General features: G+C 45.6%; 1 protein-coding gene across 3 annotated transcripts; it reads right to left on the reverse strand.

The window, feature by feature from the left end:
• Positions 1–118,600: 118,600 nt before the first annotated feature.
• On the reverse strand, positions 118,601–476,166 carry CFAP206 (cilia and flagella associated protein 206). 3 transcript variants are annotated; one of them, XM_069235563.1, is made up of 13 exons: positions 476,070–476,166; positions 349,420–349,527; positions 346,540–346,623; positions 331,912–332,002; positions 318,036–318,224; positions 313,472–313,630; positions 291,525–291,733; positions 242,911–243,030; positions 235,074–235,272; positions 214,772–214,912; positions 206,690–206,883; positions 131,454–131,594; positions 118,601–118,936 (listed from the first exon to the last, which is right to left on the reverse strand). In XM_069235563.1, the coding sequence occupies exons 2-13, from the start codon at positions 349,525–349,527 to the stop codon at positions 118,709–118,711; spliced, it is 1,863 nt and encodes a 620-aa protein (XP_069091664.1). In that variant the 5' UTR covers positions 476,070–476,166; the 3' UTR covers positions 118,601–118,708. The 3 variants fall into 3 exon arrangements, with proteins under 3 accessions (XP_069091664.1, XP_069091663.1, XP_069091661.1); XM_069235562.1 differs by lacking the exon at positions 476,070–476,166 and adding an exon at positions 380,911–381,035; XM_069235560.1 differs by lacking the exon at positions 476,070–476,166 and adding an exon at positions 380,197–380,256.
• Positions 476,167–509,221: the final 33,055 nt, after the last annotated feature.

The raw sequence follows: 509,221 nt of genomic DNA on the forward strand, positions 1-509,221 counted from the left end.
TGAAGAAACAAGGAAGTTGAGAGTTGAGTCTGGATGCAATGAGATCCACCTGAAAGGGGCCCCATTTCCTTTCTATTTGGCGAAAGACAGAGTGGTGTAATTTCCAATCGCTGGAATCTGAGATATGTCGGGAATGCCAGTCTGCATTGGAGTTCAAAGAGCCTGGGAGATACTCGGCAAGAAGGGAAAATTTGTGGGACAGACAAAACTCCCAGAGGCTCTTGGCCAGAAGAGCAAGGGGTCTGGACCTGGTGCCTCCCAGATGGTTTATGTAACGAACTGCGGATATGTTGTCCATGCGTAGCAGAATGGAGCAACTTGCTCTGTTTTTCGTATAGCTTCTGATCGCAAAGGAGCCTGCAAGAAGCTCTAAACAATTTATGTGCAATCTGGACTCCTCTGCGGACCATATACCGCCAGTCGATATCGAGCCACAACGGGCGCCCCAACCCGTGAGACTTGCATCTGATTCTAACACAAGATCGGGCACAGAGGGGAAGATGGATCTGCCGTTCCAAGCCTCTAAATGGGATATCCACCATTGGATTTCGAGTTGAGATTCTTGGTCTAAAGACATGAGGTCGGAGAAGGCCAAACCTCGACGAAGATGTAGGATCTTGAGGCGCTGGAGGGCACGGTAATGAAGTGGTCCTGGGAAGATGGCCTGGATGGAAGAAGAAAGAAGGCCGACGACTCTTGCTAGAGTTCTGAGAGAGATAGAGGGGGTCATTCTGACCCTGGCGGCCGGTGACCGCCAGGGTCACCGACCACGGGAGCACCGCCAACAGGCTGGTGGTGCTCCCTCGAGCATTCTGACCGCGGCGGTTCAGCCGCGGTCAGAAGCGGAAAGTCGGCGGTCTCCCGCCGACTTTCCGCTGCTCGGGGGAATCCTCCATGGCGGCGGAGCGCGCTCCGCCGCCATGGGGATTCTGACACCCCCTACCGCCATCCTGTTCCTGGCGGGTCTCCAGCCGTCGAGCGCACAGGAAACCGGAATGCCTCGTCTGTCAGACGCGCGTATCAGAATGCGCTGACAGAACGAGGCGAACAGGCTAGGAGAACGCGCGCCGGTTAGCGCGCGCGCCGGAAAGAAACGGTAACTCTAAGGAGCGAGGGGCGGGGGGAATAAGATAAATGCTACGAAGCAGCCGAGAAGGCGACGTTATGCCTATACGGAAAACTAACATTTAAATAAAACAATATTCTTACTGGAATAATAAAATAGACAGATAAATAGACAGAAGACCAAAAGAGTGTACTTATCTTGACTGCGAGCAGCAAGAAAAGAGGGCTGTTTGCAGTCAAGTGTACACTCTATGGTTATGGCCTCAGCTGATTGGTCTATCATTAGTTCTTGTTTTACTCCCATTGGTTAGTCTGTTACTAACCCTCTTGGGAGTTGTAGTTTCTTGACTGCTGCTATTTGAAATAAAGTAAGAAAAGAACGCATAATAGAGCCTCCGGTCTTGTCATAAAATTATAGATTCTATTAAGAACATGGAGGCATGGATTATGCTTCTCAAACTTTACTATTCCAAAAAGCAGCAGCCAATAAAAAAACAGTAAACACACTACATATCCAAACCCCGCATCTAATGAACTCGCCAATAGACAGGCAGTAAAACACAACAAAATAGGGAGGCACCATCTTGACTGCATCCTTCCTTGCAAAAAACACAGTCCATATATAAGAGCCATGTCCATGAAAATATGAACGAAGGCACATCAAAAGTCTCTCAACGGAGAGTAACCCATCTCCGAACTTCACATCATCCAAGGAAGGAACTTCAGAAATGTGATACACAGGAGAACGCACTGCACAAGCACTTCAGATTTGTTTGGATTCTGATCCTGAAAAGAAAAAGTAAATTACAGCCCATCTCAAACAGAGATATGAATATACATGAGGACCAATAAAAACAGACTGAGCTTAACAGTTAAATATGAGTAGGCAAGATGGCTGGACCTAGTACCTGTAGACAAAAGTACTGGATGTAAAAACCTTCTCCTTGGTGCAATGTATAGATTACACAAGAGAACAAAGTGAAGAGTGCTTTGGTGGGATTTACCGTCACAAGTACATGGCGGGAGTTTTCTAAACCAAGTGCCTTGGGTGGGAAATGCTACTAAATAATGTATAGACTTCAATCAAAATCTAGTAAGTAAAAACCTATGCCACTCGAATGTAATGACAATAAGATACAGCTGGGGGGGGTGACGGTTGTAACAACAAGCTCTCCGGATCCCCTGGTATGTTACTAATGAAATTCGATTCAAGAATAGAATGCCAGTAAAGCTCCTTAATCCTCTCTTTGGCCTTCGCTGGTATAGAATCAGGGGCCTGAAAATATTCACCTGCCCGAGGCTAAAGAGTGAGGAATTAACAAATTTAAGCCAGGGAATTTCCATTTACCGAGTCAGTGACAGACAATCTAAAATCACTGATCTACACAATTGGGCTTTGGGATTTAGCCAGATCCTTAGCAATAAAGGTTGCAGTCTTAAATAATCAGCTATGTTTAGGAAGGCAGTCTCTTTCTAGCTTTGTTACCCCCACATTTGGCCTGTTTGTGAGTATATGTCAGGGTGTTTTTACTGTCTCACTGGGATCCTGCTAGCCAGGGCCCAGTGCTCATAGTGAAAACCCTATGTTGTCAGTGTGTTTGTTATGTGTCACTGGGGTCCTGCTAGCCAGGACCCCAGTGCTCATAAGTTTGTGGCCTGTATGTGTTCCCTGTGTGGTGCCTAACTGTATCACTGAGGCTCTGCTAACCAGAACCTCAGTGTTTATGCTCTCTCTGCTTTCTAAATTTGTCACTGCAGGCTAATGACCAAATTTACCAATTCTCATTGGCACACTGGTACACCCATATCATTCCCTTGTATATGGTACTTAGGTACCCAGGGTATTGGGGTTCCAGGAGATTCCTATGGGCTGCAGCATTTCTTTTGCCACCCATAGGGAGCTCAGGCAATTCTTACACAGGCCTGCCATTGCAGCCTGAGTGAAATAACATCCACGTTATTTCACAGCCATTTTTCACTGCACATAAGTAACTTATAAGTCACCTATATGTCTAACCCTCACTTGGTGAAGGTTGGGTGCCAAGTTACTTAGTGTGTGGGCACCCTGGCACTAGCCAAGGTGTCCCCACATCGTTCAGGGCAAATTCCCCGGACTTTGTGAGTGCGGGGACACCATTACACGCGTGCACTACACATAGGTCACTACATATGTATAGCGTCACAATGGTAACTCAGAACATGGCCATGTAACATGTCTAAGATCATGGAATTGTCACCCCAATACCATTCTGATATTGGGGTGACAATTCCATGATCCCCCGTGTCTCTAGCACAGAACCCGGGTACTGCCAAACTGCCTTTCCGGGGTTTCCAATGCATCTGCTGCTGCTGCCAACCCCTTAGACAGGATTCTGCCCTCCTGGGGTCTGGGCAGCCCCGGCCCAGGAAGGCAGAACAAAGGATTTCCTCTGAGAGAGGGTGTTACACCCTCTCCCTTTGGAAATAGGTGTGAAGAGCTGGGGAGGACTAGCCTCCTCCATCCTCTGGAAATGCTTTGATGGGCACAGATGGTGCCCATCTCTTCATAAGCCAGTCTACACCGGTTCAGGGATCCCCCAGCCCTGATCTGGCGCAAAACCGGACAAAGGAAAGGGGAGTGACCACTCCCCTGACCAGTACCTCCCAGGGGAGGTGCCCAGAGCTCCTCCAGTGTGTCCCAGACCTCTGCCATCTTGGAAACAGAGGTGTTAGGGGCACACTGGACTTCTCTGAGTGGCCAGTGCCAGCAGGTGAAGTCAGAGACCCCCTCTGACAGGCTCTTACCTTTCTTGGTAGCCAATCCTCCTTTCTTGGTAGCCAAACCTCCTTTTCTGGCTATTTAGGGTCTCTCCTCTGGGGTATTCTTCAGATAACGAATGAAAGAGCTCACCAGAGTTCCACTGCACTTCCCTCTTCGACTTCTGCCAAGAATCGACCGCTGACTGCTCCAGGACGCCTGCAAAACCACAACAAAGTAGCAAGATGACTACCAGCAACATTGTAGCGCCTCATCCTGCCGGCTTTCTCGACTGTTTCTTGGTGGTGCATGCTCTGGGGGCTGTCAGCCTTCACCCTGCACTGAAAGCCAAGAAGAAATCTCCAGTGGGTCGACGGAATCTTCCCCCTGCTAACTCAGGCACCAAAAGACTGCATCACAGGTCCTCTGGGTCCCCTCTCATCCTGACGAGCGTGGTCCCTGGAACACAGGAACTCTTTCCAAGTGACTCCCACAGTCCAGTGATCCTTCAGTCCAAGTTTGGTGGAGGTAAGTCCTTGCCTCCCCATGCTAGACTGCAAACCTGTGTATTGCATGATTTGCAGCTGCTCCGGCTTCTGTGCACTTCTCCAAGGATTCCTTTGTGCACAGCCTAGCCTGGATCTCCAGCACTCTGTCTTGCAGTGCTCAACCCTCTGAGTTGGACTCCGACGTCGTGAGACCCTCCTTTGTGACTCTGAGCCAGCTCCGATTCACAAATCTTCTAAGGGCCTGCTCTGGTACTTCTGTGGGTGCTGCCTGCTTCTTTGGGGGCTCTCTGAGTTGCTGAGCACCCCCTCTGTCTCTTCTTCCAAGGGGCGACATCCTGGTCCTTCCTGGTCCCCAGCAGCACCCAAAAACCTCTACCGCAACCCTTGCAGCTAGCAAGGCTTGTTTGCAGTATTTCTGCGTGGAAACACTTCTGCAACTTCCAGCATGCCGTGGGACATCTTTCTTCCAAAGGAGAAGTTCCTAGCACTCTTCGTTGTTGCAGAATCCTAAGCTTCTTCCATCCAGAGGCAGCCTTCTTGCACCTTCATCTGGGGTTTCCCCCCTGGACACTATCGCGACTCTTGGACTTGGTCCCCTTGCCTTGTAGGTCCTCAGGTCCAGGAATCCATCTTCAGTGCTTTGCTGGTGTTTGTGGTTCTTGCAGAATCCCCCTATCACGACTATTGTGTTCTATTGGGGTAGTAGGAGTACTTTACTCCTACTTTTCCGGGTCTTGGGGTGGGGTATTTTGGACACCCTGACTGTTTTCTTACAGTCCCAGCGACCCTGTACAAGCTCCCATAGGTCTGGGGTCCATTTGTGATTCGCATTCCACTTTTGGAGTATATGGTTTGTGTTGCCCCTAGACCTATGTTCATCTATTGCATCCTATTGTAATTCTACACTGTTTGCATTACTTTTCTTACTATTACTTACCTGTTTTGGGTTCGTGTACATATAACTTGTGTATATTACTTACCTTCTTACTGAGGGTACTCACTGAGATACTTATGGCATATTGTCATAAAAATAAAGTACCTTTATTTTTAGTAACTCTGAGTATTGTGTTTTCTTATGATATTGTGCTATATGATATAAGTGGTATAGTAAGAACTTTGCATGTCTCCTAGTTCAGCCTAAGCTTTGCCATAGCTACCTTCTATCAGCCTAAGTTGCTAGAAACACCTCTATTCTACTAATAAGGGATAACCGGACCTGGCACAGGGTGTAAGTACCACAAGGTACCCACTATAAGCCAGGCCAGCCTCCTACACTATGCCCCTCAGACCTACTTCATCATGACAAAAAGTGACCGGAGTGGATTGCGGACAGCTAACAGTCTCCTCAAAAACTTATTCTCCACTACCTGGAGGCCCACACCCCAGCTCCGAACTGTGCAATAGAAAAACATTTACTTTTAAAAACATTCCGCATTTCCCTCACTGTTTATGACCCAACTTCTTTGAAAACCTAAAAACTACATCTATGGCTCTTTGAAATTGCATGACACGTACACTAACTAAAAAAATCCAGTTAAAATCAACATCTATTGGAACTTCAAGGTAGGTAAAATTAGAAACTTTAAATATTTCCGAGCCTTCAAGAACACATTTCTTAGTTTTTGATGACTTTAGGCCACTCTTCATCACAAAAGACTTTGTTCTATTTATTTTTAAACCAAGGCTCCCATAAAAAGATAAAAGCGTCCAACAAGGATTGAAGGCCATTTGCTGTCCTTGAAATGAGGACAGCATTATCCGCATAAAGTAAGACTGGGATTGGCTGGGAATTAATAAATGGCAAATCCTTCCCCGTTTTACATAAAAAATCTTCCAGGCCATTTATGTAGAGAAGAAAAAGAAAATGAGCCAGCACACATCTCTGTCTAACCCCCTTTAAGGAGGAAAATTCCTCCGTTAAATCACCCTCCTGGCTAAAACGAACCCTAGCAGAGGTACAAGCGTGGGGTCTGCTAAGTAAAGAAATTATGTCTCTGTCCACCCCCATGTCTGACATAACAGTCCGCAGTTTGGATCTGTCAACTGTGGCAAAGGCACAGGACAGCTCCATAAAGGCTAGATGGACATAGCCTTTTTTAGCCATGGTGTATTTTTGCACTATCAGAGTCAAGTTGAGAGTCTGTTCAATTGTGCCCAACCCTGGGCGGAATCCAAACTGTACCTTTGATAAACAATTGGTCTCCATGGCCCAGGTCTCCTATTTGTTTAATACCACTCTGCCTAAAATTTTAACAGAACTGTCTAGGAGGAAAATTGGACGATAACATTGTGGATGATTCCTATTCCCCTTCTTAAAAATAGGCACAATAATCGCCTCTCTCCAGGTGTCTATCAAGGGGCTCACCACAGCAGACCTCAGAACCGTGGTAAGTAGTGGTCCCCAAAATTCTGGTAAAGTTTTATATACATCAGCTGGAATTCTGTCAGGTCCGGGGGCTTTATCAGAAGGACAGTCTTGGATAGCCTGTAATACATCAGATACTGCTATTGAGTTGCAGAAGGCTATATCTAAGGATACATCTATCCCATATAGATGGGGCCGTTCACTACTTCCTGGGAAATATTATCCTCTGTTTTGAAACTTTTAGAGAAGTAATCGACCCACACTTGAGCTGGGATGACAGTAACTATTACGGCATGATCTTTATCGGCCAATGGGGTGGATTTGACCACTTGACAGAAAGCCTTCATATCTTTATTATTACTAGCTTTAATTAGCTTGGTGCATGCCTTCTTCGTCAATTCTTTCTTCCTGGCAGCAAGAGTGTCTTTGCATATCCTTCTAACCTCTCTAACAGCGGTCTGATTACGTGGGTCAGAACTAATAGTCTTCTTTAAGTTTTTGAAGGCAGACGTGCATGCATGGTTGAACCAGCGAGGGCTCCTAACTTTATTAATACTCACTTGCTTTAACGTTTCTGCCATGTAGCTTGTTAAATCAGAAAATGCCTCAATAATTTTGTGTGCTGGGGTATCTTCCCCCAATGCAAGCATGACCCCCTCCATCTTATTCGTCATCAGATCTTTGTTAAAACTATGTTAGTCCATTTTTCCTCACTTAGGGGGTCATTCTGACCCCGGCCGGGTATTCTGGCTTTCCCGCTGGGCTGGCGGGCGACCGCCAGAAGGCCGCCCGCCAGCCCAGCGGGAAACCCCTTCCCACGAGGAAGCCGGCTCCGAATGGAGCCGGCGGAGTTGGAAGGGTGCGACGGGTGCAGTTGCACCCGTCGCGATTTTCAGTGTCTGCAAGGCAGACACTGAAAATCTTAGTGGGGCCCTGATACGGGGGCCCCTGCAGTGCCCATGCCAGTGGCATGGGCACTGCAGGGGCCCCCAGGGGCCCCACGACACCCCTTACCGCCATCCTGTTCCTGGCGGTCACGACCGCCAGGAACAGGATGGCGGTAATGGGGTCGGAATCTCCATGGCGGCGCAGCAAGCTGCGCCGCCATGGAGGATTCCCCAGGGCAGCGGAAAACCGGCGGTCCACCGCCGGTTTTCCGTTTCTGACCGCGGCTGTACCGCCGCGGTCAGAATGCCCATGGGAGCATCGCCAGCCTGTTGGCGGTGCTCCCGCGGTCGTGGGCCCTGGCGGTTTTTACCACCAGGGTCAGAATGACCCCCTTAATGTTCAGACCTTTCTGCCCATTGAGCCTCAATACTGGCTGCTGTGCCTCAGCACCAGAGTCCTTATCCAAGCCCATCCTGGTGTCTAAAATTAAAAGATTATGGTCACTCACGCATGTTAGCATCACCCTGAACTTCCCTACAAAGGGGATTAAGGCGGTCATTCCAAACGCCATGCGGTTACCGCAGAATGACCGCGGCCATTCTGGCTTTCCCGCTGGGCCGGCGGGCGACCGCCAAAAGGCCGCCCGCCGGCCCAGCGGGAAAGACCCAGCAACGATGAAGCCGGCTCCGAATGGAGCCGGCGGAGTTGCTGGGGTGCGACGGGTGCAGTGGCACCCGTCGCGATTTTCAGTGTCAGCTTTGCAGACACTGAAAATCATTATGGGGCCCTGTGAGGGGGCCCCTCGACACCCGTTCCCGCCATCCTGTTCCTGGCGGTTTTTACCGCCAGGACCAGGATGGCGGGAAGGGGGTCGGAATCCCCATGGCGGTGCTGCAAGCAGCGCCGCCATGGAGGATTCCTTGGGCCAGGGGCGCCGGTTGCCCTTTTCTGACCGTGGCTTTACCGCCGCGGTCAGAATTGCCCATGAAGCACCGCCAGCCTGTTGGCGGTGCTTCCGTGGCCCTCTGCCCTGGCGGTTTCAAACCGCCAGGGTCAGAATGAGGGCCTAAGTCTTTTGAATAAACTATGAAATCAATTATAGATTGTGCGCATCCCCCCCAAAATGTAGGGACCCCCGTTAACTTCCAGAGATGGAAAAATCATGGAATTGGCAACCAGCACTCGAGTGAGTGCATTTCCATAGGCGGAGTGTTTAAAATGCTGGCTAGGATAACTATACTCGTCAGTGATCCCACAACAATCTAGAAAATTATGTTCACACAGGTGGGCATTAAAATCTCCGGCCCAAATAATCATAAGATCCTTCTTGCCTTCATTGTGTATTGTATGCACCCCGGTCTCATGGCTGTCAATCACACAAGTGTCTGATGAATCAAAAACATTATTATAATAACTAATCAACAAATCATCATATGAGTCAGTTAATTTAAGAAGGAGAACCAAATAATATGGTGTTATATCAGTGACACGTACATCTACCCCCCTCAAAAGTACAGACATAAATATGACCAACCACTCCCCCACTTGGCCCTACCTGAAGGAGACTTAACTGCTGGAGCACAATAGGTGGTAAAACCATTAACATGTGGGGAGTCCAGAAGCCAAGTCTCTTGGCAGCAGATGTATGAGCATTGTCCCACAAGCCTTAGCCAGGATTAGCCAATTGGTCTTAAATCCTGCCACATTCCATGAAATAATCCCGGGAGTTGCAATATCAGAAATGTCTGCTGTTTCAGAGGGCTGCAAATTAAATAAAATGAACATATCAGCCTCCAAATCTCCACAGGGGGAATTTCCACTGGCTAGTGGTCAGTCCAATTGCTCCAAGGAATTCAAAGGCTCAAAGCTATTGGTTGGGGCAATGGGCAGCCAAAAGGAATGGGCTGAGGGGGGCTGCAGGGTTTCTGCTTATCTAACCTATTAGGGCAAAATTGCTGGACCTGAGAACGAGTGCCATTAAAGTATGTCAACCGTTGTACTCTGATGCATCTCAGATCAAGTGTTGATGTAAAAGGTGATGAAACAGAGCACTAACTAGGTGTGGGTTCCTGAAATTATTAACAATACAATCCCCTGGTGAAGCTTTACTAGTTGGGCCAATCCATGATATTCTTCTAACAGTTAGAATTTCTCTGGACAAATCTGATTTCCAACCCGAGTGCTTTGTTACCCAATGTATAACCTTATTTAACAATGAGGTGTGGGACTCAGGATGCAAAGGTATGTTTTCCAGGGTTATAATATATGGGGCACATGCCGGAGGAATCCATGGATGTGAGTCTTGGGTGTTTCAAGGCACAGAGGGAATAACCTGTTTGGGACCCTTTCGAACTAAAGACTCCTTGACCCACTGTTGGTAGTTTGGGTTTTTGCTGTCCTTTAAATGCAGGAGATAAGGTTCTAGAAATAGGTCCATGTGCATACTTTGTTCTCCCTCTCTGGTCTGGGGGATGAATAGACTCGATAATTTCGGGTGGGGGCTTATCCTCCAATAGGAATAGCCGGGCTGATGTTTCTCCTGCAGCTAATAAGTGTAGGAAAGTACCATCTTGCCTGGCATGTTACCCCCATATTTCACTGTATATATGTTGTTTTAGCGTATGTGTCACTGGGACCCTGCCAGCCAGGACCTCAGTGCTCATAAGTGTGCCCTGTATGTGTTCCCTGTGTGATGACTAACTGTCTCACTGAGGCTCTGCTAACCAGAACCTCAGTGGTTATGCTGTCTCTGCTTTCTAAATTGTCACTAACAGGCTAGTGACCAATTTCACCAATTCACATTGGCATACTGGAACACCCTTATAATTCCCTAGTATATGGTACTGAGGTACCCAGGGTATTGGGGTTCCAGGAGATCCCTATGGGCTGCAGCATTTCTTTTGCCACCCATAGGGAGCTCTGACAATTCTTACACAGGCCTGCCTCTGCAGCCTGAGTGAAATAACGTCCACGTTACTTCACAGCCATTTACCACTGCACTTAAGTAACTTATAAGTCACCTATATGTCTAACCTTCACCTGGTGAAGGTTGGGTGCTAAGTTACTTAGGGGCTGATTCTAATTCTGGCGGGCGGCGGAGGCCGCCCGCCAGAATTCCGCCCCCATAATACCGCTCCGCGGTCAGAAGACCGCGGAGGGTATTATGAGTTTTTCCCTGGGCTGGCGGGCGGTCTCCAAAAGACCGCCCGCCAGCCCAGGGAAAAACTCCCTTCCCACGAGGATGCCGGCTCGTAATCGAGCCGGCAGAGTGGGAAGGTGCGACGGGTGCAGTAGCACCCGTCGCGTATTTCAGTGTCTGCAAGGCAGACACTGAAATACCTTGCGGGGCCCTCTTACGGGGGCCCCTGCCGTGCCCATGCCATTGGCATGGGCACGGCAGGGGCCCCCAGGGGCCCCGTGACCCCCCCTACCGCCATCCTGTTCATGGCGGCTTTCCCGCCATGAACAGGATGGCGGTAGGGGGGGTCAGAATCCTCATGGCTGCGGAGCGTGCTCCGCAGCCATGGAGGATTCAAACGAGCAGCGGAAAGTCGGCGGGAGACCGCTGACTTTCCGCTTCTGACCGCGGCTGAACCGCCGCGGTCAGAATGCTCGTGGGAGCACCGCCAGCCTGTTGGCGGTGCTCCCGTGGTCGGTGGCCCTGGCGGCCACCGGCCGCCAGGGTCAGAATGACCCCCTTAGTGTGTGGGCACCCTGGCACTAGCCAAGGTGCCCCCACATTATTCAGGGCAAATTCCCCAGACTTTGTGAGTGCGGGACACCATTTCACTCATGCACTGTACATAGGTCACTACCTATGTACAGCATCACAATGGTAACTCCGAACATGGCCATGTAACATGTCTAAGATCATGGAATTGTCACCCCAATGCCATTTTGGCATTGGGGAGACAATTCCATGATCCCCCGAGTCTCTAGCACAGACCCGGGTACTGCGAAACTACCTTTCCCGGGGTTTCACTGCAGCTGCTGCTGCTGCCAACCCCTCAGACAGGTTTCTGCCCTCCTGGGGGCCAGCCAGGCCTGGCCCAGGAAGGCAGAACAAAGGACTTCCTCAGAGAGAGGGTGTTACACCCTCTCCCTTTGTAAATAGGTGTCAGGGCTGGGGAGGAGTAGCCTCCCCCAGCCTCTGGAAATGCTCTGATGGGCACAGATGGTGCCCATCTCTGCATAAGCCAGTCTACACCGGTTCAGGGATCCCCCAGCCCTACTCTGGCGCGAAACTGGACAAAGGAAAGGGGAGTGACCACTCCCCTGACCTGCACATCCCAGGGGAGGTTCCCAGAGCTCCTCCAGTGTGCTCCAGACCTCTGCCATCTTGGAAACAGAGGTGCTGCTGGCACACTGGACTGCTCTGAGTGGCCAGTGCCAGCAGGTGACATCAGAGACTCCTTCTGATAGTCTCTTACCTGTGTTGCTAGCCTATCCTCCTTCCTAAGTAGCCAAACCTCCTTTTCTGGCTATTTAGGGTCTCTGCTTTGGGGAATTCTTTAGATAACGAATGCAAGAGCTCACCAGAGTTCCTCTGCATCTCTCTCTTCACCTTCTGCCAAAGGATCAACCGCTGACTGCTCAGGACGCTTGCAAAACTGCAACAAAGTAGCAAAGACGACTACTGTAACCTTGTATCGCTCATCCTGCCGCCTTCTCGACTGTTTCCTGGTGGTGCATGCTCTGGGGGTAACCTGCCTCCTCTCTGCACTAGGAGCTCTGAAAAAATCTCCTGTGGGTCGACGGAATCTTCCCCCTGCAACCGCAGGCAACAAAAGACTGCATCACCGGTCCTCTGGGTCCCCTCTCAGCATGACGAGCGTGGTCCCTGGAACTCAGCAGCTCTGTCCAAGTGACTCCCACAGTCCAGTGACTCTTCAGTCCAAGTTTGGTGGAGGTAAGTCCTTGCCTCCCCACACTAGACTGCATTGCTGGGTCCTGCAAGATTTGCAGCTGCTCCGGCTCCTGTGCACTCTTCCAGGATTTCCTTCATGCACAGCCAAGCCTGGGTCCCCGACACTCTAACCTGCAGTGCACAACTTCCTGAGTTGTCCTCTGGCGTCGTGGGACTCCCTTATGTGTCTTCGGGTGAGCTCCGGTTCACTCCTCTTTGTAGTGCCTGTTCTGGCACTTCTGCGGGTGCTGCCTGCTTCTGTGAGAGCTCCCTGACTTGCTGGGCGCCCCCTCTGTCTTCTCATCCAAGTGGCGACATCCTGGTCCCTCCTGGGCCACAGCAGCATCCAAAAACCCTAACTGCAACCCTTGCAGCTAGCAAGGCTTGTTTGTGGTCTTTCTGCATGGGAACACCTCTGCAAGCTTCTACACGACGTGGGACATCCATCCTCCAAAGGGGAAGTTTCTAGCCCTCTTCGTTCTTGCAGAATTCACAGCTTCTACCATCCAGTGGCAGCTCCTTTGCACCCTCAGCTGGCATTTCCTGAGCATCTGCCCAATCTCGACTTTGTCGCGACTCTTGGACTTGGTCCCCTTGTTCCACAGGTACTCTCGTCTGGAAATCCACTTTGGTTGCATTGCTGGTGTTGGTCTTCCTTGCAGAATTCCCCTATCACAACTTCTGTGCTCTCTGCGGAATATAGGTGCACTTTACACCTACTTTTCAGGGTCTTGGGGTGGGCTATTTTTCTAACTCTCACTGTTTTCTTACAGTCCCAGCGACCCTCTACAAGCTCACATAGGTTTGGGGTCGATTCGTGGTTCGCATTCCACTTTTGGAGTATATGGTTTGTGTTGCCCCTATACCTATGTGCCCCTATTGCAATCTACTGTAACTTTACATTGCTTGCATTACTTCCTTTTGCTATTACTGCATATTTTTGGTATTGTGTACATATATTTTGTGTATATTTGGCATCCTCATACTGAGGGTACTCACTGAGATACTTTTGGCATATTGTCATAAAAATAAAGTACCTTTATTTTTAGTATATCTGTGTATTGTGTTTTCTTATGATATTGTGCATATGACACCAGTGGTATAGTGGGAGCTTTGCATGTCTCCTAGTTCAGTCTAATCTGCTCTGCTATAGCTACCTTCTATCAGCCTAAGCTGCTAGAAACACCTCTTCTACACTAATAAGGGATAACTGGACCTGGTACAGAGTGTAAGTACCCCTTGGTACCCACGACAAGCCAGGCCAGCCTCCTACATTGGTCGTGCAGCGGTGGGATAAGTACTTGCAACTACTTACCACTTTGTCATTTTGTACTTTTCATAAGAGAATAATATACAAAACAAGTTCAGTGTATGTACACCTAACCAAAAAGTTTTGCTTTTCTTCTCTTACTCTATTTGCTAAGTGCTGAAAAGTACATCTAAACTTTCTAAAAGTTTCTAAAAAGTTGAAAAAGTTTTTTTTTTCTGTTTTCTTAAAAAGTCCTGAAACTTTTTCTTTCTTTTATCTGTCCCTAAACCTTTTTCTATCATGTCTGATGTAGGTCCTTCTCTTGATCTGGTCAGCTCAGCTTATGACCACCTTAACTGGAAGGGTTTTAGGAGTCTCTGCATTGATAGAGGTTTAGGGGTAGGGAAGAATCCCTCTAGAGAATTGTTATCTAACATGCTTATTGAGAATGATAAGGCCTTAGCTGGCACATCCATTGAGAAGTTAGGAGATGGTTCACACTCTGACTCTGGGGCACGCCCAGTAAGAGTGTTAGATGTTGATCTTCCCAACCTGCCCCTTAGCAGACCACCTAGCATAGCTGGTACTAATGTGAGCTCTCATCACAGTAGGGATGTTATTCCTGCAGGCCAGGTTGTTAGAGTGCCAACTGTTAGGGACAATACTCCCTCTGTTCATTCACATCATTCTTCTGTGTCAAAGCATGCCCAACCCACCCACCCTGATGACAGATTGTTAGAAAGGGAGCTCAATAGATTGAGAGTGGAAGAGTCCAGGCTGAAGCTTAAACAGTAACAGCTGGCTCTAGACAGGGAATCTTTAGACTTAGAAAAAGAAAGAAAGAGGTTGGGGTTAGGACCCCATGGTGGCAGCAGCAGTATTCCAGATAGTAATCCTGTGAAAGAGCATGATTCTAGGAATCTGCATAAGATAGTTCCCCCTTACAAGGAGGGGGGAGGACATTAACACGTGGTTTGCTGCACTTGAGAGGGCCTGTGCTGTACAGGGGGTCCCTCAAAGGCAGTGGGCTGCTATCCTATGGCTATCTTTCAGTGGAAAGGGTAGGGATAGGCTCCTTACTGTTAAGGAAAGTGATGCCAATAATTTTACAGTTTTGAAGAATGCACTCTTGGATGGATTTGGCTTAACCACTGAACAATACAGGATTAAGTTCAGAGAAACCAGAAAAGAGTCCTCACAAGACTGGGTAGACTTTGTTGACTATTCAGTGAAGGCCTTGGAGGGGTGGTTACATGGCAGTAAGGTTTCTGACTATGAAAGCCTGTATAATCTGATCCTGAGAGAGCATATTCCGAATAACTGTGTGTCTGATTTGTTACACCAATATCTAGTGGACTCAGATCGGACCTCTCCCCAAGAATTGGGAAAGAAGGCAGACAAATGGGTCAGAACAAGAGTGAACAGAAAAGTTCGTACAGGGGGTGACAAGGATGGCAAGAAGAAGGATGGTAAGTCTTCAGACAAGGGTGGGTACAAATCTAAAAATGAGTCTTCATCAGGCCCGCAAAAACACTCTGGTGGGGTGGTGGGTCCAAATCCTCTTCTAATCAAGTAAAGAAACCATGGTGCTATTTATGTAACGTAAGAGGCCATTGGACAACTGATGCCAGTTGTCCAAAGAAAAGCACCAAGCCTCCCACTACCACAACCCCTACTGCTACACCTAGTGCCCCTAGTAATAGCAGTGGTGGTGGGAGCAAACCTACTAATAGCCAATCCAAGGGAGTAGCTGGGCTCACTTTTGGTAATTTAGTTGGGGTTGGTCTTGTTAGGGAGACCACAGAGGCTGTGCTAGTCTCTGAAGGTGCCATTGATTTGGCCACCTTGGTTGCTTGTCCCCTTAATATGGATAAGTACAAGAAACTTCCCCTAATAAATGGTGTTGAGGTTCAGGCCTACAGGGACACAGGCACCAGTGTTACCATGGTAATAGAGAAACTGGTACACCCTGAACAACACCTACTTGGTCACCAGTACCAAGTGACAGACGCTCATAACAACACTCTTAGCCACCCCATGGCTGTTGTGAATCTCAACTGGGGGGGGGGGTTACTGGTCCAAAGAAAGTTGTGGTTGCCTCAGATGTACCTGTAGACTGTCTACTATGGAACGATTTAGAGACATCAGCTTGGGCAGAAGTGGAGTTGGAGGCTCATGCAGCAATGCTGGGCATTCCTGGGCATATTTTTGCTTTGACAAGGTCTCAGGCCAAAAAGCAAAAAGGACAGGGTGACTTGGATCCTGGAACAATGGGCCAAGTGCTCCCTAAAGCTAGGGATAGTAAGGGTAAATCCCTACCCACTATCCCTCCCTCTACAGATGATTCAACTTCTGAGGAAGAAGAATTTCCCCCCTGTGCAGAACCTTCACCAGAGGAGCTGGAAGCAGACACTGCTGAGCTTTTGGGTGGAGGGGGGCCTGCCAGGGAGGAGCTGAGTGTGGCACAGCAAACCTGTCCCACATTAGAGGGTCTAAGACAGCAAGCTGTCAAACAGCAAAATGGGGATGTCAGTGACTCACATAGAGTTTACTGGGAGGACAACCTCTTGTATACAGAGGCAAGGGAGCCAAAACCTGGAGCAGCCAGGAGATTGGTCATTCCCCTGCAATACAGAGAGTTCCTCCTAACTCTGGCACACGACATTCCCTTGGATGGACATTTAGGGCAAATTAAAACATGGGAAAGGCTTGCCCCCCTGTTTCATTGGCCTAGAATGTCAGTGGACACAAAAGATTTTTGTAAGTCCTGTGTCACCTGTCAAGCCAGTGGCAAGACTGGTGGCACCCCAAAGGCTCCCCTTATTCCACTGCCTGTGGTTGGGGTTCCCTTTGAAAGGGTAGGGGTTGACATAGTTGGCCCTCTTGACCCCCCTACTGCTTCAGGCAATAGGTTTATCTTGGTGGTAGTGGACCATGCCACAAGATATCCTGAAGCAATTCCTCTAAGGACCACTACAGCACCTGCAGTGGCAAAAGCCCTCCTGGGAATCTTTTCCAGGGTGGGTTTCCCAAAAGAGGTGGTATCAGACAGGGGTAGCAACTTTATGTCTGCATACTTGAAGGCCATGTGGAAGGAATGTGGTGTAACATACAAATTCACCACACATTATCATCCACAAACAAATGGATTGGTAGAGAGGTTTAATAAAACTCTCAAAGGAATGATAATGGGACTCCCTGAAAAACACAGGAGGAGATGGGATGTCCTGTTACCTTGTCTCCTTTTTGCTTACAGGGAGGCTCCCCAGAAAGGAGTGGGCTTCAGCCCCTTTGAACTCCTATTTGGACACCCTGTAAGAGGTCCTCTAACACTTGTAAAGGAGGGTTGGGAACAACCTTTAAAAGCTCCTAAGCAAGACATAGTGGACTATGTACTCGCCTAAGATCCAGAGTGGCTTAGTACATGAAAAAGGCCAGTAAAAACCTTCAGGCCAGCCAAGAGCTCCAAAAGCAATGGCATGACCAGAAGGCTGTTCTGATTCAGTACCAACCAGGACAGAAGGTGTGGGTCTTAGAGCCTGTGGCCCCAAGAGCACTCCAAGACAAATGGAGTGGACCCCACATCATTGTTGAAAAGAAGGGAGAAGTCACCTACTTGGTTGACTTGGGCACTGTCAGGAGTCCCCTTAGGGTGCTCCATGTCAATTGCCTAAAACCCTACTATGACAGGGCTGATCTCACCCTGCTCATGGCAACAGATGAAGGACAGGAAGAAGAGAGTGACCCTCTCCCTGTTCTCTTCTCTTCCATAGAACAAGATGCTCTAGTGGAAGGTGTAGTTTTGGCAGACTGTCTTACTGCTGAGCAGAAAGACCACTGCATAAATCTCCTGGGTCAGTTTTCTGATCTCTTTTCTACTGTGCCAGGCACCACTTCTTGGTGTGAGCACACTATAGATACTGGAGACAGCATGCCTGTCAAAAGTAAGATCTATAGGCAGCCTGACCATGTCAGGGACTGCATAAAACATGAGGTTCAGAAAATGCTTGAACTGGGAGTGGTTGAACATTCTGAAAGATAATGGGCCTCTCCTGTGGTGCTTGTACCAAAGCCTCACTCTAAAGTTGGGAAAAATGAAATTAGGTTTTGTGTAGATTACAGAGGTCTCAACCAGGTAACTAAAACTGATGCTCACCCTATACCCAGGGCAGATGAGCTCATAGATACACTGGCATCTGCCAATTATCTAAGCACCTTTGATTTGACTGCAGGGTATTGGCAGATCAAGTTATCAGAGGATGCAAAAGCAAAAACTGCATTTCAACCATTGGAGGCCATTACCAATTCACAGTAATGCCTTTTGGATTGAAAAATGCACCTGCCACTTTTGGTTGGTGAACACAGTCCTGCAAGGGCTGGAGGCTTTTAGTGCAGCATATCTAGATGATATAGCTGTCTTTAGCTCCAGCTGAGATGATCACCTGGTCCACCTATGGAAAGTTTTGGAGGCCCTGCAAAAGGCAGGCCTCACTATCAAGGCTTCAAAGTGCCAGATAGGGCAGGGGAAAGTGGTTTATCTGGGACACCTGGTAGGCGGAGAACAGATTGCACCACTTCAGGGGAAAATCCAAACTATCATAGATTGGGTTCCCCCTACAACTCTGACCCAGGTGAGAGCCTTCTTAGGCTTCACTGGGTATTACAGGAGGTTCATTAAGAACTATGGCTCCATTGCAGCCCCTCTTAATGACCTCACCTCCAAGAAAATGCCTAAAAAGGTATTGTGGACAGCTAGCTGTCTGAAAGCTTTTGAGGAGCTGAAACAGGCCATGTGCACTGCACCTGTCCTAAAAAGCTCATGTTACTCCAAGAAATTCATTGTTCAAACTGATGCATCTGAATTAGGGGTAGGGGCAGTCTTATCACAACTCAATTCTGAGGGCCAGGATCAACCTGTTGCTTTTATCAGCAGAAGGTTGACCCCTAGAGAAAAGTGTTGGTCTGCCATAGAGAGGGAGGCCTTTGCTGTGGTCTGGGCACTGAAGAAGTTGAGGCCATACCTGTTTGGCACTCACTTCATTGTTCAGACAGACCACAAACCTCTACTTTGGCTAAAACAAATGAAAGGTGAAAACCCTAAATTGTTGGGGTGGTCCATATCTCTACAGGGAATGGGCTATACAGTGGAACATAGACCTGGGAGTACCCACTCCAATGCAGATGGACTCTCCAGATATTTCCACTTAGACAATGAAGACTCATCAGGTCATGGCTAGTCTTATTGTTCTTCGTTTGGGGGGGGGGGGTTGTGTAGGAAAGTACCATCTTGCCTGGCATGTTACCCCCATATTTCACTGTATATATGTTGTTTTAGTGTATGTGTCACTGGGACCCTGCCAGCCAGGGCCCCAGTGCTCATATGTGTGCCCTGTATGTGTTCCCTGTGTGATGACTAACTGTCTCACTGAGGCTCTGCTAACCAGAACCTCAGTGGTTATGCTCTCTCTGCTTTCTAAATTGTCACTAACAGGCTAGTGACCAATTTCACCAATTCACATTGGCATACTGGAACACCCTTATAATTCCCTAGTATATGGTACTGAGGTACCCAGGGTATTGGGGTTCCAGGAGATCCCTATGGGCTGCAGCATTTCTTTTGCCACCCATAGGGAGCTCTGACAATTCTTACACAGGCCTGCCTCTGCAGCCTGAGTGAAATAACGTCCACGTTATTTCACAGCCATTTACCACTGCACTTAAGTAACTTATAAGTCACCTACATGTCTAACCTTCACCTGGTTAAGGTTGGGTGCTAAGTTACTTAGTGTGTGGGCACCCTGGCACTAGCCAAGGTGCCCCCACATCGTTCAGGGCAAATTCCCCAGGCTTTGTGAGTGCGGGGACACCATTTCACGTGTGCACTGTACATAGGTCACCACTCCCCTGACCTGCACCTCCCAGGGGAGGTGCCCAGAGCTCCTCCAGTGTGCTCCAGACCTCTGCCATCTTGGAAACAGAGGTGCTGCTGGCACACTGGACTGCTCTGAGTGGCCAGTGCCAGCAGGTGACGTCAGAGACTCCTTCTGATAGGCTCTTACCTGTGTTGCTAGCCTATCCTCCTTCCTAAGTAGCCGAACCTCCTTTTCTGGCTATTTAGGGTCTCTGCTTTGGAGAATTCTTTAGATAACGAATGCAAGAGCTCATCAGAGTTCCTCTGCATCTCTCTCTTCACCTTCTGCCAAAGGATCGACCGCTGACTGCTCAGGACGCCTGCAAAACTGCAACAAAGTAGCAAAGACGACTACTGCAACCTTGTATCGCTCATCCTGCCGCCTTCTCAACTGTTTCCTGGTGGTGCATGCTCTGGGGGTAGCCTGCCTCCTCACTGCACTAGGAGCTCTGAAGAAATCTCCAGTGGGTCGACGGAATCTTCCCCCTGCAACCGCAGGCAACAAAAGACTGCATCACAGGTCCTCTGGGTCCCCTCTCAGCACGACGAGCGTGGTCCCTGGAACTCAGCAACTCTGTCCAAGTGACTCCCACAGTCCAGTGACTCTTCAGTCCAAGTTTGGTGGAGGTAAGTCCTTGCCTCCCCATGCTAGACTGCATTGCTGGGTCCTGCGTGATTTGCAGCTGCTCCGGCTCCTGTGCACTCTTCCAGGATTTCCTTCGTGCACAGCCAAGCCTGGGTCCCCGACACTCTAACCTGCAGTGCACAACTTCCTGAGTTGTCCTCTGGCGTCGTGGGACTCCCTTTTTGTGTCTTCGGGTGAGCTCCGGTTCACTCCTCTTTGTAGTGCCTGTTCCGGCACTTCTGCGGGTGCTGCCTGCTTCTGTGAGGGCTTCCTGATGTGCTGGGCGCCCCCTCTGTCTCCTCATCCAAGTGGTGACATCCTGGTCCCTCCTGGGCCACAGCAGCATTTAAAAACCCTAACCGCAACCCTTGCAGCTAGCAAGGCTTGTTTGCGGTCTTTCTGCGTGGGAACACCTCTGCAAGCTTCTACACAACGTGGGACATCCATCCTGCAAAGGGGAAGTTTCTAGCCCTCTTCGTTCTTGCAGAATCCACAGCTTCTACCATCCAGTGGCAGCTCCTTTGCACCCTCAGCTGGCATTTCCTGGGCATCTGTCCAATCTCGACTTTGTCGCGACTCTTGGACTTGGTCCCCTTGTTCCACAGGTACTCTTGTCCGTAAATCCACTTTGGTTGCATTGCTGGTGTTGGTCTTCCTTGCAGAATTCCCCTATCACGACTTCTGTGCTCTCTGGGGAATATAGGTGCACTTTACACCTACTTTTCAGGGTCTTGGGGTGGGCTATTCTTCTAACCCTCACTGTTTTCTTACAGTCCCAGCGACCCTCTACAAGCTCACATAGGTTTGGGGTCCATTCGTGGTTCGCATTCCACTTTTGGAGTATATGGTTTGTGTTGCCCCTAGACCTATGTGCTCCTATTGCAATCTACTGTAACTTTACATTGCTTGCATTACTTCCTTTTGCTATTACTGCATATTTCTGGTATTGTGTACATATATCTTGTGTATGTTTGGCATCCTCATACTGAGGGTACTCACTGAGATACTTTTGGCATATTGTCATAAAAATAAAGTACCTTTATTTTTAGTATATCTGTGTATTGTGTTTTCTTATGATATTGTGCATATGACACCAGTGGTATAGTGGGAGCTTTGCATGTCTCCTAGTTCAGCCTAAGCTGCTCTGCTATAGCTACCGTCTATCAGCCTAAGCTGCTAGAAACACCTCTTCTACACTAATAAGGTATAACTGGACCTGGTACAGAGTGTAAGTACCCCTTGGTACCCACGACAAGCCAGGCCAGCCTCCTACAATAAGGCATTAACCTTCCCTTCTAAGGACTCCACTTTTTTATGACCAAGGAGCACAGTTGCCTTATGTCCTTAAAATAGTTATCAATCAGGCCAAGTTGGTCACCAGATATAACAAGGGCTTCTCAATAGTAGTACTTATGGGGGGGTGCTCCTTAGATGCCTTTGTTTGAGTCTTTCAATTACACATCTTTATATCTATTAAATCCTCACCAGGAAAAGTTGTAATATTTGGGCATGGCGGTACTAAGCTGGGAAGGGAGCTTGCAATATTAGAAGGGCCTAATTGCCTACTCTTTTTTGGAGGAGGGCTATCAGTAATTACAGGGGAGATGGGCTCAATCGATAACTCCTATCCCAGAACAACACATGGATTCCTAAGTTTGACAATAGGATTCATTACAGGAGAGACCACCTCTTTATCCTCGCTTTGGCCAGACTTCTTCAAGATTGGGCCCATACTAGCTTCTACCCTCTCCATCTCAGATTCAATTGCACCCATCACAGAAATTAGATAACTAGGTATTAATTTCGGACCAGAGTCAGAAAGCAGTGGGTGCGGCCTCCTGCCGCTGGTGAACCTGGGTACTGTGGTTTCTGAGGCCCCCGGCCCTGCCAGTGACGATCTTAGATTACAATTTCTTGTTTTCAAGCACCCATGTGTCACAGAGGAGCCACATTTCGCCTGATTTCACTGGTATGCACCTAACAGCGCTGATGGCGGAGCCTCGTCTCCGTCACATAACCTCCCATACCATACATCTTACCTGTCCCATCAGGTGGAATAATCATCGCCTCTGTGTCCTTAATAGAATCTAAAATTATTGTTGCAAATGCTAGAAAATGTTTTATTCTATGTGAGGACCGCAAGCTCAGATTATGTTGGTTCAAAGCTGACCAGCAACCACAGAAGAAACATGTACAATAGGTTTATAATAACAAATCTTAAACACAGAGTCAGATGACCAATCTGCAACACGAAGAATATCTTCTAGCCTAGATCCTAAAGCAAAAGCCTTTGTTGCCATAGTGCCTCTAACAGAGTGAGCTCCATAATGTGAAACGTCAATGCCTGCTTCGGCCATAACCTAGCAAACCTAATGGGCCAGAGTCGCTGCGGAAACTGGGCGAAAAAGGCTTCTGAAAAGCAAACAACAAAGGGCCTAAAGGATCCTCCCTATGTGCCAAAGTACGTTCTTTATAATATTTAAGACAATGTATTACACACAATTTAGCATTGTGGGGAAAAGCAGGATAATCAATAGACTTAGACATAATTTTAATATGCTTTGAAATAAGAAATGAAACACCTTCTGGAGAAAACAACCTACCTGCAAGAGCCAATGCTCTTACATCCGAGACCCGTCGGCATTAAATCAAGCATAACAGCATAGTCAGTTTAGCTGAAAGCTGTTTCAAAGGAAAATCAACATTGGCAGGCCAAGCTTCCAACAAGGACAAAACTTTATTCACATCTCATAACCTGTAATACCTATGTTTAGGAGGTTGAGCCACTCAAATGTCCTTTAACAATTTACAAAGCATAGGATGGATACCTACCAGTTTACCATCTATGAGATTATGACCTGCAAATAAAGCTGACCTGAAAAATATTTACCGACCTGTAACAAAGTCCAGATTCGGCACATTCCGATAGGAAGTTTAGGATATCTTTCAATTTGGATCCCACAAGATCCACCTTCTGTTGAAGGCACCAACCCACCCATCTCCTCCATGCCGAAGATTAACATTTGCGGGTGGACAGAGCCCAAGCTTGGTGTATAAATCCGACAGCAGCCAACAAAAGGCCTGAAATCTGGCCTTGTCTTCCGATATCTTCCAAGCCATGAGGGTCAACTGGTTTTGAAGGTCTATTCAGTGCTGAGATCCTGCTGCATCCAAGAGCAGCTGAGGGAAGACTGTAAGAAGAATGGCAAGGACAACCAACATCTCCAGAAGGGAGGGAAATCAAGAATTAGATTTCCACATGGGAGTAATGAGAACCAGCATTACTGCGTGCCGTCTGACCTGGGCTGCCACTTTAGGGATCATCGCAAATGGAGGGAACGCATAATTCACTGGACCTGTCCATGACTACAGAAAAGCATTGGTTGCCATTGCCATCGGATCCGGTCTCCAACTGTAAAACTCTTTCAGTTGAACATTCAAACGGGAAGCAAAAAGATCCACTCGACGTGCTCCCAAGATCAGGACACTCTTCTGAAACACCTTCAGATGGAGTTCCAGTCGCTGTTATGCACCAGAAATCTAGAATTCCGGTTCCCCACTAAATTGTCTTTGCCTGGGAGAAACTCTGCCAAAACCGTTTTCTTCTGAGAAAGGCAAAAATGCCAAAGTTCCTGAGCGATGTTTGCTAGAAGATGTGATCTGGTCCCCCCTTCCCCCAGCGGTTGATGTAGCAATCTGCTGAGACATTACCATGCGTAACAGGATGCAACAATTGCTCTTGACGGGGGAAATAGATATGATGGAGAAAGAACCTGCAAGGAGCTCCAGTTGATGTGGAGACATAGCTCTTTGGAGAACTAGTGACCGCCGGTAGAAACAACTCTGCATCTTGCTCCCCAACCTCACCAACTGGTGTCAGACTCGATGACCAGGTTGGGGAAGCTCCAAACATGGCTCTGCCGTTCCACACCTCCATGTGAAGAAGCCACCACTGAAGTTCTTTTTGGGCTTCTATCGATAACGGAATCAGATGATCGTACCTGAAACCCTGCTGCAGATAGTTAATCGTTTAGGTGTTGCAGAGCCCTGTAATGCAACGGACCCGGGAACACAGCCTGGATCTAAGATGCCAGCAATCCCACAATCCAAGCTAGAGACCTTAACAATACCATCTGTTTGGATAAAGTAGTTTTCAACTCCCGTTTGATGGATTTCACCTTCAGAACAGGAAGGGATAACTGGGCCATCACTGAATCTTCCTGAAACCCCAAGAACGCCACATGTTGAGATAGAACCATCATAGATCTTTTGACATTTACCACAAACTCCAAATCCTGTAACAAGGACGTTGTCCAAGACAGATGAGTCAAGTGTTGATGCTTGTCCTGCGCTAAGAGGAGCATGTCGTCAAGACACACAATCATGCAAACCCCCATCTCTTTTAATTGGACAACCACAGGTTTCAAGAGCTTGGTGAACACCCGAGGGGTTGATGATAGACCAAAAGGGAGAGACTGGTACTCGAACCATTGCCCCTTTCAATGGAATTGGAGATACCTCCTGTGAGAGGGACAAATGGAAACTGACAGGTAGGCATCCTTTAGATCAATGCGAAACATCTAATCTTGTTTTTGAAGCAGATCTTTCAACAGATGGACACCTTCCTTCTTGAAATTATGATAAATTGCACAAGGATTGAAAAGTCGTAGATTGAGGACTAGCCTCTGACCTCCACCCTTCTTTTGAACTAAAAATACATTGCTGCAGAAACCTTGAGGGTGATGGGAAGTAGGGGTGATGGCTTGTTTTTCTAAAAGTTCTAGAATTTCAGAGTCTATAAAAGACTTGTCTTGTTGGGAAAAAAAGAGAGGAGGAGGAGGAGAGAGCTGGACCGAGGATGAGACTGTTCTATGCAATAACCTTGAACTTTATTGAGTACACAATGATCTGAAGAGACTTTGGCCCAATTATGTGAAACATGTTTCAATCTGCCCACCCAGAGGAAGAGATGAATGAGAAATAGGATTCCTTACCTGCAGACTGCATATCGGAGCTGTGAAGTCTCTGGTGACCCCTCTGTTAAAGCGACCCCTGTATCCTCTGGATCTGGTAGGGTAGAAACCTGCCTGGATTGGATCTTGACCATGACCCCTGTGTCTGGAGTTGAAACCTCTTGGAGGACCTTTGGAATTGAAGCAGCCAAACTCCCGTCCTCTGCCATGGCTGGCCTGGCCAAAAAGGGGGTTGAACAAACGTTTGAAAGAGGCCTAAGATTTGTCAAGGGACGTAAAGGTGTTGACAAATTTTGCAATGTCCTTTACAAACTGGTCTCCAAATAATTGACCTTCAGCAAGAGGTCCAGGTTCTGCTGTCGCCAGTTCCACTAATTGCAGGTCATTGCGCAACAGCCCCGACTTGCAGCATTCAGAGGCTAGAGCGCAGTTAGCATTTCCCAACAGGCAGATCGCTCTTTGTGTCCAGCCTGCCAATACTTCTGGATGAATGGGTGAGCCTGTTTCCTGTGCATGAAGAACCAGCTCAAGAATCTTGGGCAAAGGACCAGAGACATTGAGAAGTTTGTCTTAACAAGCTCAAAGGGCCCGGTCGATGCCCTTTTTGGGGCCTTTATTGAACTTTTTGAAAAAAGTCAGCATACAGGTATCAATATCAGGGGCAAGAGCAGTTTTATGACGTAGGTCAGGACTCAGACATTTTGACTTAAGTTGGGATCTAACTTCCTTGTCAAAGGATTTGTGAAGATTGGAGTGTACATAATCAGTGACTGCAGGAGCAGGTGAAAAATCTAAAGATCTGGGAGAACAATTTCGGAGGTGTTGAAGGTAAAAGGGCTGGGATAGGGAGGGAGGGGGGAGCATCGGGAGAGCTTACTCTTTTTCTAACATTTGCGATGATGAGATTCATAGGAAGAGGAGGAATCAGAGACTGAATCAGAAGCCTGGGAGGGAGCTGGAGGGGGAAGGGAACAGAAGACGTTCGTGAACTGTAAGCATGGTCTGTCAAAGCCCCCTGGGTCACTTTAGTGATGACAACAGAGTGTGGCCATTCTGAAGTATCTGAGAAGTAGGAGGGGAAAGGGGATGGAGGGACAATCCCAGAGGTGTGGGGGGGTTGGGGTCCATCCAGCAAGCTCATCTAGGCGTTGGGAAATAGGTAGAAGGGCTGAGCTGAGAACCTTATCAAGGGATTACTGGACAGATTTATCGGTGACCTCAACCATGCCTTCATCATAGTAATAATCGTCGTCCTCCTGAGGGCCATAGGTTTCTAGGCCTCGATCAAATGTCTCAGAATCAGACATGCTCATAGAGAGGATAAACCTTCACTCCAATTCCCCAGTGGTAAGCAGGGATCTTTAAGCACAACAAAAAAGGAGGGGCAGAAAGACCCTGTGAAAATCAACAATTATTGCATCCCTGCCCAGCCTAGGCACAGGACGTCAGTGGGAGCAAAGCTGGTAGCAGGAAGAAAAAAGTCTCCAAAAATTATTGGGTGAAGGACTTAAATCAGTGGCAACCACTGAAGAGCCTTAATGTTCAAGGAGCCCTCGATGACACCCACCTGCCGATGCTCAATTGTTTCAGCCTGGGGAGATGCAGTGCCAGCACATAAAAAGAGGCAGTGGAGCATGAAAAGCTCTGATGTGATCCCTGAGGTACGCGCGTAGCCATTGAGCTACCCCTCCTAAGAGGGCTTCAGCACAAGAGCGGCTGCGCTAAGCACAGTAAACTAGAACAGGGGAAAGGTGCAACACACAATGAAAGATTAGAACGGGGCGCAGACCAAGGAGCGGTCACAAGAGCTGATCGGCGTGTAAAAGAGGGCAGTATATGAACGGAACAAGAAGCGCACTGAGCAAGATATCGCTAGTGCGATCAGCACATTATCAAAAATACATTGTAAGGCATATTGTGGGGGATTGGTGTGTGATCTGGGCTACAGAGAACACGGACACGGATTTATAACCCTTAACAGGGATTTTCTTGATTTATTTTAAGTTCTAGAAAAGGTGGAACAAATAATAGAATGGTAGCTTTTCTTTTCCTTCTTTTGTTTCTCTTCCGCAAGTCTGTGGAGCCTCCAAGGTCTTTAATGGTTTCCTTTTGTTTTCTCCCAGGTGGCGAGCTCCGGGTGTCCTCCCCTTGGTATCTCGATTTCCCTCGGAAGAACAAAAGAGGATACAGCAGGTAAGTGGGACGGTTTTTCTTGATCTCCTGATTTGGGGTTTAGTGCGGGGAGGGGAGGAGGTGTGAGGGGACTAGGAAGTGAACAGTCAAGCAAACAACTAATACGAGTTATGGTGTTTTTTATTTTTAGTGGGGTGGTTTTGGGGTTTGTGAGGGATGGTGGTTCTGGGCTCTCTAGAGGTTAAAGGTCGAGTGGTGGGGTGCCCTGGGACTTTCCCCAGTCCCTAACCTCCTGTATCTTAACACCCTCTCTCCCCCTCTCTCCTTCCCCTTCTCTCTCCTTATTGTGGTTGCCCTTAAAAAGGGCACGTACCTTGTGCAGCCACAACCCTCCTGGGCCGTGGCAGGCTATCTCATCTCCTCTCCGTCTTTCTGCTCCGTCCGTCTTCTTCGGGTCGGGTCTGTCCTCGTCTCCGGGTCTCCTCGTGCTGGGGATCCTTGGCGTTTCCCTTGCTCCGTCTTCCGCTCCTCGCCCTCGATCGCGGAATCTTTACTTTTTAAATCTCCGGCAACCCGGAAGTCCGGGACCGATTGCCGTCTCCGCCCCCACGCGTCTCCATGACGACGTGGGCAGAAGCCGGGGAAGGCGTCTGGCGAACGCCACTGTTGTTTCTCAGTAGGCGAGGCGAGCGACGCCCGCCTACACACCCCTTCCCATGAACAGGACTGGTAGAGGACCGTGGAGTCTGGACAGCGGGAGAGAAAGTCAGCGGGACATCGACGTGCCCCAGGAATGTGACAGACCTGAAAGGTAAAGGGTTGCAATTCAAGGAACCAGCGTAATACTCGGGAATTGGTATCCTTATGGGAAGACAACCATGTTAAGGGTGCATGATCAGTGTAATGCATGAAAGGACGCCCCAGGAGATAGTATTGTAAACACTCTATCGCCCACTTTATGGCAAGGCATTCCTTCTCGATGGTAGGATAGTTTAGTTCCCTAGGTAACAACTTCCTACTGATATACACAATTGGGTGATCGTGTCCCTGCTCGTCCGGCTGTGCTAATACGGCCCCCAATCCGACGTTTGAAGCGTCGGCAAAGAGATGAAACGGTCTGGAAAAATCGGGACATCGTAACACGGGTTCAGTAGATAGGGCTTCCTTGAGCCAGTGAAATCCCCGGAGCTGAGCGGGGGAAAAAGGAGGGAGGGCGTTTGAGTATTGCTTCTTTAATAGGTCAGTAAGGGGGGCCGTAATGGTCGAGTACTGTGGTATGAACCGTCGGTAGTACCCTACCAGCCCCAGAAATGAACAGAGTTCCTTCTTAGTCTTGGGAAGTGGTATTTGTCTAATGGTGGCTACTTTATCTTTTTGTGGACTCAATACTCCCTTACCGATGACATAACCAAGATAGGAAATCTGGGTCTGTCCTAGGACACATTTTTTTGGGTTGGCGGTAAGGCCTGCGGCTGCTAACGCTGAGAACACTTTTCCTAGGTGTAGGATCTTCGTGTTGACTCATTCTAAAAGATATGGGGGCAGTGTCTATATTGGCCACCAATCTCTCCTCTTCTTTTCGGTCTTGTTTGGTTGCAAACTTATGTTTCTCTGCTCTCCTTTCTTTCCGGGTTAACTTTTTCCTTGTGGGGGGACTACATATGGAGTCATCCCAGAAAGGGGCTGTACCCCACCACTCATCTGCCAGATTATGCTTCCGTGTTTGATCCAGAATCTCATAAAATCTCTGGTAGTCAGTCCCAATAACGCACTCCTCTATTAAGTTATCCATGAGCCCCACGGAGAGGGGGTCAAGGTGAGTGTTCCATTCAACTTCTACCCTTGCAAGGGGATACTGAGCACGGTCTCCATGAATACAACATATTGTTACCCACTGATCATCAGTCGTTTTTATAGGGTGTATTATACTACGACAGATTACCGACTGACTGCATCCGGAGTCAATCAAGGCCATGACCGGAGATCCATTTATCCGAAGGGGGTGTTTAAAGGACACATCACTTTTCCCAAGGCATAAGACTCTTCCTCGAGTAACACCTATTTCCATCGGCTCTACCCCCTCATGCTTTTTTGGACATCCGCGGGCGATATGACCCCACTCCCCACAACTGAAGCACTGAGGTTGTTGCATGGGACTTCTCTCCGTACTCCGTGAGGGTCCTGGTTCTTCGGTTGTTCATCTGGGAGGGAAATAAGGAGGAGTTATAGGCATCTTCCCCAAAGGCCGGCCTGGCTGATGTTTCACATCCACCGACCTATGGTAGGCGCATGCCAGGTCGACGGCTGTCTTGGTGTCTATTTTTGGGTGTTGCCTTATCCAGTTTCGGGTGCTGGACGGCAGGGAATCCAGATACTGTTCTAGGATTATGACTTTGATAACGTCCTCATGATCAGTCCCTATGGGTCCCAGCCATTTTAGTCCCAGGTCCTTCACTCGGTAATAATAGGTCCGTGGGTCTTCATTGGCCCCCCATTTTACTTTTCGGAATTTTGCCCTGTAATACTCAGTGTCATGTCCTACACGCTCTAAAACACTTTTCTTTATCTCAGAATATGGGGTGATGCCACCCGGATTGGCAGCCTGATAAGCAGATTGAAGAGTGCCCGTCAGGAGGGGCGCAATGTACTGACCCCACCTATCTTCAGGCCATTGAGCGGAGGAGGCTACTCTTTCAAAGTACGTGAAAAAAGAATCAGGATCTTCCCCCTCCTGATACTTTTGTAATACTGAACTTGGCACATTTGGATGCACCTTGCTGGCAGCGATTGTGTCGGTCAATTTTTTTAAAGCAGTCTCATGGACCAGTTGATTACTGGCCATGATATTCGCCTGACTTTTTAGAGCGGATTGCAGGGCCTCTCTGTCCTCCTTGGCCTCCCTTTGTTGCGCTTCCCACACTAACTGGAGGTGGCGCTGACCTTCCGCAAGTTGTTTGATCATGTCCTCGAGACTGGGTTTGGCCTCCATTGTAGAACTATCTCTGTATGCCCGTTGGGACCTGATCCCACTTCTGACACCACTGTGGGGGATTGGTGTGTGATCTGGGCTACAGAGAACACGGACACGGATTTATAACCCTTAACAGGGATTTTCTTGATTTATTTTAAGTTCTAGAAAAGGTGTAACAAATAATACAATGGTAGCTTTTCTTTTCCTTCTTTTGTTTCTCTTCCGCAAGTCTGTGGAACCTCCAAGGTCTTTAATGGTTTCCTTTTGTTTTCTCCCAGGTGGCGAGCTCCGGGTGTCCTCCCCTTGGTATCTCGATTTCCCTCGGAAGAACAAAAGAGGATACAGCAGGTAAGTGGGACGGTTTTTCTTGATCTCCTGATTTGGGGTTTAGTGCGGGGAGGGGAGGAGGTGTGAGGGGACTAGGAAGTGAACAGTCAAGCAAACAACTAATACGAGTTATGGTGTTTTTTATTTTTAGTGGGGTGGTTTTGGGGTTTGTGAGGGATGGTGGTTCTGGGCTCTCTAGAGGTTAAAGGTCGAGTGGTGGGGTGCCCTGGGACTTTCCCCAGTCCCTAACCTCCTGTATCTTAACACCTCTCTCCCCCTCTCTCCTTCCCCTTCTCTCTCCTTATTGTGGTTGCCCTTAAAAAGGGCACGTACCTTGTGCAGCCACGACCCTCCTGGGCCGTGGCAGGCTATCTCGTCTCCTCTCCGTCTTTCTGCTCCGTCCGTCTTCTTCGGGTCGGGGTCTGTCCTCGTCTCCGAGTCTCCTCGCGCTGGGCTGGGGATCCTTGGCGTTTCCCTTGCTCCGTCTTCCGCTCCTCACCCTCGATCGCGGCGTCTTTACTTTTTAAATCTCCGGCAACCCAGAAGTCCGGGGCCGATTGCCGTCTCCGCCCCCACGCGTCTCCATGACGACGTGGGCGGAAGCCGGGGAAGGCGTCTGGCGAACGCCACTGTTGTTTCTCAGTAGGCGAGGCGAGCGACGCCCGCCTACACATATAAAAGCACATTTTTTGGTAATTGGAATAGAGACGCACTTATCTTGACTGCAGGGCAGCAAAGAAGGAGGCAGTCAAGATAGTGCCTCTCTATTTTGTAGGGCTTACTACCTGGCTATTGACGGTTCATTAGAGTCGGGGTTCAAAGCTTCCTGGGATATGTAGTATGTTTACTGTTTTGTTTATTGGCTTCTGTTTTTTGGAGTAGTAAACTTTGGGAAGCATAAGCTGAGCCTCCGGTTCTGACATAGAATTAGATACCAACTTTCGGGGTATGGTGCTCGGTATGGAGCTTCTAACTGGTCAAGAACAAGCACTGGCAAAACCAATACATCTTACCTTAGTAAATGGCATAATATTTCATATGTATTTCTTGTCATAGTTTGTGTAAACTCGTATAATTTAGCATTAAGGTAATGGGTATTTTTTTAATTTCATGGAATGGTTGAAGGACTGAATGTGTCTGAGGGAATGTATGTGTGCAGTACAAAATGTTATAGAAATTGTTTAACTGTATGTGTGTTGTGTGTGCACTGTAGAGGTAAAGGGTTGCATATTCGTAACATGGTTCCAGACCACAGAAAGCAAACTTTATATAAAAAACAATTATTGGTAGGCATTTTTATTTAGAAGTTAGAAATCTTAAAATGTTTAAATGTATCTGAAAATAAATGTGTTAAATTGTTGTACTTTTAGTTTTGAACAGTATTGATTGAAATGCACATTTCTATTTGCGCATAATGTTTTAAAATGTCTGTTAAAGTCTTTCGGGGACAACTAGCACGAATGGAAAAGCAGTAACAAGCAGCGAGGGAGGCAGGTACGAAGGGCTGACTGTGGAGTAAAAAGGAAGGAGGGGTTGGTTTGGCTTGGGAGGGGAAACAGAGAGATGAATAATCAATACACAATGTGGGGATGGCAATGTGTTTACAGAGAGAATAACCTTTCAATAATGTTTATGTACGTACATGTGCCGAGGAAATGGATGGAGCCGGTAAAAGTTTCTGCCTGATTTCAAATAAAGCGTCAATTTGAAATAATATCCGGATTACATGAAGCGTGGTAGGCTTTGTAAAACGTGGCAAACGATACCTAGAGGTGGTAAATGTCGAGTATCTGCTAAATGGTAATAGACGCTATTATTATTGTCTGAGGCTTTAGACTTGTGGCAGAGAGTGGAAATGCGTGTATCTCTGTGTAGGGAACAAAGTGGTGCCACATGGAAACCATCTGCAAGACGTCTATCTGTAAAAGAAATCCGGAAACGTGTTCACCCTCTCAAGGGGTCATTTGGATATATTTCGCGTAACACTGATGTACGAAATATTTAAAAAATAATGACTAAATCGAGCATTTAAAAAATACTGTAAGCTTTTAAAATGCACTCTTTATCTGAAAAGCCCCCAATAAGTGTGAGCTCGTTGTACCTTTTAGTTGTTAGTGAAATAATATTAGTGCTATTGTTGTGATTTTTCAGAGATTGGAAATAGTAGTACTTTGTTTCCTGTGGTTTTTATTTTAAAGAAAACGGCGCTATAACTGTAGATTCAAGCTTGAATATAAAGTGCTGTTTGTGCTAGAATAATAAAGTAGTGGAGGAAACTTGGCACACACAATGAAATAGTTGTGTTGAAAAGGACAAAGGCCTGAATATACCACATAAAATAGTTCAATAGAAAAAGTGGATCCTTAATGGACAGAAACTATAAAAGAATGCAGGTAGTATACGAAGTCTTACACTTAGTAATAGAATGATGGAAGTAAAAGCAGACGGTTTCTGCTGGCCGCACACATTTAAATTATACTAAACTAAAACAAAGTAAAGTGTTGAACGGGTGGGAGCAAATGGTTAAAAATACATCATGGAAAAAGCTGAGTGATAATTAGGAGGAAGGATTTTTATGACAGAATGTGAAGCACACAATGTATACGGTAAAGAGTAACATGGGTGGTGGGCGGTTTGTGCAACAATAAACAACGGAGAGTGCGAGAGAGACACAAAAAAAAACATGAGGGAAGGAGGAAAGAGCAAGCATGACGACGGGCAGCAGGGGGAGGGCGGAAAGGAGCAAGCAACACCCCATGACAATTGGAGATGGACAGGGCAAGCAGCCACGAAGGCGCAGGGAGGGGGGCAAGCAACAGTGAGAGGAGGGTAATTGGGGGATGGGACAAGCAAGAATGTGGCGCTGCGAAGAGCTCATGCACTCTGATGGCGTGCAACAAAGAAAATAAACAAGAAAATAAAAGCATTATGGAGGGAACAGCAGGCAGGGAGAGTGAAGAAATAGTACCTCAATCACATCAGAGATTAATTTAAATTAATCTGTGCTTGATAAATGCTCCACAGAACAGATCGAAAGTGACATTTGTCCAATTATGGAGGCTGCAAAAAGAGTGAGACTGGAGGTAACAACTAGTAAGCAATGGGTGGGCTCCAAGCCCTTTTTGTCAAAATAGTGTATTGCCAGCGAGAACACATGTAATCGCAGGTGCAACCATACATTGTGATAGTGACACTTAAAACAAGCATTGGCCAATCCAAGAGGTCTGGTGTTGGGCTCCAGCCTCATGACTTTAGCAATTCTCCTGTTGGTCTGTTATGATTTTTACAAAACATTATTATTGGGGAAGCTGTCAGGCTCTCATCAATCTAAAAACATTGAGTAAAGGAAAAACATGTTTTGGTTCAAAAAGGCAGACGTTCCCATAGTAGTCCATGGCACTAAAGGGAACTACCTTGTACGTGGATGTGCTCTCTGGAAAAAGGAATCTTGTTGTAACTCACAGTGAAGTAAGACAACAACTGAAGCCAGCTGTGGGTAAAAGAAAAATGTGAATGACACAACAGACTTATGCAGGCAGGATGAAAGAAAGCTACTCTGAGTAACTATGTTATACACATAATTTGAGTAAAATCAAAAGGTCAAACTAACACCGACCTAAAAAAGGCCATCAGTATGGTGCTAGCTGCCAGCCTCTTGCCTTTGTTAATGTTTTTTTTTGTAAATATTTATTACAAATAGATAGAGAAGATTGAAAAGATAGATAGAGAGGCTTGCAAAACAAATAGAGGTCAGAGAAGACTGTCTAGATTAAACAGACAGATAATCTTGCAGATGGAGATAGATAGACTTGTAAAGATAGATAGATACATTGATATAATGACATACTTGCAGGGATAGATAGATATAGGTTGATAGACTTGCAAAGATAGTTGTAGAGGGACAGACATTTAGCAAGACAGTAGGTAGATAGACAGGTAGATGGATACACAGACAGACAGGTAGACACAGAGAGCTAGACAGACAGATAGGGTTGCAAAGATAGATAAACAGCACAGCATACATTCTAATATTAATATAATAGTTAAATATATAAGCATGGCAAACAAGCACTGAAAGCAAACCAGAAAAACATATTAGCAGGATATAACCGACTAAACTGGGTTACAAGTGTAGCTGTAGTTCTCAGTTAAAATACACCCAGGAGTGCAGTTATAAATGCATTTCTTTGAATGCATTCTAAAAAGAGAATTACTACATAAAGAAATGATTCAATTGGACACTCTGAAACAGCATCAGTCAAATAAAAAAGGTAGCTGCAAAAGGAATTTACAACATCATATTAGCAGGAGGCAGGAACTGATCAAGCTGGAATGTGTCCTGTGCTGTGAAGAGCTAGTAGGCAGTGTCCAACTATCACATCAAGCTCCAAACACAAAGGCAACACTAAAGTAATAATTAGGTACAAACAAAAACACTGGCACTGCAGGAAACTACCTTTTGTGTGGATGTTCTCCTTGCGAAAGAGCAAAATGCCTTCACTCAAAGTGAAGTTAGCCAGTGCTTAAAGGGAGCTTACCACTAGCCACTTGGTAAATGCTGAAGTGGGCATAAGCAAAATGTGAATAACACTCAGCAGACCAATGGATGAAGACAGCAGTCTGAAAGCCACTTTAATTAAATGTATTATATCATAATTTTTGGAAATCAAAATGTCTTTGCTAACCCCAGACCTGAAAATGAGGCAGAGCTATTGTTAGAAGCAATACAAGAAAACAGAGTAACAAAATTCAGGATACCAGTAGGGTGACCACCATGCAAGGAAGCAAATCCTGGACAGTGACTGTAAAAAATCAGCAAAAGGATCACATTTCAGAACAAAACCTCTGGACAAATGGTCAATTTGACAGATACATGTGAGAAAGTTACACAAATATAAGATAGACGTTTGGCACAAGTACAAGACAAAATAGGTTTATGTTCTTAGTGTTGTGCAATACATGGCAATATTGACCAAATATTTACTTATAGTTGAACTTATTAAAGCATTAAAAAACTAGAAAGCATATACACAAAAAGCAAAATTTGTCAGCCAGCATCAAGGGCAGTTCATAGTTCTACATCTGCACGATGAATGATAATGTGAGAAACAGTGCTCTGTTGCTGAACGTGGACTTAAAATTAGCAGTAGCACTACTAATTCTAGTTTTCATTTTAAAGGTGTGCTCTTTAATCAGAACTGGAAAACTTAAGGAGTTCTTTGATCACATTAGAGGAATATTGGAATATTCCTCTTGTAAATTATTACAAGGATTTTTATAGTTATACTTGTTAAAGGAAATTCCTTTAATACAAGTGACAATTATACTTCTTTGGCTTGCCTGTGGAGAAAAAACACCACCACACTTCACATAGCACCCAGACAAAATTGTGTCAATCAAGTGATGTACATGAGGGATATAAATACTGCCTACCGAGTTTCACTATGAACTCCTCTGAAACTGGAGCATGACTGGGAGCTTCTCCCTGTAGTTATACACTGTTGTATAAATCAGAGAGCCCATTAAGCAACTTACTGTCATTTTGATATTTATGGCCTCCTGCTCCTTATGCCGCCCAGGTTTCTACTACATTGCATAGCTGTCGGGCACAAGGCATCTAGGACAGAGTCCCCAGGTCAGGCTCATCTAGAGTTGGTAGATTGTATGTGTGGGGCACTCTTCTTCCTGGTTGATTCTTCCATCGCCCACTCTGTAGTAATTTTACTTGTTTCATTGTTTTACAGGATATCCCTGTTTACACCACCACCGTTATGGGTGATCATCTCAGCACAGTGGCCATGTACCACCCTGCAGTGCCTGGTTGTTTACTCCATCTAAAGATGGATGGACATGCCCAGACGTGCTCGGGGGCATAACCTTTGGCCTGATTGATCCTGCTGTCACTCACTCAATACATATAAAGTTCCTGTTAACATATCCTGGGTCACCTACGTCCAGCTCCCAGTATCCTGAGCTGGTGTAAAAGCTAAATATGTGTAAAAAGTCCTGTCAGTCCCACTGCAACCCTTCATCATGTCTTACTTAGGGGGATATTTATACTTTTTCACCCAAAACTGCGCTAATACAGTTTTGCTTGAAAAGGTATACCGCCCACCACCCCAATGTCCATGCCCAGGGGACAAATGTCCCCTGGGCATGGCCATTGGGCTGAGTGCCATGTAGGGGGACCCAAGTTAGGCCCCCCCATGGCACTTAAAAAAAAAAAAAACAATACTTACCTGTACTTACCTGGAATGGGGTCCCCCATCTTCTGGCGTCCCTCTGGTGTGGGTGGGGGTGTCCCTGGGGCTAGGGAAGGGCACCTGTGGGCCCATTCCATCGTCTCTGACCATAGAAATAGGCTCACAGGTCCCCTAACGCCTGCCCTGATACAGGTATTACATAATGGCGCTAAGCAGGCTTAGCACCATTATTTAAGGCCACCTTCCCCCCATGCTTGATTTTAGCATGGGGGGATAAATATGGCGCTAAGGCCATTTACTCATTTTTTGCCCGGGAATGCCTACCTTGCATCTCATTGACACGAGGTAGTTTCCTGCTAGCAAAAAATGACTTTAAGTCCAAAACTTTGGCGCTAGACAGGTCTAGCACCAAAGTATAAATTTGGAGTTAGGTTTGAGCGTAATTTGCATTAAAAAAATGACGCAAATTCGGCACAAAGCAAGTATAAATCTGTGCCTTAGCACTCTCTGTGGCACCGTACTCAGACCCCCCCCATCAGCGTAAATTAAAGCCCCTCCTTACTCACTTCATCAAGGGAAGGATGCCACTGGGTCATGCCAGTCACCGCACTGTGCAGGTACTGGCACCAGCTTCAGTCCTTCTTTTATTGCCCCACCTCTACTTCCATGTGAGGGAATACATAGTCCCCTGTAGACTATCTGGAGCCAAGACAGGAAGGACAGGGACTTTGCACACTTCAAAGGCCTCTCTATGAAGTCTCCCCCACTTCAGAGGCACCACTGTATATGAGAATTGGACTTCTGACCCTACCAAATCAGTACACTTCTGGAACTGAGAACATTCTGCCAGGAAGACAGACTGCTGTGCTGCTGAAAGGGCTGTCACTCTGCTGGACTCTGCTTGACTTTTGCTGGACTCCTTCTCTGCTGTGCCTGCCCTGCTGCATGCTGCCCTCCCTGCCTGGGAGTGAGAAGGAATGGACCTGCATCTGTAGAACCCAAGAACCAAAGAGACTCCAATAGCCTGCTGGCTTGCCTCCTGTTCTGAAGTCTTAGGGACATCAAATACTTCCAACAGCCTTGCTAAAGCTTCTGGACTCTGTCCTTTGTGAATCCTGCCCTGCCAAGAGGTGCCTATCCAGTCCTGCGCCCGGGCTTTCTACCTGTTTCCTACCAGAATCCACGCATTGCTGTTGTTGCACTGCTTGGAACCAACACATTTCCTTTGATGCCGCAACATCGATGCCACAGGAGACATCACATCGCTAGCTGCATGGCTCAACGGCGACACATCACCTGCATCTAAGGAGCTCGACATCAATACATTTCTAATTCCACGGCTCGGAACTGACGCATCGCCTACACCGCCAGGATCAACAACGATGCATCAACACCATTGCCCTTTGAATCGCTCCTCAACGTCGACGCAACCCCGAACCAAGGTACTGATTTCAGCGGGAAAAGGTTGATCTCTGTATCCAACCCGTGGTCCATCGCAGTTGGCCTGCCTTTTCAGATTCACGCGGTCTAGCGTGACCAGATAGTCCTGGTTGGTGTTTTATACTTTTCATCACTACATTTGCAGATATTCTTCAAAAAGTCATATCTCGACTTCAACTTGTTAGAGTTTTGTCATTTTGTTTTTGTTTTATTCATTGGATTATGATCTATTTTGCTAACCTGGTGTGGAATATTTTTGTGCAGTGTTTTTACTGTTTTACTGTTTTAAGTGTTGCACAAATACTTCACACATTGTCTCCCAAGTTAATCCTGCCTGCTCTGTGCCAAGCTTGCAGAGGGTGAGCAGAGGTTAATTTATGATGTGCATCGGACTTACCTGTACTAGGATTGTGGTTTCTGCTTGGACAGGGTGCATACCACTGGCAACATGAAACCCATTTTCTAACAAGAGGCAATTATGTTCAGAATGTGTTTCCACTGGACCCTTTTGGGATAGATGGAATCCAGGGGCACTCAGCTTCTTTTTATAAACAATGTTACAAACCATTAGTACCCTTCACCCTCTGACATGTTAAAGTAGATGACGAGGTGGCATCATGTCTGAAAAAGCAGTGAAAAGAGGTTGAGGAGACCAGAGCTTAGTTCAAGCTGGACTTCCCATGCTGCTGCATGCATCACTTACTACCTCTTTATTTGAGTTTATAAATGAGATAGAAACTTTTCAATTGCAATAGTGTTTTTTTTAATTGTTTCACGTTAACATATTCAATTATATCAGAACAATGAGTGTTTTTTATTAAAAATAGTGAATCACATCACTTCTGCCCTGAAGATTTTATTAACGACTTGAGGCCAGTCAATTGTCTTGCACCTCATATATATGCCTTTGCAGTTAGGGATGGAGCAACAAATGGGTTTCAAAACTGTACCATATTTTTATGAGCAATACTAATGTCTTGATGCACAATTCAAGAAAACAGTGTAGAAAGATCTGGGCAGTGACTTCCAGGATACAATATGTTTTACTGCTGTGCACAAACCAAGTCCCTGTCGCTGAACTCCAGACACCGGCTGATGCATTTTGAGTTCCCGAACCACTTATATTTCACCCCAGTCATATTAAATAGAATTAATCCAAAGGAAAGCACTAGATGCCGAAGATGCATGCATCCTCATGCCCAATTCATGCATCTAAACTGGCAGTGTATGGGTGTCTTTGGCTTCTGGGGACAGGCGTTTTATGTGATTCGGGTGATTTTTCATGGTTTTTGTAAATATCTCTCCTGTAATGGCCTTTTGGGGGTACGTTGGACAGAACCAAAAGGGGCACCAAAAGCTTGTATTGCTATTATTACTATTAGCTAAACATCAAATAACCACCATAAGGATGAGAGGACTGCTATTTAAGAGTGAATTGTAGCTCAAAGTTTCTGCCCTTTGTAATGCATCTGCAGATACATTTGAAACCATGTTGCTTTATAGGTCAAGCCCAAGCAACTTTTTGGGGCCCGTTGAAACAATACTTTGGAAAAATAGCCACCATAAGTGAAAAGAGTTCATAGCTCAAGTCCAAAATTTGGAAGGTGCCATGGTTGAGTTTGCCACTAGTACATTAACACATTCGCAGTTATGTACTTCTTATTGTTATCACTTGACTCACAAAAAGTCCAACGTTGACAATGGTGACTTGATAAAAATGGAACTGTATTTTGACATTGCCATGTGATTTCCTATTTTTTATTTTTGAAATACTACGTAAAATGTTAAATTATTGTAAATGGAGCAACATTATGGACTACTAAACTGTTTTTGTGCTCTCAAATGTGATGACCCCGGAGAAGGAACCACAGTAAAGAAATGTAATTGCCCATGTTAGAGGTGGTTGAGCCTCTGAAGGCTGAAACCAAGCTCAAGCCAAATGCCTCAGCTTGAAGTTCTCTAGTACTTTTGAGCTCTAAACAAGCAAAGCTTTCATGTTGCCATGCGACCCCGCACTAACCTCATGCTCCAAGATTCATTAACCTTCAGTGCAAACAGGAGAGAGTAAGAGACTCCTATTTATTGGCTGAACTGCACAATGTGAAACCAAAATACCTGGGATCAATCCTGACTTCCTCAGTAGACCTAATTATATGATCCTAGGCAAATATCTCTTTTGTGTTTGATTTAATAGCCTCCAATATTGCTACATGAATAATTAGAATCTAGGCCACATGTAGGATGCACATCACAACAGACCTGTCTCTTAGTTCACTAAAATCATTCTTGTTGGATCGAGGGGCAGGAATGTTTCTAAGTTCATGTTTGAAAATGAACACTTAATAAATGTTGTGCAATAAAATTATATATTTTGTTTGAGATGAAACAACTCTGAATGTTAGAGACTTTATCATATTTTACATGATATCTGTTGCACTAATTACATGGCAGAGATTGTATGGCTCGGCTCATGCACAGGCTCTTAGAGCTAAGCCAGACCTTAGTTCTGCTATTTCTGATAATTTGTTGGCTCGCCCAACTCTAACCGAGAATAACGCAGTTTGGTGAAGCTGGGAAACCGGGATTTAATATGGTATGAGTGAAAATTAGATGCATGTGCCCAGAAACAGAGTTTGAGTCTGCTGGTACAAGAAAACCTTGACTAATACTTAAGTGACATTACCCAGGACTAGCTCAGTTTATCTACTATAAATGTTAGCCACCAACCTGCCCTTAGTTATGGAAACAATAGAAAAGACACTGAGAAATAATACTCACTAGTATGTTCGTGCACACGCTTTTTGGTTGCAGATTTAATTAAACATGGGCAGCTAGAAAAAAAACGAGCTAAAATACATGAATCTACTTAGCATGCATGAATTTTCATTGCGCGGTACAATGTTCCTTTAACATCTGCAGCCAAATCTGGTAAAGAAAGATGTCAAAGCTTCCCGGCTTCATTGCGCTTGGCTCCCAAATATGCAGGATCAGTGGCCATTGTACTCAGCAGAGGCAAGGCCATGAAAGGCAGAGGACTGCAGAGGATGTTGTGTTTCATGAGAGTGGAGTGGAAGAGATGGGAACTCGGAAAGAGCTAACACTACAACTCACAGTGAGGGCAGACTCAGCACAAAGCAGGAGAGAAATAAACCAAACCCATTCTTAGTGGGTGCAGTTGTTTTTCATTTAGTCATTTATATAAGACTCCTTCCTGGAAAGGTAGCTCCCCACACATGAAAGAGGGACTCAGAGAAAGTGGAGAAGAGGCAGAAAGGGACAAATTGGAAGATGCTACAGGTTGTCGTGGGTCAGGTTGCACACTGTGGGTACAGTACTCCACACCCTGCACCCATCAATGGAGGAAGCAGTGGTAATACTGACAACTGGCCGGCGGTGAGAAAAATGGAATTATGACCACTGCGGAAACCGCCAACACATACAGCCACTTTAACACTCTGACCGCCATGGCAGTAGCAACAAACACCGTGGCGGTAACCGCCAACAGCCAGGTGGAAGACAATGTACCGCCCACTGTATTATGACACACTAATCCGCCACCTTTTCTAGGGCGGTACCAACGCCATCAAAAGCACGGTGGAAAAAGTACACATAAGGGAAACAACTCACCTCCCGACACTCAAGGAAGAACCACAACGCCATGGAGCCCGAACTGAACATATTTCCAATGCTGGTCTACCTCCTCCTACACCAGGAACACGAACGCGGGCGAAGACGACCACGGTGAGCACCGCACCTAGCACACAAGGGAGGAGGGGAGGAAAAAGAGAGTGACACACACACACATGCAACACCGCCACCCCCAACCCCGTATACACAAACAGATGCAACAACATCACATATACACCCCGTAACCCTCAGGAATAACGCAAGGACAAAAGGAATTCATTAAAGGGAGTGTAATATTACAAATTTCGATAAATACGCCCTTAAACCACTAAACAGTATGTAAAATATATACAAATGGAGGGACAATGCCCAGTCCAAAACGTCCGTGGCCCACAGGGCCATAACACATTGGCCAAGGCCACACTTGACTCCTGCCTCAATACAGAGAGAACACTGCAGGGGTATCAGGTCAAAAACACACAGGCACCTCAGGGGGATCGGGAATGGGGGGGGCACCTCAGCCAGAAGATGGTACAACGCCACTGCTCCTGGAGGAGGCTACATGCCCTCTGCAATGTCCTGGGGAGTGCAAGACCACAGTCTCTCAAGTGGGTGGTTTGCCCTCTGCGATGTCCTGGGGAGTGCAAGGCCACAGTCTCTCAAGTGGGTGGTTTGCCCACTGCCTGGTCCTGGGGAGTGCAAGGCCACAGTCTCTCAAGTGGGTGATTTGCCCACTGCTTGGTCCTGGGGAGTGCAAGGCCACAGTCTCTCTAGTGGGTGGCTTCTCCACTGGTTCTGGAGGGGGCCTTGTGGCCAGTGTGCTTCATCCTGGCAAGGAGGGGGTCAGTGGATGCCTTCTTCCACTGGTTCTGGAGGGGGCTTTGTGCCCTGTGATGCTGATCCTGGATGGTGCAAGGTCACAGTCTCTCACCTGGGTGTCACACTTACAGGTGTTGCAGGGGCCAGGATGCATTACAGCCCATGTAGGCACAACTACACACTGCTCGCTGGTGGTGACGGCTGCTCAGTGGATGGCAGTTGCGGGGCAGGCAGCGGTGTTGTCAGTGGTGGGGGGAGGGTCCAGCCCTTCCCCTGCAGCCTTGGACGGCTGCCCACTGGGGCTGCTGCTGCTGGCAGTGGTGCTGCTGGCGGTGCAGGTGGCGGTGCTGGCAACAGTGCAGGTGGCGGTGCTGTCAGTGGTGGGGGGAGGCTCCAGCCCTTCCCCTGCAGCCTCGGACGAGTGCCCCCTGGGCTGCTGCTGCTGGCAGTGGTGCTGGTGGTGGTGCAAGCAGTTGTGGGGAGAGGCTCCACCAGCCCTTCCCCTGCAGCCTCGGACGGCTGCCCACTGGGGCTGCTGAGGCTGGCAGTGGTGCTTCTGGCGGTGCTGGCAGCAGTGCAGGTGGCGTTGTTGTCAGCGGTGGGGGGAGGCTCCAGCCCTTCCCCTGCAGCCTCGGACGGCTGCCCACTGGGGCTGGTGCTGCTGGCGGTACAGGTGGCAGTGCTGGCAACAGTTCAGGTAGCCGTGCTGTCAGTGGTGGGGGGAGGCTCCAGCCCTTCCCCTGAAGCCTCTGACGGCTGCCCACTGGGGCTGCTGGCAGTGGTGCTGCTGGCGGTGCAGGTGGCGGTGCTGGCAACAGTGCAGGTGGCGGTGCTGTCAGTGGTGGGGGGAGGCTCCAGCCCTTCCCCTGCAGCCTCGGACAGCTGCCCACTGGGCTGCTGATGCCGGCAGTGGTGCTGGTGGCAGTGCAGGCAGTGGTGGGGGGAGGCTCCAGCCCTTCCCCTGCAGCCTCAGATGGCTGAAGCGCCATGGCTGGTGTTGTTTGCCCAGATGCTGTTCCAGCCCCAGGCACCAGATCCATCCTGCCTGCGGCGTCAGTTCCTTTAACATTGGCCTTAGCAGCTGTTTTCCCCTTCCTGCCCTTGGCAGATGGTGGTGCCTTCTTGCTTCTGCCAGCTGGTGTTCCCTTTCCTGCTCTTGCTGGCTGGTGTTCCCTCCTTCCCCTTGCTGGCTGGTGGTGCCTCCTTCCCCTTGCTGGCTGGTGGTGCCTCCTTCTCCTTGCTGGCTGGTGTCCCCTTCTTGCCCTTGGCAGGTGGTGCAGGCACACTGGCTGTGCTGACGGGTGCCTCCTTGGAGCCTCTCACACCTGCAGTAGCTGCAGAAACTACAGTGGCCGTGGACTGGGTGGCTGAGGTTCTGGGCTGGGTTCTGGCCACCCTGGCCCAAAGTTAAGGACGGGGGAGGAGGGACAGGGAATAGGTCAAGGGTGGAGAGGGAAAGTGTTTTAGGGACACTGGGGCTGGAAGAGGGTGAAGGTTTGGGAGTAGAGGAAGAGGGAGTGGTTGTATGAGGTGTCTGTCTGCTGTGTTTGGGTGCAGGTGCATGGGCTGGATGCTGTTGTGAGGTGGATGGCTGTTGGGTGTCTGAGTGCTTGCATTTGTGTACTTTGGGAGGAGGAGGCACAGACACAGTGGGAGAGGACACCGGGGACGTGTGCATGGATGTGGGGGTGGTGACTTCCAGAGAAGGGGCGTGTTGTGATAGGTGTGCTGGTGATGGAGGTAGTGGATGAGGATGTAGTGCATGCAGGTGTGAGTGGAGACGCTACTAGGAGGGAGGTGGACGAGGAGGAGGAGGGTGACACAGTGGAGGCGGTGGATGCTGGCGTGTCTGCATCTGGATTGTGCTTGTGTGAGTGCCTGTGGGATGAAGTGTGGTGCTTGTGTTTGCCTGAGCCACTTCTGTGTGTTGATTTGGGTGCATGCAGGTCTGACGGTGTGCTTGGGAAGGCTGGGGTTGAGGGGATTGGGACTGGGTAGAGAAAGTTGGAAGGGGGAGGCTAGAGACAGGGACAATGGCTGCCATCAGTGAGTTGACCAGAGCCTGGAATGCTCTCAGTTGGGCTGCAACACCAGAGTGAATGCCCTCCAGGTATGCATTTGTTTGTTGCAAATGCCCTGATAGACCCTAGATGGCATTCAGTATGGTTGACTCCCCAACAGAGAGGGATCTCAGGAGGTCAATAGCCTCCTCAATGATGGCAGCAGGGCTGACTGGGGCAGGGCCTGAGGTGCCTGGGGCGAAGGAAATGCCCACCCTCCTGGGTGAGCGGGTGCGGGAAAATCACTGAGGGGCTGCAGGAGGATGGTGCTGGTACGGGGGTGGCAGCTGTACCTGTAATTGGAGTGGGCACAGAGGTGTCCGTCACTACCAGGGAGCTTCCATCGGAGGAGGTGTCGCTGTCAGAACTGTCCCCTCCTGTCTCCGTTGTGTTGCCCCCCTAGCCCTCCGTCCCACTGGTGCCATCACCGTCGGTGGATTCGACCTCCAGGCCCATGTGGGGTGCAGCTCCCTCCGTCACCGGTGCCTCTGCTCCTCCGCCAGATGATGCTAATGCACACAAGGACAGGGTGACAAAACAAAAAGGAGGGGAGAGACAGAGGATATACTTGGTCAATGCCAGCAGGAACACTACCGTTGGCATACACAACTCACAGGGAACAGTCCTATGCACTAGGCCATGCACTACCAGTTACAATGCTAGTCACCAGGCCATGGGGTACAATGCCTAAAGCCATTAGCTACACAACTGAAACCCCCAGGACCCTGCCCAGTAGTAGATGCCCACTAGCATTATTGGGGTTGGAGTGCATCTGAGCTTGCCTATCATGGAACCTACCCTGCCATGTTCACCCTGGTCTAGGGGCACCCACAGACCCACATCCCCCACCTTAACACACGCAAATTCATGATTCTGCATCTGTACTCACCCCCTTGTGGCTGGTGTGATGCCTTCAAGCGCCCATCCACCTCCGGATAGGCCACCGCCAGGATGCAGAACATCAGGGGGTCAGGGTACGACGGGCACCCCTTGCTCATTGGGAGGCCAGCCTCAGCTGAGCTTCCACCGTTTTCCTTGCTCAGCGGTGCAGGTCCTCCCACCGTTTGCGGAAGTGGGTGCTCCGCCTGTCAAAGAAACCCAGGGTCCGCACCTCCTTGGCGATGGCACGCCAAATACCCTTTTTCTGATGGGCGCTGACCTGCAGAAAAAGATACATAAGAAAAGGTATTATTTATACTGTCAGGACTGTTATTCTCATGGCCCACCCTAACCCTCCCATCCCCTTATGCACAGACATTCCCCACCAAACATGCAGCCCTCTGCCCAGGACCCCTCAGCACCCCCCCTACACGAGGCTTACACACACAGCACTCCATACATTCATGCCCCACGCATCGTGCTCACAGTGTGCTCACCTGTTTGTCTGGAGAACCATAAAGTAAAGGGTACTGGGGTAGGACCCCATCCACTAGTCTCTCCAACTCCTCAGAAGTGAAGGCAGGGGCCCTTCCCCCAGACACCCGAGCCATGGTCGCTTCCAGACACAGGTCACAGCAGCACTTGCAGTGTAGGTCCTCTCCTGTTGAAGGTCAGGTAGCAAGTGAGTAAACAGATAGAAAATGGCGGTAACGTCCACGGTGGTGCACGCCGTCACTGCCAGCGTACATCACCATTGGCTCCTGGAACCCTTAGGCCCCAATGATAACCAATGATGTGTTGCACGGCGGTCATCGACCGCATTCCGCAACGGCGCACAATGTCAGCGAAATTACCTCATTTCCACTTGCCCTCCCTCACAGGTCAGGCGGCCGCCATTTCAGGGGGGCACAGGCCATGGCACCTAACTGTTTCACAGCAGACATAGACGCATCAACGGACCTACACGTTCACATGAAGTTTCTGTAAAAAAATGCAAGGCATATTAATCTTAGTATATGTTTTAATATGACCATCTGCTCACCGGTTTTCACCCTAGAGTTCAACTGCTGAGGATGACTAGGAGATGGAGACATACTCCTGTGTACAGACCCCTGGTGGACCTGGCAGCAATGGAGGACAGGCACATTATCCTAACCTACAGACTTGATAGGGCCACAATCCAAGAGCTGTGTGCCCAATTGGAGCCAGACCTGATTTCAGCTATCCGTCACCCCACAGGTATCCCCCCTCTAGTGCAGGTCCTGTCAGTGCTCCATTTCTTGGCAAGTGGTTCCTTCCAAGCTACAGTGGCCATGGCATCAGGGATGTCACAGCCTATGTTCTCAAACGTGCTGACCAGAGTGTTGTCTGCCCTGATGACCACATGCGCAGCTACATCGTATTCCCCCAGGTGGAGGATTTGGCCACAGTGAAGGCTGACTTCTATGCAATGGGACATAGCCCCAACATCATTGGTGTTATTGACGGTACACATATTGCCTTTGTCCCACCCCGGAGAAATGAACAGGTGTTCAGAAATCGAAAGAGCTTTCACTCTCTGAATGTGCAGATAGTGTGCCTGGCATACCAGTACATCTCCCGTGTCAATGAAAAGTATCCTGCCTCTGTGCATGATGCCTTTATCTTGAGGAATAGCAGCATTCCATATGTGATGGCTCAACTCCAGAGGCACAGGGTGTGGCTAATAGGTGAGCCCATGGTCCTCACCCAGTGTCTGTTGGTATATGGGTGTGGGGTTGGCCCTAGGGGTGAGTGTCTGGCTAACAGGTATCCCTCGATATTTACAGGTGACTCTGGTTACCCCAACCTCTCATGGCTACTGACCCCAGTGAGGAATGCCAGGACAAGGGCAGACGAATGTCACAATGAAGCACATGGGCGAACAAGGAGGATCGTTGAGCACACCTTAGTCCTCCTGAAGGCCAGATTCCGGTGCCTCCATCTGACAGGTGATACCTGTGCTACTCACCCAAGAAGGTGTGCCAAATCATCGTTGCATGTTGCATGTTGCACAACCTGGCCTTGAGACGCCAGGTGCCTTTTCTGCAGGAGGATGAGGCTGGAGATGGTCGTGTGGCAGCGGTGGAGCCTGTGGACAGTGACGAAGAGGAGGCAGAGGATGTGGACAACAGAACTACTATAATTCAACAGTACTTCCAGTGCTACACAGGTAAGCCACTGTAACTTCACCTTCCATTGCAGTTTTGTGTTGGACATTGTACATGTTAGCCTGATTTTCTAAAATATATGGCCACTTACTGTACCCTTTGGCATCTCTATTTTCAGGTATCTGTGCCCCACTCTGGCTCCTGGTGTGTTTACTGCTTCCCACTACAGGTCATAACTATGTATATATAACTGTACATTTGAATTGCAATGTTTACAGCTTGTTAAACTAATACATTTTTCAATCAATTGACAGACTCCATACTTGTATTAGTTCCAAAGGTGTTTATTTCTGTGATAATAAATGTAGGGAGTATTGCAATGGGCTGGGTTGATGATGGAGGAATGGCCAGGATAGAATCCAGTCTATAGGTATCACAGATGGATTGTCCAAGGGAGCATAGGGAGTGGGGTAATGGCAGTTCAAAGTGGACAGGGTGACATAGTGGGACACAAGGGTGACATTCAGGCGGGTCTTATTTCCTAACGGGGGTCTTGGCAATGTTCTCTGACTTCAGCCTGGATCCCAGGGACCTTTTGCTGGGTGGTTCTCCTTCTGCAGGGGGAGGGGTGCTGGTGGCCTGTTGTTTCTGTGGCAGGGACTTCTGTCCACTAGCGTCAGCGGAGGCGGAGGACTGTTCATCAGTGTGGCTAGTGTCAGGGGCCTGTTGGTGTACCACTGCCTCCCTCATGGTGTTGGCCATGTCTGCCAGCACCCCTGCAATGGTGACCAGGGTGGTGTGGATGTCCTTCAGGTCCTCCCTGATCCCCAGGTACTGTCCCTCCTGCAGACGCTGGGTCTCCTGCAACTTGGCCAGTAACTGGCCCGTGGCCTACCCTGGGAATGGTGGTATGCTCCCAGGATGTTTGTGAGTGCCTCATGGAGAGTTCCCCGGGCCTGTCCTCCCCCTGTCGCACAGCAGTCCCCCCAGCTTCCCTGTTGTCCTGTGTCACTGTCCCCTGAACCTTGTGCCCACTGCCACTGACCCCAGGTCCCTGATCGTCCTGTGTTTGTGGAGTTGTCTGGGGTCCCTGTAGTGGTGGACACACTGCTGATTGATGTGTCCTGGGGACAGAGAGATGGGCCCGCTGGGTTCGTGATGTGGTGGGTTTTCCTGAGGGGGGAGGCTCTGTGTTGGTATGTGACTGTGCCTGGGTCACCAACTGTCCAGAGGTCCCTGATGGGCCAGGTTGGTCATCCAGATCCAGGCGTGCAGAGCTGCTGTCATCACTGTGGGGCCTCTTCTTGGGGTGACTGGATGTTGCTGGCACCTCCTCTCCGGTGACGTTGTGTGGGGGTCCTGTGGGTATGTGAAAGCAGTGTTATTGTTACTGTGTGTGACATCTTGTGCATGGGTATGTTTCCCCCTATGGTTGTTATTACCAAGGCAGTTTAGGCTTGTATGAGTTGTGATTTGGTTGGCTAAGTGATTGTCACTAGTATGAATCCTGTGGTGATGGGTGTCCATGCAGGGCTGTGTGTAGTGTCCACGCATTGGTGGTGCATGCAGTGCTGGTTACTGGGATGGGTGGGTTGTGATGGTGGGGTATATGTGAGGTGGTGGGGTGATGGGGTGAGGGTATGTGATCGCATGCAGGCAGGGGGGGTGAAAGTAGTAAAGATTTGACTTACCAGAGTCCAGTCCTCCCGCTACTCCTGCCAGGCCCTCAAGATGCATGATTGCCAAGACATGCTCCTCCAATGTTGTTAGTTGTGGGGGAGGAGGTGGGGATCCACCGCCAGTTCTCTGCACAGCTATCTGGTGTCTTGCAACCACGGAACGCACCTTCCCCCAAGCTCGTTCCACCTCTTCCTGATGTCATCCCTTGTTCTGGGGTGCTGTCCCACGGCGTTGACCCTGTCCACGACTCGCCGCCATAGCTCCATCTTCCTAGCAATGTCTGCTGCACCTGTGCTCCAAATAGCTGTGGCTCTACCCGGATGATGTCCTCCACCATGATCCTTAGCTCCTCCTCTAAGAACCTGGGGTGTCTTTGTGGTGCCACGGGGTGTAGTATGAGTGGTGTGTGTGAGGGTGTTTGGGGTGATGTGTTGGGTTGTGTGCTGTGAGGTGCGTTGATGGTGTATGGATGATGGTGTTCTGTCGCTCTGGTTTTGTGGGTGCTCTTTGCGTGTCTCTCTCTCTCTGTTGTAAATTGTTTGTAGTGGTAAAGGGTTGTGGGTAATGTGGCTGTGTGTTTTATAGTGGTTTGTGGGTGTGGTGTGTGTATGTGTGTCAGGTGTGTGTAGTTTGAATTGTCCAATGTGGTGTTGTTTTGTTAGTGTGTGTGTATTTTTAGTGTGGCGGTATGTACCACCAATGGTTTACCGCGGTTGAATGTCCGCCGCAGTGATTCGTGGGTCATAATGCTGTGGGCTTATTTCTGTTGGCGTAACGGTGTGGGTTTTGGTACCGCCAGTTTATCACTGACCTTTGGGCTGGTGGACTTGTGTGTGTGTCTGTATAGTGGTGGATTTCTATGTGTGGGTCATAATACGCGTAGCGATATACCGCCGAGGTCACAGTATGTTGGCAGCAGTCAGCATGGCGGTAAGTGGCACTTACCGCTAATGTCATAATGAGGGCCTTAATTCTAATTGATGAACAGAAGTATTTGAATGCAGTTTGGCCTATGGTTGAAGTGTTTCAGTCTTTGAATATGGCTGAAACTGCAGAAACTGCATCATAAACAAGCATGTGGCTGAACTTACACGTGAGAGAAGTATAGGAGAGAAGTGTGAGGATAGACACAGCCATAAAAGCCAATACCTGCCATCGATGGGGTGGTCTATGTATGTACAATTCAAACCACTTAGAATAAAGGGGCAAAGAACATTCACAGAGATGACAGGAGCAAACTGAGGTTTTCAAGCAGTTACAATGTTTGAGAGTGTATCCAATCAACCCCAAAACAGCCTCTGTGGAGAGAAAAACGCCATTTGATCTTCACAATACAACAGGGCTTACAACACCAACAATACCTAGCATCAGAAAAGCAGACAGACTTTGGAGGGTTGGGGCATGTTTTAGAACTGTAGCTAACACCTGATGAGAGAATTTATATTTTTTCTTTCAGTGTCTGTTTAAATAGTGCCTAATGTTATAGAGGGGTTCAGACCATTACAAAAATTAAACAAAGCAATGTTTCTGTTAAATGTGTGCTTTGAGCCTCTCAAAGGTTAGGAAAGTGCTATACAAATGGCACTAATATATAATATCACTGCCTCTCTCTATGATATTCTGATGGAATATTGCATTCTTTGTCTTCTGTTGAAGGTTACAATGTGGTGACGTACACCTGCTCTGTATTTGTAGATGTGATAGAATGTGACAATTGGGCCTTTCATCGCCATTGATCTAGCCCCGGCACTTTGTGCATCCCACCACTGCATAGCACTGGCAGGATGCAAACTCTGCACTGGTGATTACCAGTACTGTGCATTCGCAACCCACCAATACAGTGCAATTCTGAATTAAACCCTATGGAATGGAGAATTACTGTGTGGACCTGCATTTACAAGGTGGTATTTCACATGGTATTACTTTGGCCATGGTGTTTGACTCACACATTAACCACCTGCACTGAGCAGGTGATAAAAGTGTTAAAGGAGCTATGGTAAGAGAGTAGGGGCTGTTTAACATGGAGTGGGGAGAAGGAGAGTGAAGGAAGGATTAGAGAATGGTGGCTGACAGGATGGAGCATGTAATGCAATGGCCTCCTCCTGTTTTGTGTGATGTTTGACCAGGGATCACTGAAGGGTTCAGGGCTACCAGGCAGACTTTCCCCATAGTGATTTTACTTGTTGGATTTTCTATCCAATAACATCAACTTTGTTGTTCCTGCACCCAGCAAATCCAGTGCAGGGCACTTGACCTCCTATAATTGTGTGGCATGGAATTGGTCCTCACAGTTCCCAACTGGGGCCCATGTCTTTTACAGCTAACGTAGAAGTGGGCTGATTAACCAGAAAGAATGCAACACCATTAGGCAAGAGTAGCAATGAAAAATCAAATGATCAGTGCCCTCAGCCCCCTGTAAGTCCCTAGTAAATGGTACCCCTGGTACTTAGGGCATGGGTACTGAAGAGGGCCCCTCAGAGCTGCAGCACAACTTGTGCCACTCTGAGGGACCCAGTACCAACCTTAGGCAGACTGCCATTGCAGGCTACTTGACAAGGTGCTTTCAAAACTGAAACACAAAATGGCACACCGCTTGTGTGCCATATCCCCTAATCACTGCATGCATTATATGTAAGTCACCCCTTTAGCATGCCTTACAGCCCTAAGCCAGGGTGCATTATATACATATGAGGGAATATCTGCATGAGTAGATATACCCCTGCTATGTCTTTATCGATTCTCAGACATAGTAAGTGTATAGGGAAGCCATTTTAATTGCATGTGCTGGGCACTGGTCACTACGAGTTCCCCAGCTACACAATGGCGTCTCTGAATCCTGGGATGTTGGGTATCAAATATCACAGAATAATAAACCCTTACTGAGCCTAGTGATAGATTTATTAAAAAGTGCACACAGAGGAAACTACTAACTACTAGTGTGCCGAATGACTGGTCCTGACCAGTTCAGCCACCACAGACACATTTCTGGCCCCCTTATGGTGAGAGCCAGCACTCTCCAGGGCCTGAGACAAAGGCCTGCACTGGGCAGAGGTGGTACCAACTCTCCAAGGCAGAATGGACATTCCAGGGCGAGGAGCTTCAAAGGCCTTGTCACCTTTGTAATGTGACCAGGGCTGTCCAGATGGTGGAGATGACAACCCCTCTGTCCTGACTCCACTTTTGGTGGCAGCACAGGCAGGAAAATTAGTTAAATTAGGAGGAGTGCTCACTTCATGCCAATCCCACCCCTAAGGTGGAAGAGCTGACGTGGACACTATTTTTTTAAATCATCCATCTTGTTTGGAAGAAATTAGGTCACTAGGGTTAGGGTTATGCCCACTTCCCAGCGGAAGTGGTCATAAAAAGGGTGTAGTCACCCTAAAGGTTAGTAGCCCATTGGCTACCAGCTGGTACTTCTTGTAACACCCTAAATTCAGTATTTAGGTGGCACCCCTGAGCTCTAAAACTCGGATTTCTGATGACCTAAGAAGAGCCGGACACCACAGAGTCTCATCAGCAGAGATGACTGCAGACACCAACTGACTTGGTCCCAGCCCTACCAGTCTGTCTGCAGCCCTCAATGATCCTGCACCAGAAGACGACCTGTCCTGCAGCGTAGCAACCTCCAAAACTTTGGGAAGACTGCCTGCCTTCGACAAAGATCAAGGTCACAGAGAACAGCAGACCTGTTCAAGAAGAAACCAACTTTAAAAGAAAAAGAACTCTGCCTTGAGGAACCACGAAACTGCCTATGAATCCACCTTTACACCCGATGCCCACGGCCCGAGCCCAAGTGGCCCACTGGTTCTGTGCTGGATCCCCAGCAATTCTGAGTCCAATTCCACAGTGCCTCAAAGCCTGCAGCCTTAAGCCGAAGACTCCCCCTGACTGCAACCTGCCCGGTAAGCTGTTCCTAACACCAAAGGACACCCCTGCACCTGAAGCCCATGGGTTTTGGGGTGCTGGACCGTCAGTGTTCCTACATCCCCTAGCATCAGAACTTACCTGGACAGCTGTGGGTTTTCTTTGTTCAGCCTCCTGGCCCGAACCTTCAGCCTTTTTCCAAAACTGATCCCCCCATTGATTAGCATTGGGCGCCCGATGCTGTGTTGGCACTCTGCACCCGGCTGCCCCTACACCACTGAGGGTGTAAGTTTGATGCTGCCTTATGACCCCCTTGTGCTTACCTCAACCCCAGGAGATAGACCCCTGACAGTCCTGTGCTTACCTCAACCCCAGGAGATTGACCCCTGACACCACTTTATTAACCTGTGAGCATCGCATCTTTGGTTACCCCCAGTCTCCATTGGTTAACATTCGGTGCCCTATGTTGTATTGGCACTCTGCACCCATCTGCCCCTGTGCCGCTGAGGGTGTAAGTTAGGTGCTGCCTTGTGCCACCCCTCTATGATTATCTCAACCCCAGGAAATTGATCCCTGACACCACTTTACTCACCTGTGAGCAGCGCATCTTCATTCACCCCAGTCTACATTGGTTAACATTGGGCACCCGACCCCGGATTTGACCTCTGCACCCACCTGGCCTCCCATGTGCAGCTATGGGTGCACTCTTGGTACTGATTAGAACCTTGTCTGGTGTTCACTTAAAACCCCAAAGACTGGATTTGCAAGTCATGTACTTACCTGCAAACCTGAATTTTGTTTCCCTCCCATTGGTTAACATTGCTGAACTGAAAAAATGCACTGTTTTGAAATTGTAAAGTATTCATGATTGTAAATCTACTTCCCTGATTACGAAGTTATTGTGTTTGAAACCAAAAAAGAAATGTTATTTTTCTAAATTGGTCTCAAATTTATTCTTTGAGTGTGTCTCTCATTTATTGCCTCTGTGAGTACAACAAAAGCTTAGAGTTACCCTCTGATAAGCCTACCTGCTCACCCACTCTACCACAAATAGAGCATTAGTCCTATCTACTTTTGCCTCTGCAATACCAATTGGGGATCCACTGGACTCTCTGCACAGTGTACTTCATTTGAGTGCAGTATATATATAGAGCCAGCTTCCTACACCCGTGCCTAAAATAAAATGAATGTGACCTTGTATAATGTCACTGGTGCTCATGTAAACCACTCCAATACCTTTGGCTATACAAAACTGAAAAAAAAAATCTAAAGGCTACTTGGGAGCTAGTAAACAAAATGAATGTGACATTGTGTAATGTATCGACTGCTCATGGAAAGCGTTAAAGGGATGATTTATACCTTGGGGGTATAAATACTCAGTCGCAACAGAGTATCCATGCAGCTAAGATAATGGTCTGCTCACCAGATTTGGATGTGGGTGAACATTAAGTTTAATTATGGCAGAGACTATTCCATTTCCACTGTGATTAAGCCCTTCCAAAGACCCTGTGGAGTAAGCGCCACTAGAGGCAGACCTAATTCCACTCATCTAATGTAGATAGGCGGAATTAGAGGTCAGTTTTCCCCACCAGTCACCGCCAGGAAAAGGTGGCGGTAAAGAGCAGTGAAAAATGCTGAAAGGCCACCTCACAATTCAAAAAGAAAATCCTGCTTCAGGATTTTCTTTTTGAAAATAAAAAAGAAAACTGTTTAATACCGGGCTCTGTCATGTTGAAGATGCCCTGCACCGAACTGGAAAAAAGCATAGACAGGAACCACCTTGACAGTGGTTCCTGTCCATGCTTTAGAAATGACTGGTAGCCTTCAGGTAATTTCTAAATTTGGCGGGTGGAGTAGTCTCGGCATAGCAGACGTTAAGTCCTCCATGAGGTCAACAGAGATTACTCTGTCCACCAATTCATAAAACAGGTCCTATTTCTCTTTGCACATTTTGTAGCCACATAAATGATATGTTATACAATTTTAAAATAAGGACTTGTTTATTCACAGTGCTTTTGGTCGAAGGCTGGGACCTCGTGGCACTACATGCCACTATTCCCCAGTGCACCAACCAGGTTTCAGTTTTGTGACAGTCTGGTTACATACATAAACATATGCAGTGATCGCATTAAGAAGTAAACATTAATAACATAAGAATGCATTGCCACCGAGTTCTTTAACTTGCATTTATTTTTTCTGTTAGGTGTGTACGATATACTTTGTACATATTTACCTGGGGATGAAACGGCAACAAAATTATTGTAGAATATTTTGTTCTCTTTTAGCCATGTCTCTGACTCATCCCTATTACACTCAGGATCACAGTTCCCATACTTTTTTGTTCACGTAAGCCTCTAGATGACCTGCAAACTACCTTGTATGAGGTGGTCTTTTAGGCCCCATCTCCAGCATAGTCTAGCACACATCAGTTAAAGAAGCGTGTGTTTGTTGCCTAGATGATGCAGAAGCTTGGGTTAAGATACACAATGGGTGGAGGGAGGTGTAATAAAACTCTTTTAGCCAGTGGGCTTTGCTTGCCTGGTGCAGAGAAATGTGTCTGTGTGACGTTGTCAACATGGGCAAATCTTGTAGCAGAAAATGCCTGTGTTTTAGCTTTCTACCACATATAACTCCCATTTCAGTGAAAGTTAATGAGGAAATGAAATGTCCCCATTTGTTTCTAAATCACACTTTTTTGTCCCTGTTGCAAATGGCTTACACTCATTTAGTCTGCCAGGAGTTTTTACTTTTGATGACCCAGTGTTTGGGCCTTTATTGTGGGAGAGTCTCCCTACCTGACCATCACTCAAGGTAATTTTGCTGTAATTGCACTGAGCGTGTTTACCGCCAGTCTCTGTCTTTTCAGATAAGGCCATTGGGGTACAGCCTAGGTAAGGGGCATTGGGTTAGTTACATGATAACGTGTGTGCCACATGACCGGGCTGTGCCTGTGAGACTACTGGCACAGCACAGGAAGCCTGGCACAGAAGGGTCTCTGCAAGGATAGGTGCTTACTTGGGGTATGGTATATTTTATTGTGGGCAGTTTTTAGTGGAATATGTTTAGTGCTTTCACAGTATTATACATACAGGATGAAATCTGCCTTAAAGTGCTGTTTCACTCCACTTAAGCCTACATAGTCCAGAAAGGTGTCAAGCTGGGATGAAACATCCAATAACACATATACACCATATGGGACATCAAGAAGTGTGATATTCCTCTGGATCAGTTCATAATCAGATTCCAGGTGTTTGTTCCACTTGCTGGACTAAGACAATAACTCTGCTCCCCAACAGAGGAAAGAAAGACATTCCCACTCAACAGAAGCAACTATCAGTGATTGGTTCAATTACGGGGAAGGAAGGGGTGGTTAGGAAAAGCTGTATCTGATAATTCGCTGTCCCACTGTGCCTGGGCTGGGACACTCCTGGCCTAAAGAACAAAGGAGGAAGCCCAGACATTTGGAGCCAACACAGAAGGATCTCCCCTTTGAAGTGTTGTGGGAGGGGATATGGCAGTGAGGTCAGGTAAAAGTGGAGGTGAAGGCCTCAGAGGTGCCCTTCACAGACAAAACTTGACAATGCCATATTGGGTTGCTGTGCAGGAGGGTTTGGACAGAGGTGCAGGAGTGGTGTGGCATCCTAAGAGTGACCAGGTGTTCCCAGTATCTAGAAATTTCCACCCCTCTTATAAACCAGTGCACAAGGAAGGAAGGAGAAACAAGACGCTGGACCTGAAGAACAAGCTACTTAGCTTCGGTAAAAGTTTATCTGGTAAAGACTTTATCTAGTCACAGATTCCTTACCTTAGAATTATCCCCCAGTGTCAGACCGGATCTGGAAACTTTGTTGTGAACAGTACCCATGCGTGCCGGTAGGTGGCGCCATTTGGCTCCACATGGCATCATCAGTGTCATCCGTGCCAGAAGTAACGCTAGTGGTGCTTATATAGGCGCCACACAGGTGCGGTGATGTCAGTTTCTTTTTGCAACTTTCCACTCCAGGAACGCGGAGCCATGAAGAACGCTGACCACTGGTGTAGAAAACTAACTAACTGAACTGGAAGGGATTAAGCCCTGTCCCTAGAAATCTGTTTACAGAGCTGGGGGGATGGGTGGGTCAGTAAGAATCTGCGGCTAGATATAGTCTGTATCAGATAAGGCATTACCAAACGTAAGTAACTTGTTCACCTGATAGAGACTTCTAGCTGCTGATTCCTTACCTCAGAATAGGAACGCAAGCAATACCATGCCGGAGGTGGGTCTGCTAACCAATTTCAGACGAGGAAGTCCTGTAGGACAGAATGGGTAACATGCCCATCCAGATGGACCTGACAGTCGAGCCAGTAGTGTTTGGTGAACGCGTGCAATGAGGGCCACATTGCTGCCTAATGTAGTGGTCGTAGCTTTAACTCTGGTAGAATGAGCTTGTAAGCCCTCAGGGGGGTGCTTCTTGGCCAATGCATAGCTGATTGTAATACAGAAGACAATCCATCTGTCGATGGTCTGCTTCTGCACGATGGGTCCAAATCTTCGCTCTAACATACCCCACAAACAGTTGCTCATCCACCTGGAACTCTTGTGGAGTCAAGGTAGAACAACAATATTGTTTTTGGGTCCAGACGGTGGAGTTGCTCCTCCTCCATGGAGGGATGTGGCGGAGCGTAAAAATTAGGCAGGGTGATGGATAGGTTTACATGTAATGGAGTGACCATTTTCGGATGGAAGGAAGCTCTTGTGGGAAGCACTAGGTTGTCAGGGTAGATGGTAAGATAAAGAGGCTTGGATGATAAAGCCTGAAGCTTACTGACCCTCCGGGCAGATGTTATTGCATGAGGAAGGCCGTCATGATAGTCAGAAGTCTAAGAGAACAATTATAAATTGGCTCAAAAGGAGCACACATTAAAACAGTCAAGAAAAGATTAAGGTCCCGCTGAGGCATGATAAATGGAGAGAAAGGAAAGAGATATTGAAGACCTTTCAAGAACCTATGTACAACAGGGAACTTGAAGAGGGATGGCTGATTAGGCAACTGCAAAAAAGCAGAAATAGCAGACATATATCCCTTAAGAGTGCCCAGAGCAGAGCTCTGCTGGGCAAGAGAGAGAATTAAAAGAAGGACTTGAGACAGAGGGGCAGAAAAGGGATCAAATTGTTTTTCTGCACACCATGCCACAAATCTTTGCCAATGGCAGCCTTATATTGTCTTGTTGGAGGGACACCTGACAGCCAAAATGACATCACAGACTTCAGGAAGAAGGTTGAAAACTGTCAAATGTCACCACTCAACCTCCAAGCAAGAAGGCGAAGACTGGCCAACCCTCCCCTGTTTCTGTGATAGAAGATCTTCCCGAATGGGCAGCCTGATCGGAGGATCGATGGCCATGCTCTAGAGCTCCGGATACCAGACTCTCCTTGCCCAGTCCAGAGCCACAAGGATGATGTGGGCCCATCTGTTCTTGATCTTCTTCAGAACTCTGGGCAGGAGTGATGTTGGCAGAAAGGCATACAGGCGGCCTGAGACAAAAAGCATCTACAAGCGAGAGCCACCTTTGAAACTCCAGTGCGCAAATCTGCTGACATTGCGTGTTCTCGGTAAGGCGAACAGATCTAACCAAGTCTCTCCCTACTGCTGAAAGAAACCATGTGCCACACCTCAGGGTGGCGACGCCATTCGTGATCTGCTAGGCATCTTCGGCTGACTTAGTCTGCTCTGGTGTTCAGCAAGCACTCCAGCGTTGAATCCACCCAATCTGTGAAGAGATGGGAGCCATCAAAGGGCATGTCCATTAGTGAGGATTGGACATGCTTCAAAAAGAAATCTGTCCTCAACCAGGTGTGGCACCTCTAGGCCACCGTTGATGAAACTGCTCTGCCCAGTGCATCGGTGGTATCCATTCCACAACGGATAGTGAAATTACTGCATCTCTGCCTTCGGCAACGGCCTGGGATTGTAGGACCTGGGCCTAATCGGAGACTGTTGGCAGCACCTTAACAACTGTGTGCCACATAGCGTGGGACTAGCAGCTCAATAGGCAAGTGGTGTTCGCAGGCCCCAATGCCAGGCTGGTGGAAGAAAAAATCTTCTTCCCTAAAGCTTCCAACCTCTTGGATTCCCTATCCGGGTATGCGGTAGGGAATGCACCAGGATTGACATGGGATGTAGAGGCTTGGACCACCATTAATGTGTTGCATAATCTGTGAAGAGATGGAGGCCATCAAAGGGCATGTCCATTAGTAAGGATTGGACATCCCCCGAAAAGCCAGTCATCCTCAACCAGGCATGGCTGGTTGATCACCTCATTGATGAAACCGCTCTGCCCAGTAAGTCGTGGTATCCAGATCACAACAGATAGTGAAATTGCTACATCTCTCCCTTCTTCAACAGCCTGGGAGTATACAGCCTGGGCCTACTCCGAGACTGTTGGCAGCACGTGCACAACCATGTGCCACAGAGCATGGGAGTAGCAGCCCAATAAACATTTGGGCCCTCAAAGTCCCGCCGGCAGAATACCGCAAAAGACCGCCGCGGTTATTCTGGGTTTCCCGCTGGGCTGGCGGGCGACCGCCAGAAGGCCGCCCGCCAGCCCAGCGGGAAACACCCTTCCATGAGGATGCCGAGTGGAAGGGGTGCGACGGGTGCAGTAGCACCCGTTGCGATTTTCAGTGTCTGCATGGCAGACACTGAAAATCTTGGTGAGGCCCAGGGGCCCCCCGACACCCCATACCGCCATCCTCTTCCTGGCGGCCAAAACCGCCAGGAACAGGATGGCGGTATGGGGCTCGGAATCCCCATGGCGGCGCAGCAAGCTGCGCCGCCATGGAGGATTCCCCAGGGCAGCGGAGAACCAGCGGTACACCGCCGGTTTTCCGTTTCTGACCGCGGCTGTACCGCCTCGGTCAGAATGCCCAAGGGAGCACCGCCAGCCTGTTGGCGGTGCTCCCGCGGTCGTTGGCCCTGGCGGTTTTTACCGCCAGGGTCAGAATGACCCCCTTGGTGTTCACAGACCGCAATGCCAGGCTAGTGAAAGAAATCATCTTCCCTAAAGCATCCAGCCTCTTGGATTCTCTATCTGGGGATGTGATAGGGAATGTGCCTGTATCGACATGGGATGTAGAGGCTTGGACCACCAAGTTCTCTGGTTTAGGGTGTTGCGTGAGGAAGTTTGGGTCCTCTGGAGCAGGGCTGTGGCAGTGGGCAATTATCCTATTCACAGGAGCCCATGTATTGGGTTTGCACCAGGCCCCAGAAGGATGTCTGTAAGGGCTTCATTGAATGGGAGTACCGGTTATGAAAGGAAGACTGACAGTTGCAACACTTCTTTCAGGACATTAGCTTTGACTAGTACCAAGGCCAGACTGAGGTCCAAGACCTCTACCGCCCTCTGCACCACCCTAGGGAAGGATGACCCCTCCTCCATAGCCACAGTAGGGGGAGAAAGCATACCAATATCTGGAGAAGTATCCAGTCCACTTGCCTCACCCCTGTCCTCACATCAGTCCATGTTAGGGTGGTCATAATGCTGTTATTCTTCAGGGTCCAGTGACCCCTCCCCATCCTCCACGAGTCCTAGCCCATAGGACTAGGGTAAGGCTCTGGCCTGGAAGGCATGTATCCAGAAGGCTTTGTAGGTGGCATCGATCAATGCCCTTCCAGCTCTGTGTTGAAGTTGTGAAGGAGGATTGGGACAGCACCACCTGTAGGCGCGGGTGGCAGTGTTGACATCAGGATGGGTACTGGGGAAAGTTGACCTGACACGACTGGTATGCGTCTGGACCTGAGATTGGATCCTAGGACTCAACTGGCATCGAGGCCAGAGCCTTCTTCACGAAACTAGAAGGGGCTCTTTCCAAACCCTCAGGGCCCAAAGGAGCGTCAGAAGAAACGGACCACCCAAATGTGAGGTGCATGGCCTCATAGAACTCTTTTGATTTGTGTGGGGGTCGCACCAGCTCCCGTAATGCAACCAGGCCTCGATGTATGACACTCCCTTGTCTCTTCAGCTGATGGATGAGGTGAAGTCAAAAACCTCTTTCACTTCTTCTTTTTGTAGTGATGGGACTTACCAGAGTGGTCTGATGCGATGAAAATCGTGGATTCTGCTCCCGGGACCTTTCTCTCAACTATATTCTGTATCTGTGCTGCATCGCACGTCAAGCCACCAGGAGCCTGAGGGACCACTCCCTCCTGGCCTCCGCGTTCATGGCGAGGTAATCGTCACAGGCTTTTGGTGCCTGGTCACACTCGAGGCCTCTGAGGCACACAAAGTGTAGGTCCATCACTGACATTGACTAATGATAGATGCCGCACAGCTTGAAGCTGGCCTTTTTAGAGGTTATTCCTGCCACACTAGGAGGAAATAACCTCAAAAACATCGACAAAATATTGAAAAAAGTAAGTAGAAAATGACTGGGGTAGCTGGATCTATGCTGACTGGTGTGAAAAGAAAAGAACTGATGTCAGTGTGGTTGGGTGGCACCTATATAGGCACCACAAACATCACTTCCGGTGTGGACGATGCTGACTACGCCACATGGAGCTGAACAACACCACCGATCAGGGCACATGGGTACTGCTCATGAAAAGTTTTCCGGATCCAGTCTGGGGATGATCCTAATGTAAGGAATCTGCAGCTAGAAGTCTCTATCAGACAGGGGGCCACATTGGAATAATGCACAACTTGAAAGAGAAGCCACCTGATTTCCTGCAAAAATGAATTAAGGACATATTTACAAGCCCCATGTCCTGCTGGAGCGTCACTTTTTATGAGGCTGTAGCTTTGTAGAGTGCAGACCCATATCTACAGGGCCATGCAAAGCCACTTTGCGTAGCTTTTCATGGCTTCATAGATATGGTGTAAGGCATTGCGTTGCCTTACCCTCTGTCAGGGGGGGGCGTTTCATGGGTACTGCAGTGGATTTTCCCACACAACACCCATGAGTTTTGACGCATTTCCAGATCTACAAGGCTCTGTAAACCTGGGAATAAGTCAAAACCGTATGCCTCACCAAGGAAGGTGTAACAAGGAGAAATGTTTTCATTTCTCCTCATTTATTCCTCTTTCCATGTGTGCTGCATTCTGCAGCACACATAGAACAATGAAAATGCCTCCATGGATTGTTTTTGTGCAGGAAGTTGCTCCTTCCTGCATAAAGAAAATCTTGCCAACAACGCAGACACCCTTGCACCATGGTGCAAGGGTGCTTGCATTAGAGCTAGGCACCAAATTGTGCTCTGGTGCTGGCTAAAGGGACTGGATGAACTGTATCTCATAAAAACGGTGCATTACTGCTCTTTTAAATTGGTGTAGGGGCAATGCCCTATGACAATTTTTGGTAAATATGGCCCAATATCTCCAGCTGACATCAGAACAAGATGGGTCTTTCCAGTTCCAGTGGCGCTGGCCCCGTTATGTCCCCTGAAGGCCAGTTGGGGAAAGGCCTGGACCCCACTGCTCCTTGAGTGCTTTTCACGACATCCAGGAGCAACGTAGAGGAGAAGGGGCGCAACCCCCTGGGCAATGGTTGTTCCCCTGTAGGGGTCACATATTTTGGCTGTTTCTGTACCCTATTGGGCAGATCAGCTATTTTTTTAGGCCGATCTGCCCCCAAGGGGGGCAGAAACCAGTAGACACCAGGGAATTATAAATGTTGGTGATTGTGGCGAGCGACCCCTTGGGCAAGGGTCCCTCCCTTTGGGAGGCAATTATTTTGCCTATTTCTGCCCCCCCCCCCACTTGGGGCAGATCGGCCTCTTTTTTAGGAACCTCTGCCCCTGGGGGTAGAAACCACTAGGCACCATGGATTTTCAATTTTGGCAATTTTGGGGAGCAACCCCTGGGCAAAGGTTGCTCCCTTTAGGGGGCCATTATTTAGACCATGTCTGCTCCCTTGCGGGCAAGTCAGCCTCTTTTTTTTTTTTTGAAGGCCCATCTGGGTGGGGCAGAAAGAACTAGACACCATGTATTTTAATGTTTGCCAATTTTGGGGAGTGGCCCCTTGGGCAAGGGTCGCTCCCTTTAGAGGGAACATATTTAGGCCATTTCTACCCCCCTTGGGGGCAGATAAGCCTCTTTCTTTTTTAGGCAAATCCGCCCCTCAGGGGGGCAGAAACCACTAGACACCACGGATGTTTTATTCACTATGTTGCTGCTGTTATTGTGGGGAGCAGCCCCTGGGCAAGGGTCACTCCCCTTTAGGGGGTGAATGTTTTGGCCATTTATTTTGGCCCATCTGCCCCCCCTTGGTGTGATCATAATGTTTTTTCTCCTCTTTATTTTAATGCAAAGATTTTGATTCCTGTGCAGTGACTCCTGCTTGCGGTTTTGGCAGTGGTAGATTTGCAGTTTGCATAGTTACTTGTGTTTGGTAAGAAAAACGTTTTTGTACTATTTACTTCAATGAGTATCATTGCCATGCATGGATGAGCTTTTTGTAAATGGTGTAATAATAGCATCATATTTAGCTTATGTTTTATTGTGTGTGAAATTCTCCTTGGATTTGTGCACTATGTGTAGTGTGTTGTCTTATGTGTCAGTTTTTTAGTTTTTCATTTTTAGTGGGATATCGTTGATGCTTGCTGTATCTGTGCATATTAGGTGCTGATGTGTCTAACTGTCTCTGGCAAGTGATTTGTATAATTTTTGAGTATGTAGGTCTTTGTGATAAGGCCAAACTTTGTTTAATACTTATTTTACGCAGTGTTGGTTGTTGTTTACGTATTTGTCAAGTTACTTTTATTAAGAAGGATCATGGCTTGCTGCAGGATGACTGCTTAGCAGGTTGTTGGTATGCTTTTTGAATCTTCCTCTGACCATGATTATAAGACTTTATCTAAGGCAGAGGAGGAAGTGCAAGATTATGGCAATTCATTTTCTGTCTGAGAGGAATCATCTGATGAAGAAGCCACTCTCAATGCAGATGAAGTGCCTGTTTTAGAGGAGACACTGATATATGCTGATAGTGCAGCAGGCCGGGGCTGAATGGCTTCCTTTTGGAAGATCTGAACCCTGGGTTGCCTCAAACATGGTGCAGCAAGCAATGCCTGCCTTTACTGTTGTTGCAGGGTGTAGAGTGAATACTGAAAACCTTTTGCCTCTTTGAGTTGTTTATGGACGATGTATTTTTGGGTGGGATTTTTTTAGCAGACTAATTTGTATTCTGAACAGAGGACCACAGTGCCAGACTTGGGCCCCACTCTAGATTTACCCAGTGGACTACAAATCTGGAAAAGTTGAAAAAGTTCTTGGATTTAACCGTTTGATGGGCTTGATAAGGAAGCCGTTGCTGTCTTCATAGTGGTTTACCAGTCCCTTGATGGCAACAGCCATATTTCATGTAATCATGAGTCGTGATCAGTATTTGCTTCTGCGTCGATGCTGCATTTTGTTGATAATGCTTTAGCATTGCCACAAGATCACCCTGATTGTGACTGTCTTTTTAAGATTCAGACTGTCATTGATTACTTTGTAGATCAATTTTCAGAGATCTGTGTTCTAGGGCAAGAAATTGCTATGCACAAGTCTTTGGTCCGGTTCAAGGGCAGTTTGATTTTTAGGCAGTATATTCCTAACAAGAGGGAACATTATGGAACTAAGATGTAGATGCTGTCTGAGAGTAGTACAGGATATGTCTATAATGTCCGGGTCTACACTGGTAGGGATTCCACTATTGTCACCCCCTGGTTGTCTGTCCACCTTTGGAGTTAGTGAGAAAATTGTGTGGGAAATGGGTAGCCGACTATTTAACAAAGGTCACCAATTGTACTTAGATAGCTTCTACACTTATGTGGAATTTTTCAGGGACACTGTTGCTCTAACAGTAAAGGTTATCCAAAGGAGCTTGTGTGTCAAAAACTTGAGAGGGGACAGCGCAGTGCCTTGGATACTGATGAACTGCTAGCTGTGAAATTTGCAGACAGGAGGGATATCTACATGCTGACTACCATCCATGATGAAAGTACTTCGCCTGTGACTGTTTGGGGCCAGGTTGCTGAAGAGCGCAAACCTCTGTGCATTTTAGACTACAATAAGCACATTGGTGGTGAATGTAGATAGAGTAGATCCGATGTTGGAACCTTACATTGCTATTCGTAAGGCTTAAGTTTGGTATAAGAAGTTGGCTATCCATCTCTTCCATTTAGCAACCTTTAATGCTTTTGTTGTGTTCAAGGATTGTTCTCCAAAGTCAAAGATGACTTTGCTCAGTTTCAGGAATCTGTGGTAAGCAGCCTTGTTGTAGTGGAAAAGGCAAGTGTTCCTAGAGTTGGAATGGTGGAGGATGTGGCTATATTGAAAGATCGCCACTTTCCAGATCACATTCCTCCCACGCCCCAAAAAAAACGAATCTCTATAAGTGATGTAGAGTCTGTGTGCGAAGAGGCATCCAGAAGGAGAGTTGTATGCACAGCCCTTATTGCCCTTCTAAACCTGGGCTGTGTGTGCCTGCTTGTTTTTGAATGTGTCACACGAAAAATACTTTTTGGGAGCACCTGTGAGCATTGCCTGGTCTGTATCATTTTATATTTTTTGTTCAATTTCATGGTTGGCATTAGTGTGATGTATTTAGTTATAGTTGTTCTGTTTGTAATTTTGCATTTACTTGCAGTTGATTTGTGTTTTCTTTTTTGTTAAAAAAAATGTGATGGGCGTGTTTGTGTACTGGCACTTGGCTGGTGGTGCGTGTGGACTGGCTCTTTCCTGGCAGTGTGCATGGGCTGGTGCTTGGCTGGTGCTTGGCTGGTGGTGTAAGTGAAATGGTGCTTGGCTGGCCGTGTGAGTGAGCTGGTGCTTGGCTGGTGGTGTGTGTGAGCTGAGGCTTGGCTGGCGGTGCATGAGCAGTAACATCCTGCTGGTCATTACACACACTGCTAGCCAAACGCCAGTCCACACACTCCATCAGCTAGTGTGATTGCTGTGTGAGGCATTGAGGCATTTGAAAGTGATGGGCCCTTGAATGGTGCTGTCTGTCAATGTGAGTGTTGTAATGTGCTCAGCCCGCCGCTGGCGGCGTGTATGGTCTTGTGTGTGTCATGTATGAAAGATGTGTGAATGGACTGTAAAGCGGTTGGTGCCTTGATGCAGCTTTACAGCTCATGAGCTGTGAGTCAATGATTAACTTTTTTGACCTTTCAATTATTAACAGTGCATATCATTTTTGTGAAATCTCTTGTTAATAAAATGTGATCTATTGAACCATCATTCACCCTCAAGCCAAATCCAACCAGTATGTATGTGTAGTTGATGAATGTAGAGTGTGCAGTTATAATTGTCTTTTCTGTCTTTCTCTGCCAGGGTGTACATGGTCTCTACATTGTCTCTTGTTGTGAATGTTGTAATGTGGTGGGCCCATGGCTGGTGGTGTGAATGATCTTATGTGTGTCACATATGAAAGGAGTGTGAATGGCTTGTAAAGTGGTTGGTGTCTTGATGTGACTTTACAGCTCTTAAGCTGAGAGTCATTGGTTCAGTTTTTCGATCTATCAATTATTAACAGAACATTCGCAATATGCAAATGCCATAATCCCCTGCAAACCTCAAATTTGCTAAAAAAAAACAAAAAATAAACATTTCCTCACATTTCTGCATGGGATCAATGCACCGGAACAAATTTCCTTCCACCCAGTGTTCCCCTTGGTCTCCTGATAAAAATGATACCTCACTTGTGTGAGTGCCCAAAGCAGAGTCAGCCTAAAAACATATTTTAAAAAACTGGGTGGAAGGAAGTTTGTGGCTCCACTCAGATTCCAGAACTCTGCATCACCAAAATTTGAAGAAAATGTGAAGACACAAGTTTGAGGTTTGCAAAGGATTCTGGGTGACAGAACCTGGTGAGAGCCCCAGAAGGCACCTCATCCTGGATTACCCTTGGTGTCTAGTTTTAAAAAATATACAGGTTTGCTAGGTTTCCCTATGTGCCAGCTGTGCTAGAGCCCAAAATCCACAGCTACGCACTTTGCAAAAATGAGTCCGTTTTCAGCGGACAAATGTGATGTGTTCATGTTGCGTTTTGGGGCGTTTCCTGTCACGGGCGCTAGGCCTACCCACTCAAGTGAGGTACCATTTTTATCAGGAGACTTGGGGGAATGCTGCGTGGAAGGAAGTTTGTAGCTCCTCTCAGATTGCAGAACTTTGCATCATCTAAATGTGAGGAAAATTTGTTTTTTAGACACATTTTTAAATTTGCATGGGATGCTGGGTGACAGAACATGGTGAGAGCCCCACAAGTCACCCTATTCTGGATAAACCCTTGGTGTCTAGTTTTTAAAACTATACAGGTTTGCTAGGTTTCCCAAAGTGCTGGCTGAGCTAGAGCCCAAATCCACAGCTAGGCACTTTGCAAAAAACGCATCAGATTTCATTGAAAAAATGTGATGTGTCCACATTGCATTTTGGGGCATTTCCTATTGCGGGCACTACGCCTACCCATACAAGTGAGGTAGCATTTTTATCTGGAGATTTGTGGGAATGCTGGGTGGTAGGAAGTTTGTGGGTCCCCTCAGATTCCAGAACTTTGCATCACGGAAATGAGAAGAAGATGTGTTTTTTAGACAAATGATGAGGTTTGCAAAGGATTCTGGGGGACAGAATCTGGTGAGAGCCCCACAAGTCACCCCATCATGGTTTTCCCTAGGTGTGTAGTTTTAAAACATGTACAGGTTTGCTAGGTTTTTCCTATGTGCCGGCTGTGTTGGAGCCCAAAATCCACAGCTAGGCACTTTGCAAAAAATGTGTACATTTTCAGTGGAAAAATGTGATGTGTCCATGTTGTGTTTTGGGGCCTTCCTGTCATGGGCACTAGACCTACCCACTTAAGTGAGGTTCCATTTTTATCGGGAGACTTGGGGGAATGCTGGGTGGAAGGATGTTTGTGGCTCCCCTCAGATTGCAGAACTTTGCATCACCAAAATATGAGGAAAATTTGTTTTTAGGCAAATTTTGAGGTTCGCAAATGATTCTGGGTGGCAGAACCTGGTGAGAGCCCCACAAGTCACCCCATCCTGGATTCCCCTTGGTGTCTAGTTTTTAAAAATGTACAGGTTTGCTAGGTTTCCCAAAGTGCCGGCTGAGCTGGAGCCCAAAATCCACAGCTAGGCACTTTGCAAAAAACGTGTGAGATTTCAGTGGACAAATGTAATTTGTCCACGTTTCATTTTGGGGCATTTCCTGTTGTGGCACTAGGCCTACCCACACAAGTGAGGTAGCATTTTTGTCGAGAGACTTTGGGGAACACAGAATAGCAGAACTAGTGTTATTACCAATTGTTTTTCTCTGCATTTGTGCTTTCCAAATGTAAGACAGTGTATAATGAAAAAGTCTTTTTGAGAAATGGCCTGTAATTCACATGCTAATATGGGTACCCCAAAATTCAGAGATGTGCAAATAACCACTGCTTCTAAACTCTTTCATCTTGTGCCCATTTCGGAAATACCAATTTCCCACTCTTTATATTTTACCAAATGAACTTGCTGTATACCTGGTACACAATAAAACCCATTGCAAGGTGCAGTTCATTTATTGGCTCTGGGTTTTTGGTGAAACTACAAGCCCTATGTATCCCCGCAACCAGAAGGGTCCAGCTGACGTAACACTAAATTGCTTTTAAAAATTTGCAATAGCTGGAAAAAGTTTCAGATGAAAACATAGACAGAAATGGCAGTTTTTTTCAACTCAATGTCATTATTTATTTTGTTCAACTGTTATTTTCTATAGGGAAACCTTGATGGATCTACACAAATGACCCCTTGCTAAATTCAGAATTTTGTCTACATTTTAGAAACATATAGCGTTCCGGGATCCACCACTGGTTTCACACCCATTTCTGTCACTCGCTAGAAGGAGTTTGACAGCACAAAAATAGGAAAAATGGGGTATGTCTCAGTAAAATGCCAAAACTGTGTTGAAAATTTTGTTTTTCTGATTCTAGTCTGCCTGTTACTGAAAGCTGGTAAGATGGTTATTTTAGTACCGCAAACCCATTGATGATGCTGTTTGCAGGGTAAAAACCAGATGTTTTATTCTGCAGCACTTTTTCCAATTTTTCCCAAAGACCCACATTTTTGCTTATTTTGGTTAATTTCTCAGTACCCACCAAGGGAATCTGCAATCCCTGGGTACCTTTGGAATCCCCAAGAAGTTGGGAAAAAAAGAACGCAGATTTGGCGTGGATAGCTTATGCGGGTAAAAAGTTAGTGGGGCCTATGTGAAAAGTACCCCAAGTAGCCAAAAAAAGGCTAAGCACAGGAGGGGGAAAAGGCTTAGGAGTGAAGGAGTTAAATGCCATAATCACTAACAGAACGGAGTCTGAATGCAACCCCGCCCCACCACTTGGCTGTCACCCAGAGGCATGCTCCTGATAGCAGTGTCACTGCTATATATAAATTTCTTGTTCATAAACTGATAATGTACAGATCTGAATGTCTGTAGTAATCTCACTATACATACCTTTTGATAAAAAACTTGTTGCTACAATTTTAGTATGCATGGATAGAAAATAATAACACTTTGGCCCTCATTACAACATCAGCGGTAAAAACTGCCTACTGCCGTGGCGACAGCCGCCAAAAGACCATCGCCGCAGCTACCAACCGTTCGCCATAATGTGACCACAGCTGGATTTTCACCACAAGAATGGTGGATATCCGTCTGTGGCCATACTGGCGGATGGCGGTAAGGTGGTGCTGCTACCACCAGCACCGCCATGCCAGTAGACCGCTGCCAGCTGTATCATGACACATGATACGGCCTGGTGGTGTTCTGCTGGTGGGCGCTGCTGGCGGTAGCAGTGCCCCTCCTGTCTCCTACCGGAGTATCCCCTGGATCCAGGTAAGTCGGGTCTCCGACAGGGGAGGAGTGTTTTGTGTGTGTGTGTGGGGGGGATATGAATGTATGTGTGTGCATGAATGCGGGTGTGTTTTGAGTGTTGAAAGCATGTGTGTATGTACGGACGTGTGAGTGCGTGTATGTTGTGAAATGTGAATGCATGTCTGCGTGTATGTTTGGAAGTGTGTGCAGATGTATGTTTGATTGGATGTATGCATGCAAGTATGTGTGAATGTGTGTGTGTATGCGTTTTTGTGTGTGTGAAGGGGCGTTGATGTAGGGGGAGGGGTGGGGGGTGTTTGGAGAGGTGGGGGGTTATCTGGAGAGGTAGGGGGGACCCCTATCAGGGACAGGGAAGGAATTCCATGTCACTGATATGGCCTACCGCCATGGTTTTCATGGCGTTCCGAACACCATGAAAACAATGGCGGTAGGCATGGTCATAATCACGCAGGTGGCACAATCGCGGTGGCCGGGTCGGAGTGGTACATTGGCAGGTTGGCTTCAGCCAACCTGCCAATGTCATAATGTGGCGGTAAGTACTACCAGCATGTTGGTAGTACTTTGGGCACATTATCACTGACCGCTGGGGTTGTAATGACCCCCTTTGTGTTAAAATGCTTTTGCTGGTATTTAGTTATATACCCATAGGTTCTTGATGTTTCGTAAGACTCTTAGGTCCTCATTACAAACAACTAGGTAATTGGAGTGATATTTATATCCCCTGATAAATTTATTGGTTGTGATAAATAGTTTTGGGGGCCTAACATGCAAATTTTGGAGTTAACCACACCAAAATCCACATGTTCAGGTAAATATTGGGCATTTTTACCCTGGTAAATATCGACAGGTTTGACCTACCAATATTTGTCCGAAAACTTAAAATTGCGATATGTGCAGTAACAGTCGTTACTGAAGATATTGCAGTTACCCAGGCTTCTCGTAATGAGGACTTAAGAGTACATCAAAATATCCTCCAGACATCCAAAATAACAAATTGATTCAGTATATATCAGAGAATACAGAGTCCACAAACCACTAAAATTATTGCACATTCCCCCATGCATCACCCAATAGTCATAATGCTTCAAAGCCGTCTTCTCCTCATCACATTACTTAATGCGCAAAAGATGACCAACATTTTGTAGATCCCGCTTGGTAATCCTTAAGCTCCATGACCATATTCAAAAGTGTCTTTGAGAAGGGGCAAGGATATGTATTCTTGACTGTGATCTCATTCAGTGCAGTGGACAGTGCAAGGCGTTTAGTATTGATCTTTCTTTGATACAAAAAAGGCGTCCCACCAGTTATAAAGATGGAAGAAGCAAATCATTATGCAGATTTTCATGTAAATAACCCTCCACGTCTTTCTTCTCCTTTTCAGATAGGGAGCAGTCCCTACAGGGTGGAAGTATACTGGCTTCAGGTTTAGAGAAGACAGGAGAAGAAGTACGGTACTGCAATGACACAGAAGACAAACTGCTCAATATAAACTAAATATACCCATCTCCTTTTTCGTCTTACAGTGGCCATTAACTTCCTGAAGCATAACAATGTTCATGACAGAACTGTGTAGACAAAGATATAGTACAAGTTGACCAAATTACAGAAGCACTATGGGGGTCATTAAGACCCTGGCGGCCGGCGGTATGTTGGCGGTAACACCGCCAACAGGCTGGCGGTGTTCCGCCAGCAATTTTGACAGTGGCGGAATTGCCACGGCCATACCGCCGGCCCCTCCACTTTCCCGCCAGGATTCCGCCTGGCGGTCATAATCCCCAGGGCAGCGGTGCAAGCACCGCTACCCTGGGGATTATGAGTCCCCGACCGCCGGCCTGTCCATGGCGGTACACACCGCCATGGAAAGGCTGGCGGTAAGGGGACTTGGGGTGCCCCTGGGGGCCCCTGCACTGCCCATGCACTTGGCATGGGCAGTGCAGGGGCCCCCAGGCATAGCCCCGTCGCACATTTCACTGCCCGAATTTCGGGCAGTGAAATGCGCGACGGGTGCTACTGCACCCGCTGCACATCAGCATTGCCGCTGGCTCTATTACGAGCCGGCAGCGATGTTGATGTGACATTTCTGCTGGGCCAGCGGACGGTAACACTGTTACCGTCCGCTGGCCCAGCAGAAATGTCATAATAGGGAGACAGAAATACCGCCGGCAATGGCGGTATTCTGTCTCCCGCGGCCTCGGCGGTCTTTTGAAAAGACCGCCGAGGTTGTAATGACCCCCATAGTCTCTGAAACCAAAGAATTCCTATGATTACAGGATAAATAGGAGAGAAAATTGGATCAAAAGGTAGAACCTCTGTATGATTACCAAAAGGCACCAGCAGTGGAGAAGAAATGTAATAAATTGGACCAGAAGCTGAGGAAGATCCTTAACTTTTGTAGTATTTTTTGTATTTTCCTTTGGGCCTGTTCTGATCAAAACACATCCTACAAGCCCCACTAACTAACAAGGCTGAGGTATTAAACACTTTCCTTACTTTAGTACGTATTGCAGTCATAAAAAGTAACAGATGATTAGTAGTACTGTTTATAAAAGACCCAATAAAAAGTATCCAGCACGGGTGTTTATCTTTCTTTTAGGCAAGAGCTTTAAATCCACAGGCTTATTCGAAGGTACTCTGGGGCATACAGATAACATATGTCCTGCATCACCACAATACAAGCACAATCCATTCCTACATCGCTACTCATTTTTATTCTTGGACAACTGCACCCTCAGAGCCCAGATGACAAAGCTTCTGGGAAAGTCAAGCAAACCACTTGAAATTTCCTTATTTCTATGTCTTTTTATAATCAATGTTCAATCAAAAGTGTTAGATCAATAAGTTTGGGAAAAGAAGTAGAGTGCTGAGATCACACTACTTTTTCCTTTGTCTCTTCTCTTAATCCATGACAAAAAAAAAGTCATGTGAGTTCCCTCAACCCATGTAGTTTTAGAAGCCTGTTGATGAAGTCAAATAAGTAAAAACATCCATTGTTCCCCGCTAAATATCATTTAAAACATTTTGTGCAAAGTACTCCAAGTCAGGCATTTAAACATCTTATTTATAGGATTGCAAACAAACAGGCACTAGCCCAACCATGTAAAGAATTCTGTATATAAAAAGGCGACAGATGTGTTATTTAGGGGGTCACAGCTAGGAGGAAAAACACAATGGAGAAAATCTCCTTTGGCAATCTGAGTAGATCTTGATGATAATGTAAATTGCGTTGGTGTTAGTCAGCAATGCATCAAACTCCTTCTGATACCCTGAAATAGAAAAGGGTCAAACAGGATAATAGGTCCAGAGTGAAATGATCCACAAGGAAGTTGATCCAATACTACTTAGAGGAAAAATAATAACAAAAGCTACACAAGGCCACAGAAAAGGGGAAATTTTTAAGGAATGATCCAAATCTGCCAGGACAAATCAGGAAAAAAGTGTATATTAAGGGGGCGTTGAGCATTACAAAAAAATCAGGGAATGAAATATTGCAACAGAGCCACCCTTTTCAAGAGCTGCATTTTATATGCCAAAAACAGGAACTGACATCAGAGGAAGAGACCCAACAACATTTTGGATTGGGATTCCCCAATGTAGAGACAACCATTCTAAACGGGATACTTTATACGGTTAAGCTGTGCCTCTCAGCAGGAATTCATGGTGTCTGTAAACTGTCTGTGACCTGATGAAGAAGACAAATTATGACATTCTGTTCACCATGTGGAAATGTGGAAGCCTGCCAACTGCACTGTGCATTAGCCACTACCAGCTCTCTGGGCTCCTGCAGGTCTCCAATTAACTTGGAAAAACAAAAGGCCATGCTCTGAACATGTCACGGTAAACAGGAGCACACTCTGAGCAGAAACATGCCCAAGACTTCACTTCTGAAAACTCTACAAAAATGAATAAGTTCTAACTTTTAGTTTAACTCTGGGCAGAAATGGGACAAAAGGATTGGCAGGTCTGAAGAACTAACTTGGTCTGACCAAATGGGCCTGAAGCTCACTGACCCTACAGGCTGAAGACCTTGCCACTAAGCAGACGTTTTTAGAGCGAGAAGTTGTACTAGGCAATTCTGCATTGGCTTGAGATTCAGCTTCCGGAAAAGGGACAATAAATGGAGTAGAAGGAAACAAATACAACCCACCTTTCCAGAAGTGTGCCACCAGTGTCAACTTAAAAAAAGGAATGCCAGGGAGACACTTGAAAGCGTATAGTGCAGCCAAACAATCTCTCAATGTAGGCACTGATGTCAAGAATATCAGAAAACAAGGGCTCACCTGATTCCCAAGTGGACATGAATGATGGCATCACCAGATTCCCACAGGGTGTTTAGTGCAGAATCAGTATATGAACACCTCACAAGCACCTTTTAGGTGCCTGGTATCGTCTCTTGTAGTTTCAGATTTCAGATACCATACCAGCTTGTATTCATCCTCCACGGATTCTCCATTCCCTCTTACCTTCCTTCCTATACAGAACTCCACTGCATTTCTTGGTCCTGTGTCTGCAGTTCTCATACTACTTTAGTGTCTCCACTGCCTACCCTCACTTGCTCATCAGTATCCTGCTTGTTATGCCCCAGCTGGTTTTGAGAATACATCTGCGCTGCCACCATCTACCCTCATATTCTTCTTTGCTTTCTGGGGTTCTGTTCTGGATTCATGGTAGGATCAGGGCTCATTTCAGTCTGCTTGACTCTCAAGAAGGGTAAGGCGCAATTCCTGATTTATGTGTCTTATGTTTTGTACCTATCTTAGAGAATGAGAAGTGGCTGGATAATGCCTGGTGGAATGAAAGAGACACTCTTCCCCAGGCTTCACTTTGTCGACGTCCAATCCAGGATGGCAGCAAGATGAAGGTGAAGTCTGGCACCAAGAAAGAAAACTTGAACTGATTTTCAGTAGAAGAATAGCCTCAACGGAAAACAGGAAAAGAACAAACTTAAAAATGCTTCAAGAAAACAGTAAGATATTAAAAGCAAGAACGAAATTGAGATGACAACAGACAAGGAAAGAAGCAGAAAGAGAAACAATGCAATGAAATGCAAGGTGTCAATGAATGTGATGAAGATAGGAAAAACTTAGGGGCATATTTATACTCTTTTTGCACCGAATTTGCGTTTTTTTTAACGTAAATTTGGCGCAAATTTAGATCCATATTTATACTTTGGCGCTAGACCCGTCTACTGCAAAATTAATGGAGTGGGAGTTATTTTTTTACCGTGAAAACCTACCTTGCGTTAATGACATGCAAGGTAGGCGTTACTGGGCAAAAATTACTCAAAGGCATTTGCGCCTTATTTATACTCCCCTGCACAAATGACGCACAGGAGGGGGAGGGCCTTAAAAAATTACTCTAAACCGGTTTAGTGCCATTTTTTAACACCTGGGTCAGGGCAGGCGTTAAGGGATCTGTGGGCTCATTTCCATGGTCTCTGACCATGAAAGCAGTCCACAGGTGCCCTTCCCTTCCCCCCAGGACACCCCCTGCCACCCTCGCCCATCCCTGGAGGACACCCATGGATGAGGGGACCCATCTACGGTAAGCAGAGGTAAGTATATTTTTTTAAATGTAGAAGTGGCATGGGGGGCATTCTACAGCTCACACAGAAGTGCTAAAGCACCATTAGTGATTGTTAATGTGCAGGAAGGGACACCTCCACGCACATAAGCAATCACACCCCTCAACACATACATCCTTGTACGATGGTGCAAGGATGCCTGTGTTGGTGCTGGCAGCTGAATTTTGCACCAGTGCGGGGGACAACACAGGAGTGCACCGTATTCACTTACATACGGCGCATCCTTGTATTACCAAAGTGACGCAGCACGGCGCTGCCAATTTTTGCACAGCACCACACTGCACCACTTTTACATAAATATGGCCCTAAGATGACAATGAGCCTCAAATATCAAGTCAGTGACATGACATGTCAACTGCCACAACACAGATAGACTGATTTTACACCATCTCATTGCAGAGGATGATAGCTCTCCTGCAGATCTGCCTGTCCTGGAGTACCCTGGTGACCAGCTGGCAACCATCCAAGAATTCCTTGTAAACCTACAGACACCACCTCCAGTCACAAAGGAGGAGTACTGATGTAGCAGACATCCCACAGGCCCCACTTAGCACCCCAATAGTATGACCTGCCAGCACCGACACAGCAGAGGCCTAAGAGGACCCAGGGACTAGCTTTGAGAGGACAGTGGTAGGAGTCCAGCGGGAGCTAGCCAATGAGGTGCGGTTGGGGATGCAAACTATGGCAGCCAGCCTCGTGTGGATGAGGACATGCATGGTTACGGCTACAAAACAGACTGCAGCTAACCGATGCACACACTCCCCAAAGTGTGGAGTCCAGGAGTGTCTGAGGGATATAGCTGCTGCCATGACGGAGAGGCCACAACAACAGCCCTCCCAAACTGGCATCAGCATGCTTGAGGACAAGATGGACTCCATGCACCGGGAAATGGTCTCCCTCAGGGAAGACATGACTGCCTACCACAGGGATGTTGGTGCTATACTTAAAAATCAGCAGCTCCTCCTTGCTGCAGTGATGCCATTTGTAGTGCAACAGATGGCAGCTGCCGGGAATTGGGAGTCCACATCTCCAACCACTGAAGTGTGTGCGGTCCCCTATACTTCCCCACTACCACCATCAAGGGTAGAGGAGGCACCACACACATCGGAGGATGAAGATGTGGAACAGATCACCTTCACCCATAGGAGTTCCTGGTAGCACCAACCCATGCCACATGGGCAGTGTTTTCCTTTGTTCTGTGCTTGACATCATGCCAGTGTTAGCACTGTTGCAGATATGCACTCTTCACCGACACAATGTTGACCTTTCTGCTATGGACTGCAATTATCTCTAACTTTTCAATTGGCAATTTATATTCCTCTGCACTGAAAGACACTTTACCCAAGCATGTCCCATGACATGTTCCTCAACCCTGGACTTGTGTTGTGTCACAATTGGATGGATTCCATGAATGGGTTCACAGACCTGGACATTGTAAATATGCACTATAACACTTGTTATTATACCACCACCTACACAACCAGAATGTTTTTGTGTGTTGTGACACATCTACTATGCTTAGGAATTGTGATGTGTGTGACATGTCTTAAGTCACAGATTGTCAGTACATGCTGCACTCATGTATCATAGTGGAAGGAGGGCTGCATTGAGTGGGAGGAAATAGGTGTTTGGTAAGGCAAACACACCTACACAGACAGGAGATTAAACTAAACTCTGCCAGGTCCATGAGGAGCCATCAATGGCAACAAGAACATAGGCCCTCATTCTGACCTTGGCGGTCTTTTCGCAAGACCGCTGAGTTACCGCCGCGGTGAAGACCGCCGACCGCGGCGGTGTGCCGCTGTGCGCATTCTGACCGCTGGGAGCGTTCCGCCGGAAAACCGCCAGCAGCCACACTGGCGGTCGGCGGGAAAGTGGAGACTGGTCAACCTCCACCGCCACGCCAGCAGAACACCGCCCACAGAATTACGACCCACATTTCCGTGTGGCGGTCTTCTGTTGGCGGTCTTCTGTTGGCGGTCACGTCCCTATGGCTCCCGTCGCCTCCCGGAGGACCAACGCACAAGGTAAGTTGATCGTCCGTGAGGGGAGGGGGTGGGGGGGTGTTGTGTGATGTGGGCGTGCATGGGGGTGTGCGTGTGAGTGTGTAGAGGGGGTGTGTGAGTGCGTGTATGCGGGCGGGGGGTGCTGCTGTGTCTATGGGTAATGTGTGCTGTTCGGCAGGTGCGCATGTCGGCATGTATGTGTGCGGGTATGTGTCCCCGTTGTGTATGTGTGTGTAGGGGGTGTGTATATGTGCATGTTGGGGGTGTGTGCATGTCGGGGTACATGTATGTGCATGTCGGGGTGGGGGTGGGGAGGGGGTTCGTACCACCTCTGGGGGGTGGCAGGGGGGTGGAGGGTGTGGGGGGAGGACTCGGGTGGGTAGTGGGGGGTGGGGGAGACCCCTATCAGTGCCAGGGAAGGAATTCCCTGGCCCCGATAGTGCTTACCGCCATGGTTCGCACGGCGGTTCCCGCCCGCAAGAAACCGCGGCGGTAGGCAGGGTCATAATACCCTTGGCGGTCTTGGGACGACCGCCGGGCCGGAGTGCGCAAACTCCAGCCCCGCGGTCATGACCGCCGTGGCGGTCGGAGTGGAGAAGTAGCGGTCGGTCGCGGCGGGGACCGCCGCGGTCAGAATGCCATTTTTAATACCGCCGGTCTGTTCGCGGTCCGACCGCCGTCTCTCCGCCGACCGCCAGGGTCAGAATGAGGGCCATAGTGTCCTGGCAATGCCATCCCTGGGGTGGTGCAAAGTCTCAGCTCAGCATGGGTGTATGTAAAACATGTAAGACTGTGACAGGTGAAAATTGCCATGTGTGGTGGTGTGGCATGAGCACAGCAACACCCATTGCAAGGCCTCACCATGCAAATGGATGCAGAGGGAGCCTAGAACATGAAAAGATGGTGTCAATCCACAAAAAGGATAGACAACACACTTAGAAGATATGACGCTGCCAATTGTGCCAACTGGGCTTCCCTTCATGTGACGTGCAGGTGGGGCATAGGGCTATAGACTGCAGCTATGATTTACAGGAACAATCCTTTGGAACTAAGGGGTGCATCGGAGGCCACTAGCGCCACAGGAGCAGCACAGTGACGCTCCTGTGGTGCTAAGCACTGCGCAGTATTGACAAGGTGGCATTAAGCTACTTTTTGTGACTTAATGTCACCTTGTAAATACGGCCCCTTCCCAACCATCACTGTGTGTGGAAGGTGCGTGCAATGGGTGTTGCTGTGGGTGTGCCACAGCAACACCCATTGCATTTTGATGCTGCCTCAGATAAATGGAATTTTGTCAACCTGCGGCAGTGCCAATATCTTACGCCACCCCCAGGGGTGGCGTTAGCAGGGTGCAATGAGGAGGAATACATTTGTACCTCCTTGTTTTTGCTTTTCCAATGTGTGCTGCATTCTGCAGCATGCATAGGAAGAGCAAAATGCCAGAAATTATTGTTTATGTGCGTGAAGGTGTCCCTTCCCGCACATAAACACCACCTACACAACCAGCATGTTTTTGTGTGTTGTGACACATCTACTATGCTTAGGAATTGTGATGTGTGTAACATGTCTTAAGTCACAGATTGTCAGTACAAGAGTGCATGAATATGGGGGCACATATCTATGCACATGGTACCTACATGATGAACATCGATGCTGGTCTCATCCCCTACAAGCAATTCACTGAGTATGTAAAACATGTTGAACACATGTATGCTACACCCACTACATACGGCAGGAATGGCTGTGAAACAGTTCTCGGGGAATATCGTCAGCTTGGAGTACCAGTAGTACACATTGGTGTGAAACAGAGGGACTCAACCTCATCTGTAATTGCCACTGGTCAGTTTAGCAGGATATGAATGAAATCTAGGCTGTTGTCAGATGTCCCACAGTGCCCAACATTCCGACACAAAACCCATACAATGACAGCTGAATTACCACATCTACCTGTCCTATACATGGTCAACATAGTCACCTTGAGTGGTGGGTACAATGGATGGCAGATGCACAGACAAGTAGATGTGTTGTATCTGCCATTGTGACAGCTCAGTTGTAAGAAGGTGATGAACATGTCAAGAGAGGTATCCGGAGGAAAGACAGAATCACTAGGACAACACACAATTTTCACTGTACACCCATGGGAAGACCCTGAGACCCAATCATATGACACATGAAGTAAGGGAGTATCTAAAATTTTGTAATTAGATTTTAACAAAACTAAAAAGAATTAAGAATACATTTCCTAACCTAGCCTATCTTAACTATACATAACCAACAACAGACCCTAACTACTCTATGCTACACTTACCTAACACATTTAACAACACACTCTAAACACTGGCCCTGATCCCCTTATATCACAAGACACATGCAGGACAACATATTCTAAACACACATACACTACCTATTACTAAACAAATATTTGTTCATATATATATATATATATATATATATATATATATATATATATATATATATATATATATATATATATATATATAACATGAAAATGCTCCAACATCACCCAAAATAGTAAAATGTCATTTTTAGAAAACCCACCCCCAAACCTACTTATCCTAACTAAACCACTAACCTACAACTAACCCCATAATACCCACAAAAACATTAAAACAAATGAGGAGGGAGGAGACTGAACTGTGGATGAAAGACATTATGCTATTCACAGGTTGGACCTCTTGAGTTTCCTCTTTATGAATTTTAGGGGCATATTTATACTCTGTTTGCACTGAATTAGTGTCATTGTTTTTTACTCTAATTTGGTGCAAAACTAACTCCATATTTATACTTTTGGTGCTAGACCCCTCTAGCACCAAATTTATGGAGTTAAAGTCATTTTTTTAAAGTGGAGACCTACCTTGCCTTAATGAGATGCAAGGTAGGCGTTCCCGTGCAAAAAATGACTCTATGTCCTTAACGCCATATTTAGGGGCATTTTTATACTCTGCGGCATATTTATGCTCTGTTTGCACCGAATTAGCGTCATTTGTTTTAACTCTAATTCAGTGCAAATCTAACTCCACATTTATACTTTGGTGCTAGACCTATCTAGCACCAAGGCCCTGATTTATACTTTTTTTGCACCGCATTAACGTCATTTTTTGACGCAAGAGTGGCACAAACTTACAAAATATTGGCCCTTATTTATACTTTTTGCTGCAAAACTGCACTAACTCAGTTTTGCACCAAAAATTTTAGCACCGGCTTGCACCATTTCTGTGCACCAGCCGGGCACCATATTTATGGAATGGTGCAAGCCGGTGCAAAAGGTAGGCTAGAGTTTTAAAAAATGACTTTAGTCGGGTGGGGCTGGCAGTATAGAAGAAGAGGGTTTAGCACCAAAAAATGGCTTTAGGCAGGTTAGAGTAAAAAAAAAATGACTAACAAGATTAGCGTCATTTTATGGTGCTAAACCTACCATGCCACATGACTCCTGCCTTAGAAAAGGCAGGAGTCATGCCCACCACCCCAATGGCCAGCACAGAGGACAGGGGTTCCCTGGGCATGGCCATTGCACCCTGTGCCATGTATGGGGGCCCATTTCAGGCCCCCCTATTGCACTTTCAAAAATAAAATGCACTTACCTGTACTTACCTGGGATGGGGCCCCTATCCTCGCAGTCCCTCTAGTGTAGGTGGGGGTGACCCTGGGGCCTAGGGAGGGCACCTCTGGGCTTATTCCATGGTGTTCCACCATGTAAATAGGCCCACAGGTCCCCTAACGCCTGCCCTGACCCAGGTCTTAAAAAATGGGGCAAAGCATGCTTTGCCCCATTTTTAGACCCCTCCGTTGCACCATTTTTGCATGGGAGTACAAATATGGCGTTAAGGCCATAGAGTCATTTTTTGCACGGGAACGCCTACCTTGCATCTCATTAAGGCAAGGTAGGTTTCCACTTCCAAAAAATGACTTTAACTCCATACATTTGGCGCTAGACGGGTCTAGCACCAAAGTATAAATATGGAGTTAGTTTTGCACTCAATTAGAGTTTAAAAAAAAATGACGCTAATTCAGTGCAAACAGAGTATAAATCTGCCCCTTAGCGTCAAAAAATGATGCTAATCTGGTCAGAATCATTTATTTTGACTCAAACCTGCCTAACGTGATTTTGTTTTCAAGCTAGCCTACCCTTTGCACCGGCTTACACCATTCCATAAATATGATGCCCAGCTGGTGCTAAAAAATGGTGCAAGCCGGTGCAAGACTTTTTGGTGCAAAACTGCGTTAGTGCAGTTTTGCACCAAAAAGTATAAATAAGGCCCTTAGTCTTTTTGTGTTTCTCTCCACCTCCTTCTTAATAGAGTCCAACTTTTTGAGGACCTGTGTGGCATCCCTCTGTAGGTCCCTGATGGCACTCATGTCCATGGCAACAGGTGTGATTGGCTGTGGCACGAATGTTGAGGGTGCAGCAGCTGGGGCAATTGTGATGGTGGCAGCTGTGGCCCCCTGCATAGCTGTGGTGCTTGGTCCTCCCTGTGTGGGCAGTTTGGGTTCCCCTTGGGTGAATGCCCACCACTCACCTGTGCCATCCTCCTGAACCCAGATTCCACTGCCAGTATGTAACGACAGCGGACTGCCCTCTTCTGAAAGGCAAGCAGTTCCTTGTTGTTCATGTTGGCAGCTGTTAAAATGAGACAGGCAACCATCAGTGTCAGCATTGTGTGGAGTATGTGCAGATTATTAGCTTACACTCTACATCGAATTGCACATGCACTCCAATTCACATTCCAGATAATACAATGGCCCTGATGGATGAAACGAAAACGCCGCCTTAGCATCATTTCCTTGACACCATAGCCACCCACAGCAAGATTAGGAAACAAACAAATTTAGATGTGCATTGATTTTGTTCCATGTGTAACAATGCAAACGCAGTGTCAACTTCACATAGATCAGGGCCACTATTCCTCATGATCTGTGTCAAAGTTCAACCATACATCACCAGTAACTTGAATCTGATATTGGGAGTATGGGATGCAGTTGATAACCATAAGGGTCTGTGCTGATAGGTAAACATCCAAGCCTGATCAAAATGACTGTCACCTACACTGTGAGCATCACATCTACCTACAAATGTGTTGTTCCCACCCCCTGAGCCCCAGGGGGTTGGCAATGCAATTCTTCATCTCAACTGTCCAGGTCATCCACCAAGACATGCCCACTCATACATGGAGTCAGGGAGTGGACCATATGTTAGGAGGGCTGACAACTAGGAAACTGGTATCCATAGGTCTATCACATCTACATTCATGTGTCCAGGTGTAGACACCATCAATACCTGATCAGCCAGTACCATTCCTCACACACCCATATCCATGCCAGCACAGGTTTGGACTTCACCTGCATGCACGCCTATTAAATTCCATATAAGTGTAACGTAAGTGGAGTACAATATATGTGGCAGCATGCTGGGGGACAATTGCCCACCCAGTCCTACATGTACATTACAATACAGGGATGCACCAATTTGTCTTCAAAATAGTGCATCAATGTGTTGTGAGAATGAAGGTGTGTCCCAGTGCCAATATTTTCACAACGGTGCACATCTAAGTCACATATGGGCCTACATCTGGCTTGTCATCACCTTGTTTACACAATGCTGCCCATTGAGAGTCACAAGCCTCGCAAGATATGACTCTCTGCATGTGCATGGGTAACCCTTAAATGTGACACAGTGTCACCATCCAGCCTACTTTGATATCTGATCATTTGACAGCTCATCACTTCTAGCATTGGGTGCAACACACATGACTCACTCACACAAAAGCCTTAATCACTACACAGGAGAGACATATTCAAACTTACCAGATACATCTGGATCCTCAAATCTTGCCACTTTGCCTATGGGTGGGGGCAAGTCCACCTGAAAGATATGGATGGAAAACTATGGTTAGTATCATACCACTGCCACTGCTAGTGGACAACATATTACAGTGTGTACTATTTAAGAGGAGTGAGCTAATTATCCAGGTTGCAACAGACACACCACTGCAAACTCACGATGAGACTGACACTCTGGTGAGTGAGAGCCACACATCTGCACTCTTAGACTGGGCCTGAGACTCATGTAGTGCTACACCCTGCAACAACAATATGCGGGCAATCTGTAGAAGATGGAACTCCATGGAATGAGGGGCAGTTGGGTGACAGATACATGACACTACCCTGGTGCTCTGCAAGACAACTGACTCAGGTATTCTGGCCCGTCCTGCAAGGCACACAGAGGCACTTTGTGAAGGACAAGTGGCTCATTTTTTAGTCTGCAATTTTCATGCATTGAGTAATCCATGATTGATGTGTCACAGTTGTCTGATGGTATCAAATGCCCCATTGCCATTGCCCCCTAAGGCGGGTATGCCCCCTTTGCAAACATAATGGCAGGGATGATGTATGTGAAATTATGACAATGTAACACCATACATGGTATGCTGGCGGTGTCTTGGCCTATCATACATGACACAATGCTGGGACACAGATGGTGCCATGGCCCCTGAAAAGATGGTTGTGCATGACTTACCTAACATCTTACTTTCATTGGTAAAATGTTAGGTTATGTGTACCCCATGTCTATACCGGTGCAGTGACACTTCATTCTGGTTGCATTCAACCTGTCCACAAGCATTGCATGCAGCACGCCAACACATATGCAACTGTCATTCAAGTGGGGTGAACAGTAAATAGTTTGCCAATGGGAGACTCACCAACAGGGCCACTGATCACCACACCAAGATGGTCTAGCAGATCCTGCTCCCTGGCCACCAGATCTGCCCATTGATGCTTCAGCTGGTGGCCGTTGAGGCTTCTGCAGTACACCCTCTTCAGGTGGTGGAGCACCTAGACCCACCGCAGCCGCCTCGTCTCCATCCGGTAGCCCGTACCACATGGACCCCCATCTCCAACATTAATGGGAGGTAGTGGGCTACCAGCCACACAAAGCCTCCCAGCTCCTCCTCCCCCATCAGACATATCACTGGGGTACAGGTTGACAAAAAATAAAGATTGTAAAAAAAAAAAAATTAAGTAAAGGAAACTTAACACCCAAAAATAACAATCCCAATTAACCCAACTTAACAACTAGCCCGGACAGACACCCCACAGTACAGGTACAAGGAAAAATACAAATAACACACAAATTCACTAACACTGGGAAAAAGTACAGTCAAATACTGCATAACACACAACAGGAGGGACACCACAAGATACAAAACAAAGCAATAACAGACCACCAACTCCAAGACACAACCACACTGTCAAAAGAGGCACAGACTGTAAAGAGAAAGTGAAAGTACACCCACTGTACCATGCCTGTAAACAGGATTTCCTATTACATCACTTCCTGTCCCCGTGCGTCACATTTTCTGTAATACGTTTATTTATTTGATGCATCTGATATTTGAGTAAGTATTTCTGACGCATGACCTATATGTGCATTTTTTTATTGACGCATTACCTTTATGTGTCGATTTAACTCAGCATTGAGATGAGTGCGGAGGTGGAAATCCCACTAATGGCCCATGGGTCATATATTTTGTGTTTGTGGATTTTTTAGACGCATTTGCGTCATTTATTTTTACTCTGTTCCTGATTGCGTGATTTTGTCCATTGTCAATGGATGCACGCTGTATCAACATACACATTGAATGGGTTGGGCTGCAGTGTGGCATTTTGTGTATGGCCACATGTGGTAGTTCATACAACAATGTGATTTGGTTGTGATTGGTCTGTTACACCAATGTGTGTGTTACAGAATCAACAGCATGCAAATATATTCACGTCATATATATGTATGTATGTATGTGTGACAATAGTGTATCCATATATATATGACAGTCAGTAGTATGCAAGAGTAATGGTATGTGATTGTGAATTGTATTCACTTATGTGCTGTGTGTAGTTGCCTTACAGAGCATCACATTTCAGACGACATACACAGCTCGGGCATTGTTGATGATGGCTGATGAATGCTATCTAGCAAATGTTACCCGACAACTGTTTCCATCTGTTGATCTTGAGTATATGGTGACTTGTGTGTGGACTACATATATGTCTGACATGTGTACATATTTGGTACATACTGTGATTGACACACTCTGCCTACATTCCAACCATATCATGTATTGAACACAATAGTCAATTCAAAGTCATTACATTTAGCATTGTAATAATACTTTTTGTGTGGTGGACCTGCAGCCCTAGCTGCATATGTTCTCATCCATTCTGATGTGCATTCCACAGACGTGTCCGTCCAAAGTGTGAGGTCATGTGTACCCTGTGACAGGATTGGGCCCCATGGCAGTGGCAGGACTGATTTTCATAGATGTACTGCGCAGGCTCCATTTCTCCCATTGCTTGTCATACCTGGGCTAATCATGATGACCGTTGTCACCAATGATGTCTCCCCCTTGTCACACATGCTCCATGCAGCCATTGCAACTCTCACACTGAGTTGTGTCAGTGGTCTGTTCAAACATTACAGTCTCACCATGATTTGACATCCACTGCCTCATGTGTGGGCCCCTTGGCTACCTCCTATTTGGACATGTTGTAGTTGTGTGTGATGAGCTATTGTTGTACAAGTTGTCAACGTGGATGTAAATAATATGTTGTGGTCAATAGATTGTGTCCTTCCTTTGCCACATTCAAGTGATGAGGATATTTGTGAAGTGAGTGATGGTAGCAGTTCAATCTTACGCATCACATGATGTTGCTACTGTACTCATCAGATTAGTGTTTTTTACATGCTCCCTGAGGTTAGACTCACAATCCTGTGGTATATGTTGTGTAGAATGAAGAGACCAAAGCTGGATTTTGTGAATAAGTGAGGTGTTTATTGACAAAATGTACAAGGTGAGTTACGTGATTATTAAGTGAAGACGTTTTTAACAATGTGCAGTCTGCAGCGTATCCCAGCAGCGTGTTTGTGCTGTTCCCCCTCATTTTCTTCTCCACCATCCTCCTCCTCCTCCTCAGGCAGGTCATCAACCTGCTCATATAAGGTAACATTCATCCAACACATATGTTGTGCAGGATGGCACATGTCAAGATTATCTTGCAGACGATGTGTGGGGCAGATAGGATGTCCTGGCACCTGAATCTGTACTTTAGGATGAAAAATGTCCTCTCCATAGTAGTCCTTGTCCTCCGATGTTCCTCATTATATGCACGCTCTGCTGCTGTGCTTGGGTTGGGAAATGGGGTCATTATCCATGTCTGTATGCCATAACACTGATCTGCTGCAAAAGATTAAAGGAGTAAGTTGTTGTTAGGGCTTGCAACAGGTATGTCATGTAGCATGGCAGTTGATATTTAGAGCTGGTTGTGGCTCATATGTATTTGTGGTATGGTGTGAGTTTCTATCCTTGTGCAATGTTTCCACAGCAGTAGGTTGTTGGACATGACAATCTTGTTTTTGGCTCAAGGACCTGGGACATATGATTTAGATTCCACACTGATGGTCATTATGTATGTACCATGTGTTGTGTAGTGCACCTGTGTCTCAGTATGCTATCACTAGAGGGGCCATGACACATCCTCACAACACAATGAGGTCAGATGTGGTGGCAACATGGTAGCATTACAGAGCCTGGACATCCCATCCCTTTTGGCATGTGTCATTGCAGATGATGTGTGACACTTAGGGCCTTTGAAATTGGTAAATGAGAATGCACAGGATGTCTCCAAAATTGGCTGCACTGTCCTGCAACATTTTGACTATGCAAGAATGTCACGTGTGACATGTTACTTGGCAACGCTTTGTTGTTCCCTGCGCCAGTTGCTCATGTGCAGCCGTGCACCGACACTACCTATCCTGCACCAGGGTACCTAGCTAGCTGCCTTGTGGAGGTGGATGTATCTGTGCAGGAAGGTACACCACCCTATACATATGCTGTTTTGATGGCCAATTGGCTCTTTCTGTGTGTGCAGCAGTATGCAGCATGCATTGGTGCCACATTTATCTGAGTTCATAGCACAGTCTACTTCCTTATTGCAACCTGCATACAGCACCCCTGGGGTGGTGTTTGTTGTTGGCACTTCCTCAGGTTTTAGGTGACAGCTAGATGTGAGTCAGCATCATCATGCTATGTATCATGTGAAAGACCTGTAGCGACAAATATTGCACACCCCTCCCACACTACATACAGCATGGGAGGGTGGCCAATTTTCAATGTGGCTTCAAGGCATTATGAAATGGTCATATGCCAAGTTGTACATACAGTGAAGGCAATGTCAATGGAACTGTAGGCTATTAAATAGGTCCTTAGGTGTTCCAGAGTGGCAGCTAATGTTTGTGGCAGCCATGAGGTGTCCAAGGGTGTGTATCCCATTGTCACTGGATGATCAACATAACTACCAGTGTGTCTCCTATCTTCCAAAACATTAATGTGCATTTATACTGTCGACACATGCACAGTGCAGGCTATGGACGGAGCTCAGCTACTTAGCAAATATGTCCCTTGGCACAGTGCATGTGAGGTTAGTGATGTCCTGTTTTCTCCTACTGGGTCCCAATATGACATCCATGATCTTCACTGTTGACAGTGACTCTGCCCCATATTGGGCCATTTATTGTATCTGGTACAAGCAGGATGGTGTTGTGAGTCGGTGAGTATTATATGTGAGGTTGCACTACAGTAGGTGTGGTACCACTTCTCACACATCTGGCACATGGTATGTGATAGGCATTGATCTTGTATTCCTATGTGTGTGAGCCAATCCGTCAGGCAATTGTCTCTGCACACTACAGGTAAGTCAGGTATGTGTTGATGAGATGCCGTTGATATAGGCACAAGTTGTGTGGTGTTTGATATTTGTTCTGGCAGTGATTTGCACGGCATGACTTGAGGCATCTGTGTCTATTTGGAAGTTACATGACATGGCATGGTGTATGCCATTGACATGTCTGTGCTATTCTTTGTTTGGTGTACTGTGTGTGAGATGTACGCAGTAGGCAGCCTGTGGGCACTTGTAGTGGTCTGTGTGGTTCTGATGTTAGCAAAGGGTACGTGTCTGCACCTGTCCTTCACGTTGTGTGCCTCTCCAGTTGTGGGTGTGTTACATACATGTGGGTGTATGTATTAGTGTTGTGCACTAATTGTGCTGTACTGCAGCATGGTGCATATGTGTTATCACCTGCACATGTGTGTTACCCTGGCCATGTGTTACTGTAGTGGTGTATGTCTTGTGTGTCCCACAGGGTTGGTGTTTTGTGTGTATATTGCTAGCTTTTTTGACTTACCCACCAGTAGGCCATTTCCAAATTGTCCATCCTGGAATTGTTCATTGATCCTGCTGTGCCGGAATATGTAGGTGTCATGGATACTTCCAGGATACTTGGCCAAAATGTTTATGAATAGTCTCGCTGGTCCACTATGCCCTGCACATTAATGGAATGCATGTGCTTGTGATTCTGGTATAAGTGCTCTGTTGCTGCAGGTGGTACGAGCTGGACATGGGTGCAGTCAGTTGCACCGAGCACATGCGGGAAGCCATGGATTTGATAGAACACCCCTGTTTGTCTCCTGCTGCTTTTGCTGGGTGTTGGGGAAGCTGATGTGGCAGGGTGTTCGGGAGATGATAGTGTCTAACAGCTTTGGCAGGAATGCAGAGAACGACAGCTGTGAGACACCAGCAACCAGTGCACCCGTTGTTTGGAAGGAACCACTTGCCAGCATGTGCAGGACAGCAAACAGCTTTGTCAAAGGTAGTATGTTGTGTCGGGTCTGCAGGCTGGCTGTAATGTGTGGCTCAATGTAGTGTGGCAGTTGTAGTATGGCTTGCCGGTTCAGTCTGTAGGTCCTATTAATGTTCAGGTCCCTGAGGCCAAGAGGGTTTTCCTGGTTCTAAAGACCCTATCCTGCCTTCTGCGTTGCCTTTGTGGGCTATGTTGTTGTGGTGGTGAGTTCAGGAGTTGTTGCTGTCCTCTGCCCCGTCTAGCAAGCTGGATCATTATCACCTCCACCTTCCCCTGTGGGTTGTAATGTTGCTTCTGTGTGTTCTCCAATGAGTAGTGATGTGTTTGCCTCATTTTAACACCTGCCATGACCCAGGCGTTAAATTTTGATGCAAATCGTGTTAACGTAATTTATTGGGTCCGCATCCCACCCGTATGTCTTTTTTGCCCGGGTGGATCAATATAAATACGGCGCTAGGGTGTTTGAGTCATTTTTTGGACGGGAACGCCTACCTTGCTTCTCATTGCCGCATGGACGTTTCGCGCATCAGAAAAATGAAATTAACACCAATATTTTGATGCTAGACGTGTCTCGTGTCAAGATATAAATATGGTGTTGACTTTGCACTGAATTAGTGTAAAACAAATTATGCTAATTCAGCTCAATCAGAGTATAAATATGCCCTCTAGTACCTGTTTTGCCCTAGTTAGGGCTTTTCAGCCAATCCTATCTCCCTACAAGAATTATGTCTTGAGATTTTACCTGAGATGTTTCTCTGACAATCACCAAAAAGTCATAAACTTCACTCCTCTAAAGATTAATTCAGTTGCCTGTCAAAAGGTAATCTCCCAACGTAATAAATATTCGGCATAGCCATATTGTTAGCCTATTCAATAGATAAGGAGAAGTGGAGAGTATGTGGATCAGTGATTCCTTTTGTACCCACAAAGTCTGCAACCTAAATATTCACTACATTTCCATGAGAGGGTATATGTTCTAATTAGTCCTGGCTCCAAGGTATACCTCTGTAACAAAATTGTTGTACAGAGATTTTCCTTTTTGATCTGTGTTTTTGTATCATTAGAGAAGTAATTTAGCTTGGGTAGACATTGCTAAACCAGCACGATTTGTTCTGGATGAAATATTTAAAAAATGGCAGATTTGTTGCAGTGATGATGTACTTCTTCAGTAACCAGGAGACCCATATACTTCCTTTTGGTTTCAGAACATTTGTTTTTGGGGGTCATGTAGTCTTATAGAGACAGAAAAAAACTCCTCAGAGCAACCCTTCAGCCATTTTCCCAAATTACAGCTCTATAATGATGTGTTTTAGCCATTATATTAGTAATTAATTTTAATATTGTTTTTGTTTCAGGTTTTCCGTTGATTCAAATTCATAAACATGAGCGGAGCAGGTGGTAGCAGAGGCTTTTTACCTCCTGGCAGAGTGCTGCTAACTACAAAATCTCAGGACTCCTTCAACAAAGAAAAATGTGTCATATGTCAAACTAATCCAAAAGAAAAGCTAACATCAACTGTGGCTGGACAGAAAAGAGTTTGAGATTCTGCAGAAATACGGCAAGACAAAATTCACAAAAGATTGAAACTGATGGGTGAAAAGGACAAATATTTTATCATTGTAACAACAAGTGCTACAAGTAGCATACAATGGAAAAAAAGCCTGAAACAGATTTGTCAAAAAATAGCAGAAACCAGTGAATCACAAAAAGAATCTGAGGCCCATATTTATACTATATTTATAGTATGACACTAGCCGGCGGTAGGGCCCGGCTAGCGTCATGGAAAAGGATGCTAGCTGGGTGGGGGAGACGTAGGGGGAACACGGGGTTTAACGTCAGAGGATGACACTAGAACGGGCAGAGGCAACAAAATATGCCTCTGCCCATACTAGCATCATTTTTTTATGTGAAAACCCCATAGACATGACTCCTGTCTCAGTTAAGACAGGAGTCATGCCCCCCCAGCCAAATGGCCATGCCCAGGGGACTTATGTAGCTGGGAGTGAGAGCCCGTAATACTGGCAATAAAGTACATCTACTTTGATCACTAGTGGCTGTCAGTCTCATTACTCAAATAAAACATTAACAAGAAACATGTATAGGCATGTTGGAATGATGTGTGCTGTTAAGATTACCCTCAACATGATGTACACAGTCTAACTACACCCCTAGAGTGTGTTGGCAAAGTTTCATCATATTCCACGGTGAGGCAGTCAACATAAAAATGATGCACATTTGAGAAAGTCCCTAAAGGACATCACTTGGTTGTTCATAATTGTGTAGTACTATCTATCACCTTTAGGGGGGTGCCTTTTTATATGACCATACACATGGCAGATGATTGGCCACAACACTGCAGCCATACATTATTAATCAAATGCTACCATTTGACTATAGCCCCGAAAGGACTTCATTCCTGTAAAAACACATGTAATTACAGCCTTTCACTCCTGGAGGGCTTTCTCCATTATAACAATCCATTGTTAATCACATTCAGGCCACAAGGACTGGAAGCCATGATCTTCACCACTAGAGGGTACAGTTCTACCACCTTGTACAAAAGTTCCAGCTAGGACTGAACTTGAAAACACATTGGGACCCTTGAGGGGTGATCCTTTTCAAGTCCCCTGAAACTGAGGGTGGGGACATTTGGACCTTCTCGGGGAAGGCTGCACTCCTCCTGCAGATCCCCCACACTTTGGAATCCATTTGGGTGTGTCCCAGTGCAGCTTGATAAATTCTGGTCATCAACATCGAACAAGATGCACTTGGAGATGTTAACTCGGCAAAACATTGCTGATGCTTCAGTGAACACTGAATTTCTAATTATTGCAAGTGGAATGCTTATAAATGAGGAGTTGGTACCTGCAGAGAAGTAGTCAAACGGTACGGGCATATTGTTCAAGAACTTAACAGCAAATTTGAGGAAGCTGACCTCCGTGTTGTGCCATATGTTGAGTGGGCTGTTTGAAATGGTTCCAATCAAGTCATTGTACTGTCAAATGACACAGATGTTATTATTTTGCTACTTAGATTTGTTGCAATGTTCATAAGTCAAGGATTGTCAGAGTTATGGATACGTTATAGAACAGGCGAGAAAAGACACTTAATCCTGCTTCACATTCTGTATAAGAAACTTGACCCAGAGATGCCCAATGTTCTTATCAAGGCACATATTCTTACGGGTGATGAAACTATGAGCAAAATTGGAACAACGCTTGGAGCTTTAACTGCTGAACCTGTGAAGTTTCTAAAAGAATTTGCTAAAATAGAAGAAGAATGTGACTTTAAAGAAGTACAAAAATACCTTGTGCGCGTGTGGAAAACGAGTTCTGACTGTCACACATTTGATGAATTTCGGTTCAGTGAGTTCAAGAGGTCACTCCCGCTAAGGGACCTTCCACCGACTTCATATTCTGTGCATGGACACATTAAAAGAGCCTTCGACTTGATCAGACGATGCGTAAATTTATTGGATCATGCATATACAGAGAAAGAACCTTGTGAATTTGGTTGGGATGATATTGATGGGGTGCTAAAACCTACAGAATTTCTAAAGCCTACACCCACAGAACTTACACATACATGCACTTGCAAAACCTGCACCACATAAAGATGTCCTTGCCGATATGCTCTTCTCAAATATTCAACATTCAGCAAATGTACCACGATCAATTGCCGGAACAAATAAAGAAAGTGAACTATGAAAATGTGTTTAAAACAGGGATGATAAATATGATTTTTTAATATTCAGATCATAAACAATGTTTAGTTTATACAAAAAAGGATTAAAAAGCTTTATAATTTGTTTCATTTCTATATGTGTCTCTTCTATCTCTATTATAGCTGCCTTTTTAAAAAAAGGAGGAAGGGTTGCTCTCCGGAGTTATTTTCTGTCTCTATCTCTAAGACTACATGACCCCCCCCAAACCCTAAGTTTTGACACCAAAATGAAGTATATAGTCTTATGGTTCCTAAAATACAACACCATCACTGCAACACATCCGCCATTTAAAAAAAATGTCATCCAGAAAAATTTGGCCCGGATAAGCAATGTCTACCCAAGCCAAATTACTTCTCTAATGATCCAAAAATGCACATCAAAAAGGAAAATCTCTTGACAACAATTTTTTGCAGAGGTATATCAGGGGGCCGAGATGAAATGTCTATCCACCTGAATTTTGCTCAATCGCCTCCCATTACAAATTGGAATATACATATTGTTTAATTAAATAATTTAATTCCCAAATGTTACATACCTTTGAATAAAAGTGTTATTTGAAGCAATTTAAAGCTAGACTTGTTCCAACTCATTCTTAAACTTGCTATTATGTTGAAATTTTTGCAGGTTTTCTAGCAGGGTAGAGATCAATTTATCTATGACCTGGACAGCAATTGGCAATGACCTGCATTCAAAGAGGCAATATGAACCTGAAACAGATGAGTGTTTAACACAGTTAACAGTATAATTTAAGGAAATAATAGCAGGAACAGAAAGAAACAGATCTCATGTGAGGAGCATTTTGAAACCTTCCTATAAAAAAGCATGCTTGGCTTGTTAAGGACAACTATAGGGGAGGACAAGTTCAAGGATATATTCTTAACCCATGCTCGAAAACAATTAAATGTACGTCTAAAGTCAGGATTTCATCTTTTCCCATTTGAGGAATTTTGAGCTGGGTGGAAAAGTGGTCCTGCAGTTATGAATTTTCGCTTGTGTATGCATAAAATGGAGTCTTAACAAATGTTTTATGCCTTTGGTCATTGTTTGACAATGAGCAAAGAATTAGCCTGGTTAAGGGAGTCAGCTTGTAAACATGCAATGAAACAGTTTTTATGATGCCTGAGTGATGTCAATCCACAGATGATTAATTTCTTTGTCAAATGTATGAAAGTTGTATAAAACATATCCTTCAGGTCTTATATTTGTTTTAACCAGCACTGTCAAGATAAATCTATTAGCCAGGGACCGAGCCCCAAGAGTTTATAGTCGTTTCTCCATCAATCAATCAATCAATTAACATTTATAAAGCACAACTTATCACCTGGGGCGTCTCAAGGCACTAGCTGGGAGATGCAGGTCAGTCGAAGACCCAGGGCTTGAGGTCCTTCCTGAACTGAGCCAGCGAGGGGGACTGTCTGAGGAGGAGCGACATTGTGTTCCAAGTCTGCGTGGCAAGGTAGAAGAAAGATCTTCTTCCAGCTGTGTTCTTCTAGATCCTGGGGATGGTGGCGAGGGCCAATTGAGCAGAGAGGAGTTGCCTGGAGGGTGTGTAGAAAGAGAGGCGGTGGTTGAGGTAGGCAGATCTGATGTTGTGAAGGGCCTTGTACATGTGTGTCAGGAGCTTGAAAGTGATGCATTTGTTGAAGGGGAGCCAGTGTAGGTCTCTCAGGTGGGCGGAGATCTACCTGTGGCAGGATAAGACTGGCCCCGGTGTTCTGTATTCTCTGGAGTCTAGTTTGGAGTTTCTTGTTGAGCGCATAGAGTGAGGTGCCGTATGTTGATGAGTGCCTGGGTGACTGTCCTTGCATTGATGGGTATCCACTTGAAAATCTTACATAGCAGGCAAAGATTGTGGAAGCACGAGGATGAGACAGCGTTGACTTGGGTCATGGACAGTGACGAGAATGATGGCAAGCATGGCCGGGTGGAGATGGGGCAGTTCCAAGGGTCCTGGGCTACCAGGAGTCGTCCCAGGCAGTAGTGGTGGAGCCCAGGATGAGGATGTCCATCTTGTCCGAGTTGAGCTTGCGGCAGCTGTGGCTCATCCAGTCGGCAACTACCTTCATTCTGTTGTGAAAGTTATTTTTGGCTGTTGATGGTTCATCGGTGAGGGATAGAATTAGCTGTGTGTTGTCAGCGTATGAGACGATTTTGAGACCGTGGTGTCTGACGACCTCAGCGAGTGGAGTCATGTAGACGTTGAAGAGGGTGTGGCTCAGAAAGGAGCCCGGGGAACTCTGCATCTGGTTTCAGTCAGCTTTGAGGGGAAAGGTGGGAGCCTGACTCTTTGGGTTCGGCCAGTGAGGAGGGCGGATCCACTCCAGGGCTTTGCCGCAGATATGTCACTATGTGCCTCTCAAACATGGAGAATGAAAGGATTGCAACCCACTCATCTAATTGTGGCAGGCTTGTCAAATTTAAGCCCTGACCAGAGCATGTTCAGTAAGCACTGCTGACAAGGCCAAGTGGAGGACTGCAATTTAGGCCCATATTTATACTTTTTTAGCACCACATTTGCGCCACTTTTTGACGCAAAAGCGATGCAAACTTACAAAATACAATTGTATTTTGTAAGTTTGCATCGCTTTTGCGTCAAAAAGCGGCGCAAATGCAGCGCTAAAAAAGTATAAATATGGGCCTTAGTTTCTTAATTGTAATAGGACTTTTATGATGCTAGTCCCGGCAAAGTTATGTGATATAACTGCTGGTCTTGTGACTGACATTGGTTTTAGATTTTGTAAGAATAGGCCAAAACCATTGTAAACACCAAAGGTGGAAAGCCATAGTTAATTATGTTATTCATACATTGAAGGCGATGCTATGGGAACTGTACAAAGATTATTTAAATTGTTTTAGTTGTCTCTTTCCTGGTGATTGCAGTGAGTTTTAATGAGATAAGAATTGTTTTTGACTGCTGTGAACGAGATTGGAAGTGCCCTATTCACCACTACTGCTTTCATGTCTGGTCACAACCATGCCATGGACGAGACAGAAAGACAGCTGTTTAAAATAAATGCTATTGCTTCCTCACTATTCTAAACCTGGCATTTTCACAGATAGCTAAGATACTCCCACACTCAGTTATACCATAATAGAGCTTGCTTTATATAATAGGATCACCAACTGTGGCTGTGTATAAGTGGTGCGCACTTCCCACGTATGCGCTCAGTGTTGGATCCGAAAGGTGATTGGTATCAAGAGTCCGTTAGATGTTCGAGAGAGTGCCCAAGCGGTTTAAACACCTAGCCACAAGGTGTTGTGACTGTGAGCCAGAGCGGTCCACAGTTGTTTAAACAGTAAAGACAAAACCACGGCACATCCTGGTTTCCATATTAGTGTCTTTTAATTCTCCATGGTAAGTCAAAAATGGACGTTCGTAGAATCAAAACATCGACAGCCAAACAATTTATAGAATCAAACATCGACAGCCGACACGTGTAGACGCCGCTATTACAGCACCCGGAAGGACCATGTCTCCGACTTATCATAGTCAGAGAGAAGTATTTTGACTAATACCGGATCACACTCCTTCGCACTTGGAGTTGCATAATATTGGACACCATACAATAGTAAGGATACTGCTCATCGTGCTTTTGGACACCTCGGGTCTAACTCTGAATGTCTATTACCTACATATACAAGCAAATACGTTTTAGCCTTGAAAAAGTCATGTAATGATGAAACAAGTGTCGGCTGTCGATGTTTGATTCTACAAATTGTTTGGCTGTCGATGTTTTGATTCTACGAATTGTCTCAACTTGGCGACGTCTTTCTCGACAATAAACTTGCTGATACTACATTTATTTGAACGTCCATTTTTGACTTACCATGAAGAATTAAAAGACACTAATATGGAAACCAGGATGTGCCGTGGTTTTGTCTTTAGAGCTTGCTTTATATTAAAAGGGTCAAACCATTGTTGAGCTTGTCACCTACTGGCCCCAGTTCCAACATCCTCTTCATTACTTAAGTCAATAACATTGTAGCATGCGCCTCGTAGGCATGATTCATCTTTTTTCCAAGAGATGACTCCTTAATAATTGTGACCAGATCTATGTAAGCCACAGAAACTGAATAGCAAGGAACAAAAATAAATTTGCAGAAGATAAACCTATCAATAAAAGAACAGAGGGCTATTGGTAAATCCGGGTGGTGGCTGGGACATGGGGGGGTGGGTGGGTAGGAACCATTCCGCATTGTGGAATTATCAGGGGAATCAATAAAATTTGTATTACCGGCCCAATCGAAATGAAGCTGCCACCCATAGTAAGGGCCATAGTCTAGATTGCTTAGAGGTAAAAAAAAAATCATAACTATTTTTGCTACCAGGTCTTGTGGCTCAATGGGCTAATGATTCCAAACCAGGGGTCTACCCAGCCTTTCATCCTTTTGAGGTTGACATAATGGGTATCACTGACTAGGGTAACAGAAAGCATTTGTTATATAACCTTAAGGGTGAACTGGCGTTTTACAAATCAGATGTGTTAGACCTGACAGCCTTAGGGTGGTCTTCCCCCAAATTTTTTGCCTGCCTCCCTCCATTTTTCTGATCTACTTTTTGCTGGTTTTAGGACTCTGTGCAGTTTACCACTGCTGACCAGTGCTAAAGTGCGGGTGCTCTCTCCCCTTAACCTGGTACTATTGGCTCATACCAATTGGCATAAGCCCCTAGTAAAGTGTACTAGTTGTGCCCAGGGCCCGTAAATTAAATGCTAGTAGTGGGCCTGAAGCACTGATTGTCCCACCCACATAAGTTGCCCCCTAACCATGTCTTAGGCCTACCATTGCTAGGCCTGTGTGTGCAGTTTCACTGCCACTTCAACTTGGCATTTAAAACTAATTGCCGAGCCTTAAAGTCCCCTTTTCTTCCATACAAGCCACCCCTAAGGTAGGCCCTTGGTAACCCACAGGGCAGGGTGTTATGTAGGTAAAAGGCAGGACATGGGAAACTCCAAAAGTTGATTCTTACTACTGTGAAGCCTACTCCAATCATAGCCCAGCATTGGAGATCCCCTTATATGCTTTTAAGTGGTACTTTCTGATCTGAGAGGAATAGACTTGTCATATTTGGTATGGTAGTAAGGAATCCTACTTACTGGGGAAGTTGGATTTTGCATTACTATTTCAGAAATGCCACTTTTAGAAAGTAGGCATTTCTCTGCACTTACTGCCATCTGTGCCTTACAACCTGCCTCCAATCCAGCATGTGCTGCTTGACAGCTCCCCTTGTGCATTCCACCCAGACAGCCATAAACATAGGACACTCAGCTGCATCTGCATACAGATGGGTTTCTGTGGGGGGGGAGGAAGGATGGAGGGGCTCTCTCTTACACTTCAAAGGTCAGTGGTCTGCCCTCACGCAAAGGACTGATAACTCCCCACAGGGCTCCTGGCAGACGGGGCTGGGTTGAAAGGAACTTGTGAACTTCAAAGCCTCTCTATGAAGTTTCTTCCACGTCAAACACACTTTTAGGTATATAAAATGGGTCTGTGACCCCACCAAATCAGACACTTTTGGACCTGCAACAGGACTCTGTCAGAGGGACTGTCTGGCTTCTCAAAGGACTGGCCCGACTATGCTGGAAGGACTCTACCTTTTTCCACAAGTGCTCTCCAAGCGCTTTGATTGAGCTTTCATCCTGTCTTGAAGTTGTATGGCCAACAAAGGCTTCACTAAGGAAAAGAAAATCCCTGTGTGTCAATACAAGTTCACAACATCTGCAGAAATCGGTGCAGTGCTTGCCTCACGGCTGGAAAATCGCTGCATTGCCTACAGGACCAACCCAATGCCTACATAAATTGATGCATCGCCTGCCTCACGGCTGGAAAATCGCTGCATCGCCTACCAGATCGACACAGCACCTGCTCCTACTAGGGCATTCTGGATTTTCAAAGAATCGTCCCTGGGTGTCAAACTATCCTCGCATCGCTGTAAGGAACAAAGGCTGCGCTCCAGAAAATTGACGCATCGCCTTGCAGCACGGAAAGAATCAACACATCATCTTTGCCGAGCCAGAAAATCCGATGCATCTCTTTACTTTTCAAAGCATCTCCTCCTCTGTGGCCCCTGGGTGTTGTTATTTTTTACGCATCCCAGGTACTGTGGGTTAAAAGGATACAACAACTGATTCTTAAGGGTTGAGACTCATTTAAACCTTTAAAAAGAGATAGCATGACTTGTGCATATTGGATTTTTATTATTTTGGCCTTATTTTATTCAGATAAATATTATCTATTTTCCTGAACTGGTGCGGAGTACTTTTTGTGGTGTTCTCACTATGTTACTGTATGAGTTGTTGCACAAATACTTTACACATTGCCTTCTAAGTTAGTCCTGCCTGCTTTGTGCCAAGCTACCAGAGGGTAAGCACAGGATAATTTAGATTGTGTAGCAACCTACCCTGACTAGGATTGTGGACCTTATGTGGACAAGGGTGCACAACTCTGCCAACTAGAGACCCAATTTCTAACATGATTTTATGTTAAATTAGAGGCAATATTAATTAAAAACAAGCAATGGCAAAGCCCATACCGCTGCCTTATAATTGAAAGCACCTCTTTACTGACTGGTGAGTTTGAATGTAGTATTGAAAATGGACCAGTAGGTAAATGCAAGAATGAGGTTTTGGGTGAATGGATATATGAGTACAAGGATTAGTGACTGAGTACATGGATGCGGAATGACTGTACATACACACAAATATCAACAATGAAGGGCACTTTCAGTTACAAGCCACATGTAATGGCTTTGCCAATTTATGTATTCATGTATATGGTATGTGTATTGCACGAACCAAGCCTAAAGGCACTGAAGGACCATACATGTTCAAAGGCAAAGATAGTCAATGATCGATTGGTGTGGAACATTGAAATCCAAAATCAATGCTTGTTTTCAATGTTTTTGGCCTTGTGCTTAAGATCCCACAGACTGTAAAATCAGTGAGTTATCTGGGGCGGCCCCCTGCTATTGGAAGCCCATGAGCTGTCTCCTTTCACCTCTGTGTCTTATACTATCTGGGAGGATCTCAGGGCATAGCAGTAATTTTTAAAACTTGTTTTTGCTCAATCTTCCTTATGGGCCATATCAAGGCACTTTGATACCTCACTGCATGTGGTAACTTCAGCAAGTGGAAGCTATTTTGAGAGCTCTACTTGACGTGGCTGTCCAGCGTTAGAAAATGCAGGTACTCCATGGTCACCTGTAGGAAAGGCCTGAAGGCCTAAGACAAACATGTTACACTGTGGGCCTGAACTAACACCTGTCTAGCACCCAAAGTCACGGCAGCGGAAATACAGAAGTGGGCAACTCCAATTCAAAGCCCACTACTATTATGTCTGTACTGGTTTCCTCTTATCATAGAGAGCAAAGCCCTTTAGTTCACGTGCCCACTTTCGACCAAGCAGCTCTCTGTCAAAGTTCTCATCCCCGTTGACCAGGAGATTTGTCATCATCATTTTCAAACCAAATGCATTGGAAGCCAGGAGTAGCTCTGGATTACCACCATCACAGACGAGAGCGTCTGAATTCAAAATTGAATGCTAGGATAAAAAAAGCTCTATTTTGACAGATGTCCCCTCAGGCTGCTGAACTCTGTTTTCAATCCACTCATCTGGATCTCGGAAGATGGATTTGCAGTGACTTTTATCAGTCACAAGAAGGGTGCTTTTCAAAAAGTGCTGGCATAGAGGCAATCAACCAGATTCTCAAGCATTAGGGATCAAAGTCAGACATTTGCTCCTGTAGCATAACTTCTACTTTGGAGTAATTTTAATTTTCATGGAGGTACAAAGAATCATCTGGATGCTCCTGGGAAATTGTGATTGCTCTATTGTTCCTAGTGTACCTACATGAGTGCAGTGTATCATTTTTTAAATCTTTGTCTTTTTAGTTATTATAGGCAATAACAGAAGAATTACACATTTACAGCAGCGTACAAAACATAGCCAGCATCAACTGCAGAAGATACAATTCCAGTTTACTTTATCCCAGTCCTTTTCTTGACCTGTATTTTTCAAGTTTCCATTGAAGGCCCCGCTTTACGTCCCTTGTGCAATGCTACATACAGTCTCCCATTATTATTCATTCACATAATAGTGCGCCCATTTTTAGCTTATGACAATTGCCTTTTGGGAGTCCTTGAGCAATTCAACATAAGATCATGTGTGAATTTCCAGCTACAAGTAATCCCTTTGTTACATGTAGCCTTGCCATCCCGGCCCTAAGCCCAACTTAATTTGCCTTGGTGTCTGCAGCAGCGGTTTGTCCTTGTACAAATAAACAGTCTGTAACATGTCTGCCCATTCTAGACAGTCTTTCTCTGTATGCTTGCCAGTCCCAACCTCCAGCAGGTGCCATTTTTCTGCTAGGACCCACTTAGACATGCCCCTGGTCCACACCTTTATTGTGCGACCAGTGGTGGACATCCAACGTATAGTTATCCTTCTCTTGGCCAGTAACGACCTTAATAATCTAAATGTGTATTCCATTCTCTCAGCTTTAGGGCACGGGGTCACCCAAAGTAGATACCGTTAGTAGGAAATTTCCAATTTAATTTTAGACGTCTCCTTCATGCATTTTGACTATGTCTGCCCAATACTGCGCATTCACAACGCAGCTCCACATCACATGTATAAATCCAGTAAACTATTCTGTGTTTCTAGGTCAACCATCTAGGATATTTTCATAACCATGTAGGTGACAGATAGGTGTGGAATAACACATAAAAATGAGAAAGCTTAAGTCAAACATTACAGGACACCTCTTTAACTATGGCATATATTGAGTTCCAGTCTCCATCTGCTAATGCTCTGGGAGATCGGCTTCCCATTTAGTTTTCGGGGTAGTATGATTGGTACTCTGTCCTTCTTTAAGGGTAGAAACACAGTATATGCATGTAGAATGTCACCCAAGCCACAAAATTTGCATATGGATGACTGATGCAAATGTTCATCAGCACATTTCACGTTTTTATTTCTCCACACACATATTTTCCCCCCGAAGGAACGCCTTCCTCCACTGTAAAATTAAATATGGCGAGTCTCCATCCCCATTTCTATGATGAAAATGTACTTATAACTTTGGCAGGAGAGTATCTGCAAGCATTTCAAGGGTTTGAAACTACCTACAAGTAATGTGTGTGTGTTCATCTTTTATTTACTTTTGCAAACCCACCCCAAACTTAAATTTGCTATTACAAAGTTCCACCATAGTTGCAGAATTTCCACAGAAAAAATTCCCATTTGAAGGGTAAAATTCTGAAAATCTAGATCCTGTGAATCTGGCCTGAAATATGGTCTCACAAATTGATTTATTTGCAGTTCAGCTGACCACATTCCCAATGCCTAATTCTCTTCGTACTGCATATCCAGACATCTCATATCTCGTTCAAATTAGCCAGACTAACTTTCAAATGCCAGCACTTACTGTATCCCCAAGATCCTCAAATGTAATTATCTCCTTATTAACCATGCAGAGAGCCTGTGAATTCCCCTTCCTGACCACTTTCAACATCCTCCCACCATCTAAGTAAGGCAGACTATGGGCCTGATTCTAACTTTGGAGGACGGTGTTAAACCGTCCCAAAAGTGCCGGATATACCACCTACCGTATTACGAGTTCCATAGGATATAATGGACTCGTAATACGGTAGGTGGTATATCCGCCACTTTTGGGACGGTTTAACACCGTCCTCCAAAGTTAGAATCAGGCCCTATATCTTTCTATGCAGTTAACATTTGGAATTACTTTCTTAGTTTTGTATCCCATGTATCTAAAAATAGAACTTTTCAGATTAGCTAGGCTCCTTAAACCGAGTCCCTGCCACGTAGCAGAGATTTAGGGCCTGATTACGACCTTGGAGGAATGGATACTCAGTCACAAATTTGACGGATATCCACCTGCCCTTTTAGAAGTTCGATAAGATATAATGGAGCTTTTAAGACGGCAGGCGGGATATACGTCACATTTATGAGGGAGTATCTTATCCTCCAAGGTCGTAATCAGGCCCTTAATGTTGTAACTAAGAGTGAGATGCTCAATACATACTCCATTATGTTTCTAGTGTGCAGGAGTCCAGTTATTTTGTATATAGCAGTTTGGCAGAAATTAAAATGTGCCCCGATAATACCAAAGACAATAATAGGAAATGCCCTGTGGTTTGTAGTGCATGTCATGCCCGTGTGCTCTGTTGCAGATGTGCATCCTGAGGACATGACCAAAGTTGCACATAATGCAGGTTCCCTTCCAGGATGCCCTTCTTTTCTACAGACAATAACAGAACATGGCTAACTCGTAAGGCACTCTGAACATAATATATTCGATTGGATGTAAAGCTGTATATAAAATAATTCAGATGACCTGAAAAGAGCTTAAAGACATAGCCCTTGATACAGACAATTACTGAAAAACCTCACTTTTGTAATGAGGAATTCACGGTGCACTTTCAACACTTGGAAACAAGCCATTCTGCCAAACAATCTCAGTGGCAGCCCATGAAATGTCACAATTATGTCTGTAGCACAATGAAGATTAGTGCTCTAGCACAACCGTCCTGTAAGACGCCTGCTTGATCACCGAAGAGAGACAGGACAGAAAAACACACCGAGAGAAAAGCATTGTGTTGATGCCACATGCTTAAAAGCTAAGTATTCCAAAGGTCATAGCGACATTACATGAAGCCTCGCACGTAATTGTGTTTGTATTAGTGCAAACAACGTTTTGGAAACAGCTTATTGTGCGAAGAAACCCATTTTTCAATGCATGAGTTGGCGAGGGCTTCTTTGTACACCTTGAAGTCAGGCATTAATGGGTAACCGAGCCCGGGAATAGAACATCAGACACTGGATGCAATAACAAGTTGGTTTGGAGACGTGCTTCATATCAGTGGTATACTGCACCTGAGAACATATGGGAGATAAAATCAGAGAACTTTAGGGATACCCAGGTATTAAGTAAGAATTCTCACATCAAATTGTATCTTAATAGATATATTTACTGTTGAAGAAGTAAAGAACACACCAGACACATCTACTCCCATGAAAGCCTCCCAACAACTCGAAACCGTTAATTCGAATCCCCCATAAAGGAGAGTTCGAAAACACTCATGAAGGCTCGTGATGCCACGCGCTGTGGCTCGTGGCATCACGCGCCCACAAATACATTAAACACATTAAATACCCATAACACACCTTCCCTTTTTTAACAACAAACAAAAGAATAATACAAATAACATGCTTACCAATACAAATGAAAATCTTTAAATTTTGATGGTATCGAAACATTTCGAATAGGTCTAGTAAAACTAGGACTAATATGTCCTGTACAAGCATCTAAATCCAAGCGTGAATCTGAATCAACTCGAGTAGAGCTAACACATCCAGTACAAGCATCAGAATTCACACGTGATTTTGTATCACAAGCAATAGAGTCTTCATCTGGGTTTTCTTCATTTACAGAAGATCCTGGAAGAGAAGAAGCAATCTAAACATTTTGAAAATCATTACCATCATGCCTCACTTCATCATTAAAAACAGAATTAGATTCTGGAACAGAAACATATGAATAAGTTTGACTACTAATGCTATCATGCCTAATTTCATCATGAAGTTCAGAATCAGTATCCCACATATGACTATTTCCTTTTTTTTTAACCGGAAGTATTTTTTTTGCCTGTAAAGTTGTCAATTTAATTAAATTCCTTTTACTCCACCAACCTTTATCCAACAGTAACACAGAACTGTTAGATACCTTCACAATTTGTGCAGGACCCATACATTTTGAATCCCCTTTTTTTAACTTTGTGTTTTTTTTTATCAAAACCCAATCGCCTATATTATAGATTATGGCGGTCATTCTGACCCTGGCGGTCAAAGACCGCCAGGGCGGAGGACCGCGGGAGCACCGCCGACAGGCCGGCAGTGCTCCAATGGGGATTCCGACCGCGGCGGTAAAGCCGCGGTCGGACCGGCAACACTGGCAGGCTCCCGCCAGTGTACCGCCGCCCCATTGAATCCTCCAAGGCGGCGCAGCTTGCTGCGCCGCCGAGGGGATTCCGACCCCCCCTACCGCCATCCAGATCCCGGCGGTCCGACCGCCGGGATCCGGATGGCGGTAGGGGGGGTCGCGGGGCCCCTGGGGGCCCCTGCAGTGCCCATGCCACTGGCATGGGCATTGCAGGGGCCCCCGTAAGAGGGCCCCTAAATGTATTTCACTGTCTGCTGCGCAGACAGTGAAATACGCGACGGGTGCAACTGCACCCGTCGCACAGCTTCCACTCCGCCGGCTCGATTCCGAGCCGGCTTCATCGTGGAAGCCTCTTTCCCGCTGGGCTGGCGGGCGGTCGCCTTAGAATTACCGCCGCGGTCTTTCGACCGCGGAACGGTAACCTGACGGCGGGACTTTGGCGGGCGGCCTCCGCCGCCCGCCAAGGTCAGAATGAGGGCCTATGTCTCTTACCTTAAATTTTCTATCAAAATACACTTTGGTTTTACTTTGAGATTCAAGAACTCTTTCCAAAACTTCATTTATTTTACTTTTTGAATTAGTTTTATGCATTCTTAATTCCTGCATCCAATCAGGGTTCACCGGTAACTTAGGGGATCTGCCCCTGATTAATTCAAACGGTGAAACCCCAGTTGTGGTGTGAGGAGTAGTTAGATAGTTCCATAACTTTTGTCTGACAAAATTTACTACATTGAAGTTATTAGCCACTGCTGTTTGGACACCTTCCTTTAGAATTCTATTAACTATTTCCACTAAACCATTTGAGGAAGGTGAATATAAAGCCACTTGAAGGTGCTTAGGCCCATATTTATACTTTTTGACGCAAAACTGCGCCAACGCATTTTTGCGTCAAAAAAATTAGCGCCGGCTAACGCCATTCTGAAGCACCATGCGGGCACCGTATTTATTGAATGACGTTAGCCGGCGTTAGCCGCCGGCGCTGTCTGGTGTGCGTTAAAAAAAACGACGTACACCAGGCAGCGCCGGCGTAGGGGGAAAATGGCGTATGGGCGTCCAAAAATGGTGCAAGTCAGGCAAAAAAATAGCCTCAACCCGATTTGCGCCATTTTTTTAGCAAAGACAGGAGTCATGCCCCCTTGCCCAATGGCCATGCCCAGGGGACTTCTGTCCCCTGGGCATGGTCATTGGGCATAGTGGCATGTAGGGGGGCACAAATCAGGCCCCCCTATGCCACAAAAAAAAATAAAAAAAAATACCTACCTGGACTTACCTTAATGTCCCTGGGGTGGGTCCCTCCATCCTTGGGTGTCCTCCTGGGGTGAGCAAGGGTGGCAGGGGGTGTCCCTGGGGGCAGGGGAGGGCACCTCTGGGCTCATTCTGAGCCCACAGGTCCCTTAACGCCTGCCCTGACCCAGGTGCTAAAATCCGGCGCTAATGCGGGTTTTTGAGACCCGCCCACTCCCGGGCGTCATTTTTGCCCGGGAGTATAAATCCGACGCAATAGCATCGGAGTCATTTTTTAAGACGGGAACGCCTACCTTGCATATCATTAACGCAAGGAAGGTGTTCACACAAAAAAATGACACTAACTCCATGAACTTTGGCGCTAGACGCGTCTAACGCCAAAGTATAAATATGGAGTTAGTTTTGCGTCGAATTTGCGTCGAAAAAAACGACGCAAATTCGGCGCAAACGGAGTATAAATATGCCCCTAAATATCCCAAGAATTTACAAACACATTCATATTTTTAGATGTAAAATGTGTGCCGTTATCCGTGACTAAACATTTCGGTGAACCTTCAATCTCAATTTTATTTTATTTAAATATGATTGCATTGTCTGCGGTGGGAGCTGACACAAAATCCATATACACCCATTTTGTGAAGTAATCAACTAATACAATCATGTACTTATTACTCCAATTTAAACACTCAAATGGACCAGCAAAATCAAGTGCTACTTTATCCCATACAGCTTCTGGCATTGGTACCATATTGAGAGGTGTTTCTGAAGTTCTCCAATGTTTATCTGAAAGCAAACATGTGGTACAGGAATCTATGCATTCAGCTACTTGAGAATCTAAACCTGGCTACCAATAAAATTGTTTCAAATACTTAGCAGTACTATTAAAACCTAAATGACCTTTATGGGCTAATTCAATTAGAGTGTTTCTGATTCTATATGGAGGAATGCATTTATCATTCCGCATAAGTACTCCTTTCATAATATGCAACTCATGTGTTACTTGAGAATATTTTCTAACCTCTTTGCTTAAATACTTGTCTTTAGGCCATCCAACATTTATGAAACGCACCACTTCTTGTAATATTTTATCTTCGTTATGAGCTTCCAGCCAATTTTTGTACGACACACTAGCATTACTTTCTAGTAGATCTTCTACCATAGCTACTACGCTTTCAACATTTTCAACATACTCTCTTTCATCATTGTCAGTAATTGGTATTTTTGACAAACAGTCGGCACGTAAATTTTTAACTCCAGAAATGTGCTCGACCTCAAAACTAAATTCTTGTAACCTTGACAATAATCTAACAAGACGTGTAGAAGCTTTACCTGTCCCAGTACCATTGAGAAGATAAACAAGTGGTTTGTTATCTGTGTATAAGATGAATCTATCTCCCACAAGAACATTTTAAAAATTTCCACAGCACAAACACAAGCAAGAGTTTCCTTCTCAATGCACTCCGCTCCTTTTAAACATCTGGAAGCAAAGCCAACGGTAACTTCCTTCCCATCAATCCACTGAGATAATACTGCACCAAGACCTATTTGGCTAGCATCTACCGTAAGTAAACACTGATGACCTGTACTAAAAGGTGTCAATGCCGGAGCTAATATTATCATGTCTTTTATTTTGTTAAAAGCTTCCAATTCCACTGTGTTCCAATTGAATGTTGCACCCTTTTTTAACAATGCTCTAAGGGGTTGAACCGTAAAAGCACACCCCTTTACAAATCGTGAATAATATTCGCTAAGTCCTAAGAAAGATCTAAGAGCATCCTTATCTTTAGGGACCGGTGCTTCTTTAATTGCCTTAATAAGAGTATCAATTTGTTTTATACCTCCTGGAGTAATTTTATGTCCTAAATAGTCAATTTCATTAGTGGAAATTTTACACTTTTCAGATCTTAAAGTAATACCATGTGTAGGAAGTTGGGTCTGTATGCACTATTTCAAAGTAAGGAATAGTATGCACAGAGTCCAAGGGTTCCCCTTAGAGGTAGGATAGTGGCAAAAAGAGATAATACTAATGCTCTATTTTGTGGTAGTGTGGTCGAGCAGTAGGCTTATCAAAGGAGTAGTGTTAAGCATTTGTTGTACATACACAGAGGCAATAAATGAGGAACACACACTCAGAGACAACTCCAGGCCAATAGGTTTTTGTTATAGAAAATTATATTTTCTTAGTTTATTTTAAGAACCACAGGTTCAAATTCTACATGTAATATCTCATTTGAAAGGTATTGCAGGTAAGTACTTTAGGAACTTTGAATAATCACAATAGCATATATACTTTTTACATAAAACACATATAGCTATTTCAAAAGTGGACACAGTGCAATTTTCAACAGTTCCTAGGGGAGGTAAGTTATTGTTAGTTCTTGTAGGTAAGTAAACCACCTACGGGGTTCAAATTGGGGTCCAAGGTAGCCCACCGTTGGGGGTTCAGAGCAACCCCAAAGTTACCACACCAGCAGCTCAGGGCCGGTCAGGTGCAGAGTTCAAAGTGGTGCCCAAAACACATAGGCTTCAATGGAGAAGGGGGTGCCCCGGTTCCAGTCTGCCAGCAGGTAAGTACCCGCGTCTTCGGTGGGCAGACCAGGGGGGTTTTGTAGGGCACCGGGGGGGACACAAGTCAGCACAAAAAGTACACCCTCAGCAGCACGGGGCGGCCGGGTGCAGTGTGCAGTGTTCAATAGGTTTCAATAAGAGACCAAGGGGTCTCTTCAGCGATGCAGGCAGGCAAGGGGGGGGCTCCTCCGAGTAGCCAGCACCTGGGCAAGGGAGAGGGCCTCCTGGGGGTCACTCCTGCACTGGAGTTCCGATCCTTCAGGTCCTGGGGGCTGCGGGTGCAGGGTCTTTTCCAGGCATCGGGATTTTAGAGTCAGGCAGTCGCGGTCAGGGGGAGCCTCGGGATTCCCTCTGCAGGCGTCGCTGTGGGGGCTCAGGGGGGACAACTTTGGTTACTCACAGTCTCGGAGTCGCCGGGGGGTCCTCCCTGTAGCGTTGTTTCTCCACCAGTCGAGTCGGGGTCGCCGGGTGCAGTGTTGCAAGTCTCACGCTTCTGGCGGGAATTGCAGGGGTCTTTAAATCTGTTCCTCTGGAAACAAAGTTGCAGACAGGGCCGCTGTTCTCAGGAGTTTCTTGGTCTTTTGGAAGCAGGGCAGCCCTCTGAGGATTCAGAGGTCGCTGGTCCTGGGGAAAGCGTCGCTGGAGCAGTTTTCTTCCGAAGGAGGGAGACAGGCCGGTAGGGCTGGGGCCAAAGCAGTTGGTGTCTCGGTCTTCTCTGCAGGGTTTTTCAGCTCAGCAGTCCTCTTCTTCTTAAGTTGCAGGAATCTGAGTTCCTAGGTTCTGGGGAGTATTTAAATACTGAATTTAGGGGTGTGTTTAGGTCTGGGAGGGCAGTAGCCAATGGCTGCTGTCCTTGAGGGTGGGTACACCCTCTTTGTGCCTCCTCCCTGAGGGGAGGGGGCACATCCCTATTCCTATTGGGGGAATCCTCCTTCTACAAGATGGAGGATTTCTAAAAGTCAGAGTCACCTCAGCTCAGGACACCTTAGGGGCTGTCCTGACTGGCCAGTGACTCCTCCTTGTTTTTCTCATTATCTCTCCTGGACTTGCCGCCAAAAGTGGGGGCTGGGTCCAGGGGGCGGGCATCTCCACTAGCTGGAGTGCCCTGGGGCATTGTAACACAAAGCTTGAGCCTTTGAAGCTCACTGCTAGGTGTTACAGTTCCTGCAGGGGGGAGGTGTGAAGCACCTCCACCCAGAGCAGGCTTGGTTTCTGTCCTCAGAGAGCACAAAGGCTCTCACCGCATGAGGTCAGAAACTCGTCTCTCAGCAGCAGGCTGGCATAGACCAGTCAGTCCTGCACTGAACAATTGGGTAAAATACAGGGGGTATCTCTAAGATGCCCTCTGTGTGCATTTTTTAATAAATCCAACACTGGCATCAGTGTGGGTTTATTATTCTGAGAAGTTTGATACTAAACTTCCCAGTATTCAGTGTAGCCATTATGGAGCTGTGGAGTTAGTTTTTGACAGACTCCCAGGCCATATACTCTTATGGCTACCCTGCACTTACAATGTCTAAGGTTTTGCTTAGACACTGTAGGGGCATAGTGCTCATGCACCTATGCCCTCACCTGTGGTATAGTGCACCCTGCCTTAGGGCTGTGAGGCCTGCTAGAGGGGTGACTTACCTATGCCACAGGCAGTGTGAGGTTGGCATGGCACCCTGAGGGGAGTGCCATGTCGACTTAGTCATTTTCTCCCCACCAGCACACACAAGCTGGCAAGCAGTGTGTCTGTGCTGAGTGAGGGGTCGCTAGGGTGGCATAAGACATGCTGCAGCCCTTAGAGACCTTCCCTGGCATCTGGGCCATTGGTACCAGGGGTACCAGTTACAAGGGACTTACCTGGGTGCCAGGGTTGTGCCAATTGTGGAGACAATGGTACATTTTAGGTGAAAGAACACTGGTGCTGGGGCCTGGTTAGCAGTCAAGTCAGCATCAGTATCAGGCAAAAAGTGGGGGGTAACTGCAACAGGGAGCCATTTCTTTACACAAGCCCCCCCCCCAGCCCAAAGGCCAGGAGACTCAGCCAAAGCTGCGAGAGTCTTCCTAGTCTGTCAGGCGAGGAAGAGTAGAGGAAATAAGCTGGTTTGTTGCAGGGCCTACTCTGCCTTACATCCTCCTGTTCAGGTCATTCCCTCTGGGGAACTGACCCACTTCCACAGTGATAGGACCTAGTCTGAACTGCCTCTTGTCTGTGTCTTTAATGTCTCCACCCATTCTCTCTATTTTGGGGTTAGAGGTATCCACCTCTGCTAGTCTTATTTTAGCCAGGGTCATCCCTAGCTTACCCAAAGAGGTTACCCAGAGCTGGAGGAACCCCACCATGACCAACAGGGTCAGGGGGCCTAACTTGCTATTTGGCATGGGGTCAGACCACCATGCCAAGGATAGTGCAGCCATAAAGGCTAACACCCAGCAGAGGCCACTGACAGTTGTCAGTGCCCAGAACCACACCTTCAGCTCTTCACCTACAAGAGAAGGGGCTAAGTTACAGGCTTCTTTGGGTTCAGGGTGCCTGTCTGCTGTATTAGAGTGGGGGGTTACCACATCTTGTAGTAAACACCCTTCTTCCACTCATTCTTCTGTTAGCTGAGGAGCCACCCACTCAGGCTTAACAGTTGCCTGACTAGCCAGGACTTCTTGTGGGTCAGGTTGGACGTTACCAGTGCCACTTGTGGAGTTCTTCTCTACTGGGGCAGAATCTCCTTGGCTTGCTGGAACCTTGGCTAAAGGTTGTCCACCCTTCCTACACTGTTTTCTTTTCTTTTTCTTCTGGGGCTTACTTGCAGTTACTGCAGGGGTAGCACCTCCAGAATCCTTGGGAGAGGACTGGCACTGGACCAGTTCCTCTCTTGGGCTCTGACTAACCTCTGGGTAGTCATTTCCAAGGAGACAATCAAGGGGGAGGTCTGTACCGACTACCACCCTTCTCCAGCTAAAAGTCCCACCCACTTCTATGGGCACAAAAGCCACAGGCCTATCAGTGACCCTGTCTGGGCTAACTCTCACTCTGGCAGTCTCACCTGGGATGTACTGGTTTGAGAACACCAGCCTGTCATGCACAATAGTGTAACTGGCACAAGTGTCTCTCAGGGCAGTGGCTGGGATTCCATTCACCAGTAGGTGGTGGAAGTGTCTACTTCCCTCTGGAATCTCCAACTCACCTGTTGGGCCCTTTTTCCAGTTGAAGGCTATGAAGACCTCCTCATCTGAGGAGTCATCCCCAATGGCTACACTGGTTACCCCTGGGATTTTGCTAGGGGGTTTGTTTTTGGGACAAGAAGTGTCCTTGGTGTGGTGCCCTGTCTGTCTACAGTTATGGCACCATGCCTTAGTGGCATCCCAGTTCTTACCCTGGTACCCACCTTTGTTTTGGGTTGTGTCTTGGGGCCCCACCCACCTGTTCTGGTTTTTGGGGGCCTACAGAGGAATCTTTTTCTTTTTTTCTAGTGTCACCCACTTTCTCCTGGGGAGTCTTTGTAACCCATTTCTTTTGGTCACCCCCAGTGGAAGTTTTGCTTACCCTAGTCTTGACCCAATGGTCCGCCTTCTTTCCCAATTCTTGGGGAGAAATTGGTCCTAGGTCTACCAGATACTGATGCAACTTTTCATTGAAGCAGTTACTTAAAATGTGTTCTTTCATAAACAAATTATAAAGCCCAACATAGTTATGCACTTCATTTCTAGTTACCCAACCATCCAGTGTTTTCACTGAGTAGTCTACAAAATCAACCCAGGTCTGGCTCAAGGATTTTTGAGCCACCCTGAACCTAATCCTGTACTCCTCAGTGGAGAATCCAAAGCCCTCAATCAGGGTAGCCTTCATGAGGTCATAGGATTCTGCATCTTTTCCAGAGAGTGTGAGGAGTCTATCCCTACACTTTCCAGTGAACATTTCCCAAAGGAGAGCACCCCAGTGAGATCTGTTTACTTTTCTGGTTACACAAGCCCTCTCAAAAGCTGTGAACCATTTGGTGATGTCATCACCATCTTCATATTTAGTTACAATCCCTTTTGGGATTTTTAACATGTCAGGAGAATCTCTGACCCTATTTATGTTGCTGCCACCATTGATGGGACCTAGGCCCATCTCTTGTCTTTCCCTTTCTATGGCTAGGATCTGTCTTTCCAAAGCCAATCTTTTGGCTATCCTGGCTAACTGGATGTCCTCTTCACTGGAGTTATCCTCAGTGATTTCAGAGGTGCTGGTCCCTCCTGTGAGGGAAGCAGCATCTCTGACTAGTATACTTGGAGACAGGGCTTGAGGGGCCCTGTTCTCCCTAAGTAGGACTGGAGGAATGGAATTCTCCTCTAAGTCACTATCATCATCTTCTGTGTTATCCCCAGAGGGGTTGGCTTTTTCAAACTCTGCCAAAAGCTCCTGGAGCTGTTGTTTGGAGGGTCTTGAGCCAATTGTGATTTTCTTAATTTTGCAGAGTGACCTTAGCTCCCTCATTTTAAGATGGAGGTAAGGTGTGAGGTCGAGTTCCTCCACATTCATCTCTGCACTAGACATTATGTTTCTAAAAGTTGGAATACTTTTTAGGAATCTAAAACTAGTTCTAGAATCTAATTCAAACTTTCACAAAACTTTTAAACTCTAAGAGAAATGCCAACAGGGACTAACACAAGGCCCTAGCAGGACTTTTAAGAATTTAGAAAAATAGTTCAAATTGCAAAAATCAATTTCTAATGACAATTTTTGGAATGTGTCGTGTGATCAGGTATTGGCTGAGTAGTCCAGCAAATGCAAAGTCTTGTACCCCACCGCTGATCCACCAATGTAGGAAGTTGGCTCTGTATGCACTATTTCAAAGTAAGGAATAGTATGCACAGAGTCCAAGGGTTCCCCTTAGAGGTAGGATAGTGGCAAAAAGAGATAATACTAATGCTCTATTTTGTGGTAGTGTGGTCGAGCAGTAGGCTTATCAAAGGAGTAGTGTTAAGCATTTGTTGTACATACACACAGACAATAAATGAGGAACACACACTCAGAGACAACTCCAGGCCAATCGGTTTTTGTTATAGAAAATTATCTTTTCTTAGTTTATTTTAAGAACCACAGGTTCAAATTCTACATGTAATATCTCATTTGAAAGGTATTGCAGGTAAGAACTTTAGGAACTTTGAATAATCACAATAGCATATATACTTTTTACATAAAACACATATAGCTATTTCAAAAGTGGACACTGCAATTTTCAACAGTTCCTAGGGGAGGTAAGTTATTGTTAGTTCTTGTAGGTAAGTAAACCACCTATGGGGTTCAAATTGGGGTCCAAGGTAGCCCACCGTTGGGGGTTCACAGCAACCCCAAAGTTACCACACCAGCAGCTCAGGGCCGGTCAGGTGCAGAGTTCAAAGTGGTGCCCAAAACACATAGGCTTCAAAGGAGAAGAGGGTGCCCCGGTTCCAGTCTGCCAGCAGGTAAGTACCCGCGTCTTCGGAGGGCAGACCAGGGGGTTTTTGTAGGGCACCGGGGGGGACACAAGTCAGCACAAAAAGTATACCCTCAGCAGCACGGGGGCGGCCGGGTGCAGTGTGCAAACATACGTCTGGTTTTCAATAGGTTTCAATGAGAGACCAAGGGTTCTCTTCAGCGATTCAGGCAGGCAAGGGGGGGGGCTCCTCGGGGTAGCCACCACCTGGGCAAGGGAGAGTGCCTCCTGGGGGTCACTCCTGCACTGGAGTTCCGATTCTTCAGGTCCTGGGGGCTGCGGGTGCAGGGTCTTTTCCAGGCGTCGGGATTTTAGAGTCAGGCAGTCGCGGTCAGGGGGAGCCTCGGGATTCCCTCTGCAGGCGTCGCTGTGGGGGCTCAGGGGGGACAACTTTGGTTACTCACAGTCTCGGAGTCGCCGGGGGGTCCTCCCTGTAGCGTTGTTTCTCCACCAGTCGAGTCGGGGTCGCTGGGTGCAGTGTTGCAAGTCTCACGCTTCTGGCGGGAATTGCAGGGGTCTTTAAATCTGCTCCTCTGGAAACAAAGTTGCAGTCTTTGTTGAACAGGGCCACTGTTCTCTGGAGTTTCTTGGTCTTTTGGAAGCAGGGCAGCCCTCTGAGGATTCAGAGGTCGCTGGTCCTGGGGAAAGTGTCGCTGGAGCAGTTTTCTTCCGAAGGAGGGAGACAGGCCGGTAGGGCTGGGGCCAAAGCAGTTGGTGTCTCCGTCTTCTCTGCAGGGTTTTTCAGCTCAGCAGTCCTCTTCTTCTTAAGTTGCAGGAATCTGAGTTCCTAGGTTCTGGGGAGCCCTGAAATACTGAATTTAGGGGTGTGTTTAGGTCTGGGAGGGCAGTAGCCAATGGCTACTGTCCTTGAGGGTGGGTACACCCTCTTTGTGCCTCCTCCCTGAGGGGAGGGGGCACATCCCTATTCCTATTGGGGGAATGGCAGGCTGGCACAGACCAGTCAGTCCTGCACTGAACAATTGGGTAAAATACAGGGGGTATCTCTAAGATGCCCTCTGTGTACATTTTTTTATAAATCCAACACTGGCATCAGCACCTATGCCCTCACCTGTGGTATAGTGCACCCTGCCTTAGGGCTGTGAGGCCTGCTAGAGGGGTGACTTACCTATGCCACAGGCAGTGTGAGGTTGGCATGGCACCCTGAGGGGAGTGCCATGTCGACTTAGTCATTTTCTCTCCACCAGCACACACAAGCTGGCAAGCAGGGTGTCTGTGCTGAGTGAGGGGTCCCTAGGGTGGCATAAGACATGCTGCAGCCCTTAGAGACCTTCCCTGGCATCAGGGCCCTTGGTACCAGGGGTACCAGTTACAAGGGACTTACCTGGGTGCCAGGGCTGTGCCAATTGTGGAGACAATGGTACATTTTAGGTGAAAGAACACTGGTGCTGGGGCCTGGTTAGCAGGGTCCCAGCACACTTCTCAGTCAAGTCAGCATCAGTATCAGGCAAAAAGTGGGGGGTAACTGCAACAGGGAGCCATTTCTTTATACCATGTTTTCTGAACGTCGACAAAACTTTACTTAAAGTACTAATGTGCTCTTGTCTGCTGTCTGTAAACAATAACACATCATCTTGGAATGCTTGTGCCCCCTTAATATCCTTAATTACAGTCTCCATGAGTTTTTGAAACACTCTGGCAGCTGATGCCAGACCAAAAGGCATCCTCAAAAATTTATATGCACCAAAAGGTGTGATAAATGTTGTTAACTCTTGTGAAGCTGGGTCCAAGGGAATCTGATGATACACAGATTTTAAATCTAAAATACTAAAATATTTTGCCTGTCCCACAATAACTAACAATTCTTGAATTTTAGGGAGAGGATGGCAATCTATTTTAATATTTTTGTTGAGTGAACGCTAGTCTGCACATAAACGAAATTCTCCTGTTTTTTTTTTTAACAAGAACAATTAGACTAACCCACTCAGAAGAATTGGTTTCAACAATAACGCCTTCATCACATAGATTCTTCCAAAAAAATGTAAAACCTTCATGTGCACTTAAGGGAATAGGTCTCACCCAGTGCTTTAAATGGAAAAATAGAAGTGCAGGTACTCTGTAATAGAGTACCTGCTTGTTTCTGAGAAGTGCCGGTACTCTCCAATTAAAAGTATTACGTTTTTCTTGAGATATGCCGGTACTCTCCCTCTCAAAATAAAAAAGTGGCGGTACTCAGTACCGGAGAGTACCGGCCCATTTAAAGCACTGGTCTCACCTTGTGAATAACTGGTACAGCATCCTTTTTCAGTCTAATGTGATGTTCAAACTGCTTAATAAAACCAATTTTATTTGAAAGACTTCCGGAAATTCTTTAAAAATAGAATTTGCCTCACTTTCTTGTGGATTTTCAATATAGGAAATGTGTTTGGATGCTATTCTAATTGGCTTGGATGCTCCAGGTACTAATATTAACCCAAGTTTGGCCAAATCTTGCCAAACAAGAAGATTACGACATAATTTTTTGTTGTAGTTTTTTGACCTAAACAAATGACTTCATCCACAAAGTAACCAAGCATCTGGATTTCTTGTTCCCCAAAAGCTTTTGGATTGATATCTGGCGTATGCAATTTCTTATTGTGCCCCCATTTGTCAAAAAATAAAACATCAGAGATAATGGTAATGGGAGCACCAGAATCTGCCATCATAGGAACTAACACATTTCCCACAAGAACATCACATAACGGGCCTTTAACTTTGCATTCATTTATAGTTATATTTAGTAAAAAAAATCGAAAACTCATTCTCTAAGTCCTTAGTATCATTATTCACATCAACATCAACATTATTAATTCTTAATTGACTCTTTTGCCCTTTACAAACACCTTGAAAATGTCCTACTTTCTTACACTTGTTACACCGTTTACCAATGGCAGGACAGAAAGCATTGTTTCCAAGATGTGACTTCGAACCACACCGAAAACAAAACAATTGAGTTTTTCTCTGTTGAAAATTTTGTTTCTTTTTTTTATTTTTATTAAAGTCTTAACTCGAAATCCGCTTAAAAAAAAACCCATAAAATGGCTTCCAAGACGTGTCATTTAAATCTTTGTGTATTTATATGTTTACTCACGACAATTTGACTAATCCAAAATGGTCTCCGCAGTGCAATAAACGTAAGCGACGTGCATCCATGCGCGCTTACTGGAACAAGTTGCCTGACCTTGTAAAAGATGGCCGCCAAAAACGTGTCGACGTAGAGTGTAGACAACGTATAAACGTGCCTGGCCTTAACGCCGGTTGTGCCTGACCTTGCTGACGTCACTTGTCCAGGCAAACACTCCGATGTATTGTAGTTAAAGTAAGCTGGATCGGTCCGCAGGCATCTGGCTGCGCGTCCACACTCCAAGCCTTGCTTCAGGAAAGGACATCTGGCAATCCAATACTGCAGCAGGGAATCGATCCGGCAACCCAACCAGCATTAGAAAATCTGCCGGTGGTAAACGTGAACTGATGGGCTCTTATACGTTTTGTCCTTCGTCGCCAAAATATTAAGTAAGAATTCTCACACCAAATTGTATCTTAATAGATATATTTACTGTCGAAGAAGAAAAGAACCCACCAGACCAGGGCGAGGTTACACAAATCCATGACACAGGACCGGATTTAGAGCTGGTGGTGCCCTGTGCGATGATCTTTTTTGTCGTCCCTGCCCCCCAAGAATTCCTGCTAGGATTCCCTCACTACCACCTGGCAAAAGTGCCTTTCATCTCTTCCCTTTCTCAAATACATTTAATTTGTTTTAGAGTGTTGGTAAAGGCTGGCTTTACTAATCCACTCAGCTATCCACATAAACTACATATCTGTTCTTTGCAGGAGGCATATTAATTAACCCTGTACGTGCTTCAAAAGTGCCATCAGACAAAACTCTGATCTCTCTGTCTAGCAGGAACATAAATCATAAGAGTTATTGTGGCCTTTTTTTGATGCCTGAAAGCTGGAGGCACAAAGAACTCTGCAGAAGGTGCTTGTAAATCGTAATGTATTGCTACACATAGCGTCCACCCCTCCCCTGAGGTCAATGCCTGACTCCAGGTCAGCGCCCAGTGCGGTAGCTCCGGCGGCATAGCCCTACAGCCGGCCCTGACATGACATATTGAATTTGGAAAACACTTAAAATTCACGTAAAGTGGAAATACATAGAATGTTAAAAAACATGCTGAATACTTTTTGCGAAAATCTTTTTATTCTGACGTGGAACGTAAAAAATACAGATTAAAAACTATTAAATACTATAAATCATTTTTTTCTGCACGGCTTAACAGAATTTGCTCTTTAAGATTCATCTACAGGCCGAGTTAAATTAACTTTGACCATTTTCGTGTTTTTTTCTCCACCGCGGAGGCCTGCCAGGTAGACTCGTGGCTTTGGTACGTTGGTTGAGTTGTCGCGTTTAGTCTGAGTGGCCCCGTCCTTTGGTAGGTACACTTGGGTTGCATTGTCTCTTCTCATGTGGCTGGCAATAGTCTGCATGGAGTGGGTAACTTTCTGGCGTAAATTAGCCTACAGATTAAATAAAAACATTTAAATACTGTACATAAAAATGCACTGATGAAAAAAAGTAAACATGACAGCGAAACAAATATTGCCTCAGAAGGACACAGCAAGTTTTTTCTTGCCAGGATCTATGCAGTGGCGGCAGGCAATTTTAGGAGGGGGGGGTGGGCAGGCGGTAAGCACACACACTCATTCATTCACACACGCACGCACATCCATTCACAACACTCATCAACATTCAAACATACACGCACACATCAAACATTCATTTAAAAAAAGACACACACACACTTACCTTCAGCTCGGAGGTCCCAGGAGGGTTGGGACTGCTGCCTTCCCTCATTGGCTGACCCAGTGAGGGAAGGCTGCAGTCCCAACTTCGTCACAGAGTGGGATGGGGTCAGTGAGACTGCTGATCCCACCCCACTCTGTGACGAGGTGTCCCTGATTGACACTCCCCCTGGGTGCCTCAGGGCTTAAACCTGAAGCGTCCAGGTCAGAGTCAATGGGTGACGCTTCCCTCATCACCGAGGGGGAGGGCCTTGAGGCATCTTTGCTGAGCCGAGGAGGTCACACCCATAGGAGCTGTGACCTCTTCAGCCCAGCAAAGTTCAGCTCAGGCAGCCAGGAGTATGCGCAAATCGCGCATGTCTCGCTCACAGCTGCCTGAGCTAAACATGAAGATTGTCTGTCAGCCTGACCTTTGTTCAGCCTGACAGGCACTATTTATGAGGGGCAAAAGGTGGGGGGGCAGGGCCCCTCTGCCCTAAAGGATGGGCCGTGCCTGGATCTATGAGCTATTCCTTTAGCTGAGGCTAGGTGTCCAAATTCCAAGAGCAAGTTGTCCAGTTTCTTAAGGGAGCCAGGTCTCATGGTGCACCTACCACCCCCCCTCTAAATCTACAATTGTGATCAGCCATTTTTGAGACATGGGCTCCTAAAGTTTGGTGCCTTGGGTGACCTTCATTGGAGGGCAGCCTGTTCCGAGCACAGTAGAGCCCTCTGTTGCGAAACGGTACACCTACTAGACTTTTTGAGTTTTATTATACCTGGGGAGGATGTGTGCTGGACCACACTAATAAACTTCTCTACTTGCCCTTGTTTTGAAGAGAGCACTTTTTTTGGATCATCTCACTTTGGAAACCACTTGGATCGATTCCTTGTCTCCCACTGACCTGTATCTAGCGCCACTATCACTGACCACCAGAACCGAATTGCATCCTATTAAGAAGCTTTGTCTTTAACATACAGGTTAGACACCCCAAAGCCAAAATTCTCTGCACTAGGAATTCTGGTTTATTTTGGCTGGTGGTTTTGAATTTAAAACTGGGCTTTGGGTGAAACAATTCAAGTCCAATTTTAGTCCTGAATTCAAATAGGGATGATGCGTAGAAAACAGATAGAGTTCAAAGCCTTTTAGTGACACACAATGTGTTTCATGTCCTGAATATCTCTAATGGTTTGTTGACACTCACCAGACGGAAGCACAGATGGGACTGTATAGGTGGGTGTCACTTCAAAATACTTTTTAAATTTGAGATGGCATACAAATTTGAATAAATCAAAAAGAATTTTTGCAAAATTAGGCACTAGGGTTGGACAAAAATGTAGTGCCTAATTACTAGTATGGCGGTCCTAAAACCACTGTACTCGCAGTGGCAGTCTGACTGCCGCAATTGTGGCAGTCAGACCACCAGATTACGATGCTGGCGGTCGGACCACCAGGAGACCACCACCACCAACAGGATCATGGATCTGCATGGGTTAATGGTGGTGTAAGTCGTGGTCAAGCACGGCGGTGCTGATGCTGGCACAGCCGTGCTAATCACATCTTGCCTTCCTGCCAACCTTTTCATGGCGGGGTCACCGCTATGAAAAGGCTGGCGAAAAGGCAGGAATAGCGTCACAGGGGGGCACCTGTACTGCCCATGACCGTGTTGTAGGCAGTCCAGGGGCACCCCTGCCAGCACACCTGGAAAACGCACTGTCTGCCATGGCAGACAGTGCGCATTCATGGTATGCTGCCGGCACCGACAGGGTGGCAGCACTGGCCTCAACTCTCGGGGAAAGCTGATGCCAATGCTGCCACACTGTTGGTGCCAGCCAGCCTGCCGGGGAAGTCATAATACTGCGGTGGGGAGGCTGTCAGCTTGGCGGCTGCCTCCCCACTGCCATATTGGCGATCATATGGTCGGACTGCCAAAGTCCTAATTAGGCCCTTTGTCACCTTTGTAATACATTGATCTGACGCTCGGATAGTTACAAATCAGATAACATCACAACTGATACATTGTCAAAGTTAATTTGTGAATTATTAGTTAGTCAGCTCAAAATTCGAAATAGCATCCAGTTCCACTGATTGCGGGATACTGATCTTGTTACTATTCCTTCCCTTATTTTTGCCGCTGTTCCTGCCTCATCTTGTTTTTTGGTGTTTGTGCTTTGTTTGTTGTAATTTTGTCTTGTTTCTTTCCTGTACCTCTCCATTTCCACTAAAACAGATGAGGAGATGGTTACCCCAGAGGACGTGCCTGATTTATATTGTTTCAACTACCTTTGTATCCCTGTCACCGTTGGATTTAGGAAGTGTGTTGATATTGTCTAAAGGCAGAGGAAAGGACGAGACAAAATTACAACTAAGAAAACACAGACACCAAAAAGTAAGAAGAGGCAGGAACAGCGGCAAAAATAAGGGAAGGAATGGTAACAAGTTCGGTTTCCTGCCATCAGAGAAAATGAAGGCTATTTCGAATTCTGAGCTGACTATTAATATTTCACTAATTAACTTTGACAAGGTTTTGATTGTGACATTATGTGATTTGGAACTGTCCGAGCATCAGATCACTGTATTACAAAAGGGACTAACTTTTTGTCCAATATAAATGCCCAATTTTGCACAAATTCACATTGATTTGTTCAAGTTTCTCTCAAACTGAAAAGCATTTTGAAGAGAAACTCACTTAGACAGCCCAATCTGTGCTTCCGCCTGGTGAGTGCCAACAAACCATTAAAGATATATAGAAAAAGGAAACTCAGTGTGTGTCAATAAAAGGATTTCAACTCCATCTGTTTCTAAGCATCCCCACTATTTGGATACAGGACTGAAATCGGACTTAAATGTTGAGTGCGTATGCTATCTTTTGTAAAAATAAGTTTCAATGATTCCCGTCGGGGACCAATGATTTTCATGCCTTGGGTAGTAGGGCTGACATACCGACAAGCACCATATGGATTATATCTATTGTGATTTACTATACCCCCTATTATTGTTACTTAAGCTATTGGAGGTGTGATAATTATACCATTACTACCTGTCCATATATTTTTTATTCTTTGGGTGAAATAATTCCATGTAGCCTAAGCTCGAACCCACTGAGTTGCCCCACCTTCTAAAAAGCACTGCAGACAAACTAGTACAAAGAGTAGACACATTGTATCATACATGATACATTGTACTATTCTGTGAGTTATTTTGTGTCATTAAATGGGATCTGCAAACAAAGCCATAATAAAAGAACTGAGTCTCATAATCCTGTGCGTGTTGCAGAATGAATACCTCAATGACTGTCTCCAGCCGACAAGGGTTGCAAGTGGCCAGTGAGGGACAGCCAGGGGGGAGATGCCAGAAAGGGGATGGCCACAAGCATCTAGAAATGAACTAGGACCACAAAGGCCTAGAAGCTCTGGGTACTGAAACCTCTGCAAGCCAGAGCGGTTGAGAGTATCAATGGATGGAGAGATGCATGTAAGGAAATCTGCTCCGCCTGGAACCTTTACCAGTGTGAGAGGGTGTTTTGACTCATTTTTATGGGTGAGCGCAAAGGGCTACGTCCCATGCTGTAATTTCTCTTTGGGCTTCTAACCACGCCCATGTCACGTCAGTCACTTTCGGTGGTTTGTGGGCTTGCCGTTTAAAATCTGCTTGCTTTCATTTGTGAAAGGCATGCATCCGTCATGTCTTTTCCGGTGTTTAGCCCACCTACACAGAACCGGTAAACTACTGAAACCATTTGAGGCTCGATGTTTTCAGCATGGTTTCCGGACTACTTTAACTTTTTATTTTCCACACAGCGCGATTGCTCTGGGGTTTACATAGCGCAATTGTGCTCGGTTTTTCCGTTTTCAATTTCAGCGAGATTGCGCTGCATTTTACATAGCACAATTGCGCTGTGGTTTTTTTTCTTGTAAATTTGTGTGGCAAGAAAAGTCAGTTTAGGAGTTTACAACGCTAATAGCTCTAACTCAAGCAAATGTGAGACCCATTGCATTGCAGATGCTTGTTATAAGCAGTAATCCCGTGTTCTAGTCAATGCCAATCACCTTTGTTTCAAAGTTTAGACTTAGATTGTCAATGGTCCCCCACAATTACAACATTTGCTACATTTAAGCTGAAATGTTGGGCTAATCTCTTGGCACTTGTGTATTTTATGTTTTACTTTTCTGAGTGACAGTGGTCTCAGTGAGGCCAAAGTACCAATTTCTACAGAGGTATTTTTTTAATTATCCCCTTACTTATAAGGAAGTTATCTGATGGAAGAAATGGGCACTGTGATGGAAAATCGCCCTAAGGCACGGGAATAACTGCAAATCTCTATGAAGGACCAAGTAACTACATTATGTGCTATCTACCTGTTAATTTCTGTTAGTGCTATGTTAGGTCTACCTTAAAAAAGTGGATTACAAAAGTCTTTCAGAAGAAGAGTGGGCCTGACTGACATCGGCTTTTCAGAAGAGTGGGCCTGACAAAGCTCTAATGGTAGTGTGCCACAGCAGTGTGAATCCTCGAAGAGAAAGCCTTTCCATCTTGAGAGTCAGGTTTGGAGCAGTTGATGCCCATGAGTTCTAGATCTTTGCTTTTAAGGCTCACAGAAGGTGTTAAGGATGGATTCTTGCTGTGAGACTGCTGGGTGCCAGGTTGTTCGATAGCTTATCCATAAGCAACCTAGTTTAAAATGATTCACTCCAGGGGCGTGGCTATGGGCGTCAAGATGGCGGTCGCACTCTGAGAGTGCTCTGGACCCCTCCGTCATCCGCCCGAACGTACTGCCTTCCTGGGTCCTGTTCCCCTGCTTTATGGACTGCCGAGAGTGCCCTGGTGGCGGCGGCCCCCGATGAGCCGTGAGCTGGGGTGCCCGGGGGGCGCGCGGTGCTGAGAACGGACCCGGCGCGCGCGACACCTGGAACGGGCCGCCCGGCTCATGGTGCTGAGGCGTTGGCTCCCGGCCGGCACGTCCCTGCGGAGGTGAGCGGGGACTGCCGGAGCTGAGTGCTGGGGTCGCGCGCCGGTGCGGCCGGAGACCTGCGTGGCCGCCCACCGCTCGCCATACAGCTGCGACCGGACCTGGAGGACTCTGGGGTCGGCCGGCCCATGTCCGCTTGAGGCTCTCGGGCAGGCCTCCCCCCGGGGCCTGGCTGCTTCCCCTGGGGCAGAGCTGAAGTGGAGGCCACGAGGACGCCTCGAAGCCCGGGGGGCCAAGGCTTAACTCCTGTGGAAGTCGGAAAGGGGTGCGGGAGCCGTGGGATTCACCCCCCTCTCCCCATCGGGAACTTGATCGAGGTGGGCCCAGTGGCTGAAACCAAGCCTGGGCCTGTGTGAGGTGACTGAAACAGGGAGATGTGAGTGGTCTGGCCGGCCTGCTGTTGAACTTGGCGGTGACCGAGCGGGACCTACCATGTGGCGACGATCTGGGGCGACATCATCGTGCTGGATGGGCCATTGGGGGCCCCGAGCCCCTGCCACGCGGCCTGGAAGAGCGGAAGCAATTCTGTCCCGACAAGAGGAAAGGAAGATGGGGGACCAATCCTGGAGCCTGTGGTGAGCGCCATCCCCAAGACCGCGGAAGGACACCAGGGCACCAAAAGGCCATGGACGACCGGCGACTAGCAACCGCTGAGCCAGAACAGCATTGGGTTCACCTGGTAGGTGGCTATAGTCCCCAGAAAAACAGCCAAAAGAGCATTCCCCGGTCTACTGATTCGACGGGAGAGGCGTCCCCCCACTGAACAGGCCTGGAAACCCGCTGTGACTGAGGGGTAGAGACCCTGTCGGCCCCCGGACCCGTGATGTCCCACCCCACGACTGCGTCCTGCGCCCCAACACCTCTGGCTGACCGCACACCTCCGAAGTCTGGCGGGCCCGGGGTTGCCTCTGTGGGGGTTATTGGGAGGCCCTTGACGTGGCCGACCCCAGTCCACACGGACGGACATCACTTAATTTGCCCTCGCCTGCCCCAAAGGAAAGATGGGAAAAGACAGAGCCTCAAGACAGACACAGCCCTCCCAACAGAGGATTGATCAATTTACTAGACCGACGGTTCCTCGGAACGGAGGTGACACTTCGTCCAATGACCCTGCCCCAGACGAGGTCAATGCTATCCTTCAAGCAATCCAAACATCACAACGGGCAGTGGAAACCAAAATTGGACAGGTGAGGGAAGATATGGGCCTCATGAGACAAGATCTTAGAAATGTGGTGGGCCGAATCACGGAAGTGGAGAGCCGTGTTTCCCAGACGGAGGACGACTTGGCCGACTTCAGAACCAAGGTGGCCCAACTACAAACTCAAACTGGTGAACTACACCTGTTCCCGGCGCAACAATCTACGCTTCGTTGGCATTCCGGAAGGAGCAGAGGACAACAAAGCCCCTGAGTTTCTGGAAAGTTGATTAAGTCCTGGATACCAGAACACACCCTCTCACCATGGTTTGCGATTGAACGTGCGCACAGGGCCCTGGCCCGCAGCCTCTGCCGGGTGGGACTCGGAGATCCATGATCGCACGCTTTTTCAACTTTAAAGACCGAGACGCCATCCTTAGAGAAGCCAGGCGCTCCCCCGACCTCCTTTGGGATAGCCACAAAATTTAGATTTTTCCCGACTACACCCGAGATGTCCAGGCCAGGTGTCGTTCGTATGAACAGGTTAAACAAAAGCTAAGAGCAATGCAGCTCTCCTACATGCTCCTCTTTCCCGCTCGCCTAAAGGTCATCCTGCCGGCAAACATTTTTTTTTTGAATGACCTGAGGAGGCGTGGGAATGGCTCACAGAGGAAAGTACTGAGACCCGAAGAGGTCCCGCCGGCTCATCCGGGGGGGCTCTGGAGGGAGGACCCAGTCCCCGAATGGACACGCGAAGAGGTCGAAAACGCACGAGGTCCAGACGCGGGAGGCAGAGGAATATTGGCGCACTGGCGGAAGAAGACACTCAGCTTAATCTGAATTCCCTGGCGATCGAGGGGGGCAGGGACTCTTCGGGGCCCCGGGCACCGAAAGGGGAAGCGAGAGAAGATCGCCTGAGCCAGTCCCCTGCACTTGGTTAATTTGGCCTTAAACATAATGGTCTCCGGCGCACTGGGGGAGACCGACTACAATGGGTACTGACCTGATCAGGTGGAACAGGACCACATACACGTTAATATAACATAACATGTTCCAATACCGTTTTAGGGTAGGAGTTCATTAGTTGATTGCAAATGATCCGGCATGAAGGAGGGGTCCATCACTCCATTTAGTGACAGTCCATATGACTGTGACACCCCGGTTGGGTTTTTGGGCGACAGATGCTTCCAGGGTGGAAGTATGGGGTGGGGGGAGGTTGAGGGGCACAGAGTTTTCATTAGGGTTTAGTAAGGTTGTTTTGGTAAGTTTCCTTAGTTGCACCTACACCTGTCATAATGATCCTCTTCACTTAGAACATTCGTCTTCGGGTCCCCAAGCGGGCTCACAACATTTCACCACACGGACACTATGCACGTAGCTCCCTCATTGATGCAGATTCTTTCATGGAATGTGAACGGTCTCTTGGACAAAATTAAGAGATCCGCAGTGTTCAGCACCCTCCGCAGATATGCCCCTTTAGTGGTCCTGCTACAGGAGACCCACCTAACTTGGCACTAAATGCCCCAGGTTGGCACAGGGGGCTTTGACAAGGTTTTCCATGCAGCATTCGCAAGAGGCTCTAGGGGAGTAGCTATTCTATTCCACCGCTCACTACCCATAGTGGTTACCGCCACGCAATCAGATCCACAAGGTAGGTTTGTAACGGTGACCGGCAAGTTACATGGTTCACCGTTTAATCTTGTGTGTGTTTATGCACCTCCAGCTGGCTTTGACACCTTTTTACTTGCCCTCCGTCAGGTACTGACAGACCTCCCCCAGGGCATCACATTAATTGGGGGGGGACTTCAATTCCGTCCTGGATCCAAAACTCGATGTGTCTGGGCCTATATCCGCCACTCGCTCTGGAAGGGAGTCGAGCATGAATGGGTGGGCTGCAGGTCTGGGCCTATGTGAAGTATGGAGGACCTGGCACCCCAGGTTGAGACAGTATACGCACACCTCGGCTGCCCACCACTCACAGGCCAGGATCGATCTCGTATTTATGCCCACACTAGATATTTCTAGGGTCACCGGCGCGGAGATATTACCTTGCGGTGTCTCAGACCACTCACCAATACGAATCCGGTTGGATGGCGTTGACCCGACCCAGCGCCCAGCGTGGCGCATGAATGCGTGGTACCTACAAGACAATGAGTATACCCTCGAGATAAGGGACCATTTTACCCAATATTTTGAGCAGAACTTAGGGTCTGTGAAGTCCCCAGGCACGATATGGGCGGCGTGTAAGGCTACACTTAGAGGCTGCGCTAAACACTGTGTGTGCGCCTGGGAACGCGCGCGCAATTCACAGGTGGCGGATCTCGAAGCCAAGGCATTAGACCTTGAGCGAGTGGAGACCTCCTCCGCCTCAGCGTCAGTCTTGAGGCGCCTTACCATGGTTAGAGAGGAAATAAAACATTTGGTACTAGAATCCGCGAAACATGCCTGGAGAGCATCAGCAGCTCGCGTATACGGCTGGGGAGACAAGAATGGCAAACTCCTGCATTGGTTAGTCTCGCGCCCACTAGCCGACAGAATTATCCCCGAGGTTGTGGACGAGATGGGCTCACTTGCGAAGACTCCTATCGAAATACGCGAAACTGCCCGGCCCCCGCCCGAAAGGGAGTCCCCCCTTTTGGACTACATTGTCCTCCCTAAGATATCACAAGCGACCAGGGAACACTTAGATGAATCCTTAACACTGGACAAAATTACAGCAGCAATATTCAACCTGTCCTCGGGCAAAACGCCCGGCCTGGACGGCTTCCCATCGGAACTTTACAACAGATGCGGGGACATCCTAGGTCCCCACCTGCTTAATATGTATGACGAAGCTGAGAAAACCGTCTGTTTCCCTGCTGTGATCGACCAAGCCACAATAGTAGTAATCCCGAAGACCCAACCGCCGTCGCGTAACCGTTCGGCATACAGACCCATCTCCCTCCTGAACACCGAGATTAAGGTGCTATCAACCGTGCTCGCGACCAGATTGAAGGAAGCGCTCCCCTCACTAGTGCATCCAGAACAATGTGGATTCATGCCGTCACGTAGTACCAGACACTGCATTAGACGATTGAGCATCGCACTGGCACACCGCAACTTTCTGACTCGGTCCCCTCTGGCCCTTCTCTTACTCGACTTCGAAAAAGCCTTTGATACTGTGGACTGGTCCTTCCTGGAGCAAGTCCTAGGAAATAATGGAATCGGACCCAAATTCCGCGGCCTTATCAGGCTACTCTACTCCAATCCAACCGCACGTATTCAAGTGAATGGAGTAGCCTCCGAACCATTTCCCATCCATCGTGGTACTCTGCAGGGATGCCCACTGTCCCCGCTGCTGTTTGCCCTTGCAATTGAACCATTGGCAAAGCTGTTGAGGGAGGACCCTCTGTTAGAGGGCTGGTCGTGGCCTATGGGCCCAGAAGACCAGGTAGCTTTGTACGCGGACGACGTCCTCATCTACTTTTCTAACCCGGCCACGAGTGGCCCACGAATCTTACAACTTCTAGATCTTTTCTCTCAAGCCTCTGGTCTGACTTTAAATCCGAGCTAATCCCTACTGGTCCCTTTACACCCTTCCAGAGACTGTGTCGACTGGCAACAAAATATCCCGATCCGTTGAAACAGTTTTAAATATTTGGGTGTCCATATAGCCATGCTACCTGAACTAGCATGGGAACTAAATATTACCCCACTCATTAAGAACACTAAGAAAGATCTCATACGCTGGCGGAGCCTACCCCTCAATCTACTGGGCAGAATAACACTATATAAAATGATGATACTCCCCAGATTTCTATACCAATTACAGAACTTCCCACTCCCGATCCCCCGGAAATGGTTCAAAGAAGTGGAGGTGGCAGCGCGCCAATTTTTTTGGCACGGCTCCCGCCCCAAACTATCCTTCACCACATGTCAAAGAGATGTCCATGACGGGGGGCTGGGGATGTCAAATATTTACTTTTATTATTTGGCTACGCACTTGCTAGTAGTTAATGATTGGCTGGCTGGAGGATGGACAGACCCAACGTACAGACTAGAACTCCAAGTAATGGGCTATAATGGGATTTTTAACGCACTATATGGGGGCTCGATCCTGCAGAATATCCCAGATGTGACTAGAGTGATTCTTACAGGGTGGCGAGCGGCCCAGAAGATATCGGGTTGGTGGAATCGCCTCACTCAACAGACCCCTCTTTGGCAGGGGAAGTGGCTGGGGGAAGTCTCCGCATTGGAAGGTTTCAGGAAATGGGACAACATTGGGATATCCACCCTCGGGGACATCTGGGGTGGGTCACACATGCGATCCTTTGAGGAGCTCCAGGCAACTTACTCACTGAACAATACCCAATTCCACAAATACCTACAACTCAGACACGCTCTCCTAACACACATACGACCAGGGGACAATATTCCTGAGCACAGCCCACTGGAAGCGAGGGTCCTGATGGGAAGACTGGGTAAAGGGGGAATCTCCCAGATATATCGCTCCATCCTCACTAACACATCCCCCTCCCTCGAGCGACTCCGTCAAAAATGGGAGGGGTGGGTTGGCCCCATAGATGATACAAACTGGAGGGAAGTCTTAATGGTCCCTCGGACAGCGGCCATAACCTCTCGATTCCAATTGCTACAAACCCTTTTCCTGCACGCAGCATACCTCACCCCCAAAAGACTCTTCCAGGCAGGTCTCCGACCCACAGCCAGTTGTCCTCGCTGCTCACATCCAGAAGCTGACTTCTTTCACATGGTCTGGACCTGCCCAACTATAGAGCTATACTGGAGAACGATTGTAGGGGAAATCTCAGAGGTCTTACAAACAGCTGTGGAGGTGTCCCCGGTACCGATCTTGCTAGGGGCCACGGGGGAGACAGGGATGAACAGAGCAGACCGAACCTTTTTTGGAGTGGTGTGCCTGGTAGCAAAAAGAGACATTATGACGGAGTGGAAATCTGAAAGGGCACCGGCCCTCTCCAAATGGAGGCGAGGCGTAGACTGGTGTGCACAATGCGAAAAACTAGTGTACGAGGTGAGGGGATGCCCTAACAAGTACAATAGAGTGTGGGGGAAATGGGAGAACATACTGGGCAACTAACCTGTCTACGACAGTTGAACTTACTGAAAAACACCACATTCCTGAAGAAAAACTTATGGAAGGGGGGGGAAAGACTGTTCAAAGATATAACCTTATGTGTTAAGGGAACCGTGCCTTAGTTATACTATCATTCAGAAAATCTCTCTCAATCATTGCAACACTGAGGACTACTGACTCCGTTCTCTGAGTGTGTATACACAGTGTTTGCATATCCTGTGGGGACCGACAGGACGAAAGATGTATTCAGGTTAATGGTGCCATGTTATTTACGTTTGTATTTGTATTTGTGTTTTTCTTTTTCGTTCTCCCTAAAATCAATAAAAATTCTTTATAATAAAATTATTCACTCCTTCACTGGAAGCAAGCGCAATGACCTTCTGACTGAGGTCATGAGATCTTCTTGGCAATCCCACACACTGCATCCTCTAAAATCTGTGCACTAAGTACAATGGGAAGCCAGCATATTAAGTGGTGCAGTAGTCGAGTTTGGAGCTGATGGCTGCCCAAACCAATAATGCCTTCGAGTGGTAGAAAAGAGAGAAAGAATTTGTCTTGGGATATTCTAGCAAAATGTGACAGATATCCTGTCTGGTGTATTGCACGTGCCATAGGCTATAATCTACTTGCAATAGGGCAAACAAGACATCTTCCATATGTGTGACAGAGTAACCCATCTGCCAAACTTTAAATAAGTCCCTTGACTTTTGGGTGGTATATAGGAGAGAAAGAAGAGCCTTAGCTTATTTGGGTGTTGGAAATAGCCAACCACACCACCAATTTTTGCACAAGGAACCATAGTGCAATTATCATAGTACACTTTGCTTTGATTAAGAAAACAAAAGGATATTAAGTATGTTCAAAGGTGATGGGACTACAAGAAAGCCTTAAGTGACACAGCACTATCCAGGCACAAAGAGATTTGATGGACGTTTCAACACAGCAGATTGATTGTAAAAATTCTTGATGACGATGTACTAACGCAAAAGAGCAAATACTCATTTTAATTTTCTTATTGGAAACAGGTTAATTAAAACAACAGCGATTGAAACAAACCAGTTTTATGGCTTTTCTTCTCAGTTCCCACTCGTTCCACTCATACGTCTTCACAATGTTCGACTCCATGAAGTGGGTATCTGTCTGTGTCCCGCTATCACACTTAGAAATTGGCTTCAAAAACTTCTCACCAGCTTTGGTCTAGAAGAAACCATTCATTATACATATGTTACTTATACTGAAACACTTTAACAAGTTTCACCAATTTGTATGGACAGGACAATGAGAACTATAGTAAAACAAATGAAACTACTGCTGAACTGGATTGGATGTGGGATGAGTTTGTAGTCAATTAAACTACTCTGGAGTAGTATACAGTGTCACCTACACAATATTGGATATATAATTAACTAAGAGTGTGTTACCCTCCTCTACCTCTTCTTGCCATGGCCTGTCTGCCTTAAGGGCATGAAAGATAAGGAAACCAGGCACCAACAAACCTGTAAGTGATAACGTGCAGGAATGACTCTTTGCAGTGTCCTACATTGATGTGAACATGTTGTGGAATGTGGCTACTGGAGAGGTCAGTGGGCTCCTACTCACGGCATCTCCAGCGATTCGGCGGTCTCGAGTTTGACGCTGACAATGCAGACCTACCCTTCCATCTGTCAGAGGTGCCAATAAATTGTGCGTTCGTAACATCTGTTATTTAGAGACAACGGGATTGTGCTTTTAAAGCGATATATAACAAGTTGTTCTTATTGGCGTCAGAACTGACTTCTGTTAAACTGCTCAGAAGATGGGGATGTTATGCTTGGCTAAGGAAGCTGTCAAGGTGTATTACTTATCTGTAATTCTTTATACCACAGCTCAGCTTTCCAGTTAGCTGTCACCATCAAATATTTCTTAACCTGGGCAGTGGAAGACCAAAATTCAGACCAGGGAAAAGTGTCACTAAAATACTCTTGGTACTTTCGTAGGCTCTTTACTGGCATGAGGAAACGTTTATTACCACCGATAGCTTCTAACACCTGTGAGTATGTAAATTGTGCCATAGATGCAAGTTCCTTGAATGAAGTTTCCTCGTTCCTTCCTGTGCAACTTAAATCAATGCTAGAATATTTAACCTAGACTGACATTATAATTAGGGTGACCAGATTTTGAGGAGCAAAAACCGGAACAGGTCAGACATAAAAGAAGGACTAACGACTTTACTCTCACTTTTATATCTGGCCTGTCACGTTTTTTTGGCGTAGCTTTGTGAATGTGTGCCTCTACATGTGTGTGTTTACACATATATATACATATATATATATATATGTATATATATATACATACATATATATATATATATATATATACATATATATATATATATATATATATGGAAAATGTCACTTAACCAGTGTACATCTGTTCGTGGCATGAGACGCTGCAGATTCACATGCTGTGCATTATCCTGCCATCTAGTGTTGGGCTCGGAGTGTTACAAGTTGTTTTTCTTCGAAGAAGTCTTTTCGAGTCACGAGATCGAGGGACTCCTCCCTTTCAGCTCCATTGCGCATGGGCGTCAACTCCATCTTAGATTGTTTTCCCCGCAGAGGGTGAGGTAGGAGTTGTGTATCTAGTAAAAGTGCCCATGCAATGGAGTGAGTATGTATGGACATAATGTGTATAAAAAATAGTATATATTTACAAATTTACAAATGTACAAGTTTCATAAACTTATAACGGCTACAGGCTCCCGGGGAGGCAGAAGGGCGCATGTGAATCTGCAGCGTCTCATGCCACGAACAGATGTACACTGGGTAAGTGACATATTCCGTTCGATGTCATGTGTAGCTGCAGATACACATGCTGTGCATAGACTAGTAAGCAGTTATCTCCCCAAAAGCTGTGGCTTAGCCTGTAGGAGTTGAAGTTGTCTGAAATAATGTTCGTAATACAGCCTGTCCTACTGTGGCTTGTTGTGTTGTTAACACATCTACTCAGTAATGTTTTGTGAATGTATGAGGCGTAGACAATGTGGCTGCCTTACAGATTTCTGTCATAGGTATATTTCCTAGAAAGGCCATTGTGGCGCCTTTCTTCCTAGTGGAGTGCGCCTTTGGCGTAATAGGCAGATCTCTTATTGCTTTAATATAGCATTTCTGAATACATTTCACTATCCATCTGGCAATGCCTTGTTTGGATACTGGATTTCCTGCATGAGGTTTTTGGAAGGCTACAAACAATTGTTTTGTCTTGCGAAATTGTTTTGTTCTATCAATGTAATACATTAGTGCTCTTTTGATGTCTAATGTATGTAAGACTCTTTCGGCTACTGAGTCTGGTTGTGGAAAAAAGACTGGGAGTTCCACTGTTTGGTTTAGGTGGAACAGTGATATAACTTTTGGTAAGAACTTTGGATTTGTACGGAGAACCACTTTATGTTTATGTATTTGTATAAAGGGTTCTTGTATAGTGAATGCTTGTATTTAGCTTACTCTTCTAAGAGATGTGATAGCTATTAGGAAGGCTACTTTCCAGGTTAAGTATTGCATGTCACAAGAGTGCATGGGTTCAAATGGTGGACCCATGAGTCGTGTTTATACAATATTGAGGTTTCACGAGGGAACTGGTGGTGTTCTTGGGGGTATGATTATTTTTAAACCCTCCATAAATGCTTTGATGACTGGGATTCTAAAGAGTAATGTTGAATGTGTAATCTGCAGGTAGGCAGATATTGCTGTGAGATGTATTTTGATAGAAGAAAATGCTAGTTTTGATTTTTGTAAGTGTAATAAATAGCCTACAATGTTTTTTGCAGAAGCATGTAGTGGTTGAATTTGATTATTATGGCAGTAATAAACAAATCTTTTCCATTTGTGTGCGTAACAATGTCTTGTAGTAGGTGTTCTAGCTTATTTAATGACCTCCATACATTCTTGTGTAAGGTCTAAATGTCCAAATTCTAAGACATCAGGAGCCAGAGTGCTAGATTGAGCGATGCTGGATTCGGGTGTCTGATCTGTTGTTTGTGTTGAGTTAACAGATCTGGTCTGTTTGGTAGTTTGATATGAGGTACTACCAACAGGTCTAGTAGTGTTGTATACCATGGCTGACGGGCCCAGGTTGGTGCTATTAATATTAGTTTGAGTTTGTTTTGACTCAATTTGTTTATTAGATAAGGAAGGAGTGGGAGAGGGGGAAAAGCGTAAGCAAATATCCCTGACCATAACGCATTGCCCTTGGACTGAGGGTGTGGATACCTGGACGCAAAGTTTTGGCATTTTGCGTTTTCTTTTGTTGCGAATAGGTCTATTTGTGCTGTTCCCCATCTTCAAAAGTAAGTTTGTAGTATCTGGGGATGAATTTCCCATTCGTGTGTTTGTTGGTGATCTTGACTGAGATTGTCGGCTAACTGGTTTTGAATCCCTGGGATGTACTGTGCTGTTAGGCGAATGTGATTGTGAATCGCCCAATGCCAAATCTTTTGTGCTAAGAGACCCAGTTGTGATGAGTGTGTCCCTCCCTGTTTGTTTAGGTAATACATTGTTGTCATGTTGTCTGTTTTGACAAGAATGTGTTTGTGGGCTATTAGCGGTTGAAATGCTTTCAATGCTAGAACACTGCTAACAGCTCTAAATGATTTATACGCAGTTGCCTTTGTTGAACGTCCCAATGTCCCTCTATACTGTGCTGGTTGAGGTGTGCTCCCTATGATGGAGGCATCTGTTGTGATCACGTATTGAGGCACTGGGTCTTGGAATGGCCGCCCTTGGTTTAAATTTATAGGATTCCACCATTGAAGCGAGGAGTGTGTTTGGCGGTCTATCAACACTAGATCTTGAAGTTGACTCTGTGCTTGTGTCCATTGTGTTGCTAGGCATTGTTGTAAGGGACGCATGTGTAGTCTTGCGTTTGGGACAATGGCTATGCATGAAGACATCATGCCTAGGAGTTTCATTACAAACCTCACTTGATAGTGTTGGTTTGGGTGCATGTTTAGTATTACATTTTGGAATGCTTGTACCCTTTGTGGACTTTGAATGGCAATCCCTTTTTGTGTGTTGATTGCTGCTCCTAAGTATTGTTGTATTTGACACGGTTGTAGATGTGATTTTTGGTAGTTTATAGAGAACCCTAGTTTGTGAAGGGTTTCTATGACATATTTTGTGTGTAGAAGACACTGTTGCTGAGTGCTGGTTTTTATTAACCAATCGTCTAAGTAAGGGAATACGTGCATGTGCTGCCTCCTGATGTGAGCAGCTACTACTGCAAGGCATTTTGTGAATACCCTTGGGGCTGTTGTTATGCCGAACGGTAACACTTTGAATTGGTAATGCACGCCTTGGATTACAAACCTCAAGTATTTCCTGTGGGAAGGATGTATTGGTATGTGGAAATAAGCATCTTTGAGATCTAATGTTGACATGTAGTCCTGTTGTTTGAGCAAGGGAATCACGTCTTGAAGTGTCACCATGTGAAAGTGATCTGATTTGATGTAAAGATTTAGGGGGTCATTCTGACCCTGGCCGGCGGCGGAAGCCGGCGGCCTGGCTGGGCCCGCCAGAATACCGCTGCGCGGTCAAAAGACCGCCGCGGTTATTCTGGGTTTCCCGCTGGGCTGGCGGGCGACCGCCAGAAGGCCGCCCGCCAGCCCAGCGGGAAACACCTTTCCATGAGGATGCCGGCTCCGAATGGAGCCGGCGGAGTGGAAGGGGTGCGACGGGTGCAGTTGCACCCGTCGCGATTTTCAGTGTCTGCATGGCAGACACTGAAAATCTTGGTAGGGCCCTGTTACGGGGGCCCCTGCAGTGTCCATGCCATTGGCATGGACACTGCAGGGGCCCCACGTCACCCCATACCGCCATCCTGTGCCTGGCGGCCAAAACCGCCAGGAACAGGATGGCGGTATGGGGGTCGAAATCCCCATGGCAGCGAAGCAAGCTGCGCCGGCATGGAGGATTCCCCAGGGCAGCGGAAAACCGGCGGTACACCGCCGGTTTTCCGTTTCTGACCGCGGCTGTACCGCCGCGGTCAGAATGCCCAAGGGAGCACCGCCAGCCTGTTGGCGGTGCTCCCGCGGTCGTTGGCCCTGGCGGATTTTACCGCCAGGGTCAGCATGACCCCCTTAGTGTTCTGAGGTCTAATATGGGTCTCAGTGTTTTGTCCTTTTTTGGAATTAGGAAATGCAGGGAGTAAACACCTGTTCCTTTTTGATAGTTGGGTACTAGTTCTATTGCTTCTTTTTGTAACAATGCTTGGACTTCTAGTTGTAACAGATCTAAGTGTTGTTTGGACATGTTGTGTGCTCTTGGAGGCACATCTGGTGGCAAATGTAGGAATTCTATGCAATAACCATGTTAGATAATGGCTAGGACCCACGCGTCCGTAGTTATGTGTTCCCAGTTGTGGTAATAATCTGTGAGTCTCCCCCCCCACTGGTGTTGTGTGATGGGGGTTTGTGACGTTGAAGTCACGGTTTAGTTTGTGGGGTTTTTGTGCTCTGGAATTTCCCTCTTGTTTTAGGGAACTGTCCACCTCTATATTGTCCTTGAAAACCTCCTCTCTGATATTGGCCCTGATATGTGGGTCTGACTTGTGAGGTGGAAGGCTCTGTGGTTTGGGCCCGAAACCCCCCTCTAAAGTGCGGCTTCCTAAAAGTGCCTCTGCTCTGTGGGGAGTAGAGCGCGCCCACGGCTTTGGCCGTGTCCGTGTCTTTCTTCAGTTTTTCTATCGCTGTATCCACCTCCGGCCCAAACAATTGTTGTTCGTTGAAAGGCATATTCAGCACAGCCTGCTGGATTTCTGGCTTAAATCCGGAGGTCCGTAGCCACGCGTGTCTCCGAATGGTTACCGCCGTGTTTACTGTCCTGGCCGCTGTGTCTGCTGAGTCCATAGCCGACCTTATATGGTTGTTGGAGATAGTTTGTCCTTCCTCGACAACCTGTTGGGCACGTTTCTGGAACTCTTTGGGAAGGTGTAGAATGAGATGTTGCATTTCATCCCAATGTGCCTTGTCGTATCTTGCCAGTAGAGCTTGAGAATTGGCAATTCGCCATTGATTAGCTGCCTGTGCTGCCACCCTTTTGTCTGCTGCATAGAATTTCCGACTTTCTCTGTCGGGCTGTGGTGCATCTCCAGAAGTTTGTGAGTTTGCCCTTTTCCGGGCTGCTCCTACTACCACCGAATCAGGAGTTAACTGTTGTGTGATGTACACAGGGTCAGTAGGGGAGGCTTATATTTCTTCTCCACCCTAGGCGTGATGGCTCTGCCTTTGACTGGGTCCTGAAACACCTGTTTGGCGTGTTTTAACATGCCTGGCAGCATTGGCAAGCTTTGGTATTGGCTGTGCGTAGATGACAGGGTGTTGAACAAGAAGTCATCTTCTATGGGCTCTGCATGCAATGATACATTATGAAATGTAGCTGCCCTGGAAACCACCTGCATGTAAGCAGTACTGTCCTCAGGTGGTGAAGGTCTTGCCGGGTAGCTTTCAGGACTATTGTCAGAGACCGGTGCATCATACAAATCCCATGCATCCGGGTCATCTTGGCTCATCCCTGTGTGTGTTGGTGACTGCATCATTGGGGGTGTTGCTACTGGGGACAGATGTGGCGACTGTGTTGGCAATTGTTGTGGCGAAAATTGTGGTGGTGTTTTTTCTTTTGCCATTTGCGCTTTTGGCTGCATTTCCGCCTCTTGGAATGCGAGCTTCTGCTTCATCTTTATTGGAGGAAGAGTTCTGATTTTCCCCGTGTCTTTTTGTATATGAAGCCTCCTCTGGGTATGGTCTGGTTCTCCTATGCCCATTTCTTGTTCAAAACTGTGACCTTGCAATTGTGTGGAAAGGCCTTGTTCCTCTGTATAGGAGCTTTGTTTCGGCTCCGAGGCTGCATGTTTCGGCACCAAAATCTTTTCGACAGTCTTTTTTGGCTCTGAGGAAACCTTTTTGACTTTCGGGGTGCCGAACTCTCGGTGCCGAGTCCGTTCGGAGCTGGTATCTCGGTGTGGGTCTGTTCGGAGCCGGTATCTCGACCGGAGTCGGATGTCTTCGGCTGCTGGGAGGCCTTTTTCGGTGCCGATGTTTGGTCACTGTGTTTTCGGGTTAAGCCATGGCCTGTTGGCGGTGGCGTCCCCTTGGCCTTCATTATTTTCGAGTGAGTTTTTGCCGGGGCTGGTTTACTCACCGTTTGCTGCGTCTTCGGCTGCTCACTTTCTGACTCGTCCGAGTCCAAATCTAAAAGGGAGAATCTTTCCTCTTCTTCGACGTCGGTGTGCCCGGCCGGTGTCGACACCATCTGAAGTCTTCGAGCTCTTCGATCCCGCAGTGTTTACTTGGATCGAAATGCCCGACAGGCCTCGCAAGTATCCTCTTTGTGTTCGGGGACAAACACAGATTACAGACCAAGTGTTGGTCTGTATAAGGATACTTTGGGTGGCAGTTGGGGCAGAAGCGGAAGGGGGTCCGGCCCATGAGGTTTGAAGATGGACGTGGTCGGGCCGACCAGGCCCTGCCGAGGAATGGAAGCCCCGAAGGGCCGCCGGAGCTCTTCTTTCTTCGGTGTCGATGTGCTAGCACTAACCCGGTACCGAGCGCAAACAATACCGTCGAATTTTCCAATGGATAACTAACATTTTTTAAACGAAATACGGAGCGAAAAGGAACACGTCCGAACCCGATGGCGGAAAGAAAACAATCTAAGATGGAGTCGACGCTCATGCGCAATGGAGCCAAAAGGGAGGAGTCCCTCGGTCTTGTGACTCGAAAAGACTTCTTCGAAGAAAAACAACTTGTAACACTCCGAGCCCAACACTAGATGGCAGGATAATGCACAGCATGTGTATCTGCAGCTACACATGCCATGGAACATATATATATATATATATATATATATATACACACACACACACACTCACAAGACTACACATATAAAATTAACTATGGCTTGACCTCCCACCCTGCACCCCCAACCCACCCCCAACCCGCCCCCACCCACCTCTCTCTGCTCCCCACTCCCTCTATCTGCTGGGAGCAGACAGGGGACTGTGTTGCCTGACTGTAACAGATGAATTACTTTCAATATTGCATACTTTGTAGGCGTCTTTTAAAGGAGAGCATACCTTGAATTTATACTTCCCTAGATAATCTCACTTTTGTCCCAAAAACCGTGACATTTATGTAATGATCTGACCTTTGTCCCAAAAACCGGGACCTTTGTTTAAAATTAAGAGAAGCGTTGGGACACCGGGACAGTCCTCTAAAAACCGTGACTGTCCGGGGAAATCCAGGACGTCTGATCACCCTAATTATAATGCTAGCCAAATATGAGGCTTTTTTTCCCATTCCAGCGGTATTCATATATTAATGTGCAATACTCGTGGTAGGTATTACAGATTGCCCTAAATAGGTGCCTACCAGGAATCGGCGATATATGCCTGTCCATTTGATCATCCAGGGTGCCTTCAACAGCATGAAACATACAGGCAGGGTCGGCTTTAGGGCAGTGCGGTCGCACTGGGCGCTGACCTGAAAGGGGGCACTGACCTCAGGGGGGCTTTGTGCTTACCAAAAATGTATGATTTCGAAGCACCTGCTGCTGAGTTCCTTGTGCCTCCAGCTTTCAGGCAGCAATAAAAATGTAACAATATCTCTTGTGAGTAATGTTCTTGCTAGAGACAGAGATGGAGTTTTGTATAGTGGCGATTTGGACCACCATAAAGTAGCTTAGAGGGTTAATATGCCTGTTGCAAAGAACTGATCTGTATTATATGTGGATTGCTTAATGGATTGGTAAAGCCAGTCCTTACCAGCACTTTAAAATAAATTAAATGTATGTAATAGAGAGGGCAATCAAGGGATGAGGGGGCACTTTTACTGGGTGGGACCGAGGGAATCTATGGAGGAGGTCAATGGGGGTGGGTTGCCAAAAAAGAATGCCGCACTGGGTGCCGCCAGCGCTAAAGCAGGCCCTGCATGGAGCCAGCTCCTTCGGCATCATGGGGATTGAGCAGTGCAATGAACTGAGCCCAATACTATATGTGCTTCAGGAAGCTGTTGAAAAACAAACTCATTGAACTTGTCTTCGATTGAACCACACATACCACAGGGTTTTGAATGAATAATGGTCTGTTATATCCACATAGACTATCTTCTACTTTTCTGCTTGCACATGGTCACAGTGGACTCAGTTATTGAAGAGGGAAAAGATTTTTCAGGAGGACCAGTGTTGTCTCTCCCAGGTGTATAGGTGACAAGCCCTGCACAGTTCCATTAGTAATCCAGTTACCATAAATTATCAGTCCCCCCATAGCCTATAAAGTCACAGTAGGCACCCTCCGTTTGTGGGTGGCAGAGTGGAGGAAGGGGATACACTTTAGATGCTTTCCCGGTACAGAAGAGCTTCTCCAATGTTCAGTTTACTAAGGAAAAAGTAGAACGCAAACCAGAAAAGCAAACTGGGCAACTATTAGTAAACCTAGTCTCAGCACTCTGCATAGGCCATTAGATCCTAGTACTGGAGAACAGACTTTGTAAACCAAAATTAAAGTCTTTAAATATCTGTATAACTGAGTGAAAATAGAAGAGGAAGAAGCACGTGACATGCCCAATAGATTAAGGACACAACCTTTCTGGAGCTCTCACATTTGTCTATCTAGGATGCACAGCTGTGACACTGGAGATGGTCATTGATGGCAGGATAAAAGACAGAGGGAAAACCCCTGTGTTGGGTAGCCGATGGAAAATTGAGGAGAGTGACCATTTGCATGGTGGGTGATGGAATTTACTGTCTGTTCACATCCATTTATCCACCACCTGGGTTGTGAGATTTTGGGATTCAGAGGTCAACCACAAATCTCTACAGACATCTAGCACAAGGAGTTTAATAGGTTCTCCTCAAAATGGCAGTGGCAATCTCTGTGTAGATCAGGTCTGCCTCTTCTTAAGAGCCAGCAGGTAACACTTTTAGGCAAGAGAACTGCTTTCAGATCTCAGTGCACATGCTTACCCTTATACTTTTCCGACCAAGAATCGTAATGCTGTGACATTGCCCCCCAATGGAATCTCAGAAGAATCAGTAGTGAGAGAGATCTGAATAAATTCTGAGACCAGGTGGAATCATGATATAAAATGTTTGTGTTTGTTCCTTTCCTTCATCTCTTGCTGACTGTTTTTCCTAGTAAAACAAGTAATCAAATTTAATTTCTCTCATTCTCAGACAAGTATAAAGGGTTATATGGGTGAGGTAACCATGAGATTAAGAGTTTTCTCAAGCCACACTGCTGAAATATTTTGCTGAGCTTGGAATACAATCATCACACCTCGTATGCACGGCAGCGTTTGGCCGGAGAGCAGAAGAAGTGGAAGACAGGCTCGATGCTGGAGAGGGGCTGCTTTAGTTAGAGATGTGAAAATAGTGTTCCTTCACTCATGTAAAAAAGTAGATAAAGACCTTACTACAGTACCATAGACACCACCACAATCTGAACATTTAGAAAGTCCCAGGATACGTTTCATTGAGACAGAAAAGAAGGGGTTTGTATGACAATGCTGACACAATTAAAAACGTCAATGTGCTTCAGAGGAACGTTCCATATTAGCATGAAACGTTTCTGTATTTATGTATTTGTGTTTTTAATACAGCTCAAAAGTCGTATTTCAAAGCAGCATGGTATTGCTACCGAAGTACACTGTGGAGGCAGTTTCACAGGATTCAGCTAGAGAAAGATGGAAAACTTTGAAGGACTGTTTTTCCAGGCATTAGGGGACCTCTTTGCACGATAGGTTCTGAAATAGAGGTATAATATGTTTGCTTCTGCCCCCCTGGGCATGGGAATGGAGAGTGATAAAGGGTGAAGTAAAAAACACAAAAAGATACATTACATGGCAGCTTGAAATCAGCCAGCATGCAAGAAGTTACCTATTTTGTGTTAATTAAGGCTTACATATGATTAGCCTGTTTCGATTATGACCCTTGGTAAAATTAAATGTGTGATGCTCCATGTATATTATAGCTTTCCTGTAGATTTGTTTGTAATTATGAATTTTATGCGTGTGCTTATTCATGCACGTATCTTTTATGGCAATACTTGTGCCGAATAAAGGAAAGTGAACTTGCTTAGGGTTTTCTATTTTCAATTTCTATTCAGTGCAAAGCCTAGTGAGGTTATTCATGGTTTGTCTGTGTTTTCAAATTCAGTGGTTATCAGTATATACATTTTTTTGTGCAACAAAACAGCAAAGCAACAGTGTTCTTCCTTCCCTCTCTTCTTTATTGCCCCTCACTCCTCTTACTGGATCCTTGTACTTGCACTTTCCTGTAACACTGCATTATTTTCTCATTTACCTCTCTGTCTCGTGTTGCAGCAGCCCACTCTCACAACCTGTCAAGAATGAGCATGGCTAGAGATATTCATTATTTGGATCAAGCTCCTACAGCACTAAAAAAAAAACATAAATGTTTCTAAATTAACAAATACGTAAATGTTCAAGGTCAATAGTTTTGTGATATTTATTACCCGTGGCCTGATTTAGATCTTGGCAGTAACTGTCCTGCTGTCCGTGTGCGCCTTGGTGGTTAGCCCTCCTGATTTAGATGTTAGCAGTCCCATAGGCGAAAGCTAGGCCAAGTTTCTCTGACTCCAAGGATTCCTATCCGTGTCAATGGTGCCAAATTAAATAGTGGCTGATGGCAGGACTCTAGTCACCCTTACCGCAGTGCAAATTTAGATGTGCCTTACTGTCAAGCCATTGTTGGTGGTCCGACCTCCACATGCGAGTTGGCAGACTTAGGGGAAAATGGGGTGAAAACCTACATTTTTACCCTGGATCTACTTCAGTTTTTGACTGGTCATGACTGGACATGACCTTCCATCACTACTGCCACTGGACCATGGACAAAACATGTCTCCCCCGTCGCTGGAACAGAAGGTAGGGAACCCACATTGCCTGTGTACGTTGTGTAGGCACCTCATATGACTACTGCACTCACATACATGTCACTGTAATTTTTTTTAAATTGCTGTGACATGCAAATGTCAGGAACATGATTGGGTCAGATATGGATGGGGACACACTTGTACATCACACATACCACACACATACACAACTGTCATTTTGGTATCAGTATTCAATGCCAAATGAATGCTGGCACCACAATGACAGTAAGATCATACTTGTCAACTGTCTCCATGTGTGCACATTGCAAGGGGACCTGTAACTGTCATGTTGTACTTCCACTTGCATATGTGAGTCAGTATGTGCATGTGTGTGTGCGATGTGATTGGCTGGATGAGGTGGAGGGAGCTGGAGTGGGTGATGTGGTTGTGTGAGCATGTGTGCCACTTGCATATGGGTTTGATGTTGTGTTTGTTGTGCTGTGTGTTGTGTTGCTGTGTGCAACATTCATGTGTGTGATGTTGTGCGGTGGTCGTTGTCATGATGTGTGTAGTTGTGCCTTTGTGTGAGTGTGTTTGGGTAGATGTGTGTGCAGTTGTGTTGGTTGTTGTGGTTGTGTCTTCTTGTGTGGGTTCAATGTCAACAGTGTGTATATGTTATGCTATGGATGTACGTCAATGTGTGTTTGTGGCATATAAGTGCTGTGTTGGAATGTCAATGGATATGAGTGTGTATGAGGGATGCAGGTGTACAGATATTGGCTAGGTACAGTGTGTTTGTGTGCATGTGTGCATGTGTGACTTACCTGTTTTCCATAACCACTGCCTTTGTCCAATGTCCATTTGGTCCAGCAATGATCTCCCCCCATCAGCAAACCACGACAGTATGCCGCCTGTAGGACTGTAACATCTAAATATGGTCAGTAGGAACCCACCTGCCTGACAGCTAGGAAGAGCACTCCTTCGCGGAGGTATGCAGCTCAGCCGCAATACATCTAAAAACGGTGTGGAGAATACCGTTGGCTTGACGGCATTTCCAGGTCCACCACGGCCACAGATTGGCTATATCACCGCCAAAGTTTAAATCAGGCCCTAGATGTAATTTCAAAAGGCTGTTTTATACACCTGGTTTCCCGATTTAGCTGGTGCAATAGTATCCAAGTAAATACACAGTAACAAGGCTTAACTTCAACAATGCATGTAGATAAGCAGAGTTGCTACTAATACTAATAGATGCTGTATGAAAAAGTGTCTCAGGTAGCAAAGAAATTTCATAACCTACAGGAAGACTTTGACATTATGGGCCTCATTAAGACTTTGGCGGTCCCACAATGGGACTGCCAAAGCCACAGGGAGGATACCACTGCCATGGTGGTGACGTCCCCCTCTAGCGTATTACAATGTTCCAGCCTGGCTGACCGGTGGGAATAGTGCTATGATATTGGTCTCTGCTCCCTTAAGGGAGCTGAGGCCTCTACCCTGGCACTTTAGCATCTTTGTTATGCGCGCTGTCTGCAAAGCTGGCAGTGTGCATTCCGACGGTGCAGGGCCCCTCCATGGCCACTGGCACTGGCTTTCTGCTAGCCTTTCCATGACAGGGTTCCTGCCATGAAAAGACTGCCGGAAAGTGGGATTGTATTCAACCAGGCGGCGCTGAGTTCAGCACCGTCCTGGCTGAGTACAACTCATGCCACTGTCACCACATCAGGAACCATGTTCCCGATGGTGATGGCGGTCCTCTGGAGGGTTCACCCGCCAGGGTCATAATGTGGGGATAGTACCGCCACAGTTGCGGCGGTCCGACTGTTACCGAAGTCTGGTGGCCCTCAGACCGCCAGACTTGTAATCAGGCCTTAAGTCTGACATTTTATCAGTGTTCATTAAATCAATATGACAGAGGGGGTGTACTGGTAAGTGCTGGAATGCCACAAACACAGTGGGCCTTTTTACAAGGCTGGCAGTCCAAAGACCACAGCCTCGTGGAGGTGGGTGGTCTGCGGCAGCTGTGGCGGTCCAACCACCATATAACGCTGTTGCAGGGCTGACCCGCCAACCTACCGCCGTCTCTGCCCGGATCACTGATTCTGACAGGCTGACCGCCGTCTTGGTTGTAATAAGCCAGGGCGGCCCTGAACTCAGCGCTGCCTTGCTGAATACAACCTTGTTCTCCGCCAGCCTTTTCGTGAACACCATGAAAACCCTGGTGGAGAACAAGTGCAGGGGTCCACCTGCCCAGCACCCTCAAAATGCGCACTGTTTTCTGTGCAGACAGTATGCATTTCGAGGGTGGTGGTGCCCCCTGCATGTTTCTGGCTGCCAAACTCATAATCATCCCCAATATCTGTTCAATTTTGTGAACATTTTCATTCACCCCTATCATCGTTTTTTTTTTTTTACATTGTTGTGGTATAACTAAGCACTTATTTGTGTCTGGAATGCATTTATTTATTTGAAGGCAGCACAGGGACTACTCAGCTCTTTCAGGCATGTGTAGTAGTTGCAAAGGCTACATTATCTGTGTGTGTTCTTTGCAGTGGCTGCCCTACATGCACTACACTGGTGCATTTTCCATCTCAAGTGAAAAGAACAAATACTCTTGGAAATGTCTTTAAATCCATTACGGCAACAAGCAGAGAATGCCGAGCTGATGTCAGTCAAGGAGAGTCAGGCTCCAACTTGGTAAGAATATGGAGTGGAAGTAGGTCGTATGGGCCCAGGGATCTTTGGGTAAGTCACAAGGAGTTTTTAGATGAATTACCATGCACCAAAAATGCGGCACAGTGGGAGAATTTTCACAGAAAACTTATTAAAGAAGTGGTTGTAACTGTACTGCTCTGACAGCATAGAGAGCCAAAGTAATAAATGCAGTAAAATTCAGTTTTTCCTGGTTTTCCCTGAAAAACAAATTGCACGGTGGCGTTTTATCTCTTATAATTGGTTTTAACTGGAAATCTTACTTTTTATGATCCTCAGAGCTAAGCCATTAACCTGTCAGCATCTCCATCAAAACCCAACAAATCTAAAATCACAGACTGAACATTTCTTACTGGAAATGTGTGATGGTTAGGGAGACAAATGGAGGCTGTGAGGTGAGGAGGTGGCAAGTAAATTGGAGGCTATTCACAAAGGTAACTTACACTGTCAGTAATGTACACATGTAATTTACTCATACATTTGATTAGATTGACTTCTTTGAGCTATTCACAATGTAAAGTTACTCAAATGCGTCCACTTGCACTTGGAATCCTTTTCAGGCCTTCAGTCAGAGTCTGGGCTCCACATATATTCTAGTTGTACAGATATCTTCATCTCTGGCATGCTTTGTCATTTCATTCGGCCTCCTGGACTGGAATACCTTTTGAGGCCAAAATCCTAATGGGACCCAATGGGCAAAGATGGGAAATCCTGCATTTACAAATCCCAGATTTTTCACTCCCAGGCCAATATGCATCACTGAAAACAAAATGGGAATCATGGGTGGATCCCTACTAACTGGAGGGATGCCAGAATGGCCCCACGAAAATGAGTTAGTTCCTCCCATCTTCGACTTATTCATTTAAAATATCTGCATGCCATTTATCTCACAGCCTAAAAGGATCTGGCAGGCAGAGATGGTCCTCTCGCCTTCATGCTTTCAGTGCATAGAGGTAGGGGAGACCTTGTTCACATGGTATAGGGTTGTCTGATTACTGCGGAGTATTTGACACACATCAACACTACCCTCTCATGTATACTGCAGAGGTCACCCCATATTACTCTCTTGGGTATCCTGGAGGATGTGGGAGGGGTTTGCAGAAAGCATACCCTGGTAAGGATCAGCACTATTGATAGCCTATGATAACAAAGCGAGTCATTGCAAGGCACTAGAAGGCTGCAGCCCCCACAATCCTTGCAGTCCGGTCCGAGGTCATGGACTGGTTTTCTAAAGAAGAAACAATCTACATAGCAAGAGGATGCCCTCAGAAACCCCATATAACTTGGAGGAAATGGTGGGCCTATTATGGGCTAATGGGTTGAGACTGCACTGAGTGGAGGTATTGTATTATGTGAATTGTTTACTGGATATTCCTTTTCTCCGTGAATACACTGCATTTAAGGTTATGGTTACACATTTTGAGCATAAAATATAATTTAATGTTAAAAGTATATATAAATAGCACATATATATTAGTTGGTTATCAAATATTTTATTTTTGTAATTTAAAAACGTAATGTAAAATTACATGAAAAATAAAATATAATTAAAATGACTTTTAATTAGTTTTATGCATCAATTTTAATAATTATTAAGTATTATGTTTTTTAACTTTAACTGAGAATGTATTTTTTAATTTTAACTTCTGATAAAAAACAATTAAATTAATTTGATATATTTACATTAAAGATGTAATTAAAATGAAATTAATAGTACTGTAACATTGTATTCTTTAGCTCGCTATTTAAAATACATATATACAATTAATTCACATTAATATTTAACATAAAAAATGTTTTAGACATTTTTTCCAGGTTTAATTTTACATTAGCACACAATAATATGAATCAGATCCAATACAACTATATGGAATGTCCTTTAGTATATTCAAATGTGTTTTATTGTAATTCATATCAAAATCTGTTACTTCAAATAATCAATTCATTGGGTACATTCAAAATGATATTTCATATGTTTGAGATGGGTATCATTAATATTATTCCGTAAATATTGACAACCATAGATAGCAAGGATTTTTGTTTGGCTAACCCTATTTCTAATTTTAAAATGTCCCTACACTTAATAATATGGAGATCTCCCTAGGGTGAAGTATAGGGAACTTTTCCCTACACTGTACCATATGGAGAAATGACCCCGAATGTGAGCTTCCCTATGGTAACGTTTAGGGAAAAGTAAAAAAACTAAAGGTTATTATACTGACAAAAAATAATAAAAATATTTAAGTCAATAATGTAAATTAATTTTATATATTTATTTCAAATATAAAACAAAAGAAAAAATGCTACAGCATAGTTCACTTAATTTGGAAATAAAAACTATATTTATTTAAACAAATGAGTTGAAAATTATTTTCTTAAGTTTAAATTAAAAATAAATTTCCACCTAAATTAAAAAATATATGCATTATTAATTGTTAAAAGTGATGCACTGAAATAAAGTAATTTAATTATATTTTATACAAAATAATCTTTCATTAATTTTTAATACACATTTTAATTATTTTACATTAAATTATATTTATGTTTTTACCTATTTAAAAAAAAATATATTTTTTTTTCCTAAGGGTTTTATTTTTTAATAGTAACTTGTAAGTTTTGATCCACCCCCTTTTTTAGAGGACTTACATTAGCTCTGAGCTGGAGTAATTTACTACAGTTTTGGGCACCTTTTTGGCTGTAGCAAGTTTTAGACCAGTTTGTGAATAGCAATGTGCTTACTCCTTTCTGGGTGGGTACAATTCCCTTTCTAACCCTCCCTTAGGCCCTGTTACTGCTTCCTATACCCCCCTCCTTTAGAAAGTATGGATTCCTCATGTTCCAGCCACTGCCCTGTCTCTCCCACATTTACTACTAAAACATATACTTACATGTGCGGATACTCCGCAGCCAAGTGAAGAGGAATAAAGGAATAAAGATGGTATAACAGAGCAGAAATGCGGTGACTGAGAGTGTGAGAAAGTCAGTGGAAACCGACATCTGACATAGATCGGCTTCTCAAGTTGGCAGTCATGATAACCATACATTTTAATTATGCTTGAAATATGAAAAATCCCTATGAGAAATTGGGTTGCTGGTTGACTGGGTGTGAGTGAGCTCTTGTCAAGCAGCAACCACCCTTAAATTAAACTGTGCTCAACCCTCAAGTAGCTTTGCACAGAGCAGTCAGGCTTAACTTAGAGGCAATGTTTAAACTATTTGTGCAACACTTCAAACAGTAGAAAAGTGTTCACACAAAAAAGGATCCCACACTATGTTAGAAAAATAGAAAGACCAAAACAACAAATATCCAATCAGTAGAACAAGAGATATGTAATTTTAAACATTTTAATGCAAATTGTGTTAAAAAGCATTAAGCGCAAACTGTGGATATCTGATTGCGCCGGACTGTGTCAAAGTCAGAGGTTCACGTCAACCGTAATGCAGAGAAGACTGGCTACAAGGACCCAGCTAGGCCCGCTGAACAAAGTATCCTAAATCCTGGTTTGCAGAGCATTGCAAGGATCCGCATCAAAGATGCATTGCACAACCGAAGTGATATGTCAGTTCTGAGATGCAGCAAGGCTGTAATGTCAAGGGCTGCATTGTCATTAAGGATCCCATTGACGGGGCCTGCGATACGAAGTCCGGCATCAAGGGTACTGCATTGATTCTGAAGAGCTACGAGGATATGATGCAGAGCCTGCCGCCATCTAGGCTGCTGTTCCAAGGGATGCGAAAGGTTGTGCAGAGGATGTTTCACATAGTGGAGGTTCTGAAGGTTTGCGGGCTGCAGTAGTTATGTGGGTCTTTACGATGGGTCCAATCCATGCAGCAACAGAGATGTATTGGTTCTGCTCGGGGTGCCCTGCCTTCCTGGCCCTGGCTCCAGACTAATTTCAGGGGGTGGGCAGACGTTTATGTGGAGACTGGACACAGCCTACTCAAGTGTAAGTGGGACTGGGTCCAGCTCCTTCTTCCCATCCTGTCAGTGATGGCCCTTCCAGTCACACCTGAGCTCACCACTGGTGTGGCTATCTAGGAGGAATACACAAAGTCCAACTCTCACTCACAGCCAGTCATGTGACCCAGAGACAGGCTGCAGGCACCAAATTGCTGAGGCCACAAAATGACAACTTTCTAAAAGTGTAATTTTCAGAACCGTGATTTAAAATCCAACTTCACCACAAGCTAGGTTTTAAACTGTTACCCCAGAGGCACCAAACATGATCTGGTTACTTATTCCCATTTGGAAATGGCACTTATAAAATGTAACAAAGTAACTCCTATGGTGTCCCATAGGGGAGGTAGGCCTTACAGGAGTCATAAATGAATATGAGAGTTTTTCAGTCTCAGGACATGTAAAACTTAAAAGTACAAGTCCTGCTTTTTAAACACACTGCACCCTGCTCTCTGGGCTGTCCGGGACCTACTCTAGGGGTGACATATGTATTAAAAACAAAGGTTTTGGTCTGGCAAACAGTTTACTTTGCAAGGTTGACATGGCAGTTTAAAATAGCACACACACAGTCTGCAGTGGCAGGCCTGAGACATGTTTAAAGTGGTACTTGAGTGGGTGGCACAATAAGTCCTGCAGGCCCATTAGTAGCAGTTAATTTACAGGCCCTGAGTACATGTACTGCCACTGTACTAGGGACTTACAAGTAAATTAAATATGCCCATAGGGTATAAGCCAATTCAACATGTTTTTAAGGAGAGGAGAGAGCACAAGCACTTTAGCACTGGTTAACAGTGATAAAGTGGTCAGAGCCCTAACATCAGCAAAAACTAAATCAGCAAAAAAGGAGGTCTGAAGGCAAGAAGTTAGGGGAAAACCACAACAAGGATGCCAGGTCTGGTAATCCCTCTATAGAATACTAATATTTTTTTTAAGTATTATTTAAATTAAGTAGAATGTTAACTGGCTTACAGAAGTAGGTCTCCAATAATGGCAAGGGCTGGCAGAAAATGGCACTGATTGGGCGGTATGCTTGAGAGTACCCTGGGGCACTGACCCTTGCCCTCATGACTGTTGGTGTACAAGGCAAAGAGAGGAATTAGGAGGAGGAGTTGGGGGTAGCCTAGTGCCTACAGGCCCGCATGCCCATCCCACAAAGCATGCATACTCCTGCTCACAGGATTGGGCCGTGCCTTTTGAAAGGGGAATGAGGAGTGATGTATGAGAGAGAGGTCAAAAAGGTGAGCAACAGCCCCAGTGTTACAGAAGCTGTGTCTGGCAACTTCACAACAAGCGGTGGCAGAGGGGTTGGGCAGTTGCATTGGTTTTACTAAGAGGAGCGCTGATTAAGATGAGGGAGGCTTTGTTTTTCCTACAGAAAGCTGAACTTTTTTGTTGAGTACCCTATGTACCCAATATTATATTTGCTCCACAGAATTTTGCTTGTTTGTATGGTGGATAATATCTCACCCTGCAACTCCTTCCGCAAATGCATCTAATCAAGTTTTACCTATGCTCTGCTCTGTGTGTTTCTTGTATTGAGAGACTTCTTGCAAGTCCTATTATGTTCCTGTGCCAAGGCAGTCTCTTCTTCCTAACATACCAGGATCTTGCCACTGCAACAACTGTATTTTTAGTTGGGGCCGCTATCTCTGCTTCTTCTAGTAGCAAGCACATTAATTTTAGCCTGTTTCAAGTAGCAATGATCATGGTTGGCTGTCAGCATCGCTCAAGGCTCAACTCCTCCCTGTTCGATAAACAGTATAGCTGGGAGACTTTGCTCACCTTAAATGAATGAATGACTGGAATTTCTGAAGCACAAACAGCTACCCAGTAAGGACGTCCCGACACTACCTATAAATCCAAGCCATATTACTGACAGTACACTTAAATATTAGACACTCATTACAATCCTGGCGGTCGGTGTTAAAGCGGCGGTAAGACCGCCAACAGGCCGGCGGAAAAAAAAATTCAATCACGACCATGGCGGAAACCGCCCACACAGACAGCCATTTTAACACTCCGACTGACACAGGGGTAAAAACAAACACCGCGGCGGTAACCACCAACAGACAGGCGGAGGACAAAGTACTGCACACACTATTACAAGAGGCCTATCCGCCACCTTTTCCGGGGCGGTACCAACGCTATCAAAAGCACGGCGGAAACAGTACACAGAAGGGAAACCACTCACCTCTCGACACCCAACGAGGAACCAGGACGCAATGGAGCCCGAACTACAGGTGTTACCAATGCGGCTCTTCCTCCTTCTCTATCAGGAGCAGGACAGACGCTGTCAACGACCACGATGAGTACTGCACCTACAAGACAGGGGATGGGGGAGGGAAAAGAGAGTGGCACACACATGCAACACGCAATACCCCCACCCACAACAACATACACACAAATACATGCAGCAACATTAAATATATACACCCCATCACCCACTGAAAGAACGCAAGGAAAAAAGGAAATTATTTTAACAATTGTAATCATGAAAAATCTGATAGTCAAAAATCAAAATTCAGTATGTAAAAATATGTACAGCAACTACACAAGTCCGGATAGTGTACCAATCATTGTCCGTGGACCACTGGGCTCAAAATGCATGGGCGAAGCACACACAAGATACCTGACTGGAAACGGAGAGAACACTGCTGGGGCATCAGATCGAAAATATACAGGCACCTTAGGGGGAGGGGGCGGGAGGGCACCTCAGCCAGATGAACGCACGATGCCACTGCTGCATGAGGGGGCTCCATGCCCACTGATTGGTCCTGGGGAGTGCAAAGCCACAGTCTCTCAAGTCTCTCCAGTTCGTGGTTTGCCCACTGCTTTATCCTGGGGAGTGCAAAGCCACAGTCTCTCAAGTCTCTTCAGTGGGTGGTTTGCCCACTGCTTTATCCTGGGGAGTGCAAAGCCACAGTCTCCCACGTCTCTCCAATGGGTGGTTTGCCCACTGCTTTATCCTGGGGAGAGCAAAGCTACAGTCTCTCAAGTGGATGTCAATCTCCACTGGTTCTGGAGGGGGCATGGTGCCCAGAGTGCGTCATCCTGCCAACGACTGAGGTAGTGGATGTCAATCTCCACTGGTTCTGGAGGGGGCATGGTGCCCAGAGTGCTTCATCCTGCCAAGGACTGAGGTAGTGGATGTCAATCTCCACTGGTTCTGGAGGGGGCATGGTGCCCAGAGTGCTCCACGTGCAGTGTGGCCGGTACAATTCCCTCACCTGGGTGTGTGTGCCACGAGATTACCGAGGTACAGGTAGCATGATACGCCATGGAGGCAGCGACATACCCCACAGTGCTGCGGCTTCGCATTCCACCTGCAGGTGCAAACAGTGATGGAAGTCATGCCTCATGGAAGCTGGCCAGGGTCCAGGAAGTCTCCTCCAGCCTCGGATGACTTACCACTGGAGACGGTAGCCATGTCAGCGGTGGTGCCACTGTCCGAGCACGTTGCAGGGCTGGTGGTGGTGCTTGTGGCGGTGTCTGTGGCGGCGGTGCTGGCGGTGGTGCATGGGTCAGCACCTGCTGAGGGACACAGCAGGACGTCTCCTGCAGCATCGGATGGCTGCCCACTGGGGAAGAGGCTGGGGACTGTCGCTGAGGCTGTAGACGTGCCAGTGGCTGTGCAGCTGGTGGGCAGCTTGCAGTGTTCACTGCCGTACAGGTTGGTGTGGTCATGGACAGAAGGTGTGACACTGGTCTCTCAGTCAGTGCCACTGTGCCCTCTCCTGACCTTCTCTTGTGCTTTTGTCCCTTCCCCACCTTTGATGGTGCCGCAGTTGTCTTGCCACTATCCCCTTTTGTTTTTGCTGAGCCCTTGGTGGCTGGTAGGTGCGGCTTCTCCCTCCGGGATGTGGGCACCGTTTTCACCTTGGCAGGTGGCGGAATGTCCTTGCCCTTGCTATGTGGCACATTGGCAGTCCTGATGGGTGGCGCACTCAATGACCCCGCAGTTGCTGGCACCACTGTGCCTGGGTATTTGGTGGCTGAGGTGCTGGATTGGGACCTGGAAAGCCTGGCCCTAGGGGAAGGACGGGGGGAGGAGGTGTAGGGAAGAGGTCAATGTTAGCCAAGAAGAGTTTTTTAGACATACTGGGACAGGAAGATGGAGGGGGTTTGGGAGTGGAGGAAGAGGTAGTGGTTGTAGGAGGTGTACGTCTGCTGAATTTGGGTGAAGGTGCATGGGCCGGAGGCTGTTGTGAGGTGGATGGCTGTTGGGTGGGTGTGTTCCTGCATTTGTGTACTTTGGGAGGAGGGCTCACAGACACACTGGGAGAGGACACTGGGGATGTGTGAATATTAGTGGGGGTGGTGATTGCACATGAGCGGTGTGTGGTGATGGGCGGGCTGGTGATGGAGGTAGTGGCTGAGGATGTAGTGCATGCAGGTGTGAGTGGAGACGAGACAGGGAGGAGGAGGGGGACGTGGAGGAGGGGGACACAGTGGAGGCAGTGGATGTTGCTGTGTCTGCATGGGGATGGTGCTTGTGTGAGTGCCTGTGGGACGTGTGGTGCTTATGTTTGCCATGTCTACTCTTGTGTGTTGATGTGTTGGCATGCTGGTCTGATGGTGTGCTTGGGATAGGCTGAGGTACATGGGATTGGGTCTGGCTGGAGGAAATTGGAGGGGGGAGGCTGGACACAGGGACAATGGCTGCCATCAGTGCTGAGGCCAGAGCCTGAAATGCTCTCTGTTGGGCCGCCTGCCCAGAATGAATGTCCTCCAGGTATGCATTTGTTTGTTGCAAATGCCTCTCAACACCCTGGATGGCATTCAAAATGGTAGATTGCCCAACAGTGAGGGATCTCAGGAGGTCAATAGCCTCCTCACTGAGGGCAGCAGGGCTGACTGGGGCAGGGCCTGAGGGGCCTGGGGCGAAGGAGATGCCCACCCTCCTGGGTGAGTGGGCATGGGACACATGCTGAGGGGCCGCTGGGAGGGCAGTGCTGGTGATGGGGTGGCAGCGGTACCTGTTGATGCGGTGGGCACAGAGGTGCCCGCCACCGCAAGGGAGCTCCCATCAGAGGAGGAGTCACTGCCACTTGTGTATGCTCCTGTCCCCGCCGTGGAGCTGCCCTCGCCCTCCATCCCACTGGTGGCTTCGGACTCCGTTGCTTCACCCTCCAGGGCCAAGTGGGTTGGAGCTCCCTCCTGCTCCGGTGCCACTGCTCCTCCGCCTGATGATGCTATTGCACAGAACAGGGAGACCACAAAAAGGGGGTGAAAGACAGTAGAATAACATGTTGCAACACCACTACCGTTGGTGGACACAACACACCGGGAGCAGCCCTCAGCACTACGCCATGCCCTAACAGTTCCTAGAAAATTCACCTGACAGTGGGGTATGAGGCCTAAGCCCAATTGCCGCACACCTGAAAGTCACAGGAGCCTGACTAGGTGTAGATGGCTCTTACCACTAGTGGGGTTGGGGTGCCACATAGCCTGCCTCACAAGGGACCTTGCCTACCAAGTTCGCCCTGACCTAGGGGAACACACTGCCCACCTCCCCCACCCAGACACCTCGTAATGCGCGCAGAGTCAGCTGAATGAGAGTGTACTCACTCCCATGTGGCTGCTGTGATGCCCTCAAGCGCCCATCCAACTCTTGATAGGCCACCACCAGGATCCGGGACATCAGGGGGGTTATGGTGCGACGGGCACCCCTTCCACGTTGGGAGGCCATCCCCAGCTGGGGCTCCGCCATCTTCTTGCTCCAGCGACTCCCATCTTTTACGGCAGTGGGTGCTCCATCTGTGGTAGACCCCGAGGGTCTGGACGTACTTGGCGATGGCACGCCAAATACCCTTCTTCTGGTGGAATGGTACAGTGGGAAAGGAAATTACTCACCCGTCCAGTCCGCCATACTCATTGCCCACCAGTTCCCACTCATGCCCTGACGCACATACACTCACCATCCACACATGCAGGCCTCAGCCCCCCCCCCATGTATCTTCCATCCACACCACTCAAAGCAGGCATTGCCCATGCAGCATGCTCACAGTGTACTCACCTGTGTGTCTGGAGGACCATACAGTTGCGTGTACTGGGGAGGACCCCATCCACTAGTTTCTCCAACTCCTCCGAAGTGAAGGCAGGGGCCCTTTCCCCAGACACATGAGCCATTGTCGCTTCCAGACACAGGTCACAGCAGCAGGTTCTCTCCTGTTGAAGGTCAGGTATCAAGTGAGAGAACAGACAGAAAATGGCAGTCACGTCCGCGGCGGTGCGTACCGTCACTGCCAGCGCACATCATCATTGGCTCCTGGGACTCATAGGGCCCAATGTTAACCAATGCAGAATTGCGCCGTGGTCTTCGACCGCCCACCGCGACGGTGTACAACGCCAGCGCAGTTACCTCATTTTCCCTTGTCCCACCTTACAGGTCAGGCAGCCGCCATTTCAGGGGGCCACATGGGATGTATGAAAACTGCGTTACACCTATCTAGGCCAGGAATACAGACAGATACCAGCACATTGCGGGTTACTAACGTTTCTGAAAATAACACATTGTGATACCTCAGTGTTGGATGACTCTCTGCTCACTGTTCTCCTCCATAGGGCATGTCTGCTGGGAAAGATGATGAGATGGTGGCATCCTCCGGTGTACAGACCACTGGTGGACCCGTCGACATGGAAGAGAGACAACATCATAATCACATACAGACTTGATCCTGCAACAATCCATGAACTGTGTGCCCAGTTGGAGCCAGACCAGATGTCAGCTATCCGCCATCCCACAGGGATACCCCCTCTAGTGCAGGTCCTGTCTGTACTCCATTTCCTGGCCAGTGGGTCTTTTTAAACAACAGTGGCCATGGCATCAGGTATGTCCCAGCCAATGTTCTCTAACGTGTTGTCCAGAGTGTTGTCAGCCCTGATGAAATACATGCGCAGCTTCATCGTTTTGCCTCAGGTGGAGGATTTGCCCACAGTGAAAGGTGACTTCTATGCCCTGGGCCATATCCCCAACATCATTGGTGCCATTGATGGTACACATGTGGCATTTGTCCCCCCCCGCAGGAATGAACAGGTGTACAGAAACTGGAATAGCTACCATTCAATGAATGTGCAGATGGTGTGTTTGGCAGACCAGTACATCTCCCATGTGAATGCTAAGTATCCTGGCTCTGTGCATGACGCTTACATTTTGAGGAATAGCAGAATCCCTTATGTGATGGGGCAACTCCAGAGGCACCGTGTGTGGCTGAGGCCAAGGTCCCAATACAGTTGATATAGGTGTCTGGGTATGGGGTTGTCCCTAAGGGTTAGTGTGTGTCTAACAGTTGTCCCTCGACATTTGCAGATGACTCTGGTTACCCCAACCTCTCATGGCTACTGACCCCAGTGAGGAATGCCAGGACAAGGGCAGAGGAACATTACAATGAGGCACATGGGCGAACAAGGAGGATAATAGAACGCACCTTTGGCCTCCTAAAGGCCAGATTCCGGTGCCTCCATCTGACAGGTGGTTCCCTATACTACTCACCGAAGAAGGTGTGCCAGATAATCGTGGCATGCTGTATGCTGCACAACCTGGCTTTGCGACGCCAGGTGACTTTTCTGCAGGAGGAAGGGCCAGATGGTGGTCTTGTGGTAGCTGTGGAGCCTGTGGACAGTGAAGAAGAGGAGGCAGAAGAAGAGGATATCAACAACCGAAACAACATCATCTTGCAATACTTCCAGTGAGACACAGGTAAGAAGATGTCACTGTTTCCCACATCTCATACTATTGTTGGAGCTAGCATAAGTCTGTCATTTTCACTCAGTGTATGGACCCTGACTTGTCACTTTGACTTTCCATTTCACAGATCTGGGTCCCACTTTGTGCCCTCTGCTATGTTTACTCCTGACCTACAGCTGTGTTACAATGGTATGTAAACAAGTACATTGACATTGCTATATTTCATAGATATTGCAATAACACATTAGTGAAAGCACAGACTGACTACAGATTGTTTTGTGAATGAAGTGTGTTTATTCCTGTGCAAATAAGTGGAGGGGGTTGTAAAATGGGCTGGGGTGATGGTGGAGGTATGTCCATGGCAGAGTCCAGTCTATTTGTTTCACAGGTGCATTGTCCAAAGGGGCACAGGAAGTGGAGCAATGGTAGTTTAAGGATGGACAAGGTGACTTAGTGGGACAGAAGGGTGACATTCAGGGGGGTCTTATTTCCTGGCTAGAGTCTTGGCAATGTTCTCTGTCTTGTTCCTGGATCTCAGGGACCGTTTGCAGGGTGGTTCTCCATCTACAGGGGGGGGGGTGCTGGTGGCCTGTTGGTCCTATGGCGGTGCCTCCTGTCCACTAGCGCCGGCGGAGGGCTGTTCATCGTCCAGGCTAGTGTCAGGGGCCCGTTGGTGTGCCACTGTGTCCCTCATGGTGTTGACAAGGTCTGCCAGCACCCCTGCAATGGTGACCAGGGTGGTGTTGATGGACTTCAAGTCCTCCCTGATCCCTGGGTAGTTTTCCTCCTGCAGCCGCTGGGTCTCCTGAAACTTGGCCAGTACCGTGCCCATGGTCTCCTGGGAATGGTGGTAAGCTCCCATGATGTTGGAAAGTGCCCCGTGGAGAGTGGGTTCCCAGGGCCTGTCCTCCCCCTGTCGCACAGCAGTCCTCCCAGCTTCCCTGTTATCCTGTGCCTCTGTCCCCTGAACCGTGTGCCCACTGCCACTGACCCCAGGTCCCTGATTGTCCTGTGTTAGTGGGTTTGCCTGAGTTCCCTGTAGTGGTGGACACACTGCTCATTGATGTGTCCTGGGGACAGAGGGATGGGCCCACTGGGTGGGTGCTGTGGCGGTGTTTCCCGAGGGGGGAGGTTCAGTGATGGTTTGTGACTATGTCAGGGGAACCGACTGTCCCAAGGTCCCTGATGGGCGTGGCTGGTCATCTTGATCCAGGCGTGCAGAGCTGCTGTCGTCACTGTGGGCCTCTTCTATGGGGGGACTGGATATGCCTGGCACCTTCTGTCCGGTGACGTTGGGTAGGGGTCCTGTTGGGGTGTGAATGCATAATCTTAGTATCTGTGTGTGCCATCTTGTGCAATGGGTGAGTTAACCTCTACTCCTGTGCTTGCATTATTGCCATGGCCCGTGTGTGATAGGTGATTTTGGGGCATGAGTGAGTCTCTGTACTGGACATACTTTGGTGATGGGTGTCCATGCATTGGTGTTACATGCAGGGCTTGATTTTGGGATGTGTGGGTTGTGGTAGTGGGGTTTTTGTGGGGTGTTGGGGTGATGGGTGTGAGGGTGAAGGGAGTATGTGATGGCATGCAGGTGGGGTGGGGGGGATATGGTAGTTAAGATTTGACTTACCAGAGTCCAGTCCTCCTGCTACTCCTGCAAGGCCCTCAGGATGCAGTATTGCCAAGACTTGCTCCTCCCATGATGTTAGTTGTGGGGGAGGAGGTGGGGGTCCACCGCCAGTCCTTTGTACAGTAATCTGGTGTCTTGAAACCACGGAACGCACCTTCCCCTGCAGGTCGTTCCTGATGTCATCCTGTGTTCTTGGATGCTGTCCCACTGCATTAACCCTGTCGACAAATTCTGCGCCATAGCGCCATCTTCATTGCAATGGAGGTGTGCTGCACCTGTGATCCGAAAGTATAGCTGTGGCTCTACCCGGATGATTTCCTCCACCATGACCCTGAGCTCCTCCTCAGAGAACCTGGGGTGTCTTTGAGGTGCCATGATGTGGTGTGGGTGATGTGTGAGGTGGTGTCTGTTGTGATGTGTGAGGGGATGTGTCGGTGTGTGTTGTTTGAGGTGCGTGGATGTTGTGTAAGTGATGGTGTTGTGTGTCTGTGGATGCTGGTGTTTTAGATAGTCTCTCTCTCTGGCCTTCTTTAAAATTTTTGGTTGTAAGGGTTTGTGGGTAGTGTGGGTGTGTGTTTTATAGTGTTGTGAGTGTGTGGGTGTGGTGTGTGTATGTGTATCAGGTGTGTGTATTTTGAATTGTCCAATGTGGTTGGGTTTTGTAAGTGTGTGTGTATTTTGAGCATGGCGGTGTGTACCGCCAATGGATTTCCGGTGGTTGAAAGACTGCTGCGTTGATTCGTGGGTTGTGATAGTGTGGGTGTATTCCTGTGGGCGTGACGGTGTCAGTTTTGGTATCGCCAGTTTATCACTGACCTTTGGTGTGGCGGACTTGTGTGGGTGTCTGTATTGTGGCGGAAAGCGGGATTTACCGCCAGGGTTGTAATGAGGGCCTATGTATGTTTTGAATTGCTTCCTAAACAGACACACATATTAAATTAAACATAGAGCCCAGGAGCTTAACCTAGGCCTTTTGATGCCAGGCAGGTACCACCTCCTCTAACCTTCTTGAGCTTGGGGATTTGGAGGTTTGAGTTGGAGGATCTCAAGCATCTTTTAGTGACATATCGCGTAATTCTGGCTGTGATGTATTTCAGGCCTAACCCATAGAATGCCCTGTGTATTAACATCAAGAATTTGAAAATAGTGTGTTTTTACACAGGGAGCCACTATGGTGGTTTTAAGTGAGGTGTCGTGTGTGACAGGGAACTTTAAGCATCATTCATGCTGCTGCATTCTCTACCATCTTTAAGGGGTTGATGAGATAATTAAGTAGGTTGAGGTAAAAGCTGTTTGCAAAGTCAATCTGTGAGGTAATGACAGCACTCGGTATTGAATAACAGGTATCAGTGACTGGAAGAAACTGTGGTGAAAAGATTATTCAGGGTCAAATTTGACCCCTAAATTCTCTACAAAAATGTGCTGTAGGGGGAGAGAGTTCCTTTGACCACCAGTCAGTGACAGAAAAGGTGATGTTATTTACATGGAAGAGTTATTCTGTTTCTTTCTGTATTACAATTAGGATGGCTCTCATTCATTTATTTCATAATCCTAATCTTGTTGCAGCAAGTTTTGAAACTCTGCTCCGATTTGATGGAGTTCTTGTCCAGTGAGATCCCAAATTACTATCAGGTCGGCCAGTGGAGACATACAGACGTAAAATAATAGTGGATTCAGAAAGAACTCCTGCAGAAGCATTCAACTGTGTACCCACTCACCTTTTAAATATTCTTGCTCAAAGGGCTGGTTCCATCCAATGTGAAGGTCTTTGCTGAGCAGGTCCTGATGATAATCACCTAGTTCTGGGTTCTGAGATAGGGCGTACAAGAGCCATACATGTGGATCTATGGAGGGGGCATCTTATGGTCATGACAGGAGTATTGATGTGGAAGTGCATAGTATTGCCTCCCCAGATACTACCATGGTAAGGAGTAATCAATTTTAAAACTCAGCACACCTAAGGGAGGGCATAGATGATGTAATTAATTTAGGTGCCTTGATACTTAGTGTACTGCTCCATGTTGATGGAAATAACATTTTATTCTAACTTGTTGAATACTTAGGGTTCACTTAAAATCCACCAATTGAAGCAGTCGCTCATGCTTCAGAGTCTAAAGGCGCAAACTATCTGCCAAACATTGTGGGTTAATGCCCAGCTGTTGCTGACATTAAACAATATTGATGTATACAATCTCCTTGTTTCAGCATCATCCACATTAAGGTACACTTGTTGTTTCAAATTTAAATTGTGTCTTGAGGGTTGAGGAAGTGTTTCCTTTTTTTTGTGCCAGCTGCCCTTCAAAATACTCTCTGAGGGCGAATGTTTCTGGTAGCCTTCCCCTTACACAGACAAGGTCTAGTTTAAATTGTGCTCGACTCACACATTGCGTTTAAAGAAAAGCAGTTCTGAATTTTTATTTGTAACCTATGGGATACGGTCTGTCTCTAGAAGACCAAGGTTCAAAGCTGGCATCTTTCATAAAATGATCTGATCAAATGTTTCAGTAAATGAGTGGGTGCCTGGAAGGGCCACTTCCCCTAATACATAGAAAGACTTCAGAAAGTTGACCTAGGAATGCATTCCGCTTGTTGATTATCATTGGCTTTGTGGTTTGCAACTCACCCTTTCTACTTTTCCATTTTCTGGCTTTACTTGCTTAGGCTCTTCAAATTCAGTTTGTCCCTCATGCTGCCTAAACTGTGTTTTCTGTATTCTTCCACGAACTCACTTTCTGTTAACAGGCCTTTAAAACTTGTTCTTATCTCATCAAATTTGCTGTTCATTTGAAAGACCCACATCAAATGTCAGGTGCTGCCTTTCAAAACAGCTTGTTATCTTTCTTTCTCTGACTTCAAAGTGAGACGATATATCTGACAATCTTGCTGGATACTGGGGGTAGGAAAGAGTTTTTTTCTAGTACACAACAACTTTTAAAGGAACTTTGTAAGTATTTCAGCATATATAAGAATTATCAATGCACAAATGAAGCACATTTTTGTTATTTCTGAACTGTGTTGGAAACAAATACTTTAATGTGATCGAAACAAATCATTAAACCAGGTGATGCAATTTCCACACACTTTTATCTGTGCACTGTATAGTCTTATTAGGATAATTGTATGTCTGTGCAAATGTAATGGTCATTTCATTTAAAAATGTGTTGTCTGTAATGGCAGTGTTCTACCACACCATGAACACTGTACTCTACACCACTAAACTGTGCGCTCCACTACTCCACACCACTTCACTCTACCTGGCACCACTTCATTTTACACCACTGCACTCTGCACCAGTCCACTCTATGCCACTGCACTCAGTGTCTCGCTACCCTGTACCACTATACTCCATGCCAATGCACTCTTCGCCACTCTACTATAAACCACTACACTTCTCACCACTCCAGTCTAGGCCACGCCAATCTACTCTGCACAACTCCACTCTATGACACTGTACTCTATGCCACTCTGCAAGACTGCACTCTATGCAAGGCACTTTATTCTGTAACACACTATACCATTTCATTGTACACCACTTTGATCTACTCTACACCATTACACTCTATGCCACACTACTCAACTGCCCTCTACCCTGCACCACTCCACTCTATGCCGCTTCACTCTACTCTGAAGCAATCTACTCTACGCCACTACACTCTATGCCACTCGACTCACCTCTGCCCCACTACACTCTATGCCACTGCACTCTACACAACTCTACTCTTAACCACTGCATTCTACTCCAGTGCACTCTACACAACTGCACTGTGTCACTGCACTGTACACCACTACATTCTGTTCTGCATCATTGTACTCCACAAAACAGCTCTCTATGCCACTACACTTCACTGACACTACTCTGCAACACTGCACTTTCCACCACTGAACGCCACTCTACTGTGCACTACTCGACTCTACACCACTGCACTCTATGGCACTATACTCTACTCTGCACCACTCTATGCTACTGTACTCTACCCTTCACTCTACACCACTGCACTCTATGCCACTTGAATCTACGCCACTGCCCTCTGCATCACTCAGTTCTATGTCACTCCACTCTGCACCATTCGATGGCATTCTACTCTACACCAGTGCACTCTACTCTAAGCAAATCTACTCTGTGTCACTCCACTCTGCACGACTCTGCTCTGCACCACTCCAATCTGCTATGCACCACTCTAATCTATGCCACTGCATCCTACGACACTGCACTACCACTGCATTCAATGCCACCGCACTATATGCCACTATGCTCTGCAACACTCAACACCAATGCACTTTACACCAGTCCACTCCACTCTATGCCCCTCCAGTGTATTCCACTCTATGAGACTCCACACTATGCCACTCCACTCTACAACACTCTTTGCCATTCCACTCTACGACATTCCACACCACCTTCCTCTATCACACTAACCTCAAGCCATGCTGAACAGCAGCCACGCTGGTAAACAACATGACTAAAATACATTGGCAAAGGCAACAGCTCTTGCATTGGTGAGAACATCTGGCTTTACCACTGCTTGTTTTAGCTGTTTGTGGGTCCATTTTATGTTCTGCTGAGCTGGTGATTACTAATGGTTTTCCTGATATATTCTAATTACCTCAATGTATGCAGTTGCCCATTCCTTGAAAAACATGTATACATCATGTTTGCAAGTTTGAAACTGCCCTAATTTGCAAAGCCACTTGTTTAGCTATCTTATTCACTAATGAAGACCACTATCACTTTGGTGCCGTCCCATTTTCTGCCCCAGTTCAAACCTATTGGGAGGACTGTATCGCAGGATATCAAAGCATGAAGACTGCAGCTGATTTCAGAATTAATAAATAATTTCAAAAGCTTGACTGCAGAAGCACGGTGACAAAAATTTATGGTATTAACTTTTTAGAGTTTTAAACATACATGTTGAATATTCGGTCATGTGCAATTGTGCTACATTTAGACATTAACCCCTTCCATGCATGTGTCTTCCAAAGGCTAAAACATGCACTCTCCCCGGTGCATCTATCAGCCATTGACCAACACTGAGGAGGGCTTAAGTGAAGGGAGATACAAAGAATCACTTCTGCGTCTCCTCCCATCCCAGCCCATCTGTGACAGAGAAGACTCATGTTAAGAGCATCTCCGTCGTCAGTGGGGTCTGGGGGTGTGGTGAAACGGGGGGGGCTGGATGTCTCCACAGATGTCAGGGTGGCATTGTTGAAAAGGGGAGACTCTCCTCTTTCTAACGATGCCTATCTGGCACCGTTACCTGGCTGTGGATAGTGGCGCGTCTGTGATCCACAGCCAAGGAATGCCATTAGACACCAGGGATGTCATTGGGGGAGGGAGGGTTGGTCCTCATGGTGATGGGTTGCTCCCACCACCCCTGGTGGTCAATATTTAAAAAGAAAATAAAGATGTGTTTTCCCTGGGGTTCGTAATCACGCTCCCAGGGGAATAATTAAACAAACAAAAAAAATGTGAAATTTAAATTTTCAGGGGTGAGCACTACATTTTTGTATAAATATGTGGTTCTCCTGGGGGCCGCGATTTGACGCCAGGAAAACTACACATATAATAAAAACTGTGATATTGCACTATCTCTATGTATATATATATGCATACATATGTTATGTTATAAGTATATGCATAATGTTGCGCAGAGGGTCGCAATGCATGCATTGCCCCACTTTGTGAATATGTTGTGGCGATTTTGCAAGCCTAAGCCTTTAACATTAGCGTAAAAAAAAATTACACTAATCTGGTGCGAAGCCTTCTTAAATTTGGCTTTTGATTTAGAAAGGAACAAAACGAGGGAGTTCATTTTTTCACAGAAATTATGATTTGTACTGTAGGGGAAACAGCCTTTGCAACGAAGGCTAAACCCCACATGCCATTACCACGCAGACTTTACCACATTACCACACATGCCTTTACAATGAATATATAGAAGATATACACATGGGAAAAGTAATTTTTAGGGTTTGGTATGGGTTTTTGGGTAGCAAGGGTCATTTTAGGGTTACGGTAGGTATAGATTTTTGGGTGGCAAGGGAATTTTCAGGGTTTAGGATAGGTATGGGTTTTTCGGTGGTAAGGGTCATTTTAGGGTTAGGATGGGAATGGGTTTTTTGGTGACATGGGTCATTTTCGGGTTTAGGGTGCTTATGGATTTTTGGGTTTTAAGGTGTTTTTAGGGTTAAAGATGGGTACCGGGTTTTGAGCAATAAGGAATTTTTAGGGTTTGTATGGGAGGTGGTTTGATTAACGTATTGTATTGAAATTACTTTATGTTAAAACAAAATCCAAATAAATTCACTGAAAAAAACAAATATTACAGGTAGGTTATAGTTAACCCCACACTTTAAACGTACAAAACCATGGAAATTCAGATATTATAGTTAGAGTTATTTCAGGTAAATATAACTCATGCCCTCACTTAACTATAATTTGCGCCCTTATCATGCACTGCTAATTACGCCAGCTATTACAGCACTCACGACAAAATTTTAGAACACCAATAATAATGCTACTGTAACATTTGCAGTCAAATTATTGATGAGATAACTGTGCATGGCAGGGGCGCGAGTTATAGTTATCCTTAGGGCATGAGTTCTAGTTACTTGAAATAATTCTAAATATAATAAACGAATTTCAATGGTTTTGTATGTTTAATATGTGAGCCTAACTATAACGCCTCTGTAACTTTGTTTTTTTAAGTGGAAAAAAAATAAAAAATATATATATAGAGAGAGAGAGAGAGAGAGAGAAAGAGAGAGGAATATAGCTATAAATATACCTATATTCATATCTAATCTATCTATCTATCCATCTATATATATATATATATATATATATATATATATATATATATATATATAGTTACCTTAGGCCGCAAGTTATACTTACGTGAAATAACTGTAACTGATGAATTTCACTGATTTTGTGCGAGTAAATTCAGAACCTAACTATAACGTCCCTGTAACCTTTGTGTTTTTTTCAGTGAATATCTATGTTTTTTTCAAATCTATTTCCTAACTATAACATCCATCTAACCTTTGTTTTTTTCAGTGAATTTCTATGTTTTATTTTAACGTAAAGTAATTTTAATTATTATATGTTAATCCAACCACAGCCGCACACAGCCTTTGGCTGGGGGTGGTGGGCCGCAGGGCCTGTGCCAACCCCTTATAACATGGAATCACAAGCTGTGCATGGCCAAAGGCTGTGTGCAGCAGGAGTTGGCCACAGGGCCTGTCTCTCTGGGTGTGAGAACAGGTGTGAATGGGTGTCTCTAGGTGTGACAATAGGTGTGAGAGGGTCTCTGTGAGTGAGTCTGTAAGTGTCCATGTGGGTCTTTGAGTATATGTTTGAGAGTCTGAGCTTGTCTGTGAGTGCGTGCGTGAATATCTGAGTTGGTCTGTGAGTGGGTGCAGGGGTGTCTAACTGGATCTGTGAGTGAGTGTGTAAGTCTGAGTGGGTCTATGAATCGGTGTATGAGTGTCTGATGGTTCTGCGAGTGGGTGGGTGAGTGTCTGAGTGGGTCTGTGATTCTCTGAGTGGGTCTGTGATTCTCTGAGTGGGTCTGTGAGTGGATCTGTGAGTGGGTCTGTGAGTGGGTGCGTGAGTATCTAAGTGGGTCTGTGAATGTATATGTGGGTTTGTGAGTAGGTGCATGAGTCTCTGATTAGGTCTGTGAATAGGAGCATGAGTGTCTGAGTGCACCTCTGAGTGGGTGTGTGAGTGTCTGTGTGGGTGTGTAAATAGCTGTGTGAGTGACTCGGCCACAAAGGAACCTCGCGTGCCCTTTTATCCAAGAAGAGTCCACAGCTTTGCACAGGTGGTGGTCTTTCTGCCTTTTGGGTAAACGTCCAGTATGTATTCTACACTACAGCTGTGTAATGTAGCACACGGAAATGTTACCAGTGGCCTTGTGTGTTATGGCAACATGATTGTTCCTGTTGTCTGTTTCTCTAGAGTTCTGTGATAAAATGAATCTTCCTATAGAGAGGCCAACAAGACTACACAGACGTAAATCTCCAACAAACCAAAGTCCTTCCTCTTATCTGTATGAAGTAAGTGCTTCTTCATTTAGTGGCGATGTCCTCATATTCCTCGCTATCAAGGACGCACCATCAAAATAATTGGGTAATGCACTGGGGGGCCCTCTGGGGCAGGAGCTGGACCTGGGAGCTGGTGGTCCCCAGGGCCACACTGGAAATGTGAAAATAATCATCATATAATATACTGTGTCCTGTACCCTTTATCAATAACATTAAGTATGATACAAGTTAGTAATTGAGTTTTCACAGACTACTCTGTGTCAAAAACTACCGTTCTTCATATTTTATGATGCTCTCTTTAGGGAACTTCTGCAGTATTCCCCAGCCTGTTTGCCTTAATTTCAAAGGTAGATATGCTCACTCAGTTTGAGGAATTTTGTCGTAAAGCATACTTGGACAACAACACCTTGCATCCATAAACTGAAACAGAGTTGGATTTACCACAGTGAGGGCCAGATGTACCAAGGGGATTTACCCATTCTGTGTCTATGGGAAAATGTGTTGGTACATATGGCCCTGAGTGCGTTAAAGAAGAATGTAAGACATGTCTTCCTGAGCCTCATTTGGCTGTCATGGGAGCCATTGGTAAAGGTTCACTAGGCATGTGTTCAATAATATTAAGAAAGAAGGAGGCGGTTACTTGACAGGTGTTAAAATGTAGTCAAACCGATGCCACTCTGTGGTGTATAAATGAGATGGGCCCTTGAACGGCGGCAGTATTTTGATGTGAGTGAACTGATTGGCAGGATTGGGCCCTTGGCCAGCAGTATAAAAGTCTTGTGAGCAGTGTATAAATGGCATGTGAATGGACCATAAAGAGGTTGGTCCCTTTACTTGCCTTTAATGCTCACCTTCAGAAGTCTTGGTTTCAATCTTCAGATACTTTGTAAAACACTTTGATAAGTACTCATGCTATGAAAGTATCTTTTTTGGAGGTGCTAAAACCAAACAGTGTAAGTGGTGCATTATTTAAAAACAATTGTACCAGATTAATAACTGTGGCAGTAAGATGGCTCTTACTAAGAACTCCTTTCTTCCTCATTATGGGCAGCTTTAGATTTTGGGCCCTAGCTCAGCTGGCACTTAGGCAAACCTGCACATTTTGCGAAAGCTAGACAGCCAGGGGGAGTCCAGGGATGCATGACTTGCATGGCTCTCACCAAGTAATATTACCCCAAAATCCTTGCAAATGTCCAACTGTGGAAAGAAACATACATTTTCATCACATTTCTTTGACGGAAAGACATGGAAACTGAGTGGAGTCTCAGGATTCCTATCACCCTAAGTTCTCACACATCTCCACGTAAGAACGGTAACCCACTTAAGTAGATAACCCAAGAGAAAAGGACATGAAAGACAGAAAATCGATAGGTTGAGAGATAAGCAATAGGGGTAGCTGCAGTATTTGGGGGTGTGCTGTGGCGCCACCTATGCAAACCTACGAACCACAGACATTTTTTTAAACTAGACAACCAAGAGAGTCTGGGGTGGTGTGCCTTGCGTGGATCTCATGAGGTTTTCTTACCGAAAGTGTTTTACAAACCTCAAACTCTGACTGAAATCATACATTTGCCTTCTATTTCTGTGATGGAAAGTTCCAGAATCCACAGGAATCAACAAACATCCTACCGCTCTGCATTACCCTACTTGGGCAGAAAAAATGCTGCCCCACTTGTGTGGCTGGGCCTACTGTCACCTATAGGAATGGCTCAAACCACGGTCAAAAGGAACCCTCACCAGTAAACTCCCATTGAACTTGGTTTGATCAGCTTTTTGAAACAGCACTACGACTACCGACACAAGTGGTGTGCCATTTTTATTAGGAGACTTGGGGGAATGCTGGGTGGAATAATGTTTGTGGCTCCCCAAAGATTTCAGAACTTTCAATCACAGAAATGTGAGGAAAATGTGTTTTTTTAGTCAAAGTTTGAAGTTTGCAAGGGATTCTTGGTAAAAAAAAAAGTGGAGAGACCCATGCAAGTAAACCCAACTTAGATACCCCTTGGTGTCTAGTTTAAAAAAAATGTAGAGGTTGACTAGGTTTCCCTAGGTGACGGTTGAGCTAAGGTCCGAAATCTAGAGCTACACACATTGTTAAAAAAGGTCAGTTTTCAGAGAAAAAATGCGATGCGTCCATGTTGCGTTTTGGACCATTTCCCGTCGCGGTCACTAGGCCTACCCACACAAGTGAGGTGCCAATTGTATCGGGAGACTTGGGGGAATGGCAAGTGGATGGAAGACTGTAGCTCCCTGCAGATTACTGACCTTTCCATCACAGAAATGTGAGGAAAATGTGTTTTTTAAGTCAAAGGGAGAGGTTTGCAAAGGCTTATGGTGAAAAAAACAGGTGAGATGCACATAAGTCAGCCCACACTGGTTACCCTTAGGTGTCTAGTTTTAAAAAATGTACAGTTTGACTAGGTTTCCCTAGGTGATGCCTGAGCTAGAGTCCACAATCTAAAGCCACCCACATTGAAAAAAAGCATCAGTTTTTAGTGGAAAAATGTAATTACATCCATGTTGTGTTTTGGGCCATTTCCTGTTGTGGCTACCAGGCCTACCCACACAAGTGAGGTACCACTTTTATCGGGAGACTTGGAGGAATGCCAGGACAATAGAAGGCTGTGGCACCCTGCAGATTGCAGAACTTTCCATCACAGAAGTGTGAAGAAAATGTGTTATTTTAGTCAAAATTTAAAGTTTGCAAGGGATTCTGGGTGAAAACAGGTGGTGAGACCCATGCAAGTCATCCCACCCTGGATACCCCTTGATATGTAGTTTTCAAAAATGTACAAGTTCACTAGGTTTCCCAAGGTACTGGCTGAGCTAGGGTCTAAAATCTAGAGCTACCCACATCAGAAAAAGAGGATCAGTTTTTGGTCGAAAAATGTGATGTGTCCATGTTGCATTTTGGGCTGTTTCCTGTTGTGGCCACCAGGCCTACCCACACAATTTTATTGGGAGACTTGGAGGAATGGGTGGAAGGAATCTTGTGTCTCCCCGCAGATTCTAGAACTTTCTATCACAGAAATATGAGGAAAATATGTTTTTTAGTCAAAGTGTTAGATTTGCAAGCAATTCTGGTTAGAAAAAACTGGTGAGACCGACGCATGTCAGCCCATCCTGGATACCCCTAGGTGTCTAGTTTTTAAAAATGAAAAGGTTGGCTAGGTTTCCCTAGGTGACGGCTGAGTTAGGGTCCAAAACCTAGAGCTACATATATTGGAAAAAAAGGGCAGTTTTCGGTGGAAAAACGTGATGCATCCTTGTTGCGTTTTAGGCCGTTTCTTGTCATGGCCAGAAGGCCTGCCCACACAAATGAGGTTTTTATTGGAAGACTTGGGGGAATGTCAGAGGGACGGAAGTCTGTGGCTCCCTGCAGATGCCGCAACTTTCCACCATAGAAAGGTTAGGAAAATATGTTTTTAGTCAAGGTTTGAGGTTTGCAAGGTAAAAACACCTGGTAGGACCCGCGCATTCCAGTCCTCCCTGGATACGCGTAGGTGTATAGTTCACAAAAATGTACAGGTTGGCTGGGCTTCTCTATGTACTGGCTGAGCTAGAGTACAAAAATCTAGAGCTTCCCGCATTTGAAAAAAGGGTCAGTTTTCGGTGGAAAAATGCGATGCATCCATGTTGTGTTTTGGGCCATTTCCTGTTGCAGGCAACAAGCCTACCCACATAAGTGAGGTACCACTTTATCGGAAGACTTGTGGGAGCACAGAATAGTAGAACATTTGTTATTACCAGATGAATTTTGCTGCAAGTGTAAGACAGTGTATAAGAAAGATGGCATTTTGAAAAATACCCTCTAAATCATATGCTAGTACGGGTACCCACAAATAACCACTGCTCCTACACTCCATAACTTGTGCCCATTTCAGAAATAGATAAGTTTCCTTGATACCTGTAGGGAGCTGGGTTCTGGTTGCAGTACCCCTCTCTCACTTTTTGCCTGGGTTTTTAGATGCAACTTCTACTGAAGTGCACTGGGTCCTGCTAACCAGGTCCCCAGTGCCAGTGTTTGTTCCCTAAAACAAGACACCTGTCACTTGTTCCCCAAATGGCCAGGCCCTTCAGCCCCCTGTAAGTCCGTAGGAAATGGCATCCCTGGTACCTAGGGCATGGGTACTGAAGAGGGACCCTCAGAGCTTCAGCACAACTTGTGGCACTTTGAGGGACACAGCACCAACCTTATGGAGACTACCATTGCAGGCTGCGTGACAAGGTGCTCCCAAAATTGAAAACACAAAATGGCACACACTTGTGTGCCACATCCCCTAAAACACTGCTTGTAACACCTGTGGAATTTAGGAACTCTGGTTAGGGTGATGGCCACTTCCCACAGGAAGTGGTCATCGAGGTGATGTAGTGACCTAAAAGGTAAGTAGCCCATTGGCTACTACCCTCCACTCTCCTTAACACCCCCTAAATTGAGAATTTAGAGGACCCCTGATACCATATCCTCAGAACTTCGCTGGACCCAAAAGAAGGAGTGGACAAGAAGACTGCTGGACCTGAGAACCACAACTGACTTGAAGCCAACTCTGCTGACCTGCCTGCTGCACCCGACCCTTGAATAGCAATTGACCTGTCCTGCTGCTGCAGCCTCCAAGAAAAGGGGAGAGCTGCCAGAGCTTTGGCAATTGTCAGAAGGAACTCCCTTGGGGTAGAGGAGCTATTCCCCTGCATCTGCAGGCACCCAAAAAAAACCTGAGGACCAGACTGCCAAAAACCTGACGCCCAACATCACCACTGCACTTGAGCCACCTAGCCCATGTTGAAATGGGCCAACAGTGTCAGCGTGGTCCCCAGGTCCTCCAGAAGAGAAACCTGCCCTGTGCGCGCCTACTGTGGACTTCACCATGGTATCTGCAGAATGTTTCTGCAGACCCCCCTGCAACAGCGAGTGGCCAGGAGGCAAAAACCAACCCCGTAGGACACCTCTACACCCATTCGCTCTGGACCCAAAAGAGGAGAACCAAGGGTTCTCCAAGTCTCCCCACCTCGTGAGTCCTGAGTCTACTTGTGGGCTGGGTCGGACTGGAACCCCAGGCCATGCCTGCAGAGTGTTTCTGCAGGCTCCCCTGTGTCCGCGAGGAACTCTAGTACTGAACCCGATGCCAGAAGACACCCTTGCACCTGCGCCCTACAGCCTGGGGAGGAGTGGACCAGCTGTGTCCCCACATTCCTGAGGACCTCAAGGGTCATCCCCCCTTTGGGTTCCCCTGGACTGTCCTTTCAGTTTGAATGGGACACCCGACGCCATAACACACCTCTGCATCCGGGCACACCAGAGCTCCCTGAAGTGACCTGTTGATGTGGCCTTGGACCTTGCCCCAAAACTCCCTTAAGTCCAGAAGATTGGTCTCATAAGTCATTGTACTCTACCTGAATTGCTGTCTTCGTTTTCCTCCACAGAATTGCATTGCTGCTTCCTGAAAATGCACTGTCGTCTTTTGAAAACTATGAAAATTTATAATTCAGAAAGTACTAACCTGATTCCGGTGATCTTGATATCAAAGTTTACATAAAAGTATGTGTCATTTTTATAAACTGGTGTCGGATTTCTTTATGTGTGACTCGGTTGTATGATGGAACCCCGCATGCGGCAACCACGCATGCCTGAACAACGCAGTCGGAACATGCATGTCTTTACAACAATTTCTCATTGTAAAGGCATGTGTGGAAACGGCATGCGTGGTTGTCGCATGCCACTCCCCCACCCTAAAAACAGAAGTACCCCGACCCCCCCACCCTTAGAAAATACCCCAAAAGCCTCCCACCCGCCCTGAGCCATAAAACCGACCCCCACCTCCTAAAATCAAAATTACCCTGACCCCCCCACCCTGCCCCTAAAAACCTGACCACCGCCAGCCCTGAATACAAAATTACCCCAACACCACCACCCCATAAAACCTATTTATCCCAACACCCCCAAATACAAAATTACACTGAACCCCCTAACCCGCCCCTAAAACCCCGACCCCACCACCCGCCTTAAATACAAAATTACCCCAACTCCTAAAAACCTGTCCACGCCCTAAATATGAAAAATTACCCCGACCCACCACCCTTAATAACCCACCTCCCAGCCACCCTAAATATAAAATTACCCCAACCCCCACCCCTAAAAACCGACCCCCCCCACCCGCCCTAAATACAAAATGACCCCGACCCCACCCCTAAAAACCTGACCCCACCCACAAAACATATTTACCCCAACACCCACAAATACAAAATTACCCTCATAAAACCCCAACCCCCCACCCACCCTAAATACAAAATTACCCTGACCCCCGCCCCTAACAACCCAGCCCCCCAACCCAATAAATACAAAATTACCACGACCCCCACCCCATCCCTAAAAACAAAATAACTCTGGCTCACACCCCGCCCTAAAAACAATAGTACCGTCCCTCCCACCATATCCCTTAAAAAAAAAAAAAAAACTAACCACCCCAACCCCTTTGCCCCCCCCAAACCCTAAACACTACCCCCAACCCTGCCCCAGCCCCACTTACCTGACCGCATCCTCTCCTGATGGATCTTCCTTTTTCTCTGCATTAACCCTGCATGTGCGTTGTTCAGCACATGCGTTGTTAAGGCACAGAAAAAGGCCTGCGTTGTTCCAGATGCGTTGCTCAGGATCTTTCCCGTGTGACTCACTTACTGCATGGGTGTGTGTCTTACAGGTTTAGCACTACCTTGTGATATGCCTAACTGCTCGACCAAACTACTCAAAAAGACAGCATTGGGATGTCATTTGTGCCTCTGTGATACCTCTGGGGATTGCTTGGACTCTTAGCCAGCTTTGTACAATACCCATTTTTCACATTTCGCTATATGAATTTGTCTACACTTGGTACTCAATGAAACACCATTGAAAAGTGCAGTTCAGTTGTTGGCACTGGGTAACTTGGGTTCTTGGACAGCCTACAAACCATATATATCCCCACAACCAGAAGGGTATAGGGGACGTTATGGGATAATACGTTTGTAGTAAGTCCGCCATCGTCACAAATAGTTACAGATGAAAATGTCACAAATGTCCATTTCATCCTACTCATTTTCAATATTTCTTTATTTCAATAGTTATTTTCATCAGGAAAACCTTGAGGGATCTAGACATATGACCCTTTGCTGGATTTGGAATTTTGTCAACTTTCCAAAAAATCTATAGCTTTTCTGGATCACCGATGGGTGTCACACTGGTTTCCACCACAAACTGGAAGTAGGGTGGGAGCACATAAAATAGGGAAAATAGGCTACGTTGTAGAAAAATGTCAAAAATGTGGTACGAAATTAGGTTTTTGATTCAGCTCTGCATGTTCCTGAAAACTGTGAAAATTGTGATTTTAGTACAGCAATACAGAAGCCATTTTTAGAAGAAAAAAACCAGACACTTTTATCTAGAGCACTTTGTCCCGATTTTTCTAAAAAAAAACTCAACATTTTCCTATATTTTGCCTATTTTGTTGGTCCCCTCTAGGGTGATCCACAAACCCTGGGACCTTCAGAATTCCCTGGGGCTGAGCACTGGGGAGAGGGATGAGATGAGGGGACCCAGCAGCTAGGGGATTAATAGCAGCGCCAAACAAGAAATCAAGTAATTAGAGTTCAGAGGCGTCGTTACTGGACACGCAGCAGACATGAGATTGTTGCTCCTGGGCACGCACATACCATGCTTGTATTGTTCTGTCAGATTTGGATCATGATTGCAACCTATAGTGGATTGTTACCATGCCGTGTTGAGTTAAATCTTACTGTTTTCAAGGCCTCCAGAATAGATTTCTGGCTAACGATGCAACAAGGGCACACGTGCTGGAAGACTGTTGCCTTTTATATCCGAGTGGTATCAAGATCGTTGCTAGAGTAGTTATTTTTCCGAAGGCCTTTGCTTGATCACTATGGGTACGTTCTGCAGGCGCATGGAGTATTACTTCATTAGGCACGAACTGCCCGGGTGCTATGGGGAGGACCAAATCCATGTGTTGGGTGTGGGCATGGATATGTTTTTGCTAAATATTTCTGGTGCACTGGAGCTACTGAGCTGCTCAGAGGGAGCAGCATTAATGAATATCAAGAGCACCCATGGGCGTCTGGAAGGTCTAGTGAGGGAGAAGGTTAGAATTCTGATGGGGCATGGGGGGCCTAACAATAGGGACACCTGGAAGGTGGGATGTGGGTGCACCAGAGGAGGCAATGGGGTAGTCACAAAGCAGAGACAGCACTCGCAGTCCTGATCTGCTATGATGCACTCAACCAAATGAATTATCGTCTGAGTAGAGACAGTGGATTACGGTCGTATCAATGATTTACAGTACAGTTTTATGAGCAGTGATGTACCTTTCTTATCAGTGATTTAAAGTTTTATGATTGAGATATAATCAACTGTGGCCTGTTTTCTCCGACCAGTGACTGTGTATTCATGGGAAGAGGACAGCTGATTGGTGGAAGGTTGGGCCGGGTAGCACAGCTGGGCAGATTAGCATTAACTATAAAACGTATGTAACATGTTTGCTTAAACGCAACGTAATACAGACTTCAAATTGAAGAATATGCAAGCTGCAGGACTCGCGTGGCTCTTGCTGAGAATCAACATTCAATGCTATAAATGCTGAAGCCTTCTTGCACAAAAGCAAGTACACATTCTCTTTAAACAATTTATCTGGGCTGTGGGGCCTGACAGTTTACTACATCCAACAGTGAAACTTTAGTTTCCCTCTTAATGCATTAAACAATTTTTTAAGCATCTGAGGAAGAACAAATGGTAAGAAACAAAACGCTGACAAGGACTGGCAATAACAACGAAACACAAGATTGCTTAAAAGAAATGCGATACTGGCTTAAAATTGAGAAGAAAACATGAAACATTGTGGCGTGAAAAAAACTGCATATACCAGAATACTCCAGGGCTTCACTGACGACAAACACCTGAATATTAAAACTGGTGCGAAGTGAAAGACTCCAAGCACCAGAATACACTGACATCTCCCTGCGACAAACAGTTGATTATTTTTAAAAGCTTGATGTGCCTTAAGTGAGCATAACCACACTTTCTCTTCAATCGGCCTGATGGTTTGAAGACAAAACGGTCCTCCCATGATCCTGTATGAATTTTTTTCATTGCTCCCGTTTGAAGGATCATTCAAATTGGAGCAATTGCTGAAAAAGCTCAGCCATTCTGAAACCTGAATATTGAAGCTGTGGCGTATGAGTGCAAGCACACATCATCTTCCAACATTGTCTGTGGACTGATTGTGATTCAGGTTGTCAGATTTTGCCCAGGAACTTTTAGTACTAGCCTACCCAGCTTCCCTATCTACGAGAAGCCAAAGTTACATTTTTACTGATGGAGACTACCAGTTCTCAACAACCATCAAAGAGGGCCTTTTTAAAAGAGCTAGGGCCTCATTATGAATCTGGCAGTCACTAGACTGCCAGACTTACGGATGGCATATTACAATCCTGGTGGGCCCGGAGATCCCTGCGGTCTGGAGGTAGCGGCGGCCCTAATCTGCCAGAGTGCCCTGGGGATTACGACCCCCTTCTCCGCGAGCGGTTTTATCGAGGTATCACTGCCATGAAAATGCTGGAGGAGAACAGCTACAGGGCAGAGCAGGGGCACCCCTGGCAAGCACCCTTGCAGCCAGTGAACATTGCGAGGGTGCGGTGCACCCTGCGCTCTATAGCATTGTCGCTGGCTCGATTACGAGCCGGAGACAATGCTACCAGGCAGAAAATCAGGTTTCCGTCCGCTGACCTAGTGGGAAACTCTTAATGGGGCCAATGGGGAGGTAGTCAGTATGGCGGCAACCTCCCCATCAGAAGTTCGGCTGACAGTGTAAACCATCCACCTAACTCATAATCAGCCCCTTAGGGTCGTAATACATAAAGTAATCACTGAACATTCTTCTTTAAGAAAGGTCTCTGCCACAGTATTGGGCTGAGTAGTGTCTTAAATAGTTGAAGAGTTGGAGCTGTGGTACTTTATCACTTTTAACAGTGGTAAATAGTTGCTTGCCACAGGAACTTTAAAGGAAAATGCTGCTTTTGGTTGGAAATATCAGAATATTTGTTACAACACTAAAGTAAACCACATAACAAACTACAATTACATAACAGAAGGCAACACACCAAGACAGTTACAATATAACAGTCCACAAACAACAAAACAGACAAAAAGGAATGTAACACAACAGCCATAGTAGGACACAATAACACATTTCAAAACCCCAGGACAAAACCACAACAAAATAAGAGACAACAACTATGTACATACATTCTGGCCGCACATTAGCAGCTCCAGAAACACGCTTTCATAATACAGTGGTAAAAGGTGCCTGCTCCAAGCACTGCCTAAATTACAACCACAGACATGTTTTAGCGCTAGTCAAAAATGTTGTGAGATCTGGCCCTCTCTGATACTTTTTTCGACACTGAGTTACAAAATGACTGGCTTAAAATCTCCATAGTTAAAATACATTTAGACAAATGGATGTAAGAAGGATGAAGAAAAACCGGAAACAAAAAAATAGTCTTTCCGTGTTCAGAGTGTAGCCATTGGAAAGAAGGAAAGTTGAAAGCTATCTTAGACAATTTGAACTAAGCAGGGTTTTGTCCAACTTAAAAGAACATTAGTCCGATTCTTTGCCTATTGCAATCTTTTTAAGTGTGAGTCAGACTTTTCAGGTTTGGGCTAACCTGTCTAGGCTAGAGGAAACAACTTCCCCAATCCATCCATGTTGTGTTTAGTCTTGATAATCACTAGGCTAAGCTAAAGAAAAGCTACCTCATTGGGCATGCGTTTAGGTCGGTTGAAATGCTTACAATAGCAATATTTGGATCTAGTGGGAAAACCTGGTGTCAACTTTATCACTTTCTGACTGCACAGTAGATTCCTTGCTTAACAAGCATCAGCAAAATCAATTAGTCTGTCTTTTTTACCAGTAAATGTTAACTGGTGGGCTTGTGTATGGATGGGTCAGTCAGTAAATCTGCTAAAACGTCAACAAATTGTTGAATGAGTACATGGATGGATGGATGGATGGATGGATGATAAAGTCACTGAATGCATGAACAGGTAAAAGGTGAGTATGTTCATGGATGAATGGTTGAAAATATGAGTACACTGATGTTATAGATGACTGGATAAATTCATTAGTACATGAATGGTCTAATGAGTGAGTGCATGAGTGAATGCAGACAGGTTACACTGATCTTTCAGACTGTGGCTTTATACAGACTTAGTAACATTGTCCTATATTGCCAAGAACTGCCAATATTATGCCCCAGCATTTCAATAGGACCAGGTGCTATCTTACCAAAGATGCTTGTAATGTAAACAATATCCAACATTATGTGAGTACGAGCATTACACTACGGTGGGTACCCTTATGTCAAGAATGACTTCCATTAGGCCACTCCATCCATTATGCAGGTTGGGTAACGCGATTTTATACAAAGCGATACCCATGGACTGGTGCGTCGTGCTGAAATGTGGACCCGCAACGTGAAACAACCGGATACGTCTGTGAGTAGCTCTTAACGTGCACCATCCAGAAAACAGCAAATTGGGGGTTCGTTTGCAAAACCGTGATGCCCTGAGGTCAAGTCACGCAGTGTTGCAATTTACTTCCCTTTAATTATTGCATTTACCCAGTGGTTAATTATTTTTCAAAAAAACATAAAGTAAGTGCCAGGGCTACTCTCAGGAGAACACTACAGTCTGCACCACCTTTGCCCCTGCCAGCACTGCCAATAACTGAACCAAGCAGCTACTAACCACGAAATTCCTATGTTTCACAATTCAGACAATTCCAGGGCCCAAATCTATAAGAATAGCGTGAAATAGCCTCAATTCTCATTTTAATGTAAATTGAATTGTTAACTTGGTTGTTGTGGTTATCTCAAAATTAGACATGTGGTGGTCTATCATTAGTGCCAATGTTGAGAATTAAATGCCAGCGCCGAGCACTGGAAACCACCGGCTCAAGTTAAGCACTGCATTTACCTTGAGAAAGGACGCATTACTAAGATGAGAGTGAACAAGGAAAACGTCAGGGGCAGTACGGCTTCTGTTCTCAATGCCACTCAGTTTCAAACATTTTGAGAATACAGCTTTAAATGCTATATTGTTGTGGGGGAGGCAGGGGCCCATGTCTTAGCTGAGCTCTGGTCAGGGGTCTTAGCTGGGGACCGTCAGGGCACAAAAGGGCCTTAATTAGCCTAATGGAGGGTGTATGGTGAGTGCTGACCCCTGCAACGGTGTTGGAGGTGCAGCAATCAGTACTGGAGTACAATGCAGCTCCCTGCAGGGCTACTGGTCTGAGGAAGAGAGAGAAGATGGCACCCGCCATCGTGCCTCGGGCATGGTTATGAGTTAGAGGCCTCAAGCGGGCTGTGGCGGTGGCCTTGGCCAGCCAGATAGGCACGTAGGGCCCCTTTCCAGCGGTGGCAAGGCCAGGAAGTGATGATCACTTTGTGACTCCTCCCCACGTGAAACAGGACTGAATCCCTGTGGCAGTGCGGCAGTGGTGTTGGAAGGGATCTTGGCTCTTCATTCAGTATTGTGGTGGTTGAGCTCATGAACACCCAGTAGAAAAGCACAAAAAAGGACAGTCTAGCGTTGCGGGGGCCATACCACACCTATACAGATTTGATCTCGACTGGGAATCATCAGCAGCAGAACAACTGTGCCTCAACTTTGGACCAGGCTTCTTTCCTTCGCTGAGACTAGTTAGTACATGTCTGCAAGTGGGGCCAGTTCTTCCGTGACTGGTGACAAGTGCTGAAGGCTGCAAGAAAGGCAAGATGACAGCACCAACTTAAGGGACATGGGGAAGTGGAAATTCTTAGCATTGTGTCACACCGTGACTATCAATAAGCAGAAGGCGCTAAAACATCATCTGTAAAGGAAATGATGCAAAGTAAAAATAGACAAGCTTGGTAGAGCAGATACTCAAACCACGCATGAGGGTGAGGGCATTATCTTCACACAAGATGCTTTGGTGGCAAAGTTGCCCAATACCAGTGTTGGCATAAAACTTATCATTGAGGAATTCAAGACTGAATTCTCCTAATTACGTCAAGATTTAGTTGATCTCTGACGACTGGGACTGGAACCTACATAAAGCAGAGACACAATTGAATAAGGTTGAGATTTTCACTGCAGGAAAGAGCGATGATCAAGATGTCCTTATGGAACGAGTAGGAGCACTGAAAGCTCAGGACTCCCTGATCCTTGAGAAGTTAGAGGATGGCAAAAACTGCTCTAGCAGGAACAACATTATGATCAGAACTTGGAGGTGACCTCAAACAGCATGTCAAGCAGGCCTTCTGTCATATTCTTCCTGAAGTGGAAATTACAGAAATCATACGTGAGTGTATCGACTATACGCATGGATTTTACTCTGGTCATCATATACGTCACAAGCTGCAGCCTGATGTGCCGACAAGAGTGCCCTCTTCATGGCGAAGGAATGAATCATGACAGGATCAAGAGTGATTGGTACAATCTCCTTTGAAGGAGACTTAGGTCCTCATTACTGGGACCGCAGCCTCACGGTGACTGTCAAACCGCTGCAACTGTGGCAGTCCGACCACCACATTACAACCCTGTCGGGCGGGCCCACCAGGGGGCCGCTGTCCCAGCCGGTAACATGGTTCCCGACATGGTGACGGCGGCCCGAGTTGTAACCAGTCACTGCAGATTACAATCCTACTTTCTGCCAGCCTTTCCATGGCGGGGACCCCGCCATGGAAAGGCTGGCAGAAAGCCAGTGCAAGGGGCCACAAGGGGGCCCAACACAATCGGAATGTGCGTATTCCGAGGGTGCCTGGAGAGCTACGATAATGGTCTCGGCTCTCTTAAGGGAGCTGAGACCAATATCGTAGCACTGTTCCCGCCGGCCAGCCCGGCAGGAACGCGTATTACAATGTTCCCGCTAGTCAGCCCGGCAGGAACACTGTAATACAGTTGGGGAGAACGTCACCGCCATGGCGGTAGCTTCCTCCCTGATGCTTTCGCAGTCCCATGGTGGGACCGCCGAAGTCATAATCAGGGACTTAAAATCAGCAACTTTGGCAAGGCTCAAACCTTCAGCGACATTCCATCAACACTGCTTAAAAATTTGACAAATGTAAACAGGGTATCCATGCATGTTGCCCTTTACGCATGATGCTGGGAAGTCGACAGGATCTTGGGAATCCGAAGCTCGCCCACACCAACAGGAAAAAAAGACAACAAACAGATCAAAGCAATCATCAAGAACTGTGGAACAAGTAGTTATCCTCAAAGAGGGCAGGGAGGCACAACAGCAGAGATACAATAGAGATAGAGAAATGCACTCAGCAGCTTCAAAGGATTACTGATTTCCTGACGCCCACAATTGTGTCCAGCTATAAACACTGAGATACGTTTAAATGTGACCATGTCTACCTTACAGCCGCTGCCCAAACCAGGTGGCTGCTGACTGTCAAGGGGCTTTGTTTCTTGATTTTTGCTCTTGCAGATTGACATGGTGTCCCTTTTATTCACTTTTTTCTCCCCTTTTCTCTCCTCTGGAGATGCTTCACAGGTTAGAAGATAGATCAAAGATAGCCTTTCCCAATAGAAATGACCTTGGATGGCTTCGTAGCTGGGACCAGATGTGCCCCACCATCCTAGGGATGCTCTTGAAAACCATTACCGACCTGAAAGACATGTCCCAAGCTTCCATATTGTTGAATTTCTTAATGTTGTTAACATGCACCTTAATGTTTGTTTCATTGCTCTGATATGGTACAGGAGAAGATGGGAGGGTGGTATCTGGGGATGACGAGTTTGGTCGAGAACAATCAGATGTATCTCATATTCACCTGAGCATGATACGTTTCAGAGACTCATTAATAAGCACACATAGGATTTATAATAACTTGCTTATGAATAATTACGCAGATCATCCATGACTTGAGTAACCAGTTTATGACAAAAGCAATATGAAAGTGGCTACACAATAAGGAAATTCATATCAATCTTTGGCAAGAGATGTGCTTGATAGGCAAGACGTGCCATAACTTAGGTCGTATTGGTTTCCTGGCCTATATCATTTCTATGCAGCAAACAAAACTAAGGGATCAGCAATATTTTTAAGAAAAGACCCGGCTTTTCAAATAGATGCCTTCCTTTGGGATCAGTTGGGTAAAAAGGTTCGCATTGGGTGCCATTTACAGAATAGAGAGCTTACTATTTTTTTTCTTCACATGGTATCAATAAAGATAAAAATGAGTTCTATAAGCCCCTATTCCCTCACACAGAAGCTTTCACAAGAGGGGTGCTGACAACTTAGGGGGATATGTGTTAGAAATGGGGTCTCTAGTTGGCAGTCAGTTTACACCCTGCCCAATTAGGGCCCCTCACTCTAGTCAGGGTAAGTAAGGGAGTCACACACCTAAGATAACCCCTGCTCACCCCCTTGGCAGCTTGGCACGAGCAGTCAGGCTTATCTCAGTGGCAATGCGTGAAGTGTTTGTACCCACACACAGAAACACAGTGCAAACACTACAAATGGACACTACACCAGTTTATAACAATAGTCAATATTTATCTAAGTAAAACAAGACCAAAATGTTAAAAATCCAACATACATAAGCAAAGATATGAATTATAAAAGATTAAACCCCAATAAAGTGCTTAGAAATACACTAGTTCCAACTGGTGCTATCATGGCATGGTGACTGAGTCATTCCCAAAAGTCCAACGCCACTCGCGAGGGAGAGTGGTGCCAGTCACAGAGTCACACGGACCTCAGGTACAGTACCTTAGAAGTGAGGCAGAGTTAAAGATGTGGCACAGAGTCTGGGAGGTGAGGCGTCACTAGAGCCGGTGCGGCATTGGTTCTGTAATGCTATGTAGGAGGTGAGGCATTGGTTGCTTACTGCTACGCAGGGAAGGTGAAGCGTTGGTTCCTTATGGAGGCAGCGGAGGTTAGGCGGCGTCGACGATGACTGCTTACAGTCTGGCGGTGACGATGAGTTAATTGGGTCAAGACGCAATGGGGCGACCTCTCGGGGTAGCGGTCACACCACAGGCCACAGGAACCGCAGCGGAGTCAGGAGTCAGACACTGGTGGCATGGCACTCAGGACCTGCAATGATGCACGACTTCAGAGGTGCTATGGCGGCGTCGGGCCTGCGGTGTCTGTCGCGACTGTCACACTTCAGCGGGGACCATAACTTCGGGTGCAGGCAGTGGCGTGGCATTGAGCAGTGTCACCAGTTCTAGAGTCGTCCGGGGTCAATGTGCCTGTCTCTTCTTCTTTTATGCCAGCTTTCACTCCAAAGGGTCCCGAAACTGGAGTGGGCACCTCTTGGCAACTCAAGGTCCTCAGCAAGTGAACCCAGGGGCTGGCAGGTGAAGTCCTTGATGTCCCTGAGACTTCTTCACAGGGACAAGCTCAGTCCAAGCCCTTGGAGAAGCTTCACAAGCAGGATGCACAGCAAAGTCCAGTCTTTGTCCTCTCCAAAGCAGAAGCACCAATTGCAGGCAGACCCACAAAGCACACACAGCAAATGGGCATTACTCTTCCTCACAGCTCAGCTCTTCAGCTCTTCTCTTTGGCAGAGTCTCCTCTTGATCCATAAGTGTTCTAAAAGTCTGGGGTTTTGGGTCCAATACTTATACTAATTTCTGCCTTTGAAGTAGGCAAACTTCAAAGGAAAGTCTTTGTAGTGCACAAGCCCCTGTCTTTCCTGCCCTGGTCCCATACACAGCCTAGGGGGGTCGGAGACTGCACTGTGTAAGAATAGGCAGAGCCCTAATTAGGTGCAAATGTCAGCTCCTCCCTCCAATCTAGTCCAGGAAGACCCAACAGGATAATCAGGGTACACCTCAGCTCCCTTTGTGTGACTGTCTAGAGTGAATTCACAAACAACCCAACTGTCATCCTGACCTAGACTTGTATTCCACAGTCAGGCAGAGGCATAGAATGAATAAGAAAGAAACTGCCCACTTTCTAGAAGTGGCATTTTCAAACACAAGGTAAAATCCACCTTCACTAAAAGATGTATTTTTAACGACCCCAAACTGCATATCTCCATCTGCTCCCATTGGGAGATTACATTTAAAATATATTTCAAGGCAATCCCATTGTTAACCTATGGGAGAGACAGGCCTTACAATAGTGACAACCACATTGGGCAGTATTTCACTACCAGGATATGTAAAACACACCAGTAAATGTCCTACCTTTTAAATACATTGCAACCTGCCCATGGGGCTACGTGGGGCCTACCTTAGGGGTCCCTTATATGTACTAAACGGGAAGGTTTGCGCCTGGCAAGTGGGTGCACTCGGCAGGTCAACATGGCAGTTTAAAACTTCCAACAGCCACTGCAATGACAGGTCTGAGACATGTCTACAGAGCTACTCATGTGGGTGGCACAATCAGTGCTGCAGGCCCTACAGTAGCATTTGATTTACAGGCCCTGGGCACACATGGTGCATTATATTAGGGACTTACTAGTAAATCAAACATGCCATTCATGGATAACCAATCACCAGCACAATTTACACAGGGAGCACTTACACTTTTGGACTGATCAGCAGTGGTAAAGTGCCCAGAGTACCAAAACCAGCAAAACCAAAATCTAGCACACCGTCAAAAATACAAGGGGCAGAGGCAAAAAGGACAGGGATGCAAGGACTAACAGGGGGCATTTAATGCTATTGCTGACTGGACGCTGGACAGATCCATTCCAAGACAGGGCATTCCTAGCATGCCCCAGGCACTGTCAGGTGACATTAAAATTCTTGGGATCTTGGAGGTCTGGTGTCTACAGCACACAAATGAGGGACTGCATTTTCTGGCGGGTGCACAGAAACCGTTCTAGGATTTACTTTTTTCTGACAAATATACAGGCATTTGAATTAGTGGAGACATAGAAATCTAGATTTTTACTTTATCAAATCACTGTCCAGTGTTGCTCTCGGTCCCCAAGCCTCCAACAATGAGTGTGGAATCTAAATGAAACTGCATTCAGGGGAATTTCCCTCAGGACCACGATAACAGATACCATTCATGATTATTTTTGAGAAAATGACACAGGAAAACTCACCTTGGGACGGTATGTGATGCCACAAAAGTAGTTCTGAGAAGTAAACTGATCTTGCATTCATCCACATTCTTGAAACTTGCAAGGGAAAGGAAGCGGGAGCTAAAATGCCAGATTCAGGCTGAAGATTGAGGGGTGAGGAGAAATGGGGCGCCTCTTATTTGGGGAAACAGCCCAAAAATGTTGTACAAAATTCAGAGCTATTATGAGAAGGGAGGCAAGGCCGACTGTATATTAGCATTCAAACTGAAGTTTCAGCAAACATGTAATTATATACTCAAACTGCAGGCCACCGATTAGACAACCTTGTCACACACTCAAGATATATTGAGGGGGTGCCTAAGTTTCTACACAGCATTGTATAGTGGGCAGGATTTACACATGTATTCACAAAATAGCTATCTAAGATAATAAAATCCCCCAGCATTGGACTCCGGTGCCCTACAGGAATTAGAATCACCTATACTCCTTTAGACGTTTTTACGGCCATCCAGGGGATGCCACAGAATAAGGATCTGGGCCCGGACGGCTTTCCCACGTCACTTGATATAGCATTTGAAGATATTCTATCTGGGCCTCTGGGTAAACTGTTCAATCATATAGGGGAAACACGAAAAGTCACAGATACCATGCTTGAAGCTGTGATTATGGTCTTCACGAATCCAGGCAAAGAACCTTTACTGTGTGGTTCCTATCGACCCATAGTACTTCTTTACAGTGACAAAGATCCTTGTCAGAGGGTTGAATCTGGTCTGGCTGGAGTTCATATCTTATTTTCAATCAGGGGTGGACTAAGAATGGCACACCTCTGTCGAAAAAAGGTTGGCTGCGAATCTTATCAACTTAGCCACCAAAAGTAAAATTCTGATGGTCCTTCCATCACTTGTGTTTCCTGACGAACCCTGCTAGGCATGCTTATTATGTCTCATAAAGAATATAATGGGTGTAGACATAGAGCTCAATCCAGTCATGATACTGCTGGGCCACACAGGGAGGGTATGTTACATCCTATGCATTTACATGTGGGGACTTTAAACACACATTTTCTTCTAGCAGGTAAAGTGACTTTAACTGTCTGTTGCAAGTAAAATGCTTCGCCCCAACCAGGTTTATGATGGGCAAAGATCTGGCACATTTACGAAATGAAAAAACTGAAAGTTACATCAGACGATATAATACTTGGATTTGAAAGAACCTGGAAGCCCTTTAAGATTTATCTTAAAAACTAGATGGGGGCTGACCAACCTGGTGCAGAAGGGATGTCTCCACAGAATGTCCACGTGTTTGGACACTGAAATGATCTAGAGGAACTGGTAAGAAAGCAAGAGCCATGATCTCTCCCCTGACAGTGACGAGCTGGAACAACTGTGTAACTGAATGACACGAGGTACTTATTGCTTCCTTCCTCCTTGGCAAACCGGATGCCATGACCTCCCATCTCCCACACCTTTGCCCCGTCTCCATCTCCCCTTCCCACTTCTTCTCCTCCTTTGCAGTTTTCCCCTTGGATTACCAGCACTTGTTTTGATTTGTTGCCTCTTTTGTCAAAAACAAATAAATGAAGTGTGAGGAAAACCACATTGTTCAATTACTATCTAGTCACACTGCATCAGAAAATCAGTGTTGGAAATGAATTCCTTTTCCAGTCATGCCTGCAAAATGTACAACTGCAGGATAAGGCCCTGATCTTATATAATACGTGAAAGACACCTGAAACAACCAATGGCTGATGGTGGCTAATCCATAGCCCATTTTCTATGTATGTGTGTGTGCTGGCTACATTAGCTGTGAGACATATCTTAAGCTGTCTATAGCCAGACCTACAAATATGCATTTAAGGCAATATCATGAAAGAGCAAAAGTCCCTGGTGCAGATGTCACTGATTTGAAGAAGATAGCTTTGTAAGCACTTTAACATGTAAGTTGCCACTCTGACAACAAGAAAAAGGGTTTAAGAATTGAATGGTAAAGAAAATCTATTTATGTGTGGAGGAATTGTTGTACATGGAGAGGAATCCACAGATTTGATTTTCCCTTCCATTAATAGGTTCACCTCCAGAATGAGTACTTACTTCAGAAGTAAGAAACAACAGCTCTTTATCAGGTGCAAAATGTGTACTCTTCACTGTTACAAGTAAACAGAGCTCTGCTCTGCTGTCCAGCACAGTTCTATTATGTACACTGGTTAACCCAAGTTCCACAACTTTGGTATGTTTTATGAGGGGCCAAAGGTAAGTTTAAAGGGATGTAGTCCCGTAGGCAAGAAGTTGGCTTCTTCTATTTCATCAGACCAAGATTGGTGTGTGCCTTAGAATGGTGATCTCATTCAAAGTTCAAGGCCTTCTCAATGTGGCCTAAAATGTCTCTAGGTTTCCAATTCTAAACCATTAAAAGACCAAAGTAATCTATACAGGTGCTAACACCAACTGACTGTTCCTCACATTAATGCGGTCCTCAAAACGGGACAGCTTTTGCCACATTCAAAAGCATCATTCACCTGAGACCCAAAAAAAAAACCAGGAAGTCTATTCTTGCAACTTTAAGTAATCACCTACACTTTATAACTTGTGCACAAGGACATGAAGTTGCCTGGGACCCAATACGGCCCTGAAGGCCAGGGAAATGCTAGGGTGGAAGAATAACCCATACGTTTGAACCATTTAAGGAACTTCAGGCTGGGAAAACAGATGTGTAGCCATGAGCCATGTCAAATTAAACAAGAGGAAACAAAACATGCTCCTCAGCCAACAAGCAGGATGCACTGACCATTGTATGGCAAGACCGGGGGCTCATATTATGCTGTTATAATCTTGCTTTAATTCAATAGCAGCAGTCAAGAAAAATAAACAAACTACACTTCCAATGGGGCCAGGGAACGTAGGCCAATTGGGATAGATGAAAACAGAGTATTATAACCAATCAGAGATAAGGCATATATTATACCTAATTTTACTGCAAGCAGCCCTCTTTTCTTGCTGCTCGCAGCCAAGATAAGTATATTCTCTGTGCGTTCTTCAATATCATTATTGGAGTATATGTTGTTTTATTGTATTTTACATAGTCATACCATTGTACCGGTTTGCTTTCTGGACTTTGTATGGCATTCGCGCTATAGCGTGCTCACATGCACCTGGCCATTTTTCCCTTCCTGTAGTGGTCGCGCCCATCCTGCTGGTGTGGCGCAGTAGTAATTATATTGTTGCAGCCGTTTCCTTTCACCTCTGTTTTGGGTCCAGCTACTACCACAGTTTACCGCACCTTCACCCAGTGGGACTTGCCATTCCTTGAAGACCTGGAGGTGCGTCTTGGTTCTTCAGTTCCGCCTCCTTTCTCCTTGTGGAAAACACACCCCAGGGGTGTGGTTTCAGTCATAACTAGCCCTTCCCAGGCCCTCCTCAGACTGTTTTACCTATTTCAGGGAGGTGCCTTGTGGATTCGAGGTTTAACCCTTTATTTTTCTATCATTTTTTGCTGCAATTTTTTTTATCATTTACCATAATTATTCAAATATACATTATATATATTTGAAAATATCTTTTTTAACATGTTAACAACATTGAGCCTAATAACCCCCTATTTTCTAAAGAAAATAATGATAATGAAGAGGATTTTAGGAATATTTTGAATGACTTTATACAATCCTCTGATGCTAAAGCTGTTTCAGCTTCCGTGATCAAAGTTACTAAACAACTTGACAATACTGTTCTGAATTGGATTTCACAATTCAAAATGACCCTATCTGCGGGGGAAAGCAAAAAGTGCACAGCTATGGAAGCTTTTACCTCAAAGAATAAACATATAAAGAAGTCTGTGCTTGGGATTGGTGAGCATTTTCACAGGTGACTGAGGACAACGTACCTTTAAGGCTTCCTTTTAAGGAAGGGAATTCTCCATCTACCTCTGGTGGAAAGTCAAAGACTAAAACAAAAAACATACAGACCAGGCACGAAAAGAACATTATTAATAATATACAGGAAACGGATGATGATATTGGGGATGTTGATACTGATAACGACCCCGATGCTGTGGATGATTCAGATTTTTGGTCAGGACCCAAATTCAAAAAGTTGAAACCCTCTCCATCCTCCCATGACCCCTTTGGCTCCAAAATTATTCTGGATTCCGAGGGCAAGCCAATGTTCGATCCCCAACTAATTAATCACCCGAATTCTACTGAATGACTTCCTTAAGATCATGTGGGCAGAGCTAAACTCAGATCAGGATGTCCCAGACCCTCCTTACTGTTTCATATTACTTCCATCCCTTGTATAGATTCAAACATGTTGACTTTCTTCTCCAAGTTTGGGAAAGACCCTCACAAGGGCATGGACAAAGCTTGGTCCACGTGTCAAGATAAACTGCTTGACATACTTGCTCCTTTAACACATATTTTTGATATTGCCAAGACTGAGAGATTAGACAAAGCAGATATTGATGCTGAGGAACTCTCCATGTGGGTCCAGAGAGCCTTTTGCTTACTGGGACATGCCAATTCAGCTATTACGCACAAACATCGCAAAGGTGTACTATTAAAATTGGATCCCAAACTGGCTTGCATGGATCCTGGCCTATAGGCAGATGGACTTTTATTTTGTGACTCTTTTATTAAAGAGCTAAGCAAGTATGTTACAACCTTCTCCTCCCTCGACAAAGCCCAGCAGTCCCTTAAAAAAGTTATTTCCAATCAGGTTTTTTCCACGGCCGTTAGAGGCATGAACCACTTTAGCAGCCAATATTCCAGAAACCAGGGATACAAAGGTTTCTCTGCAACAACCTACCAGGACTTCCATCCTCAATTCTATCCGCAACGTTCAAGAGGTTTCTGAGGTCGCCATCAGAAAAACTCCAGATTCTCTCAATCTACAGGTCACTTACAATTCTTCCTAACCAAATGGAGAATTATCACATCTGACCCTGGGGTATTAAACACAGTCCAAGGCTATTTCATAGAATTGTACGAAACTCCTTACCATTACGCTCCTCCCCGCTCCCCCAAGTTTTCAAAGGAAACATCTCTTCTCATCTTCCAGGAAATTTCTTCCCTATTAAAAAAAGGGCAATTCAGCTTTCTTATCCCCATCCCTTAGGCTTCTTAAGCACGCTTTTCTTAGTAAAAAAAGAGAACACAATATTCAGAACAGTTATAAACTTCAAACCTTTCAACTAATGTGTCATTTACTGACATTTCAAGATGGAGACCATCCTTCATTTTCAGGACTATTTGCTTCAGTTTGTTTGGATGGTCCACTTCGTTCTCCAAGGATGCTTATCTTACCGTTTCCATTCACCACAGTCGCAAGAAATTCCACCAATTTCAATGGCAAGGAAAAACTTACTAGTTTTCCTCTCTTTCTTTCAGCCTATCTTCCGCACCTTGGTGTTTTGCCAAGCTTATGAAACCAGCTACATCCTTTCTCAGAGCCCAAGGTATAAGACTAATCGTTTACCTGGACGACATCCTTCTGATGTGCCAAAACCTTCAAACCCTTCATGCTCAAATTTGCATCACTTCTTCTCTCCTAACGGATCTCGGTTTTCTTATAAACAAAGACAAGTCTGTTCTGGTACCAGCTCAACTGATGGAATTCCTCGGTTTTCTCATAAATTTGTTAGACGCAACTTTACACCATCCTCAATCCAAAGTTCTCGCAATCAAAAGAAATTCTACACACTCTGAAACTCCCAGATATTTGCCTCAGATCTCTTACAAGGATTGTCGGTCTGCTTTCCTCATCAATTCAGGCCATTTTTCCAGGACCACTGCACTATCGAGCTCTTCAGAGACTGAAGACTTGCCACTTCCGCAAAGGTCTTGCTTATTCAGACTCCGTTCCTCTAGACCAAATGTCCAGAGTGGAAATTCAATGGTGGCTAAACCTGTTGGATGCCTGGAACGGAAGAACAATCTTTGCTTTGGCCCCAGATGCTGTATTAGAATCCAATGCATGCCTCACAAGATGGGGCACCCGGTGCTGTACGATTTCCACTGGAGGTACATGGCCTCCTCAGGAGGCCTCGCAGCAGTTCTATTGTTTAGAGATGCTTGCAGGCTCCTTTGCATTCAAAAGCTTTACAAAGAACAGAATCAAATGCTCCATTCTTATCAGAATGGACAATTTGCCAGCCGTTTGCTACATAAATCACTTAGGTGGAACCAATTAAAAGCCCCTAGCAGAGCTAGCAAAGAACTTCTGGGAGTTCTGTCTCCTTCACAGACTGTTGGCTCAAGCAGAATATTTACCAGGTTCTCTCAATTCCATTGCAGATTGGCACTCTCTTCAGCCTTCACGATTACAACAACTGGAAATGTCATCCTTCAGTCTTCAATTTTCTACTGCACAAATGGGGGTCCCTTTCAAATAGATCTCTTTGCATCCAACCTCAACTGTCAACTTCCCCAATTTTTCAGTTAGCGTCCAGACGCTCTAGCCTTAGCGACAGACGCTTTCCTTCAAGAATGGTCTCAGTCTCTCAATTATTCCTTCCCCCCCTTCACAATGATCAACAAAGTCCTTGCTCAAATCCAACGCCAAAAAGCTTCAGTGGTCATTGTAGTACCATTTTGGCAATCCCAATTATGGTTTTCTCCCCTTCTGGAATTGTCAACGGATTTTCCTCATCTCCTTCCATTGTTCTTCTCAGTCCGGAGGGATGCAGACAGGACTTGATCCTCAACAACACCCTAACCCTAACAGCCTGGAGAGTTTTGGGTGTTCCCTCTCTTATCCAGGCATTTCGGTGGAAGCTTCTGACTATATCAGTAACTCTTGGGCCCCACGTACTAGCAAGGTCTATAAATCCACCACATCTCTTTGCTCTAGCTGGTGCTTGGGAAAGTCTGTCAATCCCTTTTCAACAGATATAACCTTCATAACAAACTTTCTCTCTTCCCATGCAGGTACATGTAAGACATAACGTACAATAAACCTTTACCGTTCTGCAATTTCCATCAACCACAGATATATCAATGGGAAAGCAGTCGGAGAGCATCTGCTCATCTGTCATCTGTGAAAGGGAGTAAAAGTTTCTAATCCTCCTACCCCAAAATATAGCCAAGTGTGGGACACCAATCTGGTTCTAAAATTGTTTATTTCAGGGCAGGCAAATAAATTGCTTTCCCTGAAAATGCTTTCAGCCAAGTTAACAATGTTATTTTACTTTTATCTAATGTTAAAGCTTTGGATATTTCCTCATGTTTTTTCACTCCCACAGGCATCCTTTTTAACATTCACAGATGGACCAAAACAAATTTGTCCTCAGTGTTTTACCCTTACTTTCCCTCTCAACCAAACCTCTGTGTTGGAAATTGTCTTAAAGTGTATGAGGAAAGAACAACATATCTCAGAAGGTCCTTTCAATCTCAGCTCCTCATCTTTTTTCGAAAACCCCACTCTCCAGTCTTGCCCCCTACCTTTGCCCGGTGGGTCAAATGGGTCATGTCCCATTTCCGGTATTGACACCTCCATTTTCTGGGCCCATTCTGCCCGCAGTGCTATGGCCTCAAAAGCCTTTTGGGTAGGTTCCCGATTAGAGGACATTTTGAGATCTGCTGATTGGTCTAATGATACTAGATTCAGAACTTTTTATTATAAACCTATTGTAACTACTTCATCTGTTGTAATTGATATGCTTTAAACAAGCATAATATGAGCCTTCGGTCTTGCCAAAAAAGTAGATTTTCCTAGTAACGTATGACAGAAAGTCTTAATTTTATTAAATACAAGGAGGCAAGTATAATCCTTCCACAAACATTCTAATTATGTGTTTTTTTCTGCCTTAACAGTTTCTACTACACCAGTGTCTACATCTTTATAGGAAGAAATTGTTTCCCAAGGAACCTTCAGCATCGCCTCTTTACAAGATAACAAACCTGTCCTGCTCCAGTATTTCTAAGACGGACGATGATCTTACTTTTTTTCTTTGGATAGACTTTCTCCAAGACAGTTTTATGCTGATTCTAGCTTTGGCTATTGTATGTTCCATTTTTTCCAAAGTTTATAACATAATTTAACTTTAAACTCAAGAAAAGAGGGCTGCTTGCAGTCAAGTTAGGTAAATTATCATATGCCTTATCTCTGACTGGTTCATTATACTCTGTTTTCATCCATCCCCATTGGCCTACATTCCCTGGCCCCATGGGATTTGTAGTTTGTTTATGTTTCTTGACTGCTGCTACTGAATAAAAGCAAGATTGGAACAGCATAATACTCACCTCTGTGCCTTTAATAAAATTAAGACTTTCTGTCATAAGTTACTCAGAAAATCTACATTAACACTGGGAAACGCACCTGTAAACAAGGAAAACCTTTTCATAAAAAGGGGTGGGGAGCAGGTTTTTCTTTCTTGTGCCTCTGTAAATATCAAAGATTTAGTGGAAAATACCTTCTCTGGTTAGAATAATTAATCTTGAGTTACTTCCAATTTGGGATATGCCCCCAGGAGATACTGCCAGCATCTACCCTAAGGCAATTCTTAATCAGGATACAGGACATTTGTGACTGCAGAGAGAATGACTGTGATTTCCCCTTACTGGAGCCCCAAAGAGTGGACCTGATCTACTTTGATTTCAGATGATGGAAGCTAGAAGGCCTAATGCATCAAAGACTAACTTCAGTGTATAAAATTCAGCAGCTAAGATATGCACAGGAACCACTTTTCGGCACACGATGTGCTGGTGGGAGAAAAACAACAATGCTGGTGGTTCCTACTTTGCTGTGCCTCTCAGACTGTTCTCCTGAGATGAATCAAAGCATGCCAGGATTTTTAGTTCAAAAGTCTTTATTTAATAATCAAACAAGAGACAAAAAAAGAGAAGAAAATACATTTGATTAAGCTTCTTTGTTCTGATTTTGAGTCTTTGCAATACATACACTGGTGAGCTGTTTAAATGTAAATAAATAGTTGCTTAGAGTAGACTATGTTCAGGAGACCTGCATTATGACACAATGACAAGAAAAATGCTGTAATGAGTGCAGGGAATCCGTAGGTATGTTGCTGTCCTTAGCAGTGGGGGCCGGCAGCTTTAGGAGGGAGGGGGGTGGGTAGGAAGCACACACACACACTTATTCTTTCACACACAGACACACATGCACGCATGCACATCAATTAACAACACTCATAACATTCAAACATGCACGCACGCACCAAAAATTCATTTGAAAAGTTCACACACACTCATTCTTTCACACACCCACGCACGCACATCCATTAACAACACTCATACCATTCAAACATGCAAACACGCACCAAACATTCATTTTAAAACATTACACACACTCATTCTTTCACACATGCATGCACGCACATCCATTAACACTCATAACATTCAAACATGCCTGCACGCATCAAACATTCATTTTAAAACATCACGAACACACACACACTTACCTCCAGCCTCGAGGTCCCAGGAGGGTTGGGACTGCTGCCTTCCCTCATTGGCTGACCTCGGGTCAGCCAATGAGGAAAGGCAGCAGTCCCAGCCTCGTCACAGAGTGGGATGGGGTCAGTGAGACTGCTGACCCCACCCCACTCTGTGACGAAGTGTCACTGATTGACACTCGCCCTGGGCGCTTCAGGGCTTAAACCTGAAGAGCCAGGGCGAGTGTCAATGGGTGACGCTTTCCTTGTCACCCAGGGGAGTGCCTCGAGGCACCTTTGCTGAGCCGAGGAGGTCACGCCCATAGGAGCTTTGACCTCAGCCCAGCAAAGTTCAGCTCAGGCAGCCAGGAGTCTGCACAAATCGCGCATGTCTCACTCCTGGCTGTCTGAGCTGAAAATGAAGAGTGTCTGTCAGGCTGACCTTTGTTCATCCTGACAGACACTCTTCATGAGGGGCAAAAGGTGGGGGGGGGGCGTAGCCCCTCCGCCCTAAAGGACGAGCCGTGCCTGGTCCTTAGGCATAATGCAGTTCTTCTCATTTCTTTTCCTGTGTGTTTGTTTGGGTCACGCCAAGAACTTCCATGCAGCATCTCTTTGAGTTATTATCCGCAATGAGATAATCTTATTACATGCAAGTCTAATGTTAATTTATAAATTGTAACTGGAGCAGAGAGAATATTGATTTGGAAGGACAGACAACTGTGAGGTTGGGCCAGGAAGGAGTAAGTAAGAAGAAGAGAGAGAACAGAGAAAAGTTAAAGAGTAGTAAAATGGAAAAGAAAAACAAGGAACAAAAACCAGAGACACAATCTCCTACCATGGTATGCTGAATTTTAGAATCAGGGAGACTGCAAAAACCAGCATGTCCTGACCCAAACCACAGTCATTGGCAAAGGTTAGTATAGGCAAGGATGTTCAGGACTCCAACTCCGAAGAATGAATCCGGTGCCCACCAAAGGGATATATCCTGGCCTAAGAACCTTCGGTGAGCAGGCATTTTTGGAATATAAACATAGGTCGGTTTAAAGCATATGACATTTTTCTTATTAATAAAAGGAAACACTAATGACCTTTCACTTATTGATAAAAGGAAACACTAATCTAATGTGAGCATATTGAATTACTCCTTTCAAAACAATTGGCTCACGGCTAAGTTTGGCTCTGAACATCTATCACAAAAACATTTCACTTCGAATGGTGGATGTTTGCGAGTGGGAAGGAAGGGCTTCAGAAAACACCTATTCTTTTGGCCTACAGTCTGATGAGATGGCTAGGCAGTCAGGAAAGCTGAGCTATGATTCTTTCCTGCCATAGAAAGGGCTCAATAGATGGTTTTCATTATGTCAGTCCTTCACTGGGTCTTGCTTTGGGAATGGGTAGAGAGGGAGTGGTGGGGTCACCACGAAATATCCCATGTCTGCAAATGCATGAAGATCTCGGAAGGGGTCAAGTGAAGAGGCAACCTGGGAAATTACTTGCCGAGAATGCCACTGAAGATAGGTTCCAGAGCAATAGTTAGCTGTAACAGGGTCAAAGATTTCAGTTGCTTCCTTTTAGATTTCACAGCTTTTGGTGTGGTCTTTCCCCAAACCTTTTGCCTTCTCACCCCCTGTAGTTGAAATTTGATTTTGTTGGCTTTAGCACTCTGTGCACTTTACCACTGTTAACCAGTGCTAAAGTGCTTGTGCGCTCTACCTAAAAAAATAGAAGAATTGGCTTACACTCAACTGGCACATTTAATTCACTAATAGGTCCATGGTAAAGTGGAACTACATGTGCCCAGGGCCTGTAAATTAAATGCTAATAGTGGATCTACAGAACATATTGTGCCACCCACTTAAATTGCACTTTAAGACATGTCTCAGGCCTGCCAGTGCAGTCTGTGTGCAGTTTTAAAACGCCAATTCGACTTGGCAAAATGAACCTTTTGTCAGGCCCAAACCTCCCTTTTTAATACATATACGTCAACCCTATGGTAGGCCCTACATTGCCAATAGGACAAGTAGCACTGTATTTAAAAGTTAGAACATGTGTTTTTAAGTTTTACATGCCCTGATAGTGAAAAACTCTGAATTCCATTTTCACTACTGAGAGGCCTACTTTGTCCATGGAATAACATAGGCTGCATTACATTATTCCATTTAATAAATGCTAACTTTGGGAACTGGTCAAAACGTCATGTTTGGTCTCAAAAGAATGGTAATTTGAACTCTGCTTTAATGCCAAAGTCTGATTTTAAGTCACCATTCTGAAAATACCACTTTGAGATAGTTGGCATTTTCTTGTCCTAACAATTTGGTGGCTGCAATTTGTATCATGGGTCACATGACTGAATAGTTGGTAGTTGACCTTTGTGTATTGCTCCCATTCAGTGAGACAAAGGGGGGTTAGGTGTTGGCAGGAAGGATGGAGCAAAGCTGTTCCCTGCCCCGCTTACATTTCAAAGGGCTGCCTCTAGCACACTCACTAGGACCTTGACATCAGCCTTTGGTCACCCCAGATCACTTGAAGCCTGGGTAGGGAAAGGAAGCAAATTTCCAGATCAGATGTGAACGTTTCCCCTACTTCAAAGACTGGCACTAGGTATAAATACTGGACCCTCAAACCAACTCTTCAGTTCACTCCTGGACCTGAAGAGAAGACCAGAAGAGCTGCTTATACTTCAGAGGACTGTCCTGCTGCTTGAGGCCTGCTTTGTATCTCATAGGACTGCCCTGCTGCTAACAGAGGACTACCTGACTGCTTGAAGCCTGCCTTGTACTCTCAGAGGACTGCTGTGCTGCTTGAGGTCTGCCCTGCTCTTGAACACAGTACTACCAGAGTGATTATAAGGACTAGGTGGCAGGCCTCCTGTATGAGCTATATGGAAATACCGAGCTCCAGAGGCCTTGAACCCTGCACATGGCCTCTGCCTGGAGTGAGTCCTGACCTTCAAGTGGTGGCCAACCAGTCCTGGACCCTTTAAAGTGGTGCAAAAATTGCCCCTCCAGCCAAAACTTGAAACTTGGGTGTAATGGAGATGTTGACAACCATTTCAACATGGCTGCCATCACGGGAGGTTAGGAAATGGAGGTGTTGTCCCTCAGTGGCGATCTAGTGGGCATGATGTTGCCCAATGAACCGGCTGTGGAGGACGATAAGGAGGAAGACAATGCAGTGAGAGGTGTGTTCGGTGGACACCTGTATTAGAAGAGATGTGGAGAAAGGGACAATGCCAGGCACAGCAAGAGGAGATAGCAGAGAAAAAAAATTGGTGAGCCCACCCTGGTTCAAGTGTAAGAGTCCAATCTTCACAGGCAATCTTTACAATCAATATGCAAAGTCATATTGGTAAATCAAATGGTCTTTTATTACAGAAGCTTCAAAAACAACAGCTGAAGCGTGTTTCGCACCCTAAACGGTTTGTGTACCTGGGGCTGTCTCAATGATGCAAGAACACTGGAAATAGGTTAAAAGTGACCTTAAACTCTACAGGTATAGCCATCACCAAAAGTGCAAGATTACCTAGTTCACCAGGGAGTTTTCACCCTGTGTGAAAAATGATAATTTAGACAAGACCGTTTTTGCTGGTGGGCCTAGTAAAAGGAAAGACCTTCACCCCGTGCTGGTTGCAAGGTGATATGAGGAAGAAAATTAAGAATTGAGAATACTCAAGTGTAGTGAAACAGTGATGCGGGCAATTGGTTAATGGTTAAAGTTAGAGAGATCTGATTTCAATTTAATAGGGACTTAGGCAGGAGTTACCCAAGAGTGCAATGAGATTCAGACCGTGAGCAGGCAGCAAAAAAGGGCTCTCAGCCCCATGTGAACAGGTAGCAAAAAAGGGCCATCAGCCCCATACAAACGTCTCCATCATCATACAATACCTATTAATACAATAGGGAATATGTGTCTATTTTTGGTTAGTACAAATTATGAAGGTAGCCGGTCAGCAGTAAATCTGTACTGGCAAACATATATGAAAACGTATGCATTAGAATCCGCTAAACTGAACAAACGTATATAGGTAGTTTTTAGGAGCAACAGATATCAAGGACAAGCAGTTTCATCTGTTTAACTAGTAGTCTACACTGTAAAAATCAACTACAAGTCTAGTGGTCCCACATATCATATCCAAAAAAACAAAATACATTTTGTGCATAAAGTCATATGGATTTTTACATGAATCCTATAAGATAGAGTAGCTATAAGTGTTAACATCAATGCATCACATTTAGTTAAGAACAACATTGGTATCAACTAAGGGTCCCAGTGTACATTAATAAAAGTATAATTTACAAAGGACTGGAAAGAATGCTGTGCAACTCAAGCTTATTCTGTTGTGCAGGGAATATTGGAAAATTAAGACTGCAAATATTGCCTTCCAGAAGGTAAGTGAGAGGCCAAATTAACCTATAGTTTGTTAATAACTTTAGATTTTTTATAAAACACATGATTTATTTTAGAGAGAAATTTAATTTGTGTTAGACGGCCCCAGAGCACATTTTCAGGTTGCTGGGAAGCCAATGTTTAGTTTAAATTAACTATTGAAAAATAACGCCAGGTCGAGTCAATATTAATATACCTATAATAATATATTGAGTCAAAAATACTGTTAATGCATCAAGACAAGGCCAAATTGTCGTGGCGGTGTGGGATGTATTTACCGTAATGGGGCCAGGCCAAGGTAAATGATCGGACATCATACCAAAACAATAATGTTCAATAACACTGTTATTTCAAAAAGACAAACATGAAGGTGCAAGATGCATCGGGCCAGGTCAGGCCCCGGTGAGTGAACCGTTAGTTTGTCAAGATGCTAATATAATTTGCCAAGGTGAGATATGCATGGAAAATGAGCCCAAAGGCTGAATACAGTCGGGCCATGGAAGTGCATACTTAACGAAAAAAATAATTATCATGGCAATCGTGTCCACTTATTGAACAGAAAATCTGTTGTATTCCGGTCCCAGTTAAACCTCAAAATTGGGTGCCTAAGGTAACTATTCTGGCGTCCTAGTAACGCACTAATATAGTATGCCAAGGCTGAGTATGCATGGAAAGAGGCCAAAGACTAAATACAGATGGGCCATGGATGCGCATACTTAGCTAATAAAATATCCTGGCAATCGTGTTCACTTACCAAACAGGATATCTATTGTGTTTTGGTCCCGGGTTAAACATCAGCCAATGAAAAAACTATAAACATTAATGAGGCTTTGAACCCCGTCTCCCATAACCACCAATAGCAGACCAACATAGCCTACAAACAGGGGAGCTATCAACTGATGTCCTCTTTCTTTGCTGCTCTGCAGTCAGATAAGAGCCTCCCCATTTGTGCCTACTTTTGGACATTATTATGTGAAATGTTTTTGGTCACTGTATTTGCTTGGATGTGTTTTCATTCATCACACGCTCTGCTTTTATCTACACACGCTGCTCTCGCTTGCGACTCACGCACTTTTAAAACGTGCTGCAGGCTTTGTTCTTTGGGCGGCCTCTGCGGCTTTCGATCTTCTTTTCCACCTTGCGGCAACAAAGTTTTCTTCGCCCCTTCGTGGCTGCATTTTTCCCCCGTGCCTGTGCGCGCCGGGGAGCGGAGGCGACCGGAAAGTCAGGCACGGCTTGCCTGTCTTCCGGGACATGAGGTTTCTTTTCGCAACAGGAGACGCGCGTGCATAGCCCAATTGGGCTATTCAAGCGCGCTTACATCCCACGAGGGAGGGAAGTGACGTGTGTCAACTTCCCTTTCTCGTCGGACCACGGACACCGGGCTGATTCAACAGGGGCAGTGATTACTATTTAGTAGTTGTACACTACTGTGCCTCTTTTTTTCAAATTTTTTTTCAAATTTTAATAGCGAGTCTGCTATTGTCTGCTTCCTGTGCAGGCACTCGTCTTCTGGTGCAGCTATTTTGAAATTTTAATTTGATTTTTTGACGCCCCTGACCTGTGCTGGCTGGGGTTGGAACAAATAAGAGCTTGCTTTTCCTGCAATTGTGAGCACTTCAACTTTTGAAGTTTGACAGTGGTAATGCCATGTCTGATGAAGAGTATTATGGTCAGGGCCTGGAGATGTATGGCCCTTATGAAAACGAAGATTACTATTTTGATCCCTGTTTTGAACAGGTTATTGACTCTTCCATACAGAAGCCCTCGGATAAAGCAATTTCATCGGCCCTTGTACCTTTATCCAAAAAGATTAAGGATCTGGCTGGCCCTTCTCCGTCTCTTCCTTCTGGAGATACTTCATCTCCGTCTGTCTCTTCTACTGAACAGCTGTGGCCTCACAAGAGTAAACTGGCCAATATTCCCCTTCCTTCTACCTTTGAACATACTTACGCTGCAGATCCTTCCACTCCGATTACTTTGCCTACTGCAGTTACTGATTCTGACTCTGTTTCTTCTCAGGAATCCTCACTACCTAAGAAACGCACAAAGAAGCGTAAACTTTCCTCTTCTTTCTTTCCCTCTCCTTTTTCTTTCAAACCATCTGATATTATTCATCCTAAATCATCAGATTGGGCTCCTGCCCCCGCTGTAGTAGATTATATGCATCTGCATATTCAAAAAGGGTTTGAGAAGGAGGTCAGATCCAGATTGAGATCAGAGTGTCCGCTACCAGATTTACCACATAAAACTGCGCTCACTCCTGAGATTGATAATATGATGGTAACTTTCCTTAAGAAATATAACAAGGATCCAAAGAAAGGGATAGACAGGGCCCTCAAGGCTTGTCAAGATAAACTGTTAGATGTGTCCGGTCCCCTCGCAAAAATCCTCGAATTGGCTCTTCAGGCTCAGGAAACTGGGGCAGCCATCCATCTGGAGGTGCTGGATGGATGGACTCAACGTGCCATTTGTTTTCTTGGCAATGCGAATTCAGCTCTAGCCTCAGAGCGTAGGAAGTCTGTCTTGCTGCGCATTGACCCTCAACTGTCAGATTTGGCTTCGCCTGAAGCGGGCGCTCTAGCTGAGGGACAACTTTTTGGGGACAAGTTTGTGAAGGACATTGCAAAATTTGTCAACACTTTCACGCCCTTTTAAGGGATAAATCCCAATCTTCCCTTAAAAGAATGTATCACCCACTTTTTGGACGGGCCGGTCGATTTCAAGGATGCTCGACCAGCCGGAGCTTTCAACAAGGTCCTACAAGAGGAACTTATCCAAGATGCGGGGTTACACCCAGGACCCTTCCCAAGCAGGTTTCTATCCCTCCAAATATAGAGGAGCACGCAACCGCAACAATCGAGGCACACTTAGAGGTTACAGAGCCATCGATAACACCCCCATAGGTAATAAATCTTCCTCTTCCTTCTATCCCCTTAGGAGGCAGACTGAAATTTTTCGTGCAAAGATGGGCTTCCATTTCCTCAGACACATGGGTTCTAGATACTGTTCAGGGGTATTCCATAGAGCTGGTATCTGTCCCTCGACAGCACGCCCTGCTCCTCCTATCCTTTTTTCCCAACTAGACAAATCCTTTATAGATGGCAAAATTCAGGAATTGTTAACAAAGAGGGCTATTTCTCTCACTTCCCGTCACCCAAGGGGTTTCTGCAGCAACATTTTCTTGGTGCAACAGAAAGGAGGTGGTCAGAGGCTGGTACTCAACTTAAGAAACTTCAACCCCTTTGTGGTATACCGCCACTTCAAGATGGAGGCATCCATCTGTTGAGAGATCTTCTTCAGAAAGGAGACTGGATGGTTCGTCTAGATCTGAAGGACGCTTACTTATCAGTCCCCATAGCGCCTTCCCACCGGCGTTTTCTCCAATTTCAGTGGAGAGACAGCGGGTACGAATACCTGATGCTCCCTTTCGGACTGTCTTCAGCTCCTTGGGTGTTCACCAAACTCTTGAAACCAGTAGTGGAAAATCTTTGCGAGAGAGGCATTCGCCTGATAATCTATCTGGACAACATGATTATCATGGCTCAGGATCGATCTCTGTTATTGACTCATCTGCTATGGGTAAGTTCTTTTCTTCAGGAACTGGGGTTTGTGATCAATCACAAGAAATCCTGCATGGTTCCATCCCAACGATTAGAGTTCTTGGGATTCCAGGAAGATTCAGTACAAGCCCAGTTACTCCTTCCTTGTCAGAAAATGAAGTCGATCAGGAGAGAGTTGATGATGTCGTTATTGAAATAGATGGTTTCTTTGAGGTCCCTAGCACGGTTTGTAGGCCTGTTGGCCTATTCGATTCAGGCACTCTTTCCGTGTCCTCTCCATTACAGAACCTTGCAGAGATTGAAGATCCAATTCCTTCAACAGGGTTTCTCGTACGATCACCTGGTTCCGCTCTCTCTAGAAGCCCGAGAAGAGCTCCAGTGGTGGGACAATTTTTTGGGGAAAACCCCCGAGGTGGTGATAGAATCGGATGCCAGTCCCTGGGGCTGGGGAGCGAGATGCGGACCTTTTTCGATAGGAGGGAGGTGGTCCTCAGAGGAATTGCATCTCTACATCAATTGTCTGGAACTCTTAGCGGGCTCTTTTGCCATCAAATCTCTTTCCCCTCTCGGGAGCAATTGTTGTATTCTTCTGAAAATGGACAATGTGTCCGCAGTCAGGTACATCAACCGTCTGGGAGGAACAAGGTCTCGTCTCCTGGTGAATATTGCCAGGGAGTTTTGGCATCTTTGTCTGGATCGGAAGATCATGGTGATAGTGGAATTCCTTCCAGGTAAAGACAACCTTGTGGCAGATTGGAACTCTCGGTTCTTGAGGGATTCCAGCAATTGGAAACTGCTTCCTTCTGTATTTCAGAAAGTCATGGGGTTCTTGGGACAGTGTCAAATGGATCTGTTTGCGTCTCGCCTCAATTTCCAGATCCCAAATTTTTTCAATTGGAGACCTGATCTGTTGGCTATGGCAACGGATGCGTTTTTGCAGGATTGGTCAACTCCGATGAATTATGCGTTTCCTCCTTTTGCCATGATTCCACGAGTTGCAACGTGCTTGCACCGACAAGCAGCGTCTGCAGTTCTCATCACCCCCTTTTGGAAGAGTCAGCCATGATTTCCATCCCTCCTGGAACTCTCGATTGCTCTTCCTCTACAGCTCCCAATTTTTCCACAACTCTGGATCCGGTGGGATCACCGCATCCTCTTCTTCTATCGGGTCAGCTGTGTCTCATGGCCTGGAAGATATCAGGGGACATTCACAAGTGCAGGGCCTTTCGACTTCAGCTTCCTCGTTTATACAAGCTTGGGCTCTTTCCACCCACAAACGATACTCTCTGGCATGGAAGAAGTGGGTGGTTTGGTGCCTTTGAGGAGATGTGGATCCCGTGGGATACGAAGTCAAGAACATTATACATTTTCTGTCTAAGTGTGCAGATACTGGTCTATGTTACAGGTCAGTAAATAATTTTAGATCGGCTATTTCGGCTGGACATTCATTGGTCAATAATAAACCGGTTGGGCAACATCATTTGGTATGTAAATTGCTGAAAGGTATCAGAGTGGCCAATCCACCTAGACCACACTATTTACAGCTTTGGGATATGAATGTTGTTTTACCTTTTTTGACTAATTGGATGGATAATCATCTGTTATCTATGAAACAATCGTCCGAAGATGTTAACCATGTTACTCTGTTTAATATCTTGTCGCAGGGTGTCAGATATGAAAGCGTTAGATTTAGGAGGGAGGTTATTTTCCCCTTCTGGGGTTTCCTTTATTATTTCCAAGCGTACTAAATGCATGTCGTCTTCTGTGGATTACCCAGCTTTTCCACATAATGCAAATCTGTGTAAAATCAAATGTTTATATGACTATGTTTTCTGTCATTTTACAGCTCGGCAAGAATGACACTGTGTCAATCCTATGCTTAAAGATTTTGCTGTACAAATGGCAAAATACTTTGTCCCTATCTAGCTCGGCGTGGATAGCACTGTGCTGATCCTATGCTTAAAACCTTTGCTAGATAAGCAGACAATTGAGGTGAGCAAATATAGAATGTCGCTGGTGTTTCAGGGTGCTCCTTACTAGAGCTGCTCTCCACCTAAAATTGGGAACTTCCCAGAGTTCTCCTTTGTTTTTTGCACACATATATATATATATATATATATATATATATATATATATATATATATATATATATATACCTCGTAAAAAAAGTCCCGGAATGCAGGTGCTCCACACAGCGGTCCTGGGTGGGCTCCGAGAGGCCCTAATACAACCTCCTACACTCCCTTAGATATCAGGAGAACCAGGACACCTCCAATGTGAAAATGTAATTTATTTCAGCACAAACATCCAACGTGTTTTGGCAACAGCCTTACTCATGGATAAGCTACTCCTTTGTTTTTTATATATATATATATATATATATATATATATATATATATATATATATATATATATATATATATATATATATATAAAAACGTATTTACTCATTTATACTGGTTTAATGTATGTGTTTATGGTTTTATGTAAACCGAAATAAACTTATGCTGAAATGTAATTGCATCCTGAGGGCAATTTCCTTGACATGTCAGACAGCAAGTAGAACACATCATAATTATGGGTGGTTATCACTGGCATGGCATTGGCCATACCAGCTCGAAAAAACCCACAAATATCCTTTGGTTCAGCCTTCGATTTCTTGCTAAATAACACACAAAAGTACCTACTTGCCGTGCCTTGCTTTCTCTTGGCAGCAATAAACACAATATATGAGGTATCTGCGTGTGCACAGAAATCACACTTCATTGTCCTGTTGAAATTTGAAGAGGTATATATTGGGTTTTACAGTCACTTAGTAAGTAGGAAAAGTGACTACGGCATACCAAACATGCCAATGCTTTCAATAGTGATTGTGAAGGATACCCACAAAAACAAAATAGAGTCAAATGGGATATTTTAAGACTGCTTTTCAGGGCTATTGCCCGGGTAACAAAAGGTTTTGGAGATAATATTAAAATGGAGTTCATTAACTGATTGAATACTTCACGATTTTCCACACTGCACAAAAGCATTTACCAGCAGGTAATTTCAAGGGCCCGATTCAGAAAGATTTTTTTATGCACAGGCTCATCCTACGCTGACGCGTGAGTTGCCCCAGGACTAATTAACAAAGCATTTTTCATGAGTAGGCGTGTCTAACTTCAGGGATATGCGTGCCTTACTCCTGATTTAACAGGAGTAAGACTTGATTATAAAGGTCTTCATAAACATGCTTTGCTACTGGTAATTACTCACAGCACAGGAAATGCTTTTGAATCAGGCCTCGAAGCTCCTTAACAACTCACATCTAAGACAGGAGTACGATAAAGTTACTTATGGAATGGTTTGTGAATTGGGCCCAAAGTGCGTGGCTTAGTTCAAAGACAATTTTCTCGGGATCACTCGCAGTACCTCTGGTTACAGCATTGTTCCTTGCCTTGCATTCCCAGTTCGTGGCAATCATGTGCAAAACCCCAGTTCCCAGTCGTAACAATCATGTGCAAAAACTGGAGGCTACATGGGCAAGCCGTCAAAAAACTGATTTCTTGCGAAAGCAGTGAGAAGCCAATAGCCAGGCCTCTTTGCAAGTTAATGAATTGAGTGAAACAGCGGCATAGACAACTTGGCCCATGGCTGCCTATTTTGCAACTTAAGTAAAAAAAACACCCCATTACGTGTTCAGACTACACTCAATACTACTTTTCACGTTTTAGGGACAGTGCTCCAACATTTTATTCAATGACCAAAACAACACACACACTTTTTAAAACTTCCAGATGAAATGACCAAAGTCTAGTTTTAGGCACAAACAAATAGCTTGTATTCTTGGTGTAATATTATTGCAAAACTTTTTCATTTTATTGGTTCATCGACTCAAGTGTTTAGGAAGGTAAAAGGTGCATTTGTGCTCACTTATATAGCAGTCATAATCGAGAGATACGAAACGGATAAATGCTTCGACACCGCACACCCACGCCGCCTCCATCTTACCTGGGAATAAGGGGTAATGGATGCAAACTGCTGGTGAAGTTCGAGAAGCTGAATTAATTCAGCAGACTGCTTAGCTTTCTCTCCAATTAAAGAGATATATTTGTCAGGATTCTGTGCAAATTCAGATGCAGATTCCTTGGAACTGAAAATGTAAAATTTTTCATTGTGTTTTAAAATTCCAACGTCGGGATTACCTAAAGAAAATTGGGAGCAAACAGAGTAAAATTAGGTAATGTAATAAGACGGTAATTGCCATCACTGATAATGCACCTCCTTTATTCTCATTTAGGATGTGTGCAGTGGAAGTTGGCTGCAGGGCCCAACCCACCACAGGTCACTGCTGTCCAGCCTCTGGCGTGCGTATTGGGACTTACTGGCAGGGATTGTCCATTGGTTAGGTCCTGCGCCTAACCTGCAGCAAGAAGCCAACCCTCGCTTCGCATGACCTTTAAGCAGCCAAGAGGGAGAAACCCCCCCCACACATTGTTTTTTTCTCCATTTTTTAGCATTCACAATCCCATACAGCCACTTCGGCCCTTACTTAACATCAATGGATTCTGTGACTTAGAACACAACATGTTTGCCCACTGGGAGTGGGGTTTGGGAACACTGAGGCGAGGTTGGAAATTTCGGATCCTTTCTGTGGTTGGGAAACCCTGCCAAAGGGTCCACAAACCCATGGCAATTCTATTTTTTTTTTAAATTTTGGACCCAACCCACTTTAAGCTAGGGAGTGAGCAGATATTCCCCCAAACACCTTATGGCTCCTTCAGTTTTTTTTCAGGGCTAGGGGACTGAGTCCCTTGTCTTCTAACAGCAGGCACAACAAAACTTTCTAAGTTACAAATTGAAGCAAACAGAGGACTGTCGAGTACTGGTCATTCAAGTACTCATAGTCCCCTCACAAGTCTCCAACTAAATAAAAGTAATGAAGAATCCCATGTTGGATGCCAAATGCCTTTTTTGTATAGTTACTCCTATTTTTTCTGGAATGATGCTGTTGCTGTTTTTGACTCTGTAACACCGGGATATTGCTAACCAGTGCATGTTCTCTGACCCCTAAAACATGTTGAAATTAGCTACTCTCCTGGATGGCATATTTAACTTACCTATATGTTCCTAGTATGTGGTACAAAAATGTACCCAGCGCCTTTTAGTTTAATATCACTAATGGACTGCAGCACATATTGTGCCACCACTAAAGTGACATTCCAAAACATATCTCAAGGCCTGCTCATGCAGCCTGTGTATGCAGTGCTAAAATTGCTAATTCTACCTGGCAAAAAAACCTCTTGCCCAGCCTAAACCTTATTAATACCTATAGGTCACCCCTTAGATAGGCCCTAAATGGCCACAGGACATGATGCATGGTATTTAAAAAGTAGGACATGCACATTCTATGGTTTACATGTCCTGGCAGTGAATGACCTTGAAAATCGTTTTTCAATGGGTCAAGTCTGCCTCTCCCAGAGAAAAACACTGGATTACAATATAACACTTTATAATGCTAAAGTTCAGCTTCAGATTTACTAGAAGAATGATTCAAGAACTTGTTTTATTATTAATTTAATATCCAACTTAATGATAAGTCAGATTTTATACTAGTGTTTTGAAAATTAGATTTTTAGAAAGTTTTAATTTCCTGCTTGGGACAAATGTTTTTTTGTGCCAGTGTTGATTGTCACCCAGGAGCTGAATGGATCCTAGACTAGGTGTGAAGTGTCTCCCAGGGCTAAGAAATAAGGAGAAGGTTTGGCCTTAACCTGAAATAATGGCAATATGGGCTATGCCAAGCAATGTCATTAACTTCAAAGCATGCCTACCCTATCACAGGCAGATGCACCTTCACACCTGGGCCTGTCCTCTCTAATGTCTTGCTAGCCAGCCAGACCCCAGTCCCAGGGGGAGGCGAGCTGCCCCCAGAATTGGTCTGGTTTGGTGTGATCACAAGGGTGGGACTGCCCCTTATCATAGCCACACCCCTGGGTGAGCAAAAGGAGGTCTGCACAGGAGAAGGACATTTCCGTTATGTTCATGTTGGGTAGAGAGGGGTAGTTTGGGATAGTTTACAGTAAAACACACAGAAAGTGCTGCAAAGGTAGGTACGGTAACCCTTGTAAACATGTATCCCATTGGTTAGGGAGTGGCCAGTAGTTTCCCCAACATTTATGCCGACATGCTGGCACTGGGCATATGTGTGCCAACTCCGGTACCCTCTTCTGAACACTGCTGGACCTGTGGAAGACAGAAGAAGGGCTCTACCTGTTGCTGTGATCAGTGAGGAGAACCCTAAGTGCTAGACCTGCTCCTTCCTACTTGTACCCAGGACCACAAAGTGGTCTTCAAGGATCACTTGGCTGACCACCTGTTAAGCTACAGGGACAAAAAAGCTGCAAGAAGTCCACTTTCTTGAACAGCCAAGCTGACCAATTCCAATTGGACCTGCTCTAGATGCTGCTGGGGCTTATACTGGAGTGAGTTCAGACCCCTAAGGTGCTGTGGTTCTTAGATAAGTGTCAGAGTTTACTCCAGCTGCGTAACCATAAAAGCTAGCACTTAAAAACTTTTTAAAGGATTTTTGCATGTTGAACCGATCAAAGACAGGAACAAACCAGCTAAGTCAGTCAAACAAAGTTCGGTTGCTGCTGAGCCAAAGATTCAGGTTACTCTCCCTCAGAGGTTATCTGCAGCAAAAAACCTGTCTCAGCAGGATGTCACAGAGAAGGGATCCATCCTCCTATAGCCTTGCCTTCTTTATCTTGCAATTTTGCCCCTGAAGAGGAATCTGAACTCTAAAAAGTGACTAAGGGCCCGATTATGACTTGGGCGGTCAGACTGCCGGACCGCTATTGCAGCAATTGGGAGAAAGGTGCCAAGCCGGCACCATTCCGACTGCTGTATTATGACAGCACCACCGGGCTGGCGGTGTGTCTGCAGCGGTGCCACTGCAGTTACATGCTTCGGCTCCTAAAGTGAGCCTGAAGCACATGCCACCTCAGTGCAGCACAAAATGCACATTGGGCACACTGTGTGCCATGCACAATGTTGTGCTTGCTTGGCACACAGCATGCACCAACGATGCAGGCATGGGGGGCACAACAGGTGCCCGCAGCCACACTGCCTAAATGGGCAAAATCGCCCTGGGGCTCTGTTTGGACCCCTTCCCAGCCTTTCTGCCGAGCTTTTCATGGTGGGATTAAAACGGGTCGTGATTATCACAACGGTGCCGACATCAGCACCGCTGTGATAGATCACGCCTTCCCCGACCTCCACCGCTGGGGATCTAGGATCCTGGCGGTTGCAGTGGACTTGCGGTTGTCCGACCACCATCTTCATAATCTGGCAGTCGGACTATCAAGGAGGCAGTGGTCGGACCACCACTGTGGGTAAGGCGGTCCCAGGACCGCTGAACTCGTAATCAGGCCCTAAGTCTGAAGGTAGAAATCTTCACTGGGCGAAGGCACCAAAAGTATCCAGATAGTAAGGGAACATCCTAAGGCACAAATCTTGAATTTCTCCCACCCTGAGCCTTCCTGCCAAAACTCAACGGCTTCACTAGGACTTGGGTGGCTATCTGCCCTTGTGGAATGCATCATGGCCACATACCGCTGCCTAGCCCCACTGAGGAATATTTTACCTCCATTTCAGAGACTTAAGGCCTCATTACGAGTTTGGCGGTCTGAAAACCGCCAAAGCTTGCGGTAGCCACACTCCTGATGGTCGGGCCACCAGAGGACTGCTGCCACCGCCAGGACCATGGGTCACGACAGGGTGGCGGAGGTCAGAACCGTGGTCAGCCACGGCGGTGCCCATGACAGCACTACCATGCTGATCACGAGTCCACTTTCTGCCAGCCCGCTATGGAAAGGCTGGCGGAAAGCGAGTGCTGAGGACCACATGGTGGCCGCTGCACTTCCCATGCCCTTTGGGGAGCTGAGGCTGAGGCTGATGCAGTGGCACTGTTTCCGCCAGGCTGAACAGTGGAAATGTCGTATTACAATGTTTCTGCTGGTCAGCCCGGTGGAAACATTGTAACACAACAGGGGTGAAGCTGCTGGCATGAGGGCAGCCTCGTGCCTGCGAGTTTGGCAGTCCGACAGCTGGAACACCAAACTCGTTATGAGCCCCTAGGTCTGAAGGTAAAACTTCTGACCAGGATGAATCTGCCTTCTGTATCCGACACATGCTCCATCACGGTCAGCCTTAAACCTTACACCTGTTCCAGCCTAGCGTGACCTGTTGCCACTGGTTGGCGCTTTGCACTTTTTGGCTCTAAGTTTTGCTAAAACTTTCAAACTTCATATCTACTGTACTCCTTATTGGATTTGTGTAATTTTGTTCATTAAAATATTCTCTATTTTTATAAATTGGAGTGGGATTTCTATTGTGCTGTGGTTTTGTCTTTTTAACTGCTTTGGTATTCTTAAATGCTTTGCATATTTTATTAAGTTAAACCTGTCCACTCTGTGCCATAGCTACCACTGGTTCAGCTCAGGTTTAAATTACTGAAACCTTTACTGGACCTAACAAGGATGGTGCCATTATTACTTGTGGTGGACTACCATCCACACCAACTGATAATCCACTTTCTCACAACGAAAGATGCATCTTATAAAGTGCTGGTGCTTGTGTGCAAAAACGAAAAAGAGTGAGTGATGCAGTCACTCAGATACCAACATTTCTCCCTGGGCTTATCATGTTTTCCAGCTGATTAGATTGCCGGGTACGTGATCCCAGGTTTGGGTTTGGAAATCTGAAATGGAGAACGGGAGAAACAGCTAATTCTTTTTTGAACTTGGGTCCGCAGATGCTATGTGAACTATGGTTTGAGGACCGCACACCAAGTAATGGTATTTCTCTAACTTTTTACCCCTTTTAACTCCATTGGACCCATTGTTGTAACACTAATTACCAGAAAATTACTTAACGGGCCAACACCAAAACAAGGCAAAGACACTTCCTTGAGTGAAATTCTACTTTCACCCCAAGTTTGGTGTAACTCCATTCAGCCCTTTTATCTGTAGAGGTCAGCCAACTAGCCCGTCGGAGTTATGATGGGAAAAGTGACATTTTTGTCCCAAACACTTTTTCCCCACTCCCTTGCTGGATCTGAACAAAACTTGCCAAGCTTGCCAAACCCAAATCGGATAACCTTTTATTTAATTTTTAAATTTCGAGCAGCTTCACCAACTGGTGCCAAAGTTTCTAAGAAAACAAATAAAGTGTTTTCAATCGAAACCCTGACCTAACTATTACAACACACTGAGTATGACCAGTCTGTAGTATGTAAAGATACATTACAGGTAACTATATAATATGGTTCAGTATTGCCATCATGAGGTTCTGGTGACACAATAAACCACAAGATTGAAGACTGAGTTGTTTGTATATGTCACCAGAACCCTGCCATGGCAATACTGGACCATATTTACTGTTCCTTGTTAAGTATTTTTTATATAATAGATGCCAGCCTGCAATTTGTGTACAAAGCCTGTCTTCAGTTTCCTTATTTCAGCTGAGGTGTGATTTCACTAGTCACCACCTAAGCCTAAATGACATAGCTGCTCAACTGTAATAACACTTGTAAGCTGAGTTTTGCTATCATAATGCCTCTTGCCAGAGCCAGCAACCAAGCTGGAAGACAGGGCAAAAGTATAATTACAGCTGCAGTTCAAATAACAAAAAACAGAGAATTGACTTGTCATTCTTCTGATTTTTTTTTAACAAAATGAACAGTGATCAGCAGAAGGAGATATTTTTGGCAATAAGTTTAGTTTTTGGATGTGATAGGTCATAAAAGGAAAGAATCACTCTGCATTTTTCTGTATATTCTGAGCTACAGCATTTTTTAAAATCGGATTTACATGAAACAGAATCTAATATAAATTTTCATGTCTGTACCCATGCTATCTCTTTCATAGGAAAGAGCAAGACACTGAGGACTTTAGAGATTGTGGGAAGCTCAACAGTATGACCATGTATTATAAAGGGATAAAATACCTTATGACGTACCTTAAGAGGATATTGAAAGTCAACTCGGAGATCAATAACCTTATAAAAGAACTCAGCGTTTAGCCTCATTCCTCTATGTCGGTCTTGGGAACTTCCTCCTTACTTTCCCCTCCAGTTCAAGCAACACGGGTAAAAGCATTGGACACTGAAGAGGTTAGATCTACAATTCCCACTCCAATCTAAGCTGCACCGGGGAAGGTGTTGGAGTTTGAAGGGGGTACATTTACTATTCCCACACCAATGTAAGCTACAATAGGAAGGTGCTGGACTTAAACAGGGGTGAATTTACTATTCCTATTCCAATCTATTTTACATTGGAAAAAACAATAGATATTAAAGGGGTTCAATTTATATAGATATTGAAGGGGTTACATTTACTATTCCCACTTAAATTTAAGCTACATTAGAAAAAAAGCATTACACTTTATTGTTTGTGAATAATCTACACCTGATTTCATAAAAGCACACATCCATAAAAGCAGGAAATAAAAAACTAAATACATATAAAATAATATGTTAATTAAAAAAAACATAATTAAAATAACATAATAATAAAACATTTCAAAGTGAAAACATAAAAAATAATTTTAAGAATATGTAAGATTATTACAAAAACATAATTATCAACTAATATACTCATTTTGCAACAACAAAATATCAACATTAAGACTAACCCATCTTGTCCAAAAGTATATCAAAATAAAAAAATAAAAAATAATGAGTATGTTTAAAAAAGAAAACATAATGTAAAAAATCTCAGAAATATCCAAATAAAAAAATATTTTATTTTAATATAACATCTATATGTGTAATATTACATAATGTAAAGAGAAGCTATTTTCTATGAACAAATAATCAAATAATTTCGAAAATGTAACATTACAATTAATAACATTTACACATATATATTTTTTAATTGTATTATTTTTTTCAGAACAAATTTAAAATTACTCCCCACACTTGTACCTGTAAACCCTACATCCTGCTAATCAACAAATGTAAAACATAAACACCTACATAAACAAACTACACCAGTACATATAATACATACATTCTAAATATATTCCCAAATAAAAATGTAGGTTAAAGAAAAAATGTAAAACACCATACAAAAACTATCCACCCAATTCCTCCTCTCTTAGAAAGAAAAAAAAAAAGAAAAAAAATATAATTTATATATAACACAATGATATCAATAAACAATATAACATACAACTATTATAAATACAATATTATTAACAACAATAATAAGAACAACACTAAAAATCAATATTATTCCCTACAATATTCCTGACGAGGATACTTTTGATGTCATGGTGTATGAACCCCATGATATAATGGTGAAATGATATTTCAAAGTCGATATTTTGGACAAACTTTAGAAATACAGGTAACATTATGCTGGTGCCTTTCTGGACAGAGCACCCAAAAAGCACTTTTCACATATGCTGGCAACATTAATGTGGGAATTTTGTGGGAATTTTGGACACCTTTGGATAATACTCCTCAATGCCAGTACCTCATGTCATCTACAATTGCATGATAGAAATGGTCCATGACTAATTTCTAGCCTATGTACTCTATTTCTAGTGCATACGAAACACGAGCAGTCATATACAGAGGGGCAACACTGTTATCATGCCTGACGGAACTGTAAGTGTTGGCCAAACAGGAATATGCTATGTAGTGAGAACTGTCACAGTGCAGACTTTTATATCTTGCTTGTGTGTCCTACATCCGTATCATGGACATTTGTTCCTGCACGTTTGTGGCTCTGGCAGTGTATATGAGTCAACTCAAGATCACCAAGTAGAAATCTCTCACTTGAGAGCACTGTAGACCATGGACTGGCATAGTCTGTTGTCGAAAGACAGCTACTGTGTTTCACCTTTCATTCACCTCCCAAAGAAACTATATACACGCTATTTTCATGCATCACCCCATCCACAAACAAAACTGACTAAAGAAACCTTACAAAATGATGATGAGGAACAGAGAAACACAGAGTGTCGTCTTCTCCACTTATCATGCATTAGAAAAGTTTATACATTTTTGATTAATTCAACATACCAGGCAAAAGAAGTCCATCCTGCGCAGCTAGAGTATATCCACAAAACCCATGATACTGAATAGGAAGTCTCTCAAAGTTAGCTGTGTTTTCTGGGAAAAACCACTCTTGATCTTTGAAATCAGTAACATTAATTCGCTTTCCTGCAGAGAAAAACAAAGAATTTTGATCTACGAATGTCTTACAATTTAAAAATTGGCAATACTTTAAGTGTTATACTTAAATTGTTAGAAATGGAATAACATTGAGTTTAGATTTGTCATCAGAGGGACCAGTTTCCTGAAGCCAATGAAAGAGGGGAAACACATGTAGAAGCCTGTTGAAAATGACAAAACACACATTGATTTACAAGCAGACCGATACTTACTTGCAAAATGATGCAGTGGTGGATGTGAAGTTGAGTATTATTAGAAAATCCTCCAATTCTACGGGAAATGCTACATCAAGAGTGAACCACCAGCTAAATAAAGGCGGGAAACGTCCACCAGTGAATTTCCCTCCAGAATTTTGAGAATGTATATTTACTACCTAAATGAGACCCTTAATGTCCCTGGCGCAGAGCAGGGGTTTACTATCTATATGAAGCAGGGCATTGTGGTGTGCAACTATATTAACTGAATGAAAAGTAATATTATAAATACAGTGTTGCCATCTTTGAATTGTCTTGCAAAAAATCATATTGTGAATACAGTTTCTGTAAAAACAAATACCAGTGGTAGATTTTGCTAGGACAATAGTTTGGTGAAGGTATATCTTCAGTACCAATGCACATGCCCTTACCTCAGTCACATTGCTGACAGGCTGCTTAGTTGCGTTTCTTGTCAATTCAGCCATATTTCTTTGGGCAGTTCAAGTAATGGTGGTAAACGTTCCAGAAGATCTCCACAGGCCTTGCGTATTTAACAAAATGGGAAAGGATGAAAGCAAGAAAATAACATCCAGAGGGACCCCAGTATTTGATGAGATCTCTTACAATTGTCCTGGAACCATAAAAAGGGTCAAATCTTGTGAAACCCACTGATTAAAAAAATAAATCTACTCTACAAAACAATGACTCTACCAGTGTCCTCCACTGAGATCTCATTTTTCTGTTATTTTCTTTTTTTCTACAATCCAGATGAATGATAGACTTACAGAGAACAGTTCTGCTTCAGAATAACTAGAGTTTCCTGCTTTCGTTGTTTAGGTTTTGTGAATGTCAGTGGGCAGATTCCAGTGTTTTCAAAACTTCTGAAACGTAAATGTTATCTGTGTTCATAAATTTCAGAGACACAAAATTTTACTTGAGACTATTTGCTTTCATTGGTTATAAAAGACATTAGCGATACCATGTTTACTGGTGCAGGCCCATCTTTAACACAAGGTGATTTACATATCATTTTTTCACTTCAATTTTTGATGAAATACATCTTTGCTGTTTGTAGAGGGATTGTAATTCTGAGATGGTCCATCTCACACAATACTTTCCTCAGATAATTTCGGCCAGTTAAACCATCTCAAATTTACTGAGGGGAAAAATACCTAGTTAATATTCACACACAACACATTGCGTGCACAAAAGCACCCATTCCCCACGTATTTCCTCATTTTCACGAGTGACACTCATAATGTGAGGTATTAAATGCTAATGTTAAATACAAAACACTGTAAATCAAAAGGGTTCAATCCCTATAACTTACAGCAAGCAACAAATCTGGGCATGCAGCCTGTGTAGACCAATTTCATATCAGATTGTGTGACTGCCAAATTGACATCTGCCACTTTTAGTGGTAAACAGAAGAGTCCGGATGTATCAAACGGTTTTTCCCAAATAAAAGTCTATGCAAAAATGCTTTATTTTATGTTAATAAGATTTATAGAGCGCACAAATACCCTAAGGTTTCTATGTGCTAGAAGCATTGCAATCCTGAGACAAATTGGGTCAGCCTGGATCGATTAATAGGAAAACAGACAAGTTAAATATTCCATCTAGCATATGGTCAGTTAAGTGTGTGGAATTAGTAACTAGCTGCGTCAATCCTAAATTGTTCATAGTTTCCAGCAGTGTTACTGTATCTCTATGTAATGTTGCCTCGAGGTAAAAATTAAAATTGCCCAGTATAGTAGTGTATTTAGCACATGCAGTAGATTCAAGCAGTGCCGGTAAGCTGTTTAAGAATTTGGCTCTGGGGCCTGGAGGACGGAAGAGGAGGGTACCTTGAAAGGATTGTTTAGTGTTGAGTTTAACATTAAACATAAAGGCCTCACACCCTGGGAAAGGAATTACTTCAAACGTTGCTAAGATGCGGTCACAAAATATCAAGGCTAGGCCACCTACCCTTATGGCTACTCTATCCAGTCTGTAGACTGACTTGCCAACTGGGACTGATGACACCAAGTCTGGGTAGTAGCTGCATCTGCCCGGTTTCAGTAATAGACAAAAGGTCAAGCTTCTGATCGTCGATGAAGTCAGAGACCTCTAGTTTGTGTTTAGGGAGGGAGTGGGCGTTGATAAGAGAGCAACGCAAATTAGGTATCACCTGTAATGAGTAAGATTTATGAGAGGCGGAGTGAGTGCCCAGAGGTCTGACCGCTAGTTGGCAGAGTAAGGTGATATCTGCAGTTAAGACACTTATCTTCTGAAACTGATGAGATAGCCAAAACTAAATTAATGAGGATACATTTGGTGGTAGGATTGACTCTGTTAAGGGCAAGGATTTCCTCACCGCAGTAAGAATATTTAGCAGCTTGAGTATTTACCGAAGGAGCAGGGGTCCTGTGCAATTTGGGCGCGGATGGACTTTCCTTTGGTGCGCTAGTGGCGCAGATGCATTAGCTGGTGATTTAAATGTGCTTCCATAAAGGGGGCGTGGCAGAGCGTCCATCCTGCCGAGCGTGATCACGAAAAGCAGTGGGCAAATAAAATGAGTGCAGAAACTGGGGTCCAGCAACCCCTACAATTCTAACAGGCTCCCCTGTGCGGAGGTGTTTACTGGTAAATGAAAGGTAAGCTAACCACACCATGTGAACACAAAAGAACATAAAATGACTACAACGGGAGAGCACTCCCTTCTAATATGGTGTCCAAGCTATTGGAGCCAGGTAAATCCACAAACACGGCATCTAGTGCCTGCAAGTAAATCAAAGCACCTGACCTGGAGCTCAGGAGGAGCTGCACAGACGGGTTAGTTGGGGATTTAAATGTGTTTCCATAAAGGGGGCGTGGCAGTGCGCCAACCTGTTGAGTGTGATCACCAAAAGCAGTGGGCAAATCATGAGTGCAAACACTGGGGTCTGTTCTGATCTGCAATAAATGCACAGCAAAGAAAACAAACACGCTGTATATCATGCCGCACTGGAATCGCGGGTAACACATCTCTACTCCCGCGCTCCAACGTTTATTTTTTATTACACCCCTCCTCCGGAAGTCCTTTTCCCTTCCAGGTAGGTGTTCCGTGGTCGGTCTCAAAACAACTAGACCGTCACGGAACATTACATCCCTCCCCAAGTTGGATCAAAAGTTGTTCTGCACACAAAGGGGGTTATTCTAACTTTGGAGGAGGTGTTAATCCGTCCCAAAAGTGACGGAAAAGTGACGGATTTACCACCAGCCGTATTACGAGTCCATTATATCCTATGGAACTCGTAATACGGCTGGTGGTATATCCGTCACTTTACCGTCACTTTTGGGACGGATTAACACTCCTCCAAAGTTAGAATAACCCCCAAAGTCTTTTAGCTTCTGGCTGGGTGGCAGATTGGGTCTCAAATTGTACCTCCCCGTCTGGGATCTGGTCTCCCCTCCCTGGGTCGCTGGGGCAACACTCACTGGTTGTCTCAAACTGCTTGGTCCAGCCGCCGGTGGCAGTTCACTCTCACAATTTTGTTCAGGGTTCTCGGTGGCTGAACAGTCAGGGAATTGATCCTCCACTTCCTGATCACCGGAAATCTCCCCAAACGTTGCTTTGTTAAACCACAAGATGTTCCGTGTCACCTGATCACTCCCTTTCTCTGCTGTCACCATGGTCCCGGACACCCTTGTCACTGTCCATATCCCAGGTTCATAAGGTGTGCGGAATTTCCATCCAGGCTTCTGATCTTTGACAATCACCTGGTCGCCGATTCAAATGTCTCTTCTCCTGGCCCGCCTTCCTCTGCTCAATTTATCATTGACTTCTTTCATCTTGGCTTGTGTCTGCTTCGGGTGATAGGGGGTGGGTTTCCACCCGGGGGCAGTAGGGATGGTATCTCGCCTTGGCCCGGCAAGCATCAGCGACCAAGGAGTCTGGCTGGTTGTACAGCGAGGGGTTCCTCTGTATTCTCGTAAAAATGGATGAAGGCTGAGTTCCGGGTCAGCGATTTCTAATACGGCAATTCTAAGGGCCTTGTTAAGCATGCGCATGAACCACTCAACGCCTCCGTTGGCTTGAGGCCATAGCGGCGTGATTCTTCTGTGCCTGATACCCAAACGCCTCATCATGTCCTGAAATTCATTCCCGTGGAAGGGTAGCCCATTGTCGATCTTAATTTCCTCCGGCGGACCAAACATGGCAAAAATCCTTTCAAGAGCTGGACCCACCTGTGTGAAAGCAGTGGACGCGATGACCTCAGCGATGGGATACTTAGAATACCCATCTATGAGCGCCAGGGTGGTCCTGCTGTCCGGAAAACTTCCGAAGTCCAGACTGACCTGGGCCAAGGGTTTTGTACAGGCTTCTTCTGTCAGGATTGGGGCTGGAGCTTCTGGGCTAGCGGTTACCTGACATGCTGGGCATTGTTGCACGCATTGGTCCACTCCCTCTTCGAGTCCAGGGAACCACACCTTTTCTCGCATACCCGCCTTCATTTTGTCATTCCTTGATGGCCTCCATGGGCTAATAGGATCACACGATGTTGTAGTTGGCTGGGTATTACGAGTCGGTGCCCTCGAAGAAGAAGACCATCTGCTGTCGAGCTTAGCTCATTCCGGACTCGCCATAATTTTGTTAGACGCTCCCGCTCAGCTGGGGTCTACTGATCCGTGTTCCGGAGGAACTGGTGCCATGACCCGCCTTCCAGCGCCTGCTTCACGTGCAGCAGCACCGCATCTTCAAGGATCGCTTCTGAGATCTCCTTCGTGCTGAGGGTTTTGGGACAACTCCTCTGGGCGAGCGCATGCACATGTGCCTCAGTGTCTGCCTCGTCTTAATTGGGGACTTGAGTCTGGTCTGGAGGGTGCAGAGACAGGAAGTCCGTGGGGTTCTTGGCCCCTGGTTGGTACACCACCTCCATGCCATAGTGTTGCAGCTGGATGGCCCATCTTTTAATCCGTGGAGGTGGATGTGGTGCACTCCTCTTGAACAGGGGGACAAGTGGTTGATGGTCTGTGACCACTCGGAAAGGTCTTCCTTGGAGGTATAGGTGGAAATGCCTGCACGCCCATTTGATTGCCAGGGCTTCCCTCTCGGTCTGGGAGTAATGTTGCTCTGTTGGCGTCAAAGCTTTACTGGTGTACGTTAAGGGAGCCCACCGACCTAGTTTGCTTTCTTGGGCCAGCACTGCCCCGAGGCCTACTGGGCTTGCATCAACAGTCAGTTCGGTCTTCTACACCGGGTCAAAATATGCCATCGTAGTGTCACACAGGAGAGCCTTTTTGAGTTCTTGGAACGCTTCTTCTTCTCGGTTCCCCCATGCCCACGGTGGGTCCGCTTTCGTGAGGGCTCGGAGTGGCTCTGACAGCGTGGCCAGTCTTGGGATGAATCTGCCACAATATGTTACCATTCCCAAGAAGCTACTCACTTCAGTCACAGTTTTTGGGGCGGGGGCTTTTCTGATGGCGCTGGATTTTGGGGGATCTACTTGGATGCCTTCCTGGCTGAAGACATATCCGAAAAATTCTAGTTCTGTCTAGAAGAAAACGCACTTGTCTCGATGGAGAGTAAGACCAAGTTCCGGCAATCTTTTGAGGATGTCTCTCACCTGCCGATGGTGGTCTTCAGCCGTTGCGGAGTAAATCAGTATATCATCACTTAAGTTCATTACGCCGTGTAAGCCTGACAAGGTTTGTCGAATGGCATCTTGAAATACCTCCGCCGCTGATGATACGCAAAAACTCAGGCGCTTGTACCTTCTCAGCCCAAGGAGTGTCGAAAACGTGGTGATGTACCTGCTTTCCTCCACCAGTCGGAGTTGGTGATATCCGGCGTTTAGGTCTAATTTGGAAAACCACCTAGATCCTTTTAAATCAGCTATTATATCATCTATAGTTGGTGTAATATGCCTTTCATGCTTAATGGCCTGGTTAGGCAACCTCATGTCGATGCAGAGGCGAATTTTTCCTGGTTGCTTTGGCTTCTTCGCGATTACCATGGGCGATACCCAGGGAGTGGGGCCGGATACCTTTTCAATGACTCCCTGTTCTTCAAGGTTGGCCAGTTCTTGTTCTACGAGGGGTCTTAAATGAAATGGTATTCGCGGGTGTCGTAATGCAACCGGCTTCACAGCATTGTCAATGTGTAGCTTGATCGGGGCAGCTTTAAGGCAGCCAAGGCCTGCAAATAGTTCGGGGAATTCTTTTAGCATGTTGTCGATTTGGCACGACCGTATACTTCTTGCAAACGTCACTAGACCCAGCTCCTCTGCCGCTTGACTGCCAAGCAGCGTGTCCGCCTCTCTGTTGACCACATGGAATGTAGTGTCTATCATTCTTCTCTCCACCTACACTGCTACTGCCATGCATCCTTTTAGCGGTTGAGGTGTGCGACTTCCGTAGGTGAATATTTTGGTGCTTGATGGTGCCAAGGGTGGAGGGGGTTGGAGGCGGCGATATTGTTGCACTCCCATTACATCGACTGAGGCTCCTGTGTCTATGAGGGCTTTGACAGGGAATCCTGCTACTTCAATCATGCACGTGGGCTGAGGTTGCCTGTGCCTCTTTAAATCATTTGTAAATGATATTAGAGATACTTCTCCCTCTTCGTCTTCTCCTGGGGATGAGTCCTCTAATGCATGGCGTGACAATGGGTAATTTGCTCCCGTGTCATATGGTCATCTAGTGATAGTTGTTTGACTGCTCTGGTAGGTGGATGCCTGCCTCTTGATCCTCTTCCTCTCACTCCTCCTTTGCAGACAGCTGCGAAGTGATTCAATTTTCTGCAGTTGGAACATGTCCTCCCTTGCGCCGGCCAGTCTCTTGGGTTGTGTTCATCTCTCCCACAGTATTCACATCGTCCCCGTGATTTGGTGGGGGTATATTGCCTAGTTTTCCTCCTTGTTTGCGACAATTGGACTGTGTCGGCACGTTCTCTCGCCACCGAGAGATCATGGGACCATGCCATGATCAATATCTCATCCAGAGTTATGTTTGGTTGTCTCAGTATTAGCCCTTTTAGTGTCTTGTTTCTGCATTCCTGTATTATTTATGCCTGTACCTCTTTCTGTTGATCATCGTCGGTGCACGTACTTGCCAGTTCCCAGAGGAGAGCGTAAAACTGGTCGATGAACTCTCCTTCTCTCTGTCTTGCTTGCCGTAGTTTGAATCTTTCGAAACCTGGGTTCAGTTGTGGATCGAAATGTGCATTCAAGGCCCTCACCGCCGCCTCGTAGTCATGGGCACCTGTGTTTGGTAGGTGTCTGAAGAGTTTGTATATTTCGTCACCCACAAAGTGTAGGAGCAACGACCTCTTGACTTCTCTATCCTTCTCACGGGTGGCCACAAAATAGTTCTCCAGGCACTCAACCCACACCTTCCATCTAGGTGACGCTGTGGCGGGATCTGCAAGCTCACTGAACGGTGGTAGTGCGCCTGTCATTGTGTATTGTGGCAGTTGATGGGTGGCAGGCGCTGGTTCATCGGCCATAATGAATGTGTTATGTGTGCTCGTTGTCTCAGGCTCACCTCTCTCAGTCTGTTGTGTCGTGGTTTGTCACAAGCTGTTGACGTTTTGGTTGGTGCAGTGTCACTTTGTGATGTGCTGGAGTGTGACGTTTTCATTACTTCTCCCTCCTGGGTTTGGTGTCGGTGTAGCCCCCTGATGTGGGTCTTGACACGCTCATCTGCCTCTTCCTAGCAGGTATTCATGCGCAGCACGTGGTCCCGAATCTGTGCGTCCTGCGTCTTATCTGGACACTTGTCTGGGCAGCTAGCTCACAGTCTCACTATCCGTAGCCCAAATAGCAGCAGCAGGTGTCCTCGTGGGTGATCTGGCCTTCTCCTCGTACATACGCCACAGCGAGTGTCAACAGGTGTGTCAGAGACCACCTTCGTCACCAGTGTTCTGATCTGCAATAAATGCACAGCAAAGAAAACAAACACACACGCTGTATATCCACCCGCATTGGAGTCGCGGGTAACATATCTCTACTCCTGCGCTCTGACGTTTATTTTTTATTACACTCCTCCTCCGGAAGTCCTTTTCCCTTCCGGGTAGGTGTTCCGTGGCTGGTCTCAAAACAACTAGACCATCACGGAACATTACAGGGTCCAGCAACCCCTACAGTTCTAACAGGCTCTCCTGTACCCAGCTGTATACTGGTAAATGAAAGGTAAGATAACCAAAGCGTGTGAACACAAAAAAAACATTAAATAAATAAAACGGGAGAGCACTCCCTTCTAATAGGGTGTCCAAACTACTGGAGCCAGGCAACTCCACAAACACGGTACCTAGTGCCTACAAGTAAATAAAAGTGGGCTGACCAGGACAGCTCAGAAGGAGCTTCGTCGATGCGTTAGTTGGCGATTTAAATGTGTTTCCATAAAGGATGTTTGGCAGCGCTCCAATCCTGCCGAGCTCAATCACGAAAAGCAGTGAGCAAATAAAGTGAGTGCAGAAACTGGGGTCCAGCAACTGCTACAGTTCTCAGGCACCCTTGTGCAGAGCTGTTTACTGGAAAATAAAAGGTATGATGACCAAAGCGTGTGAACACTAAAAAACATGAAACGAATGACCGGGAGAGCACTGCCTTCGAATATGGTGCCCAAACTACTGGAGTCATGCAACTTCACAAACACGGCGCCTAGAGCCTACATGGAGATCAAAGCGGGCTGACCAGGATAGCTTTAGTATAGATGGGCCAAGTTCTCTAATTTGTACCACTCAATCTTCATGCATGAAGATAGTGTCTTATTAATGAGGTGGAGGACCCGACCTTTCTGCTGTATAAACAGTTCAACCCTGTGTGTTATAGAAATAGGGGTAGCTGCTGAGTTTCAATAGATCAGCGTACTAAATCCGCCTCAATGAATCTGGTGACATGAGGATGCTGTGGAAGGATGAGGTGCCCTCTTGCATTTGTGCACAACCTGCAAAAGAGAACGGATTGGTGGGCATACATAGAGCAGACCCCGTGACCAGTTGAACCTGAAGGCATCCCCCAGTGGACCATTATGAGGGAATTGTATGTCACAGAGCAAAGACACTTCCTGTTTAGAATTGTGTCAAAGATAGCTACATATGGACATCCCTATCTGGAGAAGATCATGTCTGTCATTCCGAGATGATGTTCTCACTCATGGTCTTTCAGTAACTGGTGGCTTACAGCATCTGCCTTCACATTAACGGTGCTCACTACATGGGCCACCACTGGGAAAAAGGCCCTACTGCAGGGCACATCACCACAGGCGTGACACATCACAACCAGAACCACACACCTTCTTGTTTGTTGATGTAGTAGACAGCGGTTAATTTACATCCTTGGATCTGAATGGTGCCCCTTGAGAGGAAATAAAGAAGGACATCAGTAGACCATCTACAACTCCAGCACAGTGATTTGAGGCCGTTGCTGTGACCTGGATCAAAAACTGTGCATCTTCATCTTCCCCAGATAAGGGCCCCAACCCAAAGAGGAGGCATCCGTAACCACGGTGCAACTACAAAGGGCTGATAGGATAACCTGCTGTCAAGTTGGAGGGGTAATGGATGTCCAGGAAGACAAGAATTAATATCTGAGCCCTAGCTGAAAGACCCCCTTGATGCTGTCATCTCAGGTGCCCTAAGTTAAATCTCGCTGGTGGCACCCACAGGATGCACAAAGCCATCAAGCTTAGCAGGAGAGGGCTTGCAGAAACGGGATCAGAGCCCAATTCAGATACATCAGAATTATATCATGAATATCTGCAATCCTCTGAAGAGGAGGAGGAAACCCCTTCCTCCAGGTCGTGTCCAATATTGTACCTATAAGGGTAAACCTAAGTATGAGAATGTGGTAGGAAACCTGAGGAATACTGGAAAAGCCCAGGTTGTACAAAATAGTCACAGTGTGTTGAATATATTCATGGCCAGCACAAGGGATTCTGCCTTCACCAACTAGTTGTCCAGATACAGAAATAAATGGACACCGGACCTCCTGAAGAAGCCACAGTACTGCCAGAACTTTGGTAACAATTTGCAGAGTTTTGACCAATTGATAGTATCACAAACTGCTAGCGCTGTAATGCCACTATGAATAGAAGATACCACCTGTGAGAAGGGAGAATCATCAGATGGAAATGGGCGTCCTGGAGATCGTCAAACTCCCGCCTTCCTCAAATGCTGAGAGTGGGCAGCACTTGTCTTAGGGACAGTAGTTAAGATGTTTAGGAGTAAAGGAAGTAAAATCCAGTACCCCTTATCTCCAAGGGCACCACCTCTATTGCCTCTTTATTTAGCAAATGATGGAGGGCACTTCCTTGCAGAAGGCGCTTGGGTCTGGGGGCACAACAAGAATGACAGGCGCGTCTTTAAAGAAAAGATGGAGAACACAGTGAATTGTGCTGATTGTCTCACAATTGGAGACGAAGTAGGAGTGTCTATCCTTACCAGAAGCTGGTATTTTGTCTTCAGCACCAATCACATGTGCTGACAACGCAATTGTTATGGTCAAAGTCCTAGGAATCACTACAAAGAGATTCCTACAAGACAATCGCTGCTGGAAGTGCTGCCTGAATTAAAATGTTATGAGCTGTTGCAGCAGGCTGCACCACATATTAGAAAGAAGACAAACCTCTTGAAGCAAAGTACCAAAGTATAGGCCTGACTTTTTGATCATCCATGTGGTCAGCCTAAAAGTATATTGTGGATGACCGTAAGTCTTACCTCACCCAGAAAGCTGTGAGTTAAAAGCTCCTTCAACAATGTTGCATGTTGTAACTGTACGTCCACTCTATAAAAATGACCATACAATAATCTTCTAAAAAGACCTGTACATACCTAGAAACTAGCCAAGTGTGAAGCATGGATTTGGATAACTAGAGATGAGGTGAAGGCTTGCTTTTATGCTCTGAATTAACTACTGCACAGTTTAAACATGTAGTGGTAAAGGAGATGTACTCTAATGAGTCTCAAGACGTGCTTCTACATCGACAAGTACCTCCATTTTCACTGGACAGGAGTATGCCCAAACTGTACTACTACACACAGTGACTGGTGGCCAGTCACCTCACTGGATTATAAAGAGATTACCAATGTAGATTTTCCACAGCCTGGTGGGCAGAAAATCTTAATTTTATTAAAGACACAGAGGCTAAAATACATTTATCCCTTTATTGCTGCCACTCTCAGCAGCCCCTTTAAAGATTAAGAACACAGAAACCAGAACCTTCCAGGGACAACAAAACCCTGCTTAACCAAACATTTTGCTTCTTTTATAATAGCTATGAACTCAACAAAATCAAAACTTTCAATATGGACATATCAAATTCTCTCAAATCCTAAATGAATTCTCACGGCTGTATCAAACTTGTGCAGTAAGAAAAAATAAATGTACAAATTAAAGGGATGGGTTAAACTGTGAGGGATAATATTAGTCTGTGTCTTTAATAAAATCAAGATTTTCTGCCCACCAGGCAGTGGAAAAATCTACATTTTATGTCAAGACCCAGAGTCCAATATTATGCAAGTTTAGCAATTAAACAACTTGCTGCACTTTAAGGCTTACAATAAAGGAGTCCAAACATAGAATCTGATGACCAATCAGCACAACGCAAAATGTCTTGCAGACTACCCTCCAGCATTTAAGCTTTAGAAGTAGCTGCCCCACATACCGAATGAGCACTGAATGACCTCACATCCACACCAGATCTATGCGATACCTCTTTAACCCATCTTGCAAGTCTAGTGGGGAAACCACTTTATGGGGATGCTTAAAGGAAATTAGTTACTGGGATACTCCAGCAAGTCTTAAAGATTCATTCCTCAACTCATATGCTGACTCACACTGACACAGCGAACCACACACAATTTCAAGTTTTCATTAAAAAAAAGAATTAAAAATTGAAGTTTAATTAGTCTTTGTTTTCTGAGTTAAATGAAAACATGTCCCTTCCGGGGTAAATGACTTAAAAGACACATTAAAAGCTGGCACATCCAACATTCTTCACAAAGACACTAAACATAACAGCATAGTAAGCTTAAGAGTTAAATCTCTTAACGTTATCTTCTCATTCACCCTCTAACTTTCCAAAATCCTCAAGATCAAAGACAAATCCCAAAGCGAGTTATATCTAGAACCTGGGGGTTTAGCAAACCTAATACTTCTCATCAACCTTCTCATCATAAGATCTAGTTCCACAGATATAACAATCACCAAACTGTGACCAGCCGCGATGGCTGATATAAGCCAAACCCTTCTCACACAATTCTGTGAGAAAATGAATCACCTGGACCACATCCTCTGAAATAGGATTGTGATTCCTTTCCAAACACCAGCATGACCATTTTCTCCATGCCAATCTATAAGCCTTCATTGTTCCTGGAGCCCATGATTCCACAATAAGTCTTGAAGCCTCTGGTGAAAGACCTAGTTGCCTCCAGATTCTCCTGTAGGTTTCCATGCCACCAGAACCATCTGCCCTGGCCTGAACAGACTGTGTATTTCCCCCTGAGGGTCCCTCAGAACCTACTGAAATAATGGAATTAATACCAGAAAATCCATACTAATTTCTAACACTATTCGATGCCATGCCTGGGATCTCCATAGAAGAGTAACCACCACAACTGTCTCTTCCCATCTGTGAATCATGAGTTACTCGGCCAATCATTGCAAACAGGGGAAATACATGGAACAAAGACCTCTCCAACCCTGAAGAAATGCATCTACTCCTGATGACTCTGGGTCTGGATAACAACGGAAAACGTTTTTCACCTGTGCAGTCCGTCTGTTTGCAAAAAGATCCATAATTGGACCCCACAACTTGTCCCACTCCAGAAATACACCCCTTTCCAACATCCAATCACTTGAGTCATTAAAATTTCTTGAAAACCAATCTATCACCGAATTCTGAATTCCAGGAATATGTTCTGCTTGTACACTCAGATTTCTCTCCAGACAATACAAAATATCCTTGCTAAATCTACTAGACCCTTCGACCGAGGACCTCCCAGCCTGTTCACATATCTCATCACTGAAACATTGTGCATCCATAACAAAACCAAGCAGCGGGGTGTTAATACTGCAAAACATTTATTTGCAAAAGAACCTGCCAATAATTCCAAGCAATTTATATGTGAACTGCTTTTTGGATCTGACCAACACTCATCTGTTCTCAAGGAGCTACATCTTGCACCCCAACCTTCCAAGCTTGCAACAGACATTCACCAAATCCAGATTTTCTCCAAACATTGCTCACCCATTCTTGGCTTCCATATTCCTAAACCACCAAGTTAACACTTCCCTCACTTCCAAAGTTAGAGAAACCTTTGGAGAACACTTCAATCCACACTCTAAGTGTCCAGCTTTCAATCTCTGCAAGGACATATAATGTAAAGGACCTGGGGAGATAGCCTGAATAGTAGAGGACAACGGACCTACAATGAGAGCTAGCATTCTCAAAGATAATTGATCCAAACCCAAAACCATCTTTATCTCCTTCCTTAGCCTCTTTAACTTTTCTTTTGGAAGTTTCAAATTCCCATTTCCTAGTGTCCACTACAAAACAGCCTCACTGTAAACTCGTCCAGATAAATAATCATACAGATACCTCTTTTTCTGAAACAAGCTGCAACTGGACAGAGAACCTTCATAAAGCACCAAGGTGCTGATGAAAGGCCAAACAGGAGACACACAAATTTCCATAACTTCCTGTTACAATAAAACCTTAGAAACCTTTGATGACCCTCCCAAATTGGAACTATTAAATAAGCATCCTTTAGATCCAAAAGGGTCATCCAATCTCCTTTCTGCAAACCATATCTTAGCAAGTGCATGCCCTACATATTGACGTGGTGATAAACCACCCAATTATTCAGATCTCTCAGATTTATCACTGGCCTCATGTACCTTGTCTTTCTATTCTACTAGAAAAATGTTGCTTATGAATCCTTTTGACTGATCATTATCCTGTACAACTGCACCTTTTGCGAGCAGTTTTCGTACTTCTGAATCTATCAATCTCATTTTCTTTGAAAATCACCTTCCTTGGCAAGTCTCTATAGGAAACTCTTGAACAGTTTCTAAAACCCAAGGACCTTTTGTTATCTGCAACCAATTCTGATAAAAATGGGCAAGTCTGCCACCCAATTTTACGGGGATAGGGTCTATACTTACCTGAAGATCCTCTAATCTGTCTTTCACCATGGGTGCCTTTCTGTTTTTGTGGATATAAACCTCTACTTTTGGTAACTCTGAAATCCCTGAAAGGATCTAAAACCACAGCTAAAGGAGCTATTGTGATACCTTGTCCTCGACCGGGGAACCGACTCTTATTCTCCTGGCCATTCCAAAACCTGGTCATTAAATACTTTTTTCATGTCCCTTTGTGATTTCAGTATGGAACAAAAGGCTCTCACAAACTTAGACAAATTCTTGATAAAAGCAAATCATGCCCGTTTCTGGGACCATGTAAACAAGCTAAGGAACAACCATAAGTCAAGGGAGAATGGTGTATCAGAGACTGCATGGGACTCATGTCACACTCTTGTACACGACGTCCGAACTAGGATCAGACTTGGCCAGCATTAGGCTGGACAAGATTCAGTGTCCATCCTCTACCCCCAGCGATAGGCCACCCTTGACGGTTGAAGAAAACCAAGTGAGCGAAGTAGATCAGCCAGCCGCAACTGACGAGGAAAAAGGCATGGAGCTGATTCCTTTCTCCATCAGTATGACAAAGAACGCAATAAAGAGGATGAGGAAGGATGGCGGGCCAGAGCCAAATGGCCTACCTGCTTCTCTGTTTAAATACTCTCTGTCGGACTGGCCAGAGAGCCTATCTCAGATCTTTAACAGCATGTATCACCTGACCACCGTCCTGGAATCCTGGAGAGGGTCTATATTCTGCCCAATCTACAAAAAGGGGGACCGCTCAGTAGCTTCAAACTATCAACTAATAGCTCTTCTGGACGTGAAGGCAAAAATGTACAAATTACTGCTGTTGGGCCAACTGGAAGTCTGGGTTCAGGAGTGTCAAATCCAGCCATTCTTCCAATCTGGCTTTAGATCTGGGGCCTCAACAGTGGACAACATTGTAGCACTTGCATACTTGCAGCACCAAGCAGCTAACGTAGATCACCAGCCGCTATTCTGCTGCTTCGTTGATTACAGTGCGGCCTTCGACAGGGTAGACCGGGAAACTCTATGGAGGAAGCTGTCATCATGGGGCATTCCCAAACAACTCTTAAGAGCCATCATTTCATTGTACTCCCACACTTGGGCCCGGGTTCGAACAGGTCCAGGATCATTATCAAGGAAAATATAAACCAACAGTGGCCTAAAGCAGGGCTGCATCTTGGCCCCACTACTGTTTAATTTGTACACCGCAGACTTGGAGAAACATCTGAAGGCCAGCTGCCTGGTTCTATCAATGTTTGGCCCCACAAAACTCCAAATCATCCAATACGCTGATGACATTGTGATAAAGGACTGCACAAAATCTGGCCTACAGGGAGCTCTAAATGCCCTGAATACTTTCAATAAGGCTAATCGGCCTCAAGTTAACCAGGAAAAAAACAAAAGTTTTTATATTCGGAAGGTAAAAGAACAAAAATAAAAATACCCTGGCGACTGTGAAGCCAGACCATTCGCACAGCCAGGAAATATAATTACCTGGGGGTGTGGTTCACAGAAAACAATGTGGCAGGGGCACAGAAAAGTGCAATCAGACATAAAGCTGCTGCCATCACATATGCAATCTCCCAACTGAGTAACCAACTTAGAAGCGCTTCTGCTGCCCCAATACTCAGGGTAATAAAGGCAAACCTACTTCCTGCCCTGCAATATGGCTGCCTGGCATTTCCTGGGTCTTTAGAACCCACCATAGAAAAAGCTAATTGCAGAGCATATTTAAAAATCCCCCAACAACCACAGTACACCGGTCGCTCCAGGCACGGATTGGAAATGGGCCTAGTGTCACAACAGATAGATTGCCAAGCTGCCATCCTGAAATATTACATCAGGCTCAAGAAGGCCAACTTTCTCACTTTAAAACACCACCTGAGAACGATTTTCAGCTTCGAAACAGGCAACTCTATTCAGCTGGCAGACACAATGGCATTTAGTGCTTGGAAAACATCAATCAACAGAGGGAGCAAAGGAACTCTCAAGGGAGCACGATATTCTGTCAGTCAAATCACCATTAACAATGCCAGTGTTAAACGACTCCTATTTGATCGGAGCCCCTCAACCATACCTACTAGAAACGATAAATGCAGGAACTCAGCATCAGATTTTGTACCTGGTAACATTAGTCCTGCCAATCAAGGACTTTAATCCTTCCTGGCCTGCACATAAGCGCAAAGAGCCCGCAGGCTCTGCTCATACCATCAAGAAAGTTGGCTACACCTTCTGTGCTGCTGTCCCAAACTAGCAGCCGAAAGAAGACAGTTAATAGTTGCAGTGGCTTTGGGTCTGGTTGCATGGAGACATCCAATCTCTGCTTTTCACACTCGGCTGCCTGGGCCTTGGCAAGATGTGCAAAATACGTGACAATTCTCAGGCGGCTGCTAGGCCAGTCAGTGGGGGCAAACAGCATTGCGCTTGTGGGGCCAAACGCACTTAAGCACCCCTTGCTGCAAACGGAGACAACACTAACCCTTTCTTAACAGATTTTTTGTTTTTCTTATTATCACATTATAATGAATTAATAATAATTCACCGTACTTTCTTGTAATGGTTTTAATTAACTAAACAATAAATTGACATTGGCATTGGCATGCCATTTACAGCCAGACCTTTCTCTTTACTAGAAAAAAGCACCAACTTCAGATCTATTTTTAATAAGATGCTTTTTCGCTGCTCATGGGACAAAGCGGTATTGACTTTGACTAAAAGGCAAATTGCCCATTGGATCCACTGACCTAACGCCTCAACATCCACTCTCTTATTATAAACATATGCCTATTACACCGGGTCAAACGTCTTTGTTAAAGGCCCCACAACATCCAGGAGTCTATCCTGACAGATCCACAAGCCTTTATCCAGACCTTTCTTAGGATTTCGGCCACCTTTGTATATGAATGCCCAAGTTTTGGGATCTAGATCTGGAGTAGCTAGAACCTTATTTGAAATGAAAATCCTTGGGTGTTCAGAGTGCAATCTCACTCGAACAGGTATCTCTCTCCATATGCAATACTGAACATATTCTACCCTATGGCTTGTAGGGATCCATTCAGGAGACAGTGGATGCTTTTTTAGTAAAGGATCACACACTATAGACCCAAAAGATCACTTAAAAAATCTTTATTCTTCACCTTTTTTATGATCCCCTACAGCGTTTCTCTTTTGCAACCCCTGTTCCTGATCAAATCAAAATCAGAACAGCTGATCTCCACCTCCCGCTGCCGGAGGATTCATCACATACCACTGTTTTATGCTTACAACTTTCAACTTTACTCTTATTACCTTTTAACAGGCCTATATCTTGCCCATCATGTGTGCCTTTAGCACCATCTTGTTCTGTGAGTTCACAGAAATCATGTTCTGCCCATGCAGATTTTCTCTTTCTTGTCAAATCTATATTTGGTTTAGCATGTTTTCTTTTAAAAGCAACTTTACCACCTTTTCTAACATTTATGTTAGCATCATTCGCTGTTCAAAAGTGTTCCTCTTCAGAAAAATGACTCCTACTTGATAACAATTCTATCTTCCTATCCATTCTCTCAGAAACCTTTCTTTTCAATAGCATTTTCTATCCTGCTCTATAAGGCTGCAGCCTGTAAAGATTCACCAGACTCAATATCGTCTGCTAATCCTTAACTGTCATTCAGTTTCCTCAAAGAATGAACTATAAACTGTCTACAAGTGGCTGCCAACCAAATATGGCATGCCACAAAGTCAAAAAGAGTTTTATGATCATCAGAATATGCATGCGGCATCCCATGTATCAACATTCTAACTAATATAACTTCAAGCCTCCTGAATCTTAAAATGGTCGAAACATAGGCCATAAACAAAAAACACCTCACATTCTAGTTTATCCTCGCTAGCCAGACAGCAGATGCATACGGAAGGCTCAACAGCTCCCACTCGGACTGTGCAATGTCACAAGCATGTTTCACCTATGCGCCTTTGAATTCCGAAAATAGGACAACCAAAACAATGTAAGTCCTCACTATATTTGTAAAAGATCCTCAGATTATATAACTCCTGCAGTGACCGCACTCCTGCCACGACTGCACCAGGGCAACTGTGGATAGCGTAAAAGCAGTCGAACCAACAGTCATTAAAATTAAGCTATGCAGACCAAAAGACTTTGCCTTCTGCTAACCAAGGGATTTTGCCTTCTATCTAACTCGATGGCCATTGTTTATAGAATAGTAAACTGTCAATCACACTTCAATCGGTAAGGCACAGTCGATCACACCACAATCGGTATGGCACAATATAAGTAGCATGCAAAGGCATTCACACAGCCGACAAACAATTACATGAAGTTCATGCACAGAACTCATACGTTTCCAACATACACCCTCCCACGACATATCTGAGAGAGCAGCAGCAATATATGAAGGAAGAGGTTTGGTTAAGCAGGGTTTTATTGTCTGTGAAATGTTCTGGTTTCTGTGTTCTTAATCTTTAATGGGGCTGCTGAAAGTGGAGGCACTAAAGGGATATATGCATAATATTGGCCTCCTGGTCTTGACATAAAATTGATAATGCTTACATTTATTCTGCTGTTCCGGGATGGTATATTGATCTCCTCAGGGCAAACCTTATAGATCCCCCAACACGGGGTAACCTTGACTTCTGCTGATGTGTGTGGTAGTGTGGTGACGATGTGTAAGTAACTAGGAGTCTTTCTGGTATATCATCCGTGCCATATTTCAGAGCACAGTGATTGCAGCACAATACAGTGTCTCCCTTTAAGTTGTCTTTAACCCAAAGGATGTGACAACTTGCATGTAGATCACTTCAGTGGGAGTCAGGAGATAACATCCAGGCCTGACCACTGTTCTGAAACAAACAGCTGTCCAAAACTGGTTGGGTCCTGGGCACCTCTGTATCCAGTTTTGCCATGTAACAACTGAAGGACATTTCTCTGACCTGTCTGTCCCATCACACATCCATACAACCATAGTTTAATTGCCCTCATTGTACTGGGAGTTGCTTTGGAATTAAGAACTCATGGTGTATGGCCTGTATCTTTCCACCTAACCCGCTGGTCTTTCATCCCGCTCCTTCAGAGTAGGGATTCCCAAGAAGATACGGCCTACACGCATTGTCCGGACTTGTGATTTTTATAGGTGTCGCACAATCTTTTTGACTCTGGGTTCTTGACATTGCTCTCAGGCTTAGATAAGTACTGGTCCACTTCACTGGAAAACATAGGTCGCATTTGCTTTGAACACGGATGGAGGTCTTCAACACCAGGTGGTAAAATCCACAAGCAAAGCTAAATGATATTTCTCTGCTCTTATGTTTTTTTATTTTGTGTGCGTACTTCCATTTGCCCTGCATTTTCAGTAAGTAAATAAGGACCCAATCTGTTTTTATATAAGTGATATGTCTGAGGGATGATTGATTTTAGAATGTGATTACGGTAACTTCTTGACTGCCCAAATAGCTTAATTTTAAGGTTGAGTACTTATAGAGTTCTCGGTTATCCAACTGGAGAACAACAGTAACTGGGATCCTGGGCCACCACTGGTTATTGACAACACCAATACCACCCAATAACCAGAAGTCAGAGAAAAGGCCTCAAAGCACCATGGCATGAAGACACAATGAACTTAGAAAGGAAATGCCATGTGTTGTCATGAAATATTACAATGGAAATAGCATACTCTTAAAGGCCACCTTTTTCATTGGAGCCTCACAAAGGGACAGAACCAGAATAAAAGCTAGAATGATACATTTTAACACACCAGGGAGTAAAGGCGTGAACCTGTTCGTAAGTATTGTAAAAATGATAAAAGAAATAAAATGATAAGTTAGTACCGCTATTTTCCGATTTCCGTTCGTCGTCGCTTTTCACAATTATTCCAGTCAAAAGTGGTTGCAGGACGGCGGCTGGGAAGAGCTGCTCATGGGTACCCAGGAATGGCTGGAGATTAGCAGTCATATTGCTAAGAACACTGAGCAGTACAATCTCATCCTGAAAGCTGTTCCACAGGTTTGAAACCGCAATAAAATGAGGCTGTGAGGAAAAAGAAGGCATCCATTTATAAGCTGTTTATTGATGAAAACGTCCGAAACAATGAGAACATTTATACCTACCTAAAATGATAATCAAAACATATTTTCAGCGGAGAAAACCACAAAACACTCCTAAAATCAATGCATCAATTCAAATTGGTTAAAAGGGTTTTTGCCAAATTCGGTACATTGCTGTAAACAGCCCCAATCCTCGATGAAACGTGTGAAGCGAATTATGCTAAATATGGGCCGTACCCAGAACGTCATTTGCGCACCTACTGCTGCCTGCATTTACAAGTGCCCATTCATGTTTTGGGTTCACTCTCGACACAATTTTCTCACACATAGTATGACGTAAGATAAGATATAAAGTACAGGTTTAATCAAATGCCAGCGAAAGAGAATAGTATGGGGTAATATTTCACTGAAACGTCCAACAGGGATGCGGAGTGGAGGTTTTCGTATGAACTCCCAGGTTTGTGGGTACTTAAAGTATTTTGCTCCCTACCGACGTCCGGTCCCTAAATATGCTTCAAAATATACCCCTATTAGGGACAGACGTACATGGTTATTTGGGGTGAAAAAGTTGAGGAAACCCCGTTAATTTTCCGACTAGTTTACGCTAATCGGACTTGCAGGATAGACAGCTGCCTATTTTTTGACTATAGCCTACATGAAACAGTACCGCATCATTCAAAATGCCGACATCTATATGACACGGTGCTTTACAAAGTAACACGTTGTACACATAAACAGGTACACCCCTCCATCTCAAAGTGCATGCAAACAGGACAACAGAGGAAGGGCTTAGGGCCAGCTTTACGACCCTCAGTGTGTGCAACTCGCAATTTTTAGTTATTTGCAAATTGCAAGTCGCAAACACTGATGTACCACAGTTTCGTGACACTGTTTGTGATTCCCAAATGGGTTGCAAGGGACATGCCTCATTAATATTCATGAGGCAGGTCGGAATTTGCGACCCATTGCGAATGGCCCTTGGACCACTGCCTGCTCTAAAAAAATGTTGGCACCCCCATTCTCAAAGGGGAAGGGGTCCCTTGGGGACCCTTTCCTGTTTGCGAATGGCTTACCACCTCCTTCACGGAGTAGGTAAAGTATGAAAGTTTTGCAAACACATTCCAGTCACAAAATATTAATACATGCCAGTGCGATTCGATATTAGGAAGGGACGCCCTAAACAGCACCCTTCCAAATACTGAATCGCAAAAGCGAAATGCGATTTGGTAACAAGTTACCAAGCCGCATTTTGATGTTTGTACATGCCAAAAAGCATTTTACTAGACACAAACGGCCCAATGGACCATTTGCTACCGGTGAAATGCTTCATACATATGACCCTCAAATTCAAAGAGATGTGTGAACAGCAGCACACACATGGTTAACTACTGAAGACCAGGATATAATGACGCAGCACAGCACATAAAAACATTGAAATACAATTTATAAATCAAGGTAAATACTGCCATAGTGCAGTACACGAGCCCTGAGGCCACAGGAGGCCAATGGAAACTTCACCATTGGTCACAACAGATGATGAAAACACACACAAGTCAATCAACAACAACACACTCAGAACAAGGGGACTATTGTAAAAGCACAGGGAAGAGCCACTATGTCGTCAGTATCCCAATCCTCCCACAAACTCCATCAATGGCTGGACACAAAAACACATCAATCAGAGGGAATGAACGGTAAAAGGAGAAGAAAGAGAGAGAGAGACGAGAGAGGAAGACAAGTGGCAATCGTCTGCTACTTCCAAATATCAAAATGTCAAAGTGGTAGGCGGGCTCAACAGATATTTGCTTCTTGGTTACAAATAAACACACAACCATTAGATGAATAAATACAGAGATAGAAGCAACCAGTAACATCCACATTTGTCAATGCTTATTGAATTGCTTTGTGGATTTTGTTGCTAAGACTCGCACGCCAAGCAAGATGAAGGCATGGAACTCCTAGATATAAAGAAGAACAAAGACTGCCAAGTGGAAGGCAATGCTAGACATTACAAACAAGCAAATAAACAAGTAAAGACTGCCTAACTCCCGCTAACATGAAGGAACTGGAATCGAGAGATAACAGGAAAGGCGAAGGAATGAGAATATACTACAGAACTAACTAGAACAACGAGCCATACAATACAACTGCAAAGTAATAATCGTACTGCTCTATTATGGCACTCTTGGCAAGAGTACAGTTGGTGCATTGGGAATAAAAGCTTTTCGTGAACTGAGAATGCTTTAGCCACCAAAATAATGGGCTACCAAATCTTCCATCTTTCATTACCCAGAATGCCCAATGACGGGGGAACTTGCCTTTGAAGAGTCTTCTCTGTTAAAAATAATTCTGATAAAACAGTAATGACCCCATGCTTAGTTGATTTACCGGATCTTCCATTATCCAAGAGGTCTAATCATCCCCTCAAAAGCACTGGCACATCTTCCTGAAAATGGTGTCAAAGGTCTGATATAAATTGGTGGCAATGGACAGAATATTAGGAGGAGTCAATCTCTCATTACTCTCCAATAGTGGTCTGGAAAAGGCATCCACCTTTCCATGTTGCTTCCCAGTCATATAAGTATTTTATGCTGACGACAAGAAAACTAAGCATCAACAAGCTTGTGCATTGGCACGTCATTGTTGTCAGACATAAAAAGTTCTTGTAATCCGTCGATACAATGATTCTATAAAGTGCTCCTTCAAGATAAGGTCTCCAATGCATGAACACATTCATTCCTACTGCAAGCAGTTCCCAATCATACATGGTGTAGTTTCTTTTGGTGCTGGGCAATGTTCTGGAATAGAATGCACCTGGACGAAGTGCTTCAGATTCTGGCTGTCACTGGAATAGAATGGGTCCAGTGGCATAAGAAGAGGCATCTGTTTCTACTATGAAGGGTAAACATATACCAGGGTGCCGAAAGGTTAGTGTAGAAGTAAATATTCCTTTCAGTGTTGGAAACACTTGATGATCTTCTTTACCCCATCAAATGGCATTTTTTACTCAGTATGCTGGGTTATGAGAGCTATCAGGATGGAAATGTATTGTATGAAGTGGCAAAAAAAGTTAGCAAATTCAATGAATCTCTGGATTTCTTTGATGTTGAATGGTCTCCCTTGCTAGGCATTCACAAATAAAATCTCATGTAGCCAGACAACTCAGCTCTCTCTTTGAAACCTATGATGTACTGGATGACACCAGATTATCTTTCACAAACTGCACAACTAATTACTACTTTTTAGACCTCAACACAGCTAAAACTCCAGTTTTCAACAGTTAATGTCCATTAAGTCCTTGATTCAAAGCAGATAGTATAAAAGAGGGACTTTGTTTCTGTAAAAACTGGAAAGATTGGAAGAATCTGTGTGTCGTCATCATAGGAAAGCAATTCAAGGGCTAAAGTGTGGATAAGTTTGTCCATTGGATGAATATAACAATTGAGCAAATAATGGGAAAGGTTAGAACCTTGGCGGAACTCCATACAGTATAGACAAAGAGTTTAAGCAGAATTAGAACATTGGAATGTTTAGATCTCCATTGGAGACAATGGAGTGCACCGGGCTTTTGCGGAGCCAACATTCCAATGTTCTCTTTGTTCACAGCAGTAGCTGTGAACAAAGCCTCACGGAGCCCGAGGGGATTTTAATCCCCTCGGGCTTCGTGAGTAATTTGTTTTATTTAATAGAACATTATGCCCTCGAGGCGAGGGCCTTTAACAAGGGAGAGGGCCTTTAATGGCCAGTAGAGCCCGCTACGGCGGGTTCTAAGGCTATAATGAAGTTTCCCAGAGGGATAATTTAGTTCAGATTAGAAAGAAAGATACAGAACCAAGAAAGAACCAGAATACTAATGCCAGCTTCAGGGAGCTCATGAAGAAGGACAGAATGGTCGACAGTGTCAAATACTAATAAAGATCTAAGGAGATTCTGGCATTGACACTGCTAGTATCACAAGCTAGGTGGGGTAGGCTAGAATGGTAGCAAGTAGAAGTTCTGGGCTTCTCCAAAGCGAAAGAAGAGTCCGGATCTTGAAGATGTACTCCACATAACCGACAAACATGTCTGAGCAATGGTCACTTGGAACATAAGGCACATTAGAACATTGGAATGTTTGCCCTCCATTGGAGACAATGGAGTGCTCCGGGCTTTTACTGGCCGGTAAAAGCCTGGAAAGCCAACATTCCAATCTTCTTTGTTCACAGCAAAAGCTGTGAACAAAGCCTCACGGAGCCTGAGGGGATTTTAATTCCCTCCGGTTCCATGAAGCCTTTGTTTTATTTATGAGAACATTCTGCCCTCTAATGGCAGAATGTTCTAATAGCCTTAGAACCTGCCGTAGCGGGCTCTACCGGCTATTAAAGGCCCACTCCATTGTTAAAGGCCCTTGCCTTCGGCTCGGGCCTTTAACACAGGAACGGGCCTTTAATAGCCGGTAGAGCCCGCAATGGTGGGTTCTAAGGCTATAAAAGAGCACTTTGGTGAAGACCACTATCAGGACTCATGCCAACGAAAGTGTGAAGTTTATGCAGTGCAGATAAAACAATAGTGTCAAATGCAGGCGTGTCAGATTCTGTCAAGTTCACAAGAGTATGTGTATTATTTACGTATTGTTTGATACTTTGTTTTGTATATTTCGCTCCATGAAAATCTCAGTCCATATCAAATTGAAGACTGTGCATTTTGTGCAAAACACTGTTCAAGTCTTGTCCAGTCTGTCCGGATATTTCGGTTCTAAGTATCTACGATAAGCAATAAATTATCAAATGAACTTAGAAAAAATGTAAATCATTCAAACTACGGAAAAAAAAATATCAATGTATTCATTCATCCAAGCCCCGCACTCTAGCCAGCACAGACATTTTGTTTCAACTTAACGATTCCCAATATGGTTCACTTTGTAACGAGGCCTTATGTGATGCTATTTTCATATTAAATAATTAAGTTAAGAGAAGAATGTAACAGTTTTGTAGCATCTAAACTATAGTTTATCGGAAGACATAGATGTGTGAAATATGATTGAGGTCAGCTAAATAAAATGGAATACATAAAAAGAAGAAACTGTACTTACAAAGACATCAAGACATTACTTTCATGTGTAAGTTACAAAATGCAAGTTCATTTACACTCTAAAGTGAGAGAATAGTGACTAGTTATTTATAATGAAACAATGATCAATGTCAGAACTAAGACATAAGACTGCAGGTATGCAGTTACATCAGTCGAGGCTGGCAACAGGGCAAAGTGATGGGGCATGGGGGCAGGATGAACAAAACAATAATTTTAAAAAACGTACCTCGTCCCCACCGCAACGCCGCTCTTCAGGTCTCTGCTGGACTGCAGGCTTCCAGGTACAAGCTCCCACCCTACCCTGCGGCCAATCCTAACAGTGCTCTCATGCTGTATGCTGCTAGCAGCATGAGAGCAGCACCAGGATTGGCCTGAGTGCCATGGCTTTGTGCTCCCAGGCAGACTGGGAGACAGGGCCTGCTGTCTCCAACCCGGCAACACAGTGCCGGGTTGAAGAGACCTCAATGTGCATGTGTGTTTGGCCACAGTGAGACACCCTGTCAAACACACATGCGCACTGAGGGGAGTGAACACCACTCCCGTACCATTTCTGTTATCCTCCATGGCCCGCTCCTTTAAAAATAAAACAATAATAATCTCCACTTCCACTGGAAATAATGGAATCGTAATATGGCAGATGGGATATCTACCACGTTTGTAATGGAGTAACCCCCTACATCAAACTCTAAATCAGACCCTAAGTCTTAACACCCCACCACTTCCAAAGTTCACCAGCCACCACTGCCTGCAGGCCTCGGTGGAGGGAACTCAGCCTTGGGTGAGAGCCTGGATGCTGTGTGTTCAGGAAGGCTGCCGGAGGATGGAGCTTGAATTGGGGACAAATCCCGTCCCCAGTGATGGAAATGCAGTGCGGAGAGCTGAGTGATGACAGCCTGGGATGTAATCGGCCTGATGGGCCCGCCGGAGGAGGATGCTGATTGAAGCACACCTAGTCAGCACAGGAGTGGGCTACGCTGCACCCCTCTCACTGGCCGGAGACGGCAACTGAGAGCCCTTACCTTGGTTATGTACTGAGTCTGGGGGCGAGGGGGCTGGAGTCCAGGGAATAGCCAATCAACATTGAGTGGTAAGAAGGAGGGCTGCCATCTCATGCTGTGGCCTACTGGGCTGGGGGGATGCCTGCCCTTCCTGAGCTCGTTGCAGCAGCAGGTTGAGGGCTGCCTACTTCGACAAAAAGCCTGGAGAACAGTTATTGACCCCTGAAGTGTCAGATGTGGTGTGGAATCTTTATACCACCCTTGCCCTGGTAACTGAAGAAGGGCCTAAACATTGGGGGGACAGGTCTCGGGAGACAAGGGGTGCTTTGTTCTTCTGGTTCTGGCCTACTAGACTGGGACTACCCACTGCTCCCTCCCACACTTTTGAGCCTGGTCTAAGCTCTATTATCAGTTGGCAGGGGGGGACGTTGCCCTGGTCTGCTGCCTCCTCTGCACCAGAGCAGGAGATGCTCCTCCTCGCAAGTCATGGGTAGGGATAAACACCCTGGGCCCATGCAGAAGACCTATGTTTATCAATATGCTGGGGCTACCAGGAGCGGTAAGATGAGAGATGTCTCAGAAGATAGTCGTGATGTGCATAGGATGAGGGAGCCAACAAGAGCACAAATCCTAGTGCCAGTCCAGGCATACGCCGGAAAAAAAAATTGATACACTATCTGTTGAGAAGAATCTGGTAGGAGCTGACCTGCGCTAGGTAAATGAGAGGTCACTTGTGACAGAAAATGAGTTTGAGTGCCTGTCGGCCAGGGTGGCAGACCTGAGAACAACGTCATGCTCTGCTGGGGACCGAGCCCTTTGCCTCAGTGACAAATTTGAAGATTCTGAGCGCAGGTCTACATGGAGTAACCTCCACTTCATTGGATTCAGGAGAATGTGGAGAGGTCTGACCCCTGAATTGTTCCTAAAATGGTCCATATGGGATGTGCTGCGGCAGGATGAACTCCCATCTGTATTCATGATTGAATGAGCTCACAGGGCCTTGGCCTCATTGCCACATCCGGGTGACCACTGCCCCCCAACTGCCATGACCACAACATTTTTAACTATAGGAATAGGGACTTGATCCTATGAACAGTATGAGCCAGAGGCGACCCCTGTCCTGGCAGCAGTGTCATACGAATATTCCCTGACCATGTGCAGAAAGTCCAACAAATGCGTAAAACGTTTGCAGCAGTGAAGCAAAAATTTAAAGCTATGAACATGAAATATATGCTGCAGTGTACTGCTAAGCTTAGTGTCATACAAGACAGCATTTCACATTTCTTTATGTCACCAGAGGAGGTATGGGAATGGCTAGAACTAGACGGCAGGACAGGTGCAGGTTAAACTGCACGCCGATCAGGACGCTACTGTGGAAGTGGCCGGTGTGGGCACTGATGAACACCTGAGTACTTTATGTTCACTGTATTTTCAATTCGTCACTTACTTGCTCACCCTAAAATCAGATCTTTTTTTTTACTAAAAGAAGCCCAAAATACCCTAGGGATCATCGTTATTTATTCCACTACAGTTTATAAAGTTTTAACACTTACGTAAACCTGAGCAGTAGGCACAGCTGTCTTCGATCGAACAATGCACTTTAGTTGCTCCATCTCTGCTCCTAGCTGTTTTTCCAAAGTATCCACTTGTTGTCCACATTTAAGCACATCTGACTGTGAACGAAGAACACTCTTAAGTCAAACAGGTAACAAACCACATTATTCTTTTTCACAAAATATTGTTTTAGACTAGAAAGGGGTAGAATATGTGCTACGTGGAGACAGAGGAGCATATCCTATAAGATAACGGAATGCAAATATTCATTGACATTTGGGGCCAGGAATCATCCTTGATAAGCAAGACAGAGGGATTGTTAATGTTCCTTCATACTGGCCTGCCAGCAGTGTTAATTCTTAAAAGCAGTCACACTGCTTTCGCATTGAAGACCATGGTTTTCTCTCAGACCATCTTCAGAAGTATGAGACCACAGATCACAACCCCACACATGAAATGCTCATGGACCATCTTCAGAAGTAGGAGACTGCTGGCGAACCCAACGCATGAATGCTCACGGATCATCTACAGGAGTATGAGACTGCTGACCAAACCCATACATAAAAAGCTGACGGACCATCTTCAGAAGTATGAGACTGATGACCAAACCCACGCATGAAATACTTAATGCAGCAGTTCTTATTTGTAAAACACAAGCACATGAACATACATGACAGCATCTAGAAAATAAGCAAGCCATTTATGCACATCTTCCAGTTTACATTGAGGCATGGTAGTACTATAGTAAAATGTATCGTTAACGGAACTGAGTGAGAACTGGGGAATATGAGCACTTGATATTTCACATTTTGTTCCTACGCTCGAAGCTTCATGCCACCTCTGCCTAGGGATGCAAGCAGAACCATGTGTCTTCTTGAATACAGATTGATGCTGCTTTTGTTTGATTGGCTGGTTTACTTATTTGAGTTAAACAGTTTTCTGAATAGAAGTGGTTCCCTCTCTTATATACTGTATGAGCCACCATCCCCACACAGACAGTGAAACACTTTTGCTAGCGATGTGTTACACAGTCTAGGTTTTCTCTGTTGTATACAACAGCAGTAATTGTTATAATGAAGCTGATATTGTTGCTCACCACTGATATCTACGAATACATTCTCCTATAGTCATAGATTATTACTAACAAATGTGTACAACTGTTTGAAGATTTTGAGTTGTATGTTACGATGAAAATAACTCCAGCTCTTTTAGCAAAGTCTTTGTCTTGTAACTACAGAGCACCTGGGCTTAGCTTGCAGGACTCACATAGTACTCAGGTGCAAATATTAATCAGGTAGGTGGAAACATATTGTATTAGCTTTGAGACAGTGGGTCCTCTGGAGGTGGGGGACTAGGTGGAACATATTATGAATTGGCATGGTTATCTCTTGTCAGCTGTTCATCGGCTGTCGGGTCCTTCAGTGATATTAGAGATGAAAAGCTGCCTGTACTTGTCCACATTGATGAAAGGCACTCTTAAGCTTAAAAGACTGGGGACGTTCTTGTGAATTATCCATTGGTTGTGGGGCTGCACCAGCATTGATGGCAGAGAGAAATTATTTCCATGTGATGGTCCGGTTCAGGCAGCGGTTTTCATGTCTAAAACAGCCAGGGGAGCCAGTGAACCACATTAAAGGTGGGTGAGAACAAAAGATTGTCATTTTAGAGGTCTGTTTACGTTTACATACATGACAAAATGTGGTAAATATTACCTAATACAAAACTGTGTTGGGAAGAAAAAAGTTACTTACTTGTAGCTACGGTTCTCAAGTGTAGGGATCTTTCATAGCTTCATATGCTTGAATCATTCCCCATCTTTGAGGTCACAACCTCCCTCAAAGGCAGTAAAGTACACTCATCATTGAAAAAGCCCCAAACATCAGCCAATAAGGTGAGAGTGCTCTGCACTTCACCCCTCCCAGAAGTTTTCTCAACTGAGATTTCTAGCACAAGAATGAAAAATGTAATAATAATTCTGAGGTGACCCTCTATTCAGGCAGGAGGGAAGCTCATATGAATCTATGAAACATACCAACGCTGGAGAAATGTCGCTAGAGGTAAGTATCTTTTTATTTTCTTCAGCACTGGATCTTTCATGAACTCACATTCTGGAATGAGCATATCAAACAGTATGACAGTATGGAAGGCAGAAGAAAGATAGATAAAAGGTTTCTGTCATCTGAAATGATGGTGAAGAACTGCTGGTCCCAGAGCTTTATCTCTGTCTGCTAAAGAATCCAAACAGTAGTGATGCATATAAATGCCACAGTTCTTCGTTTGATTTCACTTCAAATATCCCTAAAGGATGCACTCCTAAATGAGGGGCCACTAAAGGCCCTATACTGTCCCTGTAAGCAGTCGTTCTGCTTTCATGTCAGTAGGTGGTTGTTGCTGCTGTCCATCTGGAAATTCCCTGTTTTGATACCGGGTAACCTTTATATGGATTTGAGAATTTACCTAGCTGCGGGTCCAATTTTTATCTTATCTACACAGAATTTGAGACACTTTCATAGGTCAAGTAAGTGCAAAGTTCTTTCTTCTGCGGTTGATGGGTGCTGAAAGAATGTGTAGCACAGCAGTGCTGCTTCTCATGACGGTTGTTTGAGGCTATCCCTGTGGATCAGCTCAAAAGAGCTCCTCATCAGCTGGAAAAACACTGTTTTGAGCTCCCATTTTGTTGGTTGACTTCCTGATGGAAGGAAAGCCCTGACAAGACCTCTCAAGAATTCGTCAATTACTCTTCGGGACCATAATGATGGATGGTTCAGAGATCAACTGTGTCTTGATATAACAGTGATGTATGCTTTAATTGATTGTTCACTCATGTGGCAAATAGGTTGAGCTATGGCTCTACTATCGTGCTGAACACTTTCCTTAAGAGATTGCTGTTCAATTTCCATTTGTGTCAGTCTGAATTGTCCTTCTAGGGATAATAGTTTTCCACTCCAGAAAGGTGCTCTGTCCTCAGTGGGGTGTGATGCTGTATAACCCAGTACCAAATACACTGAGGATCTAATGAAAGTTCCTGGGACCTTGTTACCCCCTTTTTATGTAAAACACGGATGTCATATTGTTCATCCAGATCAACGATGACAAATGATGGACTCAAGGGGAAAAACGCCTGCAGACCGTTCCTGGTGGCTGGCAGTTCTAGCACGTTTGTGTGTAATGTTGTTTCCAGTCAGGAGAACATTCCTTTCACTAACAGTTCCTGAAGATGGGCACCCCACCGTTCTCCTGAGGCATCCGTTGTTATCACCAAGTCAGGCTGAGGGGGTAGAAAAACAACAGGCCTATTTTTTGTAATGGTCCAACACGGACAATGGTCCTTCATCCTTACTCTGCCATGTGTTTGATCATCAAATGAGTCTGATATTTGCCCACTGCTTGTCCAATTCCTCCTGTATTGGGAGCATTCTTAGGCAGCAGAATGGGAAGTAGCATATACAATATAACATCACGCCTAGGAGGTTGTAGGGATGATTTGTCCTCGCTCAGTGTAAGAACTAGGGCCTGATTTAGATTTTGGCGGAGAAGTTACTCCATCACAACGGTGACGTATATCTCATCTGCCAAAATCTAAATCTCATAGGACATAACGGGATTTAGTTTCCAGCGGATGGGATATACGTCACCGTTGTGAAGGAGTAACCCCTCTGCCAATATCTAAATCAGGCACAGAGTCTTCTTGCTATCTAGGTGCAAACTAAGACTCAGTTCTTGGCAGGCCGCATGAAAGTGCCTTTGACTAGCCAGTCAGCGATGTATGTGTAATCCTCGAAGATGGGCTGCGAATGGTGGCATACATTTTGTAAATATTCTCAGAGCTCAAGGGGAGAGCTTTGAATTAATAATAGTGAGCAGCCACCTAGGGTATGAGAAATGTTTGATGTCTTTTTGTGAATGGGAATATGGAAGTAAGCACCTAGGAGGCCACAGATGCCATAAACTTTCCATCAAGAACTACAACACCTCCTGTTACTATGCAGAATGACTGTTTTCTCAGGAGGATGCTGGCTTAGGTCTACACTGTGTTGCAATCTCCACAACTCTTCTGTATTATACGAAAAAATTCTAGAGTAAACATCTACGTTCTACTGTTCTTTCAGGGCTGGCTTGACTGCTCCTTTCTAGAGCATGATACTGAATTTGGTTTTTAGCAAATGTAGACATTTGTGCTTTGGCTTGTATAGTGGTGTTTGTATAGAACACTAAAGAAATGCTATGTTATGTCCAAACTAGATGAGATTCAACACACATTAGTTCAATGTTATTTGTGTCAACTTCTTCCAGAAAAATGTTATCCTGCCACCTACGTTGCCAGGACATTGGAAAGTGGAATTAATGGTTGCTAGTGGGAAAGGAGATGGTGTGCCATCTCTACATCTAGACTGAGGCTTGTTCTATGCTGAAGCAGGTGGCACTCTGTATGTTTACCTGCTACAGTATTTGTGGTATTATGACTGTGGCTGGTAAGACAGGTATCAAAAGCTATGTTAACTACTGCAATGTGGTTGGTCTCTACCTTTAGTTTCCCAAAAGAACTGAGGATGTTGCTGAGTGAAAAATTATAGGGCTCAGTATGTATCTGTATCAAACTTTATGTACTGCAGTGCATCATAAATGTGCTTTCCAAATAAGGATTCTGTGTCAAATGGCATGTCCAGTATTCTGTTTTGTATCTCATTTCTAAAAGAGGTTGCTCTCAGCTATCCTTACTTTGGTAATACTGCAGCACCAGCCATCTGGCAGAATCTAAGGTTAGCAACGTCCATGGCAGATATTTGCTCATGATATCCCTCCTCACCCCTCCCATTCAGAACTGCCTTAACTTCCTGCTTTTCACCTTCAGGTAATAGATCACGGTAAGATGGTACATCCAGTGATATCTGATGATCGTACCTGCCTAGTATTGCCATGGCTTTAACTGCCCTGAGCGACTTGGCTGCCACAGAAGAAGCCCTCTTTTTCCAGATGTGTCCATCACAATTAAGTGGAGCTGTACAGAGTATTCTAGGATTTCTTGATCTTCTATAAGCTGCCTGTATTACTACTGAAACCACTTTCCAGTGGCCAACAAGGCAGGCAGAGGCCTTATAATTTTTGCCTAATTATTACTGCCACTACAGCAGCAGGCGTCTGCATGAATTCTAAGTATTGTTGCAAGAGATGGTCTATAATCGATACTGTCTTGATCAACTTCCCCCCTAGCTCCCAAAAGTCTTATAAGAACCAGTCCTTCTCCCTCCCTGCCTGTTCTCAGAGATCTATTTTTTAGATGCCTTCTCATGAAGAACACAGAACCTAGCAATATCATCAGGGGAAGAGTCTATGGGAGGAAATGTAGGTGGTTCTACAAACACACAAAAATGAGTACAGGGTTCTTTTATTACAACGAGGGGCAGATCTATGGTGCACCAGTTGTGCCACCAGATTCCTTGTGGTCCTCTATTGGAGGCGGGGTATCAATGTGATAAAGATCTGCAGTGGGTCTGGAGAACAGGGGGGAGTTTCCTTTACGGACTAGGTGGTCTCACACACTATATAGTGTAATGCTTCATCATATGACCACCTAGCCCCACCCAGGTAGGACAATGCCACCTGGGCGGACTCAATCTCACTGTTAAAGGAACAGGAGGGAGTGCGTAAATTAATTCTGGGTCTGGAAATGAAGGGATCCAGCTAATCTAAGGAATAAAAACACCTAAACAGATACCTGTATAAGTATTTAATAGTAGGGTCTGTTTGGTGTGATCAAAAATAGAGATTGGGACACCTCTGTTAGAACAAGGACTCACAGGGTCACCTATCTAAGAAGTGAAAGCCGACATGTTTCTGCCCTCAGTATTGAGCCCTGGAAAATCTCGGGGCATTCATCAGGGCAAAGGATCCCTAATACTCACGCTAGGAGTATGTGAAAAACACTGTACGGTAGGTAACAATTAAAGAAGCAAAAGAGTAGGGCCTACCTTGCCAGGGAATTACCTGGAGGGGGCCTATAGGGTATAAAACAGACCGACAATGTGGGTTACATTGTGACACAGCACTGCACAGCAAACCACAGCACACGTGAGGCAAATAATCATGCAACGAACAGAATTACTGAGTGCAAAAAATATAGTCATCAAATATAACTTATGGACAATAATCACATCTAAATATGGACAGTAATGCTAAAAGGGTAAGTGGAAAATTCTTACCCTGTCCCTAGAGGCTACTGGCCTCTGGTATCCAGGAGAGGGAGTGTCCCCTTATAGTCAGACACTAAGGTTCAAAAGTAGGGGGAGAAGGAGAATAAAATAAAAAAACAAAAACATAAAAAGCCTCTGGGGTCCAAAGGCGAGAATTAGTAGTGAGAGAATCCACCTGTTAGGGTTGTAGTAAAACAAAAGCGCATTACCTAGAGAGCAAAAAGGAGGGAAAGGCAGGGGGAGGAAAGGGGGGGGAAGAAAAAAGAAAAGAAACAGGAGAGGAAACAGCAAAAAAGTGGGAAAAGAAGAAGAAAAGAATGAGGAGCAGGAAGCGCAGGAAAATCTTATCTGTGTAGTCCAGGTGTTGCCGAATCACTCACTGCATCAAAGGAGGCGCTCACTGTGCGCCTAAACCGTCCTCTCTCTGGACCGCTTGGGTAAAGTGGACTGGGAGAGATGGGTTAATATAGTAGGAACCGCCAAAGTTAAGCGATTGCAGGTGGAGGAAATCACCGCCGCAGCCTGCGGTCCGATCGTTGGTTAGACGTTGGGGAGCTTCCGTGTAGGCTCGGCTGGATCGTCGTTATTGTGCTTCCTGAGACGACAGTGTCAGGAAGTGACGTCGGCCCCGCGGGACGCCGGGAAACGTAGTTCCCCGGCGGCCGCGTGACCGCCGGGAAACAGAGCTGCCCGGCGGCCCGAGGGCTTAATAATGGAGAACGGGAGGGGGGGAAAAAAGGGCAAAACTGAGAGAGAGGGGGAAAAAAGGGGAATATGAGAAAAAGAAAGGGCGGAGGGAGGAGAGGGGAAGGGGGGACAGGAAAGAAAAGGAAAAGAAGTGAGAAAAAAGGAGAGAAGAAGAAAAGCATGGGAAATGGGCAAAGAAAAGAAAAGATGAGTGATAGAGAAAAAAAGGAAAAATCGAAAATGGAGATGTGAGCAAAAAAAGGCAAAAGAATTATATAAATAAAAATAAGGTGAGAGAAAGAGAATGAGGAAAAAAGATATCTGACACATAAAAACGACAAAGCACAAAGGAAGGAGATACAGGCGCCAGAAAGGAATCAGTAGCAGAGAGAGGGGAAAGGGAGTATAGGCCAGGAAGGGTGGACAGAGGAGTGGTGGAAGACCTGGAAGAAGGAGGAAGCAATAAAGCGAGAGGAGAAGAAGGAGAGAGCGGGGGAAAAAAAGGAGAAAGCGAGGGGGAATGGGAGAAAAGCTAGGGGAGGAGGGGCTTAGCAAGAGGAAGAGGGGAAAGAAGGGGGTGAAGAGGGGAGAGGGGAAAGGAGAGGGGGTGAATAGGGTAGAGGAAGTGAATGTGGAGGGAACAGAAGAGGCGCGGATGGCCAGAAAGGAGGGAGAAGACAAGGATGGCAGGAAGACCGGCTTGGTCTAGTAGGCAATTGGCAAGGGCCTATTTGTGAAGAGAGAACCAGGGTATCTCATCGTTCAGACCAACAGTGTCTGTGCGCAATCTCCACACCCAGTGTTGTTTAGCCCAAAACAGTTTCTGTGACATGTTGAGGGTTGTGGGGGGCAGTTGCTCTAGGACCGTCCAGGACAGGTCATCCGGGGAATTGTTCTTCAGAAGGAAGTGACTGGTCAATTTGGTGGCATCGCGTTTACACCGGATCGTGCTCCTGTGTTCGCAGATCCTAGTACTGACCATTCTGGGGGTCATTACCCACGTATTTGAGTTGGCAAGGACATTTGATCAAGTAAATCACATTCTTGCTATTGCAGTTCGTGAGAGATTTTTGCACCCACGGGGTTTTGAGGTCTAGGTTAATGGTAGTGGATTTGAGGGTTAGACGACACACGCTGCAATTGCCACAAGGGTAGTGGCCTGCTGGTGGTGGTAGGTGCCAGAGCATAGTTTGTCTGGGGTGAGACCTTTCTTTTGGTCTTGTGTGAACCACTAGGTCATGTATGTTGGATGCTCTCTTATAGGCATGTAGTGTCTGCTGGAATGGTAAACCACCTGACATGAGGATCTTCCAGTCCTCTTTAATGATCTTCTGAATCCTGTTGGATAGAGGGCTCAAGGTAGTGACACACATGATCTGTTCTAGGTCTGGTTTCACTGCTTGGGGCTGCAGCAACTGGTCCCTGTTGTTGTTGCGTGCTCTCTTTCGAGCCCTGTTGACCAGGTGTGTGGGATAATCCTTTGCTTGTAATTTGGTGGCTAGTTTGTCAGCATGTTTGCGGTAGTTGGCTATAGTCGAGCAGTTCCGTCGTAGTCGTAGAAATTGTCCTACTGGGAGGTTATCTTTCAGAGCTCGTGGATGAAAACTCTGGAATTGCAGCAAATTGTTACGGTCCTTTGGTTTGTAGTATACCTCTGTAGCCAGGCCACCACCGTGTTCATAAATGAGAAGGTCTAGGAAAGGTAGTTCGTCCTCACCTATGGTCATGGTGAAGGTCAGGAAGGGGTTAGCCCCATTGAGCCAGATAGCAAAGGAGAGGGCCTCTTCCTTAGTTCCCGTCCAGACCAGCAAGATGTCGTCTATGTACCGCTTCCAGAGTTTTATCTGGTTTCTGTGCGGGTTGTCGTCGTGGAGGACCACACGTCTCTCGAAATTGTCGACATAGAGGCATGCCAGACTAGGGCAAACGTGCTGCCCATAGATGTGCCTTGTGTTTGTAAGAAGAAACTTTCTTCGAATTTAAAATAGTTCCTCGTGAGTGCAAGATGCGCGAGGTCCAGTATGAATTCAGGGGGGGTTTTGGACTCACCCCTATTGGCTTCTAGCAGATTACTGATCACTTCCAGTGTGGCCTCCTGGGGGATGTTAGTATATAGGGATTCCACATCTAGAGTAATCAGGAGTTCTTTAGTCTTATCAAAGGATATTGATTCCAGCAGTAACAGAACATCGGTGGTATCCTTGAGGTAGGTAGGGATTCTTTTCACCAGTGGTTGTAAAAAGGGGTCCACAAACTTAGACAAGGGCTCTAATACTGAGCCGATCCCGGACACTATGGGTCTGCCTGGAGGGGGGATCCTTTCTTTATGTACCTTAGGCAGGATGTAGAAGTAAGGGATCTTTGGTTTAGCCTGTATTAGGAAGGCTGCCTTGTGTTCAGTGAGCCAGTCGTTCACCGTGCCTTTAGTCACCAGGAAGGAAATTTCTTCTTGGATATCAGGAGTGGGGTCCCAAGCAAGACGTTTATAATGTTTAACGTTACCCAATAGCCGCTCACACTCTTCTCTGTACATCTTTTGTGGTAGAATCACTGTCGCTCTGGTTTTATAATGATGCTGGGGTCAGATGTCAGACCGTTCAGGGCCTTGAGCTCCTCCTTGCTCATGTTGTAATATACTCTGTTCGGTGTCTTTGTGAGTCCATTAATCTTAAGGGACACTGACTTCTCGAATGCCAAAACCTCAGGTGGCATATGTCCCGCTGATGGACAGAAGACAGGTTTAGGACGTAGTCCTGTGTTCTGTTCAGGTGCCTCAAATTCTTTGCCTAGAAAGAAGGTCTTAAGGCGAATCTTGCAGAACAATCCCGCTAGTTCTGTTCTAGTTTTGAACAGATCAATTTGTGGTGTGGGTACAAAATTTAAGCCTTTGTTTAATGCTTGGGTTTCGAGCTCGCTCAATGTCCGATTGCTCAAGTTTATGATGTTGTTCTTATTGTCTGTATGGTCATTTATTGCATCTTGCTCGTCCCTGGGGTGGCTTCTCTTAGCGGTAGGTTCGCCGTGGTGTCCTCTCTTGGGCGCTACTGAACCTCTTTCCTTTTCCCTTTTCCCCTCCTGTGGCCTCTGTCAAAAAAGGAGGTTGTGGATCGGGAAAGGACCATTGGGCCGGGTGCTGCAAGAAGGGTGCTTGGTATTGAGTTGGGGGGCCATATTGATTGGGCCACCCCCATTGTTGGTTAAAATACGGAGAGCAAGGGGGTAGCATTGGTGGGTAGTTCCATCTACCCCGGCGTTGCCCACGCTGACCGCGGCGTTGCTGTGTATTCCCTGAGGACTCACTGTCATTGTCTGAACTAGTGTTGCTACCTGACGATGTGTCAGACATGTTATTGGTGGTTTTGGCTACGTAATCGGGTTTGGTGTAGGGGTACACCTTTTCAAGGGAGAACCAGTTCAGATCTTTTCTGGAATTTTGCTATCTCTTTTGTGGTTCTACTACAGGGATGATGAAATCATCCCTTTCCTTTGCTCGGCTTCTAGAAGAATCCACAAATTCTCCTTACGCAATGCATATGAGCATTGGTCATCGTCCGATGTGTCTACCTACAGAGGTTTTGTTGGCAGATCAGGCAAGGGTGGATTCTGGGACAGCAATATCAAAGGAGGAGTTGGAGCTGTGTCAGCTGGATGGTGAGTCTCTGGCCTAGTCCTTGGTGTGGAGGTGGGCGTGCTGTCACAGTTACCCTAACCAATGAATTCTGATCCAGGAGTGACCCACTAGTGGCCATACAAAGGATTAGTATGCCGATCTGCAGTAGATTGGGAAAGGGGAATAGGACAAGAGATAAAAAGAGACACTTGGTATCATCACCTTAGCTGCACTTCATGTCAGTCTCAACCTGCACCTTGAAGGCATGGCTATTTGCAAGAGAATGTTCGGTTAGACCATTGTCAGCAAGATTAAATTTCACAGATTTTGCTATGTCACATGATATTTCACAGACCTGAATGAAAGGAATATTCTTCAGAAACACTACACAGAATAACATGGAGTATAATATGTGTTCTAGTCTGTGAACACTTTCCTTAAGAGATTGCTGTTCAACTTCCATTTGTGTCAGTCTGAATTGTCCTTCTAGGGATAATATTTTTCCACTCCAGGAATGTGCTCTGTCCTCAGTGGGGTGTGATGCTGTATAACCCAGTGCCAAATACATTGTGGATCTAATGAAAGATCCTGGGACTTTGTTACATTACGCAGAATAAAAGTGAAACATGAGACGTGAATACTCCTAAATCCACATACTTCATTATCAGCAACATAGTTAATACAGCACTATGCATTTCAGTCCTGATCAAATGCAATCACTTGACTACTGCATATGAATCAAGTGAAGTAACACAGTCTGTACAACAGAGTTTGCCAGTCAAAGAATGGTTATAATACTGAGTTTGTAGAATTTGGCAAGATGACTCCAGTATAAATTTCATAACACAAAACCAGATGGCTCCAGTATAGAGTTCATAACACAACACCAGAAAAATTAAGCATAGAATTCATAGCACAAAAGGTTTGAGACTCCTGCATAGACTTCATGTTGCAAAACTAGATGACTCTACTATAGAGTTCACATCTACAGTTTTATCCAACTAACTCCCCTGTGTAAAAGATCCTCAGTCCTCTTGACATGAAGATTCAAAGAAATATGGCTGAATAAACATGAAGACCAATTCTCTAGCAATGAATGCCATACAATACAAGGAATTTATATCTAAAGGTTCAGGAGGCTGCTTTTGATATGACACATATTATACAAAGTATGATTTATTCTCCATGATTTTGTGTGTTAATTCAGAGATCTGCATGAAACCCTGAAAAGTGAATACTGGAAGTGACAGGGACAACATCAATATAGTAGGACCCACAAACCAAGACAAAAATGGGATTATGTCCATGAGTGGATATATTCAAGAGAAGAGAAACTAAATTAACAAAGAAAAATTGCAGAACTGTCATAATCGTCCCCGAGATCTCTTACAGTTCCTAGAGAGTAATGTTAAAAGAATGACCAGATTAATCTCATTGTGTGTCTTGTCAGAGATGCTGTCATTGGTAGCAATGAGAACGTTTATTATTCATGAATAGTAAGCTGACTTTTGGACACAATATTGCTTGGCCTTTAACCTACCTAATGTTGTCAGGTATAAATTTATCATTTATTTAATACGTTGATGATGGATGATGAAAAGTGCTTAGGCTTCTCCAACAATGACAGCACTGCAGACAATGGGGTTGTCAAAGATGCAACTATTGTCTTTGCCTTCTTTATCTGAGGAGATAAAGGAGGTGACATAGATGGAGAAGATTTTCTCTTTCTCAATTCATGCTCAGGTGAAGGAAAAGTGGTTCTGACAGATTTGTTCAGTCTTTTTATGTATATTCTCCTGTGACTCATAAGTGGTGGAGGCTTATTCCTCTGTTGGCGGTATCATTTTTGAGCTTTGAAGGATTTCAAATGCAGCTTAGACACTTTCTTTTCCAGGAAGAAGAGGGGCACTTGAAACAGATTGACCCCCAAAAGAGGGGTTTTGTACCCACCTCCCAAGTCCTCACTCAGAGTCATTAAAGGCTTTAGCTGAAAATGTCCTACAGAGTTTAGCCTTTTGGTTTGTGATAAATAAAGGAAAGGAAATAAATGCACATTCTTTGTGGATCATCAATAAAAACTAATTTTGCCACACAAGTTACATGCCTTGAAAAGGCTCATTTTGAAGATTTTCCCATTTCAGATTTATTTAATGGCTTACTGAGGAGGTAGTGGTGGATGTGCTCAAAACACAGCCTAAGGAGAGGCTAAATTCAAAGTTTTTAAGGTGAAAATAAAAATTATCTGTATGAAAAGAGAGCAAAGCTCTGGGACTTACTTTTCACACAATGTGCACTCCCACCTAATTGGCTGGAATTCTGTTATTTTCCAGTAATGGGAGTGGCACTGCTTAAATGCCTTTCTGGCTTGTTGTGGCTTGAACTGCTATTTTAAAAGTTACTGTAAAACTACCACTCTGATGATGGGGAATAATTCAATCATGTCAATCTAATAAAGATCCAAAGCTGAAGAAAAATACTTAAAAAAACCATTGTTTAAACATTTAGTATTGAACAGTTCGCTGAGCTCGATAAAGATCACCAACTAACCCCACTATCAGTTGATTGTTGTCAGCATAACCGTAAAAAGTGAAACCAAAAGAGCAACTTTGGTTTAACAATAAATAAAGTAGGGCTGATGGACTAAGCCTTGTGAGATTTCACTCTTCAGCTTTTTAGGTGTTGATTTAAAGCTGCCAAGAATAAGTGACTGTGATCTGTTTTGCTTGCAGGAAAGATATGAGGCAGTTAAAGATGCATCTTCTCAATCTCGCTTCGTTCAAATGGTGAAGAAGAGTAAAGTGGGAGACAGCGTCAACAGCAGCTGAAGGATCAAGAGGTATCAAAAAGGCTGCCATGCCCTTATCTGACCACACCTGACCGTCATCAAGGACAACCACCAGAGCAGATTCAGTAGAATGTCCTGGCCTGAAGCCAGACTGAGAACGACCATAAAATCCTTCTTCACCAGAAAACTGAAAGGTTGAACATTTATTATGTTGTCTATCACATTAGTGGCAAAAAGCAGCAGCAATACAGGCCTATAATTGGAAGGTGTAGAAGGTTCTGCTCCCTTCTTTTTGAGTATAGCAACAACCATGGTTTTTCAAAGCCTGAGGGCAGTGGATGTTTAATGAGGACCATTAAGTTCTGGCTAATAATGTCAGCGGCCAGAATAAGGCCCTCATTACAATATTGATGGTAAGTGCCGCTTACCGCCATGCTGACTGCCGCCAACATACTGTGACCGCGGCGGTATACCGCTACCCGTATTATGACCCACACATAGAGATCCGCCACTATACAGACACACACACAAGTCCGCCAGCCTAAAGGTCAGTGATAAGCTGGCGGTACCAAAACACACACCGTTACGCCAACAGAAATACGCCCACAGCATCATGACCCACGAATCACTGTGGCGGTTATTCAACCGCGATAAACCATTGGCGGTACAGACCGCCATGCTCAAAATACACACACACACACACATACAAAACTACACCACTTTGGACAATTGAAACTACACACACCTGACACAAATACACACACCACACCCACACACCCACACCAATATAAAACACACACACTATCCACAACCCTTTACGACTCAAAGATTTTGGTCAGAGGGAAAGAGACAAGCCAGGAGCACCCACTGAATCTGAGCCACAAAACACCATCACCCATATACCATCCATGCACCTCACAGCACACACCCCAACACATCAGCCCATACACCCTCACACATACCACTCACACCACACCCATGGCACCACAAAGACACCCCATGTTCTCCGAGGAGGAGCTAAGGGTCATGGTGGAGGAAATCATCCAGGTAGAGCCACAGCTATTCGAATCACAGGTGCAGCAGACATCTATCGTGAGGAAGATGGTGCTATGGCGGAGAGTCGTGGACAGGGTCCTCCCCCACAACTAACAACATGGGAGGAACAAGTCTTGGCAATCATGCATCCTGAGGGCCTGGCAGGAGTAGCAGGAGGACTGGACTCTGGTAAGTCAAATCCTTACTACTTTATCCCCCACCCTACCTGCACAAACAACAACCCCTACCCTCACCCCCATCACCCCACCACCTCACAAATACCCCACCACCACAACCCACCCATCCCAATACCAAGCCCTGCATGCAACACCAATGCATGGACCCCACTCACAGACCTGCATGGACACCCATCACCACAGCATGCACACTAGTGACAATCACTTAGCCAAACCAATCACAACTCACACAAGCCAAAGCTGCCTTGCTAATAACAACCATAGAGGGAAACATATCCATGCACAAGATGGCACACGCAGAAACAATAACACTGCATTTACATCCCCCAGGACCCCCACTCAATGTCACCGGAGAGGAGGTGCCAGCCACATCCAGCCCCCCCCGGAGGAGGCCCACAGTGATGACAGCAGCTCTGCATGCCTGGATCACGATGACCAACCTGGTCCATCAGGGTCCTCTGGACAGTCGGTTACCCAGGCACAGACCCAACCCACCACAGAGCCTCCACCTCAGGAAACACCACCACAGCACCCACCCAGCGGGCCCATCCTTTTGTCCCCAGGACACATCAATCAGCAGTGTGCCCACCACTACAGGGACCCCAGGCAACCCCACAAACACAGGACGATCAGGGACCTGGGGTCAGTGGCACAGGACAACAGGGAAGCTGGGAGGACTGCTGTGCGACAGGGGGAGGGCAGGGGGAGGACAGGCTCAGGGAACCGACTCTCTACAAGGCACTCACCAACATCCTGGGAGCATACCACCATTCCCAAGAGACCATGGGCCAGATACTGGCCAAGTTGCAGGAGACCCAGCGTCTGCAGGAGGGACAGTACCTGGGGATCAGGGAGGACCTGAGGGACATCCACACCACCCTGGTCACCATTGCAGGGGTACTGGCAGACATGGCCAACACCATGAGGGAGGCAGTGGCACACCACCGGGCCCCTGACACTAGCCACACCGAAGAACAGCCCTCTACCTCCGCCGATGCTAGTGGACAGGAGGCCCTGCCACAGGAAAAACAGGCCACTAGCACCCCACCCCCTGCAGAAGGAGAACCACCCCGCAAACGGTCCCTGCAATCCAGGCAGAAGCCAGAGAACATTGCCAAGACCCCCACCAGGAAATAAGACTCTCCTGATTGTCACCCTTGTGTCCCACTCTATCACCCTGTCCACCTTGAACTGCCATTGCTCCACTTCCTATGCCCCCTTGGAGAATGCACCTGTGATACAAATAGACTGGACTCTAACCTGGACTTTCCTCTATCAGCAACCAAGCCCATTGCAATACCCCCTCCACTTATTAGCACCTAAATAAACATCCTTGGAACAAATTCAAATATGGAGTCTGTCAATTGTTTGACATATGTATTAGTTTCACAAACTGTAAACATTGCAATTCAAATGTACTGTAATATTTACATAGGTATGACCTGTAGTGGGCAGCAGTAAACACACCAGGAGCCAGAGTGGGGCACAGAGATCTGAAAATAGAGATGCCAAAGGGTAAGGTAAGTGGCCATAGAAATAGGGAAATCAGGCTGCCACGTTCAATGTCAAACACAAAACTGCAATGGAGGGTGAAGTTACAGTGTCTTACCTGTGTGTCACTGGAAGTACTGTTGAATTAGTGTAGTTCTGTTGTCCACATCTTCTTCCTCGCGTATCAAGGCCAGGTTGTGCAACATGCAACATGCAACGATGATCTGGCACACCTTCTTAGGTGAGTAGTACAGGGATCCACCTGTCAGGTGGAGGCACCGGAACCTGGCCTTTAGGAGGCCAAAGGTTCGCTCAATGATCCTCCTTGTTCGCCCATGTGCCTCATTGTAACGTTCCTCTGCCCTTGTCCTGGTATTCGTTACTGGGGTCACTAGCCATGAGAGGTTGGGGTAACCAGAGGTCACCTGCAAATATTGAGGGATACCTGTTAGCCACACATTTACCCTAAGGGCCAAACCCACACCCATGTACCTACATCAACTGGGTGGGGACCATGGGCTCACCTATTAGCCACACCCTGTGCCTCTGGAGTTGAGACATCACAAATGGGATGCTGCTATTTCTCAAGATAAAGGCATCATGCACAGAGCCAGGATACTTTGCATTGACATGGGAGATGTACTGGCCTGCCAAACATACCATATGCACATTCAGAGAGTGAAAGCTTGTTCGTTTCTCCGGGGAGGGGGGGGGACAAATGCAATAAGTGTACCATCAATGGCACCAATGATGTTGGGGATATGTCCCAGTGCACAGAAGTCAGCCTTCACTGTGGCCAAATCCTCCACCTGGGGGAATACGATGTAGCTGTGCATGTTTTTCAGCAGGGCAGACAACACTCTGGTCAGCACGTTTGAGAACATAGGCTGGGACATCCCTGATGCCATGGCCACAGTTGCTTGGAAGGAACCACTTGCCAGGAAATGGAGCACTGACAGGACCTGCACTAGAGGGGGGATCCCAGTGGGGTGACGGATAGCAGATATCAGGTCTGGTTCCACTGGGCACACAGTTCTTGGATTGTGGCCCTATCAAGTCTGTAGGTCAGGATAATGTGCCTGTCCTCCATTGTCGCCAGGTCCACCAGGGATCTGTACACAGGGATGTCTCCATCTCCTATTCATCCTCAGTGGTTGAACTCTAGAGTGAAAAACGGTGAGCAGAAGGTCATATTCACACATATTTCAACATTAACATGCAATTTTTGCTTTACAGAAACAGTATGTGAACTCGTAAGTCAGTTGATGTGCCAATGTCTGCTATCATGCAGTTAGGTGCCATGGCCTGTGCCCACCTGAAATGGCGGTTGCCTGACCTGTGAGGAGGGACAAGTGTAAATGAGGTAATTCCGCTGGCGTTGTGCGCTGTTGCGGTCAACGACCGCTGTGCAACACCGCATTGGTTATCATTGGGGCCTATGGGTTCCAGGAGCCAATGGCGATGTATGCCGGCGGTGACGGTATGCACTGCCACGGACGTGACTTCCATTTTCTATCTGTTCACTCACTTGCTACCTGACCTTCAACAGGAGAGGACCTACACTGAAGTGCTGCTGTGACCTGTGTCTGGAAGCGACCATGGCTCGAGTGTCTGGGGAAAGGACCCCTGCCTTCACCTCGGAGGAGTTGGAGAGACTGGTGGATGGGGTCCTACCCCAGTACCCTTTACTCTATGGTCCTCCACACAAACAGGTGAGTACACTGTGAGTATGATGCGTGAGGCATGAATTTATGGGTTGCTGTGTGTGTAAGCCTCGTGTAGGCGGGGGTCTGAGGGGTGCTGGGCAGAGTGCTGCATGTATGGTGGTCAATGTATGGGCGTAAGGGGATGGGGATATGTTGGGCCATGACTATAACAGTCCGGACGGTATGACTAATACCTTTTCTGCTGTATTTTTTCTGCAGGTCAAAGCCCATCAGAAATGGGCATCTACTACTGGGCAGGGTCCTGTGGGTTTCGGGTGTGCAGCTAATGGTGTCAGGCATTGTACCCCATGGGCTGTTGACTAGCATTGTAAATGGTAGTGCATGGCCTAGTGCATAGGGCTGTTCCCTGTGAGTTGTGTACGCCAATGGTGCTGGCATTTACCAAGTATATCCTCTGTCTCTCTCTCCCCCCCCTTTTTGTTTTGTCACCCTGTCCTTGTGTGCATTAGCATCAACTGTCGAAGGAGCAGAGGCACCGGCGACGGACGGAGCTGCATCCCACATGGGCCTGGAGACTTAACACACCAACGGTGAGAGCACCAGTGGGACGGAGGGCGAGGGGAGCACCACGACAGAGACAGGAGGGGACAGTACCGACAGCGACACCCCCTCCGATGGCAGTTCCCTGGCGGACACCTCTGTGCCCACCCCAACTACAGGTACAGCTGCCACCCCCGTACTAGCACTGCCCTCCCAGTAGCCTCTCAGCATGTTTCCCGTGCCCCCTCACCCAGGAAGGTGGGCATCTCCTTCGCCCCAGGCACCTCAGTCTCTGCCCCAGTCAGCCCTGCTGCCCTCAGTGAGGAGGCTATTGACCTCATGAGATCCCTCTCTGTTGGGCAGTCAACCATACTGAATGCCATCCAGGGTGTCTCAGGGCATTTGCAACAAACAAATGCATACCTGGAGGGCATTCACTATGGCGTGGTGGCCTAAAAGAGAGCATTCCAGGCTCTGGCCAACTCACTGATGGCAGCCATTGTCCCTGTCTCCAGCCTCCCCCCTCCAACTTCGTCTGCCCAGTCCCAATCCCCTCAACTCCAGCCTATCCCAAGCACACCTTCAGACCAGCAATCACTCACATCAACACACAGAAGTGGCTCAGGCAAACACAAGCACCACGCTTTATCTCACAGGCACTCACACAAGCACCATCCACATGCAGACACACCAACATCCACTGCCTCCACTGTGTCCCCCTTCTCCTCGTCGTCCACCTCCCTCCCAGTAGCGTCTCCACTCACACCTGCATGCACTACATCCTCACTCACTACCTCCATCACCAGCACGCCTATCACTACACGCCCCTCACTGGCAGTCACCACCCCCACATCCATGCAAGCGTCCCCAGTGTCCTCTCCCACTGTGTCTGTGACCCTTCCTCCCAAAGTAGACAAACGCAAGCAATCAGATACCCAACAGCCATCCACCTCACAACACCATCCAGCCCATGCACCTGCACCCAAACACAGCAGAATGACACCTCCTACAACCACACCCTCTTCCTCCACACCCAAACTTTCACCCTCTTCCTGCCCCAGTGTCCCTAAGAAGCTTTTCCTCGCCAACACTGACCTATTCCCTACCCCTCCCATCCCCGTCCTTCACCTCAGGCCAGGGTGGCCGCAACCTAGTCCAGCACCTCAGCCACCCAGTCCACGGCCACTGTGGTTTCTGCAGCAACTGCAGGTGTGAGAGGCTCCAAGGAAGCACCAGTCAGCCCAGCCAGTGTGCCACCGCCACCTGCCAAAGCCAAGTAGGGTCTGCCACCTAGCAAGGGCAAGAAGGGGACACCAGCCAGCAAGGGGAAGGAGGCACCACCAGCCAGCAAGGGCAAAAAAAAGACACCAGCTGGCAGAAGCAAGGAGGCACCACCATCTGCCAAGGGCAGGAAGGGGCACACAACACCAGCCATGGCACTTCAGCTGTCTGAGGCTGCAGGTGAAGACCTGGAGGCTACCACCACCACTGGCACCACCGCCACCTGCACCGCGGCCAGCACCGGCATCTGCACCACGGCCAGCACCGCCACATGCACCGCCGCCAGCAGCACCAATGCCAGCAGCCCCAGTGGGCAGCTATCCGAGGCTGCAGGTGAAGGCCTGGAGGCTACCACCACCAATGCCAGCACCACAACCTGCAGCGCAACTGGCATCCACTGAGCAGCCGTCACTGCCGGCAAGCAGTGTGTAGTGATGACTACATGGGCTGCATTGCGTCCTGGCCCCTGCAACACCTGTCGGTGTGACACACAGGTGAGAGACTGTGACCTTACCCCATCCAGGATGAAGCACACTGGGCACAAGGCCCCCTCCTGCACCAGTGAAAGAAGGCATCCACTCAGCCCCTCCGTGCCAGGATGAAGCACACTGGGCACGAGGCCCCCTCCAGAACCAGTGGAAGAAGGCATCCACTCAGCACCTCCTTGCCAGGATGAAGCACACTGGGCACAAAGCCCCCTCCAGAACCAGTGGAAGAAAGCATTCACTTGAGGGACTGTGGCTTTGCACTCCCCAGGACCAAGCAGTGGGCAAACCACCCACTTGAGAGACTGTGGCTTTGCACTCCCCAGGACCAAGCAGTGGGCAACCCACCCACTAGAGAGACTGTGGCTTTGCACTCCCCAGGACCAAGCAGTGGGCAACCCACCCACTAGAGAGACTGTGGCTTTGCACTCCCCAGGACAAAGCAGTGGGCCTGGAGCCCCCTCCAGGCCAGTGGCATTGTACCATCTTCTGGCTGAGATGCCCCCCATTCCCTGTCCCCCTGAGGTGCCTGTGTGTCTTCGACCTGATGCCCCTGCAGTGTTCTCTCAGTATTGAGGCAGGAGCCAAGTGTGGCCTTGGCCTATGTGTTATGGCCCAGTGGGCCACGGACGTTTTGGAGTGGGCATTGTCCCTCCTTCGTATATATTGTACATACGGTTTATGGCTTTAAGAATGTATTTTTGTAAATTTATAATATTACACTCAATTTAATCAATTCCTTTTGTCCTTATGTAATGTTGTTGCATCTGTTTGTGTGTATGGTGTTGGGGTGGGGATGTTGTGTGTGTGTGTGTCACTCTCTTTTTCCTCCCCCCCTCCCTTATGTGCTAGATGCAGTACTCACCGTGGTCGTCTTTGCCGGCGTTCATGTTCCTGGTGTATGAGAAGGTACACCAGCATTGGAAAAAAGTGCAGGTCGAGCTCCATGGTGTCGTGGTTCTTCCTTGAGTGTCGAGAAGGTGAGTCATTTCCCTTCAGTGTTCTGTTTCCGCCATGCTTTTGATGGTGTTGGTAGCGCCCCGGAATAGCTGGCGGATAGGCGTGTTGTATTGCTGTGGGCGGTACATTGTCTTCTGCCTGGCTGTTGGTGGTTACCGCCGCAGTGTTTGTTGCTACCGCCATGGCGGTCAGTGTGTTAAAGTGGCTGTTTGTGTTGGCGGTTTCCGCCGTGGTCATGATTCCATTTTGTTTACCGCTGGCCTGTTGCCGGTGTTACCACCGCGTTATCACCGACCGCCAGGGTTGTAATGAGGGCCTAAATGTCTTCATATAGCATTGGTCAATGGGTGACCCGATTTTAGATCTCTGACCTTTGTTGACCACCATAGTGCGAGTAATAGGGTCTAAGTACTATGAGTAAGAGAAGGAGTCTGATTATAAAAAGCATACTCAGAAGATTCGTAGGCTAGAAAGAATTTTGTCTAATTTTCTCAATTTTGTCTTCAAAATAGTCTGACGACTGATAACAGAATTTCTGTGACAGCAGTGCTTCATGCCGCTGACATTTGCAAGCAGAGGCTCGTTACTATGCCAAAGATTTCCTTGGAGGGACAGAGAGCAGAGATAATTTTCTTGACGTAATATTTTGATCTCTTTTTTGAATGGCATGTATAATATAAACATATGCCCTTCCTAATTAGGCCAAAATCTCTCCTCCAGCCCCTGTCCGTTTTCTTGCCTACTTTCCTGTAGGATAGATTATTATTAAACTATGATTCGTTTGGTATAGTGTGTCCTTCTTTAAAGACTCTCGAAGAAATCTTATCCAATGCTGCAATTATTTAGTCTGTAAAACTGACAGGTACTTGGTTCATACCTCCATTTAATGGGCAGATATTTCCAACAAAGGAGGCAGGAAGGCTGGTGTTAGTAACTTTAGACCATGCATTCTTGGTATGAGGGGGTGGCAGTGGGCTTATTATTATGTACATGATTACCCTCAAATTGAAATGTAGAAATGATCAGAACATTGGATGGGAATTCCTTGTTCCGTGTTAGTTTTTTGAACGAAGGATATATATATATCACTGAGCAACAAACACTTCTGCCCTACCCCATGTGCACACCTTGACTTGTTAGTGTGGTGCATGACCAGGCACTTCTTCAGGATGAGAGATTCTGGCACAACGAGGGAGGGCAAATCTTTAGAAAGTCTGAAAAATAAAGCCCTGAAGTGATGGGAAACTCTGGAAGTCGGCAGTAGAGGCACACAGGCATACTCAACAAGAAAATGAATGAGGAAGGACAGCAATAAGAAGGTACCGGATACAGCATCCCGCCAGCACAGGCAAATGACTGCACTTTAAGGTCCGCAAATGGAGAGCTGTTGGGACACCAGTCAGACATGACTCCACTTGTGGATGCTGATCGACCGCAGAGGCACCAGAGACACCTGGCGGTAATCCAGGAGAGGTGCAGCCCAAATGTGCTGCCCTTATTTACTTTCCACCGAAAGGAAATTGTTTTATGCTGTGGAAGGAGGGGGGGGGTGGGGGGGGGCGATGTGTGGTGGTGCTTTTTCATAAAGGAAGTACACATATACTTATATATCTTATAGATCCTCTCAAGTACATGTTGCCGTGTGATAGTGCATCTGGGTCTGACAGTTTCTGTACGCCCACAGCGTGTGTAAGAGGTAGAAATGAGCTCTGTTTTGTAGTGTATGTGTAATGAAAGACATGGATGCAAAGCGCTAGGATCAAAGTGTGGCTAGTCATACTGTCTCGAAGACAGTTATTTGGGTAGGTGTTAGGAGAGGGGAAGGAGGGATTGGAACAGCCCTCTGCAAATGTAATTTTCATCCTTCCAGTGCAAAGTTGATTTTCGCACAGCAAGCTTATTTTTCTATTGTTGGAACTCATCCAACCCAAACGTGACCCGTGGAGTAGGCAGGATATCTCTCTGCAATTTAACATTTTACGAAGCTCTCAATGCAACGCTGGCAATGGGGAGGGGAAGAAAACGGTTTTCCTTAGAGCATATTTTCCGAAGAAAAATGATTTTTTTTGTATTAAAAATGACGTACAAAACAATCAATATTTTAACGTGGCTGTCACTTTGTAATCTATTGAAAAATGTCCCTAGACATTTGTAAAGGTTGCATCATAAACAAAGTTTTACTCGCCTAATGCCTAAGACTGTCTTTATGCTGCTGGGTGTGTCTTGCTATTTGCTAATGGGATACCCGTATACTTCTGCGGTGTGTGGTGCTGTGCTTTAGGGGACAGTCTGTCACCACTGCCTGCGTGCCACTGCTGAGCATGGTGTCCTGTTGTCTGCTAATGGTTAAGGAAGTACCTGGCCTGTCTGTGTTATCATGAGATGTATAGTGGGTGTTGCTGTTTGCGAACAGGTGTCTGGCACTACCCGTGTACTCCAAGGGTGTGCACTTTGTACGCATGTTTGTTAATCAGGATTATAGAGTCTCTGGAGGAGTGTGACTGTGTTTGTGTGTGCAAAAATAAACGCATCAAACTTCCATAGCAAGAAAACAACTACAAGCATTTGCAATGCAATAGGTCTCGGATTTGTGAGGGTTTGAGCTAATGTGCGCAGATTGGTGAAATAGATCTTTAGTTGTAGATGGGCCAACAGGATAGGTTCTAGAGGTGACATCAGTGACTTTGAGTCAGTGTATTAAATGGAAATACAGAAGGGTGGTACTCTGTGTTCATTCAAAGCACTGCCTTGGGTTAATAGTCTTATGACAGCTCTGGGCTCAGGACTGTACTCTGTAGAACAGATACTTGTATCTGAAGCTCCTGAGCCTTTTCGGTGCATGCATTTGTGCGTGGGCCGACGGTTTTTAAGTTAGAATTATCTCTGTTGGGGTGGCTACTCGAAATATGGTCTTGCCATCTGGACCACTCAGAGTAGAGCGGGAAGCCTGTGTTTAGATGGTAGAGTGATTTTTGCTTTGACCACTGATGCCAAGCGAGGCTCCTACAGGGCTGGTTCATTGGCATTTTTTGCACTATGAAAAGGATTCAAATGTATGTTTTTTTGGGAATCCAAGGTAGGTCCAGAACTATGTCAGAGTTTCTTGATACCCACATAAGACAAATTATGTAAACATAATTTATATGGCACTTATTTACACAATGGTTAACCTGCAAGCCTTGCATGGATCCTGCCTGTTTGTTGTGTTATACAAAAAAAAAAGGCTTCAGTCACAGCGACATATTTGGGTTACAAAAGTATAAGCAGTGACTGATCCTAGTGGTCACAGTTTGTGAAACAATAGTACTCTTGTTTAAAACATTCTCCTGCCCATGGAGTTTTTACTGCTACTGTCCAGGATTGACTTTGATATGTAGACCTTAGGGCGTGTACCCATTTAAACAAACACATGTATATTCCTATAGAGGCGGGGAGGCATGGTGAAGCACTGAGAGGAACACCAATAGAAGCAGGAGTGAGAAGAGGGCCACTTGATAGGGTCAGAAGATATTTTCTTGAGATTGATTTTACATGTACTTGGTAACCACGGCAATCAGAAATAATACATAGATTACATCAAATGATGCATGGAAACTTAGTGTAGTGGTTACATGAAGCCTGGGGTTGGAAGAGAGGAGAGCAGTTTAAACATTACTGGACTTTGACAGACGATGTGTGGATCATTATATACAGGAGTCCAGAGGGTGATGTGGAAGCGCTATGCGCCTGTGACAGCGACTGGGGGGTATTCAAGGTGGTGCCTCTTCAAACAGGAAGCAGTGCTATTTGAGCACTGTTTTAGACAGCACTTCTGGAAGTTGCATCTTCAAGGTCGCAATAGCTATGAGGGGAATGTCATCAAAGCCATGACACCAGTGAATTCTTAGAGAAGGAAGTGATGGAGTTTGCTCCACTTTTGTGTCCTATGATACGCTGCTCCTCTCACTGTTGCACCCGTGTGTTAGCTTCTTTGCGCTACAGGTTTAGGAAAATGGCTGCCTCTTCTAACTGAACTCTATTTGAAGAGGCCGAATTTACATCCAAAGGATACATGTTTTTTACTATCAAGCCTGAGGCCGTGAAGTGCTTGGGTCCGGAGTCACGACTCCTTTTCCACCATTTTGGAGACAGCACCTTTTGTCATCTTCTTGCCTAGTGTTAGAAATGGGGTCTCTAGTTGGCAGAGGTATACACCCTTGTCCAAGTAGGGAGCACAATCATAGTCAGGGTAAGTCACAAACAATCCAAATTATCCTGTGCCCACCCTCTGGTAGCTTGGCACTGAGCAGTCAGGCTTAACTTAGAAGGCAATGTGTAAAGTATGTGTGCAATAAATCATACAGTAACACAGTGAAAACACCACAAAAATACACCACACTGGATTAGAAAAATAAATAATATTTATCTGGTTAAAATAAAGACAAAACGATAAAGATTCAATAAGCACAAATTGAAATATCACTTTTGCAAGTTTAAAAAGTGTCTTATATCTTAGAAATCAACCGTTGTCTCTTAATTACACAAAGTACCTGGTTTGTGTAAAAAAAATAACACGCACGGAGACTGAAGAGGAGAAGATGCATGGAAAAATAAGGTATGCGTCAGGTTTTCCGACTCGGCAGAGACGTTGCGTAGTTTTTCACGCTGCAAGGGGTTTTCGCTGTTTTACAGCATGCAGTCTTGGTTCCTCACTGTGATGGGGGATCTTTTTGAAGCCCAGAGACGATGCGGGGAAATCCTGGGCACGTTGAAAGAAGTCACAGGTGTTGCATCGATCTGGTAGGGCGATGCGTAGTATTGTCTGTCGCACGGCAGGCACTGAGTCGATATTCTATTCGGGGAATTGGCTACGTCGTTCCGGTTAGGCTGAGCGTCGATCCGTCAGGGCAGTGTATCAAATTTTCTGTCGCAAGTGAGGCGCTGCATCAAATTTCCACTTAGGAAATCGGGCTGCGTCATTGCGGGTCGGCTGTGTGGCGATTTCTCCGTCGCAAGGCAGGATGTGCATCGTTTCCGGCAGGCTGTGCATCGATTTTTGGCCCACAAGGAGTTTCCTAAAGAGATGAAGTCTTTTTGGTCTTGAGACTTCAGAAAATAGGAGGCAAGCTCAATCCAAGCCTTTGGAGAGCACTTCTCAGCAAAGTCAGAGGTCAGCAGGGAAGCAGGGCAACAGCAGGGCAGCAGTCCTTCTCAGCAAATCAGTCCAGATGAGTCCTTTGAGCAGCCAGGCAGTTCCTCCTGACAGGGTGTAGGTTCAGGTCCAGAAGTGTCTGAGTTGATGGGGTCAGAGACCCAGTTTATATACCCAAACATGCCTTTGAAGTGGGGGAGACTTCAAAGAGTGGTTTTGAAGTGCACAAGTTCCCCATTCAGTACAGGTCTGTCTGCCAGGGTCCCAGTAGGGGGTTTGGCAGTCCACTGTGTGAGGGCAGGCCACTAGCCTTTGAAATGTAAGTGTCATATCCTCCACCCTTCCAGCCCAGGAAAATCCATTCAGTATGCAGATGAGTGCAGGTGTGACTGAAATTCCTGTGTTTGTGGTTGTCTGAGTGAAATGCACAAGGAAGCTGTCAACCAGCACAGAGCCCAGTTGTTGACTGGAGACAGGCCGTAAGGCACAGATGGATGTTAAGTGCAGAGAAATGCTCACTTTCTAAAAGTGGCATTTCTAAAATAATAATATAAAATCCAACCTCACCAATAAGCAGGATTTTCTAGTATCATTCTGGCCATACTAAATATGACCTTGTTACCCCTTTTTGATCAGCCACTTAAACAGTATACGAGGGTAGTCCTAATGCTATCCCATGAAAAGGAACAGGCCTCACAGTAGTGGGAAATGAATTTAGGGGTTTTCCACTACCAGGACATATACAACACACATGTACATGTCCTGCCTTTTACCTATATAGCACCCTGTCCTATGGGTTACCTAGGGCCTACCTTAGGGGTGGCTTTTAGGTAGAAAAAGAGGAGTTTAAGGCTTGGCAAATACGTTTAAATGCCAAGTTAAAGTGGCAGTTAAACTGCAAACAATGGCCTTGCAATGGCAGGCCTGAGACATGGTTAAGGGGCTACTTATGTGGCTGTCATAACCAGTGCTGCAGGCCCACTAGTAGCATTCAATTTACAGGCCCTGGGCACCTATAGTGCACTCTACTAGGGACTTATAAGTAAATAAAATATGCCAATCGGGAATGAACAAATGTTACAAAGTTTAAGGGAGAGAGCATATGCACTTTAGCACTGGTTTAGGGTCCTAAAACCAGCAAAAACAGTGTCAGAAAAGTGGAGGGAGGCAGATAAAAAGTTGGGGGATGACCACCCTAAGGCTGTCAGGTCTAACACATAGAACTAACCTATGCGCTTGGTTGGTGACCCTCTGGAGGTTATCAAGCGCATGGGCTATTGCTTAGGTTTGAGCTCTACTCAAGTCAGTTGATTAATGCACCCACTGCAGAGGTCTTGACAGAACGATAATTTCACAGATTACAATCCTGTAATAGCTTTATCACCTCTTCATCTTTGCAAGGTTGATACAAATGAATTATAGCAATTTTATTAAGAATGGCACCTGCTTTGCAGCGCTTTGAAATGGCAGAACCTTTATCATCAAGAGCTACATAAAAAAAAACAAGTTATTCCCAGACTGCCCCAACACGCACCAGTTAAAGAACCCTAGGGGAGAGGATGTGGCGTAACGGCCAGAGCTGCCAATTTTGGAGTTGGGAACACGACTCGAGTCTCAGCGCCGACTCAATATCCTATGATTCTGGGCAAATCACTTAATCTCGCCTTGCTACCAAAAATGAATGTGTTCTTGTGTAATGTCACCTGTGCTCATGTAAAGCACACTGTAATACATTTGAATTGAGTTTGCGCTAACTCAACTCTATTTGAAGAGACCTAATGTCCATCCAAAGGAAAAATGTTTTTTGCTATCAAGCTTATGGCCATGAAGTACTTGGTCTGGAGTCACAACTCCTTTTCCACCATTGTGGAGACAACATCTTTTAGCACCTTCTTGCCTATGTGCTTGGTTGGTGACCCTCCGGAGGTTATCAAGAGCACGTGCTATCGCCTAGTGTTAAGCTCTACTCAAGTCAGCTGGCTAATACACCCACTGCAGAGGTCTTCACAGAACGAGAATGTCACAGAATACAATCCTGACATAGCTTTTTCACCTCTTCATCTCTGCAAGGTCAATACACATGAATTATAGCGATTTTGTTAAGAATGGCACCTGCTTTGCAGCTCTATGAAATGGCAGAACCTGTATTATCAAGCGCTATATAAAAAAACAAGTTATTCCCAGTCTACCCCAACACACACCAGACAAAAAACCCTAGGGGAGAGGAGGGGGCATAAGGGCCAAAGATGCTGACTTTGGAGCAGGAGAACACGGTTCGAGTCTCTGTGCCAGCTCAACATCCTGTGATTGTTGGCAAATCACTTAACCTCCCCCTTGTTACCAAAAATGAATGTGTTTTTGTGTAATGTAACCGATGCTCACGTAAAGCATTGTAATACCTTTGTATCAAGTTTGCGCTATATAAAACTGCAATTTTTTTTTTACTTAAAACACTCCAATACCGTTGTGTCGAGTTCGCGCTACACAAAACTGCAAAAAACAAAATACATGAATTAAAAAAACACCCCGCAGACAATACAAAGAAATAGCAAGATGCCTGAAACCAAGGAAGATGAAGAGACAACAAACCCTCATGAGCACAAAGAGGCGAGGCACAAGAAAACAAGGTGGTACGGGGCAAGCGGCCATGTTGGCACAGGAGTCAACAAGCGACAGGGAGAGGAAGGTGATTGGGTGGTAGGACAAGCAAGAATACGGCATGGGGAAGTGCAATTTAAGCACTATGGACGAAGCAGCAGGGTGCGTGTACGGTCCCCCTGAGCACAGCATTGTAAGCACACTGACTCACAGGAGCAGGAAATCAAGACAAAAAGTCCCCCAAAGAACAGATAACCACGACAAAGCATAATTATACAGTAGTTAGCCCCTGCTCGAAAGAGAAAAAAGAGGGACAAAGAGGCATGACTGACCACTAGCAAGCAAAGATTTCTAAGTGACAATGAAATGAACAAGTGAAATTGCTTACGCCCATAGAAGTAACTATACTAAAAGTATAAAAGAGGCCGTACACTTACAGTTGACCTAAAAAGAACAGATGGAGCGTAACTTAAGCATTCAAGGAAGTTACAGAACAAATAAAAGCTGACTTTCTGGAATAACAAGGTATTGGAGTAGAGTTTGGCAACGCAAAGGGATGCGCAACAGTAGTAAATAAAACACAGCAGAACAGAGGCCAAACAGGACATGAAACACAGGCAGAGGCATTTTTGAAGTCCTTAGAGAAAGCTGAAGTTCTAGAATGACATAATAAGCCTGAAAGCATAAAGAATGGAGGGCTTGGGGAACAACCACCCCTCTTAACATATAATTCACTAAGTTATTCTGCATGTCTTGTGTTATGTTTTGTGTTTTTTATTATTCTATAAACAGGGGAAATATAATTGTGTGGTCTGTGTTATTGGTAGTTCCGTTCAGGTCAAGAAGACTACAATATATAGGTTGCTACACAGCAATAACCTAGTGGGGTGCTATGTGCGTGTACACTAATAAAAGGAGAGAGGCTAGCCAAAGAAGTCCTACAAAATCCATATAGCAACATGTCCAAGAGTAAGATGCAGTCAAGTGAATGAAATGAAAACAAATGTCAGAAACAGAAATTGGTGACATGATCAGCAGCAATTCAGCATTTTGTAGGCATGGATACTGCCTCCTGCTGTAGTAACACACCTCTTGAAGGGGGAAAGAAGTGGAAGAACAATCAAGGTTGGCAACCTGAGCAGAAACTGCGTAATTTTAAAAAGTTTGGATTCTGCTAACGCCTGCCAGTCCAATAGAAGACAAAAGTTTGAGCAGGGGCTTGAGCCTCAATCCCCTCTAAGGCAAGACTGATGAACACCAGTCGGGTAAGCCAGAGTCGAGTTCAGACCCTTTCTGGACTGGCACCCTGCAGATGCAAGGCAGAGAGACAAAGCACTTGGTTGGCTGATGTACTGGCAGCACAAGAATGAATCAGTACTCCTCTCGTTCCATACTACCTGCTCTTATTTTAGCTACCTTGAGCCCACTACTTCTCTTTGATCTCTGAGATGCTTGTTCTCTCTAAATTACATTAGAAGGCATACTCCTGCCCTACTAGAATTTCCTCCCAAGCAAATTAAATTTCCCTTATTAGCAGTGAGTGAAACTTAAGGGTAAAGGAGACAACGTGGAAAAGGAGACTTACCCTGCGTCCATTGTTTTAGCTGCAACAGCAGCACGGCACAGATTTTGCAGTTTTAATTTTGTTCAGTTGTATCAATTCTCCGACCTGTGAGCCTTGTGAAAAACAGCTTATCGATATTTTTCTACAAGTTAACTTTCATTCTGCTCTCCTAGTTCCTTTCCACTCCCCCAATCTCCTCACATTAACTCTGATCTAGGTTGTCGCACAAAGCCTGCGATTAAAAAAAAAAAACAGTAGTCAATAGGAGTCATTTTGTATTCTAGACACCTCCTACTTCGACCTCTCTCAAGCTACAAAAGTGTGCTGATTGAGTCTGTTGGATAATGCAGCTCATACCTCCCCTGGGGAAGGAGAGCCCTTGTCTGTCTTGTTCATCTAAGTACTCTGCACTAGGCCCTGTTGGTAGGTGTCAGGGAAAATCAAACAACCTCCTACTACACCAACACTAGTTGCAATGTTTTGGGCTTGCCCTCCTGACCTCTTCGTCCCATCCTGTTGATTGTAGATATCCTCTGCAACCTGCTTTTATCAGCGTTAAAAGAAAGGTGAAGTACATTAATTCCTTTCAATGAGGACAAATTAAACTATCCCCTACTACTCAAAGTTGGTTACAATGTATCTGGCTATATTTCCCCATTCCTGGGCATGTGGTCCCATTCTGCTGACCCTTACTATTACAAAGATATCATCTGAAACCTATTTGTATAGGCATTAGAAGGTGAAGCACATCAAGACTTGACAAGAAGGGAAAATCAAATTACCCCCTGCTACTTCAAAGTTGGTCGCAATGGCTGAAAGTGGCATTCCTTATTCTTGGGCACTAGGGGCCAGATGTAGGAAAGGAATTGCAACTCGCAAACGGCAAAAACTGCCGTTTGCGAGTTGCAAATCACATTTTCCTATGCAGAAATGCATTCTGCGAGTTGGACCGACTCGCAAAATGCATTTCAGAATCGCAAATAGGAAGGGGTGTTCCCTTCCTATTTGCGATTCCTAGTGGTATGCAACACCATTTGCGACCGCATATGCGGTCGCAAATGGTGTTGCAGTTACCATCCACTTCAAGTGGATGGTAACCCACTCGCAAATTGGAAGGGGTCCCCATGGGACCCCTTCCAGTTTGTGACTGGACCCAGAAACATTTTTTCAGGGCAGGGAGTGGTCCAAGGGACCACTCCCTGCCCTGAAAAAATACCGAAACTAAAGGTTTTGGTTTTTTTTTTAAGTGCAGCTCGTTTTCCTTTAAGGAAAACGGGCTACACTTAAAAAAAAAAAACTGCTTTATTTAAAGCAGTCACGAACACGGAGGTCTGCTGACTACAGCAGGCCTCCATGTTTGCGAGTGCCCATAGTCGGTATGGGGCCGCAATTTGCGACCCACCTCATGAATATTCATGAGGTGGGTCATTGCGACCCCATACCGACTTGCAGACGGTGTCTGAGACACCGTTCTGCATAACATTTTGCGACTTGCAAACAGCGAGTCGCAATGACTCGCTATTTGCAAGTCGCAAAATGTTATTTTGCTACATCTGGCCCTAGGTTCCATCCTACCCAGGCTTGGCATTTAGAAAATTTTAACTTTCGAGCTGCTTTTATTGGCATAAGAAGGTGAAGTACATCAAGCCCTGTCTTCTAGGAAAAAGCAAACTACCTCCTACTACTTCAAGGTTGGTTGCAATGCCTTGGGCTCGCCTTCCTGAAATACTGGGCACTTGGTCCTGTCTTACTGACCTTTACCACTAAGATGATATCACCTGCAACTGGCTTTTATTGGCATCAGAAAGTGAAATATGCAGAGCCCTCTACTACTTCGTAATGTTATGGGCTAGCTTTACAGACTCAAAGGCACTTGCTCCCATCCTGCTGACCTTTACCTTTGGAAGAGATCACCCACAACAAGCTTTTATCAGTGTTAGAAGGAAGGTATGTTCCTCCCTTCCAGATAAAACCAGTGGGAGCTTGAGACGTTTTAAAGTGATGGGGCGTAAAAGTATTACTTTTACACTTAGTGACCGAGCATGCTTCTTTCAGAGTCAGGGAATCAATTAATGAGGGATTTATAAAGTGTGGCAAATCACCTGTGAGGGTCTCAAGGTGCTGGAGTTGCTAGCTGCTTCATGGTGATCGTGTTCATTCGAACAGCCAGGTGTAGAGTTCTTTCCTGAATTGCTGGAGCTATGAGGTGGCCTGAGGAGCAGGGGAAGGTTGTTCCAATATTTGGCCGCCAGGTGTCAGAAGGATCGTCTTCCGCTGTTGCCACAGCAGATCTGGAGGGTATCCACGAGAAAAAGGGAGGCGGATCGTAGGAGTCTGGTTGGTTGGTGGAAGGTCATCCATTTGTTGATGTATGTTGGTCCTTTATTGTGCAGGGCATTGTATGTGTGGGTCAGCATCTTGAAAAAGCATCTCTTTTGAATCAGGAGTCAGTGTAGCTTTTTGAGGTGGGTGTGGTGTGGGACCGTCTGGGGGGGTCGAGTATGGGTCTTGCCACTGTTTTGTATTGTCTGTAGTCTCTTCAGGAGGCATGCAGTGAAAGGAAAGGGAGCAGGGAGATGGGCTGGTAATTCTTCAGTTCTGCTGGGTCGGCGGATGGTTTCTTTAGGCGGGGCCTCACTTCAGTGTGTTTCCAGACCTCAGGGAAAGAGGCCAAGGTGATTGAGGTGTTCAGGACTTTCTTAAGCTCGTTCCCAATCGCCTTGCTCCCGAGGTTCAAGATGTGGTGGGAATAGGGATCTGTGGGTGCTCCCGAGTGTACAGAGTTCATGATGGAGATTGTGGCTTGAGTTGTGAGAGGGTCCCAATAGGTGAGCAGGTGTTCGGGGTTTGTGATCATGTGTGTGAGCAGGCTGATGCTGTCGGTGGCAGAGGGTTGAGGTTTGAAGTTTTCGTAGATGTAGGAACTTGGCTCCGTATGTACAATTTCAAAGTAAGAAATAGCATGCACAGAGTCCAAGGGTTCCCCTTAGAGGTAAGATAGTGGCAAAAAGAGATATTTCTAATGCTCTATTTTGTGGTAGTGTGGTTGAGCAGTAGGCTTATCAGAGGGTAGTGCTAAGCATTTGTTGTACACACAGGCAATAAATGAGGAACACACACTCAAAGACAATTCCAGGCCAATAGGTTTTTGTATAGAAAAATATATTTTCTTAGTTTATTTTAAGAACCACAGGTTCAAGATTTACAAACAATACTTTAAATGAAAGGTATTTCACTCAGGTATCTTAGGAACTTTGAATCAACACAATATCATGTACGGTTTTGGCACAAATGGCAATAAGCTATTTTAAAACTAGACACTTAGGGCAATTTTCAACAGTTCCTGGAGGAAGTAAGTATTGGTTAGTTTTGCAGGTAAGTAAAACACCTACAGGTTTCAAAGCTGGGTCCAAGGTAGCCCACCTTTGGGGGTTCAGGGCAACCCCAAAGTTACCACACCAGCAGCTCAGGGCCGGTCAAGTGCAGAGGTCAAAGTGGTGCCCAAAACGCATAGGCTTCAATGGAAAAGGGGGTGACCCGGTTCCAGTCTGGCAGCAGGTAAGTACCCGCGACTTCGGAGGGCAGGCCAGGGGGGTTTTGTAGGGCACCGGGGGGGGGGGGCGGGGGGGGACACAAGTCAGCACAAAAAGTACACCCTCAGTGGCACAGGGGCGGCCGGGTGCAGAGTGCAAACAGGGGTCGGGCTTGCAATTGGTTTCAATGGGAGACCCAGGGGTCTCTTCAGCGAAGCAGGCAGGCAAGGGGGGGGGCTCCTCGGGGTAGCCACCACCTGGGCAAGGGAGAGGGCCTCCTGGGGTCGCTTCTGCACTGGAGGTCGGATCCTTCAGGTCCTGGGGGCTGCGGGTGCAGTGTCTTTACCAGGCGTCGTGTTCTTTGAAGAAGGCAGTCGTGGTCAGGGGGAGCCTCTGGATTCCCTCTGCAGGCATCGCTGTGGGGGCTCAGGGGGGCAACTATGGCTACTCACGGGCTTGCAGTCGCCGGGGAGTCCTCCCTGTAGTGTTGGTTTTCCGCAGGTCGAGCCGGGGGCGTCGAGTGCAGAGTAGAAAGTCTCACGCTTCTGGCGGGAAACGTGTTTTGTCTCTAAAAGTTGCTTCTTTGTTGCAAAGTTGCAGTTTCTTTGGAACAGGGCCGCTGTCCTCTGGAGTTCTTGGTCCTTTTAGATGCAGGGTAGTCCTCTGAGGCTTCAGAGGTCGCTGGACCCTGGGGGACGCGTCGCTGTTGCAGTTTTTCTTGAAGTGGGGAGACAGGCCGGTAGGGCTGGGGCCAAAGCAATTGGTGTCTCTGTTTTCTCTGCAGGGCTTCAGGTCAGCAGTCCTTCTTCGTCTTCAGGTTGCAGGAATCTATCTTCCTAGGTTCTGGGGGGCACTAAATACTCAATTTAGGGGTGTGTTTAGGTCTGGGAGGTTAGTAGCCAATGGCTACTAGCCCTGAGGGTGGCTACACCCTCTTTGTGCCTCCTCCCTGAGGGGAGGGAGGCACATCCCTAATACTATTGGGGGAATCCTCCATCTGTAAGATCGAGGATTTCTAAAAGTCAGAGTCACCTCAGCTCAGGACACCTTAGGGGTTGTCCTGACTGGCCAGTGACTCCTCCTTGTTTTTCTCATTATCTCCTCTGGCCTTGCCGCCAAAAGTGGGGCCGTGGCTGGAGGGGGCGGGCATCTCCACTAGCTGGGATGCCCTGTGGCGCTGTAACAAAGGGGGTGAGCCTTTGAGGCTCACCGCCAGGTGTTACTGCTCCTGCATGGGGAGGTGAGAAGCACCTCCACCCAGTACAGGCTTTGTTACTAGCCACAGAGTGACAAAGGCACTCTCCCCATGTGGCCAGCAACATGTCTGGTGTGTGGCAGGCTGGTAAAACTAGTCAGCCCACACTGGAAGTCGGGTATGTTTTCAAGAGGCATCTCTAAGATGCCCTCTGGGTGTATTTCACAATAAAATGTACACTGGCATCAGTGTGCATTTATTGTGCTGAGAAGTTTGATACCAAACTTCCCAGTTTTCAGTGTAGCCATTATGGTGCTGTGGAGTTCGTGTTTGACAGACTTCCAGACCATATACTCTTATGGCTACCCTGCACTTACAATGTCTAAGGTTTTGCTTAGACACTGTAGGGGCATAGTGCTCATGCACCTATGCCCTCACCTATGGTATAGTTAACCCTGCCTTAGGGCTGTAAGGCCTTCTAGAGGGGTGACTTATCTATGCCATAGGCAGTGTGAGGTTGGCTTGTCACCCTGAGGGGAGTGCCATGTAGACTTAGTCATTTTCTCCCCACCAGCACACACAAGCTGGCAAGCATTGTGTCTGTGCTGAGTGAGGGGTCCCTAGGGTGGCATAAGACATGCTGCAGTCCTTAGAGACCTTCCCTGGCATCAGGGCCCTTGGTACCAGGGGTACCAGTTACATGGACTTACCTGGATGCCAGGGTGTGCCAATTGTGGAGACAAAGGTACAGTTTTAGGGAAAGAACAATGGTGCAGGGGCCTGGTTAGCAGGCCTCAGCACACTTTCAATTCATAACTTGGCACCAGCAAAGGCAAAAAGTCAGGGGGTAACCATGCCAAGGAGGCATTTCCTTACAGTAGATGACTAAGATCTTGTTGTGGGAACAAACGTAAAGCATTTACCAATGTCATCAAAGGATTTTTAAAGGCAAGCCCATGAACGAGTGATAGTGATGGGAGTGAGGTGGGCATAGTTAAAAGCCCAAATAGATACCAACATGTCAGAAAAGCAGTGCTTGTGCGCTGCTATGCTCAACCTAAAAGGGCTGAAATAATGAGCCTTTTTTTGCTACGAAAAAGTGCAAATTCATCTTTCCTCTCAGTTAATGACTGCTCTGAAGCCCGCAGTCATTTCAGGAGGGCACTCGGACTGCAGAAACTCCTGAATAGTTTACTTCTCAACTTAAGGTCTGATGTTTTGAATCTAACATTGCCTCCTATCAAGACATTTACTTTATACAAATGTAATGTAAAATATTATTCTGGAAGTTTTTTTCTTATTTAAAAAAAAAGGGTTAGATTTACAAGAAAGTGGTGCAGTGGTCCCGATTTGCCAGTTTTCTTGCGTCCCCCTACCAGCACCTAACGACACAGTGGTTGCGCCATATTTATAATACAGTGTACCATGGCATTCATTGGCACAATAGCGTCAACATTTTTTATGGTATTGTGGCACTTTGCTGCATTAGTGTCACAAATGTTGATGCTAGTGCAACAAAACACAGGGAGGCCCATAGGTTAATATGGGTGTGTCATTTTAACACCTGCCTTGAGCATGCGTTAAAATTGACAGAAAAAAATAGCACAGTGCCATTTTTTCGTGCCTCCCTGTTTGGGAACGCCCCCTTGCATACATTATGCCTGGCGCAGGCATAATATGGCGCAAGGGGTTACAAGGTGGTACAATTCATGCATTCCGACACTTTGTAAATATGGCGAGGGGAAATGGCCTACTTAGTGCCGCCTTAGCATAAAGAAAATGTTGCTAGGGTGATGTTGAGAGGTGCTAGGGGCTTGTAAATCTGCCTTTAAGTACTTCTAGAGGTTCATAATGTGGACACAGCTGACTCAAAACAGAAGATCAGAAAACAGCACTGGGATAGGCAGATTAGAAGACGCACACCTATAATTACATGCACTGGGAACATGTAGGATTGTTTCCTTCTAAGTGCAGTACTGTATGTTTTACAAAAACTCCTTTACTCTGGGAGTTAGAAGGGACAGTATTCATTTGCCTTTTCTTGCTTGATAAGTCAATCCTGATGCATAATTTTGGTCTCCACTGCCACATGTAGCTCTGTAGAAATGCAACTGCAAATAAGTTGCATCAATTCCAATGGGTCTGCTATAAACAGCGATAACACTTCTGCGCTCTTATTAGCTCACATCTGGTGAGTATGTTTTATGTAGGGCACCTAGTGAGTTGAATTGCTTTTAGGTGTGTAGGTAAGTATGAGTGATCGATTGGTACTGGTGTCATTGAAGGTAGGAGGACTTCGAGTACAAAAGCCTTACTGAGAAGTACAAGCCTCCAGCACGATAAGGGGAGACCTGCCCTATCAATCCCTGGCCTCTCTGCAGAGATTGCGAACAAGGAACCGAACAAGGAGATAGATGCCTTAGTGCATAAAGGATACATCCTACTGAAAACTGTGCTAAAATCAGGACCACTGGAATTATGCAACTTTGTGTCTGTGGCTTAGACACATAATTAAAGATTTGTGAAGGTGTCACATAATCCATTATCTGCTGCATATTCTGCAGAGTTTAACAAAAAAGATTCCAGTTCAAACGGATGAAAAACTACTAAAAAGGCTTCAAAACGTGTTACTGCACTAAAGGCAGCTCACAAAGATTAACTGGTCACCTTTATATTTCTTACTGCTGTACTTGGATACCAGACAAGCAATAAAAGGGGACTCCTTTGTCCAGAAAATGTTTATAGGTGTAAAAATGAGGTAATACTATCATAAAATGTGGCACGTTAATCCGCATAATTTTCCTTTCATTGCCAAATAATTTTGTAAACCCTTCCACATAATTTGATCGTCCTCTGTCGCATAGTTTCAAGGGGTCTGGTATGTTCAACAATTCATTGCACAGAGGATGTCAACGAATCAGCAGAGAAACCCCAAATGTGTACAACTAGACCTGGTAGTTGTAATGTTGAATAACAAATTCCATTTATAGTGCACACGCCACAACTGAATAGTCATTTACTTAATGTATGTTATTGCTAGGCGATGGAAACTCTTTTTATCGACCTTAGTTGGAAGGAAGGCTATGACACCCCAACAAGGATTAGAATCTGTAACTCGGAAGTTACACAAAGATCCCTGTTGGATGTTCGTTAACTCAACGAGGCCTCTCGTGTCTTAACAATACGAGGTTTCATTCGCTTACCTTGGACACATAAAACTATAACATTTCTAAAATCTGTGCATTTCATTCCAGTGGTTTAATACTACATAAAACAAAGAGTTCACACATACCATTAGCACAGCTCGTGTGTATGTATCACATGTCATTAAAGCATTTGAGAGATAAGCAGGTCAATGACAATTCTATGTCAGGACCGGAGGCTTCGGATTATGCTTTCTCTCTCTTTACTGCAAAAACTCAGCAGCCAATGAAATTTAACAAAATAAAGAACTACATTTCCCATAAAATCCAGTAGTTCATGTCCACCAATCACAGGTGACCTGTCCATATAACTGACTCTCTCAGCATAGTCCTTCCTCTTTCTTTGCTGCTGCAGCCAAGAGATAAGTGTTTTCCCTAATCACTGTACTTTATTCGTTTATATTGCTTATTTGTGTAATTTTCTGCACAGCGTTGAGTGGGAGTGGGCTCTACATGCTCCGCAGTGCATTCCCTGCGCGGCGCGCCGTTATTTAAATCATTTTCTTTGCCCTTTTCGGCGAGCAAAGGGCTCGGCATTTGCCAGTGGGCGTGTCCGCTCATTCGCTTAGGAGTCGTTTGGACTCCTAGACCGCGGTGCGCGCTAAGAGGACAAGTCCTCTTTTTATGCTTATGTTCGCGCATGCGCCCTCCTCGTTCTTTCTTACGCGAAGAGAACGAGGTGTGTGCTGCGCATTAGGAGGCTTGAGAGAAGCTATTTTCAGCTCGTCTCTCCTCCTGAAAGCAATCGCGAGCCCTGGAACGCCCGACGGGGCGATTATAACATATAAGGCTTTGCCGAGGGGAAAAGCAGGAGCTCCCTCCACATTTGAACATTTAGCTGTGACATTAAGACAAGTATATATACATAATTCAATATCAATTTGACCAGTTTCCTGCTGGGAAATACTATCCCCCCCTGATCTCCTCCATGCCCTCTGTTCCTATGGCGTACTACGCTGGAGAGGATGATTTCTATCAGGACCAACCTGATTCTATAGATGACCATATGGAGGAAAGACTAGTGGAAGCTCTGGGCTACCATGTCCAGGATTCAGTGAATCAGGCTCTTATCAACACTCTAAAACCTTTTGCTCAGCCCTTGAGACGCTTTGGGCAGCGTGAATTGAGCGGTCGCCCCCTAATGGATGCTGGTTCGCAGCCGACCAGCTACCTGATCTGGCTATGTCCCAGGGAGCCAGCCTTAAAAAGACCATTGTCGTCAGCAGATATCCTAGCAACTATGGCCGCATCAGTGATGCAAGATCACGGCTATGATGTTTATTTGTCACTAGACACGTCGGAAATTAGCAGAGAGGCTTCTGCTAGACCAGGCGGCCTTTCTTCCTCTGCTCAGTCCTCCGGCTCGGACCAGGATCAAGAAGACCCCAAACCAATGGGGAAGCGTAAACGCAAATCCCATAATACGCAGGAACGTGGCTCTTCCTACCGCACCCTTTCCTTTGATTCTGAAAGTATAATTCACCCCAGATCCACAGAATGGCTCCCACGTGAGGAGGTTGCTCAGTACGTCCAAGATCATATTCGCAAAGGGTTTGACCGTGAGGTTAGGAACACCTTGCGTTCAGAATGTCCCCGTTCTTCACTGCAGGGCAAGGTAACAGAGACTCTGGATTTAGACCCAAATATGGCAACTTTCATGCGAAAACTTTCCAAGGACCCTAAAAAAGGTCTGGATCGCGCCTGAAAGAACTGTCAAGACAGACTTCTTGATATCTCTGGTCCCCTCACAAAGATCCTTGAGTTAGCCGTCCAGGCTAAGGAGTCTGAGTCTTCCTTGGATCCTCAGACAATTGTAGAGTGAGCTCAACGAGCAATCTGTCTACTGGGCAATGCGAACTGCGCCATTTCTACAGAACGCAGACGCTCATTTCTCATGAGAATTGATCCTAAATTGGCAGATCTAGCCCCAACGACGTGGGCCCTGCAGCTAATAGCTTACTTTTTGGTGACAAATTTGTGAAGGATTTGGGGAAGTATGTTGTCACTTTTTCTGCCTTGGATAAGGCTCAGTCCTCTATAAGGAAGATGTTTAATAGAGGCCTTTTTGCCAGGGCCGGACGCTTTAGAGGCCGAGCGCCGGGCCGTGGCTTCAATCAGGCCTCAGGCAATTACAATCAGCAAGGACAAGGATACTATTCCAGATCTGGATTCTATCCCTCCCGAGGCCACGGTTACCGTAATAGAGGCGGCGCCAACTCCGCCGAAGGGCCCTCCACAGGTGAGAATTATTCCTTTTTCAGAAGTTTTTCTGGGAGGGAGATTGAAAGATCATTTAAGATTGAAAGATCATTTAAGTGCATGGGAACGGATATCTCAAGATCCGTGGATCCTTCAGACTGTCCAAGGATACAGGATAGAGTTTTATGCCCCTCCTCATCAAACAAACTTTCCTTGTCCTCTCATTTTCCCCCCAAACAGATGGTTATTTCATAGACGACGAGATAGCTCGATTACTCCAGAAACACGCCATTTGCCGTTCCGATCCGCATCCAAAGGGGTTTGTAAGTTTGATCTTTCTAGTTCAGAAGAAAGGAGGTGGCTCCCGGTTAGTTCTCAATCTGAAGGAATTCAACTCCTGGGTGGTCTACCGTCATTTCAAGATGGAAGGCATCCATCTATTAAGAGGCCTTCTGTTAGAAGGAGATTTATTAGTACGGTTAGACCTAAAGGATGCTTACCTTTCGGTTCCCATCTTCGAGCCTCATCGACGGTTCCTCCAATTCTGTTGGCGGGAGACTTGGTTCAAATTCTCCGTCCTTCCTTTCAGTCTGTCGTCCGCTCCTTGATGTTTTACCAAACTTTTAAGACCAGTAGTCCAACTACTCAGAGAAAGGGGCGTTTGTCTCATTATATATTTAGACGTCATTTTTATCATGGCTCAATCGAAAGAGTCAGTCCTCCTTCACCTTTCATGGACGGTTCAACTCCTACAGGATCTGGGATTCCTGATCAACTTAGACAAATCAGTGTTTACCCCGTCTAAGGTTGTAGAATTCTTAGGGTTTCAAGTAGACTCCATCAAAGCGCAATTGTTTTTTCCTCTAGCAGAGGAAATCCATCAAGAAAGAATTGAGGAGAGCCCTTGCCTCTCAGACTATATCATTGAAGACCCTAGCACGTCTGGTGGGTCTATTGGCTTCTTCAATACAGGCAATTTTTCCAGGGCCTCTTCACTATCGAGCATTGCAGCGCTTGAAGATTCTTCATCTCCGCAAGGGCCTATCGTAAGCAGAACTGATTGTTCTGTCGGACAAAGCCAAGTCGGAAATCAACTGGTGGTTAGCGCACATGGATGCCTGGAACGGTAGAGCCATCTTTGCCTCGAGTCCGGAGATAATTATAGAGTTGGATGCCAGCCGGTGGGGCTGGGAAGCCCGTTGCGGCTCAGTTCAGATGGGGGGTCGTTGGTCCCAGGATGAGTTATCCCTTCACATCAATTGCCTGGAACTGCTAGCGGGAGCATTTGCTATTCGATTCCTGTCTCCGCAGAAGGGGAAATGTTGTATTCTTCTTCGGATGGACAACATTTCAGCAGTTCAATACATCAACCATCTGGGCGGGACCAGGTCCCGGGTACTAGTGGAGATTGCGAAGGAGTTTTGTCTTCTCCATCACATATGAGTGACGGCGGAATATATTCCGGGCCGAGACAGTCTCATTGCGGACTGGAATTCTCGATTCCTCAGGGATGGCAGCGATTGGAGGCTGGATCCTCTGATATTCAACAAGTTGAACTCCCTATGGGGTCCTTGCGGGGTAGATCTGTTTGCCTCAAGACTCAACACTCAACTGACATGTTTCTTCAGTTGGAGACCGGACCCTTTGGCGGCCGGGACGGATGCATTTCTTCAGTCTTGGGAGTCGGGAATACTTTATGCGTTTCCCCCGTTCATCATGATTCAGAGAGTACTCTCTCAGATGACAGAGGGCAGAATTGATTTTAGTGACGCCCATTTGGAAGGCTCAACCTTGGTTCCCATTGGCAATGTCGATGTCATGCGCCCCCCCGTGGCGATTCTGCAGGACCCTCGACTATTGTTAGATCCAATGGGATCTCCCCATCCACTGATATGGAGCGATCAGTTAGCCCTCATGGCGTGGAGAATTTCCGGAGACGCTGGCAAGTGCCGGGAGTTTCGGACAACGCAATGTTCTTCTTGTCTCAGTCTTGGGCTCCTTCCACTCACAAACGATATCAATCTGCCTGGAAGAGATGGGTGTGTTGGTGCAATCAACGAGATATTGATCCCGTGAGGTCCTCCATTGTTATGATCGTCAATTTTCTGTCAGAGCTAGCTTCGCAGGGTCTAGCCTATAGAACCATTAATAACTTTAGATCAGCGATTTCGGCGGGCCATCCCCATATAGAAGGTAAACTGACTGGGGAACACCCGTTAGTGTGTAAGTTACTTCGGGGAATTCGCATGGTGGCCCCTCCTCAACCTAAATATTCCTCCCTGTGGGATGTAGATATTGTTTTAAAGTATTTGAAATCATGGCCATGCAATGAGGATCTTTCGCCCAAGCAGCTTTGAGCGAAGTTGACCATTCTGTTAGTGTCGGATGTGCGAGCTTTGGATTTGGCAGGTAGAGTATTTACTTCTTCTGGAGTTTCATTTACTATTTCAATCATACTAAGACATTTTCTAGAAGTGTTTCATATCCAGCTTTTCCTCATCACCAAAAGTTATGTATTGTAAAATGTTTAAAAGCTTATGAGGAACGTACTAGAGAAGTACGCCAGAATTTTCAGGGCCAGTTGTTGATTTCCTTCCAAAAGCCTTTTGGTCCTGTTTCAGTAGCGACGTTAGCACGTTGGGTCTGCTGGATCCTACAAGAAGCTGGCATAGATGTTTCTCAATTTGGGGCACATTCTGTCAGGGGAGCGATGGCATCTAAGTCATTCTCAAATGGTTCTCGTTTGGAGGACATTAAGAGAGCGGCTGATTGGTCATCAGACTCTACATTTAAGGTCTTCTATCATAAGCCGATTGTTGATGTAGTGTCGAATGTTGTAAATCAGCTTTGAACTAGCATAATCCAAAGCCTCCGGTCCTGAAATAAAATAAAAAAAATTCTAGCTATCGCGTCAAGAATTTTCAATTCTATTAAGGACACTGAGGCGAGGATTATCTCTCCCATGGATAAAATATCGGTTATATATATTTGTCTGGTGAATAAAAAGTTTATATTAATACTTTGATTTTACAGTTTTGACATACCCTCCCTGATGATATAAATGATTTATTCAATTCCGTGAATATTATTATGGCTTATTCTTTTTTCCTAGGTTCGTAAATCAAGGGCGTTTGATCGTGTTTGGATCTTTCCGTTTCGGTTCAGTTTGAATCTGTGGAATGCTGATATGGCGGTGGTCTATCGTCAAAAGGTTGTTCAGTTCTAGGAGAGACGATTGGATGAAGGTTCCGGGGTGTCCAGTTCGGATTCAAGTAATCTTATGGTTCATTACAAAGAAAGAGGAAGGACTATGCTGAGAGAGTCAGTTATATGGACAGGTCACCTATGATTGGTGGAAATTAACTACTGGGTTTTATGGAAAATGTAGTTGTTTATTTTGTTAAATTTCATTGGCTGCTGAGTTTTTGCAGTAAAGAGAGAGAAAGCATAATCCTCTCCTCCGTGTCCTTAAAAGAATTGAAAATTCTTGACGCAATAGCTAGGCATTTTTTTTACTCATGATGGTCAGCGGATTGAATACGTATTTTAAATTGGGTAATAGTACAAGCAGTTCTTCAGGGCGCTTAGAAACAGCTGATACGCCATTAAAAGTGTTGCAATTATTTTATGCTGTTATGATTTAAATGGAGCAAGTTATAGTATATCCTCAATAGAATTCCCCGCCCTTGTGAATGAATACACTCCCTGACTTGTTTTCGAAGCAACAGAAACTAGAAAGGATCGCGGCTGCATAGAAAGGCAAACTGAAACCAGAGGAGGGGCCATCACACACTGTAACAGGAGGAAGTATGACGTAATGTGATGGTCAAAATGAAAATGTCCACTTATAAAACGCCTGGGGGCAGTGGGGAGACATTTCACAAAATGCACCAATAAAAATGAAGCATTTAAGACGAGGACAACAATGAATGAATAGCAAGATTGGGCGTGGTTAAAAGCCCACCGAGAGATTACAACAGGCTCTAGAGCGCTTGCGCGCACGACCCCATTGAGTGGGTATGCAAAACTCACACAAAGGGGTGCCCCATGATGTGAACCAAGCCTGTGATTCAACACCATTATGGGAATAAGGCACAGATGCAGTTTTATTACACGTGAAAACCCGACAGTTAAACCCGCCCTTTTACATCAAGGTTTACCACGAGGTGCAGTAATATCCTCCACAAAATGTGCAATGTTAATTAGAATGTAGTCTCCAGCAGGAAACCAAATCCGGGTTACATGGGGACATGTAACGAACACCTTAGGGTGAAGGTGGTAGGGCTTTGCCAGAAACGGCATATTAAACTAATGCTTTTTATGGTGGCAAAAGGAAGGATTATTTTATATTCTTCTCCATTATATATCCCACTCAAACCTCTTTCTTCACATCTGAAGTTTCTGCTTTCAAGGCTTCTGAATTCTCAAGCTGTAAACCATGTCCAACAAAGAGCCCGAACAAAGCATGATGTGGTCCACAAAGAGTGGCCAAAATATATTAAAAATAAGAGCTGTTTGAAGTCAGATGAACAGTAATAAAGTTTCAGTTAAACAATAGTCACACCGGTCTAGCTTTTGAGTCGTTCTAGCTATGAAATGAACACCATTAAATTGTCGTAATAACTTACTGCTACAAGATAGCTGCTTGGGGGAGGGGTGTGCACGTGCGCGTGCAGTCTGCAGGTAGGGAACTAGAGTGAAATACACACTTGACGGGATCTGACAGCACCATTAAATACAAGGAATTAACACACAGAATCAGCATGAGGGGAGCGTTCAATGTGTTAATATAATAACAGTGTTAATCTCAGGGGCGTAGCATGACCTGTAAAACTGGGGAGGGGGGGTGCGTGCTTCTGACTTCCCAACAATCATGCTAGGGTGTCTTGTTAAAAAATATATCTTATAAGAAGCTGGATGGGGGTGTGTGTGTGGGGGGCTTAAGAGGCAATGGAAAGAGAGGAGGGCTGATTGTTAGGGGTACTTAAAACACAATGGGCCAGATGTATCATCAAACCATTTTGCGATTCTCTAATAGCGATTTTTAAGAAATCGCTATTTTAGAGTCGCAAAATAGTATGCATCATATTTGCGATTCGGTAATAGAGATTTTTTTTAAATGCTATTACCAAATTGCAAATAGTGATTCTGAACCCATTCGGCCATATTTGCGATTTTTTTGCATTTTCCAAATTGCAAATTCCTAGCTGGAATTCGCAATTTCGGAAATGCAAACCTCAAGGTGGTGAGGGCCCAAGGCCCCCTCTGCTGCACCCCCAAAAATTATTTTAGGATATGTAAGGCGCACACATGCCAAAGGGGCATGTGTGCGTTACATGTCAATTTTAAAAATGCATTTTTGATGCATTTTTTAAATTTGCACATGGTTACCACCAAATGGTACTTGGTGGTAATTGCGATTCCTTAATGCCCAATTCGCATTAAGGAAAAGCTTGATACATGTGCTATTTCCTATTTAGAGAACTGCAATTTTTGATTCTCTAAACGGGGTCGCAATTTTAAGGAAAGGCTATTTTAGCGATTCCTTAAAATTGCATAGCGAATGCCTTTCATACATACTGAAAGGCATTTCTGCATTCGCAAACGGCCGTTCGCACCGTTTGCGAATGCAAAAAGCTTTGATACATCTGGCCATATATTTTTTCTAATCAACATTTTAGAGCCTTCATACAGAGACAAGAGAGAGTGTTTGTTAGAAATGGGGTCTTTGCTTGGCAGTCAAGTTACTCCCTGTCCAAGCAAGGACCCTCACTCTAGTCAGAGTAAAGGAGAATCACACTCAGTTAACCCCCGCTCAGACCTTGGTAGCTTGGTACGAGCAGGTAGGCTTAACTTCAGAGACAATGTGTTAAGTATTTGTACAAACACACACAGTAACCCAGTGCACCATTACAAAATGACACAACATAGGTTTAGAAAAATATTAAATATTTTATCTAAATAAACAAGACCAAATATGATAAAAATCCACAATATACAGTTAAAAATACGAATTTAGCACTTAAAAGCAAAAAAAAACTGCGATCTGAGGTGAAAACACTGCAAGTTGGTAAAACACAGTGTCGTAACGGCGTCCGTCATGGAGTCGGTCGACCCCCAGGTACAGTACCTTTAGAACAAGTAGAAAACAGACCAGTGCATGGAGTCGGGGAGAGTGGCTTTGCTGGATTCGATGCGGCGTCAGTTCCGGTGCCACGGGGCAGGAAGACTGCGGTGTCGCGCAGCGCTATCGGGTCCTCTCTACACGTCAGCGGAGGTAAGACGCCGTTGGATGTGAAGTCGATCCCTTGGTTCCAGCAGATGCAAAATCTGGCGGAGTTACGATGCTTCTGGGTGACCTCACAGGTGTGTGATGACATCACAGGGCCGCAGGCGCTGCAATGGCGTCGGATCGTCATGGACGTCAGACTTACGACACTCCAGTGTCAGCGAAGTCAGGCAGGATCAGGGATTTCAGCGACGTGAGGCCTACAGGGTCGTCGGACTTCTACGAGGTCAACGGCCTTGAGGCAGGCGGCGTCGGCTCACAAGGTTGTCGGATTCGCACTCGGCGAGGTCCATGGCCTCGGGGCAAGCGGCGTTGCGGTTCCAGGCAGCGGCACCCTTCACGAAGTTGCACGGCTTCGGTAGACTGGTTTCTCTCCAGGAATTCACTTTCAGGGGTCCAGGAACTGGAATGGCACCCTCTGACAAGCTAGAGTCCATAGCAAGTAGACTCAGTTCTGGTTGGTGAAGCCTTTGCTGTCCCTGAGGCTTCAAAACAGGAGGCAAGCTCTACTCCAAGCCCTTGGAGTCACTTCTCAAGCAGGAATGCAACAAAGTCCAGTCTCTGTCTACTTGCACAGGCAGAAGCAGCAACTGCAGGATAGCTCCAGAAAGCACAGTCACAGGCAGGGCAGCACTTTTCCTCAGCTCTTTAGCTCTTGTCCAGGCAGAGGTTCCTCTTGAATCCTTGTAGTAATCTAAAGTCTGGGATTTGGGTGCTCTTCTTATACCCCTTTCTGCCTTTGAAGTAGGCCTACTTCAACGTAAAGTCTCAAGGGTTTCTGAAATCCTTTAATGTCCAGGCCAGTCCCCAGCCACACATCAGGAGGTTGGAGACTGCATTGTGAGAGGGCAGGCACAGCCCAGCTAGGTGTGAATGCCCACTCCTCCCTTCCCTTCTAGCACAGATGGCTCATCAGAATATGCGGCTACACCCCATTCTCCTTTTTATCAATGTCTAGAGAGAGGTGCAAGCAGCACAACTATCAAACTGACCCAGACAGGGAATCCACAAAACACACACAGTCACAGAATGGTTTAGGCAAGAAAATGCCTACTCTCTAAAAGTGTCACTTTCAAACACACAATCTAAAAACCAACTTTACTAAAAGATGTATTTTTAAATTGTGAGCTCTTTAATCAGATTTAAAGGCAGCCCCCATGTTAACCTGTGAGAGAGATAGGCCTTGCAACAGTGAAAAACGAAATTGGCAGTATTTCACTGTCAGAACATGTAAAACACATAAGTACATGTCCCCCCTTTTACATACACCGAACCCTGCCCCTGGGTCTACCTAGGGCCTACCTTTGGGGTGCCATACATGTATAAAAAGGGAAGGTTTAGGCCTGGCAAGTGGGTACACATGCCAAGTCGAATTGGCAGGTTAAAACTACACACAGACATTGCAGTTGCAGGTCTGAGCCATGTTTACAGAGCTACTAATGTGGGAGGCACAACCAGTGCTGCAAGCCCACTAGTAGCATTTGATTTACAGGCCCTGGGCACCTCTAGTGCACGTTACTAGGGACTCAGTAGTAAATCAAATATGCCAATCATGGAAAGTCAATTAAAACACATTTTATATAAGAGCACATGCACTTTAGCACTGGATAGCAGTGGTAAAGTGCCCAGAGTAACAAAAACAGTAAAAACAGAGTCCAGCACTCACCAACAACCTGGGAAACGGATGCAAAAGGTAAGGGGAGACCACGCCAAGGATGCCAAGTCTAACAGTTGGCATGTAAAAATTCCAGGTGAAGTCCGACAGACACTTTACCATATCCGATTTAAAGCATTTGTACCAAACTACTACAGAATACACTTTTTAGGGGGAGGGAGGTGGGTGCATCCCCCCTAAAAGCTACACCTTGTGATATATACCATATTCTTTCCCAGATGGTAAAGATTCAACTATTTCAGTCCAATAGCATTTTACACGTTCAATAACACAATAGTCACATTCTCACACACTCACCAGAATGACGTTCAGGAAGGCCTCATGTTGCCTCAAATTGTAAAGGGCTTCTTTTAACAAAGGGACTTCGAATGCAGTGCTTTTGCCTTTGTTTGACTTAATGTTTTCTAGAACAGCCGTGTACTGATGTATCAGCTCCTGTGAAGTCTGAAGTTCTGCTTCGATATGGTTACTTGTAGCTGGCACAGCCTCTTTCAAAATGGTCGCCACTATGTACACAATATGAGGGCATAAGCATTGTCACGTTATTTGTTGCAGTATTTTGAAAATCATGCAACCAAAACGTCTTCAAATTTTGCCTTTTTGCCCTTCATTCATACATAGCATATTTGACAAATTAATACTTCTTTAAACATTGAACATAAATCACATAAAGAAATACGAAATACAGTTATTTATGTTTTAAACATAACATTTCATAAAACATTTCAAAGGCCGTCATCACAGAAACTGCAGCATATCTTTTACACAGAGACGTGGATAAATTGAACTAGGCTCAGAATATTTCAGGCTCATGAATGCCATATGCAATAGGTCATACTTGAAAGAACATCTACAGACCTCTAGAAGTATTAGTGTACCAATTGCTTTCACCCTGCCTAATGAAACTCAAAATAAATGAGGTGAGTCGACCATTATACACAGCAAAATAAAGGTCATTGCTGCTCTTTTTTTTTAAATCGTCCTTCGTCCTTCTCTTCATCTTTAGTGGGTGCACAACCTACACGGTCCTCACCCAACAAGTCTGAATTGGCCAAAATACAAACGACACCCTTTTTAACCAGGCACACCGAAGCCACTCAGGAAACCAATACAAACCGAGGGGCTTCACAACCTCGACGACAACAACTGAGGTGAAATAACTTAAACAAATGAAACGACTGAAGAACCCAGAAAGTCCCTCAGGCCTTACAAAGGGTATAACAAGTGCTATATGAATACAACTATAGGCAGTTGGAATCTGAACTGGGGCATGGGCGAAACAACCGTACTCCAGTTTGTGATCCATTTCTGAAAAAATGAACAGCTTGTTTTTAGCATTGCTCTATATATCAATGTTGTTAATAGTACTCAAGGGTGGTTCAGACACTGTAACAATACATGCGGTTTGGTGGTGGGTACAAGACGCTACAGATGGTGAAGTACCCAAAAGAGTGGCATTTCGTTATAACTTTGATCACACTTATTACCATCTTCTGACTGTGCGAATAGTGTGTAATAGTCACTGTACGTGCAAACAGTGTAAGTGTCCCTGGAGGATGCATATCACCCTCTCTAGCATACAATAATGACCCAGCGAAGGCTCCTGCCCCTGGGAAGCGCTGCAGACAGCCTGGTGATTATCTGCATGACTTTAGGTGAAGCTTTTCAGGAGGTGGAGTAACAGTGTTTGAAGTGGGCCGGGTCCTTCCAGGTCTAAGAAAAAACAGGCTTTGAATCAGGTCCCTTTTTGGCCCTCCATTAATATCCTTAACTTTACTGGAAGAAGACGGATTGATTCTCAACAACTACTGTAAATGTGGTTAACGTATGGAATCGCAGTGCGTAGTCCCTGTTCACATTTCACGTTTTATTTAATCGTGCATTCCTTTTTTTTAAAGCTGTCGTGTTTGTGTATTTGTTTTCTTGTAACACATGACCCTTGTATTGTGCATATTTTGAACTAGCCTAGCAGCCTCTAGGGGTCTGAGTGAGTTCATAATGTGAGTAGCTATTTATGAAGGTGCATGATTGAAGTCTAGGTCTATGCTCACCCAGCTCTCTCTCGCAGAAGTACCACGCATCGGGAAAACCAGAACAGGAGGACGCTCCTTTTCCTACCTCGCAACCACCGCCTGGAACGCCCTTCCACTCCACATCTGACAAACCACCTCACTCCTCAGCTTCATGAAGGAACTGAAGACATGTTTTTTTAAGAACCACCTCATCGGTGAACACTACACTTCCTCCCCCCAGCGCCTTGAGACCCTAACGGGTGAGTAGTTGCACTTTACAAGCATTGATTGATTGAAGACAGCGCAAGGGTGTCCCAGTGTCTCACAGTAGGTCATAAACGAAAAGCAAACTATATGCACATTCAATCCCGAGCCTCTCTCCAGAGCGCACGGAATGATCGTTGCATATTTGAAGAAAAATGTAAGAAAAACGAGCATTGGCAAAGCCAATACCTCTCGCTTTTGGGACCTATTGGCTTTGCTAATGCCTTTCGGGTATGGTCTACAGCACTGGCCTTTTCCCGACACTGTGCAGTATTATCTAGATTTTTTTTAAAAACTAAGATGACTGCACAGTTGTCATACCATTGGCATGTGCGTGCATGATGATGTGTGCTCCTGCATGTGTCAGAGAGTATATCAGAGAAATTATATGAGCGCCGTGTGGTTCAATTCGTTGTTTACCAATCAAAGATAGCACCACTTGGACTGCTAAATAAAAAAATAAGATTTCTTTTGGCACAAAAGCGCAAATCTAAAAAATAAAAGAAGACTGCAAAGGGTAATGGGTAAGCGGGAGAGGGTGAGGAAGGAAAAAAGCATTGCACGAGGGAGAGAGCAAGAAGGGGTTGGTGAGAAGTACACATCAAGAAAAGAGCACAGAGCGCAGAAGAAGTGGTAAGATTCAAATGAGAGTATGAGAAGCCCACAAAAGTGACAGCAACACAGAACAGGGGAGAAATACATAACAATAACAACAGTTACAACACAGACCATAATTGGTGGTGGAGGAGAAGTATGCAAGAGAGAGAAACACACATTATAGGGAGTGACCATTTGTAGAAAAGCACATGGCGAGAGAAGGAGAGACACATGCTGAAAAACACATGCATTTTCTTGGAGTGCTTAAATAAAAAGAAAAAAATGTTTCATAAAAGTGAGCAGTGGAAGGATGGAAGTCGACCAGCCAGAGAGATGGTAAAAAGGCTATGCTGCAGGGGAGGGCCAAACACAAATTGGCATGCTGAGAAAATGAAAGCCATCAGGTAAGAAGCAAGCAAATGATTGACAATAAAGTCAACCAATGGTAAGAAATGGGCTGGCTGTATGCCCCTGCAAATTATTGGTAAGCCTATAATAGGGCGTTTGCAACCAGACAGCTTACACTGTCAAGTAGGTACGACCTTCAGGCAAAAGTAAATTGTGCTGGGAGCTTTGGTGTCTGATTTTTGGCAGATGCTCTAAATCTTAATTAGAACCCAGAGCCTTGAGACAGATAGAGTGCAGGATAGACTATACTTGTAAATTCATTAGTTTTTTTTCTTCATGCAGTTGGAAAGCTTCAGTTTAGGCTGATTTTAAGAGAAAAATATGTCACTCATGATGTGTTTGCTTTTTTTTTACTATGAGGCTCCAAAGTCCATAGTAATGTAGAGTTCTGCACAGTTGTTTACTTGGGAGCTTTTATGGCTCACGAACTTAACGTCTGTTTTTTTTCTTGCCCCATGCATCAATGTACAGAGCTTAAAATGTATTCTCACTGAAAAACATATTTTCCTTGAAATATTAGAAGTATGAGCACTTTTATCTTATGTTGATGTCTCTAAAACAATGTGATTCTATTTGTTGAGCCTCTCATCTGTAGCGACGAGGTAAGGTAATTGATGGATTGGGAGACTTACCTTTTTTCTATGTCCTAGATTGGGCACACTGTGATAGTTGTGCCCCTTTATAAACGTAAGTGACCTTCAATACACCTATTGGGCTGTAGTCTCCATTTGTATTGTATTCCACTCATACTTCAATCATTTCAACAATGTCCAGTGGGCTGTGGAACATAAACCCAGTCATCTTGAAGGGATCTCTGCTGCTACCCTTCACCTAAAGAGACTAGAGCATGAAATTATGCATGCTATTGCCTTCAGATGTTTACATGCTCTTGGAAGTTCAATATCATGTCCAAAGGCACATCGTTTATTCAAGAGTTAATCAATGAAACTAACAATGGTCTGTAGAAATCAATTCCACTTACACAGTTGAATGGTAGATAATAAAAGTCAAGAAAAGTTAAAGATGTTAACTGTGCTGGATGAACTGACATTTGCTAATCCTTCCACCCCAGGCATAAAGGTATGATTTGATATATTTGGGTGCAAAGTGGTACCTTCTTCTTGTGGTGCCTCACCCATCCGCTCAATGTTTCCATACCTTACAAATGGACAAGATGGAACGTCTATTTAGTCCACTTCCACCCTCTCCCCTGCAGCCTCTATGCTTTCTTTCTTTAGTTTTACACCCTGCATCTGTGATGTTTTCTTTAGAAAAAAGTCTCGCGTACTAGATTATTAATTCTTAATAAATAAAAGTCCTGGCTTGTAGCAGAATTATTGCACATTTCAAGAATCCTGACCGAATGGGAACTGCAAAAGGCCAGATGATTCTATTTTGCAGATAATTAATATGATTTGAAAAGCAATGTGTGCATTTGCCAGTCATAGACTTCCATCAATGAGGTGTATAGATTAAAGCAATTTTTGTAGCAAATGCAATAGAAGTATGCATAGAAAAGTGACACAGATCCTATGTTCTTTACTGAATTCTACATAGTTAGCCCATTCACCACTATGCTTGAGCCTCATTTACGGACTATTCTTCAGACCCATGATTATATGATGTATACTGTAACCGGAGCATAACTACATGGTATTAACACAAATAAATACTGCAAAAGAAAGTGCAAACACACTATTCACTATTAGCACAGGTAGAGCACCTGGAGTGGGGACATTCTGTTGATGCTCCTGGCCTGGCTTTAGCTGGAGCTAAAGGCCCCCTCCTCTCCCATAAGGTTGAACCCTTTTTGGATGAAACTGATAAATGCCCTAACACCACCACTGTGGCTACACACGCTTGATGCCATGCAGAGGAGCAAAAGCCAGTATATAAAGGTTGCTTGATCAAGAGGAAGATTCTGATGGGTTGTAAAGCATGGACAACATTATGTGATGTGTTATATTTAGTGTTTTGTATATACAAGGGGCTGGGAAGGAAAAAAGTCCAAAGCAAAAAAAAAAAAAAATACATATGCATTTTACATGCAAACCCTTTCCCTTACAGCCACCTAAAGCTCAGAGTTGTGAAAAATTAATCCACCAAAACTTTGCTTCTCTGTTTGTGGGTCACTCAGTAGAATTTATATCAAACCGGGTTGAGAAAATATTTTACTGGCTGGAGCTGTCTGGCGTTTCATCTTCAAGCCTCCTCTTCCTCAATTTGCTCCCGTCATCTTTCATAGGCTTGAGAGGCGCTGACAATAAACCGAAGGCATAGCATCTAACAGGCAGCACTGATTTCCATGATGCGGACTTGTCATGCTATGAAACTTCTGAGGTCTACAGGGATTGACTAAGAATAAAGGCTAAATTTCGCTTGAGGAGACAAATCAAGCAATGAAGGAATAAAACTGTGGGACCACTGTCAGAAGAGTCAAAAAATAAGCGAACAGTATAATGGACAAAGTATTTAGTGCAGGTGGGAAAAATGGCTGCCACCCCATACAATCAAATTCTACACGTTATCATACATGCAAACAATTTAGTAGAGAAAAGGGGAAGATTTCTAGAAAAAAATGGGGAGAGTGTACTTCCCCCATTGACTTCTTTTCCGTCCTGAATCCGGTTATTGTTATGTATGGGATTTGGAAGTCTGTTGCAAGATCGGATATTTGATACGCAAATGTACTTTTTTTCCTAACCTGTAAGAGTAATGAGAAATCGCTATGGCAGGCAGAGAGAGCGTGATGCAAGTGTTGTGCACTGTCCTGCAGAAGCAGGTTATTGTCAGAGCATACTCAGAGGAAGCGTGCACATGCAGACCTAAGACGAAGTACTTCATCATTCATGCCCACCAGGTAAAAAGCGACCACAGCATTTGGAAAGCTTCAATATTTGAACACAGCAAAGTTTGAGAAGTGTCACAAATAGAAGCCACATCGCACCTAATTCACAAAGGGGATTTAAGAATAGTCTCTTTAGGAGTGTGGAGTATCCCCACATAAAAAGACCTATTATTGAATATGTGGAGACTCCGCACTCCTAAAGATACTACTCGTAAATCCCTTTGTGAATAGCAAACAATCGTAAACTTACATGAAAGTGTAAGTTTACCTTTGTGAATCAGGTCCAGACTGTCTAAGGGCAAGGAGCAACAGAAGACACTGTCACAGCAGGCAGTCAGCAAACATGGGATTGCAACATTAGACAATATCTTGTTGGAACCTCTAAGCCAGGAAGCAAGTTGGAGAAGGCAGAAGAAACAATATACTCCTGCAGGGGTGCAAGAATTATAAATGCAAGCTACAAAATTGAAAGTGTTTCAGCTGGGAGAGGCATCCAGAAGGAATTTCATCCAGAGACCGATGAAGCGAGATAATCTGAGAGACAAGATAGGAATGCAAATTCATCAGACAAATGCAACATGGGGGAGAGGGCTGGTGGAAATGTAGACTGGAGAGCAGCTTGGGGGACCTTAGAATACAGACAACAACATGGCGCGGGTGGTAGGGAGGGAGGTGAGAGAAGCACACGGGAGAGAAAACTGGAGACCACATGTACTCTCATGGAGTGCTCAGGAAAAAAGAAAATAATAGCTCCATAAAAGTGAGCAGTGAAAGGACACAAGTAAATAAGCAATGTTCCAGGAGAGGAACAAATACAAGATGACCAAGGCAAGCCATCAAACAACCAGTACTGTAAAGCCAATAGGTCTTGCCTATGCAAGAGCTATTGGCTTTGCCAAAATGTTGTAGACATGTTGTACACCAGCGTGGCTGCTGTTCAGCATGGCTGAAAGTTAGTGGGGTATAGGAGAGTGGCATGGAGTGGAATGTCGCAAAGTGGAATAGAGTGGAGTGCTATGGAGTGGCCTAGAGTAAACTGAGAGGTGTGGAGTGTCATGGAGTGGCGTGGAGTGGAGTAGAGTGTTGTGGTGGGAGTAGAGTGGAAGGGCGTAGAATGGAGTAGAGGGAAGTAGAGTGTCAGAGTGGAGTGGCATAGAGTGTCATGGAATAGTGTAGAGCAGACTGGAGTGGTGTAGAGGGTGTTGAGCGTAGTAGAGCATTGTAGAGTGGCATAGTGTGGAATAGTGTAGAAGAGTGGAATGGCACAGAGAGGAGAAGAGTGTTGTAGAGTTGAGTGGCTGATACAGAGTGCAGTTGAGTGCCATAGAACGGAGTGGAGTATAGTGGCATGGAGTGGCATAGAAGGAGTTGGGTAGAGCATCATAGAGTGGAGTAGTGTTGAAGAGCGGCGTAGACTGGAGTAAAGTGTTGTAGAGTGGGGTGGCATACAGTGGAGTAGAGTGTCAGACTGGAGTGTTATTTAATGTAGGAGAGTGTAATAGAGTGGACTATCGTACAGTGTAGTGTCGTAGAGTGCAGTGTCATAGAGTGGACTGTCATAAAGTGAAGGACAGGGGCCAAGAATGAAGTGATTTAAAATACAGTGGTGCAGCGTATTCTGGCGTAGAGTGCAGTTGTATAGAGTGCACTGGTTATGAGTAAAGGGGTGTAGAGTGCAGTGGTATAGAGTACAGTGACATAGAGTGTCAGAGTGGAATGGTGTAGAATAGAGGGGTGCAGAGTAGACTGCAGTGGCATAGAGTGCAGTGGTGTAAAGTAGATTGTTTCATAGTAGAGTGAAGGGGCGTAGAGTAGAGTAGTGCAGGTTAGAGTGGAGTGGTGCATTTAGAGTGCAGTGGCATAGAGTAGAGTGGTGTAGAGTGCAGTGTTGCAGAATAGATTAGAGAGGTGTGGAGTGACGCAGAGTGTAGTGGCGTAGAGTTGAGTGGTGCAGAGTAGAGAGGGGAAGCAGTAGCACAGAGTGGAGTGGTGCAAAAGTAGAGTGGTGCAGAGAGCAGTAATGGTGTGGATTGGTGTAGCATGCAGTGGTGTAGAGTGCAGTTCTGCAGAGAAGAGTGGTGTTGAGTTCAACGGCGGAGAGTGCAGTCTTGCAGAGTAGAATGTCATAGTGTGCACTGGGGTAGAGTGGTGCAGAGTAGAGCGGTGCAGAGGGCAGTAGCCTAGATTATAATTGTGCACAGTAGAATAGAGTGGCGTAAAGTGCAGTTTCTTCAAGCACAAGGTGTAGAGTAGCTTAGTTGCAGTGGTGTACAGTGTTGCAGAGTAGTGGCATAGAGTGGTGCAGGGTTGAGTGGTGAAGAGTAGAGTGCAGTGGCATAGAGTGCAGTGGCGCAGAATGGAGTGCAGAGTGGAGTAGAGTGCTGCATGTAGAGTAGATTGTTTCAGAGTACAGTGCCATGGCATAGAGTGCAATGTCAGAGTGCAGTGTTGTAGATTGCCGTGGCGCAGAGTAGATTAGGGTGGCTTAGACTGGATTGGTGTAGAGTGCAGTGCTATAAAGTGGAGCAATGCAGAGAAGAGTTGCATAGAATGTAGAGATGTACAGTACATTGGCACAGAGTGAAGTTGAGTAGCATGGAGTAGAGTGGTGCAGAGTAGAGTGTAGTGGCATAGAATGCGGTGGTTTTGAGTTAAGTAGTCTAGAGTGCATTAATGTACATTGCACAGGCATAGAACGGAGTGGTACAGGGTAGAGTGGAATGGTGCAGGGTAGAATGTAGTGGAGTAGAGTGCACTGGTATAGAGTTACAGTTATAGTTACCCAGGGCACGAGTTATAGTTACATTAGAATCTGAGTTATAGTTACGTAGAGTTATTTCAAGTACATTTTAACTATAACAGCTTAATTGCTATGGTTTTGTGCATGTAAAATCTAAACCCACCTTTAACATTCTTGTATACATTTAGGCCTTTTAGTGACTGTTTATTTTAGTGAATTTCTAAGTTTTTTAAAATTCTCCTTACTAACTATAACATCCTTGTAACCTTTGTTTTTTCAGTGAATTTCTAGTTTTTGTTTAATGTTAAGTAAGATGCCTATCGCAATGCATGGTTGGAGGGGATGGATGCAGGGCTGGGGCTGGCATTGTGTTGCCCCCACCCAAGCTTGCTCCTGCCCACCCCTCCTCCTTTCCACCCACCGTCCAAGTGCATGTCCCTGCTCCTTCATTACAGCCCTGTGTGGCTGTTGTTCTGCCACTGCCCTTCCCACCACCCCTGAACAGTTAGCTTGCTGTCCCACTTACCTCCTCCCTACCCTCTGTTGTCCGAGTCCAAGGACCAGACCCTTCCCTCCTGTTTTGCATGGTCCGATGTGCTGCCACTGCCCCCTCACTCCTGCCCTTCATGGTCCATTATGCTGCAAATGTCCCTCCTGTCTGTCCAGTATGGTCATCCTTTGCCTCTTTCCCCTATGTTCTCTGTTGTCCATGCGCATGATCCTGTCCCCTTCCTTATTGCTTTCCATGGTCCGTTGTGCTGCACTGGAGTCCCGTTTGCCCTGTGTGGTGTATTGTGCTGCTGCAACCCCTGACGCTTACCCTGTAAGGTCAGTTTGGTGCCCCTGCCCATTTCCATCCTTCCCGCTGTTGTTTGAGTCCATGTTCCTACTCTATTCCTCCTGCCCACAGTGATCTAATGTACTATTACTTGCCAACATTCTGATCTTGCTGAGAGAGGTTTTGAAAAACAAACCTGGGGAATAGGTTTTCCTCACTGACTTACATTGAAAAAGAGGAGGTTTTAGGCAAGAGGCAGTTAAAATGAAGCCCTTTTGAACTTAAAAACATTGTGAGTCTCATGCCTGAATCAGGAATGCTGGCATGTATGGTTGTACTGCCAGTGCCTCTTTCTTCTGCCCTCAATGGTCTGTTATATTGCCACAGCCTCTCCTGCATGGTTGGTTTGTTGTCCCTGCCACCCTTTCCCCCTGCCCTCCATGGTTCGTTGTACTGCCACTGCCCCTCCTGCCTGCTCAGATTGGTCAACTTACTGCCTCTGCACCCTCTTCCCTGCCCTCATTTATCTGAGTCCATGCCCCTGATCTCTGCCTCCCCACAGTATTCTAATGAACAACTAGATCACTAATATTCTATATTTATGACAAAAGTGTGGTACGCCTGACTTCTTGATGTAATCAAAACTGTAATACCTAAAGTATTTAATTTAGTAATTATAAAAATTAGAGGTTATGGTTAGTGGTCTAAAAACTAAAATGAGGACACATTTTCTGAGTTTTCAAATAGCGACAAAGCACTTTAAAATTATTTGCTATCTTTATGTACCAAAATGAATATGTCCTTATGTAATGTAACTAATACTCATGTATAGCACATCCAGTACCTTCGGGTCATGTCTGAGCTATATAAAACTGCATAAAACTACAAATATAAGTGTTTTGACAGTTCTATCACTGGAGTCTACTTGGGCTTCACGTGGGTGATATGTGTGCTACATTTGGGGTCTTTTTTCTCTGGTGGCCATCTTGGGAGGCTTGCTTGGTATGAAGCTACCTAATTCTATATCAAGACCGGAGGCGAGGATTATGCAGCCTTTCTTCAAATTTATTATTACAGCAAGTTCAAAGTTCAAGTAAAAAACACAGTAAACAACGTTACATAACTCAAGAGTCCAACAGTGTAACCATGGCAACCATAAACCAATAGAAGTACTGTCCAAACGTCCAAAAAAATGTGTGTCGGGTCCAGTCCGACGTCTTTCTTCACTGCTGACCCGTTAGTTAAGTCCCTCACTTCCTTAACATTTTTTTGTTACATGTTGCCAGTGGGTTTGCCATGTGATATTGAAGCTGTATGCTCATGTTAACATTGCCATTCTTTATTGCAGCTTAGCAACTTCTCTTAGAGGCAATGTGTGGTAGGCTGTGCCCCGAGCACTCACCCGAATACCTTGCAGGTCCGCTAGGTGGCGTGCTTTTGTGCCGCTCTCGGAAACAGTTAGGCGCGCTGTGACCCGTTTCTCACGCACTTAAAACAGTGTGGTACCGACACATAGCGCACGCTAGGGTGAAGCGATCAAGACCCTTAACCTTTGTTTGGGTCTCCAGGAATAGTTTTTCCTCCCTACCAACCCTCACTGATACCGCGCACTAGCGGTAAGATTCAGGCAGCAGCCTGTTATCCCGAGCACCCTCTAGTGGATTATTCCCAGTATATTAACCATTATAAAGAGCACCTGTGAGGGGTTTGCCCTAGTGTATACATTTCAATGTGTTTCAGGCACAAGTGCTCTCACCCCAGTAAAATGGATTCCTTTGAGGATCACACTTACTCCCACAATCTGGCATCAGAGGAGGAATGGCCCCCGCAGCGCCACCTTCCTGCAGGGGAGGAAAAGCTCCTCTCCCAGGCAATTGCCAAGGTGCTGGCACCCCTGCAGGACAGAGTGGACAAATTGATGTTCCAAGTCTCAAATGGCTCGGAAATCTTGGGGGACGCAGGGGCAGGCACTAGTGCCTCGGGTACCACAACCTTTTTGAGGTTGTGGAAGCGTGAAGCTGAGCACCTGGAGGGCTTCGACCGATTACGGGAGGGCTTCCATAAGAGTGTGCGTACACTAAGGAATTTACCCTGCCAGGAAGATGCTTTGCCCAGAGATCTTGGTGACAAGGTCGCCCTGGAATTCAACCCCGACCTGGGGTCTCCCCAATATGGGGGTGTGATACTGATGATGAGAGCTCATTGGATGAGGGCTGCGACAATGGCAGGCCCTGGTTCCCGACCGCCTCAGGCTATGGTGAAGGGGACCAAGAGGACACTGATATGTTCGATCCAGAAGATATCTACCACCCAAGGTCTTCAGAGTGGGCCCAGATCAAAAAGTGGCAGAGTGTGGGGTTAATAAAATCCGTCACTCCTTAGATAAGGAGGTAAGGGCTCGCTTACGTGGGGAGTGCCCTAGGCCAGCCTTGGAGGGCAAGGTGTCAGCCACTCTCTCTATTGTCCCACAGCTTTGCACATTTTTTTCCAAGTATAAGAGAGACCCTAAAAAAGGGATTGTTCCTTCCTGGTGTGCTTGCCAGGATATGCTTCTGGATGTCTTAGGCCCCTTGACTAAGATAATATAGCTTGTGGAACACTCTAAATAGTCGGGGTCCCCACTGCCCTCTGACACTGTGGCGAACTGGGCACAGTGGGTGGTCTGTCTGCTCGGAAACTCCAACTGTGTCCTTTCCAATTAGAGACAATAACCTTTCCTGATAAAGATCGACACCAAACTCGGGGAATTTCCATCTTTTGAAGCAGGCACAATAGCGGAAGGCAAACTTTTCGGGAAACCCTTTGTGAAGGAGCTTGGGAAGTTCGTGGCAACCTTCTCTGCACTCAATAAGGCGCAGTCATCCATTAAGAAAATTTTCCCTGAGAAGGTTTTCTACAGGGCCGAAAAAGGCAGGGGTCGCTCCTCTGGCTAGCCATTCCAATGTGGCCCCTCCAAAGGACAAGTCCGCCGCAACAATGGCTTGTATGATGGCAGGCAGGGCATTTTCTTCCCCAACCGAGGAGGCGGGAAAGGTAGACCCAACGGTGCTGCCACAGGAGGAGCTAATACTCCAGGAGGCTCCAATGGTCAGCACTACCCTTTATCCCCATCTAAGACTGGGAGGGAGACTGAGGCTGTTCACCCACAGATGGGCCCAGATCACTTCTGACCCTTGGTTGCTGGAGACGGTCAAGTGCTTCCACACAGAATTCTATGGGACTCCAATTCAAACCGTGAGGCCACGTTCAATGTGTTTTTCTTTAGGAGTCGGAGTTGATCGATACAGAGGTCCAGGAATTACTCTCCAAGGCAGCTATATCTCAGACGAGTCTACATGCAATGGGTTTTCTGAGCAACCTATCCTGGTGGAAAGGAAGGACAAAGGATACCGACCAGTGATAAACCTCAGGGAGTTTGATTGGCTGGTATTTCGCTACTTCAAGATGGAGGGCATTCACCTCCTTCAAGACCTCCTCCTTCATGGCGACTGGCTTACCCAGATGGACTATAAAGATGCCTACCTGACGAGGACCATTTTCTCTCCTCACCGTTGTTTCCTCCAGTTCCAATGGAGGGACCAGATCTATGAGTTCCAGTCCCTACCTTTTGGCCTCTCCTCGGCTTCATGGTGCTTCACGAAGCTCCTGAAAACTGTTGTGGAGACTCTATGACCACAAGGCATCAGGCTGATCATATATCTCGACGATATCCTGCTTACGTATCAATCGCGCACACAGCTGATGGTCCACCTAAACACAACTATTGCCTTAATGCAGGACCTCAGGTTTGTCATCAACAGACAGAAATTAGAACTGATTCCTTCTCAATCAATGAATTTCCTGGGGTACTTGATAGACACCACATCAGCCATGTTGAAACTCCCAGAACGCAAGACTCTCAAGATCAGAAAGGAACTTTTGAAAGTGCTCAGCAGAGACAGGATATCCCTCAGACAACTAGCGAGGATAGTAGGACTGTTGTCATCTTAGATCCAGGCTATCTTTCCAGGGTCAATGCCCTACAGGGCCTTGCAACGACTAAAGGCATCCCATATGAGGAGAGGTTTTACGTACTCGGAGCTGTTGACACTGTCTCCGGAGGCCAGAATAGAAATTCAATAGTGAATAGGCCACATGGAAGCATGGCCAGACATCCACATCCCTTGGTGACACAGGGACACCTGAACCTGAGGCTTGGAGGATTTTAGGGGACGATGGCAGGAAATCGGACTTTCGGAGGAAGCTGACAATCTCATCAGACAGGCATAGGCTTCGGCACGACCAAGAGATATATATCGGCATAGAAACAATGGTCCCGTTGATGTATGGAGAAGCACTTGGATCCTATGGGGGGCCTCAGTTATACACATAATTAATTTCCTTGCGGAAGTATGCAAATCAGGACTGGCTTATCACACAGTTAATTCCTTTAGATCAGTCATATCAGCGGGACACCTTCCCATCAATAATATCCCGGTGGGGGAGTATCCTTGGGTTTGTAAGTTGCTTAAAGGCATCAGAATGTCTAGGCCCCTGGAACCCAGGTATTCAGGCTTATGGGACGTTAAAAGAGTCCTTCAACTCCTTTCAGAATGGCAGGATAATCAATACTTGTCCAGGAGGGAGATATCAGTGAAGTTGGCCATGCTGCTTTGTCTTATTTCCTGCAAGAGGGTTTCGGATGCCCCGGCCGTTGACATCACAGCAAGAGTTTTCACACCAGAAAAGGTCACATTTACTATATCTAGATGGACAAAAACTAATATCAGGTCGGTATCATATCCTAGCTTTGAAAGTCCTCCTAAACTTTGTGTGGTTAGGTGCCTTAAGGTGTATGAGGAGATGATGGTGGAAATAAGACCACCAGGTGAGAAACAACTGTTAATTACCATCAAGAAGCCACACAGGGCGGTTTCTTCAACGTCTACTGCCAAGTGGGTAAGATGGATTGTGATGGAGGCAGGCATTGATGTCCGCCTTTTTGATGTGCACTCCACCAGAGGGGCGATGGCCTCTAAGGCGGTAAAAGTAGGAAGCAAACTGTAAGATATTATGAGTGCGGCCAACTGGTCAACAGAATCCACCTTTAAGAAATTCTATTTCAAGTCTATTCATGAAGCTGCCTCGCTGGTGGTGAGTAAGCTTTGAACATGCACAATCCCCATGTCCAGTCTTTACACGGAATGAGAAATTTCCTAGCTAATGTGAAGGAAAGTTTAAATTCTATTAAGGACACGGAGAGGATTATCACATCCTATGCTCTGGCAGTATACCCTCCCTGGGTTTTCTCTGATCAAATCAAGGAATATATCAGAGAGGGGAGTTATACAGGAGCACTTCACACAGGTAATATTCATATTCACAAACTACTGACTTATGCATGACGTTTCTGAGATGGTTATACGTTAGTTTGAATGCCATTTGATCTCCTTCGTAATTTCCTTGGAAACGTATCATTAAGATGTAAGGTTGTTGGATGTTGTTTAATGCTGGTTTCGAGTTGCTAATGGTAATCAAGTATGATGGAGGATGAATAATGCTTTGATTATATTCTAGGATGTGAATCTAAGATAGATTGAGGCTGCTTGAACTTAACTTCCTATAGTGAAGAAGAGGAAGGACTGGACCAGACACGCATTTGGGCAGTACTTCCATTGGTTTATGGTTACCCTGGTTAAGCTGTTGGACTCTTGAATTATGTAACGTTGTTTACTGTGTTTTTTAACTTGAACTTTGAACTTGCTGAAATAATAAAAGTGAAGAAAGGACTGTATAATCCAAGCCTCTGTGTCCTTAATAGAATTGAAACTTTCCTTCATGTTAGCTAAGGAATTTCTCATTTCCTTATTTACTGCAGTATCCTCAGTAGAAGCTGCTCTCAGTTTTCCCCTTCGATTCCATCAAGATGGCGTTCAGGTGTAGCACATTTTTGGCATAAATTTAGAATGTTAGCACTGTAATTGCTCATAAGAAGACTGTAATCTGCTGATCATCAGGGAGTTAACTGGCAGTCTGCTGTTCGTGTTGAAAGTGCATGTTTCAGTCCGCATGTCAGAAGGTTTTAATGAAATAGAAGAGGAAGGTATTTGAGAACTCAATGAAAACATTAAAAAATGTCTTTCTACAGCAGTAACCATAATTTCTATGATAAAATGAACCCCCTCATTTTTTTCACTTTCTAAATTAAATGCTTTAAGTTTTACCAGTTTGATTAAATAAAGATGGCTTCAGGTGTGATACACTTTTGTCATAAGTAAGACTGTGCGCTCTAGTTGTTCTTTAGAACACTCTGGGTGGCTGCAGTAGAACACAAAAGAACACAACTGACAGACTGCGCCTGTTGGAAGTTTTTTACTGAAAATGTCAGACACATTCTCATATAGCTGAGAAAGATAGTAGAATTTACAGAAAATATGCTCTGATTTTAGTTTCTGGAGCACCTTCCATAACCTCTATGGGAAAATAATGAGAAAACTGTTTTCTCTCAAACATGTTTCATGAAATCTCAGCAGCAGGGTAAAATCACATTAGAACACACCACAATTCCTAAAGTTAGTATGGTACCTTTAACAAATGATTTTTATTGTAACAAACATTTGGCATCACCCTTTATACGTTCTTATTGTGACCATCAAAACCTGCCATGCACGACAATGCATTTCAATGGAGTGCTATCATGTATATTGGTCCCAGGATGGCTGCCATCACTTTCAGGTTGAAGTGCCAACAGCTAATCAGATCTCATCATGAGATCTGTGCTTAAGCTCCGCCCAGATATTCAGATTTTGATTTATTTTACTATCTCAAAAACTACTGAACAGATTTACACCAAATAAGAAAAAGGGTGATCTGAGGACCAAAAGCTACCTTTCTGCCATATTTGGTGTAAGTCCATCCAGAGGTTCGGGCTGCAGGCGTGTCTAAAGAGTCTACGAGAAATAACATAGGAAATGCACTTGTTTTGACCCATCCTTTTCTCATCCCCGCTTGTCGTATCACCCTGAAACTTTCCATACACAACGAGACCCTTGGGCACACTTTTTTTTGGAAAGGTTCGTGATAATTCATCAAATGGCAATAAGATATAGCCAAGTCAAAAAACGCTATTTCTATGGAAACTAGGTCCTAAATATAGCTACCTACTGGAGACTATACACACCTATATATATATATATATATATATATATATATATATATATATATATATATATAATCCCATACTATATACAAGGAAAACATACTATTAATCTAACATATAGGTACAAAACCTAAGGGCTTCTAGGGACCAAAAAGCAAAGTACTGAACTTGTGAGACTTGCAATGAATTAACTGTAAGTTAAGCAATTAAGGAGGTGTGAAATCAAACATAAGTTAATCAAGGACATAAGAACTCAAATGTAAAACAAACCATCAGACATGGATACACTGATACAGTCATAGGAATATACAGATCTAAATGTACATTCTGCATGTTTTCTCAGGTTTTGTAGTGGGAAAAGAATACACCATATGGAATGAAAGGTCTGGATGAATATCATCATTACTGACATAGTAGAGAGCATGCCATGACCTGAAATGTAGCTACTGTAAGTTCACCATCTGAGAGAGATGAGTACATTTTCCAATTGAAGGTGACTTTTTTTTGTCGATCATGAACAGGACATGAGTCACGCTCTTTGCTAACAGGAGTTGGAAGGCAAGCTCACTTTAGAAAAGTTCTCTTAATTATGAGTTTTTCTGTGATTGCAGGAATAGGTTGTATGACCTTGTCAATGTCTTGCTGAAATGTTGATGAGTGTTGGGTATTCAAACAACATATTTTGGAGTGAAAAGCTAACATTTATTGCATATTTAGTGCAGGGGCAATGCTAAAAGCCTAGTCCTGAGTTACAAGAGGCTCTGGAGAATGTAGAGTATAAAGGTATGATCTTTTATATGCTCTAATGATCTATTTTGCTTTCCAAAATTAAGGCCCTGAAATTTAACCTGTAGAGAGATTTAGTTGGTCTTATCAGAAATAAGGTCTGAAATACTATATTTCTAGATTTTCCAGAAAAAACATAATTTTGCAGACATAGTGCTATTTGAGGCATCTCCTTTGGTGAATGTGCTGCAAGTATGAGTTCGAGGTATCTAGGGATCTATCTTGTAGCGAAATATGTTCACAAAGAGGACAGTAGATGTTTTTGTGATAATATGTTGTGGCAGTATTGGTAATGGATTCTTTGACTGTTGATTCTGAAGGATGGTTTAGGACAAAAAAGAGGAAACAGATGAGCCATTGAATTTAGGTGATATTTTATTACCCCACAAAAGTACATTCCTTGTTGTAACAATAGCTGGTGAATGTATTTCTTTCGAGAGCAATAGCACAATTCAGTGCACTCTAGAGGCTTTTTCTGCAACATAAGAGGCGATAAGCCCAACTTTCGGTTTCTTTAAGGATACCTGTTTCCATCTCATGCTATGTTTCTTTCCATTCTCTAATTGTTCTATCATGAGCCTTTTAATTTATGAAAATAATGGTTTTGGGAGTTAGAGTAAAAGCTGCACAGGCAGAGTAGTACTGGGTGCATTATATTATTATTTTTGTAGGATTATATAAGGACCAGATTTCCTACTTTTCATTTCACTTTTAAAATGTTAAATGGCAGTGGTATTTTCAGTCAAATGTACAAAGCTATACTTAATTTGGCTTATTACAAAATAAACAAATGCTGCCTAATTGATAATTGTTGCACCAGACCCCTTTTGCAGGGTCATCTCCAATCTTTTTGCCTCCTTCCTCCTAATTTTTCTGACCAGTTTCTGTTGGCTTTAGGACACTGTCACTTTACCACTGCTAAACAGTTCTAAAGTGCTTATGCTCTCTGTGTAAATTGTACTGTTGATTGGTTTATCCATAATTGGCATATTTGATTTACTGGTAAGCCTGTATATCCTGATGAGCCATCTGAGCTAGAGGGGAGGGAGGAGTGGTCAGTCACACCTGAAAGGACTGTGCCTGCCCTTACACAATGCAGTCTCCGACCCCCTGGTGTGCATCTGGGGCCTGGCCTGGACAAGGAAGGATTTCGCAAACACTTGAGACTTTGCTTTGAAGTTTGCCAACTTCAAAGGCAGAAAGGGGTATAAGAGGAAGACCCAAAACCCCAGACTTTTAGACTCTTTCTGGAATCTATTGGAACCTCTGCCCAGGAGAAGAGACGAAGGGCTGAAGGAGGAGTACTGTCTTTTTGCTGGACTGGCCTGCAGTTGCTGCTTCTGCCTGAAAAGAGTGCAAAGGGTGAACTTTGCTGTGTGTACTGCTTGAGAAAGTTTTCCAAGGGGTTGGAGTAGAGCTTGCCTCCTGTTGGAAGTCTCAGGGACACCAAAGACTTCCGTTTCCTTGACCTGCAGCACTGGGAACTGTGTGTTTTGTGCTGTTCAAGAGGAGAAACCACTGTGCCACCGCCAACGAAGCCGCTGACTGCACCGTGACCTGCCAACGGCACACGGAGCCGCACTGCCCGCTTCGCACCGAGACCCTGCTCTCACCGACGCCGTCATCAGAGAACTTCACTGAGCCGATGCTCGCACCGTGACCTGTCGGGTACGCACTCCAGCATCGTCTGCTCACACCGCAGCCTGGGCCTCCCCGACGATGCCGCTCCTGCTGACACCGGCGCCGCTGGCTGCACCGTGGCCTGTGGACACTGCTCGTGAGGTTCACAAAGCACCGTCCCGCACCACAGCGCTGGTCCACCGAAATCAGCATAATCGACTCCAGTGTCATCACCACGCATCCTGCCGCACTGTGGCCTGTGGACACTACTTGTGAGGGTCACGAAGCACCGTCCCGCACTGCTGGCTTGGGCCTAACGACAACGCCGGTTCCTGCACCGTGACCTGGTGACACCGAAAGACACACCGCCCCGCTTCACACCCCAGCCCTGGTCTCACCGACGTCGCTGGACGCCGTCACCGAGCCGCTGCCTGTACTGTGACCTGTGGGCACTGCACGTTGCATTGTCCCGCTTCGCACTGCAGCCCCGACGACATCCATGCCAGCACTCCTGACTTCCTCAGCACGGAGTTTGATCCGCAAGGCGTGTGACTTCAAGGGCCCGAAGACTCCTGCACCGATTCCGGAACCGACAGCGCAACGCCAGCGATGCTGCGAGGATCACGACGCCCTGCAATTCCAAAGGTACGGTTTGCGGGTCCTCCCGACACCGTAGCTGGCTCGCGATGGCGTGGCTGACCTGAACTGTTGGTTTTGTTGACCACAATGCCGTGGTAGTCCCAGGTGGAGCTATCGACTTCAAGGAACTGTATTTTTAAGATAAATCTTACAAAATTAATTTCTTTAGCACTGTATGTTGGACTTTTATCGTTTTGGTCTTGTTTTACACAGATAAATATTGGCTATTTTTCCAAAACTGGTGTGGTGTCCTTTTGTAGTGTTTTAACTGTATTACTGTGTGTTATGTGCAAATGCTTTACACCTTACTTCTGATATAAGCCTGACTGTGCCAAGCTACCAGGGGGGTGAGCAGGGGTTATCTTAGCGGGTATCTCCCTTACCCTGACTAGAGTGAAGGTCCCTACTTGGACAGGGTGCAAACCGACTGCCAACTCGAGACCCAATTTCTAACAAGCATGTTTTCCAATCATTTATTTTTACATTTAAAGACATATTTAAAATGTATGCTCCTGCATCTTACAGCTTTTCAGAAATATTCTAAAATGTGTAAATCCCATGGTGAATAAGTGTGTTTCACAAAATTCACAAAATCCTGATTTTGTGAATTGCATTTGCTATGCAACAAAGCAAAACCATGCTGCGAAAAAAGTTTGGTGAATCAGCCTACTGAATGTATTTATTAGCTAGGATTTTAGTATGAAATACACCATTGAGTTTTTTAAAATCAGATACAAAGTTTTTAATGAGAGTGGGGATGTTACCTTTATCTAGATTAGGAATCACCAAAAAGTCTGCTTCAGGGAACAATCCTTTCACTTGGCCATTTGTGAGAAATACTAAAAGATAGTATGGGTGAGCAAACTGTTCCTACATTGGGAGTAGATCCCATTATTGCCACAGAACATTTCTTAGACTGAAACTCCAATTCACTTCCAGGATTTGGTCAGAAATGAGTTATCTTTCAAATCTTATCAAAAAGGACCAGGTCCTACACAGAACAGCAAATTATAGCTGCAACAGCTCGTAATTATGGGATATAGCTTTCCATGTATATAGGTTGATAGTATTTTATCAGTAGAGAAGAACCCTCTTTACTGAAGGTGGTAACTCGTTTTTTAAAAACATGAAGTAAATGTGTTATTTTCATTTCTTATTTTGACAGATTTTGGGAGGATAAGCTGATTGGACGTACCAACAAAAAGATTATGAATTTCTTTCTCGAATTTATTAGTTTTGCATTTGTTTTATCTAGTTCATTTGGATAATACTGTAAGACGAATTATTATGATGGCAATTAAAATACATTTAACTTGTGGTTTTGGTTGATTGTATATTCACAAGTGCAACCTAAAAATAGTTTATTATTCATTTTACAGTTGAATTATCCACAGGCCTCTCGACAATTGTCCACAAGAGATTCACAGCCAGCATTTCTATAGATACAAGTAGTTTCCAGTATTTGATAATCTAATGCATTTTATACAGTTATAAAGACCAGATGTACTATGGCATTTTGCAGTCACAAAGGGTCAGATTTGCTAAATTGAACCATTTGCGATCTCAAAACATTCTTTTAGTATTTATCAAACTCAAGTTGTGTTTCGGTAACAGACTACCAAATAGCAATTTGGGGTTGCGACTACACACTGAATCACTATTTGCGAGGGATGTGTTCTAAGGAGCAATTTACAATGGGATGTATTAACGTTTCGTGATCGTAATCCGGTTGCAAAACATTGACATTTTACAGACTAATGAGGGTAGTTGTGACCCCTTCACCTATGTGAATGTTTAAAAAACCACCCTTTTTAAGGAGTAGGCAAGTGCCCAAGGGACCACTGCTTGATCATAAAAATGTTTGTGAAACATTTTACTTTTTATTTAAAAAAACAAAAGCATTCTGTTTTCCCTTTAGAAAAACAGGCTGTATTGGAAAAAAAATGCTTTATTGAAAAGCAATCAAAGGCATGGTGGTTTGCTGATCCAAGCAGGTCTACATCCCTGTGATTTTAGCCAATCATAGTGTGTCAGACTTTGCCCCACCTCATGCATAATAATGAGGAAGTTGGGATTGTGACCCATTGTGAATGGTGACTTTGTGAATCAACCTATTACCACATAGGCTAATTAGAACAATGAAAATCAATTTGGTAAACAGTTCTCAATTTGCAACCACTTTTACCAAACAGATTCTTAGCACCTCTGGTCCTAATAAATAAACAACATTTTTTAATGCTCTCTTCATAGGTGATACATTTAAAATTTTCCTTGGATTTGGCAACCCACTTAACTTGGGGACAACCTAGTTCACATGTTCCGATGGGTAAGGACTATCAGCTTGCTGCATTCTCATCAATCTCATTATCCCCAACAATGCCCCTATGAGTTTCAATGTATAGTACAATACCTACAGTCATCAATGCCCTCGCCGCCTTTCCCACAGTCTTTGTTGAACAGTCGAATGCCTGTGACAATCATGGTGAGCTCCCTCAGCTGCCGCTCCTTGTCCTTCTTCACCAAAGAAAGGAAAGTGCCAAGCTCTGTCTGTGGAAACACACTCTGCAGAGCAGCTGAGGGGGCAAAGACATACACAAAGGTTAGTGATGGAGAATTGTCAGGCTTTGTGGTCAGTTTATGATGCATATCTAGCAATGCTACATCAGGAAATGCACTAATTCAATTTCCACAATATCCCGTCTGAAATAGGTTTTAGATTTACCATGACGTGTAATGATGCAAAGGGCCATTTCTTTTTCCAGCTGCAAATGTCAGTTTTGGGAGTTAGCTTCTAAAAAATACAAGATACTTTGCCAAGTGGGGGCAACAAAAATGGAGCTCGCTTGGCAAAGTTCACAGCCTTCACTGCAGCTTTGCACTAGCGGTTAAAATGAAGGCTTTAGAAATGCCCCAGCATTCCATGGAGCAGTTGCGGATCTCTAATTATATTGACAATATCTATTTATTATGACAAAACCCACACCAGGGAATGGATGATGTAGTCTCAGCTGCATGGCAGACTAGAATCCAAATTACCCACTACTGCCCCTATTCCAAGTCTACAGTGTTTGAAGAGTGGTCTTACTGGAGTGGTAGTATCACACCTCGTAATACTAATGCTGGAGGTATTTGTAATTCTGGGTTGTAGTATTATTAGGGCATTCAAAGTTATCCCCTACAGGGCCATAAGGAATGGGAAATGAAATGCAGACATCACTGCTAATGCATGTATTTCCACATGTTATGCCATCATTCTGTGCCTTTTGCTGGGACAAAACTCACCAAAAGTGTAGTCAGTGAAAGTCAGTTGAGAAGGGGTATTATGCCACCAGAATAGACTGAGGGATGGAGGAGTAATCAGGGTTGTTATTGTCACTGCTGTGATGAAAAGCAAACTTGACAGCGTTTTCAGTGATTCACAAGACTACAAACATGGGTCGCTGATTTTCCCATGTATGCGGGTGATGTGCTCCTCTACAACAGGATGCCTAGGCTAAACTTTCAAGTTGCACTAGACTTGGCTCAAATTAGTGAGGTCTGCAATCTCAAAATGGATTGAGCAAAGTATGCAGTGGTTGCACTGACTTTTGGATCCATGAATGGTAGAGACCCTTTCTTTTCTCTGGAACACTCACTGTACAAAATATTTCAGTATTACATTTTACCACACTAAGGGGGTCATTACGAGTCTGGGGGTCACATGACCGCCAGACTCGCAGCGGCGGTCCAAGCTCCACATTATGACCACTTCATTTGTGCTGCTGTCAGACCACCAGCCCCTGCCAAGGATCAGGGATCCCGGCGGTCTGGCAGTTGCAAGCAGCGCTGCCCTGGGAATTACAAACTCGTTCTCTGCCAGTGATTTCATGACGATGCACCCTGCATTCTACAGCATTGATGCTGGTTCGATTATGAGCCAGAGACAATGCTGTAGGGTTCTTCCCGCTAGGCCAGTGGGCAGAAACTCAGGTTTCCGCCCCCTGACGTAGCTGGAAACTCCTAATGGGCCCAGTGGGGAGGTAGCCACTATGGCGGCAAACTCCTGGTCAGAAGTTCGGCAGACTTGTAATGATGCCCTAAGTATGATAGCATGAAGTTTGGAATATCTCAGGTGGTTTACTCGGAAAGTAGAAAGTACATAGCTCTTCCACCATTAACAGAAAGCAGAAGAGGACTTGCCAAGACGTGAATGTGCACTAGATTTCCATACTCGTTAACTAATGCGCTCTACAGACCTTGCTTAGTTTAAATCCCTTGCCATTTGAATAGGTATTGCCGCATCTTAATCACTAATCCTACATTAAAGGTACGTAAAAGAGACCCATTAATAAAATGGACAAGCTGTTTTTAGATTCAATACAATTATTTCAGCTGTGTTTTACCTTATTAAAAACATAAGACCAAGTTAAAAAGAGCCAAAATGTCACAATGCATCACATACCAACATATTACAACAAACTTAAGTACGGCCTGTACCGTTCACAACATCGGAATACACTAGTAACAAGTTGACTGGATGGACTTTTCAATACTTTATAGGGTTTATTTCGAGTTGCTCTGAACAGGGGGACATGGGAATACTGTTTATGGAATTACTGTTTCCAGGTCATCTCCCTACCCTTGTTCTAGGCAAATGTGACTATTAAGGCCCAAAACGGCGACTAAAATGCAGAGCCTATAATTACTCTTTCCAGCATGTTTTTCCTGAATTGTGGGCCTGTTCCCATTCACAAATCCCACCCGCTTCCAGTAATGTATAACAAGCATTTGCAATGCAATGGGTCTTGCGTTTGCTCAAGTTAGAGCTATATGCATTGTAAATTCCCAAATGGACTTTTCTTACCACATAAATTGAAAAGTAAAAGTAAAATAGCAAGCCAATTCACAACGGCACAGCCATGAGCGGGAGTAAAAGCGTGAAGGAGAGACACAGAAGGAAAATAATTTTGGTTGCAGTCAAAAGTATCGGCACACGTGCAATTATTTATACAACAGGGTCGATGGCCAAGGAGGTAACAAAACTGCCCCAAGAACGGACAAACGTAAAGCATTTACCAATTGTTAGAAATGGCAGAGTTGGCAGAGGTATACACCCTTGTCCAAGTAGGGACCACAATCCTAGTCAGGGTAAGTCACACACAATCCAAATTATCCAGTGCCCACCCTCTGGTAGCTTGGCACTGAGCAGTCAGGCTTAACTTAGAAGGCAATATGTAAAGTCTTTAAAAATCAACAAATGTCTCTTGTGTGCAAAGTACCTTGTATGCATCAAAATTACACACACAAAGACCGCAGAGGAGGAGGTGCGTGGAAAAAAGAAGTTGTGTGTCGGATTTCCGGGTGCGCACAGATGATGCGTCGATTCTTTCCACGCTGCAAGGGCCTTGTGTCAATTTCCGGTGCGCGGTCTTGGATCCTCACTGTGATGCGGGGTCTTTTGACACCCAGGGACGATGTGTGGAGTTCCTGGGCGTGCAGGCGGAAGTCACAGGTGCTGCGTCGATCCAGTGAGAGATGCGTCGGAGTTTCTGCCGCACGGTAGGCACTGCATCGATTTGTCATGCAGGAAGTTGGGCTGCGTCATTCCGGCTCAGCGATGCGTCAATCCAGTGGACTGTGCATCGAAGTTCCGGTCGCAATGCTCGCGCTGCGTCGAACTCCACTCAGGGAGTCGGGCTGGGTCGTTCCGGGTCGGCGATGCTGTGATTCTTTCACCCCTAGGCAGGCTGTGCGTCGATTCCAGCAGGCTGTGCATCGATTTTGCCACACAAGGAATTCCTTTGATGAGATGAAGTCTTTTTGGCCCTGAGACAACAGGAACAGGAGGCAAGTTCAATCCAAGCCCTTGAAGAGCACTTCTTAGCAGAGCCAGAGGCCAGCAAGGCAGCAGGGCAACAGCAAGGCAGCAGTCCTTCACAGCAAAGGTGAGTCCTTTGGGTAGCCAGGCAGCTCCTCTTGGCAGGTTACAGGGTCTGGTTTAGAGTGCCTGTCCAGCCCAGACGTAGATTGGAGGCAGGCTGTAAGGCACAGATGGATTTTAAGTGCAGAGAAATGCTCACTTTCTAACAGTAGCATTTCTAAAATAGTAATGTAAAATCCAACCTCACCAGTCAGCAGGATTTTGTATTACCATTCTGGCCATACTAAATATGAACTGTTTACCCCTTTCTGATCAGAATCTACCACTCAAACAGTATAGGAGGGTAGCCCTAATGTTAGCCTGTGAAAGGGGGAGGACTCACAGCACTGAAAAATAAATTTAGGAGGTTACTACCAGGACACATAAAACACATAGGTATATGTCCTGCATTTTACCTACCCAGCACCCTCCCCTATGGGTTACCTAGGGCCTACCTTAGGGGTGACTTTTATGTAGAAAAGGGGAGTTTAAGGCTTGGCAAGTACTTTTAAATGCCAAGTCGAAGTGGCAGTGAAACTGCACACACAGGCCTTGCAATGGCAGGCCTGAGACATGGTTAGAGGGGCTACTTATGTGGGTGTCACAACCAGTGCTGCAGGCTGACTAGTAGCATTCAATCTAAAGGCCCTGGGCACATTTAAAACCAGTAAAAACAGTGTCAAGAATGTGGCAGGAGGCAGGCAAAAAGTTGGGGGTGATCACCCTAAGGCTGTCAAGTCTAACACCAAGGATAATAAAGGATTTTTGAAAGGCAAGCCCATGAACCAGTGATAGTGACAGGCATGCTGTGGGTGTAGTTAAAAACCCACAGATAAATTACAACACGTCACAGCGCTTGTGTGCTCGACCTAAAAAGCACCGCTCCATACATGTCAATTGACCCAATTCAGGCAGGTATCTCCCGATTTTTGCAACCAAAAATGGCTGTATTTTGGCTGTGTCCTGCCTGAAATTGCCTCTCTTTCCTTAGAAGTCCATGGGGAGGAATACATTCTCCCAATTATTTTTTACAGCGTTCTACTTTCCTCTTCTAAAATGTTGGCATGTATGCTGCTCACCTGTCGCTTCTCGGACAACCTTGATGTCTGTTGGAGATCCGAGGCCAGAACGCAGCAGGACATAGCTGACAATCTTTCGGTAGAGGCTCTCGAGCTCTTCTGCTGAACGAGCACGGCAATCCGTGATTTCTCTGCTCACAGGGGCTAGTCTAGACTCCAGAACTCGGTGGTGCTCATCAAGAAATTCACCTGTGCACCCAAGAAAAATGCAATAATGTCACCTAAATTAAACTACATATTTACAATTGCAATTATAAATTAGGCTCTTTTACTGACCAACGTGTCAAACCTACTCAGCTACCTCTTGGCAAAGATTTCTTTAGAGGGAACTGAAAAAATAACCAAAATGTACCAACTTGTTTTTTTTTAATTGGTTAAAAAAGTGCCAAAATTGGCAACAAAAGGTTTGGTGTGCGAGAAACACCTTCTTCTATGCGAGAGAACCACATGTTTTGCAATTTTTGAAGTAGTGGTCAATTTTATTATTTTTTTATGTGAAAACCATGGGGGAACGCAGGCAGCTACACATTTAAGAATTGTAGACAAAATACTGAATTTAGCAAGTGGTCATTTGTATAGATCACTCATGATTTTCCCAAAGATTAAATTGAAATAAAACAAAAGTAAGCAGGAACAAACAGAGATAGGTGATAATATTTTCATCTGCTATGTCGAGCAACAAAAATTATACATTGTTATGTCACTAGAAAGGTCCCAAAATGAAAGGTGGGGATAGCAAGATTTTTTTCTTTCAAATGTAATCATTATGAGGATGTGGGTTGCTGCAATATTCAGGCTTGGGGACAGCAAATACCTAGGGGAATCTACCAACTTCAGATGTTTCTTAAAACTAGAAAACACTGTGAGTCCGGGGTGTTGCAGCTGTGTGGATCCCACTACTATTTCCTACCACAAATGCCCTGCAAACATCAAGATTAGCTAAAATCATAGGTTCTCCTCACATTTCTGTAATGGAAGGTTCCTGAATCTGCAGGGATGAGCAAGTAATACCTCCCAGCTTTCTAACATTACTCTTGATAATTACAGTGCCCACTTGTTTGGGTAGGCCTTTTCCCTGAGATAGTAAAGGCCCCAAAATGCAAAATGGAAACATCCATATATTTATTTTGAAAATCAATCATTCTGGGGATATGCATTGCAGCAGTAGTTGGACCTGGGGTGGGCCGGCACCCAGGGGAACCTAACAACCCCAGGCATTTCTGAAAACTAGGCACCCAGTGGTGTGGCCTAAATGGATCCCACTAAGTTTGTATACCCAAAATGCCCTGAAATAGCAAATATTGGCTAAAATATATTTTTCTCACATTTCTCGGAGGCAAAGCTCCAACATCTGCAAGGATCATCAAAAGTCACACTGCCCAGTGTTCCCACTCTTCTCCCGATTAAAAACAGTACCACTCATTTGTGTGTGGATTTATTATATAGCACATGGTTACAGTTTCAGTCCATTTCCACCATATGTTTTAGACCCATCCATACATTATGGAGAATTGTTTTTTTCAGTAGACTTGCGGGAAATGCAGGAGGGTAAGACTTTTGCCATTGGCTGGAAGGGTCTGAAATTTCGGTCACATAAATCAGGTAAAATTAGCATTCCTTGATCCAGACTTTCACAGCTGCAAAGCATTCTGGGTAAAAAAGGTGTTCTGGGATCCTCACAATCCACACTACCCTAGATTACGCAGGGTATCTACTTTCCAGAAATGCCCAGGTTTGGTTGGGTTCCCTGCAGCCATCCTCAATGTCAAGTGACAGGAAATTGGGATTGGAGCGTTGTTTTGACATATGAGCTGGCACAAAGGGTTTGAACTCCCATACTGGCATATTTGGCTTTCCACATATAGGCCCTCATTCCAACCCTGGCGGTCATAGGATGTCGTCGGAAGCACCGCCAACAGGCTGGCGGTGCTTCATTTGGCATTCCGACCGCGGCTGTAAAGCCGCGGTCGCCCAGCCTGGTCCGGCGGTTTCCCGCCGGATTAGCCCCAGCTGGGAGAATCCTCCATGGCGGCGCTGCCGCCAGCCTGTTTCTGGTGGTTTTCACCGCCAGAAACAGGATGGCAGGAACGGGTGTCGTGGGACCCCTGGGGGCCCCTGCACTGCCCATGCCACTGGCATGGGCAGTGCAGGGGCCCCCTAACAGGGCCCCAGCATGATTTTCACTGTCTGCATAGCAGACAGTGAAAATCGCAACGGGTGCAACTGCACCCGTCGCACCCCTGCAACACCGCCGGCTCCATTCGGAGCCGGCTTCTGTGTTGCAGGGCCTTTCCCGCTGGGCCGGTGGGCGCTCCCTTGGCGGGCGCCCGCCGGCCCAGCGGGAAAGTCTGAATGGCCCGCGGTCTTTTTACCGCGGAGCGGTCATTTGGCGGCGTAAATTTGGCAGGCGGCGACCGCCGTCCGCCAAATTTAGAATTACCCCCATAATCTCTGGTTTCTTGTGAGTTTTATGCACCATATGGTGTGCAGATTAGGGGTAGAGGGAGTGTTAAGAGCACTGAGGCGAGACAGGAGGCCCATGGTAGGTAGAACAGAAAAACGTCTGCACCTAGTTTCTCTACAAAATACTTCCTGGGGGCTGGATGGCTTTATGATCACCTGAGGTAGGCAGCCTGGGGGTAAATCTTACAAACCTTGCCTGAGAGGGGCAGAAGAACTGCCTAGGGCATGGAGGGGCCACCTAGTGCAAGGACAGAACAGCCTCCCACCTGTTTCAATGTTTACTCTCCATATGTAATCCCTAAAATCTAAGGGGCTTTCTGCTCTCTGGGGGAAGGCAAATTAGAGATAAAAGTCCTAACTGCCCCTGGGGAGTAGAAAGACTGTCAAAAGCATGGGACTGGATGGGTGAGGCCAGGCCAACCCTCATTCCTTGTAAAACAAAAATGAAATACTCCCCGGTGCCTAGCAGTGCTCCCTTTCCCCAAGGGGTGGACAGTTTGGGATATTGGGAGTAATCCCCCAGTCTGCTGATGATGGGGAGACAGAAAGATTGTTGGGCACGTGGTGGGTCGAGCAGGGCAGCAACTGACTATGCCTAAGAGGCTGCTCCCCTCAAATTACATCTTTGGTATCTGGTGTAAGGATCCCTGCACGGGGATGGTCATCCTGCAGCAATTTTCAAGGAAAAGTCTTCCCTTTTATATGGGACTTCTACCTTTGAAATCAATGTTTACAGGGGACACCGGGGTTTGTAGTGGGGGGACTTATATCTGCTATCACCATGGCATTACCCTGCATGGGGCAGTGATCATCACTGTAGATTTAAAATACAAAACATCTTGGGCTGTGAAGGAAGCTCTATCCTCGCAGCCGAGTTGGCGGCCCTAAAAGGGAATTCCTCTGATGTAAGCACCAGAGGGATTTCCTGCCCTTTGTGGGGGGATGTGATATTCACGTTCTCTGTACAGTGAAGGTTGTGCAGAGGACGTGAACATCACCTTCTGTGCAAAAAACGTTAAATGATCGGATAGTAGAACATTTAGGAACGGAGTAAGGAAAGGAGGAGGGTTTAGGGAGAGATGGGTCAAAGTTATTGAAGGGGTGTGGGGCAGCAGAAGGTTGTCTAAAAGGAATGTTATGCGTCCTACTTGTGCTCGTCTAGCTGGGTCTGTTAAGCTGGGTAAGGATTGAGAGTCCTGGAGTTCCACACCCATGTTTCTTACCTACCCAGTGCAATGAGACTTAGGGGTAGGAAATAAGTGTATAATGCAAGGGAAGAATAATAATGCATTACGTGCAGGTCAATCCTTAAATTCTGTCTTGGGGATTTTTCACATAGGCGGCATATAGGTTTATTCGGAGGGCAGACATTTCTGCTACACTGTAGGCAAACCAACATTATAATCAAGTTTCTAAGAATTTTCCTGTATCCCCATGGGTCCAAAAAGAAGTAGACTTTCCAAAACGTACTACACCAATGCTTTAAGAAATGAAGCATTTAAAAGCTGAACACTACCTAAATATCATTAGACTCTGTCTTTGCACTCACATTCCTTGACAAAAGGCTTACCAACAGGAAACAAGGCTCTGCATTTGGGGGCAACCCTTGCATAAAAATAAATAGTAAAATGGTCCACTGGGCAGAATGGTTGAAGAAAGGAAATAATTTGCATTAGAGATCTCAGCTCCCCAGACAACCCCATCTCCTTCGCCAGTTCAGAGCCTTAATAATCTAGATGTTTACAGATTCCTTAGGCTCAAACCTGTCATAGGCAAGCTAAAGAAACTACACACACAGCCTTCTCTCAGTATTGCACAAATTAACCCTTCCTGGACACAAAACCACAGAAAATGATAAAATATTTCATAAGGGCAATGGAAAATAATACTATAATACAGAAAAATGTGACAATACCTGTGCAGAGCTGAACATTTAACCTTAAGGTCAAAATTTCAATTTTAGTTGTACAATGTAAATTCTGGATATTACATAAATCCTTCTAGACACCTGACAAGCTATTGTAATCAGGGCTATTGGCAGGTGGTATATTCTGGAAGCGACTACAAATGTTGATGATTTGGAACACATGTTTTACTACTGTTAATGCACAGAACACTTCTGGGAGAACATTAAGTGAACAATTCAAAAATATTTCAGATAAACATTACACTCAACGTTATTAATATCAGTGTGTAGTTGGGTCTGTGTATTTGTGGTTGGGTGGGTGGGTTAATGGAGGGGGCGGGAAAGTGAGTGAGTGTGAATAATCGTATCTCCATAAGGAGGGTCTGCTTGGCAATGTGTCTGTCTCTGATGCCTCCCGGGACCCCTCCTCTATGTAGGGGATGACTCAACCAACATCGAGACTCCCTTTGTCCCCGATTCCACCCCTCCCCCTTACATCCAAAAGCTTGGGGACGACAAATACTGGCGGGTCTGCTGCTGCTGTTAACTATTGAATTATTGTTTGGGGTGGGGTCTTTTCTTTAATTCGGACATTGTTTGCTTCCTATCCTGCCCTTGCATCGCACTTTTACACTACTTTGCACCCGTGATTCGTCAGCTGCAGTTTTCATGCACATGGCTGGGTTTTCCCCAGGACTGCCTGATACAGAGAGCCAAAGCCTGCCACATCGAAATACTATAATGTATGCTTATTGTACACTGCTGTCTGTATTGGGTTATGATGCTCTGTCTTTTGTGCTGCGACTGTATGCGTCAATCTGTAGTATTTTATTCTATGCAATTACTGAATAACCTAATAAAAACAAGCTTAAAAAGTTATTAATGTAGCTCTAGTGCCTTAAACTATTGGCTGTGCATTGGATATCAATGGCCCTGACCTTCTCCTTCTTGGCCCAGTACTATATTTGGGGATTTAAACTATTCTGTGCAAGTTGAAGAACTTCAAGAATGCCTCCTACCACACCTGATGGACCTGGGGTTCTGTTATAAGAATATCTGACAACACCATACACAATAACAATAATACACTCAGCTCCTCATGTAGTCTCTGGTCTGAGTTGGGCTCATACCTGTAAAAATCTAAAACGCCATGACCTCACAGGCTACAAGGACTCATATTACAACACAGACCCAACTACAGTGATGACACGACACGAGTGTCAGGATATTTGGGTTACCATTAATTTGTAAAATGCATGCATCCACAAAGCCTAACTGACGCAAGTTGACAAGGATGCCTAGTCTCTCTGCTATCCCTTTTCTCAGTGGTCTTCTTATACTTCTCCAGTCTACCTTCATACGCTACCATATCTACTACTCCAGCTCAACTATCCGGTCTTCTATAGTCAATATGTTAATCCTTATTTGCTGTCTCCACTTTATCTAACCAACGTATCCAACAGTGAACTTCCAAAACTATTCACAATTTTGTGGGACGTACTGCCATATGAATATGTCTACTCAATGTACTCCTCTCATAAAATCAATAAGAACTTGTGAAATAAACAAAAAGTATGGAATGCTAAAACTGAGGTATGGATTTTTTTTTACATCTTCCAGTGGATTGCTCTCCAACAAAAGTTCCTTTTCTTGGACTTCAACAACCAAGAGTCCTAGAACATTATTGTTGATTTGTCTTTGATGATTGTGATGATATTCCATTTGCAGTATTTTATGTGAATGGTAGGAGTTGTTCTAATGCATATAGAGTGTATGCAAGAAGACACTGTGAATCACTCTAAAGTTTATTGCCTTTTTCTGCCATCCATCTCTATAGCTTAATGTTTTTCAGTTTTTTATTTTTCTCCTTAGGCCTTGTATAGTCTTTTCTGTTTTCTTTTCACCATTTGAGTTTGTGGAATCACTATTCTAAATTGTGTGCCTCTAGCCTAGATGCAAATTCTTAATATTTTGTCTCTTTGCAAGCACCATTTAGTAATTTGTGTATTAATTTAAAAAGGCCTCTACTCTTTTATACAATATATGTATAACCATGGTTCTCCTAATGTAAGGAATCAACTGACAGGGGAGAAAGACAGAAGTTTAACACCCATAGTTTTGCAGACAGAAGATAGTGGAAGACCCCCGTAAAGTACTATTTGGCTCAACAGTGGTCTAGATAGTCACTCAAAGGTTCATCTTCACCATTATTTTTGCAGGGCCGGCGAGGAGGAAGTAAACAAACACAGTCTCAATCTAGTCAAAAGACAGATAACATGATAAAGCAACCTTTTTTTTTCTGAAAAGTACAAAAAAAGGTATTAACAAAATGGAGAAACAATGCGTTTAGCTATTTCAATCAATGTTGATGGGATGAACTATTTATCAGTGATGTTTATGGAAATCCATTAAAGTCTATGGGGAAGGTAGTGAGGTTCAGATAAAAAAGTTATATTCCCCTGATTCATTCTAGGTGTGATCGTGAGTGCACATGGGTGGTCCTGGGCAGAAGGCTGAGCCTGGTCAAAAAAATCACCTTAGCGCTAAAATCACTTTGATGGAGCCCCTACTGGTCCCATGGTGATGTATCAAAGTGGAACCCCCGCAGGAATCCACTGGAACTTCACAGAAAGAATCCATTGAACCGAAGTTTGTGGATAAGTGTTTCTGTAAAGAGGTAAAAGCTCTGAATGGGGTACAGCAGGAGCAAGCTTGCGAAAGTTGTTATATTGTCTAGAACCATAGTGTTGTGTTACCAATCACAACACAATGCTACCCTCCTTCTCCCTTTCTTGTATCATCTAAATACACGCAATGGGTAATCATGTTTTCCCAGCCTATACATTGCCTCAAATAATTCTTCCTTTTTACCAAAAACGGTTGCCTGGTACACATCACCCATGTTTATATCCATTTCCGGAGCCATGACTGCATTTTCAGGCGTCCCGATCCTGCGAGAAAAATCCTTTCTCACTCTATATGTAGTTCCCGTAGACTTGCCATAGAATATGCTCTTAAAGAGTTCATGCAGGGAGGCAAATCTCTCTACTAACTATTAATTTAAATCAAGTTAATGAACAATTGCATGTTATATATCTTCCTCAAAGTGTCCTTCAGCAAGAGCTCTGGTTTCTAAATACCATGTATGTATAGCCCTTTTAGTCAAGGTGGGCCGCCAATTTATTTTTTGTGTAGTACCCAAGAGTGCGACCCTGCAGAGCCCTCTAGAATTCAGTTAGATTGATCTGTTCCTTGATTACTATTAGTAATATTAGTAGAAGCGCCATCAAATGATTTAGTAAAAGTTGCAAAGCATACTAAAACTAGACAACAATACAATTAAGGTCTGTGAGCTAGTTACTGTATTTCCACAATACATCAGACATCAGTCAATGCTATCATTCATATCCTTTTAAACAGTAGCAGCTTCAGCTTTTGGTAGAATGCATCAGCTGTTCCTTTCTATCTCCCTATTTTATCAGAGATTATTTTCTTCACTGGGATAGGTAAAACAGGATCTACCCAAAGTGTCCCCCATCAAGCTGAGCCTGAAAAGAGAAGAAACAACAGACAACCCACTTTTCAATACAATTTCTTATGCCCCCTGCAACTAGGTGAATCTCGAGTCATTATCATAGTGGTGTGCCACTGAATAAATATGAAGATAGGCTTTGTCTTTTGACTGCTCTACTTATGTCTTTACCATTCCAGGATATCAAAACAAACTCCACTTTGGTGCAGTTTGACGACACTGCAACCAAGCCTCATCCGGGCTTTTGAAACTATAACATTACGGGAGGACACAGAGGGTCAGACTCCCACCCTAAACTTCCAGACCCACAGGAGTCAACTGTGGAGTCCCCCAAGGATCCTCACTGAGAACCACACTGTTCAACGTATATATGGCCCCTCTTGCTGCCATCGTCAGAAGCCATGGTATGAACATTGTGTCATATGCCGATGACACATAACTCATCATTTCCCTCACCGAATACCCGGACATGGCCAAAAGGAACTTTCACGCAGGAATGGAAGCCGTCGCCACATGGATGAGAGAAAGCTGCCTCAAGCTCAACTCCGACAAGACGGAGCGCATCATCTTTGGAAATGCCACCTCAGCTTGGGATGACTCCTGGTGGCCCACATCCCTCAGCGCCCTCCCCTGCACTGACCGAGCACGCCCGCAAATTAGGAATCATCCTCGACTCCTCCCTATCCATGACCCTCCAGGTAAACTCTGTCGCCTCATCCTGCTGGCACACACTCCGCAAACTTCGGAAGATCTTCAGATGGATCCCAGCAGACTGCTGCAGGACAGTCACCCACGCCTTAGTCACGAGGAAGCTCGACTACGGCAACGCCCTCTACACCGGCACCTCAACTAGGAACATCAAAAACTTCAGCTCATCCAGAACACCGCTGCCAGACTCATTCTGGACCTCCCTCACTGAGAACACATCTCCCCACAACTGAGGACCCTCCACTGGCTACCGGTCGAGAAGCGAATCACCTTCAAACTTCTCACCCACACGTACAAGGCCATTCACAACACAGGACCAGCCTACCTGAACCACCGTGTCTCCTTCCACACCCCAACCAGATCCCTCCACTCCACCCAGATGGCCCTGGCCACCATCCTTCGCATCTGCAAAACCATCGCCGGAGGACGATCTTTCACCTACACTGTAGCAAAGAGCTAGAACCACCTCCCCCCTGCACCTCAGACAAATCCCGTCGCTCACCATCTTCAGGAAGAACCTCAAGACGTGGCTCTTCGGATGAGGCCCCTCTCCTCCCCCTCCAGCGCCTTGAGACCCTCACAGATGAGTAGCCGTGCTTTACAAATATGGATTGATTGACGTTTACAATCTGTCTGATTACAGCGGATACATGGCCAATAAATGACTACACACCAATATTAACATTTTTGGTACCTCAAAGTTATGCTGTACAGTATGTGCATGAAGATCAGGGAAAAGGTGGAGGATTAGCTGCCTAGATGCATCTTTAAAAAACACCAAATGCAGAACTTTGCCTTCGCTGCACAGCCAGCCCTGAGAGCTGGATGAAACCCAGATTTGTCAAATATATTGTTGAGTCCACAGTAGCTGCTGAAGCCCTCCCCCTTTTACGGACAAGTGCTTTGGCTCCCTGTTTTTTGTCTTCTGGAAAGAGATCAACATTTGGAGATCATATCTACCTAGAACAGCCAGAGTTAGATGCTCTGACTGATATGGTTGCCATTAATGACAACCTCCTCCCAAAGGTGACCATCATCTTAAGTTCCCTGTCCAAGATAGCAGTACCAATGTTTTTTTGACCTTCTCTGGGCTACACAGTCTATCATTGGGTGCCCAACATGGCACATCAGAGTGTTGTCTGGTGCTTTGTATTTTTTGTCTAGTCTCAGGATGACTGCAACTATTGACTTTAATCCTTCTTGCTAGAGTCTATAATTGGTGTGACTGTAATGGATTCTCTAGCTGGGTACCTAAAATTGTTTAAGAAGTAGCCTGTCTTACTGCTTGTTGTTTCTGGTAATTTGTACCACTTCAAAACATTTCCTATCAGAACCAGAAACTTGGCTATGTCAATAAGTATACTGGTAGAAGCATAGTCGCTTTTTGTCACTGAAGCTAGGTAATCATCCTACTCACTTCCTCCAGGCGTTGGGCCACCTGGTATTTATCTTTTTCCCACATCATCTTAATACTGATAGTCATCTGATGTGTCCACCTCAATTCAAGTCGGTGACGGGTCTGCTGTATGGGAGACAATTCCTCTGCTGGTTGGTGAGGTTCTACCTATGGCTGTAGTACTTCTGGAGGGCTCATGTAGCTGGTATGAAGACTGGGTAGATGGTTCGCTGTAGTCCTCATAGTCTCCTTCAAAAGGGTCACAGTGGCGTTCACAGTGGCCTGATTTTCTGGCCATTCATCTTCTCCAAATCTTGGATAATTAGGCTGAACTTGTGGTTGTGAATCCTGAGAGTAGTGTGGTGAACTACCTTCTCTTGCCTCTGTATTTTGGTATTTCAACTTCAGCTGGTCTTGGCAGCATGCTGCCCCAGATGTATCATCTGGATCTTACTCCTCTTCTGGTTTTGTCTCCAGCAGTTCTGCAGGTGGCACAGGCAGGATCTTGCTCATGGATATGTTATCTGGTATGATTGCTAATGGATGTAGACCTTTTCCTGTCTTTGGTTCTGGCATTGATGGGAGGTGTTGTCGATGGGCTAGAAGTTTTGTGGCGAGAGGTATGGACATTGATAGCACACTCATTTACTGACTCAATGACCGTAGTTTTTCCTTCCTTGTAGCTGATGTGTGTTGATCGATGTATGTTCAGGAGTCTTCATTCTGGTTGACTATGAGGTTGTCAACAGATAGGGGAATTTTCAATTATGGTTTTAGTTTTTTTGCTTGAGGTAAAGCTGGTGGTGTCATTGATGTGAAGGTTTTCGTTTCTTCCTACCTTGTACAATTGAAGAAGAGGTTTATCTGCATGTCTTTTGGAAAGTCTTTTTGTGACTCTTTGCTTGCAGCTCATATTACTTGGAGACTATGTTTTCTGTAGAAGATGACTTTTTTTGTGTCTTTGATTTTTCCAGCACTTTTTCTGCTACACAGGGAAGGGCTCATCATCATAAGAGGGTGTATTAACATCCATTTAATTTTTGAAGCAGCCTCATTAATAGTCTCTCCTGGTCACTGAAGGTTTTGGTAGAACATTTCCGACAGATCTTACAGTCTTCCGTCTTGTACTCTCATTAGAGGCAACACATGCATTTCCTCTCTGGTCAGCGTAGACCCTAGTGGTGTTATATGCTGCACAGACATTAAAGAAGCTACTTTTTGATGTTTTTCAATGGTCAGAAATATATTTGCCAAACTAATCCAGGGGTAGCAGTGGTGATTTCAATACACGTATAAAGGCACACACACAACACATACTCACGCACCCCCCTTCTCATTGAATTCCCTACACAGTTAAGAAACAGATTTTTGAACTAAAGTGTAAACAGGTCTGTCTAAAGAGGGGGCAAAGCTCAGAGACCCTATTTCTACACAACACATGGCAGAAAAATCTAAAGTGAGATGGCCTCAGGAAGAAGTGAGGTTCAAGGCACTCCCACCTTATTTCTGGACTTCCGGCCTTTTTCAGTGAGGTCAGTGGGCTACTGAGGTGACTTGAATTAAGATCTCTCAGATCAATGAGGACTTGATGATGCTATTAAAAAGTTTCAGTGGGACTCCCATCACAACAACAAGGAATGATTAAAGTGAGTGAATCTATAAAAGATACAATGCTGGAGAAATATTATTTACTCAGTTATACTAGTACATTTAGTTTCTAGATGAGTCTCTCTTCTTGGCGCAACAGAGCCATTATCAAATGCTGTTGGCATCATTCTGGACTTTTTCTCATAATATACAGTGACAGACATTTTTATTCAGATTTTCTGGTGTAATACAGATGGGTTTAGGGTAATCCTTGGTGGCTTTTCCCAGTCCCTAGCTCCAGCTACTCAGTTGTGTACTAGCCTTGCAGTGTTTACCCTATCAGGAAGGTGCTTTTCAACTTCCTGTCTATATCTGGGATTATGTGGCCTATATTTGAAACAAACCATCTATCCCTTTCCAGTACTGCACCTCTGTGACTTCGGGGCCATTGAGCATCCTATCGACCCTGATAACTTTACCGGCTCAACATCTGATCAGGAAGGCACTTTTCTAAACATTTCACACAACTGTTTAAAATAAATTGCAATTGCTTACAGAAACTTCAATACTCTTACATGCATAGAACCAGACAATACAAAGCACCAAATCTGTCTGATCATTTTGACTAATCTACCAGTTGATTTAGAAATTAGAATCTGCAATCCATTTATTTAGACACTATGGTTACTCGTTTTGTTAAGTGCCAGAGGCATTTGCCCCATTTTAGAGCTCAATTTAGGAATCAGGAAGTCAACAGGTAGTCACACAAACCCACTGGCCAGGAGAAATCAGCAAAGACCAATTTGTCAGAAGACAAAGATTATATGCGAAAGACCTCCACAGACTTCAAGACCAAAGACTCATGTCTGAGGCTTGCGCAATATTGACATAGTGTTTATACCCATCCCTTTATGCAAACTGTGATAAAACACTAGTTATTTCTTTAGATTCACAAATCAATTTATACAATAAAGACCTCTTCAAATATTCCACTGGCAAGCAACATTGAAATCAATCGTGCAACAACTGTATAATGTGCCAGCAGCTTGGCCTTGGTTCCTTGGACACTGTCCTTTGTTAGTCTGAACAAAGTATACTTGGAAAATATTAGGGTGACACATGTGGCTATATTATGATTTTAAACTGATTTTGGGCAATTAATGCTTTTAAAAACAATGGTAGACTATGTTGGAGTCAATGTTCTATCCATGTTCGATGTCATAGGACACGTATGAAACTAGCTAATAACGATTCGCACTATACGATATAGGCAGTGCCCACTTTATTTGCTGTATCAGAATATCTAATTTGTGTAATTATAAACTTAGCTATGCAGAAGTGTGGCTTGCTACAACAGAATCTGAAAATGGCTGTAAATTTCCAAAGCAACCTGTCAGTTTTGGTTCTTACAGAAATGTGAAATAATTAATTCATTTCATTCTGTGGTTCCACTATCATTTTTATAGTTCAAAAGCAATTGATACTTCGAATGTATGTGTGCTATATAAATCATGTCACACTTGCTATGGTACACATATCTGTTTTTGTTTTGTCTGGAAACCATTATGAGTTCAGTTTGCAAGGCCCTTATACTGAATAGTTCCATGAACTATTTTACTGTGTTGTATATTTTGTGTATTTGTAAGATAAATATTTTGATCAACACTATTTATAACAAACTGGTTATAGCTGTGTGCTGATACAGAGAATGACAGTTTTCATGTGATGGCAAGGCTGGAAACAGTTTTTATGTTTGTGTAAAGTGTAAAATCTTCATTAATATTTTTATCAAACATTAAGAAATAGAATGAAGTAGTAAAAAAAAAAAAAAGAGGCAGAGACTTTTAACTGCTGGGTACTTTTTAAAATGTTCGGGGGGGGGTATTTTCTACAGCAATGTCTGCATTGCGGTTTACTGCAGTAAACACTTATTAAAAAACGTACTTCTACAATTTTTTCAGTATTTTGTGTATACGCTCTGGTTGTATGTTATTTTAACTTTCAAAGTATTTTTATTTCCAAATCAGTATTTTTAAACCCTACATTGAGGTGCAGCTGTTGTCGTCAGAATTGTGCACAGGCATTAAACATAACATGTCTCTTTCTGAGGTTTATAGAGAAAATCTGGCCAAGCTACCATTCGAAAACCATTTGAATTTGTTCAACTCTTAAATACCTTCAACTATGAAAGACACTGCTGAAAAGAGTGTAAACATACACAGTGCATGATTTATAATACTAGTGAGTGAATTAGTAGTGTAGGCAGATAAGATGCAGACATTACCTCGATCCGTGTAATTCATATCAAAGTAAACTTGCATTTTTATTGTGTCGAGGGATGGGCTTTTCGTATCAAGCAGCCTGTCCACGCAGAGCTATAAAAGAAATACAAAAATTCAGTTAATCACATTTTAAAGAAAAGTAAAAACATACTCATTTGATGATGCAACTTTTCTCCATTCGAGTTCCTAGAGCTCTTCTGGTCTTCCTTCTGCCTTTGGTGCCGCGAGAAGCAGGATCTGTGGTTTGCAACTGATGTTGAGCGTGTGGAGCAGGTGTTCGTGATAGGCAGTCCTGCGCCGCTGCAGCCGATCAACAGCCAATTATGTGTCTCCTAAATCTAACGAGGAGTTTCGGGTCGTCTGCAGCACAGTATGGGCCATATGTACGAACACTTTTTCCCATAGACACAGAATGGGTAAAAACCTTTGCTACATCTGGCCCTATGTGCGGTGCATGCTGTGTGCTCAATGAAGCCTTCTTGAATTGTGCTTGTTTATCAAAAGTGTGGGCAGCAGGACAGACAGCAGCACAATACTACACCAGTTTAGAAGTAGGCTGGCTCGCCGTACAATTTATACTGCCCCACTATTCTGTACTTTTACCTGCCTTCTATTTCTAATAAATTATATAGAATAGAAAAGATTTTCACCAATCTTTCTCCCACCTCAGGACAAACTTTTTGGGCAAATCTCCTCTTTCTCCAAGCACATACAAATAACACTTCGGGGAGAACCTATTTCTGGCATAGTTTTGCTTCAAAAAATCAGCAAAATACTTTACTGTAGTAGAATTTAGGAACAGCCCTAATAAACCTCATTCGGATATTAATATAACACTGAAAAAGAGATTGGAATATTATTTTTCAGGAAATCACAGTAGGGTTTCACCACCACACAGGTCTGGAGTTAAGGTGCTCTAGAGCATGGTGACTCTAATGGAGGCATCTCTGTCTCTTTATGTCATAATATTGACCTTGGGGACAAAATAAATGGACACACACATCGAAGCCCTCTTTATGGCCTATACCAGTTTTATTCTTCAGCCATAAAAAAAAAATCAAGCAATTTCAGAAGAATGGCTATATGGATAATGATCATGGCAATTCTGGTTTTCGGCTCAAGGCCACTATTGGCCATACTGGTTGGCAGTAAACCAGCCTTATAGGTGGTGGCGGCGGTGCCATATAGCAGCCACAGTTACAGCGTTTAGGAGGAGAAGGTAAATGGAGTAAATTAAAGAAGTACTTATTTGCTTATCTGCTTCTAGACTATTATCTGCTACAAAATGACAGAAACTCTTTGTGGCTCCTAGTGAGGTTTGTGCAGGGTTCCCTTCCTAAAAGAAAAGAGGCACCAAGCCCCTGGCTACTGTTAGGAGCACAAAAAGTGGAGTTGTGATGGTGAATTTCATTTCCAAGCCCTAAAAAGCATTAATTCTTAAAAAATTCATATCTCCGGTTCCATTTTATTCGTTTTGGTGCCATTTTAAAGCTAAAATTATTTCCTATTTTTATAAATTGGTTTTGGATTTTTAAACTGTTTCCTGTGTTTTCTTTAATTACTGTTTTGTGATATTTGAATGCCTTACACTCTGTCTCCTAAGTTAAGCCTTGTCGCTCATTGCCAAGCTACCAAGGGTTGAGCTAGGTTTAATTTACTGAGACCTAACTGGACCTAAGTGGAGGTTAGTGGCCTATTGCTAAATGTAGGTACTTACCTGCCTTGACCAATAACCCATTTTCCAACATTTTGGGAAAAACTCCCCCAGTTTTAGGGAAGCAAGGAGAACATAGTAGAGTAAGCGAAGGGGAGAAGGGCATTACGGAGGGAACCAAGGGACAGGTAAAGGAGGTCCCCACCACACCAAAACAGGTTTCATGTTACTGATAAAGGTGTTTGTGGTGTACCCAACAAGGGGTATAAGAGTCCAAGAGGATTAGGGAAAATGGCTGATGGGGTGGGGAGGGAAAGGTGGATTAGGTAGTAGCCCCACCCATCAGCTTCAGAGTTTTCTTGTTGAATATCCTTTGGCTGTAAAACTTGAACAGAACAACAGATATTACTAAACTGTTGGAGGAGAATATGATCATATGTTTTCAGGAGACTTGGCTGGTGGGTGAGGTAATACAGTTGAGCGGTTTCAAGCAATTTGTAAAACGGGCAAAGAAAGTGGGATCAGGGCATTTAAAAAGAGGGCTGATGACACTGATCTCATTGAAATGTTATGTTATGAAGTCTTATATAGCACATGGCTACCCAAAGGGCCTCCCAGTGCTTAAACGGAAGACTTCAGAACACAGGCTACAGATGGAGATTAGAATAACCAGGTCTTAAGTAGGCAGCGGAAGGAATGTTTGTGGCCAGTTTGTTGTAAATTCAATGGCAGTGAGTTCCAAAGCTTAGCTCCAAGGAAGGCCATTGATCTTCCCCCCATTTGGCCTTTTTTGTTAAGGGGATTACGGCACGGGCAACTGAGGAAGACCTAAAATGCCTAGCAGGAATATGGAAGGAGGCAAGGGTTCGCAAGAGCGGGGGACCTTCGTTGTGGAGAGCTCTGTGAATGCAATACAGAGTCTTAAATTTTATCCGCTGCTCAACTGGAAGCAAGGTAGAGAGAGCGGGTTTGTCCGATTCGTGTCTCTGCATGTTGAAGAGAGACGGGCAGCCGTGTTCTGCACCACTTGTAGTTTATTTTTAACTTATTTTGGAGCCCCGATGTACAGGGCATTCCCGTAGTCCAGGCGAGAGATAATGAGTGCCTGGATTATGAGTCTCTTCGCGATGAAAGGAAGTATTTTAAATACCTTTCTGAGGAGTCTTAGCGTACCAAAGCAGGTGGAGGAGATTTTCTTAGCTTGATGATCCATTGTTAACCATGGGTCGAGCAATACTCCTAAACTCTTGATATATTCCTTAGCTGTAGGCCTCTCTCCTAGGGAGTGGTGCAGAGGGGAAATAGAATTGGACCGAGAGGGATGTCCTAGGATCATAACCTCTATCTTATCTCCATTTAACTTGAGTTTGCATTCGGACATCCATTCAGATACTGCCTTTAGGCAGGGAGCAAGTGTCATCTCCGATTTGTTTTTCTCAGTCGTCAGGGAGACTACCAATTGGGTATCGTCCGCATATGAAACTAATGATAGACCATATGGCTCTACTATCTTTGCCAGAGGTGACATATAGATGTTAGATAAAGTAGGGCTAAGTGAAGAGCCTTGAGGCACTCCCCAGCTGCTGTTAAAGCTTCTGGAGAGAAACGAACGATCTAGTACCTGAAATTATCTTGCCTCTTGGAAGGAGGAGAGCCAATTGAGAGCATTGCCTGTGATTCCAATCTCCTTCATTCTTTGACAAAGGATACTATGATCCACAGTGTCGAAGGCAGCACTGAGATCCAAAAGAATGATAGCTGAAGCCATCCCTTGATCAAGGCGTTTCCTGACCTCTTCCGTAATGCCGACCAGTGCTGATTCAGTGCTGTGTAACGGTCTGAAGCCCATCTGGGAAGGATGGAGGATATTATTTTCCTCAAGAAAATTAGAAAGACAAGTGTTAAAATGTCTTTCCAGTATCTTGGAGAGGGGAGGCAGCATGGAGATGGGCCTATAGTTATTAAGCACAGAAGCGTCTAGGTGAGGTTTCTTAAGCAGAGGTTTCACTATTGCATGTTTCCACTGGTAAGGGATACTACTACTGGTCAGAAACAAATTCAATATGTCAGTCAAGATAGGGACTATAACGGATGATGTCTGCGCTAGAATGGTGGGTGGTGCAGGGTTCAGTGGGGAACCAGATTTAAGGGTCTCCAGTAATGTTGATACCAGTTCTTGGGAAAGCGGTAGAACCTGCGAGAGCACAGCTGTGTGTTTAGTACATTCCTCCCTAGGGACCTGGGTAATGGGGGTCCTCATCAGGAAGGTCGTATAGATGTCTAAGATTTTTTGCTGAAAGAATAAACCCAGATTATTACTGTGTTTATGAGATGCTTTCACTGAGTGAGTATGCGAGTGTGAGTGAGTAAGTTGTCTTAGAAAAATCTCTTTAGGAGAGTTAGAACTCTGTTTTATTTCAGTAGAATAGTAGGTACTTTGTGCTAATTTTATTTCTGCATGAAACAGCCTAATGGCTTTCCTATATTCATCTTTTAACGAGATATCATATGTTTTTCTCCATTTCCTTTCCAGGCACCTGCAATCCCTCTTTAGTAAACGTAAGTAGGGGCAGAACCAGGGTGCACCTTTTTTCAAATGGCTTATCGCCCTCGCCACATATGGGAGGACAATATCTAGACTTTTAGTGATCCAGTCATTAAATAGCTGCAGGGAACAGATCATATTTCCCCTTAGGACAGGTTTTAGGGTCTCTAAAGTGCCTATCCAATCTCTGGTATTAAGCAAATGCCAACGCCTATAGGGCTGAGACAAAATTTGGGAGGGTTTAGCTGGAACCGGGGTGGCCAGGTTAAGAGCTATTAAAAAGGGGTCCGACCAAGCCAAAGGGGTAGGAGGCGAGGCCGTTAGACCAGTGGCATTACTAAAAACTAGGTCTATAGAATGACCCTTATTGTGTGTGGGTCCTTTGACCAATTGTATTAGGTCCAGGGCGGACATATCGGATAAAAAAGCTTTTAGCAGCAGCATTGTCTTGAATTTCAGCATGGATGTTGAAGTCACCAAGAATAGTAAAAGTTCATTTGTTACAAATGAATTCAGCGATTTGCTCAGGATATGTTTGTAAGAAGTGATTCATTGGGCCAGGGGGGCTATTAACTAAAAAATGGTATAAGTCATACTCTCACAGTCGGGCAGCTGAAGAGGGTGAGACGTGACCTTCACTGAGTCCTTAAAAATAATAGCAATTCCGCCTCCTTTAGCAGAGTCTCAGTCTAACCTAATTATAGAGTAATCTTTAGGAAGGGCTAGGGCTACATCAGGGGCCGATCCCTTGTGAAGGCGGGTTTCCATAAGAAAAATGTATCAAAGAAGCAAGTATTATACAGACAATTACTGAATGGCTCTTGGCTTGCCATCTGCACTTGAATGATGAGTACCATCATTCGAATAGTCTGATGAAATAAATAAATACATTTTTATTTTAAAAATGAGTTATAAAAATACACAAATAAATTACCTCCAAATACTGCAACACTTGAAAGTCTGAATTTATACAATGTGACTTTAAATCTCAATAGATTATCTTCCTTATACTTATATTACCTTTCTATGTAATCATGAATCTACATATTTATTACTTTACTTCTACTGTACAAGAGAAAAAAACACTCTCTCCAATGCACTACTCTGTTTCACCTGAGATCTCTCTCAATCTATCCTCTATCTCCACTCTGAGACTCATCCTAAACTGCATTCTATTACTGTGATCTCTCTGAAATACCCCTTCCTAAAGCTTTGCCTCCTCTATCCTCCCTGGCTCACCGCAAACCTAAGTTTACTACTATGATCTCCCAAACAACCCTACTAAATTCTTCCCTCATGTATCTCTCCTTTGACTCATTCCAAACCTAATTTTACTACTATGATTTCCCGAATCCCTTTCTACAGACTCTTCCTTCTTCCATCTCTCCTTTTATTCATCCCAAACCTCATCTTACCACTATGATCTCCCAACTAAAACTTTCTATATTTTTCCCTCTTCTATCCCTCCATTATTCTATTCAATCCAACTAACAGACTCACATGTCCACCTGTGAAATTAACTCAAATTTCCCAATAGGAATCCACCACTCATCTTTTTGGGTTCCAGAGTAGCATGCTACTGGCCAAAAAGTGATATGATGCCTCACCAGGGGTAGTAAGCTCTATATAAATACAATTACAATAATTGGCAATGTCTATGTAAGGCCCGTTGGGAGATTTGGAAAGTACTCCTGAGAAATATGACGTCATTGACAGAGATTCCTGGAGACCCTCCTATTCTCTTTATAGAGGATCTTAATCAGCGCTTGGCCTCAGTCCAGGTAGAGGTCAGTGGCATTGACATGTTAGAAAGTTATGGAATACCCCAGGCAATATTTCCAAAGTGTGTCCAATCAAGTGTGATCGTCAATTAACTAAATTTCTCTCTGAGCTAGGATTTGCTGCCTACACGGCCAGTTCAGGGAGGACACGTTGGCAGCCCAAACATTTGTGTATGGCAAACAGAGTTGCCTAACAGACTATGGGCCTGATTTAGAGTTTGGCAGAGAGGTTACTCCACCACAACGGTGTTGGATATCCCGTCCGCCGAAATATAGATCCCATTATAGCCTGTGGGATTTATATTTCAGCGGACGGGATATCTGTCACTGTTTGTTGTGATGGTATATCCCCCTCCTCCAAACTCTAAATCAGGTGCTATATGTCTATGCAGGTGTGGTTCTTTGAGGCATGTAGAAGTTTCAGGTGGTAAGAATCATGGGCAGTGATCATTGTGGCTTAAAAATGGCTTTACTGTCCCGCAGCAAAGAAATTTGGTGATCCTGATGGAAGTATCCTTCCCTAAATGACTGACAACCAGATACATTCTGCATTTATTGCAATATCAGGTGACTAAGAACCTAGGGCTCGGTGAGGAGCCAGGCTTTAAGGTTCTGGACTGGTACTCTGAGACTATTGCAGAGGTAGTCAGATGTTTGACTTCCATAGATAGAAAGTGTAGTCTAGAGGCAAAGAAAGGAAAAGCCCCTTTGCTAATCTAAACAGCTGTGGTTGGATAAGGAGTGCTTAGATTTAAGAAAGAGGCAGAGAAAAGCAAGATCAACAAGGTGTTCCTCGGAGGCTTCCAATGAAAAGTAAAGATATAGGCCCTCATTATGACCTTGACCGCAGTGCGCCCGCCAATGCGGCCGCACCCCCGCCATGGTCATTAGGAGATTCCCGCTGGGCCGGCAGGCGGAAACCTGGTTTCTGCCCGCCGGCCCAGCGGGAATCTCGGCCACAACATAGGAGCTGGCTCCAAATGGAGCCCACGGAGTTGCAGCTGTGCGACGGGTGCAGTTGCACCCGTCGCGCTTTTCACTGTCTGCATAGCAGACAGTGAAAAGCCGCATGGGGCCCTGTCCAGGGGCCCCTGCACTGCCCATGCCAGAGGCATGGGCAGTGCAGGGGCCCCCAGGGGCCCCACTACTCCCCGTACCGCCAGCCTTTTCCTGGCGGATCAAACCGCCAGAAAAAGGCTGGCGGTCGGGGACTCGTAATCCCCTGGGCAGCGCTGCTAGCAGAGCTGCCCAGGTGGATTATCACCGCCGGGGCAAATGTGGCGGAATACCGCCGGCCCCGGTGGCGCGACCGTGGCGCTTCGCCCGCGGTCGTAATACCCCAGGAAGCACCGCCAGCCTGTTGGCGGTGCTTCCGTCATTTTAGGCCTGGCGGTCTCGTACCGCCAGGGTCAAAATGACCCCCATAGGGCCTGATTTAGAGTTTGGCGGATGAGTTACTCCGTCACAAATGTGACAGATATCCCGTCCTCCGTTTTATGATTTCCTTGGCATATAATGGAGTTTTAATCTGACCGCTGGGATATCCGTCACGTTTGTGACGGAGTAACCCCATCCGCCAAACTCTAATTCAGGCCCATAGTCTTATAAAGAAGGAGTATGCTGCGCTGATTGGAACAAAAAACATGATTACTACCAGGCAAATTGGGACCTTATGATCAGCATCCTCCAGGCTAAGGATATGAATACATTTTGGAAGTAAGTTCAGAAAGGGTGGAACAAATCAAATTCACCCTTGAGGTGTACACTCCCAGAAAATGGGTGAGCTATATAATGATGCAACATGTATAAGGACAGAGAGGCTGCTGAGAGAGGAAAATTGCCTAATCAGGGGGAGGAGTTATTGGATTTATTATCCAAGCAAACCTTAGCAAAATTGGTATCCTCCCTTGACCTAACAAAGGCAGCTGGGCCACATAACCTACCCGCCATTGTTATAAAATCTAACCTTAAGTGGTGGGCAAGTTTCTTTACCAAAGTCTTTGCATTTATAACAAGGATGGGTATTTTCCTGCCAAGTTGGAAGGGTGTAATAATTAAACCTATACATAAAAAAGGAGACTGAGTAACTTTCACTTGATAAGCCTGCTTGATGTTGGAGCCAAGTTGTACTCCAAGGTAATTTTATTGTCCTTTAAGAACTGGATTGAGTGCAACAGTATTGCACCAATGGAACAAGTAGGCTTTAAGCAAGGGCACTCTACGGTTGACCACTGCTTTAGCCTAAGGATATTTGTGCAGAAGGCAATGGAAACAACAGGGAATCTTTTTTTTTTTCGCTTTGTCAACTTTAACTCAGCTTTTGATCTTGTGGATTGTAGTATTCTGCAGGAGAAGCTATGGCAACCGTATCCCCAGTACCCTACTTGCAATACTTCAAGAACTGCATTCCCAGAATTTGGCTCAAGTTGAGTTAGACCTAAGTGAGGCACTGTTGAAAAGAATGCCATTAGGTAACGGGCTCAGGCAGGGTTGTGTTCTGGCCCCTACATACTTTAACTTTATTCCTTGCAGACCTTCCCAGAGTTCTTGCTAATACCAAATCCCTTTCATCGAAAATTGGAGGTAGGCACATATCATGCCTCTCCTATAAAGATGACATAGCCATCTTAAAATTTGACTCAGGTAGGCCTCCAAAGGAAACTGGAAAGATTTAATATTGATTGTGAGGCTAACAAATTAAATGTTAATTTGGAGGAAACAAAAATAATTACCTTTGGGAAAAACTGGAAACCGTATAAGTGGTTACTGGGCAACAAGATGGTGAAGGTGGTGACCTCATATAAATACCTAGGAATGATGTTTACTAAGAAAATAAATTAGTCCTTGCATAAAGAAAGTGTGGAGGCATGTGCAGCCTCTGTTATAGGAGGATTAGTAAGATTTAAAAATACGTCTGGAGGACCATCTTGGACCCCGCTTCTATCCGCTTATAACATGATAGTGCCTGCACAACGCTTATATGGGGCTGAGCTGCTGACCTTAAGCACAGAGGCAAGTTGGGAGAAGTGTGAGGGTAAATGCCTGAAAAATTGCTAGGGCTACCAAAAAGCACAATGTGCCCAGCGATAAGATTGGAAGGGGACTTGCAGGCTTTGAATTTCCTGGCCTGCAAAGCATCCTTATGCTTCTGAGACAAACTTTGGTCCTCAGACGTCCAAAAGGTCTCAGTCCTCTGAGCAAGTGAAATTGCAATCAATAAACTAAGGTGGGTGGTCCAGGTCAGAAATAGATTAGGAAAACTTGATGCAACACCAAAAGTGGGGAAATTTAAAGTCATAGAGGCCTCCCACCTCTCGAAGGGGGTGTTAAAAGATGCCTGTTGGAGAGAATCAAGGATGGCAGAGCTAGGTTATGTATCAAGTAAACCCTCAGCAAACTACATGCTGGAGTACTGGGATAACCAAAGATTGTTTCTATATATATCTGCACTACCTAATGCTCAGTTACGTTTACAGTTATTAAAATTCCGGGTCGCTTTGAATTTTCGTTATGTGAAGTATGGGAAATGTAATGCACTTTCTGATTCTGATAATAATTGTACTTGTGGATTACAGTCTCAAAATTTTAATATTCACCTTTTATTAGACTGCTTCTACTGTTATAGAATCCGATGTTGAATGTTAAAACCGCTGTTTTAAAAATATTATACACATCATCGTAACGAAGTGCTCGCACTACTTGTGAACATGTTAGATGTTGCCTGTGCACGAGTAAATTTTTAAAAAAATAAGTCTGGGTTAGTAATGCTGGGAACTCCGGTATTTGATAATGCATGTTACCTGATATATTAGACCTTGTGGAAGGTTCCACAGAAGGGGCAAATATGATTTTATGAGAGATATTGACTTGATGCCTAATCCAGTTTTATCTGGGGTTTTGAGGGGCGGCTGTGTTAAAGACTGTGCATAGGTCAGTGGAGGGTGGGGTCGGGGTTAAATGTAACATTGTGTTTGTATGTCTTTATTGTTTTATTGACATTTGCCAGAACAATAATAAAAATTACTACAACTGCCAGACACCACCACCAGTATGGCACTTTCACCAGAGTGGAAACTGGCCTACTAGAGTTCCAGCAGAATGCCTTCTAAATAAAACTGCAATCAGATATAAGCTAGTTTTCCCAGTAATTTGCCTAAGCAGCAAAGCAGTAAAACAAACAAGTAATTAATTAAATCTCTTCAATTTACAGAGGATTTTTTGAGAAATGGTTTAACTACTGCTTTTTTCCAAACTGTAAGAGCAGTTCCAAAAGCTGAGTGATTTATTCGAGATTAAAATAGCTCATGTAGCACCCAAATTGCATGTTGTCATGTCACTACATGCAGTCCCTCAGACTAGCCCTCAACAACATCATATGTGGAGGAGATGGAAAAGAGAATAATCAAAACTACAAACTAGCAGAGGAAGTATCTTCTGAACACTACAGTTTCATAATGTCATACCAGCAAGTATGGAGCCGGCCACCATGAGGAGGTAAACTGTAAAAGGAAAAAAGTCCAACAGTGACGATAGGGCGTTGCCCCCCACATTGAGTCACTATGCTACGAATGGAGTAGGAATGGGTTGACTTTTGTTAGAAGGGGTAAGAACACCCAGAAAGTGCCCCCACTAAACAAAATGTGAAAACAAACAGCAAGTACATGCATAAGTACACCTAACATGGAAACAGTGAGTGAATTGTGGAGCCCGCGGATGTGGTCATAATCAGGGAAAAGTTTCAAGGAGAAGAAACGTCCTGTTAAGGAAGAGTCCATCAGACCAGTGCCAACATACTGGACTCCCTCAGCCCCACCCGCCAGAGGAGAGAACATTGAGACTAGTGACCCCCAATCTCAGGGTGCATCACCCTTGTCAGTGCCTTCAGATAATCAGTACAGACTTTCTTTCCAGCGCTATAGTCTCTGGATCCAGACGCATACTGTCAGAGTCAGAGTGTTGTGTGATCTGACACCATCGTAGTTGCTTCTGCACCCGCCCAGGCTGCTCGGCTACCCCCCGTTGGGAGGGATCTTTGATGCCATGTACTTGGCAAACCTCCTTGAGGGATTGGAGTTGATAGAGCTTACCTTCCAGATGGAAGATGATCTGGGACAGATGGCCCCAGGAGTAGGAGATGCCAGAGTTCCTCAGGTGGGCAGTGACTGGGCAAAAGTTGCACCGCTTCCGAAGTGTGATGGTCGCTAGATCCTGATACACTAAAGGTGCGTGGCCCCTGAACTGGAGTGGGTGAAGCTCACAGGCCTTGTGCAGAATGGTTTCTTTACCTAAAAGTTATGAACACACACTAATACATCTGCAGGAGGACCTTTCATTGGTTTCGGCGGACCCACACAATGGAACAAGTAAAGGTTTATCTCAATGTCTGCGAGGCACCCAGGATGTGGCAAAAGAGAGCCCCAACGTATTCTCCCAGGTTGACTCCTTCAGTATTTGTCGGGATCCCTCAGATGCAGATGTTATTATGCCATGAGCAATTTTCTAGGTCCTTGGCGTGAGCCTGCAGGTCAGTTTGTTGTTCCTGGAGCCTAAGCACTTCCTATTGCAGCCATTTGATCTCCTCATTGCTTCCAAATTCTTTGTCCTCCAAAGTAAAGTCCCTTTCTCCTAGTGCTTCTCTTTGACCACCTGTAAGTCTTCGCATACAGAAGCAAATAAAGCCTCCTAGAAGGAGTATGCCACTTGGCTGTCCATGCTGTCAGTTTAATGAGGGTGTTCAGTGTTCACCGTGAATGCATGTCCCAGAGAGAGCGGTCCTTCTTTGCCCTGACCATCGACATGGCTGTGCTTCCCCCACAGAAACAGCCATTGTTGCACCTCAGAAGCTGCTGTCATAGTCTAAGAGCAGGAGGGGGTGTCCTCACACTGAGAGGCCTTTCGGAGAGTTCACTCTGAAGGATATTCCTGGGCCTCTGCCCCCAGTATTGTCCCTTTTGGCCTTCAGGATTGGTGTAGTATATAGGCAGAGAAAGCGATGTTCGAGGAAGGAGGCAAATTACTGTAGATTGGAGAAGGCCCCTTCAATAGGCCACCAGTTCCTCGTAGCTCACAGGCCCAGACAAGGGCATGAACTGCAAGAGGTATCACCTGGAGGGAGCGAAAGGTACAGTCTGGCTGCAGTCAAGAAGCCCAGGCCATGTAGAGCAAGTGAGCCCCTCGGGCCTTTCACAGCATGCATCAGACCAGGAGCCATTCAAACATCAACTCCAGCAGCCCTCGATCACCCTAAGGGCAGCCAATGTCCCTTAAGTTCCTGACATTGTAATGGAGGAGATCTAGGCCCCAGGGCAGAGTATACGGTGCAGTTTATTGTGGCCCCGGGTGAGGACGAGCCTGGGGTGCATAGATGACCAAAGGGGCCCACTGCCGCTCCAATCTGCAGCTTAGGCCACAGTGCAGGTTAATAGTTCCCACTTAGAGAAGGCCTGGGAACATGTGCCGGTCCGCGGGCCCAGGCCCTGCAAAGATGAGTCGCAGCTCGTGATCTGTGCTGCTCTTGATTCCTCCATTTGGTATTCACCACCGAAGATCCCTGCAGGTACCACGGGCCACGGGCAGCTCGATCGTGCAACTCAGTCGTCCTGGGCTGGGGGTACAGCAGGACACTACAGTCACTCTTCAACCGGGGGTGTTGTTCTGATGCTGGCCTCACTGTCTGTTTCCTTTCAGGCTAGAGTCAGGGGCCCTCTCAGCAGCCAGTCTGGCAAAGCCTGCAGGTCCTTTCAGCTCCACTGCTAGATGTAGCCAAGCCACCCAACACCATTAGGTAGGCTGCGCCGCTCCCCAGAGAAGGCCGCCCGCCTCTGTCATGAGGCCCGTCAAGGCCTCTGGCCTTCAGGAGTCTGTCCGGGCACCATCAGTCGCAGGGCCGAGAGAAGCATCCATGATGCCGCAATTGTCGCAGGTCCGTCTCTGCCGGCTGGTGTGGTCATTGGCGGTCGGTGTACTTGCCGGACAGGGCGCTTTATGGTGCTTTGCGGTGGTGAGGTCGGACAGACACATCTTAGCTGCCTGCATCTTGGCCCCACCTCTTTCACTTAAACTTTAAACAATTTAGCATCAGTATTTAGAAGGGCAAAGGGCTTGTTAGATGTGCAATCCATGGGATCTTTTCCAGATTTAGGGGCAAGGGATATATTTGCCTCCTACACTCTGCTAGTTGTAAGACTGCCTTGTGTAAAAGAATTAGAAGTCTGGTCGGACGTTTACCAAAATGGCCCTCAAGTGTTTTGTATGAATTAGCTGTGTAACCATGAGTCCACAATATTGTGTTGGCTTTTATAGAGTGTATTGTTAATTTCACTTCCTTCTCCTAAATACTAATGACAGGTTCTGTCACTACCATGTTTGATATCTGTGGCACCTGGACTTATGTTATGTATACCTTGACTAAGATTTTCAATGTATGAACAGAACAGCTATTTTCACATCTCACCTGTAACTAGTTTCCTGCCTGCGTCTTTCAGCTGTGCTATGTAGTAGATAACATGCTGTGTTAAAGTAAGCCACTTATCAGCCTTCTTCCCTTTCGGGTAGAATATTTGTTTGAGTTTGTGCAACGAGAGCTCTGCCCTATTTGTTTGCAATAACTTGAGCTCCTCAACACCCTCTTTTCTCAATTCAGACACCTTCTTCTCACTCTACACCGGTGTCGCCATCTTGATCACCTGACACTGTCTGAGGTATCCAAAGGTGGAGAACACCCTCTCTTCAGCTATAGTGCTACCCCAGGAGGTCCAGGGACCTTACTTGATCATCTGGTGAATGCATCTCCCCAAGTCCTAACTGTGAGCTGCAGACCGTGCTGAATTGAAAGGACACCAAAGGCTGGCTTCTGACGCAGCACGCCCTTGGGCAGAAGTCATATTTCACTGTTCTACTTTTGCTACCGTAAATATCCACTTGTTCTTTAAACTGTATAGATATAAATGGACACAGACTTATATTGCATGTGATTCTTATGTCTTCTGTAGCCAAGTTCCAAGCTGAATAAAATCTTATGGGCTTGTCTTCAATGCTCATCCAAGCTACTGTTTGAGGATACGGATACGGTGCACCTGCTGTTGATTCAGAGTTATGCAAGAAAATACAGGGGTGCTGGTAAAGTGATAAAAATTGCAACCAAGTAAATTTGACATATTTTTCATGAAGATATTGCCAAAGCACCCTGAATATCATTATCATGTAGGGTTCTCACTTACCACTGCACATGCAAACAAGCAATGCATTAAGGAAGAGAAGTGAAGCATTAAAACTAAAATATTTTTGTTACAATGCCATAAGCCTAAACTTCACTTACTTTACAGATACAAATCTGATGTCTTAATATCCTTCATTTATTGATACTTTATCAAGCATTTAAGTAAAAGTCACTTGTTTTATTTTTAAACAACATGGGCAGCATAATTTATTACTGATATTTTGGGAAGCATGTCCTAAAAACATTTCGTTATATGGGGCTAGTCCTGAAATCCTAAACCTATTACGTAACACATATCGTTTAATCTAAAAAACAAAACACAAAGGTGTCTAAACAAAAGGGAAGCTCGAACAGTAATTGCTGTTGAAGTCGGACTGATGCAAATTAAGAGTAGATAAAAATAGTAATCAAGTAGCGAAAGAACTCAAATACCTTAATTAATTTTTGCACATCGGTTTTAGTGAGGGTTCTGTCCACATTAAATCCATTGCTAGAATCCAACACAACAGCTTTCACCTGCGGTAAATGGTACAAAATGTTATTCAGGAACATGCTTTAATTTGCGATAGAAAGTACAAATAGAACTTAGGGAATAAGACGCTTGTCTAAAGTAATACTTGTGAATGCTTGCAAAAATGTCAGCTTTAGCATTATGGACATAATCTACATATTAAAGAAATATGTTATGGGCGTAATTTGCAATTACAGAAATACGTTATGATGTGCCACTTATTCCAAAGTGGTTAATTTATTCCAATGTTGACTGGACATGTTCTAACTTAAGAGCCAGCCATACAAACCAACATGTACAGTAACACAATTCGTCTAAGATGTTTATTTGAACTATCACTGATGTATTTTATTGCTTCTGCTTGTGGATTTCATTATTTATTTTGAAAAGGTTAACGATGCAAAGTGCCACTGAAATCTTTTGAGATCAGGCTGCTCAGCTCCTCATTTTTTACCTGTGGTCAGCCTCTACCCCATGGTTTGGGCTCCAAACCTGAACTTTGTGATTCAGTTTGGCTAATATGGCATGTAGTAATAACTGGAAATGCTTCTAAAGATACCAGGCCATCTGTAAAATGACTCTCTGTATTTCTTTATGAATGACAAAGACTGAGCACCACAAGATTTTCTGAAGTTTATTTTAATGGATGTCTTTTCATTTTGACAATTAAAACAGGGGTGGGGATTTACAATAACCTTAATCGTTTACCAGTGTAAAATATACATTAAATGCATTTCCTCCAGGCAGTTCAATACATCCCCTATTCAAATCTCTCATATTATACTTGTTCCACTACTATATGACTTGCTAAATATATAGTGGTCTCAGGTATAGTGATATTACCTCTTTAAAAGGGATAAAAGGATACAAGGCTTTGTTCGAGGACAGTAAATTAACGTCATGGTGTCTTACTACACACAAAAGACCTAATCTCACTTCTTACTATATGACCACCAAGAATCGCATTGATTATCGGTAACCTCATACTGCCCATTAAAACAACCTGAAAATATGGGCAGCATTGTTTCAAGGAAGTAAAGCGATCTTCCTAACGCAAGGTCCCCTTGCCTCACCTCACCTGCAATTGTTCCACTCATTTCGTAATGATGCTTACTCCCCCAAGGTGTCACCTGGTCACCTTCAATTGATAAAGCTGCTTACGATGGGCACCTTTAGTTCTCGAGCCAAGTTCATTTCCAATAGGACAGAACTTCCAATCTCCAATCACTCAATACAATGCCACATCTATCCCACCACACTGCACATATTCCATGATGTACTTCACTGTTGCAAGCTGTCCTGAGGTGTGGACAAGTGTTCAATCAGACCACGCTGGAGACAAGGTCACATTGAAGTAGCACACCCCTGCACAGAGATAATCAAAATAGTGCTAAAGTCGGAGCAAAATTGGAGGAACAACAAGGTAACCTTCTTCATCAAACTCCCCTGAGCTGTGCGAGTTTCTCATGCGCAGGGAATCAGAAAAAAAATATTGTCCTAACATCAAGCACAAGAACTGCCCATGGCTCAGAGTTGCCCTCTAACATTAGGTCTCAATCACACAGGGAACTTTGCCCTGTTAAATGATGTGTTGTTATTGCTGCTTGGGCGGCCTGCTTAAATAAAGGTGAGCTACTGTTTGCACGAAGATGAATTTAAATAAAGAAAACAGTTTTTAATAATTGCAGCCCTGTTTCCTCAAAGGAAACAGGACTGCAAAGGAAACAGGACTGCATTTATTATTTCCTTATAGGAAACAACTACTGCCTACTCCCCAGTAGACTTTTTTGTTACAGTCACAAAGTGGAATTGTTTCCAAAGGGACCTCTTATATTTTAAAAATGTGTTACCACCCCAATTCACAAATGGTCAACTTTTCAATGTTTTGAGATCAAATTACGTCGCAAAACACTGATACGTCCCTTAACAAACACTGTGTGGATGACAAATACTGAAGGTACATAATCACAATATAGGCTTAGTACGTAGCAAATAGCCATTTTGCAGTCCCATCCCTAAGATTTTGCAATTTGTAGTCTTTGTAATTACAAAATTGCTTTGTACATCAGGCCTAAAATTTCTCACCGTATCCATCCTCTTACTAGAGTGAGATTCTGCAAGAAAGCTGGGGACCAAAATCTCTTCACGCACTTTAATTAGCCTAAGAGGAATCTTTTGTGGAACCCTTCATATAAAATATATAAAATGTGGGCCTTGTCAAGAGTATCACATGCTTTAGATTGACAGATCATGGCTATCAGTGACACATTTATTTCATGAAGACATTTCTAATATTCAGTGCTGACCACAGGTATTCCTCTATGTGAGATACAAAATAAGAATATAGAAGGGAAAACCCTAAATACTCCTTGGCACTAAACCATGTTAAGGTCTCCAGAAACATATGTGCAATAACCATTGTTAGGTTCAAGAGGCGGGTTAAGACTCGTGTTAATGGCTATCATCTCATCTGTGTACACAGAGTCATCCACGTGCCTTTTGACTGGGTTTTGAGATCTACCTTTTATTTCCAGTACTTGAATCCAATGTTGTTTCTTGTTACAGATCTAAGGTAAAAAGCGCCATATAAAAATGCGTTATTATTGTTAGAAGCTGTTGCCGGCATTTGGTGCTATTTAAGAAATAATTCAAATAAATAATAAAAATGACTGCATGGAAACTAAGGAGAATCCTAGCTTTTACAGGTTTTGTAATGTGATTAAAGATCGCACGTCTCATCTCTAGTGTGATAACACTACAACTGACTCCTCAAATAAAGCAACACATTAGTCTTCGCTTACCGTAAAAGCCACAAGTGTTTCTGAAACAGTCTGTCCCTTGGCTGCACATTCGTGTGCTATTTCTCGAATTATATTCTTTATAACGCTTTCAGCCTGTGCATGAGCCATCTGGAGGAAAGGAAAACATTATATTTGATGATTTTGTAGCACAACCTTTAGCATTAAGACACACTGCATAGTCTGCGAGTTTATTTTCTTCTATGTTTCTTGCATTGTTCTCTTCAATTGTATTTTAACATGGCGTACTGTGACTCCATAAATAATGGCAGTCACAAACTCACCAAGCAAAATACCTTGTTGTATCACCAGCCGCAGAAACTGCGCAGTTGGAAAGCTGTCTCACACAAAATGTAAGACACGTTAACATTACAAATGTATTACACATGTCAATAGTTATGAAAAAATACAATCCTCATTTAAAAAATATAAGAAATAAAAATCTTGCATACTTCATACATTACAGGTACTGTAGAATATCAAGAGAGGACACAAAACATGCAGTTCCTTCTTAGGTGTAGAACACTATGAACCTACTACTTTAGAACGGTTGAAGACATGACAATGCACTTCCGGTGCCGGCAAAGAATGAAAATGGCCAGGGCAGTGCTGAAAAGGAGGAGAGTACAGTAAAAATAACCATAAATACCTATTTTAGGTCTGCCTAAAGGCTGCTTTAGCGGTCTAGCACGACCTCATGTCAGTGGAACACACACATAATATACATGAACAGAGGGGCCTTGGGACACTCCCCTTTAGCAGCTGGCTAGTGTGGGTCAACCACATTCCTGCGCTGGCTCAACGAAAGAGTCCATCACATTTTAGTATCAGCCTATGGCATTTTGCGGGTGTTTACATTTTCAAGTATAGAACTGGCCATTAACAATGATAAAAAAGTAACTTATCTTCAGCATCGCGTTTTCTTAAATTGCAGTCACATTAATGACAAGGCACAATCCATTTCTTACATTAGGAAATTCCCCACGTGTGGTCTACTGTGCGCTTGCCATTAACAGCATCTTGATATACAGTCTCTTATTTTACATTTGGAATATATGGCAGCTCTTTTATCTCTGGTGCCAGGCTGCTCAATTTACAACTATATTGCCTGGCAAATTCTTCATCTTAATCGCTGGGCCACTGATTTACATTTGGGTCATCAGTGACTCATCTGCTGCATTGTTAGTACTTAACAGATGAAACATTATGGTACTGTACCCAGATTTGTGAGAAAAGTCTTATGGTCTTGTCCACTCAAATCAAGACCAAGTATTTTGTGTAACACAAGCCACTTTGTCGTGTATGCCTTACTGTGCACACTTGAAATGCCCAATAGTCAAAGTGAGAGTGGATCTTCTAACACATGTAGTGCAGATCCACTTCATTCCTTTGTGTAGGCTCACAGAGTATCTTCTTTGAATTAGTAACAGTTGTCTTCTTCCTTAGATGCTATTGGCTAAACATTTATTTCTTCTAACACTCCTTCAGGTTCTCACATTTTATAGTGGATTATCTCTGGACCATTGCAGCAACAATGCTTCAAGGTAGGCTCTTGGCATCATGTCGGCGACTACGAACAGGGTGGCTGCACACACAGTTTCCCTTCTCAGCTCCCACACATTAACTTTCTAGCAAGATGCAATACAGGATAAAAGTGAAATCTACTTTATTGGAAGCTGGAGATCATCATTGCTTCCAAGCAGCACTGAGGCCAAGTGTTAACTGACAGAATCTTCAGCCAAAATGGTTAAATGAACACACCTTCAAGGTACCACACTGACTCCTGACAAAACGTATCATGTGATTCTGGGCAACTGTCCTTCCTTTCCAATCTTCGGGGCAGGAAGTTACCTCAATTTAAACTTCACCACATTCCATTCAGCCAATCTGTAAATATGGGGCTGTAAAATGCAAGCATTGGTGGTAAACCTCTTTTTAGGCAACACTAGCAAGTAAGGGAAACAAGGAGATGGGCACTGAAATTGCTGACATTAGAAGACCAAGGGTTTTTTCTCAGTACAGAGAGTTCTAGGACCTGCTTCCAGCTGTCTGGCACAGAGGCAGATACAATGGTTTGGTTGCAGAGATCCTTTAGAGCAGGGGAAAGGGTCTTAGCCTCCAAGCGCATAATATGCACAGAGAATGGTCAGAAGGAGATTTCAATTTGAAAAATAGAAGAGTAGTCATAGTACCTCTCAGTGGACCTATCCAAAGTCTGAGACGACTGGTGGTAGATATACCAGGAAAGAATCCATGAATACGTTCAATTTTGTCAATGAAATAATAATCTGAGAGACTTGACAGTCATTCTCTGGTGGAGGATTACTATAGAAACATCTCTGGCGGAGTTCTGTGCAGTGTTAATGCATGTAGCAAAGCAATTAGTCTGTGCCGCTTTCATCTTTATCTTGTAGGATCTAAGAGCCATAGTATAAACACCCTTAGAGAATCTAATAAAGTCCAGTGAATAGTCTCATTCATGATGTTTGCACAATTGTTTTAAGCAGTTAATTTTTCAGTATACCTTATATATACAATAGTGTCCATGCTATGAATTTTGTCCTATAGGTAATTAATTGGCTGAAGCTACTGAGCAATCACCTGGCAGCGAGGATCCGTACAAGCAAAGCAATATCCTCCAGGCTTGCAGGCCCGATCAGCCAGCAGGGCGGCAATGAGTACCGAACTTGTGAGAATATTGAAGCACTGCAGAGTAAGGCACTTCAGTAGCAAATGGTAGAAATGTGATAATACAAGTGTATGCAGCTGTGAGTATACTGCTTGACCTTAAACCACAATGGGAAAATGATATGGTTTTAGAACATTGTGATCAGATCTGGGGACAGACTAAATGGTAGGCAGCGCAAGTGTCTTCAAATGGTTGTTTTAAACTCTTGCAGTTTGCTTTGGCTACCAAACCTATTTTACTCGTTATCAACTTTGTAAAATATATCCCAACAAACATGTAAGGTTTTACTGATGTAGGGTTGAGCATGATAAATTCTATCACACAACCCAAGAAGGCATAGGCTTAAAGTGAGTTTGTTTACTTGGTGATGCTTTCTGCTAATCACACACTGGTGAAGGCCTAGGGGTCTACTGCTGGCCCGAATGTGATGTCCTAAAATGTGTTGTTGTTGAAATAGGCTGAGGCTGTGGTGTTACGACTATAGCATCTGACTTTGGAACTGGGATACTAGGTTCGAGCCACAGAGTTGGCTCAACATCCAATGATTATGCCCAAATCACTTTATCTCCCTGTGCCTAAAAATGTACATGAATCTGACCTTGTGCAAAGTAACTGGTGCTCATGTAAAGCACTTTAATGCCTTTAGGTTGAGCTTTATTAAAAAAAACTGTCTGGGTGAACACAGGCTTCCATGTTAGGTCTAACATCATTTTGGCCTAGGACATTTTCTTGGATTCAATCAACTGATAGAGGACAGGACTCCATAGGTTCTCCCCCAGTGGATGTTATAGCACTTGGCAATAAACAGGCACTAGACCCACTATTATAATGTGTTCTTGTTTAGAACCCTATTGTTCCCTAGTGCTTTTTTCCTTTGTGGTGCTACCGAAACGTAAGTATCGTTCTGGAAACTGTAAGGTGGAAGCATACTATCACCATTTCGATACGGTTGGTCTGGATGTTGCTGTGGTCTATAAGATCCCGCACAGTGAATGGCATTATACTGATCCAGACCCATAGTCCACTGGGGATGTTTTCACATCAAGAGCTGATCCCTCCAGCAATAGGTATGTTACTGAAACGTTACTTAAAATCCTGTAATTTTAAGCTTTGTTGCCCTAGAAAAATATTAAGAACATTAGACTAACTGAAAGTCCAAACATTTCAGTCACCCCTAATTATTATGCCAGGGTTCTGACAGCAAATGCAGGAAATTAGTAGCTTTCAATACATGTAAGAATTAATTCTGCTAGTGATGTGCTGTCCTACAAGTACCCATTGTCAAAGGCAAACCTACAAAGTCAAAACCAGAAAGAAAAATATTTGAAAAAGTACTCCAAATTCAGAAGAGATGTAGATACTGATACAATCTCTACCAGTAACAGAAAGCCAGAAAACAGAGCAGGTGAAATTCTGAAGTCAACTTGAATCTTACCAGTGAATCCAACAAAAGGTTTTTTTCTGTAGCAAAGCAATCCTTTTTTCTAGAGAGTGCTATTGCTAATACATGTTAAAAAAAGAAAATGGGAGTCATACTCAAAACCTTAAAGAAAGGGCAAAGGGAGAGTTCCCACATCTGGCAGCACAAGAAATGTTCTTGTATTTCCACTCATTTACTTACTTCGGGAAACCACTCAACTTCTCTGGCTGCCTACAATTCTTTTTCGATGAACTTCATCGCACATTGGGAATCCTTCAAGAAGAGTCTGTAGGCACCATTCAAGACGTTAACTTCTGTGTAAAGCAGCGTTTGAAATACAGAGTCCCCATATTGTTCTAATATCCCTACATAACTTCCCTCATGTACACCAATTAACCTTATGTTACTTCATCTTAATTTCTGAGCTTTAATCCAGTTCAGTGCTATTCCGAGATTCAATTCTAAAGATTGGACTGCTTCTGCAATATTGACAGAAGTGTCCTCCAGCATGGATATTTGGCTTTAACTTCAGTAACAGCCTGCTGTATTTGTAATGTTGTTCTGATAAACATTCCTTAGAGTGAATGTATAAAACTTGATTACGCTCAGTTGTAGGTGACTCAGAATGGTTAGTAAAGCTGACTTCATAAGTGTTGGTACGTAAAGTAATGTTGCCAGAGTAGTAAATGAAATAGCACAATGTGTATTGATAATGGCTTTGCTTAGACATGCATATCATGTTTTTTGGATCCTTAATGATTTTAATTTTGTTCATGGCTCTCAAACTTTAACTTTTAATAAGTCTCAAGCAAACATTTTGCTCCAATGTCTGAGGCAATTGTTAATGATTATGCAGATGAGTTTATTTATATGTGCTTTCCAAGCTGGTGAAATTAAAAAAATAATTGCCAAACAATTTCCACATGTGATGTATAAAGTAACCTTAATTATAGTGGCACTAAGGGGTGCTGTGATGAATGCACACTGGACAGGAGGTTGTAGGAATCTCTTTATTGCCTGGAGCCACACTTGGCAGATGCACATCCTCTCCCTCCTCCTCCTCCTTGGAGGTTCCAGAACCCGAACAAGAAATATACATATGCAAATACAGTGAACACAACACATCCCTCTTTTCTTTTAATAATGAATCTAACAATCATCATAACATAACTCTAACATGCAAAAATAATCAATGAACATTTTTTTAATAACTCTAAACATGCAACAAAAAAAAATCACAACTTTTTACCATTGGACTACTTTACACTACACAGAAAATCTTCCAAACATTTTGATGGTTTCCTCACTCTTACACTTCCTCTTCGCCCATTGTTTCTTCCTTGACAACGCCCTCCAATAAATCAGACTCCTTTACATCAACAACATCCTCCTCACATTCCGTGTCACCACCACTACCACTTTCAATACCATCTTGCACATCATTTCTCTCTCTACTGAAACCACTTAGAACTGCTCCTTCTTCATTGTTTGTGATTTCAGCATTAGAAACTGCTCCACCATTGACTTCTTCATTTATTTCTGTATTATCACCACAACCACTGAAAATCACTTCCCAAAGAATGATTCCGAGATCATTTCCACAACTCCCTTGAACCTCGAGCCACTTCTCACTCTGATCACATTAACACCTCCACGACTTCATCCGGGCCATAAAATTGACTGTGACCCTTTGGAAGGTTACCAGGTTTCTTTATACAGACCCAGTAACCAACTGCATTGTTGACCGGTTTGGTTCCGTGTTTCACATCATAGTCATTTTTCATTCTCAACCGTTTATCAACCATCCTATCCTGTACAGACTCAAAGGACCATTGCTCAACACCCGACTCATGAACCAGCTTGGGTTGAACTTGGACCTGGGATTCCTCCCTCTCATAATCACAAAAGTTGATAACCATGTGGCCTCGTTACTCTTTCCCTTATATGCCCAAACTGCTTTTTTGAGTTGTACTAACCCAACCAAGTTACTGGCCACAGCAGACTTTTTTACTCCTTTGACCAAACAGTTGAACCTCTCAACCATTCCATTCCCACTTATATAGAGTGAGATAGTTTTGTGTAGAACACCTGTTTTCTTAAAGTATTGTTTGGATGCATTGGATAAGAAATGCACACCATTATTGCTTAACAATGAAACTGGTAACCACCCTGGTACAAAAATTGGGCCCAAACATTCCAAAATAGAAATAGTATCTGCTTTGTCAATGATTTCCACCACAGGTCACTTTGAGAAAAAAATCAATGAGTATGATAACAAAGTTATGAGAATCTTCAATGGGACCAACCAAATCAATGGCCACTGATTCCCATGGTTGCTTAGGAGATAACCCTTCACCCAACATGAGTTGTCTTTAGGTTTGTGAAGTTGTATCCGTACAAGAGAAATTGGGACACTCCCTCACAAATCCCTCTACTTCGGTGTCCATGCCTGGCTGTGAGAAAGTAGCCTCTTTCTAGCCTTGTTACCCCCACTTTTGGCCTGTTTGTGAGTGTATGTCAGGGTGTTTTCAATGTCTCACTGGGATCCTGCTAGCCAGGGCCCAGTGCTCATAGTGGAAACCCTATGTTTTCAGTATGTTTGTTATGTGTCACTGGGACCCTGCTAGCCAGGACCCCAGTGCTCATAAGTTTGTGACCTATATGTATGTGTTCCCTGTGTGGTGCCTAACTGTCTCACTGAGGCTCTGCTAACCAGAACCTCAGTGGTTATGCTCTCTCTGTACAAATTGTCACTAACAGGCTAGTGACCAATTTTACCAATTTACATTTGGCATACTGGAACACCCTTATAATTCCCTAGTATATGGTACTGAGGTACCCAGGGTATTGGGGTTCCAGGAGATCCCTATGGGCTGCAGCATTTCTTTTGCCACCCATAGGGAGCTCTGACAATTCTTACACAGGCCTGCCACTGCAGCCTGAGTGAAATAACGTCCACGTTATTTCACAGCCATTTTACACTGCACTTAAGTAACTTATAAGTCACCCATATGTCTAACCTTTACCTGGTAAAGGTTGGGTGCTAAGTTACTTAGTGTGTGGGCACCCTGGCACTAGCCAAGGTGCCCCCACATTGTTCAGGGCCAATTCCCCGGACTTTGTGAGTGCGGGGACACCATTACACGTGTGCACTATACATAGGTCACTACCTATGTATAGCTTCACAATGGTAACTCCGAATATGGCCATGTAACATGTCTAAGATCATGGAATTGCCCCACCAATGCCATCCTGGTATTGGGGAGACAATCCCATGATTCCCCGGGTCTCTAGCACAGACCCGGGTACTGCCAAACTGCCTTTCCCGGGGTTTCACTGCAGCTGCTGCTGCTGCCAACCCCTCAGACAGGTTTCTGCCCTACTGGGGTCCAGCCAGGCTTGGCCCAGGAAGGCAGAACAAAGGACTTCCTCAGAGAGAGGGTGTTACACCCTCTCCCTTTGGAAAAAGGTGTCAGGGCTGAGAAGGAGTAGCCTCCCCCAGCCTCTGGAAATGCTTTGATGGGCACAGATGGTGCCCATCTCTGCATAAGCCAGTCTACACCGGTTCAGGGATCCCTCAGCCCTGCTCTGGCGCGAAACTGGGAGGTGCCCAGAGCTCCTCCAGTGTGCTCCAGACCTCTGCCATCTTGGAAACGGAGGTGCTGCTGGCACACTGGACTGCTCTGAGTGGCCAGGGCCAGCAGGTGACGTCAGAGACTCCTTCTGATAGGCTCCTTCAGGTGTTGCTAGCCTATCCTCTCTCCTAGGTAGCCAAACCTCCTTTTCTGGCTATTTAGGGTCTCTGCTTTGGGGAATTCCTTAGATAACGAATGCAAAAGTTCATCAGAGTTCCTCTGCATCTCTCTCTTCACCTTCTGCCAAGGAATCGACTGCTGACCGCGCTGGAAGCCTGCAAAACTGCAACAAAGTAGCAAAGACGACTACTTCGACCTTGTAACGCTGATCCTGCCGCCTTCTCGACTGTTTTCCTGGTGGTGCATGCTGTGGGGGTAGTCTGCCTCCTCTCTGCACTAGAAGCTCCGAAGAAATCTCCCGTGGGTCGACGGAATCTTCCCCCTGCAACCGCAGGCACCAAAGAACTGCATCACCGGTCCTCTGGGTCTCCTCTCAGCACGACGAGCGAGGTCCCTTGAACTCAGCAACTCTGTCCAAATGACTCCCACAGTCCAGTGACTCTTCAGTCCAAGTTTGGTGGAGGTAAGTCCTTGCCTCCCCACGCCAGACTGCATTGCTGGGAACCGCGTGTTTTGCAGCTACTCCGGCTCCTGTGCACTCACCGAGGATTTCCTTCGTGCACAGCCAAGCCTGGGTCCCCGGCACTCTAACCTGCATTGCAAGACCTCCTGAGTTGTCCTCCGGCAGCGTGGGACTCTCTTGTGCAACTTCGGGTGAGCACCGATTCACTCCACTTCGTAGTGCCTGTTCCGGCACTTCTGCGGGTGCTGCTTGCTTCTGAGTGGGCTCCTTCTCTGAGTGGGCTCCTTCTCTTGCTGGGCGCCCCCTCTGTCTCCTCACGCTATTGGCGACATCCTGGTCCCTCCTGGGCCACAGCAGCATCCAAAAACCCTAACCGCGACCCTTGCAGCTAGCAAGGCTTGCTTGCGGTCTTTCTGCGGGAAAACACACCTGCACGACTCTTCACGACGTGGGACATCCATCCTCCAAAGGGGAAGTTTCTAGCCCTTGTCGTTCGTGCAGAATCCTCAGCTTCTACCATCCGGTGGCAGCTTCTTTGCATCCACAGCTGGCATTTCCTGGGCATCTGCCCACTCCCGACTTGATCGTGACTTTTGGACTTGGTCCCCTTGTTGCACAGGTACTCTCTTCTGGAAATCCATTGTTGTTGCATTGCTGGTGTTGGTCTTTCCTGCAGAATTCCCCTATCACGACTTCAGTGCTCTTTGGGGAACTTAGGTGCACTTTGCACCCACTTTTCAGGGTCTTGGGGTGGGCTATTTTGATAACCCTCACTGTTTTCTTACAGTCCCAGCGACCCTCTACGAGGTCACACAGGTTTGGGGTCCATTCGTGGTTCGCATTCCACTTCTAGAGTATATGGTTTGTGTTGCCCCTATCCCTGTGTGCCCCCATTGCATTCTATTGTGACTATACATTGTTTGCACTGTTTTCTATTGCTATTACTGCATATTTTGGTATTGTGTACATATATCTTGTGTATATTTGCTATCCTCATACTGAGGGTACTCACTGAGATACTTTTGGCATATTGTCATAAAAATAAAGTACCTTTATTTTTAGTATAAATGTGTATTGTGTTTTCTTGTGATATTGTGCATATGACACTAGTGGTACTGTAGGAGCTTCACTCGTCTCCTAGTTCAGCCTAAGCTGCTCTGCTAAGCTACCTTTTCTATCAGCCTAAGCTGCTAGACACCCCTCTACACTAATAAGGGATACCTGGGCTTGGTGCAAGGTGTAAGTACCCCTTGGTACTCACTACAAGCCAGTCCAGCCTCCTACACTGGCCACCAAAATAATTTCCTTACTAAACCTTTTGTGTTCACAATATCGAAATGGCACTCATGGCACAACTCAATGACTACTCTGCATAAGGCACTAGGAAGAACAATCCTATCACACCTCAAAATAGTACTGTCTTCCACAGTTGATTGTGATTGAATTTCCCAAAATCATTTCACATCTGTACCCAAAGTTATTTTCTTTGGTCAGTCACCTTGGACATACTTCTTAACCTGTTGCAGATGTAGGAAAGTACCCTCTTTTTGGCCTGGTTGCCCCCACTTTTTGCCTGCTGTTTGTGTGTTTTGACTGTGTTCACTGGGATCCTGCTAATCAGGAACCCAGTGACTGTGCTCTCTCCCTCTAAGTTTGGTTGTTTGGGACTTCACACACCCCAGATTTGGCATACTGGTACGCCCATATAAGTCCCTAGTATATGGTGCCCAGGTACCAAGGGCATTTGGGCACCAGGGGTTCCTCATGGGCTGCAGCGTGTATTATGCCACCCAGGGGAGCCCATGTAAAATGTGTCTGGAAGCCTGCCATTGCAGCCTGCATGTAAAGGTGCATACACCCTTTCACTTCAGGTCACTGTAAGTCACCCCTATGGTAGGCCCTCGTAGCCCAGAGGGCAGGGTGCAGGTATCTGTGTGTGAGGGCACCCCTGCATGAGCAGAGGTGCCCCTACGAACTCCAGCTCCATTCTCTTGAACTTTGTAAGTGTGGGGAAGCCATTTTACCGTGTACTGGACACCTGTGTCCAGCTACATAATGGTAACTCCAAACCTGGGCATGTTTAGTATCAAACATGTCGAAATCATACCCCAATACTGTTGCCAGTATTAGTTGTATGATTCCATGCACTTTGGGGGCTCATTAGAGGACCCCTCGCTTTGTTCCTACCAGTTTGTAGGGTTTTCCCGGGCAGTCTGCACTGCTGCCATCCTACAGACAGGTTTCTGCCCTCCTGCTGCTTGACCAGCTCAAGCCCAGGAAGGCAGAACAAAGGATTTCCTCTGGGAGAGGGAGACATCTGGTCCCTGCTCTGGTGCGAAACTGGACAGCGGAAAGGGGAGTGACAACTGCCCTGTCCATCACCACCCCAGGGGTGCAGCCCCGAGCTCATCCAGGTGGCCACTTCATTCTGTCATCTTGAATCCAAAGTGGGCAGAGGCTCCTGGGAGCATCTGAGTGCCCGGGACAGGCAGGTGACGTCACAGGCCCTCTCCTGATAGGTGGTCATCCTGCTAGGTGACCACTCCCCCTTTCTGATCTATTTAGGGTCTTCCTCTTGGGTAGGTCCTCAGATTTTTGTCTTGTTTTTTGTAAACACATTTTATTGATTTTACAACTTCGTAACAGTTCCCCAACTGAATGTTATTATTGCAGTATTGCTAAGGTAGTCTCTGTATGTCCGCTAGTATTTGTCCACTTGGCGCGAGAGTCCTGACCCAGGGAGAGACCACTCTGCATCTTCTTAGCTTTCTGCATATGTCAAGATCGTATTGTAGACATGTAATTTATATACATTAGCGCACATGTTACTCTGTTTAACAGTCTAGGGTCATATCCTATCATGGCAGTGTGACTCCTTCCCAACCCCCTTGCTCCCTCTCTCCCTCTGCGCCCGCCCGCTCCTTGCCCCATGCTGATTTGTCTGGTTGTGCCCGTGTCTAAACAGCATCTGTGCTTCATTTATCTGCTCATGGGGTAGGCGTTTGTTCAGATCTCATCTCCTTTAATGGCTCACTGCAATGGAGGTGTCGCTACCCAGCGCAGGGGTAGGTCCTCAGATTTGACGTGCAATATTCTGGCAGACTCCTTTGCATCATTTACTTCACCTTCTGGCCACTGGACCTGCAACTGGATCCTCCAGGAACCAAAAATCTGCATCCACAGCGACGACTCTTCCAGCAACTGCAACATTTCCCCAGCTGTGCATCCTCTGAGGGTGACAAGTCTTGAGTCTGCCTGAGAAGAAAGAAGGAATCTCCCTTGGAGTGAAGAAGTCACTCCCCTGCATCCGCACGCACCAACTGCAACGAAGACCGGCTGCGTAGATCTACTCTCCTCCAGAGCGGCGTGGATCCTGCATCACGGGTAGTGGTATGGAGTGATCCCCTTGGTCCTCCCTACCAGCTGTCCAATTTCAAGAAGGTAAGGCCTTTCCTCTCCACGCAGGACAGTACCCCGTGCACAGCATCTCTTGCAGCTACCAAGGCTTATTGGCATCTCCTCCAAGGGATCTTCAGGCTTCATGTAGCCCCGGCCCCCAGCACTCTTTCCTGCAGAGCACTGCCCTCTGCGTGGTTCTCCAGCAATGTGGGACTTCTTTCCAGGTGTGCTGCGTGGGCCTCACCGCAACTCCTGTGGGCGCTGCCCCCTCTTCCTGTCACTCTCCTCACTGCTGAGGGTCACTTGGGATTCCCATCCGTGGGTTGAGTCCCCCTGGACCTTGCTGGTCCCCGCCAGCTCCACATTTCTTCTTCCACAACATTTGTCTTTGCCAAGGCTCGTTGTTGGTTTTTCCACACCACTGACTGACTGCAATCCTTCTCCCAGCATGGGGTGTCGACTGCATCACTTCAGGAACTCTTCAGCTGCTCCAGTGCTGCACTGCTGATTGTCTTTGTCACGTCAACCTGGTCCTGTATCCACAGATGGATGGGTAGTGGCTTCTGCCACAACCAGACACTCCAACGCAACATGAACTTGGTCCCCTTTCTTTACAGGTCTTACTCTACCAGGATCCACCTTTGGTTTCTTGCAGTCTTGTCTGGGTCTTGCAAAATCCTCTTCTGAAGTCCTTCTGGTGGGTTTGGAAAGAACCAGGTACTTACCTCTTTTTCTCCTGGTCGCTGGGGTTACTCTGGTACTTACCTTGTCGGTTTCCTAGTTCCTCCAGCTCCCCTCTACCGATTCCACTTCCTTGGGTGGGGGCCTGACTTTCTCATTCCACTTACTTAATATAAGGTTTGGTCCCCCCAAGGACCTTCACTACTTACTATTGTTTTCACTGTTTTCTATTGCCTTCTATGCTAATCATGGACTTCAAATGTTTATATAATAGTGTGTTTACTTACCTCCAGTTGGGATATTGCCTATATCGTGTTTTGGTATTTGTGTTACCACAATAAAGTACCTTTATTTTTGTAACACTGTGTGGTTCATTCAAGTGTGTAAGTGCTGAGTGACTATAGAGGTATTGCATAAGCTTTGCATGTCTCCTAGATAAGTCTTGGCTGCTCATCCACAGCTATCTCTAGAGAGCCCTGGCTTCCTAGACACTGTCTACACTTCACTAATTGGAGATATCTGGACCTGGTATAAGGTGATAACACCATAGGTGCACACCACACAAAAGCCCAGCTTCCTACAGAAGAACACAATCTTTTTTTTATTCTGCTATCCATTCTTCCTTAACACCAATGCCATGTCCGATTGCTGCTTGGAAACTATTCCAGACATCATCTTCTCATTTCTCCAGCTTGACTGGCTTTCTAGACAGACAGTCTGGCAGAATAAGATCCTTGCCAGGCAAATATACAATTTTGTGGATGTAATCCTGAATTTGTATTGACGATCTTGCAATCCTTGCTGATGCTGTAACAGTTCCTTCTGTTGTTAACAACCTCACAAGCAGCTTATGATTACACAAAACTGTAACTGGCTTCCCCCACACAAAAGCCCTGAAGCAATCTAAGGCCAGGCACATGCCAATCCATCCCTTTCGATCACAGGATGCCTTTCTTCCCTAGGTGAAAGTGCTCTAGGTGCAAAGGAAATTATGAAACCCCATTTTCCTTTTGAATTAAAACAGCTCCTAATCCTACAGTACTAGCATCTGTAGTGATACAGCTGTTTAAATTTGGAAACAATTTAACAAAGACACTTTATCAATTTTAGACATGATTATATCAAAATCCATTTGACATTTAGAAGCCCAGTTGAATTGAGACATGTTTTTTTTTTACAACTGTCTTATGTGATAACTCTTTTTTGCAAAGCGAGGAATAAACTTTGAACAATACTCCGCCAACTCCAAAAATTACCTTTCTTCATCGTTATTGCCGGGGGCTGGAGCATCTTTAATGGCATTTATCAGGGATATTTTTGGTTTTACTCCTTCAATTCCAATTCCATACCCTAAATATGCTACTTTCTACTCTGCAAACCTACATTTAGAGAATTCGACTGATAACCCATTATTCTCTAGGATGTTTAAAACCTTCGTCAACCTGGTATCATGGATAATTTTATCCTCTCTGAATATTAAAACATTGCCCTCGAAAAAAATTATAACTGGCTTTTACCTGAACAATTTGAGCATGAGCCTCTGAAAAGCAGGAGATGCTAAGCCGAAAGGTATCTGCTTAAACTGAAAATACCCAAACGGTGTAAAGAAAGCTATATACTATATGGAATCTAGAGTCAGTGAGATCTGATGGTGCGCCGCAGACAGATATGTGGTTTAAAAAAATGTTGCTACCTTCAAACACATAACCATCTCATTGATTTTAGGCAACAGGAAACGGTCAATTACGATATTGTCATTTAAATGTCCCACATCCACACATAAGTGAATCTTCCCATTGCGTCAATGAGCTACAACCAATGGGTAGATCCACTCAGATGCGTGATTTTTTAGATGAAATTAAACCTTTTCTTTTAGGCAGTAATTTTATTTACTTATTTATTTTTGGTGTGAGCCTCACAGCTCCTTAACACAATGCTACAAAAGTCATGACAAAAAATAAGTATTGGGAAAAACAAGACTAACAGAAAATGCCAGATCCTTTGGCTTTGCAAATGTTTGTTTTAAGGATTTTGCTTGAAACTATATCAGATGTAAACTGTACTTCTAAGTTCCTATGTCCCTTGCCTGCCCTCCCACATGTTCTACTTAAATAATGGTATTTTCTCCCGGTATTATGCTGCATAAATGTTTATCAGATTTTATTTTTATAAACTGTTTTTTGCCCAAAATGATGCATTTGGCTTGATTTAGCTGTGATTAAAGGTCCTACGATGCAACTGAGAAGTTCTAGTATTACTGTAAAAAAAACAATGAAGAGTGATTTGGACTCTATAGCATGTGGTTTTTTAATTGAAAAATATGTTTTTTCAGCAGCACAACGTAATGCTGTCCTTTTTCGTTGCCTACGATAATCATTTCTATGACTTTCATTAGTTGAAATGTTTAATTCGTGGAGGTAATGCAATTTTCACAAATAATGGAAAATAAGTTATGTTATTAAGTGATTAAAATATATAGTTACAATCCAAAACCTAAAAAGCATATATTTTCCTCAATAATGGTTAGCTGGGCTACATTATTACCCCATTATTCACCGCGTATGGCTTTAAACAAGCCCTGCACCCAACACCCTTGCTGAAGTAATTACTTACTAAGGATTCTCCAGCAGGACCTAGTCATAGAGAATTGTCTGCACTTGTGCCCCATTCTTGTCAAAATTTGTTAACACCAAGGAGGAAGCTAAACAAATCATTGTAGGTAAACTGTTTACTTGCATTGTAGTGGAGAAAGTTTCAAGCGACAGGGAGCTAAAAAGCCAGCATTCTATGTTTTAATTGAGAGTGCTGGCATGTACGAATATTCCCTATACTTCATGCACTGTCTGCCACCATGGCAAGCACAGTAGGCACAATCTGTGCTAAGGCTTTGCATAGTTGCCAACCCTACTGGTTTAGTTGATAGGTAACCGTTTTTGCAGCAGCACGACTCATATGGATTTAACATCTCAACCCTACCATTTTTAAAGGCCCAGCTGTTAGCCTCCTCGCTTCACTGCAAACTCTGTGAGCTCATACTAGTGAGTGAGGCTGGGAATCGTGCAAGGACGTCTCCTGCGAGGTCACCCTGGAGGAATCTAACATTATTAGGACTATGCAGAGAGTTAGGCAGGTCAAGAACCTGGCCTTCACGGCATTTCATTTAAAAATGCATTGGCAAAACCAATAGTTCTGCCGTTCACTGCCAGCCTTTTAGCTTTGGCAACACTTATTTGGTCATTGTTTTTGTTTCATTATGGATTTTGTTAACCCCTTCGCTGCCAGGCCTTTTCCCCCTCCTGTGCCAGGCCTTTTTTTACCTATTTGGGGCAGTTCGCGCTTAGGCCCTCATAACTTTTTGTCCACATAAGCTAACCAAGCCAAATTTGCCAAATTTTTTCCAACATCCTAGGGATTCTAGAGGTACCCAGACTTTGTGGGTTCCCCTGAAGGAGGCCAAGAAATTGGCCAAAATACAGGGAAAATATTGTTTTTTTCAAAAAAATTGGAAAAAGTGGCTGCAGAAGAAGGCTTGTGGTTTTTCCCCTGAAAATGGCATCAACAAAGGGTTTGCGGTGCTAAACTCAGCAGCTTCCCAGCTTTCAGGAACAGGCAGACTTGAATCAGAAAACCCAATTTTTCAACACAATTTTGGCATTTTACTGGGACATACCCCATTTTTGCAATTTTTTGTGCTTTCAGCCTCCTTCCAGTCAGTGACAGAAATGGGCATGAAACCAATGCTGGATCCCAGAAACCTAAACATTTCTGAAAAGTAGACAAAATTCTGAATTCAGCAAGGGGTCATTTGTGTAGATCCTACAAGGGTTTCCTACAGAAAATAACAACTGAAAAAGAAAAATATTGAAATTGAGGTGAAAAAAACATAAATGTTTCTCTACGTTTTACTCTGTATCTTTTCCCTGCAATGTCAGATTATCGAAAGCAATATACCGTTACGTCTGCTGGACTCCTCTGGTTGCGGGGATATATAGGGCTTGTAGGTTCATCAAGAACCCAAGGAACCCAGAGCCAATAAATGAGCTGCACCCTGCAGTGCGTTTTCATTCTATACCGGGTATACAGCAATTCATTTGCTAAAATATAAAGAGTAAAAAATTGCTATCAAGAAAACCTTTGTATTTCCAAAAAGGGCACAAGATAAGGTGTTGAGGAGCAGTGGTTATTTGCACATCTCTGAATTCCGGGGTGACCATACTAGCATGTGAATTACTGGGCATTTCTCAAATAGATGTCTTTTTTACACACTCTCCTATATTTGGAAGGAAAAAATGTAGAGAAAGACAAGGGGCAATAACACTTGTTTTGCTAATCTATGTTCCCCCAAGTCTCCCGATAAAAATGATACCTCACTTGTGTGGGTAGGCCTAGCGCCCGCGACAGGAAACGCCCTAAAGCGCAACGTGGACACATCCAATTTTTTGAAAGAAAACAGAGGTGTTTTTTGCGAAGTGCCTACCTGTAGATTTTGGCCTCTAGCTCAGCCGGCACCTAGTGAAACCTACCAAACCTGTGCATTTCTGAAAACTAGAGACCTAGGGGAATCCAAGGAGGGGTGACTTGCGGGGCTCGGACCAGGTTCTGTTACCCAGAATCCTTTGCAAACCTCAAAATTTGGCTAAAAAAACACATGTTCCTCACATTTCTGTGGCAGAAAGTTCTGAAATCTGAGAGGAGCCACAAATTTCCTTCCACCCAGCGTTCCCCCAAGTCTCTCGATAAAAATGATACCTCACTTGTGTGGGTAGGCCTAGCGCCCGCGACAGGAAACGCCCCAAAGCGCAACGTGGACACATCCAAATTTTTTAAAGAAAACAGTGCCTACCTGTGGATTTTGGCCTGTAGCTCAGCCGGCACCTTGGGAAACCTACCTACCCTGTGCATTTTTGAAAACTAGAGACCTAGGGGAATCCAAGATGGGGTGACTTGTGGGGCTCGGACCAGGTTCTGTTACCCAGAATCCTTTACAAACCTCAAAATTTGGCTAAAAAAACACATGTTCCTCACATTTCTGTGGCAGAAAGTTCTGGAATCTGAGAGGAGCCACAAATTTCCTTCCACCCAGCATTCCCCTAAGTCTCTCGATAAAAATGGTACCTCACTTCTGTGGGTAGGCCTAGTGCCCACGAAAGGAAATGGCCCAAAACACAACGTGGACACAACATATTTTTTCACAGAAAACAGAGGTGTTTTTTGCAAAGTGCCTACCTGTGGAGTTTGGCCTCTAGCTCAGCAGGCCCCGGGAGGGGGGGGGGGAGGAAATGCCCTAAAATAAATTTGACCCCCCCACCCCCCCCCAATCCCCCCCAGCCCGGGAACGACCCTTGCCTACGGGGTCGCTCCCCCTGCGTGACATTGGCGCCAAAAAACAAATCCCCGGTGCCTAGTGGTTTCTGCCCCCTTGGGGGCAGATTGACCTAAAATTGGCCAATCTGCCCCCAAGGGGGGCAGAAATGGCCTAAATACAAATTGCCCCCCACGGGAGCAACCCTTGCCTGATGGGTCGCTCCCCATCTCTAAAAAAAAAAAAAAAACACAAACAAAAAATTTGCCCTGGCGCCTAGAGGGTTCTGCCGCCCCTGGGGGCAGATCGGCCTAATAATAGACTGATCTGCCCCCAGGGGGGGGCAGAAATGGCCTAAAATAAATTGCCCCCCCCCCCCAGGGAGCGACCCTTGCCTAAGGGGTCGCTACCCTTACGTGAAATTCATGCAAAGAAAAAACTCCCTCGTGTCTAGTGGTTTCTACCCCCTTTGGGGGCAGATTGGCCTCATCAAAATAGGCCAATCTGCCCCCAAGGGGGGCAGAAATGGCCTAAATATAATTTCCCCCCAAGGGGAGCGACCCTTGCCTAAGGGGTCGCTCCCCACCTAAAAAATTTTTTTAAAAAGTTACATTTTTTTTTATCCCTGGTGCCTAGAGGTTTCTGACCCCAGGGGGGGCAGAAAAGGCCTTCCAAAAAACATGCCCCCCCTGGGAGCGACCCTTGCCCAAGAGGTCGCTCCCTTTTGTCAGTATCAGTAAAAAAAAAAAAATTCCCTGGTGTCTAGTGGGGTTTCAAAAGCCGGATTGCAAGCAATCCGGCTTTTGAAACCCTCAGAGAGACTTCAAAGGGAAGGAAATACATTTCCTTCCCTTTGAAGCCCCTCCGGGCCTCCCCCACGTGATTGAAAGAGAAATGCTTAGCATTTCTCTTTCAATCGCGCTGGAAGCTCTGCTTCCAGTGCGATGGGGGAGGCCCCTGTGACTAATCAGCGCGCGCTCGCGCGCTGACGTCACAGAGGGGGCTGGGGGGGGGGGTCGGGGTGGAAGAGGAAGGTCTTCCCCTTCCATCCCCGGCTTGGGGGGGGGGGGAGGGGGGTGCACGGGGGCGCGCTAGCGCTCCCCCAAGTTCCCCTGTGCCATGGACGAGATGATCTCATCCAAGGCACAGGGGAACTGTAGCCTTGGACGAGATCATCTCGTCCAAGGCACAGAACAGGTTAAACTTTATTTTCGAGGAGCTGCCGGGCCCTAGACAATCTAAAAAAAAAATAAAAAAAAATAAAAAAACACTTGCTCTAAACAAAAATCTTTTTTGGCCTCAGAAAACACATTTTCCAATAGCAGTCAATGATAGTGGAGAGCCCACCTTTGTGAGGATATGCCCTTTGTGAAAGAGTAGAATGCTGTCACTCACAGTGATTTTAGCCAATATCCGACTGAAGTCCAATAATGTATGCTGAGGTGGAGGAAGAAAAATGTGAATGACACAACAACAGATTAATGGATGTATAGGATATACGTAGATATTTTATATAATTTGTAGTAAAATGAAACGGTATGGCTAACCCCAGACCTAAAAATGCTTAATTATTTAAAAAATGGGGAAGTGAGAATTTCTAAACTGCTAGACTGCATTAATTCTTTGGTTTCAGTTACTAAAACCTTTGTACAGCTTTCTAAAATAGTTCACACATTTCTCCTCATCACTGCTAACATTCTGTCTAGCAAATGGTAAATTGATGTCTTTCTCCCTTTTTGCTTCCTTTTATTTTTACTCATGTTAATACAACAAATTGAGCAGCAATCAAGGAGTGAAGTCTGCAAAAATATAACAAGAAAAATTACACCAAAATGATTAAAACTTCAGGTCAAAAAGCATCAGGAAAAAGTAAGGAACAAATTAGAAGTAACTGTTTGTGGTTGATAAGGACACAGACACGATTTCAGGCCAACCATAAAGGAGCATAGGTCAGATGCACCAAGTGGGTTGTCCCAGTCACAACGGATTATACCTCCTAACTTACTCTCTGAAATAGAAACTGAAATCCTCCAACAGGGCCAGGTTGAAGGCTGCATCCAGTGAAGTTCTCTCAAATTTATATAGCCATTGGGCGACATCCTGCTGAAGCCATTGGATTTGGCAGGAAAAGCTTGTGAGTAAAATTCAAATTTCACAGCTGCCAACATCCTCTTGTTGACTGGACACTTTTCATGCCATCGCTCAACCAAGTTTGTACCATTGTACTTGAGGCCTAACTTAGACTTAGACAGATTACTTTGTGGAAAAAATGACACATATCTCATCTGCCACAGGATATAATGCCTTTGTAATAAGGCAGAAAGGATATCTGCCAAGTTTGAGATGGAATAACCCATCCACTAAGTTCTAAATCAGGCTCCTAGTCTCTTTTTTGGAGCTCAAAATCCTCCAGTGGGGCACTTCTGAAGCTGTATCCAACAAAGTCCTCTCACATTTGCACACCTTTACTACAAGGGCCCTCTGAAGCTCTGGAGGTCTTCGAAAATCCTTCTAAGTGTCAATTTTAAATGTTTTCTGAAGCGGTTCCTCTTGGTCTCTGCTTAAGGGTCACAGGATCTCAAGGACAGCACTTAGGGGCCAGGACCCACTCCAGCAGAGGCACCATGATTGTCCAACCCATGCCAAGTTGTCAATCTTCAATAGGTCACTTCAGGAAAAAGACCTCTTGCAGCTTGGTGTGTCCCTGTTGTCACAAAGGAGACCAGGCAGATTAGCAACTGACACTTGGTCCACTTTTCAGTCTTGGAGGCTTTGTTGCCGCAATCCTGGTTGGGCAGTATAGTCCGCTATGCTCCCATTTCACAATCAGTACGTCCCCACTTTCTGGACCTGTGGAAGAACTTAAGAGGATTTGATCTGCTGTCTGTGACCTGTGTGGAGACCTGAGGGACTGGACTTGTTCATACGTCTGTCCAAGACTGACAGGGTTTTGAATGCTTCCATATCACAGCGACCCCTGTTCTCGGCAATAGAGCTCAAGGAGGTCTGACTATAATTGTTTCCATCGCCGCAAACCTTAGAATTATTCCTGTTCATTTTAACATACTGGGATCCAGATTCTTTGGGTGGTAGCTACTAGTGAGTTTCACTTTTTTAGTTCATTTTGACAACTCAGTTGGGGATCCCAGGTGTCAGACTGGGGTTCTTTTTCAAGTACTATCAACCCTTGAAGCCAGATACCTTAGCCTACTCAAGTGTATTAAAATATTATCCTGGGTGGAGATTTTAATGCTAAGTTGGGCTCTAATCAAATCATCAGTAACCCCTTTTCAGAGGGAGAAGTCCAGTTTTCCTCTTCATCTTTTGACTATAGGGAGAGAAAGCTATGGAAGGCTCTGGGACATGCAGGGCTATACAATTTGGTCCCCGCTGGGCCCGATTTGCCATCTCATAATTTCACTTTTGTGGGCACGGGGAGGGGTCCATTATTGATTTTATGTTTGCTTCCTGGTCCTTAACAGGTATTATCAGCCAAGGTTCAGTCCTTCAGGTGTGTTACAGTGACCATAACTCTATTGCTGATAGGCTGGCACTCCCTATTAGTAATAGTCCTAATGTGGTGCCGGGCCTCAGGGACCTGTCCTCTCAGGATAAGGGTTTGATGACAAAATGGTGTAGTCTTCTGATTCCAAGATTGACCACTATAGTGATTAAGGGCCCTATTTATGAGTTTGGTGGTCTGAGGACCGCCAAACCCGCGGTGGCAGTCGGCCCTCTGCACTCCTGGCGGTCCGACCACCAGATTACAACCCTGGAGGTTGGACCGCTGGAGGACTGCAGCCGCTACCAGGATCACGGATCCCAGCGAGATGGCAATGGTCAGGCTTCTAACCACTGAACTCAGCGCCACCTGGCTGATTACAACCCCACTTTCCTCCAGTCTTTTCATGGTCGGGACCTCGCCAGGGAAAGGCTGGTAGAAAGCCAGTGCCAGGCTTTTTGCCAGTGCCATGGGTTGCAGGAGCACCATTGCCAAGCACCGTCATCGTCTGCTTTGCAGACAGTGCGCATTCCAAGGGTCCTAGACAGTCCCCCAGTGCAATGGCACTGGACTAAGCTCCATGTGGAGCCGAGTCCCATACCACCGCACAGTTTCTACTGGGCTGCAAGGTTTCTGGCGGTCAGCCCAGTGGAAAACTTGAAATGGGTCTAACCGGTGGTCTCCTCATCGCGAGTTTGGTGGTCAGGTTTTCCGACCACCAGACACGGAATCAGACCCTAAGTCTAACTTCGCCATAATCTTTGAACCTTTACTCTCCATCGACCCACTGACCTCACCAGTGTGTGACAAGCCTTTAGCAACTTAAGTACCTCAGTCAATGTCATCATGAGGGAAATGGGTGGAGGGCGGAGACCTACATATATGGGTTGGTTTCATAGGGCCTGTAGAGTGGCAAACAGGCAGCTCTGGAAGGTTCTAAATTCAAACCCTTGTAACCAGGTGGACATTGCAGCAGCAAGGAGGGGATACAAGAAGGCTATTTGGGAAAGGAAATTTGCCTTAAACGAAGCAACTAATATCCACTTGTAAATTGGGGGTCTCTAGGGGTTTCTGACATATTGTCAACAGGAAGCCTTTTGCAGTTGCGCCTGATGACATGACAACACTGGCTCCTCTCTCTCCTGAGCGATGCTGACCCATTTTTGGACAGTATATGGGCTAAGAGATGCTGGGCTAAGTGAGGCTGGGCCAGGGATTAATGAAGTGGAGTATCAATCTTTCCCCATTGACATCAGTTTTGATGTGTCAGAAGCAGGGATGTGGAATTCCTATTGAGGTCCGGGTCATATTGTTTGGGGTCAAGGGCAAGACGTTTTCATGTTTACTTTGTCCTTGGGATAAGTAGGCAAAGCACCTGCAGCACAAACCCTTTGGCTGCCAGTTTACAGAGAATGGAACTGTCTGCAGTTGAAGCTGGATAAGAATGTACTGACTCATTTAAGATTCTGCGTGGGGTCAGACAAGGCTGCGTACTGGCTCCTATCCTTTTCCATTTATATATTTACAGACTTAAACATCATCGGATCGCAAATGGCAAGGACCTGCCTAAAGTTAAGGCTGCTTTTGTAACCTCACTGTTGTATGTGGACAACGCAGTTTTGTTGTCTTGCACTGCTAATGGCCTTAAAGCGCTTGTCAATTCATTTGTCAATTTTATGGATGAGCTGGAGTTAGATACAACTACCTCGAAAACTCATTACATGGTGTGTAGGAAGCAGAACTCTAAAACTAGATCCATAACCAGCAAGGGTATGGCTATAAGCAAGGTGACATCCTTCTCCTATTTAGGAGTTACAAATGACCAGTGTGGCAACTGGCAACCCTGTCTCTCAAATCAATGCACCCGCTTTAGCCAGATGTGTTGTGCTTTGTTTAAATTTGCGCTTACCCTCGGCAGCAAACCGGTCCAGCCACTATTGCAGATGTATAAAATGAAATGTCTTCCTGTGCTGATGTACGAAACTGCCATCTGAGGGGTCAGCAACTGCAGAGCCATGCAACTTGAGGAGAACCGCTTCTGTAGAAGATTGCTGGGTGTGGGTCCCTCCAGCTCAACATTCTTTGTTTAAGAAGAACAGGGTTTGGATTTTGTTGAGGACCATGTGAAACTAGCCTCTTTGCTATTATGGATCTCGGTGTGGAGTGGGGATTTCACGGCCCTGAACAAGGATATTATAGAAGACTGCCTTGGGTGCGCATCTGGCCTTATGATCGCTTGACTAAAGTATATCCATTCTGTCACCCAGTCCTTAGGTTGTCCTGATCTGTTTAACAATCCAGAGTGTATCATCAAAAGGGACAGAAAGATAATTAAGGAGTCTTTCTTGTCTCAAGCAAGGGAGGCAAGGGAAAATTATGCATTTGGGAAACCTGCTACCAGTCCTGTCCTGTCATTGAAAACAGTGGCTGGCCTGGAAACCTATCTTAGTTATGTTAGGCATCCTTGGGACAGATCCCTTTTAACTGTGTTTCAGATGGGCTCAATTAGCACTCACATATGTCTTCCTCCAGGTCTGTATGATCCCAATATTTTGTTGGCATGCTCTTGAGATGGCTGTTCACCGTAGACTCTGGAGCATTTTGTCCTCTTCTGAAGCCATTATGACCTTCTACGACATAGGTTTTTGTTGCCAGTCCTGAAGGATAGGGGGTTTCAGCAGTTTAGGACAGCTTTTCTGTTCTTAAAACCCTTAAACTCTGAGGCGGTGGTGTTGGCTGTTCTTTCCTTTTTGAAGGGTGTGTGGGCCTGAAACAAGGGTATGAATTCATAATAACACAGGGCAATGTTCTTATTTATGAACTGTGCGATCACAGGGTTATTTATTTATTTATTGCAACCTGCTGGGACTTTTAAACGTGTTTTAATATGTGCTTGGTTTTAATGTGTTTTTTCTCTTTTATGATTATTATTTTTATAATCGAATAAAGATTGCAATCAATCAATCAATCATGTGTTCTGGTTAGCTGAGAGCACCGCTTTTGTAAGATTCATTAGCCAGTGGGTGGATTGACTCCTTGCCACTCCTAAATCAAAGAGAATAACAGTATCCAAGGAGAAAGATTTCCACTTTGCAGCAAATCCTGTTTTGCCTTACAATCTGTCCCACAGTGCACCATTCTGGGTTAAGTTAAATCCAAAACGCCAGAAACATTCTGACCTTGGATGTGGCTGGTATTCAGCCAAGAGTGTGTCTAATGAACTAAGCTCCCCCTCCTCCTCAACCACACCAAACTGACTGGTAACAAACTGGCAACACGGTGCCTTGGGATTAAAAGGCTTCCCATCACCAGGTCCCTTTAAAGTTAAATACATTCCTGACCCCAAGAGATCCTGCCAAAATGCCTAAGCCAATGCCACTGCCTCTGGAGAGATTTTCGCACCTTGATAAGGGAAAACACACTGGCACGCTAATGCCAAATAACTAACTGGAGCTTTAGGCAGGCAAAGTTCAACTTTGTAAATTCTACTTTTCCTCTATAGTATCAAAATCCAAGTACACGCTTTAATTGTATTTTAATAAATATTAAAACAGTGGGTGAATCACTTATGTAGATTGTCCAAGACCAGAGTAGGCAAATATTACATTTTAATTGTAGTTTAGTTTTCTTCACAGGATCAGCTACTGCCTTATACAGTGAAAATAGCTCTTCAGGGCTACTCACTGTAGAAAAATGACAAAACTACATTCTTGCATTTACCACTTCCAAATGCTAGGCACCTTACCCTGTGGTATAGAAGGCTGACTTAGGGTTCACCTATTTAATATTTAAAAGTAGGGGTCTTTCCTGTCTAAGCGGGTTATTTTAACAGGTTTGCATGCAGATTTAAAAGCAGCAGCCATCAGGCTACATGTGCAGGTCTTAAGCCAAGTTTCTCCTTGTCAGTATGCCGGGTGGCATTATATGTACTGCAATCCATAGGTGACTTTAAAGTTTACATGCCACTGATGTAGTTCCCTGAAACCACATAATATAGTCTTATTAGAGAGTTACATACGCAAACTGGGGACTAGCCAATTTCACCTTGTTTTAGGGGCCAGAACACATACACTGGGGACTGGCCAATAGTACCCCAGTGTGCAGAGTTAAAAAATACAGCAAAGCTTGGCAGCAAAAAACGGAGAGCGACCGTACAAAAAGGGTAATTTCCTAACATTCTCTGTTTGCATTGGGCTTCAACTTGATAAACTCACAAAATATCATGTACCTGGGTTCATGACCTTCCTGTAGCTTATCTGACAGCAACAGGGACTATCTAAATTCACACAATTCACACAATGTTACAATATCGATCTTCAGACATTCAGGTCCAAATGTAATAACACTGTGCACCGATTTGCATCACAAAAATGATGCAATCTAACAAGTGAGGCCAAGTAGATCTATGCACTACTTTGTGCTATTTTGCATCAAGGGGTATACCATGGATGTTAAATGAGCATTCCCATGCAACCATACAAGGATTTTAATACAAAGCCCCTTCTGCTAGAAAATGGTAAGCAGGCTTGACACCAAAAATGTAGGTCTCCTCCAGGCAGGTATTACACTGGGGAAAAGGTTTTTTCATTGAACTAATCCAACCTTGCATGTACTGCATAGCACACATTTGAAATATTTTATATCATAACTAGAAATGGAATTGTATTCTGAAACAGCACCTTTAAGTTTAAAACCTATGAAAGACAACATAGACACACCTTTGCACTATGGTGCAGGGGTATGTTTGTGGAGCAAGGGTGTCTATAGTGCCCCAGAGCAAGGGGAGAGAGGAAACATCGCCATATTTTTGTTCTACTAAAATGTAACAATGTTCTGCTCTCTCCCTTTGATGGAATTCAGCACAGCAACTTCAGTTGCAGGGCTGCGTTGCATCAAATGCAGCCCTAACATGTGCCATGCATCAGGGGTTAGACTAGCACATTTTAGTGCCGGTGTCAGAATCACCACACTAAAATGCTTGGTCACACAAGATTAGAGCTCCTCCTACACTGTGAAATCAGAGGCACTACATTTACTTGAACCTTAATTTACCTAAATCAACCCAGGCTTGGCCGCTACTGGTGCTCTGCTGCCAGGCAATTTTATGCAGCCATCAATGCCTGTGACTCACACATTGCTGTGGTCACACTCACACAAACTTGAACTAGTTGATACTTCGGTTATGTTTCTCTTGGCCCAGCCAGCTGTGAGCAGAGCTGTTGAAAAAGAAAACAATTGCTGAGCTCACGCCCAGCCTCTCCGGCCACCTGAATCCTGCGAGCAGACGTGTCTCCAGGAAACAAACAGCAAGCACTCCGGATCCATCATGTAGTTCAAACTGTATTTCCACGCTGGGGTGCACATGTTTTCACTTCTGCCCAGCACCTGAGCCTGCCCGTTCCCCTTCAGGCATAGAGGAGTTGTAGCACTTTGCGACCCCATAGTAGCAGAGTAGCCATGGTGCAGGATCTTGGATGTTATTGTGGCTAGCGTGTACCCTCTCCTATTTGGCTAGACTCTGGGCTCTGTCAATTTTCAGATTCCTCATTGGTGGCTTGGTGACATCAGATGGTAAGAAAAGTGATTTATAGTTAGCTTGGTAACAGGCATGGGAAAGTCAATCAGACTTTAGTCAGTAAAACTAAATCAAAGGTAGCAAATGTGCCTGGCACCGTCCTGTTAACTGCTATGGGACGGACAAGCCCGTACAGGAGTACCGTATCAGAATTCAGTTCCAGAGATTTAATTTACTTCCGGTTCACATGGTTAGGCAAAGAAGCACCGCCAGTGGTATTTAGTTACAGGTTCCAGCAGGGCAGTCACTGAAGCCCTTGGAAGAAGAATGAGCCTTGCAAATCTGTTGAGTGCACCCCGATGACAGATTGGAATGGATAACAGTGGAGTTGGACGAGAGCACCTCTTTAACATGGCTCTCAGTCGGTCCTGGCCCTCATTAAACCAGACAACAACATGATGACGGTCTGTCATTGACACAGCCAGCTGCTTTTATGTTGTGCTGACACCTTAGTGGCAGAATGGCCCTGTGCACACACCAATCAGAAGATACACCCCAGCCTCAGTACAGCACCAGCAGCAGTAAAAATGAGCCCTGCAGCACTGGGAAGAGATGACATTCTGGGGACCAAAATAATGTACAGGTTTGTAAAAATTAAGCATGTTCCAAAGAGCATGTTAGAAAATGGGCTACTGGTTGAGAGGAGGGAGTGAAACACTAGTCAGGCAGCAACCACAATACTTGTCAGGGTGAAGTAACAAGCAAACCCCAAATTAACCTATGCTCAACCTTGTGGTAGCTTGGCACAGAGCAGTCATGCTTAACTGAAAGGCAATTTGTAAAGTATTTATGCAGCACTTAGTAATAGAGTGAGAATGCAACAGAAGAGAAATCCCACACCAAGTTAGGGAAATAGAGTAGGTTGTAATAAATAAATCATGACCAAGATAAACAAAAATCCAATTCGTAGAACCAGGGATATGTAAATTTAAAGAGTTCACTGAAAAGGGCACCAAAAAGCACACAGTCAGCTCTGGATATCTGGTTATGTCGGACTGGTACAGAGTCATAAGTTTAGGCTGACTGGCTACAGAGACCCAGTTAGGCCCGATGAACAAGAGTACCTTAAATCCTGGTTTCGAGAAGCAGAGTACCATGTTGAGAATGCAATGTGAGGTAAGGACGAGGAGATGTAATCGAACAGCGGCAGGTTCGGGGGGGCTACAAAGTGCTGCTCAACATTCCCAAGTTCCACTTGGGCTCTCAAGCCCTAGCCAGCTACCCTGGTTACCTACTACCAAGAGCGTTGAGTTCAAGGCACTCTGCATTGCTTTTAAGGCACTGTGGCCATGCGCCAGAATTTCTGAAAGGCAAATGTTTTTGGTACCGTCCTTCTAGATTTCTATTGTCCTTATCCGCGTGTAATATAATTGTTCCCAAGATCACGAGAGCTCACTGGGGACGTAAAAGCTTCATTTACTGTACTGCCAGGAAGTGGCACTCACTCCCTTTTTAATTAAAAGATCATGCAGATCCCTGAGGTTTTAGGAAAGTCCTGAAAACTTGGATTTTTCATCAATAACTCCTCTCTGCCAGTGCTAGAACTCCATCCCCACTATATCCTTTGGCTTGTTCTCTATAGCAGTAAGCGCCTAGCCGCCCTCGGGCAGTAATTGTTCTATATAAAAAATATTTTTTATTTAATTTCAGCAAAACAGGAGGGTTGAAGGCAAAATGTTAGTGGAGAACCACGATAAGTATGCCTGGTATAACGGGGCAGCACTGTGCATTTGTTTGGAGGTATATTTTTCCTCCTTTGTTTCTCCAAATAATTATTTCTAAATAACATTCTTAGCCCAGCTCAGTTACATTCTTGGTTTTGTGGCACCGGCTTAAAATGATGTTTGGCTAATTCTGCAGGCATCAATAACGTTAACATATTTTATTTTTTGTAAGGCAAAAAGAATATAAGTGGAAGCTACTGTCAAAGGAATCTCTGACTGCATTGCGATCTTTGGGTTAGGAGAAAGCCTGGGTACAAGTAGTAGTTATGGAAAAAACAAGCACTGGCAAAGCAAATAGGTTTCACCTACGCAAAATTTATTAGCTTTGCCATTTTTTTGTCCACTGCCTTAGCGGCAAGATACATATTCAAGTACCCATGAAACATGCTTTGGAGCATCACCATCACACCTGCTTAGCAAGTGCAACCAGTCTCAACCAGTCTCACCCGTAAGCATTGCTCTGGTGTAATAATCCTCCAGGTCCTGTGTTCCAGACACCACTCCCTCACCCAGAAAGCCCCTAAAGAAATAACAGCCTCCTTTTAAGATTCTTTTTTAATTTGCAAAAGACTTTGCAAGCACAGTGCAAGCTCTGTGCAGGTGAAACCTAAAAAGCAGGTGCGGCCCATCCTTTAGGGCGGAGGGGACACGCCCCCCCACCTTTTGCCCCTCATGAAGAGTGTCTGTCAGGCTGAACAAAGGTCAGCCTGACAGACACTCTTAATGTTCAGGTCAGGCAGCCAGGAGCAGACGTGTTATTTGCGCAGACTCCTGGCTGCCTGAGCTGAACTTTGCTGGGCTGAGGAGGTCACAGCTCCTCTGGGTGTGACCTCCTCGGCTCAGCAAAGGTGTCTAGAGGCCCTCCCCTGGGTGATGAGGAAAGCGTCACCCATTGACTTCGCCCTGGGCGCTTCAGGTTTAAGCCCTGAAGCACCCAGGGCGAGTGTCAATCAGTGACACTTCGTCACAGAGTGGGGTGGGGTCAGCAGTCTCACTGTGTGTGTGATGTTTTAAAATGAATGTTTGGTGCGTGTGTGCATGTTTAACTGTTATGAGTGTTGTTAATGGATGTGCGTGTGTGTGTGAAAGAATGAGTGTGTGTGTATGTGTGTGATGTTTTAAAATGAATGCTTGGTGCGTGCGTGCATGTTTAAATGTTATGAGTGTTGTTAATGGATGTGCGTGTGTGCGTGTGAAAGAATGAGTTTGTGTGAACTTTTAAAATGAATGTTTGGTGCGTGCGTGCATGTTTGAATGTTATGAGTGTTGTTAATGGATGCGCATGCGTGTGTGTGAAAGAATGAGTGTGTGTGTGTGTGTATGTGTGTGTGCTTCCCGCCTGCCCCCCTCCCTCCTAAAGCTGCCTGCAGCCACTGCTAAAAGTCAACCATTTAGTTGAAGTGCGTGAGCTCGTGTTTCCTATCTCTGAGTTGTTACTGCAACGTCATGATTGTTATTGTGATTCTGATAATTAAGACACACCAGATCACCCACCCACCACTCGTTTTCTAACATGTGCTATATTTAAAACACTCAGTTTTCTGTTTTTTCTTCATTTTACACAAAAATACAGAAGGGTAATAACGCATTTTCATTTTCATGTTGGTACCTATTTTTCAAACAGAAAAAATAGAAAGAATGTATTTTTTTGAGTGACTCCCCATGTAAGCAATCTTGATTTCAAAGGCCAAAATATAAGGATGCTTATATTTTCTTAAGAGTATTAAACCACATGTGGCTGTTTAGAATGCTAAACCCCGACCTGCATTCCATTATAGGTGCACCTTAATCTGTTTAATTAATGCGAAATCATAGAAGTTTGGCTGGAATTTTTTTCTTTTTTTCTTGACCCAACGAAATGTGGATAAACATAAACCGTCAAATTTAAAGAAAAAATGCCATGGAATAAACTCATGCTTTTTATCATCGTGGTTGGCCAGGTATTACTGCCTTCATCCTTCACCATATACTCCTCCTTTATATGTTCTACAATATAGGTTCTAACTATTTTTGACGAAAAACACATTGTATTGTGACTCGTTTGGACTAGTTGTGTATCTCGCACCCTCAAGTAAGTGGCAAGCACAGGAACCGATGAAAAGCAAGGACCGGAGGCAAGCCCCTTTAAAGATTTATATTGAATACAATAGATTTCACAAGCACAGTGCAAGCGCTGTGCAGGCGAAACCTAACAATAGCTGTCTTACATTTACGATAAAGTGTCACTCAAACTATCATGCAAAAGGCATTGAAATATTACTCATGAATACCTTGGAAACCTGTCGCATGTAAGCAAACTGAAAACGTGGTAGTTAAAATGTAAGTACGTCTGGCCCGCAGGGTTTTAGTCATCTCCCTTCCCTCCTCTCACGATCTTAATGTCTCACCTAAAGCTAGCAGAGAATTGGAGACGCAGGCATTCTTGATTGCCTTTTTATTCTTTTTTTCATCATACAAGGGTAACTATACATATTCTTTGATTTTCTCAAGTCTGTCCAATCACCAAATAATGGATACAAATAAAATAAAAATAAAAATCTATTCATACAACTACATGCTGGTCCTGTCTCTGCTTGCCGTCGTTCAATTAATTTTAACTAAAGGCCGAGCCCTAGTGATTTATTGTATTTGCATCTTGATGCAATCGGTTTTCTAAAACCTGATGAAGTATTTCTACGGTATACATTTGCTATCTGTGTTAGGTTTAAAATAGGCTAGGTGCAAGAAAGTCAATGTGTTTATTAAACAATTCGCGTTTCTAATGTAGCGAAGATTGCCTGACTAAAACATGGCTGCTCCTGAGACACGGCGATTAAAGCGCAGCCTCCTTCTACCTACGTTAGGAAAAGGAAATCCTTAAGGAAATACCAGCACGAGAATCTTTAATTCTTAGACAAGAGAAATTGTTTCGTTGATGCCTTCAGTAATGTGGTGGCAGTCATAGTTTGCGGTAGCTATGCTAGTTGTGTATAGTTTGTACTCACATCCTCTGCTTCGAGTATTCCGCTTGCCTGTACTGTGCCCTCCTCTCCTCAACGTGTACGTCTACTCATCGTCGCCAAGGAAACCGAACGCGGACATGGAAACAATGTAAACCTTCGAAGAAGGACTGCCCTGGAACCTCGCTGAGATACTCTGAACGATTTGGAACCATTTAAAGGCGACGTTGTGGATATTTTTATTTTTCCGTCCTTTCATGAGTTATTGGATAGTTTTTCATTATAAGGGTAGTCAGAGACACTGGGACAAAATGTGGCACATTTTGTGATCGTATTACTTAATTGATTTGTCCAGTGGTGGAAGTGCATTATTAAAACAAGCATTTGCAATGCAATCGGCCTCGCATTTGTGAAAGCTAGAGCTCTTGGCGTTAAAAATCTATTTTTTACTTTTGTTTTTTGTTGTTGTTGTAAGCAGTGGAGTGATGATATTTGCATAAAGCTATTGCCATTAGTATGACCTTGCAGCACTGGAGAATCAGGAGATTGGAAATAGGTTATGAGGGAGGGGAGACAAGAGTAATACAATAGTAATATGCAGGCTGAAAAAACAGGTTATACATATTAGCAGCAGGATCATTAAGCCACCAATCTATCTAAGCGACTCTCCTGAATATCACTATTGATGCTCATTAGCATACTCAACTGTTTTCACAGGGTCTAGGTTAAAAAAGAATGCTGAGGGAGGGAAATAAGACTGGTTACAGAGATCATACGGTCTGAGAGGGTGTGGCATACCCAAGCCAATGAGGATTACTGTAGAAGCCATCCCAGAGTCATTGGATGATCATCAACTATTTTCTAATTTTCTAATTTTCTCCAGTCATTTTCTCGTCATCACACATCATCAAGCTCTCGAAGTCATCAGCAGAGTTTTTGGAACCGGGACTGAAGGTACCGCACCCCCTACAGTGCAAGGGTGAGTGCCAAGAGGACCCCTCAGCAAAGGTGGAAGGACCCCTCCACTTTGCTGAGGGGGGTGACCCCTCAAGCTTCATTACACCTCTTGAACCTAATGCCCATGGGTCTCCGTCTAACCTCTGACCATGTTAGGTTCAGCAAGAACCTAACAACCTGGCTCTTCCTGTATTAAGACTAGTACCTTCATTTTTAGGGACTGCCGCAATATAGCACTGTGATAACCCTCTGGGAATAAGTGTTTGCACTCTATAAGTAACAAATAACAGTAGAGTGGGTAGATCCTCCTGCCAAAACTGGGGTGAGCATGGCCAGATTGGGTAACAAACCTGATCAGCATGGGCAGTGATTATCTGCTTCAAATTAGAATGAAACTTACTCAACGAAACAAATTCAAATAGTAGAAAAGGGGAATCCCTGGAGAAGTACACATAATAGAAAAGCTGGTAGGAGAGAGGTCAGAATATGAGGAGCAAAAGTGAGTGTAAAATGTACATTATCTGATACTGTGTAGGTGAGTACGCAGAGCTTGTAGCTGCAGCCCAGAATGTGTGGCAGACACCTGTCGTATAGAGCCGGTTTAGTTGTGCAGTATTTGTCAGTCTGAGGACAAGTAGGTGCTCCCCCAGACTGGAAATAGTGAACTGAAGTGTGCTCAGTTTGTGTGTAAACGATGCAGACGGAGGACAAAGTGCCATTTACAGATGAACATTTCTTAGGTGACTGCATAAAAGGCGTTAATGGGGGGGGGGGGTCCTGCGGTGAATGAGAGGACAGTTTACAGAAAGCAAACGAATGCCTACTGCATTTCTTTTGTATGCAAGAGCGGGTGGTGTCGAGTGTCTGTGCACTCGAATGTCAGGGAAGACCCTTTTACTACTGGAAGCACACCGAGCAAGATGTTAGCTCGGAAGCAAGCATGAGCAGAAACAACCCAGCAATGTCTTATGCAACGAGGACTACAGCTGCCTGACTGCTTGATATAATCTGAACGGCAGCTAATTCCGGGTCCTGAAAACTCAGTCACAGCACAATCTTTGTCCCAAAGAAGAAGTGTTCCTATATATCAATTCTGTCTGTGTCTGGATCTACAGTCATAGTCCAAGATTCAACACAAAGTAAATAAACAGTCGAATGTGAGCAACTAAAGTTAGATTCTAAGTCACTAAAATGTGAACACAAAATAATTGTCGCCCCCATAAAGCAAGATGTCCCATTAACAGCCCCTTCTCTAGAAAGACAATAAATGTTTTCTGTAAACCTGCACCCATCCTTCTCCAAAAAAGGACAAACCAAAAAATGTATGGAGTTAAAGTCATTTTTTGAACGTGGAAACCTACTTTGTGTCAATGAGAAGCAAAGTAGGCGTTCCCATGCAAAAAATTACTCAATGACCTTACCGCCATATTTATCTCCTGGTGCTAAAATCACGCATGGGAGGGAGGAGGGGGTCAAAAAATGGTGCAAAGCTTGCTTAGGGGCGTTAGGGGACCTGTGGGCCTATTTCCTTAGTGGAATACCATGGAATAAACCCACAGGTTCCCTTCACAGGCCCCAGGGACACCCCGACCCACACCAGAGGGACAGCGGAGGATGGGGGACCGCATCCCAGGTAAGTATAGGTAAGTACATGTAAGTATTTTTTTTAAGTGCCATTGGGGGTCCTGAAATGGGCCACCTACATGGCACTGGGTGCAATGGCCATGCCCAGGGGACCATGGACCCCTCTGCTGGCCATTTGACTGGAGGGCATGACTCCTGTCTTTTCTAAGACAGTAGTCATGTGGTATGGATGGTTTTGCATCAGAAAATGAATCTAGGCAGGTTAGAGTCATTTTATTTTACTCTAACCTGCCTAACGTCATTTTTTGGTGCAAAACCCCCTTCTTCCATACCACCAGCCCCACCGACTAACGTCATTTGTTTTGACGCTAGCCTACCCTTTGCACCGGCTTGCACCATTCCATAAATATGGTGCCTGGCTGGTGCAATGAAATGGTGCAAGCCGGTGCTAAACTTTTTGGTGCAAAACTGCGTTAGTGCAGTTTTGCACCAAAAAGTATAAATCAGGGCCTTAGAGACTCTGTGTATGTATTCCATTAGATACTCACTAAAATCCCAAGATCACGTTAATTCACTAATCAAAGACACACATAGAGTTCACACTCTAAAGAACACAAGAGAAAAATAATAAAAACATTACATAAGGTCAACGCAATAGAAAATATATTATCTAGGTACAAACAAATCCTGATTTTAAACATCCTCCGATAACTCTAAATAAAAAAGACAAATCATGATTCAAAGCAGCTTCTGTACCATCACACTTTGAAAGTATCTACAAGTGTATGTAAAACAGAACCAGTGCTCCAATACCACTGACGGAGTTTCGGCTGTGAGTGCCATAGAGCACGGAGGGAAGAGATAAAAGAAAAAAAAACAGTAGTTCGCCCCCAGCTGAAATATATTGGTAATCGTGCAATTATCCATGTAAAAGAGTCAGTCTGCAAGGTGGTAACAAAACGCCCCCCGGGTGGGACAAATGTGAAGCGTTTACCAATGACATCAAGGGTTTTTTGAATGGCAAGCCCATGAACGAGTGAATGTGATGGGCGTGAGATGAGTGTGGTTAAAAGCCCACAGATAGATAACAACAGGTCGCAAGCACTTGCACGCTTGACATAAAATGTACAGGAACTCTGATGTGCGCAATGGGGCGGGGTGAGTGCATGTGGGGGTATGGCCACATGGGTGGCTAAATACGAAGCAATCTGTATCTGTTTTTGGTCTTTCACCTTCATAAAACTATACATAAAATGACACACAGCTTGAATGAAAATTAAATCATGTTATGTTAATCAGTGGGAAATACACTATTGTGTACTATGACATCTATATTAGTGAATGCACTGCACCAGAGAGCCACACAATTGAATTTTGGATGGAGCAGTGGACCACAGGGTCCCAGTCTGCGAGAGAAAATACTGTGAGTATGTAAGTCATTGATTGAAACTTGCATTACACACAGCATATGATACGCTGATACAAAATGTGTAAACGGTTTAAAATAAAAAAACAGCTTCCAAAATATAGATTTTAGTAATACACAGACCATATGTTGTGTAGTTTTTTTTAAACTGTCTTTTAAAATCGCACACTTCACAGCTCATCTGGTGACTCCCTTGCAATATTCCCCTCAAAAAGAATAAATTGGTTTCATCAGGAAGCTTCAAGTGATTCCATCAATTAAAGCGAATACTTGCTTCCAAACACTCTTAACACTTGCAGATTGACCAGTTGTGCACAGTTTGTTTCAGGCAGCAGGTACCATGGCAGGAAGGCTTGTTTAGCTGTCTGCCGCTCCCTCAGTTTCACAGCACAGGGGGCTCCCAGCCTTACATTTCGGGTGAAAGATATCAGGGCTCAGAATTGTCCCGAAACATTGTCTTTCAACAAAAAAGTAGGGGACCTGCTTTTCTAAAATCAAAAAAGTATGAGCATGTCGTGGCCCTAAGACCCCCCCACTTCAACCACTGATTTTTTCATTTATACTCATTGTAACACTGCATATATGCCAATAGACCCGATTCAGACAGGAAACTCCTGATTTTTAAAGTCCAAAATGGCTTTATTTTGGATGTCTCCTTTTTGTAATCCCCCCTGCTTCTGTAGAAGTCAGTGGAGGAAATACATTCTCCTGATTATTATTTTTAAATATCTCACTTTCCTCTTCATAAATGTTGGCATGTATGACACTGTCTGGGGAAAAGTTTCACCTCCTTAGTACCTCCATACATGTCAATAGACCCGATTCAGGTGGGAAACTCCTTATTTTTTAAACAAAAAATGTCACTATTTTGGCAGTATCCAGCTTGAAATTGCCTCTGCTTAAATGGAAGTCAAAGGAGGAAATACATTCTCCCTATTATATTTTTAAAATGTTCCACTTTCCTCTTCTAAAATGTATGCCTGCCATGGACAGGAACACACGATGTCAGGTTTTTAGTAACATTTGATCAGTTTGAGCTACAAACAACATTTGTAGGCACATTATGCAACCGATGATGGGATATGTGGAAAAAGTGGAGAATCCATAACTATGCAAAAAACACTGTGGCTGCTAAAAAAAACATTTGCCAGCTTACTCATCAAGAATTTTCTATTCTATTAAGGACACAGAGGCAAGTATATGCTTTCTCTTTCTTTTACTGTATTTTTTTTAGCAGCCAATCAAAGTTCACTAGAACAAAACTACATTACTCGTGAACATACAGTATTTAGTAAAAATACCCTCTGCCTTCAAATAGTGTCTTCTTTCTTTGTAAACAGTCTCATAGGTACCAAAACCTTGTGGCCAATGTTAGCTCAACAAAGTTCAAACTGATCCCAACTAGGATCTTTGAAAAGTCCAAATCTCACGGTTCCAGACACCCACCAGCCCAACAGGAACCTGCACATGGATAGACATCCAACCATCTTGAAAAAAAGAAGATCATAGTCAACTGGACTTCTTCTCCTCCTCTACCGGTGTATGATCACCAAACCAAATTCAACCAGCCTTCTGGTCATTCCCTGAAATGGAAAAGATGATCGTAACATCCCCAAAGGAGAAACATACAATCCAGAATCCAAACTGAATCAAAACAACAATTCAAACCAGGGTGGGTGACCAATACAGAATATAACAGAACATATAACAGAACATTCAATAATATGTGAACCATCAAAATCTTGACGCATAAGCTAGAAACATTTTTATTCTGTCAAGACCAGAGGCTCTGATAATGCTTGTTTAAAACTGCATCACCACCCAGATGCCACATCAACAATTGGTTTATGATAGAATTTACGAAAAGTAGACTTGGCTGACCAGTTGCTGCCTTCCTTATGTCCTCTAGACGGGACCCTAAGGCATACAATGTTGAAGCCATGGCTCCTCTGGCCGAATGCGCTCCAAAACCAGATATCAATACCAGCCTCTGCCAGTAACATCTCATCCATCTGGCTAAAGTAGCCGCTGACACCGGCTTAAAAGGTTTCTGAAATGCAATCAGCAATTGACCACGCTATTCCTGTCTCAGTTCATCAGCAACAGTCTCATAAGACTTCAAACATTGAACCACACCCAATTGTGGGTTCTCTGGAAACATAGGATAAGTTACCGACCTGCCATTAGACTTAGGGGGTCATTCTGACCTTGGCGGTAAAAGGCGCTTACCGCCGGTCAGAACTCCGCCATTCTACCGCCGCGGCCGCGGTAAACTGCCACGGTCATTCTGACCACCAACTGTGAAACCGCCAAAAACCCGACATCCAAGGAAGGCCGCCTCATCAGCGGGCTGCGGAAAACTGGAGATGACCAAACCTCCACCGCCACGCCAACACAAACACGCCCATGCCATTCTGACCCACGAATCCACGCGGCGGTCATTCACCCGCGGTATACCATTGGCGGTACACACCGCCGCGGTCAAAATACACACACCATTACAAAACACAACCACATTGGACAATTTGAAATACACACACCTGATACACATACAAACAACACTCCCACACATCCAAGCAACTATAAAACAAACACCCACATCACCCACAAACCCCTACGACCGAAGATCAGAGACGAAGGAGAGAGAGACACATCACAGAATAGAGAGCTACATCACACAGAGGCACACTACACCATCACACACACCACATAGAAGCACAAAGCACCACACACCAACACACTCATCACCACACACACCACCCCACACCTCATCCCCACCACCCCATGGCACCCCAAAGGCACCCACGGTTTTCGGACCAAGAACTCCGGGTCATGGTGGAGGAAATCATAAGAGTTGAACCCCAGCTCTTCGGCTCACAGGTGCAGCACACCACAATAGCCAGGAAGGCAGAGCTATGGCAAAGGATCGTGGACAGGGTCAACGCGGTGGGACAGCATCCCAGAAATCGAGACGACATCCGCAAACGCTGGAACGACTTACGGGGAAAGGTGCGCTCGATGGTCTCGCGACACAACATCGCAGTGCAGAAGACTGGCGGGGGACCCCCACCCACTCCCCCCGAATTCACAGCATGGGAGCAAGAGGTACTAAACATCCTGCATCCTGATGGCCTCACTGGAGTACACGGAGGAATGGACTCTGGTAAGTACAATCTCAACTACTTCACCCCCCCAGCATGCTAACCCCCACCCCCACCCTCACCCCCAACCCCCCAGCACACATCCTCCCTGAGAATGTCTCTCCAGCACAACCCACCCAACACCAACCCCTGCATGCCACCACAAACTATGGACACCCATCACCCAAGCATGACCACTGCACATACCCCCCCCCCAAACACCCCCACAACACCTCCCCCAAGGGAATGCCAGCACTGGGGGACAAGGGCACCCCTAAATCGCACGCAATAGCACACACAGAAGCAATAACCATACTCTCTTACCCCATGCAGGACCCGAACGCCAACACACCGGTCAGGAGGGTCCAGAAATGTCCATCCCCCCCCCGGAAGAGGCCCCCAGTGATGACAGCAGCTCTGTCGACCTGGAACCTGATGACCAGCCCGGACCATCGGGGACCTCTGGACAGTCGGTTCCCCTCAGGCAGCCACAGGCCACAGCCGACCCAACCCCCTCTGGGAACAACAGCACAGCTCCCACCCAGCGGGCCCATGCCTCTGTCTCTAGGACAGATCAATCAGCGGTGTGTCTGCCACTACAGGGCACCCAGGCTAACCCACCACCCCAACAACAACAGGGACCTGGGGGCAGTGGTAGTGGGCACACCGTCCAGGGGACAGAGGCCGGGGGAAACAGGGCAACTCGGAGGGCTGCTGTGCGACAGGGGGGGGAGGAGAGGCCCAGGGAACCCACTCTCCAAGAGGCCCTCACCACCATCATGGCAGCCTACCACCACTCCCAAGAGACGATGGCGACGGTACTGGCCAGGTTCCAGGAGATCCAGGCACAGCAGGAGGAACGCTACATGGGGTACACCAATCAACTCACCAACATCTCTACCGCTATGGGGAGCATAGTCCAGGCCCTCAACCGGATAGAAGACACGTTGCGGGACCATGTGGCACCACACAGGGCCCCTGTCACTAGCCCGGACCAGGAACAGCCGACCACCTCCGCCGGCGCTAGCGGACAGGAGGCCCCACCACAACGACAGGCCACCAGAACCCCACCTCCTGCTGAAGAACAACCACCCCGCAAGAGGAGCCTGAGATCAAAAAAATCGACAGAGTAGGATGTCAAGACCCCCGCCAGCATGAGATCCCCCCTGAAGTCATCCCACTGTCCCACCTTGCCACCCTGTCCAACCTTGAACTGCCCCTGCTCCATCCTTCCACAGGCATATGGACAATGCACCTGTGAGACTGAGAACTGGACTCTGCCATGGACATTACTCCACCCCCACCCATCACCGTGTTAATATAATGTACCATTATCTAGCACAAAAAATAAATCACTCAATGCACTGAAATCAATCAGGAGTCAGCCTGTATTATTTACAAATGTATAACACATTACAGATCAATTATGTTCTGTTAACTTTGTGCTGAACACATACCGAGATCAATAAGCATTAGTCCATGGGCTAACCAAGCAGAAGTCACGCAGTGGGTCATACAGCACTGAAAAGGGAAGGGAAAATCAAACATCAGTTTAAAAGAACTGGGGGGTAATAGACAAAGTTGAGATGCAGGAGGCTTTCAGGAAAAGTAAAATGGCGTGGGTGATTCTTACCTGTGTGCTACTGAAAATACTGTTGGATAACTCTGTCCCTGTTGTCTGTGTCGTCCTCAGAGTCTTCCTCCTCTTCACTCTCCGCAGGCTCCACAGCTGCTTCAACACCACCATCTGGACCATCCTCCTGCAGGAAAGGCACCTGACGTCGCAATGCCAGATTGTGAAGCATACAGCAGGCCACGATGATCTGGCACACCTTCTTTGGTGAGTACATCAGGGATCCCCCTGTCATATGCAGGCACCTAAACCTGGCCTTCAGGAGCCCAAAGGTCCTTTCTATGATCCTCCTAGTTCGCCCATGGGCCTCATTGTACCGTTCCTCTGCCCTGGTCTGGGGATTCCTCACTGGGGTCAATAGCCAAGGCAGGTTGGGGTAACCAGAGTCACCTATTAGCCACACACGTTGTCCCTGTAGCTGTTCCATCATATGAGGGATGCTGCTATTACGCATCACATACGCGTCATGCACTGAACCAGGGAACTTGGCATTCACATGGGAGATGTACTGGTCAGCCAAACAGACCACCTGGACGTTCATAGAATGGTAATTCTTCCTGTTTCTGTACACCTGCTCATCGTCTTTTGGGGGGACTAAGGCCACATGGGTTCCATCAATGGCACCAATTATGTTGGGAATATGCCCAAGGCCATAAAAATCACCCTTCACAGTGGCCAAATCAACCTCCTCAGGGAATATAATGTAACTCCGCATGTGTTTCGTCAGGGCAGACAACACTCTAGACAAAACTTTTGAAAACATGGGCTGAGACATTCCAGATGACATGGCCACTGTTGTCTGGAATGAGCCACTTGCAAGAAAATGGAGGACTGACAGCACCTGCACCAGAGGGGGAATTCCTGTGGGTTGGCGGATGGGGGACATCAGGGCTGGCTCCAGCTGGGCACACAGTTCATGTATAGTGGCACGGTCAAGTCGGTATCGTAGGATGATGTGGCATTCTTCCATTGTCGACAGATCCACCAGCGGGCGGTACACGCGAGGATTCATCCTTCTCCTCGCAAGTCCCAGCGGACGGTGCCTAGGAAGGACAACATGGAGCACAGAGTCAAGCAAATCACAGGTATGTTCACCAGAACTTGCATAGTACACGGTTATCTATGTATTGAAAGGCGTGTATGTGTGGCAATGCAAGGCCTAGGCCTGTGTGACGCAGTACAAATTATGCCATGTGGGCCCTTGAAATGGCGGCTGCCTGACCTGTGAAGTGGGACAATGGGATGTGAGGTCAATGCGCTGGCGGGGCACACCGTGGCGGTAGGCGGTCGAAGACCGCTATACGAAAACGCATTGGTTAACATTGAAGCCTATGGGTTTCAGGAGCCAATTACGAGGTGCGCCGGCGGTCGCGGTACGCACCGCCGCGGGCGTGACCGCCATTTTCTATCTGCTTAATCACTCGAGACCTGATCATCCACAGGAGAGGACCTATACTGCAAGTGCTGCTGTGACCTCGGTCTGGAAGTGACAATGGCTGCTGCGACTGGGGAAAGGGCCCCTGCCTTCACGACTGAAGAGTTGGAGAAGCTCGTGGATGGAGTCCTCCCCCAGTATGCGTTACTCTACGGTCCTCCAGACCAACAGGTAGGTACACCGGGTGCACATGGAATGGACGATGCCTGTGTGGAGTGGGGTGGATGTAAGTTGTTGGGGGGGGGGGCGATGGAGGAGTGCAACGCACGACAGATGAGAGCATGTGCCATATGGCAAGGTTGGGGAGGGGGGGCCAATCACAACTAACATGCAGTAAACTGATGAATGTTTCCTTCCCACCCTGTACATGTCACATATGTCAGCGCCCATCAGAAAGTCGAGATTTGGCGTGCCATCGCCAAGGAAGTCCGGGCCCTGGGGGTCCACGTCAGACGGGGCACCCACTGCCGCAAGAGGTGGGAGGACATCCGCCGCGGGACCAGGAAGACCGCCGAGTCACTGCTGGGGATGGCCTCCCGACCTAGGAGGGGGTGCCAGTCGTACCCTGACCCCCCTGATGTCCCGGATCCTGGCGGTGGCCTACCCTGATTTGGATGGGCGCTTGAGGACATCACAGCAGACACAAGGGGGTGAGTATCTGCACATTCTGCTATCCTTAAGCGCAGTTGAGGCGTCTGGGTGGGGGAGGAGGGCTGTGGGTGACAGTAGGCCAGGGCGCTTCTGTAGTGTAGTCCCCTCCCTTAGACATGGCCCTGTGCCCCCACCCCCCACCTCTGTAGGGTGCCAAGTACAGCTATCCATGGTCCTGCATCACCCATGTGCGCGTCTGTTGTCCCTAGACCTGTTGGCCTAGTCAGAAGTACTGAGTAGTGTACCCCAATTTCGCGGCTTAGTGCATGAGGCACCTGTGTCTGTCCTCTCCGCCAACGGTATTGACAAGGCATGCACTCAACTTTGTTTTATTTCTTCCCCCACCCTTATTCTTTGTCTTCTTGTGCATTAGCATCATCAGGCGGAGGAGAATTGGCGTCGGAGCACGAGGGAGCTGCAAGTCACAAGGCCCCGGTGGGCACTGGAACAGACACGAGGGCACCAGTGATCCGGAGGGCGAGGGGAGCACCACAACGGGGACCGGTGAAGACACCAGCGACACGGACACGTCCTCGTTTGGGAGCTCCCTAGCGGTGGCGGCAACATCCGTGCCCCCCGCCTCAACAGGTACAGCCGCCACCCAGCGCTCCAGCTCCGCCCTCCCAGCAGCCCCTCAGCCTTCGCTCCGTGCCCGCTCGCCCAGGAAGGCGGGCGTCTCCTTCGCCCCAGGCACCTCAGCCCCTGCCCCAGTTACCCCTGCTGCCCTCAGTGCGGAGCTCATTGACCTCGTGAGGACGCTCATTGTTGGGCAGACTACCCTTTTGAATGCCATCCAGGAGGTGGAAAGGGAGGTGCATCGGAGCAATGCCTACCTGGAGGGCATTCATTCGGGTCAGGCTGCCCATCAACGATCGTTCACTGCTCTGGCCTCAGCACTGACGGCAGCCATTGTCCCTGTCTCCAGTCTCCCTCTTCTAACTGCCTCCACCCTTTCTCTGTCTCCTGTTCCTCAGCCTATCCCATCCACACCATCAGACCAGCCTGCACACACCTCAACACCCAAGGCAAGATCATCCAGACACAAGCACAACAGGACACCCAAGCATTCACCCCAGCAACACCCAGATGCAGACATTCCAACAGTCACTGCCACCTCTGTGTCCCCCTCCTCGTCGTCTCCCTCCTCCCTCCCTGTGACGTCTACACTCACACCTGCATGCACACCACCATCAGCCAGTGCTTCCATCACCAGCACACCCTCCACTACAGTCCTCACACGTGCAGTCACCACCCCCACTGCCATCTACACGTCCCCTGTGTCCTCTCCCACAGTGTCTGTCACCCCCTCTTCCAAGACACATAAACGCAGGCAGACACCCAAACAACAGCCAACCACCTCACGACAGCCTACGTCTCATTCACCTGCACCCAAAGACAGCACACCTGACTCTCCTACAACCACATCCTCTTCCTCCACTTCCATCACCACTACTCCTACCCTTTACCTTGGTCCTAAGAAATATTACCTCTCTAATCTTAACCTCTTTCCCTCCCCTGACCCACCCCCTCCATCGGTTAAGAGTCCCAAGAGCACCTCAGCCACCACCAGCCCAGCTTCGAGTGTCCAAGTGGTGCATGGCTTCTGGAGTCCACCCTTTGGCGGCAGTGACACTTCACTGAGCAGCAAGGGGACATCCAGCCCACCCCCAGGCAAGAGGACACGTAAACTGAAGGGCCGCCGTGAGAGGACTGAGACGGCTGCCCCCAAGGAGCCAACAACGGCCACTTCACCTGCCACAACAGCCAGGGGAGGCAATGGCCCGAGAGCCCCATCTAAGGAGCGAAAGGGCAGCAGGGCGGAGAGGTCATCCATCAGGAGCGCGGAGCAGGAGGGCCCCGCAAGCCCCATCCCGCCTGCAAGGGACGACAGCAAAGGGCCCAGGACTCCGTCCCCGAAGGGGCCTGCCACTGCACGGTCGGAGGGCGAGTGAGCAGGGTGTCCAGCCCAGGTCTGGCTCCCTAGACTTACTGGAAGAGCACCGCTGAAGAGGGCCCGCCGTGCAGAAGAGCACCGCTGAAGAGGGCCCGCCGTGCAGAAGAGCACCGCTGAAGAGGGCCCGCCGTGCAGAAGAGCACCGCTGAACAGGGCCCGCCGTGCAGAAGAGCACCGCTGAACAGGGCCCCGCCGTGAAGACAGGCACCGCTGAAGAGGGCCCGCCGTGCAGAAGAGCACCGCTGAACAGGGCCCGCCGTGCAGAAGAGCACCGCTGAAGAGGGCCCCGCCGTGAAGACAGGCACCGCTGAAGAGGGCCCGGCGTGCAGAAGAGCACCGCTCCGCTGGGCCCCGCCGTCTCAAGCACCGCTCCGCTGGGCCCACCGTCTCAAGCACCGCTCCGCTGAGCCCTTCCTGTCAAGCACCGCTCCGCTGGGCCCCGCCGTCTCAAGCACCGCTCCGCTGGGCCCTTCCTGTCAAGCACCGCTCCGCTGGGCCCAGCCGTCTCAAGCACCGCTCCGCTGGGCCCTTCCTGTCAAGCACCGCTCCGCTGGGCCCTTCCTGTCAAGCACCGCTCCGCTGGGCCCCGCCGTCTCAAGCACCACTCCGCTGGGCCCCGCCGTCTCAAGCACCGCTCCGCTGGGCCCCGCCGTCTCAAGCACCGCTCCGCTGGGCCCCGCCGTCTCAAGCACCGCTCCGCTGGGCCCCGCCGTCTCAAGCACCGCTCCGCTGGGCCCCGCCGTCTCAAGCACCGCTCCGCTGGGCCCCGCCGTCTCAAGCACTGCTCCGCTGGGCCCCGCCGTCTCAAGCACTGCTCCGCTGGGCCCTTCCTGTCAAGCACCGCTCTGCTGGGCCCCGCCGTCTCAAGCACTGCTCCGCTGGGCCCCGCCGTCTCAAGCACCGCTCCGCTGGGCCCTTCCTGTCAAGCACCGCTCCGCTGGGCCCCGCTGTCTCAAGCACCGCTCCGCTCGGCCCTTCCTGTCAAGCACCGCTCCGCTGGGCCCCGCCGTCTCAAGCACCGCTCCGCTGGGCCCCGCCGTCTCAAGCACCGCTCCGCTGGGCCCGCCGTCTCAAGCACCGCTCCGCTGGGCCCTTCCTGTCAAGCACCGCTCCGCTGGGCCCCGCCGTCTCAAGCACCACTCCACTGGGCCCTTCCTGTCAAGCACCGCTCCGCTGGGCCCCGCCGTCTCAAGCACCGCTCCGCTGGGCCCTTCCTGTCAAGCACTGTTTAGGGTTCACTGTGCCCACCATGCCTCCTCCTTGACCAGTGGAGACTGTCATCCACCTGATGGACTGTGGCTTTGCACTCCCCAGGATGGCACAGTGGGCATCCCACCCACTGTAGAGACTTGAGAGACTGTGGCTTTGCACTCCCCAGGATGGCACAGTGGGCAGCCCACCCACTGTAGAGACTTGAGAGACTGTGGCTTTGCACTCCCCAGGATGGCACAGTGGGCATCCCACCCACTGTAGAGACTTGAGAGACTGTGGCTTTGCACTCCCCAGGATGGCACAGTGGGCAGCCCACCCACTGTAGAGACTTGAGAGACTGTGGCTTTGCAGTGGGCATGGTGGCCCCTTCGTGGATCTGGCGTCGTGGACTCATGTGGCTGTGGTGCCCCCCCCTTCCCTTCCCCCTGAGGTGCCTGTAGTTTTTTCTTCAGATGCCCCTGCAGTGTTCTCTCCAAAGGACTCAGGTCTCCTGTGTGGGCTTTGCCCTTGTGTCGCTACACTGTGGCCCACGAACTATTCGATTTCATTTTGATGTACAGGACTAATTGCCTCGGTTCTCCATGGCAGTGTATATAGTATTATTTTGGTATGGATATTTTGCATAGTTGATCTATATTTATCAGAGCCTATTTTTTACATAAATTATTCTTCAGTATTTAATTATGTCTTTGCATTTTTCCGGGGGTTTTGGGTGGTGTCACTGTGCATTGTTGCTCCGCATTGGTGTGTACATAGTTTGGGGGGGGGCGGCGCATATGTGTGTGGCCGTAACCTTTCCTCCTCCCCCCTCCTGTGTGTCGTAGGTGCAGTACTCACCGTTGTCGTCTGCGCCGGCGTTCGTACTCGTGGTAGATGAGAAGGTAGACGAGAGCAGGTAGGATGTTTAATTCGGGTTCCATGCTGTCCTCCGTACTCGGGGAGTGTGTATAGGTGAGCGTTTTCCCGTTCGTAGTCTGTTTCCGCCGTGTTTTTATCGGCGGGGCTCCCGCCCCGGAAAAGGTGGTGGATTGGTGAGTTATGATAGTGTGGGCGGTACATTGTCTGCCGCCTGCCTGTTGGCGGTGACCGCCGCGCTGTTTGTCTGTACCGCCGTGGCGGTCGGAGTGTTAATGTGGCGGGCTGTGTTGGCGGTTCCCGCCAGGGTCAGAATTCCATTTTTTCGACCGCCGGCCTGTTGGCGGGTTGGCCGCAGCTTTATCACCGACCGCCAGGGTTAGAATGACCCCCTTAGTCCTTCTAGTGATATTGAACATCACACCTTTCTGGGAATGAACTCTATTCGCTAGATCCAGGGCCTGGACATCTGACACCCGTTTACATGAGATCAGACATAATAACATCATCAATTTTGCTGAGATTTGTTTCCATTAGAGATATCAATTTGATGGCCATTTCTCCAAATATCTCAAAATTATATTAACATCCCAAATTAAAGAATATTTGGGTTGAGGTGGAACGGATAAACCAATCCCTTTCATCACTTTGCAAAGTAAGGGATGCTCTCCCACTGGCTTACCATCTACTGGTGCATGACCAGCAGAAATGGCGGACCTAAAAATGTTAACGGTCCTGAAAGCTAGGCCTGACACTGCAAGTTCAGACAAGAAATTCACAATCATGCAAATGTCAGCCCCCACGGGATTGAGACTCCGCACGTCACATCAACCACTTAATCTCCTCCAAGATGAGGCATAACGTTTATGGTTGTCAGCAGCCCAAGCCTATCCAAGGAAATCAGCAGCTTGCTGCAAAATGCCTGGGGTATTCCATCTCTCCCTGAAACCATCCAGGTCATCAATCGTAGTTTCCCTGAGAGAATCAATGGGTGCGGAAGACCCTCGGGTTTCAGCAGAAGATTCAGATGGGGAAGGAGAAGAACTGGAGTAGCACAGGCTAACACCAGCACTACTGGGAACCTTAGTTGAGCCCTCCAAAAGGGTGCCAGGAGAATAATCTCCACTTTCTGTCATCTGATGTGAGACAAAACTCTGGAAATCATTGTGAATGGGGGAAAAGCATACCCCCAAAACTGGGTCCAATCCTGGAGAAAGGCATCCATAGCCAGAGCTTGTGAACCTGGGCGCCAAATGAAGAATTTCAGTAACTGGTGGTTGAGTTGTGACGCGAAGAGGTCCACTACTCCCAGACCCCACTACTTGTGTATCTGACGAAATACCAAAGGATCCATTCTCCAATCACTGGAGTCTCTCAGATACCGGGAATTTCAATCTGATATGGTATTTCTGGATCCCATGAGATATTCCACCATAATGAATAGTCAATGGCTGAGACAATAATGGCAAAAAGTCTTTGGCTATCTATGCCAGAATTCTGGATTTGGTTCCCGCAAATTTGTTGACATAACAAACTGCAGATATGTTGTCCATCCGTTACAGGATGCAACAATCTGTTTTCTGAGGGGAGAGGCTCTTTATGGCAAACAAACCTGCTATAAGCTCCAAGCAATTTATATGGAGACCCAGTTCTGCTTCCGACCAACAACCCGATGTAAAAATGGAGCTGCATCTTACTCCCTAGCCCCATCTGCTGGCATTCAATTTGATCACTATCTCCGGAGAGCAACCAGAGATGGCTCTGCCATTCCATGTGTCCATGTGTTCTAAACACCACAGTTTTTCCATCTTGACCTCTTTGGTCAGAGGGATCTGTTCCAAATAGGTTAGGCTCTTCCACAAGTGTTGAGTTTTTAACCTCTGAAGGGTTCAGTAGTGAAGAGGGCCTGGGAAAATTGCTTGGATGTATGATGCCAAAAAACCCACAATCCAGACAATTGACCTCAAGAATACACTTTGGCTCGATAACGCAGACCTCAATGCTCTCTTGATATTGCAAATCTTCTACAATGGTAGAATCAGAAGGGATTGGATCAAGTCTATATGGAAGCCTAGGAAGTCTATCTGTGGAGAGTGACTTTTGGGCATTGATTATGAAGCCCAACTCCTGTAGGAGATGTATGGTACAAGATAGGTCACTCAGGAGAGTCTGAAGGTCTCGAGCCGTCAACAGGAGATCGTCCAGGTAGATTATCAACAGAACTCCCCAGGATCTGAGAGACTCCACTGCCGGTGTCATTAGTTTGGTGAAGCACCATAGGTTGACGATAGCCAAAACGGGAGAGCTTTGAACACCAAGCAAAGTTCTCACCATAGGAACTGTAAAACTCTCCTGTGAGGAGGGGGAATGGCTAGGTAGGCGTCCTTAAGGTCCAGTCAGACCATCTAATCGCCCTCCAACAAAATATCCGTCAGCATGTGACTTACCTCCACTTTGAAATGTCTGTACAAGATCCAAAGATTGAATTTCTTGAGGTTTAAGACAAAGTGGTGGCCCCCACACCTTTTCTCTAACAGGATAATGGGACTGATGAAGCCCTGAGGGTGAGTGCAGAAACATACTGCCCCTTTGTCTAGTAGGAATTAAACCTTAAAGTCTATAAAAGACTCCTCTACTTGGGAAAAATACATCTGTAATGGAGGGTTGGATTGAGTGGGCGTATCATAAACTCCAGTCTGAAACCCTGGACGGTCTCTAGTACCCAGGGATCGCTGGTAACTTGTTTTCAATTGTCCAGAAACAACCTAACTCTGCCCCCCCCCAAATCCCTTCTGAGAAGGGGATAATTCACACCAGAGTATACAGAGTTTTGAATCACTCCTTGCTGTCCATGGCGGAGACCTCTACGAAATCTGGGATGTCCCCCTCTGGATCGTGTGGGCTAGAAGGTGGACTCTGAGGAATCCCTGTATCAACCTCTTCTCCCGGGGATAATAGGATTGTTGAAGGCCTGTGAATGAACCTCGGCGGGGAATGCGACCTCCATAGCGTCTGTCCCTCACAAAATGGTCTCTCTTGAATACTTTCTTGAGGGACATTTGTGCCTTGTCAAGAGTGGAATACGTGGAACAGAATTTAGCGAGCTCCTTGACAAACGGGCCTCCAAACAACAGTTCCTTTGCAAACGGATCAGCATTGGACGTGGCCAAATCGTTTAGTTTAGGGTCAATCTGCATTAAAATAGAACACCTACGTTCGGATGATATGGCACAGTTAGTGTTTCCGAGTTGACAGATCACTCTTTGTGCCCATCCTATTAAGATATCAGTATCCACCGGAGACCCAGAATCCTTGGCTTGGTAAGCAGGAACAGACCGGTCATGTCAAGAAGCTTATCTTGACAATTACGCCAAGCTCTATCCAGTTCTTTCTTCGGGTCTACGGCATACTTCTTCATGAACGTGACCAGGGTGGGATCGACCTCTGGAGTGTCTGCAATCCTTCCTTCTAAGTCTGGTCTGGGACATTCTGCTCTTAGGCGAGAGCGGACCTCCTTGTCAAAGCTCTTGCGTATATGCGATTGCACATCTATCGCCACCTCAGGAGGAGTTGTCCAAATAGGAGCTCTGGGGTTTACTATCTCTGTTGGAACAAAAATCAGGACCTTAGGGACTCTATGAGAGAATCTTTTCTTTGCTTTTTACTGGGTCCTGGCTTGTCAGGATCATCTGATTCAGTGGAGGAAGAGGTGTCCGCCTCCTGTGAGTCATCTGATGAAGAGGGAGAAACAACAGAGTCCGACTGTTGAGTTGTACAGTAATTATGCTCATTTGCGACATCATTTATCAAAGGCTTCTGCATGTGCCTCAGAGGGTGCACAATCTCCCGCTTTACCTTTACCCTTGTGGATAGAATCCTTCCCGGCATCAAGGCGTCTGGGCATTCAACCTTGAGTGTGAGCATAATCAAGGAGCTGTCCAGTAAATGGGTCTAAAGCCCTGACCAGGGCATCATTAATAGATTGTTGTTGCAGTCAATCAATCAATCAATCAGGAATTTGTAAACCGCACTACTCACCCATGAGGATCTCAAGGCGCTGAGGAGGGGAGGGAGGAGAAGGAGGGGGGGAGGTGTTGCTACTGCTCGAACAGCTAGGTCTTGAGAAGTTTCCTGAAGGTAAGGAGGTCTTTGGTCTGGCGCAGGTGGGTGGGAAGAGTGTTCCAGGTTTTGGCGGGGAGGTGCGAGAATGGTCTACCACCGGTTGTAGTTCTGCGGTCGCGTGGGACAGTAGCGAGGGCGAGATCGGCGGAGCGAAGATGCCGGGTTGGTGTGTAGAAGGAGAGTTGTCTGTTGAGGTATTCTGGTCCGGTGTTGTGCAGTGCTTTGTGAGCGTGGGTGAGGAGTTTGAATGTGATTCTCTTGTTGACTGGGAGTCAGTGCAGGTTTTTTAGGTGGTGTGTGGCAGTGGCGGGGGATGTCCAGGATGAGGCGTGCAGAGGCGTTCTGGATGCGTTGCAGCCTCTTCTGGAGTTTGGCCTAGGTTTCTGCATAGAGGGCATTGCCATAGTCCAGCTTGCTGCTTACGAGGGCTTGGTTGACTGTTCTTCTGGTTTCAGTGGGTATCCATTAGTAGATCTTTCGGAGCATGCAGAGGTTGTTGAAGCAGGAGGAGGAGATGGCATTGACTTGCTGGGTCATGGATAGTGAGGGGTCCAAGATGAATCCTAGGTTGCGTGCGTGGTCAGTGGGAGTCGGAGTGGTTCCAAGAGTAGCAGGCCACCAGGAGTCATCCCATGCGGAGGGGTTGGAGCCGAAGATGAGGACTTCCGTCTTGTCAGAATTGAGTTTGAGGCAGCTGCTCTTCATCCATTTGGTGATGGCCTTCATTCCTTCGTGGAGGTAGGTCTTGGCGGAGTCCTTGGTGAGGGAGAGGATCAGCTGGGTGTCGTTGGTGTATGAGATGATGTTGAGGTTGTGGGATCGGGCGATGTTAGCGAGCGGGCCATGTAGACGTTGAAAAGGGTCGGGCTGAGGGACGAACCCTGGGGTACGCGTTAGATGACTTCGGTAGCCTCCGAGAGGGATGGGGGGAGGCGTATTCTCTGGGTTCTGCTGGTGAGAAAGGAGGTGACCCAGTCCAGGGCTCTGTTGCGGATTCCAGCATTTCTGAGGCGTGAGCGTACTGTGTGGTGGCAGACGGTGTTGAACATGGGCAAAAGGTCCAGGAGGATGAGGTCCTCAGTTTCGCCGCTGTCCAGTATGGTCCTGATGTCGTCGATGGCGGCGATGAGGGATGTTTCTGTCCTCTGGTTGCTGTGGAATTCGGATTGGGAAGGGTCCAGGGTGTGGTTCTCCTCGAGGAAGCGGGTTAGTTGTCTGTTGACAGCCTTCTCAATGAATTTTGCCAGGAAGGGGAGCAGGGAGATAGGCCGGAAGTTCTTGAGGTCCTTTGGGTCCGGCTTGGATTTTTTGAGGAGGGTGTTGATCTCTGTATGTTTCCAGCTCTCCGGGAAGGTGGCGGACTCGAAGGAGCTGTTGAAGGCCTCAACTAGATTAATTTCCAAGTTACTATTGGTATGGTATCTTCAGGATAAGAACTTGCTTCAGCCTGATAAGGGTCCCATTGAGCCATTCTCTTACCTTTAGGTGGGAAATTATTGTGGTATGCAAGAGAGAGTACAGGGGGAGTATGGTAAACCCCTGCTAGGCCAGAGAGAAAATAGCCTCAATAAAGTGTGGCGGGAAAAGCCTGGGACACACTCTAGGTAATGCCTCTGTTAATTTATACAACCTAGTGCTCACTGCAATCAGGGCGTCAAGGGAAGCCAAAGGAAAACGTCAGATGGCACACACGATCTTGTTGCAGAGGCGAGAGCCAGCGCATGAAAGCCTTTCACTTTCAGATGCGTGCGCTCGCTCTGCAATGTGACACGGTGATAGTAGAAATAGAAATAGGACTGCACTCTAAGGAAATGAGCGCATCTGCTCCACCAGGGGCGAAAAAGCAAATTAGCTTGAAAAGCCGATTGCAAGTTACGCATGCAACAGCAAGGATGTGCGTATGGGCACAATAAAGCGCGCTGAATCTCATCGCTACCGAAAGACACTATTCTATTACAATCTAGAAATTTACATGGGAAAGTACTTATCTGGCTGTGTAGCAGCAAAGAAAGAAGACACTAATTGAAAGCAAATGGTATTTATACTGGGATACTATATAGTGATTGGGCCATATGATGTGCATTTAATATGTTCATGGGTAATGTAGCTTTGTTTTAGTGAACTTTGATTGGCTGCTAAAAAAATACAGTAAAAGAAAGAGAAAGCATATTCGAAGCCTTCAGTACTGACATAGAATCACATCATTCCAGTGGCCCTGAGGAAAGAACTACAAAGCCTGAACATGCTTTATGATGTTATCTAAATAAAAAATAAAAACAAAACAGGACTGGTCGAAAACATAGCTGCCTGTGTCATTTGCAGACACTTCGTAGCAGTGAGAGACCTTTGAGTGACGATCACCATCCCTGGCCTGGGCCACACAGCACCATCTTTTCTTGGCAGGCAGCAGGATGAGACAATGTCCCAAACTTGTCACTTTCTAAACTAGCCTAACCAGAGCACACTGGGGACAGCATTGAGATATATGTGCCAGGTCATTAGATGCCAGGTCATGAGACGAGCAGTGCCTGGAGATAGCCTCCTCTGTTACAGTATAACTGTATGTGTGCAGAACCAGTCATGAAACTGTGGGCTCTCTATCTGTTAGATAATATGCATGATAGTAATGCCCAGTGCATTATCAAGATAGATGTTGTCCTCATAAGTAGAATAGGCAATGTGTCCCTAAGGATAAGATTCAAAATGGTGTTAAAAAATACAGTAAGTGAACTCAGAAGTAAAATTGACTCAAAAAAAGAGTTTGAGATGAGTAATTTAGGGAAAACCATGAAGGTTTATTGAAATATCAAAATGTAATACAGAAGACAAAATTAAGGTTCCGTTAGTTCAATAGAAATCACAAATTATTTGCTATGAAGATATTTACTAATTTAAAATAGATGAAGCAATGAGCTGAGTCTAGATATAGACTAGGTGTAGAGTGAGCATCAAATCGACAGAGAATCATACAGCATCCTTAGTAGATCAAGAGAGTTGTCTGGCTCACCTCTAGATTTGAGGGTCTTCTATAATGCATTTCACATTAAATACCAATAAAAAGGCAATATCAGCAGCAGATGAGCAAAAGTATTATTCTAACTACAAATCACAATTCAGCATTATAAAACATCATATATTACCACCATATGGGCATTATCTTCTAATATGAATATATTAAACTCTTTTGTGACATAATGTCATTGGAAGTGTCAGAACAAATGTGTCAGAATAAACAATAGAAAGACTCATATTTGAACTGTCTTCAGCGAGCAGGAAGAGACTTATAAGTAATAAAAGGCTTCCTTTTGTGTCTCTAGTTAGGCTTTCTCCAAAGGCAGTGGAAGGGGAGGAACTGGCCCGTTTTGATTTAGCGGTGGACAAAGTATTGCCCTCATCTACAAGCTGGTACCAGGCATTAATGTGGACCCCCAGCAACCCCCTCCTCAGAACACTCAAGGACCCGAGATAAATAAAAATTATAACTTCCCAGCTGTCTGCAGATCCTGAAGAACGACTGGTCTTGTTTGCCTTGAACCCCAAACCGCAAAAGTGAATCCACAGTTCAGTTGGCCGACCTCCTGTTTGACCCACAGGGACACAACAAGCTTCCAGAGGCCTCTCTCCCTTCAACTTTCCAGCTGACCAGTTCCAACTGGACCTGCCCTTGACCCCCCTGATGCTGGCCTCTGCTGGAGTGAGTCACAACCCTCATGTAGTTCCCCCAGTTCCTGGACCATCAACTGGTGTTAGAGTGGACTCCTCCTGCCCCCAAACTGCAAGAAGTGGGACTTAGGAACTTTTTGCCGACTTTCTGCTTCGAGAACAGAGACTGGGGTCGCCCTCGAAGCTGCTGCCATCAATGTTGATTCGCTGGTCAGCATTAACTTCCCGGTTTGCCCAGTTGAATGAGTTCCAAGTTCCAGAAAGGTTTCTAGGTTAGAACATAGAGGACTTCACAGGGTCGGTCCATGAGAAGCATTCAATCGACTTTGAGGTCTTCTTGGGCATGGCCTTCACATACAAAAAATGTTCCCACCTTTGTTGACCACACTGGGACCCCAGTGTTCCCTAATATCTGAAGGGCACATGTATTTTGTATTTATAATGTTGCCCTGCATCAAGCACTGCTTCAGATTCAGTTTGTAGTTTGCCCCGTCAACAACTCGTCGACAACCACTTTTTCTCCATAAAAGTTTTGTAAGTTAGAAGTTAAACTTTCCACCAGGGAAATCTGGTCCCTTTATTCCACCCGAGATCCATTGCAGTCAGCCTTAATGTTTGGCTTTGACCCGGTCTAGTGTGACCAGATACCCATGATTGGTACTTTGTGCTTTTGCCACCATTTTTAATTCACAATTTAAAAGTTAATTTGCTCAGTTGTACTTATTGGGTTTTTGTCATTCTGGTGACATTGCATTAATTAACATTTTCTCTATTGTTATTAATTTGGTTTGGGATTTTGCCTGTACTGTGTTTTCACTTTATTTTTGTTTAAATGTTGCATAAACACTTTACACATTGCCATGGGTTTGTGCCAAGCTACCTGAGGGTTAAACATAGGGTTATTTAGTGATATCAGTGGTTCACCCTGACAAGGACGGTGATTATTATTTGAAGTGAATTCACACCCCTTTCGACTAACACTCCAATTTCTTAGAGTATACTTTCAGTACCAAACCTAAGTTAGACTGCACACACTCACCTCTGCACCTTAGTGCGAGGCTGTGCATCACACAAGGCAGTCTAATTAGAGAGCCAATGAAGGGGGGTGACAACTGCAACACCCTGATCTTAGTAGCTGTGGCTCTGTGCTGTGTTTTTGCCTTTGTCCAACCCACTGCATCAAATTTGGTTGCTGTGTTGCGTGAAAAAATAGGAAACTGTCCCTAACTGTGTTAGGCATCTGTTAAAAAGAGGGGGGAAATCAACATGAGGAAGAAATTCAGAAATACAGGATTAAAAGTGAATCTAAAGGTGGTAGTGCAAAGGGCATAAAGTAAACTTCACACAAGTCACTGTTCAGGTGGGCAGAACTTGTATGAATAAATTGCTATAAAATAATTATAGATTTGTGTGTCTAAAACAGGTGATGTGGCAATGCAAAGTCATCATCATTTATTTATACTAAATAATATATTAACTTGCAAAATCATAACCATTATTTATATGTGTGTATGCATTATTTTACAATTAGTGAAATAAGTGAATTTTATGTTTCCGTTTTAGCTATAGTCGGGATATGTGTATTTTTATATTGACATGTATGGGCCTACATGCCCAACTCCATTTTTAAGTCACTGTTGTAATTTTGCTTGCTGTGTGTTAGACTTTTCATCCTTGGTGTGGTCTCCCTTAACCTTTTGCCTCTGTTTCCCAGGTTGTTGATGTGTGCTGGACTCTGATTTTGCTGTTTTTGTTACTCTGGGCACTTTACCACGGCTAACCAGTGCTAAAGTGCAAGTGCTCCTATACAAAATGTGTATGTAATTGGTTTATCCATGATTGGCATGTTTGAATTACTAGTAAGTTCCTAGTAAAGTGCACTAGAGGTGCCCAGGGCCTATAAATCAAATGCTACTAGTGGACCTGCAGCACTGGTTGCGCCACCCACATAAGTAGCTCTGTAATCATGTCTCAGACCTGCCACTGCAGTGTCTGTGTGTGCAGTTTTAACTATAAATTCGACTTGGCAAGTGTACTCACTTGCTAGCCCTAGACCTTACCTTTTCTTACATGTAAGACACCCCTAAGGTAGCCCCAAGGGCAGGGTGCAGTGTATGGTTAAGGTAGGACTTATAGTAATGTGTTTTATATGTGCTGACAGTGAAATATTGCTAGATTCGTTTTTCACTGTTGCAAAGCATGTCCCTCTCATAAATTAGCATGGGGGCTACCTTTAAATATGAATAACGTGTATATTACCTTTGGGAGCAGATAGACATGTGGGGTTTAGGGCCTCTGAGCTCACAATTTAAAAATACATCTTTTAGTAAAGTTGATTTTAAGATTGTGTGTTTGAAAATGCCACTTTTAAAAAGTGAGCATTTTCTTGATTAAACCATTTCTGTGACTCTGCCTGTTTGTGGATTCCCTGTCTGGGTCAGTTTGACAGTTGGGCTGGTTGCACCTCTCACTAGACAGTGACACAAAGGGAGCTGGGGTGTAGTCTGCATTTCCCGATGAGCCATCTGTGCTAGGAGGGAGGGGAGGAGTGGTCACTCACACCTGAAAGGGCTGTGCCTGCCCTCACACAATGCAGTCTACAACCCCTGGTGAATGTCTGGGGCCTGGCCTGGGCAAGGCAAGATTTCACAAACAAAAGAGACTTTGCTTTGAAGTAGGCCTACTTCAAAGGATAAAATGGGTATAAGAAGGGCACCCAAAACCACAGACTTTAGAACACTTCTGGAAACCAAGAGGAACCGCTGCCTGGAGAAGAGCTGAAGAGCTGCCTGTGACTGTGCTTTGTGGAGCTCTACTGCAGTTGCTGCTTCTGCCAGAGTAAGAGGACAAAAACTGGACTTTGTGTTGCCTTCCTTCTTGTGAAGAACTCTCCAAGGGCTTAATTTAGAGCTTGCCTCCTGTTGTTTGAAGTCTCAGGGACAGGAGAGACTCCTACTCTGCCAAGTGGGGCCCATCCAGTTCCTGGGACCCTGAAAGGAGAAGCTGGTGGCCTAAGAGGAAGAAATCCACACACCGACCGCCGTGCGAGGAAAAGATCGACGCGACTCCGATCTGCAGCTGAAAAATCAACACGCCACCAGCTTTGCGGCTGAAAATCGATGCTCGCCTGCAACGCGACCCAAAGATCGACACCTGGGGCTGGAGAAACGACGCACAGCATCGCTGACGGAGGCTGGTGAGATTGCAACCCACGCTGCGTGGTTTTCGGATCATCGTGTGGCTGGATTTCCGACGCAAGCACCGCTGGCCGTGTAAAAACGACGAATGGCCTAGCCGGACCCGAGAGTGCTGACCAGATCAATGCATCGCTCTCCTGCGGAGAGAAGAAACAACACGCACCAACCCAACGAAAGGAGAAACAGGGCAAGGTCTCTCTTGTGAGTGAAATCAACGCATTGCAAGCCCTTTTTGACGCACACTCACCCGTGCGGGGTTATTTTTGACGCGCCCAAGGTACATTTTCACGCTAACAGTGTTAGCATGTGTTTAAAGCTAAATGAAGCCATTTTTTGCATTTTTAGTGATAACTTGACTTGTGTAATGTGGATTTGGGTCGTTTTGGTCTTGTGTTGTTTAGATAAATATTCTCTATTTTCTAAACCTGTGTTGTGTCATTTTGTAGTGTTTTCTTTAAGTTGCTGTGTGTGTTGGTACAAATACTTTACATCTAGCACTCTGAATTTAAGCCTACTTCTCGTGCCAAGCTACAAAAGGGGTAAGCAGGGGTTAGCTGAGCAGGGGTCAGGGGTCATTCTCTTTTACCCTGACTAGAGTGAGGGTCCTCGCTTGGACAGGGGGGATTCTGACTGCCAACCAAAGACCCCATTTCTAACACTGTGCATTCTGTTACATGCTCCAGTGTCACTGTGCTCTCATTAATAATGTACTTTCTGTTAGCTTGTTGTGTGAAGGTCATGTTTGTTGCAATTAATAATTGGCTGATAATTCTAAGCACTTTCATGGGATGGAAGGCAAAGGAGGTAGACACTCCTTTGTGAGATTTCATGAAGGCATGATGATGGAGGAATCTGGCATTATATTATTTGTGAGAAGGAGACTGACACCAAGTACACCTGCGTTCTTACAATGTCAAGCACAGCACTCCCAGAACACACACACCATTCCAATTGTAAATAAAATCACCCATTACAATTGGAATGGTGTGTGTGTGTTCTGGGAGTGCTGTGCTTGACATTGTAAGAATGCAGGTGAACCACGCAGATGGGAAAGACTAACCCTCTTCAGGTGTGTAATTTTAGGTCGAGCATAGCAGCATGCAAGCGCTGCTTTTCCAACGTGTTGGTATCTATTTGGGCTTTTAACCACTCCCACCTCACACCCATCACTTTCACTCGTTTGTGGACTTGCCTTTCAAAAATCCTTAGAGAACATTGGTAAATGCTTCTCATTTGTCCCTCCTTGGAGCAGTTTTGTTACCGCCTTGGGGACCAATCCTGTTAGATGGATAATTGCACTTTTGCCGATGTGTTTGACTGCATGCGAATTTCTTTTTCCTTTTGTGTCTCTATTTCGTGCTCATTGTGGCTGTGGCACTTTGAATCAGAATTTACAACGCTAATAGCTCTAACTCAAGCAAACACAAGACCCATTGCATTGCAAATGCTTGTTTTTACATTTTTTTCAACCACAGGCCCCATGTGTGTCTGCCATGTATGTGTACTCAACTTGTTTGGAAACTCTGATGTATGAGTTTCATGTATTTATTTTTCTGCCAACTAGTGCTTTTCAGCGGCTGTCAGTTATCTGCAGGAGTATAAGAAAGTTAGACAATGAAAACTGAATTCTTACATGATTTTGGGAACGCAAATCAGTGCATTTGAAGTTTACAACTTGAGCAATAACTTGGTTTAAAAGTGCCTGCCACACTGCAGAGTTCCTTGTGTGTTCCAGCAGGATTCAAGCAACAATAAAAATTGTCAAGTTAATGCTGGTGATCACATCTTATGTTCCTGCGAGATCAGAGTTTTGTCTAGTGGCAGTTTTCACTGTGGCATAGAGGGTTAATGTGCCTGCTGCAAAGAGCATGTACCATGCAGATCACCGCACTGTATTTATGCGGATAGCACAATGGGTTTCTGTTTTGTCACATAGATCCTTTTGTTACTTGCTGTTCATAAATTACAATCCTAATATAGCACAGTGACCTATAAACTGTCATCAGAGAGCTGCATGCAAACTGCATGGTATAGAGTAGAACGTTATGGTTTTCCCAGTCTCTCATTATATTAATGTTGCTAAAAAAGGGTTGGTTTGGATAGAAATACATTCCTATTGGGATAGCCAACCTCAACCACTGTGGTATTTTTCAAATCTTAAGGTTGTGTTTGTTCAGCTGAACCAATGTTAAAATACACTGCCTGCTTGTATGGATGACATGTGATTCCCACAACTTGTAATCCTCCTTGCCTTATGTAACGTTTCCTATAGACTGATTTGCACCTCTATGATTCATTGTTATCTGCATAGTGTTTGTGTGATGTAAAGTGCTCTGACACCCTACACTGGTATGATGTGTGCTATAAACAAATGAAATGCATTTGTGAGAGGGGCTATTGAGAGATGAAGGACAATGTTGGATGGTGGTTGTGAGGAAATCTGTCGAGAAGGAGGTAATTGGGGGGGTCTCAGGAGGGTGGCACTGAAAAAGATTGTCCCACCTGGTGCCACCAGCACTAAAGCTGACCCTGGTATCCCAATAATGTGCAAAAACAGGAGACACTAAAAAAGGAAAGAGAACGGCCCCTTTTAAAATACAAGTGTTCTTTCTTAATTGCAACCCTTTTGTCCTTTTGTGATGCAATGACCTGGTTGTAGGATAAAACTTATGAAAAGTGGCGCTGTACCTAGTGCAGCACAACTTTTATTGTGACCCTTAGTGCCCCTCTAACACCACCATTCGTGCACCGTTTTTAAAATAGTAGTTAGGGGACTAGCATCATCATTTTTATGCTAGTCTGCAGCTTTGCAGGATTGGCGTAAAATCTTTTTACGCTAATCCTGCAAAGCACCCAGAGTCCCATTGAAACCAATGGAAGACTCCTTTTAATGCCTGGTCTGAGCAGGCGTTAAAAGTGCCCAAAAAAATGGCGCAATTATTTTGGGCCCCCCTAACGGAGGAATGCCCCCTAACGGAGGAACACCCCTTTGCATACATTATGCCTGGTGCAGGCATAATGTGGCGCAAAGGGTTACAAAGTGGTGCAATGCATGCATTGTGCCACTTTGTAAATCTGCTGCAGCGTTTCTGGCCATGCAACGCCACATTAGTGTAAAAAAAAAAGTGATGCTAATGAGGCATTAAAATGGCTCAAGGCCCTCTTAAATCTGGGCCTCAGGGGCATATTTAAGAGCCCCTAGCGCCATTCGAACGCCACATTAGCAACATTTTTATGCTAATGTGGCGTTAGTAGGCCAAAAACGGTGTGCCATATTTATAAAGTGGCGCAATGCATGCATTGCGCCACTTTGTAACCTTTTGCGTTACATTATGCCTGCGCTAGGCATAATGTTTGCAATGAGGGTGTTCCCCCTTTGGGGGGGGGGGGGCAAAAAATTGTGCAAGGAAATCTAAGAGATTTCCTTGCACCATGTTTTCAGAACTTTTAACGCCTGCTAAGAGTAGGCGTTAAAAGGAGGCTTCCATTGCTTACAATGGGCCTCTGGGTCCTTTGCAGGATTAGCATCAGAATTTTTGAAGTTAATCCTGCCGACCTAGCATAAAAATTTCCAACACTAGTCCCCTAACTACCAGCATGGTGTACCGTATTTTAAATACAGCGCACATATGGTGGTGTTAGGGTGGCGCTAAGAGGCAAACGAATAGTGCAGTGCAGCGCCACATTTCTTAAATATGCCCCCAATGTTCATCTCCCAGTAATTAAAATCGAGCTTCACAGAACTGGTACGCATCTATAGACCTAGCATATCTCTGTCTTGTCGACGCTCGCACCATGGCATGTTAGTGCACGCCTGATGTATTCAGCCCAGTAAAACAAAAGAGATAGTGCTGCAAAGCAACTGCAGACATTGTGTAGCTCTCTAGTAAACTATTACTTACATTTTGGTTTCACATGCATCACACACTTTTGGATATTGCAACTGATTGCATAAGTAGAAGAGAGGCACTTATAAATTAACACATTTTGGCAACTATGGTTTGCCTAAACTAAGGCTATGTTTTAAAAGCACATAATAATATATAAAAAAGAAACATTAATAATTGGAAATATCTTCTTAACCAGTAAGATCACTCCTCTAGTTACTACACATTAAGTTGGTATGTAAATTGTTGGTTATTGGTCAAGGATCTGAATCTACATGCTCAGTCTCAGAATGATGGTGATATGTAATTTCACTCCTTTAAGACTTTGAATTAGCCGTATAGTAGCAATTAATAATATTGTCTTTCAAGGCTTGTTTAGTGGTGTACTGACTTTCCAGTTTGCTCTCCAGACGCAGCCTTTGTGTGATGAGCCCCTCACAGTAGGGTAGTCTCCAGCCTGGATCACCCATAACACAGGCACAAAGAGGTGTGAGGGCTCTGCACTAAAGTGTGAGCAAGGTAGATGAAAGGCCTGGCCTGACCTAAAGAACCCCGTTCAACCTGTAATTCCACCTCTTCTCACCTAAGGCATCTACAAAGGAAAGTGCATCAGGAAGTCTAATCAGCAGCCATTTGCTAAGAAAGTCTTCAATGAATTTCTAAAAATAGCCTTTTTAGCATTCCCACACTTTGCATCTCCGTCCTCCAGTCACTGGAATGCAAGAAATACACTTACACTGTCTGGGCAGATGTACTCATCTTCCATCTGGTTCCAATACAAACCAGAGGCATTCACTGTGCTTTGTAATTAATACTATGAGCCAAACCTGGGGATGATCATCAGAAGACATCCCCTCCAGCATCTGCAGAATCTCCTTTTTTATGTGCACATTATTTCCCATGTATGTTGTCACACTGTCATGATTTTGAAGTCACTGCTTCCTCTGATAGCAGCCTAAAGCATTTGCTATTTCTCAACATGTGCACCCAGCCATTACTTTTCACTTTCATCCCTTGAAACCTTGAGATGATCAACCGACCTGGCTGGATCTGTGGCCTAGCAGTAGCCTCGCAACAGACACTGGGGGTCATTACGACCTCAGCGGTAAAAGGCGCTTACCGCCGGTCAGAAGACCGCCATAACACCGCCGCGGTCGCGGTAAACCGCCACGGTCATTCTGACCCGCAACTGGCAAACCGCCAAAAACCCGACATCAACAAAAGTCCGCCACAGCAACGGCCAGCGAAAAACTGGCGATGACCAAACCTCCACCGTCACGCCAACAGAAATACACCCATGCCATTCCGACCCACAAATCCCCGCAGCGGTCTTTCAACCGCGGTATTCCATTGGCGGTACATACCGCCGCGGTCAAAATACACACACCTTTACAAAACACTACCACATTGGACAATTCAAAATACACACACCTGAGACACATACACACACCACTCCCACACACCCAATTAAATATAAAACACACACCCACATCACCCACAAACCCTTACGACCACAATTGCGACTGAAGGACAGAGAGACAGCACAGCATAGAGTAGACCATCACACAGAGGCAAATCACAACATCACCCACACAATTTCCACGCACAAAACACCATACACCACCACACTCACCACACTCTACAACACATACACCACCCCTCACCCCATCCACACCACCCCATGGCACCCCAAAGACACCCCAGGTTCTCTGACGCCGAACTCAGGGTCATGGTGGAGGAAATAGTTTGGGTAGAGCCCCAGCTCTTTGGGGCACAGGTGCAGCACACCACCATTGCCAGGAAGATGGAGCTATGGAGCAGAATAGTGGACAGGGTCAACGCTGTGAGACAGCATCCACGAAATCGGGACGACATCAGGAAGCGGTGGAACGACCTACAGGGGAAGGTGCGTTCCATGGTATCAAGGCACAACATCGCGGTACAGCGGACTGGCGGCGGACCCCCACCTACTCCCCCAGAATTCACAGCATGGGAGGAGGAAGTCTTGCACATCCAGCATCCTGAGGGCCTCGCAGGAGTAGGCGGAGGAATGGACTCTGGTAAGTCAAATCTTCACTACTTCATTACCCCCACCCCACCTGCATGCCAAATCATACCCCCACCCTCACCCCCACCCCCATCATACCAACTCCTTGCAAATGGCTCACCATCACAACCCACCCATCCCAAAACCTAGCCCTGCATGCCTCCCCAAAGCATGGACACCCATCAACAAAGCATGCCCACTGCACATACCCATCTCCCCCACAAGCCACCGTCACAAAAGCCCCCACAAGGGAATGCCAGCACTGGGGTACACGGCCACCCACCCATTACACGAAATGGCACACACAGAAGCAATAACCATACTCTAATACCCCTGCAGGACCCGAACGCCACCACACCGCCCAGGAGGGTCCAGAGATGTCCATCCCACCCCCAGAAGAGGCCCCAAGTGATGACAGCAGCTCTGTCTCCCTGGACCCAGATGACCAGCCCGGCCCATCGGGGACCTCGGGACAGTCGGTTCCCCACAGACAGCCACAGGCTACAGCAGACCTAACCCCCTCTGGGAACACCAGCACAGCTCCCACCCAGCGGGCCCATGCCTCTGTCTCCAGGACACGTCAATCAGCGGTGTGTCCACCACTACAGGGCACCCAGGTTGACCCACCACCCCAACAACAACAGGGAGGCCGAAGGTCCGCTCGATCACCCTCCTAGTACGCCCATGGGCCTCATTGTACCGTTCCTCTGCCCTTGTCCTGGGATTCCTCACTGGGGTCAGTAGCCACGACAGGTTGGGGTAACCAGAGTCACCAATTAGCCACACACGGTGTCTCTGTAGCTGTTCCATCACATAAGGGATGCTGCTATTTCGCATGATGTACGCGTCATGCACTGACCCAGGGAACTTGGCATTTACATGGGAGATGTACTGGTCAGCCAAACAGACCACCTGGACATTCATCGAATGATAACTTTTTCTGTTCCTGTACACCTGCTCACTTTCACTGGGGGGAACCAAAGCCACATGGGTCCCATCAATGGCATCAATGATGTTGGGGATATGGCCAAGGGCATAGAAATCACCCTTCACTGTAGCCAAATCGCCCACCTCAGGGAAAACAATGTAGCTTCGCATGTATTTCATCAGGGCAGACAACACTCAGGACAAAACCTTAGAAAACATAGGCTGAGACATCCCTGATGATATGGCCACTGTTGTTTGGAATGATCCACTTGCCAAAAAATGGAGTACTGACAGAACCTGCACCAGATGGGGAATCCCTGTGGGTTGGCGAATGTGGGACATCAGGTCTGGCTCCAGCTGGGCACACACTTCCTGTATAGTGGCTCGGTCAAGTCTGTATGTCAGTATGACATGTCTTTCTTTCATTGTCGACAGGTCCACCAGCGGTCTGTACACAGGAACATTCCTCCATCTCCTCGCAAGTCCCAGAGGACGGTGCCTAGGAAGGACAACATGGAGCACAGAGTCAAGCAATCCACAGGTACGTAACCACAGCTTGCACAGAACACGATTCGCTATGCATTGAATGGCTTGTATGAGTGGCAATGCAAGGCCTAGGCCTGTGTGACGCAGTACAAATTAAGCCATGTGGGCCCTTGAAATAGCGGCTGCCTGACCTGTGAAGTGTGACAATGGGATGTGAGGTCAATGCGCTGGCGTGGCACACCGTGACGGTAGGCGGTCGAAGACCGCGGCGCAAAGCAGCATTGGTTAACATTGAACCCTATGGGTCTCAGGAGCCAATGAAGATGTGCGCCGGCGGTCGCGGTACGCACCGCCGCAGTATGCACCGCCGCGGGCGTGACCACCATCTTCTATCTGCTTAATCACTCGAGACCTGATCATCCACAGGAGAGGACCTATACTGCAAGTGCTGCTGTGACCTCGGTCTGGAAGATACAATGGCTGCTGCGACTGGGGAAAGGGCCCCTGCCTTCACATCTGAGGAATTGGAGAAACTTGTTGATGGGGTCCTCCCCCAGTATGCGCTACTCTACGGTCCTCCAGACCAACAGGTAAGTACACTGGGACCATGCTTTGTGGGCAATGCCTGTGTTGAGTGGGGTGGATGAAAGATGGTGGGGAGGGGAGCGAATGAGGCATGCATCGCACGACAGATGAGAGCATGTGCCATATGGGAAGGTTGGGGAGGGGGGGCCACTCACATCGACCATGCAGAAAATGATGATATTTATTTTCCCACCCTGTCCATGTCACATAGGCCAGCGCCCATCAGAAGATCGACATTTGGCGTGCCATCGCCAAGGACGTCCGGACCCTGGGGGTCCACAACAGACGGGGCACCCACTGCCGCAAGAGGTGGGAGGACATCCGCCGCGGGAGCAGGAAGACCGCGGAGGCTCTGCTGGGGATGGCCTCCCAACGTAGGAGGGGTGGTTCCCGTCAATTGACCCCCATGATGTCCCGGATCCTGGTGGTGGCCTACCCCGATTTGGATGGGCGCGTGAGGACATCACAGCAGACACAAGGGGGTGAGTACCAGCACATTCTGCTATGTTAGCGCACAGTGGAGGTGTCTGGGTGGGGGAGGAGGGCTGTGGATATCTCTAGGCCAGGGCGACTTCTGTAGGCTGGTCCCCTCCGTAAGGCATGGCCCTGTGCCCCCGCCCCCCACCTCTGTAGGGTGCTAAGTACAGCTATCTATGGCCCTGGGTCACCTATGTGTGCAGTTGTCGTCCATAGGCTTGTAGGCCAAGTCACAATAATTGAGTAGTGTACACCGAGTGCGCGGCATAGTGCAGGGGGCTTCTGTGTCTGTCCTCTCCGCCAACGGTGTCGCCAATGCATGCACTCAACATGTCATTTCCCCCCCCCCCCTTTTTTGTGGTCTTCCTGTTCATGTGTGCATTAGCATCATCAGGCAGAGGAGAAGTGGCATCGGAGCACGAGGGAACTGCATCTCACATGGCCCCGGAGGACCATGCAACCAACTCCGAGTTCACCAGTGAGACGGAGGGCGAGGGGAGCTCCACAACGGGGACCCGTGGAGACGTCAGTGACACAGACACGTCCTCGGAAGGGAGCTCCCTTGTGGTGGCAAGCACCGCCGAACTGGGCCCCGTCGTGACAAGCACCGGCGAACAGGGACCCGCCGTGACAAGCACCGCCGAACAGGGCCCCGCCGTGACAAGCACCGCCGAACAGGGCCCCGCCGTGGCAAGCACCGCCGAACAGGGCCCCGCCGTGGCAAGCACCGCCGAACAGGGCCCCGCCGTGGCAAGCACCGCCGAACCGGGCCCCGCCGTGGCAAGCACCGCCGAACCGGGCCCCGCCGTGGCAAGCACCGCCGAACAGGGCCCCGCCGTGACAAGCACCGCCGAACAGGGCCCCGCCGTGGCAAGCACCGCCGAACAGGGCCCCGCCGTGGCAAGCACCGCCGAACAGGGCCCCGCCGTGGCAAGCACCGCCGAACACGGCCCCGCCGTGGCAAGCACCGCCGAACACGGCCCTGCCGTGACAAGCACCGCCGAACAGGGCCCCGCCGTGGCAAGCACCGCCGAACAGGGCCCCGCCGTGACAAGCACCTCCGAACAGGGCCCCGCCGTGACAAGCACCGCCGAACAGGGCCCCGCCGTGGCAAGCACCGCCGAACCGGGCCCCGCCGTGGCAAGCACCGCCGAACCGGGACCCGCCGTGACAAGCACCGCCGAACAGGGCCCCGCCGTGACAAGCACCGCCGAACAGGGCCCCGCCGTGGCAAGCACCGCCGAACCGGGCCCCGCCGTGGCAAGCACCGCCGAACAGGGCCCCGCCGTGGCAAGCACCGCCGAACAGGGCCCCGCCGTGGCAAGCACCGCCGAACCGGGCCCCGCCGTGGCAAGCACCGCCGAACAGGGCCCGGCCGTGACAAGCACCGCCGAACAGGGCCCCGCCGTGACAAGCACCGCCGAACACGGCCCCGCCGTGCCCAACACCGCAGAACAGGGCCCCGCGGTGACAAGCACCGCCGAACAGGGCCCCGCCGTGACAAGCACCGCCGAACAGGGCCCCGCGGTGACAAGCACCGCCGAACAGGGCCCCGCCGTGACAAGCACCGCCGAAAAGGGCCCCGCCGTGACAAGCACTGCCGAACAGGGCCCCGCCGTGGCAAGCACCGCCGAACTGGGCCCGCCGTGACAAGCACCGCTCCGCTGGGCCCTTCCTGTCAAGCACCGCTCCGCTGTGCCCTTCCTGTCAAGCACCGCTCCGCTGGGCCCTTCATCTCAAGCACCGCTCCGCTGGGCCCTTCCTGTCAAGCACCGCTGAACTGGGCTCCGCTGTGACAAGCACCGCTCCGCTGGGCCCTTCCTGTCAAACACCGCTCCGCTCGGCCCTTCATCTCAAGCACCGCTCCGCTGGGCCCTTCCTGTCAAGCACCACTCCGCTGGGCCCTTCATCTCAAGCACCGCTCCGCTGGGCCCCGCCATGCAAAGCACCGCTCCGCTGGGCCCTTCCTGTCAAGCACCGCTCCGCTGGGCCCTTCATCTCAAGCACCGCTCCGCTGTGCCCTTCCTTTCAAGCACCGCTCCGCTGGGCCCTTCCTGTCAAGCACCGCTCCGCTGGGCCCTTCATCTCAAGCACCGCTCCGCTGGGCCCTTCCTGTCAAGCACCGCTCCGCTGGGCCCTTCCTGTCAAGCACCGCTCCGCTGGGCCCTTCCTGTCAAGCACCGCTCCGCTGGGCCCTTCATCTCAAGCACCGCTCCGCTGGCCCCTTCCTGTCAAGCACCGCTGAACTGGGCCCCGCCGTGACAAGCACCGCTACGCTGGGCCCTTCCTGTCAAGCACCGCTCCGCTGGGCCCTTCATCTCAAGCACCGCTCCGCTGGGCCCTTCCTGTTAAGCACCGCTCCGCTGGGCCCTTCCTGTCAAGCACCGCTCCGCTGGGCCCCGCCGTGCAAAGCACCGCTCCGCTGGGCCCTTCCTGTCAAGCACCGCTCCGCTGGGCCCTTCATCTCAAGCACCGCTCCGCTGTGCCCTTCCTGTCAAGCACCGCTCCGCTGGGCCCTTCCTGTCAAGCACCGCTCCGCTGTGCCCTTCCTGTCAAGCACCGCTCCGCTGGGCCCTTCATCTCAAGCACCGCTCCGCTGGGTCCTTCCTGTCAAGCACCGCTGAACTGGGCTCCGCTGTGACAAGCACCGCTCCGCTGGGCCCTTCCTGTCAAGCACCGCTCCGCTCGGCCCTTCATCTCAAGCACCGCTCCGCTGGGCCCTTCCTGTCAAGCACCACTCCGCTGGGCCCTTCCTGTCAAGCACTGCTCCGCTGGGCCCCGCCATGCAAAGCACCGCTCCGCTGGGCCCTTCCTGTCAAGCACCGCTCCGCTGGGCCCCTCATCTCAAGCACCGCTCCGCTGTGCCCTTCCTGTCAAGCACCGCTCCGCTGGGCCCTTCCTGTCAAGCACCGCTCCGCTGGGCCCTTCATCTCAAGCACCGCTCCGCTGGGCCCTTCCTGTCAAGCACCGCTCCGCTGGGCCCTTCCTGTCAAGCACCGCTCCGCTGGGCCCTTCCTCTCAAGCACCACTCCGCTGGGCCCTTCATCTCAAGCACCGCTCCGCTGGCCCCTTCCTGTCAAGCACCGCTGAACTGGGCCCCGCCGTGACAAGCACCGCTACGCTGGGCCCTTCCTGTCAAGCACCGCTCCGCTGGGCCCTTCATCTCAAGCACCGCTCCGCTGGGCCCTTCCTGTTAAGCACCGCTCCGCTGGGCCCTTCCTGTCAAGCACCGCTCCGCTGGGCCCCGCCGTGCAAAGCACCGCTCCGCTGGGCCCTTCCTGTCAAGCACCGCTCCGCTGGGCCCTTCCTGTCAAGCACCGCTCCGCTGGGCCCTTCATCTCAAGCACCGCTCCGCTGGGCCCTTCATCTCAAGCACCGCTCCGCTGGGCCCTTCCTGTCAAGCACCGCTCCGCTGGGCCCTTCATCTCAAGCACCACCCTGCTGGGCCCTTCATCTCAAGCACCGCTCCGCTGGGCACTTCCTCACAAGCACCGCTCCGCTGGGCCCTTCCTGTCAAGCACCGCTCCGCTGGGCCCTTCCTCTCAAGCACCGCTCCGCTGGGCCCTTCATCTCAAGCACCGCTCCGCTGGGCCCTTCATCTCAAGCACCGCTGAACTGGGCCCCGCCGTGACAAGCACCGCTCCGCTGGGCCCTTCCTGTCAAGCACCGCTCCGCTGGGCCCTTCATCTCAAGCACCGCTCCGCTGTGCCCTTCCTGTCAAGCACCGCTCCGCTGGGCCCTTCATCTCAAGCACCGCTCCGCTGGGCCCTTCCTGTCAAGCACAGCTCCGCTGGGCCCTTCCTGTCAAGCACAGCTCCGCTGGGCCCTTCCTGTCAAGCACCGCTCCGCTGGGCCCTTCCTGTCAAGCACCGCTCCGCTGGGCCCTTCATCTCAAGCACCGCTCCGCTGGGCCCTTCATCTCAAGCACCGCTCCGCTGGGCCCTTCCTGTCAAGCACCGCTCCACTGGGCCCTTCATCTCAAGCACCGCTCCGCTGGGCCCTTCCTGTCAAGCACCGCTCCGCTGGGCCCTTCCTGTCAAGCACCGCTCCGCTGGGCCCTTCCTGTCAAGCACAGCTCCGCTGGGCCCTTCCTGTCAAGCACCGCTCCGCTGGGCTCTTCATCCCAAGCACCGCTCCGCTGGGCCCTTCCTGTCAAGCACCGCTCCGCTGGGCCCTTCCTGTCAAGCACCGCTCCGCTGGGCCCTTCCTGTCAAGCACCGCTGGCCCATTGGCAGGGCCGGATCTGTGTCGGCCAGGGCTTCACGAAGCACTCTGGGCACCATGCCTCCTCCAGAACCAGTGGAGTCTGTAATCCACTTGATGGACTGTGGCTTTGCACTCCCCAGGATGGTACAGTGGGCAACCCACCCACTGTAGAGACTTGTGAGACTGTGGCTTTGCACTCCCCAGGATGGTACAGTGGCCATGGAGGCCCCTCGTGGATCTGGCGTCGTGGACTCAACTGGCTGAGGTGCCCCCCTTCCCTTCCCCCTGAGGTGCCTGTAGTTTTACTATCTGATGCCCCTGCAGTGTTCTCTCCAATGGAATCGGGTCTTGTGTGTGGGCTTTGCCCATGTGTTTAGGCCCATTGGCCCACGAACAATGGATGATAGCCAATATGGCCCGGACTTTTGACCTATGTATATATTGTTCATGATGTAATATATTTTATTTATATTTTCATATTTCACTTAACTTCAATTATGCTATAATATACTTCATTTTTTATGATCATTTTATTTTGTCTTTGTATTCTTCCGGGGGGGTTGGGGGTGTCACTCTGACTTGTTGCTCTGCATTGATGTGTGTGTTGTAGTGGGTGAGGGTGGGGGTGGGTGTGTGGCGTATGTGTGTCCCCGTAATTTTTTGCCTCCCCCCTCCCCTGTGTCGTAGGTGCAGTACTCACCGTTGTCTTCTGCGCCGGCGTTCGTGCTCCTGGAAGAGGAGCAGGTAGACAATAGCTGGTAGGATGTGTAGTTCGGGTTCCATGCTGTCCAGATTCCTCGTGGAGTGTGTAGAGGTGAGCGTTTTCCCGTTCGAAGTCTGTTTCGGCCGTGTTTTTATCGGCGGGGCTCCCGCCCCGGAAAAGGTGGCGGATTGGTGAGTTGTGATAGGGTGGGCGGTACATTGTCTGCCGCCTGTCTGTTGGCGGTGACCGCCGCGCTGCTTGTCTGTACCGCCGTGGCGGTCGGAGTGGTAAAGTGGCGGGCTGTGTTGGCGGTTCCCGCCAGGGTCGGAATTCCATTTTTTTGGCCGCCTGCCTGTTTGCGGGTTGGCCGCCGCTTTTACACCGACCGCCAGGGTTGGAATGACCCCCACAGTATTTAACTGATTCTAGTACCTATCAAAATTTCCTAATAAAGCTCAACATTAACAATTAAACACTGTTGTTTCTTTCTACATTCTTGCAGTCTCAAACTGCTGGCTCAAAAATATTCCCTACTCTCTACGATTGTATTTCTACAAATATCCCACAATTTATTTTCTAAGATCACAATCTCTTCTCCTTAAGAGAGGCATACGTCTACAAACCTAATCTTCTCCAACTCATCTATAAGTCCCACCAACCACGTGCACAAGCTCACACCGCCTGCACCACTAATGATCACAACTAACCACTATTTAATCCACCATAAACAAACTGGAATGACTGCATGGAAAGGTTTGCTTTGAGTGCAAAATACTAATCCCAATGACTAACAGTAACCAATAATGCTGGACTAACCACTAACCTTGGATTTCCTGAGCACTGTACTGTTCGGTGTAAAGCACTTTGGTGTCTCCTCCAGAGTAGTAAGTGCTATATATATGCAATGTCATTTACTTTATTATCTTCCTTTAGTTATGTAAATAAAAATTGGTCAGCTGCAGCACTACATCCTGCTCTCTTAAGGCTCTGCGCAGATTATCAGAACTGTTTCTGCAGTGTGACTATGGTCGACCTCGAGGATTATATCTGTGATGTGTCAAATCTGAGACTCACAGCTAAAAAGCAGCAATTTTTTGTCATTAAGGGTGCCGCCTTTCTCTGAAAAAAAGTAGCACACATTTGTTTATATTTATTATATTGGAAAGGGCAGCTGCAGGTATGTGAAAACAATTATGTAAAACTTTAAGGACCTCATTATGATCTCACTACTTACACCTCTGTTTGCTTGGGGATCAGAATTATAAGTTGAGTGATATTTACCATATCCAGTAATTACTGGGTGCATTAGGGCCATATTTATAATTCAATTGTGCCAAATTTGCGTCACTTTTGTACGCAAATTTTGTGCAAATCTAACTCCACATTTATATTTTTACGTTAGACACGTCGAGCGTCAAAATATAGGAGTTTGCACCATTTTTTGCGCCAATGAGATGCAAGGTAGGCGTTCCCATCTAAAAATATGGTGCTATCCCCATATTCATCCCCACATGCTAAAATGATGCACGGGTGGGAGGAGGGGCTAAATAATGGTGCACAGCTTGCTTTGCACCATTATTTAATGCCTGGGTCACCATGGAATGGGTCCCCAGGTGCACTCTCCAAGCCCCATGAACACCCCCACCCACACCAGAGGATGGGTACCCTATCCCAGGTGAGTAGGGTAAGTATAGGTAAGTATGTTTTTAATTTTTGTAAAAGTCCCATGGGGGCCCTAACTTGGGGCCCCCTGCATGGCACAGGGTGCAATGGCCATGCCCAGGGGACACTTGTCCCCTGTGCTGGTCATTGGGGTGGTGGGCATGACTCCTGTCTTTTCTAAGACAGGAGTCATGTTTTTGGTGATTGTGCGCCTACTCTCACCCCGACCCGGCTAGCGGCTTTTTTATAAGATGCTAGCCCAACTTTAGCGCCAGCTTGTGCCATTCCTTTAATATGGCGCCCGGCTGGTGCTGTGGAATGGCGCAAGCTGGCGCTATACTATTTGGCACGAAACTTCATTAGCGCAGTTTTGCGGCAAAAATTATAAATCTGGGCCTAAATGTCTCACCATTTGTTACATTTCGGTAGGTCAAACCTGCCGGAAATTAACAGGGGAAAGTGTAAGGTATTAGCGTAACATTAACATTTTGGTGGGGCTTGTTATTCCCCAGGAATTTATAATAGGTACTATGTATTGCATCTGATAAATAGCATACAGTGAGGAATCTTTAATTATCTGGTGCAATAAAAAGCACATGGATTTAAAAATAATTAATAAGCATTTTGATGTTATTTACACAGCCTTCTCAATCACTTTTTAAGTGGTTTTCCTCACGCCATTTTGGGAAAAGATTTCATAAGGTAAAAACATATTGGTTTTTCTAATTTTTTACTGGTAGGGACATACAAGTATAGACCAGTCAGGTGAAAGATATGGCCAGGAGTCAAACCTACTCCCAGGTCATTAGCTTACAAATTATTACACCTTATAGTGCTTCCTATGGCCAGGTGGGCATTTATTATTTTATATTCAAAAAGAAAATCCAATATTGGGATTTTCTTTTTGAAAATAAAATTGTTTGGTACAGGGCTGCATTATGATGATGACGCAGCCTTGCACCAAACAGCGAAATACTGCTGCAACAGGGTTTCCTGCCAATTCATTATAAATGACGGCCTGCTTGCCGTTCATTTATAAATTTGGTGGCCTCTACCAGAGGGATGGAGTAATCTACTCCTTCCCCCTGGCAGAACAACAGGCTATCTGCTGTCTAATAAATCTGGCCCTAAATTATTATCCTACATTAGATGGTTTGTTGAGTTCTGAGTCTTTAACACCAGACCAACTCCTGGAACCAGCCTTGGACTGCTTCACTTTGCTACCTAGAAGGTCACGTGATGAAGGGGTGCATTTTGTGCTTGGTGCTGAGGTTTGAACTCAATTTGAAAGTTAACCTCAAGGGCACCAACTGTAACAATCTGGGCTCAGTCACACATGTCTAGCCTGTGATTTCTGAAAAACGTCTCAAACAATGGAAATGTTTGGGCATTGCAGGTTTTAACTCAATGTTTCATTCTTCTAGGACTTCCAAAATTGGTTGAACTGTGTGGCTATAAATACTATGAAATGGCAAAATGTTTGTTTGCATAGCGATATATAATTAGTTATTATTAGTAGGATAACAGGGACAATGCTTTTGCTTATGCTGGAAGGTCGGGTTGCTTGCTTGGCCCACTTATTTCACATGTTTCTTTCTGTCTGATCTCATCTGCGCAGGGATAGTGGACATCTGATTGCATTGCCATTTCCTCCTATGTTCCTGGCCCCATATTTAGCTGTTTTTGCTTACATGTGTGGAGTGGGGTTTGGTGATCATGACTTCTTTCCAACACTTTACCTAGTTGGAGTGGGCCAAGGTGATAGATCTCCAGCCATGTACCATGTCTGTATTGCTGAGCTTTGTCCCACTAGCTCCTCTCCTTTTGCATTTACCTAAAGGCTATTTATCATCTGCTGCGGGGATGTGTCTTCCTGCTACAGGTTATTTTTAAATACCCTCCTTACTGTTATTTCCATTCACTTCAGGCTTGTGGTATCATATGCTCACACCAATGTAATCATGAACATAAATTAGATGCTAGCTATCCCACGGGTTCAGTGTTTTCTAGCTCGTTTGTATATCTAGATCAAGCGATACATAAACATATCCCCACAACATCAGTATACATTGGACATAATTTCCAGCACCATCTTGAACACAAAATGGCTTCAAACAAAACTATTGGTTAAGTACTGTTGGCTAAGTGTATGGTTTAATAAAGATTCAAAGTTAACAGCAAATAATTTATTGGGTCAAATGATCTCATTTGAATTTGTGTTGGCCACGCTGCTGATAAAAAACTCATGATCAAAACAAAAATTGCTGCTGAACTCTTGCAAAAAGAAGAGCTTGATATCTTGCAAGTCTGTGATGTGGTACATCGAGGGCAGAGGTCCTGAGGCATTGCAAGGAAAAGAGGATGTCATAAATGGCTTTATACAAGCTGCTTCAACTATTTGTGAAAAGATAGGTGTGGATGCTGAAATGCAATTTCGCTAGCAGCATAGGCCGAGTAAAAATCCGAAACGCTTTGATGGAAATCCAGATACTACTGTGCACTGGACTTTACGGACCTTTTACGAAGCTGAGATTAAAGTGATTGATAGACTGAAAATGGAGAACCATGACACACCAGCCACTGTTTGAGCGTATCAAGGCCCTGCTGGTGTTACTACCTGCAAATGTTCACATGGCAACTTTGAATGAATTCAAGAATTTATGTTGCCTTTTCCCTCACTACTTACAGGAATCTGAAGTGGAGATTTTGGAGACAGAAACCGAAATCATGAGTAGAGACATTGCTAAATAAGGGAAAACTACTCTCTATGAAGCATCACAGCTCCTATCTGGCAATGCTAACATTTACCCACATCTTGCTTTAGCTTACAAATTGGCACTACTTGTACAAGTTAGTGCTGGCAGCAATAAGCATAGTTTTAGCCGATTAAAGCTGGTAAAGTATTAGCTTAGATCAACAATGAGAGATGAGTGCTTAAATCGTTTGATGATCATCACTTTTGAAGCAGATATCACAGATGAACTGAACTTGGACAGCAAAGCTTCAAAGTGGAGCATTTTAAAGGAACTACTTTTTTCAGTTGAAGGTCCCAGTTTATTTTGCTCCTAGTCACAAACTATGCTTTATTTTTCATGCAGGTTCTACGTTTTATGATTTTGGTCCTCTCCTCTTTTATGATTTGGGGTTTATCTGACCTAAAGGTTTATCATGGCAAATATAATCTGAACCCCAGAATGCTACCAAAGGACACATAAACTAATATAGCATGAAAACAGACTAGTTGAATGCTAATAAACAGTGTACAAAGGTTTTGATAGTTCCAGACCTGTGGAATTGAATTATTAAAATTCATTTTTCATGTGAAAGCCTTTTGTTTCCAATGGTTTTCTAGCGAGCTTTTTAAGCACACCCTAAAAACTTTAGTTATAGTATACTGTAGTTTGCAATACATAGTAGACACTTTGAGTTCTACACTAACTTGTGTTGTGTCTTATGACTATATTAATCCTACCAAAAATGTTGTTGCTTTACTAAATGACTTAGAACTAATGCCGTCAACTTGTCTGTTATTCCTTTTCAGTGACCTAAGCCTGTTGCTACTCTTTTAATTTGGGCCCACCATGTTGCTAGTTGGGAAATCTCAGACTCATGCCCCAGTAATCTTTTTGACTAAGCTGCGGCCCTGCAATAGTGTCTTCAAGAAAGTTGCACTCATGCTAATGCTTCCCAAAAATGGGAGTGCCAGGCCGTTTAAGAAATTGACCAAAGACCTGAAAAATGAAACTGAATATTCTATAATTGTATATGAATTATATATAATTAAACAGGAAATGTAGACTACTTAGGCATCTAGAAACATAAAAAAAAATAATACTTGTTATGTCTACTCTTGTCATGTTTACTAATCCTAGTGTTGCCTTCTACGTGCAGCTCGGACAGTATAATGTCAGAAAAACAGCATGAATGTACGTGAAGTAAAATTAACAGACTTCATAAGAAGCACAGCAAAGCGTGTATTGGTGTCTTGTAAAGCATGTTGCATGTCTGCTGTTCCCAAATCAGCCAGATCAGCGAATGGTTGCAACTTTACCATATAGCTAGATCTGATGCAACATACTTTTTTAGCCTCTATATGAAGTAGAAAAAGGAATAAAAAAGAGGGCCATTCTAAATTTTCGTTAAGACATGGGGTCGATGCATCCACCTTTTAAATCCATTTGCATTCACTTAAATTCAGTAGTGAAGACAACTTCCTGCCCCTGGATGGAATATGGATCTCTTGTATGACTGCTAGCAGAGGGCATCAGGTGTCAGGATTCCGAGGTCTTAAATGGCAGAGTGTAATGGGTATTCGCCCTGCTCCCCAGAACGTAATGCTGCCTGTAGAGGGATAAGCACACAAAGCAGAACCAAACACTGGGCAGGTGGTAAGAGGTAAAGGGAGCGAGAAAAAGGAGACAGATGACGCATCACTGCCTCATCAGGTGAATCTTTAGTCGTAAAATGTAATATTAATATTTCAGAAATTAAAAAGTATTAAATACCTCTGGGTTCGATTTAAAATATTAACAACACATGTTGCATTAAGAAGTGATTAAGCAGACTCCCTGAATTTCACAGCGCAAGGAGCCATCCTTGTATCAGTCCTGCATTGCATAAAAAAAGATGGATGCTTGCACTGGAACACCAAAGTACCGACAATGTAACAATCCTTTTGATGCAAAGCAGCACAAAGTTCTAGTTGAACTGAAAAATGTACACTTTTTCCAGCCAAACAAATTATACACTGGAAATTAAATACATTTTCAAGATTTTATGCCACTTTGCTTAATTTTGCGGCGGCACACATTCTTGACTGTTTGCACCTTGTGAATTCTTTTCAAAGTATGGGTCAACAATAACGAGATATTTTTTTTCAGCTTTTTCAAAATTAAATTAAAATTATCTACTTTAATCAAGGAACACCGTATTCATTCCGAATGTAGATTCAATATTTATGTCTTTAAAAAAGTCCCTTACGGGAAGGACGTCTCAAGAAGCCCTACTATTTCTTCCCACTGGATGCATTTCAATATATTTACAGGGGGCAGGTTCCATAGATGACAGCTACAAAGAAACTGACATCATCTGTGGCAGACATTGCAAATTAAACTCTAGCCTCATCTGAGATTGTGTGGGAAGCTGAGGGAGGCCAAAAATAAACCTGAAAGATAAGCATTGGATAACGTCCATAAGCTTTAACAGCTTCCTTAGTTAGACATATGATGGCCATATGTAGGTGAAGGTATCAGTTTGGCAGTAGTGACAGATAGAAATTGTTTTAGAGCCACCGTAGAGCATATATAAAATAATTAATTGGCTTTTGTTTTTAAACCTAGCATATGCGGTTTCTGAGCACCACTCTCATCAAACATTCAGGTAATTCTAGTATTGGCCCTGTCCACTAGTAAATCACTGATTCACAAATTGGTGATTTAAGTACTGGAACCAAGCTACACCTGACTAAAGAGCTCCAATCAAGTTTTGGGTTGCTTGTTTTCCATTTCAGGAAGGATCTGCAGCCTGGCAGTTTGGGCTGGACTTTTCTAATTGGAGCAGGTTGAAGTCTGAGGGCCTGATTTACATATTGGCGGGTACGGTCCCTCCTTTGAGTTTTCGATGGTACGCCCACCGTATTTAGATGTTGACGGTCCCATAGCTAAAAGCCTGCATTGGAACTGCCATCTCCCCAGACACCCTTCCCGTCATGCAGATTTGGATGTGCTTTACAGTCAAGCAAAAAGTTGTGGTCTGACTTCCACTTCTGAGGTGGTGGATTGAGGGGGTGGGGGGAAAACTCACCTTTTTTCCCAATTCCACATCTGTGTTCAACTGGATACAACTAGGCAACACCTGCTGTGTGAACTTGTTTGTGTGTAGTTGGGTTGGTTGTATCATATGTGGGTGCAGTGTCAATAGTGTGTGTGTGTGTGTGTGTGTGTGTTGTGTCATGGATGTATGTAAATGTGTGTTTTTGGCATGCACGGGCTGTGTTGGCATTGTAAAGGATGATGGTGTGTTGTGTAGGGTGTAGTGTTGAGGGATACAACCAAGATCTAAATCAGGCCCTAAATTGCTTAAGGCTAGGTCCAAACTCGGGTGTCAAGGTGGATGAAAAACGATGGACTGGAGTGAGGCCCCTAGCAATTGCCAGTGGCTAAGATTAATTCAGCATTCCATCCATCACCTTGTTGTTGTTGCAGTTGTCACCTTAAGTGTGACAGGTATGCCCAAACATGGGTCCTGTGCTCATTGAGCTACTGAAACCAAGTTACACCTGACTAAAGAGACATAAATAGGGCAAAACCAGTCTTGGGTTGCTGGTGTATCTGTTTAGGGAGGACCTGGCCTGGCAGTTTGGGCTGGACTGTTCCTATTGGAGAAGGGTGAAGACCGATTTGCATATGGCTGGGTCAAAGCTGAGGTGGCATGGAGGGTAAAAAAAATAATGTATTGGAGTATGGCACCGAGTGATTGCCAGTGGCTGAGATTCATTCAAGCATTCCATCCATCACCTTTTTGTAGATGTATACGTAAGAGAAGGCATCATTTTGGTAGCAGTGAGAGATAGACTGGGTTGGATATAAGGAGGATGCAAATTGTTGTAGAGCCATCACATTTTCATCAATTTTCTTGGCTACTTAACAAAGTGATTGCCAGGCTCAACAGTAAGGTACAGGCATCATCAGCATTACAATTTCCATTTTAATTTCCACCAGATCAGGTGCACAGGATTTGCAATCATATTTCTCCTTTTTCAGACCAATAGTCCATCATGTGCTTCTATAATTTTCTTCTGCTTTGCTTCAAACTAGAAGGAAAATGATGCCCAAGAATGCAGCACTCCTAGTTTGAGTAATTAATTTTTAAGGCACTTCCCAGATATAAAAAAAAGCATAGAAAAATATAAACATGTACATTTAATTGAGTGCAGTAAAATATGTATAAATGCTAAAATACTCAGAGCAGAATGTATGCAGTGAATGCATAAATATATGTGCACAGCAAGACTAGATAATTAAGAATAAAAATGCATCACCATGGGGATCGAATCCAGCATCAACCTTGCCAACATCAAGCTGAGTAACCCTAGACAGCCAAGACAGGAGAACCTACCCCTATGGGATTTGATTTAGACAGTTCATTCACCCCCCAAAATGAGTTCTTTATGCCTCTTTTCCAAGCTTCCCCACCTCATATACCTTAAAGAAACCCAAGAGGAAGATTCTGGCAACCTCCCCCTCTCTTCCAGTAAGTTATGAAATTTGAGTGCTGGCTGTACTCGGTCTGCATTGAAAACACACAAAAGAATGGGCCCTGCCACGATGAGCATTCCTCAGACAGAGCTGTACCTTTCTCTGCTGAAAACATTCTCACCCTAGTACACTCTTATGACTTCTGCATCCCCCACAATATGTTCGCTGCTCCAGTGAGAAGAGGGAAAACATGTTCACTGTAGAAAACAAGTTATGTGGAAAAATACCTGCACCACTGAGGTGACAGCATCTGAAGCTAAGCACAAAATGGAGTCAGGGATCAAGATGGAGTCAGTGGTCAAATACAAATAGCATTACAACTTTAGTCATCATTCTCTAGGATCATACATGTTCGCCATGAACCCCATATGTTTTGGAACTTATGCAGGCATCTCCTTACCTCATAGATTACTTTATCTTCTTCAATGCATATGTCCTTGGCTGTATGTCATTGTTTCTCAGTCAGTGTTGTTTCAGCCCCCTCAGAGTCTCACATTGTTTCTTTTTGCAATCATGGAACAGAGACTGTAGAAAATTGTTTTGTACCTTGAAAGCAGGTGTTCCCCCAAGATATCCAACATTGCATTTTTAAGCGCTAGTTGGAATGCCTCTCATACAACCTAATTTTGCTCCCTTTCAATACTTACCCAATACTTCTTAACATGGGTGCACTTCCAAAGTCCATGCATGAAGCTGCCGTGCTTCGCTCTGCATTTAAGGCAGGAGTCCGAAGGGGAAAGACCAATCTTATACAGTCAATTCCTATGGTAATGCACCCTGTGCAGTATTTCCAGTTGAAATAATCTGAAGTGTGATCACAAGACAACTTCTCTGGAGTGTTGAAGCTTGTCTCCTCGGTCGTGATAATCTGTCTCACCTAAGTCGCTCTGCCATTTGTCCCTGAGACATTGCAGATTGTCAGGTGTGTTTTTAAGAACTGTTTTGTAGTTTAACGAGTTGGACCTCTTGGTCAATTCTTCGGCTAGCAGTCTTTCCAGGGAATCTCCATCCAGTGTTCCCTAATTTCTGAAAGTGTGAGTTTTATTATATTGTGTTGTGTGTGTGTGTGTGTGTGTGTGTGTGTGTGTGTGTGTGTGTGTGTGTGTGTGTGTGTGTGTGTGTGTGTGTGTGTGTGTGTGTGTGTGTGTGTGTGTGTGTGTGTGTGTGTGTGTGTGTGTGTGTGTGTGTGTGTGTGTGTGTGTGTGTGTGTGTGTGTGTGTGTGTGTGTGTGTGTGTGTGTGTGTGTGTGTTGGGGGGGGGGGGGGGGGTCATATTCCTCATGAAGCATTGTATAACCTTTTAGCCCATTCTGTACCAATTATGTCACCTGGTTCCGATATACCTGGTGTGTCCAAGAGATAGAACCCCTTCAAATGTGCAATGTCCTCTATCACTTCCCCCACCCACTGGACAACTTCATTGCTCCCATACCCTCACCTCAACGGACTACATAGTCCTTGCCGAGCTCAACTTTTACCTCGACAACCACAGCGACCTGAACACCTCTATCCTCATGGGGAACCTCGCCACACTCGGACTCAAGTAACTGGTCAACCTCCCCACGCACTCAGCAGGACACACCCTCGACCCTGTCTTCTCTACCGGAAACCACATGTCCTTCTCACACACCTCCGAACTCCACTGGACCGACTACCACTACATCAACTTCTCCTTCACCAAGACGGTCGACCAGCACTATGCCCACCACCCCGTGCAGGAACTGGACCAAGGTCACTGAAGCCTAGCTCACCACTGCACTCCGCCACTCCCCACGACCAGATACCGTAGATGCCAATGCCTCAGCCCACAACCTCCACCAATGGATCACCTACTGCACCAAAATTCTAGCCCCCACTAAGGAAACCTGCTGGCAATCTTCACCACAGGAGACCTAGATTGTTCTCCCCGAACCTCCAAGATTTCAGGACCGCATGCAGACGACTCAAGAGAAAATGGAGAAGCAGTAAGAGCTCAGCCAACCACAAAGCCCTCACAGCACACCATCAGCTCATCAAATCGACTTGAAAATCAGCCATTCAGGAGAGAATCAACATCAATGAGCACAACAGCAAGGAACTTTTCACCATAGTAATGGAATTCACAAAACCTGACATGGACACCACAGACATCCCACACTCCCAAGACCTCTGCGACAGCCGCGCCACCTTCTTACACAGGAAAATTCAGGACACCTAAGAAGGATTTGCTGGCAAAGGACCGCCCCCCTTCCCAGCAGCACCACCACGGCGCCTATCACCAACTGATCGTAGAGCACTGAGCCCTCCTCACCCAGGAAGACACCCACAAGATCGTGAATACTACCCACTCTGGGGCACCCACGGACCCATACCCCCACCACATCTTTAATAAAGCCAGTGCCATCATCGCTCTAAGCTATGCCATACCATCAACCACTCCATCAAAACCACCACCTTCCCAGATGCCTGGAAATACGTGGAGAGAAACCCTCTCCTGAAGAAAGCTTCCGCAGATCCAACGGAGATGAAAAACCACAGAACAATCTCACTGCTCCCTTTCCCAGCCAAGGTAATCAAAAAAGCGATCAACACACAGCTCACCGAGTTCATCAAAGACAACCACATCCACGACCCCTCCCAATCCGGATTAAAGAGCAACCACAGCACCAAAACCGCACTCCTAGCAGCCGTAGATGACATCCACACCCTACTGGACTGTGGCAAGTCAGCTGCCCTCATCCTCTTCTACCTCTCCGCTGCCTTTGACACCGTCTCCCACACCACTGTGTGCACCAGACTACACTATGCCAGCATCCGCTGCAAAGCCCTGGAGTGGATCCGTTCCTTCCTCACCAGCCAAACCCAGAGAGTCACGCTCCCACTTTGCACCTCAATGCCGATGGAAACCAGATGCAGAGTTCCCCAGGGCTCCTCCCTGACTCCACCCTCTTCAACATCTATATGACCCCACTTTCTGAGATCGTCAGACACCTCAGGCTCAAAATCATCTCATAAGCCGACGACACACAGCTCATTCTCTCCCTCACCGACGAACCATCAACCGCCAAAAAGCATTTTCACAACCAAATGAAGGCAGTTGCTGACTGGATGAGGGACAGCTGTCTCATGCTCAACTCTGACAAGACAGAGATTCTTGTCCTGGGCCCCACCACTTCGGCCTGGGACAACTCCTGGTGGCCCAGTAGCTGCAGAATTGCCCCACCTCCAACTGACCACACCTGCAACCTCTGGATCATTCTCGATTCATCACTGTCCATGGCCTGCTAAGTCAACGCTGTCTCCTCATCATGCTTCCACACCATTCACCTGCTCCAGAAGATCTTCAAAGTGGATCCCCATTGACACAAGAGCAGTCACCCAGGTGCTCATCAGCAGTAAACTTGACTATGGCAACACACTCTAGGCCGGAATCAACAAAAAAACTCCAAACAAGACTCCAGAGAATACAGAACATCGTGGCCAGACTGATCCTGGACATCCCCCGCCACAGCCACATCTCTGCCCACCTGAGAGACCTACACTGGCTCCCTGTCAACAAACCCATCACCTTCAAATTCCTGACCCACGCATACAAGGCCCAACACAACCTCGGACCTGCCTACCTCCACCACCACCTCTCTTTCTACACCCCGGCGAGGCAACTCCGCTCACTGCAACTGGCCCTCGCTACCATTCCCAGGATCCAGAAGAGCACAGCTGGAGGAAGATCCTTCTTCTACCTCCCTGCGCAGACCTGGAGCACAATGCCGCTCCACCTCAGGCAGCCCCCATCACTGGCTCAGTTCAGGAAGGACCTCAAGACCTTGCTCTTTGACTGACCCTCATCCCCCAGCTAGCTTCTTGAGACCTCCTGGGTGATAAGCCACACTTTATAAAATAATCTACAAAGAATCAATATATGACGCACCATGACCCATTTGGCCATGAATAACCACACCTTTTAGTATCAATTAAAATATGTATTTCCCTATATTAACAATGTAAGGTCACAAAAATGATACTCAACACCAAATGGTAAACAGATTGGCCTGAAACACAGAGAAAATAAAAAAATGCACTCAATAGTTAGAACACAAATAAATTCCAGGAATATCTGTGTAAGAGAGATAGTATACATTTGATTCAGTAAATAAACAATGTCAAATCATAAGCATAGAGAAAACACCTCACTAACCTCAATTTAGCATTAGCATGTTGGGCATCATGTAAAACTTTTAATAACATTAATTTAGAAAACATCTAACTATGACACTATCAAAAATAGCAGCATAATTTCAAATAGTGGCAGCTGGTAACCTGCAAAACAAAAAGACAAATATAATACACAGGATTCATGCATTTACCTCGCCTTAAGGTAAACAGCAATCAGGTTACAACTTCATCAGGGGGACCTCAGCATCAAGACAGGGACAGTGAAAGGGGTGACAATTCAGAAATGTGGACTCTAAGTTCTCTGAACCATTAAATTAATTATTTAAGGCAGGCAGCATAGCACTATAGGCTCTAAGCACTGAGGGGGATATTTATACTATGCTTGTGCTGAAATAGTGTAATTTTTTTTTACACTATTTCGGCGCAAACTTAACTCCAAATTTATAATTTGACGAGCACCAAAATATTGGAGTTAAAGTCATTTTTTGCCTGCGGAAAATTACCTTGCGTCAATGAGATACAAGGTAGGGGTTCCCGGGCAAAAAATGACTCTAAGGCCATGCGCCTTATTTATCCTCCTGTGCAAAAATGGTGCACAGGATGGAGGTGGGCCTAAATAATGACGCTAAGCTCGCTTAGCGCCATTATTTAATGGCTGGGTCAGGGGAAGCATTAAGGGACCTGTGGGCCTATTTCCATGGAATAAGTCCACAGGTGCCCTCCCCAGACCTCAAGTACACCCCCACCCACACCAGAGGGACAGCGTAGGATGGGGACCCCATCCCAGGTAAGTATAGGTAAGTAGAGGCAAGTATTTTTGATTTTTTTTAAAGTGCCATTGGGGTCCTGAAATAGGCCCCCATACATGGCACTGGGTGCAATGACCATGCCCAGGGGACCCTTGTCCCCTGTGCTGGCCATTGTGGTGGTGAGCATGACACTTGTCTTTCCTAAGACAGGAGTCATGTGGTATGGTAAGTTTAGCGTCAAGAAATTACGCTAGGCTGGTTGTAGTCATCTTTTTTACTATAATCAGCCTAACGTCATTTTTTGGAGCAAAACCCCCCTTCTCCAATGCCGCTACCTCCACCTGGCTAACGTCATTCTCCATAACTAAGACGCTTGGCCGGCGTCTTGGAATGGCGCTAGCCGGTGGTATACTTTTTTAGGCTAAACTGCGTTAGCGCAGTTTAGCCTCAAAAAGTATAAATCAGGGCCTAAGTGCTAAAATAAGCACCAGCATTATTGCAGGGAGCCTAGAAAATAATTCAAAATAATAAAAAATAATATCAGAAGTCAGTAGACTGACTGGTTGAAGCATGAAATGTCAAAGTGACAGATGATAAGAAATGAGAAGCAAAGTCTCTGGAAACCAGGAAGCAATGAATGAAGATGAAAAATGAATGCCAATGTCTGATTCACAAACATTAACTTAAACTTCCTAAACTTCTGTGATTGGCTGAAAACTGACATGTGCATAAATCATCCAATCGCAGAACATCAGCACATCAGAAAATATTCCACAATTAGGTTAAATGTTCTGTATTTCTCTGACTCTTCCTTTTTGCAGAAGCCCAAACGATATTAATTATTATTTCTAAAGTCTTTTCCGCACTGTTTTGTGAAGGTCTTTTGTTCAACACATTTCAGAATGCACTTGTTACCGGACGATAGTCAGGAAGGAGTAGAAACATTTTCCCAAATCAGATCTTCCCCTCGAGAGAAACACATTAGTACAAACACAGAATAAACTTGTGATGAAGACAAAGGAGGCTTGTAATTCTTCGCAATTTTTTTTAAAATATTTGATACCTTAGCTTAGCTTGGCAGGCAGATAACTTCATGTTGTGACCTTGCTTGCTTAACACACAGCAGAGAACAAATGTATTTAGTTCCTTTGGCAGACTTTCAACATTAGCTTTGGCCTTGTTCTGCCAAAAGGGACCGCAGAAAACTCAAGAATTACTGGCATTTATTGTAACATTTATTTTTCAAAGCACATGTTCTTAAAGAGATAGAATATTTTTCTTTCATCACTAACACATTTTAAAAAATATGTGCAGGCCTTTCACTCTGATGGCGGCCAGTAAACAGGCACACTTTTCATGTTAACATTTATTTTTCATTTGAAGCATTTCTCATGTTAGTGCATCAGTATGATTACATAAAATAACTATTTCATGTCAAATCTGTGCTCACAGACCCATGTGGTCACCGAAGAGTACTCCAATCAATAAAAGTTCTAAAGCTTTATTTTGGAACCACAAAACTAAAGTCACGTAAATAGTGCGCAAAATCAAATTGTAAAGGTAAATAAACACCATACGTTGACCAAATCTACAAAACAAGTTTAATCTACTCAACATCAACACCATTAGACATTCAAGAAGAATATTGCATATTAACAATACAATCACTTGTGAGACAGAAACATGTTTCAATTCAGATTGCGAATACATTAGTCAGATCAGATTACAAAGATTTACAAAATCAGGATTTTGGGTACAGGTTCTCCCTACTGCTAACCAAATAAACAAGCATGTGTGGGAATGGGCTAACACATTCAGACAAGGGTCAAAAAGAAAAGTCCGAAATAATTTTGAAAAACATCTATCTCGGGCTGTTAAACTAGCTAAGAAAATAAAATAGGCAGGTGTCAGCATGCTAACTTCCACTCAGAATAGCAGGTCAGGGAAAAATTACATTTACATTACAATATACATCTCCTAGGTTCAGATTCAGTTCAGTTTTGTCAGCATAGCATGTAGATCATGAGCAAAATTTGTTAGAAGCACCATCAGGTGGAAAGTGCGGAACACGGAAAATCAGGAAACATCCAAGGAACAAGTTAAAAGAAAAAGGGGGTCATTACGACATTAGCCGCCCGCCAAGCGGTAACAGACGTGCGGCCGCCAATGCGGCCGCACTCCCGCGGCCCCCATTACGACATTCCCGCCGGCCCAGCGGGGGATGAGGCTGCAACATAGGAGCCGGCTCCTAATGGAGCCGGGGGTGTTCCGGCCGTGCGACGGGTGCAGTTGCACCCGTCGCGCTTTTCACTGTCTGCTATGCAGACAGTGAAAAGCTGTCCGGGGCCCTGTTAGGGGGCCCCTGCACTTCCCATGCCAGTGGCATGGGCAGTGCAGGGGCCCCCAGGGGCCCCAGGACACCCCTTACCGCCAGCCTCTTCCTGGCGGTGCAAACCGCCAGAAACAGGCTGGCGGTAGGGGTGTCATAATCCCCAGGGCAGCGCTGCTTGCAGCGCTGCCCTGGCGGATTATCACCGCCAGGGCTAAAACTGTGGGAAACCGCCAGCCCCGGCGGTGCGACCGCGGCGCTACCGCCGCGGTCGAAATAAGGGCCTCCGTACCGCCAGCCTGTTGGCGTTACGGACGCTACATTACCCTTGGCGGTCTCCGACCGCCAGGGTCGTAATGACCCCCTAAGATTCTAAAGGGGACTCTGACTGAAACTTACAAGTCATTCCATTAATTAAAATACTCTAAACAGTTTGATTGGTCAGTTCAATGAGTCCACATTACGCAAAAGGGGCAATCAAGTTTGAAACATCCCAAAAAGTTCCCGGGTTGGGTGAGAAGTTGCCTCTCCTTTCTGTGTGACTCTAATAGTTTAAGAATTTGTACATTACTTGATGCAATCTGCATTTCTTCCCATGGTACAAGATGATTTCCACAGTTCACATGAGAAATGGGTCTACCAAACAATGGCCCTGCTTTACTTTCAGTCCTCAGGTCCCCATGTAACAAATTTAAGGACACTGTGAAACAAAACGTGCACACATTAGAACACTGGAATGTTGGAAGCTCCATTGAAAACAATGGTGTGCTCCAGAGCTCCAACATTTCAATGTTGGTTACAGCTGTTGCTGTGAACAAAGGCCTCACTGATTTTAACCGCTTCTGTGCCTTGGACGAGATCATCTCGTCCAAGGCTACAGTTCCCCTGTGCCTTGGACGAGATCATCTCGTCCAAGGCACAGGGGAACTTGGGGGAGCGCTAGCGCGCCCCCCGTGCACCCCCCTCCCCCCCAAGGCGGGGATGGAAGGGGAATACCTTCCTCTTCCACCCCCACCCCCCGGGACGTCAGCGCGTGAGTGCGCGCTGATTTGTCACATGGGCCTCCCCCATCGCGCTGGAAGCTCTGCTTCCAGCGCGATTGAAAGAGAAATGCAAAAGCATTTCTCTTTCAATCACTGGGGGAGGCCCGGAGGGGCTTCAAAGGGAAGGAAAAGTATTTTTTTTTTGTTTGTTTGTTTTTTTAGAGATGGGTAGCGACCCATCAGGCAAGGGTCGCTGCCCTGGGGGGCAAATTGAATTTAGGCCATTTCTGCCCCCCTTGGGGGCAGATTGGCCGATTTTAGGTCAATCTGCCCCCAAGGGGGCAGAAACCACTAGGCACCTGGGATTTGTTTTTTGGTGCCAATGTCACGCAGGGGGAGTGACCCTGTAGGCAAGGGTCGCTCCCGGGGGGAGGGGGGGTTGGGGGGTCAAATTTATTTTAGGGCATTTCTGAGGTTTGCAAAGGATTCTGGGTGACAGAACCTGGTCCGAGCCCCACAAGTCACCCCATCTTGGATTCCCCTAGGTCTCTAGTTTTAAAAAATGCACAGGGTTGGTAGGTTTCCCTAGGTGCCGGCTGAGCTACAGGCCAAAATCCACAGGTAGGCACTGTTTTCTTTCAAAAATTTGGATGTGTCCACGTTGCGCTTTGGGGCGTTTCCTGTCGCGGGCGCTATGCCTACCCACACAAGTGAGGTATCATTTTTATCGGGAGACTTGGGGGAACGCTGGGTGGAAGGAAATTTGTGGCTCCTCTCAGATTCCACAACTTTCTGCCACAGAAATGTGAGGAACATGTGTTTTTTTTAGCCAAATTTTGAGGTTTGCAAAGGATTCTGGGTAACAGAACCTGGTCCGAGCCCCGCAAGTCACACCTCCTTGAATTCCCCTAGGTCTCTAGTTTTCAGAAATGCACAGGTTTGGTAGGTTTCCCTAGGTGCCGGCTGAGCTAGAGGCCAAAATCTACAGGTAGGCACTTCGCAAAAAACACCTCTGTTTTCTTCCAAAAATTTGGATGTGTCCACGTTGCACTTTGGGGCGTTTCCTGTCGCGGGCGCTAGGCCTACCCACACAAGTGAGGTATCATTTTTATCGGGAGACTTGGGGGAACGCTGGGTGGAAGGAAATTTGTGGCTCCTCTCAGATTCCAGAACTTTCTGCCACAGAAATGTGAGGAACATGTGTTTTTTTAGCCAAATTTTGAGGTTTGCAAAGGATTCTGGGTAACAGAACCTGGTCCGAGCCCCGCAACTCACCTCTCCTTGGATTCCCTTAGGTCTCTAGTTTTCAGAAATGCACAGGTTTGGTAGGTTTCCCTAGGTGCCGGCTGAGCTAGAGGCCAAAATCTACAGGTAGGCACTTCGCAAAAAACACCTCAGTTTTCTTCCAAAAATTTGGATGTGTCCACGTTGCGCTTTGGCGCATTTCCTGTCGCGGGCGCTAGGCCTACCCACACAAGTGAGGTATCATTTTTATCGGGAGACTTGGGGGAACGCTGGGTGGAAGGAAATTCGTGGCTCCTCTCAGATTCCAGAACTTTCTGCCACAGAAATGTGAGGAACATGTGTTTTTTTAGCCAAATTTTGAGGTTTGCAAAGGATTCTGGGTATCAGAACCTGGTCCGAGCCCCACAAGTCACCCCTCCTTGGATTCCCCTAGGTCTCTAGTTTTCAGAAATGCACAGGTTTGGTAGGTTTCCCTAGGTGCCAGCTGAGCTAGAGGCCAAAATCTACAGGTAGGCACTTCGCAAAAAACACCTCTGTTTTCTTTCAAAAAATTGGATGTGTCCACGTTGCGCTTTGGGGCGTTTCCTGTCGCGGGCGCTAGGCCTACCCACACAAGTGAGGTATCATTTTTATCGGGAGACTTGGGGGAACATAGATTAGCAAAACAAGTGTTATTGCCCCTTGTCTTTCTCTACATTTTTTCCTTCCAAATATAGGAGAGTGTGTAAAAAAGACATCTATTTGAGAAATGCCCTGTAATTCACATGCTAGTATGGTCACCCCGGAATTCAGAGATGTGCAAATAACCACTGCTCCTTAACACCTTATCTTGTGCCCTTTTTGGAAATACAAAGGTTTTCTTGATAGCAATTTTTTACTCTTTATATTTCAGCAAATGAATTGCTGTATACCCGGTATAGAATGAAAACGCACTGCATGGTGCAGCTCATTTATTGGCTCTGGGTTCCTCGGGTTCTTGATGAACCTACAAGCCCTATATATCCCACAACCAGAGGAGTCCAGCAGACGTAACGGTATATTGCTTTCGATAATCTGACATTGCAGGGAAAAGTTACAGAGTAAAACGTAGAGAAACATTTATGTTTTTTTCACCTCAATTTCAATATTTTTCTTTTTCAGTTGTTATTTTCTGTAGGAAACCCTTGTAGGATCTACACAAATGACCCCTTGCTGAATTCAGAATTTTGTCTAATTTTCAGAAATGTTTAGGTTTCTGGGATCCAGCATTGGTTTCATGCCCATTTTTGTCACTGACTGGAAGGAGGCTGAAAGCACAAAAAATTGCAAAAATGGGGTATGTCCCAGTAAAATGCCAAAATTGTGTTGGAAAATTGGGTTTTCTGATTCAAGTCTGCCTGTTCCTGAAAGCTGGGAAGCTGCTGAGTTTAGCACCGTAAACCCTTTGTTGATGCCATTTTCAGGGGAAAAACCACAAGCCTTCTTCTGCAACCACTTTTTCCAATTTTTTTGAAAAAAACGAAATTTTCCCTGTATTTTGGCCAATTTCTTGGCCTCCTTCAGGGGAACCCACAAAGTCTGGGTACCGCTAGAATCCCTAGGATGTTGGAAAAAAAGGACGCAAATGTGGCTTGGTTAGCTTATGTGGACAAAAAGTTATGAGGGCCTAAGCGCGAACTGCCCCAGATAGGCAAAAAAGGCCTGGCACAGGAGGGGGAAAAGCCCTGGCAGCGAAGGGGTTAACCCCCTGGGTCTCAGTGAGGCCTTTGTTTTATTTATAGCCTCCGTAGGTGGGCCATACCAGCATTAAAGTCCTGCTCCTTTGTGAAAGGCCCTTGCCTTTAGCTCGGGTCTTTAACACTGGAGCCTGACTTTATTGGCCTGTATAGCCTGCTACAGCAGGATATAAGGCTATAATACAACAGGCTCTTTACTATAAGTGAGAAACCACTTACTGGAAAAGATCATGTTAGAGAAAATAAATGATTCATCACTATTATGTGGCAGCAAATATGAAGATTTCAGGCATAGTTTTTGTAATACAAGAAGTATAATGCATTAATATTGCCATTAATAAAACACACATAATATGCACACTTATAAATTCAGCTTTAATAATACAGTACATCATCAGAACATGTAAAAGCCTTTCGTTAATAATTGCAATCTTTGTTAAAGCATCACATTAAGTATAACAGAAATGAGCATTTTCTTTTCTGCGCACATGTAACTTTATACTAATAAATCATATGAAACATTATGAATCAAATTAATTCTACTAGCAATAGTTACTCTAATTATTAAAATATATTTCAACATTGTTTTATTCTTGATAGCACATTATCAGTTCTAGTAGGCACAATGTCATCATATTTGTAAAACATTAACACTTTTAATAAACGTGTCAATGCAGCATTTTTTCTATGTTAGGCTTTTAAACGTGAATATAAATGTAATCAAATGCTGACTTCTGGTGCACTAAATGCATTACTAAAACTTACGCTCCAACACCTCTACCATTGTGCAAAGAATGTAAGTTTGTTTTTTTATTCAATTTCTTGTCTGTCGGTTCCTACTGATGGGTCTTCCAAGTCCTGCAATTCCCTGTTGTTGGCCACTGTCAACTGAAATGCCCAATAACAGTATCGGAGAATGGGAAGTTCTATCTCTCCCATTCAAATTGTTCCATATAGAGCAGATAGTGCAATATGGTGAAATCTTAAGAACAATATCTGGGATCTCACTTGGGCTTGGGGAAACATCAGATCTTGAAGACTTGATTATTGGAATAAACCTCACTGGTGAAACCTAAGCTTCCATAAACGTCAATCAAAAGAGGGAATCACATCAAGCATTGTTGTCAACATATAAGGTCTGATATGATCCTGGCAGCTGGAATACTCTGTCACAAACGTGGCAGATATTTTGTCCGCTATATTATGATCTCCTTAGGATATAATTGGATCGTAACAAGGAGGACAAAAGAGTCATCATGTTTATAATGGAATAACCCCATCTGTCAAGATCGTAACGAGGACCATAGAACCAACATTTCTTTGTGCATCCCAGCTTACAAATGGCATATATAGTTAACCATTGATTTTCACAGTAAGTTCACCTTTTGCTCTATATTGCTCATTTATACATTTTCCAATTTATCTTCATTTTCTCCAGTCTTGTAGGTGAGAATAATCGTATTCTTAGGGCCCAGGTCTTTATATTGACAGCTCTTCTGAAACATTTTAGGAGCACAGTAAGCCACTACTTCTCTGAGTATCTCTCTTGTTTCAGCCTCCTTGATGTAGAGCAGCCACCTTGTTGAGGGTGTAACTCTTCAAGTGGCCCCAGCCACTGCACCATATTGATAGGTTCTTGTACAGTCAGATAAATGTTTATCAAGGTCTTTGACTCTTCTGGGGAGGCCATGCTGTCACCTGGCTCTGTTGGATATTTCTCCATCTTGTGTGTTTATGCTGCCAGACCCACCATTGTGCCCCATTTCTCTCATGACCTTATGTTATGTCTTGGAAATGGCATTGTAACATAAACAACTGGGAAAACATGGTCACTTTCAATTATATCTAAAATTGCAAAGTTTAAAAAGTAAGAGAATGTCTGAAGTGAATGTGCTGAAACAAAAGTATAGTCCAGTGCTGCCATTTCCTGGGGCACATTAACTGGCCAATATGCAGCAAATTGTTGTTCTGGGTGGGAGCAGAGGGCAAAGAAATCCACCAAAGAGTATCAGCCAATGCCACAGCTTTGCCATTTAAGCCATTGTATACAAGATTTAAATCAAAATCTTCCATTGCCATGATTATTATCATGACCATTGGAACACTGGAGTAGTCTCTGTCACAAGTCCTTCAGATATTCCTTTTCTCCTTGCCTGAAAGGTGCAGATAAACATTAAACACTATCAAAGTGTAGATTTTGCTAGCACCTTGGCTTTTTTATTCAATGGCTGGTATGCATGTGCTACATAAATCACCAGTTTTCAGTAAGTAGTTGAGGGAATTGATAACATGCAATATTAGCCCCCTCCCTCTACCTCTTTTCTGTTAGGTGCTCTTGAAAAATGCTCAATAACCTAGAAGCAGAATGGGGTCATACATGTCACGACTCACGTGCTGCTGGCGCCTGGAAACCGCAGATCTAGTGGCGTAGGTCTTGAGGGTTCGGCTTTGGCCCAGAAAAGGGCGACTCTTTCTAGTAGCCACGGTGCTGCAGGCAGTGGAAACGCCAAGAACAGACCGTGCCCTTTAGAATTAGTGCCAGAGGGAAAAAACCCCAATAAAGGGGAAAAAACCTCCAAAAATGGATTCCTGAAACGAAAACAAAACCAGGAATCAAACAGGAACAAAATGCAGGTAAATGCAAAATTGAAAAGATTCAGAACCGAAGGCTAAGAATCAGGAGCGAAGACACAATCTGAGCAGAAAGTGATGCAGCGCAAGGAAAGGGAGAAAACAGAGCCCTTATATACCAAGAAACAGGAAGTGACCAACAGGAAGTAAAAAGACACCATTTTAGATAGGGAAAAAGTACATAGGATAGAATAGAACAGGAACCATAGAAAATAGGGACCAAGGAATGCTGGGAAGAAAAAGGTAACATGGGAAGGGGGAAAGACATAAAGAAAGGACAGAAAATGCCTCGAAAAAGTAAAGAAGAAAAAGAAGAAGAAGAAAGAAAAAGAAACAGGTAAGGAGGGGTCAGGGGAGAACAGGGACACAACAGAAGGCAGAGCGAGGCCCAAAATAATATCTGGGGCCTCGCGCTGTACAAAGAAGACTCGGGGCGCGCCGCGTCCTGAGAACGCGCTGCGCGGCGCGAGCCGAATGCTTGGCTCGCGCCGCACCACGCGGCGCAACAGTAGGTCCCCCCCCCGAAGGTCTAGGTTTGAAGGGAAACAAACGATGAAAACGAGAAATCAAAAGAGGGGCGTGAACAGAAGAAGCATCTTCCCAAGAGCATTCACTAAGAGGATAACCCTTCCAGTGAATCAAATACTGAAGACGCCGGTGAAAAAGGCGAGAGTCACAAATTTCTTGAACCTCATATTCAGGGACATCATTCACCAACACAGGAGGAGGACAAGGAAACTGACGAGAGAAAGGATCAGGGACATAAGGTTTGAGTTGGGATACATGAAAGACCGGATGAATTTTCCAAGTATGAGGCAAGCGAAGACCAACAGTGACAGGATTGAGCAACTGAAGAATACGAAAAGGCCCATAATAGCGAGGTGTGAACTTATTCAGAGAAAGGCGAGAGGGCAAGAATTTGGAAGAAAGCCAGACTTTATCCTGAGGGTGATAATCAGGAGTGGGTCCACGTTTCTTATCAGCGATCTTCTTCATATATCTCTTAGTGTGCAATAAATTAGATCTAATTAGCTTATGGAGTTGCAGGAGACGTTTGGAAAAAGATGTAATGGCAGGCAGAGGAGAGGTAGATTGAGGAGCAGTAGGAAAAGAGGTCGGATGATAGCCATAGGAACAGAAAAAGGGAGTGACCTTGGAGGCACTATGGACAGAATTGTTGTAGGAATATTCAGCAATAGGAAGATAAGTGTTCCAGTTGCTTTGGGTGGAATTACAAAAACAACTAAGGTATTGTTCTAGTCCTTGATTCAAACGCTCAGTTTGTCCATTGGTCTGAGGATGGAAACCGGATGATAGTGCTATATTGATATTCAGTGTCTTGCAAAAATGTTTCCAAAACCGGGAAATATACTGGGGACCCCTGTCAGACACAATGGTATGTGGAAGTCCATGGAGACGGAAAATATGGTCGATAAATATCTGGCTCAATTCTTGGGATGTTGGTAATTTCTTTAGAGCAGTAAAGTGGGCCATCTTAGTGAAAGAATCAACAGTGACCATGATAACCTGGTTTCCAGCTGATGGCGGAAGTGAACACATAAAGTCAGTGGAAATAGTATGCCATGGCGTTGGTGGAACTGGCAAAGGCTGTAGTAATCCTGCAGGTCTGCTACGGGGAATCTTGACTTGGGCACATATGGGACAAGCCTGAACATATCTTTCGACATCTGATTTCCAGGTAGGCCACCAGAAAGATCGCGAAAGAAGTTCTTGTGTGGCCTTAATACCTCTATGTCCAGCAACCGGTGAATCATGGCACATCTGTAATGCTTTGTCTCGCACTCTGTTAGTAGGGAGGAATAACAGCTTCTGATGAAAAAAGAATCCTTCTTTCATGCATAAAAAGGTTCTTAATTTTTCTATTTCGCTATTAGACAGGCTGGAATACTCCAGTTGTACCTCATCCAGAAAAGATTGAGCAACTCCAATGATCTTACTAGGCTCCAGTAGAAACTGAGATGGGGAAGGAGTACAATCTGGATAGCGTCGAGACAGAGCATCAGCCAGAATGTTTTGAGATCCAGGAATATAGGTGATGTAAAAGTCATACTGACTAAAGAAAAAGGCCCAACGCGCCTGGCGACTATTTTGGCATACAAAATTACGTAGACATTGCAGATTACGGTGATCTGTTCTCGCCTCGAAAGGCTCCTTGGATCCCATCAGAAACTGTCTCCATTCGATGCAGGCTGTCTTCAGAGCTAACAACTCTCTTTCTAGTACAGAGTAATGTTGTTCAGCTGAAGAGAGAATATGGGACAAATAGAAAACTGGATGTTCAAGACCATCATCTTCTTGAAGTTGAAGCAAGACTGCTCCAATAGCTTTTTCGGAAGCATCGGTAACTACGATAAACTGTTTATTGGTATCTGGATGTCTCAAGATGGGAGCTTGAGTGAATGCCTTCTTTAATTCTTGAAAAGCTGTTTCAGCCGCCTTGGTCCAGACAAACCCCTGTTTTAGATTTTCCTTCTTTAAGGTATGGGTTATATGGCTGGTCTGTTTAGCAAAGTCTTGAATGAACTGTCGGTAAAAATTTGCTAATCCTAGGAAACATTGTGTTTCTTTGATAGAAGAGGGAGAAGGCCACTCTAGAATTGCTTGTACCTTTTCTAAGTCCATAGCTATGCCGGTGGAACTTAAATGATAACCCAGATATTTGACTTCCGTCTTATCGAACTCACACTTTTCGGGTTTACAGAATAGTTGATGTGCTCGGAGTCTGTGAAGGACTTGTTTCACATGAGAAGAATGGAGTTCGGGGTGTCTGGAAAAAATAAGGATGTCGTCCAAGTAGATTACGAGTGTCTGGTTCAAGAGATCGGAAAATATTGAGTCCATAAACCTTTGAAATATAGCAGGAGCGTTCGTAAGACCAAAGGGCATGACTTTATATTCAAAATGACCGAACGGTGTCCTGAATGCTGTTTTCCACTCGTCTCCTTCTTTTATACGTAAAAGGTGGTAAGCTCCCCGAAGATCCAACTTGGTAAAACGTTGAGCCCCTCTGACTGCCTCTAAAATATCCTTAATGAGGGGCAAAGGATAACGATCCTTTATAGTTATCTTGTTTAGGCCTCGAAAGTCTATGCAAGGACGAAGATCTTTGGTCTTCTTAGGTACAAAAAAGAGAGGAGCCCCTGCTGGAGAAGATGATGGAACAATGAGACCACCCTGTACATTTTCCTCCAGATACTCCTTAAGTACTTCCTTTTCAGGTTCCGTGAGAGAATACATCCTCCCAAAGGGAACGACTGTTCCAGGTTCCAAAGGAATAGCACAATCGTACTCTCGATGTGGAGGTAATACAGGTCTGGATGGTTTTTGAAACACGTCTTGGAACTCTAAATAATGTTCAGGAACCCCTTGGACAGTGTTGATGGAATACTCCGTAGTACTCTTCATAGGTGTTAATCTGTTTGGTGACCAACATTTATCGGAAGCAAAGCAATTTTCTTGACAAAACTGTGAGGATAAAGAAATTGTCCGGGTTACCCAGTTCACATATGGGTTATGTCTAGTAAACCATGGAATTCCGAGAATAATGGTATGGTTGGGAGATGAAATGAGATCAAAAGAGAGGTGTTCTTGATGATTACCAAACTGTAAATTTAACATCAAGGTCGTAGTATCGACTGGACCTGAGGATATTAAAGAACCATCCACGGTGTGTACTTGTTCAGGAATGTCTTTGGGTTGAGTGGGAATTTGCAGATTAGTGGCCCATGTCTTATCCATATATATACCACTAGCACCACAATCCAATAATGCCATAGTTCTTTCTTGGCGGCCATCAGGTAGTTGTAATATGACTGGTAACACGAACAAGTAAGTTGTATTGTCGTTGAATGAGCTGATAGAAGGTATAGCCGATGATCCCGTCCCCTCCCTTCTTACAGAGGAAGGGAGGTGGCGTTTCCCAAGGGTCTAGGTGGACGTACAGGACATGTACGAAGCATGTGACCAGCAGAACCACAGTAGAGGCACAATCCCTTCTTCCGTCTATCTTCCTTCTCACTAGCAGAGAGTGGCCCTCGAGGTTCCCCTTCTATATCTTTAGCAGGAGGACGAGATTCCTCAGGATGAGGTGGATACATCCGTGAAGAGCTTGGCTGAGACGCTCCTCTACTCCTTCTCTTCTCCATTCGTCGTTCTTGAAGACGATACTCGATGGAAAGTGCTTGATCCATGAGGCCACGAAGATCTTCAACTCTGGTGGAATGTACTAATTCATCCTTAATTTCTTCCTTAAGACCTCTGCGAAACAAAGTTACCAGGGTACGCTCCACCCAAGTGGTCTCTGCCGCTAATTGACGGAAACGTGTAATATATCGGAGGACATCCTGGGAACCTTGCTGGATATCACATAATGCTTCCTCTGCCGAGGCTTCCAATCCTGGGCGACTAAACATTTGTTTGAAGCGGGTCACGAAGGCAGAATAGTCCGACAATACTGGATCGTTGGATGACACCATCGGGGTTGCCCAGGCCAAGGCAGGACCGGATAATGCACTAATAAGATATCCCACCTTTGTCCTGTCATGAGAGAATTGGCTAGGTCTGAAAGCGAAGTAAACCGTTAATGCATCCAGGAATTCACGCAGTTTAGTTGGTTCACCAGAGAAGCGAGGCGTTGAGGCGGAGATAGTCGGAACATCGCCACTGCGGAGGGCCAAAGCCTGTCGTAAGACCGCATTCTCGTTGCGCAATTGTTGCAATTCCTGAGCTTGTTGTTGAATAGTAGTCAAAAAAGATGAATCAGGATCTGCAGCCGCCGCCACTGTGTCATCCATAGTATCAGAAGATGTCGGAATGGTTTGGCGCTGCATTCTGTCACGACTCACGTGCTGCTGGCGCCTGGAAACCGCAGATCTAGTGGCGTAGGTCTTGAGGGTTCGGCTTTGGCCCAGAAAAGGGCGACTCTTTCTAGTAGCCACGGTGCTGCAGGCAGTGGAAACGCCAAGAACAGACCGTGCCCTTTAGAATTAGTGCCAGAGGGAAAAAACCCCAATAAAGGGGAAAAAACCTCCCAAAATGGATTCCTGAAACGAAAACAAAACCAGGAATCAAACAGGAACAAAATGCAGGTAAATGCAAAATTGAAAAGATTCAGAACCGAAGGCTAAGAATCAGGAGCGAAGACACAATCTGAGCAGAAAGTGATGCAGCGCAAGGAAAGGGAGAAAACAGAGCCCTTATATACCAAGAAACAGGAAGTGACCAACAGGAAGTAAAAAGACACCATTTTAGATAGGGAAAAAGTACATAGGATAGAATAGAACAGGAACCATAGAAAATAGGGACCAAGGAATGCTGGGAAGAAAAAGGTAACATGGGAAGGGGGAAAGACATAAAGAAAGGACAGAAAATGCCTCGAAAAAGTAAAGAAGAAAAAGAAGAAGAAGAAAGAAAAAGAAACAGGTAAGGAGGGGTCAGGGGAGAACAGGGACACAACAGAAGGCAGAGCGAGGCCCAAAATAATATCTGGGGCCTCGCGCTGTACAAAGAAGACTCGGGGCGCGCCGCGCCACGCGGCGCAACAATACACCTATGTTGCATAACTTCTAAAGCGAGGGGTGTTTAATTATGGTTAAAAAAAATAGCAGATTCTAAGGGAAGATGGATCATCGCTGAAGTTTTTTGTACTACTTCCTGGTTTACCAATTGCAGGAGTTATGAGCCTTAGAGTGATTATGTAGAGACTTCAATGTCCAAATAGAGACACACAAATTTGAATAGCAATATAGAGGAAAAAAGCTAAAGTAGCTCAAACATTCTGTACATTGATTGAAACTCATGATCTCTGCGACACCTGGGTGGCTCTTTATCCCAAGGGTCCAGGCTACACATTTTATTCATATCTACATAAGAAATATACATGAATAGACTTTTTTTTTTTAAGTCATACAAGCTTGTTTCACCTGTTAAAATGTTAAAATATCCCAAGATAAAGTTGGTGTCATCCGCCCTTGTGCCTGTGTATCAGGAGACACTGAATATTGGAGAATTTCCCCCATCATGGAAATAAGGGATTGTTGTTCCTTTGAAAAAGAAACCTGGTGGAGAGGCGTACGACCTTAAAAATCTTTGGCCCATAGCCCTGCTTCCTTTCCAGGCTAAAATATTTGAAAAGCATCTTAATACCAAATTAGCCCACTTTTTACAAGGCTCAGGCGGCCTGGATCCCTCCCAGCACCCATAATACTGAATCCGCCCTCATGACCACCTCGGATACTATTCGTATACTAGATGATAATGGGGATGGAGCTATTCTTGTGCTATTGCATTTATCAGCCGCTTTTGATACTATCTCACCTCATTTAATGGCACAACACCTCCACCAAGCAGGTGTCAGAGGAAAAGCTCTGAGTATTTTGAAATCCTTCATTGGTGACAGATCTACCATAGTAAGCTGTATTGATATCAGAGCTCCCCCATCTCAATTACCATGTGGAGTCCCACAGGGCTCTTCCCTCGGTCCTACTTTGTTTAATCTTTAAGTTGCCCCATTAGCCTTCTCCGGTCATTTGGCTTTCTAGCCACCTCCTATGCAGATGACACTCCGTTGATTATTCCCATCCATATGGACTGTGAGGAAGCTGCAGGCAGATTCTATGGCACACACTCCATCATCTAGAGGGTCCCGAGGAGCCAGCGACCCAAGCGCCGGAGACCGACTGTGGCACCAGAGAGAGGTCCCGGAGACTGACCCCTCACCACAGACTGACCCAGGGTGCCAGAGACTGACCCCGGCCACAGGGCGCCAGAGAGAGGCCCTGGAGACTGACCCCTCGCCGGAGACTGATCCCGGCCACAGGGCATCAGAGACTGACCCCGGCCACCAGAGACTGACCTCCAGGCACCACAATCTGACCTCGGGTACCAGAGAGAGACCACAGAGACTGACCCCGGGCACCAGAGAGAGAGATCGGGTACCAGAGACTGACCCCGAGCACCCGAGACAGGACCCACATCAGAGACTGACCCCGGGCACCATACCCTGGGCACAAGGGGCAGACCCCGGGCACCGGAGACAACCAGCCGCGCACCCCTGCAGGACACAGGGCTGCCGGTTTGGACCGCCGCCGCCGTTGTAGGCTGCCTGCTTAAACACGCTGGGAGGACTACAATACCCAGAATCCTCTGGGTTTCCTGTGCGCCAGTGGCGCGAAAGTGCTGTTACGCCCCCGGGCCCAGGCCCTTAAATTGCAACAAGGTACCATGCACCGCGCCGGCGCCGGGCAAAGGGCGGGCCCTCTGAGGCCTGAAGAGACTGGTCTGGGCACGGGACTCTGCCTAAACTGTAAATTAGCTGTATTACATCTTGATTACGCGGTTTTGTGTTTTGTGTTTTGTATTGCTGAATTATAGCTGGTGGTACTTACTGCAACCAACCTATGATGGCTAACTGTAATAATTCCGCCAAAAATCTAGGGGCTACTATGCTTGATAACTACCTGGTTAAGGTGGTTAAAAAGATTAATAGCGATCGCAGAGTCTCCCTAGGGAAAGGAGGTTCCCCCGTTCAGACACACCCTAGTTCCTCCCCACATATAGGGGCTGATTCTGACTGTGGCGGGCGGCGGAGGCCGCCCGCCACAGTCCCGCCGACAAATGACCGCACCGCGGTCAAAAGACCGCGGCGGCCATTCTCACATTTCCGCTGGGCTGGCGGGCGCTCTCCAAAAGAGCGCCCGCCGGCCCAGCGGAAATGCCCCTGCAACGAGGATGCCGGCTCCAAATGGAGCCGGCGGAGTTGCAGGGGTGCGACGGGTGCAGCTTCACCCGTCTCGTATTTCAGTGTCTGCTTTGCAGACACTGAAATACTATGCGGGGCCCTCTTACGGGGGCCCCTGCAGTGCCCATGCCATTGGCATGGGCACTGCAGGGGCCCCCAGGAGCCCCGCGGCACCCCTACCGCCATCCTGTTCCTGGCAGGATGGCGGTAGGGGGTGTCAGAATCCCCATGGCGGCGGAGCGCGCTCCGCCGCCATGGAGGATTCCCCCGAGCAGCGGAAAGTCGGCGGGAGACCGCCGACTTTCCGCTTCTGACCGCGGCTGAACCGCCGCGGTCAGAATGCTCGAGGGAACACCGCCAGCCGGTTGGCGGTGCTCCCGTGGTCGGTGACCCTGGCGGTCACCGGCCGCCAGGGTCAGAATGACCCCTATAGTGTCTACTTTTGAGGATCTGGGCGTCAATACTGACAAGGATATGATACTAACTGAGGCACAGATACATTCTAATCCCTTAGACTCAACGGATATAATTGGCGAGAGCCCATTTAGCCCCGTGGTTATGGCAGTGACTCCCCCCCAACCAGCAAGAGCAGTTAGGGCTTGCAGAAAGTCGTTGGGCAAAAGAGGAGTGGGGAAGGTCAGCAATTCTCGAAAGCCCCTTGAAGCAAAAACCTATACTATTAAAACAAAAGGATTAGACGGGGGATCTGATAAGCCAGTGGGTTGCTGTCATAACAGGCAGTATATAGAAAATATACTGGCAACAGTAGAGGATAAGTTAGCGACAAAAATGGCTGAAATTTTTAGCACATTATTGCTGAAAATTGAAGTACTTACCCAAGAGGTTCATAGTCTGAGGGTACAAGCAACATCGACACCAGCAGATGTACTAACAGTACCTCTAGATTTACCATCTGGAAATTGTGTTGATCAGGCAATACTCGCGGTCAGCAGTTTAAGACATAAAGCCCCATGTAACGAAACAAGTTTGGAGGCGGAGCCCACTATACCTAGGGAACCCGAAGTGATTCGAGGGTCCCTAGAGGGTAGGCCTCAACCAACTCGAGTTCATAAGGAAGCAAGAGAGCACAACAATAATTATAATGTTAGGATTGATCTCCCACCGGAGGCCGCTCCATTTGTATGTATATTGTCAGGAGTCCCAGAACTTAGTTCAGGTAAAAAAGAAGGTTACAATGATTTAAAAAACAAAGTAGCCTTCTGGCTTACTAAGAATAGACCCCTCCCCCCTACCATTGATGGTAAAATTTTAAATGTGAGAAGGGTGGGTTGGCTTGGCCACATGATTAAAGATATCCCAGGTGATCTGGTAATAGTTAATTTCAGGAGTATTAATGTGGTCCCATTTTTGAGAGGCTGGTGCCCGCAACTTGCAGATGGACCAATAGTCACGTGGGAACTACTAGATTTTTATCCTACGGTGTATCCAGAGGTGAAGGTGCCTTCCCAGATTAACAAAAATGTCATTAACCCTCCCAGGGGTTGGTTCGCACCAGAAAGCATTGAACCCTTGATTACTGCCGGGAGATATGGGCCGTTATCCTGCCTAGATGAGAATGATCGACTCATCGGTAGAGAAGAATTAGTTAATTTAACTTTATTGAAATCTCCCCACATAGAAGATATAAGTTGGAAGGCTATTGCCACAGATCAAAGTAATAATCCTGACACTACCCCTGTTGGTACATTGTCTGCATTACCCAATTTTAGTACGGACTCACCCTCTGCTTTAGCTGAGCCTGTTGATATGTTATCAAGGTATATATCCTGGAATATAGCCGGTCTGGAGTCCAGCCAGTGTATTACTGATTGGAGGGACTTCATAGATCAGGGCGATATAATTGCATTCCAGGAAACTTGGGCTATCACACCGATATTTCGGGTGGGGTATCTGAACTTAAGCAAGCCAGCAATTAGAGGCCAGAAAGGGCGTCCTGTTGGAGGTCTTACAATTTGGGTCTGCCAAAGTGCGGGTGTAAGAGTTGAAGAAGTGACAATTGATAGTCCAGACATAATTGCCTTAAAGATAAAATCCAACCAAGGTACAAACATCCTGTTGGTTAATATTTATGTCAGGGGCCTCCAGGGAGGAAGGGTTTCTCCGACCCTCCTCCTGTTGGATGACATTCTATCAGGAACAACGACCGATGGCCACAGGATTGTGATGGGGGATTTTAATACTTGTTTTGAGCCTTTGGGTATTGAGGACGGCCCGCTCACCGAGGATGAGGATCTATCCTGCGGTATTCCCCAACTCGAGATACCTCCGATTGCTAAGTGGTCGAGCTCAGCCACCTATATCAAGGGGCTATGCCTGGATATGGGTCTAAGAGCTGTTAACGGAAGGGTCAAGTCAGATAGGAAGGGCAGGCATACGTTCAACAACGGCAGACACAGTAGTCGTATCGACTATATTTTGGTCGATGTGAGGCAGTGGTTTGCAGTTGTTGATATGTTAGTTACGGAACGCCCAGAGAGTGATCATGACCCGCTGGTTTTGACCTTAAGGGATTCCAGCTTTCAGAGGTCTGAGGGCAGTGGTCCTAATATAATAGATAAAGAGGTCATTGTGAGCAATGATACGCTGGCCCAAAATAGCTGTGGACGCTGGGGCCCGCAGGGTGATAAGAACCTTAGTGTCTAGTTCTGTGGAGCTTTTAAACAATTGTGGCTCACAGGACGAGATTAACAGCGAACTTATACGTACCCATTCTGACTTGTTTCAGGAACTTAAAAAGTTGTTCATCAAATTTATTCCTAAACAACCTAGGACCAAGAAATACTCATCCACTACCTGGTTTGATAAAGAGTGTAGCAAGACAAAAAGAGTTCTCTTTGAGGCTATTAAAAACAAAAATCATAGCCAGATTAGATCTTGTAGAAAACTCTATAATGAGGCAAAACGACAAGCAAAACAAAAGTGGGACGAGGAACGCTAGCTTATGCTGTCAGAAGCCTGTGGTAAACGCAATATGCAACAGTTTTGGTACCTCATAAAATGGGGTATCTCGCAGGACGCCCACTATAGTCCGGCATCTGTCTCTAATCATCAGTGGGTAAAAAAATTTGAGGATCAGTTTAAGTGTCATACAGTAGAAGTGACTATACCCTACTGTCTTGAGCCCGTCGAGTCGTTAATTTTCTCAGTTACTGAAGTCATTAATTGCCTGCAAAACATTCCCAAAGGGAGGGCCCCTGGCCCAGATGGTATTCCAGCTGACATTTTTTTGGAAGACCAGGACCTGTGGGTACCTTATATACTCCACCTGGTGAATGCAGTTGCAGCAGGCGCTAAAATTCCTGACTCATGGTATGGGGCAGAAATCCTTCCTATATACAAGAAAGGCGATCGCTCAGTACCCTCAAATTACCAGCCTATCAGCCTTATTGATGCGATCCAAAAAATCATAGCGCGCCTCATTTTAGGGAGGATACAGGAATGGTTAACAGACTCAGATATTTTGACTCCGTTGCAGGCGGGTTTTAGACCTCATGTAAGCACCCTTGATCAAGCCTTTCGTTTTGCCCTTTTATATTGGAAAACAGTTTTTTTGGGTAAGGGCAAGTTGTATGCAGCTTTTGTGGATCTAAGATCTGCATTCGACTTGGTTCCTAGGACTAAATTATGGGATTGCATACTGGAACAGGGAATGCCCAGGGCTCTAGTGCGACTCTTAATGAATCTTCATGCATACACTTATGCCCAAGTCCGCTGGGGTAAGCCTGGCGAGGTTACGGACAGGTTCCATGTTTTGAAAGGTGTTAGACAAGGATGTGTCCTGGCTCCCACTTTGTTTTCCCTGTTTATTAACGGGGTTACCAAATATTTTGCAACACATCCCACGGATGCTCCCCAGATAGCGGGAATGAAAGTACCATTGCTCATGTTCGCGGATGATACCTTGTTATTATCTAAGACAAGGCAAGGGCTTCAGCAGGCCCAACTTAGATTTGAGTTATTTTGTGACGAGCATGAGCTAGAAGTAAATGTTTCTAAAACTAAATTCATGGTACTAAGAGGTCGAACACAAACTGTGGCAAGGGTTAAAATGGGTGGTGCTATTCTTGAGCAAACTAATGTATTTACATATCTGGGTGTGCATTTTAGTGATAATTTTAGTTGGAAACCCCAGATTGATATTCAAGCACTTAAACATGTTCAATTGGGCGGTGCCCTTCTTAAGGAATATAAAAGATCATTTACCCGCCCGATGTCCCCACTTATGGAAATCTATGGGTCAAAAATTCTTCCCTCAGTTTTGTATGGGGCAGAGCTTTGGGGTTATAGCAATCTGGACCGACTGATGCTGGCCCAAAACAGATTTACAAGAGGGGCGGTTGGTCTTCAGAGGTCATCCCCACGCATCCCGCTCCTTTATGACCTTGGGCTCCAACCGGTGGAAGATCAAGCCAGATTTCGGCCTTTGGCCTTCTGGCGGAGGTTGTGGTCTACCCCAGAGCTGTTATTATATGCAAAAGCATGTCTTGAGGTAAGGGACACCCTAGGATCCGATAAGATTGGTTGGTTTAAGGGTGTTAGAACCACCCTTTGTGCCATGGGTCTAGGTGCCCTTTGGCACAACCCAGACTCAGCTACTTTTCCTTCAAAAAAAGAGCTGAAACAACTATATTGGGAATGGGTGGTAGGCATAAGACACTCATCCCTTATAGGTAGTTCCCTTACAACAACATTTGTACATGTGAAAGATGTCTCTGCAATTGAAATGTATTGGGATGTTATTACAAAACCTATGGACCGCAAATTATATCACCAAGTTAGAGTGGGCTCAATACCATTAAGGTGTTTAACCTCAACCTGGGGCATTGGAGGCCCAGACAAATGCCCATTGTGTACTGAAATGCGGGAAAATGTGAGCCATTTGTTCTTTGTCTGTCCATTATATGCTGCCCCAAGGAAGAAGTGGTTGGTACCCCTATGCAAAAGTCTGGGCACACAATCGGCCGAGACTGCTTGTAGGATCCTTAAAACTGATCTTTCACCTACTATAGCAATAGGGGTGGCCAAATTCCTGGGGTGGGCATGGATAATTCGTTCTGAACTACTAAAACAGTTACATGTTTTAGATAAGTAAAATATCTTGAACATTAGAACTGAGTTTTTAAAGTAATGTACTTCCTTTTTTAATATGTTAAAATATTTAACAAATGAAGCATTAGTAGCTTTTATGAAATATTGTATTTATTGTTTTAATCGTTAGCACTGTTAATTTTATAAGTATTATGACGTGTAGCATGTCTTTTATGATGAAATATCGAATAAAGACTTCATTGACTTGAATTGGATGGGCTTCAACTGGCTCAAAATGAATGGCGAAAAAAATGAGATCCTTCTTTTTGGTTCTTCTAGGGATCTGTGGAGTGCACGTTGGTGGCCGCCATCTTGCGGCGACGTGTCTGTCCCCATTGCCTCTACCAGAAATCTGGGGATTATGTTCGACAACCCTTTGTCCTTCAAGTCCCAAGTAAATTCCACCACCAAAGTATGCTTTTGGATTCTCAAAACCCTGAAGAAAATTTTCCCTTATCTTCAGAAGGAGCTTAGAATTATTGTGACCCTTGCCTTGGTGATCTCCAAATTGGATTAACGCCCTGATGCTAAACATTGACAAAGACTCACTAATCAAATTGCAGCTGATTCAGAACTCCGCCGTCCGCCGGATATTAGATCTCCCTCTCTCAGATTTGGCCAGCAGCAGTCTAAAGCGATTACATTGGTTGTAGGTCAGGAAGCGCATCACTTTTAAGACTCTCTGTCTGGCACATAAGGCTCTTCACTCGAGAGGGTCTCAACATCTTTGTTCCTCCTTAAGGTGGAATGTGTCAGGCTTGCTGCTTAGGTCAGCAAGGCTCCATTTGATCTCTGTCCCTTGTAGCCGTATGGCCAGATGGGGTGACAAAGAGTTTCCAGTGGCAGCAGCCAAATGCAGGAACACTCGTCCTTTGTCTAGTAGGAAGGAACATAACTTAATGGCCTTTAGGAGGCAGCTTAAAACTTGCCTCTTTCCACAGTAACTCTCGCTATTTCTCTAGTTGCTTCCTGTCCCCTCTTTCGAGTTCTCTGTTATTTTTCCATTGCTGCTTAGCGCTTCAATGCCACGGCCGGAATGCGCATTACTAATACAAAAATACAATACAATACAATACAAGATCCTATCAGATCACAATCCAATTATTTTAGAAATTGAAGAGGGCAGACAGCTTAAAAAATAATCTAGATGGTTATTTGAAAGAGCACTTTTAGTTGATTCAGGATATATTAGACTATGGAACTTTGGATTCCCGAATTTTTCAGTATCAGTATTGGATCTAAAGATTTACATATAGTATGGGATTCTTTTAAAGCTGCGGTTCGTGGAATTACCTACAGCTACACAGTAAGAAACGCAGGGGAGCTAAAATCTCATATGGAGAGGCAGAACTTGAGGATAAACATATAATTGATATTGAAAATGATGATATTAATATGCAACAATTTCAAAATCAAATTATTGCATTGAAGGCAGAAATTAGGGTACACTATGTGCAATCATAAACTTGTAAATTTGCTGTTAATTAAAATCAGAATTAGGAATACAGTGATACCATCAGCACAACCCTGGCCAAAAAACTACACAAGGAGAAGTCTAGAAATACGATTGAAGCTATATATAACCAGGAAGGAGATTTGGTTATGGATCAAATTAACATAACACAAGCATTTCAAAATTATTTAAAAGATTTATATCGGGAGGACCACTATCCCACTCAGGATATGATCAACATCTATATAGCTGGGATACACTCCTTGGTCTCCGTGATATAGATTAAGACTCTCTTGAGTCAGAATTTCCATTAATTAACTCAAGCCTCCCAAGAGGAAAGGTTGTTGGTACTGAAGGCATATATACTCTCTGTGATGAGGAACGCTCAGGGGGCTTGCGTATGCCTCAGTCATTGCCACAAACAAGATAAAGACCCAACACTTACCAGCTTCCCTCTGCCCTACTCATTAATTGTGATTCAAATACCTATATGAAGATTTTGGCTGGATGGTTGGGGAGGATCATTGCCAAAGTGGTCTCTTCATTGCACCCTGGATTTGTACTAGGAAAAGGGACTATAGCTCATGATAGTAGGGCTATTTCAATAATTGATGTCTCAGCCAGTAACAATACCCCCCTGGCAATGATCCTGCTTGATGCAAAGATCGTTTCTGATCGGGTTACATGAAGATAGTTCATGAAGTTCATCTTAAGGCAGTTATGCCGACCCAACCAGGAAATCTCCACTTACCTCACCTATAGAGATCCTTGAAGAAGGTCATAAGTAAAGGAGGCGCTTGTAGAAAATGGGAAGTATGTTATCACAGGTGTGGCGAATTGGAAACTGCCCCTCTGGATTGGCTCCTTGAGACTGCCCTGTGGGTCCGCCACCCCCCATACTCCATCATTTGGAGTAACTGATTTTGAAACCCAATCTAACTCTCTGAACAGTGCCGGGATGGTTGTGTCTGGATTGGTGACAAAACATAGTATATCGGCGGCGAGACGGGCCAATTTGTGCTCTTTGCCGTCCACCATCATACTGTGTATTGTGGGATTATTCTGGATCTTAGCCACTAAGGCTTCAATGGTCAGGGCAAAAGTGAGGGGGGATAAGGGACACCTTATATGGCTCTTCATGGTATATGAGGGTGGGGGCTCCTGGTACTGACAACAGTCTACGGGTGAAGCAATTTTCTGCTCTTTGGAGGATCTAACTTTGTTGTAACCTGACAAACCGGTGGCGTATGTTCCCACTGCTAAGCACTTACTCCTATAAAGGCTCAGCTCAGCATCTGAGCTATTGACTTATTTTTTAGCTTTGTAGCAAATCTAAAGATAGCCTCAATAGTACTGCTTAGGGACCAGAGTCTGGATGATAAGAGTGAAGACCAGCTAAGGGTTTGAGTATAAAGAATCCCTAAAAAATTCAAACTCTTCTCCTTTGCTAAGTTGCACCCCCCATGTTAAAACACTTAAACTTTGTACCAGGACGACCACATGACAAAACATATGAGTTAGTATGATTTACTTTAAGATCTAAATCATTCATAAATACTAAAAACAGGTTCAACAGAGTCAGGACACCATTTGCTGTGTGGGCAATTAGCACTTCATCATCTGCATACAGTAGGATTGGGATAAGCTTATCTCCCATACGAGGGACGTCCTCCCCCTTTTCGACTGAGTAGTTGTTTATCCCATTTCTATACAGCAGAAAAAGGAAGCGAGTCAAAATGCACCCCTGCCTAACTCCCAGTGTGGAACAAATTTGGGACAAACATTCTCCTGAAGGGCCATACCTAACCCGGACTATGAGATCTTGGTGCAGCCGCCTAATAAGTATTAAAAATACAGTCTCCACCCCCTTATTTGCCATTTGATCCTGTAATTTGGAGTGGCTGACCAGGTTGAAAGCACTTGACAAAATCAATAAAAGCAAAGTATACAGGATTCTTTTGCGCTTTGACATATTTGCCCACAATTAGGAAGAGGTTTATGCATTTGTTCAATAGTCCCTATGCTGGGCCTAAACTCAAATTGGACATCTGTCATACTATTATTTACCAGAGCCCACACTTCAAGACGAGACAACAAAACATGTCTCAGAATTTTAGCACTGGAATTGATTAGAGAAATGGGAACACTTGGGATGGACTAGTCCCCTTTCTTAAATATCGGAACTATGGTGGCCAATCTCGAAGAGTCTGGAATGGGTCCCAGGACAGTTGCTCTAAAAACATTATTGAGAAGTGGATGTTAAATTTTAAAAATGCCCACTGGGACTCCATACGGGCCAGGGGCCTTACCTGAAGTGCATTTGTTTATTGCTTCAATTACCTTGTGAACTTCGATCGAATTTTGAAGTTCATGAGGCTCAATGGCCAGGGGACCACTTGGCCCATCTATTTTATCTGGTTCTTCTTGGGTGAAGATTTTTGTAAAGTGAGACATCCATGCATCCACTGGAATAATATTTTCGATACTAGGTGCATCTGTTTCCTTGAAGAATGGCCTATTTACCACCTCCCAGAATTCAGAGCTATCCCTGAGTCTCCCTGCCACTTCAAGATCTTCCAATGCCTTTGTTCTAATTTCCGCTTTCCACACTTCAAAGATCTGTTTTAATTCCTTCCTGGCATTCTTATAAATTGCAGGTGACCCTAGGATTCTTCTTCAATGCCCCATCAGTTTCCTATGAGCAGTCGAAGAGGCTGAATCAAATCATCAGCAGGGTGCTCTCACTCAAGTAATTGTAGGAGCTGTAAGCCCATTCAAGATAGACCTACAAACTTGTGAGAACTCTAATTGAATTACTTCAGTGCTTGAATCCACTGTCAAGCGCATCATGATAGAGGTCAAAGAATTTCTCACTCAGGCTTGTTCAAAGGCCACTGGGTCAACCCTGTTCCACTTACATTGCACTCTCTTATTTTTAGAGAAAAGCTCATTATTTGATCTTTTAAGTTTAGGAATTTTAATGAGAGAATTCAAGGTCATCATGAGTGGGTTATGGTCACTTATGCAACTGCTGGATACCACAACATCATTTAAGAAACAGGATAATTCAGAGGATAAAAGTATGTGGTCTATAGTGCTCCCACCATGGCCTTCTGTAAAAGTTGGAACCCCAGGTCTTTGGGACTCACAAATATCAATTGTGAAGATCAAATGATATGCCAACAATAATTTGTTCAGAGCCTCACCATACAACGTATGGGCAACATGTGTGGTATTTTCATTTTTGTCATTGTTAAAACCACAAATCCAAATATCAGGACACATACAAGTAGCAATGTTAAAATCACAGACCCATATAATATATACAAGAGAATCAGTATGTTGAAAAAAACCACTAAGTGATCATTCAATTGGTCAATTATATTCCTTGCTGACTGATTAAAAATATTATAATAAAAGTTAATTAAGAGAATATCATAGTCAAGAGAAAATGAAAAAAGGATAACCAAAAAATAGCGAGAAGACCAGTAATTTGTTATTTTGAGGGCAGATGCCATGACAGAGAAGAAACTAGCAGGGCCTCCTCTTGCTCTCCCGCCTTTGAGCAAACTGCAGGTTGGTAAAAAGCATGATTCCCATAAATATAAAAATACTTTGTAATCCAGATCTCTTGGCAACATATGATGTCATAAGCATTTATAAAACAAATCAAATCTGAATGTAATAGTTTAGACCATTGAGGGCTTATCTAATGGGACTGCACAGCAATGTCTCATCAAAGAACCTGACCCCAGAGGAGCTGGAGGGCTGGAGGGAGGGGAGGATGCTAAGAATTCAGCTTGCCAAACTAGAAAAGGAGCAGGCTCTTGCTAAATGGGAGAAAGAGCAGGCTCTTGAGGATAAAAGCCTGGCCAGAGAAAAATGGCACATTAATTCAGCCTGAGACAGCTGGACATAAGAACCCTCCATGGGGGGCCGAGTAACAGCAGTAATGGTGGCAGCTTGCCTGCAGGGTCCTCAAGTGAGTCCAGATTCTACATCCCAAAAGATATGGTGCCCAGTTACAGTGTAGGGGATGACATAGGTTGATGGTTGGATCCTATTAAGTGGCTTTGAAAGTGCAAAGAGTCCCAGAGGAGTTCTGGCAGAAGTGGGGATGTAGTCTTTGGCAGTACATGCCCAGAGTGGGGAGAGGCACACGTCTTGCAGTAGAGGTCGAGGATCAGATCAACTACAATGCCATGAAAACCATTTCAGTCAGGAAGTTTGGTCTGACACCTGAGAAGTGTGGGCAACAGTTCAGGGCTAGTTGCAAATTCACCACAGAAACATGAGTAGATTTTCTGGATTATACTGGTAAGGCACTGAAGAGCTGGATGAGGGGCAGCAAAGTGGATGATTATGAAGGGCTGTTCAACTTGTTTTTGAAGGAGCACATGCTTGATAATTGTTTTCAGAACTGCGCCAACGCCTGGTGGATAGCAAGCTGATTGACTCCAGGAAGCTTGCTGAGGAGGCAGACGTGGTTCAGCACCAGAGTTTCCACAAAGTTACCTGGGTGGGACTCCCAAAAGGATTGTCAGGGTTCCCAACAGAAGAAGGAGGGGGTGATAAAAAGAAGGAGTTCTCTAAAGGCCCTAAAAACTCCCCGGGGAAAGGGTCTGTTTTTCATTCCCAATCTGGTTACCAGAAGCAAAACTACACTGACAAAAGTCAGTAGCCCAAAAAGCCCAATTGCTATGAATGTAGCAAGTATGGACACTACAAGGGGGACCCCAAGTGTTCAAAAAGAGTACACCCTCCCACTGGAGGTAAGAACCCAGGGATGGCTAGCATAGTGCTGGGAGAGGTGTTTGTCCCAGTTAATGGGTGCGGGGTTAGTTTAGCAGGGTAGTGTCCCTGGGTGTCAGTGAGAGGGTTCTTAAGATCCATGTGCCATCAAATCGACAATGAATAGGAAATGGGTCACCATCAATGGGCAAGGTGTCGAGTTTCTGAGGGACACAGGTGCCAGCATGACTATGGTAAGGAGTCAGCTGGTGTCCCCAGAGCAGGTGATTCCCAATGCATTCCACCAAGATGTGGTGGCTGATACCAGAGAGGGTCCACATCCCATGGCCCTAGTTCCCTTTGAGTGGAAGGGGGGGGAGTCAGGATTTCTGAAGGTTCCTGTGAGCTCTGCCATACCTACAGACTGTTTGTTGGATAATTACCTGAAGTCCACTATCTGGAAAGAAGTGGAACTCAAGGCTCATGTTGAGATGTTGGGATTGCATGATTGGATTGGTGCCATGACAAGGTCCATGACTGCCCAGGAAGAGAGCCAAAAAAGGCTGAAGCCTGGAATAATGGCCCAGCCAGGTGCTGAAAAGGGGAAGGCAGAAGGTGTGGGAAACCAGCCCCTGGGTGTACTCCTAGTGAGATGGATGGGGCACCTGTGGTGGCCTCCCAAGAGTCTACTGAGGAGGGCACTGCTTCCCTTGGTGACCTGCCTACACCTGCTGATTGGCATGTAGGAGGAGAGCCCACCAAGGAGGAGTTTTGTAGGGCACAAAAGGAGTGTCCAACCCTTGAGGGCATGAGGAAACAGGCAGAAGCCCAAGCAGCAGGTAATGTTTCTGGGAGCTATCACATCTACTGGGAAGACAGCCTCCTTTACATTGAATCTAAGGTTCCTGTGCTGGGGCAACAAGGGCCCTGGTGGCCCCACAATGCTACAGAGCCTTCCAACTGAAGGTGGCTCACGAGGTTCCTCTGGCAGGACTCTTGGATCAGGGCAAGACCTTTACAAGGCGTGTCCCCCACTTTTGCTGGTCCAAGATCAGGACATCCTAAGATGCGTTCTGTCAGAACTGTGGGGCCTGCCAGATAGACAGGGAAGAGGCTGAAAGCCCCCCTTACTCCCTTACCTGTGGTTAGCATTCCCTGTCAGGTACTGTCGGGGATGCTGGTGGCAGGGAAGACAAAGAAGGCAGAATACTGCTAACTACTGTTCAAGGGAATAAGAGACATAAGGCTCAGAACGAACAGGCATTAAGAGGCAATGTGGTACCCAGACCAACTAACACCCCAGGACGAATGTGCAAGACTTATATATACTTAAAGCAGCATAAACAATAAAGGCAATGTGGGGTAAAGCACCAGGGGAGCTCCACACAGAAAGACTGAAGCTCTGTAAGTTCCTCGCCCACAATTGCTGTTACAGATTCTGACTGCTAATGCCCATTTATTGGATGTACATGAAAAGGTAGGGTCTGTGGAGCTGACCCCTATGGTGATGTTACAAAAGTAACTGAAAGGCAATGATCACAGTGGACAAGAAACACCACCTAGGTTGTCAGCTGAGCCCACGGATTCTGTCGATCAAACAGGAACATGCAAGGCAGTAACAAAAAGGGTGTGGAACTAAATACAACCATGATAGACAAGGAGCTAGCAAGGAGGAGTGCTCAACAGGAAAGAAGGGAAAACAAAGGGCACACTTGGCAGAACACAAGTAACAAATATGCAAGGAAACGAGAAGCAAGACAGCAGGAAAACAGCAAACTAGGAACCAGAACAAAGAAATGGAAAGAAAGGCAAGGACTGGGAAAAGGAAAATACAGAAGGAGAGGCTTCAAGAGAGCACAAGGAGTGCTGGTGCAGGAATGGAATCAAGGAAACAAGGAAACCAGGAAACACTGCAGGCAAAAACAGTATAGGGAACAAGGAATAGCTGAGGCTCAGGAATAAAGTAGCACTGCAGGGGGTACTAGTTCAGGAACAAGGATTTGCGACGGCTCAGGAACAAAAACAATGATAGCTACAGCTCAGGAACAAGGAATAACTACAGCTTGTGAACTCAGGAAATAAAAATAACAAAAGCTCAGAAAACAAGAGATAACTATGGCTCAGAAATTTCAGGAAGCAAGGGTTGGTCTCACCGGAAAATAGCTACAATGACCAACCCTGCACTGAAGGGAAGTGAGGCTTAAAAGGCCTCACAGTAATCACATGCATCAGGTGTTGGCAGGGTAGCAGCAGCCAGCCACAGGTGTGCTGAATTCTTCCACCGATCCTTTGCCTGCAGAGGTGGAGATGAAGCAGTGAGCAGGGGATTCTATGTAATGGAGTTCCAAGCATGATCAGACTTGCTTCCACAAAACCTGCAATGGATTGGGAATGGATGGTAATTTCCAAATAGCGTCCAAATGGGTGGAAGTCAGGATATGCATGCAGGGGACTGTCCGGAAGCTTGGTAGAGCCTTGGAAAGTCTCACAATTTGTCGCCTGGTGATGGGCACGAGAGCGCAGGGAGTGAATTGTGGCATTCCCTTTAAGACTGTGGGCATCAAAATTGTGTGCCTATGGAACCCCAGACTGCTTCAGGCAACAGGCTTCTCCTGGTTCTGATAGATCATGCCTGTAGGTGCTCAGAGGCCATCCCTCTGAGAATCACCACTGCAGCTGCGGTGGCAAAAGCCCTGATGGAGATGTTTACCCGAGTGGGTTTCCCCAAAGAAGTGGTATCTGACAGAGGCGCAAAACTTCATGTCTGCATATATGCAGTCCATGTGGAAAGAGTGTGGAGTTACAAGTTCTCCACCCCTTACCACCCCCAAATCAATGGGCATGTTGAAAGAGTAAAACAAATGATGCACAGTTCCAAAAGAAATATATCTGTATGGATTTCACCCACGTGTAGGAGAGATCCAAAGCAGTCCCTGTGTATAACCTGTATCAGGAACAAGTTTCCTCACTCACCAATTGGTGACATGCTTCATCATCGGGCTTTGCTCCTCGTCAGATCGGCACTGCAATGTCTGACAGGCCCCTCATGGATTGAAAGATTGAAACTACGGCCTGGCTATCAGATCAGAGCATTCTTGGGCCTCACTGGATACTGTAGGAGGTTTGTCAGGGGATTTGGCACCATTGTTGTCCCCTTGACTGACCCAACTTCTAAGAAGCAGCTCAGAAATGTGATTTGGAAAGGGGCATACAAAAAAGCATTTGACTTCCTGAAGCAAACTATGTGCACAGCACCTGTGCTCAAGGCCCCTATCTTCTCCAATGAGTTTATCATTCAAACCGATGCCTCAGAGCATGGGATAGGGGCAATTGTATCACAGTTCAATGAAGAAGACCTGGCCCAACTTGTAGCCTTCATCTCTAGGAGGTTACTTACCCGTGAACAGAGGTGGAGTGTTATAGAAAGAGAAACTTTTGCTGTGGTTTGAACCCCGAAGAAGTTCAGGTCATACCTGTTTGGTTATCACTTACTGTTTCAGACTGACCACAGGCTCCTCGATGGCGAATGCAAATGAGGTGTGAAAATCCAAAACTACTGAGGTAGTCCATTTCCCTACAGGGTATGGAATTAGGGTGGAACACAGACCTGGGGTAGACCACACTAATGCTGATAGTCCATCTAGGTTTTTCCACCTAAATGATGAGAACTCCCTAGAGGTTGGGCAGCTCTCCCCACTTTCAGCTCGGGTACCACGTGTTAGACCTGGCACAGGTCCCTCGCAACCTCAATTCACCTTTTGACTTCTAGTGACTTCTAAGTACTATTCTACATTTAGGCCCTCATTAAGACATTAGTGGCAAATGCTGCCTACCGCCACGGCGACGACCGCCAACATACCGTCGACGTGGCTACCAGCTGCCAACCGCATTATGACCAGAGGCAGAATTCCGCCAGAAGGCTGGCGGAATTCAGTTGATGGTCATGGTGGTGGATGGCAGTAAGGTGGCGCTGCTGCCAGCAACAGCTCCACGCCAGCAAAACACCGCTGACCGTATCATGTCCCATGATATGGCCTGGCGGTGTTTTGCTGGCAGACGCTGCTGCTGGCAGCAGCGCCGCGTCCCGTCTCTTGCCGGAGGACCCCCTGCAAGCTGGTAAGTTGGGTTCTCCGACAGGAGAGGGGGGCAGGGGGTGTTGTGTGCATGTGTGGGGGTGTTGTGTGTGTATGTGGGGGGATGTGTCTGTTTTTGTATGCAGGTGTGAGTCGCGTGGAATGCGTATGTGAATGACTGACTGTGAGTGTACGTGTATGTTGTGTGTTGTGAATGCGTGTGTGCGACAATGTATGTTAGTGTGTGTTGCGTTGTGTGGGTATGTTTGTGTGCATGTGTGGGTGGATGTGGGTATGCATGTGTGTATGAGTGTGTGTGTGTGTCTGGGGAGCTAACTTAACAATGAACCAAATAAAAAAAAAGTAAACTATGATCCACTAGTGTTTAAGATCAAAGGTTATCTGTAAAAATTGAATCATTTACAATTTACAGTTTTAGGTCACTTTAACATTATCAAGATGGTGGTTCTACCCTAATTGCTGTACCTCTTCCGTGCTGTCCCCCTTGAATTGTCTACTGTTATATGGGACTATAAATGCCCTAGAAGAGCCAGTAAATATCTTAGATCAACTCTTGTTAAAGGTGGTCTGGTCTTTCTCAATTTTAGGCATTATTTTTTTGCCATGATATATCATATGTGTTTTTAATTTATGCACCAAAATCTTCAGCCTTTAGTGCATCGGACGGCCAGGAGCCGTCCGACGCCGCAGTGCTCATGTGTGTCGGACGGCTCTTGGCCATCCATGCACCTGGCATAGGAAATTTCCTTTGGATATGTTAAGTCCTGGTTGCTGGAGAATAGCTTCCCCAGCAACCACAGCTAAAAATATACCCACCCTGAAATGACATGCGGCGCCCACCAGGGAGAGGGTAGCACCCCCTTGGGTAAGGGCTTTTGCTCCCGTTTAATTTTTTAAATGATACAGTCTTTCTTGCCTGTCCCCCTGGTGGCAGGTTGGGGCAATAGCCCCCAATCTGCCCCCCAGTGGGGGGGAGCAGAAAACCCACTAGCCACCAGGGACTCTTATTTTTATTTAGGCAAGGGTAGGGGCTGCCCAGAATGGTCAAGGCAATGCCCCCACCCACGCCTAAAAATAGAAACAGCCAGATGGGAGTTATTACACCCAATCTGCCCCCCAGGAGGCAGAAAGCCCACTAGACACCAGGGATTATTTTTTAGACCGATCTAGGGATGGATGCTGACCAGAACAGGCACTGCAATGCCCCACCCCCCAAAATTAGGCAAGTCTTTCTGCCTCCCTTGGGGTCAGAAAGACCACTAGACACCAGATTTTGTTTTATGAAAGAGGGGTGGGGGTTGCCCACTATGGGCATGGTCAAGTCCCCACCCCCACATAAATGGGTACCAAAGTCTTTCTGCCCGTCCAGGGACAGATAGGGTAATTACCCCTGATCTGCCCCCCGGGGGGAGAACGCCCACTAGACACCCAAGATTTTTTCTTTCTCTTAAAAAGAGGAGTGAGGACTGCCCACCGTGGGCATGGTCATTTCCCCCTCACACCAAATAAATAGAGGCACAGTCTTTCTGTCCACATCTTTGGGGCAGGTGGAGGTAATTACCCCCGATCAGCTTCCCTGGGGGGAAGCAGATAGGCCACTAGACATCAGGGAACAAAGAAATAATAGAGGGGTCGGCGTGGTTATACCCCCACACCAACTGAAGGGGATAAGTCTTTCTGCCCCTCTGCAGATTAAAGTATCTTCTCCCAGTGGCAAGCAAGAGGACACCTGACTCTTTTGAGTGTTGATTTTATATGTGGGCTAGGAGAGCTTGGCTAACTCCCAATATCGTCCCTCTTGCAAAGGCGAGCAGCTGCACTTTTTGGACTTGGGTACGCTGCCAACTGCAAAAACCTATCAAACTCAGACACTTCTCAAAACTAAACATCTGAGGGAGTCCAGGGCAATGTGCTTCACATGTAATCCGCAGTAATCCACAACATTTCTACCACCCAGCATGTCCCCATCGGTAATGACAAAAACCCTGCCCCATTTGTGTGGATGCCCAAAGCAGAGTCAACCTAAAAATGCATGATCCGGAGACCGAGGGGAATGCAAGTTGGTAGGAAATTTGTGGCTCCCCTCAGATTCCATAACTTTCCATCACAGAAATGTGAGGAAAAATGTGTTTTTTTTTAGACATGTTGAGGTTTGCAAGGCATTCTGGGTAACAGAACCTGGTGAGAGCCACACAGTTCACCCCATCCTGGATTCCTCTGGTTGTCTAGTTTTCAAAAATGTGCTTGCAAGATTTCCCTAGGTGCTGGCTGAGCTATTGCCCAAAATCCACAGCTAGGCACATTGCAAAAAAAGGGTTAATTTTCAGTGGAGAAATGTGATGTGTCTACGTTGCATTTTGGGGGGGCCGTTTCCTGTCGCAGCAACTAGGCCTACCCACACAAGTGAGGTACCATTTTTATCAGGAGACTTGGAGAAATGCTGAGTGGAAGGAAGTTTTTGGCTCTTCAAATTCCAGATCTTTCCATCTCAGAAATGTGAGCTAAATGTGTTTTTAGACACATTTTGAGATTTGCAAGGGATTCTGGTGAGAGCTACACAAGGTACTCCACCCTGTATGCCCCTAGGTGCCCAGTTTAAAAAAATGTACAGGTTTGCTAGGTTTCCCTAGGTGCTGGCTAAGCGAGGACCCAAAATCCACAGCTAGGCACATTGCAAAAAAAGGGTCAGTTTTGGGTGGAAAAAGGTGTTCATGTTGCGTTTTGGGCCGTTTCCTGTCATGGGCACTTGGCCTACCCACACAAGTGAGGCATGATTGTTATCAGGAGACTCAGGGGAACACAGAATAGTATATATTGGTAATGTTAATACCAATTGTCTTTCACTGCATTTGTGCCTTCCAAATATAAGACAATGTGCAAGAAAGAAGTAATTTTGAGAAATGCCCTCTAGTTCACATGCTTGTACGGGTATCCCCAAATTTAGAAATGTGCAAATAACCACTGCTTCTAAACACCATATCGTATGCCCATTTCGGAAATACATATCTTTCCTTGATATCTATTTTTCACTCATTATATTTTACCAAATGAATTACTGTATACCCTGTACACAATGGAAAACAATTGCAAGGTGCAGCTCAGTTATTGGCTCTGGAACATAGTGTTTTTGGTGAACCTACAAGCCCTATATATCCCCACAACCAGAAGGGTCCAGCGGATGCAACAGTATATTGCTTTTGAAAATCCGCAAGAGTTAGAAGAAGTTACAGATGAAAACGTTAACAAAAATTGATTATTTTTCAACTCAATTTAAAAACATTTTTATTTCAACTGTTACTTTCTATAGGAAACCTTGAAGGATCTACACATATTGTCCCTTGCTGAATTCAGAATGTTGTCTACTTTTCAGAAATGTATATCTTTCTGGGATCCACAATAGTTTTCACACCTATTTCTACCGCTAACTCAAAGGAGGTTCAAACCACATAAAATAAGAAAAATGGGCTATGTCCCAGTAAAATGCCCAAACTATGTTGATTTTCTTTTTTATCTGATTCAAGTCTGCCTACTCCTGAAAGATAGAAAAACTGTGATTGTAGCTCCGCAAACCCATTGTTGATGCCATTTGCAAGGAAAAGAACAGATGCTTTCTTCTGCAGGACTTTCTTCCCACTTTTCCCTAAAAAAACAAAATGTAGCTGTATTTAATCTAATTTCTCAGTCCCTTCCAAGGGTAATGTTACAAATGAGATCTCTAGTTGGCAGTGGTTTGCACCCTGTGGGAGTATGGACCCTCACTCCATTCAGGGTAAGGGAGTGGCACAGCCAAGATAACCCCTGCTGACTCCCTGGTAGCTTGGCTCAAGCAGTTAGTCTTATCTCAGGGGCAACATGTAAAGTATTTGTACACACACACACACACACACACACACACAAACACACAGTAACACAGTGAAAACACTACAGAAGGACTCTACACCAGTTTACAAACATAGCCAATATTTATCTGAGAAAAACAAGACTAAAACCACATAAATCGAACATACACAAGCACAGATACAAATTTTAAAAGATTAAATGTAGTATGGTGCTTAGAAACACAATAGCTACAACTGGGGATATCAAAACGGCTTGACTGAGTCACTTCCAGAAGTCTGGCACCACCCTTGAGGGAACACAGTAGGCCACAGAGTCATGTAGATCCCGGTTACAGTACCTTGGAAAATGATGAGGAAACAAAGACTTCACACGGAGTCGGGGAGGTGAGGCGTCGCCGGAGCTGGTGCGGCGTCGGTTTCCCACTGCCACCAGGAAGGTGAAGCATTGGTTCCTTACTGCGAGGCAGGGGAGGTTAGGCATTGGTTCCTTATGGTTGCAGAGGAAGGAGGTGATGTGGTGTCAGTAGCGTGGCATCAGTTCCTTACGACAAGGCGGGGTCGATGAATTCGGGAGGTTAAGACTTGGGGCATCGACTTCGCAGTGTCACAATCACATCACTGGGCCACAGGTGCGGCGGTGGAGTCGGATGCTATGGCAGGGCTCGAAAAATCTACTCAACTACTCGCTATGGTGAGTTTTATCGTCGTGGACAAAGAACAGGTGTTCTGTTCAGTCAGAAACTGAATTAGCAATTAATAAGCATTTAAATCTTATTCTTGTTACATTTGATCTGTGTTCAAAAACAGAGGTCAAAAGTCAATTTGTCTTCTTGCAATGCAAATACTTTTCCTTGTAACTGCAGAGTTTCAGGATTTTGTAAGGTGAACCGTCTGACCTATGTGAAATGAAAGGCTGTTGGTAGCAGGTTTTTCCTAACACACATTTACATAACTAAGTCAACTTTGCAAACATATCAAAATATATTTCAGCAGCTGTGAAGGACCAGTTTTGGTACTTCTGTGTGATCAAAACAATATTTTAATACTATGAAAACAAATTCTGAACACTTTTCTTGGTGATGTGCAAATGATAAATGATTTCTGAAACCCAATTGTCACAGATTAGTGTTAATACACTATATAGTTTTATCAGTAAAGCTGCAAGTTAGTGGGAAGGTGTTAGAAATTGGGTTTCTGGTTGGCTAGGGTATGCACCTCAGCCAGGCAGAACCTACCCACTCTAGTCAGGGCTAGGGAGTTACACAACCAAGATAACCCCTGCTCACCCCCTTGGTAGCTTGGCACGAGCAGTCAGGCTTAACCCGGAGGCAATGTGTAAAGCGTTTGCACAACACAAACAACACACGTGATGCAAAATGTACACCACAAAGTAAACACAACACTGAGCTATGTAAAAATAATCTGTATTGCACAAAACATAATTAGACCAACATTACAGGTGAATAATACCCTGCTACCTTAGCAGTTGTCAGAATGTTACACAAGTTACTAATACTCTGCAGGAATATGCAGTTGTCACATTAGAACATGTAAGTACTCAGGATTCTGCAACATAAGCAGTAGTCAGGAATTATAGAAAAAGATATATGCACTTGGCATGAACAATCCATAGTCATAAAATCACATATCAGCTAGACATGCCCATAAAAGGAACATTAGCACATGTATGTAGAAACAGTAAACAGGTAGGGAAAGCTTAAGCATCTAAAAGTCTGTACTAGGCTCCTAGAGCCTAGATTCCCTAAAAAGTACCTGTTTTCTGGTTGAAGAGGCACTTCCAGTACCTAAAGATGAGCACTGGGGCCCCCGGCGCTCCTGTGTGCAACACTGGGGGCCACGCGGTGTCTGTGGGGGAGATGGGCGGTCTGCAACCTCTCTACCGTGATAAAGAACGGGCCCCTCTGGGGGCCTACGTTCTTGGTGAGGGGGCCTGCCTCGGCCACCTCACAACCTGTCCGTGGGGTGGGGGCCGGGCGTGGCACAGCAACAATTAAGTGGGCAAAAAGGTGGGAGGGGACCTTCGCCGAGGTCTCCCTTCCCGATTGCAGCGGGAAAACCAATTGCCCAAAAACAGGAGCGTCCCGCTCCTTGCGCAGCGACTGGGGAAGGGGGGCGCTCCCCGCGCCTTCTCCGAGTCCTGCTTGGGGTGGAAGAAAACTCGGACCCCTCCGGGGGCCCGAGGGAGACACTCGCCTGCACCCGATGTGGTGCGCAAGTGAGGGAAGCTGCTCCTGAGCCGCCGGGAGGCTTCCTGCAGGGCCGAAGACAGCTGGTGCCCCGGGGGTGCTCCCAGAAGCGGGAGGTGCCTCGGGGCGCCGCGAGGAGCATGCTTGCTCCAGATCCTTTGTTTGAGTGCCCCGGGGGCACTGAGAGGAGCGCGATCCCCGTACTCCGAGTGAATTAACAACCCCGGCTACAGCAGTGATCCGGGGTAGGAAATCAAGCGCTTTCAAAGCGTTAAAGCAAGTTTTGAGACCTGGGCTGCGGCGGTGTCCTTGGGCTGAAGTAAAGCGCTTTTCAGAGCACTGAGGGCAAAGCTAAAGCCCGGGCTGCAGCGGTGATCTCTCTGCAGTCGTTCCAACTGTGGAGATCGTGGCAGGGGTCAGGGGCCACAGCACCCTGCCCCTGGGAACAATACAGTCAAGAAAAAGCACATGGCTGGTGGGTCCAGCTACAGGCCAGCACAAGGGGTGCAGATGGTGGCAGTTCCTTCTAGTGACCAGGCAGGTCACAGGTCAGCACAGCAGCAGCAGTCCAAGGTGGTTTTCTGGTGAGTCCATTCATCAGCGTTCTGTGTCCAGTTTCAGTTCCAAGAGTGTTCAATTTGTGGGGAAAATTCCCCTGTACTTATACTAGGGTTACAGTGTGTTTCACAATGGTAGGGAGAAGAGGTTCCAGCCAGTTACAACTGGTTCTGGGACTGCCCCCTCTCTCCTTTCAGCACAGGCTCCAAACATCAGTGGGGGTTTAATGACCCTATTGTGTGAGGCCAGGGCACAGTCTTCACAAATGCAGGTGTGCCCGCCTCTCCCTTCTCTCAGCTCAGGAAGGCTTTACAATATGTAGATGCACCTCTGTGTCACCTCCAACCTCCCTGTGTTCAGGCTGTCTGAGAAGTATGCACAAGGCCCCAACTGTCAGTCTGCCCAGACGTGGAATGTAGACAAGCTGCAAAACACCTAAGTCATAAGCACAGATAAATGCGCACTTTCTAGAAGTGACATTTCTGTGATAGTAATAAAAAATACACCTACACCAGTAAGCAGCATTTCTCACCACTATCACAACCATACCAAACATGCCTACGCTACCACCTTTGAATCAGACAATACCCCTTACACAGAAGGCAGGGCATCTCCAATGCAATCGTATGAGGAGGCAGCACTCACAGCAGGGAGACACCAAGTTAGGCTGTTTGTCACTACCAGGACAGGCCACGCTACATGGCACATGTCCTTCCTTCTACATACATGGCACCCTGCCCAAAGGGCTAGCTAGGGCGTACCTTAGGAGTCACTTACATGTAGTAAAAGGGGAGTTCTGGGCCTGGCAAGTAAATTTAGATGCCAGGTCCCTTTGGCAGGAAACTGCGCACACAGGCTCTGCGCTAGCAGGCCTTTGATAGGTTTGACAGGCTACTTCAGTGGGTGGGGCAAGCAGCGCTGCAGGCCAACTAGTAGCATTTAATTTACAGGCCCTGGGTGTAGGGATAGCATTTTACAAGGGACTTATAGGTAAATTAAATATGCCAATCAGGTATAATCCAATCATACCAAAGTTGTAAGAGAGAGCACATGCACTTTAGCACTGGTTAGCAGTGAAAAAGTGCTCAGAGTCAAAACGTCAGCCAACAAAGGTCAGAAAAATAGGGAGGCAAAAAGCAGAAAGTCTGGGGAATGACCCTGTAAAAAGGCCAAGTCCAACAGAAGGTTTTTGGACATTTCTTGGAAATTTACTGTCTGTAAATGACAGTGTGCTACCACATCATGCTTTAGTTATATATCTATTAAAAGTGAGTGTTTAAACATAAACTAAGAAACACTCCTGCCCTGATGACAAAGCTATAAGATAATTAGTATCATGTGTACCATATATGGGGGCTAGATTTATTATACATGGAGCAAATATTTAGTGTATTTAATGAAGCAATAGAGGATTTATTTACAGCAGAAATGCTAAACTCACATATTTGAAGGTGCACTCATGTGAGAATGAAGAAAAAGGTGACTGTACAATACAATATTTGCCTAGGATCACACAATTTGAGAACAGTTTCTGGGTCAAGTACATTACAGTAAGGTTGAGTAGATTATTCAAGTTACTCAACCTGTAGGTCTAGTAACAATTTTATGATTTTTCAAGAACTGTATGGACATCGGTGACATGCTAGGGCGGGACTTTGGAGGAGCTCTGGTGGTGTTAGCGCGTCTGACCTTAATAAGTAAGCTTAAAAGGGGACGCGAATAGGTTGTTGAACCTTTTTGACTCCCAACTAAGATGTTCTTACCATAGCTCCAGTACATAATCAATAATCAATGCACAATATCAATAATCAACAACCATCAATAACAGTAATAATCAATGGGGTCAGTAATTGTCACGCACCATGACCTTTCAGTCATGAATAACCACACATTTAGTAAAAGTTAGACTATTTATTTCCCTATGTTACTCAACAAGGTGGTTGATGCTAACCGTTGCACATCTGAAAACAGAGAAGTCCGGAAACAACATACCATGTGTAAGTCATATGGAGGGTGCCAACCTGGTGCAGAAACCCAACCACCACGGGTTTCGAGAATGCACAAATACACAGGCGGTAAAGGACACCACCTATGTCATGTGCTGTATGAAACAAAATGCAAAACCAAGAAAGAGCAACCAGGGCACTCCACGACGGGTACATTTGTAGAAGATGCTTTAATCCTTAGAACTGCAAAGTATGAAAAGACATACAGAGATAATAAGAGTCCATGTAATCAATCAAGTATGCGTGAGTTCGGTAACAGCCAACACGTGTTTCGTCCTCACGGACTTCTTCAAGGCTGAAAACAAAGACAGATTGGAACTCTTCACAAAAAGATGTTTTCACTACCAGCCGGTAGGTACATAATTGGTGTGTCAGTTTAAAAATTAAAATTAGCATCAGGAAGACTTTTTTTTTCTTTTCTTTTTCTCCATAGAGTGCATAAGCCCTATTGGCGTGCAAAGATAGCCAGAGTGGAGATACCCATTATGTTCAGATGTGGCACACAAGAGGAAATCACTCTATATGAGGTGCCGGTGAGTGCAGGAAGGAGGTGAAAAGGAAAAGGTTAATAGTAGTAAGTGGGAGAGTAACCAGCCACCACAAGGGAATAAAGTGTGGTGAAAAGGGTACTTGTACACCCCAAGCAAAAGGAAAAAATGAAAATAAGAATGTGCATATTCTGTAAAAATGTGAGACAAAAGTTGTGCCCGTAGAGATCTTATAATACCTTGAAAACTCAATTTTTTAGGTAACAAAGTGTTTCTGTAAATACTCCATAGGTAATACAATATCTGTGGAGGGAATCCAGAGAGAAAATAATGCACCATTAATACGAATTATCGATCTAATGGTACTGCACCAGAGCTGCAGTGAGAAGAAAACAGACAAAAACCTACCAGGGAATCGATGAGTTTTGTATCCAAGTAAAAACAGGTCCCTAGTAATAACAGGGAAAATGAGTACTTTCCAGGACAGAAGGACTGTCCCGTAGAGTGTATCCGTAGTCCAGGATAAACACTCCGTCAATGGTCTAAGTAGACCCAGTCTGTGAAAAAGAACAGAGAGACAGAGAAAGAAAAAACCCATAAGCAATAAAAGAATATGCCCTAGAGTAGTAACTTCAGTAGATGGGATAGGGTGGGGCCCTGTACTTAACTGTGTTAGAAAGTTACAGGGAGGGAATAAACTATAAACTAAGTTTGGAGATTCCAGGAAAGGAATAAACTGAGCGCCGAGAACAACAGATCGTATGCTAACAAACGAGTCTGAACAGGCGATAAGTATGCCCAGTAATAAACTAGAAAGGCGAGTAACCAGAAACATGTAAATGGTGTCCTGACATGGCCCAGACACTTATATTTACAAAAATGCAGCTAAACCCAGTAAACGTCAAGCAGAGTTAGCCGCGGGAGTAATGGTGTCTAACTCCATATGTACGAGCATATTTGAAGCATGATGACGCTTAAACGAAAAATAATAAATACATAAAGAATGCCCTCCCTGGTAGCGCCTCCCGCTAGCCAAGTAGACGCTTAGATAAGAAAAAACTAGATGAGAAGGCAGACGGCGTTACACCTTACCAGTGATTCCCCAGGATCCGGGAGTCAGAAAAACATCGGTGCGTGTGCAGGGTTACAGCGTGTGGTAACGCTGCCATGTACGGTGAGCCAACTCAAACTGTAGAGTGAAAGCGTATAAATACGCACACTCAAAAAAATAAAGGAAGGACTGAGTCTCAATTTGAATAGAGCAAGGGTTAAAACAGCAGTCACGATGTATAGTGCTCCACGGGTGCCATGTTGTGTGGATTAATGAAAGTATCAGAAATGCAGACCAAACCACGTAGATTGTATTAGAACTAAACAGACCACCAGTGCTGCAGTTGAAAAAAGCCATAGTACGAGACTGAGCAAAAAGATAAAAAATAGTGTGAAGGTGAACCCTATTACCAGAGTTGTTTCATGTAGGATAGTTATACAAGGTTCTTTTTGAGAGAAAAAAGGGACTGACAGGTGCATAGACAGAAAAAGTATTTTACACAATTGTATAGGTGAAAGAGAGTATACAAAACACTGGTCATTTTTGTACATAAATTAAAATTGATTACAAAAGCACATTTAGTCGGCGTATCGCCTGTTTACAGTGGAACAAATGTTAAAACAACAGACAAAGACTTGGTATTGCCAAATAGGGCATGATATACAGCACATGAAGGACATACAAAAATGTTGTAGAGAGAAGCACGTATGCGAGTTCTAGAAAGGGACAGAGATATGTACAATATTAACATGGTATTCAACATCTCCATCATGTACATAGAAAAAATATATAATAGTGATGAAACAATAATGAACAAAATATAATAAATAAAAAGAGGGGAAAAGTTAAACATGAGCAGCAACTCACTAACATACGAGTAGCTTGCTAAGTGCCTGTTTGTTGTTTAGTACTCCTTGCAGAAGACTGTGAGATGAAAATAAGTCACAACATGTTGTGTCTTCCGGACAGAAAGATCACTGATCACAAAGTGAGGGTATATTATGGAAAAGGGCAAGACATCTCGATTTAGAGAAATACATGTAGGTCCTTATGTATATTCAGGCCTTGTTCCACCGCTCGCAGTTTAATGATCCACCTACTCTCAAGGCGTCTTAAAGCCAAAGTGCGGTTGCCTCCTCGAGGCATCCTATTAAGAGAGTCAATCCCATGGATATGGATGTCCAAAACTTCTCTATGCCCATGGGTCTCATTGTAGTGAGTCGCGAAGGGATAATTCGTGTTGGATGACCGAATGGCTCTCAAATGTTCTTGAATTCTCTCTTTTAAAGGTCTGATGGTGCTTCCAACATATATGAGCCCACATGTGCAAACAATGCAATACACCACAAAACTTGTGTTACAGTTAATAAAATGTTTGAGTTTGTATGTAATTTGGGTGTTGTACTGAAAACTCACTGTCTTGTCTTTGATGTAATTACAGATGTTACAATGTCCACATTTGTAGGTGCCAGCTGGCGGTTTAGGCAGCCAAGTGTCCCTATTCTCAGGTGGTAGAAAACTGTGACATAATTGGTCCCGTAGGGTGATGCCCTTCTTGTAGATGATGCTGGGGTTTGTAGTCAGACCATTTTTTAATGTATCATCTGTTAGTAGTAGTGGCCAATGTTTACGTATAATTTTATAGACATGGGAGCTCAGTGCACTGTGTTTGATAACCAGAGAGATATGTTCCTGTGTACTATTTTTCTTAGTGTTGGTAAGTAAGTTGGGACATTTGATTTTCAAGATCTTATTGACGGCTTTTTTAAGGGTCTGTGGGTGGTAGCCTCTATGTCTGAAACGTAATTCCATGTTGTGTAATTCTTCTTGGAATACCTGTTCCTCACTACAGTTACGACGGATCCTGGTACTTTCCCAATATGGAATAGCATTGATTTGGGGCTTTGGATGTGAGCTAGTCGCATGCAAAACAGCATTGCATGCTGTGGGTTTTCTGAACAGTTTAGTACAAATTTTGCCGTTCTCAATGTAGATAGTAAGATCCAAAAAATTGATAGAAGATTGACTGGCCTCATGAGTAAAATTGATATTGAAGGTATTGTTGTTCAGGTGTTCAGTGAAGAGTGCAAGTGAGGGTGCATCGCCTGACCAGAAGACTAAGATGTCGTCGAAGTATCTGCCCCAATACAAAATGTGTTGTGTAAGGGGTGGAGGGCATGAGTGCCACACATGTGTTTTTTCTAGGTACCCCATATAGAGATTGGCATATGATGGAGAAAATGTAGCCCTCTTGGCTACTCCCTGTACCTGTCGATACCAACATCCATTATGCAAGAAAAAGGTGTTGTCCAGGGCCAAATTTATCAAGTCCATAAGCATGTTTGTATGGTTTAATAGGGAAGCATCCCTAGTGTTGAGATAATGTTGGATAGCAGTAAGACCGTCTATTCTCGGAATGCTCGTGTACAGTGAAGTAACATCCAAAATAACTAAGAAGTGCCCTTCCGTCCATTCATAGTCAGTGATTTTACACAGTAAGTCTTTTGTGTCCCTGATGTACGAGGGTAAATTCTGGACAAAAGGCTGAAGGAAGATGTCTATGTATTCCGACAATTTTTCCGTAGGGGAGCCAATGCCAGAGATGATGGGTCTACCCGGGGGAAATAAACCAGTTTTATGTATCTTCGGTAGAATGTAGATGCATGGTGAGGTAGGTGTGTTGTTATACAGGTATTTAAACTCCATATCCGATATCAGATCGAGATTAAGGAATGTTTGTAGTTTCTGTAAAATGCCTCTGTTAACTTCCGGCATGGGGTTGTAGGTGAGTTTAAGGTATGCAGTACATTCTGACAATTGGCGATCCAGTTCAGATATGTAATCTGCTCTATCCATAATCACAATGTTCCCACCCTTGTCCGCCTCTTTGATGACTATGGGGGTCATTCTGACCTCGGCGGTAAAAGGCTCTTACCACCGGTCAGAAGCCCGCCATTCTACCGCCGCGGCAAACCACCACGGTCATTCTGACCCACAACTGCCAAATCGCCAAAAACCCGACATCCACGGAAGGCCGCCTCATCAGCGGTCAGCGATAAACTGGAGATGACCAAACCTCCACCGTCACGCCAACACAAACACGCCCATGCCATTACGACCCACGAATCCACGCAGCGGTCTTTCAACCGCGGTATTCTATTGGCGGTACACACCGCCGCGGTCAAAATACACACACCCATACAAAACACAGCCACATTGGACAATTCAAAATACACACACCTGATACACATACACACAACACTCCCACACACCCATCACCATATAAAACACACACCCACATCACCCACAAACCCCCCCAAATCGAAATTCAGAGACAAGGCGCAATACACAGAGAGAGAGCACAGGGAACGCAAACCACAACACACACAGGAACCCAACATCATCACCCACACCACATCTACGCACACATCACCACACACCACCACTCACATCACCACAAACACCAACCCACACCTCATCCGCACCACCCCATGGCACCCCAAAGACACCCCAGGTTCTCGGACCAAGAACTCAGGGTCATGGTGGAGGAAATAATTAGGGTAGAGCCCCAGCTCTTCGGCACACAGGTGCAGCACACCACAATAGCCAGGAAGGCGGAGCTATGGCAAAGGATCGTCGACAGGGTCAACGCTGTGGGACAGCATCCCAGAAATCGGGACGACATCCGAAAGCGCTGGAACGACCTACGGGGGAAGGTGCGGTCGATGGTGTCAAGACACAACATCGCTGTGCAGAAGACTGGCGGCGGACCCCCACCCACTCCACCCGAATTCACAGCATGGGAGCAAGAGGTCTTGAACATCCTGCATCCTGAGGGCCTCGTTGGAGTAGTCGGAGGAATGGACTCTGGTAAGTCTAATCTCAACTACTTCACCCACCCCAACCACCAGCATGCCAACCCACACCCCCACCCTCACCCCCAACCCCCCAGCACACATCCTCCCTGCCAATGTCTCAACAGCACAACCCACCCAACACAACACCAATCCCTGAATGCCAACACAAACCATGGACACCCATCACCTAAGCATGACCACTGCACATACCCATCCCCCCCCACAAACCACCCTCAAAACTCCTCCCACAAGGGAATGCCAGCACTGGGGGACAAGGGCACCCGCAAATCGCACGCCATGGCACACACAGAAGCAATAACCATACTCTTTTACCCCTGCAGGGCCCGAACGCCAACACACCGGCCAGGAGGGTCCAGATTTGTCCATCCCACCCCCAGAACAGGCCCCCAGTGATGACAGCAGCTCTGTCGACCTAGAACCTGATGACCAGCCCGGACCATCGGGGACCTCTGGACAGTCGGTTCCCCACACACAGACACAGGCCACAGCAGACCCAACCCCCTCTGGGAATACCAGCACAGCTCCCACCCAGCGGGCCCATGCCTCTGTCTCTAGGACGCGTCAATCAGCGGTGTGTCCGCCACTACAGGGCACCCAGGCTGACCCACCACCCCAACAACAACAGGGACCTGGGGGCAGTGGTAGTGGGCACACCGTCCAGGCGACAGAGGCACAGGGAAACAGGGGAACTGGGAGGGCTGTTGTGCGAGAGGGGGGGGACCGGCCCAGGGAACCCACTCTCCAAGAGGCCCTCACCACCATCATGGGAGCATACCACCACTCCCAGGAGACAATGGCGACAGTACTGGCCAGGTTCCAGGAAATCCAGGCACAGCAGGAGGAACGGTACATGGGGTTCAGAGACGAACTCAGGAACATCGGTTCCGCAATGGGGACCATCGTCCTGGCCCTCAACCAGATAGTCACCACATTGCGGGACCATGTGGCACTCCAAAGGGCCCCTGTCACTAGCCCGGACCACGAACAGCCTACCACCTCCGCCGGCGCTAGTGGACAGGAGGCCCCCACACAACGACAGGCCACCAGAACCCCACCTCCTGCTGAAGATCAACCACCCCGCAAGCGGGACCTGAGATCACACAAGAAGACAGAGTAGGATGCCAAGACCACCGCCAGCATAAGATACCCCCTGATGTCATCCCACTGTCCCACATTGTCACCCTGTCAAACCTTAAACAGCCCCTGCTCCATCCTTCCACAGGCATTTGGACAATGCACCTGTGAGACTGAGAACTGGACTCTGCCATGGATATTACTCCACCCCCACCCATCACCGTTTAACTATCATGGACCTATGTGCAGCACTTAAAATAAATCACCAATTGCACTACAAAAATCAGGAGTCTGCTTGTATTCTTAACAAATGTATTACACATAACGGTGCAATAAGGTTCAGTTACATTGTGATGACAACATACCAATGTCAATAAGCATTAGTCCATGGGCAAACAAAGCAGAAGTCACGCTGTGGGTCATACAGCTCTGAAAAGGGAAGGGAAAGTCAAAAATCAGTTGAAAGGAACTGGGGGAAACACAGACAGTAGAGAGGCAGGAGACTGTAAGTAAATGTAAAATGGCGTGGGTGATTCTTACCTGTGTGCTACTGAAAATACTGTTGTATAACTGAGTCCCTGTTGTCCGTGTCGTCCCCGTCGTCTTCCTCCTCTTCACTCTCCACAGGCTCCACAGCTGCTACAACACCACCATCTGGACCTTCCTCCTGCAGGAAAGGCACCTGGCGTCGCAATGCAAGATTGTGAAGCATACAGCAGGCCACGATGATATGACACACCTTCTTTGGTGAGTACATTAGGGATCCACCTGTCATATGCAGGCACCTAAACCTGGCCTTCAGGAGGCCGAAGGTCCGTTCTATAATCCTCCTAGTTCGCCCATGGGCCTCATTGTACCGTTCCTCTGCCCTGGTCCGGGGATTCCTCACTGGGGTCAATAGCCAAGGCAGGTTAGGGTAACCAGAGTCACCTATTAGCCACACACGGTGTCTCTGTAGCTGTTCCATCAAATAAGGGATGCTGCTATTTCGCATGACATACGCGTCATGCACTGACCCAGGGAACTTGGCATTTACATGGGAGATGTACTGGTCAGCCAAACAGACCACCTGGACATTCATCGAATGGTAATTTTTTCTATTTCTGTACACCTGCTCATTGTCTTTGGGGGGTACTAAAGCCACATGGGTCCCATCAATGGCCCCAATGATGTTGGGGATATGTCCAAGGGCATAGAAATCACCCTTCACAGTGGCCAAATCACCCTCCTCAGGGAAAACAATGTAGCTCCGCATGTATTTCATCAGGGCAGACAACACTCTGGACAAAACCTTTGAAAACATAGGCTGAGACATCCCTGATGACATGGCCACTGTTGTCTGAAAAGACCCACTTGCCAAAAAATGGAGTACTGACAGCACCTGCACCAGAGGGGGAATTCCTGTGGGTTGGCGGATGGGGGACATCAGGTCTGGCTCCAGATGGGCACACAGTTCATGTATAGTGGCTCGGTCAAGTCGGTATCGAAGAATAATATGTCGTTCTTCCATTGTCGACAGGTCCACCAGCGGTCGGTACACGGGAGGATTCATCCTTCTCCTCGCAAGTCCCAGCGGACGGTGCCTAGGAAGGACAACATGGAGTACAGAGTCAAGCAACCCACAGGTACGTTCACACAGCTTGCACAGTAGACGAATCGCTATGCATTGAAAGGCTTGTATGAGTGGCAATGCAAGGCCTAGGCCTATGTGACGCAATAGTAATTAAGCCATGTGGTCCCTTGTAATGGCGGCTGCCTGACCTGAGAAGTGTGACAGTGGGATGTGAGGTCAACGTGCTGGCGTGGCACACCGTGGCGGTAGGCGGTCGAAGACCGCAGTGCGAAGGCGCATTGGTCAACATTGAACCCTATGGGTCTCAGGAGCCAATAACGATGTGCGCCGGTGGTCGCGGCACGCACCGCGGCGGTACGCACCGCCGCGGGCGTGACCGCCATTTTCTATCTGCTTAATCACTCGAGACCTGATCATCCACAGGAGAGGACCTATACTGCAAGTGCTGCTGTGACCTCGGTCTGGAAGAGACAATGGCTGCTGCGACTGTGGAAAGGGCCCCTGCCTTCACTTCAGAAGAGTTGGAGAAACTTGTGGATGGGGTCCTGCCCCAGTATGCGCTACTCTACGGTCCTCCAGACCAACAGGTAAGTACACTGGGTGCACGTTGAATGGGCTATGCCTGGGTTGTGTATGGGGGATGTGAGATGGTGGGGTTAGGGAGCGAATGAGGAGTGCAAGGCATGACAGATGCGAGCATGTGCCACATGGCAAGGTTGGGGAGGGGGGGGCAATCACATCTAACATGCAGAAAAATGTTGATTTTTCCTTTCCCACCCTGTACATGTCAAATAGATCAGCGCCCATCAGAAAGTCGACATTTGGCGTGCCATCGCCAAGGAAGTCCGGGCCCTGGGGGTCCACAACAGACGGGGCACCCACTGCCGAAAGAGGTGGGAGGACATCCGCCGCGGGACCAGGAAGACCGCCGAGTCACTGCTGGGGATGGACTCCCAACGTAGGAGGGGTGCCAGTCGTACCTTGACCCCCCTGATGTCCCGGATCCTGGCGGTGGCCTACCCCGATTCGGATGGGCGCGTGAGGACATCACAGCAGACACAAGGGGGTGAGTACCAGCACATTCTGCTATATTTACGCGCAGTGGAGGTGTCTGGGTGGGGGAGGAGGGCTGTGGCTGACTTTAGGCCAGGGCGCTTTCTGTAGTGTTTTCCCCTCCTTTAGGCATGGCCCTGTGCCCCCGCCCCCCACCTCTGTAGGGTGCCAAGTACAGAAATCCATGGTCCAGCATCACCCATGTGTGCATTTGTTGTCCATAGACCTGTAGGCCTAGTCACAAGTACTGAGTAGTGTACCCCGATTGCGCGGCGTAGTGCTGGAGGCTCCTGTGTCTGTCCTCTCCGCCAACGGTGTTGACAATGCATGCACTCAACCTGTCTTTATTTCTCCCCCCACCCTTTTTCTTTATCTTCTTGTGCATGTGTGCATTAGCATCATCAGGCGGAGGAGAATTGGCATCGGAGCACGAGGGAGCTGCAACTCACAAGGCCCCGGTGGGCCATGCTACAGACACCGAGGTCACCAGTGATACGGAGGGCGAGGGGAGCTCCACAACGGGGACCCGTGGTGACACCAGCAACACTGACACGTCCTCGGAAGGGAGCTCCCTAGCGGTGGCGGCAACATCCGTGCCCCCCGCCACAACAGGTACAGCCGCCACCCAGCGCACCAGCTCCGCCCTCCCAGCAGCCCCTCAGCCTTCGCTCCGTGCCCGCTCACCCAAGAAGGCGGGCATCTCCTTCGCCCCAGGCACCTCAGGCCCTGCCCCAGTTACCCCTGCTGCCCTCAGTGAGGAGGTCATTGACCTCCTCCAGACCATCATTGTTGGGCAGTCTACCCTTTTGAATGCCATCCAGGGGGTAGAGAGGGAGGTGCATCGGAGCAATGCATACCTGGAGGGCATTCATTCGGGTCAGGCTGCCCATCAACGATCGTTCAATGCTCTGGCCTCAGCACTGACGGCAGCCATTGTCCCTGTTTCCAGCCTCCCTCTTCTAACTGCCTCCACCCAGTCCCAGTCTCCTGTTCCTCAGCCTATCCCATCCACACCATCAGACCAGCCTGCACACACCTCAACACCCAAGGGCAGCTCATCCAGACATAAGCACCACAGATCCCACAAGCATTCACCCAAGCAACATCCAGATGCAGACATGGCAACAGTCACTACCACCTCTGTGTCCCCCTCCTCCTCGTCTCCCTCCTCCCTCCCTGTGATGTCTCCACTCACACCTGCATGCACACCACCATCAGCCAGTACTTCCATCACCAGCACACGCTCCAGTACAGTCCGCACACCTGCAGTCACCACCCCCACTGCCATTTACACGTCCCCTGTGTCCTCTCCCACTGTGTCTGTCACACCCTCTTCCAAAACACACAAACGCAGGCAGCCACCCACACAACAGCCAACCACCACACGACAGCCTACGTCACAAGCACCTGCACCCATAGACAGCACACCTGACTCTCCTACAACCACATCCTCTCCCTCCACTCCCATACCCACTGCACCTACCCTTTCCATTGCTCCTAAAAAACTTTTCCTCTCCAAAGTTGACCTCTTTGCACCACCTGACCCACCCCCTCCATCTGGTAAGAGTCTGAAGAGCACCTCAGCCACCACCAGCCCTGCATCAAGTCTGACCATTGTGCACGGGTTTTGGAGTCCACCCTTTCCCAGCACAGATACATCGGCCAGCAGCAAGGGGACAGCCAGCCCCCCCCCTGGAAATAGAACCCGTAAGACCAAGGCCCGCCGTGAGAAGGCTGACACGGCTGCCCCCAAGGAGCAAAGTCGTGGCCCGTCACCTGCCACAACATCAAGGGGAGGCAAGGGCCAGAGAGTCTCATCGAAGGAGGGCAAGGGCAGCAGGGCGGAGAAGTCAGCCAGCAGGGGCGCGGACCAGGAGGGCCCCACAAGCCCCATCCCGGGTGTGACGGAGGACACCCACGGGCCCAGGACTCCGTCACAGGAGGGTCCAGCAACTGCACGGTCGGAGGGCGACTAAGCAGGGAGTCCTGGCCAGGTCTGGCTCCCTTGATAGACAAGAAAGGCACCGCTGAACAGGGCCCCGCCGTGAAGACAGGCACCGCTGAACAGGGCCCCGCCGTGAAGACAGGCACCGCTGAACAGGGCCCCGCCGTGAAGAAAGGCACCGCTGAACAGGGCCCCGCCGTGAAGAAAGGCACCGCTGAACAGGGCCCCGCCGTGAAGACAGGCACCGCTGAACAGGGCCCCACCGTGAAGACAGGCACCGCTGAACAGGGCCCCGCCGTGAAGAAAGGCACCGCTGAACAGGGCCCCGCCGTGAAGAAAGGCACCGCTGAACAGGGCCCCGCCGTGAAGAAAGGCACCGCTGAACAGGGCCCCGGCGTGTCAAGCACCGCTCTGCTGGGCCCCGCCCTGTCAAGCACCGCTCCGCTGGGCCCCGCTGTGTCAAGCACCGCTCCGCTGGGCCCCGCCGTGTCAAGCACCGCTCCGCTGGGCCCTTCCTGTCAAGCACCGCTCCGCTGGGCCCTTCCTGTCAAGCACCGCTCCGCTGGGCCCTTCCTGTCAAGCACCGCTCCGCTGGGCCCTTCCTGTCAAGCACCGCTCCGCTGGGCCCTTCCTGTCAAGCACCGCTCCGCTGGGCCCTTCCTGTCAAGCACCGCTCCGCTGGGCCCTTCATCTCAAGCACCGCTCCGCTGGGCCCTTCCTGTCAAGCACCGCTCCGCTGGGCCCTTCCTGTCAAGCACCGCTCTGCTGGGCCCTTCATCTCAAGCACCGCTCCGCTGGGCCCTTCCTGTCAAGCACCGCTCCGCTGGGCCCTTCCTGTCAAGCACCGCTCCGCTGGGCCCCGCCGTGTCAAGCACCGCTCCGCTGGGCCCTTCCTGTCAAGCACCGCTCCGCTGGGCCCTTCCTGTCAAGCACCGCTCCGCTGGGCCCTTCATCTCAAGCACCGCTCCGCTGGGCCCTTCCTGTCAAGCACCGCTCCGCTGGGCCCTTCCATGTCAAGCACCGCTCCGCTGGGCCCTTCCTGTCAAGCACCGCTCCGCTGGGCCCCGCCGTGTCAAGCACCGCTCCGCTGGGCCCTTCCTGTCAAGCACCGCTCCGCTGGGCCCTTCATCTCAAGCACCGCTCCGCTGGGCCCTTCCGGTCAAGCACCGCTCCGCTGGGCCCCGACGTGTCAAGCACCGCTCCGCTGGGCCCTTCCTGTCAAGCACCGCTCCGCTGGGCCCTTCATCTCAAGCACCGCTCCGCTGGGCCCTTCATCTCAAGCACCGCTCCGCTGGGCCCTTCCTGTCAAGCACCGCTCCGCTGGGCCCCGCCGTGTCAAGCACCGCTGGACCATTGACAGTGCCGGTTCTGTGTCGAGCTAGTTTTCACGCTGCACTCTGGGCACCCTGCCTCCTCCATGACCAGTGGAGTCTGTAATCCACTTGATGGACCGTGGCTTTGCACTCCCCAGGATGGCACAGTGGGCAATCCACCCACTGTAGAGACTTGAGAGACTGTGGCTTTGCACTCCCCAGGATGGCACAGTGGGCATTCCACCCACTGTAGAGACTTGAGAGACTGTGGCTTTGCACTCCCCAGGATGGCACAGTGGGCAATCCACCCACTGTATAGACTTGAGAGACTGTGGCTTTGCACTCCCCAGGATGGCACAGTGGGCATTCCACCCACTGGAGAGACTTGAGAGACTGTGGCTTTGCACTCCCCAGGATGGCACAGTGGGCAATCCACCCACTGTATAGACTTGAGAGACTGTGGCTTTGCACTCCCCAGGATAGCACAGTGGGCATTCCACCCACTGGAGAGACTTGAGAGACTGTGGCTTTGCACTCCCCAGGATGGCACAGTGGGCATGGTGGCCCCTTCGTGGATCTGGCGTCGTGGACTCCTGTGGCTGAGGTGCCCCCCCTTCCCTTCCCCCTGAGGTGCCTGTAGTTTTGTCATCTGATGCCCCAGCAGTGTTCTCTCCAACGGACTCAGGTCTCCTGTGTGGGCTGTGCCCATGTGTTTGGTGGACATTGGCCCACGGACTGTGGATATTTGACACACTGAGCAGGACTTATTGACAATGTATATAGCTTTCGCACTATTCATTATTTTTGCTTTGATATTTCATGAAGATATTTTTCCATGACTTCAATGAACCTAATTTATACATAAATTTAAATTAACATTTTTATTATGCCTGTGCATTTTTCAGGGGTGTTTGGGGGGTGTCACTCAGTTGTTGCTCTGCATTGGTATGTTGATAGTTGGGGGGGGGGGGCGTATGTGTGTGCCCGTAACCTTTCCTCCTCCCCCCTCCCCTGTGTCGTAGGTGCAGTACTCACCGTTGTCTTCTGCGCCGGAGTTCGTACTCGTGGTAGATGAGCAGGTAGACAAGAGCTGGTAGGATGTTTAATTCGGGTTCCATGCTGTCCTCCATCCTCGTGGAGTGTATAGAGGTGAGCGTTTTCCCGTTCGTATTCTGTTTCCGCCGTGTTTTTATCGGCGGGGCTCCCGCCCCGGAAAAGGTGGCGGATTGGTGAGTTGTGATACTGTGGGCGGTACATTGTCTGCCGCCTGTCTGTTGGCGGTGACCGCCGCGCTGTTTGTCTGTCCCGCCGTGGCGGTCGGAGTGTTAAAGTGGCGGGCTGTGTTGGCGGTTCCCGCCAGGGTCAGAATTCCATTTTTTGGACCGCCTGCCTGTTGGCGGGTTGGCCGCCGCTTTATCACTGACCGCCAGGGTTGGAATGACCCCCTATGTCTTTGCAAATACCAAGTGACAGTAAGGCTTGCTTTTCGGCTAAGGTAATGTTGTGTACAGGGATGGATTTGCGTCCTAACAAATATTGTTCCTCCATACAGTAGAGATCACTGGTAACCTTACTGCAAAACGAGTCAATTGCATAGTCCCTGGGTATTATAGGGGTGGACTTGGATGTTGTCTTCAGACCACTGAGGGACCTGGCATTGAAGTCTATATTGAGATCTGTAAGAATCTCCGTAAGTGGTAGCAAGGGTCCCTCCTTGTGTTCAATTGAGAGCAAGGTTTGAATGTCTTTGACATCTTTGATGGTCATTGTGCTGGAAGTATGGTACAGGGCAGTAGTAGCCCGAGCCGGGATGTGTACATCATAAAAGTATTTATAAAGTTTGCATTTGCGAATACATTTGAACAGACTGATGTGAAGTTGTGTGAAGTCTGGAAGTGTCGTAGGTACAAACCCTAGACCTTTCTTGAGCATCTTGGTTTGGTCAGAATTCAGAGTTATGGAGGATAAATTGACAATAGAGATGGTATCGGGAGAGTCATTCAAAGAACCAAGTTTGTCCATCATTGTTGTGCGTTGCGAGTTGTCGAACGCGTGGCAACGCCCTCTGGTCGTCTGTTTGTGTTTGTGTTTGTGCTTCCCCTGTCTGATGGGCTTGTGGTTGTTACTTCCCTCCTCTGGAGTTGTTTTTGGCCTTTCCGGAATCTCTCCACTTCTAATAAAAAAGGTGACCTATGTGTGGAGGAAGGTAGGGGTGTGTGGTCCCTAGTATCTTCGCTAGTCCCACTTGAGATGCTAGAAATGTCTGTATCACTAGTCGTGAGATTAGAAGAGGAAAAGTTTGCCTTGGTGATTGGGGTTTCCCTACTACTGTCCAATTTTAAGTTATCGTACTTGAGTGCAAAGGTAAAAACACTCCCATTCTTGTAATCATTGTCATCTCTCCTAAGTTTGCGTATTTTCTTGTCCTTAATATATAATTGATGTTTTTGTAGGACCTCCTTCAGAATGCTAAAGTTTTTGGTTTTGGTGTCAGGTGAATCTATGTCATTTATCTCTTTTTCTAATAGTGCAATGTCCTGTAGAAGTTTGTCACACTTAACACAGTTAAGTACAGGGCCCCACTCTATCCCATCTACTGAAGTTACTACTCTAGGGCATATTCTTTTATTGCTTATGGGTTTTTTCTTTCTCTGTCTCTCTGTTCTTTTTCACAGACTGGGTCTACTTAGACCACTGACGGAGTGTTCATCCTGGACTACGGATACACTCTACGGGACAGTCCTTCTGTCCTGGAAAGTACTAATTTTCCCTGTTATGACTAGGGACCCGTTTTTACTTGGATACAAAACTAATCGATTCCCTGGTAGGTTTTTGTCTGTTTTCTTCTCACTGCAGCTCTGGTGCAGTACCATTAGATCGATAATTCGTATTAATGGTGCGTTATTTTCTCTCTGGATTCCCTCCACAGATATTGTATTACCTATGGAGTATTTACAGAAACACTTTGTTACCTAAAAAATTTAGTTTTCAAGGTATTATAAGATCTCTACGGGCACAACTTTTGTCTCACATTTTTACAGAATATGCACATTCTTATTTTCATTTTTTCCTTTTGCTTGGGGTGTACAAGCACCCTTTTCACCACACTTTATTCCCTTGTGGTGGCTGGTTACTCTCCCACTTACTACTATTAACCTTTTCCTTTTCACCTCCTTCCTGTACTCACAGGCACCTCATATAGAGTGATTTCCTCTTGTGTGCCACATCTGAACATAATGGGTATCTCCACTCTGGCTATCTTTGCACGCCAATAGGGCTTATGCACTCTATGGAGAAAAAAAAAAAAAAAAAAAATGTCTTCCTGCTGCTAATTTTAATTCTTAAACTGACACACCAATTATGTACCTACCGGCTGGTAGTGAAAAAATCTTTTTGTGAAGAGTTCCAATCTGTCTTTGTTTACAGCCTTGAAGAAGTCCGTGAGGACGAAACACGTGTTGGCTGTTACCGAACTCACGCATACTTGATTGATTACATGGACTCTTATTATCTCTGTATATCTTTTCATACTTTGCAGTTCTAAGGATTAAAGCATCTTCTACAAATTTACCCGTCGTGGAGTGCCCTGGTTGCTCTTTCTTGGTTTTGCATTTATTTCCTTATATTAACAATGTTAAGGTCATGTAGATTAATCTCAAAATCAAATGGAACACATACAGAAACAATACTGGTTGTCCAAAGCGGTGGAAGAAACGTAATCTAATCAAAGCTTGAACTACAACACATTCTAGAGTTACAGTGCAAATTTATAACAAAGTCAACTGTGTCAAAGTAATTACGTACATTTAAGTTCAGCAAAGAAATTCATCAAGCATTATCTCTCTACTAGCACAATTTCATTAGTGTGAATCCTCAACTAACATCCGATTGGCATCAGCATGTTGGGCTTCATGCAAAACAAATTGCGCAACACAAATTAGGAAAAGCATCTAAGTATGGCTCTACCAAAACAATGCAGTTGGTACCTAGAACGAAAAAGCAAATGTGCATAATAATCAACAGTCTAATTCATAATACCTATCCTCAGTGTGGATCAGCAAGCAGAGTCAGTCTTCATTCTCAGGACATCAGTCGATCAGCAAAGCATCAGGATTCAGCATCAAAGTTCAGAAAATGCAATGTCTTTAAGCATTAAAGTTAAACACGTCTCTTGTCAAGACGCATAACAAAATATTGACCTTTCGGCCAGCAAGAAAATGAGCAATGAATCTAATGACAAAATGCAGAATGCTGGGCAGAAATGCTGCTTTCTTCTCAGTGCAGTGTTCTCAAATCAAAACTCCTAAAACTACTTCCCAAATTCCTATTGGTCAATTAATCGCATGTTCATACTTTATCCAATAAAACTAAAACTTCAAATATCTGAATTCTACCATTACTCCGTTCACATGTTGTTGATTGGTTTGTCCTGCAATGTCCTCATCATCCGGCTTGTTAGGTAACAATATTGTTGCAGCTTCCACTCCAGTCAGTATGTCCATTGTTCTTCTCATGAGAAAGTCAGTTTCACCTGCATTACACATAAAATGTTACATTAACAAGAACAGCATCTTCTAACAGTCGGTTCTCATGAGAAAACGTCAGTTGTGAGCACATTTAAACAAGACAAAATGAAATCACAGTTAACTCTCTAGGACAGCCCTTTATTAAATGTTAAGAAATACAGTTCTGACATGAGGCCTGGCAAACTAGGCCAAGACATTCACTAAGTTAAGGCCTACAATTAATAAAGCTAGAGCCTAATGCATAACCTTTAATATGACATACTACTACATTAGTCAAACATATATTCAACAATATTAATTCACTAGTAAGTACACTTTGTGAACATTGGCGCCCACTCTTTGCATGCATTAGTTTTCTACAGTATTATATTTTGTACACAAGTCACTTATTTAAAATACATGAACACTCATTAATAATTTTTATTAAAACACCTGTGCTAGCAGCAGCGTTGGGCCTGCGTTGTAGGTTGCGGTCGTTGCACTAAGCGGGGACCACGGCTCCAGTGCATGCAGCGGGGTGGGGTCAGAGAGCGACACCAGTGCTGAAGTTATTCTGGATGTTGATGCACTAGTTTCTTCCTGGTTGCACTAGAATTCACTCTCAAGGGCCTAGGGACTGGATTTGGCACCAATTAGCAAGGCAGGACTCTCAGCAAGAGAGCCCAGGAGCTGACAGGTGAAGTCTTTGATGTGCCTGAGAATTCTCAACAGGAGGCAAGCTCAGCCAAGCCCTTGGAGAACCTTTGGAAGCAGGATGTAGAAAGACAAGTTCAATCCTTTCACTCCGAAGACAGAATCAGCAAGCAGCAGGCCAGCACAACAAAGCAACAGTCCCTTTTACAGCATCCAGCTTTTCTTCCTGACAGAATTTCCTCAGTCCAGAAGGATTCTAAATATGTGGTGTCATAGGTCCAGTACGTATACCCATTTCTGTCTTTGAAGTAGGCAAACTTCAAAGATAATTCTTTGTAGTGCACAAGACCCTGCCTTTCCCTGCCCTGGCCCCAGGCACACTCCAGGTGGTTGGAGACTGCTTTGTGTGTGGACAGGCACAGCCCTATTCAAGAGCAAGTGTCAGCTCCTCCCACCACTCTAGATAGGAAGATCAGCCTGGTGATGGGCTATTAGGATATGCAGGGCACACCTAGGCTTCCTTTGTGTGACTGTCTAGAGTGAATGCACAACCAGACCAACTATCATCCTGACCCAGCAGACAGGCAGAGGTACAGAATGGTGAAGTAAGAAAATGCCCGCTTTCCAAAAGTGGCATTTTCAAACTTACAGTTAAAAAAACAACTTTGCCAAAAGATTTATTTTTAAATTGTGAGCTCCGAGACCCCACACTCCACATCTCTATCTATTCCCAATGGGACATTAAACTTTAAAAGATATTTCAAGGACATTTCCATGTTACCCTGTGGGAGAGATAGTCCTTGCAAAAGTGAAAAACAAATTTAGCAGTATTTCACTATCAGGACATGTAAAACACACCAGTACACTGCACCATGCCCATGGAGCTGCCTTGGGCCTACTTTAGGGGTGACTTACGTGTAGCAAAAGGGAAAGTTTGGGCCTGACAAGTGGGTGTCTCTGCCAGGTCGAAATAGCAGTTTAAAACAGCACACACAGACACTGCAGTTTTCAGGTCTGAGACACGTTTACAGGGCTAATCATATGGGTTGCACAATCAGTGCTGCAGGCCCACTAGTAGCATTTGAATTACAGGCCCTAGGCACACATAGTGCACTTTACTAGGGACTTACTAGTAAAGCAAATATGCTAATCATGGAAAAAGCAATCACCAATACAATGTAGGGAGCCCATGCACTTTAGCACTGGTTAGCAGTGGGAAAGTGCCCAGAGTCCTAAAGCCAGCAAAAAAGAAATTCAGCATCTGAATCAAAATCAGGAGGTCAGAAACAAAAAGACAGGGGAAATCATGGCAAGAGCTGACAGGTCTAACAGGAATCCACAAACTCTGGGTACCTTTAGAAAGCCAGGATTTTGGGAAAAAAGGACACAAATTTGGTGCGGATACCTTATGTGAGCAAAACGTTATGGAGGCCTAAACACGAACTACCCCAAATAACCAAACAAAGGCTTAGCACTGGGGAGGGGGAGAGGATGGGGAAGGCCTAACAGCAAAAGGGTTAAAGATCCCAGGCCATGTGTATTGTTCCTCAATTTATACATTCAAAGTTAGAAATCTGCCATCCTGCGACTAGATATCACCTTTGAGGGTCCTTTACGAACCTACCTTTCCCTCAGTATAGGTCAATATACACATCTACACTCATCATACTTCGTTTCAGTTCACCTTTGAGTCCAGGTTCCACTTCCCAGATGCATTATGGCCCTGGTAGTTCCCTCTGTCCTTAGACAATCCAAGATCATGTCCCGGTGGTGATTTCCCATTTACTAGCTTGGTTCTTGGATGTTTTTGTTATTTTGACCCCTTCATTTTTGCAATCTGGACCCTTCTCTGTGTTTGCCCTGATCCATATTCCGTTCCAGGCTTTCCTATTCCCTTACTTGTGTCGCCTGGTTCCCATGGTCTTCCCTTCTCCAGGTCCCAGTTCAGCCTTCCCTTCATTGGTGGTTCCCTGAGGGCCTGCACCTGGTTGTGTACTTGTACCTGGATTTCTACCTGCACCTCGGGTGCTCCTCCCCTGAGTCTCCAGCTAGTTCAGCTGTGTAAAGGCAGAATGCAGCAGCTTGCAACTGACTTCTGTTACGTCTTCTTATTCCTGCTGCTCTTATTACCTACTTGTCCGTTGATTATGTTCCCTTTTTCCCTGTACCCATTTTCCTGTCTTTGGCTATTGGTAGTATCTTTTTCTGTCCCTTGTTTCCCTGCATATCTGTTCCTGTGTTAGCCATAGTTCATAGTCTCCTGTCTGCACTCTTCTTGATCTGCCATGTTAAATGAAGGCTCATTGCCTTGTATTCTATGCTCCTTTTTGTCTGCATAATTCTCTCTTGCCTTGTTTGACTGCAGATCTTCCGTAGGCTTGTTCTCAGAATTTCAGTCCTTTTCCTGACCCTGATTCCAGTCCTGCTTTTGCCTGAGCCCAGTTTCGGTTTTGGTGTTCCTTGTTTTTTTCCCTGTTTTTCTGTCTTGTATTGTCATCCTGATTTGTATTGCTTCAAAGGGTGCCAGTCAGATTCCAAGGCATGTGCATTTGACACAGAAAACCACCCAGCTCCTTCTCCATAGGAGGTGCTTTGGTGCCTCCCAGAAATCTGTGAGATAAAACTGCTCTTTGCTTTCTTATAAGATCTTTTCACCTCACAGAGAGACCATTTCTTAGAAGATAAACTAACATTTTCTATCATTTTCATGCTTTACCTTCCAGTTGTTAGTACTTGTGCTTTCCCTGCAGACTTCCAGTTCCTTTTTCATTGCTGGTTCCCACCTCCTTCAGTCCTCTGCTTCCCTTACAGCCTTCAGGTACTCTCTTACTTGTATTCCATTCAGAGACCACACATAAAACCAGCTCAAAGGGGTCATTCAGCTAGGGTTGATGTACAACTAAAAAAGGATTCTGTATCCAAAGAGTCTGCTGCTACCTCTGTGAATACAACTGAACTTCATTCACGTAAGAAACAAACCATGAATTTGTTTGATAACTATGTTAGTCGACATTGCAAAAATGTTTACAAGGGATACATTTAATCTCAGACTAATCTCTGCTCTGAAGCAGAGATACTTTTGTTGGACATCAGCACCAATAATACTCCAGTTGAGGTAATTATGTTTAAGCAAGAATTGACAGAAAGAGGAGTTTGAGAAACAACTGGTCCACCAGACACAGATACATTTGACACTTTCCTTTCCTTGTTCCAAAGACCGAGCAAGCTGTTTTTGAAATAAGTTCCAGTGAAAAGCACCAAGACCATGAAACACTGAAAACTCCTAAACAGAGAGATCACATCACTACAGAGTCTACCATAATCTGTGCACTAAGGCTAAAACAGGATTCTAATGGCAAGGCAGTGTCAGAGGCCCATTCTGAGTCCACTACAGCTGTACCTTTTGTCACTGGCCTTCTCACAGTTTCAAAGCCAGCACAGCATTCTGAGGAAGATAATGAAAGAATATTGGTACTTTCTGACTCAGAAAAAAGCCACAGAGTCAACTCCACTCATTTCTTTGCCTGTTCCTCTTGCTAATACTGATAATAAAGACATTGAACCCACTTACTTACGAACCAGAGCGTTCAAGATTAGCCCAGTAACAACTCTGCACAAAACACTAAATCAATCCAGTCAAAGATCTGTCTTGATTCTTCCCAAAATAAAGAACTCTGAAGTTGAATTCAATTCCTTGTCTGGCGTTTAGAGACTTTCTTTTGAACCCTGTGCGATGATACGTGCTGTGCTCATCATCTTGCTGCTTGACACTGTAAGTCAACGTAAGGACATTCAGGAAGAAACAATTAAAGAGGTGTCAAAGATGTCTAATAACACTGACAGCTTGTCCACAGCTTCACCAAGATCTCCAAATAATACATCAGTAGATTTCTTCACTAAGACTGTTTTTGCTATGGAAGTCTCTCCAGTGCTGATTAATTAAAGTACTGTGTACACAGACACTGTATCCATAAGACAGCCTTGCATTCCAGTGGCAAATGCTAAAGAGACTGAATGATAAAGAAATGGCCACTCAGGACTGTGAGATTTATGTGCTTTTAGTGCTGACAGAATGTGGTGCTCCCATATCTGAAAATAATCCTGCATCATCTTTTATTTCAGACCTCTCGGCTCTGAAGCAGGTACCTTGTGCCACTGCCTGTCACCATTTCTGAGAACTACCCAGTCACAAAGAAAGTGTTGCTAAGGTGCTTGTGACTTCACCACAAAACCATGTGAGCTCAAACAACATGCTCAGTTTGACGTTTAAGCCCGCTTCGTCAGATTGCATGAGCACCAAAGAGCTCACACTGATGTAAGTGTATTCACCTATAGCAGAGGTCTTCAAACTTTTTGATGCCGGGACCCCCTCTCAAAACATTTTAGGCATAAGGACCCCCTCCTGACAGAAATTTCTAGAACCTGGTACTCCTCATCATCAATCCTAAACATCCCAAATTCCCACTGCAAATCATTTTTACATTGAGGAAATAATATGAAACAGTGTTTAGCAAACCAAAGGTCAATGAGTGTTGGAGTGAGGTCAAGGGTGTGGCAAAAAACAAAGGTCCTCATTTATGAGAAATTGGCTTGGGGCAGTGCCGCTAGTCTTCTTCCTACACTGCCCTACCCAAATATAAAAGGGCAGGGATGCACCGTATTTATGCAGTGCATTCCTGTCCTTACAATTTTCGACCTTGCACCAACATTGCCAGGATTGTTTTTGTGCTGGAAGAGGCACTTTCCTGAACAAAAACATCCTGAAAGGTATTTTCCTCTTTCCATGTGTGCAGCAGAATGCAACACACATGGAAAGAGGAAGAACATTAGGAGAAATGAAGACATTGCTCCTCATTATGCCTCTGTAAGGTTTTGGCACTGCTCCGGTTTACGTGATTTTGTAAATCTGGGACAGCGTCAAAATCCATGGGTGTTGCATGGGAACTCCTACTGCAATGCCCGTGGAACGCCTTCTGAACACAGAGTAAGGCAAAGCAGCGGCTTGCGATGCTTTGACTTACTCCATATCTGTGAGGCCATACAAAGCCGCTTAGGGTTGCTGTATGTCACCTCATAGGTATGACTGAGAGACTTATTCCGACGGAGCATCAATAAAAGTGATGCTCTGGTGACGCCAGCCTCTCATAAATATGCCCCGAAATACTCTGTAAGTTTTTTAGGTCTTTCACCGTCAGGTAGCTACATATAAAATAACAGGCAGCTTAAAAGAAAAATAAAAGAAAGTGGTTACTCATTGGGAAATGCACTGTAGTGCATTATGAAACCTCTATTAGTCAATGCACTGCAGAGGTCTGTGTGTAACCAGACAGCCACAGAATTAAATCTTGGTTGGTGCAGTGGAAATATGTGACAAGGTCACAGCCAGGACAGAAAGCACTGTGAAAATGTAAGTAATTCTTTTATATTTGCTTTACACACTGTATAAGTTGTTAACTCTTTGCAGTACCACTCAAAAATAACAAATCTTTGTCATCACAAAGCTTTGAGTGATTTTGTATATTTTGCCATTTGCAGATCAACTCATAGCTCACATTTGCATTTCATTCAGGAAGCAGCTCCCCCGGCAGGAAGGATTCTTTAGCTATCTGTGCAGCTTCATTTCACAGCACAGGACTCAATCAATAAAAGTTCAGCTGAGGCATTTTTACGATCATCTAGGGGAATGTGCGACCCCCTTTCCAAGACTCCACGGTCCCCCTGGTGGTCGCGACCCACAGATTGAAGACTTCTGACCTAGAGAAAGCCTGGGTAATATGAAATTACCCCCACAAGACCAGTGACAGTTCCTTACCAAATTCTTGGCTGCATGTAGATTCCACCTATGGATTTTGAAAAGAACCCTCTTGTCAGGCTGCTGTTTGCTCAAACTTCAGTCTACCTTCATAGCAATAAATCATCCAAGAAAAAACCTAGAGAAATTTCAGGACTGAGCAATATCCAGTATCCTAAAAAGAACAGAATATGGATTACACAGCACTATCCTCCAAGTTCCTGCCTCAGAAAAACTTTACAGAATTCCACAGAATCTTTCAAGCTTGATGGACTACATTATTTGTTGGGACTCTCCTCGCATTTGGCTACCTGGGGACAGGCCTTTTGGGGAGCACTGCAGCATTCTGCCATTCAGCCACTAGATGTCACTTATTAGGGTCCTTTATGAATCTACCTTTACCTCAGTACAGGTCAATATCCACATCTACATTTATCATACTTAGTTTTGCTTCACCTTTTAGTCCAGGTTTTTCTCCTTCCCCCTTCATCTCAAACTTTGGGAACAGTTCAAATGAGATTAGCTCCGATTACCACTTCTGGCACATTCTACATCTAGGATGCCATCGACTGAAGAAGTACTCAACATTCATCACTCTTGTCACTCTTTCTAACCCCAGATCTCAACCTCATCACCCCGTTACACCACCCGCAAAGGCTTGTATTATTTATCACAGCTTGTCTGACAAAAGTATGTCTGTTCACTTGAATCTCTGTTAAATTATCAGTTTATGAGAAGACTTACCACCTCATCAGGTACAAATCTCTGCTGTGTCTTGGTCATGCTTTTGACATTGAGTGAGATTGATCAGGAGCTGTACATCACATTAACATGTCATCACAATTTCTATTCTTCTAGTAGCCAATAAAGAAAGTTTCAGTTGATTTAAAAGGTTAACATGATCAATTCTCTTAGTAATTTATCTTTATTAGAATCTCCATATAAATCCATCAATATCAATCATTAGTTTGTCAATAATCAAAAATAGTAATCAATAAATCTTAATAAATGCATTAAGCACATTCCATAAAGGAAAGAATCCCCAGTCTAGGAATTGGGGATGAAAAGGTGTCAGTTAAAAACCCATAAGGAGTTTCAACTTTGGGAGAGTGAAATTATAAGCATAAAGCTTTAGCATCGAAATTCAATCAATAAAAGCAGAACTTCTCATGAAGAGAGGTTCAAGAAACTTGGTAGAGTCTCATAGCAACAGGGCAATGAGAAATGTGGGTGAGTGGAATGGCTCAGAATGGAATGGTAGCACACACACTATTATAAATATCAAAGTAGCAGTTTGTTGTTACTTTCTCTTCTCACCGGGAACACAATACTGTAGATGCCAACATTCACGACCACAATCATCTCTTATCACATAATGTTTTTTTTTCTTTTTTTGCATGATTCATTTTCCAGTTCACAACTACTTTCCCATGTGTGAACTGTCATATCTATTTTTCTAAGTCTATTTATTAGCTGGCGTTGGTCCTGGTGTAAGTAGAATCATCTGCAGTTAGATGAACACATTTATGCAACTATTATTCATTAAGAAAAACATATCGATTGGAAGGTCAAGAAATAGGCATTTTATGTGCATCAAGTATTTTCTAGTTCATGTCAGCTTGTCAAACAGTGTTTTAAAGCCTACATGCTAATTTTGCACATTAGTAAAATGCATTATTTTTCCTCGACTTTATAAAATGCTCCAGCAATGGTCTCCTGCTTCTATGCACCCTGACCCCGCTAGAAGTGTCAGTTTTTGCTGTTGTGATTGTACCATTTCCATTCAGAAGGTTCTGGCTGTAGGCCTCTCATCATATATGCCTTCTCTGTTTTCAAAATATTTCTTCTTTCCTCTTTTGATTTTATATGGTGACTCGTCCTCAAATTTAAACAGAGGTCTGAACCCGTAAATCTGAGATTTATGTCTAGTAGCTTAACTGTTATCACTTTCACTGCTCTTCTTCTCCACATAATGAAGTCCTATCTTTGTATGACTTTTTGGACAGTAATTCACCTGGGCTCTGAAAGCTTTTACCACCTGTTCTTTTGGTAGGAATAAATGTAGTGCCATGGGAAATTCACTACGTTGGGTCATGTGTGGTTTTGTCTTCCCCAGTACATGGATGCACTCCATTTTGGTCTTGACTGCATTTAAATAGTGCCTCACTTTGATATTATCCATTATTTCCCTTCTCTTTCACATTTCTAATCCAGCTATGGGAACATGTTTAGTGTTTGGCAGAATTAAACATCTGCCTTTTTCATGATCAGAGTCAGTCCTCCTAGCAGTGGGCCTTTCTTTTCCTTTTCCATTGGCCTTTGGTGTGCATCACCACCTTTAGCCTGCTTTGGTGTACAAAATGATGAGATCCACCAGCCTTCATTTTCCTGCCCATCATCAAACGTTTGTCCCAATTCCCTGTAAATGTGAGGTCATGAGAATTACAGGAATAAAATGTAAGGTCATGATAAGAAGTAAATGTGAGGTTGTGAGAATTCTAAAAGAGTCTGGGCATATTTACCAATTCATAGCACAGTGCAGCTAGTCACCTTGAAAGGGCAGGAATGTGTCGTACTTAACACTGTACCGTACATTCCTGGCTTTTCTCAGTGCTAGCCCACAATATGCTGTCGAGTGCCAACGCAGACATCCTTGCACTACGGTGCAAGGGTGCCTGTGTTGTAAGCAGGATTGTTTTTGTGCAGAAAGGGACACCTTCCTGCACAATAACAATCCTGAGAAGCACTTTCCTCTTTCTATGTGTGCTGCACAATTCATGGGTGGATGTGTGAGAACACCCACACTCCACCCATAGAACACCTTCCCAGCGCAGAGTAATGCAACACAGTGATTTGTGCTGCAATGCTGTAGTCTTGATTTATCAAACCAGGTTTACTTAAGAGTTGCACTGCTCTTGCCCCACGTTGCATGGTGCAAGAGCAATGCAACACAATGGTAAATATGCCCCTCTGTTTCATGAGATATCCTCCCAAAATAGTTTTGCTGCATCTTTACCTTGTTTGGTTAGGATTCTATCCACTTCCTGATGTGAACTTTACCTTAAATGTCTCCTAGTTTCACATCTACATCAGGATCTGACTTGTTTGAAGGTCTAATTGTTAACAGAGTGGGTTAATTGATTGAAAATAATGCAACAGTAACACAACACAACAAAAAACAATAGGCAGAATTGTAGATAGTGTTCTTAGCTGCGGATTTATTTTTCTTGTTATTCTTCTGAAACACAGAACAGTTTTTCTTTCCACGGAATAACCACATAGTCTAAAAGAAGCCAAAATTACTGTTTCCTTTGTCCTTTCTCTTCAGTACAGAGATATGCAGCGGTTTTTCCTTGCCACGAACACACCAGAATGTACACCATAATGTATCTCAAGTATACCTTAACTAAAAATAAACCAATTTAAACAATCCTTGTTCCTCCTGTCATTTGTACCTGGCGTCTTGTAACTACGAGTTTCTCTGTTTTTGGTCTCTGCTGGGCATTCTTGCTCCTTTCACTATTTCTTTCAGGGTTTCCTATCTCGTTCTTTATCTGGTGTTTTCTCTTGTAGTCCTATATCTTCCTTAGTTTCCCTCATAGCTTCACCAACAGAGAAATTATTTGTTTATAATTAGCTTCTCCTTGTGATATTTCTCTCGCTCTTATTACCATCTTCCCTCCTTAACTAGATGCCTTACTACGACTGATTTCTAGAATGAGTGGTTTCTTGCCCTAAGTGAGAGGAGCACCTATGACCCTCCCCCTTTTCGCATTTTGCTCCGTGCAGTCACCTGTGCCATAGAGACATTTTTTATAAGGTGGACATGCCTAAGAATCAACAGTCCTATGCCCCAACGATCTTTTTCCTCTGTTCTCCTCGGCTCTGCGGATGTTGTTAGGCCTGAGTTTCTTGTCTCAGGCTGTGCCTTCTTTTTTGCTCGCCTTCCTTCGAGCCTCCTTTATGCCATTAGCCCCCCGCTGGCGTTGCCTTCTGTCCTTAGGGCCACTGCTGATCTTCGGTCTCATTGGCATTGTAGGTCTATGGCACCCTAGGATATACAAAGCCCTTTTGTAATCAGTCCTAACTCTTACCCTGTCACCTGTCTTTGATTTCCTTCCTATCTTGTGGTGTTGTCATGTCGTGGTTCTCTTTCCATATTTGCCTCCTTACTTATTTCCTCTCCTTTGACTACCACTGTCCTCATTCATGGGAACTGCTGCTGTGCCTGGATTAAAGGACCACTAAACATACTGTGTTCAGGTAAGTCCAGTGATCCACCCTGTGACAAGTTCCTATGTGGGACCAACTGTGTTGAACCCTGCAATTCCAAGGATGGAATGTAATTTCTGGCTGCGGGCCTTTGCACCCCTATCTTAGGCCCTCATTAAGAGTGTGGCGGTCTTATGACTGCCACACTTGCGGTGGCAGTCTGTACCACTGCCAATGCGGTAGTCTGACGGCCACATTAAAAACTGCCAGCTCTGCCGGGATCATGGATCTCGGCGGTCTGGCAGTGGCGGAGATCGTAACACCGCCATGAAAAGGCTGGCGGAGCACAGGTGCAGGGGGCCACAGGAGGGTCCATGCACTTGGCATGGGCAGTGCAGGGGCCCCCCTGCCCAGAACCCTTGCAATGTCCACAGTCTGCTTTGCAGACTGTGGACATTGCGAGGATGCTGGTGCACCCTGCAGGCTACAGCATTGCCACTGGCTCGATTATGAGCCGTGGCAATGCTATATCCTGTTTCTCGCTAGGCTGGCAGGTGGAAACTGAGGTGTTAGCCCACCAGCCTTGGGGGAAACTCATAATGGGGCTGGCGGGGAGGTACCCTGTGTGGAGGCAACCTTCGCGTTGGAAGTTCGGCGGACGGTGAAAACCGTCTGCTGAACTTGTAATGATACCCCTTATTGACCACACTCCATTCTCAGGCTGATCCTCATTGCATAAACAAAGTTCACCCCAGTTCGTCCCACCTATGAGAAGGTCTCAAAAACTCCACCCTAACAGTTATATCTGTCGAGCCCTGGGGCCTCAAATGGGCAGACCCCTGTGCTCTTTCATCATACTAGCTCAGCTGAGACCTTTCTGTCCGCTTTTGAAAGGCAAGTGGCTCTAGCTGGTATACCCTTCTAGGGAACTTGGCATCCTTCTAATTTTTGGAAATTTTACTCTTCTGTTTTTCCTTGGCATGCACTTCAGTCTCTGCTGGTCATTTACTCTGCCTGATTGCCATATTTGTTTCACCATATCTAACATGGCTCACACCCTCTTTATTCAGACCCTATTTTGGAATAGTCCCTATGCTATGGAAAGACAGACATCACTGCTCAGTACTTGCAGGCCTAACTAATGCTTGGGAGGCGTCTGGTCATGATGATGGGGGATGAACTGAAATGTACTGAATCAAATAGACACTGGAATGAATTAGGAGTATGCTGCATTATCTGGGGTCCTCCCAGTTTGTGAAGTCACAACTATTTCCAAAGACATGATCATGGGGTGGGGAGAAGGGATAAGTAAGTTTGACTAGGACAGCTCTTGAAAGGGGAAAATATAAATCACAATCCCACTAATCGTTTATTCCTTTGCTATACTGCACTTTCTTTTGTAATGTTTGTGTGAGTAGTGTCTGCTTTTTTATGCTTAAGATAGTCCAATAACATAAAAATACTACAGAAAAAGGAAAAGTCCCCATGTCATGAGGTAGGTCTCTTCCGTATCACTGACATAATACTGATGACACAAATATCGTGACATGCAAAAATTGTGTCAAAAATATTGTTGACACAAATATTGTTTCCCTATCAAGTACCTAAATATCGAAAATAATATATTGTTTCACACTAATATTATAAAAAACACACAAAAATATTGACTTTTACTATTAATATGCAGTTTACTATAGTACATTTTAAATATTTTAATATATAACATTAATATAATGTAAAATAAATGTAAGAAACATTTAATAATATATATACTCACATCAACATACACATACATATATATGTTTTTGTATGTTTATATATTTATATATAAAATAACACATAAAAATATATTTTACATCATATTACATGTTGGTGCTTGTTCTTTAATTTACTACTATAAAAGATATTCATATATAAATATATATATAGATATATATATATAGAGATATATATATAAAAACATAATAAAATAACACATATATATAAATAACAAAAAATTAAACAAATAATACTATTATATAACAATATTGAAAAGAAGTTAAATCTGCGAAAATTGGATATTCTATTTCCCCTCCAATGTGTACAACAGTAGGGAAAATGTTGGACTCCGGAGAGGCAAAATTTACTATTCCTACTCCAGTCTATGCAACAGTAGGGAAAGCGTTGGACTCCCAAGGGGTGCAATTTACTATTTCCACTCCAGTCTGTGTAACTTTAGGGAAAGTGTTGGTCTCTGAAGTGATACAATTTACTATTCCCACTCAAGTCAAGGGAAAACACTTGACTCCGGAGGGGTAAAATTTACTATTCCCACTCCAGTCTTTGCAACTGTAGGGAAAGCGTGGGACTCCGGAGGGGTAAAATTTACTATTCCCACTTAAATCTGTGGAACAGTAGGGAAAATATTGGTCTCCAGAGGGGTAAACTTTACTATTCTAACTCCAGTCTTTACAATAGCAGTGACAGCTTTGGGAGTCTGGAGGGGTTCAATTTACTATTTCCACTCCAGCCTTTGCAACAGTAAGAAAAGCATTGGACTCCAGAGAGTTAAAATGTACAATTACCACTCCAGTCTTTGCAATAGTAGAGAAAGTGTGGGACTCCAGAGGGGTAAAATTCACTATTCTAAATCCGGTCTGTGTAACAGTAGAGAAATTGTTGGACTCCAAATGGTTAAAATGTACTATTCCCACTCCAGTCTGTGCAACAATAGAGAAAGCGTTGGACTCCGGATGGGTACAATTTTATATTACCTCTCCACTCTGTGCAACAGTAAATAGAGTGGTTCACTCCAAACACATAAGATATTTTAATAACGCCATGAATTCACCAACCCAACTGTTAAAATAAAAATTATACATGTAAATTATTTTTTTAACATAATTATTAAACATTAAGATGAAATAATAAAAATGTTAATTGATTATTTAATTCAAATCCAAAATTCTACTAAGGCAAATCCAGCACCCCAAAATAAAAATACAATAAAAAAGTAACAAAATTACCATATTAAATAATCATTAAAATAATTATTAATAAATAAATAATTAATTGTTAATTATTACTTTAAAAACATCCCACCCCATTTCAAACACAAACAACCTGCAGCTAATATATAAAATTACAAATATATTTATTAAATAATTTACATAATTATAAATCAATGTAATATGTTTATAAAAAACAATAAATAATTGATCATTATTACTTAATGAACTTCTCACCCTATAACCCTGCAAACCCAACAACCCACACCTAATACATAACTTAAAAAATACCATCATTACACAATGCATACGATTATCAATCGAATAACTGATAACAAAGTAATAATTAGTAATTAAGTATTGACTAATTAATTAATAATTAATTAACTTCCATCCTATACCCCTATAAACCCAAGAAACCGAGACTAAAAAAAATTAAACAATTTACATAATTAACTATCAATTAAATAATTAATAATTAATCTTAAATTAATTATTAAGCAATAAAAAATTAACTTTCCACACTATAACTCTACAAGCCCTACAACCTGAACCTAAACTATAATTGAAAAAAAAAATAACTGTACAATTTACATAGTTATCAATTAAGTAATTAATATTAATTAAAAAATGAATAATTTATGTTATTTAATTAACTTCCCACCCGGAACATCTGCAAACCTCACAATCCACTATGTCACCATAAATTACTATTACCAATTCAATTATTATACATAACTTAAAATTACAAAGTAGATTTAAAATTATTAACAACAATTATAGAAACAATATTTTATATATACAATGAAATATGAACTAAAAGCATAAAGATAATTAAATATGATACTTTTCACAACTAAAATATTGAAAACAATATTAACAACACAGATATTATTGAAAACAATATTACTTACCTAATAAATTGATATTCATGTCAACAATATGTCTGCATCATATTTCTCTGTTACGATATTAAAAACTCAATATATATGTATTTCGATATTTCTGATCCGATATTTTGTCCAAATACCTCTCTTCCAGTTATTATCTAGATATCTTACAATATCTCAACCTATATATCCTTCAGTCTTGGGCATGAGCATAAAATAGAAGGAACATTACACACAGCATTTCTCCGATTGGCGTTGTTGATTTTATGCAACATTGCTGGAGTATGGTGCCATCGATAAAGTGTTTTAATGCTAGAGGGCCTGTTAGCGACCTTGGTGGTCGGAAACCCCGACCGCCAGACCCTTGGTGAGGAGACAGCCGCAGAGCTGGCGGACTCCCCACCTGCCCTACTAGGAGTTTTCCACTGGGCTGACCGGCCGAAACCTTCACTCCAGTAGAAAGCATGCAGTGGCTTTGGACTCGGCTCCACATGGAGTCGAGTCCAATGCCATTGCACAGGAAGGCTACCTAGCACATTTGAAATGCACACTGTCTGCTGAGCAGATAGTGTGCATTCTGACAGTGCTGGGGAGGGGGCCCCTGCACTTGTTCTCTCCCAGCCTTTTCATAGCGGTTGAACCACCATGAAAAGGCTGCCAGAGAACATGGTTGTAATCAGCAGGGCGGCGCTGAATCACAACCAAGACCGCCGTCAGCCTGTCGGGATCAGAGATCCTGGCAGATACGGTGGTCTTTTGGTGGTCCCACCGCCAGGGTTGTAATGTGGCGCTCGGACCGCCACAGCCATGGCAGCCCGACTGCCACCCAGCATCTGGCGGTCTTGAGACCGCCAGACTCGTAATCTGGCCCAAAATCCCTACTCCAACCAGTCAACTTGCTACAGCACACAACTTTGTTTTTCCACTGTTGCTCTCCCATAATGATTTTCATCTCTTTCTTCCCTATCAACTAGGAAATCCTATTTGACCACCCCGTAGCTCAGTTACTCAATTTATATATGTGAGGTTATTAATTGAGAAGGGTCGAAGCCCAGTGCAAATAAGAAACACAATCCTTGTCAGGATGTACCACAAAAGTCACTAACTTAACTTGTGTTTAACCTCTCATAGCTTGGCACAAAAAAAGACAGGAGTAACTTAGAGGCAATGTGTAAAGTATTTATGCAACACATAAACAGTAATAAAGTGAAAACACAACACAATACATTTTTAGAGTTTTAATGAAAATAGCGACAAGAAGCAGAAAGCACAACCTGCGGTTATCTGGTTGTGCTTGACAGGGGGATGTCACAAGTTCAGACTGACCGCGTTGGAGTGTGGGGCGAGTACAGCAATCAGGTTATTCCCACCAAAGAGTTACCTCCTTAAGTCCAACGTGAAGAGTTCCATTCACTTTGAAGGAGGCTGCAAGGAGAGACTTTCGGCATGAAAAACAGTTCAAGCGGCATGGACGGTTATCACTGTAGCACAAAGATCTGGTTGGCACTGGAGTCTTGCTGTGATGGATCATTGGAAACAGCAGGCCTCCCTAGAACATGCTCTCTGAGCTTTTGGAGCCTACCCTAGTGATGATTTATAATTCTAAAGTGTGTACCCCTGACAAAAAGGTATATTTTGCCAGGTCAAAACAGCGGTTTTACACTGCACTACAGGCAGTGGTGGCAGGCCTGATACATGTTTTAAAGTGTTACTTTGGTGGGTGGCACAGTGAGTGCTGCAGGCCCAATAGTAGCATTTAATTTACAGGCCCTGGGCACAAGGAGTACAGTTTACTAGGGACTTAAAAGTAAATTAAATGTGGCAATTAAGTGTACACCGAATGTACCATGTTTGAGGAAGAGAGCACAAGCATTGGTTAGCAGTGCTAAGTAAACAGTATCCAATAACGAATTCAGTCAAACAGGAGGGGTAAAGGCAAAAAGGTTGGGGGACTATTAAATAAGAGTGTCAGGTTTAACAATGTTTCAGATACTCTATATAATATTCCACCCTGTTCCTTTAGCAGTTTCTCATACTTGGTCATCTGCCTAGTTGCTCCTTTTGGTTTCTTTGTTTGGGGCACCCAATGTTTAAAATGTGAGTAGCTAACCCAATCTATTTGTTCTAGGCCATAATCCACCTTATGGTTAATTACCCCGTTGCGGAAGAAGTTGCCCAGTTTTAGTGTAACTGTCTATCAAGGTTTGTTCAATCATGCAATCCGTTTTGGAGGGAGTTGTATCCCTCAGTACCCACCTGACATGCCACACCACTGGGAGGGAGTTTGCTTCTAAAATGCTTTGACATGCTGTACACAAATGTTTGAGTTCAATGCTTCAGATTTTGAAATGATAATTCTAAATCCTGAAACTGCTCTGTATATCACCAGTTCAACCAAAAAAGCAACAAGAGAGTCTTTCCACCTTGATGAAAATAACAGGATTTCTTTGTCGAGAAGTATGACTTCAAACTCATCCTCTCCTAATTTATTAACAGTTCAATGCTCAAGGCATACTGAACTAGTGGTTTCACTGTCAGCACGAAAAATAGGGGAGACAGAGGAAATCTTTGTAGCATACCTCTAAATACATGACCAAGACATCTACCTATCTTAGTGTATTTGAGACGAGGGAGTTTTGTAGTTAGGCATTGCCCAGGTGAAGTATCGAAGATCCTCAATACCCCTGATTAAGAATCCTCCAAGAATGTACGATTTACCTGGTCAAAGGCTTTTTCAGCATTCAATGTGAGTTGGACAGTTACTCTGGTACTATTCCTGGCTATATTGATAAGGTGGGTCACTTTCTTAATGTTGTCTTGAGTTTGGCTATGCCTCACAAAGCCAATCTGGTTGTCTATGAATCAAGTGAGGCAATTGGTTGATTAGACCTAACCAAGATAGAGTCTTTCTCCGATTTAGAAATCCCTAAAATGACTATGTATGACATTGTCTGAATGCCTGGCTCCATGTTTTCTGTCATTAAATACTTCTGCTAAGAATCTAATAAGTTTCTTATAAATCCCGTGAACCCATCCGGACCCACTGGTTTCCTTGTTTTAAAACATCTGATTGTTAGGGTCGCCACCTCAGGAAAGAGCATTTTCAGCACCCCCCCTTCTTCCTCAGAAATCTTTAGAAGTCATACCTTGAGAAAGTAGTCCAGTCTAGTTTGCTGCTCTCCCTATGCTCCTGAGTATAATTTCCTATAGAACGTTTATAACTGCTTTGACTTATTGGCACACTATTGGCATATATTCAGTCTTGGTTTCTGATCTCTTCTACAAATCCTACATTATGCCTCACCCTTAATTTATTAG

This window comes from Pleurodeles waltl, chromosome 5 (genome assembly GCF_031143425.1).
Source record: "Pleurodeles waltl isolate 20211129_DDA chromosome 5, aPleWal1.hap1.20221129, whole genome shotgun sequence".
Lineage (NCBI taxonomy): Eukaryota > Metazoa > Chordata > Amphibia > Caudata > Salamandridae > Pleurodeles > Pleurodeles waltl.

What these genes read in the sequence shown, in the direction of transcription:
- CFAP206 (XM_069235560.1), bottom strand. An exon ending in TATGAATTACACGGATCGAG is followed by an intron (nt 318,225 to 331,911) that starts GTAATGTCTGCA and finishes TTGGGTGCACAG; the next exon opens with GTGAATTTCTTGATGAGCAC. An exon ending in GGATGGACTTCTTTTGCCTG is followed by an intron (nt 206,884 to 214,771) that starts GTATGTTGAATT and finishes AATTTTCTTTAG; the next exon opens with GTAATCCCGACGTTGGAATT.